This window comes from Ictidomys tridecemlineatus, chromosome 4 (assembly GCF_052094955.1).
Source record: "Ictidomys tridecemlineatus isolate mIctTri1 chromosome 4, mIctTri1.hap1, whole genome shotgun sequence".
Taxonomy (NCBI): domain Eukaryota; kingdom Metazoa; phylum Chordata; class Mammalia; order Rodentia; family Sciuridae; genus Ictidomys; species Ictidomys tridecemlineatus.
Window position 1 is genome coordinate 8,210,934 of NC_135480.1, and position 516,344 is coordinate 8,727,277.

The 516,344-nt window shown below is 54.8% G+C and overlaps 26 protein-coding genes, 2 long non-coding RNA genes and 2 pseudogenes across 81 annotated transcripts; 7 read left to right on the top strand and 23 right to left on the bottom strand.

Annotated features, from left to right (window-relative positions):
* Window positions 1-19,568: 19,568 nt before the first annotated feature.
* Rps6ka4 (ribosomal protein S6 kinase A4) lies at window positions 19,569-30,048 on the bottom strand. Of its 4 annotated transcripts, none has more exons than XM_005333486.5 (17): window positions 29,889-30,048; window positions 29,730-29,801; window positions 28,828-29,046; window positions 28,622-28,737; window positions 27,947-28,054; window positions 27,640-27,720; window positions 27,444-27,547; window positions 27,190-27,340; window positions 24,516-24,680; window positions 22,898-23,026; window positions 22,576-22,709; window positions 22,382-22,475; window positions 21,759-21,932; window positions 21,489-21,683; window positions 20,989-21,148; window positions 20,634-20,797; window positions 19,569-20,418 (listed from the first exon to the last, which is right to left on the bottom strand). In XM_005333486.5, exons 1-17 carry the CDS (start codon window positions 29,941-29,943, stop codon window positions 20,224-20,226), a joined length of 2,316 nt encoding a protein of 771 aa, XP_005333543.2. In that variant the 5' UTR covers window positions 29,944-30,048; the 3' UTR covers window positions 19,569-20,223. The 4 variants fall into 4 exon arrangements, with proteins under 4 accessions (XP_005333543.2, XP_021587476.2, XP_077901877.1 ...); XM_021731801.3 differs by having other exon boundaries at window positions 29,776-29,801; window positions 29,889-30,023; XM_078045751.1 differs by lacking the exon at window positions 28,828-29,046.
* Window positions 30,049-31,610: 1,562 nt separating this feature from the next.
* Ccdc88b (coiled-coil and HOOK domain protein 88B) lies at window positions 31,611-50,292 on the bottom strand. Of its 2 annotated transcripts, XM_005333490.5 has the most exons (27): window positions 45,177-50,290; window positions 44,767-44,906; window positions 44,483-44,594; window positions 44,331-44,400; window positions 44,192-44,250; window positions 44,023-44,106; window positions 43,788-43,931; window positions 43,447-43,592; window positions 43,208-43,289; window positions 42,927-43,085; window positions 42,241-42,387; window positions 41,978-42,086; window positions 41,676-41,812; window positions 40,445-41,599; window positions 37,337-37,464; window positions 37,131-37,248; window positions 36,727-36,822; window positions 36,515-36,655; window positions 35,786-36,042; window positions 35,306-35,449; window positions 34,980-35,166; window positions 34,722-34,867; window positions 34,431-34,529; window positions 34,076-34,242; window positions 33,374-33,580; window positions 33,177-33,245; window positions 31,611-32,081 (listed from the first exon to the last, which is right to left on the bottom strand). In XM_005333490.5, the coding sequence occupies exons 1-27, from the start codon at window positions 45,234-45,236 to the stop codon at window positions 32,026-32,028; spliced, it is 4,419 nt and encodes a 1,472-aa protein (XP_005333547.2). In that variant the 5' UTR covers window positions 45,237-50,290; the 3' UTR covers window positions 31,611-32,025. The 2 variants fall into 2 exon arrangements, with proteins under 2 accessions (XP_005333547.2, XP_040140094.2); XM_040284160.2 differs by lacking the exons at window positions 31,611-32,081; window positions 33,177-33,245; window positions 34,076-34,242 and having other exon boundaries at window positions 33,391-33,580; window positions 45,177-50,292.
* Window positions 50,293-54,421: 4,129 nt separating this feature from the next.
* Window positions 54,422-54,512, top strand: LOC120890188 (small nucleolar RNA SNORA40; annotated as a pseudogene).
* Window positions 54,513-57,864: 3,352 nt separating this feature from the next.
* Window positions 57,865-60,620, bottom strand: Prdx5 (peroxiredoxin 5). The gene is made up of 6 exons (XM_005333491.5): window positions 60,309-60,620; window positions 59,085-59,219; window positions 58,505-58,636; window positions 58,387-58,425; window positions 58,200-58,261; window positions 57,865-58,091 (listed from the first exon to the last, which is right to left on the bottom strand). Exons 1-6 carry the CDS (start codon window positions 60,480-60,482, stop codon window positions 57,986-57,988), a joined length of 648 nt encoding a protein of 215 aa, XP_005333548.1. The 5' UTR covers window positions 60,483-60,620; the 3' UTR covers window positions 57,865-57,985.
* Window positions 60,621-61,079: 459 nt separating this feature from the next.
* On the top strand, window positions 61,080-62,021 carry Trmt112 (tRNA methyltransferase activator subunit 11-2). The gene is made up of 4 exons (XM_005333497.5): window positions 61,080-61,239; window positions 61,327-61,428; window positions 61,568-61,657; window positions 61,737-62,021. Exons 1-4 carry the CDS (start codon window positions 61,162-61,164, stop codon window positions 61,842-61,844), a joined length of 378 nt encoding a protein of 125 aa, XP_005333554.1. The 5' UTR covers window positions 61,080-61,161; the 3' UTR covers window positions 61,845-62,021.
* On the bottom strand, window positions 61,964-70,199 carry Esrra (estrogen related receptor alpha). 2 transcript variants are annotated; one of them, XM_078045754.1, is made up of 7 exons: window positions 69,968-70,199; window positions 68,218-68,554; window positions 64,606-64,722; window positions 64,335-64,463; window positions 63,792-63,959; window positions 63,427-63,696; window positions 61,964-62,996 (listed from the first exon to the last, which is right to left on the bottom strand). In XM_078045754.1, the coding sequence occupies exons 2-7, from the start codon at window positions 68,540-68,542 to the stop codon at window positions 62,737-62,739; spliced, it is 1,269 nt and encodes a 422-aa protein (XP_077901880.1). In that variant the 5' UTR covers window positions 68,543-68,554; window positions 69,968-70,199; the 3' UTR covers window positions 61,964-62,736. The 2 variants fall into 2 exon arrangements, with proteins under 2 accessions (XP_077901880.1, XP_040140097.1); XM_040284163.2 differs by lacking the exon at window positions 69,968-70,199 and adding an exon at window positions 69,337-69,790.
* Window positions 70,200-70,897: 698 nt separating this feature from the next.
* Catsperz (catsper channel auxiliary subunit zeta) lies at window positions 70,898-74,357 on the bottom strand. Its single transcript, XM_005333573.4, has 5 exons — window positions 74,008-74,357; window positions 73,463-73,781; window positions 72,014-72,093; window positions 71,753-71,819; window positions 70,898-71,115 (listed from the first exon to the last, which is right to left on the bottom strand). The coding sequence occupies exons 1-5, from the start codon at window positions 74,026-74,028 to the stop codon at window positions 71,006-71,008; spliced, it is 597 nt and encodes a 198-aa protein (XP_005333630.1). The 5' UTR covers window positions 74,029-74,357; the 3' UTR covers window positions 70,898-71,005.
* A 74-nt stretch (window positions 74,358-74,431) lies between these two features.
* Kcnk4 (potassium two pore domain channel subfamily K member 4) lies at window positions 74,432-81,857 on the bottom strand. Of its 3 annotated transcripts, XM_040284165.2 has the most exons (8): window positions 81,763-81,839; window positions 80,780-80,868; window positions 80,332-80,597; window positions 77,398-77,521; window positions 77,104-77,264; window positions 76,745-76,931; window positions 76,012-76,151; window positions 74,432-75,085 (listed from the first exon to the last, which is right to left on the bottom strand). In XM_040284165.2, exons 3-8 carry the CDS (start codon window positions 80,518-80,520, stop codon window positions 74,705-74,707), a joined length of 1,182 nt encoding a protein of 393 aa, XP_040140099.1. In that variant the 5' UTR covers window positions 80,521-80,597; window positions 80,780-80,868; window positions 81,763-81,839; the 3' UTR covers window positions 74,432-74,704. The 3 variants fall into 3 exon arrangements, with proteins under 3 accessions (XP_040140099.1, XP_040140098.1, XP_021587480.1); XM_040284164.2 differs by lacking the exon at window positions 80,780-80,868 and having other exon boundaries at window positions 81,763-81,857; XM_021731805.3 differs by lacking the exon at window positions 81,763-81,839 and having other exon boundaries at window positions 80,780-81,726.
* A 2,273-nt stretch (window positions 81,858-84,130) lies between these two features.
* Window positions 84,131-87,873, bottom strand: Gpr137 (G protein-coupled receptor 137). Its single transcript, XM_013362054.3, has 7 exons — window positions 86,539-87,873; window positions 86,411-86,460; window positions 85,477-85,702; window positions 85,207-85,356; window positions 84,965-85,093; window positions 84,713-84,831; window positions 84,131-84,429 (listed from the first exon to the last, which is right to left on the bottom strand). Exons 1-7 carry the CDS (start codon window positions 86,893-86,895, stop codon window positions 84,270-84,272), a joined length of 1,191 nt encoding a protein of 396 aa, XP_013217508.1. The 5' UTR covers window positions 86,896-87,873; the 3' UTR covers window positions 84,131-84,269.
* Window positions 87,874-87,938: 65 nt separating this feature from the next.
* Window positions 87,939-97,077, top strand: Bad (BCL2 associated agonist of cell death). Of its 3 annotated transcripts, none has more exons than XM_013362055.4 (4): window positions 87,939-88,610; window positions 89,001-89,204; window positions 95,687-95,877; window positions 96,639-97,077. In XM_013362055.4, the coding sequence occupies exons 1-4, from the start codon at window positions 88,415-88,417 to the stop codon at window positions 96,762-96,764; spliced, it is 717 nt and encodes a 238-aa protein (XP_013217509.2). In that variant the 5' UTR covers window positions 87,939-88,414; the 3' UTR covers window positions 96,765-97,077. The 3 variants fall into 3 exon arrangements, with proteins under 3 accessions (XP_013217509.2, XP_005333557.2, XP_005333558.2); XM_005333500.5 differs by lacking the exon at window positions 87,939-88,610 and adding an exon at window positions 88,626-88,712; XM_005333501.4 differs by lacking the exon at window positions 87,939-88,610 and adding an exon at window positions 88,748-88,905.
* Window positions 97,078-97,532: 455 nt separating this feature from the next.
* Window positions 97,533-114,071, bottom strand: Plcb3 (phospholipase C beta 3). Of its 4 annotated transcripts, XR_013437436.1 has the most exons (33): window positions 113,813-114,071; window positions 111,225-111,302; window positions 110,888-110,956; window positions 110,665-110,805; window positions 110,388-110,467; window positions 110,254-110,307; window positions 110,088-110,163; window positions 109,887-109,987; window positions 109,152-109,318; window positions 108,915-109,061; window positions 107,636-107,876; window positions 107,352-107,436; window positions 107,087-107,273; window positions 106,208-106,413; window positions 105,144-105,240; window positions 104,980-105,064; window positions 104,580-104,704; window positions 104,149-104,303; window positions 103,898-104,059; window positions 103,195-103,294; window positions 103,005-103,109; window positions 102,786-102,877; window positions 101,596-101,749; window positions 101,475-101,510; window positions 101,213-101,381; window positions 100,709-100,859; window positions 100,543-100,619; window positions 100,347-100,436; window positions 100,203-100,260; window positions 99,634-99,720; window positions 99,299-99,560; window positions 98,273-98,451; window positions 97,533-98,086 (listed from the first exon to the last, which is right to left on the bottom strand). XR_013437436.1 is itself a non-coding variant. In XM_078045753.1 (32 exons), the coding sequence occupies exons 1-31, from the start codon at window positions 113,909-113,911 to the stop codon at window positions 99,357-99,359; spliced, it is 3,678 nt and encodes a 1,225-aa protein (XP_077901879.1). In that variant the 5' UTR covers window positions 113,912-114,071; the 3' UTR covers window positions 97,533-98,451; window positions 99,341-99,356. The 4 variants fall into 4 exon arrangements, 2 of the variants coding, with proteins under 2 accessions (XP_077901879.1, XP_021587479.2); XR_013437435.1 differs by having other exon boundaries at window positions 97,533-98,451; XM_078045753.1 differs by having other exon boundaries at window positions 97,533-98,451; window positions 99,341-99,560.
* Window positions 114,072-119,041: 4,970 nt separating this feature from the next.
* Window positions 119,042-121,155, top strand: Ppp1r14b (protein phosphatase 1 regulatory inhibitor subunit 14B). Its single transcript, XM_005333574.4, has 4 exons — window positions 119,042-119,299; window positions 120,398-120,481; window positions 120,759-120,791; window positions 120,882-121,155. Exons 1-4 carry the CDS (start codon window positions 119,042-119,044, stop codon window positions 120,948-120,950), a joined length of 444 nt encoding a protein of 147 aa, XP_005333631.2. The 3' UTR covers window positions 120,951-121,155.
* Window positions 121,156-121,646: 491 nt separating this feature from the next.
* Fkbp2 (FKBP prolyl isomerase 2) lies at window positions 121,647-124,578 on the bottom strand. Of its 5 annotated transcripts, XM_013361957.4 has the most exons (7): window positions 124,424-124,507; window positions 123,345-123,363; window positions 123,010-123,178; window positions 122,382-122,494; window positions 122,216-122,262; window positions 121,866-121,901; window positions 121,647-121,788 (listed from the first exon to the last, which is right to left on the bottom strand). In XM_013361957.4, the coding sequence occupies exons 3-7, from the start codon at window positions 123,172-123,174 to the stop codon at window positions 121,727-121,729; spliced, it is 423 nt and encodes a 140-aa protein (XP_013217411.1). In that variant the 5' UTR covers window positions 123,175-123,178; window positions 123,345-123,363; window positions 124,424-124,507; the 3' UTR covers window positions 121,647-121,726. The 5 variants fall into 5 exon arrangements, with proteins under 5 accessions (XP_013217411.1, XP_005333561.1, XP_040140103.1 ...); XM_005333504.5 differs by lacking the exon at window positions 123,345-123,363 and having other exon boundaries at window positions 124,424-124,578; XM_040284169.2 differs by lacking the exons at window positions 123,345-123,363; window positions 124,424-124,507 and adding an exon at window positions 123,811-124,009.
* Window positions 124,579-126,467: 1,889 nt separating this feature from the next.
* Window positions 126,468-129,813, bottom strand: Vegfb (vascular endothelial growth factor B). 2 transcript variants are annotated; one of them, XM_078045759.1, is made up of 7 exons: window positions 129,522-129,813; window positions 128,919-128,961; window positions 128,418-128,614; window positions 128,155-128,228; window positions 127,936-127,971; window positions 127,461-127,696; window positions 126,468-126,873 (listed from the first exon to the last, which is right to left on the bottom strand). In XM_078045759.1, the coding sequence occupies exons 1-6, from the start codon at window positions 129,579-129,581 to the stop codon at window positions 127,483-127,485; spliced, it is 624 nt and encodes a 207-aa protein (XP_077901885.1). In that variant the 5' UTR covers window positions 129,582-129,813; the 3' UTR covers window positions 126,468-126,873; window positions 127,461-127,482. The 2 variants fall into 2 exon arrangements, with proteins under 2 accessions (XP_077901885.1, XP_005333632.3); XM_005333575.3 differs by having other exon boundaries at window positions 127,461-127,595; window positions 129,522-129,812.
* Window positions 129,814-130,108: 295 nt separating this feature from the next.
* On the bottom strand, window positions 130,109-133,392 carry Dnajc4 (DnaJ heat shock protein family (Hsp40) member C4). 6 transcript variants are annotated; one of them, XM_040284172.2, is made up of 7 exons: window positions 133,288-133,392; window positions 132,890-132,991; window positions 132,071-132,164; window positions 131,432-131,616; window positions 131,181-131,342; window positions 130,411-130,616; window positions 130,109-130,319 (listed from the first exon to the last, which is right to left on the bottom strand). In XM_040284172.2, the coding sequence occupies exons 1-7, from the start codon at window positions 133,344-133,346 to the stop codon at window positions 130,198-130,200; spliced, it is 930 nt and encodes a 309-aa protein (XP_040140106.1). In that variant the 5' UTR covers window positions 133,347-133,392; the 3' UTR covers window positions 130,109-130,197. The 6 variants fall into 6 exon arrangements, with proteins under 6 accessions (XP_040140106.1, XP_040140105.1, XP_013217413.2 ...); XM_040284171.2 differs by having other exon boundaries at window positions 131,181-131,345; XM_013361959.4 differs by having other exon boundaries at window positions 130,411-130,497; window positions 133,288-133,391.
* Window positions 133,393-133,805: 413 nt separating this feature from the next.
* Nudt22 (nudix hydrolase 22) lies at window positions 133,806-136,613 on the bottom strand. 3 transcript variants are annotated; one of them, XM_013361977.4, is made up of 6 exons: window positions 136,457-136,613; window positions 135,597-136,092; window positions 135,042-135,140; window positions 134,491-134,588; window positions 134,260-134,353; window positions 133,806-133,979 (listed from the first exon to the last, which is right to left on the bottom strand). In XM_013361977.4, the coding sequence occupies exons 1-6, from the start codon at window positions 136,531-136,533 to the stop codon at window positions 133,878-133,880; spliced, it is 966 nt and encodes a 321-aa protein (XP_013217431.3). In that variant the 5' UTR covers window positions 136,534-136,613; the 3' UTR covers window positions 133,806-133,877. The 3 variants fall into 3 exon arrangements, with proteins under 3 accessions (XP_013217431.3, XP_005333566.2, XP_040140104.2); XM_005333509.5 differs by having other exon boundaries at window positions 136,440-136,458; XM_040284170.2 differs by lacking the exon at window positions 136,457-136,613 and adding an exon at window positions 136,229-136,433.
* A 15-nt stretch (window positions 136,614-136,628) lies between these two features.
* On the top strand, window positions 136,629-138,795 carry Trpt1 (tRNA phosphotransferase 1). 5 transcript variants are annotated; one of them, XM_021731810.3, is made up of 8 exons: window positions 136,629-136,760; window positions 136,893-136,976; window positions 137,179-137,260; window positions 137,654-137,823; window positions 137,914-138,088; window positions 138,269-138,325; window positions 138,408-138,518; window positions 138,644-138,795. In XM_021731810.3, exons 1-8 carry the CDS (start codon window positions 136,683-136,685, stop codon window positions 138,682-138,684), a joined length of 798 nt encoding a protein of 265 aa, XP_021587485.2. In that variant the 5' UTR covers window positions 136,629-136,682; the 3' UTR covers window positions 138,685-138,795. The 5 variants fall into 5 exon arrangements, with proteins under 5 accessions (XP_021587485.2, XP_077901883.1, XP_077901881.1 ...); XM_078045757.1 differs by having other exon boundaries at window positions 138,456-138,518; XM_078045755.1 differs by having other exon boundaries at window positions 137,914-138,325; window positions 138,396-138,518.
* Window positions 138,722-152,733, bottom strand: Fermt3 (FERM domain containing kindlin 3). The gene is made up of 15 exons (XM_005333510.5): window positions 152,586-152,733; window positions 151,991-152,164; window positions 148,366-148,599; window positions 148,053-148,172; window positions 147,797-147,965; window positions 147,558-147,660; window positions 141,804-141,911; window positions 141,527-141,661; window positions 141,395-141,444; window positions 141,199-141,323; window positions 140,911-141,017; window positions 140,541-140,774; window positions 140,108-140,232; window positions 139,381-139,522; window positions 138,722-139,258 (listed from the first exon to the last, which is right to left on the bottom strand). Exons 2-15 carry the CDS (start codon window positions 152,148-152,150, stop codon window positions 139,079-139,081), a joined length of 1,992 nt encoding a protein of 663 aa, XP_005333567.1. The 5' UTR covers window positions 152,151-152,164; window positions 152,586-152,733; the 3' UTR covers window positions 138,722-139,078.
* A 1,621-nt stretch (window positions 152,734-154,354) lies between these two features.
* Window positions 154,355-169,053, bottom strand: Stip1 (stress induced phosphoprotein 1). Its single transcript, XM_005333512.4, has 14 exons — window positions 168,899-169,053; window positions 163,545-163,754; window positions 162,775-162,916; window positions 162,259-162,400; window positions 161,213-161,381; window positions 159,711-159,837; window positions 159,519-159,621; window positions 158,998-159,118; window positions 157,899-157,995; window positions 157,660-157,784; window positions 155,774-155,810; window positions 155,491-155,594; window positions 155,140-155,312; window positions 154,355-154,810 (listed from the first exon to the last, which is right to left on the bottom strand). Exons 1-14 carry the CDS (start codon window positions 168,905-168,907, stop codon window positions 154,738-154,740), a joined length of 1,632 nt encoding a protein of 543 aa, XP_005333569.1. The 5' UTR covers window positions 168,908-169,053; the 3' UTR covers window positions 154,355-154,737.
* A 13,175-nt stretch (window positions 169,054-182,228) lies between these two features.
* Macrod1 (mono-ADP ribosylhydrolase 1) lies at window positions 182,229-337,609 on the top strand. Of its 4 annotated transcripts, XM_078045765.1 has the most exons (12): window positions 182,229-182,692; window positions 191,576-191,677; window positions 192,285-192,401; window positions 239,281-239,475; window positions 304,660-304,689; window positions 315,639-315,755; window positions 316,227-316,348; window positions 316,460-316,490; window positions 316,632-316,705; window positions 317,017-317,098; window positions 317,204-317,239; window positions 317,392-337,609. In XM_078045765.1, the coding sequence occupies exons 1-11, from the start codon at window positions 182,398-182,400 to the stop codon at window positions 317,206-317,208; spliced, it is 1,170 nt and encodes a 389-aa protein (XP_077901891.1). In that variant the 5' UTR covers window positions 182,229-182,397; the 3' UTR covers window positions 317,209-317,239; window positions 317,392-337,609. The 4 variants fall into 4 exon arrangements, with proteins under 4 accessions (XP_077901891.1, XP_077901890.1, XP_077901893.1 ...); XM_078045764.1 differs by lacking the exon at window positions 317,204-317,239 and having other exon boundaries at window positions 182,230-182,692; XM_078045766.1 differs by lacking the exons at window positions 239,281-239,475; window positions 317,204-317,239 and having other exon boundaries at window positions 182,238-182,692.
* On the bottom strand, window positions 211,556-287,352 carry Flrt1 (fibronectin leucine rich transmembrane protein 1). Of its 2 annotated transcripts, XM_078045761.1 has the most exons (4): window positions 286,911-287,352; window positions 231,048-231,975; window positions 218,285-221,239; window positions 211,556-211,938 (listed from the first exon to the last, which is right to left on the bottom strand). In XM_078045761.1, the coding sequence occupies exon 3, from the start codon at window positions 221,188-221,190 to the stop codon at window positions 219,166-219,168; it is 2,025 nt and encodes a 674-aa protein (XP_077901887.1). In that variant the 5' UTR covers window positions 221,191-221,239; window positions 231,048-231,975; window positions 286,911-287,352; the 3' UTR covers window positions 211,556-211,938; window positions 218,285-219,165. The 2 variants fall into 2 exon arrangements, with proteins under 2 accessions (XP_077901887.1, XP_077901889.1); XM_078045763.1 differs by lacking the exon at window positions 231,048-231,975.
* LOC120889536 (uncharacterized) lies at window positions 288,703-304,695 on the bottom strand. Of its 6 annotated transcripts, none has more exons than XR_013437438.1 (5): window positions 304,624-304,695; window positions 294,003-294,208; window positions 291,840-291,944; window positions 291,085-291,242; window positions 288,703-290,509 (listed from the first exon to the last, which is right to left on the bottom strand). It is a non-coding gene; the product is annotated as an uncharacterized LOC120889536 (long non-coding RNA). The 6 variants fall into 6 exon arrangements; XR_013437442.1 differs by having other exon boundaries at window positions 288,703-290,216; window positions 290,393-291,242; XR_013437441.1 differs by having other exon boundaries at window positions 288,703-290,216; window positions 290,389-291,242.
* Otub1 (OTU deubiquitinase, ubiquitin aldehyde binding 1) lies at window positions 318,356-326,573 on the bottom strand. Of its 3 annotated transcripts, none has more exons than XM_013362052.4 (7): window positions 326,442-326,573; window positions 324,513-324,574; window positions 324,164-324,262; window positions 319,461-319,579; window positions 319,158-319,242; window positions 318,852-319,046; window positions 318,356-318,711 (listed from the first exon to the last, which is right to left on the bottom strand). In XM_013362052.4, the coding sequence occupies exons 1-7, from the start codon at window positions 326,497-326,499 to the stop codon at window positions 318,514-318,516; spliced, it is 816 nt and encodes a 271-aa protein (XP_013217506.1). In that variant the 5' UTR covers window positions 326,500-326,573; the 3' UTR covers window positions 318,356-318,513. The 3 variants fall into 3 exon arrangements, with proteins under 3 accessions (XP_013217506.1, XP_040140110.1, XP_040140111.1); XM_040284176.2 differs by having other exon boundaries at window positions 319,461-319,606; XM_040284177.2 differs by lacking the exon at window positions 324,164-324,262.
* Cox8a (cytochrome c oxidase subunit 8A) lies at window positions 334,941-337,571 on the bottom strand. Its single transcript, XM_005333515.4, has 2 exons — window positions 337,436-337,571; window positions 334,941-335,259 (listed from the first exon to the last, which is right to left on the bottom strand). Exons 1-2 carry the CDS (start codon window positions 337,547-337,549, stop codon window positions 335,164-335,166), a joined length of 210 nt encoding a protein of 69 aa, XP_005333572.1. The 5' UTR covers window positions 337,550-337,571; the 3' UTR covers window positions 334,941-335,163.
* Window positions 337,610-337,775: 166 nt separating the features above from the next.
* Naa40 (N-alpha-acetyltransferase 40, NatD catalytic subunit) lies at window positions 337,776-361,614 on the bottom strand. 3 transcript variants are annotated; one of them, XM_078045768.1, is made up of 9 exons: window positions 361,329-361,612; window positions 354,429-354,524; window positions 353,228-353,280; window positions 349,015-349,110; window positions 348,770-348,928; window positions 348,534-348,617; window positions 347,299-347,376; window positions 346,923-347,035; window positions 337,776-338,476 (listed from the first exon to the last, which is right to left on the bottom strand). In XM_078045768.1, exons 1-9 carry the CDS (start codon window positions 361,332-361,334, stop codon window positions 338,307-338,309), a joined length of 855 nt encoding a protein of 284 aa, XP_077901894.1. In that variant the 5' UTR covers window positions 361,335-361,612; the 3' UTR covers window positions 337,776-338,306. The 3 variants fall into 3 exon arrangements, with proteins under 3 accessions (XP_077901894.1, XP_077901895.1, XP_005333573.1); XM_005333516.5 differs by lacking the exon at window positions 337,776-338,476 and having other exon boundaries at window positions 344,473-347,035; window positions 361,329-361,606; XM_078045769.1 differs by lacking the exons at window positions 353,228-353,280; window positions 354,429-354,524 and having other exon boundaries at window positions 361,329-361,614.
* Window positions 361,615-383,185: 21,571 nt separating this feature from the next.
* Window positions 383,186-389,241, top strand: Rcor2 (REST corepressor 2). Its single transcript, XM_005333521.5, has 12 exons — window positions 383,186-384,072; window positions 384,761-384,817; window positions 385,111-385,191; window positions 385,541-385,593; window positions 385,682-385,843; window positions 385,930-386,054; window positions 386,131-386,200; window positions 386,292-386,507; window positions 386,810-386,887; window positions 387,814-387,871; window positions 388,008-388,237; window positions 388,346-389,241. Exons 1-12 carry the CDS (start codon window positions 383,946-383,948, stop codon window positions 388,658-388,660), a joined length of 1,572 nt encoding a protein of 523 aa, XP_005333578.1. The 5' UTR covers window positions 383,186-383,945; the 3' UTR covers window positions 388,661-389,241.
* On the bottom strand, window positions 387,232-387,332 carry LOC120890249 (U6 spliceosomal RNA; annotated as a pseudogene).
* A 202-nt stretch (window positions 389,242-389,443) lies between the features above and the next one.
* Window positions 389,444-451,061, bottom strand: Mark2 (microtubule affinity regulating kinase 2). Of its 11 annotated transcripts, XM_013362018.4 has the most exons (20): window positions 450,426-450,929; window positions 422,236-422,325; window positions 404,774-404,953; window positions 404,488-404,541; window positions 401,314-401,362; window positions 400,937-401,002; window positions 400,779-400,849; window positions 400,579-400,635; window positions 399,645-399,881; window positions 399,205-399,324; window positions 399,000-399,099; window positions 398,810-398,922; window positions 397,734-397,866; window positions 397,325-397,503; window positions 396,956-397,053; window positions 396,015-396,176; window positions 395,159-395,416; window positions 394,177-394,203; window positions 392,202-392,246; window positions 389,444-391,572 (listed from the first exon to the last, which is right to left on the bottom strand). In XM_013362018.4, the coding sequence occupies exons 2-20, from the start codon at window positions 422,269-422,271 to the stop codon at window positions 391,212-391,214; spliced, it is 2,346 nt and encodes a 781-aa protein (XP_013217472.1). In that variant the 5' UTR covers window positions 422,272-422,325; window positions 450,426-450,929; the 3' UTR covers window positions 389,444-391,211. The 11 variants fall into 11 exon arrangements, with proteins under 11 accessions (XP_013217472.1, XP_077901898.1, XP_005333575.1 ...); XM_078045772.1 differs by lacking the exons at window positions 422,236-422,325; window positions 450,426-450,929 and adding an exon at window positions 450,947-451,061; XM_005333518.4 differs by lacking the exon at window positions 422,236-422,325 and having other exon boundaries at window positions 450,426-450,928.
* Window positions 451,062-463,850: 12,789 nt separating this feature from the next.
* Spindoc (spindlin interactor and repressor of chromatin binding) lies at window positions 463,851-477,033 on the bottom strand. 3 transcript variants are annotated; one of them, XM_078045773.1, is made up of 7 exons: window positions 476,626-477,033; window positions 473,044-473,373; window positions 472,806-472,955; window positions 472,522-472,647; window positions 472,184-472,381; window positions 468,375-468,477; window positions 463,851-464,639 (listed from the first exon to the last, which is right to left on the bottom strand). In XM_078045773.1, the coding sequence occupies exons 1-7, from the start codon at window positions 476,750-476,752 to the stop codon at window positions 464,507-464,509; spliced, it is 1,167 nt and encodes a 388-aa protein (XP_077901899.1). In that variant the 5' UTR covers window positions 476,753-477,033; the 3' UTR covers window positions 463,851-464,506. The 3 variants fall into 3 exon arrangements, with proteins under 3 accessions (XP_077901899.1, XP_077901900.1, XP_077901901.1); XM_078045774.1 differs by lacking the exon at window positions 468,375-468,477 and having other exon boundaries at window positions 476,626-477,032; XM_078045775.1 differs by lacking the exons at window positions 463,851-464,639; window positions 468,375-468,477 and adding an exon at window positions 464,654-464,685.
* A 7,343-nt stretch (window positions 477,034-484,376) lies between these two features.
* On the bottom strand, window positions 484,377-492,918 carry LOC144376983 (uncharacterized). The gene is made up of 2 exons (XR_013437443.1): window positions 492,757-492,918; window positions 484,377-485,397 (listed from the first exon to the last, which is right to left on the bottom strand). It is a non-coding gene; the product is annotated as an uncharacterized LOC144376983 (long non-coding RNA).
* Window positions 492,919-516,344: the final 23,426 nt, after the last annotated feature.

The following is a 516,344-nucleotide window of genomic DNA, read 5'->3' on the forward strand; positions in this document are numbered from 1 at the left end:
GCTTGGAATGCAGAGCCCTAAGGAGCAGGGCCACCAGCAGGTGCTGATGTGTCTCAGAGAACATGAGGGAGGTGCTCTACCTGCTGAAAACCACAAACTGAACCCCGCCAAGCTGGGAGGACAGAGCTGCTGGCGGTACAGCAGTCCTGCTGGTCCCCGGGAGGCAGACAGGGACATCAAGGCCCTCCCTCCTCCAGGCCTGTGTGGCTCCCTCTGGTGTCCCCTGTGGTCAGAGCCCAGCAGGGGGACAGCGGGCACAGTGGAATCAGGGTGCGTGGCATCCCAGCTCCGGCCCCCCAACGCTGGATGGAGGGGGCTCGGAGCTGACAGTCCCTAATCCACACCTCTGGTGCTTGGCATTCATCCACGCCCCTCTGCATTCATTTCTGAACTTCTGCACAACGAAAATAACTCAGTGGTGGAATGTGTGCTCGGCACGCACCAGGCCCTGCTCCGTCCCCAGCACCACACAGGAATAATACAATAAGATCCCTCTGTCTGTGCATCCCGGGATGAGCCATCCTTGACACCAAGGAGGACGCGCACCCGCGTCGTTCCACCTGGGCTGCCCTGACAAAATGCAGCAGAGCGGCCGACAGCGAGATTCATCGTCTCGCCGTTCCGGAAACCAGGGGTTCAGGATCAAGGTGCTGGCGGGGTAGATTCCTCAAGGGATGGGCCCTTTCTCCCGCCTCATGAATCATCGCCTTCTCGCTGTGCAGAGAACGAGACCGAGGAGGAGAAAGAGAGTGAATTATTAGATCAGAAGTAATGTTGTCGGCGGGGCTGAGGCTGGAGCTCAGTGGTGGAAGGCTTGTCTAGCACCAGCCAGGCCTGGGTGAAGCCCCGGCTCTGCAAAATTTAAAAATAAATTAATTAAATTTAAAAGTCTGTTCTGTTAGCCAGGCTTGATGGTGGCACAGGCCTCTAATCCCAGCCACCCAGGAGGCAGAGTCAGGAGGATCACAAATTGGAGGCCAGCCTTGGCAACGTAGCAAGACCCAGTCTCAAGACAAAAAAATGAAGGACTGGGGGATGCAATGCATTAGTAGAGGACCCCTGGGTTCAACCCCTAGTGCCCCTAAAAATATATTTTTTTTTTCAAGAATTAATGTTGGTGACAGTGACGAAGGTACTCAAAGTCTACAGAGAATGTGCTGGCAGAAGCCTCCGAGTCCTGGTCTCTCCCCTGAGGAAGGAGTGCAGGAGGTGGACCCTGGTCCCAGGCGGTGCTGTCCTGGGCTCCGAGCTGGTCTCTGCTCCTCCCAGCAGTGGCCTGATCCAGGTCAGCTCAGGAGCGTTGACCGCAGAGCCCTGGGCAGTCTCCAGCTCTGCCACCGCAGCACCTTGGACGTGGACTCACCGCAGCGCTGGGCCCCCCCTTCCTCAGCTGCATCGTCACCCGCAAGAGCCTCCTGGCAGCCATCCTTCCAAGGCCCCCGCGCTGGGAGCCCCGGCCCCTGATCCCTGCCCCTGGCCCAGCCCTGCCCCTTCCAAACCCCCGGCCCTCGGCTCCACGGCCGGCTGGCCAGCCCTCCCTGCACGCTCACCAATATGTCGGCCTCGTGGGCCTGAGTTCTCCATCAGAACTGCAACTCGGCTGCAGACAGATGGGCACGGCCGGGTGCCAACGAGAGGGGGGGTTTGGGGCTGGTTTGGTTTGGTTTGTTGTCCTGCAGCTGCAGCCGGGGATGGAACCCAGGGCCTTTGCCTGCCAGACCCACCCCCTGCCCCTCACAGCCCCCAACAAAACCTTCCACCTACAGCATCAGGCCGTGGCCAGGTTCGGCCTGGGCGCCATGGTTTGCCAGCCCTGGAGCTGAACCCTCAGCCACCGCGTGAGCTACTGTAGGTCCGCGGGTCTGGCCTCCAAACCAGTGGGACCCCTGGGCTCTGCCTGAGCACCGACCTGCCCTTTGCTAAAGTCTCAGGCTGAGCCGACTGGGACAGTAAGGCTACAGACTCCCACCTCGGTCGGCACCAAGTCCACACGAGAATCATCTGGGAACCAGGCCCAACATGGTTTCTCCCAAATCCAACGTTCCTCCTGCCCCAGATCAGAGGGGCCGCAGACAGCGTCCTTTGAAGCCTGATTCCCACGTGAGAGGTCACTGCGCACACACTGGCCTCCGTGGCCTCAAACACCCGTGTCTGACGGATGCGCCACAGGATGCCCAGGTGACCCAGGAGGACCGGCGCTGCCCACACAGCTGAGCCGCCTCGGGCCTGGCCTCTGAGGCACAGAGCTGCCCCACCCACAGAGTAGCCCCCCCAGAGGAAGCCTGCACCCCCCAGTTGGTCCACACTCGGGATGTGGCTGAAGGGGGGACCCAGGTGCAGAGTGCCCACGGCCATGGCTGGCCCTTCCTTCTGCGGCAACTAGAGGGAGACGTGACGTCTCCCTGCGTCTCCCACTTCCATTTCCCAGGAAGCCTCCTGCCCACGAACCTGCACCCCAAGTCTCTTCCTGGGAACCCCGCGTGAGGCGGGAGCTCAGACACGTGGGCACCTGGTGTCCAGGGCGAGTCTCCGCCAGGGCCCAGCCGCAGGCCAGGGCAGTCATCTAAAGGAGGCTCCGAGTTCCAGGGAGGGCTCGGAGGCGCTCCCCAGCCCAGCGGCCGCACAGCAGAAGCCCCAGGAACCTATGGGGACTGCGAGGGCACACGGCCTGCGCCCCTGCAGAACCTGCGCCCCTGCAGAACCTGCGCCCCTGCAGAACCTGCGCTTGATCTGGTCCCACGCAAAACAGGCACCTTAGGGGCGACCCCGTCAGTGGTTGGAGGAACTCAGATGCGGGGTGCGAAACCTCCCTCCTTTGGACGGTAGGTGGTGTGGGGTGTGGCGTGCGTCTCTTTTGCCTGGAAGGGGACCCTAGACTGAGGTGGCAGGTCCCTGGACTCTGAGGGGCGTCCCCCATCCTGTTGGTATCTGTCCTACTGATGCATCTGAAAGCACCTGCTGCATCCTGCTTGTCGGGCCCGTTAGCCCCTTTTTTGTCACTGTCACAGAATACGCAGACCAGGAAATTAAAAAAGAGCGGAAATGCCCTTCCTCGCAGCTCCGGAGCCTGGGAAGTCCAGGAGCACGATGCTGACACCCGAGAAGGGCACTCCTGCCCGGTCATCCACGACAGGTCAGAGGGAGAGCGAGAGGGGATGCACCACTTCCCCGTGACCAGGTCACGCCTCCCAAGACCCTTACGGTGGCAGATAATCTTCAGCTCGAGTTAGGACAGACCTTCAACCAAGGCAGGGTCCACGTGTGGAAGGACACCCAGGTAGGACCCGGGCTGTTCTCAGTTTAGAGATCAAGGCCTCTGCCACCTCTACAGGGACAGAAAGCAGGACAGTTGGTGGCCCAGGGGCAAGTCTGTGACAGGGCCCGGTAAGGGCGAGGGGCAGGTGGCGGGCGGGCACCCTGGCTCCTGAGCCGACTGGACACCTGGAGCCACCGCTGCAGCTGCAGCCACCACTGGACAGCGGTCACAGCAACCAGGCCTCTTCCCACAGCCCAGGCCGGCCAGCACCAGCTCGGGGCAGGGCTGGACATCGCCTCCCCTGCAGCGGCCTCCAGGGTGTGCCGGGACCACGTTCTCCCAGGCCAGGAAGCTCGGGCTCCCCCTACCCTCACAGGCTGGAGAGTCCCCCCTGGACCTCCCGGGGGGCTGGCCAGGGGGCGGGAGGTCCCGACCCACCAGGCCCAAACGCCCTTCTCCCTGGAGCACCGGAGTCTTACTTTACCTGTGGTTTATACGAAGGGAAGAGAGAGCAGCAGGGCTTTTATGTTGAACTCCTAACTGGCCAGCGCTGTGGAGCCGCCCCGAGGCTGAGGCAGGAGGATCGCTGTAGCACAAGAGTTCAAGGCCCATCTCAAGAAACCGCGGGGCCGGTGGGAAAGCCAGGTTCTCAGTCTCCTTGTTCTGATCACCTGGGGCCTTGGTTCAGACGTGGACGCTCGGCCCTGCCCCAGGCCGGCCCCGAGTCAAGTCATCAAGCCATCGAGGGCCATCTTCCCAGTGGAGTTGACATCCCGCGGCGGGGATTCTCAGTCCCCGGGGAAGCTGAGACACGTCCTGGGCTCGACCCTGGAGCGCGAGGAGCAACGGGATATTTGTGAGGGCCTCAGCGGGGGAGGACTCAGGGTGGACAGGAGCACGCCAACCTGACACCCTGCCGCAGGGGCAGAGCCGCGGAAATGACAGATGACGCAAGGCCCAGCATGGCCCCGGCCTCTAGGGACAGGGCGTGGGGAGCGTGCACAGCTGCGCTGGATCAGGCGCTGAGGCCCCTCTGGACGTAGGGTGCTCAGGTCTGGGGACTCCTGAGCCAGCACGTCTGCTAAGGCTCCGTCCACACAGATCTCACTGCGAGGAGGAACGTGGGGGGCAGAGAGGAGGCCGGGGCTGCAGAGGATCAAGGTCCTGCAGGAGCTGCTGAACCCTGGGGACAGGACGGGAACTTCTCACAAAGAATCCAGAGCTTTCGGCCACACAAGAGGAACAAAGGTCAGAGGAGGAGGGTGCAGGGAGCCTAAGGAAAGTTCTGGAGACAGGAAGTGGCTTCGGGCAATTATTTTTTCCCTTTGGGTGGCACTGAGGATGGACCCGGGGGCGCTCTGCCCCTGAGCTGCCTCCCCAGCCCTTTCTAGTTTTTATTTTAAGGGTCTCATAAGTTGCCAAGACCAGCCTAGAACCTGGGATCCTCCCGCCTCGGTCTCCTGAGTCCCTGGGTGTGCGTGGTGTGCGCGGCTCACCGAAAATTAACTTTGTCACGGAGACGGACATCTCCAGAGTGGCTCTGAGAGGAGGCCGTGAGCCTGGGTGGCCGCGGCATCTCCCCAGTGGAGGGTGCTCACGGCTCACGGGCCCCCTGCCCCCCGCGTGCTCTGTCCTCCTCCAGCCAGCGCCTGTCCCCGGGCCACGGCTGACCACCGCAGCGCGTGCTGCACTGGATTCTGGAACACACGTTGCTGGGCGTCTTGGCTTTTTCTGGGCTGCAACTCAAAGACCCACCCAGAACAATCGTAGAGGCGGAAAAGTTTATCTGGGGGCTCACGGTTTCAGAGGCCTCGGTCCACAGAGAGCAGGCTCCATTCCTCAGGGCTCCAGGTGAGGCTGACACCGTGGCGGAAGAGTGTGGCAGCGGGAGGCAGCTCACAGGCTGATCGGGAAGCAGAGAGACTCCACTGGCCAGATACAAACACATACCCCGGAGCCCCGGCCGCACCCCACCTGCCCCCAGGTACCTGTCAGCTGACCACTTCCTCCGGTGATTAACTCACTGGAGGGGCCAAGATTCTCACAGCCCAGTGTTTCCCCCTGAACCATCTCGCATTGTCTCACACACGAGCTTCTGGGGACACCTCGCATCCAGACCACAACCCTGGGCCTGGGGCCTCGTGATGGAGGCCCAGCTGGGTGTGTCTGTCTGTTCTATTTGTGGGTGTGGGGGCTGGCGCTGGGATGTCCCACCTGTCTCAGGGACTGTGACCATTTGGGACAGGAGGACGAATCAGGAACCTAGAACTGAACCAAGTTCACTCTGAAAATGGGAAAGACGGTGTCCAGGGCCACCTCCCAGTGAAGCCCCACTCCCCCGGGGGACCTTGGGGAGGGCCAGGCACGGGGGACACTGCAGTGGGAGGTTCCATGTGCTGGTCCATCAGGGACTTGCTCCAGGAGGGGAGAGGGGCCGGATTTGGGGGCTTTGATAACGGAGGTTCTGACTCACACTGGCCGTGGGTCTGTGGTGTGCTGCGGGTTGAATGCGGTTCTCTGCCTTTAAACCCCCCTGGGCGCTCTGCTGGACCATTACCCGTGGAGGGCTCACCTGCTCACCAAGACCACAGTGACGTGCCACCCACACCAACAGGACACGTGTCAGCCAGGATGCAGAGAAATGGAACCGGTCCCCCATTGCTCACGGAAGTGCAAAATGGTACCGCCACCGTGGAAAACACTGGGACTGTCTGTCTGTGTGTCTGTCTGTCTGTTTTGTTTCTTGAGTGCTGGGGATGGAACCCAGGGCCTCGCACACACTGGGCAAGTGCTTCACCACTGAGCCACACCCGCAGTCCTGACAGGCCCTGTGGGACCCTGACCATGTCACCCAGCGGTTCCGCTCCCCGGTATACACCCGCGAGAAATGACAGCCCTCATCCACACAAAGACTTGTGCATGATTGCTCCTAGCGACATTATTAGTAATGAACTAGAAAGTAGGAGACGGCCCGCAGTTGGTGGGCTGTTGACAGATGAATTAACCTGGAATGTTCTTCCACCACCCCAAGGAGCGAAGAGTCGCCAGGCAGGCGCTGATCCTGAAGACGTCCCGTAAGTCGCAGAAGCCAGTCGCTGAAGGACCTTTCTGGGCAAGATCGTGATCCCAGGGACTGAACCCAGGGGCGCCCTACCACGGAGTCACATCCCCAGCCCTTTTTATTTTGAGACAGGGTCTTGCAAAGTTGCCCAGGCTGGCCTTGAATTTGGGATCCTCCTGCCTCGGCCTCCCGAGCAGCTGGGATTATAGGGTCTGGGTCCACCTTCCCGGTCTCCCCCCAGGCCCCGGGTCATGGCAGGAGGAAGGCTCCCGGGTTGGATGGATGACAGGTTCTTTGGAAGCAGAAATCATCCAGGAGGAGGTGACCTAGAGGGTCTGCCTCGGTCCATTTTGTGTTGCTGTGACAAAGTACTTGAGGCTGTGATCTATGAAGAACACTCTATTTGGCTCATGGGTCTAGAGGCTGGGAAGCCCGGAACATCTGGAGCCTCCTTGCCTCCTGACACGACCGAGCGTCACATGGTGGGACAAAGGCAGCGGGCTAGCTGGGGTTTCTCTTCCTCTTCTTATAAAGCCACCAGCGCCACTGACCGAGGATTCTGAGATGTCCTAAATTAAGTCACAGAACGAGGGAAGAGGGCAGCCCTTGAACCCCCAGCTCCAGGCTGAATCAACACAGAGAAGCCCCGCTCTGCGTCCCCTTCCCCAGCCTCCCTCCCAGGGCTTGGCCACTGGTGCCGCCCGCCCCGCCCACAGCGAGGGGCTCAGCGCACAGGATTCACGCTTCCCCTCCACAGTTTCATCAGAAAGAGTGCCGGGCCCTCAGGGCTGCAGGACGCTTTTCCACCGCCGTCTGTCCACGCTGCTGGTGGTCTGAGGAGCTTGCCCCGGGACCGGTCCTGCACCTCCGGGCTGGCAGCGGCACAACTCGACAAACCCTTTGTTTTCAGAGTCTCCAGTCGGACTTCCCACGGTCCCGGCGCCCGCCCCCGTGACCTCCTCTGATTCCATCACTTGCCCCACCTCCAGGTACCATCAACAAATGGATTTGGGGACTAAATCCCCAAAACATGGCATCTGGGGGACCACCTTCCAACCTCCGCAGGCCCCACCCTGCAGTGACATCGAGAGACGGGGTCTTTGGAGGACGGGCCTCCCTGGTCCCCAGTGGTGCCCAGCCACCTGGAGGCCACGCTCAGGACCCTCCCCAGAAAAGAAATCAGGGCCTAGACCTGGGACAGGACTCCCGAGGTTGTCCATCATTCAGTGAGGGGCAGAGACCACCCAGGAGGGGAGGGTCACCGTGCACACCATGTTTCGTGACACGGAAAGACAACGTGATCTCCCTCCTACCCGACGGGGTCTCCCTGGTGACCCAGGCTGCCCTGGAACCTGGGCTCCAGAGACCCTCCTGCCTCAGCCTCCTGAGCCGCCGGGTCTAGGTACAGGAGCTCGCGCTGTGCGTGGGGAAAGGGGATTCTGAATGCTGCACCACACAGAGACAATAAAGGCTCGACGTGATGGAGGTGTTAATCACCGTGATCTGATAATTGCAGAGAGGATAAATGTCTCAAAACAGCACATTGCCCTCCATCAATCTGTGCAATTTAAAAATAAAATGCCAGACTGAGTCCCCCCGCCCCCGCAGGGAAGGGGAGGAGCCAGGGGCCAGCCCAGGTCTCAGTGGCTCAGGATGGGGCTAGGCCAAGGCTCCGGGGTCCACCCAACGTTGGCTGGAGCCTCCGCTGGGGCCTGCCTGGTCCTCCGTTGTCTCTGCTCTAAGTGGCACTCCAGTGGGACCCGCCAGGGAGGGCCCCTTTAAGGCTTAAAGAGGACGATACCCGCCAGGTGCTCCCGGCCAGCGGCCAGCATGTGGACACCAGGTCCTCAACCCCTGGCTCCTCCTGGGGCCCCCATCCACTCTGAGCACTCGGTGGCTGGCCTCCCGATTCAGGAGACGCTGCCCGGGACCCGTGGCTGCTGTGGATTCGCTGAAGGAATCCCATCGGCCCTCAGCTGGGGGGTGGCCTCCTTGACAGGGGGCTGTTCCCCAAGAATGTCCAGCCACAGCAGGTCCCCAGGCAGGTTCGGGGACATTCCACAGGTGCTCGCAGGCAGGCTGGGGACCGGTACCCGGTGGGTGTACCCCTGCGGCTCTCCTGAGGGACCTGGACACTCTGGGGCTTGGTGAGTGTCCGGGAGGCAGCCAGCGGATGGCACCGTGCTTTGACAGCACAGCTGTGGCCACCTTGGAAACACAGAGGCCCCACCTCGTGGGTAATGGCCTCACCATCTGGCGGGGCGGCGGCTGCCTGTCCTGCCCCCTGGGGGTCCGCACACCGCACGGGCCTCCCTCCTGGGGGAACGGTGGCAAGACTCAGGCCTGGGCTGTGCGTGGCCAAGCCACCGCCTCCTCCTGGGGACCCGCTTTTTGTTACCCTGTGTCTCCATTGAGGCCGCCAGGGCCCAGAGCCGTAGGGTCCTCTGCTCCCTCTGCTGAACCAAAGATGCCTTCCCGTTCTTGCCCTGGCTCTCACGGCCCCTCGGAAGCTGCAGAGGTCCTGGTATCCCCCCTGACCTGTTGTCACATCTGAAGAATGACGAGGTACAGGGAACGAGGTGGTGAAGGGAGGTGCTGCCTGGATTCAGCAAAGTCCGGCCACAGGGAGGACTTCAGGTTTGGTGGAATCCAGCAGCTCTGCTGCATCTTCAGAACTTGATTTCCTCCCTCTCTGTCATCCACAGATTCAGCTAGACCCCAAGGGACATTCCCTCAGGGTCACAGGTAGCTGCCACCTGTTTCCAAGGCTATGTGCGTCTGTGTCCGAGGCCAGCAGAGTGAGCGTGTCCCCCAGTATTCCATACATTCACAAATTTGACCCAGGAGTGACCGAGAATGCGCTGGAGAAACAGTGGATATTGCAAGAAAATCTGGAGTTTTTAAGCAAATGTAAATGGGAGGATTTGGAGGCTGCTCCGCCAACCCTCATCCCAGATCAAAGCCCTGGGCCTGAGCCAGGCTAACACCAGCCTTCAAATATGTGGGCTCAACAGGGCCATCTTCCCTCAGGGCTGATGGCTGCAGAGGGGGGGTGCTGACAGAGACCCTGGGTCATGCACCATTGCTTGTCACCGTCCCAGGCCACCGCAGAGTCTCCGCTGTGAACGGGGTTGAGATCTCTCGCCTCACGCCCCAGACGGCTCTTTGTAACTGTGGAGGAGCCTCCCGTTCCCCTTCTGATCCCCAAGGCAGGTGTCACATCTGGATTGTGACCACTGGTTTGGCAAAGGGATATTTCTGGGAACTCGGTCCCTTGAAAGACGGTGGTCCAGAGAGCTGTGAAACTGAGGGAGAAGCTTTGCTTTTTTACAAAAGAAGGAAGGAAGGAAAGGGGGAGGGAGGGAAGGAGGAGGGAGGGAGGGAGGAGGGAGGGAGGGAAGGAGGAAGGAGGGAGAGAGGGAGGAAGGAAGGAGGGAGGGAAGGAGGAGGGAGGGAAGGAGGAGGGAGGGAAGGAGGAGGGAGGGAGGAGAAGGAAGGAGGGAGGAGGGAGGAGGGAGGGAGGGAAGGAGGAGGGAGGGAAGGAGGAGGGAGGGAAGGAAGAGGGAGGGAGGAGAAGGAAGGAGGGAGGAGGGAGGAGGGAGGGAGGGAAGGAGGAGGGAGGGAAGGAGGAGGGAGGAGGGAAGGAGGAGGGAGGGAGGGAGGGAGGAGGAGGAAGGAGGGGGAGGAAGGAGGGAGGAGGGAGGAAGGAGGAGGAGGGAAGGAAGAGGGAGGGAGGAGAAGGAAGGAGGGAGGAGGGAGGAGGGAGGAGGGAAGGAGGGAGGAGGGAAGGGAGGGAGGAGGGAGGAAGGAGGAGGGAGGGAAGGAAGAGGGAGGGAGGAGAAGGAAGGAGGGAGGAGGGAGGAGGGAGGGGAGGGAAGGAGGAGGGAGGGAAGGAGGAGGGAGGAGGGAAGGAGGAGGAGGAGGGAGGGAGGAGGGAAGGAGGGAGGAGGGAGGGAAGGAGGAGGGAGGGAGGAGGAGGAAGGAGGGAGGAGGGAAGGAGGGAGGAGGGAGGAGGGAAGGAGGGAGGAGGGAGGGAGGGAGGAGGGAAGGAGGGAGGAGGGAGGGAAGGAGGAGGAGAGGGAGGAGGAGGAAGGAGGGAGGAGGGAAGGAGGGAGGAGGGAGGAGGGAAGGAGGGAGGGAGGGAAGGAGGAGGGAGGGAGGAAGGAGGAGGGAGGAGAAGGAGGAAGGAGGAGGGAAGGAGGGAGGGAGGGAGGGAAGGAGGGAGGAGGAGAGGATGGGGAGGGAGGAGGAGGGGAGGAGGGAGGAGGGAGGGAGGAGGGAGGAGGGAGGAGGGAGGAGGAGGAAGGAGGGAGGGAGGGAGGGAGGAGGGAGGAGGAAGGAGGGAGGAGGAGGAGGGAGGGAGGGAAGAGGGAGAGAAGGGGAGGGAGGAGGGAAGGAGGAGGGAGGAGGGAGGAGGAGGAAGGAGGGAGGAGGGAAGGAGGGAAGGAGGGAGAGGGAGGAGGGAAGCTGGCTGTACTTGCCTTTAGATGCACCCGGCCAGATTGCTGTTCAATAAGCAAACGCAGATCAGACTGAGAATGCAGAGTGAGCTACAAGATGGGCATTGAGGGCCATGAACTTGAACTTGGGGTGTTTATGGAGCAGTTGCTGAGTGCAGCGCTTCGTGGGTGGCCCTCTGCAGGGGAGGGCTGGGGATTTACGATGTTAATTAAGCTCATCCGATGCCAGCTCCCGGGTAACCTGAGTGTCCTACTTGGCCATCGGGCGCAGCTGAGGGCTCCAGCTACACAGCCAAGGTTCTGGCACCCGGGCCGCCACACCAGCCAGCCCTGCACCAGCACCCAGGGACCCCGGGGCCCTCTGGAGCGGCTCACGGTGCTCCGTACAGGTCCAGCGGCTCCGCCTGGCCGCACCTCCCTGCAGCCTCTACTGGGCCACCCTCGGGGACAGCAGCCTTGGGTGGCAGGCCCTGGAAGGTCCAGGTGAGGCTGGGCTGGGGCAGAAGCAAAGGTCTGCGTCCTCTCCATGGCTGCACTGTCCACTGTCACCCAGGCCTGGAGGGCCGCTGCCCGAGCCCAGAGGCTCACCACCCCTCCTAGAAACAGCTCCGCAGGACAGGCCCCAGCCTCCCCCCGCAGCACCCTCTCGGCCACCCTGGCCTCCTCTCCTCCTCCCTGGGCACCTCTGCACCCGGCCTAGGAGGAGAAACCCGCGTGGGCGTCCCTTCCCGCAAATGGGACTGAGCCCATACCAGGCCCTGCCCTAAAGAGCAGCGTGAGAGTCCACTTTCTGCTGCTGTAACACAATACCTGAGCCCGGGCTCACAGAGCACATAGAGTTCTTCCTTGCAGTTCTGGATGCTGGGAAATCCCAGGGTGGGGCGCCAGGTCCCGCGAGGGCCTCCCTGCGGCATCCTCCCCAGGTGGGGGCATCACGTGGAGGCAGAAAGAGGACGGGAGGGGGCTGAGCTCACAGCACACCCACTCTCAAGATGGCCAGCCCACGTCCTCAGCCCTTTTTCTTATTTTTCATTTGAGTCAGGGTCTTGCCGAGTTGCTTTAGGGCCTCACTGAGTTGCTGAGGCTGGGTTTGAACTTGCCGTCCTCCCGCCTCAGCCTCCCAGTCTGGGCCACCTCGCCCAGCAACCTGGTCACCTCCCAAGGCCCCACCTCTGTTCCGTGACAATAGCAATTAAGTTCCACCTGAGTTTTGGAGCCAGGGCAAGCAGGCTCTCCTCCCAGCAGGCACTTCAGGGACACAGGCTTCCTCCTGATCAAACTTCTTATTCATCAACAGATAAGAAATGAGGCATCCCAGGACTCAAAACCCTTTGCCATCACTTAAAAATTACACAAATTATAGAGAAGCAAAATAAGTGGCTGGAACCCAATGGAGGCTGTTTTTATCTCATGTAAAAAGGAAGTCTAGGGGCAACCAATGGGGATTAATACAGCAGCTGCTTGGCCATCAGTGAGCCAAGCTCCTTCTTTCTTGTTCCTCATCATCATTGACATGAAGATTCCATCCTTGAGGTCACCTCATCTTCCCAAAATAGCTACTGTAGCTCCAGACATCACATCCATGTTCCAGGCAGCAGGAGTAAGAAGGAACAAGGGCAAAAAAAGACATGCCTTCCAGCTGAGTCAGGCCTCCTTTGAAGAGCTTTCCCAGAAACACCACCCGGTAACTTTTGCTCACATCTCATTGGCCTCTTTCTGAGAAACCAGGGAATGTGGTGTTATAAAAGCTCCTTGACACACCCAGCTCTATAGGTTTTCTGTTGCTCAGGGAGACGGGGTGGGGTCCTTGGTCCCAGGTGTCCTTGGCCCACTTTGTACCTGAAGTTTGGCACCTTCTTGTGACCTTCGCCTCAGCCAGTCTTCTCTGACAGCCCCCTGCTTCCCCTTTGTATTTCCTTTGGTCCTTTTCTGTTGGTAAAGCCAGACTCTTCCGCTCAGCTCACGGACACACTGGCTCTGTTATGAAGGGTTGGAGAATAAAAATAGAATAAACGATTCAGCTCGGCTCAGACGCGCAGCCTGTGATCCCAGCTACTCGGGAGGCTAAGACAGGAGGATCACAAGTTCGAAGTCAGCCTCAGCAATTTAACAAGACCTGTCTCAAAATAAACAGGGCCAGGGAACTACCTCAGGGGTAAAGCATCCCTGGGCTTAGTAGAAAGAAAGGAAAGGGGGGAGGGGAGAGAAAGAGAGAAGGAAAGAAAGAAGCAAGAGAGTTAGGGGGAGGGAGAGAGGGAGGGAGGGAGGGGAAAGGAAAGGGAAAGAAAGAACCAATTACTATCTTCAAATTAAATTGGCTGCAATTTCATCCTTTGATGGAGGTATTAAAACAGCAGCTGAGTGATGCTCGGCTGGTGGTCCCCTGAGACCGCAGGGTCTTCTATGCCTTCCAGAGCTTGCCCCTCCTGGCCCATCTGTGTGTTGTTTCCCCTCCAAAGGATTTACTTCTGGTTGTTCCAGAACAGCCTTCACACCCCGGTCCCCAGTTGTTGACCTAATGGAAAGCTGGGCTAGGATGAGGGACAGGGCAGCTGATCTGGCCCGACGTCCCCCCATGGAGAGGCTCTGTTCGAGGCGCCTCAGGCTCTGGAGTTGGGGCGAGGCCCAGGCCCACACCTGAGGGAGGAGCCCGGGCAGGCAGGGGGCTGGGGGCAGCAGGAAGTCAGGTCACAGCGTGGGGCCGGTCCAGGGCCTTCTGTGACTTGGGACCACCCACCTCTGCGGGTGTCTTCCACCCGTGAAACAAGGACAACCCATAGCGACGCCCGCGGCCTGGGCCTGGCGCCTGCCCTCTAGCACAGCCATGCCAACCGTCAGGGTCACCGTGATCTGTCTGACACGGTGGTGACAGTGTGACTCTGTGACTCGGTCCCCCCCCGGCCCCGGCCGCGCACAGCGAGGCCCATCCGCGGGCTCAGCACCCGCTGTCCTTGCCGGGACTGAGGGGCCATCGGAACAGTGCTCCCTCCCTCCAGGCTCCAGGCACTTTCCCTGGACTGAGCTGCCAGCGGGGCCAGGGGCCAAGGGGGGGAGGCCTGCCTCCCTGCTCCTGGGCCGTCCCCCTCCCTCCCTGCCCGAGCCTGCCCAGGGCCTGCAGGGACCTCTGAAGACACAGAGGCCCCGTGAGGGGCAGCAGACGGCCTTCCCCCCTCAGCCCTGCCCCCGCAGCGCTGACCTCTCAGGCTCCTGGGTAAGCCGCCTCCTTGTCTGGCCATCCCACACGGGGCACAGAGAGGTTCAGAACTTGCCCAAGGTTGCCCAGCTGAGCACTGGTGGAGCCAAGCTCTGCTGAGCTCTGGGACTCCTATCCTCTTCCGGCTGAGGGCCCTTTCTCAGGGGGAATCTTGCATTCCCCGACCCACAGAGGTGCTCATTCATTCACTCATGGAACACTCACTGAGCACCTGCCACAGACCAGGTGTGACGTGGCACCCAGGGACGTGGTGAGTGATGGGGACAGTCCTGCCCCTCCCCCACGCTCACAGCCTGGAGGAGGAAGAAACTGACCACCACACAGGACCACCACCCGGGGCGGCTGCTTGGGTGGACCTGCCCTGCTGCCGGAGCCCAGGGTCTCCCGGGCTGCTCTGGGGATCCGGGAAGTGCCTGGAGAAGCCGCTCCCAGCGGAGCCTGAGGAAGGCCCAGCAGCAGCCTGGCCCAGACAAGGAACCGCGTGCCCCGCTCAGGGACCAGGTGTGCAGTGCCAGCACCCGGAACAGGGGGCTGGACACAGTGAGGAGCTGGGAGGGCCTGGGCGGCCGGGAAGGCGTGGCCTGTGCTCCCTTTTGACTCTCTGGCTCCCAAGGGGCGGGGCGTGGTGCCAGGGCCACCTGATGTGCCCAGCAGGCAGGACCAGCATGGACAGTCCTCCAGGGTCCCAGTGGCCCCTCTCAGTCAGAGGGGGAGGGCCAGTGACACAGGCAGCAGCAGCGTACACCACGTCCAGAATGTCCCCTCACCCTCCCTCGTCCCGTCCCCACTGGATGGCAATGCCAGGTGGCCCTGGGAGTACCACTGGACGCACCTGTCCCTCTGCCTGCCGCCACCCCAGGCCCCTCCCTCCCGCAGCCTGGCCCTGCCCAGCGTCTCCCTCCTACCCCCCACACTGTGACCAGCCCCCCATAAGGACCCTCTCCTGAGAGGAGCCCCCAGAGGCTGGGAGGAACCCCCACCATGGCCTTCACGCCCCGTGCGCCTGACCACTCTCTGGGCCATTGACCCGGGTTTGCCCTTCGCATCCCCTTCCCTCTCTCCACCTGCCACCCAGAGCCGCGGCAAGGACCAGAGCCAGGGAGCAACAGGGGCCTGGGGCCTCTCAAGAAGGGGACCATGGGGTCCCGCCCGTGTCCTCTGCCCCAAGCCAGCAGATAGCTTGAAGGCTGGGGCAGGGCTGGGGCCTCCCAGCCCCCGGGCTCTGTCCTGCAGGGTCCTGCCTCGATGGCGGGCAGGCAGGTGGGCTTCTGCCCTGGCCAGCTCGGGCCCGCCCAGGGCCCTCCTGGAAGACGCTCCAGCCGCTGGGGCTTCAGGGAGGAGGGTTGGCCCCACAAGCAGGCCAGGGCTCCCGGCTGACCCAGGCCCCACGGGCAGCCTCGGCCACTCCTGCCCCCCAGGCCCGCTGCCCCCTCCCGCAGCCCCTTCTCCCCTCTCAGGAGTCGGCTTCCCCACCGGCCCTTGTCCTCACCCCAGCCACAGTCAGCGGCTGCCTGCCCACGCCCACCCCTGCAGCCCCAGGCCCACCCCCTTGGGTGCAAGGTCACTGTCCTGGGGGGGGGGTCTGAATCCCACGACCCCCAGCCCAGCCTGGGGCTGGGGCAGGGGAAGGAGCCCGGAGAATAAAGGGTTTGTTGCGAAGCTTCGGGGCCACTGCACTCCCTGGTGGGGGAGGGGGCACCCACCACCACCCACGCACGCACCCTCTTACACACTCACAAGTGCACATACTCTACGTTTGGATTTTTTTGGGGGGTGCTGAAATAGAACCCAGGGGTGCTCTACCACCAAGCGACACCCCAGCCCTTTTTATCTCGTTTTAAGACAGGGTCTCCCTAAGTTCCTGAGGCTGGCCTCAAACTTGTAGGTCCCCGCTCTTACCCTTCCCCTCTCATGGCCACCGGGGCCCAGCCACACACCGGGGCCCAGCCGCACCAGGGCAGGGAGGGCTCCTGGGCACAGCAACCTCCCGGAGAGTGGCCAGAGGAAGAGCCGGGCAGAGGCACCACCTCACTTTAAAGGAGACAGCGCTCCTTGGACCTCGCCCATGTGACTGCAAGTCACAGAAAATGGCAGGGATTTTCTGAAGACCCTTGGAGCTAATTCACCCAAAGCCCTCCAAAGCTGCACGCAGGGGCATATCCTCTAGCCCATTAATTCCACTTCCAGGAAATGTGTCCCGAGGAAATATCTGGACAGGTGAGTAAAGAGGCGGATCCGAGGATGCCCGCTGCAGCACCAGGGAGAAGAGCCAGGAAGGGAGGGGTCCGCAGACAGACGCCGCACACAGACGCGGGATGGCTGCGGGAAAACTGCAAAATGTCATCATTGACATCGAGAGATGATCACAGTCGATTGCTGAGTTTGAGACGGGCTGGGAGACTCCACCTATGGATGCCATTTCAGTTAAAATCGGTATTGACAAAGAGAAATCTGAAAGCGCACACGTCAAAATGTCAAGGGACAAAGATCATCTATGGGGAGAAAGCCAGATGATTTTTCATTTTCCTCTCTTTTGTATTTTTCTGACAAATACAAAATCAGTCAATTAAGGTTCAATTCATGTGGGGTGTGTGTGTGTGTGTGTGTGTGTGTGTGTGTGTGTCTGGAGATGGAACTCAAGGTGTCCCGTAGGCCAGACGAGGGCTCTTCCACTGAGCCCCGTCCCAGTCCCTGTGGACTACACTGCAAGGCCACATGGGACTGCTGGCACTAGCTGCTTCTAGGAACAGGGAACTGGTGGCTGAGGGTCAGGACACTGGGCAGTTTTTCTCTGTGCATTCTTTGGGTTTCGAATCACATCAACTTCTTTTCTTTTCACGGATATACATTAAATTTACATTTTGTGGGCTGGGGATATAGCTCAGTTGCTAGAGTGCTTGCCTCCAGGCACAAGGCCCTGGGTTCCATCTCCAGCACCACAAAAATTAATTAATTAATTAATTAATTAAATTCACCTTTTGAAACAAAAGAAAAACATTTCAGGGCATCTTTGATACCTTACAACTTCCATTTCTGTGCAGCAGAGTCTCAAATAGCTAGAGGCATGAGGGAGATGCATGAAGGACAGCACCAGTGTGAGCGATAGGGAGGAGTGGGGACTGTGGTCCGCTGGAAAGCAGAGGCCCGTCTCTGGTGCAGCGTGATTCTGCTGGGGCTGATTAGATCACACAGGAAGGCTGCCCGGGCTGCCAGTCCTTGGGGTTGATCAATAAAAGCCACCCAAACTTCCCTGTGCATGCGCTTATCATAAACCACACACTGCCTACCCCGGAAACACAAGCCTCTGCTGCCTGGGACAGGCCTGTCTGCAAGTCCTTCATTAGTGCAGAATATTCTTATTTAGAGCCCCTCGGAACACTAGGAGAAGACCTTGCCCTGGATTAAACAGTGGCTGCCCCAAGGCACAGTCTAAAACCCCGGGCCCCTGACTTCAGTTCTAACCCTAATTAGTTAACGTGGCTCAAAGGGACCCCGAGGTTTACGGGGCTCCTGGTCTTTCTCAGGACATCGGCATCTTAAGGGAGCAAGAGGAGAAATCAGGGCCCAATGCAGGAGGTGAGTTCGCCCAACTCTTCTGGAAAGGACGGCCTCCGTGTAAGGCTGGGCCGGTGAGAAGCCCAAGTGGAGGAGAAGCCGGAGTCCCAGCTGGGTGTGGAGCACTGGCCGAGGGAACGCGAGGTTCCATTCCCAGCAAAAGTGGGAGAGGAGGAGGGCGGAAGGAAGAGGGGAGCGCGATCGCTGGCCTGTGCCCACCCGAGCCCTCCAGGTTCACACCCCGGCCAGCCTGGAGCCCGACACACCCATCTGCAGGATCCCAGCCACACGGAGTCAAGGCAAGGTTCAGTCAAGGCTGACTGGTCCCTTGGAGTCCTGCTCTGCCCTCTTAGCCAGCTCCCTCCTCAGGGCCACCTCCCAGTTACTTCACCTTCGAAATGAAGCTGAGGCCCCCTTTCACGGAGTGGCTGTGAATGACAGGGGGGGAGAGGTGAAGAAGTTGCAGGTGAGAGACGGCTCTACTCTTCCAACAGGCAAAGAACTTAAATGGCTACACCTGGTGCTCATGAGCGAGTGGGGGGACATGGGACGTTTTCATGCCCTTAAATGCGACTGCCCTGTACAGTGCGAGGGGGGCTTCTGCACATCGCAAGACTCCCTAAATCCCAACGCACCCTCTGGGTGCTGAGCGCCTGCACTCACAGCTGTTAGTACTGGAGTTCCTCCCGATGACAGATGGGGAGGCCCAGGGCTATGAGGTGACCTGCTCATGTGGCACTCAGGAGTGCCAGAACTCAGGAGTCAGAATTCGAGACGTCTCCCCTCCCCTCCTCCTGGAAGCCTGGTCCCAGGTCCCTCCCTGCCTTCTCAGATCCACAGGATGGGACTTGGCTGGGTACCCCGCGACCCCCAACGGATCCACTTCCACAGAGCGCCACCTGCCCATCAGCCAGCAGCGGTTGCTCCTGAGGTCCCCCTGGCTTTGCCCTGACTTTGGCACCTCTGGGGCCCCAGCTCGGATCCTCTAGTCTCCAGGTACCTTTTTGTCCAAGCAGCAAATCTCAGGCCCAAAGAGGAAGCCCCCCCACCCCACCACCCCCCACCCACCCCACCCCACCCCACCCACCCCACCCCACCCGACCACCCCACCACCCCACCCCACCTCACCCACCCCCCACCCCCACCCCCCACCCCACCCTCGTGAAATGGTCCCAGGAGGTCGCTAAGTGGGGAGGAGCCACGGGGAGACAAACTGGGGTGCTATCCAGACAGGCCCTGGGGTGCGGGCCGGCAGGACAGCTGCATTATATGGACAAAAGACCCTGACCTGGGACACCAGCAAAGGTGCTCAGGCCACCATTGCCCTGGGGCCACAAGGGCCAGCAAGGGTCACCCAGCAAGGAGTCCCAGAACTCCCTGAGAGGGAACCATGTTTTGACGCTGTGGTCACTGTAAGATCCAGACTGGCTCAACCGACCTCCCCTCAGCCCACCCATTCAGTCAGCTTCTCAAGCGGAAGGCCACCGTCCAGCTCTAACAGCCAATTAGCACATGGCATCTCTGGCCAAAGTGATTGGCTCACGGTAGGCACGTGACCTAAAGGAGATCCAATCAGAGCCCAGGTTGAAACTTCCTAGGGGAATCCAAGCCCTGAAATCCGGTGATCAGGCGATCTAGGCTGCTTTTCAATCATAGACTCTGGAGCACCTGGCACCCCTCGAAGGGCCACAAGGAGAGTCCTTCAGTCCAGAGCATCTCTAAGGACTGAATGAAGAGGTGGGACTGGGAAAGAGAGTCCTGATCACGTTTTTTATTCTGGATCAGGCCTCACCTGAAGTTACAGTTAAAGGAGCCTAAGAATGCCTGTGTGCTGCTTAAGCAAGTTTAGGTTCGGTTTTCTATTACCTACAACCAAGAGAATCCTAAATACCTGGCAGAGCTGTACAGGTACCCAAGATGAAAGTCGGCGTTGCTGTTCATAAGATCTGCCTGTCGCTCCCACCCACCCCCAGGTCCTACACCCTGTCCCAGGAACAAACACAGGCACAGGTGCCACACACAGCACTGGGTGGACTTTTATTTTAAAGTCAAAGGCACAGCCTGGATGGGCTGAGGCAGTGACGGTGGATGCCCAGCCCACACGGCCCCACCCTCGGCCAGGAGCAGCTGTGCCAAAGGGGAAAGGGTGGGTGAGAAAGGGGCCTCCCCTCTAAGGGTCGCCTACCTCCTTCCTTAGCCCCAATAGGGGAGAAGCAGGTGAAGTGAGGCAGAAATACTTCAGGGGGCCCCAGGGTCTCTCCCTCAATCCCCCCAACACAGGTCTTTGGTGGACATAATTGCACAGACAGTCCATAAAGTGACAGCTTGAGGAGTGTCCCCTCCCAGAAGCCACGCCTCAAGGGAGAACAGGGAGGGGTCCCAGTTTCTCGCCGGTGACCACCCAGCGTGTAGGAGCAGCCCCTGGGCGGGACCTCCCGCCAGGTGAGGCAGTGTCTGGGAGAGGGCGGCGACACGCACTCCCGGCAGCCCCTCCTTCCCTGCATCCCTAACTCTATCTGGTAAGACATAAAAAATTCTCTGCTTATAAAAATACTTCTGCTCTGTCTGGGAGTGGGGTGCGGAGAGTGAGGAAGGGGCGATTCCCGGGGACGGGGTGGAGCTGCTGGCCGAAGCCAGGTCCCAGCTCCTCCGGGGAAGGGGTCACAGTGGTGTGGGGCTAGGGGGGGGGCAGGGGGCCGTTGGCTCGGCGGGAGGCTCCCTTGGCGGCAGGGGCCCGGCCCGGGGCGGCAGGCGCGGGGGAGCCGCGGCGGGAGGCGGCTGCGCTCCGCAGCTTCTGCTTGCGCCGCTTGGCGAGGGGCGCGTTCTCCACGCTCTTCAGGAAGAAGCCCTCCCGCTTGCCGCGATTGAACGCCTGGCGGGAAGGCAGGGTGAGGCCGGATCCCAGCTGGCCCTCCCCCTACCAGGTCTTGGCCTGCAGGCCCTCACCCCAGCCTCCCAAAGGTGAGGACCCCAAAGGGCCCGAGGCCAGGCTTGGTTGACCCGGCCTTTCCAGGCTCCCGCTCCGCCGCCTCCCCCACCACCCCACCCAGATCGAGGCTCCGCCCACCCCGCCGGCCCCGCCCTTACCATGAAGGTGGCGTTGAGCCCCGAGCGCACCGCTGGCCCAGAGGACTCCAGCACGTCCGGCGTCCGCAGTGGGGGCGAGGAGCGCGCGCTGCCGTCCTGCAGCCAAGAGCTACCCCGCAGCCCCTCGAGCTTCAGCCGCTTGGCGGGGTCCACAGTCAGCAGCCCTGGAGGAGGGACAGGGAAGTGTGAAAAAGGGGTCATGTGGAGGCTGCACCCAGAGATCCAAACAGCCCCACTCTCCTCCTTATCCATCCCCCAACGAGGACACCGGACCCAGTGACCATGGCTGCCCCAGAATAAGTAACCGTATGACCTCCCCGTCCCCAACCATGGATCGCGACCTCCAGCTCCGCACCTCGGACCAGCTCCTTGGCTTCCTCTGACACGCCCTGCCAGGCCTCCCCGTCCAGGGAGAAGCGCCCCTCGCGGATCTTGCACATGATTTCGGCTGCCTGGCTCTGCCCGCCCTGGCCTGAGGCCCCCTGGAAGGGCACCTGCCCCGACAGCATCATGTACTAGGAGAAGGTGGGCGCGGGTAGAGTGAGACCTTGCAGGCTGCAGGGCCCAGGCTGACCCCTAAGCCCACCCGCAGAACCATTCGCCTCTACCCTGGGGTGACTCCTGAGACCCTAGCATGATGAACCCTGATTTCTACCCCTAGTACACGGATGCCTCAACCCCAACTTCACAGCGACGCCCTGTGTTTAGGAAGACCCCCGATCTCAGTCTTAGATGCAAACCAGCCATCCCCACTAAAACGACCTGGTCCCCCGCCTCGTGTTACTCCCCAATCAGGAAGACCTCCAACCCAGGCTTGGGCCAACCTGAAACCTTCTTGGGGACCACGATTCCTACCAGAATGACGCCCAGGCTCCAAAGGTCGCAGGACTCGTCGTAACCTTGCTGCGCCAGCAGCTCGGGGGCCGCATACTGCAGCGTGAAGCAGGGCGTCTGCATGGGCCCGGCGGGGCTCTGCGGCCGCAGTCGCGCGAACCCGAAGTCGATGATCTTCACCGGCGCCCCGGGCGAGTCATCCGCGTACAGGATGTTCTATAGGGACAGCGGCCCGCGGTCAGAGGCGGCCTCGCGCGCCCACCCCTGCCCAGCGCCAGGTCCCTCGCCCACCTCGGGCTTGAGGTCGCGGTGCACCACGCCCGCCTCCTCGTGCATGAAGCTCACGGCTGACACGAGGCTGCGCAGGATCTGGCTCGCCTCCGACTCGCTGAAGTGCCGCTTCTTGCGGATGTGCTCCAGCAGCTCCCCGCCCCGCAGCAGCTCCAGGACCAGGTATGTGTGCAGCTGCGGGTGGCGCGGAGGGCCACGGTCACCACGCCTCCACTGACGGAACCCAGCCAGGCGCACACAGCGGCCAGGCCCGTCCCCAGTCCTCCGACCCCTCATGTTCCAGCCCTGACCTTAATACCACCCGCAAGAGCCACGCATAGGCCTCACCTCCAGTCCTCGGATTCCATCCCTCCCAGGACCCGCTTCTTTGGCCACTTTAAAGCCCCGCCCCCGTAAATCCTAACACCTTACACGCCCTCCGCAAAGTCGGTCTCCTAGGCCATCCTCCGGCCCGCCCTACAGTCCTCGGGACTACTGCCCTCAAATCCCTCCTCTGGGCCTCCTGGGTCCCCCCAGGACCCCAAGGACACCACATCCAATCCTACGCCCCGCCCATGGCCCTCAGGCCCCTCCTCCTGATCTCTTGGCGTCCCTGCAGTCCACCTCAGCCTGGAAGCAGTCACCTGGTCGTGATGAACCTCATGCAGATTCACCACGTTGGGGTGCGACTGGCACAGCTTCAGGGCGGCCACTTCGCGCTGCGTGTTTGCCTCAAGCCTGGGGAATGGAGTAGGCGCGATTAGAGTGGCCCTCTGGGATTAGAGTGGCCCTCTACCAGCCCCGCCACCCAGGCCAACTGGCTGGGGGTCGCTCCCACCTGCGACTGAGGATCTTGACTGCAAACTCCTGACCGCTCTGGCGCTGGCGGCAGCGACGACACACAGAGAAGCTGCCCTGACCCAGAGCCGGCTCCCGAAGGTCCAGCTCGTACTGCTGGAAGAAGGGCGAGTCCTGGAGGCAAAGGGGGCGCATCAGAGGCCCACCCTGGAGACCCATGGCCACACCACACCACGACCCACCTCAAAAAGGCTCAGGACCTCATCAAAGACACTGGGGACGCCTGGTGCACCCAGGCCGGACTCTGCAGCCCAGACCCCCCACACCCAAAGTTAGTATTTCCCCAGCCCAGCCCAGCCCACCTGCATCATGGCACTCCTGGCCACCGCTGCCCGGCCAGGCCGGTCTCCAGCGCTGGGGGCTTCCAGCGCGTCAATCATCACAGCATTGTTGTGGTCAAACAGGATGGATGGCGCCACGAAAGAGTATCCCTGCAAGGCGCGTCAGGGGCACATAGGCATGGGGGTCAGGGGTGCGGCTGAGGAACCCTGGAAAGCCTAGGCCAGAGGGTGGGGGAGGCAGAAGGAAGACCTGGGCAAAGGGACTGTGGGGGACGTCCCCATTGCATCCTGGTGCAGAGGGGATGGTGGACACATTCTGTTCCACCTGGCTTCATAATGGCTTGGGGCCCTGTCAGTCCCCCACCAGTCTCTGACCCCACCTTCCTCAACACAATGAGGTCCCTCCCAAAGTACCTGGCACGTGCCAGTGACCAAAAGCATGAAAGCACTGTGGCCTGACATCCTACACATCATACAACGCTACTGAGGGGGGAAAAAATCCTTCCCTTTCAAACCAGAATTTGGCCCCCTTGGCAAGGTAGGGCCACCGAGGACGTGCGGAGAGAAGCCAGAGTTAATTCTTTGGCTTTCCTGGGGCCCCATGTGCCAGCAAATCCAGAGAGTTTCAAGGGTAACTTTGTGCGCTGCTCTCCCCTGAAAACCTAGCCCCACTGTGCACTGTAATGCAAGCTGCTCAGAGGCAGAACTTCCCTCTGTTAGGTTCACTGATACATCCCGGGTGCCCAGATGAGTGCCTGGCACGCTGCAGGTATTCCATACACATTTCTGAATTGTTACATAAATGAATGGAAATTAACCGACAATTAACAAAAACCAACTTTCTCATCAGACTGGGACAGTGCAGTGAGGGGCATTGGAGCAGAGTTGTCAATCCTGGAGTTTCATACAGGGACGGTCATGACCCATCCGTCCTTGATACTGGTCTATTCTTATTGATTACGTATGGACCGTCTTACAGGCCGGGCATGAGAGCTGGGCCTAGGGACACAAGGACTGAACACACAGTCCCACCTCTTGGGGGCATCGGGACCAGTCGCGATACAACAGGTCAAACTGCCCAGTAGAAGGTGCCATCTGCAGAGGGCTGGTGCACAGGGAAAGGGTGACCCTGGGGGCCTGGTGAGTGGTGGAGGAGGAGTCGCTGAATGGGGGCTTGCCTGGGGACTACTGTGGCAGGACACTGCAGGTAGAGGGAACAGCGTGCGCAAAGACACAGAGGTGCATCCTGGAGCCTCTGGGCACTTGAGCGGTGCCCCCAACGCATGGGGGGGGGGTGTGCTAGTGAAGAGCAAGCTGCACAGTGACAGGGGCCTGCAGAGCCACGTGATAAATGTGGCACCTCCTGGATGCCCACGTAAGCACGTGAGTAATTCAAAAACAGTATTTTTTTTATAACGAGGGGATGATGGACTAGAAGGGAAATTAACACAAAGTTTAAACCGGGAGCCATCAAACAAGTGCCCTGCTGCACTGTCTCCATAACCGACAGCCCCAGGCGTCTGTAAGTGGGGAGGCCTGGAGGAGGGGCTGCGTCCTGACCGGGACCCGGGGCCTGTGTGGTGCCCACAGTCGGCCAGGGCAGGGGCAGACCGAAGCTCCCTCCTCTTCTGAGTCTCACCTGAAAGATTCGAGGGTCCCCAGCCGGGGGGCTGCCAGCGGGTGAGTAGACAGGCTCCAGCCGAGTAAATTCCTCAGCGAAGTTGCCCACATCCAGCTCTGAGCGGATCTGGGGCCGGAATGGGGCCGGGATCTTCCTGGCAGCCAGAGCAGCCCAGTCTAGACCCTGGGGAAAAGGAATCATCAGAGATTGGGGTCCAAGGCAGGTACTGGAGACCCCACTTCACTGGAGTCACCCCCATGGGCAGCTCCCCAACAAGGCAAGGGCCTACCTGGCCTCTGGGACGGGCAGCTGTTCTACCTAGCTCCCAGCTCCCAGCTCCCTCCCTCTGGTAACAGAGCCCCTATTCCCCTCCGAGAACCGCCCTCCATCACACTTCAGCGGTTCTGGAGCTGGAAACAGAGTTGTCATGACAAATAAGTAAATCTATCCTACTGGGAGGAGGTGGGTCTGGAAATGCTGAGGGGCAGGACCCTCCTGAGGCTTAATGACGCAGTCTCCATGCAGAAAAGCAGAACCAGGAAGTTTCAGCACCTGTAACCAGCCTGGCCTGAAGCCAGACCCCTTTTCTTTGGACTTTTCACGCATTGGAGTATAAATATGCCCTTTGGGGTGTAAGCTAATGTGGAGGAATCTGTTAATTGCCTGTCCAATATCTACTCTCCCTGTCTTTCTTAGCACTGAAGTCACAATTTTACTCCAGGAGAAAATGTACAGAACTAAAATACAACATTTCACCCTCTCTTGTTGTTAGGGATGCCCCAAACACTTATAAGCAAAAATTGCCAGGTAGGAGTGCAGGGAAAGATCCTCAGGAAGGAAAGGGGAGCCGGGCATGGTGGTGCACACCGATAAGCCCAGCGGTTTGGGAGGCTGAGACAAGAGGATCACAAGTTCAAGCCCAGCCTCAGCAACTTCACGAGTTTAACCTAGCAAGACCCTGTCTCAAAAATAAATAAATAAAAATAAAAAGGGCTGAGGGTGCAGCTCAGTGGTCCAGCATCCCTGGGTTCAAGAGCTTCAGCAGCCAGCCTGGGCCACGAAGCAACCCTCAGGTTGGAGGCTTCGTGCTATGAAGAAGAGAACCAAAAGAAGAGCTTAGATTCCTGAAGACACCTTGGCACCATGGAGACACCACGCACCCGTGGCTTGCCAACCTCTGCACTTCTTTCGTGTGAGAACAAAGCTAAAGAAAGCACTGACTTTTTAGGTCACTGTCCATCCTGATCTCTGGTGCTAGCAGCCAATTCTGTCCCAGTGGACGCCACCATTCTGAGTTGGACTTTGATCAATGGCAGACAAGAGGCTTGAAGGCCCCCATTCTGCCATCAGGGAGCTGAGCACTGCTGTCACCAGAAAGACTGTGCAGAGGGCAGAAGGAAGGGAGCCCTCCTTCCAAGCTTTGGGCCCGAAGACCTGGGGGCCCTCTGCAGCTTGGCTCGTCAGCCGCTCCCAGACCCATCAGGCACCAGCCGGCTTCAGGAATTTATGACCTTCTTCTTCTTCTTTGAAGCGCTGGGGATTGAACCCAGGAACGCTCTTCCACGGAAGTACGTCCCCAGCCCTTTTTATTTTATTTTGAGACAGGGTCTTGCTGAGTTTCCTCGGCCAGCTGCAAGCTGGCCATCCTCTTGCCACAGGGCTGGAAGAGTTCACTGACGGAAACTGACCCTGCTGTCCCCTCCTCTTCCCCACCCCCACCCCCGAACTTCACCTCCGAGCATCTCAGGACCACCCTCTAGGCTGGCACGGCTAGGAAGGTCCAGGGTCAGCATTCACAGTACGGGTGGCAGAGTCCCTGGCCACCGTGAGGCTCCAGAGTGGGTGGCCCTGTGACCACGTCAGATAAGAGGCAAATCGGATCCCACATGTAAAAGAAGACTGTGGCAGCCGAGACACGGGCATTGAGGGCCACTGGCCCTGGGTTTGAATCTGGCTCCATCACTGCCTGGTTTGGTGGCACCGGGCCAATGACTGAACTTCTCTGAACCTCAGCTTCTGCGTGTGGAAAGATGGGGACCCTCAGAGGGTTCCAAAAGGAACAGGAAACCGTGTCAGCAAAGGGCCGCCCTGCCAGGGGCGTTCGCTGGCACAGGGTTCTGGCAGGCGAAGCCAGGGCCACGTGCAGTGCCTGAGTCAAGCAGGTCTCACGAGGCAGAGTTCACTGTGCGCCACTCTCTAACGTGCATGTGCTCTTGACAAGGGAACAAGAGCCCACGTGGCCTGATCCACGGTCCACCTGAGATACAGGCACAAGGACCAGTAGCAACAAAGAGCAGAACACCTGTGTGGATGCTGTCAGTCCTGAGTGTCACTCGCAGTCCCCGTCTGGGCCATAAGAGACCCATCCACAGCAGGGATCTGCTCCCAACTCCCCACCATTCCCGCGCCATCCTGGGCAGGACACCAGCCCTCTGTGGCTCTGTCCTCTGAAAGCACTGGCCAGTCCATTCCCAGGTGCGACTGTGATGAGCCTGGTGTTCCTCCCTCCTGGAACACACCTGCCCAGCTTCTGGGGAAACGGCGTGGGCCCAGCCCCTAACACGCACACCGGCCTTGTCCATCTGAGGGTTTCGGGGTAAAGTAGATCTGGCCCCGCTCAGACTGTCCCTCCAGGGTCCCCCCATCCAGAGCAGCAGCCTGGCCTGGGAATGTACAGGGTCAGAAGCCTCACCTGGAAGAAGGGATGGTTCTTGACCTCCTGTGCCCCCTGGGGACCCGCACCCAATCGCTTCTTAGGGTCCTTGCACAGCAGCCGCTGCAGCAGGTCCTGCGCCACGGGCCCAATCCGGGGGGGGAAGGGAGGGGAGCACTTCAGGATCCGTCTGGGAGGATGGGTGGGGCGTCAGGGGCAGCGAGCCCCCCCCACAGCCCAGCCCAGGCAGGCCCTGCAGCCCCTCGGCCGCCCCCCGCCACCAGCCCACTCACCGGGACACCTCGGCCTGCGTGTTCCTCTCGCCCTCCAGTGTGAAGGGCGAGGCACCCGTCAGCAGCTCGAAGAGCAGGATGCCCAGGCTCCACCAGTCCACCGCCTGCCGAGGCGGGGCAGGGGTGAGGGTGGTGAGGGCCTGTGGGCTCCCACCTCACGCCCCGCCACTACCTCCCCAGCCTCCCACCAACCCACCTTGCCATGCCCCGTCTTGCTACGAATGATCTCCGGGGCCATGTATTCGATGGTGCCACAGAAGGAGAAGGTCCGCTCTTTCTAGAAGACCAAGAGGACCCATGCGTTCATCCACTCCTCTCTCGCTCCCCAGTGGCCTCCAAGGCTCAGAGCAGGACTTGCTCAACTTGCAAGGCCGAAGGGTGAAATGGGGGAAACTCCTGGGTCTGTTGACTCTTCACCCCCAGAATGCAGACAGGGAACAGGAAGAGACGGGCAGGGAAAGGCCTGAATGAGGGAAGCTCAGCGGAGACTACAGCCCGCTCACCTCTTCCGTCAGGAACTCTTTGCTCAGGCCGAAGTCCGTGAGGACGATGTGGCCCTCGGAATCCAGCAGCACATTCTCCAGCTTCAGGTCTCGGTAGATGATGCCCAGCTGGCGGGAGCAAGAGGGGAATCAGGCTCCCTCCACAAGACCCTCCCCGGCTCCTACCGCTGGTCTGGTCTCTGCACCAGGTCCCCTGCTCAGAGTAAGGAGAGCCCCAGAGAAGATCATCCACCTGCCAAGGCATCTCTAGGGCAAGAATGGGCCCAGGGTGCGGCTGCACCATTAGATTAAAAAGAAGCCACTGAAGATCAAAGGAAATCAAGGAGTGAGGGGGCGCAGGACAGGCTCTGAGGTCCCCAAGAAAGGAGGCCGTGTGAAGAGCCCAGGCCTCAGGAGACAAGTCAAAAGTCTCCGTTTGAGGAAGTTCTTGAAGGCAGCCCGGAGTTCCTGGTGAGAGGAAAGCCCCTTCCAGGAGGCACCAGCGGAGGGGACCCCACCAAGCAGCACTGAGGCTTCCTGCCAGGAGGCCTGGGGAAGCAGCTCTGGTCCCCACCAAGGCCACCACCCCACCCCCCGGAAGCCCAGGGTGTGAAATGAGACTGCCTCTTTGGAGGCCCCTCATTCAACCAGACCCAGTTCCTATGGCAGCAGCCGGGAAGCCGGGTTCTCACCCACCTTGTGCAGGTGTTCCAAAGCCAGCACGATCTCACCCCCATACACGCGCACCTCGGCCTCCTTGAAGTACTGGCGCTGGTAGAGGTGGGTGAACATCTCACCGCCACTCACGTAGTCTGAAGGTGCACTTGGTGGTTAGACTCGGCCCCCTCAGGTGGCCTCACCGGCCCCCATTCCCCCAAGTTGGCATGTGGCCGTGCCCTCACCCAGAATGAGGTGCAGCTTGGCATCGGTTTGGAAGGCGTAGTGCAGCGTGACCAGGAAGGGCGCCTGGCGCACCAGCTCCAACACAGAGCGCTCGGTGCGCGTGTGCTCCTGCGTCTTGGCGCGCTGTACCAGCGCCGCCTTCCGCAGCACCTTCATGGCATACAGCTTCCCCGCGTCGTGCCCGCCCGCCTTTCGCACCAGGAACACCTTCCCGTAGGCTGTGGGAGCAGCGAGTGGGTGGAGGGTGGGCTGTGAGTGGGAGGGCGGTGCAGACTGGTGGGAATGGGGGTGATGCCAACCCAGAAGGGTGTGCACGCTGCGGGTGAGAGACACGTGTGCCAAATGCTGGCAGCAGAGCCTTCTAAGGAAAAGGTGTGCACATCTCCGGAGGCTGCTCAGCAACACCGGAGAAGGGACATGCAAACCAGCCTGGGGCAAGAGCAACTCCAGGGGCTGGGGGTGGGGTGGGGCACATGCAAGCCTGCCAAGCTCAGAGGGATGGAAAGGGATGCAAATGGAGGAAGGGCAGCAGAGGTGTACTCCTGGCCAGAGGAGGGATGGCACACCAAGATAAGGAGTTTGCAAAATATGGGCCGGTGCTGTCACAGAGGGGAGGAGCTGTGCAAATCACTTGGGATGGGTGCATGATCCCAGGGAGGCTGGCGAGTGGCAGCAGGGGGCATGCACACGCAGGATCTTGCAGGGAGTAATGATGTCAACGTGGAGCGCCCTAGAAGTGGGCATGAAACCCTGGCACAGTAGGGTGGGGCTGGCAGGGAGAGCTGTGCCGGGAAAGGGTGGGGGGCCTTCCCGGTGGCCTGGCCCAGGCCCAGGCGGGAGTGCGGGCTGGAGGCACAAGGCACTATGCCTGGGGCACCTGCACGGTGGCCAGGGTCCTCACCTCCCGTGCCCAGCACCTTGAGCAGCTCGAAGTTCTCCACGCTCACCTTCTCCTCGTGTCCGGTCAGGTTGGCTGCGGGCACAGGGGGCGAATGAGCCCAGCTAGCCCCTGGCCCCTCATCGCCTGCCCAGGGCAGCCACCACCAGGCCCCGCACCCACCTTCAATGATCTGCAGTTCTACCGCGCAGCCCTCGTCCTCATCCTCGTCCCCCATGGCGGGCGGGTCGCTGGGGCCCGCGCGGCTGGGGCTCCGGGCGGCGCCGGTTACATGGCGGCTCCCGCCGGGGCGGGCGCTTCCTGGTGCCGCCTCCGGGGCCGAGCGGGCGCCGGCACCGCCTCCCGGCTCCCCGCCCCGCTCGGCCTAAGTCAGGCGGCTGGAACGTGACAGCGCAGGGCTGCGGGTGGGCAGCCAGCGGAGGTGGCCCTGTGTCCCCAGCCGGGGGCAGGCGCCAGGGCTGCGCGCTCTTGAGCCCCACTCGGGGAACTGAAATGGCCCAGTGTGGCTGCTGGGGCCTGGCCCCAAGCCAGGTGCTCATTCGGGATGCCCCCTGCAGCCAGTGGTGTCCAGAGCCCTGGAGGGGGCGGGTGCCCACACAACCTCCCTTCCACCAGCGCCAGCCCCGAGGGCAGACGAGCCACTGTCCAATTCTCTCCATACCCAGCAAGAGTGAGCCACTTAACAGGGGTCAACCCACCACCTCCACACCCTTTTTTTCTCTCAGTGCTGGGGATTGAACCCCAGGAAACTCAGCCACTGAAGTACATCTCCCACCCCCTTTATATTTTGTATCTTGAGACGGTTTCACGCATTTGCCCAGGGTGCACTTGAACTTGCCACCCTCCTGCCTCAGCCTTCTGGGTGGCTAGGGTTACAGGCCAGCAAGGATGCGCTCAGAAGCTTCCCTTTTGGTCACTCCTTGACTGTTTACCCGAGAGACAAGCAGGCCGAGGCCAGCTGCTGCCTCACAGCCTCAGAGAGCTCCTGTCCCCCCAGGGGTCCTCTGGCTCTGGATGCCAGGAAGGCCAAGAGAGTGTTGGAACTGGGCCTCAGGAAGGAATACCTGGCTGGGGCATGACTCACTGGCCAGCACTCACCTGGCAGGCACGGGCCCTGGGTTCAGTCCCCAGCACCAAAGCCACACAGGGCAAGTCCCCTCTCCCATCAGGCCCAGAGCCCCTGGCTGGCCCGGCCTCCAGAGACCACCAAGCAGGGCTGGGCAGCCACAAGAGCCCCCAACCCTAAGACCTCCGGGAGGGGTCCCTCAGCTCTTCTGTCCCCTGGAGGGCAGCGGCCTGCCCCGACTCCACCCTCCCATGGAGAGGAGGGAGGAGCCGCGCCTCCCAGCTAAACCTGCCCCAGGTCAGCCCCCAGCAGCCCCGCCTCCCGGGGGTGGCTCCAGGTACACTGACTCACATCCTGTCACCAGCCTAATTGCCTCCTTCTCAGGTGTCATCCTGGAGGTCCTGATCAGAGTCCCAGTGTCCCTCCCACCACTTGTGGCAGCTCCTGGTTATAGATGACACTCCACCTAGTGAGCTGTGAGCTACCCAAGAAAGGCCTCAACCCACAGGGGTGGGGGGAGATGAGGGGCCAGAAGACCTGAGGGGAGAGGAGGGTGCCCCGGGAGGGCGGGCAGGGCCACGGGAGCACTCGACCCTGCGGCCCAGAACCCGGGCCCAGGCCCCAGCCGCAGCTGGCTGCCCAGCACACCACCCCTCACACCCATGGGCACTTCCAGGCTTTGGCAAGCCCGACTGGCCACATCCCAGTGCCCTTTGCTGCCCTGTCCACCCAGGTCCCCACCAACCAGAAGGACTGGACCTAAAGGTGTTCCTGGAACCTCCAGCTCGTGGATGCAGCCCACAGACGGCACAGACTCGGATGGTCACAGCCCAGCTTTATTCTCATGTCCCCCCAGCCCAGGCTCAGAGATCGGCCCAGGTCACGGTCCCCGGGGAGTGGGCCTTGGCTCCCCGTCTGGACCTGGCAGGGGGTTCTCTTGCCCACTCCCGAGAGTCTCCTTCAGCTGAGGGATCCCCCAGAGACCGCCTCCTCAGTGATGACCGCAGGGCCGCACTCGGGGCCACTCGTGGGCCGTCCCCAATACCCACCAGCTTGTCCCAACCCCATCTAGGGGCTCCAGGGCAGGCCGTGGGGAATTCAGGGACCCAGGCCTCTTTGTGCAAAGACTGCCCTGGGGTGCCCTGGCCCCCGGAGCTCTGGGACGGTCCGGGAACCCCACTGACACTCCAGCAGCGCGTAGAGGGGTCTCGCGAGCTGACTGCCCCTGCGTTGTCACTGGCTGAGGGACGGGGTGAGGGGATGTTTCTCCGGCTCCGGCTCCTCAAGGCCTGGAAGAAAACGCTCAGCTCAGGCCTGCCTCCCTCGGGAGGATGCCCAGACTCCAGGGGACCACAGGGGCCCCGCACCCTCTGCCCTCCCTCGGTCTCCTCCAGACAGGCCGCACTAGCCAGCCCTGGAACGGGCCAGGCCTTCCTTCAAGCTGTACTCTTGCGAGTCCCCAAGCACACTGTCACCTCCAAGTCTGCTCCAACCTCTCCTCTCCGAGGCCACTGCATTCCTCATGGAAGCCACACGTGGCCTCTGGCACCCCCCATTTCTCCCATGCCCCACTTCCTTCCCTGAGCATTGTCACCTCGACATTCTGGGGCGACATGGTCTGAGGGGCTGGGGCGTGCATCCAAGGGAAATACCCTCTGGGCTTCAAAGACTCGGGAGGAGGAAATAATGTCAGTGTCTCACGGTGACCTTCTATAGGACTACATGTTGAGATGGCAACAGTCGGGCATATTGAGTTAAATAAGATCATGTTATTTTTTTATGATATTTACCTCTTCAGTTTTTAGGTGGACGCAGCATCTTTATTTCACATTTATGCGGTGCTGAGAGTCGAACCCAGTGCCTCACGCATGAGCCACATCCCCAGCCCCCAAGGAAATGTTATTAAAATTCATTCTACCTGTCTCTTTTTACAGGTGATGAAGCTATTAGAAAAGTAAAGACTGCTCATGTGGCTCCTATCCTTCCATTGGGCAGGACTGTTGTAGATAATAATGATTTTTTGGGGGGCAGATTGGCGGGGAGTGCCGGGGAATAACTCAGGGGCACTCGACCGCTGAACCACATCCCCAGCCCTATTTTGTGTTTTATTTAGAGACAGGGTCTCACTGAGCTGCTTAGCACCTCTCCGTTGCTGAGGCTGGCTTTGAACTTGGCTGCGCCACCACACCTGGCTGATAACCATTTTCATGCATCTTGTTTCTGTCTGCCTTCCTACACCAGAAAGTCCCTTGCTATATCCGCAGTAGCACACCACCTGGCACTTTGTCATGGATCCTTGTCAGATGAGAAAATGAATGAATGAAGTCCATCTCCCAGGGGCCCCAGCGAGACAGACCCCCAATCCTTCCCCAGACCCCACTCACCCTCTCTGCTGGCGTCGGCTTCATGTTCCTGGAGTGTCTTATTGGGACCATCCCATTCCACGACGGGTCCTGGGGGACACAAGGCAGCCGCTGCGCCCATGGGGCCAAGACAGAGGACAGGAAAGAAGTCCCCTCTGCCAAGGCGGTGGGCACACAGGGAGTTGGGGGCTCACGGGGACAAGGACCTTTCCCCTCACCTTTGCCATGGGCACTGGGTGCTCCCAGGGGGCCTGGACGGCGCTGGCGGAATCGCTCCCGGGGGGTGTCCCCTGGGCTGAATGACTCGGAGCTTCGCCCCACAGGGAACCGCGAGCTGAGTTTCCGCCGCTGTCCCCCTGCCAGGGTCTCCTCACGCAGGCAGAGGGAGCTCTGGGCCCGGCGCATGGGTGCCGGTGAAGGGGACCCTGTGAAAGGCACAGCGGGGAGGTGTCAGGGAAGTGCAGGGGTGCCGGGCGCGCAGAGGCGGCCGTGGGTGAGGCTGCCCAGCACCAGGGAGACAGGCGACAGCGCAGAGCAGGGGACAGGCGGACGAGGTGGCCGCAGGAGGCCCCGGGCTGGCTTGGAGCTGACTCAGTGCCTCACCTTGGGCAAGGGACCTCCCTCCCTGGGCCTCAGTGTCCTCATGTGCTATCTAGGATAAATGACCTCTCTCTAAAAAGACCCTGCCACCGCAAGGTCCTAGGACGGGGTAGGACTGGGAGGGTGACAGCAGACAGGAGGAAGGGCCAGCAAGAGGGACCCCGAGAGCCCAGGACAAAAAGTGGCTGGAAGCATCTGGACAGGTGGGGGTGGGCAGCAGGGAAGGCCAGCGGGGACATGGGTACAGGCAGGCAGTAAGGCAGGCGCCATTAGGGGGACATGGGGTAGGGACCTCCTGGTCACCTGGCCCCCAGACCCACCTGGCCCATCCGCCTCCCTGCCCTCGGGGAGCTCCGTCTCCGGGGGGCCCCCCAGGCTCTCGGTGCTGCCAGCCCCATCGGCCCCCAGGCGTGGCCCCCCATGGGGGACCCCCTCCCTCCGGGGCCGCATCAGCCTCTTCACCTTGTCTGCCAGCCAGCTGCCCTTCCTGGGGGCAAGAGGGCACAAGAGGGCGTAAGGACGGGAGGCAGGAGGGAAGGCGGGTGGTCAGGGATGGCAAAGGCCAGGCTAACCCTCACTAGGGCCTGCCCCTGAGCTGGGCCAGGGGTTGGAGGACAGGGCAGGCAGGGGCCCAGGTGGCAGGATCCCAGCCCCAGGGAGGCGAGGGGGCCTCACTTGGTCCGGGGCAGGGGCCCAGGCTCTAGCACGCGGTACTGGTCCATGATCTTCTCCACCAGCTTCTGCTTCTCCCGACGCAGGGCATTAAGCTGGTCCCTGGGAGGAGTGGGGGGCGGGGGGATGAGGCCCTGGAAGGCCCAGGTAGGAGCTAAGCGCAGTGGAAGGTGCCCGCGTGCGAGTGTGCTGGTGAGACTAAGCCTGGGCGCTGGGTCTGGTGCTTTTCCTGGGACCTCCCGGGCCCCCCATGAAGCCCCCCAGGAGTGCCGCGTGCCGCCAGCGCCTGCTCACAGGTACTCCCGCTGCTCGCGGTGCAGGTGGTCCCGGCTCTCCAGGCTGCGCTCCAGGAGCTCCCTGTTCTCCCGGCTCAGGGCCTGCACCTCGGCCAGCAGCTGCCGGTTCTCCTCTTCCTGGGCACTCCGGAGCTCGGTCAGCAGCTGGCAGGTGGTGGCACTGGTCAGGAATGACTGTGGTGCAGGGCGGCCTGGTGGGCCCTCCCAGCCACCCTGCAGGCCGGCCACCCAGGGCCGCTGCCACCGCCCACCACACCTCACATTGCGTGGTCAGCCGGCAGGCGCTCAGGTCCAGCTGCTGGTTGGACTCGCGCAGCTGCTGGCTCTGCATCTCCAGCTGCGCCCGCTCCAGCTCCAGCCGGGCCAGACGACCCCGCAGCTCCCCACGCTCGCCCTGCAGCTCCCCTCGCTCCCGGGACACCTCTGCCAGCAGCATCTGGGCTCTTTGGAGGCAAAGAGAGCTGCTTTCCAAGGGCCAGAGGGTCCAGGCTGGGAAGAGGCAAAGCAGGCCCACGGGGACAGTGACCACCACACCGGGGACCACTTCACAGAGGGGAACCCTGAGCCCACGTGGGCTGGTACCTCTCATGCTCACTCTGCAGCCTCCGCAGCTCTTCCTCCAGGCCCCGCTGACGATGGCCATCCTGCATGAGGCGGTCACGCTCCGCCTGCAGGGCCATCTCCTGAGCCTCCACATTGGCCCTCTGGGCCTGCAGCTGTTCATGCCTGAATGGACAAGGGACTGAGAGGACTGTGGAGCCCTGGGGCCATGGCAAGTGGGTGCTGACTTGTCTTGACCTGGGGTCTGTCGTCTCCCAAGCATTGGTAACCAGATAAAGCCACAGGGCACGATGACATTTGGGGGTGCCACCACTCCTAGCAGAGGAGCCCAGCCATGTGGGAAGCCCATGCCCCCAAGAGGGCATAGCAGCAGCTAAGGACATCAGAGGACGAAGGTGGGGTACAGGTGTGCCTTCCTGGTGGGTCAGACCTGCCAGGAACTTGCTCTGGGTAAGGGGTCGGGGAGCTGGAGGGAGGAGCCACGTCCTTGGGGGTGCGCACCGGCCCTGCAGCTCCCGGTGGGCCAGCTCCAGCGCCCGCATGTTGGCCTTGAGGTCTCGGTGCCGTGCCAGCAATCCCTCCAGCTCTGTCTCCTGCCGCCGCTGCAGCTCTGCCAGCGCCTCATGGTCCCGCAGCAGAGCCTGCTGCTGCCCGCGGGTCTCTTCCTGGGACCGCCGCGCCTCCCGCACCTCTTCCTCCAGCACCCCCAGCTTCCTGTGCAGCTCCTGGCCCTGCATTGCCAGCATTGACTTCTCGGCCTAGGACCAAGGAAGGAAGGAGCCTTGTGGTGGAACTCCAGGCCTAGTAGGGGGTACAGGAAAGGGGCCAAGGGCAGAGGACTGGGGGGGGGGACAGCTGAAGGCCAACTGAAGAGGTTAATGGGCCAGAAGAGGACAAAGGCATCCTGGGGACTGGGTGGCGCCAGATTGTGCAGGGGAGGGCAAGAGGCCCAGGCAGAGATGGGATAGAGGGGGTCCAGCGTAGGCCACAGGGGAAGGAGTGAGGATAAGGGCTGGCTGCAGAGGAGAGGGTAGAGATGGGAAACGACAGGGTGAACCGGGTGCAGCTGTCGGGGCTGGGGACTGGGACGGGGAAGAGTGCAGAACAGGACAATGTAGGCATAAACGAACTAGGGAATGGCAGCCAGCTAGTTCCTGGGGGAGTGGGGAGGGAAAGGGGCATAAAACAATACCAAAGGGCGGGAGCCGGGGTCAACCCGGATGCGCCCACCTGCAGGCGGTTGCTGTGCTCCTGGGCCCTCTGACTCTGCAGCAGCAGCTCCTGGGCCTGGCCCTGCAGACTTCCCAGCTGCCTCTCCAGGTGCTGGAGGTGCCCCTGCAGAGCCACCTTCTCTGCCACCAGTGTCGCGTTCTGCCCCAAAAGGAAAGTTAGCGGTGGCCACAGAGCTGACCCCCCACCCGCACCCTAAGACCCACACTCACGCTGCGCTCCACCTCGATGAGCCGCCCACTGTGTGTCCTTGTGATCGGAAGCTCAGCATGCTCCTCCGTCTCCAGACCCCCAGATTCCTGGCGCAGCTGTAAGGCAGCGGGGACGGTCATGCAAGTGGCAGTGGCCACATGGGGATGGCACAGGGACGATCACTGACTCGCTGTGATGGCACTAACTGGGCTCACTGGAAGGTGGCAGAGCCCAGGCCAGACAAGCACAGCAGCCACTTCAAGCAGGGGGTCCATCCACTTGAGGAACGGGGAGACAGGCCCCAAAAAGGCCTCACAGCCGCCTGACCCCCAGTCCGGTGCTGCTTGCCAAGAAGCCAGGGAAGGCCAGGGGCAGCAGCTCTGGACGATGGCTGGCAAGGCCCGGTCCCCGGGCCTGGCCTCACCCGGAACAGCTCCTCTTCCAGCTGCAGGGTCCGGTTCTTGAGCTCCATCAATGCTTCCTCCTTGCTGGTGGCCGCCGCCTGCAGCTCAGCTTCCAGCCGCTGCTCCAGGCCCCGGTACCTGCCAGGAGAGGCCTTGGCACCCAGCCCGTGGCTCTGCCCTTCCCCATGCCCCTGCCGGCCCTCCTATCCCCGGGCGCCACCCCCACCTCTGCTGCTGGTTCTCCTGTTCCTGAAGAAACTCCTGGCGCTCCAGCGCTGCCCGCTCCAGGTCCTGCTGCAGGTGCTCCAGCCGGGCCCCCAGCTCGCGGCCCCGCATCATGGCCTTCTCCAGCTCCTGAGGGCAGGGGGAGGCTCAGGGGGCGGAGGCGCGGGGCCTGACCCAGGGCAGAGGGGGGCCGGGGTGAGGCCTGGGAGCGGGAGGGCTGCTTTCTGCCCTGGCTCTGCCACTCGGGGCAGATGTCCCCAACCCTTTGGGTCTCTGCTCCCCCATCTGTAAAACAGGAGCCAAGTCTGGCGGCCTGTAGGGTGCACGTGAAGGAGCTGGGGGTGGCTCGGGCGGAGAGGGAGCCGCGAGCTGCGCCAAGACCTCACCTCTCGCAGCCCGTAGTTCTTTCTCGTGTACACAGGGAGAGGGGCATGTGCCCTGCGCAGCCTCACACCAGCCATGGGAAGGCCACAGGGACTCGGCACAGGCCTGCAGCACACCTTCCACCACAGGGGGATGGCCACAGAGGGCTGGCAGGACGAGAACTTGGGGGTTCCCAGGCCTAACCACAGTGGAGGCCTCAAGGGTGGGTCAGGGCCTGTGATCTTTGGCGGTTGGGCCGCACCATTTCAGGGGGAGAGGGTGGGAGGCCTCTTCTGGCCTGTGGGCCCCAGAGGGATGTCGGCCAAACCATTCTGACACATGGGGGGACAGGCAGGCAAGTCGGGTCACCTGCTACACCCTGCTGCTAGAAACCAACCCTGCCAGCCTCTGCTGCTGGTCCTGGCCTAACAACCCACCCAGGCCCCAGAGGGGGCACCGCACTTCCCTCCATCGGTGGCCATGGCCTCTTTCTAAAAAAAACTACAAGTCCCACAAGGCACTGCTGCCTGGCCAGCCACCAGTGACCTCTAGGGCCCAAGTACTGCTGGCTGGGAGAGAGGGGATGTGAGAAGGCAGAGGCCCATAGCCTCAGCCCCGGCCCCAGCCGAGAGGCTTCTACACCCATGTGGACAACCCCAGAGGCCCCTGGTCCCCTGCCTTCCCCAGCCAGACGCTCCTCCTGGGCCACACCCAGGTAGCACCAGGAACTGCTCCAACCAGGAAATCACAAAATTCCCTGTGCCCAGCGGCTTCCACCCTCTAGGTCCTCCGAGCCAGCACTCTCAGCCCACCAGGCTTACCCCACCCTCCCTGCCCCACTATGGGCTCCCTCTTCCTCTCCTGATGAAGCACACAGTGGGGACCAGGCCCTACCCCAAGCTCTGGGTCCACTAGAAGATCCTGCATGTCTGGTAAAGTTTTATTCCAGTTTTACAAGTGAAGAAACGAAGGCTCAGAGAGGCAAAGTACCCTGCCCCAAGCCACACAGCTGAAAAGCAGGGATTGGGGGATATAATGCAGTTCCTGTGGCCTGACAGAGTCTCTTGGTGACACCCCTCAGAGTCCACTCCAGAGGCAGCCTGTCCACACCCATCCTCCCGTTGCCAACACCCCTCAGGGAGCACCCGCCCTGCCTAAGCCCGAACTCCAGTCCACCCAACGGTCACCCAGAAGGATATGAGCAATGAGGCCTCCTCTCTGGATCTCGGGTCCCCGTCTGTGCGGCAGAACTCCCAATTCCTCCCCTGAGCGCCCCCAACGCAGGCACCTATGGGCCCAACCGCCCTCCCATGGCCTTGTGGTGCCCTCTTTCCCTGAACGGCCTCTCAATGGGGACTGACCACTTTGCCCATCTTACACCTCCAGTGGCTGCCCACTCCCTGGAGGGGAAGATGCCAACTTCTTCCTTATCTGGGAAAGAACCTGAACCCCAACGTTGCAGCAGGACCCCGCTCAGCCACTCTCCACCTCACCTCTCCACCCCCTTGCCCCCTCCCACAACTGGGCCTGCCCTTCGCCCTCCTCCTCCAGGAAGCCTTCCCGGATGTGGCCCTCCCAAGTCCCGGCTGCGGGCTGGACTCCATGGCTCTGCCACCTGGCATGTAAACATAGCCATGCCAGCTGCCCGGTCACCACTGTGTGCCCACACCTGGTACGGTCTGGCACCACAGAGATGCTGCTAAAACATGTGTAAACGAACAAATGCAACTTTTTCCAGGCCTTCTCTCTCCTCTGTCCCTGTCCCCGTGCCAGCCACCTGCAACCCTGCTACTGCCTCCGGGTGGCCCAGACCAACTGAGGTGACCCTCCTCAAACAGAACCCCACACTCTCACCCTTGAGCGGTTTTCCCTGCTGAGGATGGAGTAGCAACACCTTCCAAGCTGACCCCAGGCCCCTGCTCCATTGAGGGCCCCTGAGCATCCTGAAGGCTTTAAAGTCCTGCACCTTTGAAACCTCAGTGATTCAAAGGCTGAGGCAGAGGACCACAAGTTCAAGGATGGACGGAGCAATTTAGCAAGACCCTCTCTCAAAAAAATTAAAAAGGGTTATAACTTAATGGTAGCAATCCCCAGTACCAATAAAATAAAATAAAATAAAAAGTTCTGTCCTTCCCCATCTAATACAATCCATTTTGATGGTTCCTCCCTGAAGATTCTTTTTTTTTTTTTGGTACTGGGGACTGAAGCCAGGGATGCTTTGTCACTGAGCCACATCCCCAGCTCTTTTTAGTTTTTATTTTGAGACAGGGCCTTGCTAAGTTTCTGAGGCTGGCCTCAAACTTGCGATCCTCCTGCCTCAGCCTCCTGAGTCACTGGGATAACAGGCGTGGCCACCATGCCCAGCTGAATAACCATTTCTTGGCCACTTTCAACATGCCTTGACCCAGCAGGAACTGGGTCTCTACACCATATCTCAGCCTTTCCAAGATGTGCTGAGACAACAAGGACTAGACCCCCCGTTACAGGAGGAGGCACTGGTGTGGAGGTGAGAAAACTGCTGTAGCCCAAGCACAGTGATGGTACCCAGAGACTCACCCCTCCTGCACCCACCCCATCACTGGCACAGCCTCCAACTGTGTCCTGGGAGGAGGACGGGGGTGGACCTGGCCTTTCTGTCTCAGGCCCCAGTTTGGTGCTGGGCACTCAGTGAAATCTATAACCCAAACCCCAGCAACCAGCCTGGAGCCCGTTTTTCTACCCCGGCCGTGAGCCCTGACGGACGTACCTGACTGAGGGCGTGCTTCTCCCGACGCTCCCTCTCCACGTCCTCCAGGTAGCCGCGGCCCTGGCTCTCCAGCACCTGCACGCGCTCTTCAGCAGCCTCAGCCCTGGCCCGCAGCCTGGGTCCCTCGCGCTCCCACTGCCTCCGCTCTCGGCCTATGGCCGCCAGCGCTTCCGCCAGAGCCTCCCGCTCCCTCAAGGCAGCCTCCAGCTCCTGGCCAGATGCCTCCACTGCCTCCCGCAGCCGGGCTTGCTCCTGGGCTTGGGCCTCTGCCTCCCGGTGGGCCTCAGCCTCTGCCCTCCGTGCTTGGGCCAGCTCCTCAGAGATCTGGGCAGCCTCCAAGACTCGGGCCTCCAGCCTTCGGGCCTGGGCCTCCAGCTCAGCCCTAAGGGCCACAACCTCTGTCCTCAGCCGCATCACCTCCTCCCCGAAGGCCTCCTGCTCTGGGGTACTACTGGCCAGGACCTCCCCTGGGATCAGTCCCTCCCAGGGCTGGACATCAGGAGCCCCTTCCAACTTCTGCATTGGTTTTGGAGGAGCCCGTTCCCTGACTGCTCTCTCCAGCCTCTGTTCATGCCCTCCGTCCTCTGTTTGTGGCTTGGACAGGTCCAACCCCTTGCCCAGGGTCTCCTGCTCCTCTAGCGGCACACAGAGGTTGAGCTCTGAGGATCCCCGCTTCTGTTCAGGGCCCTCCTGTTGCAGATCCTGGGCCTCAGCCCCCGACCCGCCCTGGGGAGCCCCTCTCCCCCCAGTCTCTCCCTCCGGCAACTGCTGCGTGTCAAGTTTGATCTCTGGTTCCTGAGTAGGGACCACAGAGATGGGACTCCGGAGACAGACTCCAGGGTCATCCTTCTCCAAGGACCCCCGTGTTTCCACAGTAGGGTCTGATTCTTGGGCAGCCCCGTCGGAGGTCTGGGGGGCCGTGGCAGCCACATGGAGGGGCCGCTCTGTCACTTCTAGGTCTGAATCTGATGCCTGGAGACACTCAGCTGACCCTTTGAAAGCTGAGTCCGATGTCAGGGGAGCCAACTGGGGACCCTGATGCCTGACCTGGCAAACCAAACCCTGGGAGCTGTGGTCTGAGGCCAAGGGAGTCCTGGGAGCTGCATCCAGCACAGGAAGCACAGGGTCCTGGCTCTGCTCCTCCAGCAGGGGGCGCTGAGAGCATATGAGAGAGTCAGCCAGCCCCAAGGAGGACAGGGTGGGGCCAGCTAGGACGGTGGGGGGGACTCACCTGGCCACCTAGCTGTCCCTGCAGCACGTGAAGCAAGCCTCGAAGCTCCTGATTCTCCCTCTGGAGGGTCCGCAGCTGACCAGCCTCAACCTCCCTCATCTCATCTTGCAGGGAAGGGGCAGCTCCTTGCAGGGGTGCTGGGAGGGTGGGGCAAAGTCAGGACTCCACCCACATTCCCCAGCTGCTCACACAAACCCCATAAAGACCTGGAGGAAAGAGGGGGATAAAGGCAGAACCCCTCCCATTACAGCTGCAGAAAACACAGGCAGCCCCCCCATCCCTCACTTCGTGGCACCCCTCACCTTCCACAGGGGATTCGGGGATTGGTTCCAGCTTCCTCTGAAGCTCCAGCTCCAGTTCCACATTCGCCTCTGCCAGCTGGTCCACCTGATGTCGCAAGGAGTCCACCTCCTAGGGGTGGAGGGGGCAGAGTCAGACCAGTCTCCCCCACCATGGACAGACCAAGTGTGGGGGCTGCAGCCTTGCTAGAGGGTGCACCAAGAGTAGGGGTCACAGGGAGAAGAGCAACAGGTCAACCCAGCAGGGATCATTCAGGCAACCTCACCGACAGGGCCTCGCCCAGCCGGGTGTGCAGCAGCAGATTCTCCCGTTGGGTGTGGTGCAACCGGGCACAGCGGTCTTTGGCGGCCTCCAGGTGTTCTTCCAGCAGAACCTTGGAAGCCTCCAGGGCCCCTGAGAGCACCCGTGCCTCCTGGTAGGGGACACAGAAGTCAATGGTGGGATGCAGCCCCATGCACTCGGGACCTGGAGGATCCCAACCCCTTTCCCCTGGGCTCACCATAGACCCTGGGACCCTCCCTTGCCTCGCGTCCCTGTCGGTCCAACTCCCTCCAAGGTCTCCCCAGGCACCGTTCCCAAGCACACGGCCAGGCCCATTGGTGCAGGCCCAGTAACTTGCCCCTAGAACCGCCATTCAGCATCTTTCCGGGTGCTACTCTTCAGTTCCCCCAACTCGCCAGGGTCTCATTCCAGACCCACCCCCCTACCCCTGTCCCCACCTTCGTCTCAGGACCTCCTACCCTTACACAGCCCCCATCTCTCCCCTCCGTTGGCTCATTTTCCAGAGGGCTTGCCCCAGACCACCCGCTGCGGGTGTCCTCACCCACCGCCCCTCGCTGTGATGGTCACACACCCCCAATCGCAATAAAGCCCGCCCCTCTGCCCCCCCCCCGGCCCAATCTCGCCCCGCCCCCAGACTCCGCCCCCGGCGGGCCCCGCCCCGCTCCTCACCTCCAACTGGCCCCTGCAGGCCTCGGCCGCCCGCAACCGTTCCCGGCAGCACCGCAGCTCCTCCTGCAGGCGGGGCAGGCGGGCCACCCGCTCCCGCAGCGCCTCTGCCTCCTCGCGATACAGCTCGGCCCGCTTGGCCTGTCCCGACAGCGCCTGGGCCTGGGCCAGACGGTGCGGAGCTGGGACCAGCCAGGCGCGGACCAGAGAGAGGGACTAGGGACGTGAATGAGCGGGGCTGGAGAGGCCATGGGACTGGACTGGAGGGGAGCCTGGGAGCGCACCTCCTGGCGGAGCCTTCGAATTTCGGCCTCCAAGCCCTGCACCTCCTCCTGGGAGTCTAGCAGCACTTCGGCCTTCTCCTCCCTGAAAGCATGGGGCGATGGAGGGCATCTGAGAACCGCAACGCCCAGCCAGCCGGTCCCCAGCCCCGGCCCCTCCCATCCCCAGCGGAGCTGCGACCCCATCCAGGCCTCAGCGGGCCCCCTCCTCTCTGGTCCCTCCCCAGCCCGCCGGCACGCACAGCTCTTGCCGCAGGCGCCGCAGCTGGGCCTTGGCGTTGGCCAGTTGCAGCGCCAGATGGTGCGAGGAACCCTCCACAGGAGCCTTTGTAGGAGCTTCAGGCAGCAAGGGGGCCCGCTCCCGCTCCAGCAGCAGTTCTGCCAGCCTCTGTAGGAGGTCAAGGGTTAAGGGTCAGGAATAACCATCCCATGCCTCCCCACATCTGTTCCCAGCCACCACCACAAGATGAGTCCAGGTGTGACACTGTAATAACCAAGGACCCCAGGCCCTACCCCCAAACCTGGGCCCCAAAACCCACTCCCCTTACACAGCTGTGTCCACGGAGCTCCTACTGCCCCCTACCTGGGCCCCCAGGTCACGCTCCCGGGCCAGCCTGGACAGCGCCCCCATCAGGCTCCGGGACAGCATCTCCAACTCCGAAGGCGCCAGCTCCCCAGGCTCAGGCCCAGACAGCGCAAGCACTACACCGGCCCCAGGTTGGGTCACCTAGGGGCGCATAGAGGGTGGTTCAGCAGAAGAAGGAGGGTGGCGAGGATGTCCCGGGTGTCAGTCCCAGCCTGTCGACCTGCCCCGGTACCTCCTGGATGGCGGCGGCCAGCTCGCTCTGGACCTCGAGGCTGAGGCCCTGGATGTGGCGGATGAAGAGCTCCCGGTGGTCACACTGCGCAGACAACGCAGCGGGTTGGCGATGCAGGGTCTCCCTCCTCGGCGCCAAAGCTCCACCCGCCCTTCCCGCCCCTCCTCACCTGCACTGACGCCCCCAACAACAGCCGAAGGAGGCCTTGCAGCTCCTCCACCGCCTCCTCTGCAGGGCACAAGGGACCAGGATTAGGGGAGGGGGTGCAGAGTGGAGGTAGAGGCAGGGGGCATGGGGGGAGAGAGCACCTGAGAAGGGGTCAAACCCCAATGTCTGGAGGTCTGGGGGTGGCGACAGGATCAGCAGCTGCAGCTCCTCCTGGAGTGGGGACAGGGATATGAGAGGCGCCTTCCCACAGGGCACCCCCCTCCCGGCTCCGCCTTCCTTTCCGACCCCTCACCTGGTAGAAGTCCCTCAGTCGGACCCACAGGTGGTTCAGGTTCCAGACTCTCCAGGCCGCGGGTCCTTCGTGGCCCCTGACCATTCGAGGTCCCCCTCGGGAACTGGGGGAACTGTGGACACAGGTGGCAATGCCGGGAGGTGGGAGAGCGGGGAGGTGGGCTTAGGGACCCACCTTCCCAGGAGCAGGCTCCACCTATCATCCTCAGGGTCCTCCCACCAGGCCAGCCGGCCCCCTCCCTGCAGATCCCTTGGCGGCTGCCACCAGTCCCTGATGGCCCTTACATGATGCCCAGCACCCGGAGGAGCAGAGCCCCATCGCTGAGCCGCAGGAACCTCTTCTCTGGGCAAAGGGACCCTCTTTCCTCCTCCTCCTCCTCCTCCTCCTCTGCCTCCTCCCCCACCAGCCCTGCTAGTCCCAGGGCCTGTGGGGAACAGAGGAGTCAGAAGGACTGGCAGGAGACCCCCAGCAGCAGAGTGAATCCTGGACCCCTCTAACCTGCCCCCAAAGAGCCCCAGGACCCCCCCTCCTCGATGTTCTATCCTCCCAACCCTCCCTCAGCGCGTTTTAGACCCGGTTCCAGTGACCGCCCCCTGGACTTCACTCGACCGCAGCCACACGCCTGGGTGCAGCCCCGGTGCCTGCCGGAGGCTCTCACTTCCCCTCCCCAGCCCCGCTCCCACCTGCCCCTCACCCAGGTGGCCAGACTCCCATTCAGGAAGTCTCTGAGTCTGGGCCCCTTGCCCCCCTCCATGGCGGGGTCAGGGAGCCCTCCTGCTGTGGCAGCTACACCTGCCCTGAGAGGAAGAGGAAGTCCCCGTCGACGAGGGGATCCCAGGCCCGGCCACAGACACCCTGTGCAGCTTCCTCCTTCCGGGTTCAGACAGCCAGGAGCCCCTGGAGTCCTGCTATAGTTCCCCCCACACGGCACAGGCCACTAGCCTCCTCCCAGCGACTCAGCCAGGGCTGACCCCAAGGTTAGCCAGGGGAAGGTCCACAGTGCTCCTGGCTCCTGGCCGGTGATGGCATCCTCTGCATCTCTGGGCCTAATTTCTCCAGAGAGGTAACCTTGGTCGGGCACCCTCCAGGGTCATGAAGGGACTCTGGGCTTTGCCTTGGTGTCCTCTGATATGCCAAGACTCGTTCACTAGGACCTGCTTCTTCCCCTGCTGATGTTCCTCAACTTCACCCAGATCATCTGGCAAATGCTACAGCCTGGTTCAGACCCCATCCCTCCCAAAAGAGCCTCCTCTGAACTCCGGATGGGAGTGGGCACCTCTTTTCTTGACCCTGCCCCACCTCCATGCTGTGTACACTGGACTGAGACAGAGCTGTGGCAAATGACCGCCACCGGCCAGGCCTGTTTCCCATCTAGAAAGCAAGCAGGTTGGACAGGCCACACCGCACTGGGATCCGTGGCACGTGTCTCCGAGATAAAGAGGCTAAGAGGACATTCCAGTTCCCCCACTGCTCACTGTGTGGCCTCTGGTCATTCTTCCCCTCCCCCTCTCCATGCAGGACACTGTGCTGGCTGCTGGGATGCAAGGAGCCACCCAGTCCCAGTTCCAGGGGATGAACAGGACAATGGGGACCCAGCTGCCACTCAAAAAAGTAACACTGCAGCCATACTAGGGGCTTTGAAGCAGAGTGGACATGACCCTGGTGGTGTGGTCGGGGAAGGCATCCCAGGAGAGGCTGAGATTGGCATAACTGGGTGGAGTGGGCAAAGTGGTGGGGAGGAAGGGGATTCCAGCAGCTGGAACACAGTGGACCAGGACTGTGAGGCAGCCGGGAGGCGGGGCCACTGGGAGGGTCAAAATCACCGCGTCCTGTGGACTCCAAGACCCTCTGCTCTTCCCAGGTGATGGCTCTGAAGTCTGGTACGGTGGCTGGCTGACTGGCCGCTGTCCTGAAGCTGCTGTCATTAACGGCACATGCCCACACTTCCAAAACCCCACAGGAAATGCTGGAGAGCGGGTGTCAGCAGCTTGAAGAGACCCCCAGAGGCTCTGTGCTGCCTGATCCCGGCATCCAAATGGGGGGAGCAGGCAGGGGAAGGGCCGGCTCCGGGCAGCCCAGGCAAAAGTGTGTAGGATTGTAAAGCTGGCTGCGGGTCCCTGGCCACCTGCGGGTGTTTGCTGGGTTGTCTGAAGGAGGGCTGTTCCCTCCAGAGGAGGAGGTGGCCTGGAAACGCACCAGCACAATGAGTCTCCTGCCAGAAGTGATTTGCAGAGCTGCACTCTCAATGCCAAGCCACAGGGAACACAGTAGTAACCCATTTATTTTAATTCTGTTATCCTTTTTATGTGTGCATCATTATTATATATGATGAGAATGTACACCGAAGTCAAACAGAGATCTTACGGGAAATATAAAATAAAAATTCAAGTGATGAAAGAGAGGTGACTCGGTTAACTGGCAGCATCCTTTTTTTCATCGGTGACATATTTTACAATTGATGACACCTTAGAGTTGGTAAAATATGGGGTGATTATAATAGTAACTATATCAAGCACAGGCCTACCACAAGCCAGACATGATTATAATTATTTACACTCATTAATTTATTTGCTCTGGAGTAGTCTCTGAAATGAGGACTTCAGGTTATTTCCACTTTACAGAGGAAGACACCAAGGCACAGAGAGGTTAAGAAACTTGCCTAAGGACACACTGCTATTAAGTGGCAGAACCAGCTGAGAGAAGATTGTGGGGCCAGGGTGCAAAGAGTAAGGGGCACAGTGGCCCAGGTGACCTGGGTAGACCAGGCAACAGGAGTTCACCCATTAGAAGAGAAGCACCTCTGGTGAACCTTGTATGTGAACCTGGAAATGGGGATAAACTTGTACCCAGGACAACCATCCATTAAATGGTCCCTGATTGGTCATTACCATTAGGTTTGGGGAGTTTTTAAAATTTATTTTAAGTTGTTGACGGACACAATACCACAATACCTTTATTTTATTTATTTTTATGTGGTGCTGAGGATCAAACCCAGGGCCTCACACCTGCTAGGCAAGTGCTCTACCACTGAGCCCCAGCCCCAGCCCAGGGAGTTTGGTTTGGTTGGTTCTGGGAATTGAAATCTGAGGTGCTTTACCATTGAGCCACATTTCCAGTGCTTTCTATTTTTTTATTTTGAGACAAGGTCTCGCTGAGTTACTTAGGGCCTCGCTAAGTTGTTGAGGCTGGCCCCCAAGTTGACATCCTCCTGCCTCAGCCTCGCCAGCCACTGGGATTACAGGCGTCCAGCCAGATTTGACCCTCTGTGAATCTCATTCCAATTTGCACCCCCCAAGGGCTCCCCCCAGGAATCCCTTAGGAGCTCCCTTGCTGTGTCAGCCCAGCAGGTCTCCAGGGCCACCAGGTGAGAGGACTGGGGCTTTCCTCCTGCGGCAGAGGGAGGCTCCCTGCCTTGCTCAGTCTCTCTGAGTCATGAGCCTCAGAGGCAGGGCCCTGGCGCAGATGACTCTCTCCTCCGCCCCTCCGCCCCCTCCACCCCTCCACACCAGCCCGGCTGCATCTCTGACTTGGCTGACTCAGGCAGCGGGCAGCTGAGGGGAGAGGGGGAAGCTGGGGGTGCCCTGGTCAGCTCGTACTGGGATCCTGGGATTCTCTGAGCTTCAGTTACCTGTTGGCCGCTCAGAGGTTCCCAACTTGGGCCAGATTTTTCCTTCAAACATTTTCAGATAAGTGCACTTGATCAAAACATGTTAAGTTGACCAGACATGGTGGTGCACACCTGTAATCCCAGTGACTCAGGAGGCTGAGGCAGGAGGATTGCAAGTTTGAGACCAGCCTCAGCAACTTAGTGAGATCCTATCTCAAAAGGAAAAAAAGAAAGAAAGAAAGAAAGAAAGAAAGAGAGAGAGAGGCTGGGAATGTGGCTCAGTGATTAAGCACCTGGGATCCATCCCCAGTACCACATATATGTGTGTGTGTGTGTGTATACATATAAAGAAGCCGAGAGTGACAGTGTGCACCTGTAGTCCCAGCTTCTCAAGAGGCAGCAGGAGGAGAATCGCTTGAGTTCATGAGTTCAAGGCCAGCCTGGGCAACATAGTGAGACCCCAGATTTAAAAAAAAATTATGGGTCTGGGGATGTGACTCAAGTGGTAGCGCGCTCGCCTGGCATGCGTGCGGCCCGGGCTCGATCCTCAGCACCACATACAAACAAAGATGTTGTGTCCGTTGAAAAACTAAAAAATAAATATTAAAATTTTAAAAAATTATTAAATAAAATTGTCAGGAGTGCCTGAAGGAGCTGGGGGTGTGGCTCAGTGGTAGAGCACTTGCCTCATGCACAGGAGACCCTGGGTTCCATCACCTGCACTGCCAAAAAAAAAAAAGATACAGAGCTGGGTGCAGTCAGGAGGCTGAGACAAGAGGATCATGAGTTCAAAGCCAGCCTCAGCAATTTATGAAGGCCCTAAGCAACTCAGTGAGACCCTGACACTAAATAAAATTCAAAAAAAAAAAAAAAAAAAAAGGCTGAGATGTGGCTCAGTGGCTCAGGGCCCCAGGGTTCCATTTCTAGTACACCAAAAAAAAAAAAAAAGTATAAAGAAAAACTCAAAACCCATCACCCCCACTCCCCAGCCAGAGGCCACCACTGGTAGCATTTTCTATGTCCTTCCTGTGGACACAGTGAGCTGGCAAGAAGTGGTTGTGACCACATACGTGGCGCACGCCTTCCTCTCTTCGTAATGAGTTTTGCAATCTCTCTCTCCTTTTTTCTTTTCTTGTGGTGCTGGGGTTGGAACCCAGGGCCTCACACTCTGCCACTGAACTACACCCCAAGCCCCATTAAACTTATTTTTTAATTGACCATTAAAAGTATACAAATTAGCTGGCTCTGTGGCACACGACTGTAGACCCAGAGACTTGGCAGGATAAAGCATAAGGATCACAAGTTCAAGGCCAGGCTGGGCAACTTAGCAAGACCCTGTCTCAAATATTTAAAAAGTCTGGGCACGTCTCAGTGGTAAAGAGCCTCCGGGTTCAAACTCCACTACCAAAAAGAGTCATGCAAAAATGAGGCACCATGGGATGTTTCCGTACGTGGATACATGGTGCGTTTCTGGCAGTTTTTAAGAGGGCTCTGTGCACACAGCTGTGAACATGGGAACCAGGAGGAGGGCAACAAGCAGAGGACAACAGGCAGACAGACAGACGGACAGAGTCAGCACTGTGGCCTCCCCTCTCGGGGCAGGGCTCAGCTTCTTCCCCTCAGGGCAGTCTGTCTCCCAGGTCTCTCCCAGTTTTCTAGAAAGCCTGGTCCAACCCCAAAGACCAGAAGCGGGAGGGCCCTGGCTTCCGGGTAGATGGGGGCAGGTCTAGCCAGAAGCCAGGGCTGACCAGGGCTCTCTCGCGGCTCCAGGGCCCAGCCTGGCACCCAGCTCTCTAAGCAGATGGTTCAGGGCCCAGGTTCAAAAACTAAAGCAAAGTAGCCTCCAGGGCCCGATGGGCACCTGGTCCCCTGGGGTGGGGACTCCCTCCTTTCACAGGTCTTGGAGAGAGGTCACTTCCCCACCCCTGTGTGGCACGGCAAAGGGTGCAGACAGGCTGCCCAGCGGAAGGCCATGCGAAGCCAGAGGCAGGAAGGGTGGGGCCTGGGCCTTCTGCCCAGTTCCTCCCAGGTGCCCAGGGCCAGAGTGCGGCCAGGAGGGCCGGGACCCCAGCAGCTGAAGAGCACAAGGTGCAGCCCGGCCCTGCCCCCTGCCACAGCTAGCTCCGCCTGGCGGGCAAGTGTCTGCCTTCCTGCTCTCCCCCATCCCACCCACGCTCCTGGGACGCCCTAGGGAGAGGGGCCCAGCTCACCTCCTCCCTCCTCTCCCCCCTCCCTGCTGGTTCCTGGTCTCCCCCACCCTCCAGGCCACCATCCCACCTGCTGACCTTGCTCAGGCCCTTTTCTCACAAAAGACTCCCACACACCCGCTCCCTTGGGTCATGGCCCTCAGCTTCCATGTTTGCTTCACCTACTCCGCACTGGGGGGGAAGCCGACCTGGGTCCCTCATGCCCGCAGTGCCTGCATGGCATGGTCACCAAGAATGTGCGGACATTTGCTGACCACTCGTCCGTGCCGGGTTAGCTCCAAGCACGCACCTGCATTGGTACCTTCATTCCCTCCACAAACACAGAACACAGGCGCTACTGTTGGTCCCACTCAGTTATGAAGAAAATAATGCACAGAGGGCTGAACCACTTGCTTAAGGCTGCAGAGCCAGAAAGTACGAAGCCAAGAGACAGAAGGCGGCCAAATTAATAATTCTGAACAAGTGAATTCCTATTGCAGTCACTTAAAACAACAACAACAACAAAAAAAAACCAGTGAGGCTCAGCTGGGTCAGTGGCGCACACCTGTAATCCCAGTGACTTGAGTCGGGGACAGGAGGATGGCAAGTTCAAGGCCAACAGGGGCAACTTGGCAAGACCCCCGTCTTTTTTTTAATATTAATTTTTTATTTGTACACAAATACACTTATTCATTTTTATGTGGTGCTGAGGATCGAACCCAGGACCTGGAACATGCTAGGCCAGCGCTCTACCACTGAGCCACCACCCCAGCCCCAAGACCCTGTCTTAAAAAAAAAAAAAAATGGGTGGGGCTGGAGCTGGCAAAACTCTCCTGGGTTCAGCCCCCAGGACACACACACACACACACACACACACACACACACACACACAGCAAGGCTCAGGGCAAGGGCTCAGGCCTGTACTGAGCTAATTGAGAGGCTGAGCCCGCAAGACCAGCCTGAGCAACCCAGTGACACCCTGTGCGCAAAACAAACAAGAAAGTGAAGTTCAGAGGGGGAGGGGTAAGTAGGGCAGCAGCGGGTAAAACCAAGTCCTCGTGGGGGGGGGGGGCTCGGAGGGCTCCCCACATCCCCAAGCCAGCTCCACTGCCTGCGCTGAGTGTGAGAGGCCAAGCCTGGGGCCCAGCCCCTCGGGACATCCAGGCAAAACCCAGGGTCAAGCCCTGAGGCTGTCAGCCACCCACCTAATTAAAGATATGCGCGTTAAATTCTGCTCCAAGTTACCATTAAGTGTCCATTAAGCTAGGAAAAATGAATCCAGATGGCCAAAGGCGATGGCATTCCATTCCGCGGGGAGAGAACCCAGCACACATCACAGCGGACCTTAAGGTGGCCTCAGAGTTTCCAGAAACCAATAAAATGGCCCAACCCCTGGGACCCAGCACTGGCATTTGGGAACACGCCCTGAGGAAGGAGCCCAAAAGGAAACAAATAATGTGTCTGAAGTTGCCTCCTGCTAAATACTGGAGACATCCATGTCACCAAGAGGGTCCAGCTGAACCAGGGCAAGATGATAGGCAAGATCCCGTTTCTGTTCTCGCTGAGGCTCAGTCCAGACCTCCCTCACCCTCCTCCCCTTTAGGCCTTGGCCTAGGCTGTTCCCACCACCTAGAACACCCTTCCCATATGGCACTGCAGATTCCAGGCCTGGAGGACACACCGTATGACCCTAGAGCCCAGCACAGTGCCTGGCACCCAGATGACTCAGCAGTGTGACTGTGAGGGACCACGGTGGTGAGAGAGTAGAACCCCAGACATCTGATCATGCCTCTCATAACCATGTAAGGATTGCAATACTCAGAAAAAAGGCAGCTTCATCTTGGGAGAAGTCACTGAGACTAAAAATCCATCTTTGTATGGATTTGTATGCTGATGGTTGCACAGCTTGGCGAATATACTAAAAACCAGCAGGACATACCTGTAATCCCAGCAGTTTGGAGGCTGAGGCAGGAGGATCACAAGTTCAAAGCCACCCTCAGCAACTTAGTAAGGCCCTAAGTAATTTAGTGAGATCCTGTCTCAAAGTAAAAAAAAAAAGAGCTGGGGATGTACCCTTGGAATCAATTCCCAGTACAAAAAGAATAAGAAAAGCCAGGCGCAGGGCACAAGACTGTAATCCCAACAGCTGAGGAGGCCCAGACAGGAGGATCGTGAGTTCAAAGCTAGCCTTAGCAAAAGTGAGGTGCTAAGCAACTCAGTGAGACCCTGTCTCTAAATAAAATGCAAAATAGGGCTGGGGATGTCGCTCAGTGGTTAAGTGGTTAAGCACCCCTGGGTTTGATCCTAGACACCAAAAATAAATAAAAATACAAACCACTGAACCGTACTTTTTTTTTTTTTGTTACCAGGGGTGCTTAACCACTGAGCCACATCCCCAGCTCTTTCTATTTTTATTCTGAGACAGGTCTTGCTCAGCGCCTTGCTAAGTTGCTGAGGCTGGCTTTGAATGCGCAATCCTCCTGCCTCAGCCTCCCGAGCTGCTGGGATTACAGGCGTGGGCCACGGCACCGGCTTGAACTGTACATACCCTTAAAGGGTGAATTTTGTGAAACATGAATTATATGTTAATTTGAGAACTCCATCTTTGATAAAGTTGAGCTGTGTGGCCCAGTCCCCACATGGACTAATGGAGAGCAGGAACCAGAAATGAGGGCTGCTGTCCTCACCAAACAGGGCGACTCAGGGGCTTGAAGATTAGCAGGGTTTGGACAGAGGAGGCTGGGGGGGTCCCATGTAGGAGGTGACTACTGTCCAGGAGATGCGAGGACCCACCTGGGGAGTCAGGGTGACTGTGGAGGCCAAAGTTGAAGGGGACGGAGACAGAGACCTGCAGAAGCAGCATCCTGGGGAGAGAAGGAGGCCATGGAGAAGTCGGAACAGCTCAGGACATGCCTCTTGCAAAGCCCACGGGAAAGCAGGGAAGTGACTCATGGGAGGCCACGGAGTCCCCAAAGGTCCCTCTTCTCAGAGGTGACCCCAGTGCCCACACTGCTCATTGTTCACCCAATGCCTTTCCTCCCTCTCTGCCTGTAACCGAGCCCCCCCTCCAGCTAAACACAAGTCTCCCTGGAATAAAGCTGGTGTCACTGGGCAGCTACCATGTGACTAAGTCACGTCCAATGAGATGTAAGTGGAAGAGACACCCTGTAGGCCCTGTACCCAAGGTTTCCCTTTCTACAGCTTCAGCTGTGAGTGGTTAACAATGGTCCGAAAATAGTAAATGGAAAATTCCAGAAATTAACCATTGACGTTTTAAGCTGGGTGCCATTCTGAGGAGCATGGTGAATCCGGTCCTGCTCCACCCCGCCTAGCATGTCCACATTGCACAAGCTGCCGTCTGTTGGTAACTAAGTTGCTGTCTTGGTTCTCAGATGAACTATCATAGAGTCCCGGGCTTGTGTTCCAAGAGTCCTTCCTTAGTTTACTTCAGAAAGTGCAAGAGCAGTGAGGCTGGCCACTTTGTTACTGTATGGTACATTATAATCATCCTCCTGTTTTATTATGAGCTACTGTTGTTTCTCTCTCCTTGTGTGTTGGGGAAACAACCCAAGTGTCCTGTTCTCCTCTGCTGTCAGACCACTAAAGTCAACACAGATGTTTGACACCAGATTTGGGGGAGGGGGTTACCTCATTGGCAAGTGACCCATGCTTCAGCAGTGGACATCTGCCGCAGTCTGGCTAGGCACAAGCCACTCTCACCTTGTAGATTCAAACAGCAACTCTTTTATTCTCGAACTGTCACCGGCCCTCTACACGCACATGTTCTGGGGAAATCCACACCTCCACTGGGCTCTGTATCCCAAAATACTCTCTGAATCCCGCAAGAACTCAACGGGAACTCAAGGAGCGGGCACACCTGAGGCAGCAGGATACGCCCTATTCCCAGCAGAGTACACCTTAAACCTGGAACCGCCCTAAACCCAAGGAGCCCCCTAAACCCTGATCCGCCCTGGTCCTTGAGCAAGGTCACCTTACATGCAATGTTACTGCAAATGACCTGGGTCATGCCATGCGTCATTCCTACTTGGCAATGGCTCTCAGCAGACATCAGCTGGGGGTCCTCTAATCCAATTCAGCTTTGACTCTCTTTGAAGGCAGGAACTGGGACCAAAAAACAAAATATGTAGCACTTGTCTGTGTTTTTGTTTAACTTGTGGACAATGATTTATAGACAGGTGCAAAAAAAAAAAAAAAGAGAGAGATCCTCTTTTTTTTTGGTATTGGAGATTGAACTGGGGAGGGGGAGACACTCGACCACTGAGTCACATCCCCAGCCATATTTTGTATTTTATTTAGAGACAGGTTCTTACTGAGTTGCTTAGTGCCTCGCCATTGCCGAGGCTGGCTTTGAACTTGCGATCCTCCCTCCTCAGCCTCCTGAGCCACTGGGATTACAGGAGTACGCCACAGCACCCAGCTAAAAATCCTCTTTTGCAACCTGCAAATCACCGTTCAGAGGAGCTTTGATACATGTAGGCAGGAATATCATACCTAAGTCAGCTTAAAGTGATGGTTTTAAGTCTAATGAGTTGATAATCAAAAAGCAAAGGTCATGGGCTGGGGATGTGGCTCAAGGGGTAGCGCGCTCGCCTGGCATGCATGTGGCCCGGGTTCAATCCTCAGCACCACATACAAACAAAGATGTTGTGTCTGCCGAGAACTAAAAAATAAATGAATAAATATTTTAAAAAAAATAAAAATTAAAAATTCTCTCACTCTCTCTTAAAAAAAAAAAAAAGTCATGAGAGAAATCTCAACTGTACTGATTGAATATTCCAATTTTCAGCTAAAGGCCCTCCCCAGATATAGCCCCTTGACCTTGGATTCCCCAAATTCCAGAACTGTAAGAAATAAACTTCCATTTCTTATAAATCACCCAGCCTCAGCCATCCTGTTGCAGCAGCAGCAGCCAAGTTGACGGCACATACTGATGGAGGTTTCAGGTTATTTTGTTCACTTGTTTACTTTCTTATTTTTGGTACTAGAGATCCAACCCAGGGCACTCTACCATTGAGCTCTACCCTAGTCCTTTTTTTTTAAACTTTGAGACAGAGTCTCACTGAGTTGCTTAGGGCCTTGCTAAATTGCTGAGACTAGCCTCAGACTTGTGATCCTCCTGCCTCAGCCTCCCCTGTCACTGGAATTTCAGGCATGTGGCACCTTGCCTGGCTGGTTTTTTCTTTTTGTTGTTGTTTTAAAGTTGGCCCTTTGGCCATCAAAAGTTGGGGAAGGCCACACCCACCCCTCCTCTCTGCGCCAGGCCGTTCTGTCCTGAAGATAGAACTCTGCAGGATCCTCCTTTTTTTTTTTTTTTAAAGAGAGAATTTTTTAATATTTATTTTTTAGTTTCCAGCGGACACAACATCTTTGTTGGTATGTGGTGCTGAGGATCGAACCCGGGCCACATGCATGCCAGGCGAGCGCGCTACTGCCTGAACCACATCCCCCGCCCACTGCAGGATCCTCTTGCCAGGTGCTGTTTAATCTCAGGCCCTCAAGGGCCCAATCTCCAGAACTGAAGACGTCCCCACCAGTCACCCCGCATCCCAGGAAGCTAAGTGACAACATTTAGCAGCCAATGCTACCCAGTCCCCACCACATAGTCCCTAGGGGCCACCCAGTGGCAAGACTCTAGAGAGAACCTTCCCCTGAGGCCTTGCTGGGCCCCAACCAGCTCAGATAAAAAGCCCAAGAGTGGAGGAAACAGAGGTGGCTAGAGTGACAGAAATGGAGATTGGGCTTCCCCTGGTGGCAGGAGCCGCCAGATGCCATGAAGCCTCAGAAGAGGAAAAGGGTGCCCGGCTGAGGGTGGGCTCTCTCACCACCCCACCTAGTGCTGCAGACACCCAGGCTCGCAGGAGGCCCTAAGCCTCAGTTCCCTCTTTTTCACCAAAAAAGATTAAGGGACATGGCGTCAGAGACCCTGGTGGCGCACGCGTGTACCCCCAGCGCCTCGGAGGCTGAGGCAGGAAGAACTCAAGTTTAAGGCTGGCTGTGGCACCTCAGCAAGATTCTGTCTCAAAATAAAAAATAAAAAGGGTTGGGGATATGGCTTGGTGGCAAAGTGACTCTGGGTTCAGGCCCCAGCACCTAAGGGCCAAGGAAAATATTGAAGCGCCTGCCGTGACCTTCACACGTCCTTGGTAATGCCTTCTCCTGGTTTGGCTCACTGGGGAGAGCTCAGCCATTCACTATCTGGGGCTGCCACTCCCTCCCTTCAGGCATCTGGCCAGTCTTGGGGTGAGGGGTCCCGAGGTCATGCAGGGTGTTAGAAGGGAGCCAGCTTTGTCCCAACCTGTGTTTCAGGAAGCCCACTAGGACTGACTTCAGAGTCTCACCCATGGAGGACACGGCCCTGGCTAAGGTGTCCCTGAATCCCCCAGGTACTGGGGCCCAGAATTTGACAAGAGGAAGGCAAGAGGTGGAGAGTTTGGGGCAAGAACCACAGGGACCAAGGAGGGCCTGCTGGGCGCTCAGGAGGCTGAGCACTGGGGCCCACACAAGGTGGCTGGTGTCCTCTGACTGAGAACCCCACCCACAGACCCCACCACTGCCACCAGCCCTTCCTACACACAGGAGTCCTCCTCCCTGTGTCACGGTAGACTGTGGAGCCTTCCCTTCAACGCCCTGCTGGTGCCACCCCCACCCCCAGGGCTATTCACAAACTTCCAATGCCCGAGGTGCCCACAGGGCAGGGACAGGCTGCTACCAGCTTCCCAGATCCCAAGGCCAGCCTCTCCCAGCAACCCCACCCACTTTGCTGCTGGGTGGGATCTACACAGCCCAGAGCTGTCCCACCCTCCACTCTATCCCAGGCTCTTCTCTGCCATTTCTGCCACCACAAGAGTCATTTCCTCCAAGAGGTCCTTCCCTGACCCTCTCCCTGGCCTCCCCGACTATGGCCTGCTCTAGAGCCATGGACGAGGCAGAGCTCACTGCAGGCGAAAGAGCACATGGCCAGCCTGCTCAAATCCAGACTCCCCTAAGAGGCTCAGGGCAAAGTTCAGACCCCAAGGCAGGGCCCACAATGGCCCCTGGCTCTTGCCCACCCACCCCTGGTCAGGCTCCACCTACAGCCTCCTCGCCCAGGGAGCCCTCCTGGCTGACAGCGGTGTGCACTGAAGGGGCCCTCCCTGGTCCTGGTGCTTGAGAAGGGGCTGAAGTCACCCTGATGTGGAAGCCTAGAGCCAAGGTTCCAACACTGGGGTTTCTGGAATAAATTAAATTGACTAACACCCAGCACACGCAGGTTGGTCAGGGTATGCGCCAAGCTCGCACCTGGTGGGGACTTTCCCTCAGTGCCTCTCCCGCCCTAGACACTGGCTCCTTCTCAGCTTCCAGGAGGAAAGTTCAGGGGGCATTCCCAGGGGCTGGCATGGAGCTCAGAGGTACGGCATTTGCCAAGCATGTGGAAGGCCCTGGATTCCACCCCAGAACTCAGCAAATAAAATTAGAAAACAAGCAAATAAAGAGGCCTTCAGCCCTGTCCTCACAGCCTCAGCTCAACTATGACTAAGGAACGAGCCCCACCCGCAGCAAACCAGTGTCTGCACACCAAGGAGACACACTTGAGCCAGGAGGGTTTAATGGCAGAAATCTGGCCAAGGTTCCAGCAGGGTGGCCCCAGCTGGGGTAGAGCTGGGCAGGTGAGCCAGGAGAGGGCAGAGGGAGTGTGTCCAGGCTAGGGCCTCAAAGCTGCGAGAGGATGTTGGGGGCCAAGCTGCAGGTCAGGCCTGTGCCATCGGGTTCCACATTAAGGGCCTTCACTCTGCCATCGTCTATCACCATGGAGAACCTGAGGGAAAGAGGGGCCAAGCAGCTGCGTCAGCCCAGGCCTGGAGACCCGAGGGAACAAGGAGCCAGGGCTCCAGGGAAGGGCTCTGCAGAACTCTCCCCCTTTTACCTCTTGAGCCGGCGATTCCCAAAAAGGCGCACCAATGAATCATCTAGTAATAAATCTGCCTCCTAAGAGGAAAGACGAGAAATGCATCAGGAACCCCCAGAACAGGCCAAGGGCTGCTCCCCACACCTCAGGTTCTGCCTTCTAGGCGCCCCACAGGAACTTCCCCGGAGCAGGAGGGCAGACTCACCTTCCCAAAGGCCCCAGTCGGGTCAGCCAGGAGCCGAACCTGAAGGGACAGGAGAGTAAAGGTCACAAGAAAAACCTCCTAGGGCCTGGCCCATACCCCTGCCAGCTCCACATCTTACCTTGCCTTCTGCATTGTGGGCTCGTCCCCACTCTCCAGTCACAAACACATCGTTCACAGTTAGACATGCCACCACCTGCACCCCCTTGGCCTTTAGAGCCCCAGACTGCTCCACAAACCCTGGCAGGTGGGTCTAGGAGGGGAAACAAGAGTCAGCCAAGGGATCACACTGTGGGGCCTCAGCCCACCCTCACCTCCAGGCTTCGCCCCTCCCTGATCCAGTGTCTTGGATCAGGCAAGGACAGCCGCGTGAACAACTCTTTTTGACTTCACCACTCGGAAGCTCAGACTTAAATGTTCTGTGGTCAAGACCTTGAACTTCCCATGGGCAGGATTACTTGCCTGAGTCCCAAATATCTTGTGCAGTGCCTGGCACGCAGCAGGCGTGGTAAGAGGTGTTGGATTAAATGCAGCCCCTTCCTCCTACCTCTGAAGGCTAGTACTTTCCGGACACTGAAAAGCCTTTTTAGTTGTGGCATCATTTACAGACTCTTGTAGCAAAATGCCCTGGGGCAACACACAAAACTTCAGAACCATTCAAAAGATCCCACTCCCAGACCCCAGGAAGGGGAGGGTCTCACCTTAGAACAGCCAGGGGTAAATGCCCCAGGGACTCCGAAAAGTACACCCTTCTTGCCCTTGAACAGCTCGGCCAGGTTCACCTTGTTCCCAGGCTCCCCTTCAAACACCTCCACGGAGGGGAGAGCATCTCCCACCTGGATAAAAGGACTTTGAGGTCAAAGGGGAGGGGGGGTGGTGCAGCAAACCAGAACCAAAGGGAATGCAGAGCGCGATTGCTGCTGGCAATCAGCTAGTTCAGAAAACCAGGAGGCACTCCCGATCCCCTCCCCCATACCACCTAGTTACCCAACATCCTCCTGCTTTCCAGGTGGCCCTGCTCTGCTTATGGGCCTTTGGTGACAACAAAGGAAAGAAAGTTCTTTCCAAATGTTGCAATATTGTGAAAATGAGCAGCTGGAATACAGTGGGGGAGGGGGCAGAGAGGTGCACTTGAGGATGAGGAGGAAGTCCTGATAAGCGGGAGGGAGAAGGCCTGGTCACTCAGACGAAGAGGGGTGGAAGAGTTAGGGAAGATATCCAGGCCCCCCCACACGCCCATGGGGATAAAGAAGAGGAAGGGTGGGGTTCTCCACGTGGGGGTGGGTGAGGGATTCCAGGAGCCGGAGGAGGCAAAGGCAAGATTCAGAAGTTGGGGAGTCTGAGGACCCCGGAGGTTGGAGTAGGATGAAGTAGGATGGAGAGGGTCTCAGCAGAGGTCAGACAGAGGGGATAGGTCAGAGGAGCTGGGTTGGTTCCAGAAGATGAGTGAAAGACAGTGAAGGGTAGGAATCAGCCATGGAGAGGGGGAGGGGGAATCGAGGAGACGTGGCTGGGCTCCGAGGGACCAGTTATATCAGAAGATGGGGTGAAGGGTGCCCAGCACTCTCATAAGTGTGGGGCAGGGGAAGTGAAAGACACTTAGAAGCTGAAAAGGGGCCCAGCCGCGAAGATGGAAGAATGTGAGATGCCATGGTATTCAATCCCCTGAAAACGACCGGGACCTGTCACTGGGTGTCGCACGGTGGCTGTGGAGGATTACAAGGGGAGGGCTCGAGGGCCTCGGGGAATGTCTCAGGGGATTAGGGTCGAGGCCCCTAACTGAGGGAGAGCCGAGGGGTCTTGCTGGGGGGATGAAAGGAATAGATCGCAGGAGGGTCCCCGAGGACGGCGGAGGAGGGGGGTACGAAGGGCAAGGGACACGGTCACCCCAGACAAGGGGGACGGGGAAAAGGGCCAACGGTCACCTTGATCGGGGCCATGGCTGCGGCGGTGCTGCTGAAACTGCGGACCCCTCCACGCGCCCAACCTCCTCCTTCCAGCCGCCGTCTTGCTGTAGCTGCCGCGGACTCTGCAACAGCCGCGCTGGTGACTACCAAGCAGGCTCGGCGTCGCAGCACGCCCAGGTTCGCCAGCCCCATGCCCGCCCTAAGACCCTACAGCCGCCCCGCCCACCTGCCCCAGACATCACACGAGGCGGGGCCTGGAGCCTGCGCCACCCCGGGGCCCTCCTGGAGGCGGTGCCTCAGGCGCCCCGCCCCGGCGGCCGCCCCTGCAGCGCAGGCATGGGCGCGGGCGCGAGGAAAGGAGCTCCAGGACTCTGGGCTCGCGTGCGTCAGGGGCTGGGCCATGACGCAGTGTAAGTGGGGCGGAGCTAATTTGCATGCAAGCAAGAGCTACTGCTGTTTTAATGGACCTGATTTACTGATGCAGTGTGTCCGTTCCTTACCCGAAAGCAAGGTGCAGGAAATGATAGTATCAGGGGCCTGTGGAGGCCTAAAACATGTTCATGTTACATTCCACGAGAGCCTCTGCGCTGCAGCTGCTTTCCATATGATTTGCATGTTACATATGATTTGTGGCTAGTGGAGTTTGCTGTGCGTCGCAGCAACTTCCCGGCGAGACGCTTCCGGCAGCAGCGCGTGACCGGACCAGATTTTTCAAGTACCTCTGCTCCTGCAAGCACGAAAAGTTTCCGCAAGTTCGTCACTTCCGCTCCTCGGGCCGTCCAATAGTACCAAAGACCCGGCGACCCCGGAATTTACGTGAGCTCCGAGTGGCCTCTTTCCGGTTCCGGAGCGGAGGATCCCTGGTGGAAACATGAAGCTGCTCACCCACAATCTACTGAGCTCACATGTGCGGGGGGTGGGGCCTCGTGGCTTCCCCCTGCGCCTCCAGGTACGAGCCTGGGGTCTCGCCCCTCTTCCGGCGGGATAGAGAAACTCGGGTTCGGCCCCGGCCTCATTAGACCTCCCCGCCCCGCAGGCCACCGAAGTCCGAATCAATCCCGTGGAGTTCAACCCAGACTTCGTGGCGCGGATGATACCCAAGGTGGAGTGGGCGGCGCTTCTGGAGGCGGCTGACACCGTGAGCACCTGTCCCCGTGGTCCCTGCCTCGGAAGGGGGGCGGCTTACCGCGACCCCCGGTACCCGCCCGAAGCCCTGCGTCTGGCCGGGCGTGGGGAGGGTTTCATGCCCAGGGATGATTAAGGTTTCTTGCCCGCAGTTGCACCTGGTGGAGGTGCCAAAAGAGCCTACTGAGGGCTACGTGAACGACGAGACATTTCTGAGAAAGATGCATCACGTGTTGCTGGAGGTAAGAAGCGACCCTCGCCTTCTGTTCCCGCCCCGCCCTTGAGGCTGCCAGTGCTGAGCCCTCTCCCACCCTTCCACAGGTGGACGTGCTGGAGGGCACCCTGCAATGCCCGGAGTCAGGACGTGTGTTCCCCATCAGCCGCGGGATCCCCAACATGCTGCTGAATGATGAGGAAACCGAGACTTAACCGTGTCCAGCACCAGTTTTACGTTTGTGACCGTGTGTATTTTTGTTAACATATTCTTTTTGTTAGTTCTACAGTGTGTAGTCCCAGCCCTTGACCCAATGATACACTGACCACAGTGGTTTTGAGCTCCATAGTATATCTTTTTTTTTTTTTCTCATTAAAGGTTCAAAACCAAAAGCGGTTTCTCTTTGCAGCAAATATACATTAAAATAGAGTCTCTGTACAGCCAAAGGCTCTGGGCCCTGGCTTGCCCCATGTCCCTGCGCCTCCCTGGCCAAACCCAAAAATAAATATAGTGTTATTGCTCTGCAGGGCATAGAGGCAGTGCTCTCCCCACCCCCTGAGGAGGCTGGGTGGGAGCTGATGGGGGGCCCTGGCCACCCCAGGGTCCAGGGGCTGGAGCCTGCTTGGAGTTATTGCTTCAAGGGGGGGCATTAATGCCCAATGCAAATGAGGAGGAGCGAAGGGGGTAGGGGCCTTTGCTCTCCAAATACCCCTCTAGTCTGGAGAGGGGATCGGATTAAGCAGCAGCAAAAGCATCACCCATTGGGAGACTGTGGCCTCCATCCCCTTCCCTCCCTGAGATCAGGCTTCTGCCTCCCACATCCCCTGCAGCCCCCTATGGCTTCCGCAAGGCCCCCTACACTCTTGGGGGCACATTATGGCTTGCAAGGGACAGCACTGTGCCCAGACTCTAGGCATTCACATTCCCAGCTTGACACCCCCTTAAGAGGGGGAGAGGAGGGCATGGGGCCTGCTCCCAGGGACTGATAGCATTGCCCTGGCCCTGCCAGCAGGCTGTGGCACTGCCCAGACCCCAGCTCTGCCCCCTTGGGGCTGACCCCATGCTGGGCAGTTCCTGCCAGCACCCCCACCCTTCCCACCCCATGCCTCAGTCCATCATGGCCTCGAGCATCTCCAAGAACAACTTGTGCATGGGCACCTTGCCCTCCAGCTTCACCCCATAGAAATGGGCCAGCACTTTGCCTGCTGTCTGGCGGAGGAGTGGTAGGGTGAGCAGCAGTCTGCCTGCCCGCCGCCTCTCAGCACCTCCTCCGGGGCCGGCCCGGCCGGCTTCATACTCCAGCAGGGCCTCATGCAGGGCTTCTCGCAGCTGTTCCACAGCCTCAGCATCCTCGATGTGCACTGAGTCTACAAGGAGGGGGAGAGGGCTATTGGCCTGGGCTGCCTCTGGAAAAGGCGGAACCCACATCTGCTGGGGCACTGCTGGATGGGCCTAAGGAGGGGCCAGATGGATTAGCTGATTGGCTGACTAAGGGGCACCACTCACTGCTCCTACCCAATAGCCACCCTTTCTCCCTCAACTATGGCCACCTTTTATCCTCCCCACCTTCCCTCCCACTAAACTGTTTACCTTTCCAGGTTAGCACGGCACTAGGGCTCAAAATCCTGTGTGCAGTTCAGGGCCTGCCCTTGGCTTGCTTTGTGACTTTGAATAAGTCATTGGTCTTCCCTAAGCCTCAGTTTTCCTTATCTGCAAAATGGGACTGTGCCACCATCATGGAGTTAACAGTTGGAGGGCCTCGTGGAGATTCCTGTTGGATGCCTGCTCTGGACTCACCCGAATTGGCAAGGGCCAAGGCCTTCAGCAGGACATACTCTTCTCGTTCCAGCCGCAGGGCCTGTAGCCGCCGCACCAGTTGCAGCAGGGCCGCCCCCAGCTCTCCCAGGCCAGCAGCCCGGGCTCCCTCTTCATCCAGGACCAAGTCCTCAGCAAAGGCCAGTTCATCCTGCAGTGGTAGTGAGCGCTGGGCCACACCCAGCACCAGCACCTCCATCCATACGCTCTGCAGTACTGACATCTGGTCAGACAGCGATAGTGATGAGAAGCCTGGGGGGCAGTGGAGAGCAGGCCCGGCTGAGCGAGTGATCCCAGCCAAACATGGCCTGGCCTCAAGGGAGTCCCAGGTCTCCTGGGCCCTTTACCTGGGATGCTCTTGGCCCAGCTGATAGTGACCACAATCTCTCGGTCAAAGAGGTCGCAGAGGGTAGCCACAGCTGGGAGGTGTCCGTCAGGGCCCGCTGGGTCAGGCATGGCATACAGCTTCTCAGGCTCTACCACCAGCAGGTGAGATACCAGTGCATTCACCGGGGCTGCAGTGACAGGTGGAGGGCTGTCAGGAGCACTCCCATCCAGCAGGCCTTAGAGGCCCCTTGAGATTGCATCTTCCTAGGTAGTCCCCCTGTGGCCTTCCTTGAGAGCCAGTAGCCAGAGGGAGATAGCTCTCCCCGGGAAGCATGCTCACCACCTCCCCAGGCGACTCGGTCTTGAATAGACTGAGATTAAACCTCTCCCTGGACCCAGCTACATTGCTTGGTTCTCGACACATGAAAAGTTACTTTACAAATATTCCTTGGGGAAATGAATAAGTGAGTGAAAGTGGAATCCGGGTCCAGTGTCCATAATGATGCTGACAGGCCCTTGGGGGCAACTTGCCCTGGAGCCCTAGGGCTCCACCATGCCCTCACCTGTCTTCCGGGGGCCTCCAGTCACTGCCAGAGGGCCAGCAGGGAAGGAGCCTGGGAAGGGCAGCGGGTCCACCTCTGGCCGTCGCTTGTATTTCTGTCGCCCACCTCGGACACGGTCCAGGCGCACCCCTTGAATTGTAGGACAGGGTTGCGGTGATGGGGCTGAGGCAGGTTTGCCCTGCAGAGCTGTCCTCCCCAGCCCATTCACTCGAACTTCCCAGGCCTTGCCCCCAGCCCCAATCCCCAGCCCAGGCCCCTGCCCAACGCTCACCCTCCTTGAGCATGCCCACCCGCAGGCACTTGGTGAAGCGGCAGGCCTGGCAGGCCTTGCGTCTCCGCTTGGTGATCTCACACTCGTTGGAAGCTGGACAGCTGTATTCGATGCTTCCTGCCAGGAAGAGGCAGGGCTCCAGTGGCGGCCTCCCAGGGCCAGGAGTGGGCCCAGCGGCCAGGAGAGCCCTCACTCACCCGGGGCAAGCACAGGTCTGGGGGTACGGGGAGGAAAGGGGAGAGCAGGAGGCCATGAGCAGGGCAGGGCAGGGAACTGCCACTGAGTGGGGTCCCTGCTTGGGCAATGGAGGGGCCGGGCACAGGCAATCAGGCTGCCACTCTGACCCAAGCCCCTGGTCAGGTCACACCTCTGGGCCACACTGCCTTCATCTGGGCCCATCAAGGGCCACTATGACCTTTAGGGTGCTCAATTCATTGGTCAGTTCTCAATCCTCATCTTACTTGCCTAAGAGGAGCATCTAATAGCACGACTGGGTCTCGGTGCTAGAAACTCTCAAACACTCTGCTTTTGCTTCTAGGACTCCACCGGCTCCTCTGCCTCCCACCTCTCTGGCCGCTTTGTGGTTTCTGTGAATCTCCCAGAGCTCCTTCCACTGAACAGCCCAGGGCTGGCCTTCCTCAGCCTCACTTACCACCCACTCCCGTCTTGGGGCTTACACCTGCCCTGAGCTCTAGACTCATATCCAGCGGCCCCCTGACATCCTGCACGTCTAGGAGGCTTCTCAACCCTAACATGGCCCCCGGACTCCCAAGCCTGCAACTGCATTCCTCTGGTTGCTCAGGCAGAAGGCTGGGCAGCACACTCAACTCCCTTGCACCCACGTCCAACCTACTGGCAAATTCTGCGGGGGTCCTGACCTTACCCATCCAGAATCAAACTCCTGCCCTCAGCTACTGTTTTTCCACCCTTGACACCAGTCACCGTCCCCTCATCTCACTGGCCTCCTGCTCGATGCCTAAGGGATCCTGTTAGACCTGTGTCAGCTCCTGTCCCTCCTCTGCTCAAACCCAATGACTTCCTTGAGTGAAAGCCCAAGTGAACCTGTGGCCTTCACAGGGATTGCCTCAAGCTCTGGTCCTAATGGCACACAGCCTCCCCTACCTCCTCCCTGTCACCTCAGGAAGGCCTTCCCTGGCCACTGGTGACAATACCAAATCCACCTCTGCAGGCACTTCCAGCCTGAGCCCTGCTGTAAAGATTCCTCTCAGCTCTTGGGGCCACCTCAGATGCTACAGAGCAAACTATTTACGTATTACCTCTCTCTCACTTCAGTGTCAGTTCCACTAGGGCCTCGAATGTCCCCAGTGCTGACACTGAAGATGCTGACAGCTTGTCGCTCTCCCAGTCTCGCAGGGCCACCACTAACCAGCCAATAGGCCATTAGTACGTTAGCTCTGCTAGGGCTTCACCTGGCTCAGGACCTGTCCTCAGGGAGGCCCTCTGGAGCCCCAGACTCAGACCAGGCCTCCGTCCACATCCTGTTCCTGGCCTTCCAACACGTGCCCCAGTGTAACAGGGCAGTTCTGGGCAATTTATTGTTTCAATTCATTGTTTCTGCCTCAGTCCCAGGACTGGAACACTGGTTTGTGAAGAGCAAAGTGTTCTGGGGGCTACCTTGGTCTAGCCCAACACTACCCCTTACCAACTGTGTGACCTCAGGCAAGTCCCAGATCTAACACCTGGAACTCTCAATTCAAATTCCCAGCCATCAAATTGGCATGAAAAAAACCTCATACTTGGGGTTGGGGGCTGTAGCTCAGTACTAAGTGCACATGCTTAGCATATACGAGACCCTGGGTTCCATCCCCAGCACCAAATGAAAAAAAATCATACTTGTTGTAAAGGCAGGTTGTAAGAATTAAAGAAGATAATCCATGTAAAATATTTAGCATAATTCACAGCACTTAAGTGCTCAGTAAGTGACTATAATCGATAGCTAACAATAAATCTGTGTCCACAGTCAGGATGAAAGATTCCAAGGTGACACCTAGACCTAGGTCTGCAGCCTCACTGGTCCTCAGAGTCAGCAGGGAGCCCGGAGTTTTATGGCCAACATGTTTTAGCCATGTTCAGACTCACTGGCTGTCACAATCAGTGGTCCAAAGTCCAGTTATTACTATTAAGTAGAACAGCAGTCTGGCATTTGAGAGCCAGCTCAGGACCCACATCAAATCCTAGTTCTGCCATTTTCTACTTGTAAGACTTGAACAAAGCTTCAAAAATCTCTGTAGGGTTGGGCTGGGGCTAGGGCTCAGTGGCAGAGCCCTTGCCTAGCACAATGTGAGGCACCGGATTCGATTCTCAGCACCCCGTAAAAATTAATGAAGGTCTGTGTCCAACTAAAAACATTAAAAAAAAAAAAATCTCTGTAGGCCTCAACAATGACAACACTGACACCTCATAGGGTTGGTTGGGAGCCGAAAAAAAGAGCAAAAGGGCAGAGTGCCTGGTACAGCCCCAAAGTAACCAATTATCACATAAATCACATAGCAACTTAACTAGCAGGCCCATTCATCCCAGGTAATGTTTACATCAGCATCCTACTCCCTGGAGTTCCCACCTGTCTGGGGCTTGTACCCAGGTCCCTGCACATACTTGGCAAGTATTCTACCACTGAGCTATACTACCATCCCTTTGAATTTTTGTATGCTATATCCCCAGTACTTCCAAGTTTTTATTTTGAGACAGAGTCTCACTAAGTTGCAGAGGTTGGCCTCAAACTTATGATCCTCCTGCATCAGCCTCCTGAGTAACTGGGATTACAGGCATGTGCCACCATGTCCCCCAAAACCAGTGATTTTTAAATGCCTAATCGTGTTTATGTGGTGATTATATATATATATATATTTCTCCACACACACAACCCTCAGTACCGGGAATGAAAGCCAGGGCCTCTCACTTACTAGTCAAGTATTCTACCACTGAGCCACACCCCACACTCCCTAACAATCTTTTAAGTCAGGAGCTAAAATACAATGTGGGGGGGCTGGGGATGTGGCTCAAGCGGTAGCGCGCTTGCCTAGCATGCGTGCGGCCCAGGTTCGATTCTCAGCAGCACCACATACCAACAAAGATGTTGTGTCCGCCAAGAACTAAAGAAAAAATAAAATAAATGTTAAAATTCTCTCTCTGTGTCCCCCTCTGTCTCTCACTCTCTCTTTAAAAAAAAAAAAAAAAAATACAATGTGGCCTCTCTCAGGTATCTAGAAAAATCTACCTTGCACTGGTGCTGCTTCACAAAACCTGAGAAAAGGGGGCCATGTTCTCTGCTGGGTAGCAGCTACCTGAAGCAGGAACCAAGTCAAGAACAAAGTTTCAGAACAGGCAGAGGCTGCCTTGGAATTTTTCAGAGCCACTGTTGAAGGTGCTGGGCCTACAGCACTCAGAAACCTAGGCCATGTCCTCTAACATCCCATTCCAGTACGCCACACATGCTGCTGCCTTTATTTCATTTCTAAGAGGAGCCCTGCCAGATGCCAACTTCACAGCGTCTGGCAGTCTCAGGACCTACTGCACCTAGCCGTGTACCAATTGGGAGGTGCCAGGCCAGGGCAAAGGGCAAAAGCATGCAGAAGCGGGGTGGGGGCTCACCCTGGATGGTCCTCTTGAAGAAAGCTTTGCAGGCCTCACAGGATGCCACACCGTAGTGGTAGCCGGAGGCCACATCCCCACAGACCAGACAGAGGCGTTTGGGCAGGGAGCTGAGCACCAGCTTCCCACTGCCCTGCTCACCAGGCCCAGCCCCCTCCCCATCCTCCTCCTCCTTGTGCCCGGGGAGGCAGCGGGCAGGAGCTGGACCAGGAGCCAGGGTCACGGGGGGTTCAGTCTCGGTCTCCGAAGAACCTTTTGGACTGTCAGGACTGGCTGGCTCTGCCTTGATGTAGAGAGGCTCAATGCCCACCACCTGGCTGGACATGGCGCTGGTCACCTGCAGTGAGAGACCGTCAGGTCACAGAGAGGCACCCTGCCACATGCGTTGCCTAACCCTGGGCCTGGGCCAGACTTCCAGGCTCGTCCTGGGGAGGGAGGAGGGCAGAGTCCAAGGAAGGGTTACTCATGAAAAGCCCCCCCAGCTGTTGCCATGGGAACGGAGTCTCCAGAGCCTCCAGAGCCTCCAGGACCAGTAACTGACAGCAGGTACCCTCTTGGGAACCTGGAAGAGGCTTGGAAAGCCCTACTCCCACTCTAATCAGGGGGCAGAGGAACCTCTGTCCCCAGGCAACTGTCAACCCCCCTTGGAATCCACAGCCAGAAGAGGGACACCTCCATTCTTTTCTCCAGATATTAGCGGGACCTCAGAGGTCTCCCCTCACATGGCTGTCCTCTCTTCGAGAGAGCACACTGAGGCACACAAGCCCAAAGGCGTGGATATATGTTCACACTCTCACCTGGGTTCTCAGGTGTCACCACATGCCCACACATGCTTTCTCTGTTGGGGACTTTCACACACATGGCCCTTTCCAAACCCCAGCCCTCACTCATTCTCACACTTGTCTCACACTCTTCCCAAAGGACACACTACACAAACTCACACTCAAGCCCGATATCACACATACACACACCAGGTCCTCAACAATCACACACGCAGGTACAGATTTGTGAGAAAGAACACCCCTGACACACCGCCCCCTTCCTGCCCCAGCATGCCCAGTCCCAGGCTCACAGTCGGGCGCGGCTCCACCCCCTTGCACCCTAGGCCTGCACACTCACTCTCACACTCCAGCTGCCGCAGAGTCCACCACCTTTCGGGCCGCCCCGCCCCCGGCAAACCTGCGCACACCTAAGGGAAGTTGCCTAAAGTTGCTAGTCTCCCCTCCCCCTCCGCCCGCGGGGAACCTCTATCAGGTTATCAGGAAGTAAATGAGGAGAGCCGAGGAGGAAGAAGTTCTCCCCCGCCGGTGCGATGACCTTTGACCCAGAGAAGAGGGTGGCCCTAGGCCCCTTCGAGCGCCCCCACGTGGTCTTCAGAGCCCCTTCGGTGACAGAGAACCCTCCCCATCTTCCACTCAGCCCGCCCCAGGGACTTCGGCATTCTCCACGTGCCGGACTGAACCCTGCCCTGGGGCTGGATCTGAGGCCCAAGACTGACCGGGCCCAGGACCAGCAGCCCAAATCAGAGACAGACCCTGACCCAAAAGAGCCCACCAGGACCCGAACGCCGGATCCCATCAGACCCTGACCCCAGTCTAGCTCTCGACCAGGTTCCGGTCGTGAACAGGGCCGGCACCGGAGCCGGCACCCGCCGGAGCCCGCCCCCCGCCCGCCTCCCTGCCGCGCTCGCACATGGCCCCCGCGCCCCGCCCGCCCACCCCCGCCACAGCGCTCCCCTTCGCCCCCGGACCTGGGGCTCCGGCAGGGCGGGCGGGCAGGCATGGGGGCCGAGAGGCCCGGAACGCCGGGGTGAGCCGGGGGCCGCGGGCGGCCACTCCTCCGCCTCCTTCTCGGGCCGCGCCGCCCCGCCGCGCCGCGTCCCCTCACTCGGCGGCGCCGCTGGCTGCTTGTAGGACACAAAAGGACATCGCGGCCGCTTCCTACTCGGCTTCCTCCAGCTGACAGCGGGGGCGGGGCCGGCCGTGCGCATGCAAAACAGGGGGCGGGGCCCGGCGCCCTATGCTAATCAGACAAGTGAGGCGGGCAGCGCCTGCGTACCGGGAGGGGTCGGGGGCGGAGCTGGAGGAGCCAGTAGGCGGGCCCACAGAGGTCTCGCCCCACCACCGAACCTCAGCGGCGCACATGCCTACGCGGCGGCCTAGAGGGCGGGGCCAGAGATGCGGAGGAACTCCAGGGATTAGAGCCCGGTGGGGATGGGCCTGGAGCGCCCTTTCGTAACGAAGGAGGCGGGGCGCGCTTTGCGCGGAAGGAGTGGGCGAGGTTGATCAGTGGCCGCAGCTGCCGTGGGAGACGAAATCCTTATGAAAATGAGAAGGCGGGACGAACGGAGAGGTTGGGGTATCTGCATATGCATGAGGGGTGGAACCTAGAACAGCGACGGGGGCGCTGCCCCTTTTTCTTTTTCCCCTTCCCCCAAGATAACGCCCGCTGGGCACTTGAGCCGCAGACTCAATATCCCCATAAAGCTGCGGAACCCAGGGTGGGAGAAGCTGACCTTAAACATGCAAGTATCCCTGGACTACGAATCCCTGGAAGGCAGGGCCGTTAAGACCCGGACAGAGAAAACTCAAGGTCACTGCGGTGACCGAATGAAGGTCACGGGGAAGGGCGGGGCCACGTGCGTCCGCCTCACGCGGGAAGCCACGCACTGACTCACAAAGCACGTATAGACTCTTTTAATTTCTCTAGGGCTAAAATTCCACTTGGGTCTGGGGACAGGACAGGGCAGGGCAAGGGTTAGAGTCAGGCGGCTGCTGGAGTCGGGAGTTCACTGAAAAGTGCAGTACAGCCTCTTATTCCTGCGCCTCCTGAGCCCCTCGACGTATCGCTGCAGCTCTTTAGTCATGAAATGGTCCCTGCCGATCACGGACCGGTAGCCTTGGAGGAGGGCAGAACTGGCTCAGTTCTATGAGCTCCAGCAAGGCCCCCCCACTAGCAGGCGCCTCATGTGTGATTCGAGGAACTGGGAACTTTGGATCTCCCCGGTACTGAGTGTTAAGGCTGGAGAATTAGCTGCAGGCCAGAACCAGAGAGATGGGAGCCTGCAGCTTGGTGGACACCTGGACCGCCTACTGTATTAAACTTCTTGACCCTTCTTCCAGCTGCACGTTCATATCATAAACAGGAGAAGTTTATCCAAATAATCCACTGAGTCCTCTCCCTCCTCTGGCAGGGAGCCAGAGTCACAGAAAAGCTGTCATTCTCTTGGCCAGATAGAGAAACCGCCTTGGAAAACCGGACTAGCTAAAAAGAGGGCTCCATTAAATGGAGCTCCACTAAATGGTCACTCCATGCCCTCCTCCTTGGGTATTCTTGTGTCTGGTTTCTCAACTTTTAACTTTTGAAGGGCCCTTCAAGTATTTTTGAGTGCTAAAAGGATCTGCCAGCGCATACACATCCTGGAACCCCACTCCCACAGACCTAAACCCTGTAAAATCCACCAGGATCTTGTGTGTGTGTGTGTGTGTGTGTGTGTGTGTGTGTGTCTGGAAGTCGTCAGGGGAGGGGAGCTCACTCTTGAGGGCTTTGGTGAGGATTTCCAGAGCTTCATTCTCCATGAGTTCCATCAGGGGCAGCGGAAGCTGGAAAAGCAGTGATAGGCTCAGGCATTCTGAGGACCCCAGTTCTGCCCACAGCTGAAATGCCCCTCATCCCTGCAGCCCCAAGACCCCTGACCAATCTGCCAGCCACCCCCACCCTTTCACTGCTGCAGCCCTCAACTTATCCATCCTCCACCCCATAACATCCCCTACCCCTTTCCCTGGGCCCCTCCAACCCTGTTCTGTTGCTCTGCCCAGTAGGCTCGATGGGGCATGTACTTCGAAAAACTGATCACTGAAACTGAAGAAGAGCTTTCTGGGAAAAGAAAAAAGAGGGTCAATTATCCACAGACTCCTGGGTTTCCCTGGAGCAGAGATGTATGGGTAGGCATGTGGTGAGAGGAAGTGGGGTTCAAAGACCAGCTCCATGGGCTACATTAATTGGAGATAGTATGGGACAATGGTTATATCCTAGGCTTTAAGAATCCCACCCACATGGGTTTCATTCTTACTGCCCCACTCTGTGAGACTTAAAGCCAGTGACTAAACTTTCTGGGCCTCATTTTCTTCATCTGTAAAATAGTGTCATAAGAGTGGACTGCAGGAGCGGGGGTTATGGCTCAGTGGTTGAGTGCTTGCCTAGCATGTGTGAAGCATTGGGTTCCAGTCTCAGTATCACATGAAAATAAATAAAATCAAGGTCCACAACTAAAAAAAAAAGAAGATGAAAAATAAAAGAGTGGTTTTTAGCCCAACATGGTGGCACTCACTTGTAACACCAGTGACTCAGGAGGCTGAGGCAGAAGGATAGCAAGTTTGAAGCCAGCATTGGCAATTTAGTGAGACCCTGTCTCAAAGTAAAAAAAAAGGACTGGGAGTGTAGCTCAGTTGTACAGCACCCTGGGTTCAATCCCCAATACTGAAATAAATATATAAAGCAAGCCCCTATGGAGATCATGAAATTTAAAGGTGACAATACAAGCAAAGTCCTGTGTTTGGCACAGAGCCAGGACTCAGTATGTATTAATTCTTATGTTATATTCTTGGTTCTAATTCCATGATCAAAGTAGAAAGGGTAAAGTGCAGAGGTGAGAGGCAAATCCCAAATAGTATCTGGCATGTGCTAGATGCTTAAAATTGTAACCAATGCCCAGACAGAGTGATGCACACCTGTAATTCCAGCTATGGGAAGGCTGAGGCTCAAGGTTAGTAAGTTCGAGGCCAAACTGGGCAACTTAAGGAGATCCTGTCTCAAAATAAAAAGGGCTAAGGATGTAGTTCGGTGGTAGAGCACTAGAGTTCAATTCCTAGTGCCTTGGGGCAGGGGTGAGGGTTGGGGGTTGGAGGGGAGGTAGTGATGTATTTGGTGGCAGAGTGCTTGCCCAGAATGCTTGAAAGTCTTGGGTTGGATCCTCAGTACCAAAAAAGTTTTAAAAGATGGTACAAGTCTGACTTGGAACTTTTTGGTGCAGTCTCTAGAGCTGCGTTTGGTAAGATGCCTTCCCGGTAGGGGGCGCTCCAGGAATGTTTGGTTGATTTAAAGTCGTCCTGGCGCCCCTCCCAGGCAATCCTGGAAAGTTGGATCCTCTCAGCTTACCCCCACCCCCGTTTCATAGCAAGGGAAATTGGGGCCTTGGCCAGTTCCTGCCCTGGGGGCACCCACAACCTGGCGAGGCCACACTGACCTAACTCGGAATTGGTATTCTCATCCACACGGTTTTGCTGGGAGCTGCCGGAGCTCAATTCCGTATTCTCTGTCTTGAAGCTGACCTTGTCCCTCAGAGAAAGGGACTCCCCATCGTCCTTCCAGCGGCCCTTCAAGCTGGCCCGCCGGCGAGTTTTGTCGCCCGGGACTGTGACCTCCTCGTAGTATTTGTTGCAGACCTGGGACAGCGGCACGTTCATTTGTGACTCGGACAGCGAGGCCATGGTCCACAAATTGCGAATGTCGGGGTGAGGGCTCAGCTTCTCGGAGCCGCGACGTTGTGAAGACTTGGACGACGCCTGGGGGCCACACACAACGAGGGAGGCCAAGGGTGGCGGGGAGCCGGGCGGGGAGGGAGGGCAGGCTGGGGCGGGGACATTGAGTGGACCCGGTTGGGACTCTGTGGGATCTGGGGATGGGTGGGAGCAGCTCGGAGCCTGGGCTGAGAGTGACACCAGGGGCCTGGATGGGACCTAGGGTGAAGTTGGGGGGGCTGACGGGTAGGGGTCCGGGAAGAGTTCTTACTTTTAAAGGCCTTTCCTCCATGGTTCAGCCCTAACGGACACTGTGGCCACAGGCCTCAGGGCGGGGAGGAGGGGGTCACGCTCCAGGAGGGGGGAGGGGCAGCGTGTCCTTCCGGAATAGCGGGTCTCGTGCCGGAGACTTCAGACCACAGCCCTCCACACCAGATGCCCCACCGCTCTCCCATCCCTCCCCACCCACCCCTCTTCCAGGTGCTGAGGTTGGAGACTCCAGCTGGTCTCGGAGGGTTCCCACGCCGGACCCTACCCGGTCTCCTCCAGGAAGGACTGGAGCCTAAGTGCAACCCAATTTGTCCGAAGTGATGGCCCGGGATCCTCAGCCCGGGGCCACGGGAGGGCAGACGTGCCCCACGGTGGCCGGAGGAAAGCACTGCCACACCCACCCGCATGCCCGAGCGCACGCCCGCGGCGGTGCAGACTGATGTTTATTGATGCAGGCTTTGAGGCACAGTCGTGAGGTGTTGTGAGGGACAGGCCCGGCCAGAGCAGCGAGACAGAAAAGGCTTGGGGGTCTGGAAATGGATGGAGGTGAGGAAGGGGCCAGGGCGAGAGGTCGCTGGCAACCGGTAGCCTCCTCCCAGGCTTCAGTCCCATTGAAAGAGGGCTCTTTGGTCAAACAAGCCAAGCATGCCGGGGACACAGCAGGAACAAAGTCCTTTGAGAAGCCAGGGATCCTGCCCCTATACTGGCACGGCTTTGTCTCGGGGACGTCCGGGCCCCCGGGGTCGCGCTGGCTTCCTGGGTGGGTTGGGGCGGCGACGACCCCGCGGCGCTCGAGGAAGCGCGCAGCCGCGCTCGCTCTGCGTGTCCGAGGACTCGTCGATGAAGGCCAGATTCTCGCTGGGGTAGTCCAGGGCGGAGGCTGTCGGCGGGGAAGGCGTATGGACCTTCTCCGGGGGTGAAGGGGATTGAGGTTTGAGGACTGGCTGCACTGGACAGGGCGGTGGGGGCAGGAGTGGCGGCTCCTTCTCTTGCAGTGGTGCAGTGGGCCCGGCTCGCTGGGTCACCCGCGCAGTCACTGTGCCAGTCCAGCTGGCAGCCTGCGCCGTGAGGCCACCCATCTGCGCGGGGAGGAAAAGTAATCCTCGACCAGGGGTCCTTGACCTGCTCTACAACCCCAGGAGCCTGTCCCTTCTCCAACCAGCCATCAGGATTCCTTTTGCCCGGTCCTCCAGACTCAGCAAGTGGAGATCGGGCTCCTCGCCTAGGCTTCATGCTCTCCCCTCTGGCACAGCCCCGAATCACCTTTTAGAAAACCCCATGTTTATTTCAGAATCCCCTCCAGTACTGGGAGAGCTTTGCACCACTGTCCTGCTGATTGCTCTCAGTAGGGTTGCAAAACACAAGTTAAATGTGTGTGTGTGTGTGTGTGTGTGTTCAGTTGTAGATGGACACAATACCTTTATTTATTTATCTTTATGTGGTGCTGAGGATCGAATCCAGTGCCTCACAGAAGCTAGGCAAGTGCTCTGCCCCTGAGTCACAACCCCAGCCCCTTAAATGTATGTTTTAGATAAATAGCAAATAAATTTTTAGAATAGTATATCTCTTGCAATTTTTTAGACATATAGTAAAATTTTGTTACTGAACAAATGCCAAGTCCTCACATGTGCTAGGGAAGTGCTCTACCACTGAGGTACTCCCCAGCCTTTCTTATTTCATTTTGGGACAAGGTCTTGGCTAAATCGTCCAGGCTAGTTTCCAACTTGCCGTCCTCCTGCCTCAGCCTTCTCAATAGCCTCCTTAAAACCCATGACTTTCTCCATGTTTATTTGCAGAAATCTGCCAACCCTTTCCATGAGGGCAGAGAGCTAGTAAACTCAAATCTGAGTTTACCGCTCTGCTTCCAGCAGGACACATATGGGGTCTCAGTCTGTGCCTGAAAGACCTAGTGTGAAGAAACCACACTCTAGAAGGGAGAGAGACTGGCCAACGAGCTACTGGAGTGCAATGCACACTAGTACTACACCAACCCAAGAGCTCGTACCTCTGCCCGAGTGCGGCGGGACACCACTCGCAACCAGTTTCCGATGGTGGTGAGCACCGAGGCAAAGTAGGCCAGGCCGAGCAAGATCCAGAACCACACCAGCGGCTGGTAGGCTGGAGAGTCCTGTCTGGGGTCAGCGCCTGGAACAGCCCCAGGGAAGAAGGAAAGAAGTTGATTTGGGGGCAAGCCTGTGAGCCCAGGTTCACTGCTGGGCTTCAATGCCTGGGTTCGAAGCTCCTTGAGAGAGCACGCCCTCCTAGGAGAAAGGGGATCTGCTATAGTGTGTGACTGTGTGCAAGAAGATCAGCGTGTACAAGCTGAAGGCATGCAAGGTAACAGCATGCAAGCAGGGCTGATCTCATGCAACAACATGATGTGGGCGAGGTGCACTATTTGTATGTGTGAGGATACATGGGACTCACACATGCAGGGATGTCAATGTGCATGTTAATGTATCGCATGAGTGGAAGACTGTGATGGTGCATTCCTGATGGATTTAGGAGTAGTGCCTCCTGGAATTCAGAGAGGGGAGAGTGCAGAGCTCTTTGACAAGAAGAAAGTGGATAGGGAAAGGCAGCCTCGGGCTGGGGTTGTGGCTCAGCGGTAGTGCGCTTGCCTAGCATGCGTGAGGCACTGAGTTCGATTCTCAGCACCACATACAAATAAATAAAATAAAGGTCCATCAACAAATAAAAACTATTAAAAAAAAGAAGAAAAAGAAAAGCAGCCTCACCGGCCACATAATCACCGAAGCCCACGGTGGTGAGCGTCACTATGACAAAGTAGATGGCCTCCAGCTTGCTCCAGTCCTCCATATAGCAGAACACGAATGTGGGCGTGAGGACAAAGAGCAGGCAGCCGATCAGCAGGAAGAGCATCGCAGAGAGCACTCGCACCAGCTCTGGTGGCACATGCCACTTCTGCAGGGAGGGGCGGTAGGCAGGACCACAGAGACACCAACAACCTCTACGCCCATCCCCCCGCCCCAGCCCCAGGAGCTTGTGCCATCTGAGGGTGTGTGCTCCCGGGCAGGTACCTAAGGAAGGAAATCCCAGCTCAGCATGAGGGTAGGAAGGATGTGGAGTAGCTCACCAGGAAGATTGCTTCGATGTGACCAATGCCGTGGCGCAAGGAGGAGCCCAGTCGATCCCCGACCCCTGCCAGCAAGATCCCAAACAGTGGGATCCCTACCAGCGCATAGAAGATGCAGAAGAGGCGCCCAGCATCTGTGCGCAGGGCTGCATTGCCGTAGCCTGGGCAGAGAGATGGTGCAAGGAGTCTAGGCGCTGTCGGCGGCACCCTCTGCCTCTCCTTGCATCTTCCTCCATAAGGAAATTCCTTGCCCCTGCCCCTGCCCCCCTCCACATGCTGCATCTCCTCCCCCACCGATGGTGGTGATGATGGTCCCCGAGAAAAAGAAGGCGCTGCCCAGGTTCCATGCTGAGTGGCTGCTGTTACTGGTCGAGTTGGTGTCTGGGTCTGCACCCCCTCCCAGGGTTTTAGCCACATCCTGCAGGACAAGGCACAGAAGGAGGAACCTCAGTCCTTCCTTCCTATCTGGACCAATTCCCTGCACCACCAGCCTCTAGGGTGGTATCCCCCACCACGCCTCTCCCCTTCCCTCTCATCTCCTTGAATATGGTCCCTTGCAGCCAAGGATGCAAATTGGGTAGCTAATCCACCTGCAGGCAAGTCTGTGGGACCTCCACAAAGTTTCAGGAACATTCGAGTCACCAGACCCCTAGTTTCACACAATAGATTGCTAATTTTACAGTCAGGAATAGAAACCCTGGGACCAGACTCCCTGGGTTCAAATCTTGGTGCTGTGCAACCTTGGGCAAGTTGACCCTCTGTGCCTCCATTTCTGCATCTATCAACTGGTGATGATTACAGTACCAACCTTACAGATTTGTCCCCAAGAGTTAAAGCACTTAGAACAGAGTAAGCCTGGTGTATTTGTTGGATAACTTCCCACGTGGCAATCTCATCCTGTGATTTCCAGATTTCCACAGACCCCACCACTCCCACTGCCCCTGTGGAGACTCAGTTTGAGTCCCTTGGCTTAGATAATTAAAGTTAGGGACTTTCCCTCCAAAAATGTTCTTATATTGGCAAATTTTGCTTCCAATATTAGGATGTTCACACATGCACAACACACTGAAGTTATATACTAGGTGCTCAATAAACATTAGAGAATGAATGAAGTGTCCATTTGTCTGCCCCTCTTGCTAGCCTGCAGATTCGCTGGACAGGGTCTGTGTTCTGAGAGTGCTTGCCCTAGATGATGGGAGGTCAGAGCATAAGGAGATAGCTATGCAGAGGGACCTTCCCCAAGGAGCACAAGGGCAGTGTCTGGCATATGCCATCTCTTTTCTCCCTGACTACAGTTCTCATTAGCAAGACCCCTTCCAAATTCATCTTACTAAAGTAACAGCTTCTGTTAGAATAGAGCCTAGACTCTCCAGATCAGCACACAAACCCCTTTTCAAGCTGGTCCCAACCACCCTCTTTCCCCAGTCTTCTCTCCTGGGACTCTGATTTGTCACCCCACGTTACAGCAGCCTTCCCCCCAGATTCTCTAAGATTATTCCATTTCCTTTAATGATGATTTTAAAATAAAAGCAAGAGGTGAAATGCTAATTAAAAGTGATTTAACTTTTATTTTGCAACACTTTTCCAATAAATTAACCACTTAGGGGGAAAAAGTCCTTCGTCATTCTGTGTTCTAATTTCTACTTCAAATGACTAGGCATCTGCTAACTTCAGGTTCTGCAAAACACTCCAGAGCTTTCCAGCTTCCACGCCCTTGCCCATGCTGTTCAGCTGCGAGTGATTTGTCCCCAGTCCCTAAACTCTATCCCTCTCACCTGGCTCTGTTCATGTGCCAACTATCCCCAAGGCCCCTGAATCTCTCTTCTCACCCCCTTGCACCCAGCCCAGAATGAGTGCTTAAAAAAGGAGAGGAAGCTCCATTTCCATGCACTGTACAGTGACCGGTCTGTCCTTGGACCTCTCTCCTCACCTAGATGTGGCCTTTTCTAAGGCAGAGTCTGCATATGCTCCAGCCCCAGATCCACTCTCCTGCCCAACACAACCCATGCTAGCACACAGTAGGTGTCCAATTGCTGCACAACTGACTAATTCAGAGAGTTAACTCTTATGGTGGAAAAGAAGTAAAGCAGTTGCCACCACCCTCCCTTCTAGGTCCTGCCTCTCCTTTTCTTCTTTCTTATCCAGGAAAAAAGCAGTTCCATTGTGCAAATAAAATAGGTCAGATTCCCTCCCTCCCTCTGCCCTGTGGTCTGGCCAGACACAGGCTCTGCCGCCCAGGCCTCTCAGCCTTGTCCTGCTTTCTGGAAGTGTCAAAGGCATGTCAGGCCACCTGGGTCCTGGCTGGCCCCTCCCCACCTCATCTCTACCCTGGTTCCTGCCACTTTGGGAATGTGCTGGAATGCTGAGGCTCCCCAACAGAAGCCCCTCCCTCAACAAAGAACAGGCAGGGAACAGGGGTGCTCATCAGTAAAGTAATAATTATTAATTTATTAAAGTTAAATCATAGATTCTCATATGACAGTGACTCAGAAATCAGAGAAAGGAGAGGAGCTCCTCAACTGAACCCAGAAAGCTGAAGCTCAGAGCTTTCCTTAATGATGGAGGTTGACCAAAAGTGCCTCAGGGAAGCTGAGCTCTGGCCCTACCCACTTGTCTGCTATGGTAAGCCTGTGTCTTGGGGGAAGGGGTCCCTAACCCCTCTCCCCAGTGCCAGAACAGGAATACTCCAGAATCATCTGTGTATGCTTCCATGCACACTTGGGGGATGGAGAGAAGTGTTCACAGTGTTCTTGGGCTTCTCTAAGGCATCTGTGACTCCAAAAATGTATAGAAGCCAGTGGAGGAGGGTTGCCAGCTTTAGGAAGTAAAAATATTACATGGGACCTACTTATATTAAAATGGCATTGGTTGTTTAGCTGAAATTCACGTGGAACTGGGCCTGTTGGATTTTAACTGGCAACCTAATGAGATGAATTGACCAGAGCAAAAGTAACATCCCATGTGCTCCAGGCATTTATTCATTCATTTTTCCTTCATTCAATTACCATGTCAAGAAGACATTCCAGGAGCACAGCAAGGTGCCAGGCACCGCCAGCAAAACAAAGGACCCGGTGGCCGCCATATTGAAAACCGAGATCAGGATCCCAGTCTCTGCCAAGCACCCCCCACCCCACCTGTACCCAGTCTTTAGGGTACGCATCTGGAAGCAGCACCCCAGCACAGGGACCTAGTGGGGGTCTGCTGAAGGGACCCTGGCCCCCCACGCACCTTGATGAAGTCCCCCAGCTCCCGCTCATTCACACATGGATGGGCCCTCAGGAACTTCTCTCGGACCTCCCCCAGGTCCCTCTGGGCCTGCTGCTCATGCGGCTGCTCCAGGGCCCGGAACACCAGGGCACCCGACACCAAGTAGAGCAGGACCAACGCCAGCAGTGCCAGTAGTGTGGTGCTGCGCATGGCACGCCCAGGGGCAGTGCCAGCTCCACTGCCCGCCTGGGGAGGTGGGGCAGAGGGCTCCTGGGGAGCGGCGGTCACTGCGGGCAGAACCAGGGATGCCAGGGTCAATAAATTGGCCTGATAACCCACACCCTCCTTCTTGATCCTCTACATACCCAAGGTCCTCAAAACCTCCAGCTTTTCTATACATGGCTGTACCCCTCAAATCCGACTAGTAGGAAGGAACACCCAGCCCTCCCACCTCCACCCTCCCTCTTACCTCCACTGCCTGGCCCTCAGCCCCTGTCCAGGGGCTCCAGGGTGTGAGAAAAGGAGGGCATCAGGAAGGGAGAAGGTAGGAGAGACAGCCTGCCTCGAGAGAGGATGGGTGATGAGGAATGCTGAAGGCCTGGGGCGGGGGCGTAGGGAACCGGCTTTCCCAGGAAGGCAGAGGGGGAGGCGAGGCTGGGTGCGCAGGGCGGGGACAGGATGGTCCAAGCTCGGCTCGCCCGCTGTGGCTGCGGCAGCATCTTCGCGGCGCCTCCCTCTCTTCCCGCCTCTCTTGGCTCCCAGGGTAGCTGCGACGGGCCAGGCAGGGAGCCTCTAGGGTCCCCTCCAGCACCCCTCCAGACTTTCGAGGAACCCAGGGGCGGGTCCCGGCCGCAGCGCAGTGGAGAGGCTGAGAGCCAAGAGAGGGAGGGTTCCTGGAAGGGACCAGGCGCGGGGCGGGAAGGGCCTGACCGATGCAGCAGCCCCCGGACAGCTGACAGCTCCCGGGACAGCAGGAGGCGGCGCCCACACACACGCACACACTCGCCCTGACATGCTCCACCACACGCGGGCACAAAGACCCGCGCGCCCACGCTTCACCCTGCGGCTCCAGCCCGCCGCACTGCCCAGGCTGCACGCGGTACTCCGCGGGTACACTCCCGTCGCCCCTGGGCACACTGGACTCCCATGGGAGAGCTCGCTGTGCCTCGGTACCCCAGAAGGTCCACGCACACGTGCGCACACACACCGACCAGGGCCACCGCGCAGCGCTCTCCACCCCACACGCTGCACACCCGCAGCTTGCTCCCACCGCCTCCCCCGCGTCCTCCCGCCGACGCCTCGGAGCGTGACGGGCGGCGCGACACGCGGAAGCACCCCTCCTGGAGGTGTCCACCCGCCGGAGGTGGGCGTCCAGCGGGCCTGTCACGCGCCCCCTCCGGGCACCGATCCCCAGGAGTCCTCCCTGCATCCCTGCTCCTGCCCCGCACTTACTGTCGGCCCTGCTGCGGCTGCAGCCGGGGCTCCCGTGCCGCCTCGCCGGTGCCGGCTGGGCCGCGGAGGCGGCGGCGGCAGCAGGGGCGGAGCGGGCGGCCGCCCGGGCTGGGACCCCCTCCCTCCCCGCCTGAAGCCCCCTCCTCCCGCTTTTAACCCCTCCAGCGCCGCTCCTCTCTTCAGTGCCGCGCCCTAGCCACCGGCGCTCCCCGCCACCACTCTCGCACTAAGCCCTGTACCTGCGGCCGCCTGGCTCCCAGATCTTCGCTAGCCGGCGACAGTGGATGGCAGAAAAGCCTGAGAAGGGTCGCTCTGGGTCCAACCCTCTAATCTCAGACAAGAGCCCAGTGTGGTCAGTGGCCGCCCTGGCCTGGGCATCAGTTGGCCCACAGGAACCACGCTAATCTCCTGGCATTCTCCAAGCCCATTACAGGATTGGGAAGGGCCCTGGTCTATATCTCTGGGGACAGCCTGTCCCTTGAGCTCAGTGGATTTGGCCATGAGGCCACCTGAATTTGGCCAATGATGGGGGTTGGGCCCCAGCTGGGAAGTCACTGGAGTGGGCATTCTCCTACTCCTCTTCTCCTTTCCCCAGCCCTTGGTTTCCAAGGCCATGCCCAGGAGTCAGCCCCAGGGGCCTAAGCTGCAGGTGCCAGTATTATCTTCCATCTGTCTGAACAGCCAAGGCCCCGGGGGTCTTGAACCTTCCCTCACCCTGCTCTCACCCACTTCTTTACAACCTCTGGGCTCACCCAAGACCCTCCTCTTGCCTCCTGGAGTCCTCTGCCCTCATGGTGGGTGATTTTAGACCTGGGCTTTAAGGCCCACTGCCCCCTACTGGTAGGGCCTTGGATAGGTTAGCAAGCTCTCTGGAGTGTCCCTGTTCACACTTTCAGAAAAAGGAAAATTAATTATCACTTCAGGTGCTGTTCAGGGCATTGGAGAGGTCAGCGTTTATAAATGCTCAAAACAGAGCCTGGCCGCCCAATCAAGTGTCCTAGAAATGTCAGCAACTTTTCTTTCAATGCAAAGTGATTGTCCAACTTCCATCTAATTCTCTGGTTCTCAGAGGAGCTCTGCAGGGGCCTGCAGCCTGGCCCCCAGAACAACCCTAAGCACAAGGTTTCCAGGCAAGCTAGTGCTAGACCCTGGGGATTCTCAGGAGCTGGAACCCTCAAGAATCAGACCTCTAATAACTCCCAGCTACCAGATAGATCTGCCAGGGAGGCAGGAACAGAGCAGGGATTATGCTGTTAGGGCAGCCAGAGAAGGGGATCCTCCAGGCAGCCCACCCATGTGGGCAAACCCACACCTCATTGGGAGCCAGATACTGTTCTATCCCACATCAACACCTCCTCTGTCAGTCCTCGTTGAGCCCTGGCACCTGAAGGCTAGGTTAGGAGTGATGAGAGAGAAACCAACCAGGCCTCCACAAACCCCATCACTTTGATGCACCACATAACCACAGTGCACTGGGGCTCAGGAGAAGGGCTTTAGTTCCTGACCAAAAATTGGAAGGCTTCAGCTTCATAAAATATGCGATTTGGGGGAGGGCAGTGCAGGGGACTGAACCCAGGGTCTTGTGCATGCTAGGCCAGTGCTCTTCCACTGAACTACAGCCCCAGCCCCAGGGAGATGTTGTGGGCTGGGCATGGTGGCTAGTCTCAGCTACCTGCAATGAGGCTGAGGCCAGAGAATTGCTTGAGTCCAGGAGTTCAGAGCCAGCCTGGACAATACAGTGAGAGCCCATTTTTAAAAAGGAAAAAAAAGTAAGACATGCCTGTAATCCCAGCTACCTAGAAGGCTGAGGCAGGAGGATCACAAGTTCAAGGCTAGACTGGGCAACTTAACAAAACCCTATCTCAAAATAAAATAAAAGGGGATGGAGATGTAGCTCAGTGGTAGAGCACCCCTGGGTTCAATTCTCAGAACCACGGGGGTGGGGGAATCTTGAGGAAGATATTACAAAAGAGAAGAAATTGTTAGGAATGGGAGGAACCCACCCCAGAAGAGCTTCTAGAACCAAAGCATGTGCAGCCTCCCCTTGATGGCTGCAGATCCCTCCCTCTCTGTGCCCTCCAGCCTTGGTGACGTGAATAGCCCTGTCTAGCCTAGCAGCCCACTTTAAGGGCCAGAGTCGGATCAGCTTGTGACTACACAGGCAAAGGTGAGAACAACCCAAAACATAGATGCAACAGGTGAACGGAAGAGGGGCACAGACACTTTATTGAGTGGCAGGCACAGGAGAGGTAGCTGGCTCCAGTGTGGAAGCGGAGGTGGCAGGTCATGCCAGGGCGCTGTAGGCATCTGGCAGCTAGGGCCGTGCCCTCCCATCCTAGGGGCAACGGCACTAGCTCACTACGACAGGAGCAGCAAGGAGCCGGCCAGAGGGGGTGGCTGTCATGGCCCCCAGGATTCTGGGCAAGAAGCGGCAGATAAACGTGGCACAGGGGCCTGGGGTGAGGGGGACTGGGGCCCGAGTGCTCTGGGGGGGAGCACAAGGGGGGTCACGTCTGTGGGGTCGAGTAGAGACTGTGGTGATGGCCGCCTGGTCCTGGCACCTGGGAGAAGAGCAGAGGAGTGGTCCTCGTCTGGCTGCCCCCACACCAGCCTGGCTCACGCCCGATGGCGCCGTACCAGCTGCCAGAGCCTAGGCTGCCCGACATGCTGCAGGCAGAGAAGCAGGGTCAGTCCCAGGGCATTGACCAGAGCCACATTCATGAGAATGGCAGGGAAGAGAGGCTCAGAATCCCTACAACCCAGCCCCCCGGGGTCCAGGGTAAACTGCATCCAGGGACGGAGGTGGAGGACTTAGCACTAGGAACCCAGAGGGGGCCTCACCTAAAAGAGATGGGGAAACAACGGCTAGGTGTGAGGTGGGGGCTGGGGGGACATGGCTCTCCAATCCTACCGCTGATGGAGCAGGCTAGAAGCCAGGAAGGACTCCTACCTGGTGCTCTCCCCCCGGCTATGCTCCCAGGAGCAGGCCTCGTCCTCACAGTGCCCAGCTCGGTCAAAGAAGTAGGAACGGGAGCCAAAGACCTGCCCATTGAGGATGCGGCTGGTGCTCTGTGGGAGGGGGGAGATGTCACTGTCGTCAGTGCTTTCTCCTATCCCCCACAGGTGTCCCCAGACTTCTGCCCAGGATTCCCAGGGTCCATTCTTTTCCACTAGCCCCATCGAGGGGAATGGAGATCCTCACCAGGTCCTGCGGGGGCCGATGCACACGGAAGAAGCCCACTAGCAGGGTGGTGGGCAGGAGCTCCCACACGAAGAGGATGAGGCCAAACACCAGGTAGCCCTTGTTCCCCAGGTCATTTACCAGATCCGCCTGTGGGAAGGCAGGAGCTTGTGCCAGTCTGCAATCCCACTCAAGTAGCACCATGACAGAGCAAGGCCAGCTTGAGAGCAGGTGCCACAGCTGGTAAACGGCCTAACACTCACCTGATCAGAAACATTGTACCAGTCGTAATCGAAGGCATCCAGCCGGCTCCGGGGCGCCAAGGCCAGGGCTGCCAGATTGTAGCAGGCCCGGCTGGCATACAGCAGGACCATGGCGCCACCCATTGCAGCCGCCTGGCACACACTGGTCCCCTGGCATGGACGACAACAGAGGATCCTCAGGGAGAGGAGGCTCCCAACTTCCTCTGTACCCTGATGACCACTGCCCAAAGATCCCCAAGGATACCTGTGCAACAGGACTTGTGGCCCTACCTTGGCCTCCAGGTAGATGCTAGTGGAAGGGGCCCGCCGGGCAACCAGGCAGAGGCAGGCAGCAAGAGAGAGGGCGCAGATGACAAAGAGGGAGTCGCTCACCAGGACGCGCACCAGCAGTAGGGCCCAGGGCTGTGCCCGGCGCCGGCGGGACAGCACTGCACACAGCACGTTCACCAACAGAAAGAGCAGCGAGGCCCCCACGAAAGCCCCTCGGACGGCCAGCCTGCAGCCCACAGCACAGTCAGCCTCAGACCATGGACTGCCCTTGGCATTCACCAACCACACTACCGCCCTCAGGAGACCCCAGTGTCTGTCAGAATTCAGATCATCCAGGCTGAAACCTGCTCTTCCAGTTTTACAGATTGGGAAACTGAGGCCCAAAGAGGTCAGAAGGTGAGGGATAGCTGTGGCATCTTGCAAAGAAACACCAGATTGGAAGTCAGAAGTCTAGATCTGAGCTCTGGCTCTGCTTCCTGCCAGCTCTGTGACCTTGAACACGCTCCTTTATCTGGCTGGGCCTCAGTTTCCTCAAGTTGCAAATAAAGATAAGATCTTCTTAGGTAAGTTGTTAAAAGAAAGATGTTTGTGAAAGTTCTTTATGATCTGGAAGACAATGTGCAGTGACAGGGGTACTGCAGCCCAAGGTCACCCAGAAGTGCACCTGGGCTTTGTGATTTCCACGGGTTGGAGCCTCCAGCTCTTTCTCCATCATGGGTGACACTGGTGTCCTTTCCCCTCACAGTATACAACTGTTTCTATTACTGTCGACCCTCACGTATGCAAGCCTCTGCTGAGCCATCTGTGCCAGGTGCTTTAGCTTTTCCAAGCTCTTTCACAAACATTCCCTGCGTTGTTCTTGCCTAAGCCCTGAAAAGTAGGCTTCTCCCTGCCCCTGACCTGGGGCTGAGCCCACCAGTGCCCCAATACTTACAAGCCTCGGCTCATCTCTGGCCGACGCTTCGCCTTGGCCTTGAACACCACCTGAGAGCAGAGATGCCCATCACTCCTTTGGGCTCTTGAGACTTGCCCCCCTCATCCCCCACCCCTTACCATAATTACCTGGGCAAAGTAGAGGTTCATGAGCGTCAGTGTGAAGAACTGCAGGCAGACAGGACAGCAGTAGAGAAGCCAAAAGGGCAAGGGCCCCAGGCGATTGGCTCGGGGAGTGTCACGGAAGTAGAAGGAGAAGAGGGTAGTACGCAGGGCGGCCCAGAGAAGACAAAGTGCCAGGAACACCGTCTGATAGCTGAGACGCTTGTGCCCATACAGAAGCACCAGCCAGAGCTGGGCATAGACAGAGAAGAAGAGCAGGGCATACAGGGTAGTGTAGGCCGCGGTCAGCCCCAGGGTCACAGTAGGCGGCAGGGCAGGAACCAGCCCGGCAGCAGGCACCAGGCCAGACAGGTTACTCTCCATGTCAGGGAAGGAGGCCTGAATCCCAGAGAAAGAGATGGAGGACTGGCAAGGGGCAGGGAAATAAATACGGAGGGTGCAGTGACAGAGATGGGAACTCAGAAGGATAGAAGTTGTGGCTGGCCAGGGCCTTCCTCCTCAACAGAAAGACCCTTGCCTTGGGAGACACAGGCAACCTGGGCCCCTGGCTCTGGGATGTAGAAGGGCAGTCCTCTCCTGGGCAAAGGAGGTGGGGGGTTGGGGTGTCTCTCCCTGGGCTGGCCTCAGAGCCAGAGGGATGCGGGGATGCAGAGGCTGAAGGAGAGGAGTCCCTGGCTCTGGTCGCTCAAGTCGGCCTGGCAGGAGGGGGAGAGCCGGCCGATACCGGTCAGCTTAGGGCAGTGATCGCTGCGGGGGCGCCCAACGCCCGGCTCTCCCCCTCCCCAAGCTTGGGGACTCTCTCTCCTCCAATAATCCGTATGGGGGCTTCTTTGTCGGTCCTGGAGAATCCAGCCGTTCTCCCCCGCCCACCGCCTCCACCCTCCAGCCGCGGGGGGCAGGAAAGGCCGATGCCCAATCCTCAGGCCGCGGCTAGGGGAGCGGGCTCCGGTCGCCGGGACCCGGGGCTCCAGCTCCCCGGCTCCCGCTGCTCCGCCCCCTCCTGCGCCTGCGCGGGCATCGTTCGCTACGCAAATTGCGCAGAGGCCGGCCCTGGCTCCGCAGCCCGGCGCCGCGCCCGGCGTGGAACCTTTCGAGAATCAGCGCGGGCTGCGCCACCAACGGGTGCCCGGGGTTACGGGAGCCGGCAAGCGGCTGAGACGCCGAGGCACCGCCGCACCCAACGTGCGCCAGGATGGGCCGTGCCTTGGGCTGCCGGCCCTTGCTTCTTTGGAACACCGCCCATTCCCACGCTTAAATTCTCTATCCTCAAACTAGGATCACGCCGCCCGGGTGGGGGCGACAACCACTTCCCCTCACTGAGTCTCTGAAGGAAACTTCCGCCCATAGCCAAGATGGCCCCCGGCCCCGCCCCCTGAGCCCCGACCCGCGGACTCCGAACGCCCCCAGCGGGCCCGCAAGCCCCGGTCACCGGCCCGCTCACCTGGCCGGCCTCCTGCACGCTGTCTGCCAGCCGCAGAGCTCCGAGAGCCCCACGGCTCGCTCTCACAGGGGCCCCCGTCGCTTCTCCCGCGCCCGGGCATTCATCCTGCCAGAGAGGAGGCTCCCTCTCTTATCTTAAGTGCTCCCGAGATGGCGCTGGGAGGGGTCCCAGATGCGGGCAGCGCGAGGAGGAGGAGAGAGTGGGACTTCCCGACCGATCACTCGGTCCAGGCGAAGCAATAACAGCAGCAATAATTGCATCCGACGGCTGAGCGTCAATTACGGCTTTACAAAGTGCTTTCATCCACAGTAATCACCATTCTGTTTACAAAATTTTCACCGGCCCCCGAGGGAGGTGTCATTATCTCCATTTTACACGGGGGAAATTAAGGCCCTGAGGGGCTGAAGGATTCGTCCGCAGAAGCAGGCCTCCAGGTTCCAAATGGGGATCCCAGAAAAAGCCCTCATCGCTTCCACGCACGCTCCAGGCGCGAGGAAGTCAGGGCGACCGGAGAGGAAGGAGGGACCGGGGAGGAAGGCGGTAGGACCCGCAGGTCGGCGGCGAGGGTGGCACCCGGCCTGGAGTAGCCCCGCCTCCGGGCCAAACCGCGATTCATTCCGAGAGCTGATTGGACCAGGTCGGTGACATTTCCCGTTACCCAGGAAACCTGGGCCGGGCACTTTCAGTACTTAGAGGGAGGCGGCGGGCCCGGGTCAGGGGCCTTGAGAACGGGCTTGGGGTGAGACCTGTGCGCCAAACCACCGGCAGGGCGGGGAGGGGCGGGGCCTAGGTAGGGGTTTGGGGCTGCTCCCGAGCACCTGGGCCCCAAGAGGGGAGATTTAGGTCCTGGGCAACTCCCTGAGCTCCCTGCCGGACCAGATGCAGTAGATAGATGAGGGCCTGGAAGGACCGGCGGGCCTAAATGAGCTAAGGTATTAGAGGGAGAAAGGGACACCTGTCCCTTGTCTCCCACCGCTGCCGTTTCCCTAGTTTTGCACCCTGACTACCTGTCATCTTGTCCTCGCAGCCCAGAGCATGTTCCAGATCCCAGAGTTTGAGCCCAGTGAGCAGGAAGACTCCAGCTCCGCAGAAGGGGGCCTGGGCCCCAGCCCCGCAGGGGACCGGCCAGGCCCCTACAAGAATCAACCACCAGGCTGTGGCTTGGCTCCAGGCCTCCCCAGGGACACGGGTCACCAGCAGTGGCAGGCAACCAGCAGCAGCAACCATGGAGGTAGGTTCCCCACCACTGACACCACCTGCCTATCCACTTTGCCTTCAGCCCAGTCACTCCCTATACTTGAGCTGCACCCACACTCACTGAAAGCTTTGAGGGGAGTTCCTAACTTCTCTGAGCCTCGGTTTCCTCTTCTGCAAGCCAAACAATCACCATCACTTTGTAGTACTATTGAGTTAATTGGCAGGAATGTGCAGAAGGCATTGATTATAGAGATGGTGCATAGTAAATGCTCAAAAAGGGCATCTGTTGTTATGGGACCAGGAACAGAAATCGGTGAAAGGCAGGCAGTGATCCAGAAAGGGAAGTGACTCTCCTAAGGTCACTCGTGCTTGGTATTACCTAAATAGGAGGTGGGTTGGAAGACTGCTTGATGCCTGCCACAGGGTGCCACCTTTCCCTGGGATAGAGCCTTCCACCAGGTAGGTGTGTGCTTTTCCACCCTGAGGCTCACGCATAGGGAGCTGCCCTTGTACCAGGGAAGGGCAGTTGATCCCCAAGTGGAAGACAGCCCTCCCAGGCTCTGTGACTGGTGTGGGAGTTGGGAAACACTGGGGTCACATGGAAGGATGGGCACAGGAGGGCCTGGGCATTTCTCAGTAGCCTGCATCTCCCTGGTGCCTGGCACTGGGCTGGCACCTGGAACAGAGAGGTCTTGTGAAAGCCAAGTCAGGTCATGGCCCTCTGAAGTTGAATAACCCCCTCCCCATTTGTGGCTCCCGCTCTGCCTCCCACACTTGCTTTAACATCCATATCTCCAGCGTGCTGCTTTTCTGATCACACCCCACTCCGTTCTCCACCCGCACCTGGCTGTCCCTCCCCATCCTCAGCCCTCACTTCTGCGTGGTGAGAACTTAATATGTGCCACATGCCGTCCTGGCTGCTGGGGTGCCTCAGTGAGCGGGAAGCAGTCCTTGCCCTGTGGAGCTTACGCATTCTACTGAGGCGGGGGAGATAGGCTGGAAACACAGAATGCATTAGAAGATGGTGTGTGCAGGGGTCGAGCACAAAGAGAGTACAGAGGAGCACAGTCATGGGGGCTGGCAGAGTCACTGGGGTGGTTCTTGGGAAGAAGCCACATGGAGGCCTGGCTGGAAGAGGCTATGGGTGAGCCATTCCGATGTCTGTGGGAAGACCTTTCCAGATACCGGGAAGAGCAGATGGGGAGGCCCAGGGGCCAAGACTGCCTCAAGCTAGTGTGCCTCCCAAGGGAGGGAGGTGGGGAAGGGTAGTTGAGGCCCCACTCAGTCTGTGGGGACTTTGAGTGAAAAAAAAATTTTTTTCTTTTTTTTTTTTTTTTGTAATAGGGATTGAACTCAGGGGCACTTGACCACTGAGCCACATCCCCAGCCCTATTTTATATTTTATTTAGAGACAGGGTCTCACTGAGTTGCTTAGGGCCTTGATTTTGCTGAGGCTGGCTTTGAACTCTTGATCCTCCTGCCTCAGCCTCCCAAGCTGCTGGGTTGACAGGCTGGCACACAGCTTTTTAAAAATTCTGTTGGTGCTGGGATTGAGCCCAAGGACACTTTGTCATTGAGTTATATCCCCAGCTCTTCTTATTTTTTTATTTTGAGACAAGCTGGCCTGAACTTGGGATCATCCTGCCTCAGCCTCTCAAAATTGCTGGGATTAAAGGTGTGTGCCACCAGGCTCAGCTATAATATTTTTTTAGTTGTTAATGGGCTTTATTCTTTATTTATATGCCTTGCTGAGAATCAAACTCAGTGACTTATACATGCTAGGAAAGTGCTCTACCACTGAGCTAGAGTTCCAGCCCCCTATATTTTACTTATTTTATTTTTTATTTTTTGTAATACTCATTTTTTAGTTATAGGTGCATACAATGTATTTTTATGTGGTGCTGAGGATCCAACCTAGTGCCTCACGCGTGGTAGGTGAGCCCTCTACCACTGAGCCATAGCCCAGCCCTGGCCTTGAACTTTTGATCCTCCTGCCTGAGCCTTCTGAGGAGCTGGATTGCAGGCTAGTGACACCACACCCAGTTTAAATGTTTCTGTTTGATTTAATAATCAGTTCTTTTTTTTTTAATTTAATTTTTTTTAAAGAGAGAGAATTTTTTTTAATATTTTATTTTTTAGTTCTCGGCGGACACAACATCTTTGTTGGTATGTGGTGCTGAGGATTGAACCCGGGCCGCACGCATGCCAGGCGAGCGCGCTACCGCTTGAGCCACATCTCCAGCCCTAATAATCAGTTCTTAAAAGCAAGTGATTTTCAAAAAAAGATCACAAGGGCCAGTGGCCTGCCTGTACTGTGTGGCCTGGAACCTTCTACCTGGGCAGGGCAGCTCACATTTGATCTCTTTGCCCTTCTATATCCTGCCATTGGGCTCCTGTTGGATTGTTAAATGGGAGTTCAGGTGGCCTCCTTTGCAGGAAGGACCTGATGCCTGTTACCAACAGTGCAGAGGGGAAGGTGCAGAAGCACTTGCAGTCCTGTGTCTCCATGGCCTTCAATAAAAACCTTCAATAGGACCCACTGGAGGTTTAAAGCGAAGATGGCTGAAGTTGGGCTTACAGCAGGGGCTGGTAGACCACGGCCTCTGGTAAATCTCTGTGTCTAAGAATGGGCCGAGAAGAGCTTAAAGCTGGAGGTGCAGTTGCTGGGCCTGGGGCACCTGGGAATGTCCAGGGCTCAAATGGCCCTCATACCTCAGCCTCCCAAGTAGCTGGGTATTTATTTTGAGAACGAATCTTGCTAAATGTGGCTGAGGCTGGCTTGGACCTTACTATCCTCCCCTCAGCTTCTCAGTTTCCAGGATTACAGCCTGTGGCACTGCATCTAGCGATTTTTCACTTTTTAAAATAGTGGACAAAAATCCAGAGAACAGTATTTTTAACAAGGGAAATTAGATAGAATTCAGGTTTCAGTGTCCTGAATAAAGCTGTAGTGGAACACTGCAATGTACCGTCAGCTCCGTATGGCTGTGGCTTCTTCCGCTGTGAGCGTAAAGTTGAATAATTGTCCCAGAGACTGTGGCCACCAAACCTGAACTATTTGCTTCCTAGCTCTTGACAGAAAATATTAACCATCCCCCATCTTAGAGCTTTCTGATTTCATCCCCTCTGACAGGGTGAGGGCCTGCTGTCTAAGCCCACAGGGGCTACAGGATGCTGATGGCTTGTGAGGCCACTGGTCAGGGTGGGACAGAGCACTGGGGCCGCAACCTCTGCCTCCTAGGGCAGGGTAGTAGGGCTTTCGAAGCCTAGCATCCTAAAGATGGGATCTAGGCCTGGCCCTGCCTAGTGGGGAAGCTCACAGCTTCTAAGTGCCTGAACTGCTCTGTTTTTATGAGGGAGCCTGTGGCAGCGGGAAGGTGGAAGTATTGGGCCCCCACCTGCTGCCCAGAAGCCTGGGGGGTAAGTCAGAGCTTTCAGCTGGAGGTGAGTTGCCAGGCCACAGTCCCCTCCCACACCCTATCCGCCTCAGGCTAAACTCCAGGTGGATGGCCTGAGTGGGCAGGACTGGGTATCCACCCAGGCTCTAGCACTCCCTTCCCCTAGAGGGGAAATTGGCTTAGGCACACCTGACCTCTTTCCCTAGGGAGTTCACAGACAATCTTCTGGATCCGCCCCCCTGCCCCAGTAAACAGATACTTTTGGTTTTCCCAACTAAGCATGGTGAGGCATACCTAATATCCCACCTCCTCAGGAGGCTGAGGCAGAGGATCACAAGTTTGAGGCCAGCCTCAGCAATTTAGCAAGATCCTAAACAATTTAAAAGGGCCAGGGATGTAGCTCAATAGTTAAGTGCTCTGGGTTCAATCCTCAGTACAAAAAAAAAAAAAAAAAAAAGAACGTCTGGGGATATAGCTCAGTGGTAGAACACCCCTGGATTTCATCCCCAGTGCTACAAAATAATAATTCATTTCATGCAAATGGGCATCATTTTGGTGATGGCACGGCTTGATATTGCCAAATTCATGGCTTGCTGAGAATCTTCCATCCCATAGTACAGGCTTTGAGCTGTTTTTGTTTGTTTTGGTACCTGGGATTGAACCCAGGGGCACTTAACCACTCAGCCATATCCCCAATCCATTTTTTGTTTTATTTTGAGAAAGGGTCTGGCTAAGTCCATAGGGCCATGTTAAGTTGCTCAGAATGGCCTCAGATTTGCAATTCTCCAGTCTCAGCCTCCTGGAGTGGCTGGGATTACAGGCCTGCACCACCACACTTGGCTTCATCCCTGCCACTTGCTATATGATCTTGGGCAAATTACCCTGTCCTGCTTTAGTTTCCTCCTCTGTAAAATGGTGACCGTGAGGAAATTTCCTGTTAGCACAGGATGAGGACTAAATGAATTCATACATTGGAAACATCCAATCTGTCCTAGCCCGTGTTCTTATGCTTTTATTTATTTATTTTGGGCTGGGGATTGAACCCAGGGCCTTGTGCACGTGAGGCAAGCACTCTACCAACTGAGCTACATCCCCAGCCCTTTATGCTTGTTTTTCGTTGTTTGTGGTGCTGGGATCCAGCCCAGGGCCTCCAGCATGCTAGGTGAGTGGTCTACCGCTGAGCTATCCTCCAGGCCTCTTCTGCTTGTCTTAATTCCTGGGAGAGTGATAGTGTTAGCACTACTCATTGGAAAGTCATCACTCAGGTGACTTGCACGTGTCAAATGTTGAGTTCTCAGAAGCTAACATTGCCTGGACATTTGGTGGCAGGCAGGGTGTGCCACTGTGACTCAGGAAAGTTCCTAACCTCTCAGTGCCTCTATTCCTCATCTGTAAGATAGGATTTGGTGTCTGCCTCACTGGGGATGTGCAAGGACAGGGTGGGATGCTCTCCTGTGTTCTCCCAGTCGTCCTGGGAGACAGGGACTGCCCCCATTTCACAGAGAAATACACCAAGACCCCAACGGGCTCAAGGTCCCGGAGCAGGAACATGGTCCTGGCTGGACCCACAGAATTACTGATCCCTGCTCCACTGCCTGTGTCCCATAGAAATGAAAAGCAGGCAGGCCCATTTCTTAAGAATTTTTTTTTTTTGTTATAGATGGACACAATACCTTTATTTTATTTTTATGAGGTGCTGAGGATGGAACCCAGTGCCTTCCACATGCAAGGCAAGCACTTCTACAGCTGAGCCATAACTCAAGCCCCAGAGAGGCCCATTTTTTATCAGGAGTGTTTCTGTTCTTGGCACTCCAGCCCCATCCCAGTTGATTCCTGATTTAGCTACTTCCATCTGGCTCTTCTGAGGGTTTGAGGTACCCTTGCCTGACCTCAGGGTGGCTCTTTTTGGTTCCCATCCTCTTCTAAGTGGGGGGGTCTGTCTGGAGAGGGGAGATGTTCTGTTTGATACACCCCAGCTTCCACACCTGGCCTAAATCTTCCCTCCTGCAAAGAATTCCTGACCGACATCCTTATCTGTGAATGCCAAGTGTGTGCCCCAGGATGTCTTAGCTCTGGGTTTTCTGCTCCTGGAAGTCCTAGGTCTTGGTGTGAGCAGCAAGGTATAGTTGGCAGGAGTCAAGAGTGGCACACGGTACCCAGATCAGACCTCACAACAGAGATCCTTCTGAATATACTGACCTACAGTGCTGGCCATTCACAGAGCATCTCCACACTCCTTATTAGGTGTGACTCTTACACCTGCTGGGAGTAAAGGCTAGGATTAGGCCCTCGTGAAGGTGAGGAAGTTGTTTCAGAGTTAAAGATGGTTGGACAGGGAATGAGGTCCATCTCAGTGGACCCTGGATTCTATCAAACCTAGGGACTTCGAGCCTCAGGGCTTATAAGTCTTCTCTAAGCCTCAGTCATCTCATCCGTAACGCGGAAACAGTGGTAGTACTCAACTCTCAGGGTGGTTAGGAAGATAAGGAGGGAATTAATGCATAGTAAGTGTTCCATAAACGTCACATCAAAAAAGTCAACAAACAGCCCAGCATAATGGTGCATGCCTATAACCCCAGCGGTTTGGGAGGCTGAAGCAGGAGGATCTGGAGTTCTAAACCAGCCTCAATGGCGAGATGCTAAGCAACTCAGTGAGGCCCTGTCTCTACATAAACTACAAAATAGGGCTGGGGATACGGCTCAGTAGTCGAGTGTCCCTCCCTGAGTTCAATCCCCAGTACCAAAACAGAAAAAGAAAAGTCAACAGTTCTGGACATTTTCTTCAAAGCAGGTGTGATGAAGGATACATCAGTGTTGCTGCCAGGTTCTCATCCTCTGGAGACCCCTGCAGATCTTGTGCAGGACGCCTCCCTAATCCTAGTAATTACAACCACTGCCTCTTTAGTTCCAAGCACAGTGTAAAATCATTTATTTAATGGGCTAAAAGGCCTCGACCCTTATTGGCACTTAGCAAAGATGTGCGGGTTTCGTGAGGCCTTAACTCGATTTCCCACAAAAGCCCCCGAGCTTCCTTCCATTTACACTGGAGGGTTTCGCAGCTAGGGGGACGCAGAGCAGCAGAGATTTACTTCGCCCCAACCCGCTAACCCTTCTGCAGGCGCCGGGGCTACGGAGACCCGGAGTCGCCACAGCTCGTACCCCGCAGATACCGATTTGGATGAAGGGATGGAAGAGGAGCCCAGCCCCTTCCGCGGCCGCTCGCGCTCGGCGCCCCCCAATCTCTGGGCTGCACAGCGCTACGGCCGCGAGCTCCGGAGGATGAGCGACGAATTCGAGGGCTCCTTTATGGTGAGCGCTGGCCCTGCGGCATGCGGCAAGCGTTGCCCTGTAGTTCGAACCGCCTGTCCCTACCAGGTCCTTCCACGTCTCAAGGCATGCTGGGACTTGTAGTCCCGGACCGCCTTCTGTCCCCGGGCATGCTGGGACCTGTAGTCCCGGATCACCTATTACCCGCCAGGTCCTGTCATATCCCGGGGCAGTTGGGACCTGTAGTCCCGGACCGCCTCCTACCCGCAAGTTCCTTCCGCGTCCTAAATCATTGGACCGCCTCTTTCGGGTATCAAGGCTCTTGGGATATTTCTTCAATTTGGGGGGGAGGGGTACTGGGAATTGAATCCAGGGACCCTTGACCATCAAGGTACATCCCCAGTGCCCCCCGTTTTTTGAGGCACTATCTGGCTAAATGGCTGAGTCTGGTCTCCAACTTTCAATCCTCTGCCTTAGCCTCCCTGTAATTCCTCTCTGGGATTACAGGCGTGCCCCATCGCGTGGGGCACACGTCAATTCTTGAATTGCGGTCCCATCTTCTAGGTGCTAGATATTTGGCTCTTCCACTTAGATCCCAAAGCATTTTCCCAGTCCCCATTCCTGAGGGCCTAAGCGTCCTCTGTGGCTGGCTCCCTGACCATTCGGTACAGGACATGCTGGAGGCCGTGGTCTTTTACATCTCCCCGGATCTCCTCTACACTGGGTTCCGGAAATGGAGGTACTTGATTCGATCCGCCTGGGTAAGCCGATTAATTTAATCCTTTTCCTCCTCCCACCCCAAGGGACTTCCTCGCCCGAGGAGCGCAGGCACAGCGTCGCAGATGCGGCAAAGCTCCAGCTGGACGCGCTTCATCCAGTCCTGGTGGGATCGGAACTTGGGGAGGCGAGGCTCCGCCCCCTCCCAGTGACCGTCCCCACATCCCGAACTCCACCGGTTCCTGTCGCCGTTGGCGACCATCTTGGGTGTGGGCGGAAGTCTCCGCAGGCCTGTGCAGAGGGGACCCTTCTGTCCCTTGGCTGGGAGGCGCATGGGAGCGCAGAGGGTAGGTCCACGCAAGTTTTGAAGGTTTTCCGCCCACGGCTGGTCGCCCCACGGCGCTGGGCAGCCCCGCCCAAGCTGCGAGCCGGGATTTAACCCTCATTTCTTTGCCAAGGCCCTCTCCTCCGCCGGGAAGCTGTGGGCCCAGCGACCTACATGCTAATAAAAGTCACACCTGTGCCGCCGCGTCGCCTCTGTACGTCGCTTGGGGTTGGACCAGGATGGTTCTATCATTGACGTTTAAAAAAATGCCCCCAGCTTACACATGCAGGAAACAGGCTCTTTTGGGTGACATCCAGGGACAAATACAGGGAAGGGGTCAAGGCAGTAAGTAGATCCACCTCGGGGTGGGGCCACTGGGCCCCAAAGACTGCCAGGCGCTTATCTCTAGTATGGTAATTGGGAACCAAGGCTCGGCTGCCACTGGAATTCCGAATTCCGCGCTCTGTAAACCATGCCATGGCTCCCCAGAGAGGGGTCATTTGTTCCTATTTGGGTCAGTACTTTCGAGCAGCTACTGTGGGCCGGCCTAAGGCCAGCGCTGCTTGGGGACCTGGCAGAGTGCTCAGGGCAGGGGCGGCGCAATCACTAGGGAACCAAGAAGCTTCGCATGGAGACCTGGCGCAGGGCTAAGGGCTCTGTTCCAAAAGATTTATTGGCGCCCCTGTAGTCCAGGCCAGTGCTTTGTGCTGGGTACACAGATGAACTTCTCCACAGCCTGGCTCCCAGAGGCTTCCAGAACCAGAGAGGGGTCAGCCTCCTCTGGCAGGACAGTCAGGGAGGTCTGCCAGGAGGGGGTGGGCTGAAGTTGGAACTGTCATTGCAGAGAAGAGGATGAGGGGACCCAGGAAAGATGGGGTAGCAGTAGAGGCCAGGCTTCTGAGGGGCTCAGTAGCACACAGGGTAGTTTTGGGGACTCAGGACCCACATGGAGTGTTTGGGTAAGTAAAGGCTTGCCAGCCGGGTGGGCGGGGGAAAAGGGAGCAGGCTGACTGTTATGGGGCCAGGATGGGCATACAGGAGAACTGGCAGACTGGGGGGACAGGACAAGCTCTGACAGCAGGAGGAGGGTCACTTAGGCAATGGTATCCACCTTGAGGAAGGGCCCAGGGCACAGGTCCCAGCCCTGGGGAGGCCCTACTTCAGCTGCCTGGTTTCTCTGGCCTCCCCACCCCATCTGTTTGCAGGAGGCTGCAGCAAAAACAAAGCAAAGAAAACACTCAATTGGCAGGAGATAAGCCCAGATAAGAGGCTGCCTTCCTCTGGAGGAGGGAGCAGCCAGCTCGGGAAGCGCCAGGAAGCTGGGAGAGGCCTTGAAGAGGTGCCAGCCTGGCCTTGCTTTGGAGCCCGCCCGGCCAGGCCCTCACGCCCTCACACCCTCGCTGTGGGGTCTCTGCTGCTCCTTGGTGGTCAGAGGCATGGAGCAGGTCTTCTAGGCTAGCCGAAGACAGTCTGCCACAGAGGGTCTGGGCCCTCCCTGCCTCCAGGTCAGGACATCTCCATTTAGTTGTGGCCTGGCACCACCTGGCTTCCGCTCAGGGCCTCAGTTTCTTCATCTGTAAAACAGGCAGAACATCTTCCTCACAGGGATGAGGGGGTCACATGTTGTCCCAGTCCCTACAATGTCTGGGACTGTCAGTTTCCCATCTCCAGGGGTCAGAGACAGGCCCCTGACTGGCTTACTTATGAAAGCCCAGTTCCACCAGGCTATCCACCACCACCCCCTGAACTGCCTGCATGGGACCCCAGAGCCACTCAGTAGAAGGTGGTGGGAGCTTGGATCATATCAGGCAACAGGAAGGGGGCAGGGAAGGCTTCCTGAAGGAGCCTGTGCCTCTGAGAAGGGAGGACAGGGAGAGCCGGGACACAAGCCCAGGGGTCACAGGGCACAGAGGCAGGAAGGTCTGGGGGAAACCAGAGCCTCCTGTGGCATTGAGGAAGGTCACTGCAAAGCAGCCAAGTTCAAGCCCACCAGCTTTTGACGGGGGCCTGACCTTGACCCCACGGACGACTCTAGAAGAGGAAAGCTGGGACCCAAGGGAAGTGCAGGGCTGGACCCCGGCCTGGAGTCACCACGCCGCACACGGGCTCCCCGAAATCCACTTTTATTCATGTAAAAAAATCCCCAAAGCATAGAGATTGTGACCCCTGCTTCCCAGAGCTCCATGTGGCCCCTGGGAAGTGAGGGAAGGACGCCCATCTGGGTGTGGGTGTCATGGGGGCAAGGCCCAGCCCAGCCCAGCCCCTTCCCTAGGACTGAGGTTAGGAAGGAGGGGCTGGGGGTTAATGGGGCCCCAGGAAGATGAAAGGAGTTAGTGTGGGGCACCTGCCCCAGGTTTAAAAAAATATAATTTCTAAAGATAAAAAGTTAAAAAAAAAAAAAAAAAGCATTAGTGTCTTCACCTCCTGCCCTCTGCCCAGCGCCCACCCTGGCCCTGTGGCCACCTCTTGCACGGCCAGGTCAGAGCTGCGTGTTCTCCTCCTGGCTCTCCGAGTCAACACCAGACAGGTGCCCACTGCTCCCGGGTGCATGGCCATTGCTGGCACAGGCCACCAGGGGCCCGTCCCTTAGCCCCTCTGGTGTCTCTCCCAGCAGGCTCCGTCGGATCTCCTGAGGCAGCCTCGCCCGCTGCTCCTGACACTCCTGGGTCAGCTGGGCCAGCAACTACAGGAAGACAGGTGTCACAGGGTGGCCAGGCCACCAAGCATCTGCCCACCAGCTTCCTTTAGGGCCTTACCTTGGGCTCCTCTTCTGCCAGTTGCTGCAGCACCTGCTGCTGCCCAGCCACTAGGCGGTCATGTCGCTGCTTCTGGGCCTCCTCCAGCTGTGAGGGTGGGCAAGGGCTCAGCTGAGGGACCTTGAGGGAGGTCAGGGTCCTGGGGCTCAGGCTGGGCATGACCTACAGGGGGCTCCAAAGCCACTGGGCACTGGTGCAGACAGTTGTCCCTGGATATGAAGCAGGCACCAGGGGGCTGTTGGGACCCTGGAGGAAGGTCCTATCAGCTTTTGGAGGGCAGCGTGCCATCAGGCCAGACACCAAGGAGATGGGCTTCTTTTTTTCTTTTGGTACCGGGGATTGAACCTAGGGACACTTCACTGAGCCACATCCCCAGTCCTTTTTATTTTTTCATCTCACTCAGTTGCTTGGAACCTCTCTAAGTTGCTGAGACTGGCTTTGAACTCCTGATCCTCCTGCCTCAGTCTCCTGAGGCGCGGGGATAACACGCACTCCAGCGCCACGGCGCCCGGCTAGGAGAGGGATTTCTGATGAATGAAGGATTAGGGGGAGGTTAGGGTGGCACTCACCCGACGGATGGAGTTGACAGACTCGGTGATGTGCCGACGGTTAATCTCCGTCAGTTCCCTGTGAGGAGGGAGGTGGGATGGGCTCAGGGCCTGGGCACTGTGCTGCCTGCCCGGGCACCCGACTCCTGGCCCCAGCACTCTTACACTTCTTTCTTATGTTTCTCTCTTGTCTTGGCCTCAGAGATGCTGTTGTGGCGCTTCCTGTCCAGGATCTTCTGCAGCTCCTTCTTCTCCCTGGAGAAGCCGGTAGTGGAAGGGGAAGGTTGGTGGCAGGGTCCTGGTCTGGTCCTCATCTGGGCCAGAAGTCCCTGCCACACCCACACGAGGGTCTCCGCCTTACCTCTCGTTCACCTCCTTCAGCCTTTTGAACTGAGTTGTGTGCACATCCAGGAGGATCTCCCTGAGCCGCTGCTGAGCCTGGAGACACAGCAGCCAATGAGTGCCACAGGCCAACACCAGGTTAACCCAAGAGGCAGGCTCTCCCTGGCCACCACATGCCCCCTCACCTGTCTCAGGTGCTCTAGCCTCCGCTCAGCCTCTATGTCCGCCTGGGCCTCCCTCAGCTCCAGCAAGCTTTGCACCTGTCTGTTCTGGAACTCTCGATACCTCTTAGCCTCCTCCTCCTCCTTCATGTCCTCCACGTCGGCGGCCGCACCCCTGTAGGGAGAACCTTCTGGGTGATGCTGAGTCCACCACACGGGAGAGCAGTGGGGACAGCGCATGTGGCAGCAGCAACGGCAGACACCACCCAGGAGGAGTGGTGTGTGGCAAATACTCCTCAGAGGGACATCAACAGAGACGTCACCCCCAGGAGAAGGAATCTGGGCCTGGTGTGGGAAGCTTCGGGTCCCGTCATACGCCAAACACTCCTGTGGGGTCGGGGCCCCTCGCTCCGCACGCCCACCCATCATGGAAACCATGTGCACACAAGGCCCGGCTCTCCTGCCAGGGGGCACGGCTCGGGTGGCAGAGTCTGTGGGAGACTCATGGGATCAGGTGGGTGCTGGCACCTGCTTTCAGCCCGGGCCTGGGCCAGAGCATCGAGCAGGCGGCGGGTGAGGGCCACGGCCTTGCGCTGATGCTTCTTGTGCAGCTCCCGCAGGTCCCGCTCCTGCCGGCTCCGGAGCTTCACCAGAGCCTTGTGGCTTCGGAGCTCCTCCAGCGGAGTGGGGGCCACCTCTGGGAACCAGAGTGCAAGTGGGCAGGGTGGTGGAGGGGCTGGGCTGGGCAGTGCCCTCCAGGTGGCCCTGCACCCAAGGCGCTCCTCCCTACCTGAGAGGATGCTGGCAATGAGATCGTCCCGCTGCCCTGGAGAGGAGAGGCCTCCGTGAGAGGCTGCAGGGAGGGGGCGGGGCCTCCCCTCAGCTCACCCCTGGCCCGCGTTGCCCCTTACCTGGGCTGCTGAGGGAGGTGCTGGTGGGGGAGGTGGCAGGGCCTGGGGTCCAGCGAGGGGGAGTCTCCAGTGGGCTGGGTGTGGGGTTTGAGGATGGCTGGGCCCCTGGCTGCTGAGACTGGGTCTCCTGGCATGTCTCTGGGCCAGCCTGAGCCTGGGGGTGGAGGAAGAGGACACTGTTTCCAGAAAGGCTGTTCTCTCCAAGCCCTTCCATGCTCAGTCTCCAGGCCCCCGACCCTGCCAGCTCCCAGCCCTTCTGGCTGCTCAACTTCTGGTCTGTTTGCCGATGAGAATAAAGTGGACCAAGCAAACCCCTCCAAGCCCGTCACCCTAGGGCGTAAGACTGGGAGGTGCCCAGCCCCTTGCCTGTGCTCAGGAACTCCCAGATGGTTCTGGAAAGGCCTGGCCCAGCTCCAAGAATCCTTGCTCTCTGGATCCCTCCACCCTGGCCCAGTCCCTCGCCCTCACTGCTCAGCTCCTGATTAAATCAACGAAGGAAATGACCGCAGAGCGGGCACCAGTCTCTCCTGCTAACAGCTCTGCCAAGGCCTAATTGCAGTCATCTCTTCCCACCGCCGAAGGTCCCTGGGGAATGGCTCTGGGCGTGCGGCTAAACCTCTGCACCCGACCCCTCCTCAGAGAAGCCACCACCTCCTCCATGCTCACAGGCCCCATGTTCTTAAGGGCTCTGTGGCCTCAAAACTTCCCTGGTGAATTAGCCAGGAACTCTTTTTTTTTTTTTTGCACAGATGTGATTTACCATTAAGCTACGTCCCCAGACTTTTTTATTTTTTGGGACTGGGTCTCATTAGATTGCTGAGGCTGGCCTCAAACTTGTGATCCTCCTGCCTTAGCCTCCTGGGTCACTGAGAACAGGAGAATTTCTAGTCCAGTCTGATTCAAAGGCCTCTTGGATGTTTCTATCTCCTAAGATCCCACCACTGGGCATGGGGTACTACTTTGTGGCCGAGCGCTTGCCCTGGGTTCCATCCCCAGCACCAGAATAAAACACAGTGGAGAGCTGGGGGTTGCAGGGACCGCTCCAGCAGGGCCATGCCCAGAGGTCAGCCATAGCCAGCCCACCTGCACCCACAACCACACCCACAGCAACTGTGTGCATTGGTCCCAGGGTCAAGGGGAGCCTGAGCCCTGCCCACCTCCCAGCCTGCTCCCACCGCCAGCAGGCTCACCTCGCTCTCCCCAATGAGAGCGGCCAGCTGCTTGGCCCGCTGGTCCATCAGGCTGACATGCTTAATGGGGTTGATCAGAGCCTCTGCATAGTCTGGGGAGGCAGAAGGCGAGGCTCTCAGATGGTCACACCCACCCACCAGCTCTGGTCACAGCAGGGTGGGAACCTACCCTCAGGGCTGTTGTCCCCACTCCACGCTGCCCCTCTGCCCCCAGCTCACCCTGGTGGTCATCAGGGATGTAGTCAGAGGCCTCCGTGTAGATGAGCAGGGCTGGCAGGCACAGTGGCTGGTTGGCCTCGTTCCGCAGGCAGACGTAGTGGTACCCTGGGGGACAGAAGGGCGAGTCAGCGGGGTCTGGGCAGGTCCCCCACATACTGCACCCGTCCTGCCCAAACCCGCCACGGCTCACCTGAGCGGATGGCAGAGACAGGCAGAATCCGGTGCCCCACGAATCTGCCACCCTCCTCAAAGGCAGCAATGCGAAGCGATGCCAGCGTGGGCAGCACCACCTGAGGGACAGACTTGGCTGAGCCATGGGGCAGAGCACGAGCCACGGGGCCACCACACCAGTCACTAAGGCCTGACGCCCAGAGCAGGTCCCGATACAAGCTGACCAACCTGACCGCACATCTCCATGGCCTGGCCCCATGGATGACTGGGCCCTCAGGGCCCTGAACCCAGAGTACAGGCAGACAGACCCCCTCAGGCCACCGCAGGACAGGCCAGGTCATCAACCGCCCAGAACTACAGTGAGCTCCAGTCCAGCATGGCGTCTGCCTGTCTCTGCCTTCCCCAGATCCTGTGAGAACGTGGAGATCGGGGACTGAGCGGGGTGGGTCCTGAGCAAGAGCTTCCCGCCTTGGGCAGGCTGTGGGACCTCCTGCTGGTCCTTGCTCTCTGTCTCACCTTTCTGTCACCAAGAGGTAGGCAGAAGACCCAAGCCCGATTCTGGACATGCAGGGCCTGGGAGGTATCAGGACCCCTCCCCCATGTTCCAACCCTCACTGGCCACCTGTGAGCCTGGTCCTGCTCCAGAGACGGAAATAACCCTAACCCTCCCCTTCCTACCCTAACCCGCCCCCCCAGAGCCAGGGTGGGTCAGGCGTGCTCACCTTGGGGAAGTCAAAGGGCTCCTCATCCCACACGGGGTTGAACGAGTTCCCCTGAGATGTCCTTGTGCGGTACTTGCGCCGTGTGTCAACGGGGAGACCGAACATATCCACCTCCACGTAGATGCCCACCTTCCTGTCAGAGAGGAACTGCCCCGAGATCACCTGGGGTGGGTGGGCCAAGAGGGTGGGTGAGGCGGTGGCTGAGCATCCTGCCCCTCAACACCCACGGCCCAAGCCCTCTGCTGCCCCACCTTGACCCGCAAGGCATTGGCCACAATGCCATCCACGATGACCTCAGTGAAGGGGTCAAAGGACTTGTCCGGCCGCCGCATGAACTCAGGCTTGAGCAGGTACCCGCTGCGCCCATTGTACTCAAATACACCTGCATTGAGCTGCATTGGCACATCTAGGTGACATGGACAGCGGTCAGTCAGCAGGCTGAATGAGGTCAGGAGTCAGGCAGGACAATGGTCATTGGGAGTAAGTGAAGTCCAAGGCCCAGGGCCAGGGCCAGGGCCAGGGGTGGGATCAAACGGTATCACAGGGTCCAAATTCAGACAGAAAGGGATCTAGGGTCAGACAAGGTCTGGGCTGGGGTTAGACAGGGTAAGCAGTCCTTTCAGGCAAGATGTGCCTGGCCCTGGGGCACCATGGTATAGGGTCAAGGCAGAGCAGGGCTCACCCAGGGTCTGGAAGTTGAGAGCGACGAGCTGGCAGCCCACATTCCAGAAGAGCTGGGGCATGTAGTTGGAGGAGTCCACGCGGGTGCCCTTGGGGTAGATGCGGCTGAGCTGCTGCTTGTTGTATCTGAGGTTGGCGGTCAGGGACGCAGCGGGTACTGGTGCCCAACCCCTGTCAGCCTCCCCCTCCTGCCCTGAGCCTGCACTCCTGCAAGTCCCCCACCCAACCCTGGTGGAGGTGGGCTCATGCTACCCTTCTGGCCTCCACTGCTCAGCCTAGCCAGGCCCCCAGATGGTCCAGACCCGCCCAGCCCAGGTGCTGCTGGGCCAGGACCCTGTGTGGGGCTTAGGCAGAGTAGCTGCGAGCATCACCCCAGCCCACCACGAGGCCCTGGAGGATACTCCACGAACTCCATGGGGCTCTTGGTCAGCTGCTCCATGGCCTTGGTCTCCACAAAGGAGGACATCTCAAAGCACTTGTTCCTTTCTGGGGGCCGGCAGAGGGAGGGTGTCAGCCTGGCAGGGCCTGGTGGGAACAGCTCCTACCCACCACCAGCCCCACTCACTTCGAGCAGCCTCAAAGGACTTGAACTTGACAGGCTCGATGTAGTTGACCAGCGTCGACATCTCCTCGGTGGCATTGACCTCACTGCTGGCCGTGCCCTGCAAACCCAAGCCCAGTTCAACAGTGCAAGTCCCTGCTTGCCTCCCAAGGAGGAGGCGCTGACCCTGCCCCCACTGCTGCCTCGCAAGCAGCTTTCCCAAGGGCCATAATGCCCCCACCCCAGCCACGTCTTCTGACAGTCCAGGGCCTCTTCCAGGCCTGGGCACCATGCCTGGGATCCCGCTCCTCCACAACAGTCCCCCATTCCTCCTCTTCTCCTGACCCCCGGAAGCTGGAACCCCAGTTGAGCATGTGAACCACCAATCTCCATTCCTAGGCACTTTCCAACACTACCTCGCAAACAGACAGCTCTGCCCGCACCACCCCCACTCTGGGCCCGTCTCCAATATGATCTCCCCAACAGCCAGACTGACTCTCACCTCCACTGCTCATGCTCCTCATGACACTTTCTCACCCTGCACTGGCCCCTCCTGAACTAAAGCCCAGCCCAGGGCTTTGCATGTACTGTTCCCACATCCTGAGGTCTGCCCACCCCAACCTCCCGCCTCCGGTCAGACTCCCCTTCCCCACAATCCCACACCGACCGCATCTCACCCCTTCCTGGGGGAAACTGGGAATGGGGACATGCTGCTCATTTTTGAGGGACATTTAGAATGGAACTCAGGGGCATTCTAACAGAGTTTTACTCCCAGTTCTTTTTATTTTCTATTTTGAGACAGGGCCTTGCTAAATTGCCCAGACTGGCCTCAAATTTGTGATCCTCCTGCCTCAGCCTCTGAAGCTGCTGGGATCGCAGGCATGCACCACCATGCCTGGCTTATGAGAATAACCATGCATGCACTGTTATTGTGCCTGAATGAAGAGCACACGCGTGCACACACACTCACTAGGGTGTTCACACAGGAGTACTCTGCACCCACCAACACGCTGGCCCATGGTGGGCACTTGGCAAATCTGAGAAGGGAATATGTATAACCTCCGCTCCCGTCCGCCTGTGGGCCTGACCTCATCTGTGGTGGGCTTTTTGGGGTCTGTAGATTCCTCCTCTTCTTCATCTTCCTCCTCATCCTCACGGTCAGCAGACCCCAGGACATCAGGGCCCCGGTTCGGGACCTCCTCACCCAGAGACTTCTGGGGCTCCAGGCTGGGCTTCTCCAGCCCCGCCTCCTCCCCGTTACTCAGGCCTGGGCAGCTGTCCGAGCTGGGGGACCCTGCAGAAGGCAAGGCCACAAGGGTCCAGAGGTCAAAGGGCAGAACCACACACTGATGCTCAGGAAACTCGAGGGCTGTGACCAGTGTGTGGCACTCTTAGGACAGTGTGACCCGGGGAAAGGGCAGGGGCAGGCTTCCATGGTATTAGAGCCAGAGGGGTCAGAGGTCAAGGTGAAGTCTGGAGTGTACAGAGCAGGAGGTGGACAGGATGGGTGGGGGGTGGGAAGCCAGAGTCTGGGCACAACAGCCTCACAGCAGGGGAAAAGGTGACAAGGTGAGTGGCGGGTCAGGGTCAGGCAGAGTCAGACCCAGGGTGGGGCTCAGATGAAGAGGGACCCCAGTGACAACAGGCTAAAGGTTAACTGAATTTACACCCAACTGGGTGGGCAGAGTCGGGTGGTCATAGGACAGGGGCCTGAGGGCCAGAGGTCAGAACTAAGAGCCCTAGCCTGCTCTGTGGGGGCCAAGGCTGAGGGGTCAGGAGTTGGCCACAGCCAGATGTGCCGGGGTCAGGATGAGGGTCCCAAGCCAGCGGACCTCGGTGCAGGCTGGTCACCAGGTTGGACTGGGCCAGGCTCAGCGGCATGCGAGGAAGGGCTCGGGGTCTAGGGTACCATGAGGGTTCAGAAGGAGGAGGTTAGGGTCAGGCAGGGTAAAGGCTGAGCCGCGTACCGAGCTGGGGGGACGAGGGCTCTGTGGTGGCAGAGCTCTCGCTCAGGGCGGAGTTGCTCTGCTCTAGGGGCCGCTTGCGGGTGGCGCTGTCAGGGACGCTGGTGCTGGGCCGGTGCCTCTTCTTGTTCTTCACCAGGATGCGGCCCATCAGGTCCTGGGGGCTGGGCAGGGGCACGCCCGGCGCCAGCTGGAGGGGATGGATAGGTCAGGGTCTGCTGAGGCACTCTCCCCGCCCCGCACCCCGCCTCAGCTCCAGCCGCCATACCGGGTACTTGTCCAGAGGGTCAATGAGCAGCGCGTCCCCAAAGATGGAGCGGCAGTACTCGGCCATCTTGGCCTGCTGCTTGGCCCTGTTGGCAAGGTCAGAGGTCAGAGGTGCCTTGGGGAGCTTCAGTAAGGCAGGACAGAGGCCAACAGAGAACGTACAAGTCCTCAGGTCAGAGGTCACCAGAGCACAGTGGTAGGGCCGTCTCTGGGTCCACCAGGGGTCCCCATCAGAGGTCTCCATGTTAGAGACTCCCGGGGGTCCTGGGTCAGGGGCCCACTCACGAGTCCACGTGGTTCTCGAAGGACAGGATGACGGGGTAGGGGGAGGTCTTGAAGGCGGTTTCGGCGATGGCCTCTAGCACATCCCGCAGCGGCACCTCGGTGGTCATGGTGAAACCGTGGGTGATGAAGGGCTCCTCCTCGGGAGGCCGCCCCTTCCACACGTCCAGCTCCACACAGCGGCAGCCCCACAGCAGCGCCTGGCGGTACATCTCCACCGACGAGGTTCCGGCCAGCTGTCCCGCTGGGGGTGAGGCCGTGTCACTCAGCTGCCCGCCAGTCTGGCTGCTCACCACCCCACTCCACACTGAGCCAGCTGTGCCAGGGACACAGAGGCTCCCGGAGCAGCATGGTGCAGCCCTGGGACACTCTGCAGAGCCCCTGCTCATTTCTCAAGTCACTGTGGAGCCAGCAGCACCTCCTGCACCCCTGCCCCTGGCGCCCACCCAAGTGGGCAGAGCAGGCACCCACCAGGGCTTGTGGCCAGGTTGGTCCCCATTCAAGGGCTCACTGAGATGAGTCCCTCTGAGATGGACCCTCACCCCCCACACACCCCACCAGCCTGAACCACAGCGGCCACTCCCAAACCACCTAGCTCCCCAGAGCCTCGTCCCCGCAGCCCCACCTCCTGCCTAGGGGACCACAGGCCCTCCCTGCCTCTAGCCCGGTCTCCGCAGAGCACCTGGCTCAGCCTTCTGACAGCACACCGCTCACACCCCCTCCCCCGCAGGCCTCCCAAACCCTCCCAGCCCCTCACCCCGCGCCTGCCCGGCCCACACCCTCCCCTCCCTGGCCTCCTTCTGGCTTCTTCTTTCTCTGGCAGTGCTGGGGACAGAAGCCAGGGCCCCCTCGCATGCCAGGCAAGCGCCCTGACACCAACTCCACCAGCCCCCTCCTCTTCTTAACCACCTAGTGGTCTCTGCCCCAGGCCTCCGCAGAGGCTGTTCCTCACAGCTGGGCGGCCTCAGCCCCTCCCCGGGAAGCTTCCTGTCCTCAAGTGGGGCAGAGGGCTGTCTGCTCTCTTCCTTCCACCCGGCTGATGGCTGATGGCGGATGGCTGATGAGCGGGCAAATGAGTTGAAAGAACTGCACTTCAAGGAGGGAGGAGGTACAGGGCAGAGGGCAGAGGGCGGAGGGCCAGGAGCCCCCCTCCCTGCGCCCTGCTCCTGGCTCCCTGCTCCTGGCTCCCTGCTCTCTGCTCCCTGCTTGGGCTCCCACTCCCCACTGCTTGCAGCTGGCTGCCTGCTCCCTGCTCCCGCTGCTCACCTGTGAGGTATCTCACCTGTGAGGTACGTGTTGTGAGAGGAGTTGATGAAGTAGGAGCTCAGTGGTTGGGTCATGTCCGCGCTTAGGTCCAGGGCTTCCAGTGGCAGGATGCCATTCTCCTCCCCTCCCAGGTAGCGGCTGAAGCCTTCCATGGACATCTGGTCTGGGGGTGGGGGCGGGGGCAGGTCAGCAGGGCCCTCACCCTCCACCACCACCGTCCCCTGCCTCTCGCCACTCACCAGAGGCCACTCACCGCGCTCCAGGAACTGCTGGTTAGGCTCATACTTCTCGATGAGCAGCCGGGCCTGGGAAGGACGCAGGGGAGGGTACAGTACTTCGTTGAGTCTCGGGTCCCTCTGCTTCTGGTTGATGAAGTCCATGAGCTGCTCCAGCGTCAGGTATGGCTTGCCCTTGGCACCTCTGGAGAGGGTGGGCAGAAGCCGGATTGGGCTGGAGTCGCAACAACACCCCCACACCAGGCCCTCACCCTGGGAGAGGGAGTTGGAAGGCCTGCGCCTGGCTCAAGTACCCACAGACTGGGTCACTGGGCAAGTGGCCGACCCCTTTGGACCCCATCCACGCTCAGTGCCATCCAGGCAGAGGACGAGCGAGCACTGGCATTTTTAAGGGCACTGAGAGCTGCTCTGTATCCAGCTCACTACCCTGTACTTCCAGAGCCTGGAGCTAATCTCAGCCCACTTGCTGTGTGGGCTGACAGGTCCCACAACACACCTGGGCCATTTGGTTCTCATCTGCAGAGTGGATGAGATGAAACCAGCCCTGGCAAAGGGTTGTCACTCAGCCACCCGTAACAGCTATGGACACTGAGATTCTGAGCACTGTGAGGCGCACGCAGGTTGTCCCCCTCACCCTGGACTCTGAGGCCTAGTCCACCAGCACCACCCTCTCCTCACTGGGCTAGAGGTACGCTAGGCAGAGGCCAGACATGGGAGCTCAGGGGTGGGGAGAAGGGTCCAGCCCCGCTCACATCTCCAGCAGGATCTTGTCAATGTCTGGTCGCAGACACAACTTATTCAGAAATCGCTCGAAGATTTCCAAGGAAAACTCATCGGGCCGGATGGACTCACTCTGGGGGCAAGCAGTGGGAGGTGAGAGCTCAGGGGCAGCTAGCTCCAAAACAGTGGGGACCCAAGCAACACCCCGCCCGCTCCTGCCCCTCTCCACATACCCGGTTGAAATTGAGGCCACAGGACTCCAGTGCCGTCTCCACCCGCTTCTTGTCCGCAGAGAACATCTTCAGGATGCTGATGCAGACGGGAGGGTTCAGGGTCAGTGGGGGGCAAAGGTCACCAAGGTCAGGACAGGAGAGATGCTGAGGGGTAAGGGGTGCTCACTTCTTAACAGGGATCCGCCCATCCTGGTTCACCTGCAGCTTCAGCTTCGTGTATCTGGGGAGGTAGGGGCAGGGGTCACACCCTATGAAAGGCCATCGGAATCCCCGATGTCCCCCAGGGCAGCCGGGACTCACGCTTTCCGCAGGAAGGTGTTCCGGGAGGCGTTTTGAGCCAGGATATTCATAGCCAGCTTGAACAGCTCCTCCGACCAGACCTGGGGGGTTGGCATACAGTGGGAGTGGGAGGAGGTGAGCAGCAGGGACAGAGAGGCGGGCCCAGCCACAGTCCACGCCCAGAGCGGGATCTGATGCACAGATCAGAAAACAGTGCAGAAGGCAGCAGCGACCCTAAGTGACAAGCAACTCAGCGAATGAGCAGGGTCTTCCGGGGGCTTCCTGGGCGCCAGCCCACCTTGACTGTGTCATCCTGTACAGCCATGAAGTTCAAGAATGTGGTGTTTACTGGGTCTGGGCCGGCCACCACCGTCATCAGCTTCTCCTCCAGTCGAGCATCAGGACCCCCAAAGCCCAACACTTCCCGGATCTTGGGGTCCTGAGTAATGAGAGCTGAGGGTGAGAAGGGCAATCCCATTCCCCTAGGCCTCCTTCCCTCGGTCCTGGGCCCTGGTACTCACCTTGGGTAGGCGGGCATAACGGCCTGTCCGCGTGTCCCTGATGGAACTGATATCCAGTGTGTCCACCTCCTGGGGAAACCAGATGCCAGGGTGGGTCTGAGAAGCTGCAGGACAAGAGAGCAGGGGCCCCCAAGCTCCCCACCCAGGCTGGAGAGTGGCCACCAGCAGCAGCCCCAGTCTCAGCCCCGACCCCTAGCACTTCCTGTGTGGATGGCTGTTTGGGAGGGGTCAGCCAGCAGCTGGTCCCAGCCCCCAGGGCGGCAGATCTGCAGGTTGTGCAGGGCTGGGGTCTCCAGAGACCTAGGCCTGAATGAGCCGGAACGGCATCTGCCCTCACCATGTTGGGTCCTGTCCAGTATAAGAAGAAGCCATTGGGGTCCACCCGCAGGGTCACCAGGTTACGACTGGAGGCTTCCTAGGCACAGCACAGAACAGGGGTCAGGGAGTAAGGTCTGAGGGAGCTGTCCACCCGGCTTTCTGCCAGTGAGCTAAGAGGAAACCTTGAAGCCCTCAGGTCCTCCGTGGCTGCTACAGCCCCTAAAACAAAGCCAAGGCCCTCAGTGTGACCGTCAGTGTTTTGGCTCCTGTGCCCCTCCCAGCCTCGCTTCCCTTCCCTAGGACCCAGTCACATGGGCCCCTAGCTGCCCTTTCCTCCTCACCCGGCTCCTGCCTCGTCGTTCCTTCTTTCTCTACCCATGGGATCCCACCCACTTGCTGGGAGGCCTCTCCGACCCCGCCCTGGGACTGGCTTCCCCAGGAGCCACAGCTCCAGGACAGGGGGCCTTGCCCCCCAGTTGAATCTACTATGAAATGTTGATGGGAGGAGAGCTGGGGACTCAGCAGTCTGACCCTGTGGCTCCCCTGCATCCCTTGGGGACCCGTGATGCCTGGCCTGCCACCCCTCACTGTGTCTCAAAGTCCAGCATGTGCCACCCTGAACCTTACAGGAAATCCTCACAGCCTTCAGATTTGTCCCCTTCTTACAAAAACACGAGTCCCCCCTGCAGGACTAGCCAGGGGACATGGAAGAGCGAGTGCATCAGTCCCATTTTCTGAGGAGGACCCAGTCCCTGGCACACTACCAGCGCCACCTCATGTGACTCAGGACCAGCAGCCAGGGGGTGTCATCAAGGGCTTAGAATCAGCCAGGGTGGAGGGGCCAGGTGGCCACAGGAAAAACTCCTCTGCAGCTAGAGGATTCCCACCCCATCCGAACTGCAGTCTGATGGACAATCCCCTCGGAGAAGACAAGGTGGCCCACATTCTGGCTGCTCCACTGGATGCACACAATGACTCCAAGCCCACTCAGCCCCTGACCACCCTGTGAGGACACACTGTTGTCATCCCCATTTTACACATGAGGAAACTGAGGCACAGGGAGGCTAAGGCTTTGCTCAAGGTCACAAAGAGGAGCCAGGATTTGCCGGCAGTGAAGTTCCAGGGCCCACTGACCTGGGAAGCTGGGTTCCAGGTCCCCTGCTCCCAGCTCCTAACCATAGCCATAACCCACAGTGGGGCCTGGCTAGTCCTCTACTGTCCAGACCTCTGTTTCCCCTTCTGTATAATGGGAATTGCGCCAGCCCCACCCATGGCAGGCTTTGATGAAAAAGGACAGCAACTGATCTGGGGACACAGGGACAGAGGCCCCAAATCTTTGGGATGCATGGTCCTTTCATCCCAGTGTGGTGACACCCAGGTCAACCTCTCTTGGGAATTCCCAACACTGCCCTGGGGCTGCGACTCCCAGTAGTGTGAAGAGAGGGGAGCACTGCTCCAAGGGCCTCTCTGGGACCCTCCCCAGGGTCTGGCGTGTAGACATGTCCCAGGTCCCCTACTCTCCAGCTCCAAGCCCTGTCAGCAACCCCACCGCACCCCCAGGGCCCTCTCCCTGTTCCCACTTCCTTATTTGGGTTTATCACACTGGAAGGAAAAGAAGAAACTTTTCCCTTCAGGCTGGCCTAGGGGGAGGGGGGTCTCCCCCGCCAAGGGGGAGACCAGGCACCCCCACACCAGCACACCTGCCGCTCAGGCCACGCCCCCAATCCTCCCCTCGCCCCAGCTCCCACGCCTTCCCGCCCCACCCAGCCGGAAAGGAGCCCAGCGTCTTCCAGGCCTGTGGCCTCACTGGGAAGAACAGCGAGGAAGCTCTCTTGGCCGCCCGTGGAGGCCTTGGGGAAGGAGGGGCCCAGGGGGCAGAGGAGGGGGCACTATGAAAACTGTAGGTGGGGCGCAGAACCCCGATGGGGAGCCGCAGGTGGGGGCCTGGACATCTGGAAAGCACCAGGGGCAGGAATACTGAAAGGGGGGACGGAATTTATTGGGGTTCAAAGTCCCAAGACTAAGGAGTGGGGAGTAAAGTTCCCAGGGTGAAGGAACTTAGGGGGCAAATTCTCCACTAGGGGGTGACTTGATGCTCCCACCTGACCAGGGAGCTGGGCTGGGATCCAGAAGCAGGGCGAAGGGGTGCTAGCAGAGAGGGTGAAGAAGTGATGAATGAAGAGGCTTACTCAGGCCACCGCACCGGGAAGCGGGAAGTCCCAGGGGTACGCACCCAGGATAGGATGCCCTGAGCCGGCCGGGAGTCCAGGGCCGCGCAGGGGTCTGGGGACCAGGCCAGCATAGGGGAACCAGAATTGGTCTGGCAGGGAGGGGTGGGAAGGGCGAATGAAAGCGGGGCGGGATTTATTGGGGTTCAAAGTCTCCGCGCCAAGGAGCGGAGACAATTTACCAGACCCAAGGGACAGGGTTGGGGGGACAAAGTCTTCAATATCAGGACGCCTGGGGACTCAAGTTTCCGGAGTCCGGACAGGCTGGGAGAGAAGGCGAAGTGGTCAGGCGAAGCTGGACTGAGGGTCCCCGGCATCTGCCTGAGCCTGAGTGAAGGAGTCCCCGGGTCTGGGCTGAGCAGGGGACCGCTGCACTTACCTCGTCCCATTTGATGAACTTACTCCCGCGCCGCAGGGTCTCCACCACGGTGGGCGGCTCCAGCTGTAGCGCGTGGACGCCGGGCCTGGCGCCCGCCATGGCCGAACCAGGGAAGGCTCGGAGACCCACGGAGCACCGACGGGGACCGACGGCGCAGCTGCTCCCTCCGCGCGCTCCCGCGCGGCCCGCTCCAGCCCCGCGGCGTCAGCGACCGCCTGCCCGCCAGTCTGTCCCGGACGGACCAGAGACTCGGCGCCCGGGCCCCGCCCCCGGCCCGCCCCGCCCCGGCGCGTCGCCCCCTCCCACCCGGTGCGTCGGGCCCGCCCGCCCCGCGTCGGCTCCCCCTGGCGGCGGGGGCGGCGACTGCAGCCAGAGGTGGATGGGGCTTACTGCACCAGTGCTGGGCTTTGTGGCTCAGTAAGACTCATTTTTCCGGGTGCCAGGCGGGGACTGGAGGACGATTGGGTCCTCGGAGCTGTTGGGAGTTCAGCTAGCTGGACTGGGTGTAGAAGGCGTCTACCAGGGTCAGCCTGCCTGGGGTTCCCAGAGGAGGGGGCAGGCGGCTGCACTTAGCTGAGTGCAGGAAAAGCCACTACACACACACACACACACACACACACACACACAGACACGTGCCCGTACGTCGCCTTATCCCCTTCGGCTGCAGGCGGTCCCTCTCCCTGGGAGCACTTAGCTAGCTAATGGGCCTCCCGCCGGCAGGCGCCCCTCCCCCGCCCCTAGCCCTGGGAGACCAGGCGCCTGACACCTCCTTCAAGGACCTAAGCATCCTGGCCTTCCAGAGCGAGCCCTAGAACAGTCCCTTCCTGTGCTGCCGACCCTATGATTGCAGTCTGCCTCTGTGGGCCTCTTTGCTGAAAACTGAAGGTTTGCCTAGAGGGCCAGAGCCTCCTGGGTGTCCCCAAGAAGGAGGTTGCAGAGGGGCTCTGCAGTGCCTGGCCCGCAGCAGGTGCCCTGAAATCTGTGTTCCAGTGATGGGAGGAGGGGTTATCGCGCATGGGCACTGGGATGGGTGGGGCCTGCAGCGCCTCCCGCAGGGCTTGGTTGGGGGGGCTCCTGCCTCAGGGCCCCTGTGGGAGCCCCCCCAATATAGAGGCGGCGGCAGCAGCAGCAGCAGGTTTAAAGTAGAACTCATCCAGAGGGGCCAGCCAAGTCACCTAGAAACCCAGAAAGCAATTGAGCTGGTTCTCCTGGGGGAGGGGTCAGTCAGGGAGGAGCTGCCCTGCAGGCCCCTTTGCCCCAGGCTCTCAGATCCTCCGGGGGAGCCTTAACCAGCACTGGCCTTCTTCCAAATCCCCATCTTATTGGCGTCAACCTAGTGAATCTCCTTGTCTTTGGCTTTGGTTCTGTGGGGTGTGATTATTATCACCACTTGAGGCCCATAGAGGGAAAGGGACTTGCCCAAGGTCACACAGTTCCGTAGGAGGATATCAGCCCTCTGATTTCCTGTCCCCACTCCCTGCCCTTGAGGAGACAAAGGGAGACAACCAGTGATCTTACTCTTCTCTCATCAGAGCTGCAAAGCATACTACTCCCAGACCCAGTGCCCACCAGACCTCACTTGGAGAACAAAGCCAAGCAGGGTGGAGGCTGGCCTCTGTTCCACAGGCCTGAGTTCACATCCAGTGCTTTCTAGCAGCAGAACCCAGTTTCACTGTTCAGAAGCTAAGGGTTGTTTGAAGCTGAAGTAAGCAAAGGTAGGAGATGCCTCACCCCCTAAGGTACTTTGGCAGGAGAAGAGGGAAGGCTGTAGGGATCTAGGGACCAGTGCAAGGAAAGGGCATGGGTCAGTTCCAGGACAGGGCTAGCAGGGATGGAGTCAGGGACCCAGCTGAGGCATAGGCCTTAGGCAGGGATACTTCATAGAAGCAGCACACAACAGCTCCTTGGAAAACAGAATGGGAGCCTGCTTGCAGGGCCTGGGCCTCTTCTCCACCCACCCCTGTCCCCTGAGACCAAGGCAACCCCCCCATTAGAAGGCTCCTTCCTCCTCTGACACTTTCTTCCAGCACTGGTAATGGTAATGAGGTTTCTCGGCAAGCAGTAATGGTGGAAAGAAGGCAGTCCTTCCGGCCTCTACCCTCGATTAAGGGAGCGGGCTTGGCCCTCAGGACCCTCCCCAGGGCCTCTGCTTCGGAAAGAGACCGTGGGCCGCCTTAGCTGCACTCTGGTGGGAGGGGGCCAGAACCTTGGGAGGGGTGGGGCTGCGGTCTGAGGCTAGAAGGCACAGGAGCAGGAGCACACCCCAGCCCCAGGAGGACTCTGTCGGAGGAGCAATGGCTAGATCGGCACAGGAACACTGAGCTCTGGGCTCCAGCACAAGAAGGTGAGGGTGGTCAGCCTCCAGGAGGAGGCTCGGAACAGGTAAGTGACTTGCCCCTGGCCAGGATCTGAACCTAGTCCTCCACGTCCAAACCCAGGCAGTGCAGGGCAGCCTGGCTTCCAGAAGGCGCAGGTCAGCATGCCCATTCTGTTCTCTGGGTGGGTAGCCATGGGAAGGGACAGACAGACAGGAAAGTCAACCCGAGGAATCTGGGTGTGTTCTCAGGGTGGTACAGATGGTGACCAGAAGGAAAGGCAGAGAGGGAATGCTGGAGAGAACCCTTAAAGGGGGATCCAACATTTGAACTTGACTGGAAACCTTTACACCAACCCTGAGGGGAAGAGGGACAAGACCAGTACTCATAATCAGCAACTTGGGGACACTGAGATCTGTAGGCACTACTCCCACAATAGCTGTTGGGTACTAAAATCCATTCAAGTATGTCCCCTCTCTAATCCAGGAGCACCATAAATTCTGAATCAATACTGGGGTTCAGAAAGCTGGCCTGCCCTGATGGGGTGAGGTGGGGCATGGTGGGGAATTTGGACTTGGGTAAAATGACCCTCAAGCAGGCCTGCAGCCAGAGGCCAGGCTCTAGATGGGTGGGTCCTGCCTAATCTGCAAGAGCAAGGGTCAGCCTTGCTCCTGCAGGCTGGCTGAAGGAGGCTAAGGCCAGGGGATGAGCTGGGGAGCGAGGTTCCCTCACTCTACCCTTCCCTTGGACTAAGCCCCACCCCACTTTCCTCAACAAGAGACCCCACCTGTGTCTTCTCTTTGTCTCTTTTCCCAATTACAGAGTAAAGGATGAACTTGAAGTCCTGGGTTCAAGATTGGCTCAGCACCTGCTGTGTGGCCTTGAGCCAATCCCACCCCTCTCTAAACCCTACCAGTGTAGAGGGCTCTATCCTGCATGGGAAGAAAAAGTGTCTGTGAGGGGCTGGGACTTACTACATCTGGGATCCTGAGACCCTGTTTGGAACTGGTAAGCCGGCTGACTGGGGACTGTAGGAGTGGGAGGCACACAGCTCAAAATCTCAGCTCCCCCTCTATCTAGCCGTGTGACTTCATTAGCCTCTAGTATCAAAATTGACCTTGCCTGGGCTGGGGTTGTGGCTCAGCTGTAGAGCCCTCACCTAGCACCTGCGAGGCCCTGGGTTCGAGCCTCAGCATCACATTAAAAATAAATAAATAAAATAAGGACGATATTTTAAAAAATTGAACTTGCTACGCTCCTATTTAATATTCACTACCTTCTGAGGAAGTCACACATTCTTTTTAATTTTTTTTTAGATGTTGATGGACCTTTATTTTATTCATTCATTTATACACCGTGCTGAGAATCAAACCCAGTGCCTCACACATACTAGGCAAGCACTGCACCACTGAGCCACAACTCCAGCCCAGGTCACTCATTCTTTTAACTCAGTCATTTGTTCACCCAACAGTGTGGAGCTGCCTGCTAAGCGTCTGATAATTCTAGGCACTGGGGTTCTGCTGGAACCAGGTAACTTTCTAATACAGTGGGTTTGCAGAGAAGCAGACTCTATCCGGAGCATCAGCAACAAGGCCAGCACAGCTCTCCACCCGTATTCTAGAAGTGGGAGACAATGAACGAACGAATGAATGAGTCAGTTTGAAGATACAGAGAATCAAACATTGAGGGAACAGGATGCTCAGCCTGCTTAAGAGAGGTGTGAGGGACAGAGGTGCTACCCTCACGGTAGAACCACTGGGTGAGGGTCCCAATAAACGCTCCTTAGGGGTCAGCTGTTACTATTACCTTTATTATTTTGAGTCCTGGCTCCCCCATGTGCCAGTTGTAGGTTCTGGAGTTTCCTCCTTTGTAAGCGCTCAGGTTGCGGGGCAGGGAGGGCGGCGGCTGGCCCTAGGAGGGCGCCCCAAACAAGTTTGCGCCTCCCGGCCGGGCTGCGCCCCAGGGGCGGGACGGCCTCTAGGGGCCGACGGCGAACTACATTTCCCACAAGCCCCGTCCGCCGCCATCTCGGCCGGTGGGCGGTGGCTGCCTTGGGTCGGGCCCTTCTAGCCAGAGGGCCGGCTCTGTCCACCCCAACCAGAGCCGCCTCCACTGGGGGCGTGGGACCCCCGCCAAGTAGGACGTCTGGGCACCTGGGCAGCTCCTGCCCGCCTTTTCCACTTCTCCATTCCTGGGAACCCGGTCCACGTGTCGGTCCGCTCAGAGGAGCCCGCTGGTCCCTTGCAGGCCAAGGGGTTGAAGGACCCAGACCCCTGGGTCTCCCATGACTCCTCACGGACCCACGCCCTACTCCCAGGACCCTCTCCCCTCCATGCCTCTGTGCGCCCGCCCCCGCCCCCCATTCTGTCTCAATGAGGACAGAATAAGACCGGATCCAACGAGGGCTAGAGATCTGGCGGGTGCGCAAGTCCTGGTATCAGACGCTGAGTCTAAGCCTGGGTTTGGGGCTAGGAGGTTAAATTAGGGGCGTGCGAACAGCCAGGCCCAGACCTCCGCGGACTGGACCCTCCTCTACCCGCTACCCGGAGGCGGGGTGGGGGTGAGGGGCCCAAAGCGGGGCTGGCCCTTTAAGGGGGTGTGGTCGGGGGGCGGAGGAAGAGAGCTAGACAGAGAAAGCGGCTTCGGCGGCGGCGGCGGCGGCTCGGGCGGCGGCCGCGGGGGACAAAGGGCGGGCGGATCGGCGGGAGGGGGCGGGGCGCGGCCAGGCCTGGCCCGGGGGCTCCGCATGCTGCAGCTGCCCCCGGGCGCCCCCTCCGCCGCCCTCGCCGCGGAGCCGCGCGGAACCGAGCCCGCGAGCTAACCTGAGCCAGCGGCCCGGAGCCAGCCGGCGGGCGTCCGGGAGGCGGCGGCGCAGGGAGGGGCCCGCGGCGCGCACGTGGCCCCGGCGGCCGCCATGGCGGACAGCGGCCCCGCGGGGGGCGCGGCGTTGGCGGCCCCGGCCCCTGGGCCGGGCGGTGGTGGCCCTGGGCCCCGCGTGTACTTTCAGAGCCCCCCTGGGGCGGCAGGCGAGGGCCCGGGCGGTGCGGACGACGAGGGCCCAGTGAGACGCCAAGGGAAGGTCACCGTCAAGTACGACCGCAAAGAGCTACGGAAGCGCCTCAACCTAGAGGAGTGGATCTTGGAACAGCTCACGCGCCTCTACGACTGCCAGGTGTGTTCCCCACCCCGCGCCGACACCCTAAGATCAGTCCCCGCGTCGTCTGCCAGGCAACCCCACCGTGAGTCCGCTGTCACCGGAGTCAATGGGCGCTTCGCTTCCGCGCGCACCCTTCTCCGCACTCCCCGCCCCCAGTGTGTGCTCTTTCTTGTCTGACCTAAGTCCTTCCAGCCTTCTCCGCTGCCTCAGACCCGGCCTCCTTCATGCCACTCCCCAGGTCAAGCGTGGTGTCCTCCAGAAACCTCGAGGGATAGCCTGGCATGGGGCAGGACAGGGGCGAGCCTGGGCTGGTAGTGGAAGGAGGTCTAACCCACCGGCTTAGCTTAGACTTGCTAAAAGGCGCTGGTCTGACTGGTGAGGGTACTCTAAAGGGTCTGCTTGTTTTAATGGGCGAGCTCGGAGCCCTGTCTTGGTGTACGGGCAAGTTAGCTCCATCTTTGGTCTCAGGTCTCTGGTTCTCCACCCCATGACTCCCTGTTTGCTCAGATGGTGACTCAGGCCCCCCGGGGCAGGGTGGAGGAGTGGGCTTGCCCGGTGCTGCCTACCCTACCCTAGCCTGGCCCTGGAATGCAGCTGGCTCTGAAGGGGATAGCTGCTTCCTGGGGGGGAGGGGTGGTGGGCGCCCCCTCCCTCCCTAAAGCATGGGCTCTTTGTTTCCACTTTTTCAGGCTTGGGTTCTTCCCACTGACCCCTCACCCTTTACTTCCTCCTCACTCCCAGGAAGCTATGACAGGTGTTTGGGGGAGGGGAGGGGTTGTGATGAACTGGGACAGCTGGTCCCACCAGTGCTCTGTTGAGATGGGGGGCCCGGAAGTCCAGGAGACACATCTGCCAGGTTCCCAGCCCAAGGTCCCCAGCCCTGGCTGTCTGGCCTTGTCTGGCACCCCCGGTGCCCACTGGCAGGGACAGGAAGCTCCCCCCATTGGGCAATTTGCCTTGGCACAGGCTTGATCTGTTTTCCTTCTCAGAGCAGCTGCCCTGTCTGCTGGGCAAAGGCACGGCTGGTGCTGAGGTAGGCAGGGACCTCAACTCCAAACCCCTCTCACTCCTCCTGAGTCTTGTCCTGTCCCCCCCCCCCCACTGCCACCCCAGGAAGAAGAGATCCCAGAGCTGGAGATTGACGTGGATGAGCTCCTGGACATGGAGACCGATGATACCCGGGCTGCCAGGGTCAAGGTGAGGGGGGTTGGGCAGCAGGTAGAGGGTTGCCTGGAGGCACTGCCCCTTGGGAAGGCGAGGCCCTGGAGCCAGGCCTTCTCTGGTCTGAGTCATTTAGCTGTTACCTCAGGTCTCAGTTTCTGCCTCTGAAAAATGGGTTTGATGGTACTTGCCTAACTGTGACATTTCTGCCTCCAGTTGGCCCCTGTTCCCTGGAAGTGGGTATAGGGGAACTCTAGACCCCCATCCCTGAGAACTCACAGTGTACTTACCCCTCCTTCACCCCACCCACTAGGAGCTGCTGGTTGACTGTTACAAACCCACTGAGGTAAGTGGTTTTCCCAGAGGGTGGGATGGAGACGCAGCTCCTATCACCTTGGGGGGTCTAGTATCCCTAATGCCACCCCCTCCTGTCTAGGCCTTCATCTCTGGCCTGCTGGACAAGATCCGGGGCATGCAGAAGCTGAGCACACCCCAGAAGAAATAAGGGTCCCTGACCCAGGTGAATGGTGGCTCCCACAGGACAATCGCTGTCCCCGACCTCGTAGCAACAGCAATATCAGAGGACCCTGTGGCCAGGCCTGGTGCCATGAGCAGGGTTCCCCATGCCCCTGGCTTAGGGGCCTCTTCCCTTGCCCCCTCAGTTTTCCATTTTTGGGGTTTTTTATTGTTATTAAACTGATGGGACTTTTTGTGTTTTTATATTGACTGCGGCGCGGGCCCTTTAATAAAGCTAGGATCCTTTGGAGCAGCTAATAGGCTTGGCTGGTGTTTTAGGGGGTACACTTTGACCTACAATTGCTGCCAGCTCAGCTTCTCCCCAGGTGACCACAGGTCTTCCTAAGGGCCATGTAGCCATGGCAATATACCTGTGCTGGCTCCCAGACCAGGCACTCAAAGGAGCTGGGGAAGCAGAGTTGCTGGTGACAGATGTGAACACTATTTCCCCTGGGCAAGGTCACCATGCCACTGAGCCTAGACCTCCAAGGTTCTGCAGTCAGGAAAGGAGAGCAGGGTAGGGAGATACCTGGAAAAGGGAGAGGCTGAACTATGGTATTTTTTTTGTCTTGTGAAGCCAGAGGGGGACCTGAGCATGCTAAGCTAGCACTCTACCACTGAGCGTGCCCCAGCCCTGAAGCTGTCTTAACCTCTCAGAGCCCACAAAGAAACACAGGTTCACTCCTTGAGCTTTTAAGGATTTTTTTGTTTTTTAAAGTTTGGTCCCTGATGGCCCCCCACCCCCTGCCCCTCCATGGCAGCTGGCTACAGTTCTGAACGTCGTTCAATCTTGAGCAGTTCCACCTCGAACACCAGGGTTGCGCCACCTGGAGGGAGAAGTAGGGTTAAACTTGAATCTGGGCTCCAGGGAGAGGGTGGGTGGGGTGGTAGGAAGGGTTATTACCTGGGATCTTTGGGGGAGCTCCCCGTTCTCCATACCCTGTCAAAAACACACAAGAAACAAAGTGAGCTGTGCCACGTTCTCTTCTAATAACTCAGGCAAAGAGAGGAATGGTCCTGCAGAAGCAAGGCCAGAAATGGAGGTGAGATGAAGACAGGAAGGGATACCACAGGCCTGCTAGAGGACAGAGGATGGGCACTATAGCTAAATGCCCAAGCCTTGCCCTGTCTTCATTGCTGGGCACAGCCAGACTGGAAGGAGGCATGTGCTGTAGTGAATGGATAGGGTGGGGATCAGTGAGGCTGAAGCTACCTTCACCCTTCCCCCAAAAAAAAACCCACAGGGACTCTTACCCAGCTCAGATGGGATCACTAGCTTCCGCTTTTCCCCCTCACACATCCTGCAGGAGAACACATGCTCAGCCAGGGCAATACCCAGGCTCCCGGTGGGGCTTGCCTCCCACAGCTCACCTCCTAGGTCATGGCCATACACACCCCAGCCCTCCAACCCCAGACTCACCCCAGCAGCCCCTGGTCCCAGCCCTTGATGACCTGGCCTGTGCCAAGGGAGAAGACAAAGGGCTGGTTCTGGGGCAGGCTGCTGTCAAACTCCGTCCCATCTTCCAGCTTTCCCTGTGGAACCATGGGAAGACTTGTGAGCAGAAACCACTCCTGATCCCCCTCCTCAGCTGCCCTTCATCAGGCCTGCCCCCATAGCACTGTGGCCACAGACCTTAAGGGCACAGAGCCTGGTGTTGCTCACAGTTCATTCTAAAAAATCTGCTGGTGGCCAGGTATGGTGGTGTGGGTCTGTAATCCCAGCAACTCAAGAATCTAAGGCAGGAGGATGACAATTTCAAGGCCAGCCTCAGCAATTTAGCAAGGCCCTAAACAACTAGTGGCGCTGAAGGGCTGGGGGTGTGGTTTAGTGCCCCTAGATACAGTCCCCAATACAAAAAAAAAAGAATCCTTCTCGTGTCCAGCTGGGCAGCAAACAGTAAAGGATGAGAAAGAACTATGAAAATGTACTTATAGGTGAGAAGGGACTTGCCCTATGTCACCCACCTGGTTGGGGAAAAAGCCAGACTCAAGTTCTTTCAGGTCCCCAGAAGCCCCACCCACTCCTAGGAGCTCCGCCCCTCACCCACCGTGTAGTGCATGTGCAAGACGTCTCCCTTGCGCGATTTGATGGGACAGTGGTCCACCCGCTTCTTGACCCCGATCTGAAGCTTCCGTTTGCCCTCGGCCCTCGTGGCGATGGCCAGGGCACTCAGGCAGACGGACAGTACTGTCAGGATCCAGCTCAGCCTCATGTCTCTGCGGGCACAGACCCCGACCGACAGACCGGGAAGAGGGTGGGGAGGGCATGGAGCACCACCAGATACCGAAAGGATTCCACCCCCAGCGAAACCTTGCCTGCCCCTGGGGACTCCCCTGTCCCGGGTCACCACCCTCTCCCCCAAAGCTCCGCGGCCACACTTACCAGTCCAGTGAGAAGGGGGCTTGGATGAGGACCCCAGAAGCGAGGGGAGGGGGTCAGGGGAGGCCACAGCAGCCAGGGCCCCGCCCCTTTACTCACCCCCAGACCTTCCCTCCCTCGCGGTCCCCACCTCTGCTCCTCAGTTCCCACCCGTCCCTTTACGCAAAGTCCAGACCCTATCTGACTGCACAGCAGTTGCCCCAACCGGGCGGCCCCACTCACGCCACACCCAGCTGCCCCCTGCCCAGCACACCCACACCTCTGAGGCCGCTGCAGGGGGTCGGCCCCGAGGCACCCACACATCCCCACTGGGTGGCTCCGGGGAGGCCCGGTCCTCCGGAGGTACCCCCCAGCTTGGCCCTGTGCCTCCTGCGGAGGCTCCACCCCAGCTCTGCGCCCTGGGGGGCCTCCGAGGCACCCAGACTGGCCCAGTGTCGGCTGGCCGCCGAGCCCGCTCCACCCATACCACCTCTCCCGGGGGAGTTCTCGGCCTACCGCGTCCCCAGGCTCGGCCACCACGGAGACCGCCCCCGCGTGGACGCCCCGGGCCATTACTCGTGTTTAGCCCTTCGCTTGGCTCCTTGGCTCCGCCCTTTAGAGAGTGCAGTTCCGCCCCCGGCCCTGAAGCTCCGCCCTCAGCCGAACTAGACCCCTTTTCCTGAACCGGAGCCACGCCACTCACCGGCTGAGGCCCCGCCCCCAGTGCCTGGGCTCCGTCCCCCTCGGTCTCCGAACTCGAGGCTCCGCCTTCCACCTGTTCCAGCTCCTCCTCCAAGGGATAGGCTCCGCCCCCCAGCCGTCCTAGCTCTAGCCCCCGTTCCCGAGCTCCGCCTTCCACCCGCACCCGCTCGGAAGGCCCACCCGTTTCTATTCCACGTCCCGCCCCGAGCTCCAGGGCTCCGCCCCGTGCGGCGTGAGAACCCTCCCCCTGCGGCATCTCCGGACAGCTCCGACCCCAGCCCGTTTCCTCGTCACCTATCCCTCGCTGACACGCGGAGCCCCGGCCCGCTTCTGCCCGGCCTGATCCAGCCTGCCCTCCTGCACCCCGGTTCCCCCCAGCCCGGGCTGTGGCCCCCGCTCACCTCCTCGCCGCGCCCCCGGAGTCAACCCCGGTCGTGCTGCCGCCTCTGCGCAGGCGCGTCCTTGTCGCTGCAGGCCAGGCCACGCCGCCCTCCCTTATTGGACCATACGAAACCCGCTGCCACACCCCCTAGCACCGCTTCTCCCCTGGCTCCGCCTCCCGTATCGCCACGTGACTTACACGTCACTTCCGGTGGAGTTGTAGTCCGTTAGTTTCGGTCAAAATGACTTCTAAAAGGGTCAGAGTGACATTTTCCGTGCATGTATATGTCAAAATACATCTACTGTCATGTATGTCAAAAGAGAAAAAATAAAAAATTATTAAGAAAAAAAAAGGGTCAGAGTGACGTTACAGTCAAGCAGTCATGGGTTCCCCAGGAGGTCTTGAAGTCCCTGGCCTCTTCCACAGCAATCCTGCTTGCCACTGGCCTCTTCGTACACTCCTGTTCGGGAAGAACTGGGCTTCGGAGTAACACTCGGGTTTGAAGTCCAGATCTGCCATTGGTTGTGGCTGTGGGAGCTTGAGCGGTTTCCTTCGCCTGGTAGATGGGCTTGACGACACCCACCCCACGGCCTGTGCAGGACTGGGATGATGTGCAGTGCCAGGCCCTGAGTTCGTGAAGGCTCCTCCCCTCTCCTCTCCTACAGCATCCGTGCCCACCTGCCTGTGCACACCGAGTGAGCACCGGGTCATGACTGCAATAGTCTGGCTGGGCCTATTCCTACAGGACAAATTAATTTTCAGGGACCCCATCACCCACTAGTGCCCAACTGGTGGAATCAACAAGTAATCAACCTGTGGCTGAGAAGCAGCTAAACCTAGGTGCAGTGTTAGGTGTTAAGGAGACACTTAAGGCCTAATTTCCAGGCCAATTTGCCTGAGTCCATTTCTTCAGTTAAAAAAAAAAAATGATGACACAGACCTCAAGAATTGAGTAAGCCAGGAGGTAAAGCGCAGCATCATCCATGTCTAGTGGGACTAAATGGACCCAGAAGTGGTAGCTCTAGGGCCTTAAACCTCATCTGTCCCACTCAAACTGGCCTATGGCATAATTGACCTCACAGCTAATGAAATGATTTATAAGCAGTAATCACATTCAGGAACTTTCTTTCTTCTTTTTTTTTTTAAGAGAGAGAGAATTTTTATTTATTTATTTATTTTTAGTTTTCGGCAGACACAACATCTTTGTTTGTATGTGGTGCTGAGAATCGAACCCGGGCCGCACGCATGCCAGGCGAGCTCGCTACTGCCTGAGCCCATCCCTAGCCCCAGGAACTTTCTTACAGTTTAACCCACTTCTTCCTTGGGCCCACTAAGACCATGAGTACACCCTCTGACCCAATACCTACCTGCTTTGGGTTAACTCTGCCTCTGAATGTCGTACCTTAGCAGGGCAAAACATTGGTACCCAACACTGACTTTGGGTCCATTGCCTTGCCACCCAGCCCTGGGCACTGAAGGTTACAGGAAGAAAAGTGGATGCTGAGCTTGATTCAGACAAGTCAGGAGTCTCATGTAGCCACAGATGAGGGAGCACCAAGGTGCCAAGGAGGTGAAGGTGGAGAAGACAGTGTGGGTTGAGAGGAGCCCACCAGCCACAAACCTTTGGTACTTTCCTTTTAGGCAGAAGTAAGTGAAGGACAGGACAGATAGTAGCCTTAGAGCCTAACAGGGAAATGATCAGGTGAACACAAGACTCAGACTTTGTGTTCAAACACAGAAATCCACTGTTCCCTCCATGTGTCCATGGGGAAACTGAGACTCAGAAAAAAATGGGCAGAGGGAGCCAAGGTCACTCAGCAGATCTGGGTCCAACTTCAAGGTAATTAACCATAGAAGACAGAACCCTTGTAATAAGCAGGGGACAAGAAATGTGCTGAATCCATGGTTCTGGCTGTCTGGGATCTGCTGTGTGGGCTCCGGCCCCACTGCCTCCATCTGCATGACACAAGACGAGCTCCAGGTCTTGCAGGCAGTGAGTAATACAGATACTCCTATCCCAACCAGCCAGTCTGGACAGTGACAAACAGTGACACAGGCAGGGATAGCTCCTTCCATCTCTTTTATCAGGGTGTGGGGGGGTCACAGTTTTTGTATCAAAGCCCATTATTTGCAGAGGTTGGGGTCTTCTTAGGGGAGGCAGGAGCCAGGTGTAAGACACTCAGTTGCACAAGTTAGTTAAAAACTGAGGCAACACCCCATCCCCCCAAGCTGGCATGTGACCCCTCTTGCTGCTGCCAAATCTCCTCATCAACTTTGTTAGATGGCAGCCTCGGGAGACAAACGATGGCAGGAAAGCCCTCTGAGAAGCCCAGGTCCTAAAGCAGATTCCAGGACTTGGGGCTGGCTATTCTCCCCAGGCTCTTCTCTTCTCCCACTGGGGTGTGGCCTGTGAAGCAAGTGGCCCACTGAGTCTGAAAGGTAATGTGTCACCTTCGCAGCTTCCGGCACCTGAAGATGGAAGGAACAGATCGGTTGTGAGGCTGGAATGCAGCCCCAGCTCCTCCTGATGAACTCCCTTGTGACCTCCTGTGAACCTCATTCTCCTCTGAATCTCCAAGGAATCCCCTACCCCCAGCCTGGCCTATGTCATCTCATGACCTCAGTGTAGAACACGGGTGGTGGGAGACACCGCAGACAAAGGTGAAGAAGGGGTTCCAATATATCCCGTTTGCTCAGCACCCATATAATGGGGAAAATGTCTGTGGTATAGGCTTCTAGGAAGGCCCAGACCTCTGCCTCTGTCCTCCTCATTTCCATTCTAGGTAAATGTCACCTCCTCCAGGAGTTGACTAACACCTCAAATATGTCAGGTGCCCCACTGCCACCCTTAGAATTCTCTGCTGGCACCACCTTTCCCCTTTACGAGTTGTGTTCCTGCTGATCCCAGTGCCAGCAGACATTTGGTAAATGTTTGTTCAACAAGCTCAACAGCTTCCCCTTCCCTGGCCTTCTCCCACTGGCAGGCTCGCCTTGGACCTGCTCCAGGATGTGGCCTTGATGCCTTCCCAATCAAGTGCCACCCCACAAACCCTCACCTGCAGGTGTGTGGGTTGAGCTCTAAGCCCCGCCCTTGGCAACGGAGGAAGCTGCGGCGTCGGCAGCGGCAGTGGCAGGTCCGTGGGTCAGGGCGCTGGCGGCGCTGGGTGCAGCGTGGGCAGGGGGTCCTGGGGCTGGAGTGGGATGGGTGATGTCAGCTGGGGAGGGTGCTCCAGGAGCAGAGTCCCAGCCCTGAAGAGAGCGGGGCTGGGGACGGTGGTGGGGAGTGGCAGCCCTAGGAGGAGAAGCGACATGTCTGGGGCGGGAAGGAAGAGTCTTCCCAGGACTTGGATTTGGAGAGAAGGCACAGATTCAAGGAGCAGAAGAAAATGGACAGGGGAACCAAGTGGGAGGAAGAAGAGGGGACCACAGCTTCCTGACTGGCTCTTGCACTCCCTGGCCACCCACATATTATATTCTGAGTGCCGGGCCTGAGATCCTACCCCTGCTCTGCAGGAGCCCAAAGGGACTCACCTGTCTGGCTTCACAGCACTCTCCTTTTTTTTTGGTCTGAAAAGAGAAGGCACAAAGAGGAACAGGGTCAGAAAATTCATGCATCCTGCTCTCTTGCCCAAGATCCCAGGTCTATCTTAGGCTCCACTCTTAGAAACCCAGTCCCCACCGTGGTGTACCACCACGCCCGCACCCCCATGCTTGGACTCTGCAAGTTCAGAAGTTGGGCCTGGCTGGCACCTGCATTCACATTGGCTGTGTTCTTCCAGGGACATCTCCCCCAGCTGACTGCTTGGATACCGGATCATGAGGATCTGTGCTCAGGAGAAGAATAGGAGACACAGCAGGGAGGGGGACAGGAAAGGGGCTGGAGAGAGAAGAGCTCATCCAACAGCCAGGGCCTGGCCACCAACCCCCAGCCTCCTGTCCTCCAGGCTCTGGGCTGGCTCAGCTCCCAGAGTACCAGTGCCCCCCCAACTTGCTTGCCCCATTTGCCCTGGTACCTGCATTCGGACTTGGTGCTGCCCGGTGGGCACGCACTCCAGGCCATCGTCAGGGCAGCAGCCACCGCAGCGCTGCACAGTCACACAGCTAGGCACCAGTTGTTTGGCCACAGTACCCATGAGCTCCACAGTCAGGGGCACTACCACCTCCCGAGGCTGGCAGGTGGCACGAGCATACACGTCTATCCATGACACCACTGCGGGCAGACCCACAAGGGTTAATCCCCACTGGGTTTCCTGCAGCTGCTCCCAGCAGCTGTTTCCCCAGTTCCCACGTCACAGCCACCTTCCACTAGCAAACCCCCTCTGCTCTTTTAACCTGTCTTCCCGCCCATGATTGTCAAGTAACCCCTCTGCCTCAGTGTCCTCCTCTGTGAAACGGGATAGTTTGCATCTTACAGGGGAGTTTTGATTTCACATGATGATAGACATCAGGAGCCCCGAATCAGTGCAGTGACAACTCCTTAGAACTGGCTTGTGTGAAATTATTGTAAAAATTACCTTTCTTCTGGTGGCCAGGGACATCAGGCTGGGAGACAGGAGCCTGTGGGGAAGAAAAGACCTGGACCCAAGGTGCCCTCCAGGGGAAAGTAGTCCTGAGACTATCCCTGGGGCTCTGCCCTTGAGTCAGGATGCTTCACGGCCTCACTGACATCTTTCCGATTCCTCGTTCCTAGGGCCTCCACTCTAGCTTTACCTGTTGTCTCCTGGCCACCTGGGCCTGCCCTGGCCCAAGACCGGCCAGATGCGCTCTACCGGTGCCATCAAATCTCCTCCAAGCCTTGGAGCCAGGTTTGCTCTGGTGTTGCAGGTCAGGAGCGGGCACAGTGGGCGCTGAACCAGGTCTCTGGGCACTGAAGCAACTCCGCCCCCCACAGCACCCAGGGGATGGGGTGGGGTGGAGGAGTGGCTCCAGAACTGGACTGGCGGGCCTTGGAGGAGGGGTATCTCCTGGTGGATGCCTGGGCCGCCGGGGGTCCCCACGTTGCTCAAGTTGGAGGCCTAACCTGCTGATCCCCTCGGCAGAGGCCGCTCGGCGCCTCTCCACTTCCGCCAACCTTGAGAGGGCACGGCGGGCAGGCGGGATATTGGGGACGCACGTACCTGGGCTGGGGCCAGCTGCAGGAGCACGGCGAACAGCAGGCGGCGGAGCAGGGGGCGCATGGTGCCCGCGGGGGCCACGCGCCGGGGGCGCCCGCATTGCCCTAGCCCGGCGGCGCAGGGGGCGGCGGCAGCCAGAGCCCCATGGCGCGGGCCCGGGCGCGGCGGGCGGGGGCCGGGCGCGGGGGGCGGCTCCTCCGCGGCCCCCTCCCGAGCCCTGGGCGCAGGCAGCGCAGCGCAGCGCAGCGGCGGCGGCCGGAGGAGCCGGGCGGGCGGGCGGCCGGTGGCGGCGGCGGGCGGCGGGCGCGGCGGGGGCGGCGGGGGGCCGAGCCCGGGCTCGCGGGCGGGCGGCTCATGTGACCCAGACACGCGCTCCCCACCGGGCCGTGGGGCGGGGGCGGGGGGGGCGAGGCGCCGGCGGGGCCCGCCCCCTCCACACACCCCCTCCCGCCGCTTCAGGGGAAAGGGGACGTGCCGCCCAGGGGGCCGGCCTCCCTGGTCGCAGCCGCCGCCAGAACCCACTGGGCGGGGCGCTGCCCCAGCGCGAGGCCCGGGCGGGGGGCGCTGGGCTTGAAGGAGCGAGCGGGACAGAAGCTTTAAGAATCACTTTATTGCACACGTCGTGGGGAGTGCGGAGTTTGGGGCAGGGCGCAAGGAGGGAATACAGTACAGGTCCCATCTAGGTGAGCCCCTCAGGGGCCGGTGCTGGGAGGCACAATCCCTGGACCTTGGGGATGCCCAGAGGGTAGCGGCTGCTGCTGCCTTTGCCGGCGCTCCTGCTGGAGCCTGGCTCTGTTGGCCCTGAAGGAGAGAGCACCTGAGAGTTAGGGTCAGGGATCCAGGACAGTAGTATAAGGACAGGAAACAGAGGCAGGATAGAGCAGGGACAGACCTGGCCCTGGCCCGCGTGTCGTTGTAGATGGCTGTGATGATCCGATCCTTCTCATCCATGAAGCTCCGGTGTATCTGCTCCAACTTCCTGCAAGACCTTTGGTGTTAACCCTGATACTCCAGTTCCTGCAGTTCCTGAAGCCTCCTCCACCCTGTTCCAGGATCTCTCTCTGTATTACATATGTAGGAACCTTGCCCCAACAGTGCCTGTGATAGGTGGGGAGAGGGGCACAGAGTGGCAGAGGCCCATCCAGGATGCAATGGCACCCAAGTATCTGTCCTGCTGAAAGTGGTGAAGCTGCTCTGAACACAGGGATGCTCTTCCCAGGAGCCTAGAAAGGTTCAACTCCTCCTCTGAACTAGGCAGGCTGCTGGAGGTGGACAGGGGGTCTTTTTTAATAGAAAACTCCATGTCAAGGCATGCATGAGAGAGTGGAAGGGAGACGACAGCTGCCAAATGAAGACAGTCGCTGGTGAGGCTGTTACAAAGCATTTGCTTCTCATGCCTGATTTTGGTTGGCTCCAGCCCTCCTGGCAGCCAGCATCAAAGATTTATATTCAAATTATGAAAAACTGAAAATGGCAACATTAGCCTGTCATGTAGTGCTGCCTTTATGAAGTAAGGGAAGGCTCCAAAGACTGACTTCATGAAATGCTTAGTGTGGGAGACAAGCACACAGGACATAGGGTGCAGTAGCTGGCTCGCTAACCAGAGTGGCTTCACCACCCTCCTACCCTCTGCCCATCACCCTGGGGAGGACAAGGATGCACCTGAAAGCAGCATAGTGCAGGCCCATGCCAGCCAGCATGAGCAGGAGGCAGTACCCCAGGACCCGCTGATTGTGTTTGTACTGCTGCTGCCTCGTCTGGGGCCCCTGTGGCCTTACATCATGAAACTGGGCCCAGTATTGTGCATTGGGAGGTTCCCAGGAGCTGCTGGAAGACAAAGGAAGGGACAATGTGAAGACAAGGCTTTCCAGGAGACTTGGGAGTGTGGGCAAGCAGGGGCAGGACCCCTGTACCTCTGTGTTTGTTGGGCAGACTTGGGATGGGCTGTGGTCCCTGGAGATTTGGGGGAGCTAGCTGATCGGAGCTGGTGGTCATAGCTTCGGCGGGTCTGCTCACGGCTGAGCACACGATATGCCTCATTCAGCTCCACAAAACGGCTGTGCAGGGCCGGGTTCCCAGGGTCTCGGTCAGGATGCAGCTAGAGGTAAGGCAGGACTCCCCTTATCTCCCTTTCTGTGACCCTTCCCACTTCCCATCCTGATGATCCACAAGGGCTCACATCAATCCCAGGGACCCTCTTTTGTAATAACCCTCCAGAAGACCCGCCCTTCCAGAAGGCCAAAAAGTCAAGAAGCCCAGACTCCAGCCCTCTTTCCTCATTTAAGCCCTTTACATCTGCCATCCTCCTTTCCAAATACCCTGGTGCAGGTTTCTCAAGAGAGACAGTAAGCTCATCAGGCACATTGATGTCTTGTGCCCTCAGCTTTGCCTCCTACCTGGGCAGATCCTTGAGTATAGCACCCACCCTCCAGGCAGGCTGAAGGAATGGGGTTCCAGTCAGAGACACAGGCCTACTCTTAGGAAGTTGGGTGACCCCCTATTTGGCTCAGACTTCCACTTCCTCTCTCCCCGCCTTGGGAGCACTAGTATACCTCCTTGGACTTGGTAAAGAAAGCTCGTTTAACTTCTTCAGCGCTGGCACCAGGATGCACGCCCAATAGTTCATAATAATTCCTGGGGCCAGACCTGTGGATAGAGGCCCAAACTGGTACCCTGCCTTGCCATCCCAGCCTCCCTGGACCACACCCTTCAACTCAGTCACTAGGAAGGAGCTGAAGAGAGCTCAGGAAGTTCCCAAGACAGTTCTGTCCTCAGACCATCTCTCCTTTTCGGGGTGTTTCAGGGATGGTCTGAATCAGGATTCTAAGTGTAGTCCTCAGATCCTTGCATCACAAACACTTTGAACGTTTATTTAAAACAGATTCCCAAGCCGGGCATGGTGGCACATGCCTGCCATCCCAGTTAGAAACATGAGGCAAGAGGATCACTGGAGCCCAGGAGTTAAAGGCCAGTCTGAGCAACATAGGACGACCCCCTCTCAAAGAAAAGACAAAGGTGCTTCTGAAGACCCATCTCATTCCTCCAGGATGGAACCTCCAAAACAGGGCCCAGGAATCTGCATCTTTGTACTCAACTTCCCCACTTCTGTGAGTTATGCTTGACTACCAGTGGAGTTATGGAAAGAGTATTGGGGTTTTGTTGGGCTCAAATTTCTGATCTCCCATTTAACTCGCTGATGACCTTGAGGGTCATCTCAGTCTCAGATGAGATTCTCAATGTCCTCAACATGAAAGTGAGGGTTAAGACAAGACTGCAAGGTACCTATCTCAGCAAGCAAAGAAGCGCCTAAGCTGGGCAGGCCCTCAATAGAAACCCGCTGAACAACCGGGGGCCCCAGGAGCCCAACTCACCGCTGCCCAGAGGCCGCTGCGAGGAGCCGGGTGGGAGGGCTGCGGGGCCACAGCCGGCAGAGGCGCAGGGGCAACAGGGGCAGCATGGCGGCTGGAGGACAGCTGGGGAAAGGAGACCAGCAAGAGGGGTGCACTGAGACCAGATCCGATCAGATATCAAACTCTTCGCGGCCCGGGCAGAGCGAAGGAGCCTGGCCAGGGGTTTCTTGCAAAAGAAGATCGAGGCAGGCCCGGGGGCGGCCTCCTACCTCAGGGTCAGTCCCCCATGTCTGGACCCGGCCCTGCCTCCAGGTCTTTCCAGGCTATGGCTTACAGGTCTGGACCCCCGGAACCACCCAGAGTGATTTAAGGAGGTTGAGGGAGGAACCACAACCAAGTCCCGCCCTCACTCCACTTACGAACTCCGCAGTCGCCGCCATTTCCTGCACCTCCGCAGGTACCGCCCCCGAGCTCTCATTGGCTTAGACTCAGACCACGCCCACTTTACCGGAAGGTGCGAGTATGTGGCTAAACCCCGCCCCCGGCCCCTAGACCGGCTTTCTGCAGCCGGAGCCGCTAGGAAGAGGTCCCCGGAGATGCCGAAATGCGCGGGCCTCCAGTCCCGGGCGGCAGGAGGGGCTGAGCCCGACCCTCAACGAGCCTTTTGGCCCAGCCGCAGCCCTTCGGTGCCGCGGAGATGGCTTTGATCTGCTCAGCAGCGAGGCACGTTTACAGAGCTGCTTCCACCCCGCATTGTCTTGGCATGGGAGGCACGTCTCTCATCCCCCCTTACAGGGGAGAAAACTGAGGCCGAGCTGATGTGTTTTTGTGTTTGCTTTTGTTTTTGTTTTTTCCTTTTCTATGACGCGTTCGGTCTCACCCACCCAGGGCTCTCCCAGCGAACCCTCTGTCATGGAAACAGCAAATGCCAATGGAATCCAAGAATAAAGTTCTTTATTGTCTTCAGAGCTGTGATGACAGTCCCCGAGGGCTGGGATTCTACATTGACTCAGGTGGGACTTCCCCGAACTCGGTTGTAGAGAAGGATGGCGCCTTTGGCCGAGGGGCAGAGCTCAGCCCACATCTCTGTCTCCTGCAATCTCTGCACTCTCTGTGGGGAAGACAGTGAGACCCACACATCTAGCCCTTGTCTCCTGTTGGGGTTGAGCCTCAGAGCCCTCTGCACAGCACTGTTTATAGGGAGACATGTTAAGAGGACTTAACATGTCCCTGGGCCTTTCCCTTTGGTAGGAGAGTCTCTTTTTGTGACTTTGGAATAAACCCGGGAGTCTCCTGTACCAGCCAGTCCCACCCACCAGACATGCATCACCAGATTTCTTTGCAGGCCCTAACCCTATAGTCCAAGCAAGATGCAGAAAGTTACCCCGCACCTGTGTCTCCACAAAGATGATTCCTGTAGACTCGTGGGCCTCAGGTCCCCCACTCAGATAGTAGTTCCTCACCTCCTCAGAAGTCAGGCTGCACCTGGGCAAGGACATGAGGATAGTTTGGGGAGCAGCTCAGTCCTGTAGAATCCCTATGGAACCCCAACTGTCACATCCCCAATGCTTTCCACCCATCTTCCCCAGGATTCAAGATCCTGTGTCCCAGAGCCCACTCACTGGACATAGAACTCGGCACTGGCACGGCCGGCGCTGGTCTCATTTCGGGCAATGCCCAACAGCAGGGGTTGGCTCAGGGTGAGCAGCGGCAGATTCACCTGGGGCAGGGGGTCCCACCTGTCAATGTCCACTGTCCATATCCTTGCCCCTCTCCATAGAGAACTGCCTATTACCCTTGTACAATATTTTATGGTTCATAGAAAAGTGTCTTGGATCACAGAATATTAGATCTTGAGCTGCTAATTTTACAGATGGGAAAATCAGAAGCAAAGAGATTGAACAGACTACCTAGGGAAATCTCTTCACTCAAGGGAAGTGAATTTAGTAACTGAGACTCCCATTTACTCCTTTTTGAATCAACAAAATTGTTTCCACTGGAAAGAGGAAGAACTTGAGGCCTAGGGAACTAACAACTAGAATTCCATTTTGATTTTGCCCAGCTCCCTCAATACCAGCAGACCTTCCCTCCAACCCAGACCTATGGAATTCTAGCAGTTTCTACCCACTTCCTTCATGTCATCATGAAGGAAGGGGCAACACTCCTCACTCACCTCATCACAGATCTCTTGTAGGACACTGGAGAAGAGCTCACGTACCACCAGTTCCCCCGGGAGGTCCTTGTGCTGGGGGCTGTCACCAGGGCACAGAGCCTGTGAGAAGTCAGGCTCAGCCTCTGCTCTTCATCCTCTTCCCACCCTGTCTTCCCACTTGCTGGCCCTGAGGGCCTGGGTAGACACAGTGTAAGAGTCTTTGTGATCCCCAGGCCCTTCGTTTTCCAGATGAACAACCAGAAGTCCAATTTAGGAATAGGTCACACAGGGGGCTGGGTTGGGTGAAGCATCTTCCTCTGCCCATTCTCCCCCCCCCCCATGTTTCCTGGCCTCTCCACAGGTCTGTTGCAGATTGGGAATGTGAGAGGGTTGTGGGCAGTGGACAGTTACTCCTGGGGGAGCCCTCTGAGAAGGTGCTGCAGCAGGGGTGACTCAGTTAAACACTAGGCCAATTTTCCCTTTAAGGTATGAAGAAAACAGAAGGAAAGGCTTAGCACTCCAGCTCCCCTGAGCTGTCTAGGACTTTTTGCATTTGTACCCAGCCTGGCACCTCACCTGAGGCTCAGGGTGCCCACCAGGGACATCCACCATCCCAGGGGCCTCGGCCACCTGCCAAGAGCGCCGCAGGAAGACAAGGAAGCCATCAGCTGTGATTAGTGCGGCACCAACCCCCAGTGGGTCTGCCAGATAGGCCTGCTTGTCACCCCAATCCATGGCTCCCTGCTGTTGCAGCCAGGAGGCTGAGCTGGCCCAATTGGTGCCCAGGAAATCTTGGTAGGAAGTAAGGCCCAGGCGCAGAAGCAGCTGTGGACCAGGAGAGTCAGTGGATGCCAGTGTAGCTGAATGCAGGCGGAACTTGGGGGCATTGAAGAGCCAGGGTTGGGCCTGTAGCCGGGCTTCCCAGATGGCAGCGATGGTCTTGTCCCCTCCTGGTAGTGGGCGCCGGTCATGGGCTGGGCTCAGCTCCACTCCTACAAGGTTCTGGGGCAGCCCCCCAGGAGGGCACTGAAGCAGCAGGGATACCTCAGGATCCATGGCCTGGACAGGACAGCTATGGGGGAGGACACAGGTAGGCCTGTTACCCGTGGGATGGAGGCAGGGTGGGATCCCTGGCCCAAGCATCTGGCCTCCTCGGACACATATCTTCTTGGGATACCACCAACCTCGCTGAACCTCCCTGGCCTTGCCTTGGGTAGTTGGAGTCCTATCATCCGGGCAAGAGTCCTGAGCCCGCTGGGTGCCCACGTCTCCTGCTGCTAGAAATCCCTAAGACTCTTGGGCATCTCTATCACCCAAAGTTTCTGGGTCCCCCAAGGCTCAAGTCCCCAATCCCAGACGGCCTGCCTCCAACCCCTGACGCGCGAGCACCCCTCCCAAGTCCGGAACCTCCAGCCTCACCAGCGCTAGTAACTTACCGGCCGGCTGGGCCCGCAGGCTCCGCCCCTTTCCCCCGAAGCGGAAGTGCCCGCCCCTTTATTCCAAGGCTTCTCATTGGCGGGTCCTGGCGTCCTGGCCCGTGGGGTCCGCAGCCGGCCGCCGGTCGCCGAGGGTGAGCGCGTCCGAGGCTCCGGTGCACACGACCTTTCCCGGAGTCGGTCGCCACGCCCGCCCCTCCTCCCCGGCCGCCTTGCCCGCACAGCGATGGGCCAGCGATGGGCCTGGGCCCCGAGGCTGCAGTGTGACCGTGGGCAAGTCTCGCCAGCCTGGCCCCAGCTCCCTGTGTGCACCGGGGGGTTTGATGCTGGGAAGCGCCTCGCAGCTCTCCTGCCGGGAGCCTTTGTGACTTTCTGGGCAGAGAGGGGACATGGGAGGGTCCTTAAAGCAGCTCCACATGTCACTGTTCCCCCACAGTTTCTGACCATGAACTCCTCTGGAGGAAGGAGGCAGGAAGCAGCAAGGCCCACGGGTAGAAAGGCTCACAGACCCCGGGAGCAGGTGTGCCCCTCCCCGCCCTCCAGTGGGAGGACCGGGGAAAGGACTCTGACCCCTGATGGGGTGTGGGGGGGACTGATGAATCCCAGACACCAAAGGGACTCCCCTCCCTTTGGTGTTCCTCTGCCGCAGGTTGTTCAGGGTTCAGGGTGGGCTGCAGGGCAGGGTGGCTACTGAGATCCAGACCACCATTGGGCTCTTTCAGGACCCAGATGTGCAACTGTCCAAGGCTCTGTCATATGCCTTGCGCCACGGGGCCCTGAAGCTGGGCCTTCCCATGGGGGCTGGTAAGTGAGGGTCTTAAAAGCTAGGGGAGGAGTGGCTGGAGCCCAGGGAGCAGTGGGAGGCACCACAGCCCCAGGGGAAGGTGCAGGAGGCACATCCTTCCTATGTGCAAGAAGGCCAGAGTGGAGTCCGGTATCTTGTCCCCTGGGAAAGGAGCCCTTGTCTGAGCCAAGCCTGAGTACATCCCATCCAGCCAAGTGGCTCAATAAACACCTATCCCAAGAGTGGGCACCTATCTCCTCAAGGTAAAAGAATCAGAAACCTAGAAAAGAGAGACTTTCTAGAGGTCTTGTGACCTCTAGGCCCAGCCTCTGGTCTAGATTCCCGTGGCTCCCCCTGTTAACTGTGGCCCTGGCCAGGACAAGGGCAGCTCCTGAGCACCTCTCTGCCCTCAGATGGCTTTGTACCCCTGGGCACCCTTCTGCAGCTGCCCCAGTTCCACAGCTTCTCCACTGAAGACGTGCAGCGTGTGGTGAACACCAACAGGAAGCAGCGCTTCACTCTGCGGCCAGGAGATCCCAGCACTGGCCCCCTCATCCGAGCCAACCAGGGCCACTCCCTGCAGGTGGGTGTCAAGGGGACAGGGGGGAGAGCCAGATGGGACCCCTGTCAATGAAAAGGATCTCACTGCTGCCCATTCAACCACACATCCCAGGTACCCGAGTTGGAGCTGATGCCTCTGGAGACGCCACAAGCTCTGCCTCTGGTACTAGTACATGGTACATTCTGGAAGCACTGGCCCTCCATCCTGCTCAAGGGCCTGTCATGCCAGGGAAGGACACACATCCACTTGGCTCCAGGACTGCCTGGAGACGCTGGTGTCATCAGTGGTCAGTGCCCCCCTCCACCTACCTGTTCCTACCCACTCTGTCCTTCTAGGTCCCCTTCAAGTTCACAGCTTCCCTTGTCCAAGGCTGCCCTCTCCCTTGCATGGAACAGAACCCCTTCCCACCCATCACAGGATATCAGTCTGTCCAGATTTGTTGTCTCAGCCCCAATTGACCCTATAGGCATGCGCCCAAATTGTGAAGTGGCTGTGTTCATCAATGGACCCCTGGCCCTGTCAGGTGAGTATAGAAGCAGCAGGGACTACCCTAGGCCTTTCTTTGAGGGGTAAAACATGGGTCACATCTCTAGTTCTGCCACCAGATGGAATCTCCTTCTTCCGCTCTGCTAACGGGGTGATCTTGACTCCAGGGAATGCTGATGGCTTCCTGCTTCCCAAGTACTTCAAGGAGGCCCTGCAGCTGCGCCCCACCCGTGAGAACTGCCTCCTCCACCGATACGCTGGAGCTGTGCCCTTTGCCTGTACCCCTTTCCCAGCCCCCGAACCCAGACTGACTTCGATCTCCCCTTTCTCTAAGCATCACTGCTCTCTATTGCAGGAAAGCCTCTCTCCTTGGCTGGTGATAAAGAGACAAAGTAGCAGAGTGGCCCCAAGCACAGCCTGAGAGGAAGGAGGGTGATCCAACAATAAAATATTTATTTATTTAAAAAACTCTAAAAAAAGTATCAAGAAACTCTAGTTTGAAACCAAGATTCTGTGTCTTTTAGCTATATCTGGTCTTCCTCGTGTGCTCAGGGACTCAGATAGGTCAAGGTTGTTGGCCTAGGCCACTTGGACAAGGGAAGGTACTATGGGTCAGGCCCACCATCCCTTGCCTGGGTGAGGGCCCAGCCAGGGCTCTGGTCTACCGTGATAGCAGGTGAACATACCCAGCTTGGTGTGTGCCTGGAGAGGGTGTGGGACGAGTCCCTGTGGGTGTGGCCTGGACTGGCTGTGGCAGGTGGTGAGAAGAGCAGGGGCAGTCAGGCTGTCCTTAGAAGGCCTCATGGCCCCCCGTGAGCTGCAGGAAGAGGTCCTCGTCCAGCTCCTCCCCACGCGCCCGCTCACGAGTCGACAGGAAAATGTAGCCCCCAATGTACTCATGCACAATGCGGCAGCTGGCGGACACACAGCTGAAGGCCACGTTGATGTGCTCGTCAAACTCAATGGCCACCTGCAGGGCAGGTAGTCAGAGGGGTCAGTGGGTAGGTGGGATAATGGAGACAGCCCCTGCTCTGTCCTGATCAGGTTTGGTGCAGTGTTTGTCCCCTGTCCCTACGCTCACTCTGAGCCTACCTGCTGGATGTCCCAGTTGACATTCCACTGGCGCATGTTGCTGAAGCGCCAGGTCTTGACCACATCGCCCACGGCCAGGTCAATTCGGATCAGTCGGTTGTTGGCAATGCCCAGGATCTCATCTCTCCTGCTGCCCTTGAACCTGACCCCAGGGCGAGAGGGTGTGAGCAAGGACTCCCCCCTGCACAGACCAGAGCCCACCCAGACTGCACACCAGAGGAAGACCGCCGAGTTTACATCCCAACTCTGGCCCGCCAGCTGGGCCACCTGAAAGTCATTTGGGTCTGTGCCTCCAGCTCCTCACCAGGAAAGTGGGGGACAGAGTCACACACTTAGAGAACCAGGCAAGTAGCCGATGCCTTTAAATCTTATTTTTGTCGTGTCATTGTCACCGTCATTCATTGTCTCGCTTATATCTTTGCACTTTTGGGAAATGAAGAATCAAGGGGCCAAGTTCCTGAGACACACCCAGTGTCAGCCTTGGCCTGCAGGACAGCTGACCAAGGCCCAGCGGGGAACGGGGCTGTGGCGGAGCTGGGGCAGACACTGGGTCCGGCTCTCTTGGTCTGAGCTCTGTCCATTGTATTTGCCAGTGTACACAGTGGGGGAGGGGACGCAATCCCTCCAATCAGGTCTACCCACAGAGCAGGGGAAGGTGACTGGGACCCACTTGGGCTAGCACAAGCAGCAGCAGGCAGCAGGTGAGGACATAGGTGACAGAGCCTACCTAACCAACACGTAGGAGATGCCAAAATCAGGCAGGGACTGCCAGGCCTGGATGAAGCGCAGCAGGGCCTCCGTCAGCGAGAGCTGGGCCACGTTCTGGTGGGCCTCCAGGATCCTCGGGGTGAGCTGTGGGGTCATACTGGTGAGGGACCAGGAAGGGTTTCCCTGCTCTAAAGACCCGGAGACCCCTACCTGCCTGTCAGGGAGACCGAATGCTGAGCCTGAGAAGGGACAATGTCTGTTGTGGGGCCACCAAAGTGCTGTGTCTCACCACTCAGCACATATGGGCTGAACAAGCCTGGAGGAGGACACTGACAACAGGACTCCTGGGGACACAGCGGGAGAGGAGCAGTGTGTGTGTGGCTTTCTTGAGGAGGCCTCCCGGAGGTCAGGTGGCCAGGTGAACTTCATTCCCACCCTCCTTCCCCCGGCACCTGCTTGGCCTTGAACTTTCGCTGGAAGCGGGGAGCAACAAGTCCATAGGGGTTGAGGCCCTCGGCAGAGGCGTCGGACCCCTGGGGCTGGTTGCCCGAGCCCCCGCCGCCTGCCCGCTGCAGGCTGAGGAAGGCCAGGATGGCCTGCACCTCGCTGGCGTAGCTGCTGTCCGCCATGGTGCGGCCCTTGGAGGCCAGTCGGCAGCCGGCCATCCAGTGGGCATACTGTTGCTCCTGGAACGAGGAGGACGGGGGACGATAGGGGCCAGTGAAGCTCTGGACATCTACCTGTCCTGAATGCCACTTCAGTGCCAGCCAAAGCCCCTGCCCCGTCCCTGGTCCCAACCCCTACAGCTTCAGCCCCACTCACATCCTGGCACCGTAGGTAGATCTCACTCATGCCCTCAGGGGAGGGCACTAGGAGTTTGATACAGAACTTCTGACCCGAGACATTGACATCGGGGACCACCTCACAGCCTGCAGGGAGAAGAAAGGGTAGGCTGGGACGTCTGGGACCGGAGGCCTGCCGAGAGGTCCCCGTGTGGAAAGGTTGCCCTCCACGGCCACCACAGGGCAGAGGGCACCTTCGCTGGTGTCCAGGAGGGACTGATGCTCAGCCTGCGGGTGGCCCCTCCCGCCCTTGCACCAGCCCCCTCACCCTTGAGGTTGAGCTGCTGAATGGGGTCCCCCGGGGCCTCATCCTGGCTCTTGTAGTAGGACAGCGTGGTCTCCTTGAACACCACCCAGTGCTGGCGGTAGCCCTTCAGGGTCAGCTTCCGGGGCCTGAGGGTGTGCGGGCGGTTTGTGAGGGCGGCCTCCCTCCCAGCTCCCTCTCCAGGTGGCTCCTGACTTACCGGAAGATTCGGAGATAATCCTTGAGTTCTGGGATTGTGGTGAGGCTGTCCTGGGGAGGTCAGGAGTCAGAGGGGATCCCCGGCTCCCAGCCCTTGTCCCTGACCCCGGCCCCAGCCCCAGCCCCTCCTTACCAGCACGTCCGTGGGCGCCGAGCCCTCCAGCTTCACCTCCAGGTTGCTCAGGGCTGCGTCCAGGTCATCCAGCCCCTGGTCCGCGCTGGGCAGCTCACCCACCTCCCCACTCTGGGACAGCTTGTTGATGTGGTACTGGGGGCACAGGCAAGGGGGACCTGAGTCCAGCTGCCAGCAGTGCCCGGCCTGGGCTTCCTGGTAGGTGGGCCCCATGCTGGGAGGCCTTTCCTGCCTGGGGACTGGCCTGCACCCTGCCCACCCTGAGGTCCCCAGGCACCTGCAGGGCTGCAAACACCATCATCTCTTCCTCAGTGCAGTCGATCTCCTCCAGCAGCAGGTCCCAGCGAGCCTGCTCGTACAGCTGGGTCAGCCGCACCGGGTCGGCCTGCACAGGGAAGGAGGGGAGGCTGGGCGAGTCAGACGCCCGCTGTCCCAAAGGCCTGTGGCCCTGCCCTCCCCACTGTGCCTGACATGGGTAGCTGACTGCAAACCCACCCTGCCAGCCCGCCATGCTGGTGCTGCCCAGGCAGTGCCACAGGTCTCTGCTGCAGCGAGGCTCACCCTGTGCCAGCGCACAGCTGAGGCAGGGAAGGGAGGAGGCCGGTTCAGGAGCAGAGAAAGTGGTGGGAGAGGGCTGCCTCCAGCAGCTCCCCACCCAGCTCAGGGCCATTGACTCCCATGGTGAGGAGAGAAGGGAAAGGCTTCCCTGGGAGGGGACCTGATGAGGGGGACCCTGGGCCACTGGAGAGAAGGGTGACGGTGACGGAAGAGGACGCCCTTGGGAGGGAAGCAGGAGGCCAAGGCGTAAACAGGTCCCAGTTACCCACAGAGGTGCCTTCTGATGCTCTCTCAAAACTGACGCCAAGAAAGGCACACCCAAAAGGACAAGAGAGGGGACAGGAGCAGGTGGGAAATGTCAACGAAATCTGGAAGGGGGACTGGGGCACAGGAGAGACCCTGGGCCTTCACACCCTTTCCCCTCTCCTGCTCTTCAGTGAGGCCACTAGAGAATAGCAAGAAATGGCAGGAAGTGCCCAGATCTGGCTAAGACATGGCGCCACACAGCAGGACCAAGGACAGGCTCCCACTCGGATCCTCTGGGGGAATGGCCAGAAGGGACTGGGGTGGGGAGCTCCAGGGAGCAGGTCCCACCCAGCTCCCTGCAGCCAGGGGATAGCACACAGAGGCTCTGCAGGGTGATGAGTTGGGAAGAAGTTGGCCTACCCTTCCCCAAGACAGCCGTGAACTTTCCATCTCCAACCAAAAGAGGAAACAGGCCAAAGGGGAAAACTTCAGAGCAGCAGCCCCACTCCATCATTCCAGGAAGCCACCAAAAAGACACTGGTACTCACACATGCTACTACGCACAGATGCAGGGCTCCCAACTGGCTTTTTTTTTTTTTTTTTGGTATAGGGGATTGAACGCAGGGGACCTTAACCTCTGAGCCATATCTCCAGCCCTTTTTGTTTATTTTGAGACAGATTCTCACTAAGTTGCTCAGGGCCTTGCTAAGTTGCTAAGGCTGGCTTTGAACTTTTTGATCCTCCTGCCTCAGCCTCCCAAGTCACTGGGATTACAGGCATGTGCCACCATGCCTGGCTTATGTTGCTCACCTTTAAGGAAAGCAACTGGCCTGAAAACAGACACCAAGAAGAACGGAGGTGGGGTGGGGGGAAGGCTGGGAGGAAATAAAGACCAGGTAGGGAGCAAAAGAAAACTTAAATGCTTATGAAAATCCTTATACAGACAAATACCACACACACTCATAACACAAGACCAGGAATATAAAATTACAGTGATGAAGATTGTGCTGCATTGGTAAAGAGAAACAAATTGACCAATGGAACTGACAAAAGTTAGACTCGAACATACATGTTCACCTAACTTAGGGCAAGGGTGGCCCTGCAGTTCACTAAGGAGATGACACTCTTGTCATTAAGTGGCACTAGGCCAAGTGATGCTCATATGTTAAAAAAAAAAAAAAAAGTATTTGGACCCTTATCTCATACCACATTTAAATATCAATTCCAGGTAGATTACAGATCTAAATATGAAAGATAAGAGTGTGGTGCACCCACTTGTAGTCCCAGTGCTTGGGAAGCTGAGGCAGGAGAATCACTTGAGCCCAGGAGTCTGAGACCAGCCTGGGCAACACAGTGAGACCCTGTTTTTAAAAACAAAATAAGAACCAGGCATGGTGGTGCACATCTGTAATCCCAGCAATTTAGAAGGCTGAGGCAGGAGGATCCCCAGGTCAAGGCCAGCCTCAGCAACTTAACAAGACCCTGTATAAAAATAAAAAATAAAAAAGGACTGGGGGTGTAGCTCAGTGGTAAAGCACTCCTCAGATCAATGACTGATTTAAAAAAAAAAAAAAAAGCTAAGAACCGTTATTTATCAAAAGAAACCAGTAGGGGCTGGGGTTGTGGCTCAGTGATAGAGCGCTTGCCTAGCACGTGTGAGGCGCTGAGTTTGAGCCTCAGCACCACATAAAAATAAATAAATAAATAAATAAATAAAGTTAAAAAAAAGAAAAGAAAAGAAACCATTAGCTGGACACTGTGGCACTTGCCAAGTAATCCCAATAACTTGGAAGGCTGAGGCAGAAGGATTGAAAGTCTGAGGCCAGCCTCAGTAGCCAGCCTCGAAACAAAAAAATAAAAAGGCTGGGGGTGTAGCTCAGTGGTAGAGCACCAGCAGTGCCCTGGGGTTCAATCCCCAGTGTGGGGGGAAGAAGGCCATTTAGAATGTGAGCAGTACAGCATGTACTTGGCCTGCACAAAGCCCTGGGGTTGGAGTCAATACCCAGCGCCCCCCCAAAAACGCACACACACATACACATGGGTTAAAGAGTGCACGACAATGAACTCCAAAACAATTGACTGTGAAAGGAAATATGAGCACAGCTATCCCATGATCTCAAACAGCTATTCACTGTTTACATGTGCTGCTAATACAGCCCCAGCCATGTTGTTTTAAACAAAGACTATAAGCACCACTTCATTAGAAAGAAACGAGGGAATGCGCGTGCCCTGTCGGAGCAGGAGAGGGTGGAAGACAGCTAAGTCTTCACCTGTGACAAGTCAACAGATCCCATGTGGATTTGCAAAATCAAGACGTAGGAATCTGGGTGCCGTCGCACATGCCTGTGGTTCCAGCTACTCGGGAGGCTGAAGCAAAGTAGCAAATTCAAGGCCAGCCAGCCTGGGAAACTTAGAGAGACCCTGTCTCAAAAATTAATAAAATAAAGAAAAGAAAAGAAATTAATAAATTAATAGAAAACAAATTATTAAATAAATAGGAGGTGATAAAGAAGTGAATACTAGGAGCCGGGCATGGTGGTACACAACTGTGCTCCCAGTGGCTTGGGAGGCTGAGGCAGGAAGATCTCGAGCTCAAAGCCACCCTCAGCAACTTATCCAAGGCCCTAACCAACTCAGTGAGACCCTGTCTCAAAATAAAAACAAAACAGGGCTGGGGATGTGACTCAGTGGTTAAGCACCTCTGGGTTCAATCCCTGATACAAAAAAAAAAAAAAAAAAAAGTGAACACTAGAATAAAAAGCTACAGAGTTAAAATCCAATCCTTGTCCCTAGAGACCAGAAATCTAGGATAAATAGGACAGGGAGTTGCTTTGTTGTTGTTATTACAAACTTGCTAAGTCTACTTAATTCTTTTTTTTTTTTCTATGCATTTTTTCGTTTTAGGTGGACACAATATCCTTATTTTACATTTCTGTGGTGCTGAGGATCGAACCCAGTGCCTCATGCATACTAGCCGAGCGCTCTGCCACTGAGCCCCAGCCCCAGCCCCTACTTAACTCTCTAAGCCATCCTATAGAAGTTTGACTAAAAATAAATTTTAATGCAAAAACCAAGAAGAACAACGAACACCAAATGGTTTTTAGACATTGGACAGCAGATGGCCCAGGACGGCCATCCCCGTGAGGACAGAAGCAGAGGAGGTGATCTGACAGATTGTCCCAGCACACCTAGGGAGTCCCCCAGCTGCAGCCCAGCTGCAGCCGTGTGGAGAGAGGGACCCACATGAAGCCCGGCATGTCCTCCAGCCGGCAGGGAGGCAGTGGAAAACCGGGGTCCCTGGAAGGCTGGAATGCTCGCACAGAGGCGCGGAGGGGAGGCAGCTCGCAGAGAGAACGCCCTAAGGTCAGGAAAGGTCCTCTTCAGTGGAGCTGGGTACAAGTCAAGGTGCAAGGACCCTTCCTCAGGCCAAGGGAGATCAGTGGGAAGGATGGTGGAATGTCACTGCCGCCTGAGCCCACATAGCAGACGGGTGCACACCCTGCAGCTTGAGCAGAGAACCTCTCAGTGCACCATGCACCAGCTCAAGTGCCCAGGCGGAGTCCCCTGAGCTGCCAGGTAAATTTGCTCTAGATTAGAGGGGGCTCTGGTCCTACCTAATTAAGGCTAAACACAAGTCTTGGCAGGCACTGGTTTCCAAGCATCTTAACCTCATCCCCAAACACATTTTGATTGGCATGCTGGGGTCTAGCCCAGGATCTCACGAATGCTAGGCTAGGCTCTATCACTGAGCTCTCCTCCCAGACCGCCAACAAAGATTTTAAAATATTCAAAGGACTACCAAAGGAAAGCAGCCCAAGAACATAAGCTTTCAACTTTTCTCCTTCCTTGCTTCCTTTTTTCTTTCCTTCCCCTCTCTCCCTCCCTCCCTCCTGGAAATTGAACCTAGGGCCCAGGCAAGGGCTCTGCCACTGAGCCACACTCCCAGTCCTTTTTGTTTTTTGAGACATGGTCTTGTTACATTGCTCAGGCTGTCCTCAAACTTGTCACCCTCCTGCCTCAGCCTCCCAAGTTGCTGGGACTACAGGTGCACACCACTAGGCTCAGCATGATATTTGCAATGTTTGGCACCAAATAAAACATTATCAGGCATAAGCCAGCTATGATCGTCTTATCCTGGCTACTCAGGAGGCTGAGGCAGGAGGATTGCAAGTTTGAGGCCAACCTCAGCAATTTAGCAAGATCCTGCCTCAAAATAAAAAATAGGAGAGAAAAGACTGGGGAATAAACTCAGTGGTAGAGCGCTTCCTAGTATGAAGGAGGCCCTGGTTTCGATTCCCAACAGAAAAACGCAACTCAAACAAGGAGATAAAATGTCCATACAAATAGACCCCGGTGCAACACAGACGCCAGAGTCAGCAAACCAAACACGGACGAAGTCGTTGCCAACACACCCTGTGTCTTCAAGAGGCCTGGAGAAAGGGTGAGCACTGAGGAGATTCAGAGACATTGTAAAAGTCAAAATTCAACTCCTAGGTGTGAGATTAATGGCAGGTGACACATGGCCAAAGAAAAGATTAGCAAATGGAAGATAGACCAACAGAAAATACCCCCAAAGCTGGTGCGTGACGCACGCCTACAATCCCAGCCACGTCAGAGCCTGAGGCAGAGGAGTGCCAAAAAGAAAAAAAGAAATTCTGGTTATGGTGTTACAGTGGGGGAAGCTGGTTAGAGGGTACCAGGCACCAAGATCTCAAGGCCTCTGATTGTTTGCACTTCCTCCCTTTTTCTGGTAGTGCTAGGAATTGAAGAGTTGTAGACAAGTAGGTTTACAAGTCAGTTGAGCCGGGAAGAGCGGCAGAGAAGTGGGTCGCAGGTCAGAAGAAGAGCCTGCGGGGCCTGGGTCACCATGGAGACAGACGCACAGGGCACATGGGTTGCTGGTGGGGTCAGGAGGCAGAGAAAGACGTGGACAGCACTCTTGGGGGGACTGCAACACTCCCCCCACTCCAGAGGCCAGGGCCTCTCCCAGGGGAGCCCAGCACTGCCTGCACTGGTCTTGGGTCCTGAGCTTCGAGGCCCCTTGAGAAGCTGGCACTGAGACCTCCTTGTGTCCAGCTACTAGGCCCAGCCCGAGGTCCAGCCAAGACGGGCCAAGGGGCAGATGGAGTGGCCCCTCCAGGTCACTAACATCCCAGAGCCCAGGACCCTGAGCTGAGGTCCCCCATCTAATAGACCCAGCCCTTGTTCCTTCCTGTCCCCAGCCCACCTTGGGATCCAGGTCGAAGAAGCTGTAGTACTTGAAGCGCAGCCAGAGCGTGTCCCCGGCTGAGATGCCCTGCTGCATGAGGCACCGCGAGGAGTCCAGCCACCTGGCACGCAGAGGCGGGGTCAGGGCTGCGGCAGGGCAGGGGCTGGGCGCAGGGCAAGCTCAGGGGGCAGAGGCCGGGGAACAGGGGCAAGCAGGGCTGGCCACCAGGCCGGTGGCCGTGGGGCAGCAGGGCTCACCTGCCGTGGAGCTGCGTCTTGTCCGACAGGGAGCTGGGCCTGGGCAGGCGCTGGAGCAGCAGCGGGTCGGGGGGCGGCTGGGGCCGGCTTAGCATGCGGTAGCAGGCCTCGGTCTGCTCGCTGTCGGAGAAGTGCGCGGGCATCCCCCGGAACAGCGTCGGCGCCACACCTGGGGGCAGCTGGGCTCAGCCAGGCCTGTCCCTGGTATGGGCCTCATGGGCTGCCCGGCCCCAGCCCATCCCCGGCCCTTGCTCACCCCCAGCCAGGACGACCTTGGTCAAGTCGAACACCTCTTCCTCCAGCCCCTTCTCCTTCTTCTTCTTCTCCTTCTTCTCCGGAGCCCGCAGCAGAGACAGCTCCTCAGGGTGCCGGATGCCTGTGGGGACCTGGACCTCAGCAACCAGCCCTGCCTGTGGGCCCCACCCCTCTCCTGGACACTGGGGGGCCTGTGGAGAGGGTGGGAAACGGGGCAGCAAGGACAGGTGACGGAGGCTAGCCTGGGGAGGGAGGGACACTGCCTCTTGTGGAGTCTTTGCAGAAAGGCCCAGCGACCAGCCTGTGCCACTCACTGAGGAGGCGGCAGATGGCAGCCACCGTCTGGAAGAGAGGCTTCGAGAAGCTGGCGTGCAGGCGCAGCGCCCGCCGGTTGGGCAGCCGCAGGATGACTGGCCGATGCTGTGGTCCGAAGAAGAGGCGGGCGTCGGCCAAGATCCCGTACTTGTCCAGTGTCCAGTGGGTCTGCAGCAGCCATCGTCTCTTCTGCTCCCACCAGATGGCATGGTCCGACCAGTCCTGCTTGCGATCTGTGGGGGCCGCAGGGGCGCACAGGGGTCTTGGAGGGTCCGTCCCAGCCTTCTGGCTTCTGTCCCTAACACTGTGCACAACCCAGGATCTAGAGGCCTGGGGTCTATCTGCAAGGTGACACCTGTATGGCTGTGTGCTAGCTGACCCCTGCTGGTCCTTTTGGGGATCTGTCATTATATCACTTCCCAGGGAAGTCCCTCAGTCCCAAGTCAGGGTGCCCCAATCGTCGTGGCCCAACCTCATGCTCCCCAGAGGTGGGCTCCAGTAATTCCTGGCTTAATTGCCTAGTTTTTTGTTTGTTTGTTTTTGTACCAGGAATTGAATCCAGAGGTGCCTAACCACTGAGCCACATCCCCAGCCCCTTTTTATATTTCATTTAGAGGCAAGATCTCAATGAGTTGCTTAGAGTCTTGCTAAACTGCTGAGGCTGGCCTTGAACTTTCAATCATTCTGCCTCAGCCTCCTGAGTCGCTGGGATCACAGGTGGAATTGCTTCTCTAATGGCCTCTCGCCTTTTTTTTTTTTTTTTTTTAAAGAGAGAGTGAGAGAGGGGGACAGAGAGAGAGAGAATTTTAACCTTTTATTTTTTCTTAGTTCTCGGCGGACACAACATCTTTGTTGGTATGTGCTGCTGAGGATCGAACCCGGGCCGCACGCATGCTAGGCGAGCGCGCTATCGCTTGAGCCACATCCCCAGCCCTGGCCTCTCGCTTTTATTCCAGGAGATGGAGAGGCAGAGACCATGTCTATATGTCCTTGGGGGCTGGGATTTGCATGGCATGGAGCAGCAGGCACTCTGTACACATGTCCTGGTTACTAGCTGTGTGACCTTGGGCGAGGCACTTAACCTCTCTAGACCTCAGGTTTTCTGTTTGTAAAATGTAATAGTCTCGGGCTGGAGATGTGGCTCAAGCGGTAGTGCGCTCGCCTGGCATGCATGCGGCCCGGGTTCGATCCTCAGCACCACATACCAACAAAGATGTTGTGTCCGCCGAGAATTAAAAAAATAAGTATTAAAAGTTCTCTCTCTCTCTCTCTCTCTCTCTCTCATCTCTCACTCTCTCTAAGAAAAAAAAAAAAAAGTAATAGTCTCCCCGACTCATGAACCAGGACCAGTGCCAGCTCCACGGTAGGAGCAGAGTGTCTGTGACATACTTATGCAGGCACGTGACCATACAGAAGTGAACTATGACTACGTCACTCATCGTTCAGCCAGGAACTGGGGACATAGAAATGGATGGCACAGGACTCTGTCCATCCTGCAAGAGCGAGAACCACTGAGAGACCAGCACAGAAACAAAGCGTGACGAAAAGCTGCTCTGGGTGCTTGGTCCCCTCAAGCTTGCAAAGCCCCTCTCGGATTCTCCCAGGACCTCCTCCTGTGGCCACCTGTCCCCACCTTCCACTCACACCTACTTCCCACCTTCTGCCCCCCCAGTCTTGCCAACCCAGGAGAAGCTTCTCTGTCCACCTGGTCAACCCTCTGGCTTTGGCCCTCCCGTCCGTGTCCTCACTCTGTGACACCATCTCCTTCTCCTCCTGTGCTCGCCTGACCCCACCCGGTCCTTCCCCCAGAGCCGGGGACCTCCTCCCTCCTCAGCCAGGCCCTCTTCCTGAGGCCTCTCCTGTTCCATAGCTGGGAGTTCCAGTGGCATGGATGCCCCCTCCAGACTCTGTCCTTAACCTCAGGCCAGAAACTCACATGCCACCAGCAAAGGGACATGTCCAGAGGTTTCCTTCATTTTAGACACCTCTATTTACCTGGCCATGTGCCCAACATTGGGGCTATAAATGCAGTGACTCCTAGTCCCAGATTTTGAGGTAGAGGGCTTAACCTTGCACTGGACTGAGATGCCTCTCCTCACCAGCTCCTCTGTGCCAATTTGGGTGCTCGGTGACGAGACTCTCCCAGAGGCCCAAGCATCATGCTTTTTACCTTTAGCCGCTGACGTCAGCCTCAGCTCCCACCCTACCTTCTCGCCATCTACCATGCCTTCCTACAGGCCTTGTCACCTCCTACTGGGACAACTTAGGGCCCCCTGGAGTCTTCCTGCCCCACCAGCTGCCAAAGGGCTCTGAGCCAGGTCCTCCTTAGTGTGCGGTCTCCCGTGGAAAATGCTGGGTGGCTGCGCTTCACTTCCAGGGTGGGGCCCAGGCCCCTTGAGGAGCCTCGGGGACTCTGGGACTACCACCGAGGGGCCACCCGCCTGGTGTCAGGTCATGTCATGCTCCAGGAGTCCTCACCAGCCCTCAGGCCCTGATTCAGAGCACCTGATTCATTGTCCAGCTTCTCCCCACTGTGGCCACCTCTCAGGACTTGTCTGAAGTGGCTTTCCCTGGGAAGTCTCCGCTGGTCTGGAGGTGGCTCTCCTGTGCATCACACTTAGGGGTGACTGGGAGTAGGGTGGGTGGGACAGTGTCCCCAGCGCTGGGACAAGAGCTATAGGACTTGCCTGGGGCTGCCCAGCAGTAGCAGATCTGTTGGGCCTCCTGCTGTTCCCACAAACTGGCCCTCACCCGCTCTGTCCTGGCTGGCCTTCCTCAGCCTCTATCCGACACCCAGTCTCCCAGGGGACCTCAGTCCCCACTTGTGCTCTCAGGCTCTCTGGGGCCCCTGGAAGCTTCGCCCCCTGCCTCAGCCCAGTGGCCAGGCAATCCCGGGGCCTCTCCTGTGCACAATCTTCAGGAGCACCCCTCCGATGTGCTCCAACCCCTCCAGGGCTGCCTGTAGGCCAGGCCTGAGGGAGCCTCCGGGTCCCTGCCCCGCCCCAGGCTCCTGTCCTGGCTGGACTCTTGTTGGCCGGACTTCCTGCTCTGACTATCAGAGTGTCCTGCTGTCCTCCCAGGAAAGGGTAGCCCCCGACCCTGGCAGGGAAGGACAGGGAGAAGCCCCCATGTCAGGGCCCTGCATCTCTCCAGACTGAAACCACAAGCTGCCATAACTTCCTGTGGGGGCAGGGCCTTCCCATCCAGCCACCCAGGCTGGGTCTGTCACCAGCCTGCTAAGGGCTCTGCTGGGGGTGGGAGTGTTTGGGCAGGTCCCCTGGGCACCAGGAGCCCTGGGCGCCAGGAGCCCTGGCCTTCCCTCAGACCTCAGACTGTGACTTCGTCCTGGGCCCAGGCAAGGCCTGCCGTCCGCCCTTAAGAGTGGATGACTGGGGGACTCCGGGCACACGGCAAAGCCCGCTGGAGTGGGAGGAAAGGAGCCAGGATGGGGGAGAGGGGAAGTTGGTGAAATGTCTTTTTTGGAACCAAACGATTAAGCTGGTGCCTGAGTCACCGTGACATGGTTATCGGGAGCTGCGCAGCAGGGACAGCCCGGAAGTGCCCAGAGACACCCTTGCTGTCACCCATGTGCTGAGTCGGCAGGAGGGGCTGTGTGGCACTCACTGATCTCCTCCACAATCTTCAGGAGCACCCCTCCGATGTGTGACTCTCCTGTGACCCGGAGGGTGACGGACTCAGCCTCGGGATCCTCCTCACCCACAAATACCCGCAGCTCCCAGGAGGAGTCAATGTAGTCCCCGGTGGCTGTCTTCATCCCCGCCATGGCTGCCGCTGCTTCTGCAGAGGGTGAGGGAGGCAAGGCCTGTGTCTAAGGAGAAACCCTGTGGTGATCTGGGTGGGTGACAGGCGAGGAGCAAGCCCATAGAACAGCGTGCCCTGGTAGCAACAGGATGTGGAGTCCCACCATGATCCAGCCGACTTCAGAAACTGTCACAGGGGCTTGAATGGAAGGGACTCCTGGAGACCATCCTGTCCAGCCCATTCCCAGCTTACAGATGGGTAGACTGAGGTCTGGTAGGGAGGGTCTCACCCAAGGCCATCCTACTTGATGCCAGGGCTGGGCCCCCAGGACAGCTCTCCTCCCCACAGCTCAGGCCCAAACCCAGGCGGCTGCAGCGTGGGTGAAGCAGGCTGGTGGGGCTGTAGGAGGGTGGCGGGGACAGTGGCAGAGAGATGGTGATAGGCATCCAGAACTTACCTGGCCTGAGGAAGGCTGGGCTGCAGGGGCAGGCGGAGCGCTGGCCACCCCTGGCCCCGGATGCACACCTCGACCTGGAGGCTCCTTCTCTGGGTCTTGGGAGCTTCCTTCAGAGGGCAGCCTTTGTCGCCTATCACAGCAGGGCGGGCCTGGCCCCTCCCCAGGGCGGGCTGGCCCTGGTGCAGGAAGCACACTGGCAGCGCAGAGGGCTCCAATGAGGCCCCTCTTTGTCCCCAGTGCGCACAGGAAGCAAGGGGAAGGCCCGTGGACCCTAAGCCACAGACAGTCCCCCTTCGTTTGGAGGGAAACTTGGTTTAGACTGAAGGAGCCCCTGATGGGTGTGGTGCTGAGGGCTGGCCTCCTCTACGTGAAGCTCAGCTCCTCTCCAGCTGGCATGAGGTTCCACCCTCCAGCCACATCCCTGGGCTGCCAGTGGGAGAGCCGTGGAGGCGAAAGGCTTGGACCCAGGGCCTTTAGAAATTCAGGTCAGTCTGCTCAGCCTGAGCAGCCTGATCAGCCAAGACCTCTGAAGGAAAGTGTGGTACTGTTTTCTACTTCTGAACAACCTCTATTCCCCAAACTGTCAACTGCAATTGTTCTGAGCCAAGCATGGTGGTACATGCCTATAATCAAGACTCAGAAGGCTGAGGCAGCAAGACCTCAACTTCAAGGCCAGCCTGGGCAATTAAGCAAGACTGGCTCAAAGTGGGTGGGGGTGCTGTAGCTCCGTGGCAGAGCACTTGCCTAGCATGTGAGGCACTGGCTTTGATCCTTAACACCACATAAAAATAAAGGAATGCTCTCCATCTACAAGTACAATCTTAAAAAAAAAAAAAAAGCTAGGGCAGCAGCGTAGTGGAGGATGAATCCCTGTGTTCTACCTCCAGTACTGAAAATTTTCTTCCTGACCTTTTACAACCTCCCTTGGCCATCATCTCAGCTTTGTGTGACATGGCCACTTGCAGTGTGCTTCCCAAGGAAACCAGACAATCACACCTCAGGTGGCCTAACTTCTGTCCACTCCTCTGGCACAAGGACCTAAGCTTGAGGAGGGAGGCAGTGTGGCCTGTAGGTGGGAGCCCAAATGACATCAGTGGACCTTCCTCAGAGGCACAGCTGGGGATTCCCAGGGGAAGAGCAGCTCATGCAAACCCAGGGGAGCAGGAAGTACAGCCTGCTGCTGGCCTCAGCGTCTTGCTAGCCCAGGAAGCTGCTCTTGGACCAAATGAGGAAGTATACAGCAGCCAGAGGCCTCCTCAGCCAGGAAGAGGGCTTTAGGAGTTTGCTGTAAACATGAAGTATAGCTTAGTTGTAAGCTCTCGGATGGCAGGAGCAAGCTCTTGAAAACTGACCAGCCTCTGCACCTAATGGACAGCTGACAGTAGCTGCTCTCTATGGGTCAGAGCATCTCATGGTCCATGTGGTTCTGGGTTGGACAGTTCTCTAGAACTGTTGTTGGTTTTTGATTGTGAGATAAGAATGGATAATTCACAGCACAGGGATCATTCCAAAGGTGACCTAAACCTAGTGCCACTTTAGTCGGGCAGGAGTCAGCAGGCCACCTTCAGTTGTTGAGCAACAGCACCACCTAGAGGCCACCTTGTGGAACCGAGTGGAGCTCACACCCAAAGCTGGTCCATCAGAAAAGGCCAGGCTCAGGTTTCCAGCCTGGTCACTGCAAACCTCCATCAGTCCAGGACCACCCATGAGAGAAAGTCCTTTTTTTTTGGGGGGGGGGGGGGGACGACATTCAAGGCCACAGCAACATGTCACCACACCTGATTGGCTTGTTTTATTGAAGAAGGCGTGGAGTTAACAATGTGAAGACAGCTGGGGCCCCAGGTTGGGAAGAACACCCTCCCCTCCCCATATATGCCCACTGCCCCAAATAAAAAATAACTAACTATGGGGAGCAGCCGAGACAGCGACTGAGGGGGCAGGGGAAGGAGACACGGAACCCAAGGACAGCAGTGAGAGACCATGCGAGTGCTCAGAGGACCCAAGGCAGCGGCTGTATGAGTCTGTGTCTTCCACGTAGGCAGGTATAAATATAAAGTTGGGCTGTCTTCCTCCCTCTCCCCCTGCACCATGCTGCTTGCTGCCATCTCAGCTCGTCTTTCCACGAGGGTGAAGGGAAGAGATGAGCAAGTCATCACCGAATTGCAATCAGACCCACATCCATGAGCTTCTGGATCTTCTGCGCTATTACGGGATTCTTTAAGTGTCTAAAGAGGAAAAAGAAAGTGGCTTGAAGTGATTCTTGACCCTGAAAAGGTTTCCTCACTCTTAGAGCAAGCTCTAATTCACAGCCAGGAGAGGGCCCACTGTGCATCTGGATGGCTCTAAGTCAAGACCTTTCTCCAGGTTAACTGATCTTTCCAATCAACTGCTTGAGCCATCAGGACGAGGGCAGACGAGGCCCCCTCCTTTACCTTGCCACCCTCTGCCAACCTCTCCAGTAATTCTGAGGACGATTTCCACAATTCCTCCTACACAGACCACGTCATGCCCATGCACATCCTGCAGAGCCGGCCATTTCCGCAGTTTGGCTTACTCGCTGAGTGCCTGGGGGTCCTTCTGCATCTGTTCCAGGATGAGCCGCATGGCTGGGTCACTCATTATCTGCTGTACCTCAGGATCGGCCATGGCCCGTCGCTTCACATCCTCGGGGCTGTCATGCCGATTGTACTGAGCTACCATACAGCGCTGATGACCATCTGCTGCCTCCTGTATTCCAGAAGACAAAGGGGAGGGCATTGCCATTACCTGGCTACCTGCTATGACAGGTCCAAGACACCAGAGTTCACTGAGGGACAGGGGAGGAGAACCTGAGGCCAGAACCAGTGAGCAAACAGAAAAGACCCAAAGCACAGACAGGGACCACTAATGGCCAGCGGCAGCCCACCTTACAGCTGGAGTCCAGTTCCAGTGCCTTCTGGTACACATCCATGGCTTTTGTGTAATCCTTCATGGCTTCCAGGGCAGCTGCTTTCCGTGTGTAACCCTTGACTACAGACAAACAAGAGGTGAGGCACGACCTCCAATGGCCTCCAAGGCGCCAGACCTCCCCAACACAGACTCCCCTCACTTGATGCAAAATGCTACAGGCCCAAAGCCCTTGGCCCTTTCTTTCTCCTCAGTCTTTTGATCAAACCCGGGGAGAGGAGAAGAGGAAGAAAAGCACTTACTGAAAGTTGGCTCCAGCTGGATACATTCCTCACAATCCTAGAAAGAAGCAGTAGAGGGATTAGGCTTTCTCTCATGGCTCACTTAGGCCAGCGATCACAGAGGCCGTGCATGGCTTTTGCCCCTGCCATTCCTGCTTGTCCTGGCCCCTGGGTTACTTAAGAGGTGAAGCAGGACAGGAGAAAGCGGGGCGACACCACCAGGAGAGACCACTCCAGATCACCAGCCCACACAAAACGAAGGCTGGACTCTACACAAGGCTGATGTAATGAAGAACAAACGAGGTATCTGACCTAGTTCTATAGAGAATATAACAACCCCTTAAGTGCTGAGACTTGATACCTGTTCAAAACTCAAAGACGTATATTTAAAAAAATTTTTTTAATTGTAGTTGGACACATGCCTTTATTTTATTATCTTTATATGGTGCTGAGGATCAAACCCAGCACCTCGAATGTACCAGGTGAGTGCTCCACCGCTGAGCCCCAGCCCACAAAGACTTTTTTTTTTTGAGAGAGAATTTTTTTTTTTTAGTTTTTGGTGGACACAATATCTTTATTTTATTTTTATGTGGTGCTGAGGATCGAACCCAGCGTCCCACGCACATCAGGCGAGCACATTACCGCTTGAGCCACATCCCCAACCCAAAGACATATTTTTTGACGGGCAAGAAAGCAGGATGTATGAACATTCGAGCACAGGGCTAGTACCCTAGTCTTGGCTGTCTGGATCTCTACTGGGTTCAAATGACCTCCAGCCTCAGTATCTTTTTAAATATTTTCTGGTGTAGATGGACACAGAGCCTTTATGTATTTTTATGTGTGTTGAGAATCGAACCCAGTGCCTCACACATGCTAGGCAAGAGCTCAACCACTGAGCCACGACTGCAGCCCCAACCTCAGTCTCTTGATCAGCTGGGCATATTGGCATGTGCCACCATGCCTGGCCTCATTCTTTTTCACAAATGGTTGAGCAAGTGACAATATTTAGATGGAGAATACATGAAACATTCACTTTGTATTCTTCTGTTTAAATATGTTCAAAATAAAAAAATTATGCCAGGTGTGGTGCCACATGTCTGAAATCCCAGGTACACAGGGGGACCCCAGATTCAAGGCCACCCTGGGAAATTTAGTGAGACCCTATCTCAAAACGAAAAAACAAAAACAGAGTGACTTGTAGTCAGAATGACACAAAACAACTTCTCCAGTGTCAAAGAGAACACACTTGATATGACTGACAACTGCAGACCTACCTACAGCTAAACTGAACATCAAAAAATTGAGGGAAAGAGGGCACAGCCAGGTGGAAAACAATACGGTGCTCCTCAACAAATGAACCCAGAGGACACTGTGCTAAGTGGAAGAAGCCAGTTACAAAAGGACAAATCATGTGTGATCCACTGATAGGTGTCTAAAGTAGTCATGATGAATATTAAAAAGAACCATGCTGACGAGGGGAAATTTCAGCTTAGGAGATGAAAATGCCCTGGGAATGAACTTCATGCTGCTGACCTGTGTACCTGAGCTGGTTAAAAGGGGCTGGGGCCCTTTTTATAACTCAGCAGCAGAGCACTTGCTTAGTATGTGCAAGGTTCAGGGTATGATTTCCAGCACCCCGAGACACACACACAGTGATGGATAATGGAAAGCAACAAGTACCAGGGTTCTCAAGGAAGGTGGTAAGAACACCCTCTCAAGTACTCCCACCCATTAACACCAAGTGCCAGTACTGGGCAAACACAGGCCCCATGATTTATACCCATAAGTACTGCCACCGAAAATCTGGAATCAAAAAACATCAACCTGTTGATGGAAGGAAACAAGGAGATGGATCCCATTCCTCCTGCAAAGGTTCACAGGAGCAGCAGCCTGCCTCTCAGACCCACCTTGAGTGCCAGCTGAAACTCCAGGAGTTTGGTGTAGCAGGCAGCTCGATTACTGTACAGTTTGGCATCTCGTGGATTCCGTTTAATGGCTTCTGTATAGTGCTTCATGGCCTGGGGATAGTCCCCTGGATAAGAAAATAGACTTTTGAAACAAGCAGTAAGCCACCCTCTGTCTCTAGGTTCCCAAGTCAGGAGCAGGACACCCCCCACGTCATCCACCACGAACACTGTGTGGGTACCTTTCTGAAAACACTCATTGCCCTTGTTCTTCTCCTCCAATGCCAGGTCAGGGTTGATGTAGGCCAGTCGCTCTTGCTCCTTCAGGATTTTCTCTGCCTAAGAAAAAAGATCCTTGGAATGAATAGTAACTCAAACTCCCATGACCATCTAAACACTAGGCTAAGTGTTTGGGATTTTAATTTTTAGAGTTCTGCTGGTAACATTTAATTTTTGTTTTAGGAACTTTACAATCCTGGGCTAGGGATGTAGCTCAGCAGTAGTGTGTGGGTTTAGCATGCTTGAGGCCCTGGGCTCAATTCCCAGCACCGTAAGAAATATCTTACATTTCTCATTATCAAGGCACACAATAAAACAATGAATGGTACTGATGTACACTTCATTAAAAAAATATGCCCAACAAGAAAATGATAATGATAAATGATTTGATAATGATAAAATATCTGAACAGCATTTTTTTTTTTTTTTTTTGAGTTGGGGTCTCGCTATGTTGCTCAGGCTGGCCTTGAACTCCCGGGTTCAAGTCATCCTCCTGTCTCTGCTTCTAAGTAGCTGGGACTACAGGCATATGCCCTCAGACCTGGCCTGACCAAACTACCCTCTTATGTTAATTATGACAAGAAGTGTCAATAGATTGTCAAATTACAATAAAAACCATAACAGTTATTCCACTGACCCTCAAATGTTTGCTATATATCCTCAGACCTTCCAACCCTCCTCCCACGCGAGGATATTTTTTTTGGTGGGGGGATGTCCTGGGGATTGAACCCAGGGGTGCTTTACCACCGAGCTACATCCCCAACCCTTTTTTAAAAATTTGAGACAGGGTCTTGAGCTAAATTACTGAAGGTCTCACTAAACTGTTGACGTTGGCCTCAAACTTACAGGATGTCAATGTTAAGTGAAAAGACCAGTATCATGTAAAATGACCAGAGTTGCTGCTACTTAAAAACATTTAAGGTGATAGCAATGACACTCAACTGTTAAGAAAATCCACAGGGCTGGGGGTGCAGCTCAGTGGTAGAGGATTAACTTGTACAAGACCCTGGGTTCCATCCTCTACACAACAAACACAACAATCCCCATTCCTTTCCAACTCACCTGCTGGCATTTCTTGAGCACATCTGGGGTTCGGTGCTCTGCCAGTGACTTGTTGTAGAAATGGATAGCGTCCTTGTACGCTTCCTCTTTGAAGTAGGAGTTACCAATTCGAGCATAAGCTCTAGTTAAGATGAAAGAGAGAAAAGTATTTGCTGAGGGCAGAGCCAGAGATGAGGTGAGCCCCTGTAGGGAAAATATGCTTACAACTAGGAAAAAGACCTACATTACTGCCTTGGCACTGTGCCCTTGCAACACCTTGTCCTGGATCCTGTGACCACCTTTTCAGCCCATGCCCCCTTTAAAAAGTATTTTTAGTTGTAGATAGACACAATACCTTTCTTTATTTTTATGTGGTGCATGGGAGGCAAGCATCCTACCAAGTGAGCTATATCCCCTGACCCTCCAACCCCTTCTTAATGTGATACATTCAGGGCCAGCAACCCTCCTCCCATGCGAGGATATTTAAGCCTGGACAGCAAACCCTTCACACTACTTGAGGTGCTCCAGAAGGTCAAGCATACTTGGCAATCTGTCGATAGTCTTCTCGGTTCTCTCTCCCCACCTCGATGGCCTTCTCACAAAGCTCCCGGCATTTATTGTAGTCGCCCTTTTCAAAGTATACCGCTGCCAAGCAGGGTGGTGAAAAGAGTCAGTCCTTGCCTCTTCCCTGAAAAAAGCCCGCAAACTCTCTTGCCCTGGCTTCTGGGCCTCACCTGCTTGATTGGTAATGTAAGTCATGTTGGTGGGGTCCAGCTCCTTGGCCCTGTCATAGTGCTTCAGGGCTGAGTCAAAGTCTTTCTTCTTGTAGGCATCATTCCCCAGTTCTTTTTCTTTCAGTGCCTAGATGGGGGGTTTGGGAGAAGTAAGTGCTGAGCCAATACAACTCAGAAGACCAAAGGGCGAGTCTATCACCTGCCATGGGTACTGAGATGGCATGTATAAGCAACACGTCTAAGGAACTGAGTTCTCCATAACAAAGGCCTCGTCTTCAAATGGCTACAGGTGTGTAATCACATATTTACCATCAAGTTTAAAATTTATCTTTGCTTCCATCGACAATCTGCATTTTCCACCTACTCTCCTGACTCTTTCAGAAAGGAGAGGGCTTCAAGGTAGAGGAAATTCCCTCAACTCAAAGCAATGGCAAAGACAGTAAAATTTTGTGCCATGTTTTGCTGAGAGGTAGCCATAAGGCTGGTTCCTGCCACGTGGCTGTTTCCAGGTCATAGCTGTCAGCAGAGGGGTGGTGTTGAAAGGACCAGGGGAAGGGGCCAGGGAGGCAGGAGGAGACTTCAGCACAGCTTACTACCACCCACACTGAGGGCCCTTTTCCAGCTGAGACACTGTGAGCAACCAACGCTTACCCATTTAAAGGTGCTAAATTTGGCAACAATCTGCCGTTACGAGAAGGGAAATAAAATTGTTCAGGCACATGCCTCCTGCTCAAAGAGTGTTGCTAAGTGGACAAACTTTCAATCACAAACTATTTCCAACCAGGAAACAGCAAGCCTAAGGACTGATGTAGACAGCATTCTTCTGGACCATGCCAGGGACTTGGATCCTCAACTTTACTGTCCTGTTTTGCCCAGTTCTTCAGATGGCAGCAGTGTGTGGCAGCTGTGTTAACTACAAGGGACATGCCACACCAAGATGCTTCAAAATACACAATTACTAAGAAATCTCTTGTGAAGCTCATCTTTTGTCTTTGCCTTTGTGTGTGTGTGTGTGTGTTACCAAAGACTGAACTCAGGGGCACTTGATCACTGAACCACATTCCCAGCCCTATTTTGCATCTTATTCAGAGATAGAGTCTCACTGAGTTGCTTAGCACCTCGCCGTTGCTGAGGCTGGCTTTGAACTCGTGGTCCTCCTGCCTCAGCTTCCTGAGCCACGGGGATTACAGGTGTGTAAACCCATGCCTGGGATACACAGGTAGTGTAAACACCGAGCCAGGCTGCTGTGTTTTTATATGCAACTTTTCCTTTTCTTTGAGACAATGCCTTGCTATGTTGCCCAGGTGATCCTCAAACTCTCAGGCTCAAGTGTTTCTCCTTTCTCAGCCTCCTGAGTAGCTACCAATAATAAACTTAGCACATACCAAGCTCTCAAAAAAATTAGAGCTATCCTTTGTCATTGTTGCCATTTAGCATACATGCTTCTAGGTGATTTGTTTGTTTATAAATGCATGACAGTGAGGAAAAAAGAAAAATGAGACCTGCTTCTTATTCTCTGGGAGATCTTCTTCCATTGGCTCTGGCTTGGTTTCCTTTTTGGGGGGAGGGGGAGGCGGGGGTGTCGCAGCCTCTTCTTCCTCATCCATGCTGCCCAGATCAACCCCAATGAGGACACTGAGAGTGGTTATGATCCGGGGATCTTGTAGTTTCCTAGTATTGATATTTTAAAAGAAGAAAAATAGCCATTATTCCTCTCCATGACTGACCCTAAATCCCCATTACACCGGTTCCTGTATACTAAAGCTTCTCACCCATCAATGGATGGCTGGATTCTACTCTACTCACAAGTCATAAAGGGAAAATACTTAACCCTTCAAAACTCTAAAATGAAGTTGCAAAAATCAGAAGTGTTACTTGAGGTCAGCGCAGACAGAGAAATGAGTTACTGTAGACAGAACTCACTATCAGGCTGGGGATAAGGCTCAGTTGGTAGAGTGCTTGCCTTGCATGAGCATGCACAAGGCCGTGGGTTCCATCCCCAGCACAAACAAAAAAAGAAACTCACTATCTGACCTCATGGGCCAGGGGTTCAGACACTGACAGATTTCAGTACAAGATCTATAAGCAATCTCCAAACCAAGTGCTCCTCTCAACCCTGATGAGAGGGTTTTCATCAGGGACAGCAGGACTGTTTTTGGAAAGGGTGGGATTGGTACTAGGTCAGAATCCTGGGAGAGGACAGGGGGTGTCGCTCAGTGGTAGAGCAGTGCTTGCCTAACATGCACAAGGCCATGGGTTTGATCCCTAGCACTGCCAAAGGGAAAAATAATTTTTGGGGGGTAAAATTTAAATTAAAAAAAAAAAATTTAATTGAAAAAATCTAGGAGCAAGAAAGAGACCTTACAGATTCAAAGCAAGATTGAGATGACTGTAATACGTGCTCCTCTGAACCCTCTCTTACATATACACAAATAAACAAACCCCTGCCACTCAGAAGAGAAAAAGCAAACGCAGAAACTCTGCAGTCTGGACCAGGGAACCCTCTGCCACCGTTCCCTTCTAGACTTGATGTGCTGCCTCTGCTTACATGGCCAAGTCTGACGGTTTGTTTCGTAGTTGCTCTATCAGTTCCCGGTAGGTAGGATCACTAAGCAGTGCCCTTGTCCTGGGATCACTCTCCAACTTCTGATAAAGATTAGGCATGTTGAAAGGGTTCATGAATTTCCTCTCTGTTTGAATAAAGGAAGAGTACACATTATGGTTGGATATGAGGTGTCCCCAAAAGCACCTGTGTTAATGCTGGGGACACACATATACATGTCCTGGAAGGACTGTTCTTCCTCTTGGCTCTCTTGCCCAAACCCGGCTGCCATGCATGGAGCTCTTCCGCCCCATCTTGAACCTACAGCAATGTAGTCAGTGCACCATGGACTCAACCTCTGAGAGCAGGAGGCAAAATAAACTTTTCCTCCTAAGTTGTTCTGGTGAGGCATTTTGGTCCCAGCACAACAAATCTTAACAGTGCATCACTATGAAATCTGTTCATTTTAATTACCATGCCCTCATGATCAATCCCATTTAAAAAATACACAATGGTACCTACCTGCCAACCGGGCCTCCATATTCTGTAAACCCTCTTTGAGCTGAGGGTTATTGGCTTCGTGTTTTAAACCTTCCTCATAGGTTCGCTTGGCTTCTTCAAATCGGTTTAAGAATTCAAGAGCTGCTGCTTTTCGTGAATAACCCTTAAACCCAAGAAAAAGGATGCAAAAATTTTTAAAAAGAACAGCATAAATCCAAACCAACTCAAAAAACCTATTCTGCATTTTATGAACCAAAAGATATCCACATGAATGCCATTAAGAAAAAAAGGACAATACAACAACAACAACTGATCTTTAAGAATTTTCATGGGCTGGGGATGTGACTCAAGTGGTAGTGTGCCCGCCTGGCACGCGCGAGGCACTGGGTTCGATCCTCAGCACCACATAAAAATAAAGATATTGTGTCCACCTAAAAATTAAAAAATAAATAATAATAATAAAAAAAAAGAATTTTCATGCCCAATATCAACACTCACCCTCCCCACCTGGATCCATCTGATGAACAGGTGCTCTCAGTTTGGGGGGACATCCTTTTCATTCTCAGCAATACAACAAAGCTCACAACTGATGTGAACTTAAATTTGGTGAAATATAGTATTACTTTCAGGGGCATACTCACAGAGAGGGGCTAGGTGGGTAACAAACATCACTTTTCTGGGACAGGCAACTAGGCCAAGCAGGAGGACCTGCCAATAAGTACTGCAGACCAGACTGAGTACCAAAAGCCATTTCTGGGAAAGAGCTAGAGTCCCAACTCCCCCAGGTTTACCTTGCCCCAGTCAGGCTTCAGGTCAACAGTTTTGCAGCCATCTTCATAGGCCCTCTGGTAGTCCCCTTTCTTGGCATAGGCTGCAGATCGATTGCTGTAGAGCACATGGTTCTGGGGATCTAACTTAATTGCTTCAGAGTAGCACTGGAGCGCGTCGTCAATGTTTCCAGCACTCAGGGCCTTGTTGCCCTTCTCCTTTAGCTCATTCACCTGAGGAGAAAGGAAGCCTATAGTTTCTCTCCACAGTACGCTTAATCTGTCTCCCCCAGTTACCAGTACACAGATTACTTTATAGATTAGATGTGATCACTCATTTTCCACACCTTTGGGAGCCAGCAGTGGGTGGGTGGGTGGGAGCAGCAAGGCACAAGAAACCCATCTCTGCTCTCCAGTGGCTCTTGTGCAGACTGGTAAGAACCCTAGTCCCCCTTTCACTGAGAGCTGTCAGAACCCTCCAGATCTTACCCACATGTTCCTACACTGGAAAAGTAAACCTGAAGGCTAGGGATGTGGCCCAGTGGCAGAGCACTTGCCCAAGGGATGGGTTTAATCCCCAGCATCACCAAAAACCAACCAACCAACACACGCCAATTCATTTGTCACAGATTCCCAAAGAATCCAAAGGATAAACTGAGCATAGGCAGAGGCACTCCCCACAGGGAGAGATGATCAGGAAGGAATGTAGATTCATGCACACCACAGGCTTTAGGATGGCAAGGTTTCCTTTCCTCTAGAGCATCAAGATGCTCCTCAGAGCCAGGTGCCTGTAATCCCAGCAGCTTGGAGGCTAAGGCAGGAGGATCAAAAGCTCAGAGCCAGCCTCAGCAAAAGTGAGGTGCTAAGCAACTCAGTGAGACCCTGTCTCTAAATAAAATACAAAACAGGGCTGGGGAAGTGACTCAGTGGTTGAGTGGCCCTGAGTTTAATCCCCAGTACCTGCCCCCTCCCCCAAGATGCTCCTCATGAACTAGTGCAGTGGTGCAAGTCTATAATCCCAGGGACTTGGGAGGCTGAGGCCCTAAGCAACTTAGTGAGACCCTGTCTCAAAATTAAAAAATCAAAAAGAAAAAAGTGCTAGAGATGTGGGTCAGTGGTTAAGTCCCTCTAGGTTCAATCTCTGTGTGTGTGTACAAATTCTCATGGCTCAGCTACCATCTCCATTTATCCACGTGATAAAATGTCACCACATGGTAGATTAATTCTGATCCTAAATGAGTAAGCTGGTTCTCCAAAGGCTTGAATATTACTATAACATAAAGAGGCTAGAGAAAGTAAATTCCCTATCCTCCCAAATATTCAGAATCAGAATGCAAGATAGAACACACCAAGGTGATTAAAAAGTGAAGGAAGGAGGCCCTGGCCTAACAAGGTCTTAATGAAAGGGTTTTTAAGAGGAGAATTATCCTATAAAAGGTCAGATGACCCACCATATATCCATAGCACCCTCCAACGTACAAACATAATCCGTGGGATTCCAGATCATTTGAGCTAATAAGGCAGTCATTATACACCCAGGACCCAGTGTATTAATATTAAGAATAAATGAATTCTGGCCAGTCATGGTGGTATACATCTGTGATCCCAGCAGCTCGGGATATTGAGGCAGGAAGATTTCAAGTACCCGCCAGCCATAGCAACTTACCAAAACCCTATCTCAAAAAAATAAAAAGGGCTGGGGGATGTGGCTCAGTGGTAAAGTGGCCTCAGTAACCCATCCATCCCCTAAAGAATTCTGTTAAATGACTTTGAAATCTTGATGCACATCAATCAGGAACTTTCATCCATGGGAACCTCTCCCCAGCCCTAGTAGTGGGGATTCAAACTAGGAATCCAGGGTATTCCACCACTGAGCTACATCCCCAGCACTTGTGAGACAGGATGTCCAGTAAGTGTCCCAGGCTGGCCCTGAACTTGCAATCCTGCCTCATCTTGCCAAGTGGCCAGGATTACAGGTGTGTGCCCATGCTACCATGCCTGGCCCCATCCCAAGAGATCTTAAAGGAGCAAGGGCAAAGTGCTAGGGATGTGGTTTAGTGGTACAGTTCTTGCTTGGCTAGCATGGGTCCATGAGTGTGATTACCAACACTGCAAAAGAAAAACAAAACAACAACAACAACAAAAATCAAAATACAAAACATAAGGGTAAAGAGGGAAAGGGCAGAGGAAAACAACCAAAATTTAGCAAACAAGGGATAAAAGTCTCAGAGTCCAGGATTGAGGTATGAAGCTGAAACTTCATAAGCTCCACTCAACTGGTGTGAAGAGGCAACTGAGAACTGGCATAGTGGCACAGGCCAATAATCACAACTTGGTAGGCTGAAGCAGGAGAATACCAAGTTCAAAGCCAGCCTCAGCAACTTAAGTGAGATCCTTATAATTTAAAAAATTGGGGCAGGGAGAGAGTCAGCTAAGGAACAGCTTTGTGAAGTTCTTGCCTACCTTCCAGAGGAGCATTTTTCAAACTCAATACTGACCTTCAGTGGGATAGGAAATCAGTTTTGTAGGTCATGACCAACATTTTGTATTTTTGATGCTGGGATGCTCTTCCACTAAGCTACACTCCTAGCTCCTTTTTTATTTTGAACATGGCCTCACTAAGTGGTGAACCTAGCCTCAAACTTGCCATCCTCCTGCTTTAGTTTCCTGAGTTGCTGGAATTACAGGTATGCTCCACCATGCCGGGCTCTTGACTAGCATTTTAAAAGAGCAAGTAAAACAGAAAATACCAGCACAGTGTACATAATACTGTTTTATTACACGTTATACAGGGGCTGAGAGTATAGATAGGTTAGTGGTAGAATGTACATGTGTTTTGCATGCTCAAGGACCTGGGTTCAAACCTCAGAGCCAAAAAAAACCAAACAATGCTGGCTGTGACCTACAAAACTGATTTCCTTTCCCACTGCAGGTCAGAACTAGACATGAAAAATACTTTTCAGCTGGGTGCGGTACCAAATGCCTGTAAGCCTAGCTATTCAGGAGACCAGAGGCAGAAGGATTGCAAGTTTGAGGTTAGACAAGAGATCCCCAGTACCACAAAAAGGAAAAAAAGGAAGAGTGAGTGAGCTAGGGATTGTGCCTAAAATCCCAGCGACTCAGGAGGCTGAGGCAGAAGACTTACCATGTTCAAGGCCAGTCAGGATCAAAGTGAGACCCTATCTCAAAAAATAAAGTGGTCCTGAGTTTGATCCCCAACACCACAAAAATAATCATGAAAAATTGAAGAAGAAAAAGAAAAAAAGAAGAAATACTTTTCTGTATTATAGAGACCAATTTTGAAAAGCTGCTGCCTACTATGCTGAAGGCCCTGGGTTCAATTCCTGGCACTGCCAAAAAACAAACCAACCAACCACATCTAGAGTTGCAAATCTGTATTGGGTCAAATGTAAAAAGTGTATCACTGTGAGGTGGCCTGGTGGCACCCACCTGTCATCCCAGCAGGCGAGGAGGCTGAAGCAGGAGGATCACAAGTTCCAGGTTAGCTTCAGCAAACTTAGCAAGTCCCTATCTCAAAATAAAATAAAAAGACCTGAGGATGTAGCTCAGTGGTAAAAGCACCAATGGATTCCAATCACGAGTACCAAAAAAAAAAAAAAAAAAAGTATTTGATCATTTAAATTTGTCCCTCTTGAGGGCTGGAGTTGTGGCTCAGAAGTAGATCACTGGTTTAACATGGATGAGGCACTGGGTTTGATCCTCAGCATCACATAAAGTAAAATAAAGACACTGAGTCCACCTATACTAAAAAATAAATATCTTAAAAAAAATTGTCCATCTTGAATATTTCCCAAAATTGAAACATGGTTCTCACAGATTAAAATGAAAACAAGCCTGTGTGGTAGTGTGCACTGTGGTCCCAGCTACTGGGGAGGCCGAGAGGCATGAGGTTCTCCAGAGCATGCGAATGTGGACCCAGCTTTGCAACATAGTGTGACCCTCATCTCCTAAAAATAAACAAATTAATAAACTGTAAATGCAGATGCTTATTTAGGGAGGGGGGGGAAGGAGAATCATTTGTGTATTCCTCATGTAAGTTTGCAGCTCTCAGTTTAGTCAATCACAGCCTACCTGTGCGTATGTATCCTTCTACAATTCTGGTGTGTTTTTTAAGAAAACTATTTTGGGTTTAGGATGCAGCTCAGTGACAGAGCACACACACTGCATGCTCAAGGCCCTGGGTTCAATCCACCGAACCCCTAACCAAAATATTTTGTTAAGAGCAACTGCCTTTCTTATTCTTGTCACACACCACAAACCCTTTTGATTATGAAAGGATAAAAAGTTTATTATTCTCTAAATTTCCACTTATTAATTTAACAAGGAAACTCCAGCTTTCACTACAGGAGCTGCAGCTATACCACACTAAAGATTCAGTTTTGTAGCTTTTTTGCAAAAAGAGTGAGCTGATCTGACTTTTTCCAGATAAATCACTACAGCTCAAAAACGGTTTACTCTGCAAAAAAAACTCTCCAGACCTCTCAGCTGTAAGTCACGGTGGACTTAACCAAGTTACAGAAAGCAAGAGCAGCAGCTTCAACTCGGCCCCCCAAATGCTGCGCAGAAGCAAGTTAACTTCTGTTCGCTCACTAGGTCTATAGCTACTAATTCCTGTGTAATCAGAAACCGACTTTCCAGAGGTGTCAGTCCTCAGTCACCCTACCGTCACACAGACAAAAAGAGGGGGAGGGGCTGTGCATACATATGTAAAACACAGGTAGAGACAGAATTTCTCCCAAGCACTTTGCAACACCGCCACCCCCTGCATCAGGCAAAGTCTACTCAACTTTTCTACCCTGACCTTCCAAGATGCACAAAAGGAGCATTTCCCCAACTGGGTCCCAGGCTCCGGAGTGCCCCGGCTACTCCCAGGGTACTGCGGTTCCCGCTCCCTGGATTTTCCAACTTCATCGTGGCCAAGTGCTGGGTGGCTCCTCCATGGGCAGGCTCTGGCCTCCAAGATCGAGACCTCCCCGGTGTCAACTAAGGCCCCTCGCCGACCTCCAGCCTTCCAGTGAGGCCGGCGCCATCCCCCTGCTTAGCCTGCAGCCACCTCTCTGGAGGCCCCCGGGGCTCGGCCGCGGCCCCTTTTCCCGCCGCGGGCCCGCCTCACGCCGAACCCCGGCCTCCTCCGGCCGTCCTCGCCGAGCCAGGAGGCGATGGTCGCTCCCCTGGTCGGGCCGCGCTGCAGACTCCCTCCCGCCCTGCGGCCGCGACTACGGCCCTCACGCCCTCGCGTCCCGCCGCAGCTGCACGCCCCGGGCCCGGCGCCCGCCTCACCCCGCCTCTTCGCCGCGGCTTGGCCTCGGTCGGACCCCGAAAGGCACCAGGGCCTCAGCCCGCCCCTCCCCCTTCACCTGCTCCATAGCCTGGCCCGGAACCCCGTTGAATCGAATCCGACCGCTCCGCGTTCCCGTCCGCTCCGCGTTCGCAACCGCACGCGCCGCCTTCTGGAACCTACTAGAAGCTGCCGGGACTCCGGCGCCCGCCCCCTCCTCGCCTACTCACTGGTCGAGCTCCTCTAGGAGGTTGTCTGTACTACTCTACTATTGGCTTGGAGTCCAGCCCATCATCTTTGCTTCCCTCTCGTTGGACATTGGAGAGTAATAGCTTCGACCCTGCCTCCTCCGCACATTGGGATTGGACTCTCCCCAAAAGCCCCGCCCATCGCAGGCTCGACGAATGGAGGGAGGAGCGGACTTCTGCGACACGGATTGGCGGTTTAGTCCGTCAATCGCGGACGAAGTGGCCGCGCCCATTGGTCCTGTTCTTTCTGGAAATTTCCACCTCTCTCATTGGGCTGCAGGACTCCATGACGCGACCGTCTTCAGAATAAAAAAAAAAAAACTTCAGTTGGGCGGGGAGTTGTCAGCTCTTTGCGCTGATAGGTTTAAATTGCTGCCCTGCAGAGGGCCTGCTTTAGCCTGGCCGGTGGTTGACTGGAGTCTGAGGCCACTGTCGCTGTGACTTGGGCGGCCGCGGGACCAGCCTCTAGGCCAGCTTCCTGCCTCACTCCGCCGAGAATTTGACCGACAGATCCCCTTCGCCCCGTGCGTCGGGCTTGGGGTCCCAGCCTTCAGGGTGACCGTAGCGGCTGCCTAGTTGGGAGAGCTTGGCCCTGGCCGATGGGTGCCTGCGCTGCCCAGCGCCCCGACCTCGGGCCCTTCCCTGCATCCCAGCTGTTGGGTTGAATGTTCAAAAAAAAAAAGGCCGCGAGGCAGTGAAGGTGCTGGGCTTGGGGACAGGCCCAGGCTCTCCCCGCGGCGCGGCTGGTCCTCTGGGTGGCCGCCGCGGAGCCGCACACCCTCTCTGAACCCTCGGGTGCAGGGTTTGGTAACGGAGGAGCGAGGGGGAGTCTGCTGGCAGTGTTAGCCCGCGGGAATCACAGACTGAAAGGGGGAAAGGAAACGGTTGAATGAGCTACTTACTTCACCTGTGGGCCAGGGCGGCCTGGTAGGGCCTTAAGCCCCAGCCCCAAATGTGGAAGCAAGGCAAGACACGCAAGAGCCTGGGGTGTGAAGGGATGGACCTGCTGATTAGGACGCTGCTTTTGCTGCCAAGGTGTGCTGTGGTTACTGGAGCAAAGCAGCCTCCTGATTTTGGGGTCGGGGAGTTGGATGAGAGTCTTGGGCCCTGCTGTGTCCTCCTCCTACCCACTGTGGGTAGTGCCATCTCTCCCCAGGGTCCCCGTTTGTCAATACTTGCTCCTCATCCCGCTGTGTTTCTTCTATTCTCAGCAACCAAAATGACAGCAGATCTCATACGCGGTAATCTTCCCTCAAAACTCTTGGAGGCCTTGGGATGGGATTTAGGACCCACTAAGCAGGCCTGCTTTTCCCACCGTCTTTCCCTGTCCTCTCCAGTACAGACTCCAGCCACAGCCGAGTCTCTGTTCTTGAACTAGGCAGACTTCTTCATTCTGTCCCTCTGCTGGAGTAACTGCCCATCTCTCAGGCTGCCTGGCTATCAGAGTTCCTTGACAGCTGGTGCCCTTCAAGCACACCAGTGTTTACCTCTTTTATAGCACTGTGGGCTGTGCAAATTAAATGAGTTTGTTATCAGCACTGCAGTCAGGTCAGTGAGGGCCTTGTGTCTGTTTTCCTTTAATTTGGGGTTCCTAATGTGTTGCACAGTACCTGGCACATAGTAGGCATTCATTAATTCATCATATAGTATCAAACACCCTATTAGGTGTTGAATTAATTGTAAGCACTGGGTAAAAACTGTGAGTGAAAATGCAAAAATCGCTTTTGGGTCGCTGTGGTGCATGCTTGTAATTCCAGTGACTCCAGAGACTCAGGCAGGGGAATCAAAGAATTTAAGGCCAGCCTCAGCAGGTTTGAGGCCAGCCTGGACAACTTAGCCCAACCCTGTGTCTCACCAAAAAATGAAAAGGACTAGGGATGTAGCTCAGTGGTAAGGCACCATTTGGTTCAATACCCAGTACAAGGTGGTGGGGTGGAAAAAAGAAAGAAAACAAGCTTCTTTTGTGAAAAGGAAACTTAGAACTGAAAAAGGAGATGTGGGGGGGGGCGGCTGGGGTTGTGGCTCAGTGGTAGAGTGCTCACCTAGAATGCTTGAGGCACTGAGTCCAATTCTCAGCACCACATAAATGTAAAATAAAGATATTGTGTCCACTTAAAACTAAGAAAATAAATATTAAAAAAAAGGAGATGTGGGGCTTTAGAAGGTGGGAAACTGGGGTACCCTGAAACTTAAGCTCCTTCACTATCATGATAAATTTACTTTGAAACACTAAAAAATGTGAGCTCTTATAATTTCCACCTACTCAGGCTTTTCCTAACCTCTTGGTGAACTTGGAGCCCTCCCAAGAGGCAGCCACATGGGATGGCCAGTGTCCCCTTTCCTTAGCCCAGGTCTCTGGAACACGGGAGTTTCACTGCAGAAGGCATCCTGGCCTGTGCGTCACATGACAGTCCCTGAGTGACTCATGCTGCTATTTCAGTGCCTCTGCTCATCAGGGTGTGGAAAGGTCGAGGGCTGCATTTGGAGTCAGCTTGAGACCATAGTTCCTGAAGCGGGTGAGAGACTGAAAGGGTTAACCAGTGTGACCACTTTCCTGCAGAGCAAATTCCCAGTTTTAAAATTCTCTTATCAGAAAAAGTAAAATAGTTGAAATTCAGCATACTGGGGCATGGGGGTGAGGGATGATTGCAGCTCGGGATTCTGGGATAACTTTTGTTGCTGGAGTGGGAATTTCAGATAACCCGGGCTTCCCTGTGAGAACAAGATTTCATTCTGGGGTAACTGCCCAAGTCTAGAGAATACTTACGTTTCCCACTTAACTGAGTGATCCTATCTCCCAGTCCTTTTTTTTTTTTTTCTTTTTTGGTACCAGGGATTGAACCCAGGGGCTCTTAACCACTGAGCCACATCCCCAGACCTTTTTATATTTCTTTAAATTTTTTAAATTGAACATACATTTATATTTTAAATATTTATTCGTTGTAGGTGGACACAATATCTTTTTTTTTTTTTAATATTTATTTTTAGTTCTAGGCAGACACAACATCTTTGCTTGTATGTGGTGCTGAGGATCGAACCCGGGCTGCACGCATGCCAGGCAAGCGCGCTACCGCTTGAGCCACATCCCCAGCCCCAGACACAATATCTTTTTAAAAATATTTATTCTTAAGCCGTAGGTGGACACAATATTTTTATGTGGTGCTGAAGATCTAACCTGGTGCCTTGTGCATGTAGGCGAGCACTCTACCACTGAGCCACAACCCCATGTTTCTTTAAATTTTGAGACAGGGTCTTGCTAAATTGCTTAGGATCTCACTAAATTACTGAGGTTGGCTTTGAACTCATGATCCTCCTGCCTCAGCCTCCCAAGCTGTGCCTCTGGGCCCCACATCCCAGGTCTTTGCTAAGACCGAGTTCTGATTAGTGAGGAAAGTTGGGGGTGGTGGCGGATAAAGTATGGGGAAAAAGTTCTATTCAATGCAGTGAATTCGTACAGAGGGCCAGGCACCATGCCAGATACTCCAAGGACTAAAGTGATGGTAATTATTATCTGATTATTATTAATCAGACAGCACCAGAGCACCGTCCAGGACCTCACTCTCCACACTCCCTCCCTGGGTGATCTCCGCCAGTCTCGTGGCTATAAATACCATCCCTGATGATGCCCATAATTCTAGCTTCAGCCTGGAGCACGCTCCCAAGTTCCAGGCTTGTCTCTCCAGCTTGGCATGGACCCTGGGATGACAAGTGGACTTCTCCACTTGTTCAAATTTGGTTCCCAATACACTCTCCCGACCTGTTCTTCCCTTGACTCCCCCTCATGATGGCACCCTGGCCTTCTGGTGCTTCCGTCTGAAAACCACGAAGGCATGTGTGACTCTCCTCATTCACACCCACATCCTCCCAGCAAATTCTGTCAGCAGGTCCAAACCCCTCTGTTCCCCATCAGCCACCTTCTCTGACTGGGAAGGAGCAAAGAGTGTTGGCTTCCTGAGCTGGTGGCCAGAGTCAGAGGAGAAGCTTTGTCAGATATTCTGCAAGGGCCCCCTCGCCTCGGCACCCAGGTCATGTCCTGTGTGAGGCTGGGAGTGGATGAGGGGTGGGAGAGGAGCTTCTGTCCTTCAAGGTACCACTGAGGCAAGTCTACTGGGGGCCTCTACATCAGCCCTGATAGATGGGGGACTAGAACCCCTCATGGGGCTAGGGATCTTCCAACTTGGGGCCACCTGTTTGGGGATGCAACCCCAGTTTTTTGATGTGAAGTTTCCCGATGCAGGTTGGAGGCCTAGAGTCACAGTAGGGGGATCCCAAGGTGGCGGTTCTTAAGCAGGACAGTTACGGGCTTAGCTGACTCTCGGCACTGTCTGAAGGCATTGCTGTTCATTTATCTTTTTATGTTATTTTTTTGGGGGGGGATAGATCTTGTATGTCACCTAGGCTGGTCTCCAACTCTTGGGTTCAAGCGATCCTCCTGCCTCAGCTTCCTGAGGAGCTGGGACTGCAGGCATGTAACAAGCCCAACATGGAGACACTTCTGGTTGGTGGTATGTGTCTGAGCTAGTGACCAAGGATGCAGCACACAGCCCAGGAGGGCTCCCTACAATTTTTTTGGTCCCAAATGTTAATAGGATTCAGAAATGTAAAAAAGTCACCTTTCTTTTTGTTCTGGGGATTGAACCCAGTGACACTACTGAGCCCTTTTTATTTTCAGACCCAGTCTTGCTGAGTTGCTCAGGCTGGCCTCAAACTTGCCCTTCTCCTGCCTCAGCCTCCTGAATCACTGGGGTCACAGGTGTGCGCCACCATGCCCACTTTGGGACACTCACTCTTTTTTTTTTTTTTAAGAGAGAGAGAATTTTAATATTTTTTTTTATTTTTGGCGGACACAACATCTTTGTTGGTATGTGGTGCTGAGGATCGAACCCAGGCCGCACGCATGCCAGGCGAGCGCGCTACCACTACCGCTTGAGCCACATCCCCAGCCCTGGGGCACTCACTCTTGACTGCACTGCGGCCATCAGGACGTTCCACGTAGAGAGCCAGGGTTCCTGCCATCCCAGCCCAGGATGCAAGTTCCTTAGACACCCAGCTCAGCCTGACCTCAAGTGAATCGCACTGAGTGACCCTTGCAGAGGTCACAGGAAGCTGGAGAGTCACCTAGCTGAACCCTGACCAAACCCAAATAACAAAGCACAACTACATGGCTACTATTTCCATCCATGATGGCAAGACAGCAAGGTAGTGGAGGGCTGTCCCACAGGAGCAGACAACCAGCAAAATCACCTCCAAGGGCTTTTTTCTATACTTAGATGTTCCCATGCCCCCTTGCAGGCTCCATCCCCCACTGTCCAGCTGTGCCTCCTACTGATCTCTAATGCTACCAGTGGCCAGTCTTCCTCAAAGTCCATTCCCACCCAGCAGTCAGAGGCACCGCCTAAACCAGCTTCTCTGCTCCCTCCCTGCAACCCCAGTGAACTCAGCATCCAATCCCAGTCCCAGGTGGCGTGTGGGTCTGCCTCCCTCTTGGGGACACCCCCTTCTCTCTGCTTCCATATGCTTCAGCCATTCTGATTTTTCCTGCTCTGAAGTGACCTGGATCTGTGAATACTATTTACCTGGGTCTCCCACACTAGATGCTGGTTCCATGAGGGCAGGAACCATGTTTCATTCAATTAAATAAAAATTGTAGGAGGCATTGTTTTGAACTAAGCTCCTGCGCTGGGCCCCAGCAGAGCAGACTAAAAATTAAAATGGAGTCACTCGGGCTAAAGTTCCAGGTCACCAAACTGCAACTAAGCTGTTTATCTGACCTTCCAAGAAATCAGGATTAGAGAGAGAACAAATTCCCAGAAAGACAGGTTTCAACCGGCATAATAATGTTTCCCTTGACATAATCCTTATACACAAAAGATAAATTGATGTAATCTGAGCTAATTTTTCTATTATTCTCTCTCCCGTCTCCACGTTGCTAGGAAGGTCACTGCAATGACCAACCCCTTTGAGTGTTTTTGTCTCTCCTCTCTTCAGCCCTTTTGTGTCTATAAAAAGGATCCCTCCTGCCTGGCTCACTGAACCACTTATTCTGCTTTATGGAGTGAAGTATGGCTAATTCTAGAACTAGTCAGGCATGGTGGTGCACATCTGTAATCCCAGTGACTCAGGAAGCTGAGGCAGGAGGATGGCAAATTTGAGACCAGAATGGGCAAGTTAGTGAGACCCTGTCTCAAAATAAAAAAATAAAAAAGATCTGGGCTTTAGCTCAGTGGTAGAGCATCCCTGGGTTCAATCCCCAGTGCCAAATAAAATCAAATAACAATAAAATAAAATAAAACGAGGAGTGGCTCATGCCTGTGGGCCATTGCTTGGGAGGCTGAGGCAGGAATTGAGCCCAGGAGTTCAAGGCCAGCCTGGGCAACACAATTAGAACCCTATCTCTTAATAAATAAATAAATAAATAAAAGGCAACTTATTAAACTAGGGCTGGGTTAGCAAGGCCATGGGTTCCATCTCCAGAACCAAAAAATAGGGGGGGTGCGGGGGGAGCAACTTTATTTGGGGATCTCAGGAATTACAGCTCAGGAGACAGGGGTTCAGACAGCTGTGACTCCGTGTTCCTAAAAGGCAGGAAGAGAGGGAGCTTATAGACTGAGCAGGAACAGGGCTGTGTGACCGTGACCCACAGAAGATAAAGAACGCATAAACAGAACAGAAATGTCCGTAAACAGGAGTTGCCATACCAGCAGCACACGCCTCTAATCTGGGCACCCAGGGGGCTGACACAGGAGAATTGCAAGTTTGGGGCCAGCCTGGCAACTTATCGAGACTGTCTCAAAACAAATAGAAGGGCTGGGGATGTAGTTCAGTGGTAGCACTGCAAACAAAATAAAGGTCCAAGAGTCCATAACCTCTGGGCACAGGGTAATTTGCACCCTACTGAGGTGGTTCCAAGGTCAAAGGGTGGAGATGACCAAAGTTCACGTTTCTGTCAGCAGCGGGAATTTCCTAATGGCTTCTTGACTTTTCCCAAAAGGCTCTTTTGACGTTTGTTACTTGATAATTTTCTCTTATTTTCACAAGCCCAACATGAGGCTTCTGGTCAGTGCCTAAGAAACGTTTGCTGAGTGAGCGAATGAAGTGACCGCCCTCCACTCCCCCACCGGCTCCCTCAGCCTCTCCCAGAAAGTTGACCTTCCCTCTGGACTTCTGCATCCACATTCTGCTCATTCTTTTCTAGGTCGAATGATTCAGTCCCCCAGATCCCAATGTCCCAACCCTGCTGTCTCCTTCCCAGCATCTGTGTGTGTGTGTGTGTGTGTGTGTGTGTGTGTGTGTGGCGGGTCCTGGGGATGGAGTCCAGGGAATCCAGTCCACATGATAGGCAAGCACTCTCCCACTCAGACCCATCCTTAGCTTTAAATTTTTTGTTTGGTACTGGGGATTGAACTCAGGGGCACTCAACCACTGAGCCACATCCCCAGCCCTATTTTGTATATTATTTAGAGACAGGGTCTCACTGAGTTGCTAAGTGCCTCACCATTGCTGAGGCTGGCTTTGAACTTGTGATCCTCTTGCCTCAGCCTCCGGAGCCCAGGGATTAAAGACATGGTGTACCACTGTGCCCAGCCCCTAGCCTTTAATTTTTATTTTGAGACTTGGTCTCACTAATTAGTCCAGGCTGACCTTGAAACTGGGATATTCCTGCCTCAGCCTCCCAAGTCACTAGAATTACAAGCTTGTGCCACCACACCCAGCTAGTTTTGTAGACTTTTCTAGCAAATTGCTGACCCTAAGGAGGGGATCATGGGAATTTCCCCATCTATACCCAGTTGGTCAGAAGTGCAGGAGGTCCCGTCCTAGACTTGCTGCTAGCAGCTGATGTGGGGGCCACCTCACATGATTGAGCCCTTAACTTGTGGGATCTGATGTTACTTCCGGGTATCTTAGTGTCAGGATGGGTTTGTTCCAGGTAGCTAGTGCCAGGATGCATTTGAATTGTAGGACACCCAGTTGGTTTTGGAGAATGGGTCAGAATCTGACACCCAATTGGTGTCAGAAGTGCTGTGAATCAAAAACAGATCATAGTAGCTGTGGAACACTGTGTATGGCCAAATCCTATTTTTGGACACAAAAAATTATGCATGTAAATCTCCATGTTTTATTATATATGCATGGAAAAAAGTCTAGAAGAGTACACAGCCAACGGCTAAAGTAAGTACCTCTGTGGCTCCGGAATGGGGACGCGTCTGCCAGGGCTGCCGTAAAAAGGACCATGGACCCGGGGCTTCAAAACAGAAAGGATTTTCTCCCAGTTCTGGAAGCTAGAAGTTCAAGATCAAGGCATCAGCAGCTGTGGCTTCTTCCCAGGCCTCTCTCCTTGACTTACAGAGGTCTGCCTTCTTGCTGTGTCCTGAGTGGTTTTTTCTCTGTGCCCTAGGATTCCTGGGGTCTCTTTGTATGCCCAACTTTCTTTTTCTCCTCTCATCTCTCTCTTTTTTTTCCTTCTTTCTGCGATACTGGGGATTGAAGCCAGGGGCACTCTACCACTGAGCTACATCCCCAGCCTTTTTAATACTGAGACAGGGTCTCCAGAAGTTACTCAGGCTGGCCTTGGACTTGTGATCCTCCTGCATCAATCTCCTGAGTGGCTGGGATGACAGGTGTGGCCACCGTGCCTGGCCAACTTTCCTCTTGTAAAAACACGGATCAGGACGGGTACGGTGGCACACACCTGTCATCCCAGAGGCTGACGCAGAAGGATCATGAGCTCAAAGCCAGCTTCAGCATCGCAGTGAGGCCCTAAACAACTCAGCAAGACCCTGCCTCTAACAAAGTATAAAAAAGGGCTAGGGAAGTGTTCAGTGGTTAAGTGCCCCAAGGTTCAATCCTCCGTACCAAAAAACAAAACAAAACCAAACAGCTCCCACTGGTGGACTGCAATAGGGCTCACCCTCATCACTAGTAGCAAGTCTTGGACCCCTCGTACTTCTGACCAGCTCATTGTACATGGAGGGTTCCCTGTACATGACCCCTCCCTTGGGTTCAATTATTTGCTAGAATGGCCCAGAGAGTGGGAAAGCATTTTAGTTACTATCATTGGGCCTCATTTCAACTGGATCATCTCTCTTTCTTTTTTTCCTGGTGATGCTAGGGTCTCAAAGCAAATGTTCTACCTCTGGGCTATGGCCCTGGCCCTCACTTTTTATTTTATTTCTTTTTTATTCTATGTTTTAATTCTATTTCTACATTGCTTAATTTCATTACAATAAATTATTACTTTAAAGGTTTTCATGCACTTCAAGCCAAATGTCCCCTGAACATCCAGCTCCTTCCCAGGCCCTCTCTGAAGTCCAAGGGCAGTGACAGCCTCCCTCAGCCACTCACCAGCTCCGGGAACTTCCGGCTCTGGCCTACCCAGGCCTCTCTGGGGAAGGCGCTATGGGTAAAGAGCATCCTGGACCTGCCTGACCCTGTCTGGATCATAAGGCCTTTCCCAGGCACCTGAAATGATCCTCAGACCCACCCTGTGGGGAGTCAGATGGAGGAGGGGTGTCCTGCTGTCCTGGCTCCTAGTTTATAGCTGGAAGCTCTGGACATTTATCACCTTGTCACCTGTCTGTCCTTATGTACCTCTCAACATAATGACTATACAATATGGTCAATGAAACAGGCAGTAAAATGAAATGTAGGCAGGTGATAAAGTCAAATAGGAAGAGACAGTCACAGCCTGGATGGGGTGGCATGCCAGGTTATCGTCACCCAGAGCAGACATCAGAGGACCCAGAGCAGGAGGCAAGGAAGCTCATCCACTAAATGAAGTAATAAAAGGCAGAAAGACAGCCGGGCTAAGATGGGGTGGGCTGACAGGTGACTGATTCAGGGCCCAGTGATGCCTCGTACCCAGCAGGAGGAGTTAGTGTGGACACATTCCCCTGGGTCCTGTTCTGGTTTTCAACTGCAGGTGGACCAGTACCGGGAAAGCCTCATTGGATGTGGTCCCCAACAGATGAGAGGCCATGTGGAACAGAACCGAGGGACTCAGGTGTCAGCTAGCGCCAACTGCCCGCTGCATGAGCGAGGCCATCTTGGATGCCCCCATGAGATAGCAAGATGACTGTAGGCTGCAGGTGCAGGGGTGACCAAGGTGACACCAGGTGATAAACCATCCAGCTCATACCAGCCTAGATTGCTTAGAATGGTTGTTATTTTATTTTTTAAAACATTTATTATATTTTTAGGTGTAAATGGACACAATACAATGCCTTTATTTTTATGTGGTGCTGAGGATCGAACCCGGGTCCCGCCCGTGCTAGGCGAGCGCTCTACCACTGAGCCACAATCTCAGCCCATGTTTGTTATTTTAAACCAGGAAATTTTTTTGGTTTATTATGAAGCAATAAATAAGTACACAGTATAAGAGGACCTAAATTCAGAAATAGTGTTTGAGGATTTATAAGAATTGATTCATCATATTTTTTTCCCATTCATTTTGTAGTGCTGGGGATCAAACTCAGGGCCACTCACTTGTCTAGGCAAGAACCCTAATACTGAGTTCCATCCCCAGACTTTTATATATTTTTCTTTGAGAAAGGGTCTTGCTAAGTTGCCCAGGCTGGACTTGAACTTATAATCCTCCTGCCTTGGCCTCCTGAATAGCTGGGATTACAGATGTGTGCCATATGACAACCCACCACCACATTTTAGAGTCTAGTCTATCAGTGTGCAGGAGTTGCTTAAATGATCAGGAAAAATTTGTGCTTGTTAGATGTGTAATCGCTTCTGTTGGAGTATAAGGCGTTTGAGGACCCACTGATGTATTTCCACTCTGTGAAATGTAGTTTAAAATCTATTAGGGAATTTAATTACCTAAGTTTATAACTGGCATTTATTTTAAGAGGAATTTAATCTGTTAAACTTATGAGTTAATTAAATATTAATCAAAGAATAGTGAAAGTAATCATTCTTATTTTTATGAAAATTGTAGATTTATAAATAGAAAACTAGATTTGCAAGTTACACTTGGATGTTTAAGAAAATTTTTTAATTTATATGTTTAATAAATACAGTATTAATTTAAACACTAGCAGCAGTAGGTAGCCTTTCTCTGCATGAAAGTCCTCTCCGACATTAAAAATCATCAGCTGATATGCCACAGCTCCACGGGGAGGATTCAGTCTTCCAGAGACTTCCAATGCCTTTGCTTCTGGGGGGTCCCGCTGCCTGCAGTGCCCTCAACGCGTACCTTTGGTATCTGGCAAAATTTCACTTTTCCCCAAAGGCCCAGATCAAATTCTAGGAAGAGAGCCTAGCCTAGCTAGAATCATGACCCAGGCTCTGACAGACCAAGCCACGCAGGGCTATTGGTTGGGACCTTCACCATCCCAGCTACCACTTGAGAACAGAGCGGAGACCCAGCATAAACATGGAGAAGGGGCTGCTATACAGCGTGCATCCCGCTGGAGGAGGTGCCAGGGCATGCAAGGTTTTCAGGCCCAGGTGAGAGGCGATCTCCTGATTGGGCACTAAACTTTCTTTGGCTGGGATCCCTGCCTTTCCTAGCATCCACGTCCCCAGACCTTGCCAGCAAGGAGAGAAACGGCAGAATAAAGGCCTTCCAAACACGTCCACATCCTAAACCTGGAGCCTATGAAAATGTTGCCCGGCAAGGAGGGAATTAGGTAGCAAGTCCATTGACGGTAAGTAGTGAGGTTATCATGGATTATCCATCGGGCCCCAGGTAAACCCAGGGGTCCTTGAAACAGGGAAATGGGAGCCAGAGGAAAAGCCACCACAGAAGTCGGAAGAGAGAGGTTGCACTGCTGGCTTCCAAGCTGGAGGAAGGGACCAACAGCCAAGGAATGTGGGTGGTTTCTGGAAGTGGGAAAAGGAACAGCTCCTCCCCTGCAGCTTCTGGGAAGGAATGTGGCCCTGAGGATCATTCGATGTCAGCAACTTGTGTTCAGATTTCTGTCTTATGAAACCTAGAGATGAGATAAATTGGTGTCCTTTAAGCTACTAGGTAATTTGTGGTAATGTTACAGTACCAATAGGTCCGAACTCAGAAGGTCAGCCCCCTGTTTTGTCAATCAGTGACATCTGCAAAGAAGACTTATCAGATGGGGACCAATCAGATCTGGGTCCAAGTGGGGTTGGGGGAGTTAGTTCTTGGCCCTGGCTTCTGATTGGCCCCATTATCCTCTCTACCAGGACGCGGTCACTGTCAGGGTTTGGGCTGGCCCACCCTCCAGATGATTTACTGTCTGAAGTGCAAGGCGGTGGTCACAGTGGGGGTGCCACCAGCACCCACAGGGCAGATCAGCCACCCTCACAGATGGCCAGGGCTATTGCTGCAGGGGCAGGTTCACAGATGCAAAGCGGCTATATGGGAACCTTCTCTGGAATCCTGGCTTCTAACTCCCAGGCACTGAAATTCTCACCTCATCTCCCCACCCCCACCTCATGCTAGGGATCAACCTATCAGGGCCTGTGCCTGCTACCTAAGCCTCCACCGCTGGGCTGCACCCCCAGTCCCGAAATCTACCCATTATTATAAAAATGACCTTAATAGTATAGGAAAATATTAAAATATTTCAATTAAAAATCTATCTGTCCTAATGACTGTAAAAAGTTAGGGAAAATATAAAGGTAAAAATCGACCTAATTCTTCCACCCGAGAAAGCCACAGGGCACCCAATCTCTGCCTTCAGATTCCACTAGGTCCCTACATCCCCGGTTGCTCTAAATTCGGGTTCCAGCTGGCTTCCGCCCCTGGGGCTTTTTAGAAGGCAGAGGTTTGGGAAAGTCGCCACACCCGGAATACCGGTTGGGCACCTGTCTTCTGCCCACCGGCGCCCGCCGGCTAGAACTAGCCTCTCCTGGGGTCTGGGAGGAGATAGGGAGCTGCATGGGACATGGAGGCGGCGCCGGGATGACGGTGGAGAGAAAAGTCCGGGTCTCTCCATCTGCACCGAGGGCGCGGCGCCTGCTTCCTGAGTTGCGTTCGGAGCGCCGAGGCCCGCGATCCGCGGAGGGGCCAGGGGCGCAGAAGCGGGGCGGGCTGCAGCAGGCGCCCGCCGTCGAGGGACCCCGGACCCGGACTGCTGGGGGCGGGGCTCTCGCGCAGGGGCGGCGGCGGCCGGGAGGGGCGCGCACGTGTGTACACGAGTGCGTGGGCCCCGCGGGCGGGCCGGACTACAAGTTCCAGGGTGCCCAGCGGCGCGCCCGGGTTTTCTGGCCGCTCCGCCCGCCTGCTCGAAGCAGGTCGCCACGGGCTGGCACGCGCCACCCGGTCCCGGAGTAAATAGGGAGAGACTCTCCCGAGCACCTTAAATAGAGTCCAAGTGGGCGGGCAACTGCCCCGCGCCGCCTGCTCATGTCTCTGCTAAGCCGAGTGTCCCGCCGCCTGGCACAGCTGCGCGCAGCGGGGCAGCTGCTGGTCACCTCGCGCCCCCGGCCCGGCCCCTCGGGTCCCACGCAGACCCGCAGCAGTGCGTGCGGCCCTCCGGCGTCCCTGGGCGCTCCCGGCCCCCGCGCGCGGACCTCAGCGGGAGTTGGGGCTTGGGGGGCGGCGGCGGTGGGGCGGAGACCCGGGGTGCGCACCTGGGCCCCCCTGGCCATGGCGGCGAAGGTGGACCTGAGCACCTCCACCGACTGGAAGGAGGCAAAATGTAAGTGGAAGCGCGAGGAGCGAGGGTGGCCCACGTGGGTCTCCCGATTGGTCAGCACCCCGAGCAGCCCCTTCCACCGGGAGACCTGGGGAACTTGAGGCCGGGTCTGCCCTGAGTCGGACACCTCCCCCACTCGCAGCCACGCCCCCTGCCCGGTGCCCTGCCGCACGCTCCGGTTCACACAAGACCAGGTCGCGTCCCCTGTCAGGGGCAGTGTGAGGACCGCGGCCAAACCTTTGGAATGGGTCGCTGGGTACTCCCAGAAATCATCTGGGACCTTACCACTTTAGTCCATTGTGCAGGAGGGAAACTGAGGCCCAGGGCCAGAACCCACTTCTCCAAGGTCACTCCGCGATTTTCGTTGAGCTGAAGTTAGGATACTGACCATCCCCATACTTGTAGTTTGGTTCTCAAGTGGTGGCATTTGAGACCAAGTGGAAATAGCTCTGGGGCAGGCCGTCCATCTAGGGGGTCAGATAGCTCCACAGAGTGACCTCCCTAGGCAGGACTGCCCTGCTCTTAGCACCGCCCGGCTTAGGGCCTTCCTGGCTACGGTCTGGTACTCTTTTGTCCTCATTGTTGGCTTCTGGCCACTTGCAGCTGTCTGTGCCGCGTTCCTGGGGGCAAGGAGGTTAGGGGGCTGGGGAACAGATGGAGATGGGGCGTTGCTTGTGAGAATCTTTGACACCTTCCTTCTGTCAAACTACTCCTCCCCCTCTGTACCTGCCACAATTTATGGAGGGGCCATGAATCCCTGGACTGGGAAGGGGACTAGGAGCTCCAAATAGCCCTGTTGGACTGTCCAGCTGCCCCTGCCCTTCAGGGCCTGCCCCCTGGGCTCTAGTGACGACTCCTGGCCGGGTCCTCTTTCAAAAGAGCAAGGAAGGCGCCTCATTGGCTGGGCTGCTGGTGGGTGTGGCAATGGAGCAGGGCAAGCTGGCTTGGGCCTGGAAGTAAAAGGAAGGTGGCTATCTTGGGGCTGGCGACAGTAGCAGTAGAAATCAAAATGATTTATTGCTGTCATTTGGATTGTGTTGTATACCCTGGATCCTGAAACACCTGCTGTACTGGGAAAACCAGAGGCTGTCACACTGTCAGCCCTTGTCCTAACCACCCCTTAGGGCAGGAGTAGGGGTGTCAGAGACACCTGGCAGAGGAGTCACTGTCCTCTCAAGGAGCCACTCTTTGTCAGAGAGGCGCAAGCCAGGATGGTGGGAAAGAACTGGGGAGACAGGTAGTCCCTTGCACTTGTTTTGGGGTCTGCTGCGGCTCTTAGGACCCAGGCCCTTTTCCTCCCAGCCCCCCATTCCATGGTACCCTTGAAAGCAGCTGGACCTGTGGAAGCTGGTGGAGCCCGGGGTGCCCAGGCTGCTGTGGCTTCCGGGGGCTCTTTCCTCTGCTTGGAGCTGGGATTTCCAGCCATTCTTTTGGCAGATTGCTACTGAGCATCTTCTATGTGGCAGGTAGCCCCACAGTGCCGGGGATTTAGTGGTGAGTGGCACAGGCACCGGCCTGCCCTCATGGAGCTCTTACAGGAGAGACAGTGTCAGGTCTTGTCAGTGCCAGGAAGAAGCTAGAGGGGGCCACTGAGCTGGGGGGGGATGGGGGTCTTGTCAGGGAAGGTGGCCTGAACTAAGTGAGCCATTGTTGAGTGACAGCTGGTCAGGCTTAAAGGACCTGGGGGTCTCCTGCCTCTAACCCTAACCCCCACCCCAGAAGCCCACCCACAGCAGCATGCAGGTAGGTGTCTCCACCAAGGTGTCAGTGGCTCGTGGGTGAGGTGCAGAGCTCTTGGTGTTTGGGCCTCTATTGCTGCGTAAGAATCACCCCAGGCAGTGGCACACATCTGGGAACCAGTAGCTGGGGAGGCTGAGGCAGGAGGATCGAGAGTTCAAAGCCAGCTGAGACTCTGCGTCTAAAATAAAATATAAAAAAAGGGGCCGGGGCTGGGGCTCTGTGGTAGAACATTGCCTAGCGTGTGGGAGACCCTGGGTCCAGTCCCCAGTACTGCAAAATAAATAAATAAATAAAGCGATCCAAACTTTTGTGACAAGACAGCAAACGCGTATTAACTCAGAGTCTCTGAGAGCCAGGATTGGGAGTACCCAAGCTGGGTGTTTGTGGTTCAAGGTCTCCCTTAAAGTTGGTGGGGGTCCAATTAGGGCTGGAGGAGCGATCCCGATGACAGTGGTGGGTTAGAGCCTCAGTTCTTCATCCTGGGGACCTCCCCATAGGGCTCTTGAGTGTCCTGGCCTCCCCCAAAGCATAGGGGACAGAGGAGACCGAAACGGGAGCTGCAGTCCCTTTTGGTGGCCTAGTCGTCAGAGTCCCACACGGCCTCTTCCCACTTTGTTCAAGGATCCAGAGTTGAGTCCGGGAGCCTGGCCACTCTCCAGGGAGGGAAATCAGGACCCAGGCCTTGCCTGCGCTGGGTGAGCACTCTACCCCGAGCCAGCCCAGGCTCTGCCTTCTGAACAGTGTCCCGCCGGAGGTCAGCAGAGCTGCCCCAGCTAGACTGCCCCTAACTGGAGTCTGCCCATGGTCCTCAATGTCCTTCAGTTGTTTTCATTATATTCAAACTGCATCTGGAGCTGAGGTCAGTCCCACAGCAGAGTGCGGGGAGCACACAGCTCTTGGTGGCTATGCATCCATGTACGGCGCTCCCCTAGCTGGTGGCCAGCGCACTCCCACTACCCCTGAGAAACCTGTCACTCTTCTCACTGTCTGTTTTACGTCTTCTTGAGCTCTGTGGAAACAGCATGGCCAGCTCCTTTTACTCCATGTCTGTGGGATCTGTGAACATCATCGGGTGAAGCAACAGTGTGTGGTTGTCTTTTTTACTACTGTCTAATATTCCATCCTAAGGATGTACCATGGTTTACCTGTTTTTCTCTTGATGGGCATTTCTTGTGGATAAAACTTGCTCTGAACATTTTTGCATATATCTTTGATGGACATGTGCTCTCATTTCTCTCAAGAATATAGCTAGATAGGCCTCCAAACGCTTGTCAGCTTGCCTGATATGATTCTTTCTCTAAGATTGGCAGTAACCAAACTCACAAGAGACTGATGTGTAGGTCAGAGGAAGATGTGCAGTTCATGGGTGGGGAAACAGAAGGCAATGGGCTGAAACCCTCATGTGCTTGGGCAGGGGTGCCTCCCGCTGTGGAAAAGCCCGGCGGAAGCCAGATGGTAGCCTTAGGCCTGCTCAGCAGTGCGTGTTCTCACCCAGGGGTGGGTGGAATGGTTTTGGAAGCTAGTCCCAGGACAGGATGGCAAGCTTCCTTCTTGGGAGGGGACCCACCGCCCACTGAGAATCTCCTCACCTGGTTGGCTGCTCAGTATTTCAGTCCGTGCCGTGTGGGGTGCGTGCTCTGGGCCCAGGGTGCCCCTGCACATGGCCCGGTTTGTTCACCTCCACATTCATCGCCCACTTTTCCGGTCAGTAAAGACCCTCGGGCAGGTCTTGCTGGCTGGGAGGCATTCGATCTTTTTTCCATTCCTTGGCAGTGTCCCATCCCACTGCCCAGGCATTCATTTCTCTGATTCGGTCGTCTCAGTCCTGGAGTGCCACGTTAGTCCCCCTGGTGCCTTTCCACCATGAGACCGTGCAGAGAGCCACGTGGAAAGGTGGGTGGGTGTGAGGGGCCTTAAGGCGGAACTCTTGGGGACACCTGAGGCCTGCCGTGTCACTGCGGGAGGGGCCTGGTCTTGTCTTCTCGCGCTGACCTGTACGTGGGGGCAGAGCTGTGTGCTAAAGGGAGGGAGCATGGGTGTCACTGGACCTGGGTGCTGCTGCCCCTGCTCCTGAGCCTCGGTTTCCCTGTCTGTGAGATGGGATGGAGATCACATCAGCGGCGATGGCCTGCAGAGGGTCCCGTGACCCCGGTCGCTCAGGTCCATTTTGGGCACAGTGACACTGGCTCCTGCAGACCCTGTCCTTGCACGTTCTGAGCCTCACCCCCCCCCCAGGTGGCTCAAGCGAGGGCTCCTGTTCTCTAGCTGCAGATCCCGCGGGCAGGGGCCAGGGCTAATTCAGGCCCCGCGGGAGCTCATCATGTGTCTGATGTGGCCGCTGAACCGGCAAATGCTCCAGGCACACCTGGGAATGGGGGGTGATCTTCCATCTGCCCAGATGCAGCTTGGCATGTCCCCGTGTGGGAGGAGGCAAGCAGGAAAGCTCTGAGGAGCCCTGTGCCCTGTCCCCATCACTCCTGTTACAGGCTTTGACAAGCCCTGCTCCTGGGGGACCTCGGGCACAGGTGATTAATGCCCCTGCCACCGAGTCTAACCGCCACCTTGTCACGGGCACCGGGCGTTATCAGCCCTCCCCGCCTGGCCTCCTCCGGAAGGCCCACCCCGTCCCGCCGAGCGCCATAAAGACACTTCTTAGAACACATCATTGACTTTCCCAGCGCGCTTTATGGCCCGGCGGAGCTGCCCCCGCCTGCCCGCCTTTCCTCCCGCCAGCCGCGGGGAGCCTTGTCTGGGGTCAGCCCCCGCCATCAAAATTTACTGCGAACATCTTTTTACAACACCTGTCTCAGTGAGCTGTGAAATACTCTCGCCTCTTCAAAAATGATGGAAAATGAAAATGCATGTTTTACATCTTTTATTAAAAAAAATAAATAAAACTCACTTGTGCTTTACATCTGCATCTGTCCTTCTGACGGGAGGTGGAATATTCTAGATGTGAGGGGCAAGTGCCCAGCCCAGTGCTTCGGGCCTTTTGCACACGGGGGCCTGAGACTGGCACAGGATGACAGATGTCCCCAAGGTTGGCACCCAGCTGGCTGGTGGCAGAGCCAGGGGGCTGTCTCCGGGAAGAAGTGGCATCTTTGGGACTTTGGTAGGGAGAGGAGGTCTTGCAGCTTTGTGTCACTTAGACCAGGCTTCTGTTAATGGGGAGGACAGCCCTGTCTCAAGTTCCTTTCACTTGTGTGACCAGAGGCAGATCCTGTTGCCTCTTCTGTAAAACAAGGCGGTGACCAAGGTCAAAGTCAGAAATAAGTGAAAACAAAGGCAAATCTGTCTAGGAAGCAGGGAAGGGAGAGGAAGGGTGGTGGGGAAGGGACTTCAAAGGAAGAGCAGCATCCCAGGAAGGGGGCACAGCAGGTACAAAGGCCCTGAGACAGGGAGCCACTTGGTTGTTTTGAATGGTGAGTGATCTGGTGGGAGATGGGGGGGAGCTGTCCCTGGGCACTGGTGTTTGAGCTGAGTTTTACAGAGGAGGGACAGGATCTGGCTTATGTTCCTAAGCTCCCTGGGCAGCTGTACAAGGAATGGGATAAGGGGTGATGTGGGCTGGGCATGGTGGCACATACCTGTAATCCCAGTGGCTCAGGAGGCTGAGGCAGGAGGATTGTGAGTTCAAAGCCAGCCTCAGCAATTTAGTGAGGCCTAAGCAACTTAGTGAGACCCTGTCTCAAAATAAAATATAAAAAGAGCTGGGGATGTGGCTCAGAAGTCAAGCACCCCTGAGTTCAAACCCTGGTACCAGAAAAAAAGTGAGGGGATGATGTGGAGTTGGGGGACCGGCTGGGGATGGAGCCAGGGTGTGGTGGTGGGGTCGGCCCCAGGGGCGTCAAGGGGATAAATCTAACAGGCTCATAGCTGGATGGGATCTGGGGTAAGAGGAAGGGGAGGGAAAGACCTTTGGGCCCAAGGAAGGAAGCGGGAAAGGAGAGCCGTGAGAAAGCACGGGTTTGGAAGGAGTAGAGTTCTGCTTTGCCGATGTGACTTTAAGGGGTGAGAGCAGCCAGGGCCTGGGGAGGGCCCAGGAGTCAGGAGGGGCTGGAGGTGTGGGAAGAGGGGCTGGATCCGTGGAGATAATGTGGGGGCCTAGGGAGGTGCAGGTTGAAAGAGGAGGCGAGGCAAAGGGGAGATTTTCTGTCCATAGGAGGACAAGTGGCAGGTGACCTTGACCTTGATCTTTCTTTGAATATATTTTTTAGTTGTTGATGGAACTTTATTTTTTTTTATTTTTTATGTGGTGCTGAGGATCGACCCCAGGGCCTCACACCTGCTAGGCTAGTGCTCCTCCACTGAGCCTCAACCCTGGGCCCCCCCGACGTTGATCTTTTAAAATTTTCCCTGTGCTAGGAATGCACCCAGGGTCCTGTGCATGCTAGGCAAGTGCTCTACCTCCCATCTTCTCCCCAGCCTGACCTTCATCCTGATGGGGACCCCCCTGGGTGGGCTTAGGGGAGTGTGGGAGGGCCCAGGGGAGCTGGGAGGGCTGGAAGGCAGCTGGGAGGGCTGGAAGGCAGCTGGGAGGAAGGACCTTCATGCCTGGTGACCCGTGGGAGGGAGGGAGGACGAGGTGCTGGCAGGTGGTGGTTCCAGCTTGGTGGGGGTGGAGGCGGCATCTGATGGCCGCCTGTTTTCTGTGGCTGGAGCAGGAGTAGGGGAGCTGGCTGGGGAAAGCAGCTTGAGGTCTGGGCAGAAGGTGCTGCAGGGGAGCTCAGGAATTTGCAGGACCTTCTGCTTGGAGGTGAGGATTTCCTCCAGTGATCTGCAGCTCCTGGGGATGGAGCAGAGAAGCTGGATCACTTCCTTCCAGAAGGTTCCCTGTTCTCCCCTTTTTCTCAGTCAGACTCTGAACCTCACCTTGCCTTGCGCCCCTGGGCCGGATGCTCAATAAATATTTATTAACTGATCTGCATTCAAACTGCCAGTGAGGGACAGAGCCTGGCTCAAGGCCAGCCTCTCCTCTAGGACCTTCCTTGCCCTCCGCGGTGCCACCTGCCAGCAGACCCGCCTTTCACTGGGTACCGTGCTAGCCCAGCCCACTTCTCATTGGATGCTAGAGGCGACTTTCCAGACCCCCCGGGGGGTTCCTTTGTTTGTTCATAGTGTTGCCTTGCTGCCCAGCTGCTCTCAAACTAGGGGACTCCAGCGATTGTGCTGCTGGGCCTCCCGAGTTCCTGGGCTGCAGGTGCGCTCCACCGTGCCACACCTTGTTTTAGAGAAGAGGGCATTGGAGGCTTCAAGCCCAGAGGGTTGCTTGAGCTCCTTCAGCCTCAGTGGCCCCCCCACGCTAAGAAAGGGGCAAGTGGGAGCCCTGGAGGCTTCTCAGTCTGCTGCCATGTGTGCCCGGGGGAGGGCAGTCCTTTGAGAATAGGGTGCAGGAGGATGAGTGTGAGGGACGCTGAGTTGGAGGGGCCTTTCTGTCCCCTTAGAAAGAATGAAGAGGGGGCTGGGGCTGGGGCACAGTGGTAGAGCACTGGCCTAGCGTGCACAAGGTCCTGGGGATTACTGGGGAGTCAGTAATCCCCCTAAATTGGGGGCACACTTTGCAGTCTGTCACGGCATCCCTGGGATGGGGTCAGACCTTAATAAGCCTTGGGGGCTCTGCAGCTGATCATCCTTCATGCCTGCCCCTCCTTCTCCTCCATGTTCCCCAGGCCCCAGGGTTCTGTTACCCCGTCTCCTGCCCATCCCTTTGCGGCACATCTCAGAGTTTGAGTTGCTTGATGGTGTGATGCCTGCCTCAGCCTCAGGGTCCCCCGCTGGATTTTAGATCCACAGGGTCACTTCTGCCACATTCTGCATATCCCCGGGCTCAATCTGATGTTGTAGGTGCCCAGTAAATGCTTGTGGAAGGGGCCGGGAAGTGGCTGCCAGAAAGTGTGGCTCTGGCACGGGCCTCGGGTAGGCAGTGTGGGGGTTCTGCCGGCCTGAACAGCAATCCCACCACAGCTGTGAGCAGACTCAGAACCCAGCCTCTCTGTGACTTACGTCAGGCCACGCTCTTGGCATCCTGGGGGTGTTGTCACCAGAGCCACCAGTGGGCGGATGAGGAGACAGACAGAGGCTTGGACGGGTGGACTAGATGGCCTTGGCAGTGAGAGGGCATTCCCTGGGGGACCCGCCTGTCTGTTGAACACCTGCTCCCCGCCATTTCCTTGGAAGCCTCCAGGAGGCTACCATCCCTCTTTCAGCACCTCGTCTAATTGCTGCCCCCTCCTACCTATTTTCTGATGCTTTTTGACTTCCTTGATGTGGTCTTTTGCCGGGAGTTGTGATTCCACCCCCCACCCCCACCCCCGCAGGCAGGCAGAGGGGCTGCTCCATCAGGAGGCCGGGCTGGGCCGAGCCGGGCCGAGCCTGGGTGTGCAGACGTCCTGCGGCCGGCAGGAGGAGCCCGTGAGCTGCGAGCAGGGACCAGCGCTGCCCCGCAGAGAAGCCCGGGAGCTGGCTCTGGGTTTTCTGCCTGGTGTGGCCACAGGGATGGCCCAGCCCAGGAGGCGGGGCTGCAGCAGGGGACCCACCCCGCTGACCCGGAATCCCTGAGTAGGTGGGGCCCTGGCCCCCACTCACTAGCTCTGTGACCAGGGGTGGCTTCCCAACTCCCTAGGCCCAGTGTCCTAATCTGTAGAATGGGCAAAAATCCGTGGGGTGCCCTCAGTCAGTGCCGGGGGGGATGTTGACAACAGGTGCCAGATCTGCTTGGTTCTGTGGCACTTTGAGGACAGTTCTCCTGCTATTCCCAAGTCATGATGTTGAGGTGACCTTGGTAAGGTAACAGAGGGTGCCCACCTCCTGGCTTACGTGTGAGGTGGCAATTATCCTGCTAGGGACGTTTTAATCCTCATCTGCAAAGGAGGAAATGAGGGACCCGCAGAGATGGGGACACGGCTAGAAAGTGGCCACACTGAATTCTGAACTGAGAGGTCCCAGGTGTCCGAACAGTCCCTCAGCCTCCCCTGCCTCAGTTTCCCACTTGGAACTCAGAGATTGGGGCAGGATGTTCTGGGGACTCTCGGACACTCAGCCCTAGGATGTGCCCTCCCCACTGGCCGTGGGAAGGACAGCCTGGAGGGCGAGAGTGCCCTGGACTGCCCCCCCTGACTCTCCTCCCTGCCCGCCCCGCCCCTGCAGCCTTCCTGAAGGGCCTGAGTGACAAGCAGAGGGAGGAACATTACTTCTGCAGAGACTTTATCCGGCTGAAGAAGATCCCGACCTGGAAGGAGGCGGCAAAAGGTAGGCCCTGCCACGGCCGGCCCGGTGCCCTTGGGCTGTGGCCCCTTCGGCGTGTGGCCTGGAAGAGTCATGCAGATGAGAAGCAGCCGATGGCATGGACCGGTGGAGGCTTGCTGTGTGTGGGACTCTGCCGGTGGGTGTCGCCTCACTTAATGACTACACAGCCTGAGACCAGTTTAGTTTTTATTCCCACGACACCACTGGGGAGCCAGCCCCAGGCCATATAAGCCACCTGCCCCTGATTACTTGGCTGTCGGGAGCCAGGTTTGAAGCTTGCTTGCCGTGGGGGGTGGGCTGGTGAGCTCCCGGACTCTGCGAATGCTGGCCTGGTAACCGGTAACCTGGGACAGGTCACTTATCTCACCTACACCTCGGTTTCCACATCTGTGAAGTGGGGGTGGGCGGCACGATGGACTTGCTCATGGTGTCATGAGAGGCCACAAGACCTTGTGTTGCATCCTCACTCAGGGTGGGATGTCATCGCCAGCCTCAGTGGTCACCATGCTGCAGACTGCCACAGTGGGGCTGCACCTGACCTGTGGGCCCTGCCTTGGTCGCTCTGCAGGGGAGGCCTCCCTGTGACCCCTGTGGCTCCTACCTATTCCAGGGGTGGCAGCAAAGGTGGAGGAGCCCAAGTTCAAGAAGGACAAGCAGCTCAATGAGAAGATCTCCCTGTTCCGTGGTGACATCACCAAGCTGGAGGTGGATGCCATCGTCAACGCCGGTGAGTGACTGGTCTGAGACCTGGTGGCTGCATAGCCTTCGCTCTGGTCTGCTGGGCTGGACGCGGGTGGGCGCCACCTGGCTCCACAGAGGCTCCCGATGGGGCGAGGAGGGCTGCTGGCGCCGCCGGAGCGCAGCGCGTCGGCCACTTGGGCTCCTCTTCCCTTGAAACCCTGACCCGCTGTGTCGGGGGCGCCTCGCTCGCTGGGCCGCCTCGCAGCTCCGAAAGCCATTAGCGGCTGGCGAAGGGAGAGAGCCGGGCTGGAACGGTGCCCGGCGGCCCTGCCAGGAAGGCCGAGGCCCAGCCGGTCGTCCCGGGTGGGGGCTGCAGCTGCCCCCTCCTCTGCGTGGCCGCCCTGCCCCCTGCGGCCGGCAGGTGAGGGAGCTGGGAGCGGGTGGAGAGGCCTCCCGCGGCCCCTGGCAGCCCTCCAGCGCTTGGAAACGCGAGCGGCTGGCTTCCTGGTGTCCCTCGCCTCTTGCTGGCGTGGCAGTTTATTGTGATGATACAGAGGCGAGAGGGAGAAAGGTGCCGCTCCTCTGCCCGGCCCTACCGTCTGGCTGAGTCGAAGGGCTCTGGGAAAGGACCCGGGTGCTCAGGAGTGGGGCGCCAAGGGCAGGCCAAGCCCCGCAGGTGCAGGGGGTGCTTCCTGGGCCAGGTGTGCTGCACCCCAGCGCTGGACGCCTGCTCCCTCTCTCAGCAGACGCCGCACCCGGCATCAGAGGAGGGCACCTCTTAGAGGCTGGTGACACCAAGGCAGGCCTTCTTGGTTTGGGCTCCAAGTCGTGGAGACCCTTGCCCCACCCATGCAGGTCCAGGACAGCCCGGGGTTCTGGAATCTCCTCCCTCTCACCGCTGGGCTTGACCTCAGTGCCAGAGAGGGGGCCAGTGGGTTGCGCTGAGTGGGCCCAGGCCTCCTTAGGTGACTGGGCTTGCAGGGTCCAGGCAGAGGGGGCTGCTCACTGTGTCCCCGGCCTCCCTGTCTGGTCTGCAGTGTTTCCGGCAGTGGCATTGCTCAGCTGTCTCCCTATGGGGTCTGTGGAACTGCTCTGTCCCTGCACGTGGCCTGGTGGGTGCACAGGTGACAAGTCACACACAGGCAGGAGTTCCCACTCGGAGAGGCTGGTGGGGAGAGCTGGGAGGTCTTTGTTGCTGCTGGTGGTTTTGGTGTATCTCCCTTGGGCCACTTGCCCTTGGTGGGTGGCAGCAAGGACTGTGAGTCTGTCTAGGCAGACAGAACTCAGACAGCCACTTCTGGGTTGGCAGATGTCCTGGAGGCCCAGGGAAGAAGAGCAAGGTCTTGTGCCGGGAGGGGCTGGGCTGACCCTGGGGGTGATCATGAAGGTCATGGGGCTGCCCAGTCATTGGCGAGGGTGCAGAAGGGGCCCTCTGGTCCTTTTCCTGCTGAGTTGTGGTGACCAGAGGGAGACACTCTCGTGAGCTCCTTCCCAGCCCACCGGTGGACGGCTGTGTCGTGGACCACGGAGGAGGACCCTGGCGGGTATCAGCAAGATGCAGATGGAGCGGGCTGGGGGCTCTGGAGGCTACAGGCATGATTAATGGCCCTTCCTAAGTGCCCTGTGACTGGCCAGGCTGGGTGCAGCAGCTTGTCAGCTGCTCATGAGAAGCATCCGCCGCTGGCTGCATCTCGCTGCCCGGGGCTGGGGCAAGGGTCGTAGCTGCCTGGCCGTTTCCTCTCCTGCACAGGGGATGGTAGTGGGGCACCTGTGCCATGGGTGTGTGGTGTGTGCCAGCTCACGCTGTTCCGTTGAGGCCCTTGGCATCATCCTGAGCACCATCCCTGTCCCTAGGATCCCAGGCACTTTGCACTGCCTCCCTCCCCGGAAGGTGATGGGCTTCCATCTCCCTCTGCTTGCCTCAGTTTACCCCGCCCTGTTGGCCTGTTTTCCTGGGATCTCCTTTTTCTAGTCTCAGCCAAGAGGACCTAGAACTTGTCCTGGAACCACGGGGACTGGCTGAAGCAGGCCTTGGACATGGGTTCCCCTGCAGAGCCTGGGTGCGGGGTGTCCTGGCAGCCGCGGGCCTGGTCAGACCTGCAGGGGGGTCCTCAGTCTCGGGGTCCTGGCGCTGTGGCTCCGCCCGGCGTGCCGCCCGCCAGGGGGCGGCAGAGCTCGCGGCTGCGGCCAAGCCCATCAATCAGCCTGTTTATTAGCGGAATAAAAGTCGTCGGCAACGCGGGGCTTTTCGGGGCTGCATAAATCTGCGTCTGTGCCTCGTGAAACCCATATGTGCTTAATTCATATGTAAAGTTTCAAGCAGGAAGAGAATACGTGTCCATTAAATTCTATTTGACTTGATTATAATCATTAGCCGTGAATAATTGCTTCTCAGCGCCGACCGTGGAGCCACCACAATAGGCAAAAGGAGACAGCGATTATCTCGGGTGGGAATTTTTAAGTCTTTATTTTTGAAGCCATGGGCAGTGCTGGCCCTGCGGGTGTCGGTGGCCCCCGGGGTGGTGTGGGTGTGGGCTGGCTGGGCCTGGAGATCTGGATAGAGCTTCTGGATTTTGTGCGGAGGGGTCTCTCTTTGTCCCTGCTACCAGGTGGGGAGGGGTGTCACTGGCTGGGTCTGGCTCAGGGACCCTGTAGGGAGGCATGGGGGGCTGCGAGGGAAAGGGGGATGGGGACTCCCAGGCTGTGGGCTTCTCCTTCTGTCTAGGGCCCAGGGGGCTTGCAGAGGGGACACCGTGCCCCTCCCACTTCAGGGGGGAGGGGGGACGGAGGCTCCACCCAGAGGCCCCCTGCAGACTTTGGAAAGGGGACTGTTTCCCACTGGCCCCCTGGCATCCCAAGCCCAGCACTGGTTTTCACCCCACTTTATTGGTATGTGTGCTGCTGTGGGGGGCATGATGGTGGATGGGGGTTTGTACATGAGAGAGAGAGCTATGCCAGGTGGTACGCAGTAGGGGTGAGGGGGCAGAGAACAGAGTGGGGTATCTGGTGGGTGGCAGGGCTTGAGGTCGCAGGAGCATACTTGGGGACAGACCTTCCAAGTCTGTGCAACAGTCACACCTCTGCCCTCCCCACGGGCTGGTGGCCAAGGCCACTTGCTAGGGCAGTGCCTGGGAGAATCTCAGGCTCCTGCCATCTGTGCCCGCCACGGCTCCTGCCCGTGGGGGCATGCCACATCCATCTTAATTAAATTGGGCTGCCATGCTGGCAAGATAAGCAGGGAGGCCCTCACCCACCCCGTTCCTGTCTGCCTGCTTCTCCAGCTTGGCCTGTGACCCCAGCACTGTGCCCTAGGGGAGCTCAGGTCTGGGGGTCTCCATCCTGGGAGCCCATGGCGTCCGAGTATCGGTGTCTGTTTTGGCCCTAGGGGCATGACCTTGGCCCAGCCGTCTCCACGCCTGGAGCCTCTGCCTCCCAGGCCTGTGCCAGGCCCCTGTTCCTGACAGACAGCTAAGGCCCAGGCAGGAAATGTCTGGGGCACACAGACCCCCATTCTTGGTCAAGCCAGGGGTCTGGCTCTCCAGTTTGGGCCTTGGGGACACAATGGGCAACGAGGAGATGAAAGTGATGCTTTGTGTAAAGACACAGGGGTCTTCCCCTTCAAAGCAGTCCCAGCCCAGCGCCGTCACTGAGAGTGCCAGAGGCCCGGGTGGGCTGGAACCCCAGCTCTCCTGCTGGCCCCTGCCCCTCAGAGCCTCATCTGAAGAATGGCGTCCAGCTGGGCACAGTGTGCCTGTAATCCCGGCAGCTGGGGAGGCTGAGGCAGGAGGACCACAGGTTCAACCAGCCTCAGCAGCCTAGTGAGGCCCTAAACAACTCAGTGAGGCCCTAAACAACTCAGTGAGGCCCTGTTTCAAAATAAAGAAATATAGGCTCAGTGGTTAAGTGCCCCTGGGTTCAGTCTGCGGTACAAAAAAAAGAGTGGCACCCCGCCAGCCCCATGCCAGGGTGGGTGGGAGGATGACGTGTGGGCCCAGCCTGGGAGCCCGGGTAGATTAATACTGGGGCAGTCGGGCCAGAGCAACTAAGTAGAAGATAATGTGAAAAGGCCCGGGAGGGAGGTCTGAATCAAGTGCCGCGTGCTGCTGCAGGGACCAATTAATTCTTCAGGAGGTGGCCGGAGGCGAGGCGGGTCGGGGAGGTCTTTGTGGGGTCTGGGCACCGGGCTGGCCTCGAAGATCTGGTGGGAAGCTGCGTTTCACAGCGATGAGTGGCCTCACAGGGGGTCGGATAAGCTGCTTATTTATTTAAACTTTGGCGAGGAGTGGCGCTCCAGCCGGGGCCCCTGCAGACCTGCAGCCCTCACCCGGCCCAGGCTCTCCCAGCCCTGGCTTATCCCCCTGCTGCCCGGAGGGGGGACCCGCGCATCAGGAGGCCTCGACCACCGAGTGGCCACCGAGCGGCCACCGAGCGGCCCCGCCCCTGCTCCCAGCTGTCCCCTGGCCGCTGCTGTGGAGTGGTGATTTAGAGAGCGCCTTGATGGACTGGCAGGCAGGGGGGCCGCAGGGACGCGACTGCCTGGTGGAAGTGATCTGACGCTAAACTGTCGCCGTAAATCGCTTTATCTGTCACTTCAGATTTAAATGTGTTTGCTGAGGCTTGCCGGCCGGCCGCGAGGCAGCGGAACCCTCCGGCAGCAAGCGAGGGCGGCACAGGCCAGAGTGGCAGGCGCGTGGCCGGCAGCGACGGGGCGGTGCTAGCAGCTCCTGATCCTGCTGGGCCCTGGCTGCCTCCTCCAGGCTCACCCAGCACAGAGAGGGGACGGCCAGGAAGGTCCTCGTCGCCGGGGGGTGGGCAGGGTCACCCCATGTGGGTGTTCAAGCTGAGGAGCATGGGGAGAGCCATGACATGCCCCACCTGGGCAGGTGACAGGTGAGTGGTGGCCTTTGTCCATTCATCCAGCAAGTCTCCATGGTGGGCCTGCTGGGCACCATGGGACACCTGGGCCTCAAACACACTCAACCCCTAATCCCAACCCCAGTGGGGGGGGGGGGCGGAGGGCAGGCAGCAATCCTGAAGGCTGCCTGGAGGAGGGGGCACTTGAGTTGGAGTGCAGGCTGAGAGGAACACTGGCAAGGCCATTCCAGGGGAGAGAGGGAGAGCACTGGCCAGGGTAGGTGGGTGGGGTGCTGTGGGCCAGCTCTGAGGGGTTCGGCCTGTGCTGTGGCCAGGTCTTGAGTTGGGGGGCACTTGGTCAGTGGTGCTGTGGGCATTTCCCTTGGGCTCCAGCCTGGGAGTGCGTGAGAGTGAGGACAGGAGCCCAGAAGTTGGGGGAAGATCTCCTCCAGGCCTCGGCTGCGTTCACTCCCTGTCCTGTAGCAGCCAGGAAACTGAGGCTCAGAGATGGGAAGCAACTTGCCCAAGGTTACACAGCTAAATGGTGGCAGAGCTGGATGAAGACTTTCCAGATCCCAGAAGCCACAGGAGCTGGTTTTCTGGCTGGAAGTTTGCTTCCCAGAGTGGGCGTGTCCTTCCTGGCCTCCCAGCTGGGAAGGTCAGGGGGGCTGATGTTTGTCATGGGAACTAAACTAACATCTGGGGCTTGCTGGGGCTGGTTGACCCCATGAGGCCTCATGGTGGGCTCCAGCCACCCAGTTGTCCTGTGTTCCAAGTCCCCATCCTGGTGTGCACCATGGACCTGCAGGGCTGGGCTGCCTGTCACCTGCCTGTCTCTGAGTGTCTCTGTGCAGTGGTTGCCCTCCGTTGCCCACATGGCCTGTTCTTGAGGCTGGGACGAACATGCCCCCCATTTTGCAGACTAGGAGACTGAGACCCCCGCAGGGTCACAGCACTGGTCTTGGATCTGGGGCTTTAGCGGGGAGCGGCCGGCTCTGCTTTTACAGCAGCCCCCACCCAGGTCCAGTCTGGGAGCAAGGGGCAGAGAGGATGGGGAGGCAGTTGAGGGGCCTGGGGTCCAGGTGGCCCCCCTCCCCACATTAAAAAGCCCTGAACATCCGGGTACTGCCAGGACCTCGCTTGCACCGCTGCGGGCGGCGGGCGGCTCACTCGGCAAGGTCGACCGTGGTTACATAAATTCATAAATGATGGATCTCCTGAATTATTGAGATGCCCTCCTGGGCTTGCCGGGCCTGGTCCAGTGAGCAGAGCCTTGTCCGGTGGGCGGGACTTGGAAGGACCCTGAAGGTCCTTGCACCCCAAGGTCTTCCGCCATGCCTCCTGTGCGTTGGCCAGAGCCTCCTGCTGCCCCCAGGGAATGGGAGAGGGACTTGGGCCTGGACCCGGGAACCCTGTCCTGGATTTCAGTACATGTTTTGTTGAATGAGTGAGTAAATGCTTCTGGGAGTAGGGTCAGGTGGCACAGGGACTATGAGAACCAGTGACCTGCTGTGGGACCCCTTTCTGTTTCCGCTCAGCCCTCTGTCCACCCCGCTGGCCAGAAGGTACTGACCGATTCACAAATGAGGATGGTGGCGGACACTTAAGGGCCCTCCCGTGGATCCTGGATCTCTGTGGGCCTCTGTGGGTGCGAGGTTTAGTAAGACGCAGCGCCTGCCTTCAAGGCACCTACAGGCCTGGGGAGAAAGACAGGACAGGAACTGAGAGGGACATGACCTACGCAGGGTCACACAGCAGGCACAGCAGAGCCTGAGCCCAGACTCTCCAGACTCTTGACTCTCGGCTCTGGGCCACTCTCTGTCCCTTTTCTCCTCGTCATGGTCACTCGTGTCAGAATGCGTGTCCAGGGCTCATCCCACCATGGAGTGGCCGCCTGCTCCTGCATGAGCTGAGGCCCCCCAAGGCCTTCTGTCTAGCTCCCCCCACCCCTGTCCTTGAGGCCACCTGGCCTCAGCGCCCGCACCTGTGCTACGCCTGCCCGTGTCCCTGACGTGCTGTCCGAGCACTGAGCTGAGCAGGCCTGAGCCGGGGGATGTATGTGTTTTGAAATTAATGGGGACCATTAAACCGGCCAAGCGTGAGAAGGGCTGGCGTTGCAGCCTTGGCGCGCTCTCCTGGAGGGACCCGCTCTCCTGGAGGGACCCGCTCTCCTGGAGGGACCCGCAGAGCTGGGCACGGGGCTGCCCGGCCGCCTCAGGACTCCCCACGAGGCTGTGGCTTGCCTGCCTGTTTAAGAGATGGGCACCCTGTCCCTAGATGAAGAGGTCTGGCCACAGCCGCAGGTGGCAGCCAGGGACCCTCGCCCCGGGCTGTGTGCAGCGACATTGGTAGATGGGTTGAACTGAATCTTCCCGCCAGACCCCTGGGGTGGGCTCTTGCCCACTCCAGACCCTGATCCCGCTTCCTGGGTGAGTCCTGGGCTGGCCTCAGGGACACAGCACAAGCTGATTCAGGGGATCCAGCCCCTGGCTCCTCACCTCCCGTGCGGTCTGTTGGGTCTCCGTAGTGGGACACCTTGTAATTTGGACTTGGAGACTTGGGTACAAGTCCTAGCTTCACTGTGTACTAGCTGTGTGACCTTGGTCAAGTCACTGATCCTCTCTGAGCCTCCTCTTTCTTCTCTATAAAATAGAGACAAGAGTGCCCCAGGGAGGACCCACCCCTGGAGTTGTTTGGTGGGCGCCATCCTTGCAGGCCTCAGGTGGCCTGGGCTGTGGCTGCTCATGAGACAGAATAGAGCTAAAATCCGGTTCTGCCACCAGCTTGCACCAGTCCTGCCTTCCCGGGTCCACCTGCCAGCCTGCTGTCGCTGGGTCTGGTCCCTGCGGGGAGCCCCCGGGTGCCTGCGCTGTGTGTTCTTGGCACAGCCAGAGCGGGCAGAGGCTACCGACTCGCTAGGTTTGGGGACCCTGGGGTGGACGCGGCGCGCGGGTTCTGCTGCTCTGTGGCTGGCGGCCAGGGAGAGGCCCTGCTATTTATATCCAGGCGGAGGCCGCGGACGGAGGCCAGCAGGGCGCCGAGTGGGGCCGCGGGGGCGGAGACGGCGGGGGCGGCCCTTCCCCCGCAGCCAGGCCAGCCCGCGGCAGGACGCCCCGTCCCGGCAGCCACAGGTGGCCCCTCCTCCCCTCTGGACGCGCACGTGGCCCCGCCGCCAGCCGTCCCCGGCGTCCCCGCGGCGGCCGGGCTGTTCGCGTTGCCGCCTGGCTGTATTTCACGTTCGGCTCCAACACCATCAAACGCTCGTCCCTTTTGAAGAGCGAGAGCCACCTTGCTGCGGATGTGGAGGAGAAGCCGGAACATGAAAACCTACGAAGCAAAAGGCCCAGAATTGACATTTGCCGCGGGAGCTCGGCGGCGAGGATTGTCACAGGAGCTAAATCCTGCGGCGGCAGCGGGAGGCAGCCTCCCCCGGAGGCTCAGGCGGGCATTTGGCTGGGAGGGGGCCTGGCCGGGCCCTGGGAGGGAATTCTGCGGGTCAGCTGGCCACCTCCCTGTCGGTGACCTGGACTCAGCCTGTTCTCTTCTTTATAAAGAGGCGGGAGCCACCCTGGTGCCAGGGAGGGCTGCTGGGACCCGAGGCTCTGGGGTGGGAGGGTGGCCTGTCAGGGGCAGACAGGACTCAGCTGGGTTCAAGTCCTGCCCTGGCCACTGCCAGCCCTTGTGACCTTGGGCAGGAGAGCCTTCCTCCTGAGCCTCAGTTTCCTCCTCTGTGAGCCTCGGAGTGAGCCCTCCCCAGGTGCTGGCAGGCTGTGGGCGGTGCCTGGGACGCCTGACAGGTGGTTGGAGCTCAATAAATGGTGACTGCTGTTACCGAGGAAGTGGGCGTGCGAGCTGCCATTGATTTAAAAAAAAAAAAAGTTTAACCTACTGGTTCCCACTGAAAAATAAGTACAGTAGAACCAAGAATCCTTAAACAGGAACAGAAAGAGCCAGACCAGGCTGGGATGCAGCTCGGTGGCAGAAGAGCAACCAAGCCCTACAGAGGGCTCTGACTTAGGCATTTGTTGACTGACTCACATTTTTGGTGCTGGGGATGAAACCCAGGGGTGTTCTACCTCTCAGCTACATCCCCAGGCCTTTTATTTTTGATCTTCAGTTGGGGGTCTCGCTAAGTTGCTGAAGCTGGTCTTGAACTTGAGATCCTCCTGCCTCAGCCTCTCAGGCCTGTGCTGCCACACCTGATGGAGCCTCTCTTTAGAATGTGCCCTGTGCTCTTGGCCATCACTGCAGCCCTTCAGCCTTTCCAACCTCCTCTTGCCTGGTTCCTGGTCTTGGCCTTCTCTCAGCCCTACAGCCTGCTGCTTGAAGCTGGCGTCTGGTCTACCCGGGGGCCATGGCTCATGCCTGCCTTGTAGTCTATGCTCCTGGGAGCTGCTTGGGGCCGCTTGGTGTCTGGCACCCTGCCCTGGCTCCAGCCCAGATGACACTTCAAAACTAAAGTGAGTCTGAGTGTGATGGTGTCTGCTTTTACTGTCCCACACACCAGGGAGGCTGAGGCAGGAGGATGACTCGAGTTTGAGACCAGCCTGGATGGCGTGGTAAGACTCTGTCTTAAAAAAAATCTAAAAAAGTAGCTGGGGTTGTGACTTAGCAGTAGAGTGCTTGCCTAGCATGTGTGAGGCCCTGGGTTTCATCCTTACCACCAAATAAAAGTGAATAAATAAAGTGCCAGGTATTGTGTCCAATTACAACTAAATAAATATATAAATAAAAACAGACTGAGCAAGTTTATTCCAACTGAACATGAGATGCAGCTTTGAGCTTCCTAGCAGCCATTATAAAAAGGGAAACAGCTGGGCCCAATGGCACAAGCTGGTAATCTCAGGCCCTGGGGAGACTGAGACAGGAAGATTGCAAGTTCTAGCAAGACTCTGTCTCACAGATAAAGAAAAGGGGGGCTGTGGTTGTAGCTCAGTGGCAGAGCGCTCGCCTAGCATGGTTTAGTCTCTGATACCAAAAAAGAAAAAAAAAAAAACACCCCACAAAGCAGGAATTTTGGTTTCGTAACTCCAAACTTGGAAGCCGATTTAGATTTTATATTAATATTAATGCTTCTTTCTTGTTCTACCCTGTACCTTTTTCTTCACTCTCCTTCTGCGTGTGTGTGTTGCTAGGGATGGAACCCACTGTCATCTTCTCCAGAGACCCCCCCTCCCTGCCATGTGGCTTCGCTCCAGCCCCCGAGGCCCTTCTGCCCTGTCGCGTGCTGCTGTGTGGTGTCCACTGTCTGGTGGCGCAGCCTGGCCTCTGGGCCTCTTGTCCTGCGCAGGCCCATGGGGCCTGCGGCTGCGGCTTCTCTCAGATGAGCCCGTGACTAATAAGGGCTGCCCCCAGGGGGGCCGGCAAAATCTTTCCCTCCTTAATATCAGAGTTTAAAAATGTGTCACCATCGATTTGAGGGAAAGACTTGTTCCTGCTGAGAAAAGCGGCCTGGAGATTCGTCTCGCCTTAGGAGTCACAGGCAGCTGCATAAATTCCAGCCCACGGGGCTCCCCGCCCAACGCCAGCCTCGGGCCCCGCTGCTCCGGGTTGGCACCCGCTCCCCACCCTGCTCCCGGGGCATCTGGGTGGAAGCCCCTTCCCCTGGCTTCTCTCCACCTCCCTGCAGCTGAGCAAGAGGCTAGCTCCCGCTGCCGAGGCCATGTCATAGGGTGTTTTGATTGCAGAGGGGGAGGGGAGTGACTTTTGGGCATGAGCCCCTAGAAGCCATCTGTGTGTCCCCCCTGGTCTGGGGCACTCCTAGTCCTCCCTAGTCCTGTGGGTTGCACAGTAGATCTGTCCTTCCGGCAGGGTTTTTAGTCCCAGATAACTTCCGATTTTGTGGCATCTTTTCCCTGAAGGGCCTCTTGGGGCCTTTTGGTCCATCCCCCTGCCTCCAGGAGGGCGCTCCCCCTTGGCATGGTCTGTCTTTTGTGCCCTGTCCTCAGGCGGAGCCCAGCCCGTGTCCTGCAGCTGCGGGAAGTGTCCTTGCTGTCTTTCTGGCTGCCGTGGGCCCTGGCCACATGTGCGGAGTCTGGACACTTCTGAGCCTGGGACAACCAGCGTGGTGACCTGGAGGTGGCTGCTGTTCCTTCTGCTGTCCCTGTTGGGAGGCTGTGGCGTAGGGACCTGCAGTGACCTGTCTGGGATCCAGTCTTTCCACTGTTTCCTGGGAACTTCCTGTGATGGCTCAGGAGGAGTGGGCCTTGAGGGAACCTCTCTGGGTGTCCTCCTGGTTAGTGGCTGGGTCACAGCCCAGGATGGGGGGTTTGGAGACAGCTAAGCTTTCCAGATCCCTACAAAGGCCCCATCCCCCTCCTGCCATTAAGAGGTCACGGTGACTGCTTTGGCGGTCATCACCAGAGCGTGGCGGGAGCAAGACGAGAGCTTGGCTGCCCAGGACACCCACTGGGCCGCCCTCAGCCTGGGTGGCCTCCTGCTCCCGCTGCAGCAGAGGTGACCTTGGCCAGCACCAAGGCCGTGGTCTGTGGCCTGGTCCTGGAGGCTGCCCCAGGGTCCTGCAGAGAGCTTAGTGGAGGAGGTCCCAGGGGTGGCCCCGGGTTGCCAGCGGCCCCTTTCCTCCTGAGGAGCCATGGAGCCGGGGACAGGGGAGCAGGGAAGGGCTAAGCAGGCCGTTTGCAGTCTTCTGGCTGCCGTGGGCCTGGGAACAGGTGCTGAGCGGTCATTTACCACCTGGTGTAGGGAAGTCTGCAGGCCAGCCCTGCGAGCCACCCCCACTGCAGAAAGGGCCTCCCGAGGACTCGTGGTGGCCGTTACTCTGGGAGAGGAGGGGCTGTGTTTTCCCTGTCTCCCTAAATGTTATTGCTTTTATGGGCTTTGGAAATCAGTTTTATGGTCTGCGTTGTTTGTCCACTGAAATGTGGAACATGCTGGCGAGGAGATAAACTCAGGGATGATTTGGGCCTTGAAAGGTCGTTAGGCTGAGGGCAGGGGGCAGGGCTCCAGTGTGACACCCCCAGGCCAAGGTCGCTCCTTAGGAACCATCATAACTGGGGCTGGGGACAAGGAAAAGATGTGCCAGGACTGAGGTAGGGGCGGGATTGTGGTGGAGCCTGGGCCTGAGGCCTTGGGGACCGGTGCCTCTTGTGGGGTGGTCCCCACCAGACTGGCTGGTGGAAGTCTTTCCATCCTCCTCGATGTCTGTCGTGCCAACCAGCTCCCCTTGGGTGCCATCCTGGGCGCCCCGCCAGCCACTGGCAGTGTAGACCTCTCAGTGTGAGGGAAAACAGGCCCCGCTGGGTTCCGCCCACGGACGCAGTCCTGGCCGGGGCTCCCCCCACAGGAGGGGCTCCGTCTTCTGGCCCAGGTGGCCCGTGGGGAGCCAGGAGGGTACAGACAGGGCAGGGACATCCAGACACCTGCACGCATCTTCCTCCTTTTCCTGGGACCAAGGACCCTCCAGGGAGGCCCCCAGGCCCCAGGAGAAGGCTGCTTCTCTCCTCCCCTCTGAATATGCGAAGAGCTCCTACAAATCAATAAGAAAAATGGGTGAAAGATCTGGACGGGCAGTTCCCGGTAGGAGGAAAACTAATGGCCAGTAAATAAGCACAGGGAGCAGAGCTTCCCGCGTCAGGAAGAGGCTAATTAAGTAAGGGACATCATTCTTCACCCGCCACGAGGCGGGCACTGGGGGTGTCCATGGGGCAGGTGGGGGGCGGGGGGGGTTGGGTCCCTTCTTGGGGGTTCCTGCCCAGTGGCACCCACCAAATGGGCACATGGAGGTGCTCCCAAGTGCTCGCTCTAAGACAGCACATAGAAGTCCTCTCTGCTGGCAGGAGGGCCTTTCCTGTCCCCTCTGCCGCCTTGGCTTCCCCCACTGCACGGGCCACCACCACAGATGCTCCAGCAGCTCGAGCTCCAGGTCACCACCGCCCGCTCCCTTGCTCTGGGGTCCACTCTCCCCTGGCTGTGGCTGGGCTCCTCTGGGGCCTGGCTTTCAAGGGAGGGGAGTGCTGCTTCCTTCTTCTGCTGTGCCACTGCATGGCTGGGACATTGCCGTGCTCGGGGACAACAGATGGAAACGAGACCCTGGAGTTGGGTGGCTCTGGCTCTTATGGCTTCTGCAAACACACCTCTGGTCCTCGATTGGGGGACGGCGTCACCTTGGCTGTGACCTCACCCTCTGCGTGTCCCACTCACACCATCTGGCCTCGGTGCCCCTCCTGCCTTTTCTGGTGCCTTCCCTTCCTCCCCCCCCCCTCCGGCCGCGTCTCAAACTGCACATTCTTGCTCACTTCCACAGGTTTCAGGGGTGATGCCCACCTGCAGCCTCCGTGGCCAGCTCTCGCCGTCCTCTAGGTCCTGGCTGAGAAGCCGTCTCCAGGAACCTGTCTGGAGCTGGCTGCGGTGTCCCTCTTGGGTGTCCCCTCATCCCACAGGTGCTGCTGCTTCGAAGGGGAGCAGGGGAGATGGCCGGGCGCCCTGGTGTGCTACGCGGTCGCTAGCAGTGGTCCAGCCCTGGAAGTGGGCCCATCAGGGCGCCAGGGTCAGGGAGCCCGGTGGAGCACTTCAGACGCTGGGGAGGGAGGATATGGGCCTGCGGCAGGGCTGCTCCTCTCTGCCAGCTCGTCCAGACTCCCTTATCTGCAGAGCCCAGAGTGGCCCAACCACAGCGGAGCTGCCTTTGATGCGGAGCTCAAGGGAGAGCGCGAGGAGCACTTCACACGGCTGCGGTCCTGGGGAATCTGGGTCTCTGAGTCCTTGAATCATCCTCGGCCCACCCACCCAAGTGGGAACCAGCCAGCAGGAGAGCAGGCGGGCGGGGAGCTTAGCTCTTGGGGTCCTGGCAGCCTCCTCCCTTGGCTCCTCCCATCCGCGTCCTCCTTCCCCTGAGGCCCACCCTGGCCCTTGCTGCATCTCTCCTTCTAGGCCCCCAGACAGAGGTAGGGCCACCTTCCTTCCTGCATTCAGAAATATGGAATGATCAAACCCGTTCCCGGCCACTAACTAGGGCTCACCCTCTGCGGGGACAACAGGGTACAGTCCTGCAGTGAGTGATTAGCAGGAAGGCTTCCTGCAGGGCAAGGGAAGGAGCCTGGACAGCCAGGTTCCAGCGCCAACCTCTTTCTTTTTTTCATGTATATATATTTTTGTGGTGCTGGGGATTGAACCCAGGGCCTTGAGCATGTGAGGCGAGCACTTTACCAACTGAGCTATATCCCCAGCCCCTCTAAATATTTTTATTAGTTGATGAACTTTTATTTGTTTGTATGTGGTGCTGAGAATCAAACCCGGTGCCTCACCCGTGCTAGACAAGCGCTGTACCACTGAGCCACACCCCCAGCCCCAGCACCAACTCTTGACGCTGCAGCGTTGGGCAAGCTGCTTAGGTCCTAGGTGTGGGCCTTGGTTTGCACCCTTTAAAATGGGAATAAGTGCAGGACGTGGTGGCACAGGCCTCTAATTCCAGCAACTCGGGAGGCTGAGGCAGGAGGATCACGAGTTCAAGGCCAGACTGAGCAACTTAGCAAGGCTCTAAGCAACAAGTTGAGACCCTGTCTCTAAATGAACCATAAAAAAGGGCCTGGGGATGTGGCTCAGTGGTTAAGCACCCCTGGGTCTAATCCCTGCCTGTGCCAGCCTGTCGTGAGGACGGGTCATGTGACAGATGCCTGGCACCTGGCACCGTGGGTCACGCTGCCTTGCCTCTCACAGATGGGTACCCCTTTAGGAAATCCCCCCTAATTATGAAGTTGCAGATCTGAGTGGTCACACGGGGGAGAAGCACATTCATTAGGAGACCAGGCGCATAGCCTGGGCCGTGCCAAGTGTCTCTCCGCGCCAGCTTCCTGAAGACGCGGTCTCCATAGAGCACATCTCTGAGTCTTCCTGGTGGCGGCTTCCATCTGCCAAACACCCAGCAGCCTCTGGCTGGGGAGGGCCTGCGTGGGGGACAGTCCCTCCCTGGAGACTGCCCCGCAGTCCTTCACCCCAGGCTTGTAATCTCAGCTTTAAAGAGGACTCGGATGCCGTCCTCCTGCCCGCTCCATGACTAATCCATTCGCAGGGCCCCGATCCAAGAGAAAGCTAATTAAAGAATTTCTGCTCTTGGCTCAGCCTGAACTTTGAAGATTCCCCTTGGTCTTCCTGGAGTCTCTGGAAACAGGTGGGGAAAGGGGGTGTTGGAAAGGGCGTCGGATGAGCCCCGAGCCTCGTAATAGTCTTAATCCCCCTAAGCCAGCAGGCATCCAACAGCTTTCCGCCTGCACCGCTGAGACGGGGCTGGGGCTCGGGGAGGACTCGCGCTGCTGCCCACCCAGCGCCCCAGACCCCGGGGTCCCTGTTCCCTGCTCCCTGAGAACAGGAGGCCGTGCTTCCCCACGGTTACGGCGCGGCAGGGGAAGGACCCGGCATTCTCCGGAGCAGTGAAGTGGGGTGGGGTCCTGAACCCCAAGGCTTGGCATGGGGAAGTCCCTGTGCCCGGGGCCGCCGAGATGACTGGCAGGCCACAGTGAAGCTGGGCCCTCACTCCGTGCCCCTCCGCTCCAGGGTCCTCCACCTCTAGGACATTTTCTTTCACCAATCAGGAATATTTGTTCTACACTCTCTGGTGGAACCTGTGCTCCATGGGTTTGGGGTCCTAGGAGTCCCCTGGGCTGCTGTGTCCCCTGTCTGGGTAGCGCTTGGCATAGAGCAGTTGTTCAATAAAGACTTGACTTTGGGGTGCTGGGGATTAGACCAGGGTCTTGGGCATGTGGAACTCCTCCCCAGCCCCGACATTGACCCCGTGGCTGGTGGCCAGGTACTTTCCTCACGGAGCTCACCTTCTTGCCGCCTTCAGAAAATGTCCCAAGGCCAGGCATTGTGGCCCACGCCCGTAATTCCAGTGGCTCAGAAGGCTGGGGCAGGAGGATCACGAGTTCACAGCCGGCCTCAGCAACATAGGGAGGCGCTCAGCCACTCAGTGAGACCCTGTGTCTACATAAGATACAAAATAGGGCTGGGCTGGGGCTCAGTGGTCGAGTGCCCCTGAGTTCAATCCCCGGTGCAAAAAGAAGAAAATGTCCTGATGATCTTTGCCTCCAAATGTGGGCAGGCTGCGTGTCTTAGGGGCTGCCCTTCCCGTCGCTCTGAGCTTTGACCAAGCCTGGTGTAACCCTGGGGAGGGTCATGGTGTCTGCTGCCGCCGTGGCCCTGCCCTCACCCGTTTCCCTGGCAGTGCCCGGGCAGGGGGCATGTGGACCTGCAGTTCTCCTCGCAGCGGCTCCCCCGGTACTTGTCTGCATCATGGAAATAAAAATGATAAAAACCTGCCACTGAATTCTGGGTGGCAGTGAATTACTTAACACCTGAAACAGGTTGAAATGTGGCCACTGTGGCTTTTAATAAGCCATCTCCCGTGCAGCCGCTTCCGCGAGGAGCCGGCAGGGTCTCTTCTCGAGGCGTAATTTCATTGCGTCCCAGGCTTGGCAGCAGTGCAAATAAGATTTCACTTCCCCTGTAAATCTCCGAGGGGGGAGCGGGATCTCATCCGTGCTGTCAGTTAGCGCTGGAGAGAGCCTGTTTACTTTGCCGCAGGAGGAGAGGGTCCTTCAGAGAGGCTGGACGTGGAGGCCAGCAGGGAGGTGGCCGTGTCAGCCCCGGAAGATGATGTGTGTGGAGGTGGCCGCCGTGCCGGCTCGGGGAGCAGGCTTTATTTGGGGTGCCTGAAAGTGGAGAGGCCAACGCCACCCAGACCTCCTGGGTCAGAGTTGGGGGGCTGGCTGGGTGGCCTCGGTGCATCCTAAGCAGGATGCCAAGAATCAGCCTAGAACTTGGGTGCGGGGCTGTGGCTCTGTGTGTCAGACCCTTCTCGGGCTTGGACACCTCATCTCCAGGATGCGTGGTGAAGCCAGAGACCCCTCCTGGGAAGGGGGGACAGGAGAAGGGAAGCTTTTGGAACCCAGTGGTAGCCAGGTAGGAGCAGGGCTCAGGGGCAGGAGGACAGCCTCGAGGGCCCTCCTTAGAACTGGGACTCTGGGTGGAACCGCCCTGGGCCTTGGGGTGCCCCGTGGCTGTGGGGCAGCCATTGGAGGTCTTACCCGCCTCTGCCCTTAACTTCAGCAATCAGCAGAGCTGAGACTTCTTTGGGCAGGGCAGGTCCTGAAGCTGCCGGGCTGGAGGGGCCTCTCCTGGCATCCGCCTATAGACAAGGTCGGGGGTGTCCAGGGCCAGTGAGTCCCCTGCACTGCCCCAGCACTCATGTCCATCTCCCATCCCCTGTGCTCACTGGAGAGGGCCAGCTCTGCTTGCTCTCCTGTGAGCACAGGGGTCCCACTGCCTCTCAGACCCCCACCTCCTCTTCAGAACAGGCTGGTTACCTTTGGGTGTCCAGAAGGCAGGCACTAAAACCTGAGATGCCCGCTCCCACCCCACCCCACCCCACCCCCAGTCCTCCCAGGCCTCAGGCTCAGGCCAGCCTGGACCTGGGCCGTGGCGGGGTGTTTAGGGAGTAGCCCTCATCCTGCTCAGACGCTGCCCCCCTGAGCCAGCCCCTGGGGCACTCGGTGCCCTCTGTGAGGGGCACTGCTTGGCTCCAGGCTCTGTCTGGGGGCCCCAAATGCCCCCTAAACCCTGGAGCGGGGCCTGCGCTCAGGAACCGTCGTCCGGCGTCTCCCAGAGCCTGCGGACAGCGCAGGGTTGGTGCGTGGAGATCTGCAGAGGACAGCCTGGGTGTGGGCTCCTAGGGCTGAGGAACGCCCCCCAGCCCCCTGACAGAGGGGGAAACAGGCCCGGGAGGGTGAGGAACAGGTGGAATGGTGGGTCCAGTCCAGTTCTGAGGGACCCCAGGGCCCGCGTGCAGGAGCGCGGGGACACGACCCAGTGGTTTCCAAAGGCTGAGGATGGCGAACCCTTTCTAGGCAGGACCTCTGTCAGCTCTAGGACTGAGGAACACAGTTTGGGAACACAGCCCTTCTGCCCTGGCTTGGGGAGCTCCTCAGGTGCCCCCTGGGTTGTGGCACTGCTGCGGGGGAGGGGGGAGGGGGCCGGACCATCCCTGGGGTGGGGGTGGGGGTAAAATTGAAGCAGTTATGGAGACCCTGGGGTGGCCAAGGGCAGTGGTACTTGGAAAGTTGTCCTCGCACATCTGCCAGGAGGGGGGCTGCCACTGGCCAAAAGGGGTGGCTGGGCAGGGCCAGAGCCTTCCAGAAGGAGGAGATTGGACGCACCCTGCTGCCCTGCCCAGGCACGGAGCTGGTCTTCTCCATTGCTCTCCCGTCCTCCGCATCCTTGGGGACATTTTCAATGCCACCCTGCCTCCCCAGAGAAGCCCCTGCCCGCCAGGATGGTCCCACCTGCCCTTCCGTGAGGCGGGGGTGATGCCTCATCCCAGCCCCAGAACACAGCAGGTCCTCAGTGGCTCTCTTCTGGCTGTGTTTCAGAACAATCCCTTGCAGCCCCGGGGAACGTGCCTCAGGTGGGGAAGCAGGGGGCCGTCCCGAGCGGCCACTGAGCCTCTCCTGGGGAGAAGCTGGTGTGCCCTTCCCCGGAAGTCCCCCTGCCTGCTGCTCTCTGCAGTGGCCTCCCCTGGTTGGCTCCGGCCCTCAGCGCGACGGGGACAGGAGTGGGGGGGCTGAGGACATCTGTGGGGCCAGAGAGCTGGGGCCACCCACCCACCACGCACATGGAGAAATCACAGCTTCTTGGGAACAGGAGGAAGACACTCATTAACCCCTGTCCAGACAGAGACCAGATCTAAGGCAGAGGTAATGGGTTTTTATTTTATGTTAAATTTCGCAGAAACTGTTCTCGTGAATAACAACCTCCCCCCACCAACCTTTTGGGTGTGAGATACACAGATAAGACTACAAGAGTTGAGTGCAGCGGACACCTCCGGGGGGCAAGGGCATCTGGGTGGATGAACCCAGGCTGGTGTTCACTGGGGCAGCTTATTGCACGTGTCCCCAAATGCCTAGACGGCTCTTTTATCTGGGTGCCCACACGGTGGCTTTAGCCTCTTAGGGGATAATCCACAGCTTTGATTAATACATCTCCACGTGGAGACCCTCCCCGAGTCTGCGTCTAGCTGTCAGTCCACCCTGCATGGCTGCTTTAAGACACTTCTGGTGTCACCCGGCCCCCCAGGGTACAGCCGGGCTCCACAGTCCCATTTTCTCTCTTGCTGCAGCAGAACCTTAGTTCGATTCCCATATTTCCAGGGAACTGAGTAACCCCAGCATCTCCCTCCTGCTTGGTGGACCCCTCTGTGCCAGGTCACCACTAGCAGCAGAACTGACCCCCCGGGGCGCGGCCTGGGGAGGGCCGTGGACCGCTGAGACCATGTGCATCACAGACCCCCGGCCCCGGGCGCACTGGGCTGTGGAACCGAAGAGTGAGCAACCGTGGTGACTGTAAAAGTTAAATCTTTCTATTTATTTCAAGAAAGGACAAGGAGGTGGACCTGGGCATCTTATATGAAAACAGACAAACAGAAAATAGGACCAAGTAGTTAAATCACATTCATCTCAACATTGAAGTTCAAGGCACCTACAGGAAGGAGGCCCAAGGGCTGTTCGCAGTGCACTTTGGTTGTGTTGTCGCGGTGGTGGGTGGGTGGCGGTTTTCTGGAAACCCCTGTCTGGTGGTGAGGTTGGGAGTGAGGCAGGCGGGCACCAGGCCAGGCACGGCTGGGCCTTGAGGAGCCAGGCCTGGTCAGCCAGCCGGGTCGGACGGCAGCAGGCAGCAGCGGGGGTGGTGCCATCGCTCAGACCCCCCGAGTGCGCTTTGCCCTTCAGAGAAAGAGAAAAAAGAGAAGGAGCGTGCAGCCAGGGGGCCGTGGGGCTGGTCCTACAGGTAGGAAGGCCAGGGGTCGGGGAGGCCGGGGCCGCTGGTGCAGGGACCCTGGGACGACAGAAGAGGCCTCGGCCCAGACTCGGGAGGGACCAGTCTGTCCAGCCGTGCCCCGTGCCAGCAGCCCACCTTAGTAGCAGGGGGCCTGTGTGTTCAGCAGGGTCGGGCGACCTCCCGGGCCCTTTCTCCCCTTCAGACCTCAGGGAAGGGCTTACCCTGGCACACTCAGGAGGCTTCTCGTACCCAGCAGGCAAGGAGGTGCTGAGAGTGGCTGGTAGACACTCTGCAGTGCCTGGGGGTTGGGGTCCTTGGGCCTCCCTGCTCACACCTGCCCGGTGGCTCCAACAAGCAGAATCACATAAACCACTGTCTCCCGCCAGCCTGTGACCACAGCCCGCTACCTCCCGGCCTTCAACATCATCTCTCCCTACTTCTCTCTCTCTCTCTCTCTCTCTCAGATGACAAGGATCCAGTGCCCAGGCCTTCCCACAGTTCTTAGCCTCTTTTAGGAGCTGGAAGACAGCAGGGTCCCCATCTGTGCCCTTGAACCTGCCCGGGATGCCCTGTGGGCTTCTCCGCTGAGGCTGCTGGCAGGTGGCTGTGCTGGGTTCTGGGGGAATATCTAAGGCTACTTTCAGGGTTGTGTGTGTGTGTGTGTGTGTGTGTGTGTGTGTGTGTGACTTCCCCCTTGGGGCCCAGAACCTTTGGAGAAAGGGACTAGTCGTGAGGGGTGGTCTGGAACATGCCAGCACGTCTTCCCTCTGGGCAGGTGGGAGCTACCCAGAACCCCTGGCTCTGGGGAGATGAGCCGGGCACCCCAGGTCCACCGTGGCTTTGATTGTCGGTCATGTCCTGTCTGGGTCTGACGGGTTCCTCCAGGCGGGCTGCAGGGTGCGGGTTCTTGGCGGGGGTGGCGGGCCCTCTGCTGCTGTACTGCCTCCAGGCAGGGCAAGGCTTGGGGAAGAGAACGTGAGTCACCCACGAGGCCGAAGCCTTGCTGGACCTCACGAATCCACGGCTCCTTCTCGGGCTCAGGCTCAGCCTGGAGATGCGCAAGATCCGCGGCGGAGTGGGGCGAGCTGCTTCCAAGAGAAGTGCCCGGATGAGCCACTCTCCATGCCAGGCCACCAGAGCAGCAGGTGTAGGACAAGAGGAGCCTGTTGGTGGCCGACACTCAGGCCTCGCCATGCGGAGGACGTGAGAGGAGCCTGCAGGAGCAGGAGCGTTCAGTTGCTGGGAAGAAAGGATTTCCGGCGCTCCCGTGTGCCGGGCACTGCGTGGCCTCTGTGAGCTCCTGAGGGCAAGGGGCTTGCACTCAGACCCTGCCGGGGAGCAAGGGGACCTGGTCTCTCACCCATTGGCCATCCCAGTGGGAACTGTAGGGATTGAGGCCGGGGAGCAAAGACCTTCCTGCAAGGACCCCCTGGGTGGGGGTGGGGGAGGTCAGGGGCCGCTCCAGTGGCTACAGTGCCTCGGGGTCTGGCCTTGGAGGAAGTGGGGCTGGCCAGCCCATTCATCTGCACACTGCCCTCAGAGCGCCCACTCTGAAGCTGGGCACTTCAGGGATGAAACTTCACTTCAGCTTCCTGAAGCTGGAGCTGCCCCAGGGCCGAGAACTGCCCTGGCCATGAGGTCTCCAGGGCAGAAGAGAAGAGGTGGGGATCCTCCCCCGTGGTGGCGGGGGTCTTGGGCACACCTGTGAACCTCCCTCATGGTGAAAAAGTGGGTCCGACCCCAGGAATAACAGAATTTCCCAAACTAGAGAAGAGCCATACATTAAAAATGCCAAGGCTGGCGGGGAGCACAGACCAGAAGGGGGCCGGGCGGGAAGGGGGTGGAGAGCGAAAGGGATCTTTTTGTCAGTTTTTTTTAAAAAAGAAGCCAATGTAGATATTTCAGGCAACTACTTGGAACATTTCAAAAGAATCGTAAATGCTTAAAAACACCGAGTGAACAGTGCCCCAGGCGCCGTCAACTGGCCGTGATGGATGGATCAGCCAGCAACCTCCGAGTGCAGCGAGTGCGGCGGTGGCTGTGGGGAGGCTCAGGCTTGAGAGAACAGGCCCCGGGGCAGCCTCATCTGGAGCCAGAGGGCCGGCAGGTGGCCCCTGTCAGCCCTCGTGTCCTCACTTCCTGCTGGGGAAGCAGTGGCCTGTGTCTGTGCTTCTCCTGATGGGTCAAGGCTGGAACCAGGGTCTTGTTGTCAGCCCAGCTGGGCTGCCTGTCCCCATCTAGAGCTTGAATGCTCCTAGTGATGGGAAGCTCACTGCCTGATTCCTTTGTTGGGCCAGAGTCTGTCTTCCCTGCCTTCGGTTTTCCCTAGTGGTTGGGCTCCCCCTTTCCCTGGGCCCAGGGAGCAGGTCCCAGAACAGCAGTCCTACGAAGCCATCGCACCAGCCGCTACGCCACGGCAGGGCTCGTCTGAAGACAGGCGAGTCTGGAGGGCAGGGCCAGGGTCTCAGGCTGGGGGCAGGGACAGCTTCTGAAGGACACGGTGTCAGCCCTCAGAGACCCCCAGCTCTCCAAGTTGCCTGGAAGGAGCAGAAGAGCCCCTGCCCCTGCAGCCAGGCCCAGAAAAATCCCTGCTGTGTGGACTGCCCCTTGGGACAGGTCCATAAACCACAAAAAATCCCCCTTTCCCTTCACCTCCAAGGAGTTTAATCTCTCCTAATCAATTTAGCAGACTCGCTTGGTTGTAAACGGTAATGATTTGCATTTTTGAGCCTTTTTATCCCTCCTTAAGAAAAAAAATGCCTCCTCGTTCTGCATTCTGGAAGCCCGAGGACTGCTTGTTAGTGCTGGCCCTGGCGCCCCGCCAGCCGCGCCAGCTGCCTTCACCTGCACTGATTTCAGGATGAACAGGGGAAACGGTGCATGGGACGCCCTGCGGACCCTGGCACGCCCTGGCCCTGACCCTGGGGTCTGGTCCTGGGGCGCGGCCACTGCGTCCCGCGGAGCCCGCTTCCTGCTCCCCTCAGCTCCCCGCCTGCCGCCTCCAATTTTCCTTGTTGTATTTTTCATAAGCGAGAGGCTCAGAAGCCCCGTCCTCCTGGCGCGTTCCTCAGGAAGCAGATTTCTGGAGTGGGCTGGCTTTGGGGCTTGAGCTGCTGTTGGCCAGGGTGGGATGCTGTCCTGAGGGCGTCCAGCTCCTGCTCTGTCCCCTCCTCAGTGCTGGCTCTGGGGGAGGGGCTCCAGCTGGCCTGCGGTCCTGGAAGGTTCTGGAAGTGCTGCCCATCACCCCCTGCTGCAGGATCAGACTCACCCCTCGACCCTGCAGGGATTCTCCTACCTGCCTTGGGCCAACTAGAATCTTCCAGAATCAGTGGGTGGGAGGGGCCCCACTTGGCCTTGGAGCACCCTGTTTTCCTGAGTGAAGCTAGACCCTGCCCCATTGCACCATCTCCCTCCTTCCTGGGCCCCTGGGGAAGGTGGAGGGACTCAGGGCCTGGGGAGGGTGGGAGAGTGGCTTGCAGGGCAGTGTGGGCTTGGGCAAGGAGGGCTGGGCCCTTCCTAGTCCCTGCCGTGTTCCAGTGAGGGTCACCTTCCCTGCCAACATCGCCCAGAGCAAGGAAGGAGCAGCCCCGAGCTTCTGCCCTCAACCCCAGCCTCCTGTCCCTGGTGGGGAGGCAGGAAGGGCGACCGTGGAGGCCGGCCAGGAAGCAGAGCCCACTTAGTGAAGACAGGCTTCCGAGGCAAGGGGGAAGCGGGGAGGGAAGAAAGGGAGCTTTTGATGCACATCATGTCTGCAGAATTGAGTATGACTAATTAATAGATTTTATTCTTAGTAATCTCTTAAGCATTCCATACGTTGGGCCCCGCGCCTGAGCTGAGCTTACAAGAGGCCTCATTCGCAAAATGCAAATGACACGCGGCCTGCTGCCTTCCCTCCTTCCTCGCCTGTTCTTTCCTTTCCAGTTTTTTTTTTTTTTTTTTTTTTAGGGGAAATTTAAAGGAAAATTGCCATGTAATAGAAAAGAGATCCCAATCGCTACGTCTGATTACTACGAAGGGTAAACCACTTAACCAGAGATGTGTCGGGGCTGCTCTTCTTTAAACCTGAAACCTGTCTAAATGCCACCACATTCACTGGTCCATGCTGGGGCCAGCGAGGTGGTTCTGGCTGGAGGAGGCCGCGGCTCAGGGTGGTGGTGGGCATGTAGCAGCCTGCGGCAGGGAGGTCTTCGTGGGCCTGCGGGGTGTCGTCACCGCACACTTCTGAGCGGGGAGCTGGGCACCAGGCCCCTCCTCCCTCTTACAAGGGCTGGCCAGGCCGGGACGGGGCTCCAAAGGGGACTTGGCTTCAGCCACCCTCTCTGGCTTGGGGGCCCTGGCAAAGCAGACACTTGGTGGCTTGCCCTTAGAAAGGACACTGTGAAGGTCAGGGACAGAAAGGACTAGAAAGGATCCTAGAGGGGGCCCAGGGCCCTGGCTGGATGGTCTCCACCTTCACCAGCATTAGGACCCTGTGGGGGGTGGGGGGTGCCTCTCCTCCTTGGGGGCCGGTCAGGCAGACTCTGGTCTCTCCAGCCTGGTGTGACAGCCAGGGGAGCAGACCCACGTGGTCCTCGGGCTGGGTGCTCTGTCCGGGCAGTCGGCAGGGCTCTGGCAGGCCTGAGCCTGCTCTATGGGAAGGGAGGGAGCTTTGCCACCCACCTGCTGCTCTCCAGCACTTGGGCCCTGGGCTCCCTCCCTGCCGAGCAGGGCCTTCTCAGTAGCTCTCAGAGGCGGGGCCACCTGCCACCCCTCAATGGCTTCCTGGCCATCAAGGGGGATTACCTGGCCTTCCCTGGGGCAGGGAAAAGAGGTGGGAGACCACGTGAGCTAGGGACAGAGCATGCTGACACTGCCATCTCACAGATGCAGGAGGGGTGACTTGGGGACCTGCCGTGGGGAGGCCAGAAGGGCCCGAGACCCTTTCCTGGGACCCTGGAGGATGCATTGCTTCAGAAATACAGAGCCCTGTGACTTCATCTCCCTGGCTAGTGCCATGTACCTGGCCCTCCTCTGAGCTCCCATTTGTGTTGCGGGGCCCCCTCTGGTTCCTCCTGGCAGGTGCCACTGCCAGGCCTGCGTCTGGGGCAGCTGGCTGCAGCGGGGGCGGGGGGACTGGTGTGCACACAGACCTGAAATTAAGGCTCGGGAAGCTACTCTCCTACCTCCTTGTGTGGGAAAGGATTCAGGCAGGAAAAAGGAACAAAAATGGTCTCCCTTAAACGAACCCTGCCATGCCCTGGGCACTCCCTGGGGCTGGAGGATCCGGTCCCTGGTTGGTGGGTGACGGCTTGGACAGCGTTGGGAGCCTGGGCCCCATTCTCCTCCCCTGGAGCAGCGGCTGGGTCCCCTTCTTTCAGCCCCACCTCTTCGCTGAAGAGCTGCTCAGCTCTTTTGACGTCCAGCGAGCGGACAGCACCCGGCACGTCGTGAGCAGTCCTGTGAATGCGGCTGGACTCTTCTTCCTGCCTTTGCTTTGGTCAGAGTGGCAGAGGCCTTTGAAGGTGCCACTGCCAGGAGCCAGAAGCCTCTCATCCTCCTGCCCGCAAGCCAGCATCTCTTCTCTGATGTCCCTTTTTCCTGGTGCAGGGCAAGTGGCGCTTTGACCAACAGTGACCCACGCTTCCGAGCACGGGAAGCAGCAGGCCTCAGAGCCCGGGCTGCGCTTCCCTCCTCTCCAGGGCCGCTGCCCGCGCTTCATCGTCGTGTTGACCTCGGAACACTGTCAGCCGATAAATGATGGCAGCATCCCTTCCAGCGGGAGGAAATGAAATCCCAGCTCTTCTGAGGGCCCCGTCAGAGCCTTTTTGGAGGCTGGCATTTTTAAAAAGAGATCTGGTCTCTCATTCCCGAGAACAGAGCCCCAGGTGTGGAGGCTGGTGTCTCCCAGTGATTTTCTGAAAATGTTCTCTTTCTGGGCTTTGTTTGTGCAACCGTGGAAACCAATAGATCCAATCAGCTGATTTTATATTAGCTATCAGTCCCTGCACTAATGACCTGCCCCAGGAGGAAGCACGCAGGAAACGTTATTGAGGTGACTACATCTATTTCGGGAGAAAGAGGGGAGATGAGGGTCCTGGCAGACCAAGAAGGCTTTTCTCTGTATCAGGAAGGAGCGTGGCCCAGCTCTGGCCACACTGAGATGGAATGGAAATGCAGGCCCCCGTGCCCAGCTCCTCCCTCACCCACCCCGCTGAGACACATGCCTCCGCCTCTGGAAACAGCAATACCCGCCACCCAGGCTGAGGCGCCTCCCTCCACCTACTCCCATCCCCAACACGTGGTTTTACTTACTCAATGATTTCTAGGAGAAAGCAACATTTTTGGAATTCTATTGTCTCAGGAAATGGTAAGAACTGACCCAAGAAGGACTTTAAGGACAGTCTATGCAGCTCTGTCTACCCATCTGGACTGAGAGACGTGACACAGATAGACGGGCAGACAGACGCACCTCCAGGTGGCAGGGAAAGCTACAGCTCCCGTCAGGGCGTCTACGGAGTACGCTGCACGGAGCTGAAGAACATTCAGCAGGGGAAAAAAAAAAGCTGGATTTTTTTTTTTTTAATCGACTACATTAATTGTTCCAAGAACGCAGTGGAAGATGCCGTATTTCTGCAAATCTGTAAGGGAAATGGCATGGGAAGAACCGGGGAAGAGGTTTCAGGACAATATCTCCGTAGCGAAAGATCTCTTCTTCCCCCTTCTGCTTTGTGGGGGTCCCGAAATCCTTCCATCACATCGCTGCATGCGGGCTTCGGATCAGCTGCTTCTCCCTGACGGTTCTTTTGTGACGGCCCTGAACAGAGCGCGAGGTGTCCACAGACGTTGCACAGGTAGTATCTTCCCACTTCAGGAAAAAAAATCCCCAGCCCAACCCTTTCTGCAGTTATCTCTTTAGCCTTCCCTTCCCCAACTGGCGCGACGCGGTGTAAGTCACTCTCCAGCAACGCGGAATCCCCTCCTGCCTTCTATTCGTTTAGAGAAAAAAAAAAATTTTTTTTTCACTGTCGTGTTCTACAAAATCGATGACCCTCCCCAAACTTGGCCTTCTGCTGGACGGTCGTCATGGACCTTGTCTTCCTTGCTCTCTTGGGTTGCAGCGGGCTGGGCGGAGCCTATCACCACCCCGGGTCGGCCTTGGGGACGGGGCTGGGCTGGGGCTGGGGGAGCCGGCCTCAGGTGTAGGAGTAGTCTATGTCGGGGATGCCGCCTTCCCGGTAGCCCCGCGTGGTGCCGTAGCCGATGGTGTGCGTGCCCTTGCAGAGGCTGCTGCCGTTGGAGGGGAAGATGGTGTGGACCACGTACTCCTCTTTGGCGCGGTAAGGGTTGATGGGCAGCATTTGCAGCCCCGGGCCACGGATTTCCAGAATGGAGTTGTCCTTCTTGGTCCCCGACTCCATATAGTCGTCCTTCTTGCGGCTGCCTCGGTGGTAGGCCCTGTCCCGGGTCAGCAGCTCACCAGCCCGGTGCACGTACCAGCAGATGGCCCCCAGGACCAGGAAGAGGAAGACGAGAGCCACGGCCCCACCGATGATGCCGGCCAGGGGCAGGCCTGCCACGGGGCCGGCGTTCTGCTCCTGGTTGAGCGTGGTGGTGGGGCCGTAGCTGTCGGCGGTCTCTGCCTTGGCACACACCGGCGTCTCGTCGGCCGCGTAGGTATTGCCGGTCTCCATGGTGACCATGCAGATGATGTAGGTGGACTTAGGCTCCAGGGCTGTCAGCAGGTACTCGGTCTTGTCCCCCTGCACCAGGGTCTCTGTGATGGAGCCTACGGCCGGGCTGTGGCCCAAGCGCAGCCAGCTGAGCCGGAAGGAGGAGGCAGGGAGCGTGGCCTTCCACGTGATGCGGATGGAGTCAGCCGTCAGGGGCTTCACCTGGATGACCAGGGTCTTGGCACCGTCACCCGTGGCCATGGGGTAGTCGATGTTGGAATCAGGGAGGCGCAGCCCAGGCCTCTTGGCCTTGAGGGTGAAGAGCGAGCCCTGGGGCGTGGTGGCGGAGGCGTGGTTGCTGGCCGTGGTCTTGGCCGCCGCGTTGGCCGCCCCACTCTGTGACCCTGTCTCAAAGCACTCGTCCATCTCGCTGGTGATGTCCTTGATGGCCATGCCGCGGACCTTCTCGGGGCCCTGGCACATGAGGCCCCGCACGTTGACCACGGCGGCCCGCGCCTTCACCCAGTCCCGCAGCCACATGAGGTTGCAGCCGCAGAACCAGGGGTTGTTCCGGAGCAGCAGCTGCGCCAGGTTCCCCAGGTCGTCGAACAGGCCGCGGGGCAGCGTGGTGAGGTTGTTGTTGGACAGGTCCAGCCGCTCCAGCTCGCGCATCTTGGCCAGCGTGTTGTAGGGGATGTGGCTGATGGCGTTGTCCTGCAGGTAGAGCTTCTGCAGGTGGGCGCTGGGCAGGTTGAGGGGCGGGGCGGCCAGGGAGTTGCGCACCAGCGAGAGCTCCGTGAGGTTCTGCAGGCGGCTGAAGGTGTCGTCGGCAATGCGCTGGTTGGCCAGCAGGTTGCCGTCCAGCACCAGGCGCCGCAGGCTGTTGAGGCCCTTGAAGGCGTGCAGCGGGATGGTGGAGATGCGGTTGTCGTCCAGCCGCAGCTCCTCCAGCGTGTGGGGCAGCCCCGAGGGGATGCTGCTCAGGTGGTTCCGGCTCAGGAAGAGCAGCTTGAGCTGTTTGCTGTCGGCAAACGCGTCCTCCTCGATGCTGACGGTGGACACGGAGTTGTCGTCCAGGTGTAGCTTCTCCAGCAGCGGGATGCGGGCCAGGGAGTCGCGGGCGATGGTGCGCACGTTGTTGTCCTGCAGGTGCAGCTCGCGCAGGGACCGGGGCAGGTTGATGGGGAACTCGTCCAGGTCGTTCTCGTACAGGTAGATGACCTGCACGTTGGCCTTGGTCTTGAGGTCCTGGGGGATGCCCGCGTTGTTGATCTGGTTGTTCTGCAGGTACAGGGTGGTGGCGTCGTCGGGGATGTCTGCGGGGATGGAGGTGAGCCCCCGGTCGTTGCAGTAGATGAAGCCATTGTCACAGCGGCACACGGAGGGACAGGTGGTGCTGTCGATGACCTCCGTCAGGAAGGCGATCAGCCCGTAGCAGAGGAACAGCCAGTCCCGCAGGTCCATGGTGGCCGTAGTCATCACAACCGTGGCCGTGACGGTGGTGGCAGGTGTGGTGGTGGCGGTGGCAGCAGGGTGTGCCACCACCATGGTGGACGGCTGGGGGAGCCGGGCCCCACCTCACCTGGAGCCTCAACACCTGCAGAGAGCACAAGACAGGTGACAGGAGGACACAAGACAATGACAGCAGCCTGAGAAAGGAGTGGCGTGCCCAGCCGCCTGCTGCCCAGGGGTCATCGCCGTTCGTCCGGCAGCGCCACGCCAGGCTTAAGGCCCAGGTGGGCTCTCTGGCCGAGGCTGGGCTCAGTAACATTGGCTAACGCCACATCCCCTTCCAGGAGCTAAACCGGCGCTTTCTGCTCCCGGGTGTCACCGGGAGGCTTGGGGGAGGTTAGTCCCAGCCACTGGGCTGCAGCTGGGCCCCTCGCAAGATTTCATGCTAAGCCACTTTTATGGACCCTGCTAAAAGGTGCCGGTGAGTGTGGAGGGGTGCACTCGGGGCATGCTGTGTGGACTTGGAGCCGCCGTTTCCCCCTGGAACGGACAGCGCCCAGGGTCCGAAGGGAAAGCTTTTGAAAGGCCTCGGAGCTCGCAGCGGGTGTCGCTGGGACCTGGCAGCTGTGTCACTGGTGGGTGGCGAGCACCGAGCTTCATTGTCTGGTGGCAAAACACCTTCTCCTGCTTGTCGCTGGTACACTTTATAGACAGGAGGAGAAGGTGTCAGCAGAGCGGCTTTCTTGTGTATTTACAGAAATCACTCGTTACAGAGGCGCCTTCCCGGGCCCCGCGTTCTGTGCTGAGTGGGAACTCATTCCACACCTTGCCCTTCCCCATCCCCAAACTTTCAGCTCTTCAGAAAAGAAAAAAAAAGTGTCTATGCCTATCTGGATCTCCCTCTCTCTCTATATATATATATATATCGGCTTTCTTGCATTTACAGAATTGAGACAAATAAGCGGGGAGGCGGCGTCTGCACGCTGAGGGAATTGTCAGCAAGGTGTAATCTCAGTTTTCACAAATGGAAAAATTGCGGCGTAGATTTTTCTCATATTATTTTACTGTTCATAGTGATAAAAAAAAAAATCAATTAAAGAGAAATTATCTTTCCGACTCAGTAGGGTAGGCGTCTCTGTACAGGTGGCAAAGGTCTCCTGGGAAACTCCAGGGTCAGAGACTTTCCTTGGTGGGACATGATGGCTTCTCAGGCCTGAGCCAAGGCTCCAGCCTGGGAGGGCCGCCCGGAGGGTGGAGGAGAGCCAGCACCTGGCTCGTGCCACAGTGACTGAGTGTCTTGTCCCCATACCAGGCCAACCCTGTGTGTTCCTGGCCGGCTACTCTCTCCACCCTGCAAACTCGTCTTCACCGTCCAGGACCCAGTTCTGCTAAGTCCTCCAAGTACCCCAGGGAGAGTGTCCTCTGCTCCATCCACCCCTTGTCCATGCTTCCATCTGCCAGTCCTTCCATGCATCCGGCAATCCACCATATCCACCCACTCTCTGTCCACCCATCCACTTGCCCACTGACCCATCGTCCATGCCTCTATCCATCCATCCATCACACCTTACTGAGCATCTACCATGTGCCAGCTTCCTGGGGACCCATTCTGTGGGCACAGTAGCTCACACTGTAATACAGACTTTGCTTAGATCTTTCTGAATTTTTAAGTCATTTAATTCTCCCAGCAAACGTGGAATCAGTGTTCCTTTTTTTTTTTTTTTCTGTCAATACTGGGAATCGAACCCAGGACCTTGCCCATGCTAGGCAGGTGTTCTGCCACGGTGAGCCACATCCCGGCTCCCGTGAGAAAGCCAAAGTTTAGAGACGTCGACTTTCTCAAGGCCGATTGAGACGTGAAGGGGAGGCCCGGCTCTCTGGGTCACAGGCCGCAGCCCCTCACTGCTGGGCTCGCAGCTCCGAGTGTGGTGTGCTGTGGACACTTGGTGTTTTCATGCTCCTGACCAAACTGTGGTGTTAAAGGCAGGTCCTGTGGCCCTGTGGCCCTGTGTGGCTTGGCATTAGTGACCACCCAGGATGGGAGGGAGCAGGCCCTGAGTTGTCCTTGCACCCTTAGGCTCCTCTGGTATCCACATGGACTTCCGCTTGGCCAGCCCAGCAGAGCTCCCGCCTGGCCCTGGCGTATGCATGGGCCCCTCTTAGGGCCTTGGTGGCATAGGGCTTTGACCATGAGGCGGACCCAGTTCAGGTCCTGTCTGGAAGCAACTGAGGGCGAGGGAGGGGCGTGCAGGGTGCAGGGCCTGCCCCAGAGCTGGAGGGCGAAGAAGCCCCAGCCCAGGCCAGGCAGCCAGGACCCCAGTGGCCCCTACTCACATCTCTGGAGACTGGGGATTGGCCTTGGCTTCCCGAACACAGAGCCCAGCGCCCCCTCCCCTGAGCTCCCTGCTGTGTGTGGTGTGGAAAGCTACCAACGTCTCTGTTGTCTGTTTCCTTGGTGACCCTGACTCCCAAGCCGGTCTCTGACACCCTCCTTCTCCTAACTCCCTCTGATCCAGAGCCTTGCCCCCTGTTCTCCAGCCCCTTCTGCCCTCCTGGGCACCCAGAGTCACCTGGAAAAGTCCTCATGTCACCGCCCCCCCAAAGCCCTCTAAGACCCCACGGGAGCCTGGTGTGGTGGTGCACATGCAATGCCAGCAGCTCAGGAGGCTGAGGCAGGAGGATCACAAGTTCAAAGCCAGCCTCAGCAACTTGGCAAGGCCCTAAACAACTTAGCAAGACCCTGTCTCAAAATAAAAAATAAAAAAGGGCTGGGGATGTGGCTCAGCGGTCGAGTGCCCCTGAGTTCAGTCCCTGGTACAAAAAAAAAAAAAAAAAAGGTCCTCGTCTAGGAGGCAAGTGGCACAACCCAGCAACTTTGTGCCTTCTTCGCTGCTGTGTCCCCTGGGCCCATTGTGTAGACGAGGAAACTGAGGCATGCGAGACTTGCCCCTGTCCCTGGCCTCCACCCCAGGCCCCTCTCACTGTGGGACCTCATGGCTTGACCAGAGTGCTCTGCTGGGGACGAGTCCCCGCCTGCCCTGGGCACAGTGGTGGCGAGGGGGGCTGCAGCTGGGGGCTCTGCGGTGCCTCCTGCCTGCTCGGCCTGTGGCGTAAGCAGAGCAGATGGACACGTGGGCACCCAGCCCTCACCTCTCATTGCCTCTGGGACTAGAAGGGCACCCACCAGGTCACGGCAGAGGACAGTCTTGAAGCAGAAGATGGCATGTGGCCCAGGCAAGCCAGCCTTCAGGGCACGGGGACGGGTGAACCCTCAGGCCAGGCCTTGCCTGCTCCCTCTTCCCAGGTGACAGGTACAAAGGCCCACGGGGGGCACCTTGCCTGACCGTCACCTTCACACAGGTCCTTGGTTCTGTTTTGCAAGGGACCAGGCTGAGGCTCTGAGCTAAGGGGCCTGTCCAGGGTCACAGCCCGCCCAGGCTGCCAGCTCCCCTTTGGGTAAAGAGCCAGGACCACGAGGGGTGTGGAACCTGTCCCAGGGGCTTATCAGCAGGGAAGGCGGGCGGGCAGTGGGGCCTGGAGCCAGGAAGACCCAGACCCGCTCCAAGGCCACCTGTCCTGGTCTCTGGGATCAAGTCTGAGCTCTGCTGCCCAGGCCCCTGCACCTGGCCCGAGGACACACACCCTCCCTGGTCTGTCACTGCTGAGTCTGGCGCGAGGGACCCCGTGGCTTCTGCCCTTGGCTGTGGCGGGGCAGACTTGTTAAGGCCAAGGCCAAGGCCAGCCACCACATTCTCTGGCATGGACATCTGTTCCTGGCACCCGCTCAGCTCGTGGCCACGGTCTTGAGCCTCCAGAGGCCCCGGCGTCATAATAGAGTCTAAATTGCACCTTTCAGAGATGCGTGATGGATAACCGGGACGCGCGGGAGGCAGGGACCCAAGGCCTTTCCGCTCCTCCGTCTGCCGGCTCATCCATCTTGGCCAGAGTCTCCCCTGCCGCCCCCGTCCCCAGGGCCAGCCTGGAGAGTGAGCCCTGGGGCTCCAGGAACAGGGGAGCCCGGGAGGGGAGAGCGTCAGCAGGTGGCACCTCGCCAAGGAGCCCTTAACTGCCCGGGCGGTTGCTTCTTGTTGTGTTTGGTAGTTGATGTGGCCATCAAATTAAACCTGGTAAATGGCCCATCTTTTACGGGATCACCTGTCGTCATCATGCAGACTCCACTGAGGTGTGAGTTATGACCTGCCGGCCGTGTGACTGACAGCTGTGTGCCGCTGGTGGTGGAGGAGGGGAGCCGCAGATGACTTAGGCTGGAGGTCCCCCTTGGCTGAGGGGGGCTGCACTTCATTCTTGGTGCTCTATCTGTTGCTGGCTCCCGCCACTTTCCAGGATAGACAATTCTGGGTTCAAGTCCTGCCTCTGCCACTTAGCAGGCTGTGTGGTTTTGTGCACCTTGCTTGCACTCTCTGAGCTGCAGTTTCCTCATCTGTATGTCGGAAACTTACAAACGAGAGGACGATGAGTTGATACTCCCAGAAGCTCCTTGTAATGCAGCCTGTGTGTCCTTGATGCCTGGATTAAAAGCTGCCCTGTTCTCTGGCTGCCCCCTACCTGCTCGTGGCACCTGGGGCTCGTCTGTGTGGCCCCTTCTTCACTGACCTGCTCCTACTTGGCAGTGGGCATGCTCCCCGTTGGCAATACCCTCCCCCACTGAGTTGGAAACAGTGACCCCAAGCCTGGGCCACACAAAGCCAGCAGCTGGTCCCTGCAGCACCAGGCCCTCCCGTGTGGCCCCAGCCCCTGTGGGAGGCTGCCTAGGCCCGGGGTGGGGAGGGACCTTCGGCCCACGGTTCGGCTCTTTTCTTGGACCCCCTGGAATTCTGACATGCCACACTGTCTCCAGCAGTGCCCCTGGCCCTTTGCACATGCTGTTTCTGCTCCTGGGCCATCATTACCCTTCCCCTTGTCCCCACAGGCCACCTCACTCTGCCCCAGGCCTTGACTCCACTGCCCCCCCCATGAAGCTCTGTGGGCTGCGGCTGGTCCGCTCGGCTCCTGTACCCCCTGCCTGGAGCAGCAGGGTCTGGCAGCACCTGTCACTGTCCACCAACTGGATGGTGCCCAGTTGTCACCCCTGGCTTCCAGGCTCCTGCTCTGTCGTCTTCCCCAAATCCTGCCAAGCCGGGACTGGCAGAGGCCCCAGGGAGTGGGGGTGAGCCCCCAGGACACCCACTCTGCCGGCCTGGGGGGACAGCGGCACACTCCTGAAGGAAGCCAGGCTGGGCCGGAGCCAGGGTCCCAGCTGCCGGTCCCAGCTCTCCTTGTTTACCAGTGAAGGCAGCTCATCCGGGGACCTCCTGATGCGGGTCCCCAGAGGAAACAGGGAATTCTGGGTTTACTGGCCCCAGAAAGGAGACGTGGGAACTAGAAAAGAGCAGGAGGTCCTAGGAGCCGGGTCCACAGGTGGCGTCCCCGCCCCCGCTCTCCGGGCCTCACTGGTGCCATGTTGTGGAGGCCCCCATCTTCCTGGGAGGGTGGTGATGGCGGGGTGTCAGGTGGTGCACGAGGCCCAGGCCCTGACTGGTTTGGAAGGGGAGCTTCTGCCCCCAGGAAGAGCCCAGGGCCTGTTCCGAGCAGGGCTCCGGGCAGCTCCCACATGCCTTTTCCTCAGAAGGAGGCCAGGGCAGGAGCGGAGTGGGGAGATGCCCAGCCCCCGAGGCAGCTGGTGGCCTGGGCACAGGAGGCGCTGGGCGCTCACTTCTTGCCAATAATGCCTGGGCTCCCCATGCTGGGGGTGTCGCGGGTGGACGCCCTGGTCAGGGAGCCCAACCCAGAGGCCTGAGTCCGCTCCAGAGCCAGGAGCCTGGGCTGGCCTCTGCCAGGCCTTTCCCCGCACATGGTCCTGCAGACAGATCCGAGAGGGGCTCAGAGCAGCTCAGGGCAGGCTGAGAAGCCCACGTGTTCCAGACACTGGGGTGGCACCTGACAGGTGGCCCTCCTTCTCCACAGCGCCCCCTACGCGGGGGCCTCCCTTGGTGCCTTAAGTTCCCTATACACCTGGCCTGGGCCGTGCTCCTCTTTCCCTCTCCACAGGGCCAAGTCCTGCCCTCCCTCCCCTCAGGCCTCAGCCTTCCCTGAGCAAGCTGCCTCGACTGTCGGGGCCCCTCCTGAACCCGCAGCGCTCTCACCTTCCTCTGTGACGTGGTGCCCCCCATTGAGCCCTCTCTCCAGTGTCCTTCGCAGCTCCTGCAGCTGCGCTCAGGGTGCAGAAGACCCTCTGGGGCCGCTGCTGAGCAGGGGGGGCCAGCAGGCTGTCCTGGGAAGCCGGGGTCAGGGGTCTCAGAGGGGGCCAGTAAGAGAGGGCGAGCATCCGGCCCCCTTAACATTTTGGTAGGAAACTAAACACGTGCTCATGACTGTGAGGCTTTGAAGCTGCGGAGAGGAGGTTGGAGGCCACCTCTCGCCACCCCACTCCTTCCGCTGGCCCGTCGGGCACTGCGCCTTCTCTGCCAACCTACTGGCCAGCCCTTGGTGGTGTGCCCACATGGCCTGGCGTTGGCCTGGACTGCTCAGACCCCAGGGCCCTCTCCCCGCCAGCAGCTGTCCTGGGGGCTCAGCTGTCAGCTAGACGGAGGGAAGAGGCCTGCAGCAGCCTGGTGCTCAGGGCGGCCTGGGGGGTGTCCCCTCCCCACCCTCCCAGGAAGGCCCTCTCCTAGGAAGGTGAGTAGCCTGGCGGCCAGCCAGGGATCTGTGCAGCTGCTGGGCCTGCTGAGAGGTGGCCTCCAGTCTCAGGTCCTCTGTACAATGGGACCATAGATGATCAACTTCCCCAGGCTCTTGAGAGCATAAAATAAGGTGACTCCAGTGCCTGGCAGAGTATGTCCAGAGTGAGGGAGCCACAGTCACCAGCCCTAGGTGGTGGCATTTAGGTGGTGGCACCTCCCCAGGTGCAGGTGCTAGGGGGCCAGGCAGGGAGCTGAGACTGTTAGAGGGGCTTTCCCAGGTCCTCATCAGGCCCAGGGCCCACAGGCCCATAGTGGATTCCCTCATGACAGTGGACCAGATGTGAGACCCTCAAGGACCTTCTAACTCTGTCACCTGCAGGTGCTAGCCAGCTTCACCCATCGCCCCAACTTCACTTCCGGCGCCTGTCCAGTAGTGCCACCCAGCACTGGGGATGCGGTGGGGTGGGGGTGGGGATCCTTTTAAAACCTAAAGTTAATTATTTTTCTAATTTCCAGCTGCATGCATTATGCATCAGCTGTTATGTTGGCGGTAATTGCAGACAGGTATGCAAATCCACTAGATATGCGCAGCCTGTGCCCTAGCCCGCCTGGGCCATCGGGGTGGGGCCGGTGCCCAGAGGCGGGCTTCCTGGGCCTCAGAGAACACGGATGGCTTCAAAAAACCAGACTTTAACGGTGTGTCTTGGGAGGTTAATTATATTGATGACATTGTTCCATATTCAGCTATTCGGGCCGGAAGGGGTAGTGGCGATGAAAGGAGACACGAGTAACTTTGTTTCTGCCTCAGCATCATTTAATCAGGCGCCCCCACCTGACGCTGGCCTGCCTGCACTGAGACCCATCCCCCTGGAAAGCAGAAGGAAAGCCAGTGGAGGGTCAGCGGGAGGAGAGTCGATGGGCATTTATTTTGTGGGGGGCTACATAGAAGGAAGGCAGGGCAGTGCCAAGACCAGGGTGGGGTGGCCAGAGGGTCTGTGTTGTTGGCTCCTCTGCCACCTGCAGGATCCTGGGCCACAGCAAGGGAACCAGAGAAGCTCGTGGGCAGGAAACACCGCTGGTGACTAGGCTTCCTGATCCGGAGTCAGAGGGTCCCTGGGAGCTGGGGCCTCTCAGGAACCATGGGTGTCCCTGACCTGCTCCTAACGAGACCCCCCTGTTTATTTACTACCAATTTCTTTGTCCCCAGGGGATCGTCTGACTCCTCCCTGGCATGAAGGGGCCCTGAAACAGCCACTGAATCAATGATCGAGGCCCTAGCACCTAGAACCCGGGACTGACTGGGTAGAAGGGATGAAAGAGGGAGGCACCGTCCCAGGAAGTCACCGTGACCCTTGTCACAGCCACCCAGACAGGCAAAGGGCTTAGTCTGAATTGTGCAGTAGGCCATGAACCCGGCACGAGCCTGGGCCTCCCTAGAATCACCGCCCGGCACCTTCGCACCCACCTTCCCCGGGCTCGGCTCTGCAGGGAGCAAACCCTTGAAGACCTGCTCACCACCACAGGTGGCTGGCTACAGGGGCATCTCAGGCATCTGACCTGGGCCCACCTTCCCAGCTTGAAGGCCTCTTCCCCTTCCTGCCCACCCACAGATGCACACGAGGGGGGACCCCAGCCCCAGGAGCGCGGAATCTGGGGGCAAAAAGGACTCAGAGATAGTCTGTGTTCTACAGATGAGGAAAGACTGAGGCCCAGAGTGTAAGAGGGACAGGCCCAGCACAGAAGTCAGCCCTCCCCGGCGGCCACCTCCAGCCTTGGCAAGGGTAATAGGTGCCAAGTCAAATCCTTTCCCGGGGGTTTGGCCCAGGAAGGGTGATGGTGGGCAGCGTCCCAACTCAAGATGGTCTCGTGGGGCTGTTTCCCACCATGAGCAGGTCAGGAGACACCTTGTACCCTGTGGACTCAGGTGGGGTAGTGTTGGCAGTGTCCTTTCCCAGCTGGCCACTGCCCCTCAGGGTCTCAGTCCCTTAAGCACACAGGGGAGAAGGGACCTGCCTGAGGTCACACGGCTCACACCTGAGGGCCAGAGCCCAGCCCAGGTGTGTCCGGCCCCTCAGCCCATCTGGTCCTTGTTGTGCCTCTGCCGCTGGAGCAGCTTCACCATCAGTACTTGGGCAGCAGGCCTGGGGACAGCAGCTGCCCCGGTCTGGCTCGGCCTCCCCAGCGGGAATTGCCCCGGAGAGGGTAGGGACCAGTGCTGGGCCAGCGGAAGGGATGTGGGGTGGGGAGGTGGACGGGGGCAGGGGCGCGCTGGGGCTCACCGCCACGGCCCTGCTGCCTGCCGGGCTGGCGCGCCTTCATAATAAATAACAGCAAATAGCCCATCCGCAGGGCATCCTTCACGCCGGTGGCTAATAACACGGCTATTAATGCCCCCGCAGCCGGCGTGCGCCGCGCCGCGCTGACGGATGTCCCAGGCCCTGGCGCAGTCATAAATCAGCCCCTCTCCTGGGGCAGAGCGCAGGGAAGTGTCATTTTCCATCTTGGTAATGAATTGGGGCTTCCCTGCCCTGCCCAGGGCGCCGCTGCTTGAGGTTGCCTGGGATGTGTGTTTGTGGAGGCGTGGCCCTCCCTCCCGCCTCTGGGAGCCGGAGGAGGAGCAGGCCCCGCCCAGGGGGAGCAGGCCCCGCCCAGGGGAGCAGGCCCCGCCCAGGGGAGCAGGCCCCGCCCAGGGGGAACAGGCCCCGCCCAGGGGGAGCAGGCCCCGCCCAGGCCACTTCAGATCTAAAGAGGGAGCGCTCAGAACCTTCTGTGTGACCCTGTGGCACTCACTGCTTGTCTCTGGGCCTCAGCTTGCTCCTCTCACCAACCAAGGGCCAGCACTGGAAGTCAGAGCAGATGATGTCCGGCCAATAGAAGCCGGGCGACAGCTTTGGATCGTCCAGTCAGAGCAGGGGCAGGCCCAGAGGGACAGGTCTTGTGGCCATCCTACAGTTCAAGGGTAACAGGTGCCAAGGCCAGTGGCCTTGGTCCCCAAAGCTCCTTCCCTAACCCACGACAAGGCCTCCCTGCGACGAGGTAGCACATCTTTCCTGCCTGAGCAAGCTGAAGCCCCACGTTTTGTAAAATTGTGGCAGGCGGCAATGGAGCCCCAGACCCGGGTGCTCTGCTGAAATGCCCTGTGTGACCAGGTCAGGACGGGGGCCTTTAGAGGAGGGGGCCCAGCTGTCTTGTGCCCTCTCTAGGCATGAGGAGCCCTTGGGCACCTCTGAGGGCCACCCTGGGCCCTTCCACCTCCACCTCCCTCAGTCTTACCTCCTTCACGGCTGTCAGTGGAGCCTGCGGTGCGACTGGGGTCTTGCTCCAGGGGCTCCTGCCAACGTTGCTGCGGGCTGGGCAGCGGGCTGCTCTCACATTCCTGCCCCAGGGCCCCGACAGGCCAAGCCCACTCCGGTTATAGCCTGCAGACCTGGGTGGTGGGCAGCGCTGCTGCTGCACGTGAGGACCCTGTGCCTCTGACTTCCGGGCTCCCCTGCCCAATTCAGGCAAGGCTGCGGGTCCCAGGCAGCATCCTTGTGGTCCTCGACCTGGGGCGCCGCTGGCTCCTCCCGCAGCAAGGGTCCTGCGCTCGGAGTGCACAGGGGCAGCCCCGCGGCCTGGGGGGCTCCCGGGTGGGGCCTGCGGGCGTTCTGACCCCCTGCTCCCGGGGCATGCCCTACCGACCCGCGCCCATCCGGGGAGCAGCCTGGCTGCCTGTCACTTCCACGGCCCTCTTTCAACTTTTGCCCTTTGTCTGCAGGCGGCCACCTCCTCTGAAAGGCGGCTGCGTGGCTTTTACCCCCTTTTTCTTTACCACATTTTTTTTCTTTTTTAAATCCCTTTAAGTCACTTGGCAGAATGGGTTGGTGCAGAGAGCGTTCTTGCGTGACAGAGCTGAGAGGAAGCCGCTCTCCAAAGAATCGGGATTCCTGCCACTCAGGCTGGCCTCCAGGGGAGGGAGGGGCCGCCCCCCCGCCGGGGAGTTCAGACGTTGGCGGGCCTGAGCCGATGACTGGGCCCCTGAGCTGTCAGGCCCCACGGGCCCTGCTTGGAAAGATGCTTTGGGCTGCGGGGGGCTCGGTCTTGCTTGGCTGCCCCTGTTTGTGGAGAAGCTTCTCTTGCTTTGGGGGGGACTATTCCAGCTTCACTCCCTGGTCTTGTCTTCCAAAGAAGAGTCCTTCTCACCGACTCCCTGCCTCCTCACCTGCCAAAAACAACACAAGCCATCAGGCCCAAGGAGACGAGGCCGGGCGGTACCACTTGCAGGGCGGGGGCAGCCTGGGCTGCAGACCCAGGGCCTGGCAAACAGTTTCCCTCTGAGCAACACCCCCAGCCCGGAGCCTGTTTTCTTGAATGTCACTTCCCTAGGATCCAGGGACCTACTGGGATCACTGTTCCGCATCTCCCATCTCTTTCCAAACCCACATAAGGAACAGCTGGCCAGGCCCAGGGCCCTTCCTTAGAGCTACCTGGTTTCCTTTTCCCTGGGGCAGAAGGAATGGGAAGAGCAGGGCCACCTGCCCAGGCCAGGGCTGGCTGTTTCCCCAGCACCTGCCCCTCTTGGTAAATGTCATTCAAAGGCTCCAACTGGACCACTACAGCCCAGGCTTCCAGAACAAGCTGCTTTTCCGACTGGGAGGTACGATCACCAGGGATCTGGGAAGTAGGTCTTGGTGTCCCTGGCTGCTGGTGTGAGGCCACGCCATCTCTTAGGCGGGGTCAGTCCTGCACAACTCCACTGCTCTGCCCTTTTGCAGAGACCCGGGGTCAGGGCAGGCTGTTCTTGGGAATCCTAAAACAAAACCAGAGCCCCCCACGCCACCCCTCATTAGCGTGGTGTGTGAAAGGCCTGGGCCTTGGTGTCCGGTTCCCCACGGGTCCCTGCTTTGGAAAAGGGCTTTCATGACACATCTGAGAGCAGAAGTGCTGGTTTAACAGATCCAGAGGGGCTCAGCTGCCTCTGGGGGCTTTTCTTTTGGGGGCCAGAGGTGGCTGATTTGAGAAATGCTCATTGTTACAAACAAAAACCAGGCACCACACCCCAGGTGTCTGCTCATGAGTACACAGCCGGCCGGGAACACGGGGCAAGAACGCGTGTCAGGGCGAGGGGGCTGCCAAGGTGAGGCCGGGCTTCTGGGGACAGGTGGCAGGAGGCCTGAGGCCAGCAGGCTTTGTGGGGGGAATCCTGAGTGGCCAGGCCTGGCCAGCACTGCAGGTGAGGTGGGCAGGTGGCCGGGGCCCCAGGGAGGGCAGGAGACTGCAGTCCGAGCCCTCATGCTGTCCCCACCGGTGCGATTCATCCAATTATAAATTGTAATTTCTCTGTGAAAGCGAGAGGTGGAAAGAGTCCAATGAGGTCACCTGCCTCCTTGGCCAGGCCAGGAAATTGTTTTGTCACTGGGGTGGGGGTGGGGCGACTGGACCTCAGTACGTGGAGATGGAGTCCTGGGAGCCCAGATGCTCCAGCCGCCTCTCCATGACAGACACAAACCACCCTCTGCCTTTGAGATTGCAAATCCAGGAAGGAGGCGGCTCATACACAGGTATGTTCCCCCTCGGCGCCACCCAGGGCTCCGGGGACAGGCACACTGGGAAGTCCTCCAGGGCCTCCCAGGGCCTGGCCCTGCGCAGCCCACCCATGGACATCTCCTAACACAGGCCCATCCCTTTGCTGCTCCCCTCCCATGAGCGTCCTCTCAAACGTCACCCTCCCTCTCTCCCTCCCTGCGATATCGCCACCTTCCCTCTCCAGGCACGCGGCCCCACTAAGCGTGACTGCAGTGACATAGCACAGGAAGTGAGCTCCCTGGCTTCGAGGGAGGATATAAGGCTGGATCTTCCAGCATCTGGCTCCGTACCGTGCACACAGAAGGTGCTTAATAAGTGCACCCAGCAAACTCTCATTCTGCTTCCTCATTTAGAAAACCAAGGGTCTGAGCCAGGCTCTTGGTGGGCCTGTCCAGCTTTGCACACCCTGGTCAGCCTTCCCTGCTGGCCCCCCACCCATCCCCCGCATCCTCCCAAGCCTCCTGGGAACCTTAGTGTGCAGATACTGGGCTCCTGGGGGTCCCCACCACGGGTGAGTGGGGCCACGTGGGCGTGGGGGGTGCATGGGCTTTCCAGGTGAGCCTGGCTGGCAGTGGTTGGGAAGCATGAGCTCTGGGCAGCGCTGTGGCTCTCCCCACGTGTGGCTGCATAATGACGATCATCAGTGGCCACCTGCATTCACTGGACCAAATGCGGCCCAGGAATACATATGTAAATGTGTCTGCCTGGCAGACGCCTCGGCCAGAGCCTGGCACCCATGGCGAACTGGGTTGGTAAAGCCATAGCGGGCAAAGCTCACGGCTCTGGGCAGACTTGCCACATGATCAGTTGGGTCAGCCAAGGACAAAAGGATCCATGGGGTCCCAAGGGATCAGGAATGGGGGCCTCTTTAGACTCTGGAGAGGTGACAGCTCTGTGGAGCCCCTCTTACCTGGGCCTTCTCTGCTCCCACAGGCTCCAGGTCTCTGCACCCCCCCCTTTTTTTTTCTGACATGCTTACCCAGTTTTATTTTGTTACTAACAACAGCATCACAGTTGCATTAAAAGAAATTTGAAAGGAAAGAGCAAACCGGGCCAGGTGGCGCATGCCTATGATTCCAGTGGCTTGGGAGGCTGAGGCAGGAGGACCGTGAGTTCAAAGCCAGCCTCAGCCAGTTAGCGTGGCCCTAAGCAACTCTCGAGACCCTGTCTAAATGAAATACAAATAAAAGCTGAGGATGTGGCTCAGTGGCTAAGCCCTGCTGGTTCAAAGAAAAAAGGAAAGAAGCCAGCCAAGCCCCCAGTCCTGCAGATCTGCACCTCCTTTTGCATTTTGGCAGATCTGCCTGTCCATTCCCACAGTCCACCAGGGAAACATGCACCTTACCCTGTTCCAGTAATTTCTGCTTTGCCATCTCCTCTGAGCCTGGGACAGCCCAACACAGCTGGCAGAATAGGGAGGACCACCTCATGGTGCAGGCTGACAAGGTGGAAAGGGACGTGTCCCAGATTACACAACCTCGCGACATGCAGAAAAGCTGGTGCTCCAGACTCCCAGAGCAGCCCCTCCCTCCTGCAGCTCCAGGCCCAGGTGACAGAGCTAAGGGCACCGAGGCCCCCCAGGCAGCCCCCAGCTCTGCCTCCCTCCGTTCCTCTGTCCATCCACCCGTCCACCCAGCTCTCCATCCGCTTAGCAATAATAGGCCGAGTCCAGTCATGCTCCAGGCACTGTACAAGACCCTGGGGATCCCGAGAGGAGCCCCTGTACTCCAGGAGGCTGCAGCCTCACGGGAAAGCCCCCCGCTTGCAGGAGACTGGCCTGAGACACACAAGGGCGCCACCTTGCCCAGCCCGTGGGGGATGTCCCAGGAGACGTCCTGGGGAAGACGTTGCCATGGTCTGGGGTCCTCAGACTCACATGAGCTCAGTGGCAATGCAAAGTGGGACAGACACGGCCAGGTGTCCCCCTTGGCCACCCGTCCTCCTTCCAGAGCTGTGCCCACCTTTGGCAGCTGGGGCTTCCCTCCAGAGTGGATATGGTCCTCCGGCTTTACAGTTCCTGGCTGCCTCCAGCAAGGCCGCTCCCTGATACCAGTCCTAGATTAGCAATTAGCCCTCCTGTTTGGTTTCCACCTAGAGCTCTTGGGGACAGATTTATCTGTGCGTGTCATTAATCAGATGCCTGGGATGTGCTGCTGGACGCCCAGGGGGGCTTTGTGGCGGGTGACCTAGCAGAGCGGCGTTTGAAGTGATCAAGGTGTCGGCCCCTCCCTGGGCAGAGCTGCCTCGAGTTGAAGGGGCAGAGTTTAGATCCTCGTCGGCAGGTCGGCGCGGGAGCGAGCCGCGAGACCCGGTGCGCTTTCATTTGGACTTCTAGGCTGAGGTCAGCATCCGAATCTGACCTTTATAGATGAAAAGGCCCTTTGTGATCAGACCCGGAGTTTGTTCCGTGGCTGCTGGCTCCCCCCCCCCCAGGACAGCCAGCCACAGGGCCTGTTCTTTCCGCCCCATCACCGAGAGTGGTTGCTCCTCCCTAATGCCAGTGCCACGGTCATGCTCCGGTCCCCGGAGGGCAGCAGGGGCAGAGGGCTGGGGCTGGGGCCGCACGCCAGGGAAGGCTTTTGCATTCGGGACTAGGATGGCTCCTGGAACGAGGTCAGCGTGATGGGAAATAATGGGAAGAGTATTTCAGGCCAAGGGAACAGCGTGTGCAAAGCGGGGCGGGGTACTTTGGGCAGGCGGACGGGCCCAGAGCCAAATCACTGAGCTGAAGTGGGAGAGGGGAGCCTGGCCTTGGGGGAGCTTTGCGGGTGGTGCTGAGGGGCCTGGTTTTCATACTGAGGGGAGCGGGGAGCCGCCAAGGGTGCCCAGGCTGAACTGTCTCCTCTCGAATGACTTGGGAGCTTCTGCAGTTCTCCCTGAAGACAGGCCTGCGGGCCAAGTGGACCCCATCCTTTTCACTGGAGGGCAATTGAGTGCCTCTGGGAGCATTGTGGAGAGTTGGCCGGCTGTGGGGCTCCCAGCCTGGCCCTGAGCTGTGGCCCACAGTCCCTGGGCAGCTTGAGCAGGTCATGGGCTTGGAGCAGCGGCAGGCAGCAGGAGGCTCCTGTGAGCTGAGTCTCCCTGCCCCCTCCATCCCTGGCCCCTGGGCCTGGCTCGGCAGCTCTGAGGGGCGGAGGCGAGAGGCTGCTTAGGCGGTGTGAACCTCCACTCTGCTAATTAGACAGTTTCCTGACGACACCCAGACTTCCAGGGACAATGGGCAATGGGCGTGTGGACGAGTGTGGCAGCTGGCCGTGGGTGGCCGCGGGAGCCCACACTGCCCAGCCAGCAGCCTGGACCCTTGCCAGCGCCCACCCTCAGAGACAGATGCTGGGGAAATGGGCGACGGGGCAGGGCTCAGCGCAGATGAGAGCTCTGGGGCCCCTAGGCCTCTCCTGGGCCATGGCTGCTCTGAAGGACATGACCCGGGACTTCCGCCACTGAGTGGACCTTCCTGTCTCCCCTCCTTTTCCTTCCTTGGTCCCTCCTTCCCTTCTTGGCCTGGGACTTCACTCCTGTCCCCTAGTGCTGGGCCAGGTCACATGGGGATGGACGGTGGGCGGCCACCTGCCAGCTGCCCATCCCATGGGGCCCTGCATGGCTGGGCTCAAAGTCCTCCTTCTGCCAGGCTCCAGGTGGAGCAGAGGCCCCAAGTCTGCAGGTGCTGCCCCCACCAGGCAGGGGATCTAGAACGTCACCCCTGGGCGGCGGGGGACAGGGCGCACAGTTGCCCAGAGATGCTTCGTCCGCCCCGAGGGCTCTCCTGCCTTTGAAACCTCGTCCAAGCCTGGGCAAGAGAGTGGGCACCGCGTAGGGCTGGCCCAGGGCAGCGCGCACCCCTCCAGGCTCACGGAGGGACAGGCAGCTGTCGTGGCCTCAGGAGGAGAGACCCCAAGGGGGCTGTGCACGTGGTGGGGGGCGCGGTAGCCCTCCCCTGGTCTGCTCCTTCGCCCTCCGTGACTCTAGGCCCAGAAGGTGGCCTGGGCCTCTGCCTGGGGCTCCCGGGAGGGAGGCAGCTCATCCTCCTCCCTCACCAGGAGGGTCTGCAAGGAGCCTAGAGGGAGCCTGGGCTGATGTGTCTGGTGCCACCAGCCAAGGTCAGGACTTTGGATTTCAGTAAAGTAGGCGGCTTCTGCCGGCAATCTTGCTGGCTTCGTGACCTGCCCGCCCTGCCCTGCCCTGCTGTGGCGGCCTTAGCTGGCCCCTTAGAGGAGGCAGGCCTGGCCCCCTCTGGCTGCCTGGGCTGAGGCCCCTGCACAGGTCCCTGGCACCCTGGCTGCGAGACAGGCCTGTGCTGTCCACATGCGGCAGCTTTTGCTTGGTACCAGGGGTTGAACCCAGGGCACTCTACCACTGAGCCATATCCCGACCTTTTTTTTTTTTTTTTTTTTGAGATAGGGTCTTGCTAAGTTTCTGAGGCTGGCCTTGATCTTGCAATCCTCCTGCCTCAGCCTCCAAAGTCTCTGGGACCACAGGTGTGCGCCACAGCAGGTAGAGCGCTGTTGCTCTCAAACAGATGTTTGGGGGGCACTTAGCTGGCCACCACAGGATGTGTCTCAGGGCTGACAGGCACAGGGAGGGGGCCATAGTCACAGAGGCTTCCCTGGAGAAGGCTGAAGGGGTATCAGGGAACCCAGCCTCTGTACGGGGTGTCTGCTCCCTTTCTCTGCCGGCCCTGCCCCCCCAGCCTCCAATTCCCCAAAGCAGGTTGGGACCCCAGACTTCCAGCCTCCCCAGGGACTCTGTGCTGGTGCAGGGGGGCCCAGTGTGCGCCCCTGGGGACCATCAGCACCCTGCCACCAACCTCACTCAAAGCCACAGCGGGGCCACGTTCCGGCTCTGGGCAGGCGACCCAGGTGTAGATGGAGGGCGCTGCCCCTCCCTCCGGAAGTGTCCCCCCACAGCCTCGTTCCTCTGCTTCTCTCGCACCGCACCGCTGTGCCAGCCCTGGGGACAGGCCCCTCGCCCAGCTCCCCGCCCCCCAGCGCTCCCGTTTCCCTGCCCTGTCAGAAGCCGTGCCAGGGGAGGTTCGCCTGTGTGTGGGGAATCGCCCACCCGCTCCTTCCCGACAGCGCACCTCGCCTGGAGAGCAGCAGAGGGCCAGGCTGTGTTAATATTTACAGCGAGTAGCCCAGGAAGCTATTAGTTCCTTTTCTTGTTGTTAATTGAAAGAGGAGAAAATGGTTGTAACACTTCAAAAGGACTTAGAGCCAGCCCAGGGCCGGCTGAGCGGGGGAGGGGGAGAGGGTTTTAAGTAAATAACCCAGCCAGCCTGGGGGGGGGGGGCTGCGTCTTCCTTGGGGTTTCCTTATGGCCCTTTCAGCTGGGCGCCTGCTTTAAGGAGAGAAGGAAAAGGGAAAAGATCCGCCGTCGCTTTGTTCCTAATGAGCCTCTTTGAAGCAGCGGCTAAGGAGGCACCTTCGAGCCTGCGGTGCCAGGGCCCGGCCCTGCCCCATCCCGACGGCTGCTGCAGGCCCTCGGAGGGTGCAGGCAGGGAGGGGGCACTGGGCTGCAGCCCCCCTGGGCCTGACCTGGCGGTGACTTCCGTTCCCGTGGACCCCCTGGGCAGCCCACCACACTGTGATGGGGGGCGGAGGACGAGCTGACCCCTGGGAGAGGAGGCCCAGCACTGGGAGGCCTGTGAGCGGGCCTTCCTGAGCCTGTCTCTGCATGGGTGGCTTCTGGGGGCTCGGTCCCAGGATGCGAGTCACTAGACAGCAGGACCAGGGGACCCAGAGGTCTTCAGGGCCAGGGATGTGGCTCAGGGGTGCAGCACTTGCCTCGCGTGCATGGGGCCCTGAATAAAAAGACCTTCACTCCGGGCACCTACCACTCGGCTCTGACAACTGTGCCCTCCTCCAGGCAGACTTCCCTGACCCCCCCTCTGCCCCCAGCTTCTTTACGGGGCCACTGAGGCCCCCTGCACTCTGCTCTCTCTCAGCCTGGCCTTCTCTGTGGAGCAAGATGGCTGACTCTTCCAGATACAGAGGAACACCTGGCCCTCGTTCCTGGACAGGCTGCATTAAAGGAGGAACAGACCACACAGTGGAGGTGATATCCACACCGCCCCCTCCCTGCCTCCACCCTGTCACATCAAGCAGGAACACTGTGGGGTTCCGGGCTCCACAAGATGCAGGTGAGAAGTGCCCACAGACATTCAGCCCAGCACAGGACAGAGGGCAGACCCTGTCCTTGGCACTCTGGGTCCAGAGGAAAACGTGTGATGTGTTCCGGGGCCCAGCATCTAGAAGGGCCAGGAGGATGTTCTGGGAAGGACTCAGCTACACCGAGACCATTTCAGTTTTGCATCTAAGGGAACAGAGATGTTCAGGGGCCTGCCCAGGGTCACACAGCGCAGAGCCTGATGGCAAACCCATTCTTGTTTCTGTTATGTGCCCTTAGGGCCACAGCAACCTTTCCTGTGGGGCCAGGGACAAAAGATCTACACTCAGGTGGCAGAATCGGGTCCCTCTGTAGGTCCTCAAGGTACCTTAGCAATTAAAGGTTATGAGAAGTCCCAGGCAAAGATGCCCATCTCAGTCGGTTGGCCTCAGTCATTACCAGCTGACTTTATTTTTTGTGACACCTGTCAATCTTTGGGAGGTGCTGTGTGATGCCCATGTCTTTGGTGACCTCTGTGTGTCACACAGGGGTGCTGTGTTGGTGGCGTGCCGTGGTGAGGACAGGCCTGCCCCTGCCCTCTGCTCAGCACACAGTAGGCATGCGCATGGGGGTGGGGGTGTGATGAGCTGGGCTGGGGCCACAGGAAGCCACAGGTCCAAGCCAGACGTGGTCTCCTGTCCTGGATCTGTGGCAAACCCTCTGTCCACACCCGCCTGACCTCCCCAGGGAGTCTTGGCAGGCTGAAGCAGCTGGTCCCCAGGGCATCCATACCTCCTCAGACAGGATCAGCGCCCTCTGCCCCCACTCGGCTGCCAGGCCCGGCCCCTCTTCCCTCCCCTCCAGCTCTGTGGCTGCGGCCTTGACATTCCCGTCACATCCCAGGTCCCTGCCTGGAATACTAATTCTCCCCAGATGAAACCATCCGCGCTTAATTTTTTTTTTAAGAGCCAGGCAGAAAGAAAAGACGAGAACAGGGGGCACTACTTGGGGCAGAGCCTCAAGGAGCCTCTTTCCAGAGCCATCTCTGGGGGCTGGATGAAGACTGTGCCAGGACACCAGCCACCCAGGACATGCTGCTCCTGACGCAGGCTGGGACAGCACCAGACAGCTGGTGGCCTTGGGCTGACGCGGGGTGTGCGACAGGCCCTGGCTCCGGAGGTGCTCTGTCAATTGAGTGGGTGGCCAGGGCTGCGGTGCGCTCAGTGGTGGGGAGCCTGCGTAACACGTGTGGGCGCTGGTTCCGTCCCCAGCACGGCTGGCACACAGAGCTGGGGGTCAGTCTGCCTCCTGCCTCCTGTTTGCAAATGAGATTCCACCAGCTCCGTAAGACCACGTGGCCCTCCCTCATGGAGCTGGTGTCCTGTAGGACAGCTGCCCCGGTGTCCCTGCTGCAGCCTGAGCATGCCGAGAGGGGACCTCTGTGACCCCACTGCCCCCAGTGTGTTTCTCACAGTCCAAGGGAGGTGCGGCCAGATGGAGGGCTCTACTAGATAACCCTGGACAAGCTCCGATGACTCCGGGTCCCACTGCCTCCCGGGGTGCCTCCTGCCATCAGGAGGGCCGTTGTAGGAAGATCAGTAACAGCTCGATACATGGGGCAAGTGTCTTACTGTCTCTGGGCATCAGTGTCCTTATCTGTGTGATGGGGGCAGGATGGGAGCAGCATCCCAGGCCTGTGGAGAGAGTCGCACCCGGTACCATGTGAGCACCAGAGGACCGGGCCAGCCGGGTTTCCTGTGCATCCATAAGCCACTATTATAGCCTTGGGGGCAGTGTGCCAGGGAGGCCTCTTCCCTCTGCCAGGTGCCCGGGCAACCCCCTCTTGCTCCCAGCCAAAGCTCCCAGCCAAAGCCCTGGCTATAGGACAACACAGGCTCCTCCCAGGCCCCTCCCCTGCAGGCTCCTTCCCCAAGGTTCCTCCTCCTTCCCAGGCCCCTCTCCTGCAGGCTCCTCCCCAGGCCCCTCTCCTGCAGGCTCCTCCTCCCAGGCCCCTCTCCTGCAGGCTCCTCCCCAGGCCCCTCTCCTGCAGGCTCCTCCTCCCAGGCCCCTTTCCTGCAGGCTCCTCCTCCTCAGGCCCCTCCTCCCCAAGCTCCTCCCCCGTACCAAGGAGCCACCCCCACCTCAGCCCAGTTTAACATCCTTAAGTCCCCAAAGGGAAGAATGAAATTGTAACGGCAGGAAACTCGACAGAACAAGAAACATGATGAAATCCCTACGTAAATGAGCCCTGGCGGCCCCCAGGGCAGGGTAAACGCTGCCACGCAGCTGGAGACTTGGGCCGCCCTGAGAGCTGTGAGGGCAGAGGCTCACCTTTCCTCCTGCAATGGGTCAGGCCCACAGTCCCTGACCAGGGGGGACCAGAGCCGAAGCCTGAGCCCTGGCCCAGGTGCTACCCTGCTGCCGTTTCTTCCAGAGTCCCCTGGCCTGCATGTCTGGCTCAGCCCTTTCCCTGGCCTGGCGGCCTCCCTGCCTCCCAGCCCTGCCGAGGTTTTTCCTGAGCCCAAGCGCTAAGCCCATCGCAGGCTGTGCTTCTGTCCAGCCCCATGTGAGACGAGCCCCGAGAGACTTGGTGGGGACTTGCTGCAGCCCCTGCCCTCATTTTATCTGGTGGCTCCTCTGCTGCAGAGGTCGGCTTGATGGCCAGGGACGAAACCTGGGCTGCCCAGTGCTCCAACTGCTGGACGCCCCTGGTCCAAGGCTGTGGGTCTTGCCCAGGTCTCACTGTCCCCTTCTCCCAAATCCTCTCCCTGCAATCCTCTCCCTGCATCCCGCCCTGCCCCAGCCACCTGTGAGCTGCAGAGCCGGCCCAGGGCTGTAAGCAGAGGTGGCCATTAGCCCACCTCCCGCTCCCTGTGGAGCAGCATCCTAAGTCACCATGGAGCGAAGCCAGCCGCGGAGGGAGCCAGTGGGGAAATAAAGCTCTGGGCTCAGTGACTGTGCCCTGCGCCTGGACTTCCTTATCTGTGGCTTTCCTCCCACGAGGAACATGACGTCGAATAACTCTGGCTGTTAGGCTCCTGGTCGGGAAGACACCACGCCATCCTGCCCGAGGTGGCTAGGCCCGGTGCTCACGCCTGGCCTGGGGTTGAGGCACCAGCTTCATTTCCCAGCACCCACCCCCAGGCCGTGGCTGCTGGGGCTTGGGAAGGTGCCAGGGGATGCGTCTCCAGCCCCTGTGTCTTCACTTCTCGGGCCTCCCTCTAGAAGGCTCCCGTACAGGATGGCACGGCCCTTGGGTCCCAGTCACAGCCATCATCTTGCCCTTCTAATTTGTCACTTGGGCACTGTCCTACTGCTGGACTGTTCAGATACCACCTGATTCAACCCCCTGACACTAGAGTGGGGCAAACTGAGGCTCAGAGAGGTTCAGTGCCCTGCCCAAGTCACACAGGGCAGAGTGGGGTCCAGAGTCCTGGTCCTTGCTCTTTCCCTGGTGGCAGGACCTTCTACAACAGAGACCTGCGTGGGGGCCTTGTCCCTCCCCTCAGCCCTGGCAGGGCCCCTCTTTCTTCCTCCCTCACCTGGCCCTACTCTGTGCCAGGCCCCGGCCAGCTTCTGTAAGATGTCACCCATCTGCTCCAGGAGCAGGGGGGCAGCACCATGAGCCTCCTATTTGGCCTCCCCTGCCGTGGCCCATGCAGGGCCTCCGCCTCCTCAGGAATTTCTACACTGTAGTGACCTGGGCCAGGCCCCTGGGCTCGGCCCCTGGGCTCTGGCCTCACCCTTCCCAGGGCCAGCCTGAGGGGCTCCCCTCAGCCCACAAGGCCTGGACACCCCTCCCCCATGACCCAGGTCTCTCTGCCTCACCCCTGCCCAGAAAGGGGGATCCAGGCCTTTGCCCACCTGTTTCCTGCTCGTCTGAAACAGACCCCGGGAGAGTGGTCCAAGGACCAGGGCATTGCAGAGATGGCGGACTGGGCCACCCCCAACCTCCAGCCCCAGCTGCGTCCACCGTGGGCCTTGAAGCCCGGAAGGTGCTGCTGACCTCGCACCCGAGACCTGGATCCCTACCTGGTGCTGCAGCCGGGGCCTTGGTGGTGGGAGGTGTAGCCAGCACCAGGGGCTCGGGGGCTGTCTGCCTCGGCCCTCCTCCCTCTCCCTTCCTTCCTTTGCTCTGCCACAGAGCTACGTCCTCAGCCCTCTTGGATTTGAGACGAGGTCTCTTCAAGTTGCCCAGGCTGGCCTGGAGCTTGCAATCCTCCTGCCTCAGCCTCCTGGGTGCTGAGAACTGGGATTACAGGTGTGTGCCCCACACCCAACTGGAAAGTGGCCTTCTTGGTGGGAGCTCCCAAGGGGTCCCTCAGTCCGCCGAACCCGCCCTGTTGTCCTGCCAGGAGCCCTGAGGAGAGTGGGCTTTGGGGGCTCTTGGGGGCTGATCAGAGGTGGAAGGGGCTACAGGCCAGGCTGGTGGGGCTGGGGGGTTTGGCAGAAGGGAAGCCCCGTCCCCAGGAGCGGGCAGGGGTGTCCCCAGGAAGGTGTGGCCATGGGTGTGCACAGGTGCATCTCCACCAGACCTGCAGATCTGGGGCCACCCTTCACCGCGCCACCATTTACCGTGATGTTTTTGTGGCCCGCGAGCGGGAGCGGGTGAATGACAGCTGGCGGTTACTGTGGTGCTAACCGGGCCCGCGGGAGGAGGCGCGCCTTTGGGGAGTAATCTCCGCGGCAGCCACAGGGCCACACGTGGAAACGGCTGCTGCCGGGACCCACTGGCAGGGCTGGTGGAGGGACAGGGAGCAGGTCTGGGGGGCCAGGCCAGGGGTCATCGCCCTCATGGAAAGGCTCCTCTGGTGGCCCTTCGCACGCGTCCTTAGAGAGAAACCAGGTCTGCTCCCGTGGCTGGAAGGGCAGAGGGCTCCAGCTACCGCCATCCCTGCTGCAGCTGCAGGCCTCCCAGGGTGGCCAAGGAGTGTGGGTCCGCTTCCACTCCCCTCCGCTGGCTGCCCTGTTGGCCCAGCCTGCTGACCTCAGTGCGCGGTGATCTTCTTCCTCCCTCCTCCCTCCCCCATCTCTCTTCCCTAAACATGGCTGAACACCTACAGCGTGACTGAGGGCAGGAAGGGAGTCAGGAGGAAAGTGAGGCTGCAGGGAGAGGAAAAGCCCCCCAACAGCAGCAGCGGCACATGCAAAGGCCCAGGGTAGGAGGAAGGCTGCCTTTGGGGTGTGTGGTGGGAAGCCCAGCCTAGGGCAGGTCAGTGGGGAAGGGGCCTGGACTTTGTCCATCCTGAGATCCTGGGGCGTGGTGGGAGAGGGAAGGCAGCTGGCAGTGGAGAGGGAGGCGGGCCAAGCAGGGCCACAGGGAATGTCTTGCTCTCTGAGCTGGGGCTGTAAGTCTTGGGGCTGGGTGTGGGCACCTTACACCCGAATAACAGCGAATAAACAGAGGAAGCCCTCTGCCTGGAGGGCCTGAGGGCTCACCTGCTGAGTCCTGGCCCCCCAGCATGGTGGCCTGCCCAGTCCAGCCTCCCAGGGCAGACTTAGCTCACCCCAGAGCTCCAGGGAGGGACAGTGGCAGAGCAGCCCCCTCCCCCAACACCCCGGGGCTCCTGCCACTCACTCTGTGGGGCAGGTAGGGACGCCTGGCCTCCGTGGGGGTGGAGTGGCCCCGGGAAGCACCCCTTCCTGCCCTGGGACCTCTCTCCTTCCTCCCTGGCTTCTGACTGGAGGGTGGTGCCCACTACTCAGCTGGGGACCTGGGGCTGCGACCTCAGGGGTGTGACTGTGGGCACAGAGTTCAGCTGCAGCCCCTGGGTCCACGGGCCGCAGGTGACAATAGAGCTTCTGCCGGGACCACCAGCAGCCTGTAGGCCTCAGAGCCTGCCTGTGGGCCACTGTCCCCACTCCCCAACAGGCAGGCCTGTTGGGGGGACAAAGCTGCCCGTGCCAGGCCACAGTGCTGCCAGCGGTGGGCCTGGCGGGGGCCGGGCCTGGAGGAAGATTTATGAGCTGGGTTAAAATTTAATTTGGGTGGAAGATCCCGGCCAGCCAAGCCGGCTGCCCCAGACAAATGGCCTCGTCCCTGCCGGCTTGTGCCCCATGCCAGCCTCCCCCTCCTCCCCGGAAGGCTGCCCGCCACCCGCTGTCCGCAGAGAAATCACAGCACCAATTTGATTTGGGACGCGGCTGCGGCTTGTTTGCACTTTGGTCTGAAATTGAACAGGACAGAATCAGCTTTGGGCGGGAACCACCTCCACTGTGGCCTCCCGCGGTGCCCAGGAAGCCGCTCTGCTCTCCAGGAGCCTCCCCGAGCCTGCCAGCCCCTCTCAGTGTGGAGGGTCCCCTACTCGGCCACCAAGGTGTGCCCCGCCTTCTGACCAGCACCCCCATTCCCCTACCCCCCACACTCCAGGGCCTGACTGCTGGGGATCTCAGACAAGAGACCAAACCTCTCAGAGCCACAGTGTCCTCATCTGTAAAACGGGGACAAGAGTAAGCCCAGCTCTCAGGAGACTCCATCATCACATAGAGAGAACATGCCTGGCCGGGCGCCTGTCATCCCAGCGGCTCCGGAGGCTGAGGCAGGAGGATCGCGGGTTCAAAGCCAGTCTCAGGAACTTAGTGAGGCTTTAAGCATCTCAGTGAGACCCCGTCTCTGAGTAAGGTACACAGTAGGGCTGGGGACGTGGCTCAGTGGTGGAGTGCCCCGGGTTCAACCCCCGGCACCAAAAAAGAAAATCAAAAAAGAGAGAGAGCCCTGGGTGAGTGGCAGCCCTGGTCCCCACACAGCACTGTGGCCCAGAGGCCCTTGGACCCACACATCCCAGAGCCCGTGAGCCCGTGTCCTGCTCCCGCCTGGACCAGCAGCTGCTGACCCATCCAGCCTGGGCCGGTGGGTGAGAGGGATGCTGGGGTCCCAGTCAGGGCTGAGAGCACAGGCTGGTGGACAGAGTGGCCCAGCGTGCCTGTCCCCAGGGGTGAGCCCTGCCCAAGTACACTGTCTGGATCCTTCTAGATGTTTCCCAGAGTGGTCACTTCCCACCCACTTTACAGGTACAGAAATTGAGGCTCAGCTGCCCCAGGCCTCTAGCAAGAATGGCCCCGGTCAGCCCTGGACGAGAGCCCGCACCTCTCCCATCGCGCTCGGGGCTTCCGTGCTGTCTTCCGAGCTTCTGTCCTGCCTACGGGGGAGGTGCACGTGGTGGGCAGTGCTACCCGGGCTCTGCCCCCGACAGGAGCACCTGCCCCACATTCTCACACTCGTGCTCCTGCCGAGCTGGCAGGGATCCAGGCCCAGAAATAGCTGTGTCACCTTCGAGGCTGAGTCCCAGTGGCTCCTCTGCCCAGGCCTGGGGAGGAGGGTGGGCGGGCGCTTCTCCCGGGGGCTGTGGAAGGCGCTGGTGCCCCTGCCCCACGCACAGACCCACGACCTGCCTGCCGCAGGGGGACAGGCCAGCTGCCTTCCCGTCCTCACCCCTGGCCTGGCTTCCAGAGGGGCCAGCAGAAGTTGACCCTGAACCTGGCTCCCTCCAGCCCGGAGAAGGCAGGGCCTGCAGCTCTGCCCCGTGATGACCTCGCACTCCCTCCACACGGCGGGGCAGAAGTGTCCAGTGGGGACAGGGTATCCTCTGGGCCCTTCAGTGCCCTCTTGGGGGTCTCTTTTACCTTTTAGTCACCTCCAAAGAACTTGAGGACTCTCTTTGGGAACCCCTTGTCTGGGAGCCTGGACTCAGCCCTCAAACTGCTCCTGCTGTCCCCAGCTCTGCTCCCATCCAGGTGAGCGTCTTGGGGACTCAGCGCCGGTCCTGATCCTCTCTGTGCCCTGAGGGTGGAGACTCATGTGTCCACATATTTGCACTGTAACAGCAGCACCAGGGTCTGAGCTCCAAGAGGGGGGCCACATGGTTGGGAGCAGGCTCCTGGTCCCCGTCGGCACCCTGCCAGCAGAGCCGGCCACACCCAAGCCCTGCCCCCCCAGCACCCTCCCTGTGTGCCCAGCCCCAGCTGGGTGTTGGGTTGGGGTACCAGGCCCTGCCCCACCATAGCAAAAGGCCAGGTGCCAGTCTGCACCGGTGCTGCCCCCACTCCCCCCACCAGGTCCCAGCTCAGACCCCGTCAGAAGCTCACGGCCGCCCCTCGTTATTTACTTATGAACCTATTTATTTATTCTCAGCTCGTTGGCTGAGGATTTGCGGCAGCTTACAGAAATGCCACATAATACTAGCGGATCAAGAGGAGGGAGGCGGGGACCCTGCCGTGAAGCTCCTGGGCTGGGTTCAGATCCTGCCGTGGAGTCACCTTTGCCCTAAGACTCACTGCCCCTCTCTGAGCTCAGGTCCACGCCTGTGGAGTGGGAGTGATACTGCCCGTCGTCAGGGCTCAGTGGGACAAGGGGAGATGGACAGGAAGGGCTGGGGTGTGGCTCAGTGATGGGGCGGGCGCCCAGCAGGCCCGAGGCCACGGGTTCCGTCGCCAGCCGGAAAGCGGTTAATATGACCAGGAGAGAAGACGCGGAGGAACAGGTCGGGGCAGCTGCGGGAGCAGGCACACCCTGCCCGTCTCTGTGCCTGGTACCTTCCAGGTCCTGGCAAAGCCAGAGCCAAGGGTGGGTCTGGGGGCAGGCGGCTCAAGACTTCCGGGGTCTTACCTGTCCCCCCAGATGCCTCTCAGTGGGAGAGCTGTGGGTGATCCCGACACCCTACCCTCTCCATGCGGGGCCCAGGAACCTGCAGGGAGGGAGAGAAGGGCAAGAGCCTGGGCATCCAGGCTGGGAGCCCCTCCCTCTCACCGGGTGCCAGCACCTAGAGGTCCTCAGCCCCTGGATCCCTGAGCCTCACCCAGATCTGAACCCACTTCAGCACCGAGCTCCGACTTTCATGGTACTGGCCTACCCCCACGGACAGTGACCCAGTCCCCAGTGCCCCCAAACCCCTCACTGCGCGCTCCGGGAGAGGCCATGCCTAGGGCTCCCTCCCTCTGGCTGACGGCCTCCCCACATCCCTGCTCAGCAGGGCAGGAGGCAGATCTCCTTCCACCCAGGGCCCAGCTGCCCTCGGCTGAGCAGGTACCCAGCCTGCGGGACTGCGGGTGTCCAGCAGGTGTGTGTGGCCTGCTGCTGGTCCTGCCTCCGTGCTGGGGCTCCAAGCCTGGAGGCAGACACGCCCTGACCTCACCCACGGCCTGGGCCCCAGCGCCGCACCGGACAGTTCACACGCTGCTGAAAGGGCTGATCAATTGCCACGGCTCTCGGGACGACGTGGCCATTTAGAACCCTGCAGGTAGAAGTGAGCTTCGAGCCCCAGGAGTCCAGCCCTGGCTCTGGCACCGAGCGCCCAGCACCGCCGCCTCAGTGTCTGTGGACTGGGGAGGAGGGTCCCCCACACTTCTCCCTGCCTGCCCAGCAGCTCACGGGCACAGCCCTGTCCCGAGATTGGGGTGTTCCTGGGAGGAACAGGCTTCCGACCCCCCCCTCCCTGCTGGGTTCAAGTGGAGAAGCATTTATGGGGCTCCAGCTGCATGCTAGACTGTCCACCATAGAACTAGACTGTCCCCCGGCACCCCTTTGTGACGCCCAGCCACCAGCTCTGAGGACGCCAGGGTCATGGGGTGGGAGAGTTACATCGACACCTGCAGCACCCACTGCCAGGCAGACCCCAGGGAGGCCGGTCCTGGGCCGTAGCTGGCATTCTGCAGGGCAGGCCCCAGGACCCCGCGTGACGTCACTGAGTGTGCCCGGCAGACAGATAACCCAGCCAGTCCTCACGGAGTAGTGAACGACTCAGCGGGCAGCCTTTGTGGGGGAGCAGGTCAGGAACTCTATAATGTCACTGAATTCCCACAGTGTAGGGGCTTCAGGAGGCTTGGGGGGCCCCTGGAAGTCTCCCCCTCACCCAAGTCCTCGGTGCAGAAATGGCACCCAGTGACCTGTTGCTGAGGCCCACTCCCAGCACCTTCGACCCCTGCCCTGGGTCCTGTCCTCACCAGGGTCCGCTCCAGTCCCCTCTGAGCAGCAGTGAGCTCCAACAGCCACCGTGGGGCCCAGCGGGGACCTCCCGCCTCCCACCTCCTCTCCTGCTGTCCCAGGCTGGCTCGGGGTGTCCTCAGGCTGTGCAGTGTGTGCGCACGGAGGAGGAAGCACCCCGGACAGAGGAGGACAGCGACATGGGAAAGGGCCACGCTCGGCGCCGCTAGAGAACCTGCCCCCGGTCACGTGCCTGCTGTGCACCCAGCCTGCACCACCAGCCTCGGGCTGATTTTTATCCCCAATTTGCAGATGACAAGCCTGAGACTTCTTGGGGTGGTGGGAGTGTTCTAGAACAGACGTTGGTTCGACCTTGTGGGTACATGGGAAGCCACTCTGCTCTGCCTGTCTAAGGGGCGAACCTCACGGTGGGCGAGCAGCTGACCCTCCATATCTGCAGCCGTATCCAAGGATCCAACCGACCCCGGGTGGAAGACACTCAAGGAAAAAATACTGTATCTGTGCTGAACACATACAGATATTTTTTCTTGTCATTATTCCCTAAACAACGCGGCGTAACAACTATTTACATAGCATTTACATTGTATTAGGAATTATAAGTAATCTAGGGATGATTTAGAGCATACTAGAGGATGCTCACAGGTTATATGCAAATACAGCGCCATTTCATACAAAGGACTGGAGCAGCTGCGGATTTGGGTGTCCTGGGGGGGACACTGGAACCAATTCCCCGTGGATACCGAGGGCTGAATGTATCTTAGTTTTTAAAAGTGAATTTGAACCAGGCTTGTAAACAAAAACGATCCCTGGGGCAGGGAGTGTAGCTCAGTGGTAGAGTGCAAGGCCCCGGTTCTGTCCCCAGCACCAGGGATAACAAAGAGAAAGAGAGGACTAGAAAGCCAACCCCAGGCTCAGATCCCACTCACGGTTTTACATGAACAGATAACACAACTGAGACTTGAACTCAGGTCAGTTCAGGGCTTCCCAGGAAATAACACTGCCTCCCTCGTTGATGAGTGAAGACAGCTTTCGTCTTGTTGCTCCTCACTCAAGAACTTTCACTGGCTCCCACTGGCTCTTTCCCAGGCCCAAGTGGTTCTCACACCTGGCTGCCCCTCCAGATGGAAGTGCCCTCTTCTCCCTCCTCACCACTACTCCATGTTCCTGTCCCCTCTGTCCCTAGCCCCAGCCACTCCACCTCTCCTTTCCTCCAGGGGGTTCAGCTCCCATGGCTTTGAGGGCCTCTTGTGCAGACCCTCCCTCTCTGTTCCAGCGGGTTGCAGTCTCTCTCCTCCCAGTCTTTGCGCCCCCGGCCCCCTTCCTGGGCAGTGCTCATGCCCAACCCTGCAGCCCTGCTAGCCTGGCCGATTCTCGCTGGTCCTTCTGATCCTGGCTCCAGTACCCAGTGTCCCCTGCTCACTCCCCCATAGTCCCCTTCCCTCCTATAACCTCTTGTTCCAAATCCGTCTGTACTGGAACTGCAGAGTCCTGGGACAGGCCAGCCCTGTGTGCTGCCCGGCTACTGGGCGCCCTGGACCCGCCTTCCTTCAGCCGCACTCTCAATGAGCCTTTCTCCCTGGGCCAATGGGCCCGGCCCCAGCCCTCCCCTGGGCAGCTCCCACCGGGCCCTGGGCACTCCCTGGCAGACAGCGATGGCTTCCCCTCTGCCCCTGACCTGTCCACAGGCAGCTGCAGGAGAGTGAGCCTCTGGGAACCCATATGCCACAGCAGCCCTTGGAACAAACCCGGTTCTCTGCGGGGGTCCCCAGCCTCCGGCCCCTCCCCACACACGAGCTTGCCTTAGTGTTCTGGAACCTGCCGCAGGCTCTCCACGTCTGTCCCCTCTGCCAGGACAGTCTCCCCCAGCCAGTTCCTTGTCCCTGTGCTGGCCTCTGCCCCCACGTCACCTCAGATGGGCCCCCCTCCCTGCAGCCATCCCCTGAAATGGTCTTTGGGACCCCCACAGGCCTGCCTGGGCGCCTTGCGCAGGGCCTGCCTGCAACAGGCCAGGTGACTTCAAACTGGGGCTGGGGCACTGTGAAGGACAGCCTCCCCGCCTACAGGAGCGTGACCTCCTTGGGAGAGAGGCGGGCAATCCTGTGGCTGCCTGTGGGGCCCCTGGGGACAGGGCTGAGCTCAGGCGGCTGCCCACCCAGACAGCTCCCCTCCTGGGCATCCCTCCGAGGCTTCGAGGGGAGGCCGGGCCGGAATAACCAGATTAGCCTAAGCGGCTCCTCTTGTTTCCTGGCGTAATTGGATTGAGACCATGTTTCGGTGCAGCTGCATTTAATGTCGTGATTCCGCAGCCGTCTCGCCCTCGAGAGTCCGCGATGCAGACGGCCCAGGCTGGGGGGAGGCCTGCAGGCAAGCGGGGGCCTCCGCATAGAAGAGGCCAGGTGTGGGGGTGGGGGTGGGAAAAGGAAGGAGCCACTGTCCCCGGCGCCCCCCTGCAGGCACATGCCCAGCAAGGCCATGAAAGGGGCATTCGCAGAACTGCCCCAGCACCCTGACGCCCAGGCCTGGGACGTGGGAGAGCCCTGGCCGCAAGCTGAGGAAAAGGCTGGGAGTCCGGGCTGGGCAGGGGCCACGCAGGCTCACGTGGATGCAGACCACAGTCCCCAGAGCTGGTGAACGCACAGCTGTCGCTGCCATTCGGAAGGCCTCGGGCTCCTGAGCTTCCCCAAGGTCGCAGGGAGAGCCCGGCCCAAGTGTCGCGCAAACAGCCTTCTTGCCCTGGGCGGCCGGGAGTCCAGCGGTGGCTTGGGAGTGCCTCCCTCCGCAGTGCTGACCACTCCCAGGTGACCATGCACAGAAGGACGGTGACCCTTCCCTCTAGGCCTGTGCTGGGGGGCAGTGTGCATGTGTAGGCGCCTGTGTGTCCGAGTGAGCGTGTGCCTCCGTCAGCGTGTGCGTCCACCCGTCTGCGTGGGGTCAGGTGGTCGGCGGAGGCATCTGCCCCACCTTGGCCTGAGGTCCAGCCAGTCCTCCACAGTCGCCATCCGCCGGGATCCTGAGGTCAGGCCGATGCATCCTGAACGAGACTGACCGGGGCAGAGGGAGCAAGAGGCCGGCAGCACTGTCCAGGGTCTCTTCTCAGGCGTTCCTCCAGAGACCTGGCCCCTGACACATGGTGTGCCCTCCTGACCTGCCCAGCTGCCAGTTCCCAGCTGCCCAGCAGGGCCCCTGGCAGGAGGAGTCGTCCCGGGGCCACCCGGAAGCTCAGCCCCAGCTCTGAAGACCACGGCACAGAGCAGCTTGGCCCTTGGGAGAGGGTCAGCCCACCGGGAGTGGGAGTGTCACCCGAGGTTGAGGGCACTGGGGTCTGTGACCCACCCACCCCCGCCATTCCCACGCACTCCGCCTGGCTCCGGGGCCTGGCGACAGCCCCATCCGTCACTTGGCCCTATTTTTAGGAGGTGATAACCCAGCTGTGAAGATTCACTCCAAGCCCATCCCTTCCACGTGAGCAAGTCGAGCCCCAAGGGACCAGCCCGTGGGGAGCGTGGGAAGGGGGGGGACGATGCCTGAGGCAGAGGAAGGGCGGGGGCAGGGGCGGCACCAGGTCTGGTCACGGAGAGGCAGGACAGGTGTCCTGACCTAGATTCCACCTGACCTCTGCCAACAGCGAGCTCCTGCTCTGGCCTCAGCACAGCCTGGCTCCCACTCCTGGGCCCTTGTACCCTTCCCTTCAGGGCTGCTGGGTGAATGCGGGAGTCACTGAATTGTGCTTCAGACAAATGACAAATATTTTTTTAGTTTATGTCCCAAATATTGCATGAGGTGTATTTCTGTCTGCTATAAAAATGACTGGTTAATTGGCTAAGATTCAGCTTTCGTTGGGCATCTGGTATTTTTTTTTTTTGGTTAAACCTGGCAACCCTGCTTCCTTGGAGCAAGTCTGTCCACTTCCCTGCCTCAACCCGTCCCGCTGCCCGAGTGGGCGAGGTCCAGAGGTGTTTTTCCGAACCCTGGCTGCCACGCCCACCCCACCCCTGGGCAGCAGGCAGACCCTCTGCTTTGGTGCCGTGAACTTTCTAAGGTCGTCCCAGGGCTCACCTGGATCAGACCCCAGCTCCTAAAGACAGAGAGGGCGACCTCTTCCTGGGCTGTGTGACCTTGGGCTACATCACCTCCTCTCTGTACCTCTGCTTTCTCCTCCAGTAAATGGGGATACTAACGCTGTCCACCAGATGAGGCTGTTGTGAGGATGACAAGAGCTGATCCTGGCTGGGGGTGTAGAGCTGTGGGCCAGCTCGGGACCCTGCACAGATGAGATCATTCGTTCAGTACAGACGACTGGCCCCAGCGTGCCAAGCACTGCTCTGGGCCCTGGAGATAGTGGGGGAATGATGGGCTGCTATGGGGGCCCAGAAGCCTCCAGACCTATGTCAGGGTGGGATGGAACAAGAGGAAGGCAGAGGCCAGATTAACCCACCGGCTTTGTTGATGCAGAAGTAGGTGACAGAAGAAGCCCAGCCCCCAACAGTTCAGGGACCCACGGGGCAACGTGATAGTGTCTGGTCGCGGGGGCAGAAGGGTCTGATGACCAGGACATGCTGGGAAGGCAAAGACCCTCTGGAGGAAAGCTGGGCTCAGCATCGAAGAGGCGCTGCGGTGGAGGGAGCGCAGAAGCCGCGGGCGAATTGCTTCCCCAGCCCTTACTTGCTCTGTGACCTTGGGACAGAAACTCGGCCTCTCTGAGTTCTTTTCCTCACCCACAACACGACAGGTCCTCCCTCCCAGGATTGTTCTGCAGGTGGGGCACTCCACTGAGGCCTGGCCCAGGACACCGCGTTGTGACCCTCAGAGGTTTTAGGCAGGGGCCAGAGCGGGGGCCTTGAGGAACATGGAAGTTCAGCAGGTGGGGAAGGAAGAGGGGCCTCCCCTGAGCCTCGATCCTGGTGAAGAGTGGCAAGAAGCTGGACTCGGGGGGCCCTTCCGGACTCTCTACCTCAGTTTCCCCACTATAGAAGGAGACGATTGTCTGAGCCGGGTCCTGCTTGTTACCTTCCAGGTGACTCTTCTTTGGAGGGAGGTGAGGCCAGAGAGGGGAGGGGACGGCCACCACCTCATTCCCATGGCGGGATCCCCAGGCCACCCCAGGTGGGCATGCAGGTGGGCTGGCCAGACTCCTCTCCCTTGCACCTGGGCTTCCCAGACACACCTGACCACCAGGGCCTCGGCGCCTGCCCCACCTGAGCCCAGCCTGTCCTCCAACCCCAGAGCCCAGTGCAGCTGGGCAGACCCAGGTCCAGGCCACAACTCGGGTCCAGCAAGGACCTGGGCCCGCCCGGCCTCCCTCCCGCGACGGGCTGGAGGTGGCTGCCGGGTTTCCGTGGGAAGCTGCGGTGTTTACCCTGCCAAGGCCTGGCTTTCTCTCCTCGAGGAGTATGTTTGGGAGGCGAGAACCCACGCGCACACTCACACACCATCTGACGCGCCAGACCCACAGGCTCCGCGCCCAGCGCAGATGTGCTCTCCCCGGGCCAGGGCGCGCGGCCTCGGCACGGCAGGAGACTGGCACTAATTCTGAATTAATAAGTTAATTAATAAGTGCCACATATGACCTCAGTTAATCCTTCCAAAAATCCTCGTTCCGTTCTGTCCATCTCAGGGATGCCCAGAGCGAGGCTTTGGGCAGGCACGCATTCGCCCAGAGGGACATCAGAAGGGGCAAGTGGGGCTCAAAGACAGGACTCTGGGACCCCAAGTCTGGTCTGGGTGGCCTCAGAGAGGAGAGAGGGTGGGCGTGGGGGTCTGCAGAGGCCACAGGACACGCGCTGGGGGACAGCTTACAGATCACAGCTGTTTCCCATTGGCACTTGGGAACTGTGAATAGCGGACAGCTGGGTGAGGGGTAAACTGAGGCAGGGGGTCTGTGTCTCAGAAACCTGTAGTGGGGGTCACTGGCTCTCTCCAGCTCCCTGGACAGAGCCAGGTGTCCTGCAGCAGGGACGAGAGGCTTTGAGCCATTGGGAGCCAGGCCTGTGGCTCTGCCCAGGCTGGCCAGGGTAAGTCCCGACGCCTGTCAGGTCGCAGAACCCTTCATGAAACGGGCCGTCGGAGCAGACCCGCTTAGGGGAGGTCACTTTGAGAATCTGACCCGTTTTCGAGAAAAATTACGCCCTCGCCCATCCTGAGGTTGCCCGGGAGTGTTTGGGGGCCAGACCCTCAGCTCAGCACCGCGGAGCCACAGCCGGGGTCAGGCTGCAGCGCGGCCAGCGAAGCCATGAACAGACGCCCAGTGCCCCCCAGCGCACAGATCTTAACTCCTGTCGTCCTCAGCATGGATGGCACCAGGACTCGGCGCCTGTGCCCACTGCATGGCCATGGGGACCAAGCGCTGCTAGTGAAGAAGGGGCCCAGAGCCACCCAGCAGGAAGGCTGCCCTCCCTGAGCCCTGGGCCCCGTGCGTGGGCAGCTTCACCTGGTGTTTGGTTTGTTGGCTTCGGAACTGAGCGATGCCCCACGCAGTTTTTTGATATTTATCTGTTGTGTAATTATTTTATTATTTTTTTTTAAAGGCTGAATCTGGCTGGACCTAATTTTAGCTCCTGGGATTCCTGCCTCCACAGAGGCGGCCCCAAAGGGCTGGCCCGGGGCGCCCACGCCAGTCCTATGAGATGCTGCAGGGCAACCCTGCACCCCAGGGCCGCTGGCAACCCCCTGCACCCCCACTGCCCCGGGTCCAGCAGCCGCTCCCACTCGCTCCCTCCCCAGCTGCCCGGGGAGAGAGTTCAGCAGTCGATGGATCCGGGCTCACATCATTGTGTCTGCGGGGAGGATTTAGTGCGAGGCCGCGGTCAATAGTGCGTTTGTTTTGCTATCGACCTGCCAAGCAGCTCCGGAGCCGGCCACGTCCCCTCAGCCGCTTGGGCTGCAGAGCTGGGCCCGGGAATCTCCGCTGGGCAGATTTTGGTGGGGCAGGCTCCTTGAGGTCCCCTCCAAGGCCTCTGGTCACCACCAGCTCCTTCCCAACCCACAGGCACTCAGAGACACATCCCACCCCACAGCCCTGGGAGGAGGGGCTAGGCCAGTCGCCAGCCATGCCTGGCCCTGGGGCCTCCTACTGGACAGAGGGCCTGCCCATGACCACCAGACTGGGAAACTCAGTGGTGCCCACTTCATGGTGGGGACACCGAGACCCAGAGAGGCAAGGAGACGCCACCTGTACCTGGAGGAGCAGTAGTTTCTTGGGGTGGGGCACTAAGGCCTGTCACCCTGCCTAGAGCAGCACCCTGGTCTAAGAGGGGCCCCAAGTTAGCCCCAGGCCAGTTCAGGACCCATGGCCACCTGGGGTGCCAGTCAAAGGGACACTCTTGTTGGCCTCAGTCCAGCCCTAGCCCTGGGCTAGGGGAAAAGTGGACCCTGGGTCTCCATCCTCGACTTTCACTCATTCATTCAACAAGCATGGCCTGAGAGCTGCCCTGGGCTGGGCCCCAGATATGGAGCCAGCAGGACCAGGATCCCAGCTGGAATCTGGGAGCATCCTAGCCCGCAACACGGCCCTGCACTGGGTGGGAAACGATGTGGCTTCCCTGAGGGACAGATGGAACAGAGGCTCTGAGGAGGCTGGGAAGGCCGCTTCCAACAGGGTGGTAGGAGAGCCTTGGAGGACGTCTTGTGGAGTCGTAGAAAGGCGCCCCCCACTGGAGGGCCCAGCAGGTGCAAAGGCCCTGAGAGGCCTGGCTAAGAGCTGAGCGCAGGCCTGACCCCTGGAATCTGTTCCTGGGAGTGTGGAGCAGAGACAGCCCCTCCTCTGTCTGCTCACCCCCCGAGGACTTGGTCCCCCAGCATCCCCTTTCCCAGTGTCCCAGAGGAGCCTCTGCCTGCTCCTCATCCTGCTCTCCCCACTTCCAAAACGAGAAAGAGCAAAAAAACTATTATTGTTCACGCCTCATCTCCCTCCAAAGTTATTAAATTTCATTCCACGAACAAATAAATCCATTTTTATTGCAGCAGGAGGAGCGGGCAGTGGTTTGGCTGTTTTACCTTTTTTATTTTTCAAAGTCCTGTTAAATCTGCCCCGATCAGCTGGGAGGCCCCAGAGCGCAGCGCAGCGCAGCGCAGTCAGCTCCGCTGTGGAGGTGACGGCGGGCGGGGCTGGATCCCGCCTGACCTGCCTTCCCATCGCCAGCCTGCCTACTGGGAGGGTCGGGAAAGCTTCCCGCCAGCCTCCTGTTTGTTTGGCATTTTATAGTTTTCCAAACACTTCCCTCCGCTCCCTCCCGCCTCCCTCCTGGGGAGCCGTTGCCGGCTCCATTTTACAGAAGAAACAAGCTCGAAAAGCCAGGAGGCTGAGTCCCCCCTGCAGCTCCGAGGGCCCCAGGGAACCTTCCCCAGCGTCGGCCTAGGCTCCTGGGGGACTGCGGGGCTCTGATCAGCCCTGTCAGATGCCCCGCTGGGTGCATCAGGGGTTCCCATCTCTGCCACCCACCAGCTGTGTGACCCTAACTCAGCAGGAGACCTGGTCCCCAGGCCTCAGTTTCCACCTCTGGGGAAGGGGTGTCGCAGTGCCCTTCGCCGGGGGACGGAGGCGGTGCGGGAGCACACGCGTGGGGGCTAGGTCCTTGCTGTCGCCTCTCACCAACCCCCTCCGGTCCCCCAGCCCCCGCCCCCTGCTCCGCTCCCCTGCGGAGGGACACTGGCTGGCTGGGAGGGGGTAGGTGGCACGCGCCTTTGCAGCGGAGGCCTGGGATGGGCTCGAGATAAATCCTCATCAGGGTTATTTTTTCTCCTCAACCGTTTGCTAAAGACTTAATGACTGTCAATAAGAAGCCTGTTGCGTCGCAGCCGCCTGCAGCTCCTGAGGTTTCCCGGTGAAATGTTAAGTGACGCAGCTGTCCAGGCCCGGGCGGGGCGGTGGCACCGCGCCCCTCCGCCTGGGGTCTGGAGCCCCGCGGGGAAGGGGTCCGCCTGCCTGCCTGCGGAGGACGGGGTCAGGCCTCGTAGGGCGGCGGCCCTGACCCCACCGCTGGCCCACCTGGCGGACGGGAGAGCCTTCTGGTGGCTGGGCTACCCCTACCCCTACCCAGGGCTGGCAACTTCGGACCCGGGATGGTGTGGAGTCACCCCCACGCCCCGCTGGAGGTCTCTGAGGCCAGGTTGGGGAGGGACCTGGCTCCTTTGTCCCCCAGGGTTCCCTGCGACTCCTTGGTATAGGGGTAGACAGGAAGCAGACACACAGCGCCCTTCATCCAGGCCTGGCAGCACCTTCCCCCCAGGTTCCGAGCTGTCTAGGGTGTCAGATGGGACTGTGGTTCCAGGTGAAGAGCCACCGCACCCTCTGCTGGCCCAGTCCTGTCCAGCTCTGCCCCCTGCCAGGATTGAAGGCTGGGGGAGGCGTGGTTCCTCACCCCCACCTGCCTCCCAGGTCCAGCCTCCAGGGCTTCATCTCCTGCCCCAGCACTGTCCTGCCACCCTGCACAGGCTCTGGTGTCCCTCTTCCCCCACCCAGGCTGATTAGCACAGGGCTCATCCAGCAAGTCCACTCCAAATAAGGAGCCTAGGACTGACTGTCAGCCGACCCCCCCCACTCCAGCCTGGGGGAGGGGGACATGGGCACCCATCACTTCTAAAATCCTCCAAGGAAGCCCCAAGGCTGATCTTGGCCAGGTAGGAAGCTGCTGGGGGCACAGGCCCACAATGGGCAGGAGTGGACATGCCCTTAGGAGTGCCATGGGTTCTGAGCCCATTATCTGGGCACCCAAGCTGGCAGCCAGCCCACCCTCAGCTTCTCTGCACTCAGAAGTGAGGTCAGGACTGTGGTGCAGGCTGCAGCAGGAAGAAGCACTGGGTGCACTGAGTCCTGCCGGTGCTGCCTGTGCCTACCTGGCCTCAGTCTACTTGTCAATCAAATGGGCTTGCTGGGGCAGGGAATATTGCACGTTCATCCAGAGATACACACTGAAAAGAGCTAAGCTTTGTCGTTCTAGGACCTCACGCTTGCGGCAGGCTCGAGTCTGTGCCAGCTCTTGTCATGCCCAATCTCCTTGTTCCTTGCTGCCTTCAACCAAGAGAACTACAGTGGGCATGCCGGGAGCTGGGCCCGAGGAGGAGAAGTGGCCAGTCTTGTTGGTCCCTGGCCTGGGCCTGCAGGGGCTGATGGTCTAGGCACCCAGAAGGTGGGACACTGGGACAAGCAGATGCTGGGTGGGGCTGGACAGCCTCACCCCCGCAGCTGCCCGCTGCCGGGACTGCAGGGACTTCTGGCCCAGCCTCGAGGGGCCACGTCACTGAACAGAAGGCAAAAACGTTGCCAACACTCCCAAAGCGTGACTCCTGCCAATGCAAACGCTGTCTCTCAACGCCATTAATTTACATTTTGATTCGACTTTCTTAATTTTACTTCAACTTCGCACGACTCCGGTTTGAGAATCATTGTCATGTATTTATCTGTGAGGCAATTTGTTAAATAACCCCCAAGACTCGGCGGTTTTCCGTCCTGAGCTTTTATTGCAAGGCTGTTTTAAATTAAATTAGTCGTCAGGGTCCCTGAGTGCATCGTAACGGGATGAGCTCCCCGCCAGCCCACTCGTAAAAAGTCGAGCAAACCGCCACCAATGCACAGGCGCAGGAAGTGGGGCTCAGCTCCTCCCTGACCCCCAGGCGCGGCGCTGGAGGGAACATGGGGTGGCACAGCTGCCTGCAGTCTGGGAAACCAGCGGCCTTGGGGGCCTTCCCCAGATCACAAGCCTGGCTGCAGCCTGCCAGGCCCCCGATGGCAGGGGCTGAGGGCACTCTCCCCTGTGCACCCCACCTGCTCCAGGGCCCCAGTACAGAACTGCTGGGGAGCTGGGGTGGGTGGCAAGGACTGCCTCTGTCCCCACTGTCCCTCCTTCTGTTATCTGAGCCGGGCGCCTGTGCCGGCTATCACCTGGGCCGGGGGCATGATTTGTGAGCAGGAAGGCGCAGGTATTGAATCTATATTTCATTTTCACGTCAGCAGCTGCTATTTTGCCCGATAATGGATTCCCCCTCACCATCCTCGGGAGAGACAGCGAGCGCGCCCTCTAAATGAGGCCACCCGCCCTCCGCCTGGGCCGCCCAGGGAGGCCTCTCCGCCCTCCCCATCCCCTGCTCTGTGCTGCCTGGGAGCTGCGGGTTCCTGAGGGTGGGGGAGCCTGGCCTGAGGAGAAGGGGAGCTCGCGTACTCTGCCTTCAGGCCTCCCATCCCAAGGAAGCCACCCAGCCCGCAAGTGGACCGGGACACTGGTCCCCTCATGCCATCTTGCAGTAACCATCGGTGTGAAGGAGGAGAGGGACTCTCCAGCACACCGGGGACAGGGCCGGGAAGTGGTTGGGGACATGAGCTCTGGAGCCACATCCTGGGTCTAAACCTGGCTCTGTATGTCCTGGCTCTCGGGCCATCTGCTCTAGTCTGTGCCTCAAGTTGCCTCTCTGTAAAATGGGGTTCTTCACAGGATGGGGTTAGGATTCGGTGGGTCAGGCTGCTCAGGGCACCTGAGCAGAGTAAGTAAGCCTCATACCTGGTGGTTCCCATCCTGTTCCCACCTGGGAGGCCACAGCCCCTAAGGAGAGTGATTATTTAAATACAACTTTATAACGCTTGGCTAGCTCCTGGTCATCCATCACGACCCACCCAAAGGCCACCTCCCCTGGGAAGCCTTCCTGGGAGCCTCAGTGTGCTCTGCTCTTGCTGTGGCCTGTGTCCTTGCAGGATGGACTTGTTTTTGTTTTTTTTCTTGGTTCCAGGAATTGAACCCCAGGGTGCTTAACCACTGAGCCACATCCCCCTCAGCCCTTTTTTATTTTTTATTTTGAGACAAGGTCTCCATAGGGCCTTGCTAAGTTGTTGAGGCTGGCTTCAAACTTGGGATCCTCCTGTCTCAGCCTCCTTAGCTGCTGGGATTCCAGGCATGTGCCTCCCTGGCCAACTCATTTTTCACTTGTTAAGCTTTCTGTAACCCAGAACCACCACAGTCCCTTCCGGGGCTCACTAGGGCCTGGGGAAGTGCTGTTATAGAGGGGAACAGCTTTGAAAGTGGTAAGTCTGACCATATCGGGACCTGGCTTAAGACCTTCCAAGGCAGAGACCTGAGCTCAGGGGCACCCAAACCAAAACCAACCAACGAACCAACCCGAACCAACCCTCCAAGGCGCCAGCTGCCCTTGGAACAAAACCCCGCCTCCTTCAAGCTTGGCGGAAGGGGCCTGCCCACCTGCCAGAGCCTCTGCCCTCCTCTCCCCTTTCCTGGTCCTTCACCTCTGCACTCCCCTAGGGCCTGCTTGAACCCCAGGTCATCTTCCTGCACCCTCTCTCGGCCACCTCCCCTTCTCCAGGCCCATCTCTGGAGTCTTCCCCGCACCCCCAGGTGGCTCAGGTGCCCATCCTGGGCCCAGCCTACCCCAGGCTGCTTCATCACTGTTCTTGTCCCCAGCATCATCCGCCACTGCCCCAGGAATGGCCTGTTTCCCCTCCAGGCTGTGCTCCAGGGCTGGGGGATGGGGAAAGAACCCCAGTCTGTCTAGGTCACCACCGTGTCCCTCCTGCCTGGCACCCTGCTTGTGGCATCGTGGGTGGGCTCCGAAAGCACTCTTGGAATGAATGAGTGATCAAGGTCCTGGTGAAACAAGGACTTGGCCACCGAGTGCCTGAGGGTTGGCTGGCAGCCCCCCTCTGCCGGCTTCTGCCAGGCCTGGCTGCCTGCTGGGGGCCGCAGGGAAGAGTGGGGACAACTCACAGAAAGACCCCTCCCTCGCTCTGGGCCATTAATGCCTTGCCAGCGGCCCGGTGCTCTGCATCCTGCCCTGATGTTGTCAGGACACTCTGGGGTTTCAGTAGGGCCAGAGAGGAGAAGCAGATCCGTCGGCCACCAGGCAGCTCCCGGAGGCTTGTCACGCACACATGCACCCGCCCTGCCCGCCCGGCCAGGATGGAGGGGGCCCTTTCTTTCTGGCCCAAAGAAAATAGACTGCTGCTCGCCCCGGTGCCCAGAGGAGCTGGTGCCAGCCCCAGCGCTGACCCTGCTCAGCCTTTCATCGGAAGCCCGAGTCCCACAGGGTCTGCCCCAGTAAGCAGGGCCTTCCCTGGGATGAGGCGCCACCCCTCCGCCCCCAGCACACACCGAGCTGCACCAGGAGGCTGCAGTGTTGCTTGGTTGCTTTCTGTCCCCAACCCCGGGCTGTGCAGTTTGGGATTTTTCCCCCCTTTGCTAATGTTTTATTCATGTAAACCCAGCCTGCATCTGTCCTCAGAAGACGAGAGAGGATGCAGGGGGGCGGGGGAGACGGAGGGTCGGGAGAGACAGCGCCGAGAGAAGGGGACCTCGGGTTTGTGTGGGTGCTGCTGTTCAAAGCCGGCCGGGCAGCCTGGAAAGATCCAGGGAAGACGTGCTCCCTCCCCTCGCGGCTGCCTGACAACCAGAGCACCCGTCACTCGGATGCGATTCATTGTCACCTCTTAGTCTATCGCCGGTTCCTTTTCAAACCTCTCCACAGCTCACTGGGGAGGGCCTCGCTCGTCCCCCACCCTGCGCCACCTTCTCTGGAGCCCCGGAGGAAGCGGGAGGCATTGTCTGTGCTAATTGCATTGTTAGACCAAGGTGCTCATGTTCGGCTGTCTAATTTGGGGCGTTTATTAGACATGATTGCTGGCTGTCAGCCGGCGAGGACCAGCAGTGGCTGCCCGCGTGGGGAGTGGCGGCTTCAGCACGGGCTGGTGTGTTCCCGGCCACCCTCCAGCAGACACCCACATCACCCAAACCTCACTCCTCCGAGGCACTTTTGTTCCTAAGGGAGCTCCTTGGAGCAGGGACGCAGGGCAGCATGGAGCTTCCTGGGGCGCTGGGGCCCCAACCCTGATGAACCCCTATCCATCCTTCAGGTCACTATAGAAGTTGGCCTCCACTGCCTCCTCCGCTCCTTGGGCTTCCCTGGCATGTGGCACCGGGTCTCCGCTGGGTTTTTTGTGGTCCCTCCCTACACTCAGCAAGCCCCTAGGAATCCTCCAGCTGTCAATTCATTTAGCCAGTATCCGCCCCCCCGGGGGGGGGGGAGTGCTAGTGTAACGCTCCACACTGTCCAGATGAGGAAACCGAGGCACAGAGAGGTACTTTCCCCTCACGTTACCTCCCTTAACCCGTCACAGCCAAAAATGGTGTCCCAGTCCTACACCAGGCCAGAGCACCGAAGAGCCAGGCAGAGAGCAGGCCAGGAAGGGCTGGCCTGGAGGTGGTGCCAGGGTAGAGGGGCTCCTCCTGAGTGTGGGGACAGCCCTGAGCCAGTCACACCAGCCATCCAGAGCCCCAGCAGGCAGGGGTGGCACAAAGAGCCTTTGGTTTCCTGGGGAAGCCTCGCTGCAGAGCAGAGGCACAGGACATTGCAGGCTTCTGGATGACTCCATCCCCAGCACCTAGAACCAACCAGAAGAGCTGACCCTGACCCAGAGTGAGGAGATTCTCCCACTCACCCAAGCTGGGTGCCAGAGGCCAGGAGGAGGCTGTGCCTGGAGGCTGAAATCCGTGTCCCTCAGCCATGCGAGAGGTGGGATGGTTCTTCTAGTACCTGATCGCATGCCCCCATCCAGAGTACCCAGTGGTGGTCCCATGTATGGGCAGGTATAAGACCCCCAGCTTCGGGAGGACCTTTGATTAAACCAACCCAAGCCAGCCCATCAATTTGGGGCTCCCCTGGGAGACAGCCAGAGCTGACCACTCACTGATTCATGCATCTTGTGTTTATTGAATGATTACTGTGCGTCAAGCACTGTGCAAAGCACAGGGGCCATGCAAAGGAGTGAAGGGGAGGAGCTGTACTCAGAGTGAGGCAGGACCAGGCCTCTGTGTAAAAAGTCAGTTGCAATGTCCAACCATGGAAACCTTGGGGAAGTCCAGGCAGGCTTCATGGAGGAGGGGCATTTGAGCCGACAAGTGGGCATTCCACTGCAGAGAAGGGGCAAAAGTCCACAAGGCAGAGGCTTGGACAAGTCTCAGAGGCATGAACAGAGCAGAATTTATTTGGAAAAATAGCTAAGCTGGGCGGGGTGGTGCAGGCTTGTAATCCCAGCAGCTCAGGAAGCTAAGACTGGAGGATCACAAGTTCAGAGCCAGCCTCAGCAAAAGCAAGAGAGGCATTAAGGGCTGGGGATATAGCTCAGTTGGTAGAGTGCTTGCCTTGCATGCACAAGGTACTGGGTTCAATCACCAGCACCACCCAGAAAAATAAACAAAACAGGGGACCCTAGTCAACTTAGTGAGACCCGGTCTCTAAATAAAATACAAAATAGGGCTGTGGATGTATCCACAGCGGTCTAGTGCCCCTGAGTTCAATCCCCAGTACCCCTCCCCCCAAAAAAAGTAGCCAAAAGGAATCAGTGGAAATGGGGGTGGGGGGAAGACAGCCAAGTTCTGGAGCATTAATTTACTCTTCTTAAAATTAAAGTTGGAATCTGATGCTCCCCCCCCCCCCCAAAGCCCTCTATGCCTAACCTGGGGCATGGAGAAGCGTTTTAAGTCCCAGCTACAGACAGTCCAACCCAGCAAGTAACGGGTGGCGGCCAGGACCCTGCCTTTTGAACAAGGCCCCGGTGGCGGTGGCGCAGTGTAGCGCTGCGCCAGGGTCGGAGGCAGGCCACTTGGAAAGCCGCGCTGGGTGCAGGAGGGGCCCCAAGGTCCTGGGGGTAGGACTGGGGGAGGGGCCCCAAGGTCCTGGGGGTAGGACTGGGGTCCGAGCAGGCCAGGCCCACTCCTCTCCCCTGGCAGACGGCCCTCACTTCCAGGCTGGGGCTGGGGGCAGGGGGCGGAGGCGCAGCGTGAAGGAAGGGCGGACGGCGGCAAAGTCAGCGCGGGGAGCATCCATCTGCCCTGACAGCCAGCAATTACACCGCGTGATCGCCAGATTACTCCAAATGCATTTATTACAGGGGTTAGAAGCGGGGGACTTATTTACTGGCAAATCCATACTCATTACAAGACTCAGCCTAGCCTAGACTGAAAACAGCTCAACTGAAACAAATAATTACCAAAGTCCTTCCAGCGCGGGGCTCTCAGGTGGTTGGGTGTAGGGGGAGACGCCAGGCCTTTTCCATGAAGAAAAGGGAGGCGGCGGTCGCGGACGAGGGTCTCGGGTTGGGGAGGGGAGCCCCGCCGCCCGCCCCGTCGCAGGCGGACCGGGAGCCTCGCCGCCGAGGTGCGCATGCCCGCCAAGGTCATGAATATGCAAACGACCCCGGGGGCGGGACTCGAGGGCTCCGGCCGCCGCCCACAGCCTCGCGCTAGCGGAGGGAGGCCAGGCGAAAGGGGGCACCGAGCCGCTGCAGGACTCCAAAGCTGGGCCTTGCAGGCAACAGAAGTTCCACGTTTTTTTTCCGGGGAAAGACCCTGAGCGCCATACAGAGCCCAGCCCCCAGGGTGCTGAACGAATGAACGGAGGAGGGAAGTGAAGCTAGCCACCCCCAGGTCATGCAGCCCAGAGAACTCCGTTTCAGTCCCCAACCTGGGGCTCTTGGGGCTGCACGGGGCGCGGGGGTAGTTGGAGGGCACCTCTCAGGGTCTTAAAGGGCTGGAGTCTTCTCCAGGTACGGCTGCCAGGCACTCAGAGCTGCCAGACCCCAAGCACCCCATGAGGTGGGGGATGCAGGGAGCACAAACCAGGCTCCCAGAATCCCAAACGCCTTCCGCACCTGCCTGGGTCTTTGGGGTTCCAGAAACAAAATCCATCAGAGGGCTTTCTAGGATTAGCAGAAATGTTGGGTTTCGTCTGGAGGCCTGCCTCCCATTTTACAGATAAAGAAACTGAGACCCGGACAGGGACCCAGAGCCCCAGCTCCCGCGTACAAGGGGATGAAGAGCTGCGCAGGCCGGCGCTTTGGGGCCTCCTAGGTAGCGATGGCAGCGATCAATGCCCGCGTGGGGAGCTGTCAGGCCGATTGAAATGTGGGCCCCGCCTCTCTGCCCACTGGGCAGATGCTGGCACTGCAGCCCGTGCCTTAAATATTCATTCACTTGACAGAACACTAATTAAACAAAGTAAGGTGCATTATTACTTGATTAAATTTTTTATTGGCAGCTTAATTGGTCTGTTAGTTGCCCCTTAGGGAGTTGTTCGCCCTCCTCCCCCATTGTAGCAAGGGAGGGGGTCTGGCACCTGAATCGCCCTTCTCTGCCCGTAGTGCCCAGGGCACCTCAACCCCACATTCCCCTTCCCTTGCACCCCAGCGTGGCCACTGACCACCCCCCACCTCTGCAGTCCAGATTCCTCCAATATTGGCAATCCATGGCAACCCAGCAGCACACAGGAGTGGGCTTCTGTGGAGGGGGAGGTTTGTCAACTCCCCTGGGGTCCTCAAAATGAATATCTGGGATGATCCCCTTGGAGATGAAATAGATCCAGACTTGACAGGAAGGTCTCCGTTTACTCAGTGGTGGGGTGTAGCTGGGTGATCTGCCACTCTCTGGGCTTGAGGGACACCTACCATCACTATCCCAGCTCCCCAAGACCCTTAGGAGACCCAGACACCTCCCTGGTCACAGTGCCACCTGTTCCGCAGTGCCTGTGGCAGGGATGGCCTGGGAAGCACTGGTGCTCAGGGTCTGCTGGTAGAAGGGCCCGGGTGCCCCTCAAAACCAAGGAGCACATCCTTTCCTGTCCAGCCTCCCACCTGGGTGTGACTCCTCCCACCACCCCTACAGATAGCCAAGGTGTCCCCCCAGATAGGCGCACAGTGTCCCCTCTGCAGTGGCCTGGATGACACCTTGACCTGCCTCTCCATTCTCCCCATCAGGGAGTGGGGTCTGGAGCCAGGCTTTGGCCCTTTCCCACAGGCTGTTCCTTCTCTCTTTCCCCCCAGTCTGTCCCCTGGGGTGGCAGAAGAGGAGGAGAAGGGCCAGGGGCAGTCCCGTCCTTTCAGCACCCATCAAACCTATGTGTGAGGCTCAGACTCCCCCAGTGCAAAATGGGTGCCCATCCTCATTCCACCCACCAAGCAGAATTTGAGCGTGGAGCTCTGAGGTCGAAGGAGCCTCCTCTCTGCTGCGGTAGCCCCGTGTCCAGACATCTCATCTGGCCAGTCCTCACGCCCACGCTTTGAGGTCACTGCCTTCACCGGCTTTACACCAGGCAGTAGATCCCGAGGGCCTCACGAGCAGGACGGGTCTGCTGGGTCCAAAGCCCTACCAGCGGGAGGAGAGGAGAGGCGGGCAGGGGAAGGGGCGAGGCCCGAGAGCGGCTGAAGCCCAGGGTGGACGGGCTTTGCTGGCCTTTCCCATGCCCACCCACCAGCTCCTCAGCCCACTCACAAGGCCCAAACCCCTGTTTGTGGTTTTGGGGTGGGGGCAGACAAGAAAATGGGCCTTCCCAGGGAGGCCTGGGTCCATGTGTCACCCCCGCCTCAGCTGTGCCCTGGGTGGCCGAGACCAGGCAAGTTGGGAGTGCCCCCATGGCCGTCCTGCCCACACCCGCAGGCTGTCCTCTGCAGGCCCTCCCACCCTCTAGAAAGGATCCAGGCCCAGGCTGATGACAGAGGAATCATCTGGCCGCCCCAACAGCCGCCGCTGGCGAGCAGGAGGCGAGGTAATTGGCATCACTGCGGCCGGGGAGCAGGAAATGAGCGCCTTGGTCGGCGAGAGAGGGAAGCTGTTCAGTGTCATGGGCCTTATCTGGGAACAGGCTGCCCAATTACAGGGCCATGCCCGCCGCACCCGGCAGCTGCCAGCTCCTCTGCTGCCCCTCCCAGTGTCCTCATCTACCAGGCCTGGGGCATCTGTTGCCCCTTCCGGAAGGCACGAAGCAGCTGCTGCCCGGGAAGGGCCTGGCCTGACACCGACCCACCCAGGTGTGCAGGTGCCCACCCACCAGCAGGAGCAGGCTCCCTGATCAAATGCTCTGCCCCCCAGCCACCTGCCACATGAGAGAATTAATAACTTCGTGGGTGGACGACACTCCACCGTCTATCTCAGACCTGCAGTCGCTGGGGGCCGCGGAAGGGTGTCATATATTAGGAAAACGGGACGGTAATGGGTTTGCGATCGTATTTGATGCCGCCCTGTGTTAGAAGATTCCACCGTGCAGTATTACGTGGTGCACAGATGGTAGGGGATGGCCGTCCCAGGAGGCGAGCTGTGGGTGGGGCCGGGCCACCCCTCCAGGTGGGAGCTAGGGAGGCAGCTGTTAGCATTATTCTGGGAACCACCGCACAGGGGTGGCAGGGGTGGCAAAAGACCTGGTTCTGGGGGCAGACCCGCCTGAGACCAAACCCTGCAGCTTCCCCCGTTCGGCCTCGGTTTCTGCATCTGTGAACTGGGGGCGCTGCCGCCTGCCTGCGGGTTGTGAGGGTTGGCTGGGCTGGGAACCTGTGCAGAGCCGGGCAGAGTGAGCCCTGACCGAGGCCCGCCCCCGCTCCTGGCCTCGCCATGGGCCTCTGTGGGAAGATGGCCCTCAGGTCTGTGGACAGAGGCCTTCAGCTCACTCTCTCAACCCTGCTTTTCCCAGGTCACAGGCCCCTGGACGTTACGTCCCTGTGGGCAGTCAGCCAGCTGGCCTCGGGATGCCGTCCTTCCCTCATCTCTGGGGAGCTCTGGAGAGTCTCCTGGCCCCGTGTCCTTCCTGGCCAGGGCATCCTGAGGGCAGGAACGGGTCTGCTTCCTGCCCGTCCTCGGAGCTGGCATGAGCCTGGCACTGCAAGGACGTTCTAATCCCACCTCCACTGGTGACTCAGCCCACTGAGCAGGAGCTGCACGTGCACAGGGCAGAGGGACCCCCGTCTCTCCTGCCTGCCTCAGTACAGGGAGGCCCTGGCAGTGGACTGTGCCCACCTTAAGTTCAGCCCCCCACCGAGCCTGCCCAGAGACCTTCCCCCAGCCGTTGGCCACCTGAGAGCCAGCCGAGCACTCACTAAGTGACACCTGGGGGGGGGGCAGGCTAGCCATGGGTGGCACTGGTGCAGAGGCCCCAGGCAGGCCGTGGGCAGTCGGGGATGCGAGGCTGAGAGGGGGCTCAGGCCTGCCAGTGCGCCTGGGGTGGAGGCCGCCTGATCCCAGGGCCGGGAGTCTGGGTGTGGCCGGGACCACAGCAGTGGGGGACAACTTCTGAGGGGTGGGACCCACCAGACACATCATTTCTCACCAGGGCTTAGGCTACCCACCCCCACATGGTGGAGACCCCTGGGTTGGCGAAGTACCCCCACCAGATTCTCGGCGGTCCCCAGAGAGTGCGGCTAGTGGGCAGGACCCGGTGGCCCGCATCCTCATCACAGCTAGCCCTGGCAGCCCGGCCACCCTTGCCCCGCCCCTCTGTGTGGGGTTTGGGTGGGGGTCGGGTGGACCACCCACCTGGCCCCAGGCTGTCGCCTCCAGATGGAGATCTGGGCTCCGTCTCTCTGTCCGTCTGTCCCCCTTGCGCACAGCCTCCTGTTCCTGCAGCTGCTCCCCGTCCTCACCAGCCTCCTCCCTGCAGAAAGCTCGGCCTGTGGGTGTGACTTTCCACAGGAGGGAGCCCCGTCCCCCCAGCACTGAGTCCCCCCAGCACTGAGGCAGAGCCTGGCGGGTGGGGAGCAGGGAGTGGGGACAGGGCTGCGGGGACCCTGAGCCTGATGCCTGGCTCCCCCGCACAGCCCCTCCACCAGAGCCAAACAGGCAGCGCCTCCCCGGGTGGTTTGACCAGGAAGCCGAGGACCGGGAGCAGAGGAGGCCGGGTCCCTCTGCAGCTCCACCTTGCTAGTGGGAGCTGGAGCAGGCTCAGAATCCCCTCCTCTCTCTCTGCTCTTAACACGTCCCCTGCCAGCCTTCCCACAGCCGGGACACACTGACAACTCGTGCTCCCCTTCTGTAGACGGGAGGCCAGGCCCAGAGGCCTGATGGCATATCCCAGAGAGCCTGTGCACACAGCGTTAGCTTCTGTCCCCACCCTGCCTGCCCCAGCAGCCCTGGAGGGACAGGGCACAACCCAGCAGTCACTGGTGTTAAGAACTGTACTGGGGGGAAGGCTGAGCCTCACCAGGTCCTCTCTGTGCAGAGGGAAGCAAGGCACCAGGAGTAGCCAAGTGTCACTGGGCTCACCCACCGCCCAGCACCACCCAGCCGCCATCCTCAGACGTCACCACTTTAACACTCCAGGCCCTGGGGACACGGGACAGGTGGTGAGGCTACAGCCTCCTCCGGAGCACACTGTCTCGGGGAGTGAAACGGACAGGCAGAGAATGTCACCTAGTACCCAGTGCTGGGAAAGGACACAGGAGGTGCCTCTGGCTATTAGCTCTACCCAGGCAGGAAGACCCCCCAGGGTGGGGACAGGCTGCTCCCCCTCCAGCTCCCTCCTGGCCTGTACGAAGCGCCTGTCCCTGTGGTTCCCGCTAATGAAGGGCAATGCCACCCACCCAGGAACCCGGCTGCTTCCAGCTGGTTTTTAAAGAGGTGTCTCCGAGGTGATGATGGCGTTTGTTCCCATTGCTGTCTCCTGCCCCACCCCACAGTGTCCCTCTGAGGGTCTATCAGAGACAAAGCCAGCAGGGACGGCTGCCCCTCACCCCTGCCCCCGCCCCAGAGGAGTGCCTGTTCTCGGGCAGCCTCTACACTGGGTGCAAGGGGTTTGGGGACAATTAGGGCTGAAGGCCACTCTCAGGACCCACGGGTTGGCAGTGAGGAAGGACAGTTTCTGGACCAGGCTGGGGACGCAGAGCAGGCCTCGGGGAGAAAGGGGTGTCTCCAGGGAGAGGCAAGAAGGTTCTGTGGAAGTGGGAGGCGTGTGCAGGGGGCTGCGGGGGGAGGGTCACAAGCCACTTGAGAAATCCAGAGCCAGGGTGGAAGGAGAGGACGGCAGCTAAGGCGAAAGGAGAGCCTCAGAGGTTTGGGGTGTTGGTGCCTCACGCATGCTCAACACCTGCTCTACCAGTGGGCGACTGCCCAGCTCAGGGGTCATTATTCACAAGTGACACCACAGGGCCCTTGAAAGTTGGCTGGAGATTGCCACCCGATGAGGTGGACACTCAAGAAGATGGAGAATAAATGACAAGGGAAGGGCCCACGGGGCAGGGAGGGGCTGGCCAGGTGGAGGGACAGAACAGGGACAAGAAAGTACATCCATCTGGTAGCAGGGAAGGTGTCCCTGTCTTTTCTGAGCACGGAGAGGGGCGCTTCTCTCCCCAGGAAGCTCTCTACCCCTTTAAAAGATGAGAAGACTGAGGCCCAGGAACCCCCGCTTGCCCTGGGGCTTGGACCAACCCGAGACCCGCTGGTCAGCTGCCAGCCTGCACCCTGCCAGATGCCCCTAGGCAGAGAGGAGATGAAAGGGGTGAAAGCGGCGAGGGCATCGGACCCAGCGCCCACTTGGTTGATATTAACTAGGGGTGCCACCCTGGATTTATAGAGCATGTGTTTTCCAAAGGCCCACTGTCACCACGCCACCACAGAGCACAGTCTCCGTGGGAAGGCGGCGCTTCCTGCCTCTGCAAACTTAATAATCCCCTTTGTCAGGCAGTTCCTCCTCTGTCTAACCTAAATCTCTGCTGTCATGGCTTGAGCCAACTACCTCTGCCAGGGCTTAGCCCACCCTGGAGCAGGCTTCCATCTGTCCTCCGTTCCCAGGGGAGACATACAGACGTCTCCAGGGAGGTGGGGGCCCCCTTCCCCTCCTGTGGCTCCTCATCCTTCCGCTGCCCCTGGCTAACAGTGGGGCTCCCCTCTCCTGCTCCATGGGAGGACTCGGGAGCCCTAGGGCTGGCTTCTCCTCCCATTCACAGGCTCAGGTGACAGCTGCCTCCTGCCACCGGGGCCAGGGCCTTCCCTCCAGCCCTTCCCAAGCTGGAGAGTGGCATCCAGCAGATCTCAGGATCGTGGAGTGCTCGGCATGGTGCCTGGCGCATAGGAAACGCTCCATAACCAAGTAACCGCCGTGGGAAGCTGAGCGCCAGCAGAGGTGGGTGGGCAGGATGACGTGGGAGGAACGCAGGGACAAGGACTCCCATCTCCGCCCTGCCACAGCTCCTGGGTGACCTTGAGCAGACCCCCTTCCCGCTCTGCAGGCGGGGGAGCAGGAGAGGGGCTCCAGAGGCTCTGCCCACCCCCAGGGCTAGAAGCTGCCAGGTCCCAGCAGCCTCAGGGAGGGAGGGCAAGAGAAGGAGACGGACAACCCCAGGCCCAGGCCACACGCTGAAGAGCCCAGGGAGCCCAGGCCAGGGTCCCCACCTGCCTCCTTCCTCCTGCGTCCTGCTCCGCCCTGGCCTGTTCCTGCCCAGGTGTCTGGGTCGGGGACTCTCCCTGCAGCCTCAGACTCACCTTGCCTCCCCCACCCAGGCCTGGGTTCCTGGCCCCACTCCACAGCACGACACAGATGTCCCTGGCCCAATCCAGTACCATAGCACCCTGGAGGGAGGCCTGGCCTAGCAGCCATTTCAAACCCAGCCCTGCAGGCAAGTGTGAGCTGTGACAGCCCCCCATTTACAGAGCCCGGCCTGGTTAATCTGCTTCATTAAAGACACTAATTAATTGGCTTAATTAAAAGGGTAACCTCAAAGCCAGCAGAACTCCCTCCTAATGAGCATGAAGCTGAACTAGGAGAGCGTCCCCCCAGCCCCCAGCATGCCCGCCCCTGGCTGGAGCTCGGCCTCAGCTCCATGTTCGACCCGAGACCCAGGCCCCCAGCCCGCGCCAGCCTATGACCACTGACCCTCCGGCCGGGCCCAGACACCCCTCGGGCAGCCAGTGTGCTGGCGGGAGATCGGCAGCCCCTCGTCACACTCTGCTGCACACCGCACGGCCTGGCTGCTGTGATCACACCCCAGCACAGGCAGGTGGCAGCCAGTAAAGGTCAACAGGCCAGGAGGGAGGGACAGTGTGAGAGGGAGATCCGGGCTGGCCACCTCTGCCCGAGCGGCAGGAGCGGAGCCGAGCAACAGAGGGCTCAGCACAGGCACCGCAGGCCCCGAGAAAAGGGTCCTTGGCCACCAGCCTCACTGAGGTCATGAAGCTCTGGAGTCAGGACAGGGGGTTCCAGTCCCAGCTGTAGACGGAGCCATGGCCCTCCCTCGTGTGCACTCAGTACTTGTTACTCAGTACTCCAGGTTCCAGTCCCAGGTGAACCCTTCTTGGCGCAGCAGGGGCATGGGGAAGGGTGGAGGCTCTGCACACCCCCAGCCCCTAAGGAAAGCCTGTCCACAGCAGCATCTAGCCCCCCATAGTTCAGCAAACAGTTCTCTCCGGTCCTTGCACAAAGCGGCCCAGCTCAGTACGGCTCCTTTCCGATCAGGCTCATTTGAGCCCCCAACCACCCTGGGAGACCCAGCACTGAGTGTGTGTGCTTTAGAACTGACGCTCTGGGGGGCTTGTCTGCAGCCAACTGCTGCCCTGGGGCCACTCCAAGGGATTTGCTCCCTCCTCCTCCCCCAGATGCCTCCCCAGACACCAGCCAGGTGCGTGAGCAGCCGCAACTCGAACAGGCGCTTACCCGACAGGGGTGGCGTAAGCATGCCACACGGTGCCCAGGGACCAGGTGGCCTTGAAATGTCCACCCAGGTGTCCCTTACAGCCCCTAGAGAGGAAAGACAGGACCTCAGGATGGGACAGGTGGCCCCAATATCCAAGGGGCCCCAGCTAGACCCATGGAGGTGGACAGACACCTCGGGAACATGTTCATGGGTTCAGGGTGCAGAAGTCAGGGGCATCCCTGAGGGTCTGAGCCCACTCCCAGGCCATCTGGTGGACAGGACCCTGCCGTGAGGGAAGGAGTTGGCCAACTTCAGCTGCTGCAAGAGCTCAGGGCACCATCTGGGCCTGTGCCTGCGTCACCTGCCCTCAGCCCTCTCCCACAGTGGAACTGCAGCAAGAGGCCCATGGCCGTCTGTCCACCTGGACAGATCTCATCTCTGCATAAACAGCTGTGAGCTTGAGGGGAGGTGGGGAGAGGAAGGGCAACACAAGACAATAGACACGAGTGTGGCCCTGTGTGTAAACGTGGCTGTATAACCAATGTGATCCTGCCATCTGTACACGTGGCAAAGTAAGATCACGTACCCCATTTGAATCAAATGTATGATATGCCAAGATCATTGTCATGTTTTGAGCAACTAATAAAAAATTAAAAAAAAAAAAAAAAAACAAAAAAACAGCTGTGAGCTTGCTAGGCCAACAGCCGCCCGGGGAGCGGGCCTCCAGCAAGGGTGTGCCGCCCTGTGACAGGAGACTCAATCAGCACAGGTCCTGGGGAGGGCGGGGCCGTCACCAGGAGCCTCGCTCAGCTGCCTGTAACCCCCAGGCCTTGGAGCTTGGAGGAGGCAAGGTGGTGGCGCAGGAGGCCCCACTCAGATCACAGGTCCCAGGACGCTCAGCCTGGGCTCCCAGGGCCCCTAGGCCAGGGCCCTCGGGGGACTGAGCCAGGGGGAGCCCAGCACAGCGGAGGCGTGCAGGGTGGAGGCTGGGCCTGGGGAAGCTCTGGGAGTCCTGGAGTCGCTCTTCAGTCTCTCTAGGTCTCTGTTCCTTCCAGTGGGAAATGGGATGGTTGGCCCTCACCCATCTCCTTGGCTGTGTCCAGGAAGGGAGCAGAGGACAGGGCTGCCAGGTGGAGGAGGGGCTGGGACCTGCACCTGGCTCTGCTGGTGAAAGGGCCTGACTCCCCGCCCTCTGGAGAGGCCCTGGGGGAGGACAGGCCTCATCTTGGAGGTTGCTCGTGATTATACCAATAGCATTACTTATTCACAGCCCAGCATCCAGACTGGGCGGGCGGGCTGTGAGTCATCCCCAGGCCACAGGGCTGGAGGGAGGCTGTGGCTCTGGGTCTGGGGCACAGCCTTCCCAGGGCACAGCAAGGGACTTGGGGAGGAGGCCAAGGAGACAGGAGGGAAGCAGCTCAGCAAGGTCCCAGCCTCAGGGTAACAGGGTCTTCCGACCGGGCTTCACCTGGGGGACCCACACGGGCTCAGCACCCGTTTCGCAGATGGGGACACTGGTCCTGCTGGGATGGAAGGCCAGCTGGGCCACAGCACACCCTCTGCCCAGCAGGAGGCCACCGAGCCGGCTGTCTGCCCCAGCCCCTGTCCCTCTCCAGCATGCACCCCCACCCCAAGTCATCAGGGCGCCCGGGCCAGAGGTCAGTGCAGCCCGAGGAGGGGGCCTCGGCTTCCGTACCTCCCCCTGGGCGGCCGTGGGATGGAGTGAGGCGGGCAGGTGGAGAGTCAGAGCTTAGCCGCCATCACCACCCCATCCCCACCAGGCCAGCCCGGAGGTGGGGACCGTGGGCCGTCCCTCCCCACCCCTGCTCTGTGCCAGTTTCCCTGACGACGGTTTCTGTGGGTCCTTCCAAGAGTGGGACAGTCCGTGGGCGTGCCTTGGCCCCCAAATCCCAAAATCTCCTCCTGGGGCTCCGTTGCTTCTCCCCTGCTGTCCCCTACCCTGGTGAACACGCCACCTCAGCTGCACGGTGCAGGCAAGGAGCCCCCCCCCCACAAAGGGTCCCTGCACAATTTGCCCATCACCCACGCGGACCTGGCACTGGGCACCCGGCCCGACCTCTGAGTTTCCTTGGCTTTAACATGGGGTGATGGGAGCCCTCCCACGGGACTGCAGCGAGGGTCCCCTGAGCTGGCTGGGAACTCTGTGGGGACAGGGCAGAGACGGCTTTCACCCTGTGCACCAGGGGGGCTCTGGTGCTTAAGAATGGGCTCTGGAGGGGGCTGGGGCTGGGCTCAGGGGCAGAGCGCTCCTCTCACAGGTGTGAGGCCCTGGGTTCGGTCCTCAGCACCTCATAAAAATAAATAAATGAAATAAAGGCAGGGGCCCCAGTGCCCAGCTCTTAAAAAAAAGAATGGGCTCTGGGGGACTTGGCTGAACCCTGGGAGTCCTTGCAGGGCCTCGGTTTCCTCATCTCTAAAATGGGCCGACACACTCCTCGGAGCTGAGGGGTCAGAGCCCCTGACCCGCTCTTGGGCAGACCCAGGAAGAGCTCCCCACAGGCCAGCAGCCCTGTCTCCCCGTTGTCATTGCTGCTGTTGCCGCTGACTGCCCTGCTCGGCTTCTGAGGCCCTCCTCGGCCTCTGCCTCCGTGGCAGATCTGTGGTGGGCATCGGGGGTCCTGGGCAGCCCCTTGCAGGACGCCCCCAGGCTCCTGCAGACAAGGGCCTCTGTCCTGCTGACCCCAGGTCAGGGCAGGGGCAGCAGGATGGCACAAAGGCTGGGCTGTCTGCGCCTCTGGCAGGGCAGCTGCCCACGGCCAGCCTCTTGCCACAAAGAGGCCTTTGAGCAGCTGCCGGCAGGAGCCGCGGTCTCCTCCGAGGCTCCCGGCTCTCACAAGCCCCGTCTGTCTGTGAGGCCACTGGGCCAGGGAGGCAGCTGCATGGGGGCAGGGCCCACGCCCAGCCCTGCTCCTGGGCTTGCTGCCTCACCAGCCTCCTCATCCTCCTCTGAGGATGTCAGAATGGGCCTCAGGTAGGCAGGATGGGCCAGGGTCCCCTCTATGGCTGGGCAGCTCCAGGCCTGGCACAGGGGCACGGGAAAGCCCCATCTGAGGCTCTGCCTCTCCCAGCCTCAGTCTCCTCATCTATAAAGTGGGCACAGTGGTACACACATGTACTCTCAGCAGCTTAGGAGGCCGAGGCAGGAGGATTGCACATTCAAGGTCAGCCTCGACAACTTAAGATAAAACATCTCTAAAAGCAGCGCTGGGGGAGGACGCCGGGGGCAGAGTTTGGTGGTAGAAGAGCCTAAATAAAAGGGGCTGGGGATGTAGTTGTAAAGGACCCCAAGTTCAATCCCCAGTACGGCCCACCCAAAAGAGCCTCCAGCTACCTCAGGCCCACATTTAGCACCCCACATGCTGCCAGGCAGTGGCAAGGGCGGACACCAGAACAGTTGCCCCCAGACCGCCCCACAGCAGCTGGGGTGAAGTGACACAGGGTGGGGCTCGGTCCCCAGCTCTGCCTCTGATTGCTGGGTGACCTTGGCCAGGTGTCAACCTCCCTGAGTCTCAGGTTCCTCCTTTATAAAATGGGCCGAGGCCACCCACTCCTCGGGCTGCGTAGGAGAAAGTAATTTATCAGCTCACCCCAGGCTCGAGCCTGGAGGAATTGATGAATCTCAGATTGGAGGCTGCGGGGTGGGGAGGTGGGGCAGGGAGTGGGCTGGGAGGGTGGGGGCAGGAAGTCTGGTTCCTTCCCAGGAAAGGCTTGTGGGACGCACACAGAAGTTCCGAGGCTGGCCTTCCTACCTGGGGAATGGCACCCGGGAAGGCTGGGAAGGTCTGAAATGCCAGGCCCAAGGCCTTGGACTTGAAGTTTCAGGGACTAGGGAGCTACGGAAGGTCCCAGAGTCAGGGAGGGGCTGGATTAACTTAGAATTTCTCAAAATGTGTGGCCGCGTCTGGGCCTGGGCAGGAGGACGGGGAAGGGAGGCGAGGGGGAAGCTTCCACGTGGTCCATGTGGTCCTGAAGCTGGGCTTGGGGCCAGCGGGTCAGGGTGTGTGAGAGAGACTGGGGCAGGAACAGCCACGGGCCCCACCCCCTGCCCCAGCCTGTCTATCCCCGAAAGTCAGGCAGCCCCAAGCCTGGCACCGCCTGGGACTGTCCCTTGGAGACACCCAGCACAGGGGATCCTCAGGGACCCAGAGCTGCTTCTGTGAGTCTGGTTCTCAGCCGCCCATGCGGTGCCCCACAGAGCCACCACAGCTGAGTTTGGGATTTGGGGTCTGGTTTGTTCTGGTTTGGTTTGGTCTGGTCCGGTTTGGCGGGGCGGGACTAGAACCCTGGATCCTACCTTGGCAAGCCTTCTGTCCCTGAGCCACATCCCAGACTAACAACCAGTTTGCCGCTAGAATGCTCTGCAGGAAGCGAGCCCTGTCCCTCTCCCGGGGCTTCCTCATGTTGGAAGCCGGGCCCTGGGGATGAAGGGGTGGCGAGGCTACTCCAGGGGACCCCGGCTCGGGAGGCCCGGGTCTCTGGGAGCCCCCACCGGAGGCAGTAGCCACAGTAAGAGAAGCTGAGGTTCAGATCCCTCCTGGCCATTAGGTGCTGTGTGACCTTGGCCTCTGTGTCTCAGTTTCATAGATGTCATCTGACATTAAGTGAGATACTCCATGTGACATGCGGAGCCATGCGGGCACGTGGCGAATGCTCGGTGATGCCAGCCGTGCCCCTGCCATCGTATTATCACTGTTAGTGCAGAATGCCTTCCCGTCCCCCAGAGAGGCAAGGCGCCCCCCTGTTCTCTGGGTGCAGGGACTTGCCTAGCCAGCAGCTGGCCAGGTGCAGGGTTGGGGCTCTCTACCTGCCTCTGCTCTGGAGGCCCCAGAGCAACCTCCGGAGCGTGTACCTCAGCACCCAGCGAGGTTGTGACTCCCCTGTCCCCTGCCTGCCGTGGGGCTTCCACGTCGAAGACAGAATCTGGGCAGCCAGAGGCCCGGGCAACACCCTTCTGTCCCAGTGTGCGCCAGCTGAGCCCGGGCAGCTGAGCAAAGCTCCCTGGAGTCCCCACACACCCAGGGCTGAGGGGCCTCTGACGGTGGAGCATCGAGGACCCCCCACCCGCTGCCAGGCCTCCCCAGCTGCACCCCCCCCCCCCGCCCCCCGAGGGCTGGGCGCCCCTGCTGTCCCTCCCCCGCGCCTCGCCCCTTCCCTTCCACAAATAAATTATCAACATGCCCAGGTCCCGGCGGAGCCCGCATCGCAGGGAACAATGAAAAAGCTTTTAATAGGATTCCAGCTGCAGCCACGCGCTCACGGGCCCTAATGGAGATGGCTCCGTGACCACAGGCCCCACACCGCCCGCCTCCTCCCCAGGCTCCAGTGGGCAGCGGGAGCTGGGCCACCTGCTGACGTCACGGGGCCAGCATGCTCAGCACACACCACCCGCCACCAACGAGGCCGCTCTGCCTCAGCCCGACAGGCCAGACCCACTGTCCTGGACACAGGTCGGCCAAGGCTAGTCCCCTCCAGGAAGAATGCCCCCCACCTGGCTGCACTGGCACCTCTCCTGCGAGGCCACCTCCCAGCCACAGGCGCTGCCCCACATGGCAGCACCACGCCCAGCACACCATGGGGCCTCAGGAAATGGCGCCAGGGAGCAGGGCGCCAGAGAGGTGTGAGGCTTGATGACCAGATGAGACAGCCCAGTGGCCCCGGGGAGGTCCCCAGGAGGCACAAGACCCCCCAAGAGAAAGACCAAAGCTCAGGCCCCAGTGGCTGCGGGCAGCTACCTGCATCTCTGTGCCTCTGTGTCCTCTCTGCACAGCCTGGGACCAGGTACAAGGCAATGAACGAGGCTGCGGTGTCCGTTCTTCTGTGTGACATTGGGCAGGTCACTTCACCACTCTGTGCCTCAATTTATCCCAGGACATAGTTGTCCTGGAGTAAAAGCAGATAATGCTGGTGCCTGCCTCAGAGGCTGACTGGGGTCACCACCTACCGCCAGGCACATAATGAGCGCAGGGCAGGTGCCAGCCACCACCACTGTGACCAGGACTCTCCACTTCTGCTGTGTGCTTAGGGGCTGTGCTCTGGGACGCCACATCCTGGCTCTGTGACTTTGGGTGGTCACTGGGTTGGTCTGAGCCTCAGTCTTCTGTGAAACAGGGTTGTCGTGAAGCCCCACAGATTCCGCACAGTGGAGTCCCGGCTCAGTGCTCCAGAAAGCACCTGGCGGGCCCAGTTGACCCCGGTGACCGCAGCTGTCAGGACCTCCCTGCTGCCCTCCCAGGGCTGAGGTCCGGTGACACCTTGGACCTGGGGTCTGCCACCTAGCAGGTATCCAGCAGACCCAGTGGGTCCCGCCAGACTCCGCCCAGGGGACTCACTTCCTGCAGCAGCTCGGCCCTTGCCCTTCTCGCCCTCCCCCGGCCCTCAGGGGCTCCCTCCTGCCCAGTCCATCCCAGGATCACCAAAGACCCAACACCGCCTCATGACAGTGGAGCAGCTTAGAGACCCCTCCCCGCCCACTCCACCTGCCACCCGCAGGGCCCTCCTCCGCTTGGCAGATGAGCCACCCACATGCACAGGGTGGTGGTGCACCCAGTGGGCACGGTCAGGGCCCAGCACTGCATCCTTCGGTCCTTCCTGCTGCTGAGTTCAGTCGCTGTCGGCCCCTACCAAGCCCTTCCGTGGACTCCATCACACCGTCTTCCTGCTCCCCCGGGAAGAGCGCTCTGTCTTCCCATTTCACAGGTGTGGGGACCGAGGCACCCAGAGCAAAGTGAGGCCCCGGGGCACTGAGCTGATTAGCAGCAGAGGCAGGATTTGAACCCGAGCCCAGCACTCGGGTCCCACAGCCCTGCTGCCTGGCACTCGCTCCCACACGGCCTTGGACCCAGCCTGTCACCACTCTGCGCTTGGTCTCCCTTCTCTGTGGGAAGACACACCTGGAAGAGGCTGGCAGCGCCCGGCAGCTGGGGCGTGGCACTGGCCAGCCCCTCTCCCTAGCCCAAACCCGGGAAGTCTCGGGGCTGAGTCCCAGAGCCATGGGTGGCGTTGCTGGGCCCTCAGGGGCCCTGTGGCTCAGCCCCTCTCCAGCAGTGGTAAGGAGACAGGCCAGAGCCTCACCGGGTCTGGGAGGGAAGTGTGGGGTCTGCCTCTCCGAAGCAGGTGTGCAGTCTTGGGGGGTGCAGCCTGGGGGGGGCAGGAAGAGACTCTCTGGCCCTCCTCAGAGCCCTCTGCTCACCAGCCAGCCCCTCTGCTAGCCTGGTGGCCCTGCCCAACACCCAGCTGACTGCCCCTCCCCAGGGCCAGAGGTCAGCTGTTTGGGGCCTCCTCAGTTGGAGCAGGGATTGGGGAGGGGCCCAGGAAGAGCACGTTGGTGACAGAGGGCAGAGGTCCTGGGCCCGGGTAGGGGTGGCTGCTCAAGCCTCTTCTTGGCACTTGCTTCCTGGAGGCCGCTGGGTGGGCACGCGGTGCCAGAGCCCAGTGCTGATCCAGGGAGGGACGGAGGAGGCCTCAGGTGTGAGCCCGTGTGTCAGCGTTTAAGAAGTGTGAGCACCACAGAGTCTTGCCTCCCTTCAGGCCTGGCCCACCTGGGCTGCTGCCCGGGAGAGAAGAGGGAGGGAGGGAGGGAGGAAGCCCCCACCCTGAGCAGGGGCCATGCGGGACCCCATCCAGTGCCTTACTGGACCAGGCACCTTCAGGAGCTCGGCTAAACTCCCACGAGCCTCTGCAGCTCGCCCTGCCTCTGGGGAAGGATGCTCGCCTGCCAGCAGCCAGATTCTGAACCCAGGTCTAGCTGGATTGTAAGTCGGGGTCATTCCAGAAAAGCCAGCAGGCAGCTGCTGGATCCTGGGCCTGGGACAGCATGTCCCTGGTGGGGCAGCTCAGGGCAGCAGATTCCGTCCCCAGAGGTTGCCATGGGCAGGCTGGCCCCTCTGCTGGTCACTCCTTCCTCCACGCGCCCATTCAATCTGCCAGGCCCAGCACCGGGCCCAGGGCTGCAGCCGTGACTGACGGAGACCCTGCCCTCTGCCATCCCGGCCTCCCGCCCCCTCCCCAGGCCCACTGCCTGTGGAACCAGCAGGTCAGGTGTCCTCCACCCACACCTGCCCTCCACTCCCGGCTCCCACCGGCAGAAGCTCCACCAGGCAGCCCTAGGCACAGGCCCCCAGGAGAAGCCCCTGGCGCCAGCGGCATTCTTAAGGACATTTCCTTGAGCAGCATTTCCCAGGCGTCACCGAGGGTGGAGGAGCGGAGGAGCGGGGGACAGGTTCTCCAGGAGCGATTTGCCTCTGTAGATAAACGCCATCTCTCCGAGCTGTCCCCTGCCTTTTCTGTCTTCCTCTCTCTAGTTTGCACTCCCTCTCTCTCTCCCTCTCTCTCTCCCTCTCTCTCTCTCTCTCTCTTTTTTTTACAGTTTGCTAAATCTGTTGTAATCTGGTGCCAACGATTAATTCAGGCAGAAGGAGGGAAAGGGAGTGAAAACCCCCGCCAGGAGCTGCTCTCTCAGCCACGCAGGAGGAGAGGCGGGGCCAGCTCCGCGCCCGGGCACGGTCCCCCAGTCCCCCAGTCCCGGTCCCCCAGTCTCCCAGTCCCGGCTTCAATCACTATCAAGCCCTCCCAGTAGGGCACAGCCGCCCGCCTCCCGGGCTCCCCCAGGGCACAGCAGCCACACCTGGAGCCCGGTGCTGGATGCCTGGGTTCTGCGCTCTGCCTGGGAGGCAGTGTCCCCTAGTGGTTAGCTGAGCCTGTACAGCCGGGCGCTGGTGGCTTCCAGAGACAGCCTTCTCTGCCTTCTCTCGGCCAGCACCCCAGCCTTCCTTCTCCGTCCAACATCCCTTCCCCAAACCAGGAACATTCAGAGCTGGGGGAGGGTCTCAGGAACCCCCTTCATCAGGAACAGCCCCTCCACACCAGGACCACTGCTCTCATCAAAGTGTGCCCCAAAGGATCCTGGCCGCCATCACACAGTGGGACGGACTCGTGCAGGTGAACACACGGCTCTCAGGAGCAGGGGACCATCTGCTGGGCCTGGGAAGCCCACCCTGGAGGACTAGACAGAGGGTGCTTGAGGCAGGGCCAGAGTGGGAAGCCTGGGTGTCCTGCAAGATAGCGATGGTCAGGCCAGCAGAAACCTAGGGAGACAGTGACCAGCTGCCAACAGCCCCCACGGGCCTCCAGAGGCCCAGGACCCTCCCCACGCCCACCAAGAGGTCTGCACACGGCCTCTCCGTCCCTGTGTCCACCATGCCCTCATGCCTGTCCCTGCTCACCAGCTCAGCTCACCTTCAGGCACCCTCTTCCCCAGGAAGCCCCCAGGCCCCGGCTTGTCCCTCCCAGGGGGCTGATTTTGTGTCCCAGAGCCCAGTGCTGTGCCGGGCCCCTGGCAGGAGCTGATACTCAGAGTGAATGAGTGGCAGGCAGGAAAGGAGGGAAGGGTGAAGGCCGGAGGGACAGGGCCCTCCAGTGTCAGCCCCAGCCTGCCCGCAGCCTCTCCGGGCTCCACTGGCCTGTGCCGTGCCGGGTGGGGGCAGCCCACACCAGCCCCGCGTGGGAGTCCTGCAAATGTCTTCCATAAAGCAAGTCGAGGCCCCGGAATCCTGACATCATCCGCAGAGCTGCTGACCCCAGGGAGCAGCCAGGCTCTGGGGGCCGCGGGCGGGCCGCAGTAAACAGGCAAATGCAGGCCTACGCAGGCCTGGGCTGGGCGGCCCTCGGGTTCCTGCTAGGGAACTGCAGGCGGCTGTGGGTGAGGAGGACACCGCAGGGACGCTGTCCTTTTCCCTGCCTGCCCCTCCCTCAGCCTGCTTAGGGTGACCACCCCACAGCGAGGACAGAATGCAGCCATGGTGTGCCCTGACTGGGGTCTGAATTTTGTGTCAGGGTGGAAGAGCCAGGTTCTGGGGAGGGGACGCCCCACCATAGACATACACAGGGTTGAGCCTCAAGGGCAGCAGCCAGGGCTGAGGCCTGAGCCAGTGCTCCCCACCCCCGCCTGTGCTGTCCCCTGATGGTGGCTCACCTACTACCCCATTACTGCCTGCAGGGGCACTCCGACCCACCCTCCGCCAGGGCCATGCTCTTTGGTGTGCGAACACACAGGCTCTGGCCCACACCCCTCACGTACTCCAGCCCCCAAGGGGCCTAAAGTGAAGACCCCCCTTGTTGCTCTTGGACACTCCCACTTGCACTTAGGGACAGCAGGGGTGACAGCCCATCTGGGAACAGGTGTTGACAGTTGGGGCAGGGGCCTCGCAGTCCTCCTTACTAGCCCAAGGCCTAGAGAAGCCCAGAGTGGACCTGGGGGAGGACCACAGGGGACCCCTGTGGCTAAGCATGAACTCTGTACTGGACACCTTATATGAGTCACCTCCTGTGCCCCACTTTACAGATGAGGAAACTGAGGCCCAGGGAGGTCTGGGCACTTGCTGAAGGCCAGCCAGGCAGAGAAATCCTTCCTTGGGGCAGTGTCCCAGAGTGTCAGGAACACAACCGACTGGGATGACAACTGATCAATCATTTTCAGATCCTGGGGCAAGAGGACCCACCCAACCACAAGTCTTCTTCATAGGCCCCATGGCTGAGATGAGGCCAATTTCCAGCCCTGACTCTGGGGCAATGTGGTTGGCTAGAGAGGGGTGGCCAGGGGGTCCCCAACTCCCAAGTGGGGCCATCTGCCAGCCCTGCCAGCACCATGCTCCCTGCCTCTCCCACTGCCTAGTCCCACCTGACCTTGCAGAGGTGGCTGTGCCCAGCTGGCCTCAGGGATTTGTCCCCCTGCACCAGAGTAGCCACTTCTTGACAACAGCACCACACTGGACTTCTTCAGGCAGTCAGCCAGCTCTAGGCCTGCCTCTCTGTCCCTGGACACCTGCTATACCAGGGCCACCTGGGGTTCCAGTCCCTTTCTTGCTAACTTTGAACCGAGTGCACACACCATCTGCCCATGTTTTCTGTACACCGTCCTTCCCTGCTCACCCATGCCCAGGGCACCCACCCCTCCTCAGAGGGCAGGACAGTGGCCGTGTCCTCCCACGGAGGCAGGGGCACAGTGGCCCTTGGGGAAGCTGCAGGCCTGGGTGACCCAGAGGATGACAGTCCTCTGGGCCAACACCCCTCTGTGCAGCCTTGGCAGCAGGTGACACATAGGGTGGCCATACCCCCTCCCCTCCAAGGCCTTGGAAACAAGCTGGGCGGGTCCCCCAGGGGCTTCCTTGGGAGGCCTCATAGGACCCCGGAGCAGGGACACAGCAGGGACTGCTGCGTAGCGCCAGGGTAAGACTGAATGAAGTCCAGCAACAGCACACGAACTTCCAAGGTCTTTACAGGTCCCCTCAGTCCTTGAGGACCCCTCGGACTCAGGCCCCAGAGCAGGACCATTAAGGAAATGGAACAAATGCAGCTGCAGTTTATGCAGCAGTCCCCACCCCCATTGGGGGCCCAGGTGGCGTGCAAGCAGCCTGGTTTTACCAAGGGAAACTGAGGCACAGAGAAGTGGAGGGACTTGGAACCAGTAGGTGGTGGAGCATGGACACACAGACCCAGGTCTGGGTGAAGTCAGCCCAGGACACACTGCCCTGGGCACGCGGGCCGAGGCCTGGCCTTCCTGTCCTCAGCTCTGCGGGGGAGAATTTTTTGAGTGATTGGTTCCGTGTGGGAACTCAGGGTGGGGCGCACACCTAGCCCCTCCACGCCATTCACTGCACATACAAGCTGCTTGCTCTCAGACCTGCGCTGGCTGACCCTTCCACCAGATGTGACAGCCCCTCAGCTGTTCCTGCCCCTCAGACCTCCCAGGACCCTCAGTGCCAACCCAGCTGGGCAGCATCCCCTCCCAGGCACTGGCCCTGGCAGCTTGGGCCATTTCCATTTAAAACCTTCTGAGGAAGCCCTGAACAGTCGCCCACGGAGCCAGCACCAGCTGACAGGTGATGTTTGCGCTCTCCTCCTGGGGCTGGCAGGAAGGAACGCAGTTGGCTTTCAACTCCAGAAACCTGAGCCTGGGCCCCTGAGCATGGCAGCCTCCCCCACTGCCACTGGGCAGGGAGAGGGTGCCCCAGCTCCTAGACCTCTACCACTAGCATCCAGGGTCCAGCAGGCAGCCTCCTCCCACCCACTAAGCCTCCTGGGGAGGGGATGTGGGTGGGGCTGGTCTCCATCCTCCCTGAGGGTGCAGGGGCCAAGGTGGGGCAGGTTTGGACCCAGTCCTCCCCCACCTCCTCTGCCTTGGCTTTATTTATTCACATCAGAGCTCTGTCTTGGGCCTCCTGGGCCTGGCACACCCCAGCTGGGCTGTATTCTCTCAAAGTCACACACTCCAGAGAGCCTTGAAGCCCTCGGGGGCCACCGGGAAGCCTGGGGCAGCTCCCTGATGTCGCCGCTTCACAACTTTCTCCTCCTTGGAGAGCTCTGATCAGCTACGGTTCCCTGCAGCTGGGCAACAACGCTCCCCAGCCTTCCACCCATGGGCCTCTCCTCCCCGCGCCGAGGGGCGTGCGCCGGGTCTGTTGTCTCCTGGTCTTGAGAGCTTGGGGGGGAGAGGCACCCCGCTGCGCCCCCAGCCCCTAAGTCCCACTGTTCTAGCCGCCAGGTGTACAGCCCCAGTCCCCCACCGGCTCGGGGCTGACAGTCCACAGCGCGCACTGGGAGGGAAGTTGGAGGCTGCCAGTGCCCCCCTTGAAGTCGTTTTAAAAATAAAACCTCGCTCTAACCGTGACTCACGCGGCTGGTGGGGACGGGAGCGCGGCGCCCGGGCCGGCCCGCTGCCCTCGCCGCGCGCCCCTCACCCTCCGATTCCCGGGTGTGGGGCAGGAGCTGGGACCGATCTGCCCAGCCTGGAGCCCCCCGCGGGCAAACTGCCTCTCGGGGGCGCAGCAAGGGCTCGGTCCCCGGCTCCAGTCGAGCCCCCGCCCTTCCCAGCCGCTGCTCTGGGGAGCAGAGCCGCCGGCCGCGAACCCCGCGCCTCCCCGTGGCGGGGCCAGCGCCACCGGCGCTTGGCTGTAGCTCGCGACTCAGGGCCCCCCTCCCCAAATCCCAAAGACTGCGCGTCCCTCACCGCGCCGGGGCAAAGCCCGGCAGCCGGATCCCGCTGCGCCTCGGTGCACCCGCGGCCCCCGCCCCGTCCGCCCGGGCGCCTTGTCCCGACCCGCGGCCCCCGGCCCCCGCCCCGCGCAGCCAGCCTTACCTGCGCAGCGGCCGGGGAGGCGGGTCTCCTCGGGAAACTTTGCGGCGACGGCTGGAGCCTCTGGGGTTATTCCAAGAAGCAGGCGGGAACCGGAGCCGGAGGGCGCCCGGGGAGCTCGGGAGGGGAGCCCCCAGCGCGCGGCGGAGCACGGTGGCGGGCCCGGGGCGGGGGGCGCGCGGCGGCGCATCTGCCCGGCTCGGGCGCCCGGCGGAGCCGCGGGAGGAGTGCGCGGGGTTGCGCCCCCCGGCGGGGTGCGTGTGCCCGGGCGAGTGCGCTCGGCTGGGCGAGGGCAGCAGCGGCGCCCGCACAAGCGGCGGCGGCGGCGTTGGCGAGCAGGTCGCGGGGAACCGGGCTGTGCGGCCGCCTCTCCCCTCGCGGCGGCGGCGGCGGCGGGGCCGTGCGTGCAGGCGCGGAGCGGGGAGGGAGGGAGAAGGGGAGGCGGCGGGCGGGGAGGAGGCGGCGGGGGCGGGGGCGCCGCGCTGCGCACTGGCCGGCGGGACCCGGCGCGGGAGGCTGCGCCGCCGCGCGGGGACTCTGGCCCTGCCGGAGAGAAGCGGCCTCCGCGTCTCCCTCCTCCTACCCTCCGCTAAAATGACTGGGGGGGGAGGGCAGGATGGGAAGCAGGCCCCCCTAGGGAGTCGGGGGAGGGAGGCGCCCAAAACCAGCCTCCAGCGCAGGGGGGGCAGGGGAAAGGAGGGGTTCTCTCTCTCGTTCTCGCGCCGCCTCCTCCCGCACCCCTCCTCTGCACCCACTCATTCATCCATTCATTCATTCATCCATCTGTCCACCCATGCATTCATTCACAAACAGGTACCCACCGCCTACTCTGCTGCCAAGGTAACCCCTTCCTCCCTGTCTGGTTCCCCTTCCCCATTCAAACCCCTTCACCTGCTACTCCCCCTTCCTTCGTGTGCTCTGAACCCCTGGGTTCTCTCTGAGAAGTGCCCCACCCAGCTGGCAAAGTGGGCAGCCTGGGTCAGATGCCAGGCCCATTCCTTCCTGCACCAGCTGACTGTGACCTTGGGCAAGTTGATTAACCTCTCCAACCTCAGTGTCCTGATTGTGAAATGGGAGCATTCAGGGCCTGTTTGCAAAGGTTTTTATGAGGGTTGGGGAGACCTTGAATGGGAAGGTGGCTGAGCCTCTGCCTGCCTTTCAGAAAAGTCTACTTCCACTGTGTGGGGTCTGGGTGATGGGAGGAGGTGGTTAGCCTAGAAAGTCTGTCCCCACCCTCTTTGACATTCTCTGGGACACTAAGGAGCTCTCCAGTCCACCTAGCCTCACCTGCCCAGGTAGGACCTTGTCACTGTGTCGCAGAGCTCAGTTGTTCCTACCTATTCACTCCCCTGAGTGAGTCTGTACCTCTGCCCAGAACCCCCCCAAACCAGGGCCCCAGGCCCCACAATCTGGCTGAGACCCCTTTCTGAACCTGTTCCCACACCTCCCACCCCACTGTCCCAACTCCAGACTGTGCAGATGTTCCAGGGGCCTAGTCACCCCTGCGCTGTACATCCTTCAGGGTACCCCTGGGAGAAGGTCACCAATAGGGACACCAGCCCCTCTTTCCCCCTCCTCCTGTGCTTTCCTGTCCTTCCCTCTTGACCCCAAGCTGTCCCTCTTGCCCCCAACCTGGGAGCAGTCTGGGGCCTGGCCCAGGGCTGCCACCTCTGACCTGCTGTGAGCAGCGCCTTTCCCTTCCTGCCTTTCCTCTCCGCTCCTCCCTCCCCACTCCCTGCCCCCTAATTCCCTTTCTTCCTTCTCCTGCTTTTCTGCTCAATTCACCAAACAGCTATTTTTTTCTCCCAATTTTTATTTATTGCCCAAACAGCATTATACCAACAATAAAGGAAGGAAAAATCACCCACAATGCCACCGCCCTGTGGCGTCAACAGTCTCTGTGCCTCTGCTCCCTTGCAGGCTGGTCCACGCAGGGACGGCTATAATTTTTCCAGAGCAGTGGTTTCCGTTCTGCCTGCCCAGGCCCCCAGATGGACGAGGGGCCCCGGGGCTCTGTCATTCCTCCATTGCGTCCCTTAGTGTGTGGCTCCAAATTTATGTGCGTGTCTTCCTCCTCTTCTAAACTGAACCTCTCTCCATCCCTGACACGCCCAGCCCGGGGCCAGCGCGGAGCAGGCTCTCGAGCCTCCAGGTGGAACGGATGGTTTGGATACAGCTCTGTTTGACGCGTTGCACTTAGATATCAAAATATCATCTTCATAATTGTGGTTTTAATGGCTGTGTGATATTCCACCCGCTGATGTACCACAGCCCGCCCAGCCATGCCTGCGGGCCACACATGGTGCGGGGAAGATTGACGGGAAGTTCACGGTGTGCTGCGTGTTGGTCAGGACACCAGGGACCAAGGCTGAATCCGGACCCGCTGGACCTCGCCCTGGCAAAGCTGGAATTCCAGAGTGCCAGGCACCTAGACAGGCACAGTGTAGAGGATCTTGCTGAGACAGGATTACCAGGTGACCCCCAGACACAGGGCCCGAGTCAGGTGGGACATCCGGGACAGCTGCCCGGGGATTTTGGCTCTTGGTATTAGAGGGTCAGGGCCAAGAGAAGGACAGGCCCCAGCCGGCGTTGATCAGCTCTTCTTGATGGAGCTGGGGGATGGGAGGCAGAGGGGCGAGGTCAGCTGGGCCAGGTGGGAAGGGCCTTGGCAGCCTGGGGAGGAGTGGGTACCAGAGAAGGAGGGTAGTCCCAGGAGTGGGACAGTCAGCTGAGATGGAGAAGATGGCACTCAGGTGCGTGGGCTCCATAAGTGATGGTCAGTGGAGAAGGCAGGGTTGCCCTGGCCCAGGAGGACACAGCTAGTCCTGCAAGCTGAGCACCTGTGGGGACGCTTTCAGCAATGAGGTCAGTGTAAGTCACCCAACCACAATTTGTGGCTTCAACCTTGAGCTTGCCAAGCCCGAGCTCCTCAACTCCCAGGGTGGCCGTAACCCAGGCAGTGTCCAACATCCCCGTGAGGGGGCCCTCCACTGGCCAGCCAAGGTCACCCTGGTCCTGCAGCAGTCCCCAGGCCTGCCTCCCCAGCCACCCTCTCACCTCTGGGCTCTGCTGTCCTTCCCCGCTCCCAGCTGCTGCCCGGGGCACTCCCCCAGCCTCCCTGCACCTGTTTCTTACACTAATGTGGCCATCCCAGAACTCCAAGGCCTGGGGTGACAGGCTAGGTCCTAAGACCCAGGTGAGGTCCCAAGGAAAGGGCTCCGTGCATTGTGAAGCGCTGTGGCGGCCGACTCGCCACTCTTAGACCGCTGACCACCGGCTGTGCTGTTCTAGGTCTGGCTTGAGCCTGTTCTGGGCCGGGAAAAGCAGGTGACCAGACTCAACGGAGGGACAGGACTTCTGCCTTGGACGGTCAGCAGGGACCCTCACCGGCAGGCTCTGTCCTGGGCATCCAGGCACCCAGGCACGAGGCCATCCTGGGGCAGAGGTCAGGGCCCACGCCAAGACAGACAGCAATGCTCACCCACCGTGGCGCCATCTCCTGGGGCAGGGGAGGACTCCCAGCCCCACCTAGAGCCAGAGGGCCTCTGAGAGACTTCCTGTTCCTGTTTGGGGGTCTCAGTCTTGGATTCACCAGTCCTTGGCTGCGAGGTGAGACCAGGGATGTTTACGTGAATCCACGAGCAGGGCCCGTGGGGGCTCTCTGTGCACCTCGGCCCTCGGCGGAAACTTCCAGGTGCTTCTGGGACCCAGCTTCCAACTCCACCGCCCCACCACCACCACCACCCTGCACTAAGCTGCCCCGTGGACATGGCAGGGGCCAGGGCTCCTCCCTGGGAACACTGGTTCTCCTCTAAGGAGTGGCAGGCTGGGCCCAGAGCAGTTTCAGGGACAGTCAGGGACCCAGGCCTCCAGTCCAGGAGGAAGCTCTCAGCCGTGTGCTCAAAGGATCAGGCACAGAGGAAATAAGGCCAGTGTGATGAGGTCACCTACCCCGCAAAGAAGACACTGGGAGCAGGGTGGCTCAGACTGGCCGCTGGCCTGGGGAAGCTGCAGGCCAGAGTAGCAGCACCCCACAAGCTAGGTCATATCTCTGAGCCCCTCCTGCTCCCGACATCAGGTCCCACTGCTCCATGCTTTTCCACCCCTAACCGACTCCTGTTCACCCTTAGACCAAAGCTCAGTCATCCTGTCTTCCAAGAACCTCCCTTTATCCTACCTTTCTGATTGCGTCTCTTGTCTTTGTCCATTTTCTTTACTATCGCTGAATGCCACAGACTAGATGATTTATAAAGACTAGAAGTTTATTCAGCTTTTGGTTCTGGAGACCCAAGGTTGAGGGCCTGCATCCAGTAGGGGCCATCTTGGAGGAGCCTTCTTCATGGGGCCAGGGGAGATGAGAGAGAGGCTGAGACAGAGAGAGAAACTGGGGACTGAACCCAGGGCCTCCCCCATGCTAGGCAAGTGCTCTACCACTGAGCTACATCCCAGTCCTTTTTATTTATTATTTATTTTTTATTTTAAGACAGAGTCTAAGTTACTGAAGTTCTCCCTAAGTTGCCTAGGCTGGCTTTGAACTCGCAATCCTCCTGCCTCAGCCTCCTAAGTCCCTGGGATTCCAGATGTGTGCCACCTGGCTAGGACTGCCCACCATAAGGAAGACAGGCAGGAGGCACTAAGGCCATCATGGGGGTCCCACCCTCATGACCTCATCTGACCCTAATTACCTGCCCAAAACCCCCCTCCAAGCCATCAACATATGACTTTGGGGATGAAATTCCAACATGGATTTGGGAGGACAAACACCCACACCACGCCCTCAGCTTCTTCTCTCTGCTCCCTGCTTCTCGGTGGTGGCTCTTAGTTCATTTGTGACTTCCCATGACTCGTGGGACTCCATTTTTCAGCCACTGGATGCCACAGCATGTGACTTAGGACGGCGGGGGCGGGGGGTGGGGGGGCGGGGGTCTGTACCCTGGTTAGCGCCCGTCTCTTCCACCCGACCTCCAGCACTGGGAAGTCAGTCACAGCCAGGATCTGTTTTGGTCCCTCTGTGTCCCCAGCACCTGCCACAGAGCCCTGTGCGTGGGGAAAGCATAGCCCAGCATTACTGAGTGAATGACTGTAACACTGAGGCGAGTCACAGTGACAGAGCTGTCCCAAGGCCAGCCATGACTCCTAAAATTGGGAACCACCCCAGCATGATGGTTCCAGGGTCTCAGAGGGAGGCCAGACCCCTTTACAGCTCCTGGGGAGAGGGCAGGGTGGGGTCTCGGCTTGTGAGGGTAGAGACCCAGACCAACAGGTGCCCTGGGTGGCGGGGGGAGAACTCCAGAGAGGGACAGGCTGGCAGGACCTTGCCACCTGAAGGAGGTTCCAGGCCTTTCTCATGCCCCCCCCTTCCCCCTGCGAGCCTCCTCTTCTTCCCACCAGTGATACCACCTCCCCTGTCCCCACGCCTTCCAGATGCCCAGCCATCATCCCCAGCAGAGGACCTGCTTCTGTGGAGACCTGGGCTTTCTTGACTGGCCAGGGGCACCCGTTCACACACCCTCCACAGGAGGGAATGTGGATCCTGCCTCGAAGGCCAGCCGCGAGAGGGACAGCGTGGGAGCTGGACAGCAAGGGCCAAGGGCCGGGGAGGGGGAGTGCCAGGCTGTGGGAGAGGTCAGCCCAAGATCCGGAGCTCCCCATGACGGCCAGAGGGAAGGGGAGGGTGAGGCCAGGGGCTGGGGGGTTCTTCAGGGACCCAGAGCCTCTAGGGTCCTCACCTCCTCCCTCTCCATCCCGTCCCTGTCCCTGTCCAAGATGGCTACTGCCTCAGTCTCCCCCACGACCCTGGGGCTCTCTAGGCCATGCCAGGGTCCAAGGGCCCAGCTCAGCCAGCCCGGCCGGGGGCTGCAGAGAGAGGGCCCTCTCCCCTCACCTGCCCGGGACTCAGGCACCTCCTGGGCCTCCCCCAGCCTCCCCGGCCCCCCACCTCTGCAGGGCAGCAGAAACCACCCAAGACCCAGCCCCGGGAGGGGATGGGAATCAGGACTGGGCTTCTGAGCCCAGGTCCCCTCCCAGAGTTCTGGGGAAGAAAGAGAACCATCTTCTGGAACCTCCCCCAGGCTCCGCCTGCCCCTGGGGGGCTCCAGGGTGATGAGCAAGGATGTGCTAAGCCCGGGTCCCCCTCTCCAGATCCGGGGGTGCTGAGCCTGCTCCGGGGCCAGGTTGGGCGGGCTCACCCCCAGCCCCTCACCTGCAGGCCCAGGTGCCCAGGCCCGGGCGCCGCTGAGGCCGGCAGGGAGGGAGGAGCCAGGGAGGGGGAGGGGAGGGGAGCCAGCGCCAGCCGTGGGGGCGGGGCGGGATGTGGTTGCCCGGCAACCACCACGCGGCAGCTCCGAGGAGGGATTCTTAAAGAGCCGAGCAGGAAGGTTGGGCCGCTGAGGGCCGAGGCTGGGCCTCGCATACCAATGGCGGCCACGGCCAGCCTCCTCCTCCCTCTCCTTCCCCCGTGTGGAGCCCAAGCTGGGAGGGCAGGAGGGCAGAGAGGAGGGGATACCCGAGCCAGGGGGTCCCTGCGGTGGGCAGAGCAGGGACCCCGCTGGGCTGCCCTCTTGTCCCCATAGGACAGGACCCTGGAGGGGTCAGATGGCTGTCCTGAGTCCTCCAGGGCAGGGAGGACTCCCACTGAGGACCCTCAGCATCTTGCTTCGGGTTCCTCTCCTCCTAGGCCTCAGTTCCCAGCTGTACGAGGTGTGGGGGGGGTTCAGTCGAGGGGGCCTTGCTGGGGTCCAGGGAGGATCCTCCTGGTGTCACCTCCCACCCAAGCCGTGGGCAGTGTTCTGTGTACATAGCCACCACCTCCTGCAACTCACTGCCCTCTCACTTCTGAAGAGCGTCTAAAATGCAAGCCCAACCCCGCCGCTCCGCGCTCCGGCACCTTCCATGATTCCCCATGGCCGTGGGGAAGGTTCCAGGAGGGGCCGTGGGCCTGACCCTACCTTCACCTCGGCGCACTCCCCTCTGCTGAGTCCCCTCTCCCGTAGCCCACCCCCACACACACCAGGCACATTGTCATCCACCCCTCCAGGTCTATTAAACGGATAAGTGGTCCTAAGAATAGCACTTGGGTGCCAGGCCCAGGCTGACCTTTGGAATCCAGGAGGAAGTGAGGCAGATGAGGCCCTCCTGCCATAGGCCACCAGGCCCATTAAGGATAGACCAGCAAGCAAAGAGTAAAAGGTCTTTATAGAACCATGCTGTGGACTCCAAAGGAAGTGATGCAGAAATAGGCAGATACTTCAACTGGGTGGTCCGGGGAGGCTCCTTAGAAGAGATAACATTTTCACTGGGACCTGAAAGATAAGAAGCAGCCAGTTTGGAAAGAGCTAAAAGAAGAGTGTGTGAGACAGAGGAAACAGTATGTACAAAGGCCCTGGGGCATGAGAAAGCCAGGGCCATTTGAACAAAAAGAAAGGAGGCCAGAAAGTTGTGGGGGAGGGCAGAGCAGACCTTGGAATGCAGCCGGGTATTCATGGAGAGGAATATGGATTTTGTTCTAAGTATAATAGGAAGCTATTTGAGAGTTTTGATCAGGGAAGTGACATGATCTAATTTATATTTTAAAACGATCATCTGAACAACCACTTTGGAGAGCAATTTGGCAATAACTAGTAAAGATGTGCATATACCACAACCCTGCAACCTGCTCCCAGAGAAACGCCGCCGGCACATGTGCACACAGACGTGCACAGATGACACCGCCGTTGCCCGCGGGAGGCAAAGCTGGGCACACCTGTCCGTGGATCGAGATAGAAAGGACGGCCGGGTGTGGGGCTGCCTCACCCTGGGACGTCCCAGCGTGGGTGAGCGGCGCGGGCCTGTACCTTTCAGGGACACACCAACCTAGGCAACCTGTTGTCGCAGGGCACATGTAGTAGCCCTCTGAAGAAAGCACTCTCCTAAATCAGGGGTGGGGCCTCTGCAGGAGCTTGCCTTCAGGCTGCCAGGGCCGTTGTTTCCTTGCTCTAAGTGAATGCCTGAGCCGGGGTGACTGACAGAGAATAAAGGTTTCTTGAGTCATGGTTCTGGTTCTGAAGCCCAGGACGGCGGCATGGGCATCTGGTCAGGGCCTTCTTCCTGCAGCACAGCCTGGCGCAGGACACCACGTGAGCACCAGGCCAGCTCACGTCCCACTTTGCAGAAGGCCACCAATGTCATGGGGGGGGCACCCTCATGACCTCATGGAGCCTTCCTCACCTCCCAAAGGGTCACCTCCGCGCACCACCCACCCGTGAAATGTGGGGTTAAGCTTCCAGCACATGAACTGGGGGGACCTGCAGACCGGAGCGCTCACATCTGTACATACACGCGCTTTTCCATGTAAGAACTAAGTGGAAAAGGGTCCCAGGAGTTGGGGGGGCACTGAGGGGCTGCCAGGTGGGAGGGGACGCTGGAGGAGGCAGCAGAACCCACCCCGCTGCAGCTGGGCAGAGGAGGCTGCCCGCCCAATGCTGGGCAGGGGTGGGGTCCACAGCCACCAGCAGGCCCTCCCCAGCCCCCTGTTCCCTACCTGCACTCTCCCCCGCGGTCTGCCAGGGCCCCTCTTCCTGCAGAGATGGCAGGACGCTGGCTGGGGCCCAAGCCCTCTGGGTAATTGGGTTTCAGGGATGCTCATGGATATGCTAATGGCGGGATGCTGAGCGCCTGCCCTGGCTCCTGGGGGAGGGGAGGCCCAGCAGCAGCGGGGGTCCCACAGCACCTGGCCCACCGAGCTCTGGACTCTTGGGAGGCCAGTGCCTGACCCGGCCCAGCTCCCCAGCTTTGGCAGCCCGGTGACCATGAGCAAGCCACTGGTGGGAGGGGTGCTGAACCTCTGAACCTCTCCTCATCTACCAAGTGGCCAAAATAATAGGACCCCCTCCTCGGGCTCCTGGTCCACCCCACACCCCTGGCCCAATGCCAGGCACAGGGGACAGGGGACAGGGGACGTGCTGGGTCAAAGCCCCAGTAGCCAGTTTCTGGTTTGGTTGAAAGTTAAGAGTTCCTACGGGGACGGGGACGAAGTGTGACAGGCCGGCGGGCGCTGCCTGCTGAGCGACAGGGTGACTCACTTTCCTCTCGCTGTTTGTTTATGTGTATTATCCAATTTGGGGCAATGAATCTGAATTTCCTGCGTAACCAAACGCCAGTGTGTGGAAGGTGCCCAGAGCCGGGCGGAGAGCCGTGTCCAGGGGATCTCTGGTCCCCGGGGGCTTGGGGTCCCGCGGGGCATCCCAGCCGGGAGATGGGTCTCCAGGGGCCCCTCAGGGGCAGAGCCCAAGGAACCCAGGCAGGAAGGGGACAGAGAGTCCCTGTCTCAGGAGACCACAGCCAGGTCACCTCCTTGGAGCTAAATGACTGGCTGGGCAGCTTCTGCAGGGACAGCTGCGTGGCGGGAGCCCTCAGGATGGCCAGAGCTGAGGGAGGGTGATGGAGGTGCAGGGGAAGGGAAGGGTCTGGAATGAGGTCACTGGAAGGAGAGCAGAGTCCAGGAAGGGCTGCCCGGTGGCGACCCCAGCTGCCCTCAGAGGAGAGGCAGGGGCCCAGCTCTGGGGGGCCACCAGCCAGGGCCGATGAAGTCCAGCTGCGACTCAGACCCACAGAGTCCAGATCCCACCGCGTCCCCTGCCCGGGTGGTCTCAGGCCAGCCCTGGCTGTGAAATGGCCCTGCACGCCTGCCCGTGGCTCCCCAAAGGCTGGTGACCGTACCCATGCCCCCAGCCTCCTCCTGCCTGGGCCTCGGGCCCCCTGGCCACCGCCACAGCCAGGCCCAGTGACTTCAGTGTGCCCCCCCAAAGTTCACGTGCTGGAAACTAATTCCCCTGGGGGTAGTACTCCAAGGCAGGCCTTTGGGAGGAGATGAAGGTTCCTCGCGGTACCCAGGCCTTGGCCCTGCACCTCCCAGCCTCCAGAACTGAGAGCCAGTGGACCTCTATTCTTCATGAATCCCCTAGACTCAGGCATCTGGTTGGGTTTTGTTTTTGGTACCAGGGATTGAACCCAGGGGCTCTTAACCCCTGAGTCACATCCCCGGCTCTTTTTATTTTTTATTTAGAGACAGGGTCTCAGTAAGTTGCTGAGGCTGGCTTTGAACTTGTGATCCTCCAGCCTCAGCCTCCTGAGCTGCTAGGACCACAGGCGGGCGTCACCGCGCCTGGCTTGGGTACTTTGTTACAGCAACAGAAAACTCACTGAGACAGGCCCTCCCCGCTGTGACGGTTTTACGGCAATTTTAATTTTATCATCTGGGGCTCAGAGAGGCCTCAGTTAAACCACCTCCCCATTCCCAGAAGAGGACACCAAGGTCCTGGGAGGTGGAGCCACTGGGCCAAGGCCGTGGTGCCCTGGCTGCTCCGGAGGCCCATGGCCATTTCATCTCTATGGACCTCAGTTTCTGCCCCTGGGAGTGAGGTGGGGGTATGTCGAGCGGATCCTCGGGGCTTGGTGATGAAGCTCACTGGGGACACACGGAGTACCCTGAGGCCTCCACTCCCCGGCCCCTCCCAGGCCAGGAGAGTGTCCAGCAAGCCCCCCGCTTCCCACCTGAGCACACTCACCATTAGGGACAGTGACCTCAGCCTGGGGGACGTGCTTGTCACAGCTGGGAGGCCTCTGAGGTCTCTGGTTTTACCTTCAGAATTCAGCACGTCTCACGTCTGATTCCACCCTGAAGCCAGGAACCAGGGGGTTCGGGGACCACAGTCCCACCTGGTCTGCGGGAGGCAGGGGATGGACAGCCCCGCCCTGGCTGTCAGGAGGACTGTCGGGGACTCCCACAGGAGCCAGGCTCAGGGGGGTCAGGGGCAGTGGGGCCCCCCAGCACCTTCTCTCTCTCACCAAGGCTCCCTGGCATGGGCCACTCCTGTCCCCGCAGCCCTCCTCTCCCCTCACTCTGCCTCAGCCACAGGGGGCCCTGCCTCAGGACCTCTGCACGGCCATGCCTGCCTGGCGCATGCTCCTCCGGGCTGGCTCCTGTCCACCCCTCTGGATTGGCCCCACCGCCCCCTCCTCTCCTCTCCTTCACAGCCTCCGCCTTAGTGACACTGGCTTCAGCTGTACTGATTCTGCTGTCTGTCCCCCTCCTGGACCAGGAGGCCCTTGCTGTCTGTGTCCCAGTGCCCCGGCACACAGGGGCAGATGGTAGGAGCTGAGCTCCGAGCTCCCAGGGGCACGGGGACCGAGCGCAGCCGCCCCAGCGCCTGTCTAGCTGTCCCGGCAGCCAGGGAGGTGTGTGGAGCCACAGGCAGGGCCAGGAGGAAGGAGCCTCCAGGGACACGCAGAGGGGCCGGCCTGCTGCAAGGTCACCACTGGGCGCCCAGCCGCTCCCAGCCCGGGAACCTGCTCAGCGCTTTCCTCGGGTCACTGAACCACGGCCTCCCCTCGGGCACCCCCACCCCCCACCACCTGGAGGACTTAGTCCCTGTCAGGAAGGCCAGGCAGACGGGGAGGGGACAGAGGTACCCACAGGCCTGGGCAGGCTGGCGGCCACTGTCCTGAGGGAAAACAGGAAACCCCTTCCCAGGAGGGTCTCAAGGACTTTTGTTGTTGTTTTAAATATCAACCAATTGATTGATTGATTGATTGATTGATTGATTGTGGGGCTGGGGGGGAACCCAGGGCCCTGCCCTCCCCAGGCCCAGGACGGTTTTAACTGGGCAGCCGGGGTGAAGCCGGAGTGGTCGGGATTTTCCTGGGGAGCAGGCTGCCCTCTGTGGCTGAGCACCTGAGTGTCCCCCAGACGGGGTGGGCATCAGGTGAACTCACGGGCCCAGGCCCAGCGGGTGGGTGCCTCCGTGGCCCTTCCTCCCTTAAAGAGCTGTTAAAGGGGCTGGGTCATAGCTCAGCTGGTAGAGTGCCTGCCTCGCATGCACAAGGCCCTGGGTTCCCTCCCCAGCACCAAAAAATGAAAATAAAGAAGAGCCGTTAATAAACGACACTTTAAACCAGGCACGGTGGCACACGCCTGTCATCTCAGCGACTCGGGAGGCTGAGGCAGGAGGATCGAGAGTTCAAAGCCGGCCTCAGCAATGTGAGGCCCTAAGCAACTCAGGGAGCCCCTGTCATTAAATAAAATGCCAAATAGGGCTGGGGATGTGGCTCAGTGGCCGAGTGCCCCTGAGTTCGATTCCTGCTATCCACACCCAAAAAAAAAACCCTGATAATTTGTGCCTTTGTTGGTATAAAACAAATATATTTATCTTGTGTTTTAAAATATTTTCTTTGACCTAGAAACTTATTTTTTCCCTCTGTTAAAAGCAAGGCTCCTCGGGCCCCTGTCCCTGCCTCCCGAGTCCAGGCCTCAGGGTCTCAGACCTCTTTCTGTCCCTTCCCCTCCCTCCTGCCAGGCTGGAGGCTGCGAGGCCCAGGGGCTATGCTGCCCGTGTCTGAGCCCAGCCCTGCACACAGTTGGCACTTAATTAAAGTGCTTCATGTAGAGAGTGAAGTAGGGGCCTGTGTCGCCTTTGTTCCCGGGCCTCCTCTGACCTTTAGTGACAGTGGCCAAGCACTTGGGTCTAGCTGTCTCCCCCGCACTGGGCAGTGGCCACCTGCCAGGTCCTAACTCGGCCGGGAGCTGGGGCACAAACTGGGGAGACTTCGCCCTGCCCACCCCCGGGACGGCCACCAGGGCCGGGGACAGCCACCAGAGCTGGGGACAGCCACCAGGGCCGGGGGCAGCCACCAGGGCCGGGGGCAGCGGGAGCCTGGGCCTGGGCCTGGGAGGGTGTGGCGCAGGCAGAGGGGCAGGGGGGCTGGCGGAGGGCACTGCAGGAGCAGCAGGTGGTGGCGGGAGGGCCCGAGAGGATGTGTGGCAGCAATGACTGGCATCCAAGGAACGTCAACGTCACAGGGGCAGCACTGGACTCGGGGCCAGCTAATGGAGCCCAGGGGGGTGTGGCAGGGTCGCATCCAACGCAGAGAACCACTCGACCCTGTGGGGATGCTGGGGCACCTCCAGAGCCTCAAGGTGGGGTGCCAGGTGGGGACCTGAGCAAGCCCTGAGCCTGCCCAGGGCCCCGAGTCAGCCTCACAGGCTCACTGCACCCCTCCCGGAGGCCAAAGACCCCCGGCTGAAAGGAAGAGGGGGCCGAGGTGCCACCTGCTGAGGAGGGGCCAGCTGTCCACAGCACCAGAGTGGTCACCATTCAGCACGTGGACTCATCAGAGGTGTGAAGAGGGTGACCCGTTAGACCTTTCAGCCTAATCTCAAGTGTGCACTAGTGACCGTAGCCATGGCCAGGGCTTCCTTAGCTCTGTTGAGCGGTGGTAGCGGTCATTTCTGTCTGGTCCTTAATCAGGATTTTAGATTTTTTTGTTTTTGTTTTCAGTTGTTTATTTATTTATATTCGGTGCTGAGAATCGAACCCAGGACTCACACATGCCAGGCAAGTGCTCTACCACCGAGCCCCAGCCGCAGCCCCCAGGATTCTGGATCTATCCCCCTGGGTGCCCCGTGTTGGGGACAGCTTGCATTTGCTGTCTAGTATTGGTAACTCCCGAGATCTCAGAGAATTGCGTTTTCAAGTTATCAGCCAGAAAAAATACCAATGGCGGTTAGAAATTTGAACATGTTGTTTGTGATGATGGAGACGCAGTGCTTCTCTTCAGAAATTTATGCTCCTGGACAAAATTGAGGACTGAGGGCTTATTCCTTTTCAGTCTTTAATGAAAATACATATGAAACAGGTTGCCCCGGGGTCGCCTTAAGGCTCAAAATGGGTGTTTTTCTTTCTCAGCACCTGGTCGTTATTAGCCAATTACCTGGAATTTTTTTTTTTTTGTACCTAAGATTGAACCCAGGGGTGCTTGACCACAGAGCCTCATCCCCAGCCCTATTTTGCATGTCATTTAGAGACAGGATCTCACTGCATTGCTCAGCACCTCCACCATTGCTGAGTCTGTCTTTGAACTTGTGATCCTCCTGCCTCAGCCTCCAGAGCTGCAGGGATTACAGGCCTGTGCCACCACATGGGCTCACATTTGAAGATAGGGTCTCACTATGTTGCCTAGATTGGCCTTGGAACACCTAGGTTCAAGTGATCCTCCTGCCTCAGCCTCCCAAGTAGCTGGGAAAACAGGTGCATGCCCAACGCTCAGTCTTTCTTTATTTGGAGAGTAGGCTGTTCATCTTGCTAAATAATTTTCAAAGGACTCTGCTTCTAGAATATGCCAGTTGTTACATATTCTTGCAGATCAGAACTGGAGCGTTCTGGGCAGAGCCAACCGCTAGTGCTGCAGGAGCTAAAAACTAATGTGGCCCTGTCACAGGGACACATGCCTGTAATCCCAGCCTCCTGGGAGGGAGGCTGAGGCAGGAAGATGGCAAGTTCAGCAACTTAGCAAGACTGTCTCAAAATAAAAAATAAAAAGGGCTAGAAAATGTGACTCAGTGGTTAAGTGTCATTGGGTTTGATCCCCAGTACCAAACCAAACAAAAACCCCACAGATTAATTTTTGTTTATTCTTATTACTGAATATGAATTTCTGATCAAAACACTGATTTGAACACAATAAACCAAATACCTATTTCTGCAAGTTGACTCTTCAGTTTTGGATCTTAAAATTCAAGTGACTGCTGGGTGTGACCGTGCACACCTGTAAGGGAGGAGGATCACAAGTTCGAGGCCAGCCTCTACAACAGAGTAAGAGGCTATCTCAAGATAAAAATCAAAAGGGGGTTAGGGGCAAAACTCAGTGGTAGAGCCCTTGCCCAGCACGCGTGAGGCCGTGGTTTGATACACACACACACACACATACACAGACCCCTTTGCTGGGGTCAGGTCTGAGCCCTGGAGTGGACTGGCTGGTCACATGTCCCCTGCCTCCTTTCAGATGGAAAGTGTGCAGGGTTAAGAAAATGGGCCGCGTGGGGCTGGGGATGTGGCTCAAGCGGTAGCGCTCGCCTGGCATGTGTGCGGCCTGGGTTCAATCCTCAGCACCACATACCAACAAAGATGTTGTGTCCGCCGAGAACTAAAAAATAAATATTAAAATTCTCTCTCTCTCTCTCTCTCTCTCTCTCTCTCTCTCTCTCTCTCTCTCTCTCTCTCTCTCTCTCCCTCTCTCTTTAAAAAAAAAAAAAAAGAAAAGAAAAGAAAATGGGCCGTGACAGGCAGCCCTCCTGGGCGGAGCCCACCTCCTCCCCTTCCCTGTCACCCTGGAGCCTCAGTTTCCCCGTTTGAGAAAAGGGTGGAGGTCCAGCTGTGATTAAAGCCTCCAAACTGAGGGAAGCCTGGGGGGCAGAGGGGGCCCAGGGGCAGGTGAGGCGGGAAGGGCAGCCAGGGGCCCGCGTCTGGGAGCTGCAGAGCCCGGAGCTGCCCTGCTTCAGGGTGGCAGCACACGCAGGGACCACCTCCCGAGTCTGTGGGCACTGCGCCCTTCTCAGTTGTCCTCCTGAAGCCTCCAGGCCTTTTCCCTTGGACAGCCTGGCCCCCTGGGGGACTGGGGACAGCTTTCTGGGGCTCATGTGGCTGGTCATTAAGGTCCCTGGGGAGAGGAGCATGGAGCCCCAGGGAACCAGGCAAGGACACCAGAACCCTCCCCCATGGGCCATCTGAGGTTGGCAGAAGGGACACAACAGACGGGCCCCCAGGATGCCCATGGCCACGGGGACCCCAGTGCTGGGCCTCCCTACCCCTTCCCACCCGTGGCCAATAAGGCCACCTGGCCTGGCCTCGCCCGCCTGGTGGAGGCCTCCCCTGGAGAGGCCCTCTCCCTGCTCCGCCCCTGGCTGGCGGCCTCAGCAGGTCACCTGCTGGCTGCCATAGGCCGAGCCCACCCAGGCGGGGCTGGGGTGCCTGGCCATCCCCTGACCGGGGCCTGCAGAACAGCAGGTCAGCGCCCCCCCTCCTGTCCCTCCAGGGCTGGCTGCCAACCCCTCTGGCTCTTTGAGCAGGAGCCAGCTCGTTTGCAGCTGGTGTTAATTAAGAGCGAGAGGTGATGGGGGAGGTGAGCGAGGCCACGGAGGGCAGCTTCTGCCAGCCGCCGGCACAGCCCCCGGGGCCGGGGGAGCCCAGAGCAGGACCTGGGCCCCCAACCGCACTGTCCTCCCTCACTGGCTCCTGGGCAGAGCTGCCCAGCGGCCCCGCCCCCATCCCTGCAGTCAGATCTGCTGAGGCAGGAGCAGGGTCAAGGCTGCATGTGGCAGGGCCCACTGCTTGTTGGACGGGACTTGGCAGAGGCAGGCCCTAGGCCTGGCAGGGGTGGAGACAGTCCGCCCTGGCAGTCCCGCTTGGGGTCTGCCTGCTTAGAGTCAGTCAGACCCAGCACCGACCCCGCTGCTGCCACTGGGACCGATCCGGGCCTTGGTCTTCTTCTCTGTAAATTGGGAACAGCAGCCCCTGCCCGTGGCAGAGCCGTGTTGGGAAATGGGGTCACCTGTGCCAGGCACTCCGTCTGCACCTGGAAAGACGCTCGCCCCGGCAGGGGGCGGAGATGTGCATTCCTGGGGCACAGGCCACGCCAGCGCCCCGGGAGCCAGCCCCCCACGGCCTGCCCACAGCCCCCGGGGGCCACCATGCCGCCCCGCGGCCACTTTGGCCTGACTGGCCCCTGCCTTCCCGCGGCCCGCTCCTGTTGTGGGAGCGCGGGGCCGTCCTCGCCTCTCCATCTTAATTAGCTGCTCGTATTAATCTCGCAGTAACGTGGCGTCTTGCAGCCCTGGGTTTCGGGCTGTGGAATTAATTATTCCCCAAGCGAAAAGCTGTCAGGTCTGGGAGACCAGCCACTCGGAGCCACCGACTCCACTTAGCAGCGTCCACCGCTTCCGCATGCGGCCCCGGGGCCAGAGCTGGGGGAGCCTCACACAAGGGTGCCCCCAGGCCTGGCGGTGAGGTGGGGACGGACCAGGCCCCACCCGGAGCCAGGCCTCCTGAGCCGGGGCTGAGGCCCTGCTGGCCTCCCCACCTGGGGCCTGCTCACTGGACCTGCCCCCTGGCACCACGTCCCCTGCTTAGCACAGAGGCACTCTGTGGGGCCAGGAGGGGGAGGCCAGGCCGGGCTGGGGGCGCTGGCCAGCCCAGCCCTGCTACTCCGGAGGAGGGGCTGCCAGCCTCCTGGTGGAGGCAGGAGGAGACAGCCAGCCCAGCAGAGGCAGGTGGACCGGGCTGCTCTGGAAGGTGGAGGCCTTCAGACCTGCTCTGCCTGGTGGTCTGCTCTCGTCCAGGCAGGGGGCTCCACGTCCCTGGACATTCACCCCAACCCCAGGAGGGGGCCGTCCCGCCTGATCCCACGTGGCGAGGCGGACGGATGTGGGTGCTCCTCCCTCCCTGGGCCTAGCCAGTCCTGGTGGCTCCCAGGCAGCACCCACCACACATGCAGTGGCACAGCTGCTCCTGGTGGCTTCCAGTCTGTGGCCCTTGGTGGCCCCTCTGGGCAGGAGCAGGGCTTCCCTGTCCTCCCCATCCTGTGTCAGGTCAGCCTCCGAAGGGCCTCAGGACACACTGGGGGTGAACGGACGGGGCCTGGCAAGACCCTGGGCACTTGTCACTTGCACGCATGTGCAGCTGCTCAGGGTGAGCCAGGGCCTGTGTCCCCATCGCTGTCACCCTACCAACCTCAGGTCCACTAGGAGCCTCCATGGGGGAGGACTCCTGGCCCCTCTCCTGTCCACCATCATCGGTCCCTCCTCGGGCTGGGAGGCCCTGTGCCTAGAGCCTGAGGGCACAGGCTTCTGATGGGCCACCCCCTCCCTGTCCTCACAGCCCCCGTCCCCAAGCCGCTCTACACTGACCTTCTCTCTGTCTCTCTCTCTCTCTCTCTCTTGCAGCCAACAGCTCCCTGCTTGGAGGTGGAGGTGGTGAGTGGACCTTCCTCTCTCGGCTGGGGACGGGTGGCCTGGTGACGTCTCCTTGCCCCTGCTTCTCGGCCAGGCCGGTTGCTGTCACCGAGGCAAGCTGGAGGCCCGGTTCCGCCACAGCTGGGCACCTGGACAGCCCAGTCTCCCAGCCCAGGCCCCTGCTCTGTGATGAGGCCTGACCAGGGCCAGTGCTGCACCCCTCTGCCATGTGGCCTCAGGAAGCCCTGTGCCCACTGGCCCGGGTCCCCACCTATGGGGGTGACGTGACCATCTCTGCCCTGTGCTGGTGACCCAGGTGGCTCTGCAGCCAGGACAAGGTCTCATGAGGTCAGGGGCACTCCGCCCACAGCTGAGGCCCTAGGGCACTGGTCACTCGCTGTTACTGATGTCCATCAGGGAGCAGGGACTGTGGCCAGCAGGAGGTCAGAGGTCAGGGGACCTGGTGGCCAGGGATGTGGGCCAAGGCCAGTGGGTGCATGGGGTAAGGGGGCCTCTGTGGCCTCCATGGCTTCCTCCCATCAGCTGCCCACCAGGCCCCACAGCCCTTCAGAGGCGTGGGCCCTGCTGGCCCTGCGGCCGCTGTCTGAGCGGGCAGCAGGATGATTGGTGAGCCGGGGGCCAGGGGTTAATGCGACGCCGGATAAATCCCGGGGGCTGTGTTTACGGCAGTGGTGGCGGGGCCCAGGCCAGGTTTTAAAAGGGGGAAAATAAAAGGGGCAGCAGAGGTCAGGAATAAATAAGAACAGCTTGAGAGCTGGGGGGCCAGCCAGGAGGGGGGGCTGCTGTGGCTGGAGACTGTCCCCTCCCTCCCCGCTTCTCCTCTAGCTGTCCCTGTGGAGGTCACAGCTACCGGGAGGGGATGTGGCGCACACTCAGAGGCCCCTCTCAGCCTGCTTTGGGAGGACTTGGGGGCTGTGGCTGATTGGCACCTGCCGAGCTGCACCCACAGCACCCTCTCCTGTGTCCCCTCAGTCACCACCTGGTGACCGAGTTCCCACTGTGTGCAGGCCCCAAGCTGGGTGCCAGGACAGTCACTGCTGGACCTCAGTGGGCCGTCCCTGCCCTCTGAGCTCACAGGGCAGAGACAGAGCCCCCCACCACCCAGGGCAGTCTCGGGGAGGCACTGGCCGTAGGAGCTGGGCAGGGACACCTGTCCCAGCTGGGGCACCAGAAAGGCTTCTGTAGGAGGTGCCACTGGCACCGAGCGAGAGGCAGGTAGGAACGCACCCAGGGAAGAGAGGACGGAGGGGTGTCCCAGGCAGAGGGAACAGCGCAGACCCGGAAGGAGGACCCGGAGCAGGGTCCTTGGAGCCTGGCCCGGAGACAGGGAGGCCAGGGCTGGCGCAGGAGCCTTAGAGGCCAGCAAGGAGCTGGGTTCAGCCACTCCACTTGGGAAGGTGGGGTCAGAACACCGGGGGGCGTCTCAGTTTGAACTCAGCTCCTCTTCCTCTCCGAACCTCGATCAGAGCCAAGGCCTAGGTCCTTGTGCCGCAAAGTCCCCATCACCTTCCAGACTGTCCCCCCAAGTCCCTCCCTCCCACTGGGCTCCAGCCATGCCCACCGGCCTTCTGCCCCAAGGCTCTTCCTGCAGAGGTCCAAGTGGCCAATGCCCGCCTCCCCGGTGCGGCCCACCTGACCCCCAGCTGACTTTGCAGCTTCCCGCTGCCCGCCCCTCGCCCTGCTCTGGTGTGGCTCTCCCGGAGCATGTAGCTCCTTCCAACACGCCTCGGTTCATAGGCTCCTTGTCACCCGTCCCCAGAAGGAAAGACTGAATCACCAGAGCTGGATCTGGCCCTGTAGTAGGTGCCTAGAGCGTGTGTATCGAATGGAGGATGAACTGCAGGGACAGCGGGGACAGCTGGTGGGACAGTGGGGACAGCGCCGAGGGTGGTGGGCGAGAACCTGTGGGTTTAGGAAGAGCAAGGGGGGGTGACCTCACGCTGGGAAGTCGTGGGCCACCTGCACGGCAGCCTGGGGCATCACGGGAGCTGCTCTGGCTCCCCCTGCGGCCTTGGGGGTGAGAGGAGGCTGGAGCCTGACGGATGGGGCGCCCCCAGGAAGTGGGACCTGAGTCCAGCCTTTTAACGCTGCAGAGATTTATGGAGCCGCCAAGTGCTCTGCTCGCTGGGGCTGTCACTCTGCTAATGTGATGGGAACAAGGGAACAAGGTGGGGTGGTGGGGAGGGGACTGTGCTGGGGACAAGGCCTCGGTGGGTGGGGGCCTGCCCAGCCGCAGGCTAAAATGGAGCCAGGCACAGGTCCCTGTGCCATCCCCTGCCCCCGGATCTGCCTCATGGCTGCTGCCACCCCTGTCCCCAGCCTCAACCCTTGGCCGCCGCGTCCCCACCTAACTGCCTTAAGACCCTGGAATTCCCGTGGGCATGAAGCTCCTCCTGAGGGGTGTCCCCTCCCCAAGGTCAGGGTTCCAGGAGATGGAGCCCCTAGAGCCGCCCTGCTCTGCGCCTGCCCTCCAGGGCCACCTGCCTGCAAAGGGAGGGACAGCTGGCCATCCGTGGCTGCCTCGCTGAGCAGGTGCCGGGCAGCTGGGGCTCCTAAGGGGGCCCAGGCCCTGCGCTGAGGGCTTGGGTGCAGTGGCCCACGTCTGAGCTAGGAGCCTGCAGTGGCTCCGGCTGAAGGCGGGGCTGCAGCCCTCCCTGACTCGGTGAGAGCCCCCAGGGCTGCGGGCTAGGTGGCGTGGCCACCCGGTGAGTCTGGGGGAAGCGCCCCACTCCCCATCCCTGATTGGGGGGGGGAGGCCATGGGACTCCGCCCTCCGAGAGACCAGGTGTGACAGGAGGTTTCCCAGCAGCTGGGGCGTCAGACTTGGGTTCTGAGGGGCGGATAGGAGCTCGCAAGGGTGGCAGGATGGCCAGCTGCAGGAGGGGGACCTGCGGCAGGGGCAGCCCGGCCTCCCCCAGAGCTGCTGGCCCCAGGCCCACCCCTCTCCCACCTCCCTCCTGGAAAGCCTTTTATTGGCTCCATAAAAGACTTTGAAACTCTCTCCTGTTGAACTGTGAGAGGGAGGCGGGTCCTGGATCCGGGCGGATCGACAGGCCTGACGCGCGCCTCTCCTGTTTATTAGGACTGAAATGTTTACTTGGCGATAAGGAGCCGCTTTCTCGGGGAGATTTGTGCGCTCTTTTTCAATTACCCCTCGTCTTTCTCTGCCACTTTTGCACTAAAGGGATAATAAATGTATCGGAGCGTTTCAATTATTCATCTAAATCATGACTGCGCCTGCCACGGCCAAGCTTTAGTGACAGATTAATTCAGGGCCGCCTTCCTCTGCCTGCCTGTCGCCATCTCTGCTTGGGCCTGGCCAGCTCCCCAAAGGCCAACTCCAGGGGGTGGGGCAGGGTCAGGCAGGAGGGCAAGGCAGCCTGGGGGGAACCAGTACCCCACACCCACACTCCCTGCCTGGGACTCCCAGAGGGTAGCACCCCAGCCACCTTCAAGAGCCAGCCTGCCACGCCCCTGCCTGATGGCTGTGCTCCTCCGGGCTCCTAGGCCCTCATCACACATCCCTGTGTGTCCTGTGAACCTGGCCCCAGGGTCCTCACGCCTGGGAGAAGCCTGGTGGCTTGGTCTCCCTCATAGCCTTCAGCTGGCACTGGGCCTTTGCACATGCTGATGCCTGAGAACCCCTCTGCTGTCCATCTTGTCCAGCTGTCACCTGCTCTGTGTTGGGGTAGCCTGTCTGGCCAAGCCTCAGCTCTACTTAATGGGGCCTGCTGGCATTGTCCTTGACACTGGGGTATGGTCACCTGTGCCTGTTGTGGCTGGTGTGCTAGGGCCTTGATGTTGAGATGTTTGTCTGTGTGGTTGTTCAGGAGCTACCTGACTCCTGCCGTGGGGCCACCTCCGGGCATGCACAGGGCAGGCAGTGCTCAGCACAGATTTGCCTCTGGCCAGGCTGTGCCCAGGTGCCCTGCCCACTCCCCCTCCTCTGCCCTCCTCATACCCACAACCTGGGGTTTCCCTCTGCCCTCTCTGGCTCCTTCTCCCTCTCTCTCTGTCACACTGAGCTATACCCCCAGGCCTTTAGTCCTTTTTTTTTTTTTTTTTTTTTAGTTATAGATGGACATAATACCTTTATTTATTTTTATGTGGTGCTGAGGATTGAACCCAGTGCCTCATGCATGCTAGGCGAGCACTCTACCATTGAGCCACAACCCCAGTCCCCTAATTTTTTATTTTGGGACAGGGTCTCACTAAGTTGCTGAGGCTGGTCTCAAGCTTCTGGTCCTCCTGCCTCAGCCTCCTGAGCCACTGGGATGCAGGCGTGTGCCCCGGTGGCTTCACTCAGTCTGTATTGCTCTTCTCTGTCCGTCTCAGGTATTCTCTGCTGCCTTTCCTCTGCCTTGTTGCTCCCATTTGTCTCTCAAACTGTTTCTCCTCCTCTCTTGCTCCTCCTCTTTCTCCCTATCATATCCCCCCCCATTCTCTGCTCATGGACAGGATTAGTGAGGTGTCTAAGCATTCAGACCCCAAGCAAGGGCTGCCTGTCACACAGCCCGCCGCCCCTGCTGGCACTATCTTGCCAGCCCTGCTGCTGAGCTGCGATCGCTTCCTGTGGCCTCCAGGAAGAAGTTCAGCTTGGGCCGCGCTGATGAGCTGCGGCCTGGCTCAGTGAGATAGATAATGCAATGCGGCCTGTGTGGCCCTGTGGGCCACCTTAGTGCTCTCAAGACCAAGCTGTGCCCAGCACCCTCCCTGGCCATGCTGGGCTCGGAAGAAGCAGGTGGCCGGGTTGGTGGGAGTGCAGACTGCGGCTGTCTGGAAAGGGTAGGGGTGGCTGTGTTCAGCACAGAGGGAAAGGCCCAGAGGCCCTCGCAACTCCCCCTCCCCCCCACAAGGGCCCACTGTGCCGGCTGTGGCTCATGCTTGTCATCTCAGTGGCTTGAGAGGCTGAGGCAGGAGGATCGCGAATTCAAAGCCAGCCTCAGCAACTCAGTAAGGCCCTAAACCACTTAGCAAGACCCTGCCTCAAAATTAAATAAATAAATAAATAAATAAAGGGCTGGGGACCTGGCTCAGTGGTTAAGCACCCCTGGGTTCAATGCCTTGTACCAAAAAAAAAAAAAAAAAGGCCACTGCATTAGAGTTCTTACCAGAATTCTCACCTGCAGACCGGGCCCTCCCCTTCGGGCCCCTGGTCCAAGGGCCTCCACCTCTCCTCCCTGTGTCCCTCAGTCCCAGTTTCAGGCCTCTGCCGAAAGCCTCTCTCCACCCCTTTCTGCCCCTTGCTTCCTCCTGTGCCTGCCCCCGTGCCAGTACTGGTGACGTCACAGCTGGACGTCCCCTCCCTGGAACTGGGCCTGCACAGGGTGGCCACAGGCACAGGGGAGGCCTGGCATGCTTTGTTGAGCAGGGGGCTGACGTGCCCTTCCCCAGGGACAGCCTGCAGCCTCCTGCACCTGCCTGACTGCAGCCCATGCTGACGACGGTGCTAAGGGTGACCCATGTCCTACGCGCTCACTGCACGGACCACAGGCCCCGGCCGGGCCTCTCCGCACACTCTTGTGCCCTCAGCCCAGAGCCGAGGGGCACACGCTATTGGCACCTCCGTTTGGCAGATGAGGAAACTGAGGCATCGGGTCCCTGGAGCTGTGCTCCCTCCCCCACCTGGGTGAGGGATGGGGACCGTTCCCCTAGCAGGGACTCTGGCCCTTGCTCCACGGCTACAGCGTAGGCCAGGCAGGCCCATGGGGCTCGTGCCCTGCCCCCAGCAGGCGAGATGCCACCCAGCCCCTGCATGCAGCTGCCACGGGGACTTTTAATAACGGGAGTGATTTTTGCATGATGAATGAAGCACGGCCGTTGTGTACATAATGAAGCCCTAATGTTTTCAAATCCCCATTTAAGGAGCTGATCTCACCCCGTAATGAATTTCAGATCACATCGTGGAACTGTCGTCCATCCATCTTCTCCCTGGGGCGCCCACCCTGGTGGCACCTCGAGGGCGGGGCCTGGCGAAGTGGGCCCTGCTCCCACCCTGGACCGAGCCCCTGCCAGCACAGAGCTGGGGCCGGTGCAGGTTTGTTGACTGACTGAGCGACTAGAGGATGGTCTGACAAGTGCATCCTCTCAGTCCCTGCTCCCGAGGAAATGAACAGAGGCCACAACTGGAGAGTCTGGGTGGCCGAACAGAAGAGGGGACAAGGCCTTTGGTGGTCATTTATCCAGGCTTCATGGCCTGCCCCCTGCAGGGAAGCTGAGAATCAGCAGCCCAGACATCTGCCCCAGATCCTTGGGTACCCTCCTGGGGAGGCCATTTCCCATCTGCCCTGCGGGGCCTGGCCCCTTCCAGCCTGGTGTTCCCTGTTTCCTTCTTCCAAGAGGGAGGCTCAGACCTGCTGCGGGAGCTGTGGGTGGGCCACAGTGTGTGCTGCCCCAGGTCCCCAGGTGGCCCCCAGCCCCAGCCCTCCGTGCCTTCCTGGGCTGGGAGGTGCCCCTCCCCGGGCTCTGCCCAGGCCGCTACCTCGGCAGCCCCTCCTGCCAGGCCCAGGCTGCAGAGGCCCAGCCAGGAGCCTTGCGCAGGGCTTTCCCAGGGACCTCTCCACCCGCAGTGCAGCCTGCTCCTGAGTCCCTGAGGGCTTGGAGGGCCAGCAGATGCTTGCCTAAGGCCTGTGACTGAGGCTCGGTCTCACCCTCTGTAGAAAGAGTGACAATGTGACCAAGTACCAGGCACTGTAGGCCTCTCCTCCTTGGTGCCTCGCCAGGGAGGAGGGCCTTGCTATGGAGACTAGGAACTGAGGCGTGGCCAGTGGGAAGGTGGAAGAGCAGAGAGGGACGAGCGCTGGGAGGCTCCCCGCCCATGAGTCCCTCGGGCCTGGGGCTGCTCTGTCACTGGAAGCAGGGCCCCCACTGGGCCCCAGTGAGCTCATTGCAGAGTCTGGGAGACTTGAGCCCTGGGGAGGCAGGCCATGATCTGTTGACCTTGAAGACCTGTCCTCTCTGCTGTCTTTCCTGTTCTGTGGGCCCACAAGAACCCAGGAAAGGCCTTAGGACCCCTGCTTTGCTATGTGACTCTGAGGAGGTGGCTTTGCCCCTCTGAGCCTTTGTCTCTACTTCTGTAAAATGGAGGTTACTCTTTGCTTTTGCTCTGCCTCTTACTGTGAGACCCTGGGCAAGTTGCTACACCCCTCTGGCCTTCCGTCTTTGTCCCTCAGCCACCTCCCAGAATGTCACTGCTTCCCGTGACTCTCAAGGCCCAGGTTCTTGCCTAAAGTCATTGGCAATCTTGTGGCAGGATTTCTGGGAAGAAGACTCCTGAAGGGGTACCCGGGGCCAGATCCACAGGGTGGTGAAGGCGGAATGGCCGGTGGAGGCTGGCCAGGGTGTCCTGCCCGTTGGCAGGGTATGGCTGCCCCCCTCATTCCCCAGGCCACAGGCTCCTGTGTTCCTGTAAATAATTAATTAGCCCCTACTTGCTTGTTTGTTTAGCATGAGGAATGCTCCCCCACTGAGACGCATTTATTGCTGAATAAATTTAAATATCTAATCTTCCCTTCATGAATATTACAGCACCCTAAATAGCCGCCAACTCATCCTCAGCGCCTTGGCGGTGACCCCTCTGGAGCCTGCCTGCCCCACCCTGCCCCTCCCCCCCTGGCGGGGAAGGATGGGGAGCCAAGTGGGGGCCCTGGAGGCCGAGAGCCCGCAGGATGGAGGTGGTGGGCAACCATGCAGGGGAAGTCGGGCAGTGGAGAAAGGTGAGGGTCCCCAAAGAAGTCCCTTGATTGGGCGTGGCTGCAGATGAAGGTGTAGAATGAAGTGGGGCAACCCCAGGCCAGCCAGCCAGGGCAGGGGGCCCAGTGGTAAGAGGGACAGACATCTAGTGGTCCTAGAGGAAGTAGGATACCAAATGACAGCGACCCAACCTCTGGCTGTGACAATGCCAGGTCTCTCTCTGGCCCTCAGTGTCTTCTACCAAAATCAGAAAAAATGGCAGCACCTTCCAAGGAGGTGGAGGCTCAAACCAGCCAGCGCCTGGCCTGGGCCGCGGGGGCTGGACGGAGCCATCTGAAGCCAGGGCAGGGCCTATATGCCCAGCTACTCCAGAGGCTGAGGCAGGAGAATCACAAGCTGGAGGCCAGCCTGGGCAACTTAGGGAGAGGTTGTCTCAAAATAAATAAAATAGGGGATGGGGCGTGGCTTAGTGGTAGGGCTCTTGCCGAGTGTGTGGAAGGGTTCTCTGGTGGGGGCAGAGGGGTGGAGGAGTAGGAGGGGCCAACAGGAGGGGCAGAGTAGGCGTCAGGGGCATCTGCTGGTGCCACAACTGGAGGAAAGCTAGACCTGGTGGACAGATACTTGAAGAAAGTCCTCGCCCCCCAAGTGGGCTCAACAATCTCCCCAGGAAAGGTTGAGCTGGAAGTTTTGAGGGGTTTTTGGTGGCATTGATCTTGAGAGCAGAAGGGTTGGTTGGCCAGTGAATCAGGGACACCTCACCTCCCACCAGACAGCCCCAGGGGCCAGGGCTTTCCCAGCTGCTCAGGGGCTGGCCTGGCAGGAAGGAAGGACACCTCCCTTGTACAGGATCCCAGAAAGTCTTGGCCAATGCCAAGGTAAGAGCCAGGGTGAGGCCTGGGGGCCAGAACCTAGGGCTGCTGGTAGTGTAGAGGGGAGTGGGCCCTTTGGGCCTGTGGCCAAAGACAAGAGGGCTGGGTTCCCCTCTGCACTTGGGTGGGAGAGCAGGAAGGCTGCTGGGTGAACAGGGAGGGGCTGGGCAGGAGAGGTAGCTCAGTCGGGGCTCTGTCCTGCTTGGGGGTGTGGAGCAGAGGTGGTATCCTAGGCCTGTCTCCCATCTTTGCTTTAGGGGAACCCCTCCTGTGGGTGCCTGGCCCTGTTCTAGAAGTTGCTGGAGGGACTGCAGCCCAAAGCCTCTGCTAGTACCACCTCCAACCCTCTCCCTCCTGCCTTGTGCCCCCAGGTCAGTCCCAAGGGCCTGGCTGCAGGCCTGTCCACTTCTGCAGGAAACATTAAGTCCCTGAGACACAGATCTCACCGAGCTCCACTTCCGCACAGCTCCCACAGCCAGCCAAGGTCACCTGCAGGGCAGTTAGCCCCCGGAGACTAGCAGCTGGGTGCCAGGAGGCTGAGACCACTGGAGCTGGTCAAGACCCAACACTCCATGGTCACCTGTGCACACCTACCTCTGGTGTACACACATTCCCTGAACATGCCACATTTGTCATACTGTCATAATAAGAGCCAGCCAACCTCACTTCTGCTTATGCCAAGTCCTGGCTGAAGCATGTTATAAGAATCAGCTCACTTGGGGCTCTGGATGTAGCTCAGCAGAAGAGTGCTTGCCTAGCATGCACAAGGCCCTGGATTTGATCCTAAAATCTGTAGGGAAAAAAAAAAAAAAAGAATTAACTATTCTTCCAACACCCTCCATGAAGTGGGTACTGCTATTAGACCCAGACAGGCTGAGTGATGTGCCCTGGGTCACACAGCTGTGGCTCACAGAGGGGGGATTTAAACTCTCGGGCTGCCCAGCCCCCAGGCCCCTGCTGTGGCCCATGATGCGCTCTCACCCACAGCAGACTTGCTCTGCCCCTGCTCTGCAGCACCTGCTCCCAGGGCCTGGGTGGGTTTCACTGCCTCCTCCTTGAGGCTGCTGCTGTCTTTATTCCCCCAAAGGAGAGGAGGGGGCTGGAAAGACCAGACCTGAGCCACTCCTAGTGTTCTTCAACCCCTGTCCCACCCACACCCACCTCTGAGAAATCACCTGGTGCCAGCTCTGAGAGAGGTTGTAAAATTAGGTTTAATTGGACCCCACAGGGCACAAGAGAAACAGCAGAAAAAAGAGGGGTCTAGTCCAGCTGGAGTCCCTGGAACTGTGCCAAGACTTTGAGGGATGGAGCGACAGGAGGAAGTAGCCTTGGTTTGTGTGTCTGTAAAATGGGGGAAATTATGGTCCTTTCTTGATGCCAGGCACTGGGAGCATAAGGCACCTGGTGTTGGAGGAGCTTCGGATCCAGGCCTGAGGTGCAATCAGACGGCAAAGATGTGTTACATTCTTCCCTTTTCCTGAAGGTGTTTCACTGGCCCTAATAATTTCCAGATAGAAGGTTTCCAGATAGAAGGAAGGGACTCAGTCTGGCAGCCATGAGGCGCCAGCCTGGAATTCACCAGGGTCGGCAGCTAGAGGACTCCTCCCCGCCTCGGGGCTGCTCCGAAGTTGTTTATCTGGGCTGGGGTCCCCAGGGTGGCTCCAAAGGCCCTGGAGCCACCTTCGAATAAACAATCCCTGGCCTGGTCCCAATTAAGCCCCAATTAAGCTGATGGCTGCTGGTTCTTTAGGCAGCAGGAGGGTTGCAAGCTCTAAGATACCTGCATATGGCTTGGAAGCCGCCGCCCGGTGCAGAAGGACCCAAGCTCAGGCCCCTGGTAGGATCTGCCACTTGTAATTAGATGGCCTCGGTTTCTTCATTTGTAAAGTGGGCCCTAGAGTTTGATACAGCCCCGAGGGGCGTCGCCCGGGGCGATGGGCCTTGAGGCAGGACCCGACGTTTAGGCCTGTCGGTGGCGGCGACTGGTTGGAGGTTCGCGATCCGCCAGGGCAGACATGAAAGTGCGATCTTCGGGGTAGCGGGGGCTCTGCTGTGAGGGGCCCGGCCTGCCCGAGCCCCTCTGGCGCGGCCGGAAGAGCAGGGTGGGCGGGGCGCGCCCCCTGCTGGTCGCCCCGCGCCGCTTCCCGCTGAGCCCAGCTGCAACCACACTGGACACCTGGGTCTCCCCAGATGTGAAACTAACACCTCCCGGCGGGACGAAGCGAGCGGACAGAGACTGTCGGGGAAAGGCGCGGTGTTTGAAGTCTTAGCAGAGCCAAGGGAAGGGATTCTTGGGCTTGGGAGTATTCAGCGACGGACCTCAGCCTTCTCTGTAAAGGGGATCAGGGACGCGGGGAGCCGCACAGCTCACTCCCTCCTCCCCCGTAGTGGACGGTTGCATTCACCGGGCCGCCGGACCCCTGCTCACCGACGAGTGCCGGACCCTGCAGCACTGCGATACCGGCAAGGCCAAGATCACCAGTGGCTATCGACTGCCGGCCAAGTGTGAGTCCCTGACAGGCCACAGCCTTGGGGCGCAGCCAGGGCACCTGTGTGGCAGTGAGCATGAGGGGGTGCGGTCTCCCAGCCACAGGGGGCACTTGTTAACCTCAAGTGCCAGGGCCTGACCCTTTCTCCAACATCCCAGGCAGCAAGAGCTGGGGGTCAGCAGGGGCCTGAAGGGAGGGGGAGGCATCTTCCCCCGCTCAGCGCCCAGGTCTCAGTGGGCGTCCACACAGACTTGGGCGTAACGCGACACGCTTCCTGTGGCCACTGAGCTATGGGCGTGCGGGTCAGCGCGCACGTGTGGACTCGGACCCTACCCATGTGCCCACAGGGTGGGGTCCTCTGGGAGTCTCAGAATTTGAGGGGAGAAGGCTGTTTCCTGCCCCCCTGCAACCCAGGCCGGCAGGGGGAATGCGCGAGCTCTGGTCGGAGCGGAGACCCCGGCCCGGCTGACCCTGTTGCCCCCTGCAGACGTCATCCACACGGTGGGGCCCATTGCCCACGGGGAGCCCAGCGCCAACCAGGCTGAGGAGCTCCGCAGCTGCTACCTGAGTAGCCTCGATCTGCTGCTAGAGCACCGGCTCCGCTCGGTGGTGAGGGTCGCCAAGCGGCGGAACGGGGGCGGCCCGCGGGAGGAGGCTGGCAGGAAGTGGGGGTGCAGAGTGATGATGTCCCCATCCCCTCTCCCCCCCCCCCCGTTCCAGGCGTTCCCTTGCATTTCCACCGGCGTGTTTGGTGAGTGGGGTCTGGAAGAAGAGGGGAATGGGAAGTGGACTCCCACACGCAGGGCGCGGCGGGGAGTGGGCGGGCCTAGACACAGCGGGGCGGGGCGGGCCAGAACCTGGACTCACCTGCCCCGCCCCGCCCCGCCCCTAGGCTACCCCAACGAGGCGGCGGCCGAAGTAGTACTGGCGGCGCTGCGCGAGTGGCTGGAGCAGCACAAAGACAAGGTGGGGCCTGGGCCCCGTGGAGTGAGATGGCGGGCGCTACCCACAACACCGCCCGGCTCACCAGCCCCACACTGGAGCAAGGGTGCTGAGCGTAGGGCCAACCGGGTCGTGCCAGCCCTCTTTGAGGCCTGTTTCTTCGTGGGTAGCAGCGAGAAGGGAGTGGCGGGAGCACAACCCCAAGCCCTTTCTATAGAAGGCTCAGTGTGAGCTCTATAGTCAGGACCAGAGGAGGGGACACCCCCAGAGCAAGGCAGGTAAAAACCTATAGGGGGCCTAGCAATAAGACAGGCTGAACAACCCCTTTGACGCAGGTGGATCGGCTGATCATCTGCGTATTCCTTGAGAAGGACGAGAACATCTACCGGCAGCTGCTGCCCCACTACTTCCCCGTGGGTACGTGCCCCGCGCTGCCCCAAACCAAAGGCGCCCACCCCACTGCCAGCCCTGCCCCTCCCCTCTCGGCTCTGGGCTGGGCTCTCACTGTCCTCTGCCTTCCAGCCTGAGGCTCCCCGCAGCCCAGCCTGAGCAGGACTGGTAAGCAGGGCCTGGGCCCTTAAGGCTGCCCTACACACTAACCTATCACTAACACCTGCTCAGCCTCTACTGGGCTCACCCCCAGGTAGGGAGGAGGGGAAACCAGGGCGATTGAAGGCCTCAGCTTCTTGACCTCTCTCCTCTGCCTTTAGACCTGTCCAGGCCTGCAGGACCTCGCTCCCAGCTCTGAGAGGTAGCTGAAGCCTGCGGTCTGGGCCTGGGCAAGGCCAAGCTGTTCTTTCCTTCAGCTCCACACCCCACCTCGCTCCCCCCTCCCTGCCCCTAAGGAGCCTCTTAATAAAATGACTATTTCAGCTCCCAATGTCTGAGCTCTGACTGTTCTGGGGCTGGAGCATGGGAAGCCAACCCAAAATGGAGCCCCAGTCAGGCGCTTTGGCTTATAGGGACTGGCAAGAGCTCTTGGTGAGCCAGGCGGGTGGTGGAGGCACGGGCTGGACAGCGAAGGCGGCAGCAGCACTTCACATTTATTGAGGGCCTGCCCCCAAGGAGCTCACAGCCTGGGGCTGAGACCCCACATGTGCTGGGGTGGGTGAAGAAGAGAAGCAAAGGCAAAAGGCAGGCAATGCAGACGCTGGCCCAAGCAAAGAGGGTGCAAAGCAGGCGCAGGCAGGGGGCCTAGAGGCGGGGAAGAGTGGGGAACTGGCAAGCCCTGCCTAGACCTGAGGACTGAAGGCCACTCCTCCCGCAGCAGGCTGGTGCCCCCTCCGCCACCTGGCCTAGGCCAGTCCCATCCTGTGAGCCCTCTCTGCCCAGGATTCTCTAGTCATGCAGATCCCTGGTGGAGGGCACAAGACTGGGGTCTGGGGCCCTGGCCAGGACAGCAAGGTGGAAGCCAGAGACCTAGGCAACTCCCAGAGAAACATCCACAACTGGAAGTGTGGAAGCGGAAGGGGGAAGGCGGAGGCCTTAGAGAGCACACAATTCCAAGCAACCAGGAGGGTCCCCCAGGAGGCCTAGCCCCCTCAAAACTGCTCCTGGTGAGAAAGCTTGGGGTTGGACACGTAGAAAACTGGGGGACCCACCTGAGGGAAGCGGGGCAGCCAGACACACAGCAGCCAGTGGGCAGGCAGCAGCAGGGACACGCACACACGCAGCTTACCACCAGCATCCCCTTTAATAAAACGTGGAAGGTTGTGTGACAGGAAAAGGGAGGGAGTGAAATATGACCATTTACAACCACAAAAAAAACCTCTGTACATGTCTAGCGCCTGGCAGAGGGGGAGGCAGGCAGGGCAGCGGCAGGCCAGCCAGCCCTATTTGTAGAGGATATCGTAGTGTCCAGGCCGGTAGAGAAGGTAGACCTTGGGCTCAGAGCCCTCAGGGAAGACGTGCGGGTTGGTGGTGCCACCCTCACCACGGTCCATGTACTCCACCTGGATGGACACGCTAAGGGCCTGCGCCAGCGCGATGATGTGGATGTGGTCACTCTCCTTGCACATGGGCTCCACCTCCTGCAGCACAGGTACTGGTCAGGCCCTTCCCAGCACCCTTCCCCAGGACCCATGGGCCCTAGTGCACTCCCACTCCCTTGGCACCTGCCACCCTGGGGCAACAGACAAGGGATGGTCCCTAGTGGGAGGGGGCTTGGCACCTGCTGACAGAACTCCTTGACAGTCCGCCCACCCTCGATGAAGTGCTCAAAGAACTTGCTCTCCCGCTGCAGGTAGCCTGAGGTGAGCAGCCGTAAGTAGACCACAAGGTAGTCCGAGGTGCTCTGGTCGTTGAAGGAGGCCAGGAGGTCAGCTACTGAGGTCTGCTTCTCCACCTGCTCGATCAGGTCCATGAACTGCCCCCATGGAGGGAAAAAGGGCAAGGTGAGGGAGGAGGGGGTCAACCCCACCCAACCAGGCCAACCACCCTCCATCTTGGCTCAGCTTGAGACAGGTGCAGAGCTCACCGTATTGTGGAAATCCTCAATTGTGAACTCAGTGAAGCCCTGTGACACCAAGTCCTCTTTGCTCTTGGCAGACACAGCCTTGAACCTGTGGGTAGGAGCGGAAGAGCTCCTCAGCCAGCAAAACAGAGGCCCAGGCTGCACTGTCCAGGCTCAGACAGGCCACCCTCACCCCAGCTCAAAGGGAAGCCCCCAGCAGGAGTCCAGCCAACCACCCGGTCTAAGGTGGAACCGTCCTCCTATCCCTCAGGAGGGAAGAAGGCCCACAAGCCTTGCCCTCTGGTGCCCGTGCGCCACCCTCCTCACCGCTGCAATTCCTTGCTGTCATCCAGCAGTGCCTCCAAGTGGGAGAATCCAAAAGCTCGATAGAAGCAGTTGCCATCAGGCCTGGTCTTCCGGATATATGAGTACTTTTTGTGCAGGTCCTGCAGAGAGGCAGCCCCCCCCCACACCTGACCCCTCAACATTTGCCCAGACTAGGGCTAGCCCAAGAAATGGCCCCAACAAAGGTCACAACACAGCAGGTGGCAACTAAGTTCCAAGAAGCCACTCCAGGCTGCAGAATGGATGAAGGGAATCACTGCCCAGTGACTCAGGAAGCTGTGCTCTTATGTACAAACTAGCTGCCTGGGTGGCCAAAACTGCTGCCAGCCACTGGCCAGGCCACACAGCTGGGCTACAGCATTGTTTGTTTATAAAAATGCACAAGGTCAGTGCTTACCTAGCATTTGTGATACCCTGGGTTTGATCTCCAGCATCAGGAAAGGAAAAAAATAAAAAAAGGAGAGGGGCTATGTGTAGCTCAGAGGTAGAGCTCTTGCCTGGCAGATGCAAGGCCCTGGGTTCCATCCCCAGCAACATGCGGGCACACACAGATGATAAAATTAAAACATTAACATACAGGAGAGTGAATCTGTCTTTGATAATGCAACTTTTCCAGTCTTTCATCCAAGAGACCTTCAGGGTAAGCAGATCAGGGTAGGGGTGCAGTGGCAAGTACCACGCCCCAGCCAGGTGTCCAAGGCTCGCGGCACAGTCCAGCTCAGCCTAATTGAGAACAGTTTTCCCACCTAAGCCTTTCCACAGTCCTCTGGAGTTTAAACAACCTTCCTTGTCTATTTCTAGGTTCTACCTGCCTACTCACAGGTACCATCTCCAGTCAGCCTTTTTTTTGGCAACGGGAATTGAATCCAGGGGCACTCAACCACTGAGCCACATCCCCAGCCCTTTTTTGAATTTTATTTAGAGACAGGGTCTTGCTGAGTTGCTTAGGGCCTCACTAAATTGCTGAGGCTGGCTTTGAACTCTCGATTCTCCCGTCTCAGCCTCCCAAGCCTTGGCAACTGGCTTCCATTCAACTTTTCCACTTTCTTCCCCAAAGGGAGAGAGACTTCTCTTATACTTCCCCACCACAGTGGCTACCAGTGCTTCCTAACCAACAGGCCTTGCTCCTCTGCTTTAGTACTCTCTCCTCCCACCTCAGTCACTTTTAAACCGAGAACCTCCTCAGCCACCACAGTGTACCCACTGCCTTCTCTCCTGATCTCTCCCATCTGTCCCTCAGTCCTAACTGCTACCTGAACTGCCCCTCCACTCCACACAAGCCTGTTCCCTCTCTAGTGCTCAAGGACATTGTTCCAGGAAGTCCTCTCTCCTCTTGCATCAAATCATCTCTCCCAACAAGTTTAGACCCATCAGCAGAAAACATCTAGTTATGTCTTGCTTTAAAAAAGAAAAATCTCAAGCTGAGAACAGGGGCACACTCCTATAATCCCAACAGCTCAAGAGGCTAAGGCAGGAGGATCACAAGTTCAAAGCCAGCCTCAGCAACTTAGTGAGGCTCTAAGCAACTTAGCAAGACCCTATCTCTAAATAAAATATAAAATGGGCTGGAGATGTGACCCAGGGGTTAAACCGCCCCCAGGTTCTATCCTTGGTACCAAAAACAAAACTAAAATATATGTCTGTAATCCCAGACAGGAGGATCACAAGTTCATGGCCAGCCTCAGCAATACAGCCAGGCTCTAAGCAATTTAGCAAGACCCTGACTCGAAATTTTTTTTTTTTTTTTTTAAAGAGAGAGTGAGAAAGAGAGGGGGACAGAGAGAGAGAGAGAGAATTTTAACATTTATTTATTTTTTCTTAGTTCTCGGCGGACACAACATCTTTGTTGGTATGTGGTGCTGCTGAGGATCGAACCCCTGACTCGAAATTAAAAATAAAAAACAGGCAGGGGATGTGGCTCAATGGTTGAGCACCTCTGGGTTCAATCGCTGTTTCAAAAAAAAAAAAAAAAGAAAGCAAAATTTCTTTTGACTTCAGAGTGCTCTCCAGCTATCACTCTTGTCTTGGCTCCTCTGCAGCAAAACTACTCATAGCATTCTCCCTGCTCAGTCAGCTCACCTTTCTGTGAGAGGACTTTGCTCCAGCCAATGTCACAAAAGCCCTCCTAGTTTGGAGGATCAAATCTGGCCCTCCCCAGACTGGCCTCTCCCAGCACTACCCCCACATCATGCCCTCCACATGGGCACTTCCCTACCTGGCTGGGGGACGCTGCACCCTCTCCTCCCTGCAGGCTGCCCCTCATCCCTCTGCACTCTGAAGGGCAGGGCTTCCAACAAACCTGCAGTGCCCTTCCTCAAGACACACGTGGCACCTGCCAGAAAAGGGCCATAGGAATGCCTGGTGATGCCCTGGGATGGCTTCCACCTTTCAACTCTTTACATTTGCTGGGTGACATCAGTGTTGACAATCCAAGCAGTCCCAAATGTCAATCTTTACCTACCAGCTCCACTTCTGCCCCTGGCTCCCCCCCCCCTTTTTTTTTTGGTACTGGGGATTGAACCAGGGTGCTTTTTATTTTTATATGGTTTTGAGGATTGAATCCAGTGCCTCATGCATGCTATGAGTTCCCAGCCCTTTTTGTCTCATTCATTCATTCATTCATTCATTTATTTTTGGAACAGGGTCTCACTAAGTTGCCAAGGCTGGCCTCCAACTTGCAATTCTGCCTCAGCCTCCCAAGTCATTGGGATAACAGGCATGAGCCACTGTGCCCAGCTCCCCAACACCTCTCTGAATTGTCTAACTGGCATCAACCAACAAGTCTGTCTCAACCTCACACCAACCTGCTCCTCACCTAGGCCCCCCAACTTCAATCACTTCAACTTTGTGGCTCTGCTCACTTCTCCCTCACCTATCTCCACCGACAGCAGATCCTTCAGGTTCTTCCCTCACTGCATCTCTAGCCAACCATTGTCACTGCTTACCCAAACCACCTGGGTCTAAGTCACTCTGGCCTGCTGCAGGTTTTACTGCAAAAGCTTCCTTGAAGCACCCCCTGCCTGCACGCACACACAGTGCCAAGCCCTCTGCTGAGTGCTCATGATCATCATCCTAGACTCCTCCCATAGGCCCATTCTGCAGAGGAACCAAGTCTGCACCCAGGTCCACATGGGCACTTCTGTTATCACCCTGTCTCTCTGCTCAGGGAGAAAAGGTGGTCTTGGCCATAGCCCACAGAATGGGGTATCAGAATGGGACATTAAGGTGCATTCCTGTGGATAGCTGGCTCTGGACATTCAAAACATTTGCTGAATGACTCAGTGGGAAGAATGCAAGGACCATCCTGTCCTTACCATAGTGGCCTAGTATGGCAGGTAGGCCAGGAAATGGGGACAGCACTCCACTCACCCATGACATAGGAGAGGAGGAGCCTACTGCTTCCCAGCCTCACTGAGCAATAGCACTGACTTGACCAGCATCTGATCAGAATCTCCCTCCAGCCAGAGATAAGCAAATAATTGAAGCTCCAAGTTCAGTGCATTGTCCAAGGCCACACAGATGGAGTACAGAGGTCACAAGAAGAACCCAGGTGTACTGGCCTCCTAAGGCAATGCCTGCATCTCCCCACGGGCCTCTTGGGGAAGCTACGACACCCTGAGCAAATTGTATAAGCAGATCTCAGACCACACACAGATGGATCTGGCCCTCAGGTAGGCTATTTGACCTACTTTTTTTGGTGCTAGGGACATAACCTAAGGCCTCACATATATACACATCCTAGGCAAATACTCCAGCACTGAGCAATACCCCAGCCCCACACATTTAAAGTCTGAATTAGCTGCCAACTGTTAGAAGTCAGGAGATTTCTTTATTTCTGGCTTCTCTGGCAACAGTGGAGTGACAGTCCAAATACTCCCTGTCACAGTCTGGCAGCTTGTGAACCGTGGTGCCTTCAGTGTTCACCAGCTTCAATCATACCTGCCTGGCCTCTGGCAGGCGCCTTCTCCAGGTGGAAGGGTCTAAGCATCTCTGATCTTTGGGGAGTGTGAGAAGAGTAAGATTTACTAACTCTGTGCTGAGCCTACTAAATGCTGTTTACACACCCACTCTCACACTTAAACCAAGGTGGGTGGTAAAGCAGCTTGCCTATTTTGAATGATGCTGCAGGGCCCTGTGTACAAGCCTGTGGCCCTGCTTCTCTACCACTGCCCACTCTCCACAAATGTCCAGGAGGTGGGCAGTGGGGCACATCCCTATGCAGCCCTCCTGCCCTGCTCAGCACCAGCCTGGTCAGCCCTCAGTAGGCATGAAGATGGCTGGCTCCTGCCCAGCCTGTACTTGGCCCCACAGAGCAACACCTCCCTCTACCTCAAAACCACCCTACAAGTAGATGCTTTCACTATCACACTATTTTTTTTTTCCTTTTCTTTTTTGGAACTGGGGATGGAACCCACAGCTTTGTGCGTGCAAGGCAAGCACTTTGCCAGCCCTCACTGTCCCTATTTTACAAATGAAGATAGTCATGTACAAAGATATGGAGGACCTGCCAAGGACATAGCTGCCATGTGGCAGTGTGGATTTGAAGAGATATCTTTTTGAGTCCAGAGCATGCATACACTAGCACTGACAGGTGTTCCTCAATACCCTATCCTCTCAGAGACCAGGCTGAGCAAGGAGCATGACTGAAGCAGGCACCCTCCTGCCCCCTCCAGCCAGGCTCCCACCTTGATCTTCTGTTGGTAGATGTTGTCATCCTCAGCATACTCCTTGTACAGGACGGAGAGCTCCAGCCGCTCCGACACCAGAGGGTTCTGCACAGCAATCTGCAGAAGGCAGGAACCCATCATGCTGTGGCATGGAGATGCAGTGACCCACGCCTAACAACCAGAACACCTACAAAAGGGGAGCTAGGCTGATAACCCAGTGGTACAGTAACCCCCATAAAAGCATCCAGCACAGCCTAGAAAGGAATGGGATTCTGAAGTACAGATAGATAACAGACCTCAGGCCTAGTCTATTCATCCACATAATGGGGTCACCAGCCACTCCCTCCCACCCTCGTTAGCCCCTCACCTCTTGCTGAATTCGGTCCTGTTGCGCCATGATGGCTTCATCATAGGCCAGACAGTTAACGCCTAGAAAAGGGGAAAAAAAAAAAAAAGGATTACTATAGGTCCTGGCATCTCCGCTGCAGGTTGCTAGGCCAGGAACAAGCACAGCCCAGGAGCAGAGAAGCAGGTTTAAAATCTGGAAGCAAGTGTCTTACGCCCTGCTCCACCCCACTGTGTAATCTTGGCAACGTCCTTCCCCTTCTGGGCTTTCATTTCCTCAGTCTTTAAATTGAGAGGATAGCCAGGCATGCTAGGACACACCTTTGGTTCCAGCTACTGGGGAGGCTGAAGCAGCAGGATCACTTGAGCCCAGGAATTTGAGACCAGCCTGGCCAAAATAATGAGACCCTATCTCAAAAAAAAAAAAAAAAAAAAAAAAAAGATGGGAGCATAGAGCTTGCATTTGCCTAGCATGTGTGAGGTCCTGGATCCAATCCCCAGCACTGCCAAAGAATTAGAATAAAAATAAGGGAGAAAAGTAATCATTCCCCACAAGATTCGCTCTTCCTGATGATACCAGCTTCCTCCCTGCTTTCTAACATCACTTCCCAGCAGACCAGGAGTGCTCTGGCGTGGAGAGGCCTCTTGGGGAAAGTAAGACGAGGTGGAGTCCTGAGCTAGATGGGAGCTTTCTGTGAGCCTGCTCTTTACCTATCATACTCTTCCTCTTCCTGCTAGCCTAGGTATCCTTAAGGGTGCCCATTTTACAAATAACAAAACAACTGTGCAAAGGTGAATAATCTGCCCAATAGTAAAAAGCTGTGGTCAAATCCATATTTATGATTCTAGTCTAAGCTGTTCACAATATTTCTCCTCTACCAGTTCACTACTGAGCCCTTTATGCACCGGTGAAATAGGGCTAACACTACCACCTTCCTCCAAATATAATATTATGGTATTCACCATAGCAGGTGGTACCTAAGAGTACTGTGGAGTCATCCAAGGGTTGAACAGGTCTACTATGGAGACCCCACTCTAAGTAGCCATTGGGAAGGGGCCAGGAGACCCAAATTTTAGTTTTGACTCTGCCTTATGTGATCTATACATATATGTGACTATAGGTGATCCTGAACAAAGCCCTTCTGGGGGCCTGGGTTTGCCAGTCCTCAGTTCCTCAAGTGTGCAGGTGGAGTGGGGTTTGAGTATGCGCTGAATGACATTTAAGGTCAATCCTTTAGGACCAGCTCATCCCAGGTTCTTAGCTGGGCCAGGCCCACGCCCCACAGCAGAGCTGTCCCCCACACACCCTTGTGACCTACTCGGCCACAAGGGCCCAACTTCTGGGTAGAAAAGGAGAGGGTGTGGCCGTTTTTGGAAAGTTCTAAATCCTTCAGGGTCTAAGAAAACAATGCCTATGCAGGCAGAAGAAGTCCGAAAGACCAGAAGAGGAGGCTCTAGGGAGAAAGCTGCCCCGAAGCCCCAGGGGCAGACACTCGCAGCCCCACGCCAGCCTGCACGGCCAGCCTGGTCCTTCGTGGTCTGCAGCCCCGCGTCACTACGCGCCTCCAGACACGGGCTGCTCTAGACTCGGCCCCGACCTAGGCCTCGAGCCGACTGCGAAGACCCGGGCATAGAGGCTCGGGGCCCAGAGGCTCGGGCCCGGGAGTCGGTGCCGGGAGCCAAGGGGCTGGGCGGAGGGCGGGACGGCGCAGGCCCCGCCCCAGGCGTGCGCGAGGGAAAAGAGCCGCGGGCCTCGGTCGGCTCCGCCCGGCCGGGGGTCGCGGCGTCGGCTCCTTCCATTGTGAGGGGGAGGGGAGGCAGCGGAGGCGGAGGAAGGGGCCGTCCGCGCGCTTCGCCCCCGGCCGCCTTGCTTCCTCGACCTCCTTGGGAACAGTCGGCAGGGCCTCGCCCCCGGCTAGCCCGTGATGGACATCCCTCCCTCGGTGTGTACCTTCGGAGTCGCTGCCCAGCGGCTCCTGCTTCTGCTGCTGAGGTTCCTCCGCCGCCATCTTTAAACAGCGCCGCACTGCCGACCGCTTCCGGGTTACCAGTTGTCCTCCCCCCGGAAGTGGGCCCCTCCTCGTGGCCCCCTTCTCGGCAACGCCCCTAGCAACGAGCTCCTCGCTGCGGTTGTCAACCGATGGCGTCCAGGGCTCTGGCGGCTTCAGGCGTGCGGGCCGAGGTCCCTGTGGGAGTCGGGTCCGCCCGGCCCGCGCCTCCACCCTGCACACTTGCTTGGTTCCAAATTCCCAGCTTCCTAAAGGTCCCAGGGGTGATAAGAGCTTTCTGGAGCCAACTCTGTTTTCTGTTTATGGAGTTCGAAACTCGGATTGAGTTGACATAAGTAGGACAATGAAATTAAAATCACCGAAAGCAACATTCCTGCTGTGGGCTTCTGCGATTGTAGCTGCAGTGCGGAGCATCCCACGAGGAGACAGGAAGTGGTGCCAACATCGTGACGCCCCTTGGCCCCGGCCTCGTGGCACCTTGCCCCTCCCCACCGAGCCTGTACTTTAATCGGCCATGGTGACCTGCTTCCGACAGAGAGAACATCTCCTTTGGTGTCAAGGCAAAAGCCTGGAACCTAACTTTGATCTCCGTATCCTGGTTGGGAGAAAGCAGGGTCATTTTAAAAGCAAGAAGTTATTCCAGCGTCTGTAATTCCAGTTATTTGGGATGCTGAAGCAGGAGGATCACAAGTTTGAGGCCAGCCTCAGCAACTTAACCAGGTCCTGTCTCAAAATTTAAAAAGGGCTGGGAATACAGTTCGGTGGTAGAGGGCCCCCTGGGTTCAATTCCCAGTATCGCAAAAAATAAGTGAAAACAAGAAGTTAGACTGGGGATGTGGCTTAATGGTGGAGCACTTTCCTAGCAATGCAAAATAATTATAAATAAAACAAATCAAGGACCTAATAGAAAAGGAAAACAATGGTTGCAAGGGGGTATGGAGGAATGCATGTGTCTGCAAAAGGGAAAGGAACCTGTGTCATACTTTGTGTCAAGGTCAATGTCCTGGGGTGTGCTCTATCATAGTTTTCTAATGTTATCTACCAGTGGGGGAGAACCAGGTAAACAGTACACAGGATCCTTTTGCACATTTTCTTAAAATTGCCTGTGAACTATTTAAAAATTTTTAAAAATTACTATTAAATTAGAATTTAAATGGCAAAGTCATGGATTCCAATGATGCTGTTAAGAGATTAGTTAAGAGATTAGTCTGTGGGGGCTGGAGTTGTGGCTCAGTGGTAAAGCACTTGCCTAGCATGCGTGAGGCACTGGGTTTGAGTCTCAACACTGCATATAAACAAAAATAAATAAATAAAGGTCCATTGAAAACCAAATAAATATTTTTTTTTAAAAAGAGGTTGGTGGGTTGGGGATGCGGCTCAAGCAGTAGCACGCTAGCCTGGCATGCGTGCGGCCCGGGTTCAATCCTCAGCACCACATACAAAGATGTTGTGTCCACCAAAAACTAAAAAATAAATTCTCTCTCTCTTTAAAAAAAAAAAAAAAAAAAAAAGAGGTTGGTCTGGGGCTCTGGTTCCCATCTTCACTGTGGAAGGCCCTTTTATGTCAGTGGTCCTTTAGCTGTCAAGAAAGCTATGCCTGAGCCACATCAGATCCCTTGGTTCATGAAAGGACAGGCATGGAATAGGCCCGAATGTTATCATTAGTTACTGCCAGCACTGGAGCAGGTGCAGCTGCTGCCTGGGTTTCCTACACAGTCCAACATTGGCTTTTTCACAGCAATAACTACAAATACCAAATCTGTAGCCCAGCACCATTACAAATGACCATTTATTGAGTCATTGGGTCTTTGGGTTGCTTCCAAACTTGAGAAAACAAAAGGTCCACCATATTTGGACCCTGTAACTATCAAACTGTTTATTCCTTCCCCCCACTTAACAATGAAATCCATAACTGTTAATGAGATCTGCGAGTAGGACAGAATGTGTATTAGTAAGTGATGGGCAAAGACAGCCTATGACAAAGACCTGATTTCTATTCAATTTGTGGGTGTGTATGTGTTACTGGAGATTGAACCAAGGGGTCTTGCATATGCTAGGAAGTGCTCTATCACTGAGCTACATACCCAGCCCTTTTTAAATTTTTATTCTGACACAGAGTCTCCCTAAGCTGGCCTTGACCTTGGAATCCTCCAAAGTAGCTGGAATTATAGGTATACACCACCACAGCAGGCGAGCTTTGTAAAAATCTTGAAATCAGCCTCCCTTTCCTGGACTAGGCAGCCCATGGTGGGGGTGAGGGGAGGCCTAACAATCAGGACAGGGAACATCTGCTCTCCCTGTATGGTTCAGTGCTGGTTAAGCCCCGGTTGCCAATACCAGATAAATGTCATGGGCTTACAAGAATAGACCTGCACCCTCAGGGTGCACAGTGGCTGCAAATTTTTGGTGCTCTCTTCCTTCTAGTGTTCAACCCTCCCCATTTTGTCAGATAGAATGGGAAGGACATGGCCAAAGGGAAGCTTTGACTCTTAATCCAGCTCCAGGAAGTCAATTTAAAAAAAAAATGTTGATAGACCTTTGTTTATTTATTAATTTATATGTGGTGCTGAGAATCAAATCCAGCGCCTCACACATGCTAGGCAAGCACTCTACCACTGAGCCATAACCTCAGCCCCTCCAGGTCAATTTTTATCCAGCTGTTATTTGTTCTGTTTTGTTTTATTCCTTTCTTGGCAGGGTCTCACAGTGTTACCCAGACTGGCCTCAAACTTTCAATCTTCCTGCCTCAGCCTCCCAACTAGCTGGGCTCACAGGCCCAGCCACAGCACCTGGCTTTTTTTTTTTTTTTTTTTTTTTTTGGTACCAGGGATTGAACTCAGGGGCACTCAACCACTGAGCCACATCTCCAGCCCTTTTTTGTATTTAATTTAGAGACAGGGTCTCACTGAGTTGCTTAGTGCCTTGCTAAATTGCTGAGGCTGGCTTTGAACTCACGATCTTCCTGCCTCAGCCTCCTGAGCTGCTGGGATTACAGTTGTGAGCCACTACACCTGGCAGCTCCTGGCTTTTTCTTTCTTTTTAATACTTGTTTTTTAGTTTTTCAGATGGACACATCTTTATTTTTATGTAGTGCTGAGGATTGAACCAAGTGCCTCATGCATGTTAGGCGAGCGCTCTACCACTAAGCCATATCCTCAGCTCCAACACCTGGTTTTTCAAAGCCCATTGATTTGGTGGTTAATAACTGATCCCTTATCCCTATTCCATCTGTCCCGTTAATTTCACCACTTTGGGATTTTGACCCTTTATCCTGAAGCATCTTAAACCCACCTGCAGATATACCAGGAGTCCCTGGCAAAAGACCCAGATGTTTGTCTCTGCCTCCCAATATGCCACCACAAATGGTCATGTGCCATGGGCCCTGACTGCCAGAGGCCTATAACCAAATAGGCAGCACAAGGCCATGGCCGTTCAAGCTGCTGGTTGGAATTAGTCCATGAGCCCCACATCCATGTCTGCAGGATTCTGTCAGATGCAGGGAGAGGAGGCTCCACATTGGGACCAAGAACTATGAAACCTCAGCCACAGAGAAAGTGTACAGAACAGCTCACTCAGAGACACCCAACCCCCTTCCACCTCACAGGACAGGGACCATGCTGAGTAGACCAAGGTAGGGATGCCATGTGCATCCTTGATAGCCACAGTCCTCACAGGAAGCCACAGACAACCAAGAACCTTGACCAAAGACAAAGAACGGGCAGTCTTTCCCCAGGGGACTTCGAAGTCAGGTCCCCAGAGGACCGAGAATGGCCACTGATGGACCTACAGTGGCCCACAGACAGCTGGTCCTAAAATCATGGTCTAGGGAGACTGTCACCACTGCAGTGGCCAAGATGATGGGGCTGAGCAGGATTCATATTTGAGGTGCAGCAGCTGTGTGGAATGCAGGTCACCTGAGGCAGAAAGCAAGCCAAGGGGCAGAGGTGACAGGGAGAGCTTCCCAATCCCAACTCAAACCCCCACATTCCTTCTTGGGTCTTCCTGTGAATGCACAGCATTCAGTCCATTTTCTATCCCAGAAGGTAATCAGCCCAGATCCTTCAGAGGGCAGATTTATCACTTTCCTCATCGCTGCTGTAAGAAATCACCACAAACTCAGTGGCTTACAATGACACAAGTTTATTATCTTATAGTTCTGGTAATCAAAAGTCTAAATTTCACCAAACTCAAATCGAGAGGCAGGGAAGCTGTTCTGTCTAGAACCTCTAAAGAAGAATCTACTACTTACACCCGCAGGTTGGCAGAATTCAGTTCCTTGGAGCTGTGGGACTGAGGTCCCCATATTCTTGCTGGCTGTAAACTGAGGGCTATTCCCAGTTCTTAGAGGCCACTTCCTTCATTCTCCAACCAGTAAGGGCAGGCAGGATCTTTTGCAGGTCAGGACTGGTGATCACCTTGAGCCCACTCAGATGATCCAGGGTTAATCTCCATCAAGGTCCTTAACCTTAATCACATCTCCAAAATCACTTTTTTTTTTTTTTTTCTTTTTTGGTACTGGGGATGAACCTGAAGGCGCTTTACTATTGAACTATATTCCCAGCCCCTTTTATTTTTTATTTTGAGACAGGGTCTCACCAAGTTGCTTAGGCCTTCACTTAGTTACTAAAGCCAGTCTCAAACTTGCAATCCTCCTGCCTCAGCTTCCTGAGTCCCTGGGATCACAAGAGTGGGCCACTAAGGCTGACAGCAAAATCACATTTGCCATGTAAGATAACCTATTCACCAATTCCAGGAAGTAGAGCTGGGACATTATTCTGTCTGCCACATCTTCACTTTGCAGTCCTGAAAACTAAAGGTCAGAGAGACTAGATGACAGGTCCAAGGTCATCTATCTGTAAATGGCTGTGCCAGGCCTCACACCTGAGTCTCCCATCTCCCAGCCCCTGATTGCAGACATGATATCTATATGGTGACCACAGTCTCCCTCCCACAGTGTGCACACCAGGCAAACATCCAGACAGGGACACAAAATGCCACTCAGAGTATGAAGCCTTGCTTTCCCCATAAGGTATTCCTCTGGGGCCCCTGTTTGGGTTGGGGATAAGAATCAATGAAAAGTGACTAGATTTCCAGCCTGGTGGCCACAGAAGACCAATGAGGACAGGGTTAAAGCACAGTAGGTCACCTGACCTCTAAATCCTCCATCTTATCCTCAAACCTATCATCACTCACCCGCAGGCTCACATATGCTGGTAGAGCTGGCCCAGGGGAGAACACAGGCTCACCATGGGCCTTCCAGACCAGGGCCTGAAGAGCCTGTCTACAGCCACTGGCTTCCCACAGTGAGCAGCGACTCAAGACACAGAACTTTGGAGGCCTGGGGCTCCGGGGCAGAGTGCTGGCCTATCACATGTGAGGCACTGGGTTCGATCCTCAGCATCACTTTAAAATAAATAAAGGCATGCTGTCCATCTACAACTACAAAAATAAAATAAAATTTAAAAAAAAAAGTTTGGGTGGGAGGAGTTCCCCTAGGATGGAGTCCTCCCTGTTATAGTTCCACCAAGGGAACTATAACCCACCTTCCTCCTCTTTCCTTTTTGGGTACTAGTGATTGAACCCAGGGATGACCTACCACTGAGCTGTACCCCCAGGTCTTTATTGTTTGAGGCAGGGTCTTATCAAGTTGCGGAGGCTGGCCTCAAACGTGGGATCCTCTTGACTCAGTCTCACAAATCACTGGGATTACAGGTATGTTCCACAGCATCTGGTTCTTACTCCTTTTGAGTTCCAGGGACACAAAAGCAGGAGACACCTAAGTCAGATCGTTAGCAGTGTAGTGACGTTACCATAGAAACTCAGGATGGCTCTCTTCTTTTGCCCCTTCCTTGATGTGTGGTGTCCTGTGACTCTGAGACCAATGCATAATCTGGCCACAGCTGGAGGAAAGCAACCCTGGGCCAACCTAAAGCCAGGTAGCATGCAGTCATCTCCTCAGAGAAGTGGAAGCTTGGTCAGAATGGCCCTTCAGCTCCCCTACACTGGGGGCTGGGCACCTCCCCTAGGAAGTCAGGGAGCTGCCAGTGGGCACTCAGCTCCCACCCTACCAGGAGCTAATGTGAATAGGAAAGACTTCCAATGTGACGCATGGTGTGTGGAAGGAAACAGCTATAAGGCCACTCTACCCAGGGACAGTGACATTAAGAGACCTGTAGGTGGCAAGTGGGAGCCCCTAGCTCAGCACTCCAGCCTGGCTCAAGGCAGCCCTTCAGATTCAAGCTGAGGGTTCCCCCTCCCCTGGCCAATATCCCAACCTGGCTCCCCTAGCCCCTGACCCAGCATTCCTGGGTAACTGACTACTCCATGGCTCTCCAAGCCCTGCCCTTCGGCCTCAGGCCTGTTTGTGTGGAAGGAAACAGATATCCAGGAGGCAGGGAGCACCTTCCTACCCTCAGGGAAGCAGAAACAGGCCAGAGCTGAACTTGTTATAGTACCTATGCCCTGTGTCCCACAGCCACTCCTGGACACCACATGGAAAGGACAGGGACAGAAAAGGGTGGTAGAGCAGGTTCACCTGCAGCTTCGTTGACATAAACCAGAAAACAAGAGCCCTGCAGAAGTGGCACTGGGAAGATGAGAATTTCTGACACACAGGGCCTAGAGCAAAGGGATCATCTCTCACTTCCAGTGCCAGGAATCCTGGCAGCCCCCGCTCCACAGGGAATAAATACTAAACCTGCATTTGTTCAGAAATCAACTAAATTACCCCTGCAGAGAAGCTGCAAAGGAGATGTAAAGCCATGTGGTCCTCCATGCCTGACAGAAGTCCTGTTCCTTCCGGACACTGGCAGTCAAGATTCCAAGGCAGCTGGGTGTGATAGCAAATTTAATCCCAGTGGCTCAAGAAGCTGAAGCAGGAGGATTGTGGGTTCAAAGCCAGCCTCAGCAAAAGGTGCTAAGCAACTCAGTGAGACCCTGTTTTTAAATAGAATGTAAAATAGGGCTGGGGATGTAGTTCAGTGGTCGAGTGTCCCTGAGTTTAACCCTAGTACCCACCTGCCAAAAAAATTCCGGGGCTGGGGCTGGGGCTCAGCAGTAGCACCCTTCCTGGCATAAGTGAGGCACTGGGTTTGATTCTCAACACCATGTATAAATAAAATAAAGGTCTATCAACTAAAAAAATAAAAATCCAGTGCAGCATGCAATATTTCACAAGCACCATCCCTGCTTAGGAACCCCAGACACCACAGGAAAGAATCACTGAGGAGCAGCAAATTCTGCAAGTCAGGGATAGAGAAACAAAAATCAGCAGAGTCAACAAGGAAGGCCAGTCGATAAGCATTTAGAGTGTTAAAAGGAAAAGGGCCCTGAGTTGACATAAAAAAACACAAGAGCTGGGGATGTAGCTCAGTGGAGAGCATGCCTGCATGGGTGAGGCCCTGGGTTCCATCCCCAGCACTGCAAAAACAAAACAACAAAACAAAACCTGCCAAATGCCTCACCCTCCACCAAGAAAGGGCAATAAGAACCTAAGAAATGAACCACTAAGCGGGCATGGTGGCACACACTTGTAATCCCAGCAGCTCGGGAGGCTGAGGCAGAAGGATGATAAGTTCAAAGCCAACCAGAGCAAATGTAAGGTGCTAAGCAACTCAGTGAGACCGTCTCTAAATAAAGTACAAAATAGGGCCGGGGATGTGGCTCAGTGGTGGAGTGTACATGAGTTCAATCTCCAGTACACCCACCACCTGCAAAAAAAGAAATGGACTACTGAAAGAGAAAAGGGAAAGTAGGTCCCCTAAAGTTTCCAGCTGCAAAGCAGCCCAAAGGGACAGACACACAGAGGCAGCCAATGGGTTTAACACAGCGAAGGGAGGTGGAGGGGATGCGCAAGAAGGACCACTCGGGCTGGGATTGTGGCTCAGAGGTAGAGTGCTCACCTGGAATGCATGAGGCACTGGGTTCGATCCTCAGCACCATATAAATATAAAATAAAGATATGTGTCCACCTATAACTAAAAAAATACATTGAAAATAAAAAAAGAAGGACCACTCAATGATAACACAGTTTGTTTTCACAAGAAGGCAGAACTTAAATGCAGGGATCGCTCCAGTGGTGGTGCCTGCCTGTAAACCCTGTTTTGTGGGCAGCTGAGGCAGCTGGGCAACTTAAAGAGAAACTAACTTAAAAATAAAAATAAGGGTGGGATGTAGCTTAGTGGTGAAGCACTCCTGGGTCCAATACCCAGTAATTATTTAATTAATAAGCAAATAGATAGGTAGTTAGATAGATAAATACATAAATAAATGCAGAGAAGCACACAAGGAGTTAGGTCAAAGCACACACAAGTTACCATGGGGCAGTCAGCTGTACCGAACCTGTGGCCAGCCAGGCATTGCTCTCCATGCCCACCCAGCACCATCTTCAGCTCAAGAGTGGAGGCAGGAGCCCAAGCAGAAGGCACTATGAGTTTCTGAAGCAAGGTTTAAATAGATTTTATTGTTACAAGGGGAACCCCACCAGGCAGGGCCAATATAGTGGTCCCAGATGTCACCATGGAAATACTGAGAAATCATGATTACAGAAGAGGTGACTGGAATTGAAGGACATGATCCAGGAGAAGCCAGCCAGGAATGCAGACATGGTCAGGATGGGCTGGCAGGGGTGGTCAGGTCACAGGGCGAGGGCGAGAACAGACCCCTTCACTCCCGCTTCTTGTAGCTCTCCAGGTGTGACAGGACCCAGCCGGCCGGCAGGAGGAAACACAGGAAGCAGGAGGTGAGCCCAATGGTGATATCCTACACAGAGCACAAGAAAAGAAGGACCCCAAGGGTAAAGATCCCCCCAGGTACTCTGAAGTCCCAGCAGTGCTGACAGTGGCCAGCCTCCTCAGGGAGCCATGACTCAGAGGCAGGTAGGAGATCCAACCTTCCCACATGGTAGAGCAGGTGCTTAGCACAGTAGGGCTCTGGGTTAATCAGGGAAGGGAGGGAACCCATGCCTCAGGAAAGAGGACGTCACAGACCCAAGCTACTCTAAGCCTTCATGTAAGGAGTCAATTACAGCTACGGGTACAAAGGACTGGAAAGAGCAGCAGCCTGTGTTAGAACCCAGGGAGTATCTATCACCCAATGATAACTCAGGGGGGGACAAACATGAGGATTTAAACCTGTTTTCAAGCTGGTCTGCTGGACCTGGGAACTTGGTTAATTCTACAACTGCACCTTCCGTGTCTTAAAACTCCTCCCTTCCAGTGGCTTGGGAGGCTGAGGCAAGAGGATCGAGAGTTCAGTGCTGGCTCTGGCAAAAGCAAGGTGCTAAGTAACTCAGTGAGACCCTGTCTCTAAATAAAATACAAAATAGGGCTGGAGATGTGGCTCAGGGGTTGAGTGTCCCTGAGTTCAATCCCCAGTAGCCTCCCCCCCGCCAAAAACCCTCCCTTAACCTGGGATGGTGACGCAGATCTGTGATCCCAGCTACTAGGGAAGCTGAGCAGGAGGGTCACAAGTTGGAGGTCATGTCTTAAAAAAAAAAAGAGGGGTGGGGGGGCGCTGGTGATGTATCTCAGTGGTAGGGAGCCCATGGGTTAAATCCCCAGTATTGTTTACAAGGGGGAAAAAAAAAAAAAAACACTCTTCCCATCCACCTCTCTAGGATACTACATTTCTGGAAACCCAAAGACCTGTCAGGGTCTCTGAGATTAAGGATAAGTGACTTATTTTTTTGTCTCCAATGCTAGGGATCAAACCCTGGGGTGTGTACATGCTAGGCAAGTAGGCAAGTACCCTGCACTGAGCTACATCCCTAGTCTTTTTTATTTTTTAGACAGGATCTTGCTAAATTGTAGAGGCTGGCCTCAAACTTGAAATGGGTGATCCTCCTGACCCAGCCTCCAGAGTAGCTGGGATTACAGGCATACTGTAATATGCTACTATACCAGATACAGTTACTACCATCTTCTCCATAGCAGTTAAGATCAGAATAATTTGGAGTCAGTCTAGAATTCAAATCCCCTCCTTGCCACTTAAAGTATGACTTCTGACAAGTCAACACCCTGCCTGCTCCTATGTTTCTGGTACCTCAATCAAGAAATGGAGACAATCATTTATTCTTTTCAGGGTCACTAGAAAGCATAAATGAAACCAGTACAGGAGTTTTAGGGTGCCTAACACACAGCAGGTGCCTAATGACAGTCCCAGTGACTATCTGTTTTTGTTTCTGAGGTGCTAGAAATCAACCTAAGGGACTCACCATGCAAAACACATCCTCTACCACTGAGTTACACCCCCAGTCAAATTTTTTTCCCTTTTTTGAGCAGGGTTTCACTACATTGCCCAATTAATCAACCCTCCTGCTTCAGCCTCTCCAGTAGCTAGGGCTAAACGCATGCCTTGATTATCATTATTTTCTGAGGTGCAGTGCTCTCTGCTTTTCCTAACCCAAGGTCCACAAACCTGGGTTCTGAAGACTTAAATCTAGGTCCAAGTTCTGCTACTATAGCAGAGGTACAAAAGCTCCAAACAGGTGGAAGCTGTCATCAAGAGTTAAACGATCCTACATTTCTGGAAACCCAAAGACCTGCTTGCCTCCCTCCCCAGCAACTAATATTTAATGGCGGTAACAGCATACCGCTGACAGTCCTCCCGAACGAATGCATAGTAACAGGCTGAGAGGGCTAAGGAAGTTTGCTCGAAGCTGCACAACGAGTGAGCGACAGGGCTGGGACTGACAGGGTCGGACCCAAGATCCTAGGGCTTTGGGAAAGACTCCATGCTGATGAGCACCCGGGCAGTGTCCCCGCGTTTGCGCCCTCAGACAGGCCCAACCAGCACAGCAGCTTCTTGCTACGCTGCGGGCTGCGAGGTGCAGGACACTCTCAGGGCCGCCCGGGGTCCCGCGCGCCGGAACCGGCAGGCCCCGAACCCACAGCGGGGCCCGCGGCGCCTCCTGCGCCCTTCCCAGGCCTCTCCTCACCATGGTCCCGAGCTGCTCCCGCGGCGGCTTGGAATGGACCTGGGCGCGCGGCACGAGAAGCCGCCGGGCCGGGCCTGTCAGGCCCCTCAGCAGCAGCGGCGTCAGGACAGACATGACCACAAGGATGAGACTAAAGACAATCTGCAGCAGGAGTCCAAGGTCAGGAAGTCAAAATGGCTGCGCCAGCAGGAAGTTCCGGAACTGAAAAAGTCCGGAAACGGTGACCCGGAAGTATCTCGGAAGTGACGCGAGGATACACCTCCCTACAGTCCCTGGCAGTTTTTGGCGCGTTCCTCGAAATAGCCAATCGATAACGCTCTACCACCGACGGGCGGAGCAGAGGGGCGTTCTTTTGGTTATTCTCCCACTCCGAGAAGGCTATCCCTGTGACATCTTGGGCTACCCAATCACTTAAGCGAGAAGTCTATGCTACATTCTTGACTCCTCCCTCCATTCATACTTCTAAATCTCTCCACTCTCTTCTCCAGTCCGCCATGCCTTCATAATTTTGGCCAGAACTGCTAACTCGAGCTTCGTAACTGAATTCACTTATTCATTTACCCACTCAGTTTCAGTCTCCATGCACTGGCGCCCAATTTCCATTCCTCCTTCCCTCCCATCTTTTCTCTATTCATCTCTATCTCCCTTCCTCTTTCCCTCATTTCCTTCCTTTTACTCTTCCTTCCTTCCTCCTTTCCTTGTTTTCCAAACTTACGTCTGAAGAACCTATACACTTTCAGTGGCTCCCCATTGCTTTCTAAACAAGTCCTAATTCCTGGATGTCACTTCTCCAACCTCATCCCCCAGTGTTCCTCGTTTGGGGGTTTCCCCTCCACCACTCCAAGCCTTTTGCCTCTTTGCATTTTATGCTCTACCTAGAACATTTTAAAACTCCTATTCTCTGGCCTTCTCTTAATGATAAACTTACTTCACTCAGCAAATTTTCATTAGCCCCAAGTGTGCCAGGAAGTGTTCTAGGCACCAGTAGTGAACAAGGTGGACAAGGTCTCATGGCAGAACTGACATTCTGGACGACAATCACTTAAAGAGAAAATATGTAAGCACTGTGGTGAAAATATAACTATGATATTTTAGGAAGTAATTTTTGAGGTGGTCCTGCCACAGGCCATCCCAGGCCTGACCCTTCTCTGCACCCAGCAGCAGACGTGATAGCACTGGCCACAGGATGGGTCTCCATCTCAACACAGGCTTCCACAAGGCAGATTCCTTCTAATATACTAGGCAGTTGCTGTGCTGCCTGCAAGAACGGGAATGCCACCCACACCCTGGAGCTGCCCCGACACACAGACTGTCAGGAGTCTCTCTCTGCCAAGGGTGAGGCCTAAAGGTTTCAGGATCCCATCTCTGATCCAAGTCAGTCCTATAGGGCCCATAGCTGAAGTCCCCCACCTGTCTCCTACTGAGCTGGTACAGATCAGACATTTGGACAGTGTTCCTGAAACTCAGGAGACTGAAAGGTATTCAAATAGGTAGAAGCAAAGCAGGAAAGGGGACGTGGAGCCAGACTTTAACTACTCTCATTCCAACTTCACAACAGAGTCACAAAGAAGCTGTTTCAATTTTTTTACAACAAGGAAACAGTCCTGGAGAGCTGGGTGACCTACAAAAGATGATGTGGCTATAAGACTGCTGAGCCAGAATTCTAGGGCAGGGCTGTCTGCTCCAAAACCCATTCTTTTAATCACCCCACAAGCTGCTGCAAAGAGCGAGTTTCCAAAAGTTCCAGTTTTGACATCAATGTCAGTAGCATTAAAGGCTGCTGAAAGGGGTGGGGATGAGCTGGCTAGAGACTGGAAAACAGTTCTGAAACAAACCTCAGTCCCTCAACCCCAGACAATGGACCTGAAGTGTCCTGGAAGGTAAACGGTGCCTAAATTATCTCTAAAGGGATGTGTTCCCAGACTCCAAGCTGGGCCCCTCTTCATCCTTCCCCTACCTAATCTACCCCATCTTTAAAATATTTTTAATGTCCAGCAGGCCCACCCTCAGCTACCTACCCCTGCACTTACCTTGCCTGGGGCCCTGGGGAAAAGCCCCCTAGACAGATGCTTCTAAAGTCCCCTCTCCCACCCCTAGAACCAAGAGCCCCACTGAGGAAAGGAAGGGGCAAGGACTCTCCTACTGCTTCCTAGGCTTGCCTGGCACTGTGAAACACAGGAATGACTCCCGGATGAGAGCACAGCTAGACAAGGGGCCTAGAAACACTTTAGGAAGGGTTCCTTGGAGAACTGTATTTTTTGAAAAAGAAGAATGTCTTTTCTGTCCCAGGGTTTTCCTTTGGTCCCTGTGATAAGGCTACTTTTAAAGCCCCCATCAGAAAGGAGGCAAGAGAAGCTACTAGTACCAGGACAGGGATTGCACCTAGATCTGTCTATTGAACTAATACCAATGTTTCTGCTCCCTCCCTGTCACCCAGCATTCCACCTTCACTCAAACCATGGACAGGACAGTCCTTTGACAAGATAGCAACAAATCCAGGGCAGTGGTGCCACCTATATAAATCCAGCAACTTGGGAGGCTGAGGCAGGAGGATTGCAAGTTCAAAGCCAGCTTCAGTAATAAAACACAGATGGTGTGGTCCACGATGGTCCAATGAAGGAGGTTTGCTCAACAGGGTGAGACAGGCTTCCACAAGGCAGATTCCTTCTAATATATAGGGCAGTTGCTGTGCTACCTGCAAGAACAGGAATGCCACCCACACCCTGGAACTGCCCCCGACACACAGACTGCCAGGAGTCTCTCTCTGCCAAGGGTGAGACCTAAAGGTTTCAGGAACCCATCTCTGATCCAAGGGCACTAGGAACAGATCCTAAACTTGGGGATGGGCAGGGAAGCTGGTCCCTAGCCCTCACATCAGCTTCACACTCTGGCTTCCCAGTCCCTGATGGCCACTACATGAACTGAGAAGACACCAGGTGCCCCATCTCAGCTGGCTTCCAGCCTGCAGGCTAAACACAGGCTGGAGGAACACTAGATGCCCCTTATCCCATTCCTCACTCTCCGTTCATGAAAAATCCAATAGCTTCCAGGACCATATCCAAATACGAAGTCTGTAAGGGTAGAGGAAAGGCCACAGCCAGTCCTATAAGGCCCACAGCTGAAGTCTCTATGCTTTCCTCCCCTGCCAGCTTCCAGAGCATCTGGCCTGGAGCTGGTAAGACCCTGACCACTGGGCCAGCTTATACTCTCCCCAGCATGTGAGTGGTGCCAGGCACTGCTTCCTGGGATGAGCTAGAGACAGGGCTGCAGGGTGAGGTGGGCAGAAACAGAGCTGGCTGGTCTCTGGGAGCTCAACCTCAGGTTCTTACTGAGGGCAGCTGAGGCCTCTCCACATGCCTGTGGGGGAACAACAGACTCCCCGGGTAGGGTGGCAGCAGAAGACCTCAGTATAGTCTCAGATGTGCCCAGTGCCCGAAGGTGAGGAAGAGGAGCCAGATGGAGGTGGTTCAGGTCTAACATTGATTTTCTGGGTGACCTTGAGAATGTCCCTTTCCATCCGGGGGAGCTGCTAGGTTCAGCAGGACAAAGTGGAAGGGGGGTGGCCTCACTGGAAGAACAAGGCTGCTTTGAGAAACTGGAGCAGGCAGAGGAATGCAAGGTCTTGGAGGGGTATTTGTTCTTTCCCGGGGCACAGCTGTCACCAGGCGCCAGGTGTCCAGCAGTGTGCCCAGGTGCAGCTGTTGGGGTTGGAACAACAGGGTATCTACACAGGAGCAGGTGGGTGCTGCTCCCCCTTCAGATGTCTGTGCTGGCACCCCAGGGGTCTGGCAGTCACAGGAGACTATGGGGCAGCCACCCGGGACTGGGGGATCTGCAGGAGCCAGAGGTAATTAACTCCTTCCACTCCAGAAGCCACCTGTGATGAGTACAATGTCACCAGACTCACCTTTGACAATGGCTCTGGCCCCCAGCTATACACCTACCCTGCTGTGATCCAGACTCTGCTGCTTCGAGCCCTCAGCCTGGACTCCCAAGTCCAATCCTCAGTACTCTCTGCCTCTGGACCCCCAACCTCTCCTCAGATCCTCCATTCCTTTTCACTATTTCCTGAGACCCAATCTCACTGCCAGACTCTGAGGGACCTCAAGTTTTGTACTTTAGCACCCCAGTTCTGGACCCTAGGCCCCTCTATCCACATACCCCACCTTTCCCACCCCTCAAATCCAAATGTAGAGGTCACAGAATCATTCCAGAAGTGCTCTCCTGACTTCCAGGTTTGAAGGCCCTGTGGAAACCACACACCACTCACAGGGTGCCCCACCACATGGGCCTCAGTCCAGCATCTGGACACCTCACTATCTCACGAAGATCTGAAGTATTGCTACTTCTTTGTTACCACTGGTAAGGGATGCAGGATGGGAGAAGCCAGACAGGGGCCCAGTGTCTAGGTCACCCCTCATGCCCACTTTGCAATAGTGCCAGAGCAGAACCACAAAGATGCAGATCCTGGAGCAACAGTCCAAGATGAAGAAATGGACACAACTGCTCAGGGCCCCTGCAGCCAGCTCCAGGTCCTTGTAAGCCCATCCCTCCAACTTTGGTTTGGCCTACACTAAGCTCTGCCCTGTGGTGTGACCTCAGCCCCAGCAGGAGTAGCTATCTTCCCTGATTGGTTCATAGCAAATAGTCCTTTTTATGCAACACTCCACAGCAGCCAGGCACAGTGGCACACGCCTGTATTCCCAGTGATTTGGGAGGCTGAGGCAGGAGGATCACACGTTCAAAGGCAGCCTTAGTAACTTAGCAAGGTCCTAAGCAGCTTAGCAAGACTTGTCTCAAAATAAAAGGCTGGGGAAGTGACTCAGTAGTTATGTGCCTCTGAGTTCAATCCCTGGTACAAAAAAAAAAAAAAAAAAAAAAAAAGACAAAACTACACAGTAGAAACTCCCAAAGTACCAACACAGGTTTACAGGTTCCCCCTTGTCCACTCCAGCAGAGACATAATCCAGAAACAGATGGACTTCACAGAAACCAACATCCTGTCCAAGGTATCACCACCCACCCTGGCATTGCCAGATCCCAGGCCTGGCCACCAGCACCATAGACAAAGGGCCTCCTGGGATGGCCCCTGTGGGAAGGCAGTGGGGAGGGAAGGGGCTTTGGAGTCAAGTTGCTGCTTCTGGCTTCAGGTTTCTTCAGATGGGGATAACATTCCTAACCTGGGTGCAAATCATGGCTCTGTCACTTCCTTTTGGAACTACAGAAAAGTCACTTTTCACTTATTTTTGAGTAACAGCACCACCTATGGCACAAGATGGTTGTGCACATAAAACAAAAATGCAGGGAAGGCATTCCAAAGAGCCCCGCAGGAGCACAAGGATGGAGCTGACAACTGAGCAGGGCCAACTTCTTCCCCTTGCAAAGACCTCCTCTGCACACCATCCTGCCCCAGACCCTCATCCTAGGCAGCAGGCAGCATCCCTGCCACTGCTATATTAGGGAAAAGAGGAACCTAACGAAAATCACCCCTAAGTTTGAACTGAAGCATGTGTGAGGTACTGAGTTTGAGTCTCAGCACCACATATAATTAATTAAATAAAGGTCCATTAACAATTAGGTAAAAAGAAACAAAAAGGCAAGTGGGGGGCTGGGGATGTGGCTCAGGGGTTAAGTGCACATGGGTTCAATCCCCAGTACCAAAAAAAAAAAAAAAAAAAGGCCTAGCAGCAGAAACCACCTGGGGAAATCTAGTCCCTTTCAAGCCAGCACAGGTTCCACTAACAATTTGTGCCCTTGCTCTCTCTGCCTGCCAACAGTGTGGCAGTTCAGCTACGACTACTTGAGTGAAGAAGCTGGAATTGCAGCTGGAGCAGTTAAGGCTGAGGGCGCAGCTAGGACAGAATGTGCTGGGAGGTGGGCAGGAGAAGGCCCTTGGCCACGCCCTTCCAGCTTTGGCTCTACTGTGCAACAGAGGATGGACACTTAAAGAAAACTGAGCTGGGCAAAGTGGCATGTGTCTGTTTGCAATCCCTACAACTTGGAGGCTGAGGCATGAGGATCACAAGTTCAAGGCCAGCCTTGGCAATTTAGTGAGACTGGGCAACTTAGGTGAAACCCTGACTCAAAAAAAAAAAAAAGGAGGGAGGGAGGAAGGAAACTTCTGCTTGGGATTGAGACTTCCTTAAAGTAACAAAGAAACTGTGTGGCCAGGGGCAGAATTTTGTCAAGTTATATCATTAGACCAGCAAATCACTCTCCCTTCCCAAGGGTCACAATACCTTTCTTTGGACCTCAAAGACAGACACCAGCTGGAACCATCCTCTGGGTGCACCCCCACCCACAGGAAAGAGGTCACAATCTACAAAGCAGGTACCCACTGACAACCATTAACCCCACTCCTCTTTCCCCAAACACTTCATGTATCAGGGGCTCCACTGGCCTTCCTCTCCACCTAAAATGTGCAAATCACCAAGGAGTAAGGTGAAGCTGGCCTTTGCTTTGTCCACAGGAAGTGCATCTAAGCTCCAGCTCAATGGCCCACTTCCTGTCTCCCCTCCTAGCAAGCCCTAGCCCAGGAACTGGCAGGAGCCCCTCAGGGCAGACAGGCTGATCCTCTCTTGGCTCATAATTTTCTGGCCCTTCAGTCCTGACATTTACCCTTCCTTTAAGCCTTTGTCCCCCAGGAGGACCTGTCCTTAGAGAGGAAGTATCTTTTTAAGAAACCAAGAATATTTCGAGTAACCCAAAAAAGTAAAAGAGAGGAAACAAATACTATCTATTAAATTCCACACATGGACACTGGAACTTATGCTTGGCTGCAAATGTCAAATGTCACAATGCTTGGCTTAGGATTTGCACCAGGATATAGAGTAGACACCCCTCAGTAGGACATCCAGAACTTCTGGGAAGTGACACAAACACATACATTTAGTCTCTGTTCCCACCCTGGCTGTTTGCCCCAGACACCCAGCCCGCCTTCCCAGGAAGGGGCATGGGGCCAGTCCAGCCACGTGCCTCCCAAGGTTTAGGCCCAGTGCTTGCTGCCCATGGCACCCCAGAATCTGGAAGCCATCCCAGCAGATGAACAAAGTGTCTTTTATTTGTGACATACAAATACAACCAATGCAAAAAAGAGATCACTTTTCCCTTTGATTCCAGTGATAACAAGTTGCTAAAGAAAAAAAATATATATATCAAAGAAGTTTATCTTCCAAGTTTCCTCTAAAAAAAACACAAAGGGTTAAGAACCATACATATCTGAGACCAACAAATAACCTGAAATAGAGCAGATACAACTTAAAAAAAAAAAAAAAACTTAAAATATATCTTAACATGCCCCAAACAAAAAAAAAAAAAACAACAAAAAAGGCCTGCTGTTTCTCAAAACCAAGACCCAAGGGAGGTGGAAATTGCCATCTGAGACATGAGGGCCCAACACCCACACCTGCAGTCTCAGCCAGTGCCTAACCTCCCAGCCTACCCTCCTGATGCCGCCTCTGGGACATGGCCTGCAGAGGCTGGGGGAAGCAGGGCATGGCCCTGAGCACCCCATTACCAATGACTGGAAAGAGACAACATAAACTGAGCTCACCTCAAATGGGGTCTATACTGGGGGTTCCTTTTGGTCCCCTTGAGTGGGAGGTATCAGAAATTCATGATCTAAGACAATAAATATTTAGCACTCTGTACTTTGAGACAGGGATCAGACTCTTCCTAAACGTGCTCTTGTTGTTTTGTGATTCTTAGGAGTTTGCCAACCCCTACCCCAAAAGTTCAACTCTCACTGGGGTAAAACCCCGGGGAGCCAGCAGGCAAGGCGACCGTGGCCGTATCCAGTGTAAAGCTGCAAGGCCCTCTCCCAGGAGTGCCAGGCCCGCTACTGGTGGGGTTGAGAGCAGCACCAGGCACTTAGCAGAGGCCAGGATGGGAAGCGAGGCCTCATGAGCACAGGCTGCTATGCAGGCAGGACTCTGGGTGAGAAGCAAGGACCACTCTAATGAGATCTGCCAGGACAGATCACCTGAGTAAGGGCAGAGGGTGGAGTGAGCAGACTCCAGCAGCAGAGGGGCTGACAGACCCCATAGGAGACAACTGCACAAAGGCTAGAACCTTATGACATTCCCTGAAGCAAAGCTTGGGACGTCAAAAGGGAGGTGTTAGGTGCTTTTTCCTGGATAAAGATTTGGTTTTTCTTCTGGAAGAGGAAAAAGGCCTAGAGATCAGGATGAGTGTAAATTCAGAGCCCACATCCTCTACACCTCTTAAGAGGAAGGCCTTCTCCTCCCACTGCTCCAACCTGCTGACACAGGATGACACCAGAGAGAGAAAAGCAGAGCAGCTGTTTGGGCCACTGAAGGGCATTCCTGCTGCAGCTGAGCTGTGGCCCGGCTTGGCCAGGACAGTGGCACCAGTGCCTCACTGAAACAGTGAGGGGTGAGGCTAGGGGTGCAGGCAGAGGGGCCTGCTGCTGGCTGGGGGCTCTCTGAAGAGGGAGGACAGCGGTGGGAGGGACATCCCACCTTCAGAGAGATATCAGCACCAACAGGTGAGAGGAAAGTATCAACTAAACCAGGAACAAGGGATCCTTCTGGGGGAAGACAAGAGGCTCCCTGATGTTACTCCCCCCTTGAGACTAAGAACAGAGGTATCTGGGGTGGAGGCAAGAGGCAGGGGAGAAAGTGTGGAGAGGGCAATGGAGAGGAACAGGCAGGGCTTCTGGCTTTCTTCTTGAATTAAAAGCTCAAGTCACCGCCATGAGATCAAGAGGTCAAGCTTAGAATGCAGCAAAGTCTAAGAGCCCAGAGAAGCAGGCATCCCCATGGCAGCCCCCAGGACACCTGGTGCTGGTCCTGTCCGCCCTCCCTGACAGCAATGGAGAGAGGCAGCCTTCCGGTTGGCCGGTCCCTGGACAACTCCACTCTGTGGATCTACAAGCACGTGGCTAGAAAGAGCTTCCCTGTATCTTGGCGTAGAAGGCCTATGCAGTCTCCACGCAAGCGCCATCCATGAGATCGAGGAGTAAGGGAGCCAGGGTCTCTCTGAAGCCTTGCTTTGCACTTGGATCATACAAAGTCCAGTCCTCTTTGGGGCCCAGCAGACCCCAGACCAGGACTCTTAAAACTTTCATAAGTGTGGATAAAACATTCCATTTGTCCAGGGAAGGGGAAGGTCCATCAGGAATCCAACTGCGGGGAAGTAGGGGAACCTTCTGAGTGGAGTGAGGAGGCAGCCACAAGAGAGGAGCTTCCCGCCGGCCCGCAGTGGTCTTCCTGTAGCACCCTCTCCCTCCATTCCCTCCTGGCACTCTGCTCTTCCAAGAGAGAGGAGAAGGGGCAGTGTGGACCACTCCTCCCCAGGGTTCTGTGCTCTCAGGGTGCCACCTGGTACATACAGGGTTGAGGAAACCACAGCTCTGAGGGCACCTGGCAAGTGACGTGAGACCAGGGGAGAAGACAGGCCTTAGGAGAGCAGATTCTGACATAAGTGGCTCTGGGAGTTCAGTGACAGCAGCCGCCACAGTGCCCACCTGCGTGGGAGTGCTGGCTGTCCCCAAACTTGGTTCTCCGGCTCAGGATCTCATAGGAGCAGTCTTCCCCACAGCAGCCAGACATGCTGGGAGAAGAGTCATCAATTTCAAATCTGCAAGGTAGACAGGAGAAAGAGTTGACTGCAGGCAGCTGAATGCCTTCCTCCCTAGCCTGAGAACTTTCCAACAGTGCCACTGATGAGACCCCTGGAACCAACGTGCAAGGGACCAAGTCAAAGGACACTGATGTACTATCTTACCAATGCCAACCTCCCATGCCCCAATGGACTGTGAATGGGGGCTGGAACCAGGAATGCTGCACAGGGACAGTGCCTCTGACCACCCAGAAGGACCATGTCAGGGCCCAGCTCCTTACTGTAGTGCTTCTCGGAAGAACTGGTAGGCACCGTGATTGTGTTTAAATACTGTTAGCATCACCTTCTTCATCTGTGTACTGCAAGAAAGCAGAACAGGAGCTTAAGAAGCTTTTCTCTTTTGTTTTTCTTTTGGTACTTGGGATTTAAGGCATGGGTACTCTACCACTGAGCCACATCCCCAGCTGCCCCCCGACCTTTTTTAAATTTTGAGATAGTCTTACCAAGTTACCTAGGGCCTCACTAAGTTGCTAAGGCTGGCTTTGAACTAGCAATCCTCCTGCCTCAGCATCTTGAGTAGATGAGATTACAGGCCTGCGCCACCGTGCCCAGCAGAGCAAATACTTTTTAGAAAGAGTCAAGGCCATGCCTCCTCTCCCTCATGTCCTTGCTACTTTCCCCTAAATTAACCCAAAAGGAGTCCCCAAGTCTCTTGTCCAGCCTGCAAAGACCCTAGGTACCACAGCACTCAGTGTTTCCCTCCACAGCAGGGTGGTCAGACTGCGCCAGGAGCTTCCCCACCCTTTCTCTGTAGCCCCATTACTTAGGCTTAGAACTCAGCACAGATCAGGCCCTGAAAAGATGCTCCCAGGGCTGAGGCTGGGGCTGAGCAGCAAAGCACTTGCCTAGCACAGGTGAGGCACTGGGTTCAATTCTCAGCACCTCATATAAAATAAATAAATTAAATAAAAGTCCACTGACAACTTAAAGAGATGCTCCCTGTTCTGAACTGAAGGACAAAACTGGAGTCCAGCAAGGCAAGGAGCAGGATACTGAACAGATTCTAGATGCTGTCTCCAGAACATTTCTTATGATTTGTCCTCCAAGGAGACTCAAAGAACAGTGGACTCAGAGGCAGCTCTTTCCAACTAACCCACACAGGACCTCCTAAGAAGGGGGCCCTTTTTACTTAGCACCTGGACGGCCATCTTAAGTGACAGCCGCCATTTTAAGAAAAATTCTGCTTTCCCTTTGGCGTTCCTGAGAAAGGCTCACCACTTCCTCGTACCAATCTCATCCTTAACCACCCACATTAGGACCTGCCCAGCTTTAATCCCTGAGCCTGCCCCCTAAAAGTCCTGAACCCCAAGCCTGTTTCGCCTCTCTCCGTCTATGGAGAAATGGCCTTTATTTGTCAGCTCTGACAAATAAACTCTTGTGTGGATCTCTGCCTGGTCTCCATCTTTCACTTCTCACTCACCGTCTCTGGGTTCCTCGCTTTCTTTTCAGCCCTTACCTGTTGGCCATAAGCTGCAGGATCTGTATGAGGAACTTCCCCAGGCCTTTCCGCCGCACTTTGCTCTCCAACTGCACTTCATAGCTGGAATAAGAAAGCAGAGGGTGAGTGCAGGTTGCTGCACGAAGGGGCTGCAAGGCCCATCAGAGAAGCCTGTAGCTCCTGCAGCCCAGACCCAAAGGCTTTTGCCACATGGTCTCCTCCCCTTGGCTGCGCCCCTAGGCCCTGGCTCCTACCAGTACAGGACTTCATCCCCGCACTCCACGTCAAATCGGAAGTGAGAAAAGGCAACAGGCACAGAACTGTTCTCCCAAGCAATGAGATACCACGCTCGGTCGTCCGTCATTTCCTCCCGTTTCTCTCGGTCTTTCCAGCCCCACTCGCTCTGCTCATACCTGAGGAATTCAGGAGCAGTCAGGACAGGAAGGCTTGGGGAAAAGCCAGCTGGGAACAAGGCTCCCCTCTGGTCAGCCCTGCTTACATGGTTTGCATATTCGTTTTGGTCAGGTCAAACGCCCAGTCCACGGTGGCTGGCTCCAGTCCAGACACCCGCTTACATTCAATGGAGACATTCAACCTGAGAAGAGAACAGGGAGGTGTGAGAGCTGGTCCGAGTCTGTGCTCCTGCCAGGGCACTGCATTCCACCCTGCAACTCCGACAGAGAGGTACGCCTGATCTCAGTTACCATTTTGGGTTGGATATGTGGTGTCCCCCAAAAGCTCAGGTGCAAGAATGTTCAGGAGTGACATGACAGGGTTGTGAGTTGTAATCTAATCTGTGGTAACCCCCACTATGGATCAACTGGGTGGTAACTGGAGCAGGTATGAAGTGGCTGGAAAAGGGAGGTCACTGGGCTTCTGTTCTGTCCCTGGTGAGCAGAGCTCTCTGTTTCCTGATCACCTTGTCCAGAGCTGCTGTCCTCCTCTAGCCCTTCAGCCATGATGTGTTGCCTCACCTCAGCCCAGGGCAGTGGAGTCAGCCCTCTGTGAACTGAGACCTCTGAAATCATGAGCCCCAAATAAACTCCTCCACACTGTTCTTGTCAGGTCTTTTGGTCAGAGAGACAGAAAAAAGCTGACTAAAACACTCTCCCAAGAGAAACCAAGATGACTCCAGACATGACTGAAGAAGGTGCCTGGGCCGAAAACTAAGCCTTTCGAGATCAACAACTGTCATTGCCACACCTGCCACCTAACCACAGGGCCCTTCTCCTGCCTCCCCTGCCGGGTCCTTGTCAGACTCAGTACTCTGTCAACCTCTTGTTCCTCTCTGCTACCTCTACTGCTCTTTTCCTACCCACTGGGCCTCTTGTTTTTGTTATAAACACTAGTGTTTATTTGTCCCTTAGCTCCTGCCTTCAGGCATTCTTCCTGTTGCTTTAATTCTGCACTGACTATTGCTGGGCTCCCATAGGCTCTCTTCCTTCTCATCTATACCAATTTGGCCTTCAAAACCAATTGGGAGACCCTGGGTCCTTCAAGGCATCTACAGTTCAATACCCCTCAAGAAGCCCCACCTGCCTCTTCATCTGAGGACTCAGGGGGTATTCTCAGTTGATTAAAGAGGGTAGTACAGGGTGTAATCCACCACTGTTTTCCTAAACTAACAAATTCTATAAGTATTAAGGTATTTGTTTCTTTCCTTTTTTTAGTCCTGGGCATTGAACCCAGGGATACTTTACCTCTGAGCTATATCACCAACCCTTTTTATTTTACTTTGAGACAAGGTCTCACCCAAATTGCTGAGGCTGGCCTCAAACTTGTAATACTCCTGCCTCAGCCTCCAGAGTTGCTGGGATTACAGGTATGTGCCACCATGCCTGGCAGGTATGTTTCTAAAGGAAATTTAAGTAAAATAAAGTTAAACTCCCCAGTAAATCTATTAAATGACATTCTATAAGTAACGACATTCTGGACAGCTACTTTTCCTTTCTTTCTTTATAGTGAAAAACTTACTTTGGAGTCAGGAGGCAGTAATGACACCCATCACATTGCTAGGACCTCCCCCAGCCACCTCCACCTTCATCCAGATCTGTAGCCTCTAAAGCTCCCAAGTGGTACATTTCCACCTCTAAGAGGCAAAGAAGCACCCATTGTGAATGGACTGGAATCAGCAATATGTAAGCCTTTAAGGAGCAACACGTCTGAATCTTTCAGGGGCCTCTCATGCCAACTCCAGGGGATGCTCCCACTGGAATTCACCACATGTCAGCTGACTGGCATTGCCCATGTGCTAGTAGGCAGACTAGTAAACACAGACTAGTAAACACAGAACCTCCTTCCCCTTTAAGAATCTTTCTTCTTAAGTACCAATCACACAGCAGTAAGAATTGCCCCAATACAGCACTACTTCTGTTTTAGCCATAAAAGGTCCAAAGACCAGTCTGCAGAATTCCTCCACTAAATCTGTATTCAGTAAGGTTGTGAAAGTAGAAGCTTGGCCACAAGAATCACACAAAACTCCAGGAATCGGAGGAACCCAGAGTCAACTGGTAAGTGCTTCCAAGTTATTCCCTGTTTCTGGAAGTCAGTGAGAACACACAGACATGGAAACACTAAAGGATACCTCAGGAAGAGATCTCTAAACCATGTCAAAGGACTTCCCAAAAGCTGAAAGACTGTGCCTTCAGGAAGTGTAACACGTTCGCTCACAGATAGGAAGACATTAGAATAAAGGAATACTATGGTGCCATGATATTGTGAAACACAGCCACGAAAAGCAAACAACACTGCCAACTTCATAATTTACAAACCTGTGTCTCTCTTTTTCATTAAAATACTCATATTTGCTGCTACTTCTTGTACTGAATAGATTGTCCCTCCTCCTTTAAACAACCCTGAAGGTTGGCATCATCATCATCCTAACTGACAAGTAAGAAAATGAGGCTTAAGAATTACAATTGTGGGGCTGGGGATGTGACTCAAGCGGTGGCGCGCTCGCCTGGCATGCGTGCGACCCGGGTTCGATCCTCAGCACCGCATACCAACAAGGATGTTGTGTCCGCCAAGAACTAGAAAATAAATATTAAGAAAATTCTCTCTCTCTCTCTCTCCTCTCTCTCTTTAAAGAAAAAATTTAAAAAATTAAAAAAAAAAAAAAAAAGAATTACAATTGTGGGCTGAGGTTGCGGCTCAGCGGTAGAGCACTCACTTTGCACATGCAAGACCCTGGGTTCGATCCTCAGCACCACATAAAAATAAATAAGTGAAATAAAGGTATTGTGTCCAACTACAACTAAAAAAATAAAAACTTAAAAAAAAAAAAAAAAAAAAAAGTAGTACAACTGAGGGGCTGGGGCTGTGGCTCAGTGGTAGAGAACTCGCCCAGCATGTACAAGGCCCTGGGTTCAATTCTCAGCACCACATAAAAATAAAGAGATAAAATTAAAAAAAAAAAAAGAACAACAACAACAACAAATGAATTACCCAAGTAGGTTTAATAAGAGGCTCTGCTATGATTCAACCCATAATCCCGGGAAGCCACAAACCCTGTTTCCTCAAGCCAAGATATTCCATTTCAGAAATTTAACTCAGCAACATCATCTCAGGTAAAACAGATTATGCTTCCTATTTTCTAAAAACCAAAGGACCTAAAACAAGAAAGGGCCTTTAATCCAGATCATACAGCAAATCAAATCAGGAGTCACAACAATTAATACTTATCTAACTTTCAGTGTGCCCCAGGAAGTAATCCACCTGACAACCCCCTGAGGAAAGCTCTATTATCAGGTCAATTTCTGATTAGAAAATTAGGGGACAGGGGTTGGGGTTATGGCTCAGTGGGAGAGCACTTGCCTAGCATGTGTGAGGAACTGGGTTCGATCCTCAGCACCACATAAAAATAAATATATAAAATAGAGATGCTGCAACCAACTAAAATAAATAAATAAATGAATGAATGAATGAATGTCTGGAGAAGGAAGGAAGGAAGGAAGGAAGGAAGGAAGGAAGGAAGGAAGGAAGGAAGAAAGGAGGAAGGAAGGAAAGAAAGGCATTGTGTCTACCTACAAATGAAAAAAAATTAAAAGAAAATTAGAACACAGAAAAGGTAAATAACTTGTTCAGGGTCACACAGCCACTACAATTATACTATATACTCAGGAAAAATACAGTGGACTGGGAATAAAAAGTCCCTTTGGCTGTGAGGGGAAACTCCAGAAACTCAGAACCTCATTCAACTTCTCTATGCCTCAGTGTCCCATGACGTTCCCATAAAATGAGAATGTCAGCCTGGACAATTTTCCAAGTTTATTTCAGCTTTTATTATTCTTCTTACAGCGAGAAGAGTTAAGTCCTAAAGGGACATCAATCTTAGATTAGGTGTAAAATCTTTGTCCATTTACCAATTCCTGTGTCACCCTAATGGGGGACTTCACAGCAACAGAAGGCATTAGCCAATTTCTGCTTTTCCCTTTTCTTTTTTCTCAGTACTAGCAACTGAACCCAGGGCACTCTATCACTGGGCTACATCCCCAGCCTTTTTTATTTTTTGCTTTTGAGACAGGGTCTCAGTAAGTTGCTAACACTTGCCTTGAACTTTCAATCCTCCTGCCTCGGCCAGCCCACTGAGATTACAGGTATGCACCACTGCGCCCGGCAATTTCAAATCTAGATCTGAGAAAGCCTACTCTAGAGAAGTGAATTCCTGAAGACAATCAAGGAGACAACTTCTGAGAATGCTAAATACGACTCACCCGTTCCGGTCATATTTCTTGAACACTGGGAAAGCCTCCAGAGGGTCTCCAAGCTGTGGAGGGAAAGGAGAGGAGTAGCACAGACAGGTGGGTGGAAGTGCTGGCCCTGCCCCCAAATCCTGAGAGTAGAATGCCACAGGGACTCCTGAGGGGAGGAGAGCTCCTGGCCCCTGAAGCAGCCTTCCCAGGGCCCTCCATCTGCCTAAATTCTGAAATTACATGGAGGAGGGAAACTTTGGTCAAGAGGCACAGGAGTTAAGTTTAGCTTTACCTGACAGGGTAAGAACAGACTTCACTGGCCTATGGGGCAGAATACTGCTCAAAGTACAGCTTACACAGAGGCCACAGGATTTGCTCACAGTACAGCTAATACAGAGGCCACAGGATTTGCTCCTATCTTCACCTACTCAAATCTCCAAATTGAAAAATCAGTCCGAAGCTGTGTTCTTGTAGATGTGCAATTTTGATTATGAGAGAACTACAAGAATAATAAAAAGGAGGGTACAGTGGCACAAGCCTGTAATTCCAGTTACACAGGAGGATGGCAAGTTCAAGGCCATCCTGGGCAACTTAGAATGACCTGCTTCAAAATAAAAAATAAAAAGGGCTAGGGATGTAGCTCAGTGGCAGAGCATCATTGGATTCAATCTGAAGTACTTCAAAATAAAAACAAATAAATAAAAATAAAAGAATAACAAAAGGTGAGATATGGGCTGGGGCAGAAGGATGGTCAGAGTTTCTCAGGTTCAGTTTGGAGGCTGTGGCCACCAGGTTGCTCCCAGTCAGCCCATCTGGTGCTGATTCACAGACACTCCTCCTGTGATTGGGGCCCCTGGAGGATTAGGCTGCTGTATCCCCTTGGTCCAGCACAGCCTGAACAGTCAATGAATGTCTGCAGAAATGAATGAGAAAATTCATACCATGTTTCACTAGGGAGGAATTCTCCCCAAAATGCAAACTCCTAACAAAAATTTCTTGAGGCTCTCTACTATCAGTAAGAGAAGCTGCCACTGCCACTGGGATTCACATCTCCCTGTACAACTGGGCCAACTGCTGGCACCTCTTTCCAACTCTCCCTCAGCAGATAGGAGGCAGAGGACGGGTGGGCAGTGTCACGATTCTGCCACACGGTGGCACCAAAAGAAGTCAAATTAAAAAGCAAGCTGAAGTTCCAATAGGCAGAAGTGAAAAGAAGAGTCACCCTGTTGGCGGCATCCACTTTGGCACAGACAGCATCCATGGCTGCACGCTCCTCCAGCCGCTTCTGCTTCTTCTCCTTTGCTTTGCTTGACTTTCTCTGCAACAGGGAAAAGCCACACTGGTTGGAGGAGCTGAGGCCTAGCAAAGAAGAGACTTGACTTTCCCTTTGAGAAATCAAAGGGTCCCTGTGACCACAGGCCTGGCCCAGCAGCAGGAAGCCTCCCACCCAGAAGGCCAAACACTTGGTGTGTGACTTAAACAGGGAACACTGTTTCCTTGTCATGAGCCCTAAGCGGTGTCACTAGACTTCCTTTCAAGAAGAATACTGACCCCAATCACTGTGAGGACCCTGCAGCAGAGCAGGCCCCCAGCAGTGATGAATATCCACTCATGAGCTCCCTCATGAGGAGGAAATACCCAATTTCAGGCCCATTCGGGGCAGCTTTCAGGGAGATGGCATCTGAGGTAGCCACTAACAGCTGTTTCTAAGTGTAAGTTTATGCAAAGACTTTTGGGTATCTTCTGGCCACAAGAGACAAAGGTATGATTGGGGGTAGTCCTGTGGGAGCTAGGTCACCTTTCAGAGCAAGGACCAGGGAACTGTGAATACAGAGCCATTCCCAGCAGTGCTTTTCAGTGTTAGGCATACTATGCACTTAGCTATGAGGGCAGACTGAAGGGCCCCAAGGGGTTCGCCTCAGGCCAAAGGCGATGCTGCCAGTCAGCAGGACCAAGTGGTGGGTACACAGGCAGCAGGGGAGGGGAAAAGGGAGGCTCCCTGAGCAGAAGGGCAAACAGCAAGCTGCCCACAGCTATAGATCCTGTTCTGAGGCTAACATGAGATTCTCTCTTCCCCTGGTGAAGAGCCAGGCTCGGGATTCTGACACAGCTCCTGCAAAGCCTCCTGTCCCTCTAGGTCCTAGGAGGACATGGCCCTTCTCTGAAGCCCTTTCCCTGGTCTGAGAGAAAGGTTCCTAATACCTCCATGATGGTATTAACACCAAGATGGTTATATGACAGGTGCTCAAAAAATGATGGTTCTCATTCTCACAAGGACCAGACAGCAAAGCAGAGGAACTGAACCATCCAGTCCAAGTACCCCAAAGGCCTGGGCAAGCTGGTTCTGCTCTTACCAACAGCATGGCCTCTCCAACACCAGCCTTCCTTTCCCAGAGCTCACTGGAGAAAGGTTTTGACAACCCACAATTACAGTCTAGCCCTGAAAAACTGGCCCCAGGAAAGGACACACAACGATTAACATGCGCTTGAGTTAAAGAACCAGCTGCTAGGAAAAGTTTCTCAGGATAAATTCTGCCCCAGCAAATTTCTAAGAAATGACACTGCTTAACTCCTACTTCAAACAACAAGAAGCAGAGCCCAGACATCAGGAATTCACAGGGATTGATCTTAGAAGCACAAACCCCACCAGAGCCAGCTAGTAACTGTCTGGCTGAGCACTTTTTGCAAAAGGCAGTCTAGATCCCATTTTTCAGCTGCCTAGAGGAAAGGACAAACAGAAAATAGCCTGTCCTCAAGAGGCTGCAATCCAGCTGCAGACCTACTCTCTCTCTACCTTGGGTAAGTTTTACAACATTCATATTTTTCTCTATGAATTTAGGTTGTAAGACAACATTCAGACATTCACAGATTGCAAAGTACTTGCAAAAACATTATGTCACTCAGTTGCAGAGTGCTTGCTAAGCATGCCCAAGGCCCCAGGTTCAATCACTAATACCTCAAAACAAACAAACAAAAACTCAGTATGCAATTCAAATCCCAGAGCAGAAACCATCACCTCCCTTTACACATTAGGAAACTGAGGCTCAAGGCCAGGAGTGGCGGCGAATACCTATAATCCCAGCAAGTTGGATGGCTGATACAAGAGGATCAAAAGTCCGAGGCTAGTCTTTGCAACTTAGTGAGACCATGTCTCAAAATAAAAAGGGCTCAATGGTAGGCACCCCTGGGTTCAATCCCCAGTACTGCAAAATAATAATGATGATGATGATGATGATGATAATGAAAACTGATGCTCAAAGAGATAAATGACTCTCCTGGACAGTAAGTGCCTAAAGGGAGATACAACCCCAAGAGTGAGGCCATAGATCCAGGGTTTGTTTCACCAGCCCCACTGTCTCCCAGTAGGATAGCCTATGTCTAATGTGATAGGACTCCACTCAGTCATTAAACAAAGATCTTCTCACATCCTGCCAAGACCAGGGGCCTCAGAAGCACTCAGCAGCCCGTTCCTCATTGCCCGTGCACCTGGCAACAGCTTGCCAACAGAGCACACCTAGGCCCTGCCCTCCACACTGAAGCAGATGGAGAGAAAGCCCAGTCAGAGGGTCTCTGGGGCTGCACAATGGGGCAGAATAACATAAGCTTTAGCATCAACCAGATCAGGCCAATGGCCGTCCTGCCACCGACAGCATGACTTGTGAAAGCAACTCATCTCCAGCAAGACAGGAATGTAAAGCTGGCCTCATGGAGGAGATGCAGGAAGGTCAGACACCAGCACACTTTCACAACAGAGGCAAGCTCCCTTCTTCCACCCCTAACACAATGTAGAGCAAAAGATGAAAGGTGCTGGTAGGCAAATGTGACTCCCAGGACCCAGAAAGCATTGAAACTTGGGTTCCCACCGCAGCATCTCATTTCTAAGCAAAAGAAGTAATTCCTAAGCACAAGCAGTAGGAGGGCCACCCAGGCCTCCAGGTGATTTACTGGCTCATTCACACTCAGGAACTGGAAAGCCAGACAATCCTCAGAGTAAGGCAGGGTGCTGCTGTGGCCTGAGATAATGGAGTATGCCTTAAGCATTTTGCAGCCTGAAGAACACAGGGCAGAGGTGGGAGGCAGGCTGGAGCAGGCTGAGCCAAGCAGACGGCTCTCCCTCAGACCCAGCAAGCAAGCACCAGGAAGAGTGGTCTCCTACTGTTCCAATTAGCTTTGCCCCTGCCTTGTGGAGGTAAGGCTGTCCTGCAGGGACACAGGAAAACTCTCCTAATTAAAATGGGAAATAAGTAAGTGAACAGTAAAGCTCATTGTGGCTAAGTGTCTCTCCCAAGGGAACTTTATATAATAAAAGAGTGTAGGCTTTTGAGTCAAGAGACCTGGATTTGATTCTCAGCTCTTTCACTTAATAGCTGTATGACTGTAGGCAATGTAAAACCTTTACAGCAAGTTACTCTGTTTCTCTGAACCTCAGAGTTTCTTAATCCATAAAATGGGGCTAACAATGCCTACACTATTGGCCAAGAGGCTGCTGTGAGGACAAAATAGTATAACACACTGCATATAAAAATCCTTCATACTGTGAAAACAACCAGAGATATGAAAAATTGTGCTCTATATGTGTAATATGAATTATAATGCATTCTGCTGTCACATATAACAAATAAAATAAATAAAAGCAGAGAGACTCCACTTGCCAGAAACAAACATACCCCAAAGGCAAGACCCCAATGCCCACCTCCTCCAGCCACACCTTACTCCTTCAGTTTCCACTCAATCCCATCAGGGGATTAATTTACTGATTGCATTAAGGATTTCATAACCCAATCAAAAAAAATCCTTCATACTAATATCTTTTGTTAGTTACAAGGACCCACTAATGTTAGCCACTGCCAGTGCTTTCATAAATATCATCTGTTTTGGGGCTGGGGTCATAGCTCAGTTGATGGAGTGCTTGCCTCACAAGTACAAGGCTCTGGGTTCAATCCCCAGCACCACAAAAATAAAAAAATAAAAATCATCTGTTTTAATAGGCTGTAGTAGTTCACACCAGCAAACCAGTGATTCAGGAGGTTGAGGCAGGAGGATCGCAATTTCAAAGCCAGCCTCAGCAACTTAGTAAGGCCCTAAGCAATTTATCGAGGTCTTAAGAAACTTAGCAAGACTCTGTCTTAAATAAAAAATAAAAATAGGCTGGGGATGTGGCTCAGTGGTTTCAAGCACTGCTGGGTTTAATCTCCAGTACAAAAATAAAAGAAAAAAGAAATCTGAAGCACAGAGAGGCAGAGAAAGGGTCACAGAGCCAGCAAATAGAGTTCTCAGCAGTCTTCCTATACCTTCCCCCTGGACTGCACTCCATGAGCCAGATCTAGATCAGCTTTATTTGCCATTGTATACTAGGTGCTCAGTCAACAGTAAGTACTTAGTTCCTATCTGTTGGATGAATTATCTAAGACTCAAATCTAGGTTTGAACCACAAAGACCATGCTCCTCCCACTGTATCACATATGATACTTGTTAAAAAGTGCTATATAAGCCGGAGCAGGGGCACATTCTTGTAATCCCAGAGACTTAGCTAAAGCAGGAAGATCCCAAGTTCAGGACCAGTCTCAGCAACTTAAGCAAGACTGTCCCAAAATAAAAAAACAAAAAGAACTGGGGAGCTGGCATGGCAGTGCACGCCTGTAATCTCAGAGATTCAGGACGCTGAAGCCAAAGGATCAGAAAGTTCCAGGCCAGTCTTAGCAACTTAGTGAGACCCTAACTCAAAATAAAAAAGAGGTAGGGAGCTGGGCTTGGTGGCGTACACCTGTAATCCCAGAGGCTTGGAAGGCTGAGGCAGGAGGATTGCAAGTTGAAACAGCCTAAGCAACTTAGCGAGGTCCTATCTCAACACTATTCTCTCTCAACCTGAGGTCAGAAAAAACAGGGCCCTCTATCCAAGCGTGACCACTAGGAATAATGAAGTTCTGTCTGTCATCAGGTGATAGAAAGTCCCAATTAAAGTAGAATAAGGATAATTGAGAGGGTTCCAGCTCTGCAGCTTTGATTCAAGTAGGATAACTCAAATCTCTCTGTTGCTGTAAGGTGGTGGTAGATGTCATTATTTTTTGCTATTGGGGAATGACCCCAGGGGTGCTCTACCAGGGAACTACACCCCTAGTCCTTTTAGTTTTTACTTTGAGACAGGGTCTTGCTATATTGCTCCGTCTGGCTTGGAACATGCTATCCTCCTGCCTCAGCCTCCCAAGCTACTAGGATTACAGGAATGGGCCACCACAACTAGCTTCTTGCTGAGTTTTAAGCCAGAAGAGACTTTTCAGGGTCTGTTCTAAGAAACATGTCTATAAAGTATGAGTAATAAGACTGGGGCCTAAAGGAAGCTAGGTTTGCAGTATCTCTAAAGCCTAATATTTCAGCTCAACCAATGAAGAAGTGTTAAACCAGAATGGCACCTTATCCTTGTTTTTGGCTCAATATTTAATGACTCACTCTGGGTAGACATAAGTGATACTAGAGACACAGGTTTCCTTTAGTTCCAACAGCTGGGGTCTGGGACCTTTATAGGTTAAAGTCTCCAGACTTGATTTTCTAGATATAAAATATACAAGGACCCACTAGTGTCAGACACTAGTATACTAGTGTCAGACTAGTACTCCAAATTTCTCATCAAAATATGACAAATGTTTGTTGGGGAGGGTTGGTGCTGGGGATTGAATGCAAGGCCTTGCACATGCTAAGCTCATGTTCTACCACTGAGCTACATCCTCAGACCCTAAAAGATTTTTTGTTTTGTTTTGCAGTACTGGGAATGAACCCAGGCCCCCAGGGATCCTGGGCAAGGGCTATACCACTGAAGGACACCGTCAGCCCTGGAAAATCTGTTTTGACATGGACAAGACAATTATTTTTGTCTAAAAAGTTATCTGTTCAGTCAATAAATATTTGAGTAAGAGAAAAAAATCTAGGTTAATAACAGTAGGGACAAATCCAGTGTGTTAAAAATAGCACCAACTTATTTTAGCCCACTCAAGTAAAGGCTGAGAATACAGGCAAAAATAACAACCACTATTTTTGAGGTACCTACTTGGTTATTTACTTCCTTTAACTCCTTTTATCTTCACTAGGACTCTAAGGGGGAGGTATCATCACCCCCAATACACAGGTGAGGAAATTCAAACCCAAAAAGGCCATGTCACTGGCACAATGTCACATTACTAGCCAACGAAGATGGCTAGTAGGGGCACCGAGGCATCTCTGGTTCCAAGTCAGGGTTCCCTTAAGGTGGTGGAAATTCCATGTAAATACCAATAATAGAGGGAACCAGTTATCGCTTTAAGAGACTGACTGGTACTTCTCAAATTGGGCTTTAGGTGAGCTCAGAAACATGGAATTACTTCTACCCAACCCTATATCTCTATATGCCAGGAAAGGGCACTGAAATATTAGCACCTCCCTGCTATCAGCACAGAACAGGTGGTCAGTGGCCATCACCAGCGGTCCCCCATCTTCCCAGCTCACATGCCCACCTTCCCCCATGAAAAGCCACCTGCAGCGCTAAGACGACTGGCCACCGGGCAGGTGGGCCTGCGTGGGACGGGAAGACGAGGTTTCACCAGGGCAGGAGGAGCACTGTGGAGAGCTTTCAACAGCGCAGCAACGGGCTACACTGAGACTCGAGGAGCGGGAGCCACTGAGGTGGGGTCTGCAGCCCCAGGCACTGCGTGGGTGACCTTGGCCGGGACGCCCTCTTTCCTCCTGGCCTCAGTTTCCTCCCAGCCAGGATTGGCGTCCGAATTGGGTAGCCCCTTCGCCAGTGACAGCCGGGTGATGCGGGACCCCGGGGAGCAGGGGGCTACACCGCGGGGACCCGCAGGTGGGGAGGCCGGTAACGGGTCTCCCAGGCTGGAAGGGGCGTGCATGAAACGAGGGGCAGGGGGCACCGAGGGGGAGGGGCCGGAAAGGGGGGCTCTCGGGGATTCCTGGGCTAGGCCGAACTTGGGGACCCTCAGAATGGGGGAGTCGGGTCATGTGGGGGCTGGGGGTCACGTGAGGCCTGAGGGGGCCCGGGTCACGTGAGGAGATTCAAGAAACAAAGGGGGCGAAGGGGGCGAGGGTTACGAGGGTCGTTCCTGGACCTCCTGTGCCCTCTCCCTGTCCAACTCACCCCCATGGCGGTGGCAGCGGCGGCGACCCTCGGCTCCTCCTTCACACACTTGCAGGCAGGGAGGCGGCAACGGCTGCTGCGGCAGCGGCGGCGGCGACACCAGAGCGGCGGGTCTTGCACTGCGCATGCGCCCCGAGAGCTCCCCCGCGCGCCCTAGCGGGCACCGCGCCGGCGCAGAACGGGAGACGGCGAGCGGGGAGAGCGCGCAGGTGGAGCGCCCGCCAGGCCGGCCGAGGGTCTCGGACCAGCAGGGCGGGCGGCGCAGAGGAGCGTCGCGCTGGGAATGACGTTTCCGTCGGGCCCCGCCTCCTCGCCAGGCTGTGTCTGTAGCTATGGCAACGGCCGCGCGGGGCCTGGCGGAGCGCCATACCCAGAAGCGCCGCGCCGCTGGGCTGCGAGGTGGGTGGCAGCGCCTCCCTGAGCTCCGTGCCTCCACCGCCCTGCGCCGAGCAGCCGCTTCTACAGGCCAATCGCGTCCCGACCTCTGAAACACCGGCTCCTCCAGAGCCTCTCAGGCACCGCGGAAGACTTTGGAAGCTTTCCCACCTTCCAGAGCTTGGCTCTAGGAATTCCTTTTCTAGCCCGAGCCCTGTTATTCATTCACCCACCGTCTAATCATTCACTCGCCCTCCATTCATTCGCTCGCGCCGAGTCCAGGGGCACACCGCACCGGAGCGAGAAGCCGGAGAAGCCCTCGCCGCCCGGACTTCGCTGTTTACAGGGAAACGGGACCTAACGACTGCTTGAGTTGTTTTAACGCCGCCGCTAAAATGAGACCTCAGGTGTCCTGGGTAGTATTAATTTCCATCTGTCCCCACAGTCGAGAGGGTGGACCCCCATGATCTGCATGGGAGTCACCTGGGGAGTGTGTGCTGCTTGCAAACCCCTGGGACTACCCCCAGAATCCCCGAGGCATCCAGAGTCCGAAGTGCTCCCCCGGTAGAGGTGTAGTCAGAGAATTAGAGAACCGCTACTCAAGACTCCAGACTTTATCGGATTTTTTTTTTTGGGGGGGGGGGTACTGCAGATTGAACCCATTGAGCCATATCTCCATCCCTTTTTATTTTGAGACGGAGCCCGTTAAGTTGCTGAAGCTGCCTTTGAACTTGCAGTCTTTCTGCCTCAGTTTCCTGAGCTGCAGGAATTTCAGGTGTTTATCACCTTGCCCGGCACTTTATTGGATTTTATGATTATTTCACCTTCAGTGCTCAGTGCAGCTCAGGAAACTGAGGCAGGAGAATTGCAAGCTCAAAGCCAGGCCCAGCAATTTAGTGAGGCCCTAAGCAACTTAGCAATACTTGTCTTAAAATAAAAAAAAAAATAGAAAGGACTGGGTTGTGGCTCGGTAGTTAAGTGCCTCTGTAGTTAAGTGCCTCTGGGTTCAATCCCCAGGAGGAAAAAAGTAAAAATAAAAGAAGAAAAAGAGACAGATAATTACACAGTGCATTAAATGATATTCTATAAAGGAAAATAAAGCAAAGGAGGCTAGGCATCATGACACATACCTGTAATCCCAGTGACTCAGGAGGCTGAGGCAGGAGGAGCCCAAGTTCAAGGCCCCCTTTTTCCTTTTTAGGTGGTGTTGGGGGTTGAACGCAGGGCCTTGTGTAGGCAAGGCAAACACTCTACTAACTGAGCTGTATCCCCATCCCTAGTGAAACCCCATCTCAAATAGAAAAGGCTAGGGAGTTAACTTGGTGGTAAGTGCCCCTGGGTTTAATCCCCAATATGGGGGGAGCACAGTGAGGCTGGTGCAGATTGGGTCAGCAGGAGAATAGTAGAAGGTAGAATTAGGCAGGTAAGGTGAGCATCATTTAGGGCTTGTAGGTTTTGAAAGACTTTGGGATTTACAGTGAGCAAGGTCACTATTGGGAAGTTAAGTGGAGGAGTGGTAAGGCTGGCTTAATGTGTTTAGAGGACCACAAGCCTGCGGGTTGAGAAGACAGGTTAGGGGCAAGGCCATAGGAAGGACAGTACAAAGGCCAGTGTAATTGAGGCCCCACAGCTGGATAGAGCAGATGTGTCAGAAGGCCTCAGGGAATGATGCATATGGGAAGGTAGAGCCAGAACTTGCTAGCAGATTGTATATGGGGTGTGAGGGAAAGAGAAGGTAACTTCAAGGTTTTTAGCTTGAGCTGTTGGAAAAATGTCTTCCATTGAGATACAGATTATTTTATTTTTTTAATATTTGTTTTTTAGTTATAGTTGGACACAATACCTTTATTTTATTTATTTTCATGTGTTTCTGAGGATCGAACCAGGGCCTCGAACATGCTAGGCTAGAGCTCTCCTGCTGAGCCACAATCCCAGCCCCTGAGATACAAATGATTTTAGAAGGAGCAGGTTTTGGGGTGTTAGGGATGGGAAGTTGGTTTGGGCCACTTCAGGTTGGAGATGCCTTTTTTTAAATATATATTTTAATATCTTCATTTTGTTGTTTGTTTATTTTTATGTGGTGCTGAGGATCAAAGCCAGTGCTTCACATGTGAGAGGCAAGCGCTCTGCCACTGAGCCACAAGCCCAGGAGATGCCTTTTAGACATTCTCATGAAGATGTGGAATAGTCAGTGGGCAGTTCAGGGGAGGGGTCCAGGCTGTAGATACAAATCTTAGCTCATTTAGCCACTTAACATGTGGAGGATATTGGTCTGGGGCTATAGCTCAGTTGGTAGAGTGCTTGGTTTACATGCACGAGGCCCTGGGTTCAATTTCTAATATCACAACAGCATATGGAAGGTATTATAAGCCCACAGAGAGAGCCGTAGGTGGACGTGAATGAATCAATGAGTCTTTTTTTAAACCAGGCTGGGGATGGAGCTCAGTGATCCAGTGCTTGCCCAGCATGTGTGAGTCCTGGGTTTAATCCCCAGTGCTGCAAAAAAAAAAAAAAAAAAAAGAGAATCTATTGCAGCTGCTACCACTCTGGGGACCAGGAGAGGGTAGTAAGGACAGGACAAAGGTGGCCAACTGGGGAAAAGGGACATCTGAGCTTGTCCTTGAAGGAGGAGGAGAGGAAGCATGAGATTCCAACAAAAGCAAGGTATTTGCAGAGCAGAGAGACTTGAAGGAGTCTGGGTAAGGACAGGGGACTGAGCCAGGCAGCCTTCACCCTGTTGGGGCTTTTCCTGTCTCCTTCCTCACACTGAACTTTATGGTCAGCTGTTCAGTGCAGATGACAGCCACAATGCTCCCGTTGTGCCCTGTCCCTTCCGTTACTCCCCACTCTTGGTCACCCTCCCCCAGGCTGCTAGATTTTATTTATTTATTTATTTAGTGGTGCTAGGGATGGAACCCAGAACCTAGAACAGGCTGGGCAAGAACCCCACCACTAAACTACGTCCCCTACAGAGGAGACCTGGTAAGGGGAGCCCAGTAGTCCCTTGGGGAGATGACATCATCTAGCCTCCCCCTCCCCCAGCCTGAGAAAGCCAATATCCTATTCCTGCCCCCAAATCAACACCCTTCTCTTCAGGGCTCTCCCCCTTGCTCAGGGCCTTCTTGGTCTTGGATGGTGATGGGCAGAGCCTGCCTTGGAGGCAGACCGGCTTCCTGCTGCTTCCTGGCTTTTTGACATTAGTCAAGGTACTTAACATTTCTGAGACTCAGTTTCCTCACTTATATGGAGGCCATCAAAAGTAATCACCACCCTCATCTGCATCTTCTCCCAGGGGTGGTTGTGAGAATTAAAAGGTGGATAGTGACATCAGACACCTGGCGAGGCCCAGGGCAGGAAAGGAATCCCCTCCCTTCCCCAGGAACATGGCCTTCAGTGAGGAGACTTTCTTCGTGGCCCACTTAACCATTGTCCCAGCCCCTACTAAGGAGCTGAGCAGCCCTTGTTCATTCCCCTCCTCTCTGGACAGGGATGCTGTCCCTCCTCTCTCAGGGCTCCCTGGGTGACTCCTCGCCTCTGCTTCCCGAAAGATTCCATCGCCTTGCCTCTAACAGCTGTTCCCCCCACCTGACACTCCACAGCCCTCAGCTGCTCCTGTGCAGTCATTCATTCTCTGGCTCAGTCAAGTCCTGGGAACTACTGGGGCTTCTGTGTATTCTCCTGGGCCTGGGAACTGACAGGAGAGGCAGCCTGCTCCTTGGCGAAGGAGAACACCTTGGAGGACAGCATCTTCCTAGCACTGTGTTAGCCGCTGGCAGATGAGAGTCCCCTGACTTCTCAAAAAGAATCTGAATCCCCCCCCTCCCACCACCCATCATCCCCACCAGCCGCTCTGGGTCCCTTTCTGTGGTCACTCTGTCCCTCACTGGCTCCTGCTGGTTCCTGCAGGCTCTCAGCCCTCCCCACCCCCACAAGCTCTATGTCTACCTCACCATGCCCAGCGCACCACCCCTGAGATCTGCACCCCACCTTCCCCTGAGGACACCCCCAGTTGTACTTCTCTGTCTGGGACCTCATCTTCTGGCCTTGCCTGCCACATCTCACCCTGTTTTTCATGCCCTCTTGTCTTGGTTTCTGTGACACCACACACCCCCATTCTCCATTTTTCTGAAATGCACACCTGGCTGGGTCAGTTAAGTCCATGCAGGGCTGCAAATTCAGCCCCTTCCCACCTCACCAGGGCCCCCCACTCCACACCCTGGGTCTCAGCATCTCAGAATCTTACCATGGGCCTTCGCTGTTCCCTCTGCCAGAAGGCCTCTGCTTCCTCCTCCTCACCCTTCAGGTCCCAACTTAGATGGCAGGTGCCTTCTCTCGCTCCACGTGGCATCTTCCTAGCTTCTCCCAATGCCCTTGCCAGCTGCCCTGTTAAACTGTCAGTTCCCTGCAGTGGGGGCTGTGCTTTTCTCCTACACTGCGGTTAGGGTTGCAGATTCAACACATGGGACAAACTTCAACTCACTGTTTATCTGAAGTTCACATTTAGGTGGGCATCCCATATTTTCATATTCTAAGTTTGGAAACCTTAACTGTTGTACCCCTGGGACCCAAATGGCACCTGGCAGACAGCAGGCACTCAGTAAATGTCAGTTGGATGGATAATAGGCAGGGATGGCAGCAGGAACAGGTGCTATTATGGGTTATAAAGGAGAGGTAGCAGGCTCCCTAGAGCAGGTGACACCTGAGCCAAAATGGAACATTATGTTACAGCATCAAGAAACCCCACCATGGTGATGCCTCCTACATTGGGTGATAGTCTCCCCAAATGTAGAGCCAAGGCTTAACCCTCTAGTACCTGTGTGACCTTATTTGGAAATAGGGTCTTTGCGATTTCTGGATTTTTTTTTTTTTTTTTTTTAGAGAGGGGGAGGAAGGAGAGAAAGAATTTTAATATTTATTTATTTTAGTTTTCGGTGGACACAGCATCTTTGTTTGTATGTGGTGCTGAGGATCCAACCCGGGCCACACACATGCCAGACGAGCGCGCTACCGCTTGAGCCACATTCCCAGCCCCAGATTTCTGGATTTTAGATATGGTTTAGGTTTGTCCCCTAAGGGTTTATGTGTTGGAAGTTTGGTCCCGATGTGGTGATAGGGGGAAGTAGTGGGACCTTTAAGAAGTGAGGATTGGTGCAAGGTAATTAGGCCATGGGGGCACTACCCTAGGAAAGACATAGTTCTCCTGGGACACCAGGTAGTTACTGCAAGAGTAGTTGTTACGAAAGAGAAGGACTGGACAGACACAGTGGCTCACGCCTGTCATCCCAGCAACATGGGAGGCTGAGGCAGGAGGCTCACAAAGGTCCTGGCCAGCCTTGGCAATTTAGCAAGATCCTATCTGAAAATAAAATCAAAAGAAAATAAGAACTGGGGATGTAGCTCAGTGGCAGAGCACTTGCTTATCATGTGAGAGGCCAGGTATTGCCAAACAAAACAAAACAAAACAAATCAGAAAGAGCAGAACTGATGTCTCTAACATCCTGTATCATCATGTGATCTCTCTGTCTTGCACAGGTTCCCACCATGATGCCATCTGCCATTAGACCCTCTCCAGAGGCCAAAGCAATCGACCTAACTGATCTTGAACCCTCAGTTTCCAAAATGATGGGTTTTTGTTTGCTTTGATTTGTGGTGCTGGGAATCAAACCCAGGGCCACCCTCATTCTAGTCAAGACCTCTACCACTGAGCTATTCCCCCATCTCTCAACCTTCAAAACTGTGAAATAAATAAACTTTTTACAAAGTTTCTAGCCTCAGGTCTTTTGTTATAGTAACAGAAAATGGAGGAATATAGAGATGTAATTAAATCAAGCATTTTAGGATGATATCATCCTGGATTCAGGGTGGACGTTAAATCTAATAGTGTTCATAAAAGAAAGGAGCCATGTGTGGTGGAACACACCTATAATCTCAGCAACTAGGGAGCCTGAGGCAGGAGAATCTCAAGTTCAAGGTCAACCTCAGTAATTTAGTGAGGGCTTCAGCAATTTAGATCCTGTAAAAGGGGTGGGGGAGAAGGAGAGGGTTGGGAGCAGTGGTGTATACCTATAATCCCTACAACTCAGGAGGCTGAGACAGGAGGATTGCAAGTTCCAAGCCAGTTTCAGCAATTTAGGAGATCCTGTCTTTATAAAAAAAAAAAAAAAAAAAAAAAAAGTAAGGGCTGGAGATGTGGCTCAAGCCATATCGCGCTTGTTTGGCATGCGCAGGGTGCTGGGTTCAATCCTCAGCACCACGTAAGAATAAAATAAAGATGTTGTGTCCACCGAAAACTAAAAAATAAAAATATTTTTTTAAAAAAGTAAAAATAAAAAGGCTAGGGATGTAGCTCAGTGGTAAACTTTCTCTGGGTTCAGTCCCCAGTACAGAGAGAGAGAGAGATGGAGAGAGAGGGAGGAAGGAGAGGGAGGTTGGAGACATGCACACACACAGAGAAGATGGCCATATGAAGACAGAAGCAGAGATTGGAATGATACAGCTACATGCCAAGGAGAAAGGCATGGAACAGACTGTCCCTCAGAGCCTCCAAAAGAAACCAACCTTGCTGACACCTTGATTTTAAACTTCTGGCCTCCAGAACAGGGAGAAAATAAATTGCTGTTGTTTTAAACTGTCTGGTTTGTGATACTTCATTACAACAACCCTAGGAAACTAACACATTCCCACGGCTCTATATTTCCCAAATTCAATTTATAAAATTCTTCCTCCATGACCCCTGGTCCCTAGAAACCCTGATAGTACCAGATTTATATCCAGATTGTGGTGCCAGCCATTAAAATGAACTCAATGACACTCACCTCCTGATAATTCATGCCCTGAGTAGCCCCCTCCCACACTGAATAGGGCTGACCCTGTGACAACAGAATACCGCAGCAGTGAAAGTATGTGGTTTCCCAGAGGAGATTCTAAAGGACTTGCATTCTCTGCTCTGGTGTTTTGGGTTGCTCCCTCTGGGGAGGTGGGAAGCCAGCTGCCATGCTGTCAGAACCCAGGGGCAGCACAGTGGAGAAGTCCACCTAGCAAGGACTAGGGCTTCTCCCTGACAGCAGGTCCCAGCTTGCTAACTCAGTGAGGGGCTCTGCTGAAGAGGAGCACCCAGCACTAGTCAAGCTATCAGATGGGTCAAGCCCTCGCCAGCATCTGCACATCAGACTCACGGGAAACCCTGAATCAGGATCCAAAGATAAGATTGTTCCTGAGATTCTGACTCACAGAAGGTTTAGTTTCCTTTGCTATGTCACTAAGACAGGCCCCAACTACAGGGTCCTTGGGCCCCATCCCCCGCACTAGAACCCAGTAGGAGGCAACGTTGGTGTCTATAGGTAAGGATGACACCTGGTTTCCCTGCTCGCTGGAAGGTGCTAGGCTGGTCAAGGCTGGAAGGAGTCATCTAAAATGAACACGTGGTGGGGCTGGGGTTGCAGCTCAGCGGCAGAGCGCTCACCTAGCACGGGTGGGACCCAGTTCCATCCTCAGCACATAAAAATAAAGGCATTGTGTTGTGTCCATCTACACCTAACACAAACAAACAAATAAATGAATAAATAAAATGACCATGTGGGCTGCTCACCCATAATCTATTGAGCTCAAAAGTATAGGAGTGGGGGGGGCCCTCATGGCTTCCCTTTATGCCTCCGGGTACCACCCGGGGTCTGTCCCTCTCCCTCTCTCCAGCCTTACTAGACCCCACAGGCCACCAAAGTCCCATTTGTTTTTTTTTTTTTTTTTTTGGTGGTGCTGGAGATTGAGAACCCAGGGCCTGGAGGCAAGCACTCTACCAGCTGAGCTATGTGCCCAGCCCTGATCCAGGCTTCTTGTCTGCATTTGCACCTGGTGGAGGTGCTCAAAGAGCTGGTTGAGGGCTATGAACAGAATAAGAGAAAGATGCACCAGGTGCTCCTGGAGGTGAGAAGCAACCCTCACCTGCTTCCCCTGTTGCTTGCCTCCAGCCTTGAGGCTGCCAGGGCTGAGCCCAGACCCCCCACCTACAGGTGGACCAGCTGGAGGGCACACACTGCACAACAGGGGCTGGACCTCTGTTGCCCATCATGCTGCTGAATGATGAGGAAACCAAGACTTAACTGTGTCAGGCGCCAGTTTTACATTTTGTGACCGTGTGTGTATCTTTGTTGACACATACCCTGTTTGTTAGTTCTGCAGTGTGTAACCCCAGCCCTTGACCCAATGACACGATGAGGACAGTGTTCTTGAACTCCATAGTGTATATATATTTATCATTAAAGGTTCAAAAATAAGCAAAATAAGCTGATGCAGTGGCACAAGCCTGTAATCCCAGCAACTTGGGAGGACCAAATTTGGGACCAGCCTCAGCAATTTAGCCTGGCCATAAGCAAGTTACTGAGACTCTTTCTCAAAATAGAAAATAAAAAGGACTAGGGATGCAACTCAGTGGTAAAGTGCACCTAGGATAAATCCCCATACCAAAAAAAAAAAAAAAAAAAAAAAAGAAAGAAAGAAAATAAATCAAAATCAAAATAAACAAAGTGACCATGTGGTTTGGGGACATAGCTCCGGTAGAGCACTTGTCAAGCATATTGGAGACCCTGGGTTTCCTCTGACCATCTAATTGGTCATCTAGGTTATCTGGCCCTGGAAACCAGGGAAGCTAAGACCCAGAGATTGCTTCCCAAGGGCGGAGAAGAGGAAAGATGTCCTGGCTTTGAGGTCCAAGGCCTTTTTAGGTCTTTGTCCAGGTGACTCACCTCCCCTGTGAACAGACCTGCTGTGCACAGAGACTGTGGTCCTCTCTAGTTTGCCATGGCTGCTGTAACCAAGTGCCGCAGACGGGGAAGACCAAACAACAAAAGCATATCTTGTTGCCAAAAGCTTGGTCCTTGTCCCCAGTGCCAACCCAATAACAAGGACACAGTTTTGAGAAAAAGGAAAAAGAAGGAGAAACGCAGGAGACTCCTGTCCCAGAGGCTGTGTTTCTCCCATCCGCAGGAACAGGGGGCTTTTAAAGAGATGACTCAAAACTATGTTCCCCTGTTCTCTGTTGAAGTTGTAATTCACTTGTGAATTTGGGATATAGCCATTTCTGAGATTTTCTGGTAGCATCTCCAAAGTCTGGATTACTTCTTTCCTATGGTGGGTGTGTGATCGAGGAAAGGCAAATCTGCTTAAAATGTACAAGAAAGATAATCCTGTTTCCCCTGAGATTAAGGAGGGGTAGAGAGGAAGAAAAAGAAACATGTCCATTTCAAAAATAAATGGCAGTGGCAGAGAGCATAAAGTGGACCACTGTTAGAATCTCACAGTTCCAGAGTCCAGAAGTCCAGTCAAGGCATTGGCAGGGCTTTGAGAGAAGGTGCTATTAAAGCAGGGTCCTGTCCCTGGCTTGTAGGAGGCAGTCATCATGCACACATAGCCTTCTTTTTACATGGCTGTGTCCAAATTTTCCCCTTCTACCAGTCAAATTAGATTTGGGTCCCCCAATGACCTCTCTTTAATGAAATTGACCCTATGTTCAGAGCTAGGGTGTAGGAAAATGTTAGAGCACTTGCCTAGTACGTACAAGGGCCTGGGTTCCATCTGCAACACTGGACATTAAAAAGAGAAAGAGAGGTGCTGGGGATGTAGCTCAGTGGTAGAGCACTTGCCTGGCATGCAGGAGGCCCTGGTTTCAATCCCCAGAAGCACACACAAATAAACAAATAAATAAATAAATAAAGTAAATAAGTCACATTCTGAGGTCCTGAGGGTTAGTACTTCAACATGGGGATTTTGGATAGGAAAAATTCAATGTATAAGACCCTGGGACTTCCTGTTTAAGGTCAAGATCTCTGCCCATAATCTTTTTTTTTTTTTTTTTTTTTTTTTTTTTTTGAGACAGGGTCTCACTAAGTTGCTAAGGGCCTCCCTAAATTACTGAGGCTGGTCTCAAACTTGTGATCCCCCTGCCTCAGCCTTCTGACTTGCTGGGATTACAGATGTGCACCAACACAACCAGACTTTTCTGTCCATAATTTGTGGATTCTCTCTCTGACTCTCACCAATCCATTTCCTAGGAGACATCAAGAATCCCTCCTGGCATACTTTATTGATGGAGCAAACAACAGACTGAGTCTTCATCAGCAGTTTCTGGATATCTGCCAGTCAATATCTTCTGGTTAAAACTTGGCAGAGAGGGCTGGGGATGTGGCTCAAGCGGTAGCGCGCTCACCTGGCATGCGTGCGGCCCGGGTTCGATCCTCAGCACCACATACCAACAAAGATGTTGTGTCCTCCGAGAACTAAAAAATAAATATTAAAAAAAAAAATTCTCTCTCTCACTCTCTCTTTAAAAAAAATAAAACAGTTAAAAAAAAAAACTTGGCAGAGAGGCTGGGTACACTGGTGCACACCTGTAATCTCAGTGACTCGGGAGGCTGAGGCAGGACAATTGAAATTTCCAGATAGCCTCAGCTACTTAACAAGGCCCTAGCAGTTTGGCAAGATCCTGTCTCAAATTAAAAAATAAGAAAATCTGGGGATGTGGCTCAGTGTAAAGTGCTCCTGGATTCAATTCCTGGTACCAAAAAAGAAAAAAGAAAAAACAACTTGGCAGCAGAGATTGTTGTTTATAGTTTTTTTTTTTTTTGGGGGGGGGGTACTGGGGATAGAACTCAGGGGCTCTTAACCACTGAGCCACATCCCCAGCCCTATTTTGTATTTTATTTATAGACAGGGTGTCCCTGAGTTGCTCAGCACCTCACTTTTGTTGAGGCTGGCTTTGAACTTGCTATCCTCCTATCTCAGCCTTCTGAGCCGCTAGGATTAAAGGTGTGCACAACCAAGCCCAACTTGTTGTTTATAGTTTTGATCAGAAATGTCCCCCCAGAGGGCTGGAATTGTGGCTTAGTGATCACCTAGCACGGGTGGGACCCAGGTTCAATCCTCAGCACCACATAAAAATAAAGGCATTGTGTTGTGTTTATCTACACTTAAAAATATAATAAATATTTTTAAAAAAAGAAAAAAAAAAAAAAAGAAACGTCCCCCCAGAACTCATTGTTGAAGGCTTATTCCCCAGTGCAGCAGCATTCAGAGGGGGGAATTAAGAGGTGATTGGATCATGAAGTCTCTGACCTCCTCTGTGGGTTAATCCACTGATGGATTTATAATTTACTGGGCTAATGTAAAGTGGTAGTAAATTTAGGAGATGGTCTAGTTAAAGGAAGTAGGTCCCCCTTTCTCTTCTTCTTATGTGAAGCATTTAACTCACTTGTTTATTTTTCTATTAGTTTATTCAACAGTATTATTAGGTGCCTACTATGTATTTGTACAAATTAGAGTCTGGGGATGTGAAAAATTCATAGGCACTTGACCTCTATTCTTATTTCTTTTTCTGTTTTGGTACTGAGGATTGAACCGAGGGGCGCTTTACCACTGAGCCACATCCCCAGCCCTATTTTGTATTTTATTTAGAGACAGGGTCTCACTGAGTTGTTTAGTGCCTCACTATTGCTGAGGCTGCTTTGAACTCCTGATGTGAGCCGCTGGTATTACAGGCATGTGCCACCCCATCTGACTTTTTAATTTTTATTTTTTTTAATTTTGAGACAGGGTCTTGCTAAGTTGCTTAGGGCCTCATGAAGTTGCTGAGGCTGGTCTCAAACTTGTGATCCTCCTGCCTCAGCCTCCTGAGTCCCTGGGATTACAGGTGTGTGCCACCACGCTCGGTTTACCTTCATTTCTATTATTATTGCTACTCTTTTGACTTTAAGGAGCTCCTTATATACTGGTAAAATCAGTGGAAGATTGGCAGAAGCAGTATGGAGCCTAGCCATGTGAATCTTTATGGAGTGAAGGGGGTGGGGCAGTTGAGAAGGGCTAGGGCAGGTGCTTTCCTGAGGAGGTGGTAATTGGGATACCTTAGGCTGATTCTCTCAGCGGCCATTTATTGTATACCTACCATATACCACTTGTTATTCTAAATGAAGAACTGGGCTTAAAGGGAAGTACTAAGGAAAGAAATTGACCAAAATAAATGGTTACATTTTGTGTATGTAACAATGAATCCCACTAGTGTGTACAATTAAAATATATCACTGAAGCTGGGATCCCACACACTTGTAATCCCAGCAACTCAGGAGGCTAAGATATGAGAATCATAAGTTCAAGGCCAGCTTCATCAACTTAGCAAGACCCTAAGCAATTTTGCAAGACCCTTTCTCAAAGTAAAAAAAATAAAAAGGGCTGGGTATATCCTCTGTGGTAAAGCACCCCTGGATTCAATCACCAGAAATCTCTCCCCCACCAAAAAGATCCGGGATGTTCAGATAAATAAGACAAAGGCCAAAGTCTCTGGGCTCACAGAGGAGGAGATGGAAAGATAAATAGGTAGATAGTTACATTAGACTGTAGTCAGTTTTGAGATGGGGGTGGGGGGAGCCTGGGGTAGAGGTGAATGCCTACACCTATAATCCAGCAACTCAGGAGACTGAGGAAGGAGGATTACAAGCAGGAGGCTATTCTGGGCCACTTAACACTGTCTCAAAAACAAAACAAAACAAAGCAAAAAAAGGTCTAGGGTTGTAGCTCAATGGCTCAATGGTAGAGTGCCCCTGGGTTCAATCCCCAGTATCAAAAAAAAAAAAAAAAAAAAAAAAGAAAAGAGAGAGAGAGAAAGAGAGAGAGAGAGAGAGAGAGAGAGAGAGAGAGAGAGAGAGAAAGGGAGGGAGCCAGATGTCATAGACAAGGTGACACCTGAGCTTTATCTTTTGGGAGGTAAATAAAAATTAGTCAGCAAGAAAAGCAGAAACTGGGGGCTGGTGATATAGTTCAGTAGTAGTGCTTGCCTAGCATACAGGAGGCCATGGGTTCAATGCCCCCCGCAAAAAATATAATACAAAATTAGGAGCTGTTGGGGCTGGAGATGTGGCTCAAGCGGCTCGCCTGGCATGCGTGCGGCCCAGGTTCGATCCACAGCACCACATACAAACAAAGATGTTGTGTCCGCCGAAAACTAAGAAAAATAAATGTTAAAATTCTCTCAATCTCAATCTCAATCATCTCAACTCTCTTTAAAAAAAAAAAAAAATTAGGAGCTGCATTTCAGAAATCACATGTACAAGGACTCCAAGGCCCAAGAGAAGACTCGATTCGTGCAGGTAGATGAAGAATCATTTTTAGGATGAATTGTTTCTGAGGTTGTGGTTGCAGGATACGGAACATAGACATCCACTAGGCTCAAGCAATAAGAAAATAAATCAGCTCACGTGACTAAAAAGTTCCGAGGTTCTGTGGCTTCAGCTCAAGTTGGTCTAGAGGCTCAATGTTGTCACTGAGAAACCAGTTCTTTTGTGTCTTTGTGTGTGTGCATGTGTGTTATTCAGGATTGACTTCAGGGCCTCCTGGATTTTAGGCAAGTGCCCTATCACACAGCTATATTCTCAGCCCTTTTAAACTTTTCTTTTAAGGGCTAGAGAGGTGGCTCAGCAGAGTGGTAGGGTGCTTGCCTAGCATGCATGAGTCCCTGGGTTCAATGCCCAGCACCACAGAAACAAAGCAAAAACAAACAAATTTATTTTGACCTCAGACTTGTGATCTTCTTGCCTCAGTCTCCAGAGCTGCTGAGATTACAGGTGGGCCGCTTTCTCCATCTTTTCAAGTTACCCTCAGCAATGTTGGTTTTTTTGTGAAGATCAAAGACAGCAGGCAGAGCTCCTGGGCTTCCTGGGCTTTGTTCCATATTTGCAGCAAGCTGATTGGGCCAGTTCAGGTCCTAGGCAACTTCTGGGCCAATCATGGTGTCTAGGGCCTTGGGGAGGCTGACATGGAGGTGGGATCAAGCCCACAGCACCACAAGGATCCTTGAACAGGAAAGGGCAAGTGGACGACGTTAGGGGCACAGACTTTGAAGAAGGAGATAAGGAGCTTGAACTTGAATGTAACCCAAGGATAATGAGAAACAGAGGACTGACTTGATCAGAAGGGCTGATTTGACTGTTGAATAAAGGACAGATTAGAGGAGTCAGGGAGGCCCGCTGGGACCAGGCTCTTTCCATACTGGGATGAGAAGCCTTGCTCAGTGGCGCCTGCCTGTAATCCTAGTGACTCAGGAGGCTGAGGCAGGAGGATTGCAAGTTCAAGGCCAGTCTCCGCAACTCTGCAAGGGGGTGTTAAAACAAAACAAAGCAAAACAAAACAAAGCAAAACAAAAACAAAAGAACTAGAATTTAAGATGTAGCTTAGGGTAGAGCACCCTGAATTCAATCTCTAGTGCCACAAAAATAAAATATATAAGTGGATTAAAATGGTTAAGGATGTGGCTTGGTGGTAGAACACCAATGCATTTAATTCCTGGTACAGCAAAATCAAAAGCAAACAACCTACAAAAAACCCCATGGAGCCAGATGAAGTGGCTGGGGGTGTGGTGCTGAGGAAGGAGGATCATCACAAGCACACAGCCAGCCTCATCCACAGTGAGGCGCTAAGCAACTCAGTGAGACCCTGTCCCTAAATAAAATACAAAATAGGGCTGGGGAGGTGCCTCAGTGGTTGAGTGCCCTTGGTATTCAAAAAAAGATAAAAAAACAAAACAAAACAAAAAAACCCAAAACCTAAATGGGATAAGGCTGGGTAGCGGCATTGGGGGAGGTGCATTTTCAGCATATATATTTTTTTAATATTTATTCTTTAGTTGTAGTTGGACACAATACTTTTATTTTATTCATTTGTTTTTATGTGGTGCTGAGGATTGAACCCAGGGCCTTGCATGTGCTAGGTGAGCGCTCTACCCCTGAGCCACAACCCCAGCCCCCATTGATAGGAATCTGATGGATGGATCTGGGAGTGAAGAAGAGGGAAGGGTGGAAGGCAGTTCCAAGTTCCTCCTTTGAATCTTGGCAGGAAGGAGGGTGCCTGCTGGTCATATGGCGATAAAGATTCTGAGATCACTTTTGAACAGATCTAAGCGTTAACAAGCTAAACCTCAGTTCAGAAGGTAGTTGGTTGGATGTGGGGATATGGAGGTTGGGGGGTGTCCACAGCCCTCAGTTGGAGGAATTGAAGGTCTTGGACAGACCCCAAAGAACCAACAGAAGGTCCCAGAATGGGAGCCAGGGAGGAGCTGGTGAGCAGGAGAAGGAGGTGGCCCTCTCTGTCCAGTCCTGCCCAGAGGCTGAGTGAGCCCATACCCCAGAAGGACCTATGGATTTAGAGACAGCAGAACCACTTGTGACCTTGGCAGGGACATGGTCTGTGGAGTGGCATAGGCTGCAGTGGCACTGCGGGGCGTTGGGGAGTGAGTGGGAGGTGAGGACAAAGGTGGAGGGGTGTGAATAACGAATAACGCAAGAAGCTCAATTTGGGGGAAAAAGATTTTTTTTTTTTTAAGGCAGCAGAAGCTTTAGCAGAAAGGGGCCATTAGGGTGACAAGGTCCACAGAGGGCCAGCAGCAATGGGGCATGGGTGGGAGCAGCATTTGGTGCTCAAGGGGAGACGATCCTTACGGAGAGGTCGGTGGGGACCAAGCTACTGCAAGGCCCCACGGGGGACATGGACCCTGGGAGTGGGATCAGGCTTGAAGGGAGGGGTGCATCTGCACCAGCAGGAGAGGACAGGAGCTGGATCTGGGGGAGCAGGGGCAGCCAGGGAAGGGCTTCTTCCCAGATGGCTTCAGGTCTCTCCAGAAGTGACAGGCAAGGCTAAGAGCCACACAGAAGGTGGGGTGGTGGTGAGTGCTGGAGGGCCAGCTGGCCGTGGGGGGGAGGTCGGATGGGAGGGGTACTTGCTGCCAGACCTGAAGCTCTGGGTGTGCGGTGGGCGGGGGCAGAGCTCACCTGCAGGACACAGCAGTCCTGAAGGGTTGGGCATGGGGCCTGCAGATGGGTGGACTAGGCCAGGATTTGCATGGGGGGTGGGGCGTTCTGGGGTATCCGGTGGGGCTTGGTGGGTAGTGAGCAGACCTGTTTGGCTGGATCAGACACAGGCTAGAAAACCCTTGAGTCCTGGGCTGGGAGAGGAGAGCTTAGCCTGGAAGGCAGTGGGGAACCTTGGAAGGCTGCTGAGCAGGAGTGGGACAGGATCCAAGCTGTATTTGTATTTAAGAGTCTGTCTGGGCGTGGTGGCGCATGCCTGTAACCCCAGCGGCTGGGGAGGCTGAGACAGGAGAAGTTCAAAGCCAGCCTCAGCAATGGCGAGGTGCTATACAACTCAGTGAGATCCTGTCTCTAAATAAGATACAAAATAGGGTTGGGGATGTGGCTCAGTGGTTGAGTGCCCCTGATTTAAATCCCTTGTAACCCCCCCCCCCATAAAAAAGAAAGAAAGAAAGATAAGAATCTCTATTCAGCACCTGGTGCAGTGGAGCATACCTGCAATCCCAGCCACTCAAGAGGCTGGGGCAGGTGGATCACAAGGTCAAGGCAACTCAGCAAGATCCTTTCTCAAAATAAGAACTAAAAAGGGCTGGAGATGTAGCTCAGTGGTAAAGTGTCTTTGGGTTGGTCCCTAGTACAAAAACAAACCAACAAACAAAAAAATGTGTTTTCAGCTCTGTGTGCCTAAAGGATTGGAAGGATCAGGCTGAGGCAGGAATGTGGAGCTGTTAACAAGTCTAAAGGAGGATGTCAATTGTCTGATGTCATGGAGGGGAAGCTTCTTGCTCTGGAGGTGAGAGGTTAGATCCAGGAATCCAACTAGGGATAACCTTGAGCTGGTCTATAGGGTATAAGAGCCATGTGCAGAGAGGGCCCTGCCAGGGTGCTCAAGTAGGGACTCCAGCTTCAGAATTGATGACTTTTCTTTTTTATTTTTTTTCATACTGGGGATTGAACCCAGGGACGCTTCACCGCTGAGTCATATCCCCAGCCCTTTTTATTTAGCATTTTGAAACAGGGTCTAAGTTGCTGAGACTGGACTTGAACTTGTGATCCTCCTGCCTCAGTCCCTGAAGCCACTGGGATTACAGGTGTGTGCCACTGTGCCCAGCTCAATTGATGTTCTTAACTACATTCTATCATTGAATTCTCTTAATAATCAATGAGATCAAGATGATTGTCATACCTTTTTTTTTTTTTTAAGAGAGAGAGAGGAGAGAGAGGAGAGAGAGGAGAGAGGAGAGAGAGAGAGAGAGAATTTTTAATATTTATTTTTTAGTTGGAGGACACAACATCTTTGTTGGTATGTGGTGCTGAGGATCGAACCCGAGCCGCACGCATGCCAGGCGAGTGCGCTACCGCTTGAGCCACATCCCCAGCCCTATTTTTTTTTATTTATATAGTGGTGCTGAGAATCAATCCCAGTGTCTCACACATGGTAGGCAAACGCTCTACCCCTGAGCTACAACTCTAGCCCTCTCATTCCCTTTATAGATGAAGGGATTGGGGTCCAGAGAGGCCAAGGACCTGCACTGAGGCCACACAGTGAGCTGGGACTCACCCTAGATTTGAGCTCCTGGTCTGCTCTTGTCCTCCACACTCTTAAGTCTCCACTGCTATGTTTCTAGGGGCCTCTGCTGCATGTGACTACTCTGAGAGGTTCTCGGTGGCCCTGAGGGAACCATGGTCCAGGCACTCAATCCAGGAACTTGGGGCTCCTACGTGTGCCAGGCTCAGCCTCCCTGGGAAGATGTCTGTGTCCAGGCTATGGTAGGACCCCGCTGGTTCATGCTGCCACCACCAGAGGGCGCAGCTTTGCCCAGGTAAGGGGTAGGGAAGACCCCCCCTCACTGCTTCCAGAGAAAAGGAGAGGGTTCCTGGGTCATGCAGCTGCCCCCTCATGGAGCCCAGGAGGTCACTGTTGCCTTTCTGCCTCTGTCTCCTGAGGTCTTGTTGACCCTTCCTCCAGTTCCTGCTTGGCTCAAGGAGTGGGCTTTCCTCATCCTGGGTGTCAGGAAGCTTGGGGTCTCCTTGCTGACCTCATGCCGGCTTTAGCTCTGTCCTTCCCCCAAGCAGCAGCCTTCTACCTCTGTCATCTCTGTCTTTTCACAAGGGACCCCTCCGGGTAGAGCTGGCTAGAAGGCCAGAGTGTCACCAGGAGGGCCCAGAAATGGGAGGGTAGCTACCTGGGCCACACATCAGAAGGCCCAAAGGGTGCGAAGACAGGGAGGGACCAAATTCCTGTCTGGGCAGCATGGGGGGAGGGCAACAGAGACTTCACCTCCCCCCACTCCCAGCTGAGGGGGGCACTTTCAGCCCCCATGATAGACAGTTCAGCCAGGTTCCTGCCCAGGCCCTATCACCCTCCCTCCTTCACCCCAGGCCTAACTGCCTGCCTTCCTCCCCAAGTTTAGCCCCTTGGCTGTGGCCACTGAGGGCCTGGCCAGGGTCCCAGGCACTACACCACAGCGGACTGCCTCACTGGGGACAGTCCCAGTCTGTCTGGCAGGCCTGGAGGGTTGGGGATTGGCTGGAACCGCCCCGCCTTTGGGAGGAGGGAGGGGGGCTGGATGGCTCACTCAAGGTCACCCTCCTTTCCTTTCCCAGCATCCCTGTGCAACCTTTGTCCCCTCTGCTCACCTTGAGGGAAGACACAGGATGCCTGGCTGGCAGACTGCACAAGAGCTTGGAGGAGAGGAGTGCTCTGTGGGGCTCCTGACTTGATGGAGTGCCTGCTGGATGACAGGCCCTGAGAACACAGCAGTGATTTCAGTGACACCATCCTACAAATCAAGTCCATTTGTGCCCGTGAACTGTGTGGCCCAGCACCAAGTGCATTTGGCCAGGCCAGGGATGACTTCCCTGGGGACCTGAGGGGTAAGGGGCCTTTGGAGAAGGGAGGAAGGCTTCGGGCCGAGGCCTGGTGTGGGAGCCTCAGTCTCCTCATCTGAAGTGTGCAGGAAACAAATGCGCCCTGCTCACCAGCTTCTGCCAGCTGCTAGGCAGCCTGCATCCTGGCCTGCAGCTCTCAGAGACAAGGCGCTGTCATCCCTCTTCCCAGCTGAAGGATGAGTAGAGCGCCCCAGCTGAAAGGGTGGGCAGGGCTTTCCAGGGAGACCTGCGGCTCCCTCCCGGCTCTACCTGACAAGCTTGCAGGTAGCATCAGGGAGGTGAGGGATTCTGGTTCCCACAGCAGGCTGACAAGCCAGGCTACCAGGCTGCTTTGGCCTCTTCCCGCTGCCTCAGGGTGGAGGAGAGGAGGGGCTGGTCCCTGGGCTGCCTCTCCTCTCCTCTCCCATACCCCATGTTTCTGGCCACGTGGCACCTCTGCACCCCAGGTCTGTGGGAGGATAATTCCTAAAGTGGGAACTCAGGGGGCCAGGGAAAGGTACGTGGGATCTGGGGTATTGCTGTGACTCAGTCCTGTGGTACAACAGCACCCCATAGCCCCAGGGTGGAAGGGAGGGGGTGCTGTCTCTTTAAGAGCCTTCAGGCTGCTGGGAGCAGATGGCCAGGCCGGCCGGGGCCCCTTGTCCTTTGTGTGCCTTCGCACAAAAGAGGGGGCCATCTGGGGAGGGGGCGGCTGCAGCAGGTGGGGAGGGCTGGGCCTTGTTCCTCCCCTTTCCAACCCTGCTGTGTGCCCTTGCCCCTTGGGGGAAGGTTGCTCCTCTCTGGATCCCATGGCCCCCACAGCTGCCCACAACTCCTACCATGACCCTGGGTGTCATGTCTTACTTCTTTAAAACCTCACTTCATAGGGCCTAGGGACCGGATCCCCCACCCCAAGGAATAAACCTTTCTTCCCTGCCCCCACCTCCAGAGCAGGATCTTCCTTTGGCCCTAAGAGAAGTGTGAACAGAATTAGGTGCTCCAGGTTGGGGACGGTCTCTGCATCCCCGCAGATGGAGGCAAGCTTCTTCGGGCATCACTGGAGGTGCAGCGGGTGGTGGTGAGGAATCAGCTAGATGCTGAGGCCTAGGGGGGTGCTTAGGGGGCTGGGCCCAGGACCCTAGATCTGAGTATGCAAAGAGGCAAGGAGGGGGATGGGGGACCCAACTGAGGCCCTGCCTAATAGGCCCCAGCAGGCAAGATGAAAGATGCCTTGGTGGAAGAGGGTGGTGCACACAATGGTTGCCTGCCAGGCAGAACGGACAGTGACAGCCTCCCTCAAGGGTGGAGGTGCTGGGGGCAGGGATGGCACCCCGCCACTCAGGAGGGCTCAGTCTGGAAAGACTTTTCGTCTTGAAGCGGACCCCTAAGCTCTGACCGGGTCTTTGGTCCATTCACTTTTCTCCTTTGTCCAGACCTCTTCACCCTGGGGCTTGGTGCCCAATCCATGATTTAAGAGGAGGAAAAAAGGCCCCATAGCCTTGGCCTGAGGTGTGGCGGGCAACGTGGCTGCTGGCTGGGTGGCCCCAAATGCCCCGACAGCGGATAGCACAGCAGCCGGGTGGGGTCGCGCCTGACTTTGCCTGGCCGCCCGCAAGGAGCCCCCTAGGAACAGGAGGCCCCAGCCAGGTCGTGGCCCCACCGCAGGACCCAGTCCGGTCGGCCACAGGCAGTGTGGGTGGGGGCAGGGATGCCTGGCTGAGCCCTGGGCTGCTTCTAAATTTAGGAATCTGATTACAGAGTGGCCTAGGAAGGGAAGGGAGAGAGGGCGCGAGTGCAGGCGCGACTCGGTCTGGGCACACCGGGGTGTGACCGGGTGAAGGCGTGTCCAAGAGTCCGGGGCTCCAGGTGGGAGGGGCGGCGGGCGGGGGCTTGGGCCTGTGTGCGCTACAGCACGTGCCCTGGGCGGCGGGGACGGGCTCCGGCGCTGCTAGCAGTCTCAGAGCCGCCGCCGGTGTGTGTGCTGGCTCTTTGTGTGCCTGGCAGGGTGGCTGGGTCTGGCTTTGAAAGTCTCTGCCCACCCCCTCCCCCATCTCCGTCTGTGCCTCCCTACCCGCTTCCCTGTCTGTCACTCTGCCCGTGCTTGTCCGGGGGGAGGGGGATGCTGCTTCCAGCTGGGGTGACAGTGAACCCAGTGGGGAGGAGACCCACCCCTCTCTCCCCTAGCAGTTCAAACCTTCCCTTCGACCTTCCACTTCTATCCCTCAGCCTTTGATGCCACCGTCTTGGGGGTGCAGGCTGCAGTAGTTAAAGAAAATTGGGGTGACCCCTGGGGACCCACAGATCCACCAGAAGCCAGGCTCTGGCCCAGTAGCTCTTGGAGGAATTTATTCCTCGCCTGTCCGGCCTCCCATCCGCTCTGGCCCCCAAGGGCGCATGAAGGGGGGTCCCCCCCCTGCGGAAGGGGGGGCGGGGAGTTCCTTGGCAGGAAGGGAAATGGAAGGAAAAGCTGGGCTCCACCCGGGCGGGCGGGCAGGCGGCCTCTGGGCCCCCGGGGCAGGCGGCAGTAACCCGAGCCCACTGGTGTGTGGGGCCGGTGAGCGCGTGGGTGGGGCTGACCCCCGGCTACTCCTGGGGGGCAGTGGGATCTCCCCCAGGAGCACGTCTGGGGGCCCAGGGACTGCAGAGGGCCCCGAGGAGGGACTCGCTCCCCACCCCGGTCCTGACCCCACCCCCTGGAGGTCTAGCCCCGGCCCCCAGGCCCCGCCCCCGGGCCCTCCCTCCCACCCCAGGGCCAGATGTTCAGCTGGCGGAGGCATCGGCTGGGGGAGGGGTGCTGAGGCCGCAGCCGGCACTACTTCCCTGCCAGCAGCTTCATTGTGTGCGCGAGGAGCGAGCGGCGGCGGAGAGCGGGCGAGCGAGCAGCAGCGCGAGCGCGGCGGGGAGAGCGAGCGCGCCGGGGAGGGTGCGAGGCGGCGCCCGCGGCTGCGCTCCGCCCGCCTCCCGGCAACTCTGCCCCAGCGCCGCGCGCCGTGCGCGCCGTCCCGCCACCTCCGCGGCCCCGCCGGCTGCCGTCGCGGGCTGAGGGTCTGGTCCGGGCAGGGGTCCTAACCCTGAGACTGGGGCATCCCTGGCGCAGCCGAGAGGCACGGAGCCCGCGGGGGACGTAAATTACGCTGCAGCACTCGCCGGGTGAACGGCGTGGGCAGGCGGACGGCGGGGCTTCGGGCGCCCCGAGGGCAGGGCTCCCCGACTTCTCCAGGGGAGCCTCAACCCCGAGGGGCGCACAGAGCTAGCGTGCCCCAGCAGAGCCGGACCTTGCGCTCATCCCCCGCGTACCCCACTTCTGCACAAACTTTTCTGACGCCCTCGCCCGTGGGGGTCGCGGGGAGCGCTGGGGCTGCCCCTTGGGCTCCCGCCCCGCCGGACCCTAGCCACGCTGACCTCCTGCCTCTTGTAGCCTCAGTGGCGACCTCTCCAGGCCGGGCCGCGCGTGGCACTCGAGGAGAGCGCGGTAACCACCGTCGCTCTCCGAAGGCTCCCGCGACCCCGGGGGCAGCCGGGCGGGGTAATGCCCTCGGTGATGGAAAAGCCGAGTGCGGGCTCCGGGATCCTGTCCCGCAGCCGGGCCAAGACGGCGCCCAACGGCGGACAGCCGCACTCGGAGGATGACAGCAGCGAGGAGGAGCACTCGCACGGTGAGCCCGGCGGCCTGGGGTTAAAGGCGCACTGACTGGCCCAGGGGCCGCGAAGTGGGGGAGGGAGAAGAGTTGCAGACTAAGGAGCATATTATGTTGATGGTTCCTGTCCTCCTGGGTTGGAGCCTCTGCCTTGCTTCTCCCTCAAGTCTGGGGCTGCTGGCACAGGGGATCTGGAGGCTTGGCCATGGAGGTAGTCCTGTCCGCCTTGGCCCTGCCCTTACTCACTGAGAGACCTAGGCGTGCCTCCCTTGCATAGATTGGGTCCCTCATACCTTGCCACCTTGCAGGGGACTGAGGTCTGGCTGGGGCAAGGGCCGGAAAGACACCTCCACACGGAGCTGAGGCTCATGTGGTGGGGAGGAGCCTTGGGTTCCTTGCAGGGCTGTGGTCCAGGTCTAGGGTCTGCCCTCCAAGCCCCCACCTTCTGCTGGAACAAAGCACTCTGCTTGGCCTGGCTTGCCCCCTCCCCATCCGATGTGGCCATGACTAGGCAGGGTCTCTCTCTTTTCTAGTCCCCTCTTTGGCTGAGGGTAATTGGGGAAAGATCAGGGAAAAGTGAGCCTCCTGGAAGGTGGGGGCCCTGGGTGGTCAGGAGGGAGAACTCCAGCCCAGCTACCTCCCCCGCCACATCCTCCCGCCCTCCCTCCTTCCCTGGAGTCCTGACTGCCTTCCCCTGGCTCCACAGACAGCATGATCCGAGTTGGAACCAATTACCAGGCCGTAATTCCGGAGTGCAAGCCTGGTGAGTGGCAGGACAGGCGGCAGAGGGAGGGGTGGGGGCCCTGGCTTGGCCTGCAGCCGCACCTGGGGAGCCCTTGGCTGGCTGGAAGGACAGGCTGGCGGGCAGGCGGGGGTGGGTGGCCCCATGGCATGGTGAGTTTTCTTGCTCTGCTTTCCTGTCTGGTCTCTGCTCCTCCTTCCCTTCTGGGCCTGCCTCACCTCTCAGGCCCCACTCCCCTGCTGCCCTCTGGCCTTGGGTCCAGGCTAGAGCCACCAGGCTAATCTGAGTGTCTTTCCTCCTTCTCTGCCTTTCAGAGAGCCCAGCTCGCTACAGCAACAAGGAGCTGAAGGGGATGTTGGTGTGGTCACCCAACCACTGCGTGTCAGATGCTAAGCGTGAGTAGGGCAGTACCCCGGGCTCAGGCTCAGCCCTGGGAGGGGGTGGCTTGGGTTGAGGCAGAAAGCCAGGTGCTGAGGCCTGTGTCTGTGGTTCCATCTACTTGGGAGCTGAGGCAGGAAGATGGCTTGAGCCCCAGAGTTTGAGACCAGCCTGGGCAACATAGGGAGACCCCATTAACCGCCCCAAAAAATAAATAAATAAAAGAAGAAGAAAGAAGTGGGCTGGAGGCTGAACTGAGGGTTCCACCTCTGCCTTGGGACTCAGGTTTAGGATCCTCGCTCCAGAGTGGGGTACCCCTCCCCTCTCTGGACAGGCCTGGGTTAGGAACTGTGCCCTCCCTTGCAGTTGACAAGTACATTGCTATGGCCAAGGAGAAGCATGGCTACAACATCGAGCAGGTGAACCTGGCCCCTGTGGAGATCTGGGGGAGGGGATGGGACAGTGCTGGGGGCAGTGCAGCCTGAGTTGCCCCTTGTCCTGGGCCAGGCACTGGGCATGCTCCTGTGGCATAAGCATGATGTGGAGAAGTCACTGGCTGACCTGGCCAATTTCACCCCGTTCCCTGATGAGTGGACCGTGGAGGATAAGGTGCTGTTCGAGCAGGCCTTCGGCTTCCACGGCAAGTGCTTCCAGCGGATCCAGCAGATGGTAACGCCCGCCCCGCCCCCAGCGCTTCCCAGCCCTCCACTCCCACCAGCTCCCTTGGGTGCCCACCTCTGGCCTTGCTCCCTCAGCTGCCTGACAAGCTCATTCCCAGCCTGGTGAAGTATTATTACTCTTGGAAGAAGACCCGCAGCCGAACCAGTGTGATGGACAGACAGGCACGGCGGCTGGGTGGCCGGAAGGACAAAGAAGACAGGTGGGGTCTGGGTCATCACAGGGTGGGGGCAGACAAACTTCCTGGGACCCTGCCTCATTCCCTCCTGTGTCCACAGCGATGAGCTTGAAGAGGGACGAGGAACCGTGAGTGAGGGAGAGCCAGATGCTGGAGACCCCAAGAGAGAGGTGAGGTCTCCAGCTGCTGTGGCCCCACCTGCCCACCTGCCTCCCCCACCCTCCGGCTCTGCACCACCTGCCCTCTCTCCTTTCTCTGCAGCCTCTGCCCTCTAGGCCCCTGAATACGCGCCCAGGCCCTGGAAAGAAGGAGGTCCAGGTGTCTCAGTACCGCCACCACCCGCTCCGAACCCGGCGACGCCCACCCAAGGGCATGTACCTGAGTCCTGAGGGCCTCACTGCAGTGTCAGGAAGCCCAGACCTTGCCAACCTCACACTCCGGGGTCTCGATTCCCAGCTCATCTCCCTCAAACGCCAGGTGGGGACCTAGGAGGCCAGCAGCTCCTGGGAACTAAGTTCTGGGGTAGCTGTGATGTAGGGGAGATGGCGCAGGTGTGACACCTGTCGTGGCCCCATCCTCTGGGATGCAGGCCCTCTAAAAAGTGGTTTGCAAACAGGGGAGGCTCTCAGTGTCAGCTCCACTGAGTGGTTGTGATGGACCGGTGGCACAGCTCTTTGTTGGGGGACGTGGGATTGACTGCACACTGGGGCTCAGGTGAGGCAGGGATGGTGACCTCCTGGGACAGAGGGTTAGATGTCCCTCCCTCCTGGCCTTCTCAGGTGCAGAGCATGAAGCAGGCCAACAGCAGCCTCCGCCAAGCCCTGGAGGGTGGCATCGACCCGCTCCGCCCCCCTGAGGTAAGGCTCACAACTGGGTGGAAAAGGGAGTTCTCGGAGGCAGAACAGAAAGCGGGTATTGATAAGGGGTACAGGGCTTCTGTTTTCCTTTTTTGTTGTGTGTATGTGTGTGTGGTGCTGGGTTTGAACCCAGGACCTTGTGCATGTGAGGCAAGCACTCTACCAACTGAGCTATATCACCAGCCCCTGTTTTCCATATATAGATAAATTTAACTTATTCTAATTTATTATATATAACAGGAGAATGTGATTCAATTCATATCACACATATAGAGCACAATTTTTGATATCTTTGGTTGTATACAAAGTGGAGTTACACCATTCTTGTCTTAATACATGTACTTAAAAATATGGAATGCTTCACAAATTTGTGTCATCTTTGCACAGGGGCCATGCTAATCTTCTCTGTACCATTCCAACTTTAGTATATTTGCTGCTAAAGTAAACATTGTTTTCCACATTTTAAAAAATATTTTTAGTTGTTTATGGACACAATACCTTTATTTTATTTATTTATTTTTATGTGGTGCTGAGGATTGAACCCAGTGCCTCATACGTTTGAGGTAAGCTCTACCACTGAGCTACAATTCCAGCCCCTGTTTCCATAACTTTTTACTTTATTATAAAGATTATATATTCCTTGTTGGGCGTGGTGGGACAAGCCTGAAATCCCAGGGACTCAGGAGTCTGAAGCATGAGGATCACAAGTTTGAAGCCAGCCTTAGCAACTTAGCAAGGCCCTCAGAAGCTTAGGGAAGACCTTGTCTCAAAATAGAACTGGGGACGTGGTCAATGGTTAAGCAAACCCTCTGCTCAATCCTGGTACCAAAAAAAAAAAAAAAAAAAGGCTGGGGATGTAGCACGATGGTAAAGTACCCCTGGGTTTAAACCTGGTACCAAAACAAAACATATCCCTTGTTCTTCAGGCCAATACCAAGTTCAACTCCCGATGGACCACAGATGAGCAGCTTTTGGCTGTGCAAGGTGGGTTAGACTATTGAGGAGGACAGAAGACCCCAGGAATCCACCTCTTACCTTCCAAAAAGCTGATGGGAAGGGGCAGGGAAGTAACTAGTTCTGAAGGATATTCACACTTTTGCTGCCCTTTTGACCCTTGCAGCCATCCGTAGATATGGCAAAGACTTTGGGGCTATTGCTGAGGTGATTGGGAACAAGACTTTGACCCAGGTGAAGACCTTCTTTGTGAGCTACCGGCGCCGCTTCAATCTGGAGGAGGTGCTGCAGGAGTGGGAGGCCGAGCAGGATGGGGCCCCCGGAGCCCCAGTGCCCATGGAGCAGGCCAGGAGAGGGGCTCCCTTGCCAGCCCCAGCCCTAGAGGAGGACGATGAGGTGAGAAGGGGAAGGAAGCCCTCAGAGGGGAGGAGAGGTGCTGGAGTGCCCCGAAGCTGGCTGGGGGGCAAGCATAAGTGCCCTTCTCATTCTTTCCTCTTTCCTCAGGTCCAGATTACATCTGTCTCAACATCTGTGCCCAGATCGGTGCCCCCTGCACCGCCACCCCCTCCATTGCCCTCCTCGCTGTCCCAGCCTCCCCCGCTGCTGAGGCCACCTCTGCCCACGGCTCCCACCCTGCTTCGCCAGCCACCCCCACTACAGCAGGGCCGCTTCCTGCAGCCCCGGCTCGCTCCTAATCAGCCCCCTCCACCTCTCATCCGCCCGGCCTTGCCTGCCTCCCGCCACAGTGCCCGCCCTGGTCCTCAGCCCCCACCTACCCTGATCGGAGCCCCTCTGGAACCTCCAGCACCCTCACTCTGAGCCTTGGGGTCCTCTACCACCCACGGGCTCCTGAACCCCTTTGCTGGCATCTCTGAGGACAGAAGGGACTAGAGCTCTTGCCAGATCTTTCAAAGACCCAGAGCTGCCAGTTGGCACAGCCCAGCCTGTGGGTTCTGCGTGTGTCCTGGCAGCCGAGTTGCAGGCTGGGGCTAAGGGGCCTTCAGAGCTGGCCTGAGGACTCTGCTTCCTGGCTAGGACTGGAATGGCTGCCTCCTTATCTGCAAGAGGCTTGGCCTTTGGGCCTGCCTGTTGTGTGTAGGGGGTAGTGACCTTAGCATGGGGGCAGGGTAGGACAGTTTGGGGTGTTGGCTGTCCTCATTCCCCTTTCCCTCCTTTTAGCAATAAGTCTGGGGGTGAGGTGGGGAGGGGTGGGGGGAGGTGGGCAGAGTCCTGAAGGGAGTCCCATTCTTCTGCAGGGCCAGGTGGGAATGCTGAAGGGCCCTGAGGGTGCCCACCTCACCCGTCCTCCCTGGAGCTTGGGGAAAGGGGGGCTGGGAACTTAGGGAGACATGGGTTTATTTTTCAATGTTTTTTAAAAATAAATAAATACAACCTCCTGAGTTGGCTGGGTCTTTTGCCTTTGGGTGCCCAGAGGGTGGGAGGGAGCTGGCCCACCCAGCACTAGCCTCCCTCAGCACCAACTCTCCTCAGAGCTGACACAATCAGTTCTCTCCTGTAAGGATGGCTGGCAGGCCAGGCTACATCTTGCCCCTGGGGGACTGGGTCCCTGCCTGGCTGGGGGAAGAAACTGGAGGAGGCAGCTCAGATTCCAAACATTCTCTTTATTACGTGTTTGATCCAGAGGAGAAACTAAGTGCAGGGCTGGGTGGGAGGAAGGGGCTAGGGGGGAGGGGCCACCTGGCCGGGGTGCCCCTGGCCCCCACCCCCTTTGGGAGCCAAGCCATGCCCTCCCGGCCCCCTAGGAGCACCCGGGCTGTTCTGTAGGGCAGGAGGAGGGAGGGAGGGGGAGCCCTTGGTCTGAGCCGGAGCCATGGTGGAGCAGGGGGTAAGGAGGGCTGAGGTTGGCGAGGCCCCTTCCTGGGACTCAAGGGCTCTGATGTGTTGCTGAGCCTGGCCTGGGAGTGGGGGTGATGAACAGGGGTGGAGTCATCATAAATCAGAAAAATAATAATAATAAAATAATAAAATAAAAAATAAAACCCATCACAAAAAAAATGTACAACTCAGGTGAGGGCAGGGGCAGCCTGTCGGACTCCCTCCCCCCATTTCTCAAGAACTGAAACAGCAGAGAAATAAATTAAGGGATGCAGTGGCCACCACCAGCCAAGCGCCCACAGCCACCCACTCCCACACTGGCCGAGGTTAGCAAGCGGGGGTCGCTTCGCCCATCTGTCCCCATCCCAGGGAGGCAGACACTCCGGGCCCTGCCGCCCAATCCAGCCTTCCGCCAGGTGGCCGTGGAGGCCCTGGGCAGTCTCCTGAGAGGAGGGGCGACAGTGTCAGGAAGAAGAAGGCAAGGCCGAGATGAGAGTGGTGCGGGCAGTCACTGCTGTGGAGCGAGCTGGTGCCCAGATTAATGCCAATGACGGGGAAGCAGTGGGGAGGAGGGATGGCGAGGGGCTGTGCTTTCAGACAAAGACTCTCCCAGAACGGAGAAGCCCAGCGTCCCTGTCAGGGAGATGAGCAGCCCAAGTGGCCCCCTGGGGCCGAGGAGCCCATCTGCCCCGCAGTCCCCTCCCCTCTCCCAGCCCTGGGTCAGCCCTCCTTCTGCTGGGAGGGGTAGGAGAAGATGGCACAGACTTTTGAGGAGGGGAACAAACGTCCCCACAGCAGCTTGTGGAAGGAATGCCCAGCTCTGGGGAGGGGGGCAGAGGATACAGTGTGGAGGGAGGCTTGGGCCCCTGCCGCCTGCCCGCCCACGGCCCTGTCCTCTCCAGGGCTGTGCAGCACCCCCGCCCAGCCCCCAGCTGCCCAGGCCTGCAGCCCAGGGGCCTGAGGGCAGGGGAAGGCCACCTCTGGTGGTTCGCTTGGAGGGTAAGGAGGGGAGGAGAGGGGAGAAGCCCAAAGTGGGCCTGGCGGAGGGCCTGCCAGGGAACTCCACCACTCTTGCCTGAGAGTGTTCCAGCCCTGAGCCACCCTCCCGGGAAACCCCACAGATCCAGTCTCAACTGTCCCAATGGGGCAGGGAGGAAAGGTGGCTGCTGGGATTTTTTTTTTCTTTTTTTCTTTTTGGTAATAAAAAATTTCTTGGTTTAGGCGAAATACTCTGTGCAACCGCAGTACCGAGGGGGAGCCCTGCCCCCCCACCGCCCCTCCCCGTCCCTGCCTCCGGTGGGGAGAGAGGGGAAGGAGGGATTTCTGGGCAGGGTGAATGTGGGATGGGGAAGAAACATCTCCCATCCCCCACAAACATGGAAGAAAAAACCAAGAAGGGCCAGGGAGGGGACAAGTGCCAGCAGGGGAGACACGCCAATCCATTGCTGCAGTCTCGCCCAGGTGGGGCACAGGGGCGGGCCCCAGCAGCCAAGTCCGGCTGGCAGCCCTCTGCTGCCCCCCTCCTGGCAGCCTGTTAAAGCTTCAGCTCATTGGCTATTTTGGAGGCAATGTTTTTGAAGGCCATGGAGGTGCCTGATATCCGCTTAAACCGGACACCGTTGAGAGACAGCCGCGGCAGTTTGCACACCTCCATCTCCCACTGCACGAAGCTCTCGTGGCCCGGTGTGCCGTGCATGCACAGCAGCATATACTTCTCGTGCAGCTCGCTCTGGCAGCTGTTGGCGTCCAGCACCTTGCGGATCTCCCGCATCATCTCGTTGGGCTCCATGGAGCTCGTGGTCTTCATACTCCACGTGAAGCGCAGTGAGCGTGGCTTGGCCTCCCGGAATTCTTCTTTCTCTTTGTCATTGCCTCCACTGCCTACCACGTGGGGTCTGCGAAGAGGGCAGAGGCGGTGTCAGCCGGGGGCTGAGGCAACCCACCCACAGGAGAGCCACCCTGGCAGACAGACCCTGAGACTAGGGAGGAGAGCGGGAGGGAGCACAGAGCAGCGAGCTGGAAGAGGGAGGGTCACACTCTGGTCCAGGGGCAGCCCGGGGTGAGAGGCGGGGGCAGTCTTCTGGCCCTCAGTCTCTCGGGGTAGAGGGTAGGGTGTGAGAAGCCAGGCGGGTGGGGTGACAGTTCCATGCGGTTACAGTTTTTTTCTTTGAAGAGGAGAGGGCTATGCAAGGAATGAGTGCATTCAAGGCAATGTGGCACAGACTGTCCCTCCAGAGAGGCTGAGGCAGCAGCGAAGGCAGTCAAGGGGCAGGGACCTAGAGCCCCAAACGCCGGACGCAAGGCTCTGACTTCTGGAATATATTACGATCTGAGAAGGACCCAGAACTATTGCAAGTGCGCCTGGGAAAGGGAAATTCTGTAAGGAAAGGGAGGCCCACAAGAGGGTGCGGACAGGGCAGAACCACCGGAGAAAGGGCCAAGAGGCAGAAGGAAGAGAGGAGCAGGCGGCTTGTGGCAAGCCCGGTGGCCTGGGCAGGGCCAGTGCTGGCTCCGGCCCTCTCACCTGAGCGTCTCCACCCGGTCTTTGCTTTCAGGTTCATTCAGGTTCCTCAAAAAACAGAGCGAGGGAGAGTTTAGTGCTGGGATCTCTCGCTCCTTCCGCCGCCACAGACCCAGATGAGAGTGGGTCTGGGGAGGTGCCACCAGTGGGTGGACAGGACCAAGCCCAAAGGCCACTTGCCCGTCATTTGCAGGCCAACATGGCTCTGCAGCACCTCATACTGGCAGCTCAACTGTCCCTTACCAACAAGGAGCCCAGCACATGGGGCCTGTCCCTCCCCACACTCCCAATGACGTGTGCTGGGAGGAGCTTCTGCTGGGGGAGGAGGTGTGGCTGCGCAGGCGCAAGCACAGAGCCCCGCCCAGCAGGAGCTGCTAACCCTGGGTCCACTGCCTGGCTCATGCTCTACTGGGGTTAGGGTTGGGAGCTGGTCCTTTATACCAATATACCAGGGTCTCAGATCAAAGTCTTCGTGGAGGAAGGAGCTGGGGGTATTCAGAAGCCTCTCTCAGAGGCTCAAAGTGCCAAGACCAAACTGTGTGGCAGCTGCTGTGGCTGATGGGAAAGGCCACTGCTCCATGCACTTGAAACTCCCCTATGGCTGGCCTGCCAGGCCTGCTGCTCACACAGGAGGGGGGCTAGAGGCCAGGAAGACACCTGGGTGGGTGGGGAAGAGGTCTGGCCCCGCTGAGCGGCTTCTCCAGCTCCTGCCTTAAAGATGGGTGCCTGAAGCTGGGAAACTGGGGAGAGCAGAAGAAGGCAGGAAGGAGGAAAGGCTGAGGAGGGAGAGCAGCAGCAGCACATGTAAAAGGGACACGAAGACACAGACACATGGAGGCCAACAAGCGCACTGTGAGCAGGGCCCAGCTGTGACAGGAAGGAGCCCTAGTTGCTCTCCTCAGGCCCCTGCAGTGCAGACCCAGCCAGCCATGCAGTGAGCTGGGCAGGAGGGGCGGGGGGTGGACAGGGAATAGGGAAGTCCTGAGAACCCCATCTGGCCTGTTTCTCCCTCAGCTGGGATACCAATATGCCTACCAGGTGACCCAGGGTCCCACCTGGTCTTTGGTCTGCAGCTTGGTATTTGGCTCACCCAGGGCCACAGAGACCCAAAGAGCCAGGATCCTGGCCTCAAGTGAGGTTCTCCTGATGTTCTGTCAGGGATTGGAGGCAGAATGGCCCCTGTCAGAGATTGTTTGCTCCTGGCTCTTTGGCAGGCACAGGACACATGTGGAGGAAGCAGCCCGGAGGAGAGAAGGCTTGACTCATCAAACCCTGCCAGAGGCAGTATGCCAGGCAGGGTGGGCTAGGCTGGTTCTGCAAGAGCTGCCAGAAGGGGGTGCTGCGCCCCATTCATGAGGCAAAGGCTCCCTGGGCCTGGAGGAGTCAGACTTTAGCCTAGGGACCCCAATGTCCCTGTAGTACCTCAAAAATCTTGCCATCAGATAGGCCAGGGAGGAAGAGGTCACAGCCCTGAAGTTCAGCAAATCCAAGAGACCCCAAGAGATGCCATCCCAGATGCATTTTTACCCCAGTGGAGCCTCCTCATAGCGCATGCACACGACAAGGGGAAGGGCCAGAGAAGGAACCCAATGCTTGTGACCAAAACCTGGGGTGGGTAGAGACAATCTTAAAGGGAGAATCCTTGAAAAGGTCTCTTGCTTGAGGAAAGGTATACCTGTGGCCCAAGGAAGACCCCTTACTTTCAAAGCCATTTGCCTTGGGGGTTCAAAGTCGCCTCGGAGGGGCCCTATGTTCTGAGCCCTGCCTGTCTGAAGGGGGCAGGGAAGGTGGACTGAGGCTGAGGCCTAGTCAGAGCAGTCTTCATCCCTTTAAGATGGCAGAGAGGAGGGCCACACAGAGCAGGTGAGCAGATGGAGAGGAATCAAGAGCTGGGGGGGGCGGGGGTTAGTGATGGAGCAGGACAGACACAGGACACACACACACACATACACACACACACAGTGGGCTCAACGCCTACCTTCTGGCAAACCTGAAAGACAGATTTCTAAAAAAACAAACAAAAAAAGACAAAATAAAAAAAGAAATAAAAAAAAAAAAAAAACCAACAAGACGGTATGTGGATAAGCAGGTGGGGAGTGGGCTTCCCAGGTGCGAAGGTCACCCCAGTTTTGGAAGAGCCGCTCAGCGAGACTAGAATCCTGGTTATCAGGTCTGCTCCCACCCTCTGCAGTCCTTACAACTGTACCCTGCGGCTTGGGCAGGGCAGTATCTTCGACTACTCCAGCCCCATGGAGTGAGTGAGTGATGTGGGAGGCAGGGTGGGCAGGCCCACTATCCCAAAGCCTCCATTGCTTCCTGAGCTGTTAACTCCAAGGTGGGGGAGGGGAGTGGGACAGAGAACATGCCAAGAGGCTGGATGCCCCTGACCATCTCAGGGGCTCGGGTGTAAGCTGGACCCACAGTGGGCAGCTGTCGGAGCCAAGGCTGTAGGGAGGCCACCGTAGGCCCTTGCCAGCTATTGCACTGTGGGCTTCACTCTGGGAACCCCAGAGAGAAATGGCAGCAGCCAGACACCACCAACTGGTGGAGGAAAGGAGGTCAAGGGGGCAAATTAAGAGACCAGGAAAAAATTTCCTTGTCAGCTCAGCCTGGCTCATGCCTCATGACTTTGCAGCTGCGTCACCAAATATAAGTTTCCATGGGAACCCAGGAGAGAAGAGGGGGGCTTTTATTTTAGCATCTGAGTTCACACTCCCCTAGAGAGGAGGCGGTATTGCCCATCTGCTTGGGGCCACAGAATGAGGGGTGCCTGAGAGGAACTGGGGAGAGGCCTAAGAGGATGGGTCTGGACACATAAAGTGTTGACAATGACCCAATTTTTTAGGCTTCCTGAGGCCTCTTCTAACCTTTAGGACCCAATCCCAGTTCTGGTATTTCCACCCGCCTCCCAGGGCAAGGCCTGGCCCCAGCCTCTCTGCCACACTAAGCTCCCTGCTCACCTGCGGACAAACTTGGAGGTGAACTTGCTGAAGATGCTCCCGGAGGCCCCCCGCCGGCCCTGGCTGTGGCCAGAGGGAGAGGCTGGGGTCACACCGTAGGGCAAATTCTGCTGGTCCCGCACCTGTCGGAGCTGCCCAGCATGGAAGGTGCTTCGACTGGACACACCCCGGGGGAAATTAGTTCGGTCTGGGGCTCCACCACTGCTGCTGATGTTGTGAGCGGAGGGGGAGGCGACAGGGACACGCTGGGGGGCTGTGCTGTAGGAAAAAAGGCGGGGCCGAGGGAACATGTCAGGTACAAAGAAGCCATACACCCCCGAGCACCTGGAATATCCTGTGGTGGGGACAGGGAGGGGGAATGCTAGGGCAGAGGCAGCCATCACAGAGGACACAGAAGGAAGGGTGTGACCACTGAAGACAGCGGTGAGGAGTCTTGTGGAGGTGGAGATGATTTGGGAAGGAAGGAAGGGAGACAAGGAAGGACCTATGTTGTGAGAGCAGTACAGAATGGACACAACTGGCTCCTTGGACCCTCGAGGGGACATTGGGAACCAACTCTCAAGGACTGAGGGTCCCTAAGGAAATCCAGGAAGGTTCAGAACAGAAAAGGCTTCCCTTTGGAGTTTTGAACAGCTTCCTGCATACCTGTTCTGAGAGGGAAGACTAGAGGAAAAGAGGGACATTAATGGTATTTTTTTGTGCCCTCCACTTCCTGGCCTCAGGGGATAGAGCCATTTCTAGTGATTAGGAGGATAAGAACAGAGCAGGTCGCCTAGGTGGGAAGAAGAGATGGCTGGGGTTAAGGGGGAGGGCAGGCTGAGGGCAGCAGGTGCACCAGCTGCCCCAGCACACTTGCCTGGGCCGCGGCACCTCACAGTTATTCTCCGTGGGGGGCAGCCCAGAGGCCTTGTTGGGGTGCACGGAGGCCGACATGGATTTCTGGTGCTGGCGGGGCCGGGCCGCAGAGACTGCGGCAGAAGCAGAAGCCGTGGAGGCCCGGGACCCTGGCATGGTTAGGCTAGGAGACAAAAGCAGCGGAGAGGCCCAGGTTAGGGGTGGGTGAGGTAGAAGCCTGGGTTAGGAAGCAAGGACAGGGCCAGAGCTAGGAGCATCAGCAGGATGCAGTTCAGGCCTGGTGGGCAGCAGTGAGAGGCAAGTCAGAGCTGAGGGTGACAAGATGGGAAGTAGAGGGCAGGGTGAGGAAGCAACAAGGTAAGGCTGAGCCTGGGAAGAGGGAAAGTCAAGGGGAGCCCACTGCCTCTGGCTGCATCGGTCTCCTAGGAACTTTAACAACAAGGCTGTTCCTTCTGCAGAAGAGCAGGTATTGCTAAGGGGAGACTTTCCTCAAGCTCAGAAGAGGTGGAGCCAGGAATCTGAGACACTGAGGAAGGCTAACAGTCAAGACTGGGGCTGTGCTCTCACCAGCACAGCTGGAGTCCCCCTCAGATGGGCAGCTCTTGATTCTGCCCTGCGTTGGGGCCCCAAAGACAAAGCCTTAGGTACCTAGAGGAAGGTAGCTCCAGGCCTGGCCACAGTCAAGAAGCAAGAAGCCCATCGTGATGACCACTGGAATCCTACCCTCAGCAAACAATAGGAGCAGTCAGAGGAGGACAGGGAGGGGGGGATGGTGTGGAGCAGGGGAGGGGAAGGTGGACGGCCAGACTAAACAGAGCCAGGACGGGACTCCAGGGAGCAGGGGTAGTGCTCTGGGGGGGCAGGAGACGGTGCTACTGACAGGCACCACGTGCCGCTGGGAGAGGCGGCTCCTGTGAGCCTAGCAGATAGCCCGGCACTCACCTGTCTTTGCCGTTCTGGATGGAGGCCTGGCCGAGGCTGGCCCTCTCCAAAAGTGGGGAATTCCTGCTTCGGTTTGTGCTGGTGGAGAGGACGCTATTCTGTGAGGAATGAAGGGCAAGAGCGGTCTCATAGGAAGCCAAGTATTCTCTAGCCAGGCTCTCCCCCAGGGGACGGACAGGCTTCCCTTCCTCCTCCCTTCAAGTAGACAGCTGCAGGTTTGAAAAAGGGATTCTGCACTTCTGGGGTAAGGGCAGGCAGGGGCCTACACTTGCATAGTAAGCAACTGTAGCAGCCAGAGGGCCAGGCCCCACATAGGAAGGGTGGAGGGCAGGAAGGAGGACCTGGGGCTGGGTAGGGGCCATGGCTCACCGTGGAGGGGGTAGGGGTGGTCTTCTTCCTCTCCAGGCCCGGCAGGGGGCTGGCAGGCACTTTGGCGGTGCTACTGGCCTTCCGCCCTGCCTCCCGGTCCTCTTCAGGCCGCTTATTTTCTGCATTGTTACTCTGAGTCTTCTTAGAGTAGGAATTAGAGGTGGGAATGGCAGGACCGGCTGGAGAGCCAGAGATGCAATGGAGAAGGTCAGGCGACTGCCCGCTGAAGACCCACCCCATGCGTGTCCCGGTTTCACAGATGGGGAGGAAAACTAATGACCTGCCCTTGGCTGTGCTACCCTGAAGAGGCTGAACTAGGACCGAAACTCAACTATCTCCAAAGCTACCACAACCAGTGATGGCTCTGGAGAAGGGTAGGCCCCCACCTGTGATTCTCAAAAGTACATACCCTGGTCACTGAAGCGCCGCTGCTTGGGGTTGGCTGAGACGCTGCGCTGTACCTTATGGGATGGGGATGGGGCACTGCTATTGGTCAGATCAGCTGAAGGCCGAGGTTTCAAGGTGATGGTGTCACCTTCCAGCTATAAGAACAAAACATGGTATCAAGGAGGGCAGGAGTTGCGCAAAGATCCCTCTCACATACCTTCCTGCCCTGCCTCACAACCACTGCAGGCTCACTAGAGACATCACCCCACGAAACTAACATACACCTAAACATATTCTCCTCTACTCTGGAGACATGCCCTGATACAGATGGGGACACAAACGGCCACAGACACTCCCAACAGAAAGACACCCTGTCTTCAGAGAGGGATACACATGTCCACACATCCAGAGACATGAATACTCACAAGAACACATAATGAGGCTCAAGATACCAGCCCCCTGCCCACCCACCCCCAGAAAGCAATCTTGGCCCATATCAAGTGCTGCCAGACACCGCTTAAGCAGATTTAAGTGAGAACCCAGAGGGGACCCACCCGGTCTCAGGGAAAGCAGAGTGGGAGGCTCTGAGTGCATGTGGGAACTCAAAGAGGACGAACCAAACCCAAATGGGCAGAACTAATCCTAAGGCCTCCAATTCATAGCCAGGAGGACATACACATGCACATGGAAACACATGCCTACATGCAAGCAACAAGAAGAGGCAACACACAGACTAAAACTTCCATAAGACAGAGACATACACCTCAACCAAGACGTACACTCCCAGACATGGAGTGACATAAAGATGTCTGGGTTAACACAGAACTGCCCATCAGACGACCGAGTCCCATTTTAATCTATGCAGAATAGCCAGCTCAACTCATCCGTAGGGAGCCCAGCCTGAGCCCAGTCCCCTCAGCTTCCTCACTCCTTCACCAGGGAGATGAGTGAAAGGCCTGAGCACAGTCAAGGCTTCATGCCGGTCGGCAGAGGGCATACCCCCTGGAAACAGGCCTCTGCTGTAGACATGTGTTCAAGGCGGGGGTGCTACCTAGAGCAAGAGTGGCCAGGACAGGGAATGGGGTAGGGAACACGTACCTCAGAGCTCTTATAGCCCAGGAGCAGATAGGTGGCCATCACCTCATTGTACCTCTGGCCCACCAGTGAGTCCTGGATCTCTTCCCGCGTGTAACCCATCGACACCATCAACTCTGCATGGAGAACACACAGGTAAGGCTGGCCTCAACTTCTAGGTAGGTCCAACCTCCTGGCCCAGCAGCAGCCTCACCTGTCCGCCGGGGGTCCTTGTAGTCGGGGAGGGGCTCCACATAAGGCTTCAGCTCATCGTCTTCATGCCCCACATTCATCCACCGATCTTTCATGATTTGCTGTAGAGCAAAGGGAAGGGACAAGGGCAGAGGGGGAAAAACTCAGCTTAGAGGTCAACATGGGCCCCCAGGATTTTGGGCCAGTTGGTGTCGAAGGCTGCTCACCTCTAAAGTGCCTCTCTTGCTGGGATTAAGAATGAGAAATTTCTTAAGCAGGTTTTCACAGTCCGTGGACATGTAGAACGGAATACGGTATTTTCCTCTCAGTACCCGCTCCCGTAGCTCCTGTGGTTAGAAAACTTAAATCACCCCAAGGACCAGGAAGACACTAATATCCAGGACCCTGAGACCTGAACACTGGCTAGGCAGATGCCTGCCATCCAGAGTGCTTTGGAGGGTGAACACACACCATGTACCCCATTGTGAGATGGGAATCAAGGCTACTAATTTCCTTTGAACTGTGGCTACCTTAGCAGGCCCTTCTCTGAAGCTCTGGCTTGGGGGAAAATGTAGACAGTTGCAAAAGGGTAGAGGTGAGGGATAAGACCAGAGGTTGAGAGGAAATGAGAAGTAACAAAAATGATCTAAGCCTGACATCACTCCACCTTGAGGTTCTGTCCATCAAAAGGCAGAGATCCGCTGACCAGTGTGTAGAGAATGACTCCCAGGCTCCACACGTCCACCTCGGGTCCATCATATTTTTTGCCCTGGAAGAGTTCTGGGGCAGCATAAGGGGGACTGCCACAGAAGGTATCCAGTTTGTTCCCAAAGGTGAATTCATTGCTGAAGCCAAAGTCCGCAATCTTGATGTTCATATCTGCATCCAAGAGCAGGTTTTCTGCCTGGGAGGTGAGATGGAAAATGTCAGGACACCAAGTAGATCACAGCGAGGCACTGCGCAGCAGGAGCTGAGGGGAGGGAGACCCAACGGGAAGTCGTCTCCACTCTCAGAACTTTCTTCACCAACTCCAGGGCAGGGCTTCAGACAGCATGAGCAGGCTGGGCAGGAGGAAGGCATGCAGGCCACCCCTCACACAGGCAGCCAAGGTAGAGCTGGGAGCCACAGCCTCAAGACCCTGGGAGCAGCACAAAGCTTCAGGGTCAGTCAGGCCTAGGATTCACAGTCACGTCATGTTTGCGAGGACTCAGCGGCCAGGGGGTTCACAGGTAGTCTCAAACTCAAGTACCCTGGTAACAGAGACGGTGGGTGTGTGTGTGTGTGTGCGTGCCTGCAAAGCAGCTATGACACCACTGTGGAACACTCACTGTTCCCCTGGGCAGCTGCCAGGCCGCCTAAAGGATCAGGAGAGCCTGTAGTGCTACAGTCATGCCTGGGAGCTCAGAAAGGGCAGAGACCCCTGCTGCCTCTGCAATGGGGGGCTGAGTCCAGGCACAAGGCCTCTGTCAGAGCCAATCCTAGGGGCTTCTCGCAGTTTCCTGAATACACAGGGCCTGATGGCACTGACAGCAATTTCACTGAAGAAAGAGGGGGAACACCCAGCTCTACTCCAAGGCACAGGAGAGGAGAACGTGACTCACCTTTAGGTCTCTATGAACAATGAACTTCTGGTGACAGTACTGCACAGCAGACACTATCTGAAAGGAAGGAAGAAGGGTCAGTCCAGGGGGGTCTGAGAGTGGGCCACAGGGTTGGTGGAGGCACTTTCAGCTGGGCAGCTCTTCCTTGTATGTCAAACCCCAAAAGGCAGCGGTCGGCCCACAGAGGGAGGCACACCCACCTGGCGGAATTTGGCTCGAGCCTCTTTTTCTTTCATCCTGCCATGAGCCACTAAGTAATCAAAGACCTCTCCTGAAAGAGATGGGCAAAAGCCCAGTGAGAGCCCATTAGGGTTGAGAGAGGCAGGAGCACAACAGGAAGGGGTGGTTCCACACCTACCGCCGCTGGCGTACTCCATGACAAGGTACAGTGTCTTCTCAGTCTCGATCACTTCAAATAACTTAACTACAAGAGAAAAGGCCAAGCCTAGAATTAGACAGGGAGCAGGGCCACATGCTAAGCTCAGAATGTCCAGGGGCATGGGACGGATGGAGGTTCCTACTTCCAGTCTCCCCTCGTCTGGACAAGTCAAACTACTAAGACCAGCCAGTATGCCAGGGGTAAAGCTGGACGTGGAGCTGAGCCTCCCCTGAGGGTTCCTTGACACCCTGGAGGCCTACAGTCTCCAGAAGGCAGTGCCACCGGTAGGAAGGACTCCACTGCCAAGTGTGGCCTGGCTAAGAGGGAAGAGGAGGGGAATGGCGGCTGCTCCTCACCTATGTTGGGATGATTCAGAACCTTCATTATTCTCACTTCACGGAAGAGCTAGAAGAGAAAACACCAGGGGTCATGCCTGCTTCCCTTTCTCTCCTCAGATCCCTCCAAACAGAGCCCATTCTAGGAATTTTTCCCCAAAACAACAACAAAAAAACTCCAACAACAACCACAACAAAGCCAGGCAAGGAGAAAGAAACAGGGCAGTGTTCTGGCTCACTGTGGCTTCCTGCAGCTGGGAGGCAGGGGTGAAAGAAGGCTGGCCTCTGCTGACCTGCCACCCCAGGCTGCTTCAGAATTGGATGAGCCAGTGGCTCCCCTTCTACATCTGCCCAAATCCAGCCCTAAGACTATAGCTGGGTCTGGCTGAGGAGTTCTGTTGGGGACCATGAGCCAGTGCAAGTGAATCCTCAGCATAGCACTCCTTCCCCAGTTCAGTGACCAGACATGCCCCAGCAGGCCCAGTGATGGGGTGGAGCTCGAGGGGCACCCATCTTCTTTAAGCTTGGAGAAGTCAGAGGGCCTGCATTGGGGGATAGGCCTTCTCTCCCGGGCCTCTGGGGTGGTGATAGAAGAAGCCACTCCTATATATAGCTGATGCCAATTTTAATCAAATCCACCTCCACACACTCACGCTCTCTTTGTGAAACAAAATCAGGGGCTCCAAACCATACATTTCCATAAAGAAAGATGACAGAAATGAACTCCTTCCTCCCTGCGGGGGCCAGAGAATCGGAGGTGGAGTTTTTTGGTAACTTCTAGGCTTCACCACTTGCACAAAGAACAGAACCAGTTGTTTTTGGTTTTATGATTTGGGGTGGGGGTTGTCTGGAGCCCTAATCCATAATACAATTTATAGGATAAAGTGAACATTAATGAGAAAGGAAAAGAGGCAAGTGCCTTTCTAATCTGTAGGAACCTGAACCTTATCGGCTCCCTCTTTGTTAGGCTCCAGGTTTTTCTTGCTTCCTTCCCAGATTCAACAATTACTGTAGATGAAAAAGCAAAGAATCCTAGACTCCCCTCAGGAGCAGTAATGGGGAGCAGCACTGTAATGGGGCCCAGAACCAGCAGCCAGGATTCTTCCCGTGAGGACACCCTCCTGGCCTGGAAGCAGCAATCTCCTGAGACTGGAGTTTTCTGGGCTTGCCCAGACCCTGAAGGTGCTATCTTCTTGATGCTTTAGAGATCACTGCTAAGATCAAATTTAAAGGATGATTTGGGAGCTGGGTGGCTGGTACATACTTGTAATCACAGTGACTCCCGGAGGCCGAGGCAGGAGGATGAGAAGTTTAAAGCCAGCTTCAGCAATTTAGTGAGACCCTAAGCAACTTAGTGAGACCTTTGAGACCTTAGTCTCAAAAAAAAAAAAAAAAAAAAAAAAAAAGGGGGAGCTGGGCACAGTGGTGCACACCTATAATCCCAGCAACCCAGAAGGCTTACATGCAGAAGGATTACAAGTTCAAGGCTAGTCTCAGCAATATGGTGAGACTCTGTCTCAAAAAACAAAAACAAAAAATAAGGCTGGGGATATAGCTCAGTGGTAAAGTACCCTTGGATTCAATCCCCAATACCAAAATAAAATAAACACCAGTCCTTCTTCCCATCCTCCTGTAATAAGCAGGGAAGCCCTGGTGAGACAGCAGTGTTTCCTTTGAGCCAAACCCTTCAGGGGACACCTTGGTTCCAGCTGTCAGCTTATCAGGAACTCGTGCCATCTACCATAGTTCCAGGAGCACTGCCCTCCATAACAGTCCCCGGCCCCTAGTCCTGAGCCTCTTCATACCACTTCGCCTGACACTTCTCGTGGAGTCACCCTCCTACCTGGCTCAATTACCACAATGTGGGGCTAGGGATAGAGCTCAGTTGGTAGAGTGCTTGCAACCCTGAATTCAATCACCAGCACAAAAAAAGAAAAAAAAATTACCACAATGTGCTCACGAAAAGAAAAACTCAGGGCTGGGGTTGTGGCTCAGCAGTAGAACGCTGTGAGGCCCTGGGTTCAATCCTCAGCACCACATAAAAATACATAAATAAAACAAATGTTAAAAAAAAAAGAAAGAAAGAAAGAATAGAAAAACTCCACTGGCCACAAGATATAAAGAACCAGGTTCTGGTCAGAAAATCTGAGTCAGGGTCAGCTACAGAAGGGCCCAAATGAAGCTTGACAGATCTAAATAGGGACAACTTTTATGGAGCTAGAGAGGCGCCTCCTCCTTCTCTTAACTGCTAGAGCCCAGGAAGGGAAGACAGGCAGTTTCCAGTTCTAGGGTAACCAGTCACTGGCAAGCTGTTCCCCTCTGCGAAACAAAGTCTCCCTTTCCTTTCTTACTTCTACCACACTCTAAAGTTCCTTGGGTAGAGGGTTTGTGTTACTGCTGGGGGATTCCTCCATTACACATGGAGGACTTCAGTTTCCCACTGTTAAATGAGTGAAAGAAAAGTTCAACCTTCTCCAGCAAAAACTATGTGCAGAGGCTGGGGTTGTGGCTCAGCGGCAGAGCACTTGCCTGGCATGTGTGAGGCACTCAGCACCACATATAAATAAATAAAAAATAAAGGTACATCAACAACTAAAAAATATTAACAAACAAACAAACAAAAACCCATGTGCAAATCACTTGTGACATTTAGCACAGTGAGCCTAGAGGTGAGAAGGCAAATTGGAAGTACCTCTCTTTATTCTGAACACCTTGTCAGGGACTCAGAACTACAGTCCAACTTCTAAAACTTCTAGTCTTCCATATTCACACTCTGAAATAGAGCTGGCAGAGAACACACTGCCAGGTTCCCTGCCTCTTTACCCTATACTTCTAGAGCCAGTCTCCTGAATTCCTCCAGGCTGGAGTAGCTTGTGTGTGTTTCTAGTAATGCTGTAAACACGTGTTTTTGCACAGGGCTGGCCACAGGCCAGAAGAGAACAAGGTATAGGAAGTAGATGAGACAGGTGGGCCTAGTGGCTGGAAAGGGGCAGAAAGACTGCAGAAGAGCCAGTGCCTGAGGCCAGTAGGCCCACCCAGGAGATCTGAGCAAAGTCCTGGAGAGCAGGGCCACGTGGGGTGGGTGGTGGACACAGAGGAATTGCCAGAGGACTTAAAGTAGGAATCCAAATGGAGCCAGTAGATCACTGAGCCCTGAGAGAAGCTTGGAAAGGGAGAGGAGGAGCTGGTGCTTACTTTTTGGAGGCTGGAGGAATTCAGTTGAGTCTTGTCGATGATCTTCACAGCTACCTGAACATGAGACAACAAAGCCCAAGATCACTTCTTTGACCAGGCTAAGCCTAGGACCTGATTCTACTTCCTCCTTTGTATTTCCTGCTCCTTTTCATCCCTCAGTTCTTAGCACCTCAGTCAGATCTCATTTCGGCCTGATAAACAAGAGGCTGGCTGCTGGTGTCCCCCCACTACCTGTGGAGTGTCGATAGGATGGGAGCTGCTGCCATACCCCTAGCCCAGTGCTCACCTCTTTCCCAGTCAGGATGTGCCGGGCCAACTTCACCTTGGCGAAGTTACCCTTGCCAATGGTCTTGAGGAGTCGGTAGTTGCCAATATGGGGCTGCTCGTCAGCAGAGGTGGCTGAGTTGCGGCCCCGCAGCATGTTGGACTTACTGCTGGGCTTGGAATCAAGGTGTCCCAAGGTGGGCTGCAGGGAGAAACAGACATACCTTTACACACTAACCTTCAGATTCCCTAGACCTCTGCCCTCAGCTCTCTTCAAGAGACATAAGAGGCGGGGGCAGACTCCAAGGGGCTGATAGGCAGGGAGAAAGGGAGGAGGGGAGGACATGGCGGCCAGCCTTCAGTCCAAAGGAGCATGGCATAAAGCACAGCCAAGATCCCAGGGAACAGAGCTGATCCAGCATGGGTGCTACTGAGGCCCCAGCAATAGCCCAGCAGCTCCTCTGCCTCAGGTAGAAGACATGGCCTCCTACTGTCCTGTTCATAAGAGAAGATCACCGCATCCAAAGTCACAGGTGCAGCATGAGCAGAACTGCTTCAAAGTCTTCACTGACACCCAACCCCTTTATCACTTTATACTTTACATTTATTCGTTGTGGCTCTCAGTGAGAAGAGAGACCCATGAGGGCCTGCATATCTATTTTCTTCACTGATAGATCCCAGCACTTAGAGAGACTGAACTACGGTTGATACTAAATGAATCCTTGCACAACAAATGAACTGAATAACTGGGTCCAAGCATGGCAGCAGAAGTTGGCTCTGAACATGAATACAAATATAATAAGACAATATAAAACAGCATTATGGTTCAGCTGGGCACAGTGGAGTAACACCTGTAACCCCAGTGAATCAGGAGGCTGAGGAAGGAGGATGGCAAGTTCGAGGCCAGCCTCAGCAACTTAACAAGGCCCTAAGCAACTTAGTGAGACCCTATCTCAAAATAAAAAATAAAAAGGGCTCGGGATGTGGATGCTTAGTGGTTAAGCAGCTCTGGGTTCAATCCCCCAAAATTAAATAAATAAAAGGAGAAAAGAAAGAGTCTGGTCTAATTCCTATCTTGAGCCCCAAATCACTTGGTGCCAGAGCCTCATTCCAGATCCTTTTGGAGCTACTTTAGAAACTTCAGAGACTGAGGTTAATAGGGTGATCAGAAACGTGTGAGTCAAGTTCTTCCTTCCCTGGCCCCACCTGGCTCCAAGTGAATACTTTAAAACCACAGAGAAAAAGCATGACTTGCTACAACCCAAGGAACTGCAAGGCATTTGCTAGCTCGATAGATAGAAAAATAACAAGTACCTGATTCTGACTGGCCCTGCTTGCCAATCTGTCAACAGAGGGTCTTTGCCTAGTACATGTGGGGTGCTCTTCCATTGAGCTACATCCCAGCCCTTGGGATCCTCCTGCCTCAGCTGTCCCAGTTGCTGCACCACTCTATGCAGCAAGTGGGCTATGTTTTTGAGCTCCCTGAGCAGATCCCAGAAGCCCCTTGAAGGAGAAAAGACCCTATGCACATGGCAAACTGTGAAGCAGGGGCTCTTGACAGACCAAAAGAGTCCCTTTTTGCCTCCATGGCCCTCTCTGCTACGTCTCCCCATGAAGACACCGATCCTTTCCGTCTGTCCATTCAGCTGCAGAGTTTTTTGGTCTATGATTCTCCCCGTACCCCAAGTCTTGAGTCCAGCTAGATGACCAGATTCTCACATGCCTGCTTTCTCCCTTCCTAAGGAACTCCGGGGTTCCCACCTCCTGGAGACAAGGGCAGTTGTAGGTCCTGCTGGTGTCAAGTGGGGTGTTTCCTTTGAAGGATACTCAGCCCATCCAGCAGGTCTGAAGGCCCAGCCTCCAGGGCCTACCACTTCTCAGCCTCATCCTCCCCAACAAGCTGCTGGACTTTCAGTGCCCCTGTCCCACTTCCAGGGAGCCAACAACAGAAACTTTCCTTCTGTTTCAGCTCTCACGAGAGGAAGATGGGTGGGAAAGCTTCCTTGGCAGCTTCTAATGTACTTTCTGGGTTTCTGGTTACACTGTTTTTCTGAGGGCACAGCCAAAGGCAGCAGGAGCCTGACAGCCTCCAAGCCTGAACCTGAAATAGGGACTTGGCATCTACCAGGGATGGGGCAAAGCCGGGAACGCCACGCCCATCCAAGCCCGCCCTGTCCATCCATCTTGGTGATTTTGGCCCTGGAGCTTGTCTTTGTGGCACAGCAGGACAGCATCCCCCTCAGCTTTGGCTACATGCTGGACTTCAAGAACCATCAACAGGGCTGGGGATGTGGCTCAAGCGGTAGCGCGCTCGCCTGGCATGCGTGTGACCCAGGTTTGATCCTCAGCACCACATACCAACAAAGATGTTGTGTCCGCCGAGAACTAAAATAAATAAATATTAAAACCCTCTCTCTCTCTTAAAAAAAAAACAAAAAAAAAAAAACAACAAATGTGAAAGTAACTTAAAAAAAAAAAAAAAAAAAAAAAGAACCATCAACAACCATAAGTGGTACTCGCCACCCACCCTCTTCCTTATTGGTTAAGGTTAAGAGTGTAGATACCAGAGGTCAACTGCCAGAGTTCAAATCCTAGCTGCCACTTAATGTGTTAACTTCATTAACATCATCCTTAAGAAGAAGGTAAGGATGCAAGAGGTGGGAGTTTGGGGGGAAATCACTCAAAAGATGACCCATGGGTGTTTCCACTCATCTGTGAGGTAATCTACTGGGTTCTAAGGAGTTCCACAGACCAACAAAACTAGATTTAAGTACTGGTTCTCCTACCTACTAGCTTTAGTTTTCTTATCTCTCTCTCTTTTTTGAGAGAGAGAGAGAGAGAGAGAATTTTAATATTTATTTTTTAGTTTTCGGCGGACACAACATCTTTGTTTGTATGTGGTGCTGAGGATCGAACCCAGGCTGCACGCATGCCAGGCGAGCGCGCTACCGCTTGAGCCACATCCCCAGCCCAAGTTTTCTTATCTCATAAAAAAGAAATAAAACATTCCCTACTTCTCATAGGTAGATGAGAAAATCCATCTAAAATGCTTTATCCAATGCCGAATAAAAGCAAACAAAGGGCTGGGGTTGTGGCTCAGTGGTAGAGCGCTCACCTAGCATGTGTGAGGCACTGGGTTCGATCCTCAGCATCACATTTAAAAAAAAAAAAAAGTAAACAAACAAAATAAAGGTATTATATCCATCTACAACTAAAAAAATTCTTAAAAAAAAAAACAAAAAACCAAATGTTATTGTCCATTAAGCCAATGTCTGTCTGTCTACAAATGTCTACATCTAAGCCAAGTACTGGTAAGGTGGCTGCAGGCCATCAGAGATACCAAGGGGCCTTCTACCTGGGAGACTGGTCCAGGCTGAGCATGTGCTATCCTCCATCCCAGCACCTGTGGCCTTCATAAGACAGGAGGGAACCAGACACTCACATGGGGTGGGCTTTGACTCCCTATTCCAGAGTCACCAATTCCCTTTTCAGGCCTGAGCCACCTAACTGTTGGGACTCAAAATACTCAATTCTTCTCATCATGTCTCTTTTATGCAGCAGGATGTTTCCTGTAGCAAGGATGTAGGACAGGGTAAGCAAGAGTCCACCAGGAGGAAGGAGAGAAAGGAGAAGATGGGAATAGAGAAAGGAGTTTCCCACTGACAATGCTTCTTGCTTGGGCCAAGGCCCCAGGCGAGGCAACTTCCTTGCCTCCACTGCTGCTCTGAAGGGTGAAGAGGAGGCAAGCTGCAGGTGGCTATTATGGAGTTTCCCTTCTATGATTCAGACAAGGCCCATTCATCTTGGCTCTGGATCTCACCAACGGGGTGGCAGGCTGAGGCCTATCTGCCCTTGTAGGCCAAAGAAACAGGATCTGGCTAAAGCCCTGGTCTCCCTTTTACCACCAACTCCCTGCTCACAGTAGGATGTACAACATCAGACACCCCAAAGCTCTGGCCTATATCTACATCTATCCCAGGGAGACCCCCAACGCTCCCAAAAAGACTTCAGAAATAAGGGATTTCCCCTGCAAGGCAGTATGTGGAACCAAGGTAGACCCATTACTATTACTCAGCAGGCCTGATCCTACAGAAGTGAGGCGAAAACAACTTGGGGCCTGCAATCAAACAGAGGATAGAAGGCAGGGCACTAAGGGTAAGAGAAGAGTCTTAGATCCACAGTTTGCTAGAGCCCTTCAGCTTGGGAGCTGAGAACCTGCCTTAGGCGCGTTGCCAGGCTTGCCCGGAAGAGCCTCCACCCTGAGAGGCTGGGCACTGACTCAGGTAGGCAGGGCCCCCTGCACGAATGCTGGAAGCTCCCACCAACAGTTCTCCCCTCTAGAAACTATGCTCTGGGACTCAGCATGGAGGGCTGGCCTCAAATGTTCTGAGGTTTCTCCAGGGCTGGAAGAGGTGACAGGCAGGGTCTCCTCAGCCAGAGGTGGAACAAGGCCAGGCACAGTGAAGAAAAACGTCCCCTGGGCACTGGCCTGAGATCCCAGCTGGCCCTCACCATAGCTTCCGAGTGCCTCTCTGTTGCAGCTCACCTTCCAGGCCTCCATCTGCCCCACAGATGCAAACTCAGAGGAGACTTTCCTTTCCTAGTCACACATCTCTTCAACACTACACTGGGACACCCTTCCAGTGACTCCTACCACTCACTCCATGCTGGTGCCTGGCTCTACTAAGCAATTCCTGAGAGACCCTTGCTTCATGTAGGAGGGAGGGGAGAGGAGAGGAGTCTCAGAGGTAAAAAGGGGGAAACATACCCGGTCGGAGAAAGGGACAAAGATTATCGGCGACTTCCATTCAGTACAGCCCACAGCAGAACCTGTCAGGCAGCGAGGGCAAAGTACAGAGGCCGAGAAGAGCCAGGCCCAGGGCGGGGGCTGCCTGTTCAGCCAGCCACCCTTACTCAGCCGGAGCAGGCGACACCTTCCACCACCTCCTCAGTGAAAAGGAGTAAAGCAGCCAGGCTGAGTGGCTCCTGCCTGGGAACCTGGTATGTGTTGCAACCGAAACCACCACTAGCAGAGAGAGTGTGGTTTGGCAAGGAGAGCAACGGGGACAAAGCCTGGGGCTTCTGGAAGACCAGGGTCTGGTGGTCAGGAAGGTGTGCAGTTCTGGGCCAGTGCTCCAAGATCAGAATGGGAGGAGAGGGGCAGGAGAGACAGGGCAGGAAGGGCGACAGAGAAAGAGGCGGGTTTAGATCCAACTTCCTTATCCCCTCCCCCTTCCTCCCTCCCCGGAAGTGGACTGCCCCACCCTCCCTAGGTGTTCTGCTGGGTAACAGCTGGAGAGGGTGAGGAGGAGACTCCCTTCAGCCAGGGCAATCATAAAGCCCTTATCTCACCTGCAGCAGGTGGGACCTGCGTAGGGGCACAGCATTTTAACAAGGCCTCAAACATGGCCAGGAAGGCTATGTGTGACTCACATGTGCTGGCCCAGCGGGCAACCTTGGCGAGGTCGGCAAGCCTCCCTCGGGGTTGCAGCAGAGCCAGCAAGCCCCCAGTGGCAGATGAGCCTCCCACTTCCAAACAACACAGCATTTAGCTTTATAAAAATGCACACCCTGCTTGGATACCAAGTATTAAGTATTTTAGAGATTATATCAGGGGTTTGAGGACACTGCGAAGCCCCTTGGAGGTTTAGGTTTACATGCCTTTTTCGATAAATTGGGAATAATAAACAGTCTTAATCCTAGATTACACTCAGGTTGGAACAATCCAAATGTTCCTCCTAAGTTCCTTCCAACCCTGCTTCTGGAAGTCTATCCTTAGGTTTCTGCTCATCTCCAAGTCTCTAGTTACCAACCCAGACTCGCCCCACAAAAAAACATCCTGTTAGGGACACTGAGCCTCACACATGCTAAATAAGTGCTCTACCACTGAGCTACAATCCCTACCCCTGTATTTGTTTTTTTGCGTACCTCTCCCAAAAAGTAAGACTCTCCCAAAAAGTAAGACTGGCTCCTACAGACTAGCTGAAGGAGAAGATAGAAGCTTAGTAAAGTGCCTGGAGCGACAGGAAAAAAGGGTTCCATTGGACCAGGAATGAGTCTGGCTTTAGGGAATTTATCCAGATGGTCCCACAGCAAGCCTTCCTCCTCCTACCCCTCGCCAATAGACCCTGATCCCAGGGGAGTCATGGTTTACACTGGATCCCGAACTCAGGTTGGCCTGGGACCACCTGGCCTTTCATTAACTGGCAAACTTAAAAGCCAGAGAAGTATCACACAACTTGGTTTTTCCAGTCCCTAGGGTTTTGCAATGTGACAGAAGGATTGTTTCCCCAGTCCTATGTGTGGGAGACAGTAAGGGGTTTCGTGAACTTGAGGAAGTAGCAAGAACTGACTTCAAAGAGAGGTTATGGAGAGGTAGGGTAGATCAGATGAAAAGGTATTGGCTGTGGAAACCCTCAGCTTTTCAAATCTCTCTCACTCCTTCACTGTATCCAGGAGGCTTCCTTGCATCCTTTGATCCTGAGCAACTGTCACTCTCAACTGGAAGAAATCAATAAACCAAAGGAGCAGGGTGCAGTGGTACACACCTGTAATCTCAGCGTCTCAGCAGGCTGAAGCTAGAGGATGGCAGGTTTAAGGCCAGCCTCAGCAACTTAGTGAGGTCTTAAGAGACTTAGTGAGACCCTGTCTCAAAATAAAAATTAAAGAGAGTTGGAGATGTAGTTAAGTGGTTCAACCTGGGTTCAATTCCTAGTACCAAAAAAAAAAAAAAAAGCCTCCCAAATTAACTGAGAACATCCACATTCCCTTAATATCCCATTGTAGCAGGAAGCTGGAACTATGCAAAGCTTCAAAGAAATCTCCCTTTTTTCAGCCAGGGTGGATGTCACCAGGTAAGGGACAGCAGCAGAGTCTGCAACTTATGCCAATGATTAGATTGTTGGCTATCCTTTTTGCCCTCTTAGCCACAATCCTCAGACCTGGGCAAGGAGACCAGTGAAAGAGCACGCCTCAAACCCTGACTAGAAGCCCCACAGCAAAAGCCAGAGGCTATCAGGGAAAAGCAGGTGGAACTAGCAAGAAGTCAGAAAACAGAGAACTCCAGTTCTCGCCCTTCATGCCTGGAAGCCACAGTGCAACAGCCTGCCTCAGTCTTGGATCCCAGAGCCATGGGAAATGTTGGGCTCCTTTTAAAACAGCATATCTTAAAAACTTTTTGTAGTTATAGATGGACAGAATGCCTTTATTTTATTTACTTTTATGTGGCGCTAAGGATCGAACCCAGTGTCTCACACATGCTAGGCAAGTGCTCTGCCACTGAGCTACAGCCTTAGCCCCAAACAGCATATCTATTGAGCACCCAGGGCTTCAGAAGATTCTAGCATCACCTCATCCCTGAGAATGTGCTCACTGCAGTCCTGTTTCTGTCTCTCTCCAAATACTTTTTTTTTTTTTTTTTGGGTGCTGAGGATTGACCCCAGGGCCTTGTACACACAAGGCAACACTCTACCAACTGAGTTATATAGCTAGCCCCAACTACTTTTGATCCAGCAAGACTCTGTTGAGCACCTACTTCTACAGACAGGGGTCAGCTGCAAAGTTGAGTGAGAACTGATGCCTGCCTCTGAGACTCAGAAGAGGGGAACTACAGAAAGGACATCTGTAGTCTCCACTGCTGTTCAAGGGGAGGTGGGCTGGCGGGGAGGTGGGCTGGCAGGCAGACAGCCTGAGAGCAAGTGCTGCCAGGCTACTTGTTAGCTGGTTGTACCTGAGCAAGATTACTTTACTCCTCTGATTTGGAACATGAAGATACCAGCTATACCCATTTCCTAGGACCAAAGTGAAGGTTAAATGAGAGCACCCATGTGCTTATCCACAATGCCTGATGCTCAGGAATGTCTTGATGTTTCCTATTGCCTCTGTTCACTTCTGTTCTACATCTCAAAGAACCGTAGTGACTACAAGTATCAGTGCCACTAAGCTGATTTGCACGGCCATGGTCTTCCTCCTAGAACAAGGAAAAGTCAAATTCCTGCCATGGCTGAGCTGTCAGGCAAAGAGGACCCTTTTTCCTAACATGAAGCCCTCCTGCCAAGAGGCATGTATGAATGAGCAGGTTTCATGCCACTGCACTGTTTTGTCCAAGGAGGATGAAGGTTGTCCTGATAGTTCCCACCCAGGTCCTTCCTTTCCTTGTTAGTTCCTTAACTTCTTCCTCTCAAAAAAGGTCCAAGAAACAGCCGACATACCAGTACCACATGGTGCCAAGGGCTGGGGGAAGCTCACATTGCCAGCCTTGCACTTCATTTGGCTCCTCCCATACCAGTGGGTTACAGTAACCATGGAGACCAGCAAGTTCCTCCATATCACAGGAGAGCCAGCCTGCCAGCAGCCCAGGGCTCTGGGGGATGGGGGTGGTGGGGGGAGGCAGAAGGCAGTCTGCAGCCTAAGGTCTGGCTCACTTCACAGGGAACTGGGGGAATGCATGCATTCTAACCAGTGCACCTGAGGTGCCTGGGCCTCCTGCTAGCCTAGCTGAGCAGTTTGTTTTGGGTGTATTTTCTGCACTCTGGGCTTCCACCCCGACCCCTGCTGCTGTGTACTGGGCAGCTGTGTGGCACAGCAGGGAAGGGGTCACTGTGAAGCTAGATCTGTGGTGGGATGCAGCTCCACTCACTCTGGCTGCCATGTAGGGACACATTATGGAGGTGCACTTGCACTGGGGAGAAGTGCACTATCTAGTACATGATGCTGTCTTTTTTTTTTTTTAATAGATGGACACAATATATTTTATTTATTTTTATGTGGTGCTGAGAAACGAACCCAGTGCCTCACGCGTGTGAGGCAAGCACTCTATCACTGAGCCACAACTCCAGTCCATGAAGCCTTCTTTTAAGGGATCGGGTTAAGCAAACCCTCTTCTCTTTGTTTATTCCAAATTCACATATTTTCTAGGAGTGTGACTGCCTTCTCTGGACTCTCCCAGCATACTACATTTACTGTCCCCACAACCTTAACTCCCTCCTTCTCTGAAGGGTCAGAGCCAGTGTCTCACTCACCTACATATGCCCTTATTGCCCAACAGTGCCCACACCTGGCTGGCCCAAGTTAATATATTCACAGGTTCAACTTTTTGATCCTTAAAGTTGCTTTCTCCTGACCCCAGAAGAAAAAGGCAGAGGAAGGAAGATCAAAACTTGCCACGAAACCAATTTCCCCTTTCAGGGCACTGTTGCCTTAGAAGTTGGTTGGTTACTGTCAAAGAGAGGGAAACTTGGTCTGTCTTATTTGTGACCCAGAAGGACTCCTAGTGCAGTATTTAATCAAGTACTGATCAAATAAATGTGTATGAATGAATGAATAAGAAAACATGTTGGGGAGGCTGGGGCTGTAGCTCAGTGGTAGAGTGCTTGCCTTGCATGTGTGAGGCACTGGATTCGATCCTCAGCACAAAATAAAAATAAATAATACTGTGTCCATCTACAACTAAAAAAAATGTTAAAAAAGAAAACATGTTGAGGTATCTTCATGATGGTCTCTGGAACCCAAAACCCCCATCAGTGTACATACACGACATTCAAGTAGACAGTGAGTCCCATAATCCCCTGGATGAAAGGTACTCACCAAAGGAAACTGAAGAGAGACTTAGAATACTGGCATAGTTGGGGACCAACAGGGCCCACCCTACCTGCCTCCTGATGCCCCCTCAATGAAACCCAGGCCTGCTAGGTGCAGTGGTGCACACCTGTAATCTCAGAGACTCAGGAGGAGGCTGATGCAGGCTATCCCAAGTTCAAGGCCAGCCTCTGCAAACTTAGCAAGACCCTCTCTCAAAATAAAAAATAAAGTGGACCGGGGTTGTGGCTCAGTGTGATAGAGTGCTTACCTGGCATGTATGAGGCTCTGGGTTCGATCCTCAGCACCACATATAAATAAATAAAGTAGAAAAAAATCCATTGGCAACTAAAAAATATTTTTTAAATAAATAAATAAAAATTAAAAAGGACTGGGATGTAGTTCAGTGATAGATAGTTTTTTTCTCTGCCTCTCTACTTTTAGCCCTGGCACTGCTTTGCCATCAAAACCATTGTGTGGGGCCAGGGTTGTGGTAGAGCACTTGCCTAGCATGCATGAGGCACTGGGTTTGACCGCCAGCATCACATAAAGATAAACCAATAAAGGTACTGTGTCCATATACAACTAAAAAGAATATTTTAAAAAAAAGCTACAACAACAACAACAAAAAACCATTGTGTGTTGTTTCTAGAATGCAATGCAACTTGAGCCATTCCAAAAGTTACTCATCAGCTAAGTGATCATGACTCGTATCAGGCTCGCTGAAGACATTTATTTACCATCTACCACACTGACAACCATGCTTTAATGATTCCCTCTTGAACCAATGTGCTGACCGTAAGGCCCTGTCAATCCTAGGAGGCCAAAAAACTCACCAATACACACCTGTCTCCTGTCCTGCTGCACAAAACAGCATTTCTACCCTGCCCCCACCTTCCCAAATTGCCTCCAGTTACAGCAAAGCAATGGAACTAAAAACGGCAGCTGGGAGCTCAGTTGACTCACTAGCATAATCATCTCCTCCCAGAGTCTCCCATCTTCTCCTGGGGTTTTTGCCAACACAAAAGTAAAAAAGAAGCACGAGATCTTAAAAAAAAAAAAAAAACCTCTCAGCATTTATGCAACAGCCTTTCTACCTGGGTGTAGGTTTAACCCTTTGTTCCTGTCCTGCAGATGTGGTTTCCTTGATGCCTTTATGCTGAGGAGCAAAGCCATCCCCAGGCTGGGAAGCAGGCCTTCCTGCTCCTGTCCAGTTCCAGTGGCCGCTGGAAGGTGCTGAATAAGACATGCGCCTCTTTCCACTGCATCTTCCCATGGAAGAGGAAAAAACTACTGCCTCCTACTCCTCCAGGTTCAAAGAAGTTGAAGAAGGAAGAATAAATGTCAGAAAGAACACTGGGACAAAGTTTGCTGCTCTAGAAGTCATCATGGTCAGAGGTAGAGTGCCAGTAAGAAAAAAACCAACAGAAACCGCCAAGGGTATTCCCACCACCCTGGCCTCACAACTGCCCCTATCAGACCAAGCTTTCAGCAGTGTGGCTGCTCCACCAAGTGACCATTAAATATCCAACTGGCTGCTTTTTCCAGAAGCAAAGTCACACTGGGCTGCTCCCGCTGGTGGGCAGAAGTGCTGTCTGCTTCCTGCAGCAGTTCACAGTCAACCCATAGAGGGTCCTGAGCTATAGGATGAGGCTACGGGACCATGGCTCATCAGCTGGAAGGCAGACCTATCTTTCGGTGCCATCACAAGTATTTGCAACCCCCCAGCAACTGCCCTGGGCAGAAGAGAGGTGTTTCTTTTCCGCTTTGCCATTTGACATCTAACACGACTTACTTGTGAGCTAGATGGTGTTAGGACTACAAAGTGCAAAACACTTCCACAAGCACATGCAAATCTGCTGCCAGGTTTCCTCAAGAAACCCCCTACTTACCAGAAGTTCCCTTCTAGGGTGCAGCTCAGGGGTAGAGCGCCTGCCCAGCTCGCACAGGCCCTGGATTCCAGCCCCAGCACCAGGGAAAAAAGAAAAAAGTTTCCTTCTGAAAGAACTATTTTTCATAGAAATGTCTTATTGATGGTGATCGTGTTTCAGGTCAGCCCACAAGGGTCTGCCACTGGATCTAAGTGGTATATGAACTATACTTGAAGTTAAGTGATGTAGCAAAGGAAACAGTCAAGAACATAACCAGGGCTGGGGATGTGGCTCAAGCGGTAGCGCGCTCGCCTGGCATGCGTGCGGCCTGGGTTCCATCCTCAGCACCACATATAAATAAACATGTTGTGTCCGCCGAAAACAAAAAAATAAATATTAAAAAATTCTTTCTCTCTCTCTCTTAAAAAAAAAACAACAAAAAAACGTAACCAGAGTGCCTATACAGAGGGAGAAAATCTTTGCTACCTGCACCTCAGATAGAGCTTAAAGAACACAAAAAAATTTATACCAAATAATAATAATAATAATAATAATAATAATAATAATAATAATAACTCAATCAATAAACAGGCAAAGGAGCTTAACAGATAACTTCACAAAAAAAGAATTACGGTCAACAAATGTATGAAAAAATGTTCAACATCCCTAGCAATTAGAGAAATGCGGATTAAAACTACACTGAGATCTCATCGCACTCCAGTCAGAATGGCAATTATCAAGAAACAAGTAATAGGGCTGGGGATGTGGCTCAGGCGGTAGCGCGCTCGCCTGGCATGCGTGCGGCCCGGGTTCGATCCTCAGCACCACATACCAACAAAGATGTTGTGTCCGCCGAGAACTAAAAAATAAATATTTAAAAAAATTCTCTCTCTCTCTCTCTCTCTCTCTCTCCTCTCTCACTCTCTCTTTAAAAAAAAAAAAAAAGAAACAAGTAATAGTAACAATAACTCTTGGTGAGAATGTGGGGGAAAAGGTACTCTTACATAATGCTGGTAGAACCGCAAATTGGTGCAAACACTTTGGAAAGCAGTATGGAGATTCCTCAGAAAACTTGGAATGGAACCACCATTTGACCCAGTTATCCCTCTCCTTGGCATATACTCAAAGGATTTAAAATCAGTATACTATAGCGATGTGCCACATCAATGTCAACAGCAGCTCAATTCACAATAGCTAAGATATGGTGTCCTTTAACAGATGAATGGATAAAGAAAATGTGGTACATATACACATGGAATATTACTCAGCTATAAAGAAGGATGAAATGCTAAGTGAAATAAGCCAATTCTCCCTAAAAAACCAAAGGCCAAATGTTTTCTCTGATATGCAGATGCTGACTCACAATAGGTGGGGTGTGTGTGTGTGTGGAGGTTCACCAGATTGAGGGGGAAGGAGTGAAGGGAAGGTAAGAGGGATGAGAATGGGAAAGACTGTAGAATGAACTGGACATCACTTTCCTATGTTCATATATGAATACACGACCAGTGTTCATTCCACATCATGTACAACCAACAAGACTGTGAAGTTAATACTCCATGTAGTACATATGACATGTCAAAATACATTCTGTCATGTATAAGTAAAAAGAAAAAAAAAAGCTAAATAATAGTTGAACTTGGAACCCTGGAAAATATCTTTGTTCTCTAAGCACCAAGGGCAGCAGACACTGGGGTTCCCTAACCTCCAAACTCTGGGTGAGGACTTGAACATGAGGGCTTCAAAGCACTTGGGGTGGCTGGAGCTTGCAGTAAAGTAGGAGACTGGACTGGAGGAGGCGTGAATTCAGGTGAAGGGGAAGCTGAGGCTGCAGGAAAGACAGTTGAATGGGTGCTGCCTTCCAGGAGAGAGGGCTAGCGAAGGAAGACCAGAGAGGGTAATCTCTTGCTGGAGAGAAGGGAGCCTGCACTGGTGTCCTAACATAAGGGCCAGTGTCCCAACACAATGGCCAGTGCTTTTCAGAGCTGGCTTCCCGACTGCCTACTGAAGAAGCAGGAGAGGTGCCTCCGATCTCCCTTCCCAGGCCTGCCACCACTGCAGCTCAAGGCAGAGAATGCTGGGTCCTGTCACTAAGTGGTCATGGCCTGACTGGGCACCTTGGCTCACTTGCCCCATAAACGGGAGAAGGTTCATCTGTCAGCAGTGAGGAAACGACTGGAAAGCCTGAACTTTTCAGTGAGACCCAGTGTGTGTAAGCTTATGGCTCTAGGCCTAGGATGCACTGTTGCACCCTAGGAACACTGTTGTTCAATTAATGGCAGCAACAAAAGTTTTGCTTCAGGGGGCCCTGGCTGTTTGTACTTTTGGTCTGAGAGCAAGAGTATAGCAAACTAGATGAAAGCCATCTTCTATTATAAGTGTCTTCTTAAAAAACTTTTTTTTTTTTTTCCCCCAGTTCTGGAGTTTGACCCAGGGATGCCCCTGGGTGATACTCCCAGTCCTTTTTCATTCAGTAAGCTGTGGAGGCTGACCTCCTAACTTGGAAACCCCTTGCCTTAGTCTCCTGAGCTGTGCCACCATACCCAGCTTAAAAACACTTTTGCATGTTAATTCATCTTTTCAGAGCCCGTAGGAAGATAGCGTGAATACACTAGTTTCCAAGGGAAGAGAATGGTCCAGAGAAGGGCCAGCTCAGCCCTGGCCAGGGCAGCTGGCAGACCTGGGTTCTGGGCTTTCTGACCTCTGTGACAGGAACATGACAATAGCACTCTTTGGTGAAGATTAGCTCATGTGCTGGTGGAAGCCCGCAGGAATTAGAACTACCAATTAACAGGTGGTGCTGGGGAGGAAGGGGGCCACTTTTAGGCCTTACAAGAGAATGCTGGTTATTCTGAAGGAGGCAGGCAGCCAAGTCTGCAGCTTTCCACCTCTGAATTCACTCAACAAGGGCAGGGAAGAAAGGAGGGCTACAAGAAGAATGCATATCTCCTCCACTCCCATCAAACTCTAAAGGGCAGCTCTAATTGGCAACAGGCATGGTGACTTAAATCCAGCCATGAAGGAAAAACCCACCCAGAACACCTCCAATCAGAACCCGGCTGGGCAGCAGGGGGTAATTGCTAACTGTACTGTTGCCCATTTTAGTCCCTGATAACCACCAAGGACAAAGAACCCCACAAGAATAAGGGGGTCTCTACCAAGTCTTGAAAACAGAAGTAAAATCAGAAATTAGCAAATAATCAATACCACTCAAAGCACTTAGAACAATGCCTGCGAGTATCAACTACTCACGACATGCCTGCTAGTAATTCTATATACTTTCCTGACTCGGTAGGTTTCCAGAAGATACAGTCTGGAAGGCTTTAACTGGAACTTGCCACAAATACTCTGCATTTCTAAAAAGAGATGCATCTTCTCAAACTGGCCCAAGAGAGTTCTTTGGTCAAAGGTCAAGTTCTAGTCCTCTCCTCCATGGCTCAGACATGGACTTGAGTTTCTTAACAGAGCCAGAAAAGGTTCCAGCGGCTCAATTGCTTTATCCCTTCCATAAAAGGCCACTTCACTTGCCTCAGATAAAAAGCACTTTATTTTTGTTTTTTAAAAATATTTTTTAGATGTTGGTGGACTTCTATTTTATTCGTTTATTTATCTGTGGTGCTGAGAATTGAACCCAGTGCTTCATACATGCTGGGCAAGTGCTCTACCACTGAGCCTCAACTTGAGCCCCTAAAAAGCACTTTAAACATACACATCCCACCCCAGGAAAAGACAAGAGCACACCTCGGCTCCCCAGGTACCAAGCGTTAGCAATCCTGCCTGGACGTTCTAGATATACAGACCTAGAAGCTGTGTAAATCAGCAGTCACAGTAGGAAATGTGTTTCAGACACACGTTTGTGCAGTGGACCAGAACAAGTGCACCTCATACACTTACTAAAGCTCAGGCTGCCACTTCAGCTGTGAGAGGAGGAGGCGTGTGTGCATGTAGGGGGCGCGGCGGGGAGTGATGGTGGTGGTGAAAACCCAACCTGGGACTTGCCAGCTGTCCTTCACACAACATAACAGGCTCACTGTTTGGGGGAGAGGGGATTTGGGGTTTTGGATTTTGTCTCCCATGAACTAGCAGGCATCTGTCTCAGAAGCAGTTTCTTGAGACAGCTGCATGTCCTAGGCCCCTGGAGAGAGTCAAAGAATAGAAGAGAGATAAATGAGATGCCCAAACTAAGAATTCAGGAAAACAAAACCTAGAAGGAACGAAACCCTCATCTTCCCACAGTTTAAAGTCCTGCTTCGTGGACACTCACTTTTCACGCGTGGTCCTCACTAAGGAATCACACCCTCCTGTTTCCGTTCCTTGGCAGACCCAGGCTTGCCTGGCATCGCCCCCTTTAACCTGAGAGCTCTACTCTGTCAAGTGGCTACGGTATCTAACGCTGATGCTGGTTACCCTGTGAAGAGATAACCAGTCATATGAACTGGGCTGACACGTTCCGCTGCACTTGTTTATAGGCAAGAGGATTAAAACAACCTGTCAAAGGAGGGGAGGGGGCAAACCTTGTGCACAGGACAGCATTGGGAACAGAGCAGAGAGGCCTCCTGCCAAAAAATCTTTTGCTCAAATATAAAGTAGAAATCACTCACTAAATGCCAAACCAGCTCCCTATGCCAAATACCACTTATGACCAAGTGACCTTGAGGCACTGCTTAATTTTTCCAATGTTCTTTGTATGAAAGGTTTATGTTTGGGGGCTTGGGTGTGAGGGGAGACTAAGGGAAATGGGCAACAGAGAGTCCCTAAAAAGCCCTAAATTCAAGGAATAGTAAAGCAACACCCTCCTGGCCTACCAAGACATACATGTACAGGGCTTAAAAAGGAAGGACATTTTGTCTTCTTTGTGGTGCTGGGGGCCTCACATGTGCTAGACATGTGTTTTACCACAAGCTACAGCCTCAGGAGAAAGAGGGGTTTATTTTGGTACTAGGGATTATACCTAGGGGCGCTTAATCACTGAGCCACATCCCCAGCCCTTTAATTTTTATTTTTGTTGAGACAGGGTCTCACTAAATTACTTAGAACCCAAGTTGCTGAGGCTGGCTCTGAACTTGCGATCCTCCTGCTTCAGCCAAATCACTGGGAATGTTTTGATTGTATGTTTGGATAGAGAAAGTTCTGAGATATCTAAACTCCTGACCAATAGCGAAACTACCAAAACAATATTTTCCATGACCATTTCTTGCCTGAGCGAACTTCAGAACTGGTTTTTGTTTGTTGCATACTAGGCCAGTGCTCTACCACTGAGCCACAGCCTCTCTCTCATGTCAGAACTGGGAAGGAAAAAACCGCCTTTAGGTCCAGCTCCAGGGCAGAGAGGGTTAAGCAGCAGGTCAACCTGGCAATGACAGCCAAAGACACAGGAGGGATGAGTAAAAGGCACCAGCACCTGAGTCTTGGCTCTAACAGCTAAGCCTACAGAAGCTGGCCTTTGGCTCTGTGAAATCAGACTCTCTCCCCTGCTCCTCTGTAAAACCATTTGTCACAGCCTCCCCACTCAGCAAGCCTGGCTGTTACCACTGCCTTAGGCACTCCAGCCTCAGAGCAAGAGGATGTCCTGTGGGGAGCCAGAGAATGGTTGAAGGCTGTGGTGCTGCCCCTCCTCTAACCAGCTGAAGGGGAACCTGGGCTCCCTCTCCAGCTACTGCTTTTCTAACCTTCTACCCACAATCCTGTTGAGAGGAAGATGAATCCATGCTAAATAAACTAAAGGAGGTAAGTCAGGAATGAAAGTTCCCAGCTTAGGAACTAAAGAACCTGGCTTTGCTGGGGTGGTAATGGGGGCGCTGAAAGGAATTCCAAGAATACACTTCCCATATCACCCACCCACCCACACAGCTCTCCTGAAGATCAGGGATAGGCCTTGGGCAGGCCTGGCAGACACCTGGCTGGGTCACCATCTCCCCTAAGGATCCCTTGCCTCCACTAATATCAAAATGAGTCCATACCTGCCACACAGGGCAAGCCTCTGTGGCTCTCATAATGTGCACACAGAGTTGGTAATGAAGTTCAGCGTCCACATACTCACACATCCATTAATCTTCCTCCAGATCGCTGTTGTCATGCAGAGCAGTGAGGCAGGCTGAGTCCCCACTCAGAGCTGGTCACTCCAGTTTGCCTGGCAGCATGGGGGTAGGGGGAGGAGGAGGAAGGGAGATTATGATTCTCTACTTTCAAGCCCCGCCTCTAAAGCCCAGGAGGGAAGCAGCTGGATTCCACTGCAGGAGCTCCAATCTCTGGCCACTACAGAGCCAACCAGCTGCATAAGGAGAACTCTGGGGAATGTGCACATCAAACAAGCTGGCGAAAGGAGGGGGAACCAACTGGGGTAGAAGAGGTTGGTTTCCTGCCAAGAACTCTGAATGGTACTCCTATCATAACTAGAATACAACAGGAGAAGGGCAGGTGTATGGTCTCTGGGAAAGGCAAAAAGGGAAACAGTTTAAAAAAAAAAAGACTAGCATGGAACAGGATTCATCCCTGGTGGGAGAGAGACAGTCTATGCAGTGAGAAGTAAAATGCGGTCCTGTGAAGCTTCTCCCAGCCGGACAGTCACATTCTAACCTTAGGTCAATTTCACATGCTTTGCTGCTGTGCCCTGACCCCTGCCGTGTGGAGCACTTCAACAATCCTAGCAGTTAAGGTCTGTTATTCGGAGCACTTGTGCCACTGACTGCCAATGACAGGAGAGCAGGACTCTCACGGGCTGTATTGTGCAATTCAGTCTATGGCCAGGGGTAGAGCAGAAGCCAGAGATGATGGCTTCCCACAGGGAGGGGAGGGTGCCTCTCTTTGCCAGCACAGAGTCCAAGGCTGCCACAGAGAGGTGCTGTTTAGCGAGACAAATGTTCTTCAGAAGTGGTGGCCATGAAGTACTTCTTCTTTCTTACCAACTGCTACCATGGGCCTCCTTCACAGGCTGCCTGAGAAGCTTGCAGAACCTCCAGTGGCAGAAAAGTTCTGTGAGTCACTCCCCCGTGAGAAAAGGGAAAGCAGTTCTGACCCCTGGGCTTGATACAGCCCCAGTGTGCCAGGCCAACCCTGCTGCAAAGCCAAATCCACAGCCATACGTCCCCTGCCAGGACACCTGCACAGAAAAACCAGTCCTTCTTACTCTACAACACGGCACTACTGCAGTGGAGGGTGCACCAAGCCTCCTCTACACAGGGCACCCAGCCCTGGGAACAGGAAGCAATGGTTTTATATACAAAGTACGTCTTTACCAAACAAAACAAAATAAAACAAAAAAAACCTCTCCACATCACAACTGTTCATATGTCTACCTATGTGTGTATGTAAAACTGATTGCGCTCTAGACCCACAGGTTCCTGGACTATCTCTACAACGGCACTGTGACCTGGCTGCTATCTTTTCTGCCTGCAGCTGGGTTCCAGACATTTGTCTTTGAATGTAGAATGTTCTCACAGACCTCCAGGTCTTTGCTGTAGCCTCCCACCTTCTGGGACCATCCACTCCCTTTTCTCTTCCTGGTAAGCCTCTCTGTAGATCTTTTTTTTTTTTTTTTAATGGTGCTGAGGATTGAACCCTGTGCATGTGAGGCTCTTTTCTTAATATTTATTTTTTAGTTGTAGTTGGACACAATACCTTTATTTATCTACTTTTATGTGGTGCTGAGGATCAAGCGAACACTCTGCTGCTGAGCCACAACCCCCACCCAGATCTCACTTTCTCCAGGAAGCTTTCCCAGCTCCACCCAACCACCCACCCAGCTCAGTTCATGGGTCTCTAGTGTGCCCCTCCAAGTGATCTCCCACTCAGGACGCCACTGCTGCTCAGTGGCCTTCCTGACATTTGGTGGCTATGTGGCTCACCATTCAACAAGACTGACCACAACCTCAGGGGAATTTCCAAGACTCAATTTTTTCTCTGTCATTGTGCTCAAATTCAGTGCCTGGCACCTCAGTCTCTCCAGAAATGCATCCCTAAGACATGCTGGAAGGTCATAGGGTCAGGGTTTTCCTGCTTTGTTCAGAGAGGCTTCTCGCCCCTTAGTTCTTGATACAGCCCTGCTCCATGTGACCCCTTCAGTGTGAGCTAGGGCTAGAGTGCTGGGTGTCCTCTGTCTTAAATCCATTCCCTAGGGTTTTCTGGGGCCTTAATGGACACAATCTCTGGCAGGATTTCAGAGCTCATCTCTGGTGTGTGCAGCTGGGGCCTGCTGTTCTTCCAGCTGTCCCTTCCCAGTTTGCTTCTCCATGAGGCCTACAGGTAGTCCCCACCCAGGCCATTTAAGCAACACAACTGCCTCTGAAGTGTGGGTAATGGGGGCATAGTGCCAAGGGTCCCAAGGGAGATCTATTCTAGACCTAGCTCTACCCAAACAAGTTATGTAACCTTGAACAAGTCATCTACCCTCTTGGGACCTGTTTCCACACTGAGAATGTGGGGACTAAGACAAGCTGTAAGGGTCTGTCCTGTGTGGATGCGAGGGCTCTCAGTACCTCTGGGCTCACAAGCCTTCCAGTCCTGTCCCCAAGACCACAGCAGGAAGTGAGCATGGGCTGCAAGTCCTGAAAACCACTTCCTGACCTTGGCTTACGTCAAGTCAACCTGCCTAAAAGTCTTACTGCGTAAGTAAACATCACCTAACATATCTTGGACATAGGGCTCCCACACTGGAAAACCTTGCCTAGGATGAAAATTTTAAAGATAACCTAAGTGACAACTCCAGAAGTTGCACACCTTGCAAACAGACAACCCTAACCTAGGATGCCCTAGGGAAGAACCTCCCAGCCCCATCTTCAATTACTCCATTTACAAGCTACTGGCCCTTCCCAGCCTCTCTGAACACCAGGAACATGGCCACAAGGTGCTGTGAAAGGAACCATGCAGACACAGTCTAGTTCCCACAGGCCCCAGGGCTCTGCAACCTTCTTATGAGCAGCTGAGTAGGCGCAGCCCCTGGTGGGGTGAGCGGCACACCTAAGGCTGGCACCTGCCCCCACCCGCATGGTTCCCATAGCAGCTCCGTTCCTCAGGGCTCCTGGGTGGGGAGCTACCTGACCGCCACCAGTAGATAATCCGTGAGGAGAAACTGAATTGGCAAAGCCAAGCGAGCAGCAGTTTCAGTCTCTGTGCCCAGCTGGGGGAGGGGAGGAAACCCAAGCAGACCAGTCTAACAGGTCCTTCTTGCAACTACCCTGCCAGCTGGTGCCTTCTTCATGGGTTCAGAACGGGAGATAGAGAAGTCAGATGGAGCTTTTACACGAAGACCACAGGGACTAAAGAAAGGAGAAAATGATCATCTTTCTTACTCCTGCCCTACCCAACATGGTCCTGAAAAACCTCATACCTGACTTCCTCAGAGTTATTTTTTCCCCTTTTCATCTTTTTTTTAAACAAATTATTTATTTATTTGTTTGTTTTTTTAGATAGGGTCTTGCTAAATTGCTAGGGCTGGCCTCAAACTTGCAATACTCCTGCCTCAGCCTCCTGAGTCACTGGAATTACAGGCATGCACCACTGCACCCAACCTCTCACAGTTCTTGGTTCTTAGAAAAGGAACCAGTCTATATCCACACCACTTTGAATGTGCCTGATCTCGTGTAATCTTGGAAGCTAAGCAAGGCTGGCCTGATTGGTACTTGAATGGGAGAAAAGCAACTGATCTCCTGAGACACTTGAAGCACAATCTGGGTCCTCGCCACCACCAGGTGCTGAGTTGGTGTGAAATCAGTTCTTCCTGTGCCATGCTCCCAAGTTTTTCTCCCCTATAAATAACTGCAGCTATTTGACACAGAGCGCATGATCTCTCCAACTCTGGACAAAATTCTCAACACTCCGAGTACCTGTTCACCCACCACACAGAGGAAAGGATGAGGCTGGTGACGCAAAAGTCCCCAGCATATATGGCCTGAGCATCAAGAGCAAGAATAGAACTCAGGCAGAGCCAAGGGCTTAGCTTTCTGCTTTGGTCCCTATTTCGGGAAGCCAGGCAGGGATTCCTCAGCAAAGGATTTTCTCCCTGTGGTTTCCTCTCTTGATTCTTAATCCAGCAATAGTGTAAACCTTCCCTCTCATCCTCAAAAAGTTGTGGATATTTTGTTGTTTTGTTTTTCTGGTGCTGGCATGGGTCTTATGCAAGATAAACAAATGCTCCACCACCGAGCTATATCCCCACTCCAAAAAGGAGTTATTTTTAGTAATTATTGTACCTAAGATACTGATTAAGACTTTAAGGGCTGGGGTTGTGGCTCAGCAGTACAGCACTTGCCTAGCATGTGCAAGGCCCTGGGTTCGATCCTCAGCACCACATAAAAATAAATAAAGAAAGATATTGTACCCAACTACAACTAAAAAAAAAATAAACATTTAAAAAAAAAAAAGACTTAAATAACCAAAGAACTGGATAGAGACAGATGTCTGGGTTACAAACTAGTATATATACACTTTCTTGAGGATGGTTATAATGGAGAACACCCATATTACAATTTTTTTTTATTTTTTGTAGTGCAACAGATCAAACAGCTTGCACTCTACCACCAAGTTACATCTCCAGCCCATTTTTTATTTCTCAAATAATTTACTGAGAGATGACCATGTGTGAAGCACCCTAATAGGCTAAGCACCTAATAGGCTCTTGGGGAAGGAATAGGACCAGGAGGAATAACATAGCCCAACCCCTCACAGTTCTTGGTCCATTCAAAGGGGTTGACAATCTAACAGGACAGAGAAGCACAAATCACACAGTCCAGTACAGACAAAGCCAAGAAGTAACAGTTGGCCTAATTACCCAGATTTATTAGTGGTCTGTGGTCTTTGTTATTTTTCAGAGGAACAATGAGCTAAGAGGGATCAGAGAAGAAGATGCCAGATTTCACTTCCAGTGAGGACTATCAGTTCTGCCAGGATCTGTCCAGACCCTGGGTTGTTAATGAAGGGGACGCCTATGTACCAAGTGGACCATGTCCCGTAGTACCAGAGTGACGACGACGACAACTCAGGGGACTCCCTGAGGCATGGCTTAGCTTTCCTGACTTTCATCACCATCTGGAAGCTACAGTCAAGCCTACTGTACAAGCAAAGATGATATGAGAACTTTAAAAGCACAAAATAAGAAAGCTGCTCAGGACTCTTCGTCACAGAAATAAAGTCAGAAAAAGCCCCTACAACAGAAACTGAAGCCAGTTATACTGGCAAAGATTTGGAAGGGATTCCTGAAGTTCTGTACCAGAACCCCTATCTCAACACTGGCTGTAAATAGGGAGGCACGTTTGTATATTTTCCCTTTATTACCCAGTTGCTGGGAGTCAAGCCTGGTCCCTATAGTTCAGTTCAATTGACACGAGTTTTAAAATCTTACCCCTATCCTTCAGCCTTCCAGCAGGTTCAGAGCTCTTCAGGAAGAGACCAGGAAGAAATAAATACTTGTTCCTGAAGGTAACTGAGAAGAAAGAAAACTGCCTAGACAAACAGAAGATTTTCTGCCATCTCAAAAAAGAAAAGTCAGTTAATTCAGTGCTTGGGGATAAACACTAAGGCCAAGTTTTCTGAGGGGTGAAAAACACAATTCTAAACTAGTTCTTCTCCTGCCTTAAGAATAGAAAAGCTGGGCTGTGGTTGTAGCTTAGCGGTAGAGCACTTGCCTAGCACATGTGAGGCCCTGGGTTGAATCCTCAGCACCACATAAAAATAAATTAATTAAAGTATTGTGTCCATCTACAACTAATATATATCATATATATATATTTAAACATATATGTTTTTTTAAAAGAATATGAAAATTGGTGAAAGGATGGGTCCAAATCATTGCCAAAAAATAAAAAATAAAATAAATCACTTCTTGGAATTAAAAAAAAAAATGCACATGAGCATAAATGGGAATGGGTTTGTTTAAAACCTTTCCTTAGAGAGCAGATTAGCTACATAAGACTCTTGTGGAGTGGTTTACCATGAAGAATTTTATAGTGTATGCATGCTGAATGTGAAGCTGGGAGTTCGGCATCTAAACATTTGTTATTCAGAAAAATCCTTACACCACAATCATAATGAAGGTTTAACATCAGTGTTTGACATTTTGTCATTAAGGGATTGGTTTTAACAGTCTAGATTTGGCAGCCTGCCCTATAGGCTGTTTCACAAGCAGTTTCTGTGGTTTCAAGAAGGCAGGGTGTTTGCTTTTCAAACACTATCTTAAAAATATATTTCAGAATAGGGTTCAACCATTCCAAGACAGAAGGAAGGAATGAAAACCAAACCAAATAAAGGAATCTGGTGCTGCCAAACAAAAGGGGGCACACCAGAGGGAGAACAGGGTAGGAAGAGATATTACTCACCACCTGCACCAAAACAGAAGCAGGCCGACTCAGGACTTCTTACTACCAAGTGAGAAATGATGGGGCTGAGGATATAGCTCAGGGTAACTGGTGCCTAAAAAATGCAAGGCTCTGTGTTCCATCCCCAGTATCACATTAAAAAGGAAATGAGGACACAGAAGTGACATTAACAACATGAGATTAATAAAGGGAATCCCTACACAGATCTTCATCTCTCCAAAGTCAATTTACCTGGCCCAAATCTACATGTTTACTCAAAAACACAAAACCAAACAAAACCACCCCAATGGTTCCACATCCACGCAAAGGACTGTCATCTAATCAATTAGCAGCCACTCCTCTCTGCCAGCATGCCGTTGGTAATTAAGGTACAATGCTTTCTCCTTGGGAATAGAGTACAGAAGGGCAGAGCCCCTGTGGACTAGCCCAACATGCCAGCCTTTTCATTAGGAGGAGAGCCCTGCCACGCACTCTCCAAGGAAGCCTCTCCAAGGAAGCAGTGGCTGCAACACTGAAGAGTGCTTGCGTGTGACTAGCAGCTACCTCTGCTGAGAGAAAAATGTATGCTGAGATGGGAATGTGGGGAGGGGAGAACCACTCATAAGAAAGTCCACAGGCTGTGTGCTCCTCCAAGTCATTCATGTGGACCTTGGCTTTTCTACCAGAGATGAGTTCTAAAGTAATTTAGATATAACAGCCATAATTTTGGAGAAGTGCATTAGCTTTGAGCACGAACAACATATAATCAAACTCCTGCTTCTCCTCCACTAGGGCACCAAGAGGCGTATAAGTGGCAAACTCTTGCTTGAATCTAGGCCTACAGCTCATCCCTTTGCCCTCACCCCAGACTGGCATCTTCAAGGGAAAGGGAAAGTTTAACTCAAAGTTAAACTAGAGTTTAACTAAAACACTGTAGAAGGACACACAGCATCCACTCCTGGTCTAAAAGGGCCACATGCATAGCTATAAGCGCCAGCTTCAGGAGAGAGACATGAACCAAAAGAGAGACCAAGTAAATGCAAATAGTATGAAGTGGCATATTACACAAGCCACAGGCTAAAGACACATCAGGACGGCCAGAGTTCAACTCCCAGGATTGAAACAGCAAGCCCCAAATGCACACAGATGTCTGACACTACCAGCTATGGTGCTCTGTACTCTAGGTTAAGAGCAAATAGCACACAGAGGGTTGTAAAAAGAGAACTTGAGTTCATTTCATAGGAACAAAAACACACAGTAAAGAATTACACACAAAAGCTTCTTACTTTTTCTTTGTAGGGGAGAGGATGGGGGTTTAAAAAACCCAAAGAGTTTCATCATTTCATGGGCACCACTAAGGACAGCCAAATCTAGAAATCCAAACAGTCCTTTCCATGAGGTTGTTACCTGTTGGTTACCAATAGGACTTCCGTTTTACTAAAGGGGTTCTTTTTTTTTTATTTTATTTTTTTTATTTTCTAGTTCTTGGCGGACACAACATCTTTGTTGGTATGTGGTGCTGAGGATCGAACCCGGGCCGCACTCACGCTAGGCAAGCGCACTACCGCATGAGCCACATCCCAAGCCCCACTAAAGGGGTTCTTGAAATTCCAGAAGATGGCTTGAGTTTCCCATGGCTCTTCAGGGTGTACTCAGCAGGTGACCTTAGAGCTGCAGCTACTGCACACACCACTGCTGTCACTTGTGTAAATAGATGACAGACAGAAACCATTGAGGTCAGAGGGGACTCTAAATCCAATCTATGAGCTGGGTGTGGTGGTGCTGCCTGTAGTCTCAGGACTCAGGAGACTCAGGTAAGAGGATCATTAAGTTTGAGGCCAATTTCAGCAACTTAGCAAGAACCAGTCTAAAAAATAACAAAAGAGCTGGGGATGAAGTTCAGTGGGAGAGCACCCCTAGATACAATCCCCATTACCCCTCAAAATCCATCTGTGAAACACTCTTTTTTTTTTTTTTTTTTTGCCCCACACCTAAAGAAGCTAATCCTCAGGGAACTACAGATTCAATATCCTTTATTCACGATGCTTGGGACCAAAACTGTTTTGGATTTGTGTGTGTGTGTGTGTGTGTGTGTGTGTGAGAGAGAGAGAGAGAGAGAGAGAGAGAGAGAGAGAGAGATATTGGAGTTCGGACCCAAGTCTAAACATGAAACTCATTTTTATTTCATATATATCTTATACATACAGTCTAAAGGTAATTTCATAGAAAATTTTTAGTTAACCTGTGTTTTGACTGAAACTGATGACAAAGAGTCATCTGCAGAGTTTTCCTTTTTTTTTTTTTTTTTTGAGAGAGAGAGAGAGAGAACCCGGGGCGCACGCATGCCAGGCGAGCGTGCTACCACTTGAGCCACATCCCCAGCCCCGAGTTTTCCATTTGTATAGTCATGTTGGCACTCAAAAAAGTCTCAGTTTTAGGATGGATGATTTCAGATTTCTGAATTGGGGATGCTCAACTTGTACCTTCTACTGTGAGGATAAAAGTGAAGCCAGGGATGAAGGGCTATCCACAGCCAAAAACACTCACAACACTCACTCAGGGCCACTTGGGTCTTCAGTTTTAAATTGGTGACTCAACATTTCTAACCCTGTTTCCTCATCTGTAAAATAATAAGACCTATTCTCTCAGGAAGAGTAAATGAGTTAATGAATGTAAACCAGTTAAATAAGAGCCTAGGACAGAGAAAGTGCTCAATAAATGAATGGTGGCTATTTTGTGAATAGCTAAAGAAAGACAGCTGCAGAGGCAAGCCATGCCCAAGTGAATGGGAATGGGTGAGGCACTACCTATTCTTCAAGTATTCAATCCACTCCTTTAAGACCAAGTTTCCCAACCACTTGGGACAGAATAATAACCTAAAGGGCCTTCCAGGAGGCACCATTACTGAGTCACTGTCTTAGCTAATAGGAGTACACAAATTTTTGAAAGCAAAAGTCTTTATCTTCTGTACACACCAGTAGCCAGAAAGAAAATAACATATCAAGTTCAATTCTGGAATCAAAATGAAAGCCACGTGTGAATCCGAAAAGAAATATGCTTTGTGTAAAGAACGGAGGGTTGATGGGAAATGGAGCTATAATCCTAGAAGTCCATGTGTAGACTCAAACTAAGAGAAGTTATACACTTGACTAAACAGTTGTTTTTTAAAAATTATTCCAATGTAATTCTGAGCAAATGATTTGCTTAAAGCTGGTGTTAAGTGATTATTAGAGAAGGCCTTCAGGCTACTATTTGTGGTAGTTGCTTTTAAAAGTCACAGGTGCTATGGAAATTGGGGGACGAATATGTCAAAAGAACAAAGTTGAAACATATAGTTTCTAAACTATATGTCTACTACATTTGGGGGGAACCGGGTACTGGGAATTGAACTCAGAGGCACTCAACCACGGAGCCACATTACCAGCCCTATTTTGTACTTTGTTTAGAGATAGGGTCTCACTGAGTGACTTAGTGTCTTGCTTTTGCTGAGGCTGTCTTGAACGCTCAATCCTCCTGCCTTAGCCTCCTGAGCCACTTGGATTACAGACATGCACCGCTGCGCCTGACCTTTTTTTTTTTTTTTTAAATATTTTTTTGATTGTTGATAGACCTTTATTTTTATTTATTTATATGCAGTGCTGAGAATCAAACCCAAGCCTCACACAAGCCAGGCAAGTGCATTACCACTGAGCTACAGCCACAGCCCCTACGCCTGGCCATTTTTACCTGCCTCTCAAGACTAATCAAGGAAAGAGACCCTGTTACAAACACACCAAATATGCTTACCTGACAAAATACAGAGTACCTGCCTCAGTGTGGGATTTGGCAGGCATGTTTCACTAAGAAGCAGAGGCTAAGAAAGTAAAGTGTGAAAGAAGAAGGAAAAAGTATGGAGGCCCTGTAGCCATCCAAGGAACAGGCTGATGGGTATTCTGACTTCAATGACTACAGCCTAGCAGCCTCCAGCTATTGCAGGCACCAAGGTTCTTCAAGGATAGAAGCTATGCAAGCTTTGCAGTTTTCAAATTTGGAACTGACCAATAGCCAACATACAAAAGAAAAAAAAGAAAAAAAACCCTACTGTTATAATGAAATTCAAGTAAGCCAAATGATCTTTTTAATGGAATATTAAAAAAAAAAATCCAATGCTATGCATTCAAAGGAGGAAATGAGCCAACTTTGGTCAAAGTCCCCTGGGTCATTAAGAAACAGCTTCCTCAGCTAGAATGACTACAAACCAAGGCAGCAAGTGCCTTCCTGAGGCTGGGCCAGGACTCTGGATATTGCAAAACAGAGGCTCATTTATGAGGTCATAGCAAGTCACCAACTAATCAAGGGTAGTGCTGACCAGCCTGATATTTACCTACAGAAGTAGTTCTCATATTTATGTTTTTTTTTAATTTTAATATTTATTTTTTAGTTTTCGGCGGACACACATCTTTGTTTGTATGTGGTGCTAAGGATCGAACCCGGGCCGCACGCAGGCCAGGCAAGCCTGCTACTGCTTGAGCCACATCCCCAGCCCCTCATATTTATGTTTACAAACTATTTTTGCAGCAATGGGGACTGATCCCAGGGCCTGGTGCATGCTAGGCAAGTGCTCTGCCATTGAGATACATCCCTAGCCCCTTTTTATTTTATTGTGAGACACGATCTCACTAAGTTGCCCAGACTGCCCTTAAACTTGAGATCATCCTGCCTCAGCCTCCTGAGTAGCTAGCATTTACAGGTGTGCCCCTCCACACCCTGCTTAAAATTAAATTGGACAGGGAATCCTAGAACATGAAAAATACAAGAGTGGAAAAACTGATGAAATCTGAGTAAATTCTGTATTTTGGTCAACAGTATCATACTAAAATTCATTCTTAGTTTTGATACAGTTCTATGGTTACATAAAATGTTAACATAAGGGGAAGCTGGGTAAAGAATGCATGGAAAGTCTTTGGAGTATTTTTGCAACTCTTGTCAAGTTTAAAATTATCTCAAAGTTTTAGAAAATAAAAATCAGAACCTGGGAGTATAGCTTAGTACTAGAGCATGTATTCCGCATGTGCAAGGACCCAGGTTCAACACCCACCACCTAAAAACAAACAATTTGTTTTTTCCTAAAAGAAACTCAGAAGGTTGATGTTATTTATTCAAAGGAGGAAACAAGTCAACTTTGATCAGAGACCCTCAGGTCACTGGGACTAGCTTCCTCAGTTATAAGAACTGCAATCCAAAGCAGCAAATGCCTTCCACAGGCACAGCCAAGACTAAAGAAGGGCTGGGAATTGCAAAATAAAGGTTTCTTACATTATAGAGAAGCCAACCAATAAACCAGGAAAAATCAGCCCAAATTTAGTCTACAAGTATGATTATTACATGTTTTAGTCTTAAGAACTCTATGCATTCTTAAAAATAAGTGAGTTCCCAAGAAGTTTTTGTTTACATGGATTATATCTACCAGAATATATTAGAAATTGAAGTGAAAGTTTTAACTATGTATCAACTCATTTAAAAAAGACATTAATAGGGGCTGGGGATGTGGCTCAAGCGGTAGCGCGCTCGCCTGGCATGCGTGCGGCCCGGGTTCGATCCTCAGCACCACATACAAACAAAGATGTTGTGTCCGCCGAAAACTAAAAAATAAATAAATAAATATTAAAATTCTCTCTCTCTCTCTCTCTCTCTCTCTCGTCTCTCACTTAAAAAAATAATAATTTACACCTATCATTCAAAGTTCTTTAAAAAAAAAAGACATTAATACATTTATTACATATAAATATAAATGAGTTATTTTAATTTAATAAAACTAAATTTTTCAAATCACAACTAAACATATACCAAATGAAATCTGTTAACTGATCTTATTTGTAATCAAAACCACAGGCTGGGGGTAGCTGAGAGATAGAACACTTGCCTAGAATGTTTTAAGACCCTGGGCTCCATCCTTAACACCACACACATAAAAAAGAAAACACAATGGTACAGAAGAGGAGATGGGAGAGACTGGTTATAATGGGTACAAGACAGCTGGATAGGAGGACTAAGTTCTGGAATATCATGACACAGAAGAGTGATTACAGCTAATAATACTGTATTATATAAATCAAAACACCTAGAAGAATTTTAAATGTTCCCATCTCAAAGAAATATATTATTTCTTTGTGTACATAGGGTCTTTTAATTATTTTTTTTAAGTTTTCTTTCTTTCTTTTACTTGTCGATGGACCTTTATTTTTATTTATATGTGGTGCTGAGAATTGAACCCAGTGCCTCACACTTGCTAGGCAAGTGCTCTACCATTGAGCTACAGCCCCAGCCCCAACACAGGTTCTTTTTTTTTTTAAAGTGAGAGAGAGAGAGAGAGAGAGAGAGAGAGAGGGAGAGGGAGAGAATTTTTTTTTAAATCTTTATTTTTTAGTTTTCAGCGGGCACAACATCTTTGTATGTGGTGCTGAGGATCGAACCCGGGCCACATGCATGCCAGGCGAGCGCGCTACCACTTGAGCCACATCCCCAGCCCCAACACAGGGTCTTTCTTGTGAAAATTTCTTTGGTCAGACCATAGATAACCTAATATCCTGAACTGATCATTTCATTCATATTCAGATAGATAGATAAATAGATAATGAATACACCTTATATATACACACATATGTTCAAATATCATATTGTACCAAATAAACCCATACATTACCTTTCAATTAAAAATTAAATATTTTTAAAAATCGTAGTGGCAGGGCTAGAGTTGTGGCTCAGTTGTAGAGCACTTGCCTAGCATGTGTGAGGCAATGGGTTCGATCCTCAACACCATATAAAAATAAATAAATAAAATAAAGGTATTATGTTAATCTATAACTAAAATATATATAAAAAAAATAGTGGCAGACACACACACACACACACACACAAACACATAGCAAACAGCTAACAAATTAATGAAAAAAGAAAAAGAAAAAAAGATGAGCCTAAAAAATAGGGGGGAGAAAAGGAAAATCAGAAGAAAATTAGCTAAGTTTGGTTCAAAGTGCCTTACTTCACAGAGAACCATCTTATGGAGCTGGAAAATTCAAAGGATTGAGTTTTCCTGAGACCCACCAGGGATTACGAAGAGGCTGGGAGCTACAAAACAAGGGCTCCACGAGAAGTTGCAACAAGTTATCCGCCATCAACACCAGAAGGATCTCCTCAAGCTTTCTTTTGGTACTGAGAATTGAACCCAGGGGTACTTTATACCATTGAGCTACATCCCCAGTCTTTTTTGAGAAAGGTTCTCCCTAAGATGCTGAGGCTCTCACTAAGTCGCTGAGGTTGGCCTCAAACTTGCAATCATCCTGCCTCAGCCTCTCAAGTGGCTGGGATTATAGGCATGTACCACCACGCCATGGCAACAAATTGAAATTTGATGAAAGACTTGCATTGTTTTATATTCTTTTTTTTTTTTCTTTAATAGTACTAGGGATTGAACCAGTGCACTTTACCCCTGAGGTACAATCTCCAGGTCTTTAATTTTCTATTTTGAGACAGGGTTTTGCTAAAAATCTTTGATACAAATTTTCTAAAATTCTAATTTTCGCTTGACAATTTAAATTTTATCACTGGCAACAATAAAGGGTTCGGTTTATTCCCTCCCAAGAAAATGTCCAAGCTGCCTGTAGTCCCAGCATTCAGGAGGCCAAGACAAGAGAAGCCCCCTGAGTCCAGAAGTTTAAGAGCAGCCTAGACAACACTGTGAGACCCCATCTCAAAACAGGAAAAAACACTAGATTTCAAGATTGAATAACTATAGATTGTCCACTGGTTATTATCTCAAGCAAAAAAGATGATCCACACAAGCTCAAAGCCAGCCTCAGCAACAGAGAGGCGCTAAGCAACTCAGTGAGACCCTGTCTCTAAATAAAATATTTATTTATATATGGGGTGTGGCTCAGTGGTAGAGTGCCGGAGTTCAATTCCCGGTACCCGCCTCCCAAAATGACAGTCCATGCAGCTGCTTCAGCTCTGCCACACCGGTGCTTTTCCACTATACAATGGCACACAGAAGCAATGCTTCAAATTTTACATTTTGCCACCCAGAATATTAAAGGAATCTTTATTAAATAGATGGTATTTAATGAAAATCAATAATGATAGTTCTTCATTCATGATATACTTAAGTGCAAATGGCTTTTCCTCCATCAACTGCAAGTGTGTAATGACCATGACTACAATCACCTGTGGTTTGGTGTCACTACCTCGATTCATGTTATGGCACCAACAGTTTTCTGTGCCATTGCTTTGCACCAACAGTGCGAATGGAAATGAAGTTGTTCCAGGGTAAGCTGTGAGATTCAGCCACTCAGAAGACTTGAGGCAGGACAACTTTGAGTTCATGGCCTCAGCAACTTAGACTGTCTCAAGACAAACAAACAAAAAAAACTTAAAAAGACTGGGATGTAGCTTAGCGGAGAGCACTCCTGGGTTTCATCCCCAGGACCAACAAAAAAATAAATAAAAATTTAAAAGGCCAGGCAAGGGCTTGGTTTGTGTAGCTCAGTGGTAAAGCACTTGCATGAGGCAGTGGGTTTAATTCTCAGTACCACGTATAAATAAATAAAAATAAAGGTCCAGCAACAACTTAAAAAAAAAAAAAAAAGGCCAGGGCTGGGATTGTGGCGGTAGAGTGCTCACCTAGCACGGGCAGGACCCGGGTTCGATCCTCAGCACCACATAAAAATAAAGGCATTGTGTTGTGTCCATCTACACCTAAAAAATAAATATTAAAAAAAAAAAAAAAAAAAGGCCAGGCATGGTGGCACGGTCCTGTAATCCCAGAAGCTCAGGAGGCTAAGGCAGGAGCCTTGGCAATTTAGTGAGGCTCTAAACAACTTAGCAAGATCCTGTCTCAAAATTTTATTTTATTTTTTATTTTTTACTTTTTTAGAGAAAGAGAGAGAGAGAGAATTTTAATATTTTTATTTTTTAGTTTTCGGCGGACACAACATCTTTGTTTGTATGTGGTGCTGAGGATCGAACCCGGGCCACACGCATGCCAGGCAAGCGCGCTACCGCTTGAGCCACATCCCCAGCCCCAAAATTTTAAAAATTTTAAAAAGGCTTGGGGTATGTCTCAATGGTAAAGCACCTCTGGGTTCAATCCAACGTACAAAAAAAAAATTTTTTTAAACACTTTGAATATTTATCAGCACTTGTGTCTGAGCAGTCACATAAAAGAAGTAATTCTTCAAAGAGTAGTAGGTGCTAGTGAGGTAAGTTGAGCTCTATCTATAGATCTGCTCCTGTTAGGTGAAAGTAAAATTCTGTAAACAAGATATTAACCTGGTCTTCATGTTTGTGGCTAATCTTTATTCACCAGGCCCTATGGTATCTGAAGTGCTGTGACTTCTTCTGCTTTTCATCCAGTGGGCATTCAGGAGTGTCAGCTAAGACTTAATTAGTCTCTTAGCTATTATGTGGGGGACTTCAGCCAAAACAAGGTGATAGCACAACAGTACAGGGCTTCAGTGACTTTTTCAACTCTAGTTTGAAAAGCTGGAAGAAATTCTGTCTTTTAAAGTGTTCATAGTGCTAGGCACTGTGGCACACATTTGTAATCCCAACAGCTAGAGAGGCTGAGACAGGAAGATCACAAGTTCAAGATCAGCTCTGACTCAAAATAAAATATAAAAAGGGCTAGGGATGAGGCTCAGTGGTAAACCATCCCTGGGTTAAATCCCCAGTACCAAAAATAAAACAAAAAAGTGCTCATAGTATGTATCCCCCCTGCCCCCAGGGGGTGGTGTGGTATTGGGGATTGAACTCAGGGGCACTTGACCACGAAGACACATCCCCAGCCCTATTTTGTATTTTATTTAGAGAAGTGTCTCTCTGAATTGCTTAAAGCCTCACTTTTACTGAGGCTGTCTTTGAACTCACAAACCTCTTGCCTTAACCTCCCCAGATGCTGGGATATCAGGTGTACGCCACTACACCTGCTATGACTCTTTCTCCTTCTAACCCAATTCCGGGGGGAAGGGAAGAGGGAAAAGGGAGCAGTCCAGAATTGCTTCACTAAATTGCTGAGGCTGGCTTTGAACTTGTGATCCTTCTGCCTCAGCCTCCTGAGCCACTATCATAGAATGTATTATTAATATTAAATTTCTTTTTGCTTTAAACTCAATGAACTGAGCATGTAATCCCAGTGGCTCTGGAGGCTGAGACAGGAGGATCTCAAGTTCAAAGCCAGCTTTGTCAGCTAAGTGAGGCCCTCAGCAACTTAGGGAGACCCTAAATATACAAAGGGATGGGGATGTGACTCAGTAGTTAATCACCCCTGGGTTCAATCCTTGGTATATTGAAAAAACAACAACTACAAAAAAAAAAAAAAAAAACACTATTAATAATGATCTTGTAAGAATGCTGCAACTTGACTGGCACCATAACATCATACAAAAACATGATACAATAATGCAATTATTAGCATCTAGAAAGGAGGAGGGCTGGGGATGTGGCTCAAGCGGTAGCGCGCTCGCCTGGCATGCGTGCGGCCCGGGTTCGATTCTCAGCACCACATACCAACAAAGATGTTGTGTCCGCCGAGAACTAAAAAATAAATATTAAAAATTCTCTCTCAAAAAAAAAAATAGAAAGGAGGAGACAGCATTCATTATTATTTAATTTTTTTTTTTTTTTTTGGTATTGGGGATTGAACCTGTGGCAAAGAAAGCATTTTACCACTGAGCTACACCCCCAGTCCTTTCTTTCTTTCTTTTTTTTTTTTTTGGTAGGTGTTGTAGATGGACAGAATGCCTTTATCTTATTTATTTTTATGTGGTACTGAGAATCAAACCCAGTGCCTCACGCATTCCAGGCAAGTGCTCTACCACTTAGCTATAGCCCCAGCCTCTCCTTTCTATTTTTATTGTGAGAAAGGGTCTCAGTAAGTTACTGAGGTCAGCCTCCAACTTGCAATCCTCCTGCCTCAGCCTCCAGAGTCAATGCAATTACAAGAGTACACTACCATACTCAGCCTTTTTTTAAATATACACATAATTATTTTAATATGTTTTTAATGTATAAAAAATGAAGACCAAGTATAAAACAAAACAAAAAACTTATAAAAGTATTGTATATCAAAGTTATCTTCTAGACTAATACTCGGCCATTTTAAAATATTCTTATCTGCGGGCTGGGATTGTAGCTCAGTGGTAGAATGCTAATCTAACATGTGAGAGTCACTAGGTTCAATCCTCAGCACCACATATATAAATAAATAAACAGACAGATCTCCCTTTTTAAAACTAGCAATCCATCCTTAAATATAAGAAAAACATAAATTATTTTCTATTTCAGAATCAAGCTAGGCACAGGGCACATGCCAGTAATCCCAGCAACTTGGGAGGCTGAGACAGGAGGATCGCCAGTTCAAAGCCAGCCTCAGCAACAGCGAGACACTAAGCAACTCATTGAGACCTGACTTTAAATAAAATACAAAATAGGGTTGGGGCTGGGGCTCAGTGGTTGAGTGCCCCTGAGTTCAATTCCTGGTACCAAAAAAAAAAAAAAAAAGCTATTTCAGAATCAAACAGAATTGTTTGGTACAGTAGCAAACCCTGTAATCCCAGCAACTTGGGAGGTTGAGGCAGGAAGACCACAAAATTAAGGCCAGCAACAGTAACTCAGTGAGAGTTTAAGCTACTTATCAAGACCCTGTCTCAAAATAAAAAATAAAAGACTTGGGGATGTATAAAGCATCCCTGGGTTAAAGCCCCAGTACCATAAGACAAAAAACAAAACAAAATAATAAAGTTGAACTAAATGCTAAGTTAGAAATAATTTTTTTAAATAAAAGTCTTCAAAAATTTTTACGTTTTACAAGTTGTACTTACTTCTTACTGTTTCCTCAAAGGTGCTATGAAAGTGTTGAGATTTCAAAATAATGATTTATTAGACAACAATGAGTTTTATAGAGAAATTATAGCAGGAATAACCAAAGAGAGCCAGTATATGGCTCAGTGGTAGAGTGCCTGCCTAGCATGTTCCAGGCTCTGGGTTCCACCCCAATCACCAATGAGAACAAAGAAAACTAGTAAGTGGACACGAACCAAGAATAAACTGAGTTCATCACTGAAAAATTCATACACATACCTGAAAATACTATCTTAAAATTTCTAAAAAATAGCCAGCACAGTGGCCCACACCTATATAATCCCAGTGGCTTGGGAGGCTGAGACAGGAGGATCTTGAGTTCAAAGCGAGCCTCAGCAACTCAGCAAGACTCTGTCTCTAAATAAAATATAAAAAGGGCTGGGCTGTGGCTCAGTGGTTTAAGCACCCCTGGATTCAACTCGTGGTACAAAAAAAAAAAAAAAAAAAAAAAAAAAAAATCTAGAAAATACAAGAATACAGGATCTGGGGATGTGGCTCAAGCGGTAGCGCGCTCGCCTGGCATGCGTGCGGCCCGGGTTCAATCCTCAGCACCATATTCAAACAAAGATGTTGTGTCTGCCGAAAACTAAAAACTAAATATTAAAAATTCTCTGTCTCTCTAAAAAAAAAAAATAATAAAGAAAAGAAAATACAAGAATACAAAATTATATATTTCATTGGCCATTAGTGATGCATGATGTCATCACACGTCATTTAACACTTGGAAAATAAGACTGTACAATGGTGAGAGAATGACAGTGAAAAAAGCAAATGCTGTGTTCATGTTATAATGAAAATAATTCTAACTTCATATGCCACCTGAAAGGGTCTAAGAGTCCCCAAGGACCCCCAGACCACATTTAGACCAAATTCAAAATTGTACCATCCAAAATTAACCAGCAACTTCCCAGATATCTTAAGGCAGGGTATAGACCTATGGCATTCCTGACAGGTCAGAGAAAATAGCCCAGAACTGGTTTAGACTGTCACCAGGGAAACTAGGATGCCAGGATCTTGTCCCTAATAAGTTGCCAGGTTGACAAGCCTGGCTTTACTGAGGAAGGTGGCTCTAGAGACCTAAAAAGAACGTATTTTCCAAAGCAGAAAATCATTAATTTTACAGAAATCAGAGGAATAGAAAAAAGAAAGGAGTGGGTAATGCTGGGATCCTATTAGGTATGAAGAAGCTCTCAGGCGATGGAATGCCTCTTGGGGGCCATGCCACAAACAGCACAGAAACAGGTAAGGGAAGGCAGAACAAGTGGATGAAGACCTGAGATGAACTGGAACAGAAAAGGGATGATGAAAGAAGGGAGTCCAGGAACACCAAAGGAGGAAAAAGAAAGGAGGAAGCGCAGAAAGTCAACAGAGGGGTCCAAAGGCAAAGATACGTGAAAGAAAACGCTTCCTGATGAACTCTGAATGGATGCTGTTACTTTTATTCCTGGCCACAGCTGCAGTGTGAAAAAACCAAGCAACTTACTCACTGTTCTGACAAGGCATTCCTGCTCCAGAAATGGGAAGAGATGAAGATAAACCAGGAACCTCTAGAGACCATCATCTCAGCCCAAGATCCAAAGTCCACAAACTCACAGAGCATCCGAGAAACCACTGCATCTTTCTGAACTCTGAAAAGGGAGGTAAGGAGACCTTGCCCTTGAAGGCCCTCTGGGCTAGGGAAAGAGGAACCTACAATGATGTGCTGGCAAGTCCCATGTGGTCTCTAAGAGAAACAAAGAGGTTTATCCTGTGGCCAAAGGATCAAAACTGCCCACCAAAAAACAGATGTGATGAAAGAAATCCATGCAGTTGGTGGGTCTTTGCTGAGAACAACCCAAGGGCTCCCTTTTAACACCTGGGGCCCAACTCTAACACAATGTATGCTCTGGTGACTTTGGATTTGACTTCCCAGACATGCAGGAGGCTACACACAACTGCTTTAGCCCCAGCCCTCATTAGCTCTTTTTTCTGTTGGTGGGCTGGGGGGGGGGGGGTGCTGTGGGGGGTAGGGGGGGTAGGGTGTAATGAGTTGGTTTACGAGGGATTGAACTCAGGGGCATTCAACCATGAGCCACAACCCCAGCCCTATTTTGTATTTTATTTAGAGACAGGGTCTCACTGAGTTGCTTAATGCTTTGCTTTTGCAGAGGCTGGCTTTGAATTTGAGATCCTTCTGCCTCAGCCTGCCCATCTGCTGGGATTTCAAGCATGTGCCACCTCGCCCAGCCATGAGCTCTTTTTATATTCACAGCAACTATACTTGTAAGATAGTTACTATTATTACTCCCATTTCACAATTAAGCAAATAGGCACAGAGGGATTATGGAAGCTAAGGGTGGCATAGAGTTCAATGTAGGAAGTTTAGCTGCAAAACCAGCTCTTAACCCCAGGGGAACCATTTAGCTAGACAGAAATCAGAAAGTAGTGGGATCTCTTCTCAATTCTGCCAGAAGCTCCACCAGTATGCTATGCTAGACCTAACTGGCCAATGGGGCCCACCCACTTCCCGTGACTGGAAAACCAGTCATTCAAACTCTGAAGGAGGGGTAGGGGCATCTGTCTAGCATGCACAGAGACCCTGGGTTCTATCCCCAGCAACAAGGAGGAGGAGTAGGGGGAACTACTGAACACTCATAAACAAGGAGTAAAAGCAACAATCCACAAGTGCCACCAACACTACATGCAAAGACAGTCAAATAGTGGCCATCTGTGGAGAGGAGGTAGGAAGTGATGGCATAGGCAAAGGTCTAAAGGTGGAGGAAAAGGGGAGACACACCCTGCATATGGGGTATCAGTAATCAAAACTCCTGCAAAATAATACTTAATAGAAGCAATGAGTAGGTCATTGTAGCAGTGACAGGAGCTGCCAGCCCCCAAAGAAAAGGGCACAGACTGGAGCTCCATCTGCAAGTGGCTTCACTCAGGAATTACCAAACTTTCATACTTGGGAAGTTTCTACTTAGTGATGAGCCCTTGGAAAACAATTCTGCTCCAGCACTGATGGCTACACAAGTCCCCAAATCTGGTTCAGTCCTAATCTCTGAGAAAGGCTTCCTAGTGCTGTTCAGGGGGCACAAGCACCAGGCACCTGAGAGCTCCTCTCTCTCACCTTGAGCAGAGGGGAGAGGACAATCCATCTCCTGGGGCTGAAGTTTCTGTGACCTGCCAAACACCAAAAACCATTTTCCCTCACTCTTTCCCAGCAGGCCTAGAGACAGTCCCACTGCACTGACCCCAAAGGTCTGGGGTCTCACTGAATTTAGTAGCCAGATCACAGCGACCAGGAATCCGGAGTCCTGATTCCCTTCCAGACGCACAAATGGGCAGCCAATAGCAGACCCTTCCTCCTGGCCAGGCTGAGGGCCTTTTGCCAAACTGAATTGGAAAAGGAGGTCCAGTAAAGAAGCCGTGCCTTGGAGCTTCCAGTGAAGGTGTACAACACAGACCAGAGGCCTTGCTGGGCAGCACGGGGTGCAAAGAAAGCCCCCTCACAGGAGTGGAGGACCAGCTCCAAGACCCACCAGGTATTTGGGGAGGGGGAGGAGTTGTTTACAGACATCTTCCAAATGCATGCCTCAATGAGCACAGCCCCAGAAGAGGCAGACCTCAGTACCTTCCCAGAGAGCTCAGAGGAAAATAGGCCAAGGCTGCTCAAAACCAGCTCAACTGGTTCTACAGAGGAGCCCCTGGTCTGTTCCACCTTCCTGATGTTTAAAAGAAAAAGCCAAAAAGGTGGCTTGGAACCAGTCCAGTCCCCACTCCCAACTTGGGGAATTGAACCCCAGGGGGGCTTTACCACTGAGCTACATCCCCAGACCTTTTTATTTTTTATTTCAAGACAGGGTCTAAGTTGCCCCAGCTGACCTCCTGAGTAGCTAGGATTACAGGCCTGTGTCACCTCCCCCAGTTGCAGCCAGTCACTGAACACACCCCTATTCTCTTTCTCCTCATCCCAGCTCCAGCTGTCCTCAAGACCCCCATCCCCACCCCAGACCAATATCAGTATCCACCTCACATTCTTTTTTACCAAACATTGTGATCTTATAGCTTTATAAGGCTAAAATTAATGAACTGGTGAATAAGGGGAAATTCATTTCTTTTGGGCCACCTTGCTACTTTCTAATGAGAAAGGTAAGGGATAGTTAGAAATAGGGGAAATGAGTGCTAACTTGAAGACAAGACATCTATGGAAAGAACTCCCCACAGAAACCAAGAAACTTCACTCGACAAAAACAGACCTGCAGATCAAGGGATCCAGCCTACTTACATCCCCAAAGGAGGAGCTGCTCTAATGGTCTGTGAAGGCACAGGGATGCCTTCCTGAGAGAAAACTGCAAACCAAGAGGCCAGGTTCTCTCTCGGTGCTGTTCAGAATGGGCTGTACCACCTCTCCAAAGTATGAGCAATGACATTCAATGGCCTACACCAAAAGGCAGAGGTGGGGCAATGACATTGCACTGGGAGAGTAAGAACTTTCAGGGTTAACCTGGGGATAGCCTGCCTCTTTCCATGCCAGCAGCAGGAGAGGGTGATTTCCTCCCCCACAAGGTTTGTAAAGGCTTACTCTTCCCTGTGCTGAGACAGAGGGGAGAAATGCACAGCTAACACTTCAGTGACTCACTCCTGTTTGATGAAGGCTGGGAGAAAGCCTGGAGAACCCAAGCTTCAAGTGCAAAATGTACAAATACTGGAATCTCCCATCAAGAGAAGGAAACTCGGCCACCTATCTGGTTTGTCATTTTGCTGAGCTTCTAAGGAAGAGGAACAGCCAGGTTTGCACTCCATCACCCTTTCTGTATCCCTCTCAATTTCTGCTGATAGTAAAGTGGTGAGCCTAGCAGCACCACCACAGCTAAAAGGGAACACCTCCAGCCCCCAGCTTAACCAAGCCGAGGAAATCAGGGCTGCTCCTGGGCACTGCAGGAAGCCTCATCAAGCAGTTCCAGGGAAGGAAGATGACCATCCTTCTGGCCCTTTCCATTCGCTGAGATTACTTCATGCCAATCCATTAATGGGCTTCAAAGTGCTGCTGGGGGAGTCCATTTAGCAGAGACACTATCAGGGGGCCAAAGGTGGTGCCCAGCCCCCACCCCACTTGTCAATAATGGTCCACAAAGTCTGAGGCCTGGCTGCACTCTAGGCATAAAATATTCATTCTAGTTGACATAATACATATGTAGGAACGGAATGTCATGGAAGCTCCTGGGAGAAGGGAAATGCCAGCCAGGTGGCTAAGTGCTCAATGGCAAAGAGTTCATGAAGGCCTGGGTTGGTCCTGGTCAAATGGCCACTGAGAATTGGGTTGCTGTTCCAAAGGAGAAACAGTCTAGCCTGAGAGGCTCGACTTCCAAGATATCTCACCATGCAAACCTCTTAGGCAAACACATTTTCCATCTTCTCCCACGTCCTAGGCATCAACTGTGCTTATGATGTGTATGCTGAAAAGTATCTCCAGCCCAATCTTTGGTTATAACCTGAAAGATTCAGATAACCTAGTCTGAGCTTGAATTTTAACCTGAAGCAGGCCAATTCTCAACGACTGGCTTGCATCCCTCTGTTCAACTACTTCCCCAAGTTCACAGATTGTACAGAAATTATTATAATTGACTACTTAGTTTCATCAGGTTCAAAGAGTATGTATGACATGGCAAGACTATAGGTTCGTGGAGTCCTTGCTCTAATTAACACCTCATCACTATCTCTAGGGCCCAGGAGAAGTTAGACTCATTGGTCAGATATTCGCCTGCATCCCTGAGCATAAGGCAGCAACCCCATCAAGGAGCCTCTGCCAGAGAACAAGTCCAGACTCTAGCACCAGCACCTGGAGCAAGGTGACACACAGCTCAAAATGTGGGAACTAGGAAGCTAGCTAATCCAGCCAGCTGACCTGGCGGAGATCAGAGACAAAGCATCCAGGGCCACACTGGCCAGAGTCGACACCAGGGTCTGATGAAGGTGTGTTTAGTGGCTCAGCTGTTCTTTTTTTAAAAAAAAAATTTATTTTTTTAGTTGTAGTTGGACACAATACCTTTATTTCACTTATTTATTTTTATGTGGTGCTGAGGATCGAACCCAGGGTCTCGAAAGGCGAGCACTCTACCGCTGAGCCACACCCCAGGCCCTCAGCTGTTCTTTACAGGGTCCTATAATTTAGATTTGCCCTTTTTCATCAAGACTTCTGAACTCCTCTTTCTTAAACTATCTGAAAGAATATACTATACCACTCATACTTTGGAAGAGTGGTGACAATGCCTTCCCTTGACCATAGCAGCAAAAGCCCAGTGAGCAGCAAAAGACTCCTGTTTTCTCTTAGGAGCTCTCTGTCTCAGCTCCTGAGACCCAGAGGAGGGTAGGTTCAAGCCATGTGGCCCTTCCCCCGGGGTTACCAAATGCTCCAGCTGGCGGCAGGTGAACTCTGGAAGTTGGACCCTTCTCCACACTTGCCTATTACTGCTGTGCTGGCTGGAAGACAAACAGTCATCTTGCTGATTGCTTTCAAGACTGCCAAGCCTTCGGGCCAGCAGAGCCATTTGGAAAAGAAGTGAACAGAAAGCTCAGTTCACAGACTAAGAAACCCCAAAACTACCCGCCCCAGGTCAGAATCCTTCTGCAAAAAGAAGGCTGTGAAAAACATAGCTAGAATTAGGTGTCACAAAAATCATCTTAAAGACAGGGCTTGACTTTCTTTTATCTTCTTTTAGAAGAAGAGTTGACAGCAAACAGGCAATCTCCCTGCAACATAAGGTTTATTTTTATGCTTCAACATTTTCTGTGTATGTTTTAGATATGATCAAAGAGCTCCTAGAAACAGCTTCTCATCAGCCACATTTTTTTAAAGAATAGAGGAAAAAAAGCAAGAAAACGGATTAAAGGTTATCACTGAAGTTTGTTTACCTATATTTATTTTTTTGGTTGTGGGGAGATACTGGGGATTGAACTCAGGGGCACTCAACCACTGAGCCATATCCCCAGCCCTATTTTGTATTTTATTTGGAGACAGGGTCTCACTGAGTTGGTTAGTGCCTTGCTGAGGCTGGCTTTGAACTCGCGATCCTCCTGCCTCAGCCCCGAGCCACTGGGATTATAGGCATGCTCCAGCTGTTTACCTATTTTCTAGTGAAACAAGTTTTATAAATAATTTAAATAAGGTGATTGTGGACGCTTTTTTTTGGGGGGGGGGGGACAAATTGCTCAGCCAAATCCCTTGCTTATTTCCTAACATTAACATTGCTGCAATGACTGAGCTCCCAAGGCTACTTTAGCTAAAATTACAACAGGACCAAGAAAAAGGTTCTTACTTTCAGTTGGTGGCATGATCTATTCTAAAGGAGGCCAATATTTCTGACATCCCTGTCCTTGTGACCAGAGAAGCTGCTGCTTGTCTTTTTTCTACTTTAAAGAATACAGTGGCTGGGGGATGAAGTTCAGTGATAAAAGCACTAGGAGGCCCTGGGTTCCATCCCCACCAAAACAACCAAACAAACAGAATTACAGGCACTTGCCTAAAAGAGATGCATCCCAGATTTTCCAAAGTTTGGGCTTTCACTGGTATGAGACTTAACATAACATCAACAGTGTGACTGGCTATCCTGAGAACTACAGGGAACTTAAGTCCATAAAGAGTAGAGACAGGATGAGTAATTCATAATTTGGAACAGGATAATATATGCAGCCAGTGCTCTGGATAAAGTTATCACAGAGCAGCTTACATTCCAAAATGGTCACCCGTGACTACTGTCATGAAATCAGTGGACATGCACGAGTCCCTACCACATGCTCAGTAGTATGCTAGACATGTTAAGGAAGAGAGGAAATCAGTGCACACATCACAAGAAATAGACCATGGCAATGATGCATTTGCCATTAGTAAACAGCACCTAGAAATCACACTGAGGTAGTCTCTTACTCTGTGCTGAACACAATGCCCCCACAGCCTCAGAGAGTAGGCACTCCAGCCTCTCCCCAAATGCCTGAAGGTGCCAGTCACTTGGCCTCCTCCTACAAGCTCATTTTCAACAGTTTGAAAAGTTCTCCAGTTAAGCAGGATCTACCTGCTAAAATAAAGATTGTGAGAAGAAAAAGGATGGAACAAGCAACCTCAAGAGGGCCTGGAGAAAGTGGTTTCTGTTAGGAGGGAACCAGCTGGCAAGCGAGGGACTATGGGACATAGACCCAACTCCTTGGTTTCCAAAGACCACTGTGCCGTGCAAAAACAGCTGCCAGACCCAGTGATGAAACAAATCAACCATTCCTCCCTCTCAACCCCTACTTCACCCCTGAAGCATATAGTCCATTAACAAAAAGGTCAATGACTGTATACAGAGAAAAGCTCCGTCCAGACTCCTCTTAAGTTCCTAACTGTCCAGGTGATAGAGAGCAAAAGGGAAAAAGACAAAAAAGCACAATAAATGAAAAGAGATACCTTTTGCAGAGGAGGTTAATAAGCAAGAGACTACAACAACAGCTCTACCTTACCAGGACAGGAAGAAAAAAGGAAACAAGAGGGAACAAAGGGTGTAATAAGGGAATAGAATGCAAAAAGCACTGCAGCCTCAGGGTAGAAGGGCTCCTTTTTCAAGACAAGTTTTTTATGCCTAGTAAAGTTTACCAAGAAAGGCCTGCTGGGCACAGACCTCTCCACAGACCAGGCAGAAAGGGACACTGGAGATGGTGAAAGAAAGTGGACGCCTCTCGGCTCAGAGGTGAGATGAGAACACAGAAAAGGCAAGGCTTGGGTGACAGTTATTGCCAGGATAAGGGGAAGTGTGTAGGGTCATGAAGATGACATGTAGCATAAGAGACTAGCATGCAAAATTCGTGAACTTCCAAGACTAGCCAATAGAAAGGGAATGCATAGGAACCCATGGGGTTGGGGAGTAAATATGCTGTGAAGAGGGCAGGAGACTCACATGGACATGAAAGGCAACACCGAATAAGAGGCGCACTAAAGAAGATGGGGTAAGGTTGAGAAACAGGAAGCAACAAGCAAGAGGAAGACACTATGAGAAGTGACAGTCACAGAGCGTCGAGATAGAAAGCATCTTGGTTTTCACAGCAGGCAAAGAGGGCAGAAAGGCAGGGACTGTGAGGCAGCGAGGCAGGGAAAGGACAGGCAGGGAAAGGACCGAGCAACAGGTTATGTTACAATAGCAGGACTGCAACAGTGAGTGTCTTTCCTACCACAGCGAGAGGGAAAGGCTGGAAGAACACAGTAAGAAACAGGAGGCCCAGGGACTTAAAAGCCAAACCTCAGAGGGAAGAAAACCAAAGGGATCTAGAGTATGAAGGGAGTGGTGATTGGAACCCCAAAGACAACCTGTGGGAAAACTATGCGCATGACAGCTGTATGGGAAACACGGAAGCAACACATGCCAGAGCCAGGAACCAGGGAGCTCCTGGCGAAAAGAAGGGAAAGTGATGAGCAAAGAGTAGGCGAACCATTTGGAAAGGTGATGAGGGTGGAGCTGGTGGGTTGCAAACAACAGGGAGAGCACAAATTGGAACGGGAAGAAGCAGGGTAGAAAAAGCTGGGGAAGTGAAAGGGGACGGAGACCTAGAACCCAATCCCAGGCAAGGACCCTGAGGGCGATAACCAGGGACTGGGACTGGGAGAACCGGTGCGGGCGGAGGGGAAGCAAGGCCAGGCAGACGCTGAAAGAGGTGGACAAATCGAGTGGCAAATCGCGGGGTGTTATTCGAGGAGCGGGAGAGTGGCTGCTTTAAGCGTGGGTGGAGGAAGACCAGAAAGGCCCCTGAGAGAAAAAGGGAAGAGAAGGGGAAGCTGGGGAGGTAACACGGAAGAGCGCAGGAGAGCGGTGGTGAGGGGACAGGGGTTGGCAGAAAGACAAGTGTGCAGCTCCGAGTCAGGACAAGGTGGGTCCCAGGTCAGGACTCGGAGAGGGACGTGGGGACCGGATCCCGGGGCCAGATGACAGGACAGCCAAGGCTTGCGGGATGGCAGCAGGGGCACGAGGACAGCAGAGCAGGGAGGAGGCTCCGCAAGGTGCAGGGGCCCATCCAGAGAATTCGGGGAGCCCTCGGGGCTCCTTACCTGCTCCGTGTCCCTCTCGTTCAGCGTGGGTAGGGGGGTCCGGGCGCTGGACATGGCGCCGGTATCTCAGGGGAGGGAACCGAGAAGCTTGAAGGAAGGGAGGGAAGGGAAGGCGCAGAGCCCGGCCGGGCGGGGCTTCTCACAGTACGAGCACCCGCCGCATGGGCCCCGGCCGGGGGTGCGGGGAGGCCGGGCAGCCGCTCACGCTAGCCCGGGGATGCGCCGCTCGGGCTAGGCCGCGCCGGCTCCGAGCGGCTCCGGACCGCACCCCCCCGACCCCCGGCTGGGCTGTGCCGCCTTTCGGCCGGGCCGCGCCGCTCCGCCTACTCTCTGCCGCCGCAGCCGGCCGCCTGCCTCGCTCCTCCCCTGCCCTCAGCGGCACTGCTCCGCGCCCGGCACACAGGCAGCCGCCGCCGGACCTGCTGCTCCCAACATGGCCGCCACCACCGCCGGCCCTCGGCTCTTTCCGCCTGCTGCAGCCGGAAACATCCGAAGCGTCTAGGAAAGGGAGGGGGACGTGCCTTCTCCTCTCTGCCACCGACTAAGGATAAATTCCGGAAACAACCGAAGAAGGTAACCCCCGGGGACGCGCGCGCCTCTTCGAGTCCGAAAACCGAGCTTCGGCTCTGTTTACGGAAACCCACGAAGTGACTCCGGGCACTCCTGAACCACCCGCCACGCCCACCGGCCTTTCCCCGCCCACTTCGAGCTGGCTTTCGGCAGTTTCCGGAAACACCCGAAGCGGCTCCGCGTGCTGCGCGGGTCACGCCCCCATCCCTCAGCTCAGCCGAGGGCGGTCGTCGGCCATTTCCGGCAACACCCGAAGGCCCGCCGAGCCCCGGGTTATTTCCCTGTGTAGTACCAGGGTCTTACTCTTCGTTTCTTTCCGTCAGTTTTTGGTTATTTTCAAATCTTGAACAGAAAGTGTGGGTCACCTGTGCGTATTATTGGACCGAATAGAAAATAAAGCTATTACCCAACCCACGATTGGCATACTTTGGTTCCCGTCTGTGTCTCTGTCCATCTGTTGGTCAGCTCATAAAATCCCTCTTCTGTTTATCATCCAACCTTTCTATCAACATATGTGTCACCTGCTAAATGCAATGTCAGTCTAATACCTGTCTACCTACCTCCCACATGCCATTGTCTATGTTGGTTTCTTTTTATTTGACATCCTCTCAGTTTAGTGTGCAGGGCTCTGCAAGGTTTAAGACCAGGGTTCTCATCCAGAGGCAGGACCCTGCATTTCAGCCCCAGCCCTACCAAATGAAAATGCTGTGTGGTCTTGGAAAATCACATAACATCTCTGAGGTTAGGCTCTTCTTCCTTATATTTGAAAGGATCCATTCCTTTGTTCCAGCGTTGACATTTGAAATAACATCTTTGAGTTCTAATTACCTTTTTAAATGTCCTACAAGGTTAAGTCAGGAGAGATATTCTCATCTTAATTCGAATTTCAGTTATCCTTCTGAGACAAAGGAACTCATGGAAAAGAAGAAGGAAACATGTTGAAAATAGAAATTCCTGGGGGTGTACCTCAGTGGTAGAGCATGTGCTTAGCATGCAAAGGCCCTGGGTTCAATCTCCAGTACTAAAAGAAAAAAACAAAAACAATCAAAAAAGTTTCCTCAGGCAAAAAGAATGGGCCTCTGGAGAAATTCCTTTTCTTTCTTTCGTTAGGCCTCATTCTCCCTATCAGTAAAGTGAGTTTATTGGATTTATGCAATCTGATGTCCTCAGCTTTGGAAGTTCTTGACTCTAACAGAAAGTCCATGTGACAGCCTGGGTCCTTCCTCGATTCCCCCTTGACTGTCCCACCAAGAAGAGGTGGTAGTCTAAACTGATTTCTCCAACTCCAACTTGTCCCCACCTGTTCTATTTAGGACATATTGCAACTGGTCCTTTCTCCCAGGGCTCAACAGCAGTTCAAGGTGGGCAGAAGCCAGAGGGCTCATAGGAGCTAGAGAACAAGCAAGAAGTCCCCATACATGTCAGAGCAGAGAGGCCCCAGAGGTCATGGGAGAAAAGTGCTGTTTGGACCTCCCACAGCTGACTTCCACCTCCCTGTAACCTCTTCTTTAGTTGAGTCCTTGGTCACCTGAATCAGAGAAATAGCAGATCAGAGGCAATGTGACGAGTAAGAACTTCCTTAGTTAACAGGTACCACCTACAGTTCTTAGTGAATCCACAGGATTCTAGGACATCTCCCATGTTCCACCCCAGCTTAATTCAGGCACCCAACCTCAGGAAAGAACTTGGTGAAGGCATACCCCAAAAGATGGAAAAACAATGAAGAGGACAATGCCTATTCCACTCCCCCACCCCAAATTCAACCTGAAAATCCATGAGAATAATCTGCCCTCTGGTGGCCAAAGGGAGACAAGTTGCTGATTTCTGTGGGGGATATCACCTCTAAGTCTGAGGTCTAGAGCGCAGGGGAGAGAGAAGAGCAAATGCAGGTGCATTCAGCTGTCTCTCCCTGGCCCGTGCTTCATCTATATAGATTCTGTCTCCTCCGTGCTTCTCACTGGAGCCCTGGGCTCACCTCCACATCTCCTCTCCCTCTCTCTTCCTTCAAGCTCTGCCCAAGACTGCCAGGCAGTGTCCCTGCCCAGACTCCCTGCAACCCAGTCACTGGAAATGCCAGAATAATCTTCTTGAAGCCTAGCTCCAATTACATCTCTGCTTTGCTAGAACACTATCACAGGTTCTCCATGGACTGCAGGCAAAGCTGGCTGGCGTCGTGGGCCTATGACCTATGCAGTCAGACAGAGCTCTGCATTCACAAGAGCCTTGAGCTTGGTCTAAAGCACCACTGTCAGTGTCTTGGATTTTCTTTTACCCAGGGGGCCCTCATTTTCATTTTGCACTGTGCCCCACAAATTATGTAGCCAATCTTGACTGTAGAAGCCTTTAGCCCCATTCAAAACCTTACTCAATCTGGCCTCAAATTACCTTGCTAATATCCACTCCGACTAAATGTCACTGGTGGACATTCCTCCCCAATTCCTGCCCCACCACCAAACACTCTCACCTTTGTGCCTTTGTTCACCCTGATCAGTTCCAGTCACCTACCTCCAGAGATGTACTTCCAGACCCAGTTCAGAGGTCACCTACTCAAATTTCTGAAGCCACCTAGTTCTCACACACATTTACCCTGCTCTAAATTTGCAAATTCATTCAACAAATCTGTTGGGCACCCACTATATGCAAGGCACTCTATCAGTGAACAAACAAGGCAAAGAATTTTCTTTTTCTTTTTGGTACCGGAGATTGAACCCAGGGATGCTTTACCACTGAGCCACATCCCCCGTCCTTTTATTATTATTATTGTAATTATTTTTTATTTTGAGACAGGGTCTCGCTAAGTTGCTCAGAAGCTCGCTCAGTTGCTGAGGTTGGCCTGGAACTTGTGATTGTCCAGTCTCAGCCCCCCAAATCGCTGGGATGACAGACATGTACCACCACACCCAGCTGGGGAGAACTTGTCAATTAGGGGAAAGACAAATATAGTAACTGTAAGTAGTAAAAATAAGTTAAAGTGGATCAGGACTGCACAAGTGAAGGGGGTAGAAAACAAGTTAGTTTAAGGTTTTCTTTTGTTTGGATCAGACCCAGGGCCTGGAGCTTGCTAAGCATGTGCTCTACCACTAAGCTGCATCCCCAGCCCAAGTTGGAGTACGGAGGTGGTCAGGGTCACTAAGAAGAGAGCAAAGAGATCATGAGCTCTGCGGATAGCTGGGGAAAAGCATTCCAGGACCAGGGAAAGTCGAGAGAAAAGGCCCTGAGGTAGGAGTGCACACAGCGAGTGTGAAGAAGGGAAACCAAGAGTGAGTGAGGAGGTGAGTGGGAGGAGGGGACAGAGAGGTAAGGAGAGCCAGGCCTGGTGGGCCAAGGCTTTCCCTCAAAGTGAAAGGAATGATGCCCAGCAGCACGATCCAACTGGCCAAAGGGTTCAGGATGGTGAAGGGGCCTGGCGGGAGCAGAAGCCTGGAGCCCAGGAAAGAGGCTTTCACACTCAGTCAAGTGAGAGATGGCAGGGGCTTGAGGCCGGGCAGCAGCAGCAGGAACAGTGGGAAGTGGCTGGATCTGGGATGTGTTCGGAAGGTAGAGGTGACAGGCTTTCTAGATGGGGGTACGTGAGAGAGAGGAGCTAAGGATGATTCCGAGCTTTCTAACCTGAACCACTGAAAACAAGATAAACACAGAAGTTAAAGCAGCCAGCACAGTCCTCCAGGTCGCCAGTGCTCCCACTGGGACAGAAAGGAAGGAAGGGGCAATGGAGTTTTTGCCTCTAGTAGGCACAGAGAACCTGGGCAACTCTACTCCTGCACAAGTAGGCACTGAGGCAAGAAGCCTAGGGCAGGCAAAAGTGCTGGAGTAGCGACAGCCTTGTTCTCAGTGCTCTGAAATATTGTGACTCTTTTGGGGGATGACAGGTAACAGGGATTGAACTCAGGGGCACTAAACCACTGAGCCATCTCCCAGCCCTGTTTTGTATTTTATTTAGAGACAGGGTCTCACTGAGGTGCTCAGCACCTGGCCTTTGCAGAGGCTGGCTTTGAACTCATGATCCTCTGGCCTCAGCCTTCCCAGCTGCTAGGATAACAGGCATGCACCACCTCACCTGGCATGATTCTTTTTCCTCCTAACCAATGCAGACCACTGGGGATAGAGAAGGGGGGCAGGGGAGCAGTCCAAAATTGCCCTCTGATCAAAAGTCAGATGGGGACAGGAGCAGTGGCACATGCCTATAATCCCAGCAGCTTGGGAGGCTGAGGCAGGAGGATCCTGAGTTCAAAGTCAGCCTCAGCAATGGCAAGGTGCTGAGCAACTCAGTGAGACCCTGTCTCTAAATGAAGTATAAAATAGGGCTGGAGATGTGACTCAGTGGTTGAGTGCCCCTGAGTTCAATCCCTGGTAGCAAAAAGAAAAAAAAAAAGTCAGATGGGGCTCGGAGTGGTGGTACAGGCCTGTTATCCCAGTGACTTGGGAGGCTGAGACAGGAGGATTGAGAGTTCAAAGCGAGGCTCAACAATGGTGAGACGCTAAGCAACCTGGGGAAACCCTGTTTCTAAATAATAAACAAGATAGGGCTGGGAATGTGGTAGAGTGTCCCTGAGTTCAATCCCCAGTACCCAAACAAATAAATAAAAATAAAAGAGTCAGATGGCTAGGGGAAGAAGGACCTCTCCTGCCCTCTGACTTACCAGATACCCTTTCATCTTACAGAGCTTTTACCCTGTTTGTCTTGAGATCTCTGAATTTCTGTCAAGCATTTTGTCACCACTGACATATGGCACACTAAACTAGGATATCTCAGAGATGTTGGAACATGAAAAACTATGCCTCTTAGTATTGCTGGTAGAATACATTTATCAGTACCCCCCACCCCAGCCATGACTTACCTGTAAGCTACACCAGGGCAGGAACCTCTGCTCTTCTTCTCCTTTATTGGTTTTGGCTAAGAATTTGAGAGCTGTGTACTGTATGGGTATTACCACGTTTAATTTTCAAACAATGAGCAGAAAGGCATTGTCATTTACCCCAGTTTACTAATAAGGAAATAGAAGCTCAGGGACATTTGGTCCCTGAGGACTGAGAATCCTGAGAGGCAGCGCAGCATGGGACAGCAGGCAAACACACATGCCTACCACCTGGGCGCACCCAGCCTGCTCCCTGGGAACCGTGATCTCAGGCAAGCCGCTCCACCTCCCTCCACCTTGGCTTTCCCATTGTTAAATGAGGACAATAGTAATCCCTGCCTCAAAGGGCTGATTTGTGAGAAACAATGAGTTAATATGAGGTCGGACACAGTGGCACAGGCCTATAATCCTAGCGGCTTGGGAGGCTGAGACAGAAGGATCTCAAGTTCAAAACCAGCCTCAGCAATTTAGGGAGGCCCTAAGCAACTCAGTGGGCCCCTGTCTCGAAATAAAAATATATAAAAGGGCTGTGGATGTGGCTCAGTGGTTAATCGTCCCCGGGTTCAAAAAAAAATTAATAAATAAATAAATAATAATGAGTTAATATATGAAACACGCTTAGTCCGAGCCCAGGGCCTGGCCACCACATAGTACACATAGGAGGGAGGTTGATTTAGATAACTGGTGAGTGCTGCCCGGCCCCTCCAACGTTCGTTCACATTTCTCTGCTATATTCTCCCCACTTCTCAGAAAATCAACACTGGATCAGAAGTGAGGGAGCTGGTGGCATGTGGCTTAGGTAGCTCCCTCCCTCTTGTGGGGGCCTCTGCGGCCTTTTCTGTACAACGAAAGGGAGGTATATTGGGCTCTATCTGGGGTCTTCTAGCTCCAAAATCCTAAACCAGCAAAGACATCTGTCTCCCTCTCTTTGCCCATGTCCCTGGCATCACACCTGTGATGGAGGAGGCCACGCCTCTGACAGCCTTGCTCAGACCAGGCCTCCAATGCTTAGGAAGGTCCAAGGGCCCACGGAGGACACTGTCTTCCAATCTGGGGAGATGGGACAGGAAGGGCATCAGACAGAGCCTGCGCCCCTCTGAATCTGTTCTTCGTCTGTTCTTTTTGTGCTGCTGGGGATTAAACTGAGGTCCTTGAACATGCAGAGCCTGCTGTCCACAGCCCCACAGAGGGTGTCCCACTCTCCTGCCCTCAAACAGTGCCTAGAAAATTCCAGGGGTCAATGAATCCCCAGGGAACAGGGCTTTGGCACTTGTGTCCCCTCTGCCCATAAGTCTCTGTCCCTACTTAACCACCTGCCTCTTTCCCTCACTTCACTGAGATTATCTGCTTAAATGTCTCCTGAAAAAGCCCTTCTAGCCTCCTTCTCAAAGTGGGGGCTGGGAGTATAACTCAGTGGTGGAGCACTTGGTTCCATCCTCAAAAACCACAAAAGAGAAGGAAAAAAGAAAAAAACAGTGGCCTTTGTGGATGGATGAACTTGCTAAACAAGGTCATGGACATGCAATCAACCAGATCCAGAATAAAGAAAATCTGTCTACAGAACAAATCACCGTGTAAGAAAGGAAGGAGGCAAACAAGCAAGAGGGCCAGCAGAAGGGACGGAGGAAGGAAAGGAAAAGGGGGGAAAAGAGGAAAGAAAAGCTCTTGCACAGTAGCATTTGCCTGTAATCCCAGTGACTCAGGACGTTGAAGCAGGAGGATAGCAAGTTCAAGGCCAGCCCCAGGAATTAAGTGAGATACTCAACAAGTTGGTGAGGTGCTGGGGATGTGGCTCAAGCGGTAGCACGCTCGCCTGGCATTCGAGAGGCCCAGGTTTGATCCTCAGCTCCACATACCAACAAAGATGTTGTGTCCTCCGAGAACTAAAAAATAAATATTAAAAAAATTCTCTCTCTCTCTCCTCTCTCACTCTCTCTTTAAAAAAAAAAAAAAACCAAGTTGGTGAGACCTTGTATCAACATAAAAAAATTAAAGGCTGAGGTAGGAGGATCACAGGTTCGAGGCCATCCTTAGCAACTTAGTGAGGATGTAAGCAACTTAGTGAGAACCTGTCTTAAAATAAAGGCTGGGGGTGCAGCTTGGCAGCAAAAGCTCCTAGGTTCAATTCCTGGTACCAATAAAAAAAATTAATTTAATTGAAAAAAAAAAGACTGGGAGATGTGGCTCAGTGGTAGAGCACCCCTGGGTTCAATTACCAGTGTCAAAAATAAATAAATAAATAAAATAAAAAATGTCAGGAATGTAGCTCAGTAGTACAGCACTTGCCTAGCATGTGTGAGGCCCTGGGTTCCATCCCCAGAATGGCAAAAAATTAATATTTCCTTAATATCATCTAATATTTAGTCTGTGTGCACATTCCCTGATTGGTCAATGAGTATCCACTTATTGGAAAAAAAAAAGAATAAATTAAAATGAGCACCCCTCCCTCATGCTCTCTTTCTTCCTGGCACTCATTCCTTGGAGGATGTTACCGTCAGACTCCCCTGGGTTGGGGGCATCATGGCAGTGGTTTGTCTAACATGCTCCTGGCTATATTCTCAGTGCCTGGAACAATGAGGCCATGAGGGCGAGGGGATCACTCCAGAATGACTGGGGACCACTTGCTTCTCAACCAGCTCACAGACAGAACCCAGGTCTGCTTGGCTTTGGGCTGTGAGTTGTGGCCACTGCATAAATCTGACCATAAATCTGACCTCAGTGAGACGGGTGCGGGCACCTCATTTAGGAAGATATGGGTGCTGTAGTGGGCAAATGGAAAGCTTTGCTCCAGGGGAGTGAGAGGATCCTGAGGGTCTGGGATGGAAAGCCCCATCCCCCATGCCGTGTCCCCTGTAGTGGCCTCAGCTTGTATGGGTATGACTATACCAGTCACTGCTTTTGTACCTTCCAAACATGGAAACTCAGGCTGAGTCAGGACTAGAGGTCAAACAGGGAGGCCAGGGCTGGAGGCCAGGGCCTACCCAGAGGCCCAGGACCCACCTTGAGGAGAAAGGGGCAGGTGAGAAACAGGATGCCCTCCACCCTTCAAGCCCTGGGCTTGGATCTCTGTCATTGTCACAGAGTCCCTCATCTTCTTTCACATCTGTGGTGAGTCCCTCCAATCAGCACTGCCAAGCACAGGGCAGGATCCCAGCTAGTTTCAGGACCAGGTGCCAGGAAATGTTGTATGGTGGACAGCTGGGCTCTGGAACCAGAGGAACCTGGGCTCAGGCTGGCTCTGCTCCTTTACCTGCTCTGGAAAGGGAGGCAAGTCACCATGTTCATCTCCCTGTGCCTCAGTTTCCTCATACATAGAGTGGGCACAATGTGGAGTGACCCACTGAGATGGGAATTTGGGGAAAAAGGAGAGCTAATGAGCCTTAAAGGAAGTGCCCTTGAATTTGAAATGCAAGAAACACCCAAGAACCACTGAAATGCAGAAAGCCCCCATGAACAAGTACAACTCCTGAGAGAAGAGCCCAGGCCCTTGACTGCAAAGGTAACTTGAGGGCATAGGTTGAACATGGGGAAACGGTGCATAATTGTGTAGCTCCGCCCTGGCTCCATCTCTCCTCCAGCCCCTAGCCAATATCCCTCTAAAAATATTCACACCCCTGCCCAGCAGGTTGCTGTTTCTCCCTCTGGAGATGGACCCGGAGCTTCCTTGATTATGCATCTACTTCTCCAAATAAATCTGTTTATGCATTTGGCACATGCTGACATTCTTTTCGGTCCCATGTGCCAAGCAACCCACTGGTCCTGAGTCAAGTTCCCCCTTCTCTCCAGGAACTCCTCATATCCTCCTTCAGAGATATCTCTTTTCCTGTGACACCCTGAGGAAACTCGGGCAGGTGCCTGGTGCCCCGCAGTTCCTACCACAGTGCCTGCCGGTGAGGTCCTTCACTGATATTGGTGGAATCCACCTCTGGACAGTCACCCTCTCCCCCACTGCTTCTGCTCCCTCTGCCCCCTAGATGTGGGGACCTGGAGACCTGAGGCTTTAGCTGCTGTTGGAAAAGACAAAGACTTCTTGGGGGCTGGCACATTTGTCCATAGAATGGGGGAGAAAGGGACTGTCCAGATGTAGTCCTGTCAAGGTCCTGGCCTGGGGCACCTGACCCTGGGAAGGTAGGGTACTGCAGACGTGGGGTACAGCAGAGTCACTGCACCCCTTTTCCCCTTGTGTGAACGCTAGGAAGTCAACAGATACTCCCCCCAGAGAAACCTCCAGGGTTGGGGGTGGACACTAGCTACAAACCCATCCCAGCCTCCAGCCCCCTACCACACCTCAAGGGTAGACAGGGCTTCAGTTTACAAATGGCCCTCAATGGACCAAGTCTCATTTGACCCCAGCTCCACGTGTGTGTGTGTGTGTGTGTGTGTGTGCGTGTTCCACGTGACCACATCATTCAACGTAGAGGGGTGGGAACCACTGGCTGGAGAAACATCCATCGGTTCAGGAGCAGAAGAGAAAAAAAGCCTGTACCCCAGAGTCGCACGGCTGGGGTCCGCCCCTTCCTGGCCACGCCCCTCCTACCACACCCACCTGGTCACACCCTTTCCTAGTCACACCCCCAACAGGCTCCAGTTTCTCTTCGGGAGGGAGTCGCTGCTGCTCCTCAGCCGCCTCAGACGGTTAGTATTGTGCTATAGAAGGGAAATCTTTGTTCGCTGCAGAGCGGTCCCAAACCCTTGCAATTCCTGAGAGGCGTGGGGGAGCCTCTTTTGTTATTCATAAGGAGCCCCTAGCCGCCACACCTGAGTTCAAGCTCTGGCGACTCCGGCAGGATGGGACTGGTAGCTAGCCGAAAAAAACACATGATCAGAGGATTGGAACTTTCGGTCCCACCCTCTGACCTCCGGGGAGGGAGGAGGGGCTGGAGAGCTAGTGACTCACCAATGGCCAGTGACTTAATCAGGCCTAATGAGGCCTCTGTGAGAACCCTGAACCATGAGGGCCCGAAAGCCCCCAGCTTAGCGGGAGGCCAGCACACCTATAGGACCGCAGCTCCTGTGCTCAGGGCCCTTGCACACCAAGCCCCAGGTACCTTAGTCATCAGGCTGTAGATCTATATCCTTTGTAACCTTATTTATTTATTGGTACTGGGCTTTGAACCCAGGGGCGCCTAACCACTGAGCCACATCCCCAGCCCCCAACCCTTTTTTTGTGGTGCTGTGGATAGAACCCAGGGCCTTGTGCATGCAAGGCAAGCACTCTACCATCTGAGCTACATCCCCAGCAACCCCCTCCCCTTTTTTGCTTTTATTTAAAATTTTTTTAGTTGTAAAAGAACACAATACCTTTATTTTTAGGTGGTGCTGAGGATCGTGCCTCATGCATGGTAGGTGAGTGCTCTATCTCTGAGCCACCACCCAGCCCCTTATTACGTATTTTGAGATAGGGTCTCACTTCATTACCTAGGTCCTCGCTAAATTGCTGAGCCTGGCCTCGGACTTGTGATCCTCCTGCCTCAAAGATTACAGATTACAGGCAAGCAACACAGTATCTGGTTCCTAACATACTTTTTTTTTTTCTTTGAGAGAGAAACAGATAATTTTTTAATATTTATTTTTTAGTTTTTGGTGGACACAACATCTTTATTTTTATATGGTGCTGAGGATCGAACCCAGCAACCTGCGCATGCCAGGCGAGTGAACTACTGCTTGAGCCACATCCCCAGCCCCCTAACATACTTTATAATAAATCAATAAAACTAAGTAAATGTTTCCATTACAGTAATCAATACACCTGAGGGGTTTGTGGGAACTCCTAATTTGGGGCTGGTTGTTTAGTACAGGTGACAACTTGGGACTTGCCGTTGGTGTTGAGGCACTGAGCCCTCAACCTATGGGGTCCAACTCTCTCCCAGTACTTATTGCATAATGAATCAGGTATCCAGTGTCAGAGGGTGGGAGAACTTGTCTGTGTGGGGATCCCCCATCTCCCTCCCCGCCACCAGTCTGATATCTGAAGTGTTGTGAGTGTAGAAAGATTTGTTCTTTTTCAGGTATCCAAAAGGCTCTGCCCATCACAATCCCAAGGAAGGCAATGGCCAGGGCAGGGGCAGGAGGTGGCTGACTTCAGAAAGGAGTACTGAGGAGGCTGGGGACATGGCTCAGGAGTTAGGGCAGCAGCACCCTCTTCCCCACCCCTTTCCCCAAGCTGGTGGCTGGGGCCTCAAAAGCACACTTGGGGAAGGATGCCACCACCCACAGGCCCTGGAGGATCACTGATATTGTGCAAGGCACTTCCCTGGTTTTGCATCCAGGTAACAAGGCTGGAGGTGGAGGGACTCTCAAAGAAGGGATTCTGAGATGTCACTTCCATCCTGTTGTCCTCCCACACCCTAGGCTGGAGTCATGCCCTCAGCCCCACTCTCCATTTCTCCCTGGAAGCTCAGGTGTCCACAGGCAGCTCCTGGTCATACAGCCCCTAGGGTCCTGGCTACCACTGGACAGACCCCCTGCTGGCTGGAATGTAGAGCTTAAGTCATGGAACCATCAGGACAGCTACTCACAATGGCAACACCCCTGTGCAGAGAATCACCCTAGGGTCCAGCATGCAAAAATGTCGCACGGCAATGCACACAGCACAGGAATGTACACGGAGAAGGCACTTGACAAAACATTTATTGAGCACCTACTATATGCCAGGCCCAGTGCAGGGCACTAAGAAAACAAAGTCAATGCAATCTGGTTCCTGCCCAGAAGGAGCTCACAGTCTAGAGGGCCACAAGTCATATAATAGAAGCAAAGGTGCATTGGCATCACAATTTTACAACAAACTTTTTGTATATGCTTTTTCAAGTGTAAACACTCAGTGACACAGCCATGTTGTCTTAAAAGCACATCGGTATAAATGTAAACACAGTTACACCATTGACGGACAGAAATCACCTGCAAGGAACACTTGTGCTTTCAAAGCCAGACTTAGCATTATTTGATTCCCCGTTAGGTAGTACACAAGTTTTACCTATCTGCAGAAACAGGTGGAGAGTTCCGTGGCCCTCCTGCCACCGCAATGGCTAGAGGCAAAGTAGTCTGAATCCTCAACTGCTTCTCCACACCTGTTTTTTAGCCTCCTCCAGACAAGGACCCTGGATATTCTTGAGCTCATTCTCCCAAGTTTATCAAATCAGGTGAAAAGACCACTTTTCCAGAACCCACCTGGCCCACAGGTGACACCAGTTCAGGCCAGCATACAGCCTGTACTGCTGATGCCCAGACCCTTCTGATGAAGATGAACTTTCTGGTCAGTGCTCTATGGGGACGATGCCCTCCAAGCCCTGATCCCCACCTCTCCCAAAGTGCACCTCACTTCTCAGTGCAGCGGGCATTCGGCCCTACTCACCACTTCTGCTGGGGGGTTCTGAACAGGACAGTGCAGCTTAGGGTTTGAGAGGGAGCTGCCTGTGAGTCCATCTCACCAGAGAGGGCAAGACCAAACAGATTCAGCCTGAGGTGAACTTGTTCAGGACTTACAGAATCTCAAGAGAACTGAAGTGGTCCAGGGAGTGGCTCAGGTTTAAAGAAGCAGAGGAGAGGATGGGAGGAAGCTGTGTGGCGGAGGGTGCAGACCTACTGGAGAAGGCAGGCTGCCAGGACTCACCCACCCACCCCGTGTCACCTCTTGACATCTCTTTACCTGCAGGCAGACTGGGATCATTTCCCTTCAGAAAGGTCATAACCCTCATCTCCTTGGGCGTGAGTGTCCCTGGCCCCTACAGTTGCCTTGCCTGGACAGAGGCCTACCAGGTATCATTAGATATAATCTGTTAAAATGGGCTTCTGACGCCATTTCCAGAGTAGGGATAAGATGCAGTGACCCCAGGTCAAGCCTGGTCAGCGGGCCCAGGCTAGAGCCCTGCCCTGGTGCTTGCTACTCCATCCTTGGGACAGGTGGCTTTCTGGCTCCCACCCATGACTATCTTCAAGCCCTCCTGCCCCCAGGCTTGTTCTGGGAGGCCCCTTCCCCAATGAAGGCCCACACGGAACTCTCTTAATTAAAAAAAAATAATTTATTGTCAACAAAGGTGATATATACAACAGGAAAAGAGGTGAAAGGGAGAGTGGGGGTGAATGGAGCCCCTCTGCAGGGATGGAGTGGGAAGAGGTAATGGAGGCCTCCTAGTGTAGAAGCCTAAACAAGTGGGGGAGGAGAGGTGTCCCCCGAGGTAGTGGGACTCAGTTCAAACCCCCTCATGACCACCTCTGTGTAAGGCACTGTGCCAGGGGAGAATGGTGGGGAGCCAAGAGAGGGTGGGAGGAGGTGCAGGGGACAGAGGTGTGGGTCACTAAAGGACTAGGGTAGGTGTTCTCCACTGGCCCAATGCCCTACCACACGACAGCCTCGGCCACCCTCTACCTCGGATCCAGCCTCAGACCCAGCCAGGGGCAGGCATCCTCCAGTACTCTGAAACGAGTGGATGGGCGCTGCCCCACCCCTCCCTCCTGCCCTGGCACCTGGTTTTAAAACTCTGGGTGGCTGAGCCAGGCAGCTCTGAGCTATAAGCCAAAGGGGGACACTGCCTCCTCCCTCCTGCCCTTTCTCCCTCCCTCTCCAGGAAAGCAACAACTTACACCCCACTTCCTGCCTCTGGCTGCCCCTCTACAGTAGTGCTGGACTCTGACAGAACTGTGGGCCAGTTTGGGGCATCACCTGTTCCCACTCCCTTGGTGCCCCGGGGGTGCTTGGACCAATCTTGCAAGAGGCTGACCGCTGAGGGCTCCTCCAGCCGCACTCGGATAACCTGGAGATCCAGTGTCCCGCGAAGCCCCGGAGGGGGATCTGGGCAGGGATGGGAGCAGAGAGCAGAGTCAGGGCCTTCCAGAGCCTGGAGTGATAGTGACAGCTCTGCAGCCAAACCCACCTGTCCCCATCCTTCCTCATCTTCATTCACAGCCCTGTGCCTGGCCCCAAGGGAGGCCTGAGAACAGTGGGAGGTTCCACTCTTGGATGACTCCAGCACTGCCAGCTTCAGAGCCCTCTTGGCCATCACTGGGATGCTGCTCTGAAGCCTTCCTCCCTCATGAACTTGGGGTCTTACTACCTAGGATGTCTCTTTCCCAATTCTCACCTCCAGCCGAATCCTTTCACATAACCCAAGGGCAACCCTAAGGTAAGAAGCTCTGCCTGCATGGGGCAGGGGTCTTTGGGGTGAAAAACACCCCAAACCAGCCAGACATTGTGTTGCCCACCACAGAGCTGGTAAGTGAATATGCAGAACAGAGAAGAGCACTGGGAAGACAGCCCTGGGTTAGCAACTTCACCAGTCATGATCTCCTGAGACCTACAAGGATCAGGTGTCAATCTTAGCAGTATGGAACCACTACTCAGAATAGCAAAGCTGGATCTCAAGACGGGAAGGTGGATTACTATGGTCACTGCATAGCCACAGAAATGTCCTGTGACCTGGGCCTGTGCAAAAAACAGAAAGTGGCAATTGCAAATGTTGTGTATTGAAAGGGATTCTTTGCAGTTTTTCCCCCTAATTTTTAGAGATACAGTTATTAAAATGTGATAGAGAGAACAGATATAATTTTGTTATATGGTTCACCAGAGTTTTTAAGATGACTTACCAGGGAGGGGGAAAGGGATAGGGTAGAAGGGTGGTTGGATATAATCAATGCACAATGTATGCATGTATGGAAAACACTGAATCCAATTATTTGTAGAATGGATGTGCTAATGATTACAATAAAAACAAAATGACTTATCAGCTATTACTTGGTTGTACAATTTAGCAATTTTTTGGGGGGTAATGGGATGGACCCAGGGTCTTCTGCATCTTAGGAAAGCACTCCACCATTGAGCTACACCCTCAGTCCCTTTTATTTTGAGACAGGGTCTTGTAAATTGCTGAGGCTGGCCTTGAATTGAGATTTTCCTGCCTCAGACTCCCAAGTAGGTGGAATTACAGGCATGCACCACCACAACTGGCTACAATTGTTTGTTCATACAAGGTAGTCTACATTCTGGGTAACTATTGGCTCCTTGAGGGAAGACTGAATCCCACTCATTTGAACAATAACTTCCTGAGCAACTACTACGATGCGCACACCGCTAGGGACACAGTGGTGTATGGAGCTGACCATGTGCCTTCTTGGAATTTAGTCTAGTGGTGAAAGCCAAAAAGGACAATCAAGTAAAAGCTGCAGAATATCATATGTGAGTAGATGCAAAGCTGCACACACACATCAGGGAGCTGAGATGCAGAGGTCATCAAGGGGCAGCTATGAAGTGAGTAGGGCTCTAATGTTTTGGGCAGAGGGAAGGGCAAGTGCAGAGGTGGGGGAGCCTGCCTGCTGCTGCAGGACCATTAAGGCCAGTGCTGCCTGTGCAAGGGAGGCAGTGTGGTGGGAGAGGTCAGGAGTCTGGAAGAAGAATGATCAACTCCATAAAGACTCTAGCTTAATCTGAAGTGTGATGGGAGCAGCCAATAGGGTTCTGCTCATATGAGTGGCCAGATCTAACCTGAGCTTTCGGCAGGGAGACGGGGTGCTGGCAAGAGCAGAGCACCTGGGCAAAGCTTGGAGCTATAGCCCAGTAGAAGGTTGCTGCCAGAACCAGGTTAGTGTAGGGGCAGGGGAGGCAGGGAGAGTTTTGGAGATCAGCTGGTGGACTGATGTGGGGTTGGAGAGGAACAGAAAAGGAGGATCCCAATGGTTTGGGAAGAACAAAGTGAAGGATGGGTCTACCAGTTTATTGGGAGAGTGGCTGGTTAGGGTAGGCTGGCAGAGGGTGATGAGACCTGGGGAGGAGACCGGAGGTTCAGTTTGGAAATGCCAAGTTTAGAAGTCTTTTGAGTCAACCAAGTAGTAATATCACTTGGGGAACGGGGAGACAGGCTGGAACCAAGGAGAGATGGAGGGTAAATGTAGGGTACAAAACTCACAAATGGCAGAACTGTGAGACGTACGGCTGGAGATTTAACACACCACACAGAACCAGCGCCTATTCTGGGCCAGGGGGTGCTCTGGCCACCAGGGTCAACTTGATCTGAAGGAGTTCCCGTTTTAGAAAGGGCAAGACAGATAATGTTGTTTCCAGGTTGCGGGGGGCAGGAGATAACAAGCAAGGGAAACAGAGGCAACAGCCAGTGGGGAGGCATTAAGGCAGGCAAGCAGCTCCAGAGAACCAAGGGAAGACAGTTACTGCCGGGAAGGTGGGAGACAGGGCCACTGTTACCCCCGGGTCAAGAGAGGGAGGACCAGGGATCTCACTAAATTCATTTTATGGAAGTCAAGGGCAACCCTGCCAAAAAGCATTTCAGCGTGGAATGTTGAGGATGCACATTTTACTCAAGCGGATTCCAGAAAGAGAAGAGAGGCAATATAGAAAAGGCCATTATCGTTGGAGACAAATGGGTCAGGGACTAGAGGGATGAGGGGGTCAAGGAAGAAATGACAGTTTTGTTACAGGCTGATGGGGAAGACTGAGAAGATATGGGATGACAAGCAAAGGACAGAACCCATGATCTCGCATATGCTAGGCAAGGACTCTACCACTGAGCTACCCCAAGCTATCCCTTCTTTGGGCAGGGGCCTTGGTATATTGCCCCAGTTGATCTTGAACCCCTCAGCTTAGCTGGGACTAGAGGTGTGAGCCTCCACATCTAGATGAGTCCTCTTGTGTAAAATGGAAATTGTATCACTTTTGGGGCTGGGGATGTGGCTCAAGCGGTAGCGCGCTCGCCTGGCATGCGTGCGGCCCGGGTTCGATCCTCAGCACCACATACCAACAAAGATGTTGTGTCCGCCAACTAAAAAATAAATATTAAAAATTCTCTCTCTCTCTCCTCTTTCACTCTCTCTTAAAAAAAAAAAAAAAAGGAAAAAAAAAAAAGAAATTGTATCACTTTCCATAAAGCTTTACTTTCATAAAATAGCAAACAGGAAAGTTTAATACATAGCAAGAGTTCAAATATACTAGGGACTTCTCAAGCCACCAGATCTCACTAAATTCATTTTATGGAAGTCAAGGGCAACCTTGCCAAAAAGCAGTTTGGGCGTGGAATGTTGAAGATACACATTTTACTCAAGCAGATTCCAGAAAGAGAAGAGAGACAGTATAGAAAAGGCCATTCATTTTCTTTGGGGACTAATGAATTGCACCAGTTCTTCCTGGTAGCAAGGAGGAAAGAGGTAGGTAAGGATAGGTAGGGAGAGGAGGTCAGGAGAATTAGGCCTGAGATGTGGAAATGATCCAGAGCTCCAGGGATATAGAAAAGCAAGCTAGGCTGGGCACAGTGGCACATGCCTATAATCCCAGTGACTCAAGAGGGTGAGGCAGGAGGATCTCAAGTTTGAGGCCAACCTCAGCAATAAGACCCTGTCTCAAAATGAAAAAAATAAAAATAAAAAGGGCTGGGGATGTAGCTTAGTGGTTAATAACCCCTGGGTTCAATCCCAGGTGCAAAAAAAAAAAAAAAAAGGCAAACTGTTTCCCTTCCTGTCCTGCCCCAATTCCTCTGCTTCCCACCCCATCACCCCTTTTCTCTCCAATTTGGGAGTATGTGCTTACATGCGTTCCACAGAGACCCACTCCTCCTGCAGAGGCTGGGACCCATTCCCCTTGTTTCTCACTAAGGCCAATCTCTGGACAGGGACTCTGGAAATGTCACCACCTGAATGACAAGTGAAGGTAGTCAATCGTCTGTCTTTTCTTTCTTTCTTATAGTACTGGGAATTGAACCCAGGGCCTCACGCATGCGAGGTAAGCACTCTACCAAAGGGCCAAACCCCCACTCCTTTTTATTTTGAAACAGAGTCTTACTAAATTTGCCCGGGCTGGCCTAAAGAGAAAAGCAAGCCTGCGTCTTGAGTAGCTGGGATTAAAGGCAGGCAGCCCTGTGCCCAGCTCAACTTTCCAATCAATTGTCACTGAGGGCTTTCTTTGTGCCAGGCACTACTCTAGGTGCTGAGGACTCAGCAGTGAACAAAAACAAAGACCTCACAAAGCTCACACTCATGGATACACATGTGCCCTCTCACTGTGCTTCCTCCATGGTCCAGCCTGGAAATACTGTTTGGCCAAGGTTTCCTAACCAGACCTCAGGGTCCTGCTCAAATCAAACACCAGCAAGAAAGAGGTTTCTCCCCCATGACTTTTGAGTGGGTCCTCCTGGCTCACTTTCTCTGCTGGCTTCGACAACACCCCACCCTCTTCTAGCAAGGTCCTTGGAAAGTTCTAGAAACCTCCCAGACTATCTAATTTCATCTATTAGCTCAACTAATGTGACCACAGTGAATTTTTCCAATTCCCAGAGCCGTGAGTTTTAAACTGTTAAAAAAAAAAACAAAACAAAAAAAAACAGTAGCAGGCTCTTTACTCAAATAGCTCTGGTTTCTTTTGTGTGCTAGGAAATGCTCTACCCTAGAGCCACATCCCCAGCCTTGGGTATTCTGAAATGGCCCAAAACCTCAAGCCAGACCTGTGCTCTACTTGGAAGCACCATGGGTGCCCACCATTCCTGAAAATCCCCCTGCCTCCAGCAGTGTCCCAAGACAGACTGGGGTCAAATCACTCATGTGATTTCTTAAGATTGATTCTTTGGGGCTGGGCTCCAGGGACACTTGTTGCTACTCACTGTCTCCTGTGGCCATCTCCAACCTCCATAATTCTACAACTGCTAAAACATCTGCCACACTGCCATCTCTTGATCTGATTGGGTTGTAGAGTCCTATCCTTCTCTCTTTGCCCACTCACACCAAAAGATCCTAAAATCTCAGGGATTCTTTTCTCTTCTAGTGACCCCAGACCAGCAGAGTTTCTGCACAAAGTAGTGACCCCAGACCAGTAGAGTTTCTGCACAAAGCACCCTAGGACTAGAAACAAAGACTCCCTCTGAGTATGAAACCAGAAGACTTTGGGTGTCACGGTGCACACCTAATAATCCCAGGTACTTGAAAGGTTGAGGCAGAAGGATCACAAGTTTGAGGCCAGCCTCAGCAACTTAGTGAGACCCTGTCCCCAAAGAAAATAAAACAGGCCAGGGATATAGAATCCCCTGGGCTCAATACTTAGTACTCAGGGAAAAAAATAAAAACAGAAAAAGAAAAGACCTACTAAACCCTAGAGAGGCCATCCATTTAAAGAAAGATCCCCAGGAGGGGAAGGAGACAGAAATGAAGCCCAGGCCAATCTCAGTGGCGCATGCCTATAATCCCAATGGTTTAGGAGGCTGAGACAGGAGGATCATGAGTTCAAAGCCAGCCTCAGCAACTAAGAGGCACTAAGAAAGTAAGTGAGACCCTGTCTCTAAAGTGGCTCAGTAGTCGAGTACCCCCGAGTTCAATTCCTGGTACCAAAAAAAAAGAAGGGCTGGGGATGTGGCTCAAGCGCGCTCGCCTGGCATGTGTGCCGCCCCGGTTCGATCCTCAGCACCACCTACAATCAAAGATGTTGTGTCCGTCGAGAACTAAAACATAAATATTAAAAAATTCTTTCTCTCAAAAAAGAAAAAAAAAATGTTCAAGTCTAAGCAGGATGCTTTGGTCTAGAGGCAGCGCTGGAGTTGGCTCAAGCTGAGATAACTAAAGTGTGATCTATGTAAAGGGGTGAAGCCCACCTTAAGAAAAAAATAAACATAACAAATAAATAAAAGCAAGCATGCACACACCCACACAGAGCTTTGTTAAAAGACTGTTAACAGTGGGACCTACTAGTGTGCATAGGGGATCTGCAGAAGTAGATAAGCTCACCTTTTTGAGAACACCACACCAGGGAGCCTCTACCCACCTGACTAACCATCTTTCCCGGGCTCTTACTCCAAATCCACATTTCCAGCGAGCTGGGAAAAGGACACAGCACTTCCCAAGTGACCCCTTTACTACTTCAGGAAGCACTTCCTGGGCCTGGGATGCTGTGAGCTGAGAGGGGAACCAGGTTAGGCCTCTGCTCCCATAGAATGCATTCCAGTCTCAATTCTGCCATTGCTTGGTAGCAGAATTACGGCTACCAAAGATGGCCATGTCCAAATCTCCAGAAGCTGGGAATGTTTTATTCCATAACAAAGGGGAATTAAGGATGCTAATCTGCCAACTAAAAACTAGATAGGGGGGATGGGATTGTGGCTCAGTGGTAAAGCACTCGCCTAGCACATGTGAGGCTCAGGGTTTGATCCTCGGCACCACATAAAAATAACATAAAGTTCATTTTGTATACCTACATCTAAAATAAACTAGATAGGCCTGGGAATGTGGCTCAGTGGTAGAGTACCTGCCTAGAATGTGTCAGGCTCTGGGTTCTGTCTCCAGCACCAAAAAAACCCTGATTACTCTGGGCTACCTCAGGGTAAGGCCTATATAACCCCCCACACAAATATTTATGTTTTAGTTGTAGTTGGACACAATACTTATTTATTTTTATGTGGTGCGAGGATCCAACCCAGGGCCTCGCCCATGCTAGTCGAGTGCTCTACCGCTGAGCCACAATCCCAGCCACAGGCCTATATCATCTTAAGCATCCTTAAACAGGGAAGAGAGAGGAAGATGACTCTGAACCCAAGACCTCTGCTGGGAGCCTCTATGAACCACTACTGGCTTTGAGGCCACAAGCCAAGTAATGTGAGCATCTTTTTGAAGTCATGTAAGGTGAGGAAACTAATTTCCCTAGAGCTTCCAGAAAGGAACAGAGCCCTACCAACTCCTTGAATATAGCTCAGGGAGACCCATATTGGACTCTGACCTCTAGAACAATATGTTTTAAAATCCACCAAGTTTGTGGCAATTTGTTCAAGCAGCAAATAGGAAATTCATGTAACGACTGAGAAGGAACCATTTTTTTGAGACTCGGTTTCTCCATCTGAAAAAAGTGATGGGCACCAGCCCTTTAACTATAACATATTTTTGTAAGTATCAAATGAACTACATAAAGTTTTTTTTTTTCCTTTTGGTATTGACAATGAACCAAGGGGTGATCTACCACTGAGCTATATTCCTCAGTCTTTTTAATTTTAAGACAATGTCCTGCTACGCTGCCCAGGCTGGCCTCAAACTTTTGATCAGTCCACCTCAGCCTCCCAAGAAGCTGGGATTATTGGTGTGCATCACTGGCTAGAAGTTCCTTAAAATCAGTTTCATGTGGAGATGGGTGTGAGGCTTTTGAGGAACACTGGCACAGCCCAACCTAATGACCAATTCCAGGAATTTCCTAAGGAGCACTCAGAAGTGTTCAGCTTTCCAGCCAGCCTCCCTGGTCACTCAAATCCCATTGTCCTTGTCCTGTCTCCCAGGGAACTGAGCACCAACCTCTTCTGTGGTCTCCAGGGCAGCACAGCCTCAGAGACCAGAAACCCAACTTTCCCCATCCTCCCTCTGAGGAGGGCTCACCTGGAGTGGGGCTTTCTGGCTGGGGAAGGCCTTCTGCTGCTTTGCCCTCCTTATGTGAGTCCTTACTGTCGGTGGCCCTGAGCTGGGTATGGGAGAAGAGCTGGAGGACGAAGCCAGGTGGAAAGCTGCCATCGGTGAAGTGTCGGACTTCAGCTGGTGCTGCAAAGGTCTCTGTGGGTGAGTCGGGGGATGGCGGGTCTGGAGGGCAAACAGGAAGGAATTTTGAGCAAAGGAGGCCAAATCACAAGGTCCGAGCCCCACGTTGTGCTCACCAACCTAGATTTTAGTTGCAGGACTGCATGAGGGCCTGCGCCCACCACTCCCTGGCCTCCCCTCACCTGGGTCAGGGTCCAAGTTTTTGGTCATAGGTCTGCCTCTCTTCTTTCTGACAGGCTCTTCCCCAGGGGACTCCTTCCATCTCTGACCACGAAGTTTCTTATTTCCAGGCTCGGGGGCAGGGGCAACTGTAAAAAAAAGATCCTAGATCTTTTTAAGAGGCCACCATACCTGCACGCTGCCATCCCTGGGCTCCTGAGGACACCTGCTCAGCAGCAGCCCAGAACGCAGGCCTGTGCTTCACCCGGGCCCCCACTCCACCTTACCAGTTCCCCTGCTGACTGACCAGGCAGCTCAAGGGGACGGAGTCCCCTGGGCCGGATCCTTTTTGGGAGGGACGCGTTGTCCTCAGAGTCCAGGAGGACCACGATCTCTGCTGGCATCCTAGCAGAGTCTGCATTGCCATTAGGGTCTGGTTCAGCATCCCGGCCTGATTCTGAAGAGGCAAAAGCCCAGTGAACTCCCATGGCTCCCGAGGGCGATCCCGCAGGCCCTCCCTCGGCCCCCACTGCTTCCCCCACTACCTGAGCTGGGGGGGGAGGGCTGCTCAGCATGAACATCTTGCAAAAGAGCCACTCCTTCACTCCAGGCCTCCAGAATATTGCTTTTCTCAGAGGGGCTCAGGTCTAGGGTATGGGGATGCTGTTCCAGGATGTGCATTCGAGCAGTGTCGGCTGAGGGGAAGCGGATTTCGGCTCCACACACCATGCACAGGGCCCGCCCGCTGCCTCCTGGGCTATTCCCCACCAGGAACTCCTGTTCCCAAGACACTTGTTGCTTAGGCTCCTCACAGCCATCACCAACTATCTCCAGCAGGTTGGGCTGAGGTGGTGGGGTCTTTTCCTGTTGGGTCACTGTGGAGTGAGAGGGAGAGTGCTATCAGTAAAGGCACCCATGAGCCATCATGCTCATAACAAACCTACGTAGGGCAGAGAGGGGAGTATTTCTATCATGTTCTCCATTGCACTGGACACCACAGGCACAAACCACGTTGCACATAGGTTGTGCTCAGTGTCACACTACTTTCACCTAAGTACACCTTCTTTCATCTAGTCCCAGGCCTTAGGACTACACATTTCCCAAGAGGCTATGTTCTTAAAGCTCTCTAGCCTGTGCAACCCTGCTCAGCTGGTGATGGGTATCTTGACTCCAGGCCACAGTATCCTTGACGGTAAAGATGCTATATTTCATCACATTCTATATTTACCACCTTGTCTCCACAAGATTGATAGTAAGTAAGTACACACCTGCCTGTTCCAGCCCCTTCAAAAGGCCACCTAGTCCTTCAGAGTGTGCCTAGAGCACCGGCAGCAATGGTCTCGCTCCCATTGAGCTGGGTACCACGTACACACGTGGCCAATAACCTTTTCAGCTCAACACAGGCAGCCTCAGTCCCAAGTCAATCTGGCAGCTCAACACCTCTGTGAAGTGTCTGTGATCCTCTGTGGCTACACCTCTCTCCCACCATTCAGAAGATGGGACATACTACAAACATGGGAGGGTTAGCACCTGAGGGCTGTGTGGAAGAGGTGAAAGGGTAGCATTTGGAAGGGATATGAGCCTTGGCTCTGAAGTAGACAACTCGGGCCCCAGGTGGATTGCAATGCTCTCCTGTGTGACTCTGGACAGAATCTTGACTTCTTAGTTGCAATAGGCTTTCTTCCCCACACTTCCCTGAACCAGCTCCAAGAAGGTCGCCAATGCTAAACCCAGAAGGCAGTTCTTCAGCTTTTTCTGCTGATCAATTTCTCCATGTTGATTTTCATCACTGATAGCCAGGGACCACCTTCCCTTACTTCCCCTGTTGCTCTTAGTCACCTGTGCTGATTCTTGTCTCCTTCATCATGTCTTCTCAGATATTTTTACAGCTATCTTGCTTCTTCCAAGTCACTGCTAAAGGCATCCAGGCAAGGTCTGTGCTGGAGCCCAGGAAGCTACCATCTCCCCTACCTAAGCACCTCATTTCGTTTTACTGCACTGTTTCCTCCCAATATAGCATTGTGTTTCACTTGTGCACTGTGTCCCCTCCACACTTTCAGCTTCAATGAGGGCACTCCCCCATACCCTGCATGCAGTGCTACCAACTGGACCAGGGCTTTGTGTATAGGAGACAAGAGCTCTTCCACTGAGCTGCACCCCTGGCCCAACAGGACAGATTTCTGATGGTTTGTACTTAAGTCCAGAATCAAGAACAGAATATGGCAAGTAGCGGCATTCAGGATTATCTGATGTTGGACTGATTCGATCTCTAACCTGTAATCACTGGAGTATTCCAGGATTTAGTCCTTGAACCCCTTTTCTTCTGTTGGTTTCTTTCCTCTGGTTTCTTTCTCACCTATTTCCTGACCTCCAGCAGGACTCTGCCATGAAGTCTAGACTCATATATCCAAACTATTTATCAGATCTCTCCACTTGGACTTGTAACATCTGGAACTTACCATACCATATTCTAATCTTAACTTCCAATATTATATAAATCTACACTCAGTCTCCTCCATCTAAGCAAAAGATTTTCTTTCCACTTGCCTTAAAAACTTTAAATTCACTTTTTTCCCCTCTCATACCCAAATTGTTTGAGAAGCTAGTGGCTCAGGACCTTTGCACTTGCTCTTCTGTCTGCAATGCTCTTCCTCCAGCCATCTGTAAGGCTGGTTTCCTTAACTTTGTTCAGTTCTGTGCTCAAAATTCACCTCATTAGAGAAGCCTTTTCTAATTAGTCTAGGCACCAAATAAAACTCCTACTCATCCTTTCTCCTTATATTACTTTAGTATAACCATTTACTGCCACCTTACATACCATATTTATTTACCTGTCAGCTGCTGGGATATGTATGTTCCACAAGGACAGGGTTTCATCTGCCTTGTTGGCCCCTGTTACCACCTCAGACTAAAACAGTGCCTACCATATAGTAAGTGCCCCCAAAATATTGGGTGAAAAAACGACCTCTAGACTTCTATTTCCTCCCTAACAGTGGGGACAGGCAACCTATGAAGGGAAGTTGAAGGGATTAACTAAGAAAGCCTTTGGCAATAAGAGCAAGCACTCCATAAATATCAGTGCAAGCAGGAAAATAACGTGTGTGTTGGACTGAATGCTTTGAGAAGGATGTGGCCTTTATTTCCCTAATTTTATAACAGTCCTGATTGGAGGATAAGAGGCAGTGAGTACAGAGAGAGTATATCATTATTTTTAAGTGACAATGAATGGCTTTGCTCTCAAACTCTTTTGGGTACTGTTCTCCTCACCCAAGGAGATATTGGAAAATGAAGAAATATTCTCATTTTCAAGAAGATTAAGTCTTCCACAAAGATGGCTCTTTGTTTTCTTAGGATTTGCAAGCTCCTGAGGACTAAGGAAATTGGTGAAGGGGGAGGGGAGAGAGAATGTTCCCAGATTGTTCCTGGGAATCCCCTCCCATGCCTAATCTCCTTTTAGATGGCTTCTTTCAGGAAGCCACCTGGCAAGAACTGCTTTTCCCAAACTAGGTGCTGTGCGCAGTTCCATTCATCGCCCAAGTTCGCTCAAGAATCTGACACCTGTGGCTTACGCAAGTGGGAGGCCTGGAGATGGGGTTGGGGGAGGAAAAGATTTATATTTTGAAATGTTCTTAAAATTATTTTGGAGGTTGGATAGGTCTCTTGCCTCCACCCTCCAAATCCCTCGGGACACCTAGCTACTGTCCCCAGCCTGGGGCCTAGAGGCCGGGCCGCCCCTCGGCCTAGGACACAGCCTGGTCGGGCAGAGAGACTGCAAGCTGTGGACACCCAGCGCCTCGGGGGATCAGGCCTCCCGCGCTGGGCCCGGGCGAGGGGGCGCTCGGGCACCGGAAGATCCGGAGCGCGCGGGGCGTGGATCGAAGTCTCCAGACCCTGGGCGGGGGTAGGGGAGGAGGGGGAATTAGGAGAGGCCTTAGATTCCAAGCGCTGGTGGGGGAGGAGCGAGAGCGCGCCCCGGGCCCGGGCCCGAGCGGGAGGGGCGCCCGGCCCGCAGACCCGAGCGGGTGCAGGGGTGGCCACGCTCGGACCCCGGCATGTGAGGGGCGGTCTAAGCCCCCCCCCCCCGGCTCGGACGCTGAGGCGGAAGAGGGGTCCCCTCCCATCCTCACCTCTGAGCATCGGCTCCGGCCGCGGGATTACCGCCACCACCACGGCCTCGTCGTCGTCCTCCCCTTCCTCACACTTGAGCGTCACCTCGAAGCAGTCCAGCGCGGCTCCCTCGGCCTTCAGAGCCATGGTGCGGCCGGGGGCGACTGCGGTGACCCGACGCCGGAGGACGGGCGCGCAGGCCTCGGCGCGCCACCGGCGGCCGCCTCCGCCCGGGCCCGCGCCGGGCCCGCGGCCCCCTCCCCGTGCACACGCCGGAGCAGCCCCCTCCGCGCCGCCCGGGGTTCGCCCGCCCCGCCCGCGACACACCTCAGCGAGTGGGGACCCCGGGCGGGCAGGTCTCAATCCGGGGCTCCGGACCCCGCCGCTCCCTTTTATGGAGGCTCATTGTCGGCGGCGCCCGCCGGCCCGCCCCCAGGCCCCGCGCAGCCAATCGCGCGCAGCCCCGCCCAGACCCCGCCCCAGGCACGCGGCCCCGTTAGGGTCCGGGGACGCCCGGTCGGCGGGAAGGGTTGTGCGGGCTGGCGGTGCCTGTGTAGACTCCCCGGGCTGGGGTCGCCAGGAGCAACCCGCCGAGTCCGGGGGTCGCTGTCCGCTGCGAGCTCTGTTTGATGGCAGTGAAGAACACTACCAGGTTCCCCAGGTTTCAGTCGGGGCCACTTTTACCTTTGCGCGGACCAGCTACCCAGAAGGTGCCTGGGGGAATAGAACAGTGGGGGCTTGGAAGGGTGGAGACTGAATTCCTTCAGATTTGCCTACTCTGTGACCTTGGCCGTTTGGGGTTTCCTTGGACTAGCACATCCTTTCAACCACGGTTTTGGACTCCTGGGGACAAGGGAAGGAGTAGATGAAGAGGAGCCAAGTGGAGTGTAGGCGCGTTTCAACCGCTTCCCTCCGTGCTTATGGAAAGTTTATTAAACGAGAATCCAGAGTTTTGTGTCCCTATTCAAGGACACACAAGCAAACCATTGGGAGCCCCAAGACCAGACTGCAGTTGCCATGACACTGCCGCATCCACAGTCGTTCTCTGGGCTAGCTTTTACCTGGCAACATAGAATGGCCACTATCTCTTATGCAGAAACCCTCATAAAAGATTTAAGTTGAGAAATGCAAAATGTCCCACCCACGCTGAAAATCCATCTTAAAACACTACCAGAACACACATAGTAGTAATTCAGAATAATCTAGAAGGATAGGGGAGAGGAGGTGTGACCTAGTCTATATGGATCACAGAATATATATTTTTTATTTTTTTAAATTGTAGTCGGACACAACACCTTTATTTTATCCATTTATTTTTTATATTGATTTTCTAGTTGTAGGTGGGCACAATATCTTTATTATTTTTTATTTTTATATGGTGCTGAGGATCGAATCCAGGGTCTCACACATGCAAGGTGAGCCCTCTATCACTGAGCCACAACCCCGGCCACCACAGTATATTTTTAATGGGAAATTTTATTTCTTTCAAGTGTATCCAGTATCTCCAAAGATTTTGCAAATAAAGGTATTGTCAATCCTGTTTGGTTTTTATTTTATGGTCCTTCCCTATTGAAGTGAGTTAAACCCTGAAGCAGGCAGTTTCTCAGTCTTTAAAGGCAGGGGGCTTCAGGCCTGGTTCTGACTAATGGGAGATATTAGCAGAAGAATGGAAGGTGGGAGGAAGGCAGAAAACAGCGTATGTGTTTTCTTTTTTCTCTTCTGTCTCTGTCTGCCCTGTTCCTGCAGCAGATGAGCCCCTTCCCCTTCCCCTGTCACCAGCTCCTACTGTGATAGGTAGTCAGGGTCCCAATATCCATTTATTCATGGCCTTGGGCTCCATTAATCCTCCATTCTCCTTTGGTCTCTCCATTTCCATAGCAGAAGGCAGCTTTTTGTTTTTGTTAATCTCTGGGTTGCCTCACTGTCCCCTGTTGGGTTTCTTAGCTTCCATCACTTTTGTCACCAGTATCCTGCAATTACTTTTCTCTGTGGTTCCTATTTTCCTGCTTGAACCCTGAGTGATAGTCCTGGTTTTGTAACAGGCACTTAGAAGTCATTATTTCTCGGTCCTCATATGTCTTTTGCAGTTTTTCACATTGTTCATGATTTTTTTTTGGGGGGGAAGGGGGCATACAGGGGTTGAACTTAGGGGCACTTGGCCACTGAGCCACATCCCCAGCCCTATTTTGTATTTTATTTAGAGACAGGGTATAAAGTCCTTGTTAGCATCTGGATGACCATCTTAACAAACAGAAGCCATTTTAACGCCCAAGGGCGTTTCTAAGAAAGGTTCATCACTCCCTCATACCAACCCAACCCTAACCACCCCATTAGGACCCGCCCAGCTCTGATCCCTGAGCCTGCCCCATAAAAGTCCCAGAACCCAAGCCTGTATTGCCTCTCTCTCCTATAGAAAGATGGCCTTTATTTGTCATGTCTGACAAATAAACTCTGGTGTGGATCTCTGCCTGGTAACCGTCTTTCATTTCTCATTTATCCATGTCTCCTGCCTTGCTTTTCCTTCACCCACAAAAAGAAACAAAGCAATTCAGAGACCGGCCATCTTTATGTTTATCTGTAAGGCAGGAGGATTAAGACAGGGCTAGAGTCATCTTCAGAAAAGAGTCAGTAATCACCCAGAGAATGGTAACTGTCATTTTTGTGGTTGTGAAGTGGCCACGTCTTTGTCTCATTCTAAATATGGTTTATATTCTGCTTGTCAGAGCATGGTCTGAGTATCATCAGAAGGGACATCTCTCACTGTCTTTATATTCCTAAAACTTCACACTAATATTGATTATAACAAGCACCCCCAGGGTTGAGGAGGTAGCTCAGCAGTAGAGCACTTGGCTAGCATGAGTAAGGCTCTGGGCTCCAACCTCAGTACTGCAAAAAAAGAAAAAGAAAAAAAAATCCCTATTTCAGGGATATTAAAATGAGGAGAGGTTCATTCTAGATTTGATTAAAGGGAACTCTGGCTCTGCTACGTTGGGCAAATAATTTAACTCTTTAAGCCTCAACTTCCTGCTTTATAAATCATGAACAATTGCTAGGCGCCATGGTGCACTTCTGTAATCTCAGCAGCTCAGGAGGCTGGGGAAGGAGGATCATAAGTTCAAAGCCAGCCTCAGCAACAGTGAGGTGCTAAGCAACTCTGTGAAACCCTGTGAAGGGAAAGGGAGGAAGGAGAGATGGGTAAGTGAGAAATGAAAGATGGCGACCAGGTAGAGATCCACACAGAGTTTGCCAGAGCTGATAAATAAAGGCAATCTCTCAGTAGAGGCAAAACAGGCTTGGGTTCCGGGAACTTTATGGTGCAGGCTCAGGAATCAGAGCAGGCGGGTCCTAATGGGGGTGGTTGGGGGTTGGGTGGGTATGAGGGAGTGGTGAGCCTTCTCAGGAGCGCCCTTGGGCAGGAAAGCAAAACTTTTTCCTCAAAATGGCAGCTGTCACTTAAGGTGGCCACCCGGATGCTAAGCAAGGACCTTATATTCCCCCCTTTTTCGTTTTTTATTGGGCCCCTTAGGGAACAGAGTAGGTCAATCTTCTGTAACCCTTCCCTTCCTGCTGGGTAGGGGTGGCATTTGAATCCCTCATTAGGATGTCACTGGAATGATGACAGAGGTTGAGTGGTGGTGGAATGCTGTCCCCAGTGCCCCAGTTTTTGGTGAGGGATTGGTATTCCTGTAACAAAAGCTGGTTTATAGTTTGGCTAGAGATTTTTTGGATCTGGTCTTGAACAAATCTCATGACGCAAGGGGGCAAGCATTAACAGAAGACCTATGACAAGGAGAGGGATCAGGAGAGGAAGTGCCCACTGGAGAAGGGGGTTACTGAGCTGCCATCCTTCAGCAGAGGACAGATGTTGTTTCTGATGTTCAAGGTCCTGTTGGAGATGTTTTATCTTGTCCTTTTCTGTACCCGATTGATTGACATAAAAAGAGCATTCCTCCTGTAGGTGCAGACAAATTTCGTCTCTTTTTGGCCGTTAAAAGGTCAAGTTCGATTCTGCAGAACCACAGCAGCTCAAGGATCAAGCTGGGACTGCAGGGTTAGTATGGTGTGAGCAAGTTGCTGTCTCCTAGAAATTGGAATGATAATCCCTGATAGTGGTCCCCCTGGGAGGTGAGTGCAGAACAAGGGAGGAGGGCAAAAATGAAGAAGGGAAGGGCGGTACTCATGGTTCTGCAGTGTCCTCGTGGTCCTCAGAGACGGAAGGAAGACTGGGGGTTCCGGCCTTGGAGGAACACAGCTTGAGAGGGCCTGTGGGTGTCACTTTATAGAAGGGCTGAAAAAAAACATTTTAAATGGGAGTTATGAACCCAATATGGGATGTCCTCAAAGCGGGTCGCCAAGGGAGTGTAAGAATGACCTGATAGGGTCCATTCCATTTTGCAGAGAGTTGGGTGGGGAGAGCTGTTGGGATGGTTAAAAAGTACCATGTTGTCAGGAGACAGAGTGGGAGAAGAGGAAGAGGCAGAACTAGACTTTGCCAGAACAGCATCACCAAATTGCCAAAGAAGGTTCCTAATGCGTGAAAGAAGGGGCCAGAAAAGATGAGGAGCCAAGGGTAGTGGAGAATCAGAGGGTGGTGAGCTGATCAGGAAGATAGGCCGTCCATACAGAAGCTCAAAAGGGGAGATGTTGAGTGGCTTCTTTGGAAGGGCCAAGGGAAAGAGTTTAGTCCAATCTCTGTCCATGTAAAGGCAAACATGTCTTGAGAACCAGAATGGAGGGGAATAGAGAAGAAGGCATCTTTCAGGTCTAGCACTGAGAAGTAAGAGGTCCTGGAAGGAATGGTGGAGAGAAGGGTATAAGGATTGGTTACCACGGGATGGAGTGGGACAACCACAGAGTTGAGGGAACGGAGATCTTGGACCAAGCGGTAGGAAACATTGGGCTCTTTTTCCTGCCAAGATGGGGGTGTTATAAGGGGAATGAGTAGGTCTAAGGAATTCCTTTCGCAAGAGGTCTTGGATAATAGGCTGTAAGCCTCGGAGTTTTTGTCGGGAGAGCAGGTATTGGGACTGGGCCAGAAAATGGAGAGGGTTTTGAGATGGATGTGAATGGGCTCGTGGTGTGAGGCGATGGAAGGACTTGAAACATCCCAGACAGTAGGTCCACCTCAGAAGGGGTGAAGGGAGGCATCGACAGTCAGAATAGGGGATGGTCCTAAGGTAAGGGTGAGGACCAGGGGAGCGGCAGGCGAGTCTGGATGGAAGCGTATTTGAGGGGAGAGGAAAGCATAGCCCCTAACCTTGTGAGGATGTCCCTTCCATAAAGGGAACAGGGCCCTGTGGAATGACCAAAAGGGAGTGAGTAAAAATTAGAGACCCAAAAGCGCAAACCAGGCCAGGTGTCTGTAAGGGCTGGTAGGTTTACCCTCTACCCCGACAACAGAGGTCATAGAACGAGTGGAAGGCCCCCAGAGCCCCTTGAGGACTGAATATGTAGCCCTGGTGTCCAGGAGGAAGGAGACAGGCCTAGCTGAAATATGGCCGGCCCGCCTTATTTCTTGACAGTGTTGAGTCTGGAATGGGTCCCACTTCCCTAATCCCTGACAGAACTGTAAGAGGAAGCCCACGTTGAGGGAAAAGGGAAGTTTAAGGGGTTTAAGGGTAACCCCAAAGGTTTCCTAGGTTGCATTCTCTTTTTTGCTGCAGTAGGCTAAATCTAACTTTTTTTTTTTTTTTTTTTTGGGTTACAGGTTTGTTACTGGTGGTTTTTGCTCAGAGGTTCAGAGGGCTCTGACAACTTCAACCAATTTATTTCATAAGGTTTTCATTTCTATGTATATGAAGTGATATGTAATAAAAACCTATGTCAAAGTATAGGCTAAGCCAGGCACAGTGGCGCACCTCTGTAATTCCAGGGGCTCGGGAGGCCAAGGCAGGAGGATGAGACAGGAGAATCCTGAGTTCAAAGCCAGACTCAGCAATGGCGAGGCATTAAGCAACTCAGTGAGACCATGTCTCTAAGTAAAATAAAAATAGGGCTGGGAATGTGGCTCAGTGGTTGAGTGTCCCTGAGTTCAATGGTTTAATATAAAATAACAAAAAAATATATATGGCTTAATCTAAAATAACTTTTAAATAATTATAAAATGAAATTCTAAGTGACAAAACATTATTGTGTCATAGTTTGACAGCGTTTTTTTCTTGAGTGTACCTAAAGTTCATCTTAAAGCTCATACTATCCTAGATTTAATGCAGTGTGGTTGGTTGTAAAGGCGAAATTTGCTCCAAAATATGCCCGAAGAAGCAATCAAACAGTGTGTAAACAAGAGATTTGACTCAGTCTGACTGCAAAGCTGGGGCTCTTCCCTATGACACCTGCTAGGGAGAAAGCATCACTGGCAGAGACTAGGGACACTGGGCAGGTAGGCAGTGCTAAGTGGGCACTCGAGGAGGGAACGGGAGCTTTAATTGTTGTTCAGCACTCCCTGGGAGAGAGTGGAGCTTTATTATTATTTGGCGGTACTGGGGATTGAACCCAGGGCCTTGAGCATGCAAGGCAATGAGCTATATCCCCAGCCCTGTAGCTTGACTTTAATTTAGTGAATTTGGCCTTGGAATATGAGATTACTAAAATGGGAGTGGAACAGAGAGAAGAGGGGAGAGATGGGAATGACTTGCTTTTGGCATGGCTTTTATTGTTGGTGGCATTTTAGGTTCCTGGTAACAAGACAGGATAGTAGGGGGAGATAAAGCTCTAAATGAGGAGAGAACTCAGCAGGCCAAGTAAGGGGGTGGGCTTTACTTCTAACTGGTGTGGCATTTTGTTGTGGTCTTCGGCAAAAACTTGGCACATGCCTGTAGTCCCAGCTACTCCAGAGGCTGAGGCAGGAGGGTCACTTGAGCTCAGGAGTTCAAGGCCAGCCTTGCATAACAAGACTCTAATCTCAAAAAAAAGAAGGGAACGCTGGGTGCAGTGGCACATACCTGTAATCCCAGCAGCTCAGGAGGCTGAGAGAGGAGGATCAGGAGTTCAGATCCAGCCTCAGCAATAGTGAGGCACTAAGCAACTCAATAAGACCCTGTCTCTAAACAAAATACTAGTGGGGATGTAGCTCAGTGGTCAGTACCCCTGAGTTCAATCTCCAGTACCCCACACCCCTGCCAAAAAAAAAAAAAAAATTGGGAATCTGGCGTGGTGGCCCACATGTGTAATTCCAGTGGCTTGGGAGGCTAAGGCAGGAGGATCACGAGTTCAAAGCCAGCCTCAGCAAAATCGAGGTGCTAAGCAACTCAGTGAGACCCTGTCTCTCAATAAAATACAAAATAGGGTTGGGATGTGTGGCTCAGTGGTTGAGTGCCCCTGAGTTTAATCCTCGGTACCCCATCCCCCCCAAAAAAAATAAGGGGGTAAAAAGTCACAGCCATACCTTTTGTTTTCTTTTGGTACTAGCAATTGAACCCAAGAGTGCTCTACCACTGAGCTACATCCCTAGCCCTTTTTATTTTGAGACAGAGTCTCACTAAATTAGCCCAGGCTGGCTCAAACTTACTATCTTCCTGCCTCAACCTTCAGAGTCTCTGGGGTTCTGGGTGTGTGCCACTGTGCCGAACTATATCCATACTCTTTGGCTCAGTAATCCTATTATCAAGAGTCATCCAAAAGAAGAAAAATAATGACCTAATAAAGATGTGCCCAGCAGTTCACTGCTTGAACTATTCAGTCCCTAAAATGCAGCAGTCTGGTGCGAGGTGTATTGGTAGAGTGCTTGCCTAGCATTTGAGAGGCCCTGGATTCCACCCCAGCACCAGAAACAGAACAATAACAAAAATTTATTGAACTGTCATTCCAAGGTGAAATATTTTTGCGGTTTGTGCATGTCATTAGAAATTCCCTTCCGCTGTCTCCTGCCTGGCGGGCACACAACAGTTTGCATAGGCTACTCCCTCATCATCCCGGCTCCTCAGAAGGCAGTTCCATTTCTTTTCCATCTTCAGGGTTCCATCATAGTTTTGTTTCAGAACCTGTGGTGTTAGTATCAGCTCAGGGGCTGCACTTCAGAGTTCCTGCTGCAAAAATCTCAACTCAAATTAGCTTTAACAAAACGGGGGATTTAGCACAGGATGGTAGCACAGGCCTGTAATCCCAGGACACGGAAGGCTGAGGCTGGAGGATCTTGGGTTGGAGGCCAGCCTCAGGGATTTATTGGCTCAAGGAATTCAAGGAAGGGCTGAATGGCAATGGTGTGAAGGACAGGGATTCAGGAGGACTTTAGGAGTCACTGAGCGCCACTAGAACAATGGTTCTTTCTGAGCATCAGACTTACACTCTCCTGGCAGATTGCCCCCCACCCCCCATAGCAGGAGATGTGGCCACGATTTCCCAGTCTGCCGTCCAGCTTTGTGTGTTTCAAATATTGTTTCTCCTGGACTGTCCGCATGCGCTTCCGTGTGGGGACTATAAGACCTGCTCATATCACCAGATGATTTTGGCCCTGCACCTTGATGTCACAAAATGAGGCACATCAGCTCGATGGACAATAATAGGATTTCTGAAAACCATTCTCACTCAGGCTTGGCTACCAGCTGTAGAGGAGGTGACCACAAACTGTATGAATCTATCCTAGTAACCTACTGCTGTACTGAATTCAGTAGCTGGAAAATGCCAGTGGTGTTCCACTTTCACTTGACATGAAGGGAAAAATGGTGGAAATGAAGGCAGGGCAGGATCTTCGCACAGGCCTGTGATTGCAGGACATAGAAGTCTGAGGCAGGAGGATCTCGGGTTGGAGGCCAGCCTCAGTAAGGTAGCAAGGCCCTAAGCATCTTGGTGAGACCCTGTTTCAAAATGAAAAAAGGGTTGGGGATGGGGCTCAATGGTAAAGCACCCTGGGTCCAATCTCAGTACCAAAATAAATAAATAAATACCCTAAATTTTTTTAAAAAGGGGGAAAATCTTAGCTAGCCAATTGAGTGTGATCAAAATTTCTGGAATTGTAAGGAACGGTGGAAGAGCTCCGTAAACTCAACAATCCAAAACAACCATCTATCTGAGATTTTATTAGCAGGACCATAGCGGCCATCGCATTAGAGAAGGGGGGAGGGGGAGGGGGAGGGGGAGGGGGGAGACAGAGAGAGAGGGGAAGGGGAGGAGGGGGAGGGGAAGGGGAGGAGGGGGAGGGGAAGGGGAGGAGGGGGAGGGGAAGGGGAGGAGGGGGAGGGGAGGAGGGGGAGGGGAGGGGAGGAGGGGGAGAGGGAGAGAAGGGGAGAGTAAGAGCGGGGAGAGTAGAGTGAGCAGAGCAGGATGTTGATATTTATGGGCTCAGCACAGGATGAGGAGGAGCAGGGCCAGTGAGCTGTTAGCTTCTTCACTGGCTGAGAGTTCATGCCACTTCAGGGATTGGAGGTGCGCCATTCAAAGTTGGCGCCATTCACAGGGATTGGAGGTGATGGTTCAGTTCTGGAGCTATTCAGTGCGTCATGGACCTGAGCTCCCCCAAGAGAAGCCCTTTCTGCGCCATCTTTACCAACAGGAATGAATGAGATTAACAATAAAAACACTAGAAATAACCAAAGTATCCCAAAATAGAAACTGGCCAATCAAATAATGCTATCTCAAGCAATGCAAAAAAGTAATAAATACACAGATTGTAACTACACAAGAAAGCATTTATGAAAAATCTTTTTTTTTTCAGAGTTTTTTAATATTTATTTTTTAGTTTTCGGCAGACACCACATCTTTGTACGTGGTGCTGAGGCTCGAACCCGGGCCGCACGCATGCCAGGCGAGCTCGCTACCGCTTGAGCCACATCCCCAGCCCTTATGGTAATTTTTAAATTTAAAATTTTTCCATATTGGGCTGGGGTTCCTCAGCACCACATAAAAATAAATAAATAAAATAAAGGTGTTGTGCCCAACTACAACTAAAAAAAAAAATATTTAAAAAATTTCGTACTGATATTTTTATTTATCTTTTTATAATTCAGATGATTTAGATGCAACATAAATTGTATTTCAATATCTAAATATCTTTTTATAATTTTTATCTGAATCCACAGATGCTTTACCACTGAGCTACATCTCCAGCCCTTTAAAAATACATATTTTTTTCTTTTAGAATTCTGAGACATGGTCTCATTAAGTTGAATGGGCTGGCCTTGAACTTGCATTCCTCCTGCTTTAGCTTCCTGAGTAGCTGGGATTACAGATGTGCACAACTGGACCTGGGCTGGTAATTTTACTTTTATAATAAGACTTTATTTATTTATGTGTAGTGCTAGGGATCCAACCCAGGACCTCACATGTGGTTGGCAAATGCTCTACCACTGAGCTACACCCCCCGCCCCTTTAATCAGATTTTAAAACATCATTTCCATTAAGAAAAAAAAAAAGTTCCTAATGCAGCAGACATTAGACAAAATACATCAGTCTTTCTGACCTGTGCCCCAAATGTCTCATAGGACAGGAATGGCAACTATTTGGCCCCTGGCTAAAGGCAGACTGGCTTATTATTTCCGACTCTACTACCCACTTCTGTAATTAGATTACATGTCCAGTCCCATTACCTTGAGACTTGTCAGTGCCTTCCAGGCACTGAATACTTTCCCCTCCCCTGGGCCTAGAACTTGACCACGTGACTTGCCTGGACCAATGGCAAGTCAGCTCAAGAAAAAGCAAAGTCCCTGTTAAGGGTCTATAGTTTGTGTGTGTGTTTCAGATTCTTGTTGCTTGTTCTATCCACCCCTAGAAGAACATGTCCCTTGGGGATGTCACTTCTTCAGGCTGGGTCCTGGAACAAGTGCTACCTGAAGCAGACCCAACTTGACTCGGCCTCAAGCCAAGTCCAGTGGAGCCTACCTGGTGATCCAGAACTGTGAGCAAGAAATAAATGTTTGCTGTTGTAGACCACTGAGTCTCAAGGTTGTTCCTTACACAGCATTGCCACATCGAGAGGCCACCTAATTCTCCAGACATGGCGTTCTCTCTCCAACTCCCTAGTCTTTCCTTGCTTCTTTTTTTCCCTCCCCCCTTTCCAGCCCACCTTTGGGCTGTTGTGAATAGAGCTCCTGTGTATATTTGTGGGCCAGCTTTTGTTTGAACATCTGTTTTCCGTTCTTTTGGGTACATGCCTGGGAGTGGAACTGCTGGGTAATATGGTAATTCTGCTCCACTTAGTGGGAAACTGCCAAATGGTTTCCCCCAGCTGTTGTGTAATACATGCCCACTGGCACTGCAAGAGGGATCCAATTTCTCCATGTCCTTGCCAACACTTGTGATTGTCCATCTTTTACATTATAGTCATCCCAGTGGGTACACAAAGGTATGTTGTATGGTTTTGATTTGCATTTCCCTAGTAACTAATGACACTGAACATCTTTTCATGTAATTTTCGCCACTTGTCAATCTTCTTTGGAGGCATGTCTATTAAAATCTTCTGCTCACTTAAAAAAATCGGGTTATGTTAGGCTTGGTGGCACACACCTGTAATCCCAGTGGTTTGGGAGGTGGAGGGAGGAGGATCACAGGTTCAAAGTCAGCCTCAGCAATTTAGGGAGGCCATAAGCAACCTAGTAAGAACTGTCTCAAAATAAAAAAATAAGGCCTGGGGTCATAGCTCAGTGATAGAGCACTTGTCTGGCATGTGTGAGGCCCTGGGTTTCATCTTCACCGCCACATAAAAACAAAGAAAACAGGAGCTGGGGATAGAGCTCAGTTAGTAGAGTGCTTGCCTCACATGCATAAGGCCCTAGGTTCCATCCCTGGCACCACAAAAAAATAAACAAAATAAATAAAATAAAATACTTGTCTATCTACAACTAAAAATATATACATTAAAAGAATAATAAATAAAAAATAAAAAGGGCTAGCCAGGTGAGGTGGCACATGCCTGTAATCCCAGTGGCTCAGAAGGCTGAGGCAGGAGGATTGTGAGTTCAAAGCCAGCCTCAGGAAAATCAAGATGCTAAGTAACTCAGTGAGGCCCTGTCTTTAAATAGGGCTGGAGACATAGCTTAGTAGTTAAGCATCCTTGTGTTTAATCCCTGGTACCAAAAAAAAAAAAGGTTATTAGTGTTTGTATTCTTGAGTGGTAATAGTTCTTTATAAAAACAGCTGGGGGCAGAGCACTTGCTCAGCAAGCTTGAGTGATCCCCAACACTGCCCAAAATGTTTTTTTTTTTTTTTTTAGTTTTGATACAGTGTAATTTATTGTTTTTTTCTTTCTTTCTTTTTTGGTGGCTTGAGCTTCTGTTGTACATACCAACCTCCTTGTTCAGCCAGATATCTCTAATTACTTATGGCACTTTTCTCATTAAACCCAGTGACCACTACCTGGAAATTCCCCCCAATACTGTGCTATAGGCCCCGTAGTGATTAAAAACCCAAGCTCTGGCTGGGGATGTGGCTCAATGTGGCATGTGCAGGGCGCTGGGTTCAATCCTCAGCACCACATAAAAATAAAATAAAGATGTTGTGTCCACCGAAAACTAAAAAAAATATTATATATATATATATATATATATATATATATATATATTAAAGCTCTGGAGACAAACTGGGTGGTTTAAATCCCCACTAGTGCTGGGCGCGGTGGCGCTCCCCTGGATCTCAATGCTACCTGATTCCTTCCCCTCCCTCCTTCTTTCCCTTATTTTGCTCTAGCTCCCACACACAGAGAAAAATATTTCAACCCTTGATTTTCTGAGTCTGGCTTATTTCACTTAGGCATGATTTTCTCCATTTCCATTCATTTACCAGCAAATGACATTATTTCATTCTTCCTCATAACTGAGTAAAGCTCCAATGTGTATATATACTACATTTTCTTTTAAAAAATTTTTATTTTTTTTATTTGTAAATGGACACAATACCTTTATTTTATTTACTTATTTTTATAGGGGGTTGAGAATCGAACCCAGGGCTTTGCATGTGTTAGGCGAGCTATCTACCCCTGAACTTCAACCACAGCCCTATACTACATTTTCTTAATCCTTTCATCTATTGACAGACATCTGGGTTCATTCCAAAATTTGGATATTGTGAATCATGCTGCTATGAACATTGAAGTGGCTGTAGTATGATTTTTTTTTTTTAAAGAGAGAGTGAGAGAGGGAGAGAGAGAGAGAGAGAGAAAGAGAGAGAATTTTAATATTTTATTTTATTTTTTTAGTTATCAGCAGACACAACATCTTTGTTTGTATGTGGTGCTGAGGATCGAACCCAGGCCGCATGCATGCCAGGCGAGCACGCTATCCCTTGAGCCACATCCCCAGCCCCTGTAGTATGATTTTTTAAATTTCTATTTTTATTTGATATCAGGGATCTAACCCTAGGTTGCTTAGTCACTGAGCCATTTTTATTTTTTATTTTGAGACAGATTCTTACTAAGTTGTTTAGGTCCTCACTAAGTTGCTGAGGCTGGTCTTGAACTTGCTATCCTCCTACTTCAGTCTCCCGAGTAGCTGGGATTACAGGCGTGTGCCATTGAGCCTGGCTATTATTCATATTCTTAATCATTGCTTTTCTGTCTGGATTAAGATGAAATCTTAGTGTAGCTTTGACTTTCATTTACATAAATTGCTAGAAATGCTAAATTTTTTTTTCATACACTTTTGGATATTTGTTTCTTCTTTTGAGAAATTTCTGTTTAGTTCTTTTGCCTATTTATTTATTTATTTAAAGAGAGTGAGAGAGAGAGAGAGAGAGAGAGAGAGAGTTTTAATAATTATTTTTTAGTTCTCGGCGGACACAACATCTTTGTTTGTATGTGGTGCTGAGGATCGAACCCCGGGCCACACGCATGCCAGGTGAGCGCGCTACCGCTTGAGCACATCCCCAGCCCCTTGCCCATTTATTAATTGGGCTATTGTTTTGTTTTGGTTTGGTTTTTTTTTTTTTTTTTTTTTTAAAGAGAGAGTGAGAGAGGGGGACAGAGAGAGAGAGAATTTTAACATTTATTTATTTTCTCTTAGTTCTCGGCGGACACAACATCTTTGTTGGTATGTGGTGCTGGTGAAGATCGAACCCAGGCCGCACGCATGCTAGGCGAGCGCGCTACCGCTTGAGCCACATCCCCAGCCCCTTGGTTTGGTTTTTGTCATTGAGTTTTTTTTTTTTTTTTAGTTTTTTATATATTCTGGATATTATCCCTGTCAATGGAATGGCTGGCAAAAATTTTCTCCCATTCTTTTAGCTCCTCCCTCCCTCCCTCCCTCCCTCTCTCTCTCTCCCTCCCTCCCTCCCTCCCTCCCTCCCTCCCTCCCTCCCTCCCTCTCCCTCTCTCTCTCTCTCTCTCTCTCTCTCTCTCTCTCTCTCTCTCTCTCGTATTTTTTTTTGTGTGTGAGTGTGTGTGGTGCTGGGGATCCCACCCAGGGCCTTGTGTATTCGAGGCAGCCCTCTGCCAACTGAGCTACATCCCCAGCCCTTCATTCCTAATTGCCTCCTTTGCTGTGCAGAGCTTTTTAATTGGATAGTATCCCACTTAATGATTTTTGGCTTCATTTCTTGAGCTTTAGGCTCCTGTTAAGGAAGTTGGTGCCAGGACCAATAGATTGTTGACCCTATATTTTTTTCTAGCAGTTGCAAGCCACTGTTGTCATAACCAGTTCTATGCCACTTTGCCAACTCTGCACAGGTGCAACCTGAATGTACCTGGCCCACATGTTGTACCTGTTGCTTCCTGTCCTAGGGCTTCTTTGACCTTCAACCCCTCAACGTGGGACTCTTTTTTTTTTTTTTTTTAAGAATTTTTAATATTTATTTTTTAGTTCTTGGCGGACACAACATCTTTGTTGGTATGTGGTGCTGAGGATCGAACCCGGGCCGCACGCATGCCAGGCGAGCGCGCTACCGCTTGAGCCACATCCCCAGCCCCAACGTGGGACTCTTGTACAACTTTTTTTTTTTTTTTTTTGGTGCTGGAGATGGAACCCAGGGCCTTGTGCATGCGAGGTGAGCACTCTACCAACTGAGCTATAGCCCCAGCCCCTCTTGTACAACTTTTACAGCATGAACACACATATGTTCTAGAAGTGGGTAGAATCAATTCCTAAGGGTCATCATTGACCAGTGGGGATGGGAGTTAATGAATAAATACTTTTGTATTCTGCCCCCACTTAGCTTTTTCAAAGGCTACCAATAAGGGATGAAGATGCTGAACAGGTACAAGCAACTATCTGTATGATCTGAGGAATATGTAATTTTTATTTCTTTAAAATACTTATTTATTATTTATTTATTTATTTTTAGTTGTAGTTGGACATAATACCTTTATTTTATTTTTATTTGATACTGAGGATGGAACCCAATGCTTCATACACACTATGTGAGTGCTCTACTGCTGAGCCACAGCCCCAGTCCTTTAAAATATTTATTTATCTGGGTGCGGTGCTGCACACCTATAATACTAGTGGCTCAGAAGGCTGAGACAGGAGGATCTCCAGTTCAAAGCCAACCTCAGCAATTTAGCAAGGTACTAAGCAAGTCAGTGAGATCCTGTCTCTAAATAAAATACAAAATAGGGATGGGGATGTGGTTGAGTGTCCCTGAATTCAATCCCCAGCACCAAAATAAATAAATAAATAAATAAAATATTTATTTAGTTGGGCATGGTGGCACATGCCTGTAATCCCTAGAATTCAGGAGGCTGAGGCAGGAGGATTGCAAGTTCGAGGCCAGCCTCAGTAATTTAGTGAGGCTCTAATCAACTTAGCAAGACCCTGTGTCAAAATAAAAAATAAAAAGGGCTGGAGGTATAGTTTAGTGGTAATGTACTCCTTGGTTCAATTCCTAGTACCAAAAAAACAAACAAATAAGAGTTTATAAATAACTAAATAAAATATTTATTTGTTTGTTTTTGTTGTGCTGGGAATCGAATCCAAGGCCCACTGCATACTAGGCAAGTACTCTACCACTGAGTGACACCTTCAGCTGCCCCTCTCCTTTTTTATTTTGAGGCAGGGTCTTGCTACCTTGCCCAGGCTGGTCTTGAACTCGTGGGCTCAAGTGATCCTCCTACTGTAGCCTCCTGAGTACTGGGACTGCAGGCACCCAGTGCCAAGCCTGGCTCAGGAAACTGTAGTTGTAACAAGTCTTATGGGTGACTCTTGTGCACACCGATGTTTGCAAATACTGCATTAGAGAAATCTTCAGAAGGAATTACAGTTATGAAAGGAGCAGAGATTTGAATTCTGGCTCACCTGGACATTCCCTTGTAGCCCAGAGAAAAGCAGAGTTTGGCATGGTTTTCTCAAGGATGGCATCTTATGGCTCTCGCTCAGGTTCACAGGTTCACAGGTTCACCCAGAGAGTGGACATGAACTTCCTCCTTTGTCTCTAAGGAGACCGCTTCTCTTTTCCTAAGGAAGACTCCACCTCTTTGCATGGGAGGAGGCTTTGCTTCTGGGTTCCTTCCTGCATCCTGTTGTCTAGATCTGGATCTTGGGCTTCCACGGAAGGGCACTGATGTTCACTTCCTAATGGCTCAGTAAGCCCCGGATGAATGCATCTAGGTCTAGATCAAGGAGAGTGTGGTGGACCCACCAACTTCAACTCAATTGGAAGAACAAAGGCTGTGGGTCTGCTAGTTCCCCTGTAATAGCAGCAACTTGGGAGACTGAGGCAGGAGGATCGCAGGTTTGAGGCCAGCCTCAGCAGTTTAGTCAGGCCCTAAGTGATTTAGTAAGACCCTGTCTCAAAATAAAATATAATAATTGAAAAAGGGCTGAGGATATAGCCCAGAGGTAAAGCACCGTTGGGTTGAATCCCCAGTACCCACCCCCCAAAAATACACATAACATTAAACCCACCATTTTAACCCTTTCAAAGTGTGGAGTTCAGTGGCTTTTAGTACATTCACAATGTTGTGAAACCATCACCTCCTCTAGTTCCAGAATATTTTCCCAACCCATCAAGCATTCACAGTTCTCCTTGATCCAGCCCCTAGCAACTACTGATCTGCGCTTTTTTTTTAAACTTTATTTATGTATTTATTTACTTTTATGTGGGCTGAGGATCGAACCCAGGGCCTTACCTGTGCTAGGCAAATGCTCTACCACTGAGCTGCAACCCCAACCCCTAATCTGCTTTTTCTCCATGGATGTACCTATTCTGAATATTTAATATAAATGAGATTATACAGTATGCATGCTTTTGTATCAGGCTTCTTTCATTTCATATAATATATATATATATATTTTTTTTTAGTATTTATTTTTTAGTTTCCGGCGGACACAGCATCTTTGTTTGTATGTGGTGCTGAGGATTGAACCCGGGCCCCACGCATGCCAGGGGAGCGTGCTACCTCTTGAGCCACATCCTCAGCCCCTCATATAATATTTTCAATGTTCATCCATGTTGAAGTATATATCGGTGCTTCATTTTTGTGGCTGAATAATATTTCACTTTATAAATATACCACATTTTGCTAATCCATTTATCAGTTTATGGGCATTTGGGGTTGTTTCTATCATTTGGCTATTTTAAATAGTACTGCTACAAACATTTGTGCATGAGTTTTTGTTTGAACACCTGCTGGTAGTTCTCTTTTTTTTTTTTTTTTTTTTTTTTAAAGATGTTTTTTAGGGCCTGGGGTTGTGGCTCAGTGGTAGAGTGCTCGCCTACTAGCATGCACAAGGCACTGGGTTCAAGCCTCAGCACCACATAAAAATAAAAAATAAACGAATTGTGTCCACCTAAAATTAAAAAATAAATATTAAAAAAAAGTCTTTTAAAAAAATAGTTTTTTAGTTGTAGATGGACACGATACCTTTATTTTATTTATTTATTTATTTCTTTTTTTTTTTTAAAGAGAGAGTGAGAGGGGGGAGAGAGAGAGAGAATTTTTAATATTTATTTTTAGTTCTCGGCGGACACAACATCTTTGTTGGTATGTGGTGCTGAGGATCGAACCCAGGCCTCACGCATGCCAGGCAAGCACGCTACCGCTTGAGCCACATCTCCAGCCCTTATTTCTTTATTTTTATGTGGTGCTGAGGATCAAACCCAGTGCCTCACGCAGGCTAGGCGAGCGCTCTACCACTGAGCCATAACCCTGGCCCTGCTGGTAGTTCTTTTGGATATGAACCTAAGAGCGGAATTGCTGAGTGCTCTGATAATTCTGTGCTTAACTTGTTAAGAAATTGCCAAACTGTTTTCCACAGCAGGGCACCATTTACATTCCTAGCAGCACTGTAAGAGGGTTCCGATTTCTCCACACCCTCTCTGGTCCTTTCTGGTTTTCATTTTTGTGATTAAGTCCATCCTCCCAAAAGTGAACTGGTATCTCCTTACGGTTTTAATCTGCACTTCTCTAATGGCTAATGATGCTAAGCATCTTTTCATGTGCCCCTTGACCATATCATGTCCTTTGCCTATTTTGTGATTAAATGTTTGCCTTTTGTTGTTGAGTTGTAAGAATTTGTTAACATTGTGGATATAAGACCCATGTCATGTATGTGATTTGTAAATATTTCCTATTATTCTGTGGGTTGTCTTTTGTTCTCTCTCTCTCTCTCTCTCTCTCTCTCTCTCTCTCTCTCTCTCTCTCTCTCTCTCTTTGGTATCAGGGATTGAACTCAGGGGCACTCAACCACTGAGTCGCATCCCCAGCCCTATTTTGTATTTTATTTAGAGACAGGGTCTCACTGAGTTGCTTAGCATCTCACTGCTAAATTGCTGAGGCTGGCTTTGAACTCACGATCCTCCTGCCTCTGTCTCCCGAGCTGCTGGGATTACAGGCATGAGCCACTGTGCCCGCCTCACTCTCTTGATAGTGTTCTTTGATGCACAAAAGGTCTTAATTTTGACAAAGTTTATCTATTTTTTTCCTTTCGTTGCTTGAATTTTTGGTGTCATATCTAAGATATCATTGCCAGATGCAAGGCCATGAAAATTTACCTATTTTTTTTCCAAGCATTCAACAGTTTAAGCTCTTATATTTAGGACATTTATATAGTTAGTTAATTTTTGCATATGGTGTGAGATAAGGTCCAACTTGATCATTTTGTATGTGAATAACCGTTGTTTCAGGTTCATTTGTTGAAAAGATGATTGTTTTCCTATCGAATGGTCTTGGCACCCTTGACAAAAATCTGTGGACTATAGATATGTGAGTTTATTTCTAGGCTTTCAGATCAATTCCATTGATCTACTGTCTGTACTTATGCCGACACCACATTGTCTAGATTGCTGCAGCTGGACGGGCAACTCTGCTGTTGGTATTGTTGCTTTCTCAGTACTGGGGTTGAACCAAGGGCACTTTAACCCTCGGCCACATCCCCAGCCCTTTCTATTTTTTTCGAGACAGGGTCTTGCTAAGTTGCTTAGGGCCTGACTGTATTGCTAGGCTGGTATTGAATTTGTGATCTTCCTGCCTCAGCCTCTGAGTTGCTGGGATTAATGGCATCGCCACCACACCCAGCTTGTCTTTGACTAGGAGGTAAAAAGGATACTATCTTAGTTAAGATAGTATCTGTCAGGTTTTGTGGCTGTAAAGCTAATTAATAGCTTTATATATTCATTAAATAACAAATATTTATTTATTTATTTATTTATTTTTTTTTAAAGAGGGAGAGAGAGAGAGAGAGAGAGAGAATTTTTTAATATTTATTTTCCATTTCTCGGCAGACACAACATCGTTGTTTGTATGTGGTGCTGAGGATCGAACCCCGGCCGCACGCATGCCAGGCAAGCGCGATACCGCTTGAGCCACATCCCCAGCCCACAGATATTTATAAAGTACTTTCTGGGGGAAAATTTGAGACTTTTTTTTGGGGGGGCTGGGAATGAGCTCTACTGCTGAGTTACACCCTCAGCCCTACTCTGGGGTCTCTGCTATAAGGCAAAAATTTCCATTCTCCCCATTTATGTATGTATGTATGTATTTATTTTTTGTGATGCTGGAGACTGAACCTACGGCCTTGTGAATGTGAAGCAGGCATTCTACTGAATGAGCCATATCCCCAGCCCATCCCATTTATGTATTTATTTCATCTTATATTTTTTTAATATTTATTTTTTAGTTATAGGTGGATGCAATATCTTTATTTTATATTTATGTGGTGCTGAGGATTGAACCCAATGCCTCATACATGCTAGGTGAGCGCTCTACCTCTGAGCCCCAACTCCAGCTCCTGTATTTATTTTAGATATATGAATTTATGGATTCCTAGTTTTACACAAAATGTTTCAGTCCATAAGATTATCATTTATTTATTTATTTGGGACAGTGGGTTTAACCCATGGGTGCTTAATCACTGAGACATATCCCTAGCCCTTTGTGTATTTCATTTGAGACAGGGTCTCGCTAAGTTGCTGAGGGCCTCAGTAAATTGCTGAGGCTGGCTTTGAGCTTGGGATCCTCCTGTCTCAGCTTCCTGAGCAGCTGGGATTACAGGCGTGCACCACTCTGCCGGGAATACCATTATTTATGTTCATGCTCATATTTTCCTAGATTTGGCCAACGGAACCCCTTCAGGTTGGCTGGTGTGTCTTTTTGACATTTCCTTGTCACCCTGTGCACTTTTGATACCCAAAGCAGTAGAGTTCCACGTCTGTATGTATTGAGAATCATGATCACACCCAACACCCCAGCACCACAGGCTTACTCCAGCCTTCCCTGCTTCCATGTCCTGCTGGCTCACGTCCTTTATCTCCCCCTCTCCCAGGATGTGGGAGTCTTGCAGTTGGCTGGAACTCACTGCCCACCCCTCCTCTGGGGTCTGGGAAAACTCAGTCCTGACAAAGGGGAAGGAGGGATGAAGGAGAAAGGAGGAAACTTCTTTTTCTACTTTGTTTAGGAACTTTCTCTACTCCAAGGGTTTAAAACATTCGTCTCTCTTTTCTATTAAGTTTTAAAGTTTTATTTTAGAATTGAAACCCTTATTCATGTGGAATTGCTATCGTTGTTTGGTATGAGGGAGAGATTCTTTAAATTTTTGTCCATTAGGACAACTCGGTAGTCCATCCCCACTTTTTGAACAATGACTCCTTTTTCCAGGGATGACACAGACCATGTCTACCATATATCAAAGTGCCATACAAAGAAATTTGGTTGTCTGCCGCTGCCCCAGTAACTCACTTTATTAAGTACTATTGCTTTATAATGATTCTGATCCCTCGCTGGACAATTTCCCTCTCCACTGCTTTTCTCTTTTCAGAAGAGTTTTCACTATCATTTTTTTTTTTGTTGTTGTTGTTGTTGCTGTTGGAGGTGCTGGGGCTCCAACCCAGGGTCTCATGTGTGCCAGGCAAGTGCTGTACCACCGAGTCACATCTCCAGACCTGTTGTTGGTTCTTTACACTTTGTTATAAAATTCTAAGGTTAATTGTAAAAGGTTCCATGAATTTTTTTTTAAGAGAGAGAAAGAGACAGAGACAGAGAGAGAATTTTTCAATATTTATTTTTTAGTTCTTGGCGGACACAACATCTTTATTTTATTTTTATGTGGTGCTGAGGATAGAGCCCAGCATCCTGCACATGCCAGGCAAGCATGCTACCGCTTGAGCCACATCCCCAGCCCCTCCATGAAAAATTTTTAATGAAATTATTTAGATTATTTACATTGCATCAAATCTATGAATCAGTTTGGGGAGAGTTAATCTCTCTACATTATTGTCTTTCTATTCATGAACATAGTATGTCTCTCCATTTACTGAAGAATTTTCCCTATAAAGACTCTGTAGTTTTTTGGGTTAGATTTTTTTTTTTTCTCCATGCTGAGGATTGAACCCAGGGTTTTGCTAGGCAAGCGTTCTGCCATTGAGTTATGCCTCCAATCCTAGATTTATTCTTAAAGGTCTATAAAAACTATTGTAGCTGGGTATGGTTGCATATGCCTATAATTTCAGTGACTTGGGAGGCTGAGGCAGGGGGTCACAAGTTCAAGGCCAGCCTCAGCAATTTAGAGAGGCCCTCAGCAATTTAGTAAGACCCTGTTTCAAAAACAAAACAAAAACTATTGTAAATGACATTTTTAAAAATTACATTTTATAAGTGACTTTATCATAGTTTTGTTTTTAATTATTATTATTATTTTTTGGCCCTGGATATGAAACCCAGGGGCATTTAACCACTGATCCATATTCCCAGCCTTTTTATTTTTTTGTTTTGAGACAAGTTCTCATTAAGTTGCTGGGGATGTGGCTCAAGCGGTAGCGCGCTCGCCTGGCATGTGTGCTGCCTGGGTTTGATCCTCAGCACCACATACCAACAAAGATGTTGTGTCCGCTGATAACTAAAAAAAAAATAATAAATATTAAAATTCTCTCTCTCTCTCACTCTCTTTTAAAAAAAATAGTCTTTTTTTTAAAAAAAAAAGTTGCTGAGGATGGCCTTGAACTGGCCCCATCTTCCTGCTTCAGCCTCCCAAGCTCACAAGTGTGAGCCACACTCCCAGCTTAGTTTTAATTTAGTTCAATTTTTTTTAACTTAAAGCTAAACATATATATGATGAAGTGCACAAATCTCCAGAGTAGCCGGGATTGTAGGTGTGGGTCGTGGTGTCTGGCACACAAATCTGAAGTGTACAGCTAGATAATGTTTCTGGTACCTCTATATACATCTGTGCACCTGAGTAATTGAAGCAGATCAAGACGTGGAACATTTCCAAGACTGAGGTCACTGAGCTCAGTGACAGTGTGTGCTTACCACACCTGAGACCTGGGTGTAATTCCTAGTACCAAAGAATAACACTCCCCCCACAATAAAACCCCCCAAAAGATGAAAAAGAAAAAAAAAAAGGATACAGAACAAGTCTAGTACCTAGAAGGTGCCACTCTGCACCCTCCCAGTTGGTACACAAACAGCAGCATTTATTCCCTTCTCCCATAGATGGCTTTTGTTTTAAATGTCATATTAATGGAATAGGAAATAATAACAGAAAATAATAATAAAAGGTTCTCTTTACATCTGACTTCTTTTTCACAACTTTATGTGTGTGAAAAGAGTTCATGGTATTGTGTATAGTAATATTTTGTTCTTTTTTCATAGTATACCATGTTGTAGACATAGGAAATTTACTCCACTGTCAGTGGAAACAAAACTGATATTTCTTTCATCTAAAACTACTAAAATAAAAGATGCTATAACTGGGGGGAAGAGCCAAGGGGTAAAATACCTGCTTAGGACCTGGGGTTGTGGCTCAGTGGTAGAGAACTTGCCCAGCATGTGGGAGGCCCTGGGTTTGATCCTCAGCAGCACAAAAAAATAAATAACTAAACTAAAATAAAGCTGTTATGTCCATCTACAACTAAAAAAAAGAAAGAAAAGAAAAAATAAATAAGGCTGCCCTGAGCATTCTTTTACAGGCCTCTTGGTGGACATGCCACATACTTATTTTGTCAAGCCTGTATCTATTATTGGAATTGTGGGGTCACACGCTATATAGGTTTATTTAGTTCTGCAGTTCCTTCTAAATGTTTCCCCAAAGTCGTTGCATTAATTCACACTTTCACCAGTTGTCCACGTCCTTTTTGACACTTTTTCTTGCCCGACCTTTCTATCCAAGCCTTTCTGGTGAGTGTGCAGTGGTATCTCATTGTGCCTTGGTTTGCATTTCTGATGACTGATGAGGTTGCATACACTTTTATATATTTATTGGTCTTTTTTTGGGGGGTGGGTGGGTACCGAGGATTGAACTTAGAGGCACTCAACCACTGAGCCACATCCCCAGCTCTATTTTGTATTTTACTCAGAGACAGGGTCTCACTGAGTTGCTTAGCGCCTCACTGTTGCTGAGGCTGGATTTGAATCCTCCTGCCTCAGCCGCTGGAGCTGCTGGGATAATAGGCGAATGCCACCACACTCGGCCTTCCCCAAATTCTTGCCCATCCACCCAACCCTTGAGCAACTCTTCATCTGTCAGCTTAGATCTGAACACAGACTGTCTCTCTTTCTGGAAGAGAAAAATCAAAGTGTCCTGTTCCTGGGCTGCCTGGGGAGGTCTTCTCTCCACCCCGTCTTTCAGGAGCAGCCTGCTGTGCCACAGCTGGGCGCAGTCACACCTGCGGATGTGTCAGGCAAAGTCCATTAAACCAGACCCAGGGTTTTCATTCTTAGCTGTTCATTGGCCTAATCAGGCTTCAGAGCCATTTTGAGAGAGAGAGGGGAAGTGGTACATTAGAGCAGACCCAAGTACCAGGAAGCGGGGACACCAGAAAGGACATTGTGGGCAGATGTGGGGAGAGGAGGCTACTGTCTCTCTGTCTTTGTGCTGGGCTATGTATCCCTGTTGGTCCACGGGCCAACAGCCAGAGAGAAGAACTGGACAACTTGGAATCCACTGGCATTTCCCGCCCCCATTCTGGGGATTGAACCCAGAGGCACTTTACCACTGAGCTGTGTCCCCAGCCCTTTTCATTTTTCATGATGAGACAGACTGGGTCTCACTAAGTTGCTCAGGCTAGCCATGAGCTTTTTTTTCTTTCTTTCTTTCTTTTTTTAATATTTATTTTTTAGATGTGGTTGGATACAATACCTTTATTTCATTTATTCATTTTTATGTGGTGCTGAGGATGGAACCCAGTGCCTCACACCTGCTAGGCAAGTGCTCTGCCACTGAGTCACAACCCCAGCCCTGGCCATGAACTTTTAATCCTCTTGCCTTTGCCTCCCAAGTAGCTGGGCTCACAGACATGACCCAGCATGGCTGACAGCAAACACTTTTGTATACTAAACTTGTATCCTGCATTTTGGCTATACTTTCCTATTAGTTAGGAGGGTTTTTTTCAAAATTCTTTTGGACTTTCTACATAGATGATAATGTTGGCAAACTAAGTTTTATCTCTTCCTTCAGTATACCATTAATTTCCTTTTCTTATCACATTAGTTGGGACTTCCAATATGATGTTGAAAAAGGGTGGAAGAAGGCATGTTCTTGCTTCCTTCCTGATTTTAGTGGGGAAACTTCTAGTTTCTCACCATGAAGTGGGATGTAAGCTGCAGGTTTTTTGAAAACATCATTACCATGTTGAAGAAACTCCTCTCTACTTTTAGTTTACTGAGAGCTTTGTGGAAAATATCATTTATAAGTGTTGGACTTTGCCAAATGATTTTTCTGCATCTATTGATATGGTCATATGACTTTTTTCATCAGTCTGTTGATGTGATGGATTACATAAGTTGATTTTCAAATGTTGAACCACTTATGCATTATTTGGAGTAAATTCTACTTTCTTATGGTGCATATGACTGTTGTTTTTCCTTTTTTTTGGGGGGGGTACCAGGGATTGAACTCAGGGATACTCAACCATGAGCCATATCCCCAGCTCAAGTTTTTGTATTTTATTAGAGACAGGGTCTCACTGAATTTCTTAGAGCCTTGTCATTGCTGAGGCTGGCTTTGAACTCATGATCCTCCTACCTCAGCCTCCCAAAATGCTGGGATTATAGGCATGCACCACTGCACCTGCTTATATGACTGTTTTCTTACATTGTTGGATTAAATTGACTAACATTTTATTGAGGATTTTTTTTTAAATCTACACTCACAAGAGGTATTAATCTGTGGTTTTCTTTTAATGTCTATGTCTAGTTTGGGTGTTAGGGAAATGCTGGGCTCATAAATGAGTTAGGTAGTCTATCTTCAACTTCTGGTCTCTAAAGGAAATTGGAGATAATTGATATTTTTTTCCTTAAATGTTTGGTAGAATTTACCAGTGAAACCATCTGGGCCTGCTGCTTTCTAGTTTGGGAGGTTATTAATTATTGATAATAGTTCTAGTAGATAGAGCCCATTCAGATTATCTGTTTATTTTTCTGCAAATTTTGGCTGATTGTGTTTTTGAAGGAATTGGTTCATTTTATTTAGATCAGCAAATCCATGTCCATGGTATTGTTTACACTATTCTTTGATTGATTATCTTTTCAATGTCCATGGAATTTGTACTTATGTTCCTGCTTTCATTTTGATAATAATAATTTGTACTTTCTATTTTTTTTAAAATTTTTTTTCAGTTGTCCGTTGACCTTTATTTTATTCATTTATATGTGGTGCTGAGAATTGAACCCAGTGCCTCACACCTGCTAGGCAAGCTTTCTACCATTGAGCTACAATCCCACCCCCTGTACCATCTATTTTTCTTAGTTAGTCTTGTTAGAGGCTTTTTTATTTTATTTCTTTTTCAGAGAACCAGCTTTCAGTTTAGTTGATTTTCTCCCGCTATCTCTATGTGTGTGTGTGTGTGTGTGAGAGAGAGAGAGACACACACACACACTAAGGATAGAACTCAGGGGAGCTTTACCACACAGCTACATCCAGATCTTTAATTTTTTTTTTTTATTATGAGACAAGGTCTCCCTAAATTGCTGAGGCTGACCTCATATTTATGATTCTCCTGCCTCAGTCTCCCTCGTCAGTGGGATTACAGGTGTGTCAGGTGTGTGCCACTAAGCCCAGCTAGCTGATTTTCTCTATTGATTTCCTTTTTTCACTTTCCTCGATTCCTGCTCTGTGTGTGTTTGTGGGGGGGGGGTTACTGGGATGGAACCCCAAGGCCTTCCGCATGCTAGGCAAATGCTCTAGTTCTGAGCTGTACTCTCAGTTCTCTACGTTTCTAATTTTTTTTTCTTCTTTCTTCTTTCTTTTTTCTTCTTTTCTTCTTCTTCTTTTTTTTTTTTTTTGGTATATATGTGTACTGGGGATTGAACTCAGGAGTCCTCTGCCACTGAGCTACTTACCCAGTCCTTTTTTTTTTTTTGGTACTGGGGATTGAACTCAGGGACACTCAACCACTGAGCCACCTCCCCAGCCCTATTTTGTGTTTTATTTAGAGACAAGGTCTCACGGAGTTGCTTAGCTCCTTCCTCGCTTTTACTGAGGCTGGCTTTAAACTCATGATCCTCCTGCCTCAGCCTCCTGAGCCACTGAGATTACAGGTGTGCACCACCGTATCTGGTTTATTATTACTGTTCAAGTTTGGAACTTGAGATTTAACCTTCTTTTTCTGGTTTCCTATGTTGGAAGCCTCTATTACTGATTTCAGATCTTTTTTATTTTCTAATAAAATTTGCAGGGTTGTAAATTTCTTCTAAATAGTGCTTTTGCTGTATTCCACAAATATTTTTGTTGGGGTGCTAGGGATCTAACCCAGGACCTCATGTATACTACGCATGTACTGTACCACTAAGTGCTATCAGAAACCCCTATTTCAAAACATTTTAAATTTCCCTTGAGATTTCTTTTTCCAGCCTTGTGTTATTTACAAGTGTTTCTTTTAATCTTTTGATCTCTAAGTATCTGGGGACATTCCTGCTATCTATCTGGAGTTTTTTTTTTTTTTTTTTTTTGGGGGGGGGGTGGAGTACTGGGGATTGAACCCAGGGGCACTTAACCTCTGACCCTCATCTCCAGCCCTTTTTTGTGTTTTATTTAGAGACAGTCTTGCTGAGTTGCTTAGCGCCTCGTTTTTCCTGAGGCTGGCTTTACATTCATGATCCTCCCGCCCAGCTCTACCTTTATTCTTTTAGGCTGATGAGAAATTGGTGATTTTTTAGTGAGGGCTGGATTTGGGACGAGTTCAGTTTTACTCAATCTCTAGGCACCTTTGTTCTATTCCAGCCACTCAACCATGATTTTCCTGGGCTTTGAAGGAGAGCTTGGAAGGTCTCCCCCCACCCCCAGCCTATAAACTCTGGGAGATTTTATTCTTCCTTTTAGAATGTTTTTTTTTTTTTTTTTTTTTGTATGAGGGATTGAACCCAGGGATACTTAACCACTGGGACACATCCTCAGCCATTTTATTTTTTATTTTGAGATAGGGCCTTGCTAAGCTGCTTAGGACCTCACTAAATTGAAGAGGCTGGCTTTGAACTCGAAATCCTCCTGCCTCAGCCTTCTGAGTCTCTCTCAAAAGTTATCAGCTCATTTAACTAAAAAGTCCAAGGGTAGGGTAACTATAAGCCTGGCCCAAATTAGGGTCAAATGACATTGTTGAGAAGATGCTGTCCCTGGTTCTTCTGCTTCTTTCTCCTCCTCCTCCTCCTCCTCCTCCTCCTCCTCCTCCTCCTCCTCCTCCTCCTCCTCCCCCTCCCCCTCCCCCTCCCCCTCCCCCTCCCCCTCCCCCTCCATCATCCAGGGCCTTGTGCATTCGAGGTAAGCACTTCATTAACTGAGCTATGTCCCCAGCCCTCTTATTTCTTCTTCTTTTTATTTTTGCAGTACTGGGATTGAACCCAGGGTCTTTCACAAGCCAGGCAGAGTGAAGTTCTCTGTGGTCTCCTGGTAGTCAGTGTTTGCAGTCCCATTGGAGGGACAGGGCTTGCCTCAGAAGACAGTGGCCAGATTTGGGGCAGGGAGCAACAGTTATGCTCAAAAGCTCTAAAAGGCAGAATAAAATCTCCCACAGTTTATAGGCGGGGAGGAAGAGAACCTCCAGGTTCTCCTTCAGCACCCAGGAGGATCATGGTTGAGTAAGTGAAAAGCTGGCCCCAGGGCCTAGGAGGCTGAATCAGGAGGATGGCAAGTTCCAGGCAAGTCTCAACAATTTAGGGAGACCCTCAGAAACTCAATGAGACCCTGTCTCAAGAAATAAAAACAGCTGTGGTTGTAGCTCCGTGGTAAAGCACCCCAGGGTTCAACACTCAGTACCAACAACAACAACAACAACAAAACCCTAATTCAAACTGGTTTAAATCTCAAAAGAAAGTTATTGGCTCACTTAACTAAAAAGTTTCTGAAGCTGACCTTGAATTTGCGCTCTGCCCACCTCTGCCTCCTGAGTCGCTAGGATTGCCAGGCAGGGGTCACTGCCCCTGGCTACTTCTGCTGCCTTCACCGAGGACTGTCCTCCGCTCCAGGGGTGCTGTTGGCACCAGCTGCTTACTGCTCACATTCCTCCAGCAGACTGAGAGGTCTTCCCAACATTCCATCATCAGTGGATGAGCAAATCTTTTTTTTGTACCAGGGATTGAACCCAGGGGTGCTTTACCACTGAGCCACATTCCCAGCCCTTTTTATGTTTTTTTTTTTTTTTTTTGAGATAAAGTCTTGCTCAGTTGCTTAGGGCCTTACTAAGTAGCTGAGACATGTGCCACCGTGTGCCACCGTGCCCAGCATGGTGAAGGAGACTTGTTGACCTGGTTTGGGTTATGTGGCCAACTATGATCTGATTTTTGGAACTGGGGGAAGAGTGTCTGATAGGCCAGATCATCGTCCTGGGCCACCTGAGCAGCTGGTCCTGTGCTCTGCCAGTTTGCAACTCCCGTGCAATGAGACAGACTCTTTCCAGAGAGCTTCAGCAGATGTCCAAAGGAGGACAGAGAGGAGAGCAGAGGTGGGAAGACTGGAGAGAAGGCCACAGAATTGGACCGGGAGACAGAGGAGCTGCCAGGAGCAGGACGGTCTGCCTTAGAATTCATCAGGACCTTTCCCAGTAATCCAGTGTTCGACTGTTCTCAGTAAAAACCTAAATAAACCCTCCAGCTTTGTTTGCTCTTCGTTGACTTAAAACCCACTAATTTTGGAGGTCACACAGCTGGGCAAGACATTATTATGCTCCCACTAACTTTGCCGGAGATAACACCTCTGACGTGGGTTTCGATAATCATTGTTGCCTAGGTTACTTTTCAGGAATTTGAAGGACATTTTTGCTGAAAGCACAGACTCTTCACTTGGGCTGCAGATGCCCCAGTGGGTGACTGGCACCGGAAAAACAGGCCTGGCGTCTCCGTCTTCATAATGTGTCCCTCACTTTTGCTGCCTTAACCTTGGGTCACATTCGACTCAGCAGAACTGTAATACAGGTTTACTCCCTCTAGACGTGCTCAGCCTCTCTCCTCCCCCTTCAAGGCTAAAGACGCCACCAGCCGCCATGACCAGAAACACAGGGAGCAGTAAGTGGTGACACCTGAGCCACGATCGCTGCCTGTTCCCAAAATTCAGATGGGACATCCTTCCCTTTGTCATCCTGGCCCTCCCCCCCATTCTTCCTACCTGTGTCTGCCCCCAGAGCACAGAGGCTGATCTGAGAGCAGAGCCCCCACTTCTCCATTCCATGGCCTCTGAATAAGCCTCCTCCCCGCTCGGACACTGGTTTATGGGTGGATTAGCTTCTGGACCTGGGTTTGGTAACATCCTTATGTTATGGGTAGGCCGGATCTTGATGCCAGATTTAGCATATAAAAATATAGGACACTGAGTAACATTTGAATTTCAGACAATGAATACATTTTTAGGATCAATATTCACAAGCATGGATTGCAAATTGGGGCAACTAATGTGGAAAGCAGTTTGGAGATTCCTTGGAGAACTTGGAGTGGAACCCCCATTTGACCCAGCTGTCTCTCTCCTCAGTCTATACCCCAAGGACTTTTTTTTTTTTTTTACCCCAAGGACTTAAAGACAGCAAACTACAGGGACACAGCCACATCACTGTTTATAGCAGCACAATTCACAATAGCTAAACTGTGGAACCAACCTAGATGCCCTTTAGAAGATGAATGGATAAAGAAACTGTGGTGTATATACACAATGGAATGTTACTCAGCAATAAAAGAGAATACAATTATGGTACCTGCAGGTAAATGGATGGAGTTGGAGAATATCATGCAAAGTTAAGTAAGCTAATCACAGAAATCAAATGCTGAATGCTTTCTCTGATTTGAGGATGCTGATCCATAATGGGAATGTGGGGGGAGCATGGGGGGAAGGGAGGAACTCTAGATAGGGCAAAGGGGAGGGAGGGGAAGGGAGGGGGCAGTGGAATAGGAAAGATGGTGGAATGAGATGGACATCATTGCTCCGAGTACATGTATGAAGACACGAATGGTGTGACTCTACCTTGTGTATGACCAGAGACACAAAAAATTGTGCTCCATATGTGTACTATGAATTGAAATGCATTCTGCTGTCATGTATAACAAATGAGAACAAACAAATAAACAAATAAATATTCCCAAGTATGCTCCCTGTGTGTGTTATCTGGCAACCCCACCCGTGTACCTGTGTCATTTCCTGACTCCTCAGTGTGGGGGATAAAATTGTCTACACCCCAAATGCTTTGAGTGTGAGGGGAGGGATCATTACAGAAGGAAAAATGGAGGTGCCATCTCCACAAATAAACGTGGGTGTGGGCACCCACCCCTCAACCCCACTCATTGCCGCCCACCAGCCCTTCCTCTGCTCCTTTATCACCACCCAGAGATCCCCTTTTGGTCAGAGAGAAGGTGGAGGCCCTCGGTTTAGGAATACACACCCCCTTCTCAGCCCCAGGCCATTCATTGTGCTTAATCTAAATCACCAGTGATAATGGCGGAGACCAACACTCCCAGTGTCCTTTAAGGCCTGGGATCGCCCTGCAACCTTTCTGGCCAATGAGAGGAAAGTTTGCTGGGACTTTCTGGTAAAGATTCTGCTTCTCTGGTAAGAAAGTGGAGCCCCTGGAGAAAGAGACCTTTGGTCCTGGTACCTTTCCTCCTTGGAATGCTGGTCTGAGCACGTGACGTTGGGGGCTGTGGGGAACAGGTTTTGATCGGGAGGCAAGCACAGCAGCAAACAGCTAGGGGGCTAAAAATGGCAGCACTGAGCAGGAGAGTGCGAGCCACCTTTGGAGTCTCCACTCTGGACTTCCCACGGGAACATCTGCCTTCAGATTTGACCTCTGAGCCTGGTGTGGTGGCACACATCTGTAATCCCAGTGGCTGGGGAGGCTGAGACAGGAGGATCACAAAGTCAGCCTCAGCAATGGCAAGGTGCTCAGCAACTCAGTGAGAACCTGTCTCTATATAAAATACAAAATGGGGATGGGAATGTGGCTCAGTGGTCGAGTGCCTCTGAGTGTTCAATCCCTGGTACCAAAAAAAAAAAAAAAGAAAAAGAAAAAAAAAAAAGATTTACCTCTGTGCCTTGTTAAGAGTTCCCAAATGTAACAGGTAAACTTCCACCTGTTGAGAAACTGATGTGACTCCATTTTTGAGAAACCAGCTTCTACCTCAAGGCCTGTCCTAAGGACGGGGCCGTCTTGTCCTGGGAAAAACCCACAGAGCACTCCTAAGCACATACCCACCCTGCTGAGTTGTTTATCTGCAAATAACAGGAAGATCTGCTGCACCAGGTGTCCCTGACTCAGTTAGGCTAGGTGAAGACCCATAGCAACCCCCTAGCAACCACCAATCAGCATGAGACAGGGTGGCCTAAACCAATCAGTTTAAAGGACTCCCCCTCCTGTACCAACCAATCACCCCCACCCAACTTGTTCCCGCCAGTGAAGGAGCTAATCAATGTTAAGAGTTGTTGTTTGACTTTCCCGAGGTATGAAATGATTTGCTGTGTGATATTGTGACCCATAGAGTAGCCCCCCCAAACCTATAAAATCTCACTGAACAAAGGGCAGGAAGTCACTCCCTGGAACCACTGTGTTGGGAACGGTTGTGAGTCCAGGCTTGAACTTGCAATAAAGACTCTTGTGTGATGGCATCGGATTTGGCTCCTGGAGGTCTACTGGGGTCCCACGAATCTGGCATTACACTGTGACCCTTTCCCCTGTCAAAAGACAAAATTTCAACAAATTCAGTTGAAGGATTTTTCTTTCCTTCCTTCCTTCCTTCCTCCCTCCCTCCCTCCCTCCCTCCCTCCCTCCCTCCCTCTCTCTCTCTCTCTCTCTCTCTCTCTCTCTCTCTCTCTCTCTCTCTCTCTCTCTCGGCACTGAGGATGGAACCCTTGGGCACTCACTGAGTCACATCCCAGCTCTTTTTATTTTTTGTTTTCAGATAGGCTTTTGCTAAATCGCCCAGGTTGGGCTTGAACTTTCGATCCTCCAGCCCCAGCCTCTGGATCTGCTGAGACCACAGGCATTTGTCTCGCACCCAGCTTCAGTAGAAAGATCTTAAATGGCTTTATTTTCTATCTAGAATCAGGAAACATTTCATAATAGGATGAGAACTCCCGCGAACAGAGTTTGGTTTTATGGATGAAAAGGTTGGAGGGCCACAGAAACAAAACGGGCAAACTTAGATTGGTCATTTCAAAGCTACTTCCCTTGTAAAGTGGGGAGGGGAGGCAGAACCATAGGAACCCAACTGACTCGTTAGTGGCAGGTTCGGTCTTGCTTTGTTTAGTTAGAATGCGATTGAAACCCACCCTTTTGGGAAATTGGCTCTTGTCTCTCTGGGTTTCTTCAAGGTCACAGAACAACATAGTTTGCTGTGACTCAAAAATCCATTTTGATTTTTTAATCTGGTCAGCCGGGGCCCAGGACAGGAGTGGAGTCCACGCCATGGGCCCCTGTCCCCCTCCCTCTGAAGCACAGTTCAGTGGGCAGCACCTTCTCTCTCCTTGCATACAAACTGGAAGCTTCAGGGTCATCCTGGGAGCCTCCCTGTCCCTCCCCAGTCCGTCCCCCCTTCCTTCCTGGGCAACCTGGAATTGGCTTCCCTTCTGCATTTCCATCCTCACCCCTGTCCTGCCCGTTGGCAGCTCCTGTCTCTCTCCTGGTACAAGACAGCCTTCTGTCCAGTCTTCCTGCCGCTGCTCTGCATTGCCACAGTTGTCTGATAATGTCCCCCTGCCCACCTCCCCACCCCCACCGCCAACACACACAAACCCTTCAGTGACCCTCTTTGCTCTTAGAATAGGTCAAGATCCTTCATGAAGCCTCTCAGGCTGCCTCAACCCACACCTCAGCTTTCCTTTTTTTTTTGGTACTGGGGACAGATCCCAGGGGTACTTAACTCAGCCACATCCCCAGCCCATATTTATTTATTTATTTATTTAGGGTACTGGGGATTGAATCGGGGCACTTGACCACTGAGCCACATCCCCAGCCCTATTTTGTATTTTATTTAGAGACAGGGTCTCACGGACTTGCTTAGCACCTCGCTTTTGCTGAGGCTGGTGATCCTCCTGCCTCAGCCTCCTGAGCTGCTGGAGTTATAGACGTGTGCCACTGCGTCCGCCCCATTTTTTTTTTTTTTTTTTAAATTTTAACATTTATTTATTTTTTCTTAATTCTCGGTGGACACAACATCATTGTTGGTATGTGGTGCTGCTGGGGAACGAACCCGGGCCGCACGCATGCTAGGCGAGCGCGCTACCGCTTGAGCCACATCCCCAGCCCCATGTCCGCCCCATTTTTATATTTCATTTTGCTACAGGGTCTCACTAAATTCCTGAGGCTGCCTTTGAACTTATGATCCTCCTGCTTCAGCCTCCTGGGTTGCAGGGCTGACAGTCGTGCACCACAAGGCCTGGCATCAGACTTCTTTCTATGTGACTGTTTCCTTCCACCACAGGGCCCTTGCACAGGCTGGTATGCCTGGCAGGATCTTACCCACCTATACTCCCCTGACTCACTCCTGCCCTGCCCTGGGATCTCTCCATTACCCTGCCCACCCAGACCCACTGTTACACCTCAAAGCTCGGCAAACTGTAGTCTGAGTGCAGCTCAGAGGCACCTTCCTGAGGTTCTCAAGTTCTAGGGGGCGTCCTCTGGATCCCTCCCACTTCCCCTGGAGTCTTGTTGGTCACTCTTAACTCCAAGACTCTGAGAAGCTGAGATTCTGAGATCTTGCCCTACTGAAGATCCTACCTTGCTTCTATGGACCCAGGCTTTCAAAATCAAAGACCTGGGTCTCCCACCGAGAAAGGGGAACAAAAACCAAATGAACATATCAGTAGATTATTTTGAAATAATAATAAAGCAATTATATTCTTTCTTTCTTTTTTTTTTTTTTCTAATTGGAACTTTGGGGCCATTTAGCCCGGATTGTGAATTGCCTAACAGAGACTTAAAGGACAAAGAGGCTGGAAGTGTCATCAGAGAGAGGTCCAAGGAATTCCCAGACAGGAGACCTCCCTCAGGACAAAGGGGATCCTTGGTGTCTGTGACCACATGAAGCTCAGTCAGTACATCCCAGAGATGAAGACAAAAGTTTATTTAGGAGAGCGGAGGCGGGGAGAAAGTGGCCATCCCAGGGCAGCGGCAGCAGCCAGTTGGCGGGAAACATTAATATTCATCAGGGACAGTTGCTGGGGCTGCCCTAGAGGTGGAGCCAGGGCGCAGCACACGGTGTGTTAGTTTTCCAGCGCTTGCACCTTGCCCTGGTGTTCCTGTTCCCAGGCCAGGGCAGGGGTCAAGGGCGCGGGTGAAGGGCTGGGACTCAGGTAGGGGCTGGTTACTGGGAATGTTTGCTTTGCATTTCTTTCTTCTTTCCTTTTTGGTTCTGGAGGTTGGGCTCAGGGGCCCTTTACCCCTGAGCCACATTTTTTCAGTATTCCCCACATTCCGATCTCTGAGCCAGGAACTGAGGAAGCAGGTGGGCAAAGCTGCCTCCCTGTGAGGGGCTGGAGTGTTGTGGGCGGGGGATGAGGCTCAAGGCCAAAGTTGGGCAAAGAGGATTCCCAAGCGACGACGTCTGGTTGCTCTGGAAAGAACTTTCTAGAATGGGGGATGTCGCTCAGAGGCAGAGTACTTGTGTAGTATGCTGGAGGCCCTGGGTTCTATCTCCCATGCTGCAAGAGAAAAAGAAAAGAAAGAAGTAGAGAGAGAGAGAAAGGGGGGGAAAGGATTCAACTGCTGTGTGGGAAAAGGATTGCAGATGGCAGGGGACAGGACTGGAGCCTGGCCAGGCCTGGGGGAGGAGGCCGATGTGATGTGCTAGGAGAGGTGACAGCTCCGGAAATGCTATCAGTGGGAAAACTGTGAGGGTAGGAGTTGGGCTTCCGCAAGGGAACGCGGTGGGGATGATTCAGATTCCCTAGCAGCTACAGAGGCAGCAGAACCCCAAAGAGGACAGGAATGTCCCAGCGTCTTAGGACATGGGTTCTTCACGTCCCTTGCGCTGCTGACCCCTTTGAGCACTGGGTGAACCCTTGACTACAGAGAACTTGATACTGCAAGGCTGCTGTCATTTAGAGGAACTTCCTGAAGGCAACCTGCAAGTGAAAGGTAGCTGTGGTGGGCAGGGTGCACACGTGCCATGCCATCCCAGGGGGCTCAGGTGGCTGAGGCAGAAGGATCTCAAATTCAAGGCCAGGCTCAGCAATCTAGGGAGACCTTCAGGAATTCAGCAAGACCCTGTCTCAAAATAAAAAATGGGCTCAGGAGGTAGCTCAGTGGTAAAGGGTCCTGGGTTCAATCCCCAGTACTCCACCTTCCCAAGTTGATGTTTATTGCTTCTGGACGTGGGAGTGGCAAAAGTGTCTGAACCTGTATGGCAATGACAAGCACCAGCTTTGGGAAGGGTTAACCTGGGGAGGGAGGATGGAGAACAGGCAGGAAGGCATGCTTAGCTGCAAGCCTCTGTGACAATTTACTTCTTAAAAAGATGTTATGTGTGAATATGTCAAAATGTTTAGATTTGTTAAAGCTGAGAGGTGTGTGTGTGTGTGTGTGTGTGTGTGTGTGTGTGTGTGTAATAGGCCTTTTTCTGGATGCTTGAAATAGTCAATAAATTTTTTTTTTTAAAAAGTGTTTTTAAGTGTCAGGGATTTGGAGACAGGCTCAGGGTTATGTCTTCTCTTACCAATCATTAACTGCGTTTTGGGTAAGTTGCTTTCCTCTCTCATCTTTTGGGCTGTCACATAGATCAATGTGAGGAAACAGTTTGCCAGTTTTCTGATTTCTAAAAAATAATTTAATTTATCGCTTTATTCTCAAATTTTAAGTGTCTGAGGCTAACCTTCTACTCCCTCTCCCTGCAACACACATATAGAAACTTGGAAGTTTGGCTTACACCTGGAAATCATCTTTAGGTTTAGACTTTCTTTGGAATTTGACAAGGGATGATTTAATTTACAATCTATGTAGAGACTTCCTTTGAGCCAAGGCATGGTGGCTCACACTTATAATCTCAGCTACTCAGGAGGTTGATGAAGGAGGATCACAGGTCTGAAGCCTATCTCAGTAATTTAGCCAGACCCTGTCTCAAAAAATAAAAAGTTCTGGGGATGGAGCTCGGTGTCTACCTGCTTACTGTGCCTGAGGTCCTGTGTTTCATTCCCAGCACGGGGCAGGGGTGGTCCCTTTGACATTTATAGGCTATATGAGCAATTGATCTTTGTTTGAAAGAATTCAGTCATGCCCACTGGAGATATCAAAAGCCCACTAGTATTTTATAATTCTGGGACATATTGAAAAGTTGAATCCAGAATTTGTGGGAAATTTGATCATGCGATGTTAATGTATTTTCCTTCTTAGAAGCTTCCTTTGGGCCCAGTATCCACAGTTCCTCCACGTCAGCCATCAGTAAGGCCCTTTTTTTCTTTCTCTGGGATTACCCAAGGAATCACTGAGAAGTAGGAGGAAGCTGTCTCCCACCACCATAGGGGCGTCTGGCCCTTGCAGGCTGAGCCAGTGGACATTGGGAGCCAAGAGTCTTGCTGGTTGGAGATACCAGCCAGTGGGCTAAGTATCTGAGTCACAGAATGGAAGGGAAGAGGCGAGGTTTAAACACTGGGTCTGGGTTTAATACAGGAGCCAAAGTTTCCAGGTTGTGACCTCATTCCACTTCAAATCTGATCTGGACCTTTACTTCTCAGCCCAGATACTTGGGAACTAGCCTGACCTTTCACCCATTCCACTCCGTCAGGCACTATGTCCTGTAGATGCTGCCTTTGTTTCCTGTGCTGTGGACTGAACCTAGGGCCTTACACATGGTAGGTCAGTGTTTTACTTCTAAGTAATCACCACATCCCCAGCCCTCTTTATTTTGAGACAGGGACTTGCTAAATTGCTGAGACTGGCCTTGAACTTGTGATCCTCCTGCCTCAGACTCCTAAGTAGCATTACAGGCATGTGCCACCGTGCCAGTGATTTACCTTCTTAAAAGCTCAAAATAGGACCACTGTTAGCTGGCAAGAGGGGCTTTGTTAGAATCTAGGCAGAAGGACCCCCTCTGGGTGTAACCAGCTTACAGGTACATATCTTGGCTAACAAATTGCTCCTTAAGGAGAAGAGGTGTCTTTTCCTCCTGCTAGGCTGCTTGGCTCAGCTGGGATACCACTGGCATCTCATCCTCCTCTGGTACCTTCCCCCTGTGTGCGGTGACTGCATGATGAGTGGTGGTCTGCTTATGCTTTTTATTCCTCTCCATTGGCCCTGCTGCGCTTGGTGCAGGTCCTTGGGGGCTGGCGTGGCCTGCCCTAAAGGTAGCCACAGTGTCCTCAGGGCTGCCTCCTGGAAGATCAGCCATGCCTTCAGGCACGCCCCAGTGACTTCTGAACAGACTCAAACTCTCAAGTTGCCACCTAAGGCTTAGTTCCTAAATCCCCTTTCTTCCTCTGCCTCTCCCACTGGAAGCCCTGCTCCACTGGAGCTCCCGGGCCTCTGCCAGCAAGGCCCTGGCTCCCTTTCTCCTTCTGGCAAGTCTTCCCTGGTTGGGTAACTCTTCCTTGCCTTCCCTCTCCCTTGACACCTCACCCTGTGCTACAGTCAACGCTGACTGCCCAACTGGCACCAGAGGTACTGTGCCTGAGCCCACCTACTTTTCGGGGCTTCTGAAAAGATTTCAAATCAGAAGGAAAACAACAACAACAACAACAACAACAACTTTGCAAGGGTCCAAGGATGTTAACATTTCTTTTCACATGAAAAAAATTTTTTTTTAGAGAATTTTAATATTTATTTTTTCAGTTTTCGGCGGACACAACATCTTTGTTTGTATGTGGTGCTGAGGATGGAACCCGGGCCGCACGCATGCCAGGCGAGCACGCTACCGCTTGAGCCACATCCCCAGCCCTCACATGAAAAAATTTATTGAAACATTTAAAAATTCTCTTTAATAGAAGATGTCCACAAAGGTAGAAGTATATATGTCCCATAAAAATAATGTGGCTGGGTACACACCTGTAATCCCAGCCACTGGGGGGCTGAGGCAGGAGGATCATAAGTTCAGGACCAGCCTCAGCAAATTAGCCAGACTCTGTCTTGCTTAGTGGTAGAGCACCCCTGGGTTCAATTTCTAGTGTAGGAAAGAAAAGAAGGAAAAGAAAAATTAAAAAGAAAGAAAATCATAATGTGGTCCTGATTACAGTTGTCTTCGGTTCCCCTTCCCACAGTGAATTGAGAACTCTTAGGAAAGGGGGGTGGATTCCCCTGCATTGTTATTTTCATTTTTTGGCAGTGCTGGGAGTTGAATCTGGCACCTTGTACATGCTACCCAAGTATTTTAAAACCTTTCCACCTAGCCCAGGGCTAGGCACTTTGGATTGGCTCAGGCAATGCTTTCCAAATCAATGAAATCAGCAGACCATTCTTGAGTGAGCTTCTTGCCTCTGAGTCTCATGTCTTCATCTGAGCAGCCAAGCTCCAGCTTCATGAGTTTGCCGGTGGAACTGGAGCTTGGAGCCTTTCCTGAGGCTTGCAGGATGTGGGTGATGGGGAAGGGCCAGAGGTTGTTAAAAATGGCTCCAGGTGGCTTTGAGACCTTGCTCTGTGTAACAAACAAAATCACCCTTTTTATACACAGAGAGTACAGGAAGGACAGATAGAAATGCATCTCAGTCTCACCGTGGCTGGACCTGAACGTGTAGCCTTTGTAATTAGAAACTAAAGTGAAATAAATCAAGAAGCCCCTTAGCGGGCTGGGGATGTGGCTCAAGCAGTAGCGCTCTCGCCTGGCATCCGTGCGACCCAGGTTCGATCCTCAGCACCACATACCAACATCTTGGTTGTGTCCGCCGAGAACTAAAAAATAAATATTAAAAAATTTCTCTCTCTCTCTCTCCCCCTCTCCCCTCTCCCTCTCTTAAAAAAAAAAAAAAAAAAAAAAGAAGAAGCCCCTTAGCCCTAGAGGAACAGACTTCTTTCACTTTAGGTCATTAGGCCGCATTAGCGTCACCCCCGCCCCTCCCTG

Coding starts and splice junctions, on each gene's coding strand:
- Macrod1 (XM_078045764.1), top strand. CDS start 182,398: ATGTCTCTGCTAAGCCGAGTGTCCCGCCGCCTGGCACAGCTGCGCGCA. Junction 192,402..239,280: donor GGATGCCATCGTCAACGCCG/GTGAGTGACTGG, acceptor GCTCTCTCTCAG/CCTGGCCTTCTCTGTGGAGC. Junction 315,756..316,226: donor CTATCGACTGCCGGCCAAGT/GTGAGTCCCTGA, acceptor TGCCCCCTGCAG/ACGTCATCCACACGGTGGGG.
- Otub1 (XM_040284176.2), bottom strand. CDS start 326,499: ATGGCGGCGGAGGAACCTCAGCAGCAGAAGCAGGAGCCGCTGGGCAGC. Junction 324,263..324,512: donor AGGACCGAATTCAGCAAGAG/GTGAGGGGCTAA, acceptor TGCCTTCTGCAG/ATTGCTGTGCAGAACCCTCT. Junction 319,607..324,163: donor TCTACCAACAGAAGATCAAG/GTGGGAGCCTGG, acceptor TTGAGGGGTCAG/GTGTGGGGGGGGGCTGCCTC.
- Nudt22 (XM_013361977.4), bottom strand. CDS start 136,533: ATGAGAAGCCTTGGAATAAAGGGGCGGGCACTTCCGCTTCGGGGGAAA. Junction 136,093..136,456: donor CCTGCGGGCCCAGCCGGCCG/GTAAGTTACTAG, acceptor CCTCCCCCATAG/CTGTCCTGTCCAGGCCATGG. Junction 133,980..134,259: donor TCATCTTTGTGGAGACACAG/GTGCGGGGTAAC, acceptor TCTTCCCCACAG/AGAGTGCAGAGATTGCAGGA.
- Ppp1r14b (XM_005333574.4), top strand. CDS start 119,042: ATGGCGGACAGCGGCCCCGCGGGGGGCGCGGCGTTGGCGGCCCCGGCC. Junction 119,300..120,397: donor CGCGCCTCTACGACTGCCAG/GTGTGTTCCCCA, acceptor CTGCCACCCCAG/GAAGAAGAGATCCCAGAGCT. Junction 120,792..120,881: donor ACTGTTACAAACCCACTGAG/GTAAGTGGTTTT, acceptor CCTCCTGTCTAG/GCCTTCATCTCTGGCCTGCT.
- Bad (XM_013362055.4), top strand. CDS start 88,415: ATGGGGATCCCAGAAAAAGCCCTCATCGCTTCCACGCACGCTCCAGGC. Junction 88,611..89,000: donor CCGAGAGCTGATTGGACCAG/GTCGGTGACATT, acceptor TTGTCCTCGCAG/CCCAGAGCATGTTCCAGATC. Junction 95,878..96,638: donor AATTCGAGGGCTCCTTTATG/GTGAGCGCTGGC, acceptor TCCCACCCCAAG/GGACTTCCTCGCCCGAGGAG.
- Rps6ka4 (XM_005333486.5), bottom strand. CDS start 29,943: ATGGGGGACGAGGATGAGGACGAGGGCTGCGCGGTAGAACTGCAGATC. Junction 27,721..27,946: donor AAGAGTTCCTGACGGAAGAG/GTGAGCGGGCTG, acceptor TTGGTCTTCTAG/AAAGAGCGGACCTTCTCCTT. Junction 22,476..22,575: donor GTCAAGATCCTCAGTCGCAG/GTGGGAGCGACC, acceptor TCCATTCCCCAG/GCTTGAGGCAAACACGCAGC.
- Dnajc4 (XM_040284171.2), bottom strand. CDS start 133,346: ATGAGAGCTCGGGGGCGGTACCTGCGGAGGTGCAGGAAATGGCGGCGA. Junction 132,992..133,287: donor TGGCGGCGACTGCGGAGTTC/GTAAGTGGAGTG, acceptor TCCTTTCCCCAG/CTGTCCTCCAGCCGCCATGC. Junction 131,617..132,070: donor TCTTTACCAAGTCCAAGGAG/GTATACTAGTGC, acceptor CCTTACCTCTAG/CTGCATCCTGACCGAGACCC.
- Catsperz (XM_005333573.4), bottom strand. CDS start 74,028: ATGGAGGAAAGGCCTTTAAAA. Junction 73,782..74,007: donor TGGAGGAAAGGCCTTTAAAA/GTAAGAACTCTT, acceptor TGTGGCCCCCAG/GCGTCGTCCAAGTCTTCACA. Junction 71,820..72,013: donor GGGCAGAGCAACAGAACAGG/GTTGGAGGGGCC, acceptor CTGCTTTTCCAG/CTTCCGCTGCCCCTGATGGA.
- Ccdc88b (XM_005333490.5), bottom strand. CDS start 45,236: ATGGAGGGGGGCAAGGGGCCCAGACTCAGAGACTTCCTGAATGGGAGT. Junction 42,087..42,240: donor GGCTGGGCGAGGCCCTGTCG/GTGAGGTTGCCT, acceptor CTCCACCCCTAG/GAGGTGGACTCCTTGCGACA. Junction 41,813..41,977: donor CCCCGAATCCCCTGTGGAAG/GTGAGGGGTGCC, acceptor CCACCCTCCCAG/CACCCCTGCAAGGAGCTGCC.
- Trmt112 (XM_005333497.5), top strand. CDS start 61,162: ATGAAGCTGCTCACCCACAATCTACTGAGCTCACATGTGCGGGGGGTG. Junction 61,429..61,567: donor TTCTGGAGGCGGCTGACACC/GTGAGCACCTGT, acceptor TCTTGCCCGCAG/TTGCACCTGGTGGAGGTGCC. Junction 61,658..61,736: donor TGCATCACGTGTTGCTGGAG/GTAAGAAGCGAC, acceptor ACCCTTCCACAG/GTGGACGTGCTGGAGGGCAC.
- Esrra (XM_078045754.1), bottom strand. CDS start 68,542: ATGTCCAGCCAGGTGGTGGGCATTGAGCCTCTCTACATCAAGGCAGAG. Junction 64,723..68,217: donor CTTCAAGAGGACCATCCAGG/GTGAGCCCCCAC, acceptor TCTTCCTGGCAG/GAAGCATCGAATACAGCTGT. Junction 63,960..64,334: donor TGGAGGCCCCCGGAAGACAG/GTGAGGGCATGG, acceptor CTGTCACTGCAG/CCCCGGTGAATGCACTGGTA.
- Kcnk4 (XM_040284164.2), bottom strand. Junction 76,932..77,103: donor ACATCGAAGCAATCTTCCTG/GTGAGCTACTCC, acceptor CCCTCCCTGCAG/AAGTGGCATGTGCCACCAGA. Junction 76,152..76,744: donor CTTCGGTGATTATGTGGCCG/GTGAGGCTGCTT, acceptor GGGCTGTTCCAG/GCGCTGACCCCAGACAGGAC.
- Flrt1 (XM_078045763.1), bottom strand. CDS start 221,190: ATGGTGGTGGCACACCCTGCTGCCACCGCCACCACCACACCTGCCACC.
- Prdx5 (XM_005333491.5), bottom strand. CDS start 60,482: ATGGGGCTGGCGAACCTGGGCGTGCTGCGACGCCGAGCCTGCTTGGTA. Junction 59,220..60,308: donor CAGCCATGGCCCCGATCAAG/GTGACCGTTGGC, acceptor CCTTTTATCCAG/GTGGGAGATGCTCTCCCCTC. Junction 58,637..59,084: donor TTACCCCTGGCTGTTCTAAG/GTGAGACCCTCC, acceptor TTCCCCTCCTAG/ACCCACCTGCCAGGGTTTGT.
- Spindoc (XM_078045773.1), bottom strand. CDS start 476,752: ATGGCTCTGAAGGCCGAGGGAGCCGCGCTGGACTGCTTCGAGGTGACG. Junction 473,374..476,625: donor GCCGGAGCCGATGCTCAGAG/GTGAGGATGGGA, acceptor CTCACTCCACAG/TGACCCAACAGGAAAAGACC. Junction 468,478..472,183: donor GCCAGAAAGCCCCACTCCAG/GTGAGCCCTCCT, acceptor CTTGTCATTCAG/GTGGTGACATTTCCAGAGTC.
- Plcb3 (XM_078045753.1), bottom strand. CDS start 113,911: ATGGCGGGCGCCAGGCCCGGCGTCCACGCGCTACAGCTGGAGCCGCCC. Junction 109,988..110,087: donor GTGGCCTCAATTTCAACCGG/GTATGTGGAGAG, acceptor GCTTGCCCCCAG/AGTGAGTCCATCCGGCCCGA. Junction 99,561..99,633: donor TGGCAGAAGAGGAGCCCAAG/GTAAGGCCCTAA, acceptor GTCTTCCTGTAG/TTGCTGGCCCAGCTGACCCA.
- Vegfb (XM_078045759.1), bottom strand. CDS start 129,581: ATGCGCCCCCTGCTCCGCCGCCTGCTGTTCGCCGTGCTCCTGCAGCTG. Junction 128,615..128,918: donor CCCTGGCCACCAGAAGAAAG/GTAATTTTTACA, acceptor GTCTGCCCGCAG/TGGTGTCATGGATAGACGTG. Junction 128,229..128,417: donor AGCACCAAGTCCGAATGCAG/GTACCAGGGCAA, acceptor TCCTGAGCACAG/ATCCTCATGATCCGGTATCC.
- Stip1 (XM_005333512.4), bottom strand. Junction 162,917..163,544: donor TGAAGCCTGACTGGGGCAAG/GTAAACCTGGGG, acceptor CTTGGGTTTAAG/GGTTATTCACGAAAAGCAGC. Junction 162,401..162,774: donor TATGGAGGCCCGGTTGGCAG/GTAGGTACCATT, acceptor TTATTCAAACAG/AGAGGAAATTCATGAACCCT.
- Fkbp2 (XM_040284169.2), bottom strand. CDS start 123,893: ATGGCCCGGGGCGTCCACGCGGGGGCGGTCTCCGTGGTGGCCGAGCCT. Junction 123,179..123,810: donor CGAGAACTCCCCCGGGAGAG/GTGGTATGGGTG, acceptor CTGTGCCCGCAG/AGACATGAGGCTGAGCTGGA. Junction 122,263..122,381: donor TGGGACCAGGGGCTGCTGGG/GTGAGTCTGGGG, acceptor GTTCTCCTGCAG/GATGTGTGAGGGGGAAAAGC.
- Gpr137 (XM_013362054.3), bottom strand. CDS start 86,895: ATGGAGAGTAACCTGTCTGGCCTGGTGCCTGCTGCCGGGCTGGTTCCT. Junction 85,703..86,410: donor CCAGAGATGAGCCGAGGCTT/GTAAGTATTGGG, acceptor TGTGGGCTGCAG/GCTGGCCGTCCGAGGGGCTT. Junction 85,094..85,206: donor GGTACAATGTTTCTGATCAG/GTGAGTGTTAGG, acceptor GCCTTCCCACAG/GCGGATCTGGTAAATGACCT.
- Cox8a (XM_005333515.4), bottom strand. CDS start 337,549: ATGTCTGTCCTGACGCCGCTGCTGCTGAGGGGCCTGACAGGCCCGGCC. Junction 335,260..337,435: donor GGGAGCAGCTCGGGACCATG/GTGAGGAGAGGC, acceptor TGCTCTGTGTAG/GATATCACCATTGGGCTCAC.
- Naa40 (XM_078045768.1), bottom strand. Junction 348,929..349,014: donor AAAACGAATATGCAAACCAT/GTAAGCAGGGCT, acceptor TGAATTCCTCAG/GTATGAGCAGAGCGAGTGGG. Junction 347,377..348,533: donor CTGCAGCTTATGGCCAACAG/GTAAGGGCTGAA, acceptor GCTTTCTTGCAG/TACACAGATGAAGAAGGTGA.
- Trpt1 (XM_078045755.1), top strand. CDS start 136,683: ATGGGCCAGCGATGGGCCTGGGCCCCGAGGCTGCAGTGTGACCGTGGG. Junction 136,977..137,178: donor CTCACAGACCCCGGGAGCAG/GTGTGCCCCTCC, acceptor GGGCTCTTTCAG/GACCCAGATGTGCAACTGTC. Junction 137,261..137,653: donor GGGCCTTCCCATGGGGGCTG/GTAAGTGAGGGT, acceptor CTCTGCCCTCAG/ATGGCTTTGTACCCCTGGGC.
- Fermt3 (XM_005333510.5), bottom strand. CDS start 152,150: ATGGCGGGGATGAAGACAGCCACCGGGGACTACATTGACTCCTCCTGG. Junction 141,018..141,198: donor TCAGCAGCTCAACCTCAAGG/GTGAGGGGGCTG, acceptor TTCTCCCTGCAG/GCTGTGAGGTGGTCCCCGAT. Junction 139,523..140,107: donor ATCTCCTACGTGTTGGTTAG/GTAGGCTCTGTC, acceptor CCCTGGGGTCAG/GTTCAAGGGCAGCAGGAGAG.
- Rcor2 (XM_005333521.5), top strand. CDS start 383,946: ATGCCCTCGGTGATGGAAAAGCCGAGTGCGGGCTCCGGGATCCTGTCC. Junction 386,201..386,291: donor CTGGAGACCCCAAGAGAGAG/GTGAGGTCTCCA, acceptor CTTTCTCTGCAG/CCTCTGCCCTCTAGGCCCCT. Junction 386,888..387,813: donor ACCCGCTCCGCCCCCCTGAG/GTAAGGCTCACA, acceptor CTTGTTCTTCAG/GCCAATACCAAGTTCAACTC.
- Mark2 (XM_005333518.4), bottom strand. CDS start 450,479: ATGTCCAGCGCCCGGACCCCCCTACCCACGCTGAACGAGAGGGACACG. Junction 404,954..450,425: donor ACGAGAGGGACACGGAGCAG/GTAAGGAGCCCC, acceptor TTCTCCCTGCAG/CCCACCTTGGGACACCTTGA. Junction 391,573..392,201: donor GACCGGGTGGAGACGCTCAG/GTGAGAGGGCCG, acceptor CCCTCTTCGCAG/ACCCCACGTGGTAGGCAGTG.